The sequence below is a fragment of the Callospermophilus lateralis genome, chromosome 8 (genome assembly GCF_048772815.1).
Source record: "Callospermophilus lateralis isolate mCalLat2 chromosome 8, mCalLat2.hap1, whole genome shotgun sequence".
Classification (NCBI taxonomy): Eukaryota; Metazoa; Chordata; class Mammalia; order Rodentia; family Sciuridae; genus Callospermophilus; species Callospermophilus lateralis.
In genome coordinates, this window is record NC_135312.1 from 26,421,024 (window position 1) to 26,997,739 (window position 576,716).

Genomic DNA, 576,716 nt, shown 5'->3' on the forward strand with positions numbered 1-576,716 from the left:
GGCCTAATCGACTAACAGGAAAAATTAAAAGCAGAATTTCCTCTGGCTGGTGGCAGAAGAAGAAGACAGGGAAGGCAGAGATTCAAAGAAGATAAATGGATTGGCAGATTATTGCTGCCTTAAGGAGGAAAGGGGCCAAGCACTAAGAAACTGAAGGGAATCTATAAGCCAAAAATTGCTCCTGACTGGCCAGAAAAACAAGGCTACAGACCTACCGTTAGAGGAACTGGGTTCTAAGAACAACCTAAATGAGCTCAGGAGAGATTCTTCCTTTGAGCCTACAGGGGAGATTTTAGCCTTGTGACACTGTGGGCAGAAAACATATCTGAGCCTGCCCAGACCTCTGTCTTAAAGGAAATGTGGAATAGAAAGTGAGACTTGTTTTAAGCTACCAAGTCTGGTAGTGTGTTACCCAGGAAGTAAAACCAATGTACGCTTCTCAGAGGTGTCAACAGCCACTGTTCTCTCCTCAGAAGTTCAGTCTCTGCTCAAAAAGTTTCTTCCCCTAAGCTGGTGTGGTGACAACATGGTCTATGAAGTGTTCATCTTCATGATCTTTAAACCCCCATGAGTTCCCCTTCTAACATTCTAAATTAAGAATATCCTACCGTATGAATATTTTTTTTCTTCTTTCTCCAGGCTTGAGAGTAAAAGATCTTCATGAAAATATGTTTTTCATATTACTCAATGTCATCTTTCTAATTTTATATTTACTATCAAACAATGTCTGTTCAATCAATTCCTTTTATTAAACTCTCTATGGTAAAATAAGGTAGTTTCTGGGTGCCAGCATGAATCCTAATTAACCATGATTGGCCTTATTCATGCCCTTAGGGAAGAAAAAATGACCCCTAATGAAATGACACCATAACTCTCTTCCATGGTATCTATGCATTACCTGTAAAACTTATTCTCTGTTTTTACACCTGGTTGATTAGGTTTGTCATCTCTGCTTTCTTACAATAATGAAGACTATCTACAAAGCTTAATTTGTTTCTTTGAATGCGGTCGATGTGTCTCCATGTTTTCACTAATGGTGGTGAGGAAAAGGTGATAATTATGTTTTAAAAATCCCAAAAAAGGAACTTGTGGGACATTTTCTCTCTGAGGACTGGAGAGTTGGGGATTCTGGGCCATTTAGTTCTAATATTGAGGCGTCCCCGGCAACACCCCTAATCCAAGATAACCACGATAGAGTTCTGGAAACCACTCCAACCCCATGGAGCTAGGAAGGCTCTTTCTTTTAGCAGCACCAAAATACTGATTAAGGAGCTTTTAGAAAATGGATGTTGAGCTGCATGCAGAGACTGAGGGAACCCAGTGTACAATGCTGGGGGACCACAGCCAGATCTGGGCTTCAGAACTAGTGCCTCAATCTCGGCTAATAACTTTACACCAGGGACTTGCTGATGACTGCAGAATTGTCCTGTGCACAAAGGCTGGATCAGGTGCGACACCAGGGTGAAGAAGAATGGGGTTGGTGGCATCACTAAGCTCTTCATCATCTGCTGTAGCTGGAGCTTCCGGCATCTAAAGCTGCAGCGCTGGAAGTAACCTTCCAGGTGAACACCACTGAAGCCAGAGCTCTGGAGCCTCAGGAGCAGGGTGCTGTCTACACAGCAGGAGCGGGAGTCAAAGAATAAAGTCACTGGAATTTCAAACAGTCCTGGTAAGCACATTTTATTAAGGTAGGACAATCTGGTTCTGAGATTTCATTGGCTTTCTTTCAAAAGTGACTGAGTTACTTAAAAGACCATTTTTTGTTTAATCATGAAATTGTTATTCAAAATGATGTGAAGATGAAAAAGTGGGGAATTTAAATTAAGACGCTATTTCTCAGTTCTCAATAAAAAGCAGTATCTCAGTTTAAAAATAAATAGATAAGTAAATAAATAATCTAAAAAAAAGTTAGGGTAGGTCAGATTCAGGTTCCTTAACAATTAGTCCTTTTTTTTTTTAAATAAAAAATAAAAAAACATTTTAAATTCTATGCCAGGCCAATAAGTGAAGCCAAAAGTGAACCCTGAATTGCTCAATCTTAGTATTACTAAAGTATGTTCTAAACTTAATTCAAGACATACTTTAGTAAAGTTTAACATTGAAAAAATAATGTGTATTATACTCACTTGAGTATTCAAAATGCACACTTTAGTATATATTTGTTAAGAGAAAAGCTGAGACCAGATCCATTGCCCAAAGTTTAATTGTGCAAAAAAATGCAACTTGGCAACATTGCAGAAGGAAAACAATTCCTAATATGCCACCCCACTACATGTACAAGTTATATTTACATTCAGGAAAACGGAAGTGAAATTCAGAAACAATTTGTTTGACTGCAATTAGCATTGCCTTCTATGGATGTGGTCTGATCAATTGACAGTTTGTGATTGGCTGAAGCTTGACTGTTGGGGTTGGTTAAGACATAGTTGCTTGGTACAAATATATATATATTCTAATTGGACCTTTCTAAAAATACTGAGCTCTGAGAGCTTATTATTCTAAGTACCGTTCCTTTGTCTTGTATGTGAGTTGCAATTCTTATCACTCACTCTGAAGATTGTATTTTTATCCTCTTTGTAGGCTTTCAAGAACAAAAATTTAATTGTGGTGAAGTTCAATTATATCAATTTTTACTTTAGCAGGTCTTGCTTGTGATGTTAAGTCTAAGAATTTTGTACCTCATTCTTGATAACAACAATTTTCTTCTGTTTTTAAATAAAAGCTTTATAGTTTTATGTCTTACAAAAAAAGACATAGTTGCTTGGTTACAAGAGTATACTTGAGTTAATATAGTTTATACATCAAGGTAGCTTACAATTCTCTGTGTACTAAGACAACTTTGGGCCAAATTTATCATACAAACTTTATTTGGCTGAGTTAGACCAACATTATTTCAGTTTAACATAATGAAAATATGAGAAGACTAGTATTATAAATTTTAGAATTTAAAAGCTTTTTGTATCTCTCAATAACTTATTCAAAAAATATGATTCCCTTTCCAAATAAAGCCTTGGATGTTGGAGCAGAACACTGTTATAAATAATAATTAATAGGTACAAATTAATAATAATAACAGCATCCCAAAATGTTGTATGTGTACAAATAACATTATTGGGAAGAACATGATGTATAATAGAATATGGAAAAAATAGCTTAAAAGAGAATGCTATCCAACAAAATTCAATTTGATATTTTCCCCTTAACTTCAAACTTATAAGCTTGAAAATTATAAAATCTTGATTCCTTTTTGTGTTACATAGACACAGCCTTAACGGACTCTTACATAATCATCACCAAGTAATTATATTCCAGCTGGATGATTAGTGACTTTCCTTTGACCACAAATTAGTCTGCACAAAATGACAGAAGCCATATTGTATAACACCTTTATTATTGCCAGTCACTGGCATGTAGATGAGAAAAAACGAGTATATTTTGAATAAGAAAACCTGCCCATCCACAAATGTCAAAATAATTATTTTAAACACATTTTTTCTAATGCCCCTTTCCTTTTCTATATATATTACACGTTCATTAAATGCTGTTCTCCACTGTTTGCTTTCTCTAAATGAAGTATGAAGTGGAGTTTATATATGAAGTATGAATAATTAAATTGTAGTTCCAGGCTGGGAGTTTTCATACTGAGACCTTTTCCTGCCTTAAAAGGCATGAGGCTAATTTTAGTACTTCATAAGGCAATCGAAAATAAAACAAGCAACTTTTAAAAGAGCCCCAAAACCTCCACTCATCTTTTCAAAACCTAATCATTTATGAATGAGCCCTGTTTTTCTTGTAGAGAAAAGACATTAAACTACCATTCCTTTCATAATTATGCACTCAAGTAGTAAAAAAGTCTTCCAAATAACTATTTAAAATGACATCATTAAAGAGAAAAAATGAGAGTAATATTTATTTCTAAATATTTTCTAAAATTAAAAAAAGGTAACCAATGAGAAGGATGTGGATAAAAGCATATACCAAGTTCAAGCAACAAAGAAATTGAATAAGTAAATGCAAATTTTTAAGTTATAGCACAGAATATAAGAGTGAGACATTTTATAACATGATGGGATAATATAAAATTCATTTTCTACTTTCTGTCTTAATTAAAATAGATTATTGAAGAAAATGGTAGAAATGAAGTGCATTGATAATATAAAAATACCACAAATTAAGAGTACTAGTAAAATGCACACAGAAGGCATTTTTAAAATCATTTATACATGGTATATTTTGGATATGAGATGAGCCCCAGTGTCTCCTGGGTTAATGCAGGGCTATTCAGCAGTGAAATGTCTGGATTACAAGAGCTGTAACCTCATCAGTCCATGCTAGTTTTACTGTAAGCAGGTGAGGATTTGCTGAAGGAATTGGGTTTCTGGGGACCTGCCCTGGAAGGGCTTGTCTTCCTGAAGCCCTTTTCTCTTCTACTCTCCTCTCTGCTTCCTGACTCCTCCATGAGTTGTGAAGCTTTGTGACAGTGGGCCTTTTTGACATGATGTGGTGCCCCTTTTTGGGCCCAGAGCAAGTGAGTAGGCTGTCTCTGTCTGTGGACAGAGACCTCTGAAACTATACATAGTTAACCAATAGGAAGAGAAATGGATTTTATCAATAATTACATTATATAAGAGACTAGGAGTCTCAAATAAACTTTTCCTCTTCTATATTGTTCTTATTAGGTATTTTGGTCATAGCAATGAAATAATATATAACATCAGTTTTCATATTTTATACTAAGAATCAAGTAAGAATGAAGTGTTATTGAACACAAGGCAAATTTTTGTAATTGTATTGTATCTCTTGTAGCAGTTAAAAATTATGAAAAGTAAATGCAATATGGAACTGAAAGTCTGTTAAAGAATTCTATTACTTTAAATGATAGACCAAAGTTCAATGTTATCCTCTCTGTTATAAAAATCACAAGGTAAAGACTATCCTCTGACTATGCCAAATATTTTTGTAATACTGCAGAATGCTAAACTGAGGCTTGCGAATATACATGAGTCTTTTACAAACGTACATTAAATACTTTACCTCTGCATTTATTCTTGGTATCTCTTCATTTTTACTCATAAGTTATTATTTTTCAAACTCAATTTTCGTTTTAATAGAATATGCTGAACAAGACTATATGCCACCTTCATCTTTTCACATTGAAGTTTCCTTTAAACATATTTTTATAGAGAAGTCTGCACACAACTCTGTCTCTCATAATCTGTAGATTTTCATTTCTTTCCTTTAATTGTTTATATTGGTTCTTTCATTCTTTGATGCTATGATTGTTCTATTCTCACTGTCTTTGGCACCTCAAACCCCTTCAATTTCCCTGTGAATATGTTGATTCTGGAAGTTATATAATGAGGCAACTTTAATTTGTGCTTATTTCACTGAATTAGCCAAAGAACATAAACAAAAGAATACTGTGATTCCATGCTCTCGAATTAGAAAGAGAGCTATTCTTTTCTGCAACATTTTGGATCCCCTGATGTTCAGAGAGGAAGAACTTAAGACAATAAAGGACTTAATGGCAATAGTCAAAGAGGGATGTGATTAAAACATTTAATGGAATCATTTCATGATTTTATTCATTGTCACACTGCTGCATCTTACAGAGATCATTGAAGTATATAAAGGCATGAAAATAAAAAATACATGGTTCAGTATTTTTTTTAGTTGCACCTAATTTTAATTTTGTAAAATATGACCACATCATTGTTATTGTGTAGCATACATACTATATATACCCTGTTTCCAAAAACCATTTTAGTGATTGATCATTTTTCCTACTTGTACTTCCCCAATGACCCTGTTATAAGTACATAGTTAACCAATAGGAAAAGAAATGGATTCTATCAATAATCACATTATATAAGAGAAAACAAACAAAAATGGATCATAAAAAACCCATTGAAATGAATGAACAGGTCATTCAAGTAAACTATGAAAAGACTTATATAGTCCAATGTTAATTCTGTTCAGCAGAATTTCAAGTAAAACACATTTTAAAAGTCCTATTGGGACACTGTTGAGCTTTTAATATTCATCTTTATTCATTTTATTCTAAATGTGTACGTGGTGTTTTCTCCATCAGAGATTGGGTTCTTATTATACTTTACAATACATAAGGGTGCCAGCATCCCTCCCTGAGTACTTATCCTTAATATGATGCCAAGCAAGCTAATGGAAACATTTCTTACAGGAGTATTTAGATACTCAGAGGCAAGGGAGGTGGAAAATGAGTTTTTCCCCTGCTATAAAAAGAAAAAGGCACCTATATCCCCTGTTCCTGAAAGGGTCTCCTTCAAGAGTCTTGCCAGGAATCAGAAACACCCCCATGCCTTCATTCTTCTGATCTGCTGGTGTTTTAATTTCTGGGCTTCATTCCTTTTGGTATATAAATTCCTAGAGAAATACTATCCCAATCTCCCAGGCATCTTGCAACCTAATCTAGGGACCAAGTTTAGGCTGTGACAATTTGACTCTCCAGGGGAAATTCAAAAGAAAGAAAGTTTTATTATCCTTTGGATTAAGAGACATTAATTAGATAAATTGTTAAGACATAATTCTCATGATATGTGAAATGATTGTAAGACATTTGAGAACAAGCTTTATCTTTATGAGGTACATGTTTCAGTGGATTAGGAGTCACTGTTTTTAATAGGAAATATGAGAAAAGAAGTTGTATTTTGTGAAATGATTAATCCCATTCAATGCAAAAACTATGGTCATGTTCCTGTGACAAACACTACAGCAATTTTCAGGAGCATAAACCACAATGTTTGCCTGCAAGTTGTCAAGAATTTCAGTGTCCTTGAAGCCAAAGGCGGGTGAAGGAGCTGAAGTATAAGCCTGAATATACATACTTTAGCAGAAATGCATTTATAGAACTGCATTTTGAGTGTTAATAGAAAAAAAGAGAGGTAATATGAATTTGTAAACTGAAAGTTTGGATATGAATCTCCAAACTGCTAAATTCAGAATGGCAAATACATTCAACAGGTATACATTCAAGACAAAGAAAATTACATAGATAAATGAATCATGTAAGAATTTGTAGTGTGGGATAATTTATATTACCTGAGGTGAGCCATATTTGTGTCTAATTTACCAGCTTTTTTCATTTATTCATTCAACAAATATATATCTTTAATATTTATCATGTTAAAGGGAAAATTTTAGATAATTGACAGAAGTAAGCATAAAATTACAATTTAATGAATTTAGTTAATAAATTGCTGTATATATTATATGAATACATATTGTGAAGTGAATTAAAGAAGGATAAATTAATGGAGACTCTGAGGTTTTATGTGCCATTGAATGATTAGAAGACTTCACAGCTAGGGTGACATTAATCATTTGATAAAAATCTTGAATGAAATAATCTGTTATACCAGTAACAAGGAAAAGTGTTAATAGTGTATATAGTTACCATCTATACTAACAAGCTATTTTCCTAAAAATATTGGGAAAGACCAGCTTTTAAGAATGATATACATGGGCTGGGAATGTGGCTCAAGTGGTAGCGCACTTACCTGGCATGCGTGGGGTGCTGGTTCGATCCTCAGCACCACATAAAAAATAAAATAAAGATGTTGTGTCCACCGAAAACTGAAAAATAAATATTAAAAAAATTCTCTCTCTCTCTCTCTAAAGAAAAAAGAATGATATACACTCTGATGAATGTATACTTAATACTGGTAATAATAATCTCTTTTTAAAGCAGAATCAAAAAATTATGATTTGTATATTTTGAAGTTTACTCATTAAAACACATACATTCACGCCTTTTAAAAGTTTCACAGTTGTACTTTTATCTCAACAACTGAGTTGTCATTGCCCCAAAGAAATCCTGCGTTCCTTACCAACATCCTCCAACAACACTCTGACTCCTCACATTCATCTGCTCCAGGCAATTGCTACTCTATTGATCTGTAGTTAGAAAGCTGTCAATTCTGGACATTTAATTTAGAGACTTGTGTCACAACAGGACTCATTTGTACTTGTTATACAGTGTTTATCAGGTTCATCATATTGTAGCATCTAATAGTATTTTATTTTTCTGTTATTACTGAATAATCTTCTATTGTATGAATATACTATACTTTATCCATTAATCAGTTGATAGCTATTTGGGTTATTTCAACCTTTGTACTATTTTATATAATGTTTCTATAGACATTCATTTAGTTCTGGTGTAAACATATGTCCTTGTTACTCAGTTATGAACCTCAGAATGGAATCAAGGAATCATGTGGTAACTTTATGTGTAACTTTTTGAGGAATTACACAATTATTTTCCAAAATATCTATACCATTTTTATTATAACCATCTTAGTGGGTATGGAGTATTTCCTCATGGCTTTGATTTTTGTATGCCAGTTGACAAATGATGTTAAACATAATTTTTATGTATTTATTGACTAGTTATTGATCTTCCTTTGAGAAATGGCTATTTAGATACTTGATAATTTTTAAATTTTTATTTAATTTTTATTTTTTGCAGTAAAATCATTTATCATGAAATTTACCCTTTAACAGAAAATTTAAGAGTATGATACATTACTGTTGACTCTGTGTACAACATTTTAAAGCAGATTTCTAGAACTGATGTTGCTCAATTAAAAATTTATGACCACCAATAGAGTAGTTTTTCACTTGCCCCTCCTAGAAATCTCTGGCAATCTTTAATCCACTACTAGCCATTGTGAATTTGATTACTTCATCAAATTTGATACTTCATCTAAGTGGAATCATATAATATTTGTCTTTCTGTGACTGGCCCATTTCACTTAGCATGCTATCTTCAGTGTCCATCCATGTTGTCACGTATTACAGACTTCCTTACTTTTCAAAGGATGACTATTATAACATTGTATGTATATATCACATTTTCTTTATTCATCTTTCAATAGACATTTAGTTTTTTTGCACATCTTGACTATTGTGAGTAGTACTATAGTGAACATAGGAGTGCCATTTCTTCAAGATCCTTTTCTTCAAGATCTCATGTCTTTTGGATAAATACCTAGAATCAGGACTTTTAGATCATATGGTAATTTATATTTAATTTTTGAATATAAACAATAAAAAGCATACTGTTTTTGATCCGTAAACAAACTATCTTGCTTCCCACAAGCAGTGTGCAAATGTTTCAATATACAAGTATCTCATTAACACTAGCTGCATTTTGTTTTGTTTCATTTTTAATAACAGTCATTCTGACAAATGTGTTTTGATTTGCATTTCCTTAATAATTATTGATACAGATTATGTTTTCATGGATGTTTTGGCTATTTCTATGTCTTCTTAGGAAATATGTCTATTCAGTCTCTTTCCTCATTTTATGAATCAAACATTTTTTTTTTCATTTGCTTGTTTACTTTTGCAATTAATTTGTAAGATTTTGTGTACACTTTGGACATTAATCCCTTCTTGGATACATGTTTGCAGATATTTCCTCCCAGTGTGCAGGTAGCCTTTTCAGCTTGTTGATTGTTCCCTCAGCTATGCCAAGCCTTTCAGTTGGATTAGTCCACATATTTATCTTTGTTTTTGGTTCCCTTGCATTTGGCATAATATTCATGAAATCATTGCTAAGACCAATTTTGGGGGGCCACCCCTGAGCTATTTGACAGTTTTCACTGGGCCTTGGAGCCAAAGAGATTTTGGTTTGGCATTGCAAGCTATTTTGTGGCTCCTCCCACTTAATGAATTGCACAATGCATGTGATCTCTGTCTTTGCTCAGCTAGGAAGACTGATCCCCTAGCTCTGGTGTTGGGCATAACCTACTGGTAACTGGATAGCCTACCTCCTACATTAACTGGCTAAGACAATTCTGCAGAAAGCCTTTGAAGTTCCCCCAGATAAATAAGCAAACATGGGCTCTCAAGCTCTCTTTCAAGTGTGGAAGCTCTACCCTTAAAGGTCAAAGAGCTCTCCTTGCCCCCACTGTTTAAAACTATTTTCTGGGTAGTGTGATTTTTTGCTGTATTTCTCAGCCAGGCCACTCCACACAGGAGAAAGCAGCTTCTGTGGCAGAGGACCAGAAAGTTTTCCCTTATAAAAACTTTAAGGAGTTTTATCATCTGTATCTTATATTTAAGTTTTAATACATTTTGATTTGATCTTGGGGTTTGATATTGGAGTCCAATTCATTTTTTTCCAAGTGAATATACAATTTTTCCAAAATCATTTATTGATAATATTCTCCCTATTGTGTACTCTTGCTTTCTTGTCAAAGATCAGTCAACTATATATGTATCATTTACTGTTGGTCCTTTATGTTTCATTGGTCCATATGTTTAGCATTGTACAAGTATCTACTGTTTGATAATAGTTGGCTTGTTTGTTTGTTTTGATAATGGAGATGGATGCCACAGCTCTTTACCACTGAGTCTTATCCCAGCACCACCCCCTTACTTTTATTTATTTATTTATTTATTTATTTATTTATTTATTGGTACCAGGGATTGAACTCAGGGGTACTCAACCACTGAGCCACATCTCAAGTCCTATTTTGTATTTTATTTAGAGACAGGGTCTCAGTTGAGCTGCTTAATGCCTCCCATTGCTAAAGCTGGCTTTGAACTCGAGATCCTCCTTTCTCAGCCTCCCTAGCAGCTGGGATTACAGGTGTGCATCATAGTGCCTGTTCCCCCCTTGCTTTTTAATATTTTGATGTGGGGTCTCATTAAGTTTCTTAGGCCTCAATAATTGCTGAGGCTTGTCTCAAATTTGTGATCCTCCTGCTCAGCTTCCTGAATCACTGGTATTATAGCTATGTACCTCTGTCTGGATGTTTACTTTAGTTTGCAATATACTTTGAAAGTAGGAATTATGACACCTCCAGTTCTAATCTTTCTTAGCCTTGATCTAGCTATTTGTGTTCTTATTTGGCTCCATGTGAACTTTAGATTTTTTTTAAAAAAAATCTATGCAAAAATATAGCAATTTTGATAAGAACTGCATTAAATCTATGCATTACTTTGAATGTTATGGGTATTTTATCAAGATTAACCCTTCTAATCCATGAACATAGATATCTTTCTATTACCCTGTGCCTTGTATAATTTCTTTCATCAATATTTTATAGTTTTTAGAATATGAAACTCTTTATCACTTTTTTCAGTGCATGATTTCATGTTTATTACTAGATACTTCATAATCTTTGTTGCAATAACAAATTGAATTGATTTCTTCATTTACAAATTAGATATTTCATTAGAGGGTATAGAAACACAATTGAATTTTGTATTTGATCTTTTGTATGAGAACTCTGTTGGATTTGTTTACTAATTCTAACAGTTTGAATTAAAGGGCATTAAATTATTTGGAAATATTATGTGCTAAATATTTTTATTGGTAAATATTCAGGTTGGTTTTAATTGTTTTCCAAAGGAAAACTACTTCAATGAATACTATACTTACATATCATTTTATACATGGGTAAGTACATATATGTGTGTTTGTGTGTATGGGAAAATTTCCAAAAGTTGTATTAGTGGGTCAGAAGGAATGTGCATTATTGTAAGTATGAAAAAACAAAAATTGGATCAGTAAAATTACAGCATTCCACCACAAAACAAAACAAAAATAAAAATAAGGTCTTTCTTTTATTTATATTCCTTGTTATATATTTTCCTCAACAAATTTATTACTAATATAATTTTTTTCTAGAAATGTTTGAATCTGATTCTGATTGAATTTTATATACAAAATATTTGTCTAAAATATCAATTCCCAAACTTTTATTAATTTTATAAACATTCATAGCATCTATATTTTGGGACAGATGTATATTTTAAACTCATTTAAGAGGTAAGGGAGGGGGGCCTAGTGGTGCATGCCTGTAACTTCAGCAGCTCAGGAGGCTAAGACAGGAAGATCCGGAGTTCAAAGCATCCCCAGAAAAAGCAAGGCGCTAAGCAATTCAAGGAAAGCCTCTAAATAAAATACAAAATAGAGATCAGTGGTTGAGTGCCCCTGAGCTCAATCCCAAGTACCTACCCCACTGTCCCCCTGTCCCCAAAATGTTAAGGGGCAGGGCACTGTGGTACATGTCTGTAATCCTAGAAATTCAGGAGACTGAGGCAGGAAGATCACAAGTTTGAGTCCAGTCTTAATAAATTAGTGAGACCATGTATCAAAATAAAATTAAAAAGATTGAAGATTTGGCTTAATGGTAAGTAATCTGGGTTCAATCCCTAGTACCAACCATGAAAAAAAAAAAAGATGTAAAGATTCTGAACTTTGCAAATTTCTTTAGAAAACCTGTTCATGTGTATTTAATCTAGCAATTCTCAAAAGTGTTTGGCGATTATTATCTTCTTTTTGAAGTAGTGTTCCTTGGGACACATGTGCTAATATACCAGATAATGAGATTTGTTGGAATATTCTATAATGTTCATTTTAAACCCATTTGTGTCTGAGGCACTGGGAAACAAATATGCAAATGAGTCTTGTTCTTGAGGCTTTACAATCTTTTTGATTTCAAGGGCAAACATTGTCTCACAGATTGATAAAGATGAGAACTCAATGAAAAGCAGAATAATCTGAAGGAATCTCCGAGTTATTAAATATCTGTGTGTTATTTATTGATTTTAGATTCATGGATTTTTTCCCCCAATTGTCTTTTATTCAAATTTATTATTTTTTGGAGAAACATGGGAAAAAATTAGTATCTTTAACAATAAAAACTGATCACTGTCGCTTTATTATTACACAAGCAGAATCACAGTAATAAAACTGAATAGTGTTGTTTTATGACAGCTTGCAGAGGAGGCACGCCATGGTGCACAAGGAGAGGAAGAACACTCTCATTTGGGATTTTAATTTTCTAAAATGTTAAATTGTCTTGGACAGTGACCACAGAATATTCCTAAGGAGAATTTAAAAATGCATTTCATAATATTGGGGGGGGGGATTGGCTAATAAAATAGGTGAAACATCATTACCAGTATAAAAATGTGAAACAGGACATTTTTGGAAATAAGAATCATGAGTCTTAATAAGTACAAATATTAATGAAAGAAATGATGATATGATACCCCCCACCCCCAGTTTACCCATTCTCAACTGAGTAGGGTTTTGCATCTGTACCCAGCACATCAATTCTCCATGGCTCATTCCAGTACTGGGAAAGGAGACGATGAAGCTGTCTCAAAGAAATAGAGAACAGGAGAGAGGATTTTCTTTTTCTTTCTTTCTTTTTTTTTGGACATCTTTGTTTGTATGTGGTGCTGAGGATCGAACCCGGGCCGCACGCATGCCAGGCGAGTGCGCTACCACTTGAATCACATCCCCAGCCCCAAGAGAGAGGATATTTTAAGGTGGGGGTGGGCTTTTTTTTTGAAGAATATACAGGATAAGTTACCACAAGTTTCTAGTGTATAATTACATGGATTGTGTGCCTTTTTATTATTTTCACAAATTTCAGAATAAGAAGAAATGGACTTCCCTTGGGGGAAAAAAAAGAGGAATTAAGTTTTCACTGAAGAGAGAACCAACTGATAATAGGAATTAAAACCTCATGTACATTGCAGGAACAATGTAAATAAGTGTGGCACAGACTACATAGTATAGCCAAGGTTAGAGAAAGAAAAAATGTTTTGGATTGGAGCAAGCAAGGGTCACCCTTTATCGGCCATTGAATACGACTTGAATTGTATAATAAAAAAAGTTATCCAAAAGTGTCACTGAAACCAAAGTAACTATGGAATAAATGGAGACATAAGTGAATATTTATAATTTGTACTAATATTTATTTATCTTTTTTAAAATTTCAATAATTTTGAACAATGTCTATGCCAGGCACTGTTTCAGTGCTTCACAGAGTAATTCATCTCATCTCACAACAGTGCTGTGAAGTCAGACTCCAATATTGTCATCACGTACTAAATGAGAAATCTTAAGCACTGAGCCATGGAATTTGAATATGATGTCATATGACTTTTTTTTTTTTTTTTTGGTGCTAAGGATTGAACCCAGGGCCTTGTGCATGTGAGGCAAGCACTCTACCAACTGAGCTATATCCCTAGCCCCCCATGTCGTATGATTTAATTTGAATACGTCCTGTGTCATGGAAGATTGAATACGTCAGCGACTAGACCACTGAGGTGGACTATACATACTGATGTTTTGACTTGAGAAACCAAAACCTAACAATTTCACACTGTGCTTTCTTTTCTAAGTCACTCATACCCATACCTACAGACCAAATTAGACACACAATCTCCAGAATGCAGGATTTCCTTCACTGTGATTTTCACTGTAATAACTGTGCATTCCAATAAATATGATTACTTTGAATACTGAAAAAATACAGTGTTTTTTTTCCTTCTTTTTCTAAAGGATCACTCATGAATGGTCTTTGTGGGTTGAAAAGCAGATGACACTGAACTAAAACTACTATGTTTATATCAAAAGTAGTAAGAAAGATTATAAATTTGTATTTTTGGTTTTCCTTAAGTTCTTTTCCTTGTTTTACCTATTTTAAAAATATGGACCCCTTTTTTCATGGTCATTTATATTTTAGTCTGTCATTCAAACCCAAACAAATATTTAAACCCTTGACATTCTGTTAATAATTGAACTCTATACTAAAACAAACAAACAAACAACAAAAAAAACCACACTAACATTAGAATTGACATTGTGTCTCATATTGTAAATGAAGGCATAGAGTGTGACAGCATTTATTGATTATTTGCTACTAGAACACTTTATATTTGGCCTCAATAGTAACTCCCTTGATTGCATATTTTGACATCGTTATATGATTTTGCTTTCAAGTGCTACAGTTAGTTTCTTACTGCAAGTCTAATAGAAGAAAATAGTGCTTCCAAGAAACCATTTGGATCATTATTTTTTTTCCTTGTCCTGAATTCACATTTACAAATTCTATTTAATAGGAAAATGTTGCTCCTAATATAAACCACCACAGCCTTGCAAACTAAAAGCCTAGTGGTAAATTTAAAGAACAAACACCAGCAATCATGCATATGTATGTAGCTCTCTGATTTACTCTCCACCAACAGAAAATATTTTTCTTATTTAGCTCTTCCATTTGGAGTCACATCTTTGTCACATGGAGTACACGATCTTTGAAAAGTGAAACACTATCTTAACTTTTCATCCTAGCTTGATTGCAAAACTCTCTTGTGGAAAATTAGGTAGTTGAGAGAGTGCATTGACTTGTTCAGATAAAGAGGCATCCTAATAGTCTGAAGAATTAATATGTTCCCTTGAACACCCTCCTGCTGCCAATTGGCTTTAGGATGCCCTACTGACCCAAAACAGCCATGTTCAAATGTATCTTTTAATACCTAATGAAGGAAATAGTAATTTTAACCACTGAAGAAAATTGAAAGCACATTCTGCCCCATTGTCTAAGCCATCTTTGTGGTCAAACTTGTCAGTTTTGAAATCTGCATTAAATCCCTGGAAAAACGTACAAAGCAATGCCCTAGTAATTTGTAGGGGTAAATGATCAAGTCTCAATATAGTTTAGAAACTTCTGTAACAGTAGAGAATTAGATAGAGACTTTTACTTAAAGATGAAATTGGACAAGGGTAGGAAATAGCTGCATCAGCGACATTAGGTAAATCAGGAGAAACAACAGCAAAAATGGTCCTATTTCTTTCAACATTGTGTTCAAAGCTGAAGTTCCTTAAAATATTAAAATCTGTTGTCTGAAGACTTATAAATTCTGACCTGGAATAATTTGACACTGTGGGGAAAAGAACAAGTTTTCCTACTCTGGAATATGTAGAAATGAAACCAGCGGCTCTATTTATGCTACAGCTTATTAAAGATGCAAATTAAAAATATCAAAAAGCATGGAGATTTGCTTAACCTTTTGCCAAGTGTAAATCTTTAATCTGATCTTAATATGAACTTCATTGATTTTTCTTTAAGTTTAATGATACACTGAACTTGAGAGATGATAACACTACCTTTAGTGGTCAAGTATTACATTTACAATTGATAGAAAAAGGTTAATTTGAAATCCTGTCAGGAAATCATATTATATTCCACAATATACATCTACTTTAGTGAAGAACTGACAAACTGCAGTGCCTCGAAGGAGAAATTCCACTGAATTAAAAGCAAGATTAATGTACTTGGAAATGAATTTGCATTCAACTGTAAAACAATGCCATTATGCCAACTCTTCTTCTTCTTCTTCTTCTTTTTTTCAATATTGCCACTCATTTCCGAAGTTTCTGTTACTAAATTATAAGGTTATATAATGCAAAATGGAATTGAGGACGCTTAAAATACAGCAGAACATTTTATTTGTAAACAATAGCTCTCAATATTTTATTGCTGGGTTATTTTGGACCTTTTTTGTTTGTTTTCATTTATAATAAACTTAAATTAACCATGGTACATTAAAAATTAAAAATTTACCATGTAGGAAAACAACCCACTGCTATAACCTTTAGAACATGATTTAATTTAGCAATTTCAGAAGTACTATTAATAAAAACAATACAATATCCAAATGACAAGAAAATAGGGCAGTCCTTCATACTTGTAAAAGCCATTTCTTTCATCTTCTGTAAGAACTGGATTTACAAAATATTGTCATAATTATTTGAAATCATTTGCATTACCAGAAACAATATTTTGAGATTACTTTATCACATTCCAAACCACAGTCTGTCTCTGACAATATAAATTAGTCACCACTAAAAATAAGAAATGGTGATTAATCACCTTAGAGCATATCCACCAGAATTACTAGTCACTGGAACTAGATTTCTTACTGAAACATATTCTTACATCATGTAGGCACATAATTTATCAGAAAATGAGTAAAATGTCTCTGGGGTAAATTTTGATTTTTCTAGTGGAGAAAGAGGAAAAGTGAATAATTATTTCCATGAATATCTGCAGATATAAATGGTTAATTTTATCCATCTCTTGCAGTATCTCAAAGATGTCTGTTCAGGGTAGTTAATATTATAGTCAAATATAACTTCAATTTTTGAAATTCTCATTTGACTATACTCCCCAATTGTTCAAAATTGCTGACCTTTTTTTTTAAAATTCAAGAACTCAATTCTTAAACTGAGAAATGTATAATATAATGGTTTGATTAATGTATTCCCAAAACTAGGATAATATCCACTGACATCAAAGACTATTTTTTTAAAGATCATTCTTGAAATTTAATTGGATTTTATATTATGAAAATTGAGCCATCTGTTTATTCATGATATTTGAAAAAACATTTCATATTTTCATCTTAATTGAATTCTGGTTTTCAATTCCTACTGTATTCAATTTGTTAACATTATACTTCTCTGAGTTGTATAGTTGTTTACTGTTTGCCATTGTAAAGAATTTTGCCAATAATCAAATGCCACTGTCTGTAATCCCTTTGAGTAAGACTGAATAATTTTTGTAGGGAAGTCTATTCTCTTTAGAAATATTTTTTCTCCTCTATAGGAAAATATATTAAAATGCTCTAGTAGTTTTATTTTCATATTAATTAGTTTTTTTCACACAAGTAATAAAAAAATCTACATTTTTTCTTTTAATCATTAGTAACTCAGGTTAGTTCACTCAACAAATCAAAATTCTTTGAAATGACTTTTGACTATACTTATCATATAAAATCTTAACATAGACCTTGGGACCTAAAATGACCATTTTTATACCTACCTACCTGTTAGGTTTTATCTTTAGCCCTAGAACTCATGACTACTATTTGTTTCCACTTGAATTATTTAATTCTCTCCAATATCCTTTCAACAATGATCTGTTAAATTAGTACTTAAGGTAGCCTTGACTTTTTAAACACCCCCCTCAATACACATACATCACAACCACCATCACTATCTTTACTAAAAATCTGCTATTAGACACTTCCAGAACATTATTAAGCTTCCCTGTGGTAAAGCAGAAAAAAAATAATGTATTTTCCTTCAAACATGGAAATATATGCAACTTGATTTGTGTGTATTTAGTTACTTGATGTGTGTGTATCACAGTTTTCATAGATTTATCATGATATAGAATATAATACAAATATATAATATCAATGAGACAGAAAGAAAGCACACTTAAAATCATGAGAACAAGGCAAAAGAACGAAAATGCACATTTCCTGACACCTTACTTCTACATTATTAAAGACTATTAATTATGATTAATGATTACATTCACCCAGTAAACCATATCCATCTTTAAACAAAAAGCTATAAATCATACAAAAAGGCATTAAACACAGTTTGAAGACACTGAACAAACCTCAGAATTAGAGTCAGATATGGAAAAAATATGGGAGTCCCATTGAACGAGGAAATTAAAAATACAATTATAATAAATATACTAAGGGCTTTCCTGGAAAAAGAGACAAGATGAGAGAATGCCAGATAATCAAAACAGAAGAATAAAAATTTTATAAAAGAATCATGAGAAATGCTAGAGATCAAGAGCATTATAACAGAAATGAAGAATGCTTTTGATGGGCTCATTAGAAGACTGAATGTGGCTGAATAAAGAATCTTGAACCTGACAATATAAAAGTAGAAGTTTCTCAAACTAAAAAATAAAAGGAAAAAAGAAAAAAATGAAACAGGATTTCCAAGAATTATGGAACAACTATAAAATGTCTACAATGACAAAATGTGGGCATAAAAGTTATCATCTTACTAGAAAGAGAAAAAAGAGATCAGGGATAATAAAACTATCTTCGAAGCCATAAATGAATGAAATATTTTTCAAATTTCTCTCGAACTGCATATCACAAATCCAAGAAACTCAGAAGGCATTAAGCAGAATAAATTCAAAGAGAAAGAAACAGAAGAAAGAAAGTAGAGCAAAAACAAAAACATAAAAAATTCTGCTCATGTAGGAATATCATATTATAATCAAGAATGAAAAAAATTCCCAAAAGATTTCAGGGAAGACTATTCCCTGTTCCGTAATGGCACCAAAGCAGAAGTTATATGGGGTTCTATGTAGAAAACGTGTAGTCAAGAAGAGAGAGGAATAGAGAAATTAAGAAAAAAAAAACCATATATATATATATATATATATATATATATATTTTACATTAAAAGGAACTTTTTCTACTTCTGAAGTGGTATAGATTTATTTAAAAGCAAATGTGGAGTGGTTTTAAGTGTATATTGTAACTAGAACACTCTCTAATTTTTTAAATCAAAAGTTTGGTTAATGAAAAAACATGTGGAATGATAGAAAATATTCAATTCCAAACACAAATGGCAGAAAAAATATATTTAAAAAATAAGAATAATGAGTAGGGCAACAAATGAAAAACAGTTACAAAGATGGTAAGTATAAATCCAATGATATCACAAATGACCTTAAATATCAGTGTTCTAAATATGCCAATTAAGCAGAGATTAGCAGAGTGATTCCAAAAGAGTCAAATATATGTTATCTACAATAAATGCACTTCAAATACAGAGACATACTGATTAAAATCAAAAGTTGGTAACATTAACACTAATGAAAATGAAATATATATATTTCAGAGAGAGCAAATTTCAGCACAAGGAAACTTATCAGAGGTAAAGAGGAGACTTCAGTAATTGTTAGAATCATAATAGTCCAAGAAAATATAAGCCTTAATGTGTATGTATCTAATAATAGAAGACAAAAAACTGATAGAACTGCATGAGAAAGTATGTGGATGCACCATTTAAGTTGGTGTCTCTAATACAATTTTGTAAGAAAGGACAGATTCAGCAAACAGAAAATCAATATTCTTGAACTCAATGTCCCATCAATCAAGTGCCCATCATAGACATCTATAAATTACTTTATTCAATGATAGCAGATTTCATAATCATTTTATGCTCAAACAACACTTACCAAGATAAATCACATCATGGGATGTAAAGCATAAATTTACATATTGCAAATAATTATGTAATTCTCCTTTCAGATGGCAATGGAATGAAGTTGAAATCAGTAACAGGAAAATAATTGGAAAATGACAAAATAGTTGGAGATTAAGAATATACTTCCTGTAACACATGAGTCAAATAACTCTCAAGTAAAATTTATAATATATTAAACTAATTGAAGACAAAAACAAAGTTTTTGTGTGTGGAAGGCAGCTAAAGCAGTGCTTAGAGTCATATTAATAGCATTAATGTATGTATATTAGAAAAGTAACATCTAAAATCAATTGAGTAAGAAATGTTATTCATTTTTAAATCATCTCTTCCTGAAGATAGAAGCAGAAGTAATACTTCCTACTAACTTTTTAGGATACCAGCATCATTCTAATGCAAAAACAGATAAGGCCATTACAAGAAAATAAAATTACAGAGCAGTAATTCTCATGAGTACACTTGCAATTTTTTTTCAACAAAAATTAGCATATCAAATTCAGTAATGTATAAAAAGAATTATACACCACACTGGTTTATTTTCAAAAATTGAATAATGTTTGGGGCTGGTATTGTGGCTCAGTGGTAGAGCGCTCACCTCCCACGTGCAAGACCCTGGGTTTGATCCTCAGCACCACATAAAAATAAATAAGTGAAATAAAGGTATTGTTTCCAACTACAATTAAAAAATAAATATTTTTTAAAAAATGAGTAATTTTATCTACCACATCAATAACTAAAAAAGAAGAAAAATCAAAAGATCATATCAATAGATCCAGAAAATGTATTTTAAAAAAACTATCACTCATTCATAATAAAAACTTGAAGCAAATTAGGAATAAATACAGCTTTCTCAATTTGATAAAGTCCATTCATAAAAAATTCTAAAGCTCATATCTATAAAACTAAATCTTTCTAAGATCAGGGAAAAGCCCAAGATGTTCCCTTTCAATGTACTTTCAATATTCTATTAGAAATCATAAATGATGTAGTAAGACATCAAAAAAAAGCAAAACTATACATATTGAGAAGGAAGAAATTAAATAGTCATAGTTCACAAATTATATGATGATCTATATGGAAATTCCCATGTAATCAACAAAAATAATAACAAAGAGTTGTGGAAATACTAAGTGAATATAGCATGATTCAAGAAAACAGTGAGTATACAAAAGTCAAGCTTTTATTATTTTTTTAATACCAGCAATGAACAAGTAGAATTTGAAATTTAGAAAATCACTTTTTATATTACTGTTTCTAAAAAAACATATTTAAGTATGAAGTTATAAATGTTTAAGATCTTTATAAGAAAAGCTATAAACTCTGGTGAAAGAAATCAAAAAATGAAAAAAAAAAAATGTAGAGGTTTGCCATGTGCATAGATAGAAAAACCCAGCATTGTCAATATTTTTTTTTCCCAACTTGAATTCAATTCCATTTCCAACAAACTGAAATTACAACCAAAATTCCACCAGTTTATTCCATGGATATCAACAAGCTGTTTCTAAAAATTGAATGGAGTGTCAAAGCACTCACAACAACCATTTCAGTACTGAAGGGGAAGAATAAAGTCAGAGTACTAACACTACTTAATGTAAAGACTTTCTACAAAGCTAGAGTAAACAAGACAGTGTTAATGTATCTATTAATATATAAGTTAATAGATCAGAATGTAAAGCCCAGACAGACTTACATAGACAAAGTTATAGAAGCAAAGTTATTGAGCAAAGACTTTCTCTTCAACAAATGATGTTGAAACAATGGGACAGCCACAAGCAAAAATTAAAATAAAATAAAACAAAATAGACACAGATCTTATACTGCTTTGGAAAATTAACTCAAAACAGACTATAGCCCTAAATGTAAATGCAAAACTACGGAACTTCAAGCAGATAAAATAGATCTTGGTCTAGGGAACTTTGGATTTGGTGCTACTGTTTTTGATGTTATATTAAAGGCCTGACTCATAAAAGAAAGAATTCTAAAAATGGTAGCCTTGTTCAACCTGAATACCATTTAAATTTAAAGACAACAACAAAATACTTGTATATTGTTAAAGATACTCTAAGAGAATGAGAAGACAAGCCACAGATGAGGAGAAACTATTTATAGAAGACTCAACTGTTAGTGGACTACCAAGTAAAATATACAAAGAACTCTTAAAACTCTGCAGTAAAAAATGAGCAACTCAAAAAATCGACAAAATTCCTGAACAGTCATCAGGGAAGACTTACTAATAGCACAATAAGTAAATAAAGCTCTGATCAACATCATGCCATTGTAGATTTACATTTAAAATAATAATGAAATAACTTACCTGTTAAAATAGACCAAATCTAAAACACTTATATAACATTATTGCAAGCATGTGCAATATCTGGAGCTCAAATTCATTGTTGGTGGAAATGCAAATTAGTACAACCACTTTGGAAGGTATTTTGACATTTTCTTATAGTATCAGCAAGCTGACACCATACAAACAGCAGTCACATTCATTGGTATTTAGTCACGTGAGTTGCATGCTGCATGATCTTAACTGACATCCTAGAAGAGGCAGTATAAAGTTAACAGGTGGGTGGAATTATAGGAGAGGGAGGTATAAGCATAGAGGACATTGACAGCAGTGAAACCAGTCTCTATAATATACAATGGTGAATACAAACGTTTATAAGTTTGTCAAAACCATAGAATGTACAATACTAGGAGTGAACCCCATTGTAAACTATGGAATATGAGCAAAGATGTTGGTTGATGTGGGTTCATTCAATGCAAATCAGTGTAAAAAAATGTGTCACTGAAGTGAGAAATGTCAGTGGGAGATCATGCGTCATTCAGGTCTCTGATGTTTAGTTTGGGAGATGATGGGTGTGTGGGGGGTCAGGGGCAGAGGTTATATGGAGATTTTCTGTCTTTCGTCAAATTTGCTGTGTCTAAAAATACAGTTCACTAATTTTAAAAAATGCATTGTAATTTTAATAAGAACAAAAACTATTTTCATAAGTACTTTGTTTAATAAGGAGCAATATGCTTCATAATCAGTGAAATACACAAAAAAGCAAAGACTGAAAATAATATTTACTAAGTCTCATACTGAAAAATAAAGATAGTCCAGGTGCTTAAACATGGTTAAGAAGTTGTTGAAATTAGAGACACAAATAGAAATAAATTTTAAAAAAATAGGTGTCTTAGGGACTCTCTTGAACATCTGTTTATCCTGAAAATTTTTACTAAATCATTATAGACACAAAGGTAAAATGAAAAGAAGAACTAAGTGATTTGCAACTATCACTCAGGCCTTAAAATAATCAAGTCTTAAACCAGCGTCCTTAAAAACCTACTAAGTTGTTAGGGATGTGAGATATAATAGAAATATAAGACTAAAAGTATCAGATAAATAGAGGGAAGATAGTTCACAGAATACAGGTTTTAAAGGAAATAAGACATGTGAAGCCTATGTTGAAAGAAAGAGGATGAAAGAGAGAAAGCCTTAGAAAAAAGATGAAATAATGCCCTTAGACAATGATAAATGGAAGGGTAGATGGAGACAAGGCACAAAGAGAAAAACGAAAGAAGAAAAATTAGAGAACAGTTTTGTGAAAGGTCAATTTAACCTTCACATCAAAGTTTAACTCAATTTCCTGGATACATTTTGAGGTTAGTAATATCTTATTAACTTAGTTTTCTCTGACTATAGCTCGAATCCAAATGTGATTCTTATGAGTGCAGAGAACAGAATGCTGTGAAACTGGCTCATAGGTTTTTGAAGGTTTATGGTCACACTCAGCCAGCAATCGCCACAGCAAGCTCATCAAAGATGTGGGCCCATGCACGCCTAAGGTCTAGCAGGGAAGAAGATTAAAATCCTTCATATGCAATAAGGAAGCCTCTGGTTTATAAAACTTTCTCTTTCATTCACAGTTCAGTAGAACAGGAAAAACTTTCAGATTTTGTGATTTCCAAGGAGTTGTCCGGGCCTAGAAATTCTAAGTTCAAAGCACGGCTCAGCTGCTTCATAAACACCACTTTGTTTGGGTTGCCTAGCTTCCATGAGCTTTGATGCACATCTGTGAAAAACAGCTGTCTCATATGATTTTGTAAGGATTTCAAAAGGATAAGTATAAAAGCACTTTACTGTTTTACTTAGGTTTATTACATCAGTCAAGTTAGTTCTTTAGAAACTATCAACTATGATCATTCTACTTAGTATTAAACACATCGTGCCTAGGAAAGATAAAAATTAACATGCAACATACTTCACAGACTAGCATATTTAATTCTCAACCATTCATTGATGTGGGTTCTGCTGCTCTCTAAGTTTATCAGAGGGTAACTGAGGACCTGGGCACAGGTGGCTGGAAATATGTCCAAGTTCAACAACTAGTAATTGATGCTGTCAGGATTTCCCTGAGACAGACCAAATTCATATTTATCTAAAATACCTTATATTATCCTTATACACCATCAGAGGAAAAATTGATGTATTTATTCTTTTGAAATATTGGTCAGTCAGTCCCAAATTCTGTTCTCTTAAAATGTGGAGATTTCTGCTACAAATGATTACATAAGTGATATGAAGCTATTAAAAATTATATTAATATCTGCATCATCTGTCCAAAATGCCATCCATATGTGTATATATAAAATACTACATATAAGCAATTATCCATTTGAAGTCTTTTCTTCAGCAACTCTGTCAATAGCAGTACATTGAGTGATTTTGGATGCTAGGCGGCACAGGAAAAGGAAAAGAATGAATCATTAATGTGGTTGTGAGACCTACAAGACTGGACACTGGAAACTGCAACCATACATGTTCCCTGTATTCCAGTTCTGCTAGTGGCCTGCCTTGCCCTCACTGCTTTCTCATCCCCACTAGGAAATGAAAAGTTCAATGGAAATCGAAGTGTTTCAGAAAGATTCTAAAATAAACCTCAAACACTTGTTTAGAGAATTCAAGTGATTCAAGTAAGATGTGACAATGGATAAAAAAGTGACTGTTCAAAGTGGCATCATTCCCCCTAAAAGAACTATTTGAAAGTGATTACTTTCATTTCAGGAAGCTACAATCTCAAATTTAAGTCCCAAATCTTGGTTTACTCATTCATTTCCAGATGCAAGTTAATATGATACAAATAGAACACAATTAAGTTTTAAGATGAATCCCTTTGGTTGTGTTCATCATCATTTGGGAGTTCTGACAATATATGTAGTCACATATGCATACACACACACACACACACACACACACACACTATATATATATATATATATTTATATGTGAAGGGTTAAAGTTTCTATTTTCATAAGCTACCTAAAAAATATTCTTTCCATTTTCTCCTTATTCTGTATTTTAGCCCACAGTTTGGAACTACTTTCTGGTCACAGTGCAAATCTATTTGGTAATTTCTATAATTTGCCAAATCTGAACATATTACTTATTTTTCTTCTGTATTAACTCAACTAGGCACTTAGGAAAACTACCTTAAAATACCATAGCATAAAAAAAGCTATGCAATCTGCAGCAAATGCTCTATCGACTTTATAACTTGTGAATGTGAAATGAACACAAGAAATGGCAGCGACACACAAAAATGTGATGGAAAAACTCATCACTGTGTTCAACTAATCATTTAGTATCAACAATATTTAGGCACAATATAATTATTCTCACTGTCAAGCATTAAGCTTCATTCCATCTTTCTGTGTATCTCCCATGCGATCCTTTCATCCACTGCTCTGTAACTATTGGACAATGATTGAACACATGAAGTCAAAGCTCTATGGGAATTATCAGTGACTGTAGACTTCTAAGGTGATTCATAAATCATTCCGGAACAATGAAATACTTACACATAACAGAGGTAAATTTGACAATTTAATTGACACTATTTCTTAAAGGTAGTTTAAAAGAATCTCTACTTATAACAAATAAATTGCATATGGTCTAGAGGAAGTGAAATAAGATATTGTAGTATCTATCCATCTTACAATACTTCTAAATTGCAATTTTCCTGGACCATTCATTTTATTGACATATATGAACATATTTGAATTTTAAAATAAATAAAAAACTGAGGTATAATCACCATGTACTAGAATATGAAGATTTTTAGAATAAAATAGTTCAATGAATATTCCCCAATATGTGGCACCATCACAATCAATATAAAGAATGTGTCATCCTGAAATGTTTCTCCAGGTGTCTCTGTGGTAAGACCTTCACACTGCCAGACCAGGAAGCCATAAGTCTGTTTTTGAATCATTTGTGCTTTTTCTAGAATTCCATGAAAGAGAGAATCATCCAGTTGGTACGCACCTAAGACTGGCATTTCTCCTTCAATATAATAAGCTTTCTGTTTAAAAAAAAAAAATGTCAACTGCAAAACAACCTCTGAGAGCTCCTTTAGGAAGTATTCCTCAAGGAAGCATTGCTATTATAGGAAATGAAGACCTGCCAGTGGGACAAGATGTAAAGGTAAAGGATAATGGTACAGAGGACCCTAACCCTGTGTAGGACTGTAGTTATATGTGCGTATATGACTTTTTTTAAAATCTAAGAAAGTTAAAAAAACATTATATATATATATATATATATATATATATATATATATATACAGATTTTAGAATAAAATATGTAGAAAAAATATTTTAGTGCAATGTTTGTTTTAAGCTGTGTTATTACAAAATAAGTTTAAAAGTAGGTAGCAGAAATTTTTGAACTCCATTACAATCTTAGGGGATTCCTTCCCATCCTATGTGCAGTCTGTTATTGATTGAAACACTATATAATGGTGCATGGTTGCATATTTTAAAAATATACAGGACACGGTGGTACACTCCTATAATCCCAGTGACTTGGGAGGCTGATGCAGGAGGATAGCAAGTTCAAAGCCAGCCTCAGAAAAAGCAAGGTACTAAGAAATTCAGTAAGACCCTGCTCTAAATAAAAATACAAAATAGGGCTGGGGATGTGGCTTGGTGGTCAAGTGTCCCTGAGTCCAATCCCAGGTACTGTCCCCTAAGAAAAATAATGGGTTTATGACCTTGGGATAAATTAATATATCTATAATATTTCATAATATAATTGCATGTTATTATATTCTTAATGTTATAACATTATAATTCTACTTCATATAATAATAATTTATAATATAATTTAAAGATATTATAATTTATATTATTTACTATGTTTTATTTACACCTACCCATCTATATGTTTCCTTCTAAGTAGAAAATATTTTTCCACCCTAAGGTCATAAAGCTCTTATACTAGAAAAATAAGTTTCATAGCTTCAACTCATATATTCTGTTTATATGTCTATTTTTGCTTCAGTAATATGCTATCTTGAACAATGCTTCAAACAATGTGAGTTCTCAAACTTTATTATTTTTCAAACTGTTTTGCTTCATATAATAATTATGCATTTCCACATAAATTTTGTTACTATCCTCTCCTTTCCAATAATTTAGCTTGAATTTTGATTGGAATTCAATTGTGCTATAGATCCATCTTGGAAGAATTGTTCTGATAAATGACATTGAATTTTTGAAACAGAAGCATGGTATATATCTGAATTTATTTATCTTCTTTAGTACCTCTCTATATATCACTAAATTACCCTTGTGGCTTTTAGCATAAAATCTTGCACATATTTCCTTAGCTATACTATTAGTATGACATGCTACTGTGGGATGGTTTTATTTGTCAAACTGACTGGTCTAGGGCATCCAGTTATTCATCAAATACTAATATGGTATTTGTGTGTATTTCATTGATGTGATGAAGAATTAATTTTAATGCACATTTTCCTGGATAATGAAGGTAGATTTGACCTAATGATTTAAAGGCCTTAAAAACAGGACTGAGGTTTCTAACGACTGTGTCCTGTTGCATTCAGAAGCATAAGCTCCTGCTCAATTTCTACTTACACCTTCTGAGCAATCAGGACTATAAATTTTGGATTTGATTATCCAACACCAATATCAATCCAGTGAGGCAATTCATTACAAAATACAGTCTCTCTCTCTCTTTATTTCTATACACACACACACACTCACACACACACACACACACACACACACACACACACAATCAGCACATATCTACCTAATTGTTTTCTCTGCTGGAGCTTTGTTGGATGCACATGGTACATTCTATTTTAAACATCATTTTTCAAAAGTCCTTCACTAGTTACAATGATAAAATTGAATGTTTATATTAACTTTTTTCCTACTACTTACTCAAGTTACTTATTAAATCAATGAGCTTCTTTTAAAATTTTGTTTAGAATTTAATATACACATTGTGTGTAGACAGTGATATCCCCATCAAGTAAAGGTCATTTTAGTTGTACTTTTCTATTTCCAAATATTTTATATTTTTCTTTCCTGTATTTTATAGTCTATGATCTTGACAGGAATCAGAAGATTAGCAGTGGGATCCTTCCATCAGGAGAAGAATTAGTGATATTCAGGGAACCACTCAGATAGCTGTTTTTTCCAGCCATTATTCTGCGTAAATTACTCCAGCTATTTCTCTTTAACCAGCAGATCAAGTGGAGGACCATTTATGCTCAGTTGAACACAGGGTTTCCACTTTTCCCATATCGATCCCCATTGTTTCCAACAATTTCCATTAATTAGAATACAAGGCCTTTATTTTCTCTAATCTAATAGGTCATGCCTCTGTCATTGTCCCATCCTCATCAGGAAAGCTGTCAAATACTTTGAATGGTCTGAGATTTTATACAACTTCCCAGCTATCAAATTATATCTGTTTTATGAATGCAGGGAGTAAAAATAAGACCTCTGGGCCAAAAAAAAAAAAAAAAAAAAAAAAAAAACTTTATTATTCACAGCAATAGCAGTAACCAGGGAATTCGATTTTTCTTTTGGAGATTCCCTAAACTCTAATAGCTGCAGAGAAATATGAAGAGGCATAGACGATATCTATATGTGCAGTGGGTTGCATTACAGGTGAAGGAATCTACATTACATAACTTGAATCTTTCATAACAAGAGGTAGCACATCTTCCCTTTACTCCAGAGGGAGAAACTATCTTTATTATAACTGGAGAGTAGGTAAACCTGCTTCTATTCCAGAAGGAGACACTATTTTCCAAGTTTGTTTGCTATACAAATATCCCTGAAAGTATAGTAAGAGAAAAGGTTCTCAGTTCAGCTTTAAGATGCAAACATGTGCAAGATCCAGGGAGAATTCTCTCAACATGAAATTGGATGAATGTTAACAATTCAAACTTTCCCAACAGGATTAGGAATACTATAGTTTCCATATTAGTATTATACCTAAAAAATATCTAAAATCACACAATATTCACATTCATTCAAAAACATGTATTTGTTGCTATATGCTAAACATTGCCACAGATGCCTTAGGTGGCAGTATTATATAAGAGTGGTCCACTTTACCTTTTGAACATAACTCTTGCTGCTTATTTTGAAAGGGACAAGTTTTTCTTTTCTTCTTCTTCCACTCCCCTTGCCTAACATGGAGCTGAGATCAAGATTACCTTCAGTTCAGGAAGGACATGTCAGCAGAATAACTAGGAAGTGACTACCTCCCTAACAAGTGAAATTCAACACACCCTCAGGATTCACCTGGGACACCTGTCAGGGTATAACTGGAATGTAGCCATTGAATAGCTTCTTTAAAAGCCCTGTTTTCCCTAATGGGCAGAATCACAGCCTCTGGGACAGGAATTCCGGTGTTTCTCCTTTGCAACTAAAACAATAAAACTTCTGTTTCCTTTTTCTCAAAACTATGTCTTTCTAAATGGATTGGAATCAGGAACCAAGCTTTTGGTAACAGATATTTGATTTAAAAAAAAAATAAACCATTCTGTTGTGTCTTTTCATTCAAACAAGAAATTGGAGTGTCTTAGAAATCCCCATGTATCTCAAACACATATAAATTATTATATTGAAAAGAAACAGTTAATTTTTTTCAGTTTGAAATCTAAAGATAAACTCTGCTACAGAAAGCATCTGTAATTTCAAATAGCTACTTTTCATCACTAGCACTGATAGGCCTCAGGGTTTGATTCTTCCTAGTTCTTACTGATTCCACAAATGAAAAAGTTACTGTTACAAAAACTATGTATGTGTTTAGGTTACACTGCTATACATTTGAAAGATGTATACCATTTTATAGTATAGAGATCATGGGGTGAAGACCCTCTTACATCAGAGAAACATCAATTAATTAATAAATGTATTCAGACATAATTTAAAAATTATCTCTCAGTAATTTATAAGTTCTTTCTTTTCCTCGTCTGTCTCTCCTTCACTTACTGTTCTTTATATTGTGTTTTGATTCATGGTTCTTAACTAAAATTTCAAGTTAACTTGACATTTACAAGAGTTTCACCTGACACTAAGAAACATTTATAACAGGAAATAATAATCCTATTGAATGTTCATATTTTCTAGAAAGATATGTGAGCAACACTATGACAAATCTATACATTAGCAACTAAACAAATATTGAATTAACATTTTTAATAATTCTGCATTTCAAATATTTAATAAGATAATGAATATCTAGGAATATCTAATTAAACTTTCCAAAAAGGGGAAATATTTTATTTAGTAATTTACTTAAAAGATGAAAAAATAGTAGTTATGCTTAGATTTAGTGCCAACATAATTATTAAAATTTTACAATAAAATAATTCTGAAATCATGGAATAATTTTTAATATTTTAATTTTATTATTGACTTTAATTGTTCATTAATACATTCAAAATATTTGTATACTTTGGATAAAATTGTGTTTAAATGTTTATACTTCACATTTTAACTATTAAGTGAACATAAATGTATGGTATATCATAATCAAGCAATTCTGACATTGTTCAAAGGTAAAAATACAAGATTGTAATATTTTATAAGCTCCTTTTATATTTATTTAATTACTAATTCAAACACTAGTACTTTATCAACAGTATACTCAGAATCCACATAACACATGACATCTTGTATTTTTTGTGTTAGGAAATAAAATAATTTTATTTGCATCTCAAATTATATGATGCCTCCATTTAAAACTATTGCAAAAATGTGAACAGGGCATGCATGGCCATTGTTCTCAGGGATTTATAGTCTACTGAAGAGAGACATGGGTACAGATATCTTTGTTCATTTGGTGCTGCTATAACAAAATACTTGAGACAGTAATTTCTAAAAAAAAAAAAAAAATGTGGTTTATGTTTACAGTTGATCCTGGGGCTTTCTTGCCCATATCTGGTGAGGGCCTTCTTGCTACATTATCCTGTGATAAAAAGCTCTAAGTTCCTTGCTTAGCATCTGGATGCCATCTTAATGACAGCCTTCATCTTAAGATAAAGTTTCGCTTTCCCGCCCAAGAAAAAGGCTCACTACACTTTCATAACCATCCAACCCTTAACTGCCCACATTAGGACCCACCTGGATCTAATCCCTGAGCCTCTCCCATTAAAGTCTCAAACCCCAAGCCTGTGTTGCTACTCTCAATCTATGGAGAGATGGCCTTTATTTTGTCAGAGATGACAAATAATTCCTATTAAATTTGTTAGATACTAAATAAGAGTTTTATAAACAGTGATTTATGAAAATAGCAGAGGTGATAAATAAAATATCCTCATATGATTAGTGAAGGATAGGGACAATAAGTCCAAGGACATTTCCCCTATCTGCAGCTGTTGCCTCATCAGCCTTGTCCAGGGTGAAATTGAATATTTTGTCAATTTAAATTCCAGGCCTCAGCCAGAGGGAAGGAATGCAAAAGGAACTCACATCTGACTGGCACCTGAACCCCCACACTAGTGAGTCTGCTGACCACAAAAAAAAAAAAAAAAAAAAGAACCAGGTAATTTTCTATCCACACTCTTGCCCCACTCTAGTGGATGAGCTGACCCCAATACAATGAACTCCAGGAACTACCCTCATGCCCCACCCTTAATGAAGTTTATATAACCCAGACCCTTGTTTCAGCCCACAGAATACAGAAAACATGATAATAAAATTTTAAATGTCATTTGCCATCCCAAATAGGAGCCATGCAGATGTTAGACTGATCCGATCGACTCCCCTGCTGAATAAAGAAGAGCTTGTTGATCCAGGTCTGCTTCCTGCTTCTCACATTTATTATTTGTGTGTCATTTGTGCTTACAATTAGTAAATTATTTTTAACAGGATATTTCACCTGGTAAATGGCTTATTAGAGAAGATTACGAGATATTTTAGAAGAGGGAGCAATACCTACTACCTATTAAGATTTCTTAAAAAGCCAAGTTTGGATAAGAAATTAATGTCATTATGTTTTCTCTAAAAGATAGAACATGGTAGAGGAGATATTTTAAGTTATTAAGATAAATATAATTTTATCAACATATTTTAACTATTTATAAATGTATATAATTCATGTTTATAGCATTAGAGTTTATTTTCTTCCAATGTTTTACTTTGTTTTCTAATAATATAATTTGTTTCTGACAAATCATACTTTGGAAAAAAATAACAAATGAAGTAGAAGTAAATTTACTATTTTTAAATATTGGACATTTCTGGCTTCTTCCAGAATAGTGAGTTGTAAATGGTTACTAATTCATCAAAAAGTAACAGAATAAGTAGGAAGAAACATGCTTTCACATACTAACTAATAAAGAAGACTTAGATCTCCCAAAGGTGACTTCAGGGTGTCGGGTTCCTATACATATTACCTAGATGGATGCTGCAGTTTGGCATAGAGAACACTCAGTGGATCAAGGATGGGTGATGTTGATGTGGTACTACTTCACATCACCTTCAGAAAATCATCAAATGTTACCTGAACTTCCAACAGCAAAAACCCCAATAGCAAGACGATTAAATACCATGTCACGCATCCCCTATAAGGAGAAAGAGTAGATGAACAAATGTGTGGATTGCCTAGACATCTTCAGGAATTCCCACTGGTCTTGTGCTTACTCTAATCTCTAAGGATTGATGGATTACACCTGAAGATACTGCCTGTAAGGGCCAAAGGTGGATCCTGAGGAATTATTGGTGGAGTGACAGCAATAATCAGTCACATCTATGTGAAGATTCCAGCTCTTTAAATTCACCAGGGCAGACATACCAGCTTCTGAGTTTCAAAATATATCTATCTCCTCACACAGAACATTTTGTTTTCCCAAGGGCAATATGAGTTCACAATAACATAATGATATACCAGAAAAAATATCTCCCAAGGAAAGACAGCAGTCTGCACAATGCATTTCAAAAGAAGCAGATATAGTTAAACCAAAAGATCATAATTCAAATTGAGAAAATTATTCAATTTACCAAAAAATGTTATATTAACAAAATAAAATAAGATTGGTAAATACATAAAAAATCAAGTAGAAATTTTCTGTTTAAATCACACTGTATTTTAAATTGAGTATGTACATATGTACCTGAATAAGTAAATGGAAATATAAATGTATGAAAAATTTTAGAATGGATACAACTGAAAAATAAATTAGTGGGTTAAAAGATTCAGTTAAGAAAATCTTCTAGAAAAATAGCAAAAAAGAGACAAGTGACAAAAATATAGAAAAAAAAATATATTGAGGAGAGATGTTATATGCCCAGATGATACAACAAAGGAAAAAAGTTGAAAAATAAAATATCTGAGATATTAAGGAACACAAATTTGCAAGAATCAAGAAAGATGAAACTTTTCAGGTTAAAATAACTCAGGTTACAGAAAACACGATAATAAAATTTTAAATGTCAGGAAAAATATAGGACCATTTTTAAACAAAAGTCAAATTTACCTCAAACAACTTAACAGCATCTGGAGGTATTGTAAAATAAGGAATTAGTATTTAAAATGTTTGAAGAAAGTATTTTGGCTATTAAATGTGAAATCTATTAAACATATCAATTATATATAAATTCACAATAAAAGTAACATCATGATTAATTAGCCTTGTCCAGACAAAAACTGGCCCCAAACATTGTGAACATAAACAAGACAAACTGACATTCTGGGAAGCAAAGATGTTTTCATATTGTGTTAAAGCTTATTGGTGTCTAAAAGTAACAACTGAAAATAGTTAAAGCAAAAACAAATGACAATAAACAACACTGTTGGAGAGACTATCTACAAAACAGGGGAGAAAAATACCAAAACTACTTATGTTAATATATTTTCTTGTTCTTTTCATACTTTTGTTTTATGATATATAGATTTTGTGTGTTTTATTACTTATTGGAAAGTATCAAATACATTATTGACTTTTTCGTATTAATTATACAATTGTTTTTAGTTTATTCTTATTGGTTTCCATTGGAAAGACCAAAAGACAATAAAAAAGAAAAGAAAGAAAACAAACGAAACCAATGATGTTCTTTCTGTTTTTAGACAAGCCAACAGAGAGAACTCCTCCTGGAGTATGTTCATGTGTTGCTATTCTCCCTTTTCCTTCAATTGTTTTTAAACTGCACATCATCTTCACAAGCTCCTCATCAAACTGGCCAGTTACTATCACAGGGACCTGTCTAACTATGGAGGTGGACCCTGAATACATATAAAAAAACTTCCTGTCAAAAGTTCCTCTGGCCACTTAACAATGGATTAACTTAAATACACACACACACACACACACACACACACACACACACATACACACATATATATTTTCCCTTTACTCTAAATGTACTTATCTATAATAGATGGCATTCTGACATGCTTTCCACAGTCCTTGTAATATTTCTGAGACTCTAAAAATTAATAAGCTTCTAAAAACAGGTTGCAAAATTTTGCCTTAATAATATTATCAGTTCCAATTTCATAGCATGTATTAAGGACAATTTCTTTATATATTCAGTGTATCTTCCTAAATGACTCAGCACTAATTATTTATTTGCTTGTTGTACATCATTCTGGAAATAATCCAGTCCTTAATGAACGGGAAGTCAGTTTAAGAGTCTTCATGATAAAGTCACTCTTTAAATACAGGTCTAACTTTTAATCATCTAGTGAGAAAATATGAGCCCTAAAGTATTTAAAAATAAGGTTAAGGGGGATTTACACATATCATAAAGAAACAGCAGAAAAGGAAAATCAAGCAAGGAAAACAAAGAAATGGAAAGGAAATGCAAGAGAAAGGCAAGTGACTATCAGTATTCGGCAAGATTGTCCATCTATGAAGTGACACAGCAGCAATATAATGAGTCCACAGAATCCAGAAACACTCTAAATTGCCCCGCAAACTACTCCAGCCTCAGAAGAGCAATTGTTTTTCAAGTGGTTCATCTGGCAGCCATTTTCCTAGGTTATTGCTTTTATATTCTTAATAACCCGTAATTCCTTCTGAGTAGTATCTCATAAATGCACTGTGTAAATAATTAATTGGGTGTTGCACAGTTGTTATTCTACATAGTCTATTAGCATTCATTGATTCTATAAAAGTCCATTTTACTTTCCTTTCTCACATGAACCCTTGTACTTTGCTATTTAGTTTAGGTAACACCTTGATATTTATTTATTCTCAGCAGACACAACTCTGAATAAATGCTGTAACAATTTTAAAACATCCCCACTTTGTCTTACCTTGAAGAAATTAATTTACATATGATCACTGACTTAATAAGCATTGGATTTCCTTGGCTTGAAATTCAGTCATGGGCTATCTTTATGATCTACCATGCCATATAATAAATTATATACATGTGATGTGGGTGCGTGTGTGTGTGTGTGTGTGTGTGTTTGTGTGTGTGTGCGCGCGCGCATGCGTGCACAATATGATAAAGCATAATTATACATCAGGTACCGCTTTGGGTATCTGAAATACACATATGAAAAATTAGACAATTATCTTATCCTCATGAGTTAATTAGTAATCCAGTGAAAGAAACAGTTTATAATGAAGAAATGAATGTATAAACAGGGTACAGTGATGGAAATTAAAATGGAGTGTTTGAATTAGAAAAGTGGATCAAGAAAGATATTTAAGAAGAGATAATACTTGAGAAGAAACCTGTAAATAGAAGTCTCCAATTTGTACAACATGAGGAGGAGGATGTATGTCACGAGTCTACAGGCAACACAGCCTGGGGACAGGAATCTGGACTTGATTATATGGCTCAGCTAGTGAAGAGGGCAATAAGAATACAATTAGGATGAAGTACATAATTATCCTATGATAAGAATTCATGAAATAGGAAATTTAATTATGCTAAAGAACCCCTAGAATGAGTTATCCATTAAAGTCAAGACTCTGGAAAGCAAGTGTCTGTTACCATAGGGAAAAGAGGATACCAGGAACTTTAGGAATATAGGTCAGAGTGGTCCCTTGTAAAAGATAAAATCCTTGCAAATACTGTGAACTGAGTCCTTGAGACATTCGATATCTGCACTACAGATATTGAAACAGACTTTGCTTTTACAGATACAAGCCTGATTAACCAGGACCCAAATAAGCGATAGGTGGCTATCATCAATTGCACTCACAGTCCTGTGGTAAGTTTAAAGTACCAGGACCTATTCTGCAAAAGAGTGAGAAAAAATAGGCATCTTAAAATCAGAAACAAGTCTTTGAGGAAATGCAAGAAGATACAGTATAGCCACACAATCCAACTCATTCTAAGAGGCAATTATTACATAGTTGATCAGGTTGTTTCTCTCTTTCTAGAAAATCTTTCAGAAACCTGTTCTTACAAATTGTCCCAAGAATCTTTGGATTTGATTGGGGTATGACATTGACCCCAGTAATTTGCACAAGTTCCACAAATAATTATAATTGGCATCTAGGGTTGAGATACTGACTCAGAAAGGATTTTGTGTTTTTTGGTTTTGTTTTTGTTGTTCATTAACTAGCAAATTGGAACATCTGGAGATGATTTTAATACCTCCTCACTTGGTAGAATGAAACTTACTACACTTATGGAAAGAAGTAACTTAAGTTGAAATGCCAAATATTCCTTGATATTAGTAAATCAAAAGAATACAAACATCTTGAGAAAAGATAACACTGGAATGACTTTAACAGATATGATTAAGTCCAACCATTACTCAAATATGTTACCTTTTCCAAGTCATTGCAGTTCCCCCTTATTAAATGGATTTATAAATTACTTTTATCATAGGAATATATGACAATTAAACACAATGATATCATTAAAGAACTAAGAAAATTACCTCATACATATTACAGTAGATATGTAAATCTATTAATAATAACTATATCATGCTGATAACGATAACGATGATAACCATGAGGAGAAAACTGGAAAATCCTTTTTGAAGCCCTAAGAAATACATTGGAGAGTGGTGAATGTATGACACCAATATTGAGAAGCATCACAGGTCAACAATTTCAATAAATATGAGAGAAAATCCTACCATATTAGAAGGAAAGCAAAAACACTCACCTGAAGAAGGTTGGAACAATAATCATAATAAGAAGTAGAGGCAGTTAGCATAATAAATTAAAAGTACACATTGATTTTTGCTTTAATTTCTTATGACATCAGTTAGATTAAAATAAATACCCTACAATGTCCCACTTATCTATTTATTTATTTTTAAAGCAGGTATGAGGTTGAGACCAGTCTTTGAGCCACTATGGCAGAGAATCATGACTGTACATTTCCTACATCCAATGTCAGTCTGTTCATAGATAAAGAATGATTTTGATGATGATGATGAATTATGGTTACTTACCAGTTTCCTGGTGATTGTGGAAACAAATTCCATGATGTTTCTTGAATACTGACAGTAATTTCTGTGTAACTAAATACTGATACTTGCTACTGGTTTCAATGAAAGATTACAGCAATTGGGTTCAAAGGCATATCAATCAACCTTCCTTCAAAAATTTTTGAATAAGTATTTGGAACAGTTATTCCACCAATACACATTTTGTTCTAATGGCTTTCTGATTCCATTAAAAAGTTTTGCTTGGAAAATAAAAAGACAAGAGGAAGATTCTGGATTTATTAATACAAAAACTTTGGGGAGGTAAATAAAAGTCATCTTCAGCAATGAATACAGAGGATGAGGATATTTATGCATATGAATGATTACTTAATGTATCCCTAAAAAGAGAGATGGTTGTCCTGTTTGTTCATGCAAATCAACCTTCTATCACAGCAATCTGAAGATGTTATCAGAGTGAATACAGAGAGAGCTGGGAACTTTACTAGCTGGAAGATATATACTTCCTCAACCAAACTTGTTTTTACCTTTAAAGTTACCTGATATTCCAGCAACAGAGACCAAACAGAGCAGGCAACACAAAACCATATTCCCCAGCATGGCTGTGGCAGATTGATCACTTTGGATATTTTCTATTTTGAAGAGGCTTTTCTACTCTATCACTTTGTCGTATGTTAGATACTTTTTATATTACTATGGTATTTCATACAACAGAACTACTTGTAAAGAAAGTAACTGCAATTCCTGGAAGGTAATATCTAAATCCTTGTAATGTCCTGCTGACAACAGTGTCTGTGTTTATTTGGGGATCTTGGAACATACTTTAATTGTCTAATGGTATAACTTATAGTGGTAGTTTTAGAACATGTAGCATCACCTTAATCTTTGGCAGGGCTGGAAAGTGAAGAAAGTCCAGTGAAGTAAGTGAAGTTCAACATGTCCCTGTGGACAAAAATCCCAATTGTCATCTGCACACCAATCTTAGTTTCTCTAGTTAGCAATCCTCTGCATTTGTTATCACAATTAGCAGAAATTTAGCAAAATCTGCACATCCTCCAACAAAGGACAATTCCCTGTGATGACCTTTCCTGGACGGCTCCATGTGTTTCTTCTTGGCTGATTTTAATCTGTATCTTTTTTTTCAGTCAGAATCCATAACAATGTTAGTTTTAATAGTGTCTTCAGTGAACTTTGTGAGCACTTCTAACAAATTACTGAAACTAAGGACCACATTGGGGAATTCTACACTTGTCATTGGTGTCAGGAGTGAAGGCAGTCATTGAAATCTTCCCAAGCTTTGTGACTGTTTTCTGCATTGTTTTTTGACAAGTTTAGTGTCATTTGTATTTTATTCTTTGTTTGTCACATGTCTTTTCTCTTTGATTATTTTAGTTAACTTTTTTTTTTTTTAACTTTTCTCTCTCGTTGGTTACAAGCAGTATGATGATGTATTTTTTCTTTTTTTTTTTTTTTGTCTCTTCCTCTTTGGTTAATTAACTTTTTCATATATGGGTTTATGGTTTCAATAAAGAGATGTTTTCAGCCATTTTCTGATATTTCTTAAAAATTTAACTTTTTCTAACTCTATTTCATATTGGATAGTTTTTTTGCTATTTATTCACATTCATTTCACTTTTCATACACAATATCTAATCTGCTATTAATAATATCCTGTTTATTTTTCATCTCATTCATTAAAGATTTTTCTTAGAAATTTCACTTTGTCCTTTTTTGACATGTTCCCTATATCTACTTTATATAATTACCCTTTTCTAATTTCTAGCTTCTTGAACATATATGATACAGCTAAAGAACTATTTCAATATTTTTCACTAATTCAATAATTTCTTTCATATTTGAATTAATTTTTTTTGTACCAGGATTTTAACCAAGGGTCACTTAATCACTAAGCCACATTCCAAGTCCTTTTTATTTTTAATTTTGAGACAAGGTCTCACAGTTACTTAGGGCTAAGTTGCTGAGGCTAGCTTTGATCTTGCAATGCTCTTGCTTCTACCTCCCAAGCCACAGGGATTATAGGGTTTGGCATCATGCCCAGGCCTGAAATATGTTAATTATTATTATTTTTTTAAATTATCATTACAAGTTGCAATCTCTGCTTTTTTGCATAACTAGAAATCTTTGGGTTCATGAAGGTGTTGTAATTTACCTTGTTGAGTATTGGATATTTCACATTCTGGTAAATATACCTGAGTTTTAATTCTGGATGATTCTGTGCTACTATCATTATAGTTCTTATTTTTAAGAACTATAATGGCCAATGTGCAGTGTTAAATGTAGAACAATTTTATACTTTTGAGTCAAAATCAGTTTGAATCATCAAGGAATGTCCTATGGATTATGAAGATTCCCACAATGGCTGATGAAACAGAAACTTGTCAAAGTCTTGTATAATTCAAGGAAGAGTATTGCTGAACAGTGTCCTCCTACAGACTGATGACACTATGCAGATATCTAGAACTTTCTCTTTTTGGCATTTTCTTTTGAGTATTGCTCTACTCTCTTAATCCCAGCAGCCTCACCAAAATTAAGCTTGCTTTTCTCAAGGAGACTATTCATAGGTTTTTTCCAGAAAGTGAGCTTGATAAATCACAGTGTTTACATCATCTTATTTGCATTACTTATAGTCTATTATTTTTTGTTGCCTAAAGTCCAGAGTATTGAGATGTGACTTTAATGCATTTTTACAGTTTTATAATTGTTTCTGTGGGAGGGTAAATCCAGCTCCCATTATTCCATTTTGACAACAAGTACAATTTTATATATAATTTTTACATATAATTTTATACAAATATTAATTAAATAGGTTAAGCAAGTTACCTAAGATCACAGGGCTAGGAAGAGACTTTGAGAGTTTTAAATCCACACTAAAACTTGTGTATAAAATTTTCATGTTTCATTTTCAAAGATAGTATGGTAAATTTCATAAACATCACTAAAACCAATTACTGACACATATCATGGTGTTCTTTCCTCTAGATTACATCATATTCACCCTCTGAAGTTATGTTATTAGTATACTGATGCAGCTTTCACATAAAGATGACACTTGCTGAAATTTTCTTAATATTTATGGTGAGGACAAATGCTCTTTCAGCACTCAAAAAGCATTAATACAATTTTTATAATCACTGAATATAACAAAATTTTTACTGAAAGTATAAATTAATACACTGAATTTTTCTATTAAATGCTTGCCAATTTTTCAGTCTGACAGAAAAATTCTAGTAGCCAGGCTGGCAAGCAAATATTTGGCAAGCAGTGCATGTCTAATAATGAAACTGATAATGATACTTCTTTTACACAGCTGTAATTGAATAAATCTAATTGTCTCTTCTGCTTAATGTTAATGCTAAGTTTCAAATGGTTGTATGGACAGGAGAGCAACATTAGAGGAATTACTCTAGTGTTGTTTTCCTTCCCATACAGTGGTTGGAATTCAGGCAATAAAGTTAAATGGAAAAGGCTCTATACTTGATTTTCAATTATAGCAAAAGCAGGGAGTCACAATTATTCCTTTCATTACCACAATGCTCTTCATTGCTTCCTGAGCATACCTCCTCTCTAGTTTTGTTTGGAGTTCCTGTGACTCAAAGTGAAGAACACTCAAAAATCAAAGGTTAAAAGTAAATGACCAAATTTCAGAGAGGTGAGAGGTAAAAATGTAAAGATTTTCATTAAAAAGAAATGGTGATGAAAATATAGTAATTATGAGATTGACTTCCCTAAGATTCCATAGAGAAAGGGAAAGCTTGGAAAGATTTAAACATTGTTTCAAGTTTTAATTTGGATAATATTCAGTTTAGCTGTTTAAAATTTAATATTGTTCAAATAATATTTGTCAATTTCAATTAGAATATTTTCATAAACATCTTCATTTTCTACATTGTGACATTTGCAAACATTTCTCAGGAGATTAAGTCCAAGAGTACTGAATTAGCTATTACTAGGCTTTTTCTCCAGTTCATTATTTCTCGGTCCAGTGTTACACATCTAATTATACAGAATTGTTTTTCATGTTAGTTATATGATACATTAGCTTCTTTCTTTTGATAGATACTTATTCTAAATCCTATGTTACTGAGCATTTCTCTTATAAGTTTGAACTGCTGAAACTGAATAACATATACTGGACAGTTTAAACAACAAACACTTATTTCTCACAGTCCTAGAGGCTTCCGTTAGCTCACCAGTGAGGACTCTTTTCCCAATACAAGTAGCATTCTTTTTTTATTTATCATCTTTTTAGTACATTAATCAATTCAAAAAAGGTTGCACCTAATGCCCTTATGTTTCTCAAAGTCTCCATCTTCAAATGTCAATACATTGGGAATTTAGGTTTCAATGTAGAAATTTTGTGACGTCACAGATATTCAATCAATAGTAGTAGACTTTGCTGGTGAAAAATTTAAGGAGGCTTCTAATAAAAAACTTATTTTTGAAATAGCCACTGAGAAACAGAAATTTTAAAATAAAATTATATTAAAGTTCAATCTTTACTACTGAATATTCCTTTCCAAAGAAATCTGATAAATAGGTATTTGGTCCATTAGTTTATTAAAGTGGCCTGACTAGAGCAGAGAACTAAAAGCAGAAATCATACACACTTTCTTGTATACACGTGGACCCATGTAAACACCTTGTGCATACATATATGGATAGGTGTGCATTTTACTCATACTTTATAAATGAAAATCCCTCATTTAAAAACACTGAAGACTTAATATTTTATTTTTCTACAAAAAAAATTACAGAGTTTAGAAATTTTTAGTTGATTCCTGTGGAAAGGTATTCATTTGACTCTCAAGAAAAAAAGAGTGCATATTTAAGACAGCAAAACTTTTGGCATAATTTTGAAAGAGAGACAACAATGATCACATCTGCATTATATGTTTCTCAGCAAAGATATATGTGCATTTCTACAACTATTTTATACATACTTGATAAGAATTATTATTATTTCCATTTAAAATATTGTGGACTTCACTGTAGACTACTTATGAATGTAATTATTTGTCATGAGTTGGAAGTGAAAATGGACACAAAATTTATGCTTTTTATACCATTAAAATGCTCATCAGTCCAAGGAGATTATCTATTAAAACAATTTGGTATAGTTTTATTATTTACATTGTTAACAATTTTTTTCAAAGAATCTATCAATTGTTACATGTTTTAGTGAGAAGTTCAGAGAGAGTTTGTATGTTAAACTTCATTTCTAGTTTTATTTCACTTTCATTTTGTGTATAAGCAAGTCTTTGTTTACATGAGAATAATCTATCACATCAGATAATTGGCTATTTCCAATCACTTCTTTGAAAAAACATCAAATCTTTCATAGATATTTTTTTATTTCTAAATATTAATATTTAATATAAATTTTCAATATTCTATATTAATAATCATTTAATATTATGTCATTCGATATTATACTTAAAATACGAAAGTAACACATCTTAAGATGTGGAAATTTTTAAGAAACATTTCTGTTTTATTCTAATACTGGATTGACATCTGTTATTATTCAAATTATACATAATATGATTCTTACTTACTTGGAAGCTTACCTGAATGTAATTTGGCAAGTTATTTTATTAAAGATGCCTATATTTTTCTTTCCACATGCTCTGTTGCAATGTGACCTTGAAACTCACCCAACAAGCGATGTTATATATTTTGGCACAATTATAAAAGCTTGTTCTTTTGATGATAATCATCATCCTAACAAATGTGAAGTAATATCATATTGTAATTTCTTATTTATATTTCCCTAATGACTGATGATGATTAGAATCTTTTTACATTTTTTTGCCAATTTGTTTGACTTCTTTGGAATAATGTCTATTTCAGTCTTTTGTCCATTTTTTAATTGGGTCACTTGTTGTTGTTTTTTTTTTTTTTTTTTTTTTTTTTTTTTTGCCATTGAGCTCATTATATCATTTAGATATTAACTCTTTATTTGGCATGTTGTTTTCAAATATTTTATTCCATCTTTGAGTTGCAAATAATTCAATATATGTAAATGTATCAAATCACATTCACTAACGAAGTATTATCCCAATAAATGTAGAAAATACATTCATCATCCTCTCAGAATACAAGTCTCGGAACATTAGATATAAATGTACCTCAACATAATGAGGGCCTTGTATCACAAAGTAACAAGAAACATCATACCCACATACTGATGAAAAACTGAAAACTTTTCCTCTGAGATCAGGAACAACAAAAGCACATCTGCTGAGAGCCATAGCTCAGTCTATATGGCCCCTGCAATTTTGCCAACAGTATTGATTGACAGGTGAGACATTACTATCCGCCTCTGCAGCTACTTTTGAGTTCTCGCACTGTTTTGGAGTTCTCGTGGGGATTTCTAGGGATTCCCTGAGAGTTCCCATTGGTTGGGGAAGTGCAGGAGGAGGGGTTTCTGGGGGAGATATTTCCGGATGGGGGTTCCTGGACGAGCCTCCTGGCATTCCGGAGAATTCCCCAGGAGCGTGTGTGAGGTTTTTTCATGCAGTTCAAAAATAAAGTTTGTTCCTGCCTCAGTGGCTCATGATTTGTACTCAGCCAGACTGCGGCATTTGGCGGCCCGGACGGGGAACGTCTGAAGCTTCGGGGTAAGTGAAATTGCTTGCCCCTAAGGGAAGGCGAGAGAATGGGTGACCATTTTAAAAAACAATGTGTTCTTGTTTTGATTTGTTTTGTGTTTGTTTCAATCTGCCTATCCCTACAATTTTCTCAGATAGACTGGGAAAAATGGTTGGCTCAAGGTTTGAAGTTGTTCACCTCTGAGGAAGAGATAGAAATAGACCACAAATGCACATGTCAAGAAAATAGGAAAATTGATACAACGATTTTTTGTTCCGTTTTTGTTTCATTCTGTTTCGGTTTTGTTTTGTGTTATCTTATTGGGTTGCGTTATCTTTATAACAGATTAGAAATTAGTAAAAAACAAACTGAAAGAGTGTTAAGTAAATTGTTAGAGGTTCAGACCATGGAGAAAGACATTTTAGATCAAGCAAAAGAGAAGGTCTCTCAAGCTAGTCAGACAGAGGAAGAAAATTTAAAGGAAGAAAGCTTAGAGGAGAAACAGCTACTAGGGAAAAAGCTACAACAGGAGGCTGCTACTAACACTGTTCTATCACCAGAGGGCGTAATTCAACCAACAGCTCCACCTATGGAGATAGCTGAGTGGCCCTCAACCCCCGTAATTGATAGATGGGATCCTGAGACAGGACCTCAAAGATTAGCATGCCCTGTACTTGAGCAGGCAGGAGGGCAGCAAATTCACCGTGCTTTAGATTTCAAAACAGTGAAGCAGTTAAAGGAGGCTGTAACAACCTATGGTCCTCAAGCACCCTTCACTGTAAGCATGGTCGAATCCATTACCAACTTGGACATGACGCCAGCAGATTGGGCTAGTATGTGTAAATCTGTGCTAAATGAAGGACGATATTTGTTATGGAAGGTTGCCAATGAGGAATTTTGCATGGAGACGGCTAGGCGAAATGCAGCAGCCGGATACCCTCAAAGAAATATAGATATGTTCTTAGGAAAGGACCTTATGAGGGTCAACGGCAACAAATTGAATATAATCCTGCTATATATGCACAAATTGCTGCAGACACAGTTAGGGCATAGAAGACTTTACAAGGATATGGAGATTTGCAAAGTCAATTATCTAAGGTAATACAGGGAGCTAATGAACCTTACACTGACTTTGTAGATAGGCTTATTCAAACAGCTACCAGAGTTTTTGGGGATACAGAACAAGCAATGCCATTAATAAAACAACTGGCTTATGACCAAGCAAATTGTTGCTGCAGAGAGGTCATTAGACCATGGAGACATGAGATTTAAACACATATATTAAATTATGTAGAGATATTAATGAACAAGGACAAGTCTTGGCAGCAGTACAACAGGCTTTAGATGCCAGGTCAAAAACATGCTACAATTGTGAACAAACAGGACATTTTAAAAGGAGTTGCCCCATAGGAGGAGGGTTTAGCAAAGCTAGGTATCAAAGGAATAGAATACCGGGTATTTGCCCACGATGCCGTAGAGGGAGACATTGGGCTAATGCATTCCATTCTCCTTCTCAAACCACCATAGAGGGTACTCCGTTATCAAAAAATGGACAAGGACCAAGTGTTTACCCACGATATTGTGGAGAAAGGTATCGGGCTCCATTGCCAAAAAATGGACAGGGGGGCCCAATGCTCCGGGGCCCACGACCACAAATGTACGGGGTACTGGAGGAACCCAGAAACATCATGGAGGAACCCAGCAACACCATAAGGGTAGTGCCCAGGACACATTATCCATCAGATCTCTCATCAGACGAACCAGAGGGAGCGCAGGGTTGGACATCTGCGCCTCCATCAGAGCAGTACTATCTTCAGAGATGGGAGTTCAAATCATTCCCACAGAAGTAAAAGGACCTCTTCCCCAAGGAACAGTAGGCTTATTGTTAGGATGCAGTTCTTCTATGCTATAAGGACTTATGATAAGTCCCGTGGTAATTGATCCCGATTATGAAGGTGAAATAAAAATTATAGCTAGTTCTACAAAGGGTATATCAGTAATTTCACCAGGAGATAGAATAGCACAGTTATTAATAATACCCACCCTACATGATAAAAATTTCCAGTAGTAGTATAGAAAGAGGTTCCAGGGGATTAGGCTTCACAGGTGTAGATTGGGCTATGCTGTCTTTAAATTTAGATTCTCGCCCAATGCTAAAACTAAATATTCAAGGACATGAATTTAATAGGCTACTGGATACAGGTGCAGACCTTAGCATCATATCTCATCAAGAATGGCCAAAACATTGGCCATTACAAGAAGCCACTCAAATGCTTTGAGGCCTAGGAGTGGCAACTAATCCCCATAGAAGTGCAATGGTATTAGATTGGAAGGATCCTGAAGGATGTGAAGGAACTATACAGCCATATGTATTGGATCATCTTCCTATAAATTTATGGGGACGAGATGTTCTAGATGAATTAGGTTTGACATTAACAAATAACATCAATCCAAATGCGCCCACTATTAGGGCTAGACAAGATTTCAGGAAAGAAAAAAGATTAGGAGAACAAGGTATAGCAGCACCAATTCAAATAGATCAAGGAATAAATAGACATGGACTGGGTTTTCAGAAGGGGTCACTGAGGCAATAAAAATTACTTGGAAATCAGATAGACCAGTATGGGTTCCTCAGTGGCCCCTCATTAAAGAAAAGATACAAGCAGCCCATGACCTGGTCAAACAACAATTAGCGCAGGGACATATACAACCTTCCGTATCTCCCTATAATACTCCCATTTTTGTCATTAAAAAGAAATCTGGTAAATGGAGATTATTGCAAGATTTAAGAGCCATTAATAATGAGATGGTTATTATGGGACCTGCTCAATCAGTGATTCCTCAATTGTCTGCATTGCCAAAAACCTGGTATGTTTTTTAGCTATAGATATTAAAGATTGTTTTTTTCAATTCCAATTCATGCTGAGGATAGTCCACGTTTTGCATTTACTATCCCTGCACTGAATCATGAAGGTCCTGATCAGAGATATATATGGAAAGTACTCCCTCAAAGGATGGCTAACAGCCCAACTATGTGTCAAATTTATGTTAACAAAGCAATCCAGCCACTTAGAAATGAAAATCCTGAACTACAAATATTTCACTATATGGATGATGTATTGTTAGCACACAAGATAAAACACATTGCTAGAATGTTATGCCACACTTACAAATTTATTAAAAAATTATAATCTAGAGATAGCAATAGATAAAGTACAATTAAATTTTCCAATTAATTATTTAGGAGTTCTATTATCCTCAACCATGGTCCATCCACCAAAAATTCAAATATGAGTAGATCAACTCAAATCACTTAACGACTTTCAAAAGGTATTAGGAGACATAAGTTGGATAAGGCCTTATCTAGGCATACCAACAGGAGAGTTGGGACCTTTATTTGATATCCTAAAAGGTCCATCAGATCCAAATTCACGCCACATGTTAACGCCTGAAGCAAGAAAGGCATTAAAAATTATTGAAACATATATGGAAAATATGCATTTGGATAGAATTGATATAAGTTTGCCTTTATTATTTATTGTAATACCAACAAAAAATATTCCTTATGGAGTATTTTGGCAAGAAGGTCCATTATTGTGGATACATTTATCTTATTCTCCTAACACTGTTCTTACTAGGTATCCTGAGGCTGTAGGACAATTAATACTCAAACGAATAAAAGCAGCAAAGGGAGTGTTTGGAATTTCTCCCAATAAAATTATTACTCCATATACTATGGATCAAATTGATGAGTTAGCTAATGAGTTAAATACTTGGGCAATAATCATGTGTAAATCTAATGTTTCATTTGATAATCACTTACCATCTAATCCTTTGTTGTCTTTTTGGTCTTCGCATCCTGTAGTTTTTCCAAAAATGACAAGAAAAACCCCTATCATGAATGCTCCAAATGTATTCACTGATGGGTCAAATAATGGTACAGTAGCAGTAGTTACCCCTGATCAAACTTTTCTATTTTTAGTACCCAAACAATCAGCTCAAAAGGTAGAGCTTAATGCAGTTTTACAAGCTTTTGTGATGTTTAAAGATTCTGTATTTAATTTATTTTCTGATAGTCAGTATATAGTTAATGCTATAGTATCCCTTGAAGATGCTGGTAGGATTTCCCCTTCCTCTACTGTTTTCTCTTTGTTTTCTGCTATACAAAGTCTAATCTGGGACAGGAAAGATCCATTCTTTATAGGACATATCAGAGCACATACAGGATTGCCTGGAGCCCTTAGTTTGGGCAATGATTTAGCAGATAAAACTACACATGACATACATATTTTCTCTACACTAGAAGAAGCTATAAACTTTCATAAAAGGTTTCATGTCAATGCTAATACTTTACAAAAGCATTTTAAAATAACTAAGAAACAAGCTAGACAAATAATAAAACAATGTCAAAATTGTGTGACCTTTTTACCACAAGTTAATCTTGGAGTCAATCCTAGAGGACTGATACCTAACCATATTTGGCAGATGGACCTCACACACTTGCCAGAATTTGGAAAATTAAAATATTTGCATGTTACAGTTGATACTTCTTCTGGATTTTTGATGGGCTCCCTTCATGCCGGAGAAAAAACTAAAAATGTTACAGCTCATTGCTTACAAAATTTTGCCACTGTGGGCGTTCCAAAACAGTTAAAAACAGATAATGGTCCTGGTTATACTTCTACCTCTTTTAAACAATTTTGCTCATCATTTGGCATTACTCATATAACAGGAATCCCATACAATCCTCAGGGACAAGGCATAGTTGAAAGAGCTCATCAAACTATTAAAATGTACTTATTAAAGCAAAACAAGTGAATTGGAAAGGGGTATATATCCCCCAAAGATAAACTTAAAATAACCCTTTTTACTCTAAACTTTTGAAATTTGGATTCATCAGGGCTTAGTGCTGCGGAAGGCATATGTGTCCAAAAAATGTACATAAGCCTAAGGTACTTTGCAAGGATATTCTAACAGGACAATGGAAAGGTCCTGACCCAGTGATTGTCTGGAATCAGGGGTCTGTTTGTGTATTTCCACAGGGAGAATAGTAGCCGATTTGAATTCCAGAGAGATTAACTAAGGTGCTGACCCAGTGATTGTCTGGAGTCGGGGTTCTGTTTGTGTGTTTCCACAGGGAGAACAACAGCCGATTTGGATTCCAGAGAAACAAACCAAAGTGAATTCTATGGATCAAAAAAAAAAAAAAGAAAAAAAAAAAGAAAGGTGATTTGACTCAAATCCATAACAGCTGATATCCAGAGCTCCAGTTTGGCTATTCTTACATCTGTGACAGTGATTAACCAGGATGCTTTTTTCAATATTTATTTTATTATTTGCCTTTTCCCACATCATAAAGTTCTATTTTATTTTTGAGCTCATACAGACCTAAGTTAATGTTTTTCTGATCAGTTTTATTTTTTGACTGTGGAGTTTTTAAACATTGCAATGGAGATTTCACCTAGGTAAAGCTACAAGGCCTTTACTATTGTCTTATGTGTTGTATATTATGTGTGCACACTTCTGTTTTGTGTTGTATGTCTGTATGTGCGTATGTCCATATATCATATATGAGGAGCGCTCATGAATAAATGGATCCGAATTTTTTTATTCATGTGATAATAATGGTTTAATTTAGATTGGGTAAATAGCTGTTGAAAATTGTTTTAATATGTGAACAAATCAGGAGGTTAACAGATCTGTTTGTTTACTTTCACCTTTCCTTTTCATTATATTTAATAATTCTGTTCAGGATAATGTAAATTGTTCAAAAAAATTGTTTTCTTAGTGCCTGTTGGAATGTTACATAATTTTTTTTAAGCATCATTGCCAGAATTCCTATCTTCATCCCAGTGCCAGTGAAGACAAAGATAAAACCAAACTACAGCTTCTTCGATAGTTATCACAACAAACTGTATAAACTGATGCATCAATGAATAATAACTCAACAAGTAATGCTCAATCAAGGAGTCGATTTACTTTGGGAGGAAATGGACATATTGACAGATTCCTCTGCTTTGAACTGCTTGCAGAACTTGCCTGGACTATGTATCACTTGTATGCATTGTGAACTATCTGTTGGTGCAGCGAATTGTGGTAGTGCTGGAGTATTTTTGCTGATGGTGTCACTGGTGGTACAATTTTTCAAAGGAGCCCTCAATTGGCTTAGTGTCATGGCAATTTGCATCCTCCTCCCTTCTACTAGTGATGGTCTAAAATTTGGGGGCCAACAGAGGTGAGGCAAAGAACCTCACCCCTCCACTGGTGCAAAGGCCTATCCACAAGTATGGCTGTATGCTGGACCAGTAGTCAGTGACGGGTATGCTCCAATTGCAGTGGTATCAACCTAAGACAGGAGGCTGATGCCTAGAGGCCAGTTCATCCGATGATGGGTAAGGACCATATGTTGAATTGGACTACCTAACAGGCATGGTCCCTAAGCCACATTGCTTGTTGCTTAATTAGACAGAAGGGGGGAGATGCTGAGAGCCATGGCCGAGTCTGTATGGCCCCTGGCATTTTGTCAACAGTATTGATTGACAGGCGAGGCATTACTATCCGCCTCTGCCGCTTGCTACTTTTGAGTTCTTGCACTATTTTGGAGTTCTCGTGGGGATTTCCGGGGATTCCCCGAGAGTTCCCATTGGTTGGGGAAGTGCAGGAGGAGGGGTTTCCTGGAGAGATATTTCCGGCTGCGGGTTCCTGGACGAGCCTCCTGGCATTCGGGAGAATTCCCCAGGAGCGTGTGTGAGGTTTTTTCTTGCAGTTCAAAAATAAAGTTTGTTCCTGCCTCAGTGGCTCGTGATTTGTACCCGCCATACTGAGGCACACATCCACTCTCACCATTTCTATTCAACATAGTATTATAAGCTTGGCCAAAATAATTAGGTAAGAAAAATAAATATTTCAATCAGAAATGAAGAAGTAAAATTGTATCTGTAGATGACATGATATTACATATAAAAAATCCTAAGGACTCCACTAAAAAATCTGTTTGAATTAATAAACAAATAAAGTAACATTTCAGATTACAAAAGCCAAATTAAAAACAATTGTTTCTTTATAATACCAAGGAATTTAAAAATGAAAGAAATTTAGAAAACCACCTACAGCATCAAGAATCAAATATTTATGAATCAATTTAACCAAGAAAGCTTAAGATACTTACATTAAAACACATAAAATAATAATGAAACAAATTAAAGATACATGTAAAAAATATATTATGCACTCAGGAGTTAGGCATAAAATGTAATTTTGTCAAAATATCATATTACCCAAAGCAATATACAAATTAAATGTAATTCCTACTAATATTTTAATGTCATTTTTCAAAGAATTAAAGAAAACACTATATACTAAAATTCACATGAAACTCCAAAAGACTCCAAATATCTGAAGTGGATCTTGAGGTAAGAAAAAAATAAAGCTGAAGGTACTACCTGTCTTTGTTTCAAATTATATTACAAAGTTATAGTAATCAAAATAGATGCTCTTCCATAAAACAGCTATGTAGACCAATGGAATAGAACACAGGGCTTAGAAATAAACCCACACATTCATAGTCAACTAATCTTCAGTAAAGATCCAAGATTACAGAATAGGAACAGAACTGAGTTTTCAAAAGATAGTGTTGAGAAACCTAGATATATAAATGCCAAATGATTACAATGGAATCTCATGTTATGTCACAGACAAATATCAACTCAAAATGGATTAAGTATTTAAAAGGGTGACACAAAATTGCAAAACTCCTACAAGAATTCACACAGAAAAAGCTCCTTGACTTTGGTCTTGGCAAAGTTTTTGGCATATACTACGAAAGCACAAGTGACAAAAGCAAAAAGAAGTCAGTAGATTTTATGGAATTGAAAAATCTATGCATAATAAATAAATTAATCTGAATAAGAAATAAATGTTGTATTAGAATAAATAAGAACATATTGAGACTATAGGAATTATTAAACCCATATTATAATCAGTGGCACAATGCAGAATTACATAATCATTCAATAACTGTAATAATATTTAAAATAAGTAGTCATGAAATTATAAATTTTGAAAGTAAAACTTATTAAAATATTTGATGATAAAATTCTAAAAAATTGTTCTATAATTGAGAGCAGAAGCATTAGTTATCAATAGCTACATAAAATGCTTACCCAAATTACCACAGTCAGTACATAGGAACTCTTACTTCTCTGGAAAGGATCTCTCATAATGTTGTAGTTAAATTGTCAGCTGGTATAACAAATATAAAAGAGGCTGGGGATCTGCTTCCAAGATGGCAGGTTTTTCCTGGTTGTTGATAGGACTCAGTTTGGACCTATATGGGATTTCTCAAGTTTGCTTGAGTGGCCTCCTTATGTGATATCAGATCCCCCCATGTGCACATTAAAGAATGAGAATATGGATGAACAGCTTCAATGCATTTTATATCATAAACCCATCAGAAATACAGTATTATTTTTGCCATTTCTATTCATTTAGATCCACTAAACCCAACCCACATTAAAGCTAAAGAGAAATAGTGATCATTGTTTTCAAAGAGATGTAGGAAAGAATTTTTGTACATACTTAAGATTACCACAATAAGTAAGTAACCCAATTTGATTTCATCATCACTTCACATACTAATTAAAGTGCACTGCACATAGTTTGACATGATAAATTTAAAAAATAAAAAAGAACTGACCTTAAAATGATTGTTGAGTTTCTGCAGGGTTTTTGTTTTTCTATATAGTTTTATTTAGATATAATTCTAAAATTCAATATATTTCCAATATAATATTAATTTATTAACTTAAATATAAGTATTTTCATAAGAAAACCTACCAAATGTTTGCATGTAATTGGAAATTGGACTAGCAAATTGATTTATTTTTATTTAATTAATACAGGTTATTATCTAAATAAAGAGTAATTGATTTTTAATTAACTTTAAAAGTTAACCTTAAAAGATTTTGATACACATTATTTAATAAATTTAACTGAAATATTATTAAAGAAGTCAAACTATTAAATATTTAAACTTTGTGATAAATTTTCTAGGGTATGACTCACTCTTCATAAACTGTTTGTCTTAAGAGGTATCTTAGTCTGTGTTGTGTTGCTGTAACAAAATATGAGAGTCTGGCTACTTTATACAATTAAGTGGTTTATTTGGATGATGATTTTTTAAAATCTTTTTTTTTTAACCATTATTTTATTTTTATGTGGTTCCAGGGACTGAACCTAGTGCCTCACACATGCTAGGCAAGTGCTGTATCACTGAGACACAACCCCGGCCCTGGATGATGATTCTTATGGCTAGAGTGTACACGTTACCAGTGTACTGGTGAGGGGCTTAGGTGTGTTAAAACATGGTGTATGGTATAGAACTGGAGCAGGAGTTTGTTGCACATAGAAGAGGCTAAGTGCATGAGGTGGCCTTATTTAGTATTACCTACTATCTTGAGGACTAATTTAATCAGTGGGGCCAGCATCAATTCCAAGGTGAGTACTCCCAGGACCTAATCACAATATACTGGACTTTTAAAAATATTTAGATTCTGAGATTGTAAAATAATATCAACTTCAATATTCTTTAAACAAAAAAGACAAGAAAACCAATTTTCTTTTGGGTTTTCTTTTGAGTTTTCAAAGCCTTTACTTTGAATGTTCCAGTGTTTAATATGATCATCCATTCCACCAACTAAGATGATTATGTTGGAGATGGAAATGAATTGAGAAAATGTACCTCTCATGAATTATTAGTGATTACCTCATTTTTTTTCTAATGCTAAACAGAAGAACATTTCCTAAGATCTATTATTGGGCATTCATTTCACTTCATGAAAGCTATAGCTTGGTGAACTCAAGACCAGCCACCTTAGGTTTTCAGGCAAGAAACAGTTGCCTCTGGAGGAGACTCATATTTGGCATTTCTGAGCTGGGATTGTCTCCCTACCTTATTTATATCCACATGCCTCCCTCTAACCTGTGGGAAAAAATAACAGAAATTTTACTTACTAGAACAATTAGTCCACCATTGTCTTCAATGTAAATGAAGGATTGATGTTAAATAGCATCCTTTAACCATCATCATGACCATAACTGGCATCTATATTGTTCTTGAAAAGCACATATTAATATTTCTGCAGCATCATAGCAATTGGTCTTATGATTTATTTTTACAGGAACCAGGATTAAGGCTTCCATCATAAATTTATGCAAGTCCTATTTTCAACTTTCAGATTTTCTTCAGTTCAGTTCCTTGTAGATAATACTGTCAGGCTAGAGTAACCCAAAATGGAAGCTCATTGTCACCCTTATTATTTTTCCATCCATGAAGCATACAACTACACTATCATCCCAAAAATTTAAGTATCATCTCCATTCTTTGTTTTTTTTTAAAGTTTCTATCCTGGAATAATGAATTCAGGAAGATGATATACTTTTTAGTGAGGGATAGGCATATTGTTATTTCAGAATATTCTAACTTCTTAAACTATGTTTGTGATTTTCTTTTAGTTATAATGCTTTAGGTATGGAGATGGTTGTTGAAATGGTTGGAGAAGCAAAGAAATTAACACTAAGTGAATATATTGCTATTATTGTTTACCTCATTTTCTATTTCCTATGTTACTCTAAATTTATTTCTTCATATGTTTTCTCATGATATCAAATTAATATATACTAAGTAATGAACTAAAAATTTAAATCCCCTATATTTGAAGTCCATTAATTCTAATAATCTTGCTAAAATGTTAATGTTTTGAATATTATTTGCTAATTGAGGCATTGAAATTTTTTTGTGATAGTGAAGAAATCTAAAAAACTTAGTATTGCTCTCTTTTTTTAATCACTTTTTATCATTTGTGTTTGAAGAGATTATTCTTTTAACTCTTCAAAATATTTTAAATACTACAAATGAAAATAGCCATCCTTCTATATCTTACAATATAAATAACTTTGGCAAAATTTAAAGCACAATCTTTCCCTGCTGATGAATAAATTTTGATTCCTTATGATTAGATCATCTTTTTAAGCTATTTTTTCCAAAAGCTTAGAAAATACTTTTTAGTTTTTCCCCATGACTAATGAAAGTTTAACCTATCTATAATTACTTGCTGCTGTATATGTCCCATTTTCTGAATAATTGGGTCATGTTTACTTGAAATTATACACTGGAGTATTTCTAAAAATAACCAAAGAAAATGTATTAATTTCTTTCTCATTTTTACAAAGTCTTAGGTCTGTGAGTTGGATATATAATCATTAAATTTTAATAAATGTAAACTTTAGCCAACTTTCTATATCTATCCCTTAAGTCATATCCTCTCCTTTAAAGAATACATCCTTCAGGTAAACTAATCTGGGTCAAGGTCACATACCTGTTTACATTATATCTCAAACAATAACACAAATGTCCCTTTAAAGGTATGGTTATTTTTCATAATAAGTGCTTTTTATTTCATTGTTCAATAAAAGATAAATTTAAAAGAGCAATAGATCCAAGTATCTCCTTAGATTGTCAAAACCACGTATTTCTTTTTTTTAAAAAAAAAAAAACACTTTTTTTTTGTTAGAGAGAGAGAGAGAGAGAGAGAGAGAGAATTTTTTTTTAATATTTATTTTTTAGTTCTTGGCGGACACAACATCTTTGTTTGTATGTGGTGCTGAGGATCGAACCCGGGCCGCACGCATTCCAGGCAAGTGCGCTACCACTTGAGCTACATCCCCAGCCAAAACCACGTATTTCTAAGAGTGGTTATCATTTTTGTATTTTCCTTCTAAAAGTTTTCATTAGAGTACTACATATATTAAGCCCACCAGTCTGAGATATACATTGTAAATACACTGCAATTATCTTTTTTTGCCCAATTTGTGACATAGACTAAAGTGCATATATTTAACTACTGACAGTTTTTAAGCCTCACTTCTGGCTTAAAAGAAAATGAGTTACAGGGGATATAGTTTTGACATCTCTATCTTGCCCATGGACCCCCTTGAGACACACACACACACACACACACACACACACACATTCATTTTCTCTCCCTCTCTCTCTCTCTCTCTCTCTCTCTCTCTCTCTCTCTCTCTCTCTCTCTCTCTTTCCTGGCTGCCATGGGCTGACAGCTTTCCTCTGCTATGCTCTCCTGCTATGATGTTCTGCCTCACCTCATTTTCAAAGCAATAAAGCCAACTGACCATGAATTAAAACCTTTAAAACCATAAGACAAAGTAAATCTTGTTGTCCTCTAAACTCTTTCCCTCAGGTATTTGTCACAGTGACAGAAAGTAAACATGCTGGTGTTCTCTCCCCTTTAGTGATGAAAGAAGTTCAACCCCTGTGAAGCTTGGCCTGGAGCAGGGACCTTCTGACAGAGCCTCTTTCTCATAATTAATTGCTCCACAAATCTCTTTGAAGCTATTTCAACTAGTTGGTAAGCTGCTGGACTCTTCATAAATAGCCTCATGCTAGACTAATAATCATTTTAGTATTCTTGGTACAAGTGGATGGCAGTGTAATTCTTAATACCTAAGTTAAATTTTGTGTGAGGCTGGATCCTTTCTTCTCTGGGGCAACAGCAATACATGGAACAAGTAAAATGATGGATTTATCACACATACTTATCTTTCACAGGTTAAGGAAAATTATTAGACTCCTTCATAGGAATCACCAACACAAATTTCTATTGGTACATTGAGAATTAGTAAATAAGTAGATTAGAACAAACCTGATCATTTATGAAACAACACACAAACACACACACACACACACACACACACACACACACACACACACACATATATATATATATATATATATATATATATGTATGTATGTATATATGTATATATCCATTACATTAGCAACATTATATAGAGAGTTTAATCATATACTTTCCAAATGTGTTATAGGGGTATTTGCCATTTTAGTAACACAAAAGAAAAACTTAATTTGTATGTATATTGAAAAGAAATAAGTAAAACCTCATTTGATTACAGTCAATATCATTATTTTTGTAAAAAAAAAAAATCCTAAAGATTCTATAAATAAGCTTTAGCTCTTATAAGTTTGTTCAGGAATTACAGGTTAGAATGACAATGTACATGTCGGGAAAATTACATGCTTAGATTCAATATATATTATATAAAGTTACATTATTCAAGAGAATGGCTTAAGTCTGGATATATAATTTAATTGAACAGAAAAGGGATACCATTACATAAACACAAACACATGTGATTAATTGAATGTTGAAAAAAAAAGATATTTAATAGTGAAAGCCCAGCTGTTTCAAGAAATTCTACTGAAATAACAATATCAATTTAGATCCTTACCTTAAAGTATGTAAACTAACATACAATTGATCATATAAATAATTATAAGAGGTAAAACTACAGATTCTTGATTTAAAAAAAAAATCTTTGGTGAGTGAAAAATTTCTTAAATTAAAAAATAAAAAACAAAAACCATAACAATGATTGATTATATCAAATGGCCTTATTGAAAATTAGAAATTTTGTCCTTTAAGTTATTTTATGAGAAAACACAGAATTTTAGAAAATGTTTGCAAAGAATATATCTGACAAGTGACATATTCATAGCAAGTAAAACTACTTATATCTCAATAAAAAGATAAAATGACAAACAAATTTGCAAATATAAAGGGAAATCTTTTTTCACAGACACAAAACCTCCCAATATTTTTTATAGCTTTGAGAATTCTGAGCATCAAAGAAAATGTTGAACTTGCTATTATATAAAACAGCCATTCTGACTGTCCCCTCATATAGTTAGAAGCAGAATTCCACTTATAAATTGTTATTTGTTTCCTTACTGCTGTCCTATCTTCTGTTTCCTCAACCTACCTATTCCAGTCCTTGTAAGGAGCCATCCTTTGCTATCCATAATACCAGAACACCTAAACTTTGAAATGACAGGTTAGTTAATTGAATTGCTTTAAGTAATGTGCAAAGTAGTTAGACTGGGCTTGAAATTATTTGACTACATGTTGCTTGTCAATACACACAATAAAACACACAAATATACCAGTACACACACACACACACACACACACACACACACACAGAGATGGACGGTTGCCTGTTGAGATTAAGTGACTGAAATATAAGGAATATTCAGTCTTGCAAGAATTTATGTATAGATTTTGTGTGTTTATTTGTAAAAGAGTAATCCCAAATTAATTTATTTAACAGGAAGGTGGAAAACAGTAAAAAGTAGAACTAAAGTAAATAATATATACAGATAAAATTCTATGAATTTACTACTTTTTTTCCATTGGTATTATCTACAAATCCAGTCTACTCATGCCCTATTTTAATTAGTTCATGGTATTTCATTACACATAGCATGTAGCTATCCTATGATAAATTATCTATGTTAACAGTAAAATTATAAAACATGTAGATTTTTTTACATTTTGGGCATATTTTAGATATATTTCCTGCAAATACAAAATTTTCTAGTAATAAAATAAAAATTTTAAATATATACCATTAATTTTTTATCTTAGTTGCTATGGCACTTAGTTATATTTCATATCATGGTTAGAAAATTACATAAAACTCTTACGTAAGTTAAAACCAGAATGATATAATACATATAAGCCAATAACAATTTTGGTGTTGATACCAACTAGATTTTGGTTTGTTCCAATTCAAAAATGAGAAATTTTGTAATCTGTCACAAGAAAAGGGGTCATGTCTCTATTGAAGAAATCCACACTTCGTATTCTAAAATATCCTCTGCTAAGTAGGAGTTGCAGAATTAGCATAGGTGGACTTCTGACTTTAAAAGTTTCTCCTTTTAGCTCAACCATACTATCAGTGCTCACCATCAGTTGTTAATACAACAATTTCTTTTCATCTCCAGCAACAACAACAATAAAAATCCTTTCTGTGTGTTTGCCTGTTGCATGCTCCAAAGAATGCATGTTGCTTATGTGACCAGGTGTGCACAACAGGGAGACGTTAAGATGAAGCCATCAGAATGATAACAATCATGCCTTGATGAGTTCTTGTTATTTTAAGACCCACCTGCTCCAAGTCAGCAGGATTTCTGAGGAAAATCAGAAATGCGTTGGATATATCCCAAGGCACATAAAAGATTGAATTCAATTCTGTCTAGCTGATGTTTGGAAATTTACAGCAGTGCTGACTGAGCAAAATGTCTTTCTTGCAAAATTCCAGAAGACACAGTGCTGTTTTTGTCAGAGAAAATTACATAGCAGGTCCTTGTTAAAAATGCATTCACCTCCTTCCTTTTCTTTATCCCTCTTGAGTTGGAGTGCTGGACATTAACAAAGCGGAAATGTGGTGGGAAGTTTTTCTGTTATTTATAGTAAGAGGCACAACTTCAGGGTTAATTGATAATTTAAAAAGTGCTAGTATTTTTTCCCCAGACCACAGAGATTAAACAAGGGAACAGAGGCTGGTGGGATAACTCAGTACTGGAGTGCATTCTCAGCATGTGCAAGAGTCTGCTTTAAGTTCAAAGCATAAAATACAACAGAAAAAATGAAGAACAGTGCATATATAAGATTATGTGTATATTCTTATGCTAAACTTAAAAATTGGCTTAGAAGCTAATACAATAAATTATTTTTACGTAGTTCTTCATACTCTTCATTTTCATCTCATTTTATCCAAATAACATTATTCAGTTTTATAATCAGCAAAAGGCAATAAAGGTTTATTTGTATTTGGGGGAATGTTTTGCATTAGGTAATATGGAATCTAGAGCCAGATCTCCACATTTATTTGGGAAATTTAAATATTATAACCCACTGACTATTGTAATATATTAAAAATTAAATATTTCCTGCAATATCCCACAGTCTGGATTATAATTTCTATTGGAAAAAATGGTAAAAATAGAATATTTACATCAATGTGGCAAACATGATATAGGGTTTTACTCTGAACCCTGCACAGGAATATATATGTACATATCAGCTGTTATTTGAAGCAATGTTATAACTAGTAAATGAATTCAGCAAAGAAGCAGGATATAAAAACAGTAGCCATAAATCAAAGGCATTTCTGCATATCAGTGACAAATCCTCAGAAATTAAAATGAGGAAAACTACCCAATTCTCAATAGCCTCTAAATAAATAAATACATAAATAAATAAAATACTTGGGAATCTACTTAACGAAAGATATGAAAGATCTATACAATGAAAACTAAGAACCCTAAATAAAGAAATAAAAAAAGAACCTAGAAGATGGAAAGATTTACATTGCTGTGGATAGGCAGAATAAATATTATCAAAATACTACCAAAAACATGGTACAGATTTAAAGAAATTCTAATAAAAAAACCCACCAGCATTCCTCATAGAAATAGAAAAAAGAAGTCATGAAATTCACCTGGAAAAATAAGAGACACAGAATAGATAAAGCAATCCTTTACAGGAAGATTGAAGCAGGTGAGATCACAATATCAAATATTAAACTATACCACAGAGCAACAATAACAAAAACAGCATGATATTGGCTCCAAAACAGACTGGTAGACCAACCATACAGGATAGAGGACACAGAGACAAATCCATAAAATTACAATTATCTTATATTAGACAAATGTGCCAAAAACATGCTTTGAAGAAAAGATATCCTCTTTAACAAATGGTGCTGGGGAAATGGGAAGTCCATATGCAACAAAATGAAATTAAACCCACATCTCTTACCATGTACAAAACTCAACTCAAAATGGATCAGGGACCTAGGAATAAAACATAAAACCCTACATCTAATAGAAGTAAAAGTAGACCCTAATCTCCATCATGTGGAATTAGGCCCCAACTTTCTTAATAAGACTCCTATAGCACAAGTATTAAAATCAAGAATCAATAAATGGGATGGAGTCAAACTAAAAAGTTTCTTCTCAGCAAAAGAAACAATCTGTAAGGTGAATAGAGAGCCTACATCTTGGGAGCAAATCTTTATCCCTCACACATCAGGTAGAGCACTAATCTCTAGGGTATATAAAGAATTCAAAAAGCTAAACACCAACAAATACAATAAAATAAAGTAACCCAGTCAATAAATGAGCCAACGATCTGAACAGACACTTATCAGAAGAGGATATACAATCAATCAACAAATACATGAAAAAATGTTCATCATCTCTAGCAATTTGAGAAATGCAAATCAAAACTACTCTAAGATCTCATCTCACTCCAGTCAGAATGGCAGCTGTTATGAATACAAACAACAATAATTGTTGGTGAGGATGTGGGGAAAAAGGTACACTCATATATTGCTGGTGGGACTGCAAATTGGTGAAGCCAATATCGAAAGGAATATAGAGATTCTTTGGAAAATTAGGAATGGAACCACTGTTTGACCCAGCTATCCTTCTCCTCCGTCTATACCCAATGGACTTAAAAACAGCATACTACAGGGACACAGCCGCATCAATGTTTATAGCAGCACAATTCACAATAGCTATATCGTGGTATTTGCAGGTATATGGATGGAGTTGGAGGAAATGATGCTAAGTGAAATTAGCCAATCCCAAAAAACCAAATGCCATATGGTTTCTTTGATATAAGGTGTCTGAGTCATAGTTGGGTAGGGAAAGTGAGCATAGGAGGAAGAGACACACTCTAGATAGGGTAGAGAGGAAGGGAGGGGTCATGGGGTTAGAAATTATGGTGGAATGATGGACATCATTATTCAAAGTACATGTATGAAGATACAAATTGGTGTGAATATACTTTGTTTACAACCAGAGATAGGAAAAATTGTGCTCCATATGTGTAATATAAATTATAATGCATTCTGCTGTCATATATAAATTTTAACAAATTAATTAAAAAAAATATGTCACACAAAAATATTTCTTTCAATGTTTCTTTCAGTTTGTCTTGTCTGGCACAGTGTTAAAGAAGATGCTTGTGAAATGAGTACCCTAAGTGAGGAATTCTGTCTAGTCATTATTACAATGTCCTGGGCTTAACAATGTAGTTAAACTGCAGTAAGAATTAAGTCTGCTTATAAAAAATAAGAAGTCCATTAGACCATGATGCTGATAAGAAAGCCCCCTGCCTTCAGATCCACTGAGTAGTTAGGGTAAGGCAATACCCATTGCAAGAACTAGTGTGAAAAAGGAGTTAGTAAAATATTTGACTGAATTCCTGTAACTGTGTTTGTCAAAAACAAACAAACAAACAAAAAACATGGTAATATTATTTAATCTAGAAAAATTTGAACAAACAATATTCAAACTATGCAATGATACATATACATTATTTATCATAGGTCCCTATTTAATCTATAATACTTTCTGATTCCTACCCTAAAATCTTATGAATTCTGAAATTGATCTTGACAAACTAACACTCTTCAGATTTTCATGAACATGTAAAAGAGTAACTAAACAAAAACAACTAAGGAGATGTGCATAATGGTAGGAAACACTAAAGGGTAGTATACAAAGCAAGGTACTCAAGATTCTAGAGAATACAAAAGAACAATGTGCTGTGATAGAGACAGTGTTAAATTGTGCATGTATTTATTTAAAAGATATTATGCTTTATTTAGGAAATCCATGAATTTTGACCAATAACATGACAGGTAGCATGTGTGAATTAACCTAAGGGGACAGTCACAATTTCCTACCACTTTTCCATGGACTTTTAGTATAGTGAAGCTCAGAATTATTTGTCATTTTAACTAAAACAAAACAAAACAAAAAAAAACAACAAAAAAAAACACTTGAACAAGACACATAAAAAATGCAAAGAAATTATGGATCGAGGTTAATTCTAGTTACACATGCAGAAATGGACAAATAGAAAAAAGCAGAGTTTTCATACACTTGATGATAGCCTATCATCACCAAGCTACAAATTAAATCATAATCTGATAAAATCCAGTAGGAATGTGTAAGAACATCTTAAATAATATTTTTTAACTCCTTCAAATATTGATTTATTTATATCATTAAAATATAGCTTGCTATAAGTAAATATTTTTTTAAATTAGCCAATTATATTATTGATTTATTTAAATTTTTATTTTCATTACTATTTCAACTCTCAAAATTCTGCTGTTATTAATGGTAATTTGCTTAATATATAAGGTAAACAAATTTTTATCTAATAAATACACACTCAATTTTGTAAAAAAATTGAAAATTTCAAAAAACAAATATCATTTATATTCACATAGGGTCAAAATACTATATCATGTTTACATCTATAAATGAATCGACTCTCTTTGATTAGTTGACTCAGTAAGCTAATTTCCATCTCTTTTAGACATTCCCAGTTATAATTTATAGGATTAAATAAATATATTATGAAATTTCATAAAGGGTTACATTAATTATTACAATCAAAAATAATCAACCATTCATTCACACATAAAGCTGCAAGGAATGAAATTAAGAAAATCACATTTATATTTTATAACATGATATTAGTGTAAATAATTTTAACAAAAATAATTAAGAAAACAAATACGTGTCCTCCCTATTTTGCTGAACATATTGCACAAAATAAAAGTTAATTAAATGAATAGACAAATCTATTTTATGTTTGTTGGCAAAATGTATTCACTTGTAGACACAGCTCCCAGTTGAAGACATTCTAAGGCCAAATAATGGTTCAATAAGAAATGAGGGTTTTTGCTGTTTTATGTAATCACAACAGGATTTTCTACTAGTATTTACTCTAGGAATAAATACTAATGCACAAAAATGATAAAAAAGCAGAAAGTTTGCATGATGTTACAAATCATTCATTCTCAGATGATACAATTCTGTCAAAGATGAATATTAGTAGTTTACAAATATTAAATTTTTTGATAATTGTTTAACAAAAACATTATTTAATGAGAATATAAAATGAACATATAGTAATAACTCTACACACAACTGCCACACATTTGCTGCAGATATACAATGTATTGTGGAATATTACAGAATTAATATAAAGAGATTAATTATCATCCATTGTCTCACTTTCTTAAGGAATTGAAAAATCCAAACACTGTAAAAAATATTAAAACTATCTAATATTTTCAGAGGTTCTATTGTGTGCTAAGCATCATTCTGTAAGGTATGCATATTTGATATCCTTTTAATTATCATGATGTAGGTCAGGGATTGACAGGCATTGATTGCTTCCTGGGTACCAAATCCAGCTTGCCACCTGTCTCGTAAATACAGTTTTATTGGACTACTATTTTTCTCATTAATTTGTACTGTCTATGAAAGCTTTAAGGCTATGATAGCAGAATTTCATAAGTGCAACTGATGCAATATATGAATAGCAAATGCTAAAATATTTGTTTTCTGACCCTTTACAAATAAGTTTGACAGCCACTGGTAGAGGAAATAGAACTCTGATTTTTTAATGGTAAAAAAATATATATTAGAATGAAAAACACAAAATGGTAAATCCTGGAGTAAAGGGTTTCAATTCTGGGTTAAAGTTGGATTAATTTCAGCTGATTATGTTTATTATATTATTCAAAAAAGAAATTAAGAAAATCAACAACACAAAAATAGGATGGTATAGATTTGTACAAATGAACTGTTGTTAAAGCATAGATATCTTGTAGCTTTACTAGACTGTAAAAAGTTTGCATAATTATATGCTTAGTTGATATAGAAATAGAATCCAGCCTCAAGCTTTACAATATATTCTGTTCTGCTTTTCAGACAGACCATTATTTTTAATTATCTGTATCTCATTCCTTTGTTCTTCATTTCTTCCTTCCTGTTAAAATAGGAGGAATGTCCCTTTTTTATTCTAAATCAATTCATCCACTCTACTTTGGATTCCATATCTCCTGACACTTGATGATATTTTCTCTTGTAATTAATCTCTCTCTTCACCGACAACTTTTCGAAAAAAAAATTGCCAGTAATTACTGTGTCTATTTTTTGACTTCCAATTTACTTCATCACTCCTTGTGGTCTGGCATCTGTCTAGACCAATCTACAAGAAAGGTTGTAGTCAAGGTCAGTAAGGATGTCCTTGTGCTAAGATCACTACACACATTCCAAACTTTATCATATCTGACTTTATATGTTACAATATCTGATGCTCCTCTAACATTGAAATTGTCCATTCTCTTTGTTTCTGTTAGGTCACACTCTCCTTGCTTCTTCCAACTTTTCAGGATGCTTCTCTTATTCTTTGCTGAGAGTACACAAGTCTCTACTAATGATACTAAGATTAGTGTTCTCAATATTCATCAATAATTCTTTTTATTTGTTTGTTTTTGGCACCAGGGATTAAGCTCAGGGGCACTTGACCACTGAGCCACATTCCCATGGCTATTTTGTATTTTACTTAGAGACAGGGTCTCATTGAGTTGCTTGATCCTCCTGCTTCAGCCTCCTAAGCCACTGGAATTACAAGACTGTGTTACTGTACCCAGAATATTTTTTTTTTATTTTTAGCTAGTTTATTGATTATGATGTCCTTAGTATCTATAGGATTAACAACTATATGTGCTAAGCCATATTTCTTCTAAATTCCAGAATTACATCTCTAACTACATTTTCTATGTACTCACTTATTACCTTTCAAGTGTCTCAAAATTAACCTGTCCCAGTCTAATGCCACTATGGCCTCTATTTGGTGTATCTTCTCTTTCATGTGTGGTGTCCTCTCCCTAGACTCAAGAAATACAGAAATATCAAAAATACATCAGAGATATATAAAATTATAATACCAAACTCTTCACTAAAATGAAAAATAATAGATGCATAGCTATGTATCTGAAAATAGTTTTATTAGAGAGGCCCAAGAATGCTAATAGAGAAGATCAGTATTGAAGAGAAAAGGAAGTAATAACTACCTTTTACATCTAGTCATATTGCTTGAGAAAGTCGATTCAAAAATCTCTCAATTTGATTTTCTTAATTTTTTAATTTTTGCCAGACTGATAGCATTATGATAATAATTTGTATAAAACATATCTATCTTCTGCTAAATTGTCCAACATAAGGTAGACACTCAGATATTGAAGTTGATGATTCTATCAGTATTTCTACATGATGGGAATATAGATATGATTAAGATGGTAAAATCCTTTTACTCTAGAACTTGCATCATTTGAGTGAATAAAAATAAATGAATGTTCAGTACAATTTTAAGTAGAGATAATATACAATGGGGCTGGAAAGGGAGCTCTGAGAGGACTTTGTTATTGAGGTTGAAAACTTCTCTGCAGGGCTGATTTTGAGCTCAGATCTAAATGAAACCAAGGTAGGCAGTCACATGAAGGCCTGGGTAAGAGGGTATTCCAGCAGTGTGGCAGTCAGGCAAAGGCCCTCTGATAGGAGGGACAGTGCAGCACCTGTGGCTGCAGGATAATGAGTAATGGGGAAGGATAGGAAACAGAACTCCATGAACATTTTCACATTCCTGCATAGTCAGGGTTTTCTCAGCAAAGAACACTGTGGGTTAAAGGACAATTGAACAGTAACCCCAACTAGAGAAGCATCTGATGAAGTATAAAATCTTCTCTCTCCTTAGAGTCACTAGCTTACTTTCTTTGGTAGTGAACTATAGACCTTTCTCCTTTCCACAGATAAGATTCAAGTATTTCACAGAGTGAAGTACCTCTTTCTCTCTCTGGAGAGGTCATGAGACACATGTTATATAAAGTCTCCAGTTTCATCATGTTGGGACTTCTTTCTGGCAGTGCAAGCTGCCACCTGTATCTGCAAGTAACATAAGAACCCTGGGTAATGGGTGCCCAGGGAGATGTGGCTAAGATGCTCTCAACGATCTTTGATCCAGAAACCGTGCTTCTCCTTCCAAAATAAATTAATAAAAATTTGAAAAAGGAACCATATCTTTTTGTAGTTAGCTAAGAAATTGATTTTCATTTCAGGAGACATAATAGCGGTTACTTTGACCAAGGTGTGGATATTTTGATGAAATATTAGCATAAAGGATGTATTTTGACCATAAAGGTAACAGGAAACCATCAAGACTATTAACATGACATGCTTAAATTAGGGTTTAGGCATTCTTGTTCACCTAGAGTGTATTTAACACACAGTTGCCAGGGAATGTTCTTTAATGCCATAATTTAAATCATATCACTTTTTTTTTTCTGAAAATCTTTGAGTGGTTTCCTTTCTTTCTCTTACTTCTCAACATGCCCTACAATCTTTCACAGGAATGAACTTTCCCACAAATATCATTCTGATCCCATTTCCCATTGTGTTACCTTCCAGCCATAATAACCTCCTTGCTTTTCTTCTGACTAAAGAAGCATATTCCTGCCTCAGCACCCATTCATATTGGACTCTGTATGGAAAGTTCTGAACTCACACATCCTCATGAGTTATACGCTTACAGCATAGAGGGGAGCTCAAGTGTTACCTTAGGAAACATTTTCTTACCAATGTCAAAATCACACACCACATAGTCAACAATATCCATCCATTTCTCTCTTAAAATCTTTTTATCATAATGCGTATTAGAACTAGCCATGTTATATATGTTTATATGTTTCTTTGTTTTTTTTTTTACTTGTTTGTTGTTCATTATAATTTAAATGAAGGGCCATAGAGATTTATTTTTTCATTGCTGAATTACCAAGATCTAAGACACTACCTAGACTGAAGCAGGCTTTCATTAAATAAAGAAAGAATAAATAAATGCATGAGTCAAATTGTTGGATTTGGGTTGTAGAAAAGATAAAATGAAGACATACCTAAGATGTGTCAATCTGCTGGTTGTATGTATATAATACCATTTGTAGCTTTATGGAAGATGACAGCAAGAACAGATTTGAGGGACAACTGGCAATCTTTTTAAATGTTAAAAGATAAGAATAATACAAAATATTTTAAGACAAATTTAGATTACAAATGTAAATTATTGGGAATTATACTGGCTCTGATTACATACATATCTGAGTTCAGAATTTCATTAGTCCTCATGGAAATTTGATATCCTTTTTCACCTGGTTGTTCTGGTTTTCATATTTGGTCTTTTACTAACATCTTTCTTTCCAGTTTAAACTCAATATAATGAATATTTGGATCTTGTGCCAGCTTTCATCTTAGTTCCTTTCTGAGAAAAAATTTCTTCTGAGTTGATTTGTTGCTTTCTTCACAAGTAAACTCCCAGGACACAGCTACCATCATTACAAAATGTTCTGCTATAATCTTTACACGTATACCATTGTTCTCTGCTTGTTTATAAATTGAGATCAACAATTGTCTGAGTTACTTTTTAGATACATGATGATATTTAAACTAAAATAAAATATTATAATTTAAGATGAACTGATCTACAAAAACACAATCTAATTAGAATTAATTTAGATAATCACAGTGGCTTATGCTGCCAACAAGGGCTCAAATTTGTGCCAACATTGAGTGAAGCTGTTGTCTGACAATAGTTTTATGGGTATTAAATGGAATGCATAACAACACTGAGCTCAAAGGAGTCCTGCTGCTTCCTCCTTCAAATACAACATGTTACCATTTTTTGAAACTTTTTTTTTTTTTTGCATCCACTCATCTTCTTTTCTAGCTTGTTACAGAGTTGACTCAAAGTCCTTGATTTTTTTTTTAGTTGCCTCTTCTATAACACTTTACCAAATGTCTTGCTGAGATTCAGGTAAAAGGCTCCCACTGCTGTTGCCTCGTTTACTTCCTTACTGCAAACATTAGTTCAAACCTCACACATCCATTATCTCCCCCCACCAAATAATATTGGCAAATGGTGCAGTTGATGCTCTTCTTTTAAAAGCTTGCATGGGTATTTATTGTAATTTGATCATTTTCCATTATACAACATCAGTTTCCAGAAGTTGTTGTTGTTGTTTTGATTTCTTTTTTTTTTTCAGTTGATTGAACACAAACCCTTGTGTTTTTTTTTTTTTTTTCTTTTTCTAGTCACATTCCAAAAAGGATGAATAAAGTATTCAGAATTTTATACCCTTTTTGGCTTTTCCTCTCATGTCACTGCACAGAGTACTTGCCATTCTCTTGCTCTTTTTGAAGCTCTTTCCTATATAGGCTACTTTTATAACATTTCATACTGACACACTTTCAATTTTTCTCTCTCTCCCTTTCCTTTTCTATATCTTCCTTCAATGGTTACTTTTAAAGGGGCACACTTCAGAGTCTCCATACACAATCTATTCTTTTTCTCTCCTATATATGTTCTCTGGGTACTCTCATTTATTCCTGTCTCAGCCCTATTCTCTCATTTGAAACTAATGTCTACATGTTTGCTGGACATTGTTATCTTGTCTTTCCATAGGAAATTAATTCAACATTTGTATAATTTGGTTGCATTTTTTACTCATAGTACTCTTTTCTTCCTCATTTACTTCCTTTCTACTTAATGTGAATATATTCTACGTGGACACCCATTTAAAAAAAAAAAAAAAAAAAAACTAAGAGTCATAGCAACCACTCTAACTCCTTTTGCCAAGTGCAATTCATCATAATTTTCTGAGTTTTATGTTGAAAAAGTTTCTAAATTCTTATTTCTTTTTGATATTATCATTTTATTGTGTTAGGATATATCTAGACATTCCTATCTTCTTATGAAAATGGACTTTCCCAAAAGGCACCTGCACAAGGCAGCTGGACTAATTCATTTCATATCAACAGCTCGAATATGTCAATTGCTCCCAATCCTGTGAAATTTAACTTCAAACTCTTTAGCTTTGGGAATGAAGTTCTATGATTTTTAACTATTATTCTTTGGATGTGGTTTGAATGTGTCTCCTAAGAATTCATGTGTTGGAAACTTGGTCCTCAGTGCAGCAATGTTGAGGTAATGGAAATTCATGATTCTAGGAGAAGGTCCTTAAGTCATTGGGAATATTGCTTTCAAAAGGGATTAATATTGTTCTTACAGGACTTTACAGTTAGTTCTCAAAGAGAATTGCTACAAAAAGAACAAACCTGAGCCTCACCTGATCTGTTTTCTTGTTTGGCCATGTGATCTTTCCTTCTGTGTCTGCTTCTACTATATGAGTTTGAAGCCTATGGAACCCTCACCAGAGAAAAGGAAAGACTAGCACCATGCTCTTGGATCTGAAACTGTCTTTATGAGTTACCAGCCCCCAAGCATTTCATTAGAGTAAATAAATAAATGGATAAATAAATAAGCTAACATGATGGTTTGCCTATGGCTATATAAACATCTAATTTCTGTTTTTTTTATTGCAGTTATATTTCGTTCATGTATTTGAAAGTGAAAGTCTCATTTCTTAGAAATTATTTTTTATCTGAACCACACTTAATCATATTAAAATATCATATTGAGATTTTTCTTTTGTCCCTGGGACCTGTCTCCTATTCTGTACTTTTACAATGAATGCTATGAGACATGAGTGAACTCTGAGTACAACTTCACCCACTTGTCACCTTATGCTGAAAATAAATATAGAAAGAATTATTATCACCAGCCCATTGAATAACACTTTAAAGTCTTTTACCTTTTTAAGTAGCTAGTTCCTAGCACTAATGTTGCCTCACAGGATGGGTTAAGTAGAATTTGCGGAAGGAAGATCATTTCTAGGGGATTTTTCTGTCTTTATTTTCCTTGATCTTTAAAACATTTCAACATCTCATCATTTTTTCCCTTTGTTAGTCTTTTAATCTCCATTTCCTGAATTTCTCCTATAAATCTGAAACTTGTTCATAATTTTTTTTTCTTCAAACCTATTTGTCCTCTACCAGTGTTTGAATTGTATAAAAGATATTTAGAAAACTTATGTTTTCTTTTAACACTTTACCTTCTTAGATAACTAGATTTAGTTCTATGCTTTCATTTGGTGTCCATGATAAAAGTCTACAAACTGTTTTGTTTCTTTTTGAAACAAAAATAGCATATCCTATTGCCAGTTAGCACTTTCATTTAGTCTAATTGACATGTGAAACTCAACATGTGCAAGTTTGTACTTTGTATACTCTCTCCAAAATGTTCCTCATTTTACTAGTCAATATTTCAGTGATAAAACTTTCCCCTCATCCAGCTGCTAAGTACAGAAACCTAGGGCGCAGCCATAATAACTTTTGTTCTATTGACAGCAACCCCCAACGAATCAATTAACAAAACAGATTGATTCTTCCTCCCAAACACTTCTTAAATCTAATCTAATTTTTTTTCACTCTCCTTAGAGCAGGCCACCTTCACTTTTTGAGGCAACAGGCTCATAATGAGGTATTCTATATCCATAAAGCCCGTCCTTCAATTCATCCTGACTACAAGGACCTCTTTTTAAATAAAAGAATAATGTACCACAAAGATGTCCATATCCAAATCAGTGAAAAAAAAAATTCATGAATGTACTTTCATGACAAAGACAAAGTTACTTATCAGTCATTCTTATTCAGTGGAATGATTAGTCTGGATTATAGGGGTTTTTAAATGTAGAAAAGATGATTAGAAGGGAGAATCAAGGCAGAATCAAGATCATTCTTCTTAAGAACAGGACTGACAACTTCCAGCTTTGAAAGTGGGAAAAAGTGGTCATGAGCTAAAGCAAAGGCAAGGAAAGCCAAGGTGGCCTCCAGGACCTAGAAATGATAGGAAAGTAGAGTTTGACAGAGCCTCCCGGAGGAATACAGCTCTGAGGACAATTATTTTAGTCTGGTGACTTCTGTGCTGACTTCTGATATACAAAATCATAAAATATAGTTGTCTTCTTTTAACTCATTAAATCAATGGTGTTTTGTCAAACCACAGTAGAAAACTAATACCCTATATAAGAAAGAAAGAAACCCTGAAATATTTCTTTGTGTGAGCACATTTTATCTTAGATAGCTCATATTATTTATCCTCTGCTTGGAGATTAACCATCATTTGCTAAACAAAACCTTCTCTGGTCTACATTTATCTCCTGTATTCTACCTATTTCTTCATGTAAAACCTTATCTAACCAATAGAACTGAAATCCATTTAAATAAAAATGACTTATCATGCAGTTATTTGTACAGTTTCTGCTTCATAAATTTGACTTTGAATCTAGCCATGCAAATGTCACATCTGTGTACTACACTTTTTGTATCCAGAAACAGCTAAGTATATTGCACTGACCAGACATCATGATATAGTTTGTAAGTAGGTGAATAAAGGATGGAATGAATGCATTTATTGAATGCCTTCTATGTAATATCAATGTAAAACTTTTAATATACACAATTTCCTTGACTTCTCATTCATTTCAATGATGTAAGTATTACCTTTATTTCACAGGCAGGAAAATTGAAGCCTGATATATGCACAAATTTCTCTAAAGGCAACATATTGGTAATGGCATAGACAAAAGGCAAAATCAGATCCTGGGTATTTATTAGTTCTGTGAATCTAAATTAGATCTTTTGAGAGAGGCTATTATGGTCATAAGCAAGCATCAGGCCTATACCACTGCTAAAGTCCTGCTAACTTAAGGCATTTAGAAATACTAAAGAAAACTACAAAAAATAGTTTCTTGGCCTATTATTTTAGATGTAGTACTTAGCATAAAGCAAAGCATAATGAATACATTTTGAATAAAATTGTATCAATGAATTAAAAATGAATGAGCAAAAACTTTAGTTGCTTATCTGATTTTAATTGAGGTCCAAAAAATATTTTCTATAGAAAAATGTTTAAAAATAAGAGAAAATCTTTAAAGATGCTATAAATTGGATACTATTTGAGGGTTCATGTGGTGAAACATAGTATATCAGTGTTGAAACACAGTATATCAGTGTTAATTCAATGGAAACTTTAGGAGGTTCCTTAGAAAGCGAGTTGGTCTTTAGCCCTTGGAAGGAATTAATCTAGTTCTTGTGGGAATCTGGTCAGTTCTCACATGAGCTTGTAATGAAAAGAAGAAGTCTCTCCCTAAATCCCTCTAGCTTCCAGTCTTATCATGAGACCTTTCTCTCTCACATACATTCCCACAAGATAACATCCATCACACTATGAAATAACCAGAAGGCCTTGAAAGAACCAGGCAGAAGCCAGTACTCTGCTCTTACATCCTCGGAATTGTGAGCTAAGTAAGTCTCTTTTTTTCATAAAGTACCTGACCACAGATATTTTGTTGTAGCTATAGGACATGAAATTAACATAACGATACATTTTTCAGTTGTAGCTTTTTTCCTGAAATTAGCTCTTGTATCTTCCCTCCTCTTCTCTACTATTAGACGTGAATAGAAAAACAAGACTCATGTGAGGATGCCACATTCCCATCATTGTCCTACAGGATAGCAAAAGGGAGCTTAGCAGAGTCAGGAGTTTCTCTAAGTTGTAAGTGTCTTTACACGTGCTTAACTTTGTAAGAGAAATAAAAATAAATGAAAAAGGGAGCAAAATCATTGTCAAAAAGGATAATGAATAAAAATTTTAAAAGGATAGTAGAAAACAAAAAGATAATGGTTCAAAGCAAACAATCTTGGTATTAGATTAGAAGTTTCATTTTCCTTAAGACTCAATTTTTTGGAAATATAATAAACAATCTTATCATTATTGTTCTAGTCTTTATTCAGCTATAGCAATGGATGCAATCCATCATGATTTCTCAATTTAGCTAAATCTGTCTGTGACATGTCTAGTAACTTGAAGTCATCTAAAAGCTCTACCTAAACAAATAAAAATAAATTAAAAAGTGATAAAATAATATTAAAAGAAACACAAAAGGATTACAAAAATAAATAAAAGCTGTACCTATTTGAAGACAATTCTAAATCAGTAAGTTCTTTAAAGAGTTAATCAAAATGTCCACGTGTAGCTGGCATGCTAGTTTTGCTAATTTCCCCAAAATTCTTTTTTTTAAGTTGTTTCCCTTTCTTTGAGCAAAATTAGTAAAGTTATATTATTTTTTTTTTACAAAAACTAATTGACAAGCAAGTGGGGTGATCTTTCTTGAGTCATTGTTCTTAGACATTTTTTTTTATCAGATTCAATTTTATGAGACAATTGCCACTGGAATTACCAATGTATTCCTTGAAGGAACACTTAGATTCAGAAATAAGCCATAAATTTTATGTATCATGTTCAAAAAGTGTAAAGAGATTCTATATGTATGGTAACTAGCCATTATCACAAGCAATACATAATATTTAAATTTTCCATATCCCTTCTATCACATAGAATTTTTATTATCTCTTGAGGCACTGCCAAGCTCAGTGCTTCTTATTGAGAGCATCTACCCATGAAATGTTTGTTGCTGGTCTACGATAAGAGAATGGAATTGTGAAAGATTGGGCCCCTACATACACTGTTCAGTTCAGGGGCTATCTTTTTATATAAGACTTTCTTGATGAAGGATGCATTGTGTTGATATATATCCTTATTTAGCATTAAGAATTCATTTAACATCTTAAGTTCTTCCACATTTTTCTTTTTTTTTTTATTAGCTACACATGACATTATAATGATCTTGGCAATTATACATTTGAATCATTGGGGTATAATTTCTCATTTTTCTGATTGTACAGATTGTAGAATCACACTGGTCATAGAGTCACCTATATATATAAACAATTCTTCATAGGACATGTTAAGACAATGTATCCTAGAGAGTAAAAACATGAGCTTCTGGTTAGAAAGAAAGTAAAAATAAACCCCATTTCTAAAACATATTAGCTTGTTTTCTACATCTATTCCATGAGCCTAATAAAAGGAACTTTAGTACAGAGTTTTTTGAGGAGTATGAGTTCCACTTGTGAAAAACTCTGTAAATACCTGCCACTTTAAGAATGAAATGCATTTCATGTGAACAATTATTATACAACAATTTCAAGCTTATGTTCTTATTACAAAATGTGAAACGGTGACAAAAAATCTCATCAAGAAAACAAAATCCTTAATGGTTTGTTTACTGGTCATATATTCAATGTCCTTTAAAGATCTTTAAGTCTTACTGTTCTAAACAAGGACTGTTAAGTTGATACAGATCCTCAGTGTTTGGGACATACAGTTGTGATTTCTTTCAAATATAGGGACTTTAGCTCTCAGTCTCAATTTATAATCTGCATTAGTCAATTCTTAAAGAAAGAACCCTCATGATCTTCTTGCATCTAAAAAGTATTTCATCTTAACATCTAAAAAGTATTACATCTTAACATTGAATTTGGTGCTGGGGCGGGGGGGGGGGCACATTTGAACTATAGAGCATTTTAAACTGCATTTCTGATGAGTAAGGAACTGGAGTGAAGATAGTCCCTATAGTGAATAGTTGCTTTCCTTTCTATAATGCAAAGTTTAGATATTAAAGTCTTTTTAATTTTTTTAGTCTATTCTCTTTTCTCTTCCATAACTGAATCATCCTTCTATAAATAATTACCTAATATAAAATACATAGGAGTAAGTGGTAATGCTAGTCCTAGCATGAGAGGTTGATATTTCAATGATCCATTTCAATTTCAGAGTCATTCCATAATATTTTTTTGGTTGCTTATTTATTTGTTACAAAGATTATTGAGCTCTTACTATGCCAGGCACTGTTATTATGTTTGTTGCACTTAAAATTCTTGATTAGAAACACAGACTCTCTGTGACTTGTTTTTTGATTTCTGAGTTTTATTAAATTAAATGTCTTTGCTTTTTATCAACAAAATAAGGGTATTCATGTTTCAGCAGTTATAGTAAAATAAATAATAGTAATTATTGTGATAATGTTGAGCATGATGGTTTAAATAATCAGTTCTTAGTACCAGTTTAATATTTTCTACATCTATATCAACATATTCCTGAGACAATTTACCTAAAATCCTCTATCATTTTGGAAAATAAAAATATCAAGAATGATAACACACACAAAATCTTTTGCCACCAACTGGTATATAAACTTTATTTGATTTATTGTAAAGTATATGTTTAAACACTATCTCAAACAAAAATCTTTTCATTTATTTATTATTTTTGAAAGCTAGACATTTGTTTCTCACTTACAAAGAAGCAGAATTTTAAAAATTGGCTTGGACCACAAAAATCTATTTCTAGTATCTTTGTTTCCCTTCCATAAATCATTGTTCAGAACAGTGAGCCAATTTACTATTAGTTTCATTGATCCTTTCCACTGATCTTACAGGACTGTAAAGAATTTTGTCAAAGGCTTTCCAAACATCTAAGTTTAAATCCTCTTTAACTCCCTTTCCACATTTGTCTACCTGGAGTGAAGTCCCTGAAGAATTTCACAAAAGTAGTGAGTGATTCCTTTTATTCTCTAAATGTGTGTTGTCTGTTCTTAATCAAGCTGAGCTTTTCAAAGTGGCCTTCATTTGATCTCTAAAAATAGTTTCTGAAAGTGTCCAACATAACAGGAGTTAAAGGGAACTCTGTGAAATTTCTAAGTGTGTTTCCAAGACTGGCCTTCAGTTAATATTTTGTTTTGGTCATAAATCTAAAGTGATATTTTCTTAATAGAAAATAAATATAAAATATTACAATGACAAAAGCTGCATGACTTTTTAAGTTAAAATTTAAATACATTGGTAAGGATGTTTTTCACTTCTTGTTAGCTGGGTATTGTATTGTGCCATTTTTAATTTGCCATCAGGCGACAACTTCTCTGAACTCTGATGGACATTACTAAAGGAAAAAGTAGGAAAGATCAATGTCAGATTTATCTTGAAAATGCTAAAGTGCTACTATTGTTTCATATTAGATCTCTGTACATGTTTACTTAGTATTTAATATATAGCCACAGAAATCCTTTTATTTAGTTTTAATATATCTGATGAAAATGTAAGACTCTTATCTCCTTGTTGCTCAGGATAAAGGTGTGACCATACATGAATAACTCACATGATTCATCCTCAGTTTTCTCCATAGAAGCAAGCAGACAGCTTAAGAAACTTTAGAAAATGATGCAGGATAAAGATAATATCATAATTTAAAATCATTGCTTCATATTGTCCCTGTGTGCTATAATGGACTTAGAAGTCCTTCACAAATGTGAGAAGACATGCATTTTCAGTATTTTTCAAAACAGGGATTAATCTCATTTCTCGAGGGGTTCCCACATCCCTTCTTACCCAAAGCTGCTCAAACCTATTCAACGTTTTTCACGAACATGAGACTACAAACATAAATTATATTGGTGGATGATCTTATATTTTAAGGAGTATCTCCGATGGTAACTAATGGTGTATCAAACTTTACATATTACCAATGAGCAAGAAATTTTTTAAAAACTCAGAATAGCTTTTGAGCCACTTATTTCTCTTTCAAAGAAAAGTTAGAGTGTTGAGTTATAGGTACCTCTCTTCAAAGAACCACCAACAATTAAAGAGGTCTCCCTGACACAATAAGGCTGGATATTTTTAGCTTGAAAAATGCTAAAATAATTGTTTTAATCAAGAATTCATTCTACTCCACAAACACAAAAAATCCTTTTTTTTTGGTATCCTGTCAAAAAAGATACAAAAGAAAAAGATTTTATTAAATCAAAGTTAATAGCTTTTGAGGGATTTTTTTAAACTTAGCATTGATAGGGCCACTGAAGTTTCAAAGACAGTCAGATGAACCCAAATCTTGCTGAATTGTTATAAAATCATGTGCATGTAAGATTCTGTTGTATCCTTAGGTAAATAATTTGCAGTTTGCATTATTTGGTATGAAATTTACCACATTTCATATCAAAAACTCACACATACCATAATTAACAATTTCTGTTATACATTATTAAAATGTTTAACAGTATTTATTATAACAACCTGAATGAAAAGTAAAATAAATGGTGCTACAAGTTCAATATATGTGAAACTATATATGTGTGTGCTTGTATACACATATATTTTTACCTATAAATGCATGTTGTTGCACTCATATATTTAATTGCATTTTTTATTTCTTTCTGGTACTGATCTTTTGTGAAACCTAATTTAAGTCTGTGTACATCCATCAATTTTCTCAGTTTTCCACTATAAATTTCTCCACATAGTAGCTTTCTACCTATTGCTGAAAAATTCTAGGTATCCTGTGAACCAGGTTAACTGTGTGATCTTATTCTTTCACATAGCAACTGGCAAGTTTATCTACTGAACTGTAAGGCTGTTTAATTATTTTTTTTTTATCATATTGACCTGCAAATATTTTACTGGGTAAAATTTTCTTGCAGAACACATTACCATATCAATAAACAGAGTGAAATGTGTTTTTCATTGATTAGAATGCTACTTATTATTTTCAGAATAAGCAAGTCTATGGGGAATGACATGAACAAAGTTGACCCAAAGTGTCAAAATTATTCCATACTGCCTACTAAAGCTGGAAAGAGGGAATTCACATGAATGAGAGTGATCACATGAATTCTAATACTGAGGGCAACATGTTCAATGAGTTAGACTGTCATGGTTTGCCTACCAACTACCTGGGGTTTTTTTTATATTATAGATGCAACAAGTAACTATTGCTACATATTTGAAGAAGTTTGACTTTGCTTTTCTGTTATGAGATTTTTTCATATGTATATGGAATTAGATAACAGATATTCTCCATCCTTTGAATACTGACTAACTATAGGACAATTCAGTCATCACCATAGCTCAAATTGTGAGAAAATTTTGCTTCCCTCTTGGTCCAAATATCATATCTGTAAGTTCTACTCATTGATTCTGTTCTGTTAATGCTTACTTCCATAAGCCTAAACAGGATCAATTCCTTCAGATAATGAATAATTGACTTGATTTTCTCACAGATCTGATTAACCTTCCCGGTCAGCATACAAGTTTATAATTGCTTTGAAGAATAAGTCCCAAAGTTGAATATAATGTGTGATATATGCATATGAGTAGACATGTGTATATACGTATAGATAAGCATATGGGTGTAAAAATACATGCACACACATATTTATATATAATATTATTGCAACTTAAAGTTAGCATTATTTTAAAAGAATTCTTGTTCATTCACTATGTAAATACTTTTAGAATATCTGATTAATTTTTAACTACTAAATACAACACTAGGTTTTTCCCCTAGACCAAACTTAAATATGTCATTTCATTATTTCAACTCTTTGCTTGCATATTTTTATCTATACTCTGTCTCTCATGGTCATTCTAATAAATCTTAATCTATGGTGGTATCTAAATTAATTAATAAGTAGGAAATGAAAACTATTTTGAAAAAATATTTTCATAAGAAATAAGCATAATAACATTTGAAATTGGCAAATCTTTTATATAAATTATTCATTTTTACAACAAATCTTATAAAATATATAATTTCATGATTCCAACTTAAAATACAGGAGATATACAAAGTTACATACTTTGTATCTCAAAAATCTGAAAGAATAAATTTGGAATGATAAAATGAGAAGTAGATATATTCAAACTCACTAAAACATTACACTACATAAAAATGTGTGTAAACATCACATAGTGCCTCATTTATATGAACTTTTATGTTTTATGTATCAATTAAAACAGTAAATTTTATTTAAATAAAAAATAATTAAAAAGATAAAGAAGAATAAAAAGGATCACAAATTACTACCAGGAAGTCAATTTATTATATGACAATACATTGTATAATCTAGAGAAATGGATAAATCAATCAAAATATACCATCTCTAAATTAAATCAAGAAGAAATAGAAAGCTTGAATATTATTAAAATGTAGTATAATGAAAAATAATATCCATATTTGATGAATTCCCTATGTAAGGTCAATGACATCCTTCAAAAATAGAAAAAAATTCTGAAATTTATATTGAACTATAAAAATCCCTAAATAACAAAGTAACATTTTGAAAAGGAAAACAAAATTGTAATCATCATGCTTCCAGATTTCATATTATATTATAAAGATAGAGTAATCAAAACAGTTGGTAATGGAAAAAATATAATCTCAAATACCAATGGAACACAATAGACATCTCAGAAGAAAACCATGACACTACAACCAAATAATTTTTGAAAAAGTGCCAAGAAACACAGTGTAAAAAGGACCATTAATAAATGGTTTTAGAAAAACAAGATATCCACATTGAAAATGAAACTAAAAACTAAATGTAAGTCTTGCTAACTGCATGTCTCCTCGAAGAAAACTGGGGGAAAAAAATCTCTGTTGTCTTGAAAATGCTATTTTTTTATATAATATCAAATCTCAGGCAACAAAAGCAAAACTAAATAAATATGGCTACATAAAACTATAAAGCTCTTTCAAAGTAAAAGAAATAGTAAAAGGAATGACAGCTTACAAATTAGAGAAAATATTTACAAAGGATAAATTTGATAAGTGATAATACCTAAAATGTATATGATTCAATAATTAAACAATAACCTTATTTTTTAAAAAGGTCAAAAAACTAGAATAGACATTCTTCCAAAGAAAGTGTACAATGACCAACCAGTATAGGAAAAGGGGCAACAGTACCCATCATCAGAGAAATATAAATCTAATAAATATAAAGGAAATTATATATATATGAGTAATGGAATGTTGTTCATCCAGAAACAGGACTAAATTTTGTCATTTTCAACAAGATGGATGAAACTGGAAAGCATATTGTTAAGTGAAATAAGACAATCATACAAAGACAAGTACTATATGACTCACTCATATGTGAAATGTAAAAGATATGACCTTGTAGAGGCTGAGAGTAGCAGAGTGGTTACCAGATGTTGACAAGGGTGTAGGAATGTGAAGTTAAGGGAGAGTTGGTCAATGGTCTATTTTTTCAATAGAAAAAATAACTTCTCGTATAGGGTGATATATATATATATATATATATATATATATATATATATATATATATATATATATATTTAATAATAACAAATTGTACATTTCAAAATAACCAAAAGAGATTTTGGAATTCTCCCACCACAAAGAAACAATAAATATTTTTGGTAATGGCTACACCAATGACTCTAATTAAATCATTATACAATGTATTCACATATCAAAACATATTGTACCACAAACATAATTATGTGGGATTGAAAAACTTAAATGAAATTTTCTTTGATGTAACCTCCAAAAATTAGTATATAAAAGAAGAAACTGGATTCCAAGTTTTAGAATAAAAGGAAAATCTTCCAACAGAATTGTAATACCAATAAAATTTCATTTTATTAAAATTTTATAAAAATTTTATTAAAAGTGACCGAGAAGTTAATAGATATGGGTTTTTTTTGGGGGGAAGGGTTGATGCTGGGGACTAAACCCAAGTGTACTTTCCCATTAAATTACATATTCTGTCTTTTTTTATTTTATTGTGAGACAGGATTTTGTTAAGTTGCTGAGTCTGGCCCTCAGCCTATAATCTTCCTGCCTCATCTTCCAAAGTCACTGGGATTATAGGCATTTGCCACCAATGCCTGGAATATATGGCTTCTAACTGAGGTAATAATAAATTTCTAAAATTTGATATCAGCAATTATTGCACAATTATGTATTAAAAGAAAACAAGGAAAAACCTTTTACTTGTGTGTTTTTTTTTTAGTTTCATTAAAAAATTGAAGTTTTATAAAAGTTGTAGCTCAGTAGGACTATTTTAAAAAGGCTGAATTTTACATAAATTATATCTCATTAAGTATGTCAAAAGTGATAAAAAATAAATAAATAAAACAGAGAGAATTCACTACCAACAGTTCTTTCTTAAAAGAAATTCTTCAAGAATCTCCTCAGACAGAAGTAAAATGATATTGTCTCAACATTTTTAGTCACAAAAAGGAAATAAGATTATCTGAAAATGAACCAAAAAGGAAATATAAATTATTTTTCATAATTAATTGAAAAAGATATTTGTGTAAAATAATAATAATAACAACAGAGAAATATTTACAGCATAGCCATATATGAAATAATATCAGCCACGTCAACCAGAATGGGAGGAAGTAATTGGAAATGCAAGCTTACAAGGTGTCAGTACTACATGTAAAGTAGGATAGAATCACTTTATGTGTAATAGGGGCTAGGGTTTGGCTCAGTAGTAGAACACTCACCTAGCAGATGCAGGGCACTGTGTTCGATCCACAGCACCACATAAAAATAAAATAAAAGTATTATGTCCAACTAAAACTAAAAACAAAATATTTTTAAAAAATGTTTATTATAACCCTCAAGGAAACCACTAAATAATTGTGGAGAAAGATGTGATAATAATAATAAGGGTTTGGGGATGTAGCTCTGTGGTAAAGCATTTCCTTAGTAAGGGTAGAGCCTTGAGTTCAGTACTTGCACTACAAAATAACATCACCACCTCCACCATCAATAATAACAATAATATTAAATTATACAAATGTTCAAATAAAAGTAGGGAATACAGAAAAATAAAACACAAAAAAATTGTGAAAATTATTTTGATAAAGTAATAATTGCATAGTATGTGATTATTGGTAAGCCAGAAAGTATCCCAATAAGGAGAAATATTTAAAATAGGAATATAATAATTGAATAATTAGTAGAGTTGTTCCACAGCCCATTATTGCAGGATTCATTTAGCAGAAGAAGCTTTAACCCTTTACTTTGACCAAAGTGCCAGTTATTAATTTCTTTCAATACCTCTTATGATAACTTTTGAATGTAATGATGTAATGTTTACTTTTAAGTATTAGTTATAAATCATTTAAATTTCATATTTAGGTAACATTAAGAAGCTATTTAAATATAAAAACAACTGATTAAACTTCATTGTTGTATAATGATTGCATATCATATTATTTTTAGTTATACTAGATGTAAACAATTTACTTTTGAAATTTCATTAATTCTGACTATTGAAAATAATTTTCTAATCCCAATGGGGAGAAAACACATTCATCTTATGATCTGAATTATTATTGTCATAATATGATTACTGGTTTATTTACAACCAGTAGTCATATTATGGTTTAATTATAAGTCAGTAGTCATATTATTTTTGTTCTGTGTCAACAACCAATATACTTTCTTGAACTACAAAACTGGCTCTGAATCTGTTTTTTAGTATTTGAACATGAAGACAGAAAAAATGAGACTATGTTTGCCGCAGTCTGGCTAGGCACAAATCATGAGCCACTGAAGCAGGAACAAACTTTATTTTTGAACTGCAAGAAAACATTTCACACACGCTCCTGGGGAATTCTCCTGAAAGCCACGCCGCTCGTCCAAGAACCCCCAGCCGGAAATATCTCTCCCAGAAATCCCTGCTCCTACACATCCCCAACCAATGGGAACCAATGGGAATCCCCATTAATCCCCACAAGAACTCCAAAGTAGCGCAAGAACTCCAAAGTAGCGGCCGAGGCGGATAGTAATGCCTCGCCTGTCAACCAATACTGTTGGCAAAATGCCAGGGGCCATACAGACTCGGCCATGGCTCTCAGCATCTCCCCCCTTCTGTTTAATTAAACAACAAGCAATGTGGCTTAGGGACCGTGCCTGTTAGGTAGTCCAATTCAACATATGGTCCTTACCCGTCATTAGATGAACTGACCTCTAGGCGTCAGCCTCCTGTCTTAGGTTGGTACCACTGCAATTGGAGCATACCCGTCACTGACTACCGGTCCAGCATACAGCCATACTTGTGGATAGGCCTTTGCACCATTGGGGGGTGCGGTTCTTTGCCTCACCTCTGTTGGCCCCCAAATTTTAGACAATCATTAGTGGAAGGGAGGAGGATGCAAAAAGCCACGACACTAAGCCAATTGAGGGCTCCTTTGAAAAATTGTACCACCGGTGACACCATCAGCAAAAATACTCCAGCACTACCACAATTCGCTGCACCAACAGATAGTTCACAATGCATACAAGTGATACATAGTCCAGGCAAGTTCTGCAAGCAGTTCAAAGCAGAGGAATCTGTCAATATGTCCATTTCCTCCCAAAGTAAATCGACTCCTTGATTGAGCATTACTTGTTGAGTTATTATTCATTGATGCATCAGTTTATACAGTTTGTTGTTTATACAGTTTATACAGTTTGGTTTTATCTTTGTCTTCATCGGCACTGGGATGAAGATAGAAATTCTGGCAATGATGCTGAAAAAAATTATGTAACATTCCAACAGGCACTAAGAAAACAATTTTTTGAACAATTTACATTATCCTGAACAGAATTATTAAATATAATGAAAAGGAAAGGTGAAAGTAAACAAACAGATCTGTTAAGCTCCTTATTTGTTCACATATTAAAACAATTTTCAACAGCTGTTTACCCAATCTAAATTAAACCATTAAAATCACGTGAATAAAAAAATGCACATCCATTTATTCATGAGCGCTCCTCATATATGATATATGGACATACGCACATACAGACATACAACACAAAACAGAAATGTGCACACATATCATACAACACATAAGACAATAGTAAAGGCCTTGTAGCTTTACCTAGGTAAAATCTCCATTGCAATGTTTAAAAACTCCACAGTCAAAAAATAAAACTGATCAGAAAAACATTAACCTAGGTCTGTATGAGCTCAAAAATAAAATAGAACTTTATGATGTGGGAAAAGGCAATAATAAAATAAATATTGAAAAAAGCATCCTGGTTAATCACTGTCGCAGATGTAAGAATAGCCAAACTGGAGCTCTGGATATCAGCTGTTATGAACTTGAGTCAAATCACCTTTTTTTTTTGGTCTGTAGAATTTGCTTTGGTTAGTTTCTCTGGAATCCAAATCGGCTGTTGTTTTCCCTGTGGAAACACACAAACAGAACCCCAACTCCAGACAATAACTGGGTTAGGACCTTTCCATTGTCCTGTTAGAATATCCTTCAAAGTACCTTAGGCTTATGTACATTTTTTGGACACATATGCCTTTCCGCAGCACTAAGCCCTGATGAATCCAAATTTCAAAAGTTTAGAGTAAAAAGGGTTATTTTAAGTTTTTTTGGGGGGATATATACCCCTTTCCAAGTCCCTCTTTTTGCTTTAATAAGTACATTTTAATAGTTTGATGAGCTCTTTCAACTATGCCTTGTCCCTGAGGATTGTATGGGATTCCTGTTATATGAGTAACCCCAAATGATGAGCAAAATTGTTTAAAACAGGTAGAAGTATAACCAGGACCATTATCTGTTTTTAACTGTTTTGGAATGCCCACAGTGGCAAAATTTTGTAAGCAATGTGCTATAACATCTTTAGTTTTTTCTCCGGCATGAAGGGAGCCCATCAAAAATCCAGAAGAAGTATCAACTGTAACATGCAAATATTTTAATTTTCCAAATTCTGGCAAGTGTGTGAGGTCCATCTGCCAAATATGGTTAGGTATCAGTTCTCTAGGATTGACTCCATGATTAACTTGTGGTAAAAAGGTCACACAATTTTGACATTGTTTTATTATTTGTCTAGCTTGTTCCTTGGTTATTTTATAATACTTTTGTAAAGCATTAGCATTGACATGGAACCTTTTATGAAAGTTTATAGCTTCTTCTAGTGTAGAGAAAATATGTATGTCATGTGTAGTTTTATCTGCTAAATCGTTGCCCAAACTAAGGGCTCCAGGCAATCCTGTATGTGCTCTGATACGTTCTATAAAGAATGGATCTTTCCTGTCCCAGATTAGACTTTGTATAGTGGAAAACAAAGAGAAAACAGTGGAGGAAGGGGAAATCCTACCAGCATCTTCAAGGGATACTATAGCATTAACTATATACTGACTATCAAAAAATAAATTAAATACAGAATCTTTAAACATCACAAAAGCTTGTAAAACTGCATTAAGCTCTACCTTTTGAGCTGATTGTTTGAGTACTAAAAATGTAAAAGTTTGATCAGGGGTAACTACTGCTGCTGTACCATTATTTGACCCATCAGTGAATACATTTGGAGCATTCATGATAGGGGTTTTTCTTGTCATTTTTGGAAAAACTACAGGATGTGAAGACCAAAAAGACAACAAAGGATTAGATGGTAAGTGATTATCAAATGAAATATTAGATTTACACATGATTATTGCCCAAGTATTTAACTCATTAGCTAACTCATCAATTTGATCCATAGTATATGGAGTAATAATTTTATTGGGAGAAATTCCAAACACTCCCTTTGCTGCTTTTATTCCTTTGAGTATTAACTGTCCTACAGCCTCAGGATATCTAGTAAGAATAGTGTTAGGAGAATAAGATAAATGTATCCACAATAATGGACCTTCTTGCCAAAATACTCCTGTAGGAATATTTTTTGTTAGTATTACAATAAATAATAAAGGCAAACTTATATCAATTCTATCCAAATGCATATTTTCCATATATGTTTCAATAATTTTTAATGCCTTTCTTGCTTCAGGCATTAACATGCGGGGTGAATTTGGAGCTGATGGACCTTTTAGGATATCAAATAAAGGTCCCAACTCTCCTGTTGGTATGCCTAGATAAGGCCTTATCCAATTTATGTCTCCTAATAACTTTTGAAAGTCGTTAAGTGATTTGAGTTGATCTATTCGTATTTGAATTTTTGGTGGATGGACCTTGGTTGAGGATAATAAAACTCCTAAATAACTAATTGGAAAATTTAATTGTACTTTATCTATTGCTATCTCTAGATTATAAATTTTTTAATGAATTTGTGAGTGTGGCATAACATTCTAGCAATATGTTTTTATCTTTGTGTGCTAACAATACATCATCCATATAGTGAAATATTTATAGTTCAGGATTTTGATTTCTAAGTGGCTGGATTGCTTTGTTAACATAAATTTGACACATAGTTGGGCTATTAGCCATCCCTTGAGGGAGTACTTTCCATTCGTATCTCTGATCAGGACCTTTATGATTCAGTGCAGGGATAGTAAATGCAAAACATGGACTATCCTCAGGATGAATTGGAATTGAAAAAAAAAACAATCTTTAATATCTATAGCTAAAACATACCAGGTTTTTGGCAAAGAAGACAATTGAGGAATCCCCGATTGAGCAGGTCCCATAATAACCATCTCATTATTAATGGCTCTTAAATCTTGCAATAATCTCCATTTACCAGATTTCTTTTTAATGACAAAAATGGGAGTATTATAGGGAGATATGGAAGGTTGTATATGTCCCTCCACTAATTGTTGTTTGACCAGGTCATGGGCTGCTTGTATCTTTTCTTTAGTCAGGAGTCACTGAGGAACCCATACTGGTCTATCTGATTTCTCAGTAATTTTTATTGCCTCAGTGACCCCTTCTGAAAACCCAGTCCATGTCTATTTATTCCTTGATCTATTTGAATTGGTGCTGCTATACCTTGTTCTCCTAATCCTTTTTCTTTCCTGAAACCTTGTCTAGCCCTAATAGTGGGCACATTTGGATTGATGTTATTTGTTAATGTCAAACCTAATTGATCTAGGACATCTCGTCCCCATAAATTTATAGGAGGATGATCCAATACGTATGGCTGTATAGTTCCTTCACATCCTTCAGGATCCTTCCAATCTAATACCATTGCACTTCTATGGGGATTAGTTGCCACTCCTAGGCCTCGAAGCGTTTGAGTGGCTTGTTGTAACGGCCAATGTTTTGGCCATTCTTGACGAGATATGATGCTAAGGTCTGCACCTGTATCCAGTAGCCCATTAAATTCATGTGCTTGAATATTTAGTTTTAGCATTGGGCGAGAATCTAAATTCAAAGACAGCATAGCCCAATCTACACCTGTGGAGCCTAATCCCCTGGAACCTCTTTCTATACTACTACTGGAAAATTTATCATGTAGGCTGGGTATTATTAATAACTGTGCTATTCTATCTCCTGGTGAAATTACTGATATACCCTTTGTAGAACTAGCTATAATTTTTATTTCACCTTCATAATCGGGATCAATTACCCTGGGACTTATCATAAGTCCTTTTAGAGTAGAAAAACTGCGTCCTAACAATAAGCCTACTGTTCCTTGGGGATGAGGTCCTTTTATTCCTGTGGGAATGATTTGAACTCCCATCTCTGGAGTTAGTACTATTCTGGCGGAGGCGCAGATGCCCAACCCTGCGCTCCCTCTGGTTTGTCTGATGAGAGATCTGATGGATAATGTGTCCTGGGCACTACCCTGATGCTGTTGCTGGGTTCCTCCATGTTGTTTCTGGGTTCCTCCAGTACCCCGTATATTTATGGTGGTGGGCCCCAGAGCATTGAGCCCCCCTGTCCATTTTTTGGCAATGGAGCCCGATGCCTTTCTCCACAATATCGTGGGTAAACACCTGGTCCTTTTCCATTTTTTGATAATGGAGTACCCTCTATGGTGGTTTGAGAATGGCATTCATTAGCCCAATGTCTTCCTCTACGGCATCATGGGCAAATACCCGGTATTCTCCTTTGATACCTAGCTTTGTTAAATCCTCCTCCTATGGGGCAATTCCTTTTAAAATGTCCTGTTTGTTCACAATTGTAGCATGTTTTTGGCCTGGCATCTAAAGTCTATTGTACTGCAGCTGCCACGACTTGCCCTTGTTCATTAATGTCTCTACATAATTTAATATATGTGTTTAAATCTCCATGTTTCCATGGACTAATGACCTCTCTGCACCAACGATTTGCTTGGTCATAAGCCAGTTGTTTTATTAATGGCATTGCTTGTTCTGTATCCCCAAAAACTCTGGTAGCTGTTTGAATATGCCTATCTACAAATTCAGCATAAGGTTCATTAGCTCCCTGTATTACCTTAGATAATTGACCTTGCAAATCTCCATATCCTTGTAAAGTCTTCTATGCCCTAACTGTGTCTCCAGAAATTTGTGCATATATAGCAGGATAATATTCAATTTGTTGCTGTTGACCCTCATAAGTTCCTTTTCCTAAGAACATATCTAGATTTCTTTGAGGGTATCCGGCTGCTGCATTTTGCCTAGCCGTCTCCATGCAAAATTCCTCATTGGCAAACTTCCATAACAAATATTGTTCTTCATTTAGCACATATTTACACATACTAGCCCAATCTGCTGGCGTCATGTCCAAGTTGGTAATGGATTCGACCACGCTTACAGTGAAGTGTGCTTGAGGACCATAGGTTGTTACAGCCTCCTTTATCTGCTTCACTGTTTTGAAATCTAAAGCACGGTGAATTCATTGCCCTCTTACCTGCTCAAGTACAGGGCATGCTAATCTTTGAGGTCCTGTCTCAGGATCCCATCTATCAACTACGGGGGTTGAGGGCCACTCAGCTATCTCCCTAGGTGGAGCTGTTGGTTGAATTATGCCCTCTGGTGATAGAACGGTGTTAGTAGCAGCCTCCTGTTGTAGCTTTTCCCCTAATAGCTGTTTCTCCTCTAAGCTTTCTTCCTTTAAATTTTCTTCCTCTGCCTGAGTAGCTCGAGAGACCTTCTCTTTTGCTTGATCTAAAATGTCTTTCTCCATGGTCTGAGCCTCTAACGATTTACTTAACAGTCTTTCAGTTTGTTTTTTACTAATTTCTAATCTGTTATAAAGATAACGCATTCGAATAAGATAACACAAAACAAAACCGAAACAGAATGAAACAAAAATGGAACAAAAAATCATTGTATCAATTTTCCTATTTTCTTGACATATGCATTTGTGGTCTATTTCTATCTCTTCCTCAAGGGCGAACAACTTCAAACCTTGAGCCAACCATTTTTCCCATTCTGCCTGAGAAAGTTCTAGGGATAGGCAGCTTGAAACAAAAACAAAACAAATCAAAACAAGAACACATTGTTTTTTAAAATGGTCACCCATTCTCTTGCCTTCCCTTAGGGGCGAGCAATTTCACTTACCCCCAAGCTTCAGAAATTTCCCGCATGAGTTGCCAATTGCCGCAGTCTGGCTGGGCACAAATCATGAGCCACTGAAGCAGGAACAAACTTTCTTTTTGAACTGCAAGAAAACACTTCACACACGCTCCCGGGGAATTCTCCTGAATGCCACGCGGCTCGTCCAGGAACCCCCACTGGAAATATCTCTCCCAGAAATCCCTGCTCCTGTACTTTCCCAACCAATGGGAACTCTCAGGGAATCCCCAGGAGAACTCCAAAGTAGTGCAAGAACTCAAAAGTAGCAGCCGAGGCGGATAGTAATGCCTCGCCTATCAACCAATACTGTTGGCAAAATGCCAGGGGCCATACAGACTTGGCCGTGGTTCTCAGCATATGTTTATAAATATTATGTAAATAATAAAGTACACATTAAATATTTTTATCGATAAAGAATTAGAACAGTAAAATATTTATATTGAACGCATTAGAAAAAATATGTCTGTTTTCTAGATTGATGTTTTCCCTAAAAGGGAATATCTTTTATCTAATGAGGGATTATTTTGTAAAATACCATGCATTTTAACTCTGCTATTTCATGATTTACAGATTTTGAAAAAATAAAAATACAAAACATTTGTGTATATGTATCTTCCTGTGCAAAGTACAAATAAAATTAATGAAAACAATCTACACCTTTGATATGTGAATGACCCATATATTTTATAATTATTTGAATCTGAAGAGCTCTAAAAAGAAAATTGTATATCAAAATATATTGCCTCAACTGATAATAGAAAACTGCTCATAATAATTTCAGAATCAGACTACCAATGAAATATGAAACTATATACTATGCATCTTTTTATCAGATAACTTTTACAGAGTCAAAATACATTAATTTTAACCAATGTCAATAAATCTTATTCTATAAATATTTCTGCTTTGCTTCATGGAATGTTATAAAATTGTGCACATTTTCATCTTGAAATTTTAGCTCTCTAATTGTAAAATTTATTTCCCATTTAATAACTTTATAACAAATGGGAGGCTCTGTAATGTAAATTATAAGTTAGATATAACTAACATAATATTTAGAAGAAAACACACAAAAAAGAAGCAAAAGTAAAGTTGACTAATAATAAACTCATTAATACCAAACTGACCTAATAGGAATTTTTATTTTTGAAAGTCACTGTTTTTTTATATATATATCCCAAAACATCATGAGTCCATATCAATTAACCCAAGTGCACACCAGAGAGGATTAGCATCATTTATGTATTAAATCAGGACAGCTAAACTTCATAATTTTAGAAGTAATTGAATTGTAGATGCCAATTTTCTGGATTAACATTATCTGCAATTTTTTTTTCTCAATTCTCAAAGGAAAGTTCATTACAACCTGATTATCTAAGAGATGGGTTTCTTCTAAGATGATACATCAGTCATTTGTACATTTCAACATTTATTTCTGTTTCACTAAAAATGTTTTTGAAAATGATTATCAGTAAAAATGCCTAAAATTACTCCCCCTCCCAAATCACTACATATAACAAAATCATATACACAGATATTTGCAGACAAAGTCCAAGTCAAGAGAGGCCAATAAACAAGAAATTTATTTGGTCTGAACATTCTCTAGGTATGAATCTTCATGTGCCTATCTGCTGCTCATCATTTCCAAGCACTAATATTATTCCAAATCACCTCAAATCAATAAACAAATCATGTAAACTTTTATCACTGATATTTCTAGTGTCTTCCTCTTGGATTTTCATTATTGTGCATACAAACTGAAATTTTATACAATTATTATAGAATAAATCAATTTATAATAAATTACAAATTGATAACTAAAATTTCCTTACTCAGGCTCCTTAACATCATATCTGTTCTTCATTTATGATTTGAGTTTTCCCACATGAAGGAAGGATAAGCTTTCTAAATATTTTTTCACATTCTTTTCCTATAGAACTAATTGCATATTTGAATATATGGAACTAATCTATTTCTTATAGGAGAATAAACATCTGATTTACTAATATCTTAATTTTTACTTAGAAAATGAGAAACTTAGTTGAAAATGATTGGTATACTTTATCCTTTAAAATATGTAGATGATTTCAAGTAAATGTAAAGTTAATGTTTGAAATTTCAAAAGGAAATGTTGTATTGGTTGTTTCAAAGATTTTTTTGATTTGACTAAATTGCTAATCATACAATTTTAATTTGTGTGGAATGTTGTTGGCAAAAGGTTTGCTGTTTTAAGCAGTTTCATTCCCCCTGACATTGTGAGATGTGGCTGGCCACTATTATTGCCTGTCTTATTTTTTTCCTCATATTTATATAGAACTGAAATTAAAAAGTGCATCATTATTAAAAATTTCTAAAAGTTTTCATTCCATTGCTTACATCAAAAAAATATATTTCTATTTGCAATGATGACACACATATATACTCAGGTAAAATGTACAAATTGTTTTATTAATTGAGTGGAGAATACTTTTACTAGATGTATCTGTGTTAGTAATAGCTTACTTCTGGAAGCTAACTCTAAAGCAGCAGAAAATATTCCTTTGGAGGATGTGGCAGTCTTTGAGCATTTTAAAGAAGAAATGTTCCTAGATATTTAGCATTAGCAAATCAAGCTGAAGAAAATGCCTTTATAATGTCAAAAGAGCAAACTCATAAAACCACTTTCCATTGTGAGTCTCTTTTATCCTTTTTTCTGTGATCATTACATTGAGGCCCTAAACTATGACTGATTGGAGATGGGATAAATGCTCTCCTGGGCTCAGTGAGAAGATAATTTCCCCTCTGGGACTGAAAGAGTTACCCTTAGAGGAGCACTGCCTTATGTTTTTGTTGTTCTATTTCTATTCCTATCCTATTTTCTCAGATCTTTCTTTTGTCTGTTTGTTTTATGTTAACACTTCCTAAGAAGTTTCATTCAGACAAAATTTCTTGTTAGAATCTCCTCCTGCGGATCCTGACTTACATAACTGGAGAGACAGATAAAGATCGTGGATAGATACATAGGAGGGAAGGTAGGTAGACAAATGACGGGAAGATAAAGATTCTACTCTAAGAAGTTTCATGACTCATTTTTTTCAGCAGCTATCATAAATATAATTTCATGCAAAGATCAAATATTGTGTTGAGGCATAGATATATAGGGTAATGTTGTGGTGGGTAAGGTATACGCAGGCCCATGTTACTTTTTTTTTTTTTAACTTTATTCCTCTCTTTTCAACCAAAAATATATTTAGGAACTAAGTAGAACTTCCTTATTATAAATAATACTTGATTCATGTGAAATGTAAATTTCTTAATTATTTTAAATAAAAATATAATAAAATAGTATGTTTTTTAAATAGCTCTATATTAGAGTATCACATAGTTATAACTGACTTGTTACATAAATGTCTTAAAAGAGAAAACAATTTTTAAAATCAAGTATTAAAATTTAGAAAGAGGATCCAACATCTCTTAAGGGAAAGAGAAAAAAAATAATGAAGATTAAGAAATTAATACAACATAGAAGATAATGAAATTAACAAATAAACATTACAGATCTCTTTGGAAAACTTTTCTAGTTATGACCAGTATTTTATTCCTTCATTATTATTTAAACAAAATAATTATTTCTAGCTTATTGTCACTGGCATTAGAGATGGCACTTTCTGATCAGTTCTGGACAATAGGATAAAGCAACTTCTAGGAAATGTCTTTAATGGTAATGCAAATCTCCTGGTTTTCAGGAACTGGTTATTATAACTAGGCTAATTTTGCCCATGATGGTGTGATTATGTACAGGGAATCAATCTTTTGTGATGGTGTAGTTGCTATCACCAAGCTAGGTGTGCTCAACAACAAACGCTGGTTTTGTGAGAAAGCAGTTTATTGTTCTCTCTTTGGGCCACTGTTACTTCAAGTTTCTTACAGATAGAACCAAAGAACCAAAATATGTAAAGTAAATGAAAAAGAGAAGCAGTCCAACTTAGAAATTGGGTAAGAAAATGAAATATTATTAACATATATAAAAATCGTATCCTCAGAAAAAAATCAGTAATATACAAATACACTCAAAAATTTCTACAATGTCTAGTATTTGTTGAAAAAAGGTAAAGTCGATAAAACAAACATAATTTTAAGTTAATCAGTAATGATGATGGTAATGAAAATAGTGATAACTGAGAATCAGCATAAATATACCTAAAATTAAATATATGTTTCTGTTAAAAATATGGATTGTTTCAAATGTTACATGGCAGTAAATGATGAAAATTACACAAACTAGTTTACAAAGTAAAATTAAAACAAAAAAAAAACATTGCTAAGTGTGATAATCATCATTCTCCTTAATATTTTTATTATGTGAATTTTCCTAGGCAGACTAAATGTAAGACCCTTACCTATGGAAAGGTGTTTCCTATGGTTTTTTACAACCACTAGAAGGAATAATGTCATTATACTTGACCTATTTACAAAGTTAGTTCTCTTTCTCCTATATTTATTAACTTTGAGGATTTACATGTTCATTTTATTTGTGGACCTAAGGCATTTGTTCCTGTCATTATAGGTAGAAACCATAAACATCTTAAAGTACTCTTTCTTATTTTCTTCCTCTTACATTTTACATAGGTTAATCTCACTCAATAGTAAATAGCAATGTCAATTTTCTATCTGTATAATATATTTAACTTATTGTTTTTGTTTGATGGCAATGATGTTTTGGGGTATGACACCAAAAGCACAGGAAACAAAGGGAAAATGACAAATGAGATTTCATCAAATTAAGAAGATTCTGCATTGCAAAAAAAAAGAGAGAGAGAGAGAGAGAGAGCAAAAAAATGGGAAGACAAGCTACAGAATGGGAGAAAGAATTTGCCAAGCATACTTCCAATAAGGGGTTGATATGTATAAGATACTCACAGAACTTAAGAGCACAAAAGCAAATATCCTGATTAAAACATGCCAAAGGACTAGAACATATATTTCTCCAAAGAAGGTACACAAATGGCCAATGTAGATATAAAAAGGAGCTCAGCATCACTAATCATGAGAGAAATGTAAAATCAAAACCATAACGTGACATCACCATACCCAGTTAAGATGTGTGTCATTAAAAAGCCAAAAAGATAACATATGTTGGTAAGGATGTGAAGAACAAGGAACCTTTTCACTGTTCGTAGAAATGTAAATTGTATAACCATATGGGGAAGAGTATGGCGGCTCTTCAAAAAATTAAAAATAGAACTACCTTATGATCCAGTAATCACACTTCTGGCTATGTATCTGAAGGAAATACAATCTGTATATAGCAGAAATGTCTAACTCCCATCTTCATTATAGCATTTATCACCATGTCAAAATATGGAAGCAACCTGTATGTCCATCAATATATGAATGAATGAGGAAAACAGGACAGACATACATGCAGTATGAAATATTTTTCAGCATTAAAAAAAAAAGTCAGTCCCGCCATCTGGGATAGTATGGTTGAACCTGGAAGACATAATGCTAAGTGAAATAAGAGACTGAGAAAAGCAAATACAGCATGATCTCACTAGATGTTAAATCTAAAGCAGTCATATTTAATGAAGCAGAGAGTTGAGTGGTGATTGCCTAAGTTTTGGGAAGTGAGGTGGAGAAAGAAATCAGGCAATGTTGACCAAGTTTTAGTCAACAAGATAAATTAAGTTCTGGAAATCTAATGTGCAGCAATATAACAATAATTCACAATATTCTATCACATACTGGAAATTTGTTGAGGCTAGATCAAAATTTTTTGCACCTTAACAATGGTAACTAAGTGATGTTATAGATATCTTAATTAGCTTAATTGTGCTGATTTTAAGTATATAATTATATAAAATTACATAACAAATATGCAGTTTTGTCAATTATGCCTCAATAATATGAAATATAAAAGAAATAGAATACATAAAAATAAAAATAAAACTGTAATTCGACAAATGCAGTAGAAGATACTAAGGTACAAGTTTGTAGAAATTGACAAACCTGTATTATTTCCCAGAAAGGAGAAGAAAAATAATCCAGGAAAACTACAGAAGTAATATATACTTTGTAGGAGTAGGGGCTGTTCATAAAAATTGCAGTGTGATATATAGGGAATAGAGCTTTTAAAGTATTTTATCACCTTTGAAGAACTAGGGTTTTCACAGATGTTAAATGTTCATCATATTATTTTACATTTAAATCTCTAAAAGTTTCAATAAGCACATGCCATTGATTATCAAAATTAAATTTTCAATGTGGCCTGTTAAACAGATATGAATATTTGACTAACCACAGACAGAAAATCGGGATTATAAGACTTAAAATTCCTTACTGAAGGACATAAAACTAGTAATTTCATGGAACAAGTAGTCAAAAATTAGGGCTCTCTTTACTACTTTTGAAGTAGTAATTCAGAACATACAATCCAAAGATTAAAGCCAAATCATGCACAAACTTCATCATGGGTAAATAATATTATCTATTCTAATTGTTGGCAAGGTATAACACTGTATTGGTTCACCAATTAATATATTACAGTGTGTTAAACACTGAATTTAGAATTGTTGATTTAAATTGGTGAAAAATTTTTATTTCCTATTTTTTCAGAAATAATTTAGAAGATATTAATTATTCACATATGATATTGCTATCAAAGGCACATGAATATATTTGGCTATAAGTAGTACACATTTTTAAAATATGTATATGCTGTGATAAACGTGTTTATGGCCTAGATATTGGTAATAGTTCCACAGGTATACACTTACCCACAAACTTATTGAGATTTATGCATGAGATATATACTCCTTTTGAATGTCATTTTAACCTCGATAAAATAGTTTTTAAAATTCTGGAAAGTGATAACAATTATAAATGAAGATTTTTAAGCCTTTCTATAGTTTGGATCTTTAATGTTCCCCAAAGGCCCTTGTGTTAAAGGCTTGATCACCAGCCTGTAACACTATTGGGAAGAGATAAAACCTTTAAGAACTGGTGCCTAGTGGAAGAAATGTGAGGCATACAAGGGCATGTCCTTGAAGGAGATACTGGTACCCTGACACTTTCTTTTCTTTCACTTCTTAGCTGCCATGAATAAGCAGTGTCCACCATGTGCTATCACAGGTCCAAAGAAACAGGGCAAGCAACCATTGACTGAATCTTTTGAAACTCTGGCCCCAAATAAACCTTTTGCTTTCTTAAGTTGATTGTCTTAGGTGTTTTGTCACAGGAGCAGAAAGTTGACTAACACAAAACTTAAACATCTGGGGTATAAAAATGTATTTAAACAAGTAAACTAGAGATTCATATTCAATGAAAATAAGGAAAAATTCCTGATTATCAAGTCAAAACTGACCAATATTGTGATGGTTAATTTTAAGTATCAATTGAGTCTGTTAAGAGATACCAGGGTAGCTAGCCAAACAACATTTTGGGTGTGTCTGTAGGTGTTTCTGGAAAGTGTTAATATTTGAATTAGACTGAGAAAGAACACTATACTTAACAATCATGAGATCCTCACCTAAGCCTTGGAGGGTCACAATACAGCAAATGGATAAAGAAAGGGCAAATTTTCTCTCTCCTCTTGAGTTGGTACGTTAATTTTTTTCCTGACCTTGAACATCAGGATTTTCTTGTTCTTGAGCCTTCAACTTGAGATTTAGTTATATCATCAGTGCCCTTGATTCTCAAGCTTCAGACCCAGACTGAATCATACCACTGGCTTTGCTGATTCTCTAGTCTATAGATGACACCTTATTGGATTTCTGGGTGTCCATAATTTCATGAACCAATTTCCATAGAAGTTTCTTTTTGTATCTATGTGTGTTTTTGTGTGTGCTTATAAATATATATGTATGTATATATTATGTATGTGTATATATGTATACATATGTATTATATATGCCTATATAATGTGTGTGTGTGTATATATAATGACCAATATATATGTATGTACACACACATACACATATTCATTCTTTTGGTCATACTTCTTCAGAGAACCCTGACTAATGCAAACTTGTATATTCTGCTACAATTCTATGATCAGCCAGCAATTTCTCTCAAGATTTCTAAGGAAATTTTGAGCAGTATCTCTTTTTACATTTACTTATTAGAGAAACCTTGCCTCAAAAAATGAAGTTCATAATCTGTTCTAAAGCTGATGAAGAAACCCTAATTATTGAGGACAACTTTTTGGCTTTTATACACAGTGGCTTCCTTCTCTAGTCCCATACTTATTTCCATCACTTTAATGGTTTGTTCCTCTATAATTTTTCTGCATTAGTTTCTAGAAAACCTAAAACATTCTACTTTTGATGTGTTGCTGTTTGTTTGATTGTTTGTTTGTTTTGTAGTAATTGTTGTTGGTGGTGTGGGTTTGTGTGTTTTCATGTTTTATCTGTTGTTTTTTATTCCCAAGAGACAGCAGGATAGGAATTGGAATCTAGGTGTTCATTTCAGTTCTTGGAAATTTTGGTTGATCTGTCATTTTTCCATACACTATTGAACTGCCTTCTTTTAATATTATATAGGAATATTTCATATATGATATATTGCCTTTCTGCACTTAATAATTTTCCTAAGATATATTTTTATTATTCAAACTCAGTTTGACACATTCTGTTATTTTTCTGCAAATATCTGCATTGCATTGATTGCTTTGTGAAAGGAGTATAATTCCCATCTCTGCTAATGTTTGTGAACATATTTCTCTTACTAATGGGATGTAATAACATACCTAATGTCCAAGCAGAGAATTTATAAATGCCTGGAGGGTTACTCTGTACATTAGAGTAATAAGACCTATGACCCACAAAGACCACCGCAAATGATCTGAGATCTGTGAGCGAGGAATGAAGATTTACTTTTATAAGAAAATTTATAAATTTGAAACTTGTTTTCAATACTTTACCATTGTGGAATAATTTAAGCAATCCTGGGTTTGATATTCAGCAACTCTTATTATTGCTGTGTAAATATTAGGTAATTTATTGAAAAGCTCTTTGAAAAGAAATCTCTTTGGCAAGTAACAATTCATGTTTTAATGCTCTAATTACACTTTTTGAAAAATTCAGCTAAGAGGGTATCAGATATAAAATATGAGGGTTAGGTTTTCCACTCTTCAATGCCTGTCTTTGCTTCCTGCTTAATGGAACAGTTAGCTTTGTCTTCTGTATACACAGAGAATTCATTATCTCAATGCTTTTATCTCTTCAGGCATTGTCCTTCTTTCAAACACTAGTATGAGGCCAGGCATTCTCAAACACTTCATTTACCACTTCTTTTCCAGGGATGTTACTTTAAAAATCCCATTCTTATTTCCTACAGTTTCCTGCTCCACTGTTGCCATTTATTCTCCAGAAGTCAATTCTTACTAACAATGACAATGACTCTGAAAGCAGCAGCTTCTCAGGGATGCCTTCCTCTCTGCTCTTAGAAAGATACCTAATGTCTATAATGCTCATTTTAAAATCATGTTTTCTTTATTGTTTAGCTTGCTGTCCTTAGAGGTTAGGGATTATGCCATATTTGACTATTTATCTATCTCATTGTATGTGGTCACTAAATTTTATTCCCTGCTCTTTTTACAATCTTCAATATTTTTTTTTTTAATTCTAGCCAGATTTCTATTTGTATGACATTGAAGCTAAAAATATATTTCATGTGTTTGATTATATGCTATTTGGTATTTATTTATTTACTTCTCAAAAGTATTTCTAACAGGGGCTGGGGTTGTGGCTCAGTGGTAGAGTGCTTGCCTAGCATGTGTGAGGCACTGGGTTTGATTGCCAGCAGCACATAAAATAAACAAGTAAAATAAATTCACTATGTCCATCTACAAATAATATATATGTATGTGTATACATATATTTACAATGTATTTCTGAGTGCTCTGCACAACAGATTTTAGTGTCAACCTTTTTAACTGAAAAGTGTCCAGATGTTTTTAAAAAAACAAACTGTTAGATAATAACTTTGGGGTAAATCATCAAAATGATATTTTTCATATATATATATGGGTCTATATATATATATAAATATATATATGGGTCTATATATATAAATATATATATTTATATATTTATAAATATATTTATACATTATACATTTATAATTATTTATACATTATACATTTATAATTATTTATACATTATACATTTATAATTATTTATACATTTATAAACTTACATATATAAATGTGAAAAATATTGTAAAATATAATATATATTATATATAATATATATAAACATATATATATGCACACATATATGTAAAACAAATTATATATACATATATATGAACTATTTTTAACAAAAACATTAAAATAAAATACTGGGCTAAAAGAATTTTAAAAAGGAAGGATAGAATTATATGGAGAAACAAACTAATTTCATTTATAGATTATTTGTTAGATTTTACAAATACCTTAAAATCATGGAAAAAGGGGATAAGTTATGGGTCTAAATATAAAATAAAAGTAAGTAAAACAAAATATAATTAGAAAGTTGCTGTTTTCCTAACCATAAATTCTAGCAAGTTTTTGTACTATTAGTAATACAAAATTAAAAACCATGTTAACAAATCTTAACAGAAATTTTCAGAGAATTATAGCTGCACTTGGTCAGTTCTTCATAAAAGCAAAAAGGAGATATAAAATTTAGCCATTCTCTTACTTTTATAACTTGTCAGTTACTAAATAGACCAGTGTCTATGCTTTATTCATATTTTTGTTCACCTGAGAAATAAAGTAAAATGTAATGCTTTGACCTTTTTTGCCAAGAGCTAAGCAATTGTGACTTAGATATAACATTTCATATGATAATATTGTTATATAATATCATATTTTTATATGTACCACATGTTTTAAAAACCTTCTCAATTGCAGATTTAAATTATTCTCCTTATGAGTGTTTCTAATATATTCACATTGTATTTCTGAGTGTTCTGCAGAACAGATTTTAGTGTCAACCTTTTTAATTGAAAAGTGCCTAGATGCTTTAAAAATCAGTTAAATAATAACCTTGGGATAAGCCAATCAAAATAATATTTTTCACATTTATGAATGTTACTTTTAAATCCAAACTTTCCATAGATTTTGACAGAAATTCTTACTAGCTTAATTTCAAATTCTTTAATCATTTTAGTCAATACTTAGGTAATTAATGTAAGTACTACAAAATATTTAAAATGTTACCATTTGAAAACATAGCTTTTATAAAATCAACAAAATGAATGCTTACTATATCAAACTGATATAAAAGAAATTGTAAATCAAGAGTTGGACAATGGACAATGCAAAATTGTGAACCATTTGTCAGCAAGTGTTTTTGGGTGTATATATATTCACACATATATTTCTAATATATATTTCTAACATATTTCTAATATATACTATATATATTAGAAATAAAAATATTTCTAATATTTGTTATGATGTATGTCTAATTCATGCTTACCTTCATGAAGATTTTGTTGATGAATATTATCAGTATATTATTACTCCTTTTGAACTGGATAGAATTGCTTTTTTCTCTGTTTCTCAGGAAGAAAGACAAAATATGTTGCAAAATGAAAATGAAGAGATTAAGCATAGTTTCAATTATCATATTGTCACATTAAAGAAAAAATATTTACTAGTTCAGTATGTTCTAGAATACTCTTTGATTAGACTAAGTGTTTGCCTTTTGGAGTTTAATTCTAATTATTTTTAATAAAACTATTATTTGATTTATGTTGCTTTTAAGTTACCTTCTAAGATTGGACAGGTTCGCTACACAGATGTAGAAAGATAAGTACTAAGTGTCTAGTACACAGTACAGAGAATGAAAAGCACAGCATATTTTCAGGATCCTATTTATTGTTTAAGTATCATGTCTGAGTATAGCACCTAATTAATGAGTAAACCACATAGTAATAATGAGAGGATAGAAAAAAAATCAGGTATCTAGAATTCAAGGAGAGGGTGGTTGAAAATGTGAGGATTAAAGAAACTCATTAGTATTACAAGGTTATGTTGACTAGTCAAAATTCCTTCAAATGTATATGAAAAGACAACAGAATAGTTGCACTACCCCCATTGGAAGGTTAGAAAGCAAAACTATCAAACTTGGGAGAAGAGTGTTTTTTTCTTCAAGTTTAGCTAACAAATCTCCAATGTCTGTCGTATAAGAAACATAAATTAGCAAAATCTAAATGTTGATATAATTCCTTCTAAGCTCCATTTGTATACCAAATTGTGCTTCATCACTTATCTAATTTATCATTTTGTTCAGTCAATGCAGAATTATTGTGTCTGATAAAAATGTGTGTGAAATGTAAGTCCAATATGAATTCTCTTATAAAGAGTTTACAGTGAGGAAGGAAAATTATCCAGCAAGTTGGTTCATTCATTATAAGGTGTTACAGAAGTCAGAAAGGGTAGAATTTTCATGAAAGGGTATTTACTTCCATGAAAGTCAGTTATAAATGAAATTTTAAATACTATACTTGTGCATTCTGTCTTCCTTAGAAAACTAAGACAATAGGGTTTATAATTTAAGAATGTGATACAGGTATAGACTGCAAGTCCATAGGACATGAATGGGTCTATAGGGCATGCATGGGTCTGCTGAAGTGACTAATACAAAAGGGCATCATTTAAGCAGGAAAAAGTCATCATTAGTAGTTATCCTTACATCTCTTGGGCTTTTTACAAGTATAAGACAAATTATAAGAAAAATAATTCAAGGATAAAATGAAATGATGATATGGTGAAAATTCACAGAAAAATATAATGCTAAACAAATGCAACCAAGATTCTTAAATTCTTAGCAAATATACATATTTCAATAAATTTAAAAAAGTAAAATTCAGTGAATAAAGCTTTCGCATCCATTATAAGAGAGTGAAGATTTGTTCAATAAGAACTGATGATGTAGACCTGCAGAGATCCACAAATGCAAAGTCTCCATTCTGTGAAGTGAGAATTAAGAGCTAATAAAACACAACGATTCAGCTTGCACCTCTGGGCACTTTTTAACTTGTAAGAAAATGAATACCAATCTGTTTCTAGGCATGCACAGCTGTTCTCTCCTATGCATTCAAAAGCATTTCTATTAAAAAAGGTTCCATTTTAACTATATTTTCAAAAATATAATGAATACTCCAGAGTTATTAGAAGTTGGAGAACTAAATTAATTAATATCAGTATCAATAAGGTAAACAATTATTTCAGATTATTTGCAATCATTTTATGTCTGATGATTACTTAAATGCAATATACTTACCAAGTAAAAGGAAAGAAGTTGTAAGTCATACAAAGAGGAGCCTTTGCCCTTATACAGAAACATATTTGGTCATGATATTTAGGGTAGTCTTGGTGAGTAATGCCACTGTTTCAATGTGTCCACAAAGCAAGGTGTGTATTACTAAAACCATAAGATAGAATAGTAATCAGATCAAGATTTGTTCCACTTAAAGAAACATACATCATTAACATTGCAACTGCCCAGCAGCTCAGGAAGCTCAGGCAGGAGGATCACAAGTTCAAAGCCAGCCTGGGCCTCAGCAAAAAATGAGGCACTAAGCAACTCAGTGATACCCTGTCTCTAAATAAAATACAAATATAGGGCGGGGGATGTGGGTCAGTCAGCAAGTTCTGTCCCTGTTACCAAAAAATTGCAACTGAATTCCAATTGTATTTTAAAAATTTGAATTTCATTCTGAATTACATCTCTGTATAGGTGATATATAGTGTTTAAAACAACCTAACTAACAACAACGACAAAAAAAAATCTTGAGATAAATATATAATACAGTTTAACTGACCGAATGATTTGTGAATTAGGCAGCCCTCAGAACCCAATCAGGCTAAAAGGACTTCAGGTTTCTGACATGTTTGGACAACATTTATGGACCACAAAAGGGAAATGAGGCTCAGAAAATGGATGGAAGGTACAGAGAGTCCAATTTGTTGTAATTCAAAATTTATTTTATTTAAACATAGTTTGAACATTGGTTGAAATTTGACTGACTGAAGCTGGGTAGCTGTAACTGGCTGAGTCTTACCTCTGGTTACAAGATCATATTCTTAATTCAGGTTTTTAGTTAGTGTGCTAAATTAGATTATAAATCATCATATAAAGTCCCTATGCAATGTATCCTCAGGCCAAATTTGCTTAAATAATGATAGAATAGATAATACAGATAAATAGATTAATTATCATCAATTTTATTTATTTATATATACACATATATGTATGAAACAGAGAGATGGGTTGATGTAGATATATTTATCTGTGGGTACAATACTAGAGATCAAGTGGGTAAAATTGCTTTAATTTGAAATTTATTTTATTAGATTTATCTCAAGTAAACAAATGTTTGAAATATTAACAGTGACAATATAAATTTTTAAGAGAATATACTTGGCAAATCATGAAGCCTTAAAAGTCTTTTTCCCCCTTTTCTCTGAAGCAAGCTGATACTATAACTGCTACTGGTTATTGCTTGCATTTTGTATTAATTTGTCTTATATTTATGCTTTACATTAAACTCATGGACAAGTAAAGTTTTAATTCCTTCTCATATTTAGAGACAACTTGGAAGTCAATTCTTTAAGAATCAAGCAATGTTTTGCTCTGCATCACAAAAATTCTCCACTACCCACCATTTAAGAAAAATGCTTATTCACTGTTGACCTGGTTTGATGAAGATATAATCTAACAGCCTCACTATATCCCATAAGAAACTAATGAAAATGAAAGCCTAATGGTGCAGGTCTGAATATTTGTATGATTTAATTTTATATCATTTGGCATATGTCTTCCTTGGTCTATTCAGTCCTTAATTAGTTGTCAGAATAAGAGTTGCTTTAATAAAAGTTCATTTATTTTTACTATAACTATATTTCATGATCCAAAAGACAAAAATATAATTGATTAAAACGCCAGAAAATGGATCTAATAGAAAAGGTCAAAATGAGTTGAAATTAAGCAATTTAAATTTAAAGTCAAGATGACTTCAGAGAAAGCTGAAAAGCCCAGAGTACATAGGAATTATCTTAAAGTTTAGAATTGACATTCTTCAACACTAATTATCAACTGAAAATTAACTTTAGTTGTCAGAGAGATTGAGTTAAATTAAATATGATTGTGTTGTTACTACCAAAAAGAGGAACAAAGCAGAGTGGATCAAACAGTCTCACTTGTATTTGGCTATTGTTTGAGTGGCTAACCTTGAGCCCAAGTAGATAAGTGAAATCAGAACTTGAGGGCTTGAAGGGATTACTGAATTTGTCAATGAAGAAGAGCTTTCAATTCAAGATATCATCTTTGAGAGTAAGAGTAATTATTTCCTCTATGTTGACTTAAATGTCTATTAACATAAAATATGAGCATATTGTATTATATGTATGGGCCTAAGAATTTTATGGATAAGGCCATATACATTCTGAACATTCTTTACATTAACTGAATAGGTCATCAATAAACAAATACTCCTGTTTGAACAGCACACGATTTGATCCCTAAACCTCTGGCCCATGCAATTTTTCTTATTGCAAAACTTAGATAACATTATTAAAGTTAGGGTGGGTTTTATAAAAGTCCCATCTTGGGACTACTCTTGCTGTGTTTTCACAATTCTATAACTTTTTCTTTTTGTTCTGCTTCATCTTGTCTCACATAGTACTCATACAGTTTTGCCCTGAGGTTTTGCATTCTCATTTCAATACTTCCATTATTCTTTCAAATGGTGCTGAAACTATATGCCATCAAATTCTAATATTCTATTATAAATACAGTGTTATTTAGGGTTTTACTATCATGCATATATTCTGAAATATTATGTATGCTTGCTTCACTTGTTAAAAGGAATATTTATATGCTACTTCAGCTCTCTAACTCCAAATTGGATATGAGTCTTCTCTCCAAAAAAATTTAAAAATAACTCAGTAGCTCTCACATTCCATATGACATAGATTAGTTCCTAGCAAAGCCAAAAAAAAAATCACAATATGAGTGGAAAATACTGATAGAATACAGAAGACTAAAGGAATTAGAGTACAGCAGATAATAACAATAACATGTATTTAGGGGTTTATTTGTGTTAAGCACAAAATTAAGATACTTTCTCAGTATCACTTCATTTTTTATCATAATAAACCAATGAATTTATCACTAATTATATCCATGTTTACATGTAAAGTAATTGAGTATAAACTCCTTTCTAAAGATTGAACATCTATGTATTATTAAAGTCAGGGGCTTGGGCTGGGGCTTAGTGGTAGTACACTTGCCTAGCATGTGTGAGGCCCTGAGTTCGATTCTCAGCACCATGTATAAATAAATAAAATAAAGGTCCATCAACAACTAAAAAAAAAATAAATAAATAAAGTCAGGTTGCCAGAGTCCATATTAACACACTAACCCTTTTATAGGGTCTGACTATAACAGAAACATAATCAACTTGTGTACCTACATCCAGAAATAGTAGTGTAAAAACTTCTGAAAATCTGATCATTCTTAACAGTTAAACAGTAATGAAAAAAAAAAAACTGTCAAATTCAGACTTTTCAGGACTCCAGAAATTAACCACAGGCTTGAATCTACTCAATTAGTGTTACTTCAACAAAAAAAATAAATAAATAAAAAGCAAAATTGTAGCTATATTATGTATTCTCTATGAATTGTTTCTATTTCAAGAAAACCTTCAAGTATTATTTGCTTTGTACCTACATCATTTACTGGGGTCTGCCACATAACCCATGATGCAAATATTTCTGGAATATTTCCAAAAGACATCTTCAAGTCCTACAAGTTTGTGATGATGGTTTTTAGTGTCTGTAGCATTCATTAAACCCTCGTGGAAGATCCACAGAGAGAGGAACTCATTGGTTTGTACCTCTTTGTCACAGGCCTCCTCCTATGGCTTTTTTACATTGCCCTATAATTGATCCACTTCTATTCTTGCCGTTGCTATCAGCAACCTACTTCCAAAATCAATCTGTCCATGTCATTGCCTTTCTTTCAAAAACAAACAAATAATGTCTTTTTTAGTGAGTCTTTTTATCAATTTATGCTGCTATGAAAGACTACCATAGACTGGGTGGCTTCAACAGCAGAAATTTATTTCTCACAGTTCTGAAGATTACAAAGTCCAATATCAGTGCTAGCAGATTCAGTATCTGTCAAGAGAGCCCAAATCCTAGGTTGACCTTGGGAGTCTTCTCAATATGTTCATATGTGACAGAGAGCAGAGCACATCCTTCTCTTGTGTCTTTTTATAAGGAAACTAATCCCATTTATGAAGACTCCACTCTTATGCTCTAAATACCAATTAAAGGCTACATGTACTAATAGCATCACCTTGGGAATTAGATTTCAACATATGAATTTTTGTTGCAAAAACATTTAGTCCTTGACAGTATTTTTGTTTTTCTTTCCCAAAGATGGAAAGACTACGGTGGCACAGAAACCTCCAATATTCAATACTCTGTGACCCTATTAAAGAGCAATTTGTCAATATTAAGCTGACTCATTTATGCTATGCATGGGAATCTGTTTTAAGAATAAACATTTATGGAAAATACAACAACAAAAAGAATCAGTGACTGAAATGTGTAACAGTCAAATTTCATTCAGATACTTTAGCAGTCACATTGGGAGTTTTACAGTGGTATATTACACTTACATATTGCGTTTATATTAATATATTAATATATACTATGTTTCAAGACTTATATTCTCTATATTCTTTCTTATTCTACTTGTGGCTTATCTGAAAGTACTTATAGAAGGTTTTATAATAAAAGCTTAGGATATTTGAAGAAAAATATGATAGAATAAATAGAATTATCAGATTCACAGTGGATCTAAGAGATAGCCATATTTTGCATTACTGAATTACTGAAGATTTAGTATTAATTTCTTCTGGGAATATTATTCATTATGTTTTTTTGTTTGCTATGGGGATAAATATCTTTTCCTCTTTTTTTGCCTAGTTTTTTTGTGGTGTTTACTGCCATAAACTAAATTTCACATCATGATTCCATGAAAACTTTCTGAGTATTTATGTTATCCCTTCTAATTTTCTTTAGCGTCTCTATAAATATCTTTATTTTAAACTGTCTTCCTCTGTTAAGGAAGATATCTTTCACTTCCTCTATGCTTCTTTCCCATTCATTCTCCTCTTAAAATATAATACCTACCATTTTAGTTGATTCTATTTCAAAAACAGTTCACTTTGAAAAGCGTTCCATTAGTAATAAATTTTAATATCATCATCCATATGTTCTGTCTGAAGAGACATATATGTAGTAGTTCTACAATTTACTTAAGTAAAGACACTAGAACTTTATGACTTCATCTCACAAGGTTTTTCAAAGTACAAAGGTAAGCAACATTACTACATGTGCTGCCTCACTAATGTTCATTGTTTCCAGAAAAACTTTTTAATTTCTATTCAACTCATCAAATTAAAATATTAAAAATCAATGCCTTCAAAAATTTTGAAATTTTTTAAATCACGAGAAGCAATTAAAACAAACACATGCCATAATTTTCACTTTCAGGTCTTTGTAGAGGTTGTTATATCTCAATATGCTCCCACTTTTGTCTTTGCTTGGTAAAATCACTTTTATATATCACACTGGGTCAACAATGTTTTCTGGCCCAGAGGTATTCCCTAAACTATACACTCATCAATTAATTCTGAATGCTAACTTTGTTGCAATTGCTACATGGTGCTATGTTTTATTTTTTTCTGAAAACCTGGCAATAATTTTGATGTACTACTTATTACTTCATGAACTAGCCTGGACTGATGATAGTACATTCATTGTCCAGTGGCTACCATAATTGATTCAGAGTTTACACACATCCAACCGAAGTTCAATTTAACTTCTCTCTTTCCCCATCTTATGCTAAGCAGTAGAACATCCTAGTTTTTAATAAAAGAGAAATTGATTTGAATGTAGAGAAAAACTAATGTGAGGAAAAAAAAACACTCCTAGAGACTTAAAGACCCTTATTTTAAGTATTCCTGCAATGTACCCTGTTCTTCATAATTATGCAAACCCATTAATCCCCAGTTAGACTGAAGGAATTTTGAAGTGGATAAATTTGATTTGCAACTGAGATTCCTGAAGAATATACATACCTATGTTAAGATAAAGATTTATATTTATTAGTGGAAAAATGTAGTTCAGCCAATTAACAGTTGATTAAAAGCACCTTAACTACATTTTCTGTATGATGATATTGCAAGGCACTAAAACAGAAGGTGTTCTAGGAGACAAAATTATTCAACTCCTTATGAGATAAAGATGCTACAAAGAGAAATATATAGGTTAGTATTTAATAACTAAGAGTTTAAGTTCATAGAGCCTAAAAATATAAAAGAACACTACCCTGTTCCTCTGATGTACTTACTCTCTTTGTAATTATGCACAAAATAGAGTAATCCCATTAAAAACGAAAATGCCAACAAAGAATATATTAAAGTTGTTGGTGGTTTTAAATTTTTAATTAAAATATCCTTGTTATTGCTGTAGTGAGAAGGGCATTTTCAATTTCTTATATAATAATAGGAGATGGGGAATTACAAATGGTGAAAAATCAATTATGTTTGGCTTTACCATATGGAAAGCTAAGTATTCTAGAATGAGTTTTTTCTGGCATATGCACCTTGTGCTTTACAAGACATCAAGAGACTCTGCATTATAGTGAAATAAACAAGAAAAAGGAGAGAGAGGAACTTCATTTTATCTTTCCTAGTATCTAACCAAAGAGAATTCTTCTCAGGTGGGTTGGTATTTTCTCCTAGATCTGTTAACCAAGAACATACAGTCATAAAATAAAGACCTATCACTAAAGGCAAATTTCAATGTAACTTTAGATTGAATGTTTTTCTCTTTTTTAAAGCTTAATTGCAATCTTGCACTAATCATACTGTTAGCATGAGAACTGACGCCCTAAGGAGACAGGAAAACAGAAACATATTGTGTATTCATGTTAGGAGGAGGAAACCAGGGAAACAGACCCACAGAAGCACATCCACAAGGTTGCACACACAAGCTGACTCAGACAATTTGTTTAGAGCTTTTAATATATCTTCCACAGTATGGTTGTCTGAGTAACAGAGCACAACAGAACTGTGAAAGTAACAGGAGTGAAGAATAGTAGTAAATAAGGTTTCAATTAAATAAAACCTCAATGCCATGAATTCAGCACACTTGTGCGCGCGCACACACACACACACACACACACACACACTCACGCACAATATTTGTTTTTGTAGTGCTAGAGATTGAACCCAGGGCCTTATGCATGCAACACACACTCTTGACACTGATCTTCATCCAGAGAGCCAAATTTGTCTTTCTTTTAAAGTTGTCACATCCTTTTGTTCGTCAGTCTAGCTCTAAATCTGTTGTTGTTGTGATCTGCCTTTCACTAAATCTGAGGGTGTTTTCATTTGTAACATGGTTGGGAGGGAGGAGGTTCACTTGAGAAATTATCTGAGACAATTGGCCTGGTGTTTTCCATGTGCCACTAAGAAGATAACCCTTTATCTTCTATGCCCTGTTATCTGTTTTGCTTACATAAATCCAGGCTTTATTAAGTAATGGAGAAGGCAAGCAAGTAATTTCTCCATTTCACATCTCTCCAGGACTTGTATTTAAAGTAGATAATTTTTTATACAGATTCCCTCTAATATCAGTAACACTTTGATGTGCTATGCCAAAGACTTGGGATTGGGATACTCGCAACTTTTGTTGATGTTTGGGACATTGCAATCAGCTGAGATTTACAAAAGGAAAAACTGAACAGTGCAGAAACTAATATATTTAGACATTTCTAGCACAATGTTTTTCTTATTCACATGTGAAAGATGACTGTTTTCAAAGACACATTCTAACTGCCAAACATATTAAGACAAACTTGCTGAAATGCCAGAGTTTGCAAACAGGTGAAGACTTGACAATTCAGACTCTGAAATTGAGATGAAACTATTATAACTCTTGAATCAACCATAAGTTTTCTAAGAGTTTTAAGTTTCAGGCTCTGATGCCTTTTAGTCTTGATAGAGTTCTCTGAAACAACCTGAACCCTCACATGTCAAAGATGAAATATATATGCAGGATTCTGCAGTTTATACACATTTAACCAAGTTGTTCAAAGTTACATCTTTAACTACATCAAAATTTAATTTTATATTTTTCTTTTGATCAAAATTAACACAACCAAATATCTTACTTTCATCACCTACTTGCCTGAACATCTATTAAAAGTGTTCACAAATAATGATTTCTCCATTTTTTCTATCAAACAGAAAACAAACAACAAAAACCAGGTTCTGAGCATTTTTACAAACAATTTACATCATCTTGAGCATACTTCTACAGGAAAGTTTCAAAAGGACACTTTCCCCAGGGAAATGAAAATTCTAGTTCAATCTCTTATAAAGAGTACTTTGGCAGGAAAAATGGCTGTTGTGCTACTCATGAGGCAATTGAATCCACATGAGAAGGCTATTAATGGGATACTAGGTTAATTGACATGACAAGCATATAATCAACTTGAAAGAGCTTATCTTTTTCTGACATGGTTTGGTGGTTGGCTGAGTTCTTTCAGTTCTTTGTTCTAATGTGGCTATAAATCAATTGAATTGTAGGATACAGGGAATGGTGGGTTGCATTTTGTTGGCTTGTAATGATAATCATAAAAGGCATTGGAATTCTAAGTTAGTCCTCCTCATGTTATATGAGCTGAAACGAGTCTCAATATTAAAATATTCTGAGGTATTACACACCCCTCCCATTTTATCTAGTCCATTAAAAACTCTACATTTCTTATAATGATTACAACATTGAAAGATATTGCAAAATAAAAAGGAAAACTTAAAAATAGTATCATCAATAGTTGTCTTGAGAGATTTTCTGTTGTTATAAAAAAATAGGTATTTTTTTTGGTCATTTGTAAAGAAAAGAGTTTTGTTTTCATTTATGGTTCTTGAGGCTGGGAAATATAAGAGTCCAGTGTTGATAAAGGACCTCATGTTGCTTCAACTGCAACTGAAAATAGAAGGGTAAGATGTTAAAGAGAAAGGTGAAAGAAAACAAGGGTCTGCTTTGATTTATAAAAACAATTGCACATAAGAATAGACCTGCTCCTATGAGAAAGACATTAATCCCTCATGATAATTTGTTCACCTCTTAAAGGCTTCGCCTCCCAACAATTTCACAATAGCATCAAATTTCATCATGGGATTCAGAGAAGACAAACCAAGTTCAGACTACAGAAATACTAAACTCAACCACAGGCATTATTCTGGATTAAATAAAGAAAAATGTTATAATATTTAGATAAATTTTATGTGAGTAATTTTGAATCAAGTTCTGAAAGAAACAATGGCGACAGACCATCATTCCAAACCCTATGGAGGAAGAGTAAGACAGGAAAGAGGGGAGAAAGGGTAAAGACACAGAAATGCAAAATAACCATTTCCTGAAGTGTGTATGTTCCTTTGATGTCTGATGCATGCTCATATTAACACTCGCTTCTTGTCTGAAAATCAAATGCATGTCCTGATTTTTTGTTTACAAAATTTGAGACCCTAACTCAATGCTGAAATAGAGTAATAAACAAAAGTTTTGTGTCACAGAATTCAGAAACCATAGAGATGCAAGAAAGTAAAAACTTTTTTTTCAATACCCCAAATTTCTACACCTATACATATCAGCAGAATAAAACAAGAATTTTGGGATTGTTTCACTGTCTCAAATTATATTTAATTTTTTCAAAACAAATCTATTTCTGACCATCCTGCATTCACAGGTTTGCTTTTGTCACCTGGTGGAAGTTGTCTGTCTGAAAAATGATTCATGCAAAAAATCCACAGAAATAGATCTTTAATAAATATGTCAATTTCAATATGAGAAGCATATTGGTACTGTATATCCTATCTTTCTAGAAATACACATTCTAACTTCTGAGTTTTAATGATTATTTTACTGCAAATAATGAGGAAAATTGTGTTAATAAAAAAGTTGATTTTGAACAATTTAAAATTTTTTTTCTTGATTTCTCTGTATAAATTCACAATATCTTTATTGATACATTAGTGGTTAGAATTTCATTTGGTTGTAAGTAACAAAATTCTCTTTAGTGTTCTTAGGATGTAATGTTTTATTTTCTTTTTTCCTTTTGCATAAAAGCATTTCTGAGGTGGAGATGTTCTCTCTTTGCTCTCTTCTGTTTGCCTTTTGCTATCAAGGTATTCAAATATCTACTGCAACTTGCTGGCTTTGTAGATACATTTCTGGAAGGAATAAAGAAGAAATGCCAAACATATCTTCAAGTGCATTAATACCTTTTTTGTGTGTTTTTTGTTATTTTTTAAATTGAGGTAAAATTTAGATGATATAAAACTCACTATTTTACAGTTTATAATTTAGTAGCATTATTACAGTTCACAATGTTGGAAGATAATTATCTATCAAATTTCAAAACGTTTTCATCACCACAAAAGAGTGCCCCATACGACCAAGCAGTCACTTTGTCCCTACTCCTTGGCAAGCACTATTTTTTCACCTCTTTCTGTGGATTCACTTAATCTGGTTATGTCGTGTATATGGAATCATCCATACATGGTGGTGCTTTGTATCTGTTTCTTTTCCTTAACAAGCTTTCAAGATTGATCCACATTTACTATGGTCTGTAACCTTAATGTCACCCCAAAGTTCATGTGTTGGAGACTTGGTTCCTAGCCTATGGTGCCAGAAGGTGGTGGAACATTCAAAAGGGGATCCCATTATAAGATACTGAAAAAACAAGCTTATGGAGGGCATGTCCTTCAAGGTGATATAGAGACCCAAGGTCTTTCCCTGGGTCTCTTTGCTTCCTGCAGTGATTGGCCTTTTCCACATATCTGCTGCCTTCTCACATTTCCAAAGTAACATGGACAGCCAACCATGAACTGAAACTCCTGAAATCCTAAGGCCAAATTAATCTTTCCTCTGCTCCAGCTAATTATGTTAGTTATGTTGCCCAAATGATGGAGTATTGACTAACACAACAGTATAGCATGCATCACTACCTCATTTATTTTTATGGCTAACTAATGTTGAATTGTACAGTTACACCATATTTTGTTTTTCCATTCATTATTTGGTGGAGCTTTCGGCTGTTTTCATCTATTGCTAATGAAAAATGTGTTGCTATGAATTTTCTTGTACTAGTATTTGAAAACACTTATTATTATTATTATTTTTTAATTTGGGAGTATTCTTGTTGTAGAAGAATTATTGAACTATGTTTTATCTTTTTGAGAAACTGTTAAACTGTTCAAAAAACTACTGATATTTTATATGTCAACCAGCAATAAACACAAGTTTTATTTCCTTCATATTTTTGCCAATACTTGTTTTTGTTTTTTGGATCAGTGTTAATCTCAGTGAAGTTTTTAAATCCATTATACTTCTAACACTAACATTGAGCATCTTTTCCTATGTTTGTTAGAAACTTCATTTCTTTGGAGAAATACTGATTCAGGACTTTTCTCCATTTTTCAATTGTATTTTCTTCCTTTTTATTAACTGAGTTATTTCCATGTTCTGGATACTAGAAACCTTTCAAGTAAATGGTTTGCAAATGTCTTCCATTCTATACTTACTTTTTCACTTCCTTGATAATGTCCTTTGATATGCAAAAGTTCTTAATGTGTGAAGTTCAATTTATTTTTTTATTTTGTTCCTCTTGTATTTTATGAAGTATCTAATAAACTCTCGTCAATCTAAGGTCATGAAAATGTATTTCCATATTTTCTTTTAAGATTTGCAGAGTTTTAGCTCTGATTAGTCTTTCTTGCATTTTGAGTTGATTTTTTTACGAATCTTAAGATGGAGTCAATCTATATTCTTTCACATGTGAAAATCTAGTTTTTAAGGACTGTTTGTTTAGAAATTATTCTTTCTCTACCAAATGCTCATGGCATTCATGGGGAAAATTGAGCACAGGTGTATGTTTATTTATGGCCTCCTAGCTCCATTTCATTGTTCTATATGTTTATGATTATGTCTCTACGACTGTTTAGATTATTTTAACGTCGTAGTAATTTTTGAAACTGAAAAGTATTTATTCTCAAACTTTGTTATTCTTTTCAAGATTTTATTCTCTACTCTGGGTCTCTTACAATTCCATGTAAATTTCAGTATCAATTTTCTGTTTTTGATAAAAGCTCTAACATGATTTTGAAATAAATTGTGTTGAATCTTTAGATCATTTTTGGTAATATTGCCATCTTAAGCATTTCAATATATGAAAAGAGGATTCTTTTTAAATGGAATACTAAATTTTAAAAAAATCCTTCTCAGCTGTTCAGGTGTACATATCATAGTGATATCCCCGTAACTAAAAGAAAACAGTGAAGATTAAGTGGAGCCTATTGTTAGCCTGAAAATATTGGGGTTAAATTATGAAGAAGGAATGTAAATGTATATTGGGAGATTAGGCAAATAGCAATATCTACTGTATTTTATAATAATCAAATTGAAAGAGCCTTGATATTCCCAGTAAAAGAGTTATGGACTATATGTGATAATGTATATATTTTCTTTATATATATTCTCCTGTACTAATAAAGTCACAAAAAGGAATGAAATAATATGATATCAGATTAGTTTGGCTACTGTAACAAATTTTCATAACCATAGCGAAGTCAAGAAATTCAAATTTATTTAGTTATAGCAGCTAGAGTGTCCAACATGTCTCACTGGGTTAACATAAAAGTGTTGCCTGGCCTGCAACTTTTCTGAAAAATCAGGAAGCAGGAAGAAAGAGAAGGAGGGAAGATGAATTCTTCCAGGGCATGTCCCCAGCATCTCTCCTCCTCTGGCCAACCTCCCCTGCCCAAAGTTACCACCCAGTGAATCCATTCAAACTAGTATGGACTAGTAAGGTTGCAACTCTCATAATGTAATCATTTCACTTATGTTATTCCTGCATTAACACAGAAAATCTGGGGAGATCTTTCATATACAAACTATAACAGTGCTTAAATACAATAAAATATGAATTAATTGGTTGTGTAGTGAGTGTTCAACAGGTAGCTGTTTATTTTGTGAGCCTTGTCAAATTATGTATTGTCACAAAATAACCCTTATGTCATCCAATATTCATCCCAAAGAACAAACAAACAAACGAACAAAACACAGTGTTGCTATTTAAAGCAGGAAATAATGAAATGCATAAAATTAGGTGACCTCATAATTATTTTAAGAATAGAACAGATAGGTTCTTGGCTAAATCTCATGAATATACTCCCATGAAATAGAGAATGTATATATGAGAGATACTACAATATCAAATTCTCTTTAGTTCTGAGCCGAATAGATAGTGGATCAATGGATAGTTGTATCAATCTTGCCATGACCTTTTAGTAGTGAGCAACTGCCAGTAAATGCAAGTTGATAACATCCTCCTCACTTTTGCCTTCTACCTCTTATACAGGAGCCTGTAATTCTCAAGGCAGCTGCAAGTATATCTAGCAAATGTATATTTATTTGCACTATTCTCCCTTAAAAAGGAGAGTAGAATGGATTTTTACTTCTACCCCAGTATAAACTATATTATAATAGAATTTCAGTAAAGGTGCTTTCTAGGTTTACTTCCATCTAATATTAACTCTGAATTTCTGCCAACACCCTTAGAATATATTTCCAATATGTTTTATACATTTTTGCTCCCACTGCAGGTCAGCACCAGTTTTACTCAGAAACTTTTTGAAATCCCAAAGTCAGCTGTGGAACTACTTCTTTCTGCTTGGCTTTATCTAACCTGGGAAGGTTTTTTTTTAATTTTTATTCTATTTTTTTTATGTATGAGAGCAGAATGCATTACAATTCATATTACACACATAGAGTACAATTATTTGTATCTCTGGTTGTACACAAAGTAGAGTTATACCATTCATGTCTTCATACTTGTATTTAGGGTAATGATGTCCATTTCATTCTACTGTCTTTCCTACCCTCATACCTCCTCTCTTACGCTACCACCCCTTTGCCCTATCTAGTGTTTATCTAATCTTCCAATGGTCCCCCTGAACCCCATGATGAATCAACATCCTTATATCAGAGAAAACATTTGGCATTTGTTTTTTGAGGGATTGGCTAACATCACTTAGCATTATATTCTTCAGTTCCACCCATTTACCTGTAAATGTCATGATTTTATTCTCTTTTAAACCCGAATAATATTCCATTATGTATATATAGCATATTTTCTTTATCCACTTATCTAATGAAGGGCATCTAGTTTGGTTCCACAGTTTAGCTATTGTGAATTGTGCTGCTATAAACATTGATGTGGCTGTGTCCCTATAGTATGCTATTTTTAAGTCCTTTAGGTATCTACTGAGGAGTGAGATAGCTGGGTCAAATGGTGGTTTCATTCCAAGTTTTACAAGGAATCTCCATACTGCTTTCCATAAAGGCTGCACCAATTTGTAGTCCCACCAGCAATGTAAGAATGTGTCTTTTTCTTGACAACACTTATTATTGTTTGTATTCTTAATAGCTGCCATTCTGACTGGAATTAGATGAAATCTTTGAGTAGTTTTGATTTGAATTTCTCTAATAGCTAGAGATGTTGAACAGTTTTTCATATGTTTTTTATTGATTGATTGTATATCCTCTTCTGAGAAGGGTCTGTTCGTGTCCTTGGCCCATTTATTGATTGGGTTATTTCTTTTTTTGGTGTTAAGATTTTTGAGTTCTTTATATATCCCAGAGATTAGTGTTCTGTCTAATGTGCTTGTGGTAAAAATCTGCTCCCCAAAAGAAGGCTCTGTGTTCACTTCACTGATTGTTTATTTTGCTGAGAAGAAGCTTTCTAGTTTGAATCCATCTCATTTATTGATTCTTGATTTTAATACTTGTACTACAGGAGTCGTTTTAAGGAAGTTGGTGCCTAATTCAACATGATGGAGATTTGGGCCTACTTTTTGTTCTATTAGACAGAGTGTCTCTGGTTTAATTCCAAGGTCCTTGATTCACTTTGAGTTGAGATTTGTGCATGGTGAGAGATGGGGGTTTAATTTCATGTTGTTGCACATGGACTTCCAGTTTTCCCAGCACCATTTATTGAAGAGGCTATATTTTCTCCAATGTATATTTTTGGCACCCTTGTCTAATATAAGATAACTGTAGTTATGTGGGTTTGTCTCTTTGTCCTCTATTCTGTACCATTGGTGTACCAGACTATTTTGGTGCCAGTAGTATGCTGTTTTTGTTACTATTGCTCTGTAGTATAGTTTAAGGTCTGGTATAATGATGCCACCTACTTTACTCTTCTTGCTCAGGATTGCTTTATATATTCTGGTCTCTTATTTTTCCAGATGCATTTCATGACTTCTTTTTCTATTTCTCTGAGGCATGTCATTGGGATTTTGATTAGAATTGCATTAAAACTCTTTAGTATTTTTGGTAATATGGTCATTTTGAAAATATTAATTCTGCCTATTCAAGAACAAGGTAGATCTTTCCATCATCTAAGGTCTTCTTTGACTTCTTTCTTTAGTGTTCTGAAGTTTCATTGTAGAGGTCTTTCACCTCTTTCGTTGATTCTCAAGTTGTTTTTTTTTTTTTTTTAAGCTATTGTAAATGGGGTAGTCTTTCTAATTTCCCTATCAGAAGAATTCACTGAAGCTTTTAGACTTGAAAATTCAGGCTAAAGCAGAAGTGGAGTCTGATGTTTTCTTGGAGTGATATACATAGAAAACATAAACTGATTCCAAGTTTCCATTTAGAATTTGCATGCATCACTTTTAATCCAATCTCGTTTGTTAAATCATGTGGACCAACCATGGCACCAACAGATAAAGAAATGCACTCCTTCTATAAGAGAACTTTGGCTTCCACAAAACTATCGGCCTTAAAAAAATATCTATTCTTCTCATTTTCTGGTTTTGGTTTTATTTGCCTATTTAGTCTTCCAAATTAATTTTCTCAATATTATTTGGGTTAAATTATATTTAATTGATTATCCAGAAATGTAAGCAAATTAAATAATTATACTTGTCAAACATATTATTACTTAAACCCACTAAGTAGTAAATGATCAATGATAACTATACAATTAGCAGTACTTAAAAATCTTTTCATTTGACACAAATATGATGAGGAAGATTCTATCATGATGTCAATGTTTGGGTTTGGATATGAGTGTTCTAAAGATTCATGTGTTAAGGCTTGCTCCTCAATGCCGCAATGTTCACCTATAAGTCTTTGGGAATGTGATTGGGTCATGATGACTCTGATCTCATCAGTGGATAAATCCACCATTGGATTGATAATTTAAAGGTATTATAGGAAGGTGATAAAAATTTTAGGAGATACAGTTTTAAGAAGCAGGTCCCTAGATTTGTGCTTTTGAAGTTATTTCTTGTCCCCTTCTCATTCCCATTTCTCTCTCTGCATCCAGCTTCCATGGCCTGAGTAGCTTTCTTCCTCCATAACCTTCTTCCATAATATTCTGTCTCACCTCAAGCCCAAACAATGAAGCTGGCTAAGGATGGATTGAAACCTCTGAAACTCTAAGACAAAATACATTATCCCTGTTTAAGTTTTTTATGTCAGGTATTTTATTCATAGCTATGAAAAGTTAACAGTTTCAAATAAATTAGAATTGAGACATAAATTTAAATAATGTACCCAAGATCACATAGTTAGCCAATGTCAGAGACAAAAATAGAACTCAGGCAATTTGACTCAGAAGCCATAAATAGAAATAAACAGTACCCATTTAATTTAAAAGAAGAAACATTGTGTTTAATTAAAATGCGCTAAACTTCAGCTATACACATTACTTCCTTTTATAAGCTATACATATAATAAACAAAACTGCAGTTATTTCAGGGTAAATGTTTAAAGAATTGTTAGCCTATGTTGATATATAACATATTTTGTATTTGATTTTACTGTAACAGCTTCTACAACTAAAACAATGGGGATATTTTTTTCTCAAATACGACCATAATAAATTAACGTATTTCATTATGCATGCTTTTTTGAAATTACCTTTGACTCTCCTTCTGTTGATAAATCTATATTCCTGAATTTAAACTTGGAAAATAAAGTTAATCAGTGGGAATACAGCTTCATCATTTCTAAAAGCAGTGCTATTAATTCTTTAAATAAGTAAAAGATGTTAATTAACAGTCCCACTTAAAATTTGCTATTTTTGAGATTCAGAAATATGATAGGTACCACACAGCAAACCAAACACATTTTCAAAGAAGGAAAAGATACATTAACTGAAAACAAAGAATGTTAATGTCTCTGATTCTAAACTATGGATAAACATGGCTCAACAGCCTATCCAGGGTCTTTATGTTTACATCTCCTTGTGTGTGCAGCAATATCTTTGAATAATTTCAGTGTAAATCCTCTAATAGACAATAGTAAAGGCTTTAGTTTGTTCATTGCTTAAAGGAATAATAATTTAAAAATTTAATTTTAAACCACAAAGAACTTCCTATTATAGCCTCCCTTTGAAAAAAGACCTTGGTAAAAATAGAAGTTACATTCTTCTCAACTGATCTGTTAAAAATTATATGACTAGAGTTATTTCTGTGACAACCAAAAAGCAAAAGATGCACAAAAGTAATAACTTAATGGTGCGAAGGAAATTCATTAAATTTCATATGGTGGGTATCTTTAATATAATACCCTTTTACTAGAGCTTGCAAATTTAAATCAGTTGTATGTTCAAAGAGTTAGTAATGTTGTAAACATCTGGCTTGTATATTTAAAGTAGACATGTGAAGTGAATAAACTTTTTAAAACAACTATTTAAATATACATAATCTTATTCTTTTTCCCAGAAATTTTGCTTACAGGATTTCTATCAAAAATATATTGACAAAATGTGAAAAGACTGGTGCACAAGGCTATTGCTGCAGCCCTACTTGTAATAATGCAATGCTGCTAAAAACTCAGCCATAAATGGAGAATGGTTTAATGAACTAACAAAATCCTTAAATATGGTAACTGGAAAACAAATTGAGAAATTTATTCATATTTTATTTAAAAAGGATAACCAAAATTTACTATGCTAAAAAAGTACAGAAAAGGTAAAAAAATACATATACACACATATAATATGTATGTGTGTGTGTGTATATATATGTGTGTGTGTGTGTGTGTGTGTGTGTGTGTGTGTATATATATATATATACAGATTTTTTTTCTTTTATTTTCTTAGGTTCAGAACAATTAGAAAGTGCTAGGAAAAGAAGCTCCCATACATTTATAAGTGTCTTTTTTATTAAAAATAATAAAGGCTAACCATATCTTTAAAAAATTAGTACTCATAAAGCAAGAAAAGGAATAGATTGGAGATGATAATTTTAGTGCCTAGTCTTCCATCGATTTACATTACATGATAACTATAACTTTGGAAGTACATAAACACTTTCATGATTATAAAACAGATTAAATCTAAGAGAAATAATTCTTAAAAACTTAATTTTAAATAAATAAAACTGTTTACAGTAGCCTCCTTCCCTCACAGCTTAACTTTCCCAAGGTTTCACTTACTTATAATCAATCTGTGTCTGAAAATATTAAATGGATGATTATAGAAATGAGTATTTCATAAGTTTTATTTCAAAGCTTTATGTTATAACCAGACGAAACCTCACTCCGCCCCCTCCCCTTTGCCCTGGATATGAGCCATCATTTTGTGCAGGGCATCCATAGTGTATATATCATAGTCGCTGGTCACCTGGCAGCCCTCTCAGTTCGCAGAGCCGCAGATGTGGAGTCTCCTTGCTTATTTCAAGTAGCCTTTATTTTACTTTATAAAGCTACCAAAGCCCACAAATAGTGTTGTTAGGAATTAGGGTATAACAGAGAAAAGACATAAAGTAATTAAGTGAAAATTCTATGCTGCAGAAAGTAAAATAATCATGTGCTGATGTTGATAAGATCTATAGTACATATGTGTTTTGAAATGGACCATATCAACATAATTTTTATTACAATTATTATAGTTATGATTGTCCTATTGTATCATTGTTTTTTGTTGTTAGTCTCTTACTGAGCCCAATTTATAGATTAAATTTTATCATAGGTATAGCTATAGGTTTGTATAGGTAAAAATTTCTGTGTGTATGTGTATGTATATGTGTGTGTATATGTACACACACACACACACACTTCTATCTGCAGGTGCGGTCATCCATTGGAGACCTTGAAATGTATCCCCCCAATACAAATATGTACTACTGCCTGTAGTGATAACCCTCTGACATAACCACATGTAGTACAAGTATTCTAAGTGACATTAAAGCACAGCTATTTAATTCAACCTCATAGAGCAGCACACCCTAGATGTGAAAAATCACTCAAAATGGATGTTTTTATTAATATAATTGCTGTTTTAATTAATCATGTTGCTTATTGTATTGTCAATTTTGAGACAGGCATATAGTGTGATATAAAACAAAAGAGTAACTGGGTTTGTAAAAGAAACTAAAATTTTTGGTGTTGGGAATAGAGACAGAAATCTAAGGATGTGAGATAAATTAGGAATTATATAATCCTGAAGTTCAATAGGAAATATATTTGTCTTTGTATTTCATTTTAAAATATGTATAATTTCTATTTCTGTTAACTAAAACTACGAAGAAACCTTACATCTTTAGTCATGGATACACCTCTTTCACAGCTTGGTCTCATAAAGCACTTTGCCACTGAGAGCAATAGGCTTCCTTACAGCAAGAGCTACCACCCGTGGCACAGAGGATGCTTAGTAATCATCAACATCCTGCACCAGCAAGCCTGCGAGGATCCAATGAAAAGAACTCATGCTAACTGGAGCGTTCCCCTGAGTGAATCTAGACCATTTGATAATCTTCTGCCTAATAACTTTGATGTGTTACAATAACTAAGTAAAATATTTAAATATATCATTAAGAAGACTATATAGGGCCAGGTGCAGTGACACATGCCTATAATCCCCCAGACTCCAAAGGAAAAGTCAGAAGGATTGCAAGTTTGAGGCCAATCTAAGCAAATTAGCAAGGCCCTAAGCAATTTAGGGACACCTTGTTTCAAAGTAAAAAATAAAAAGGAATGGGGAGGTGGCTCAGTGGTTAAGAACCACTGGGTTGAGTCTCTGGTAACAAAAAATTTTAAAAAAATTAAAAATGGTAAATAAGAAAAAGAATTAGGGATTTACCTTGTTTTGTATTTAGAAGAAATGCATAATTATAGAAATATTCCAGAAAATAAATAAAAAAGAATAAATTTTAGTTATTTCTATTTTGCAAACCCCAATGAAACAATCTCTTTGACAATCAGTATTATCAAAACTTACACAAGCAGATATTACATAGTTCCTAAGGAAGTATAAAACATAATTTATGACATCTTCTTTAACACATTGATTTTGATTTACTCAAATGTCTTCATCTAATTTTGGAGAAATATAATGAAAAGAGGCACATTTTAGTTTTCCAAGAAATCCCTATACTGCTTTCCACATTGGTTATGCCAATTTGCAGTCCTACCAGCAATATATGAATGTACCTTTTCCCCCACATCCTTACCAACACTTTTTGTTGTTTATCTTCATAATATCTGCCATTCTGACTGGAGTGAAATGATATCTTAGAGTAATTTTGATTTTCATTTCTCTAATTGCCAGAGATGATGAACATTTTTTATATATTTGTTAATTGATTGTATAATCTCTTCTGAGAAGTGTCTGTTCAGGTCATTGATGCATTTATTGATTGGGTTATTTGTGGGTTTTTTTTTTTTTTTTTTTTTTTGGTGCTTAGCTTTTTGAGTTCTTCATACCCTAGAAATTAGGGCTCTATCTGATGTGTGACGGTAAAGATTTACTCCCAAGATGTTTTCTCTCTATTCACCTCATCGATTGTTTCTTTTGCTGAGAATAAACTTTTTAGTTTGAATTCATCTCATTTATTGATTCTTGGTTTTAATTTTTGAGCTATAGGAGTCTTATTAAGAAACTTGGGGCCTAATCCCACATGATGGAGATTAGGGCCTACTTTTTCTTCTATTTGATCTAGCTATCCCTCTCCTTGGTCTAAACCCAAAGGACTTAAAAACAACATACTACAGGGACACCACCATATCAAAGTTCACAGCAGCACAATAAACAATAGCTAAACTGTGGAACCAACCTAGATGCCCTTCAGTAGATGAATGGATTAAAAAAATATGCTATATATGCACAATGGAATATTAAGCAGTGATAAAAGAGAATAAAATCGTGGCAATTACAGGTAAATGGATGGTATTAGAGAAGATAATGCTAAGTGATGTTAGCCAATTCCCCAAAAAAACAAATGCTGAATGTTTTCTCTGATATAAGATGATTGACTCAAAGTGGAATAGGGAGGGGGAGGTTGGGAGGAATAGATGGACTCTAGATAGGGGTGGAAAGGAAAGAGAAGGGGAAGAGGGTTAGCAAGGATGGTGGAATGTGATGGACATCATTATCCAAAGTACATGTATGAATTCAAATTGATGTGAACTTACTTTATATCCAACCAGAGATACAAAAAATTGAGCTCTATATATGTAGTAAGAATTGTAATGCATTTTGCTGTCATTTATTTTAAAAAAATGAATATGTTCTTCATGCAAAAAAAAGAAAAGAGGCACATTTGAATATCACTATTCAAACGCAATTCACAAAATTCAGAAATACCCAATTCTTAAAAAATACATTGAAAATTCAAAACCATTAAATGTTGGAAGAAACTGTTAATCATATATGTAAGTAATAAATGAACAATTTTAAATTTTGATTCAAAATAATTAGAAAAGTGACCATCGTCTAGATATTTGATGATATAAAGCAGTTATTAACATTTTTAGAGTGATATTAGTTTTGAACTTACGTTGTACAAAAGAAGCCCTTTTCTTTAGAGATATATAGTAAAATTTTAAGAGATTCAATAGTGTAATATTTTCATTTGCTTAATGATAATCCAGAAGTACATGAAATCAAAAGATATATTACAATCTATTATATACGTTTAAAGCTTTTAATATTATAAATTTTTAGACCTATGAAGAAGTTCAAATGGAAGCATTAAATAGGTTTTTAATGGATCCCTAAACTCAGAAATGTCCACGTTACATTTTTATGCAAGTTATTTTGGCACAGAAATTTATATTATTTAGAGATTTAAAAATGCTGTTAATCCAAATACTTGTTTACAATTTTATTTCTATTATTTTTTAAATGGTGAGCAAACTTTCTACATAAAATGCAAGAGAGTAAATATTTTAAGTTTGCAGGCAAAATGGTATTTGAAATAACTGTTTAACCCTGCCATTATATCTAAAAAGTAGCCATAGACAGTATATACACAAATAGTAGTCATGATTGTCATTCCAATAAAACTTTATTTAAAAAAATGAAAAATGGGACAGATTCATGCTGATGTTGTGATGTTTGACAAACTCTGATTTAAAATATCATAGAGTGGCAGGGAACCTTGGGCTATTATTATTCTGGCAGCTAGAAATTCACACATAAATTTTACAATACCTTTCTGTGAAAAATATAATTTATATAAATGTTTCACTTTGATGCACTCATTCTTTTCAATTATACTTAAATAGAAATTAATTTTTCTACTTGCAATTGCTTATTCCATTTACCTCCCATGTGTAAAAAGCTCCATAAAACTAATTAATCACATTTTTTCTTTACTTCTGTCATTCCAAGGAGGATAGATAACAAAGAGTAAAATTGTGAGGATAAACAGGGCATCTGAAGTTAGTCTCTCAGATATGTACCTTTCTGCTTTCTGTTATACTGGAAGTTGAACAGAACAGAAACCAGAGACACCCCTATGGAGATTACAACTTATGTCAAGAAATCTGTGTAATTATATGTACTCAGTATTAGAAACATATATAAGCCTCATCTTCTAACCTGAATTCATTAATGATTTTGGCCACTATTTCTTGATCTTTTGTTTAAATTGATTGGTTCTGGGATAAGAACGATGCCATTTTCTCGCAACTTTAGAAGTCTCCAAATTTATAAGCTGCGTCCAGAACTTAAAAGTAATGATAGAGATTTTAGAGATGTCTAATATACCTCTGGAGAAATTAAGTTGGGAAACATGTACCTAAGAAAAAGTTTAGTCATTTTCACCTGAAGAAAAGGGTTAACTTGGTTAGACTTTGGCAAAAGATGTGAATAACTTTGAAAACTGATGTAAAAACAGGAAGAATAAGGGGTTAGGATGGGGGAAGCCAAAGAACAAGTAGTGGTAAACACCAACTATAAAGGTAAGGACCAGAAATTTTAAGTTTTCCTGTCTTCCCCAAATCTAAGGTTTTGGTCTGTGTAGTTTTCTATCCAGAACTTGGTTTCTACAGCTGGATTTTGAACAGCATTTAGGATTTGTATATAAACAATAACAACCTCAAAAATTGCTGGATGAAAGCTGAGTTATAGAGATTTGGCCTCTGCTCATAAGTGCAGCTACTATAATAGAATGCCACAGATTGTGCAATTTAAATTAATATAAAATATATATAAATATATATATATTAAAATATATATATTAAAATATATATATTAATATATATATATATTTTTTTTTTCTCACAGTTTTGCAGACTGGAATTCCAAGGGTAAGATGCATGAGTTGTCCTGCTCTGGTGAGGGCTCACATCCTGGTACCTCTTCTTACAAAAGCACAAATCCCATTGTGGGAACACAGCTCTTGCCACCTCAACTCATCCTAAGAACCTCCCAAAGCCCATCTCCAAATATCTTCTTATTGAAACTAGAGCTTCAACATGTGAATTTCAATGAGAAACAATTCATTATTAAAAACAAAGCATTATTGTCCTGGACCCCTCCAAATTTAGGACCTATTCAGAGACATAATACATTTATTCTATTCCAAAAGCTTCTGTCTTAATTCATTTCAGCAAAAGCTCCAAAGTCTAAAATCTGAAGTCATCTAAATACCATCTAAATAAGGTATGAGTGAGATTCAAGTTATGGTTCATTTGGGGGCAAAATTTATTTTCATAAACCCATGAAGACATAACGGTTTTGTGGGTCCAAGATGAAAAATTAGGATAGAAATGACTGTTCTAACATAGAGAAGGAAAAAAAAAAAAAAGAATGTCAATTACATTTGTTCTTAAGCTTGAGAATTATCCGCCTTGGCTTGATGTCCCTGTTACAGGATCATTGGAATGGCAGATTCACTCGCATCATACACCAGGGTGCCTCTACTTAAACTGCTCTATGTGAGGTCCCGTTTACATGAAAATGCTGCTACCCCTCCCATCCTTTGAGACCAGGGGAAAAGAGAGGCAGTCCAATGTAAAGAGCCAGTGAAGTCAGCCTGTGATGGCAATGGCAGCCCTGATGACGCCTGACTCACTTTGGGGTCCTTCTTCCCTATTCTTGAAGTATAGTGAACCTGTGCAGCTGTACTGCCTTGCCCTGTGGAGTTCAAGCAATATGACATCCTTCCTTCACTCTGTCCTGTCCACATCCCCTTCATTTGGAACTGGAACACATCCCCAAGTGAACGTTTGACAAAATATCTGGGCACCTTTTGAATGCCTTATATTAACACATACCCACACACACAAAAATAATTACCCTAGTGCCAGTTAATACATGGGAAAGTCTGAGGATCAAAATAGTACCAAGAGGAAAACGGAGTCAATTCTGTGCAAGTTTTGAGTTCAAGTTCAGCTTCTATTTTATAGCTAAAGGCAATCAAGTAAGAGAGGATAGAATTATTTCCCCTGAACATTTTACCTTCAGAAATAGTCTTTACATTACTTTTGGAGTTGATATGTTGTTCAGATGTAATTTGCATAATGATTCAAAGTTTTTTAGACAAGATAGCTTATTTGAGTCTCTCAAACTTTCTTATGAGACAGAGATCCCAATTTCTATCCCAAATTCTTTACATTAGGAGATACATTCCAAGATATTTGTTTAGGGATACATCTCTGCATCAGAATGGCTAACTAATATATAATACCATTAATGATTTTATCAGCAAAGAAAATAGCACAATAAAATATTATTTCTAACTATTAACTTGATAAAATGTTGAAGATGTTAGGAGGCAAAATTATTCACATATATTAATTCTAGAAACTAGAATGTTATAAAAGTTGGAAATGTGAATTTTTGCAATACATTTGGGAAAAAATACAATTTTTTTTAAATTAAAAAAAATCCTAGGAAAGAATTCCTATAAATTTCTTTGTCAGAAATTCAACACCAATATCATCATGTGAAATTTGATGCATGTACACAATACACAATGATATTGGTTATTATTCATAGCAGCTTTAAAATGACACCTAGGGAAAAAATTGAAACATGTCAACATCAGAATAGACATATTATGATATAGCCACACATGAAATAAGATGAATTCTTTTAAAATAATGGAACAGTGCCATGCATTATGGTGAGTGTGAACTTTAGAATATCATGTACATTTTGAGATACGATGCTGACTTGCACAGTTTTACAGAAAATATCGAACGAGACTTGTAGACGATTGAGTATAATAGGACTCTATTTTCTGTAGAAAAACAATAACAAATCTTGTTGTAAATGCATATGGATATATGGACAACTGTGCATTTATATATATATCTGTATAGTAAAATTATATGTATAGCAGAAAAGTTGCAAAGATTGATTCTAAGGTGATATATGGGTAATTTGGTTGTATGTAAGTGGAACTTTCTGTGTCTGATGAAGGAGAAGAACAGGAGATAGAATCAACTTGTGAAAAAAAAAAAAAAAGAAGACTTGTAATTACAGGAATGTATGTGATTACACTTCTACCCATATGTAAAATATAAAATATGTGTATATGTTGGGATTGAATTTCAAATACTATAAATTATAAAGAACCATAACACTTTATGTCACATATTCTTTTTCCAAAATTTCAATTAATTTAATCTCTACTAATATAAAATAGTAGAAAAATGTCCTATTAAAATATATATTTTAAAATATGATGCTCTTATTAATAATCAAGTAAAGTGATTCTAGTGAGTCTTTCATTTTCTCTACATGTAGAATCTCACAAAATAACATTTCCCATTTTGTAAAAGAAAGTTTCCTTTCAAAAATATTATTGCTGCTATTAATATTAATGTTGTAAATTATGAATTTATGTTATTTTTTCTTTTGAAAATTCGACTTCATATAGTTTCTATTATATTGATGGCTTTCTAAAAAAATTGAAGCAAGATTGAGAAAGGTTATTTTATGCACAACATAATAGTTTTAATTGCAACATTTATCATGCAAAGCTGTAGCTGCCAAAAATGTGTTGTAGAAGGTAAATGTGAGGCTTCTCTATAGGGATTTCATTATCCAGCATCAAGGAATAACTGTGACCTAGTGGTCACTGTCATGGAGAGTCTTCCCTAAGCAATAAAATAACAAGTTTGAGAAGGAAATATAGACAAATTTGATTTAATTTTTAAAAATAATATTTCATCATGCTGCATGTTTTGTACTATCACTTTAAAATGAATTGCCATATATAAATATTAATACACTAAGCCTCTAGCCCTCAAGGGATTATTATTAGAAAAAGTAACAAACCCTCAAAATATCAAGCTCATATTACTAGTTTTGAAGATGATTTTCTAAGACTTTATTGCTCATTGTAATTTATGAGGACATAAATGAATTGTGCTACAATTACTCTTAGGGTATTTTCCTACCTTGTAAGCTAATAAGCCAATAACAAATAAAAATGAAAATATAGTTTATTACAATCAAATGCCTGAAAGAATAAAAGCCTTCCATAAAACTTGCCATGATTAAAAAAAAAACAGAAGAGGTTTTCATGATTATCGTATAATAACTGTAAGATTGGTTGTGAGTAAACATTTTTTACTGATAATAATGCAGATTGTGGTATAATGTTAATAAATTTTAGAGCTTGGAAATTAATTGAACTTGCAAAGCAAAATAATTCATGATAAATTATATGAAGATACATAACAATATAAAGAAATATTCCTACTCATTTTAATATCAGTATATATTTTTGAATGGGAAGAAACAAATATGCTGGTAAGTTAGACAAATTTACTTTACCTTTACTTTATCTTTAATCTGAGAAAATATCCAAACTGGAGATTTATAGATATAAAAACTTAAGTTATTAGCTATTTGAAAATCAACAGAAGAAAAAAGAAAACAACTATATTATAAATAATCTACTTAAAATACTAGTTATAAGATTTGACGTTGTCATATTTACCTAACTTTTTTCTATGTAAAGAGCTAATATATTTTTGTGCATGTGTACATGTGTGCTGCACGTGTATGGCAATGTGGATATTTGTGTGTATGTGTGTGTGTGTGTGTGTGTGTGTGTGTGTGGCAATCAATGAGTTTTTGAGGAAGAGAAGCAAAGAATATCAGCTTCCAAGAATATCAGCTTATAAAAAAAATCTCTCTAATACATACTACATGCAAAATATGCTAGGAGATACAGACAAATGCATTTTCTCTTGCAATCTCCTTCTTTCATGGTGGCGTGAGATCCAAGATTAGGCAAATGGGTTCAGGAAGTCACAAAAGAAACAACTTTCAGAAACATGAGATTTTCTTGACTCAGTGATGATGCCCCTGAGCAAAATACCCAGTTGCAATTCCATTTCCATTTGCTTGTAGTCCATAGAGGTGGTTAATAGATTTAATTTGTAACTTAAACCATTTAATATTATATAGATATTGGTTTCAGAGAGTAGAAAGAAATATTTAGAAAAAAAATTTTTTGTGTGTGTGGGTTGTAGGTCAGGGAATTTCAAAAGGGAATTATTCCTACTCTAGATTCCTGAAAACATTTTCTACTCCTTTCCCATATTAGGTATTTAATATATATATATTTTATAAATAAAGACATTATATTGTTTCTTCCTAATAAGAAAATACTTTATGCAACCTGATATGATTATTATCTGTATTATTATTATTCTATTAAATCTTTATAATAATATATAGTGTTTTATTAAATAAGTGTAAAGATTATTTAATAGTGATGCATATTTGGTGACAGGACATTATAATAAATTGCTTTGGGTAAGGTCCAATGAGGTAGAATTAGAAGAGAGAGTATCCTAATAAAATGCAAAATAATATCAGAATAGAATTGAAATCAGTAACAAATATACATAGTCAGAATTCAAGGAATATGCATCTGCGCTGGCCAACCTACACATTATGGGGCAAGAAGCAATACAGAAATATCAAAGACTTTCTTCCTTTTAAACCTGTGTCTTAGGCTGCAGTTGAGCTTATTTGGGGTAAGAGTATTTTATGGGACTGAAAGCAGTGTGACCTGGTAGCCAAGTTTGAACCCATATCCTAAAGAATTGAAACAGTACATAGATTAATTATTACTAACACTTTCTTAATTTATAATTAATACCAAAGTTAGAAATTTTATCTTTGCCAATTACTAAACTTTTCTACTTTAGCTGTGACAGAGTATCTGATATTCTTCTGCCTAAATAACTATAAAACTAGGCACATGAAACAAGTGTCTTCAGTCAGGCACTACATAGCAGACTGCACAAGATTATGGTCCTTCCAAACAAACAGACAAACAAAAAAGACACTCATTTCCATAACTGCACCAGCTTTCTACAGGGGTCACTTTTTAACCATAGTAAAGAGAGATTAGGCCAAGCAGGACTTTCTGGGCTTTTGGTATGCCTCAGAGTCTCATATCAGAATATAGGCCACATGTGAGGGCTGGATATGTGTACCAGGTTTTCATAACGAGAGCTACATAACGGGCAGTCCAAAACTGTCCATGGGGGTATCCTCAAAAACTTCATTGGGATGAAGCTGCACACATGCAGGTAAGATTTCAGTAGATTACGCCTTTTTCAGTAGATGCCAGACTAATTTAAGAGGTGAAAGTTCACTATGCTGTTCTAAATATTCAGTTAAGACTGTAAAATCCACTTTCACTTCTTAGTATTTAAGAATATATCCCAAGGGCAGCATTCTGAGTCCAAGGATAAAACTAAAATAGAGCAAGGTTTAAAAAAAAAAAAAAAACTATCTTGACTGGCAGATAATTAACTGCCCACCAGAGCACATCTCAATACCATTTGCAGCACCAATTTACAAACTTTTTATGTAAAAGGCCAAATAGTAAATAATTTAGACCTGGAGCCCCAAGGTTATATCATAGCTATTCAGCTCTGTCATTGTAGATCCAAAGTAGTTGTGTTAATCATCTTTTTTTCATTGAAACAAAATATCTGACAAGCAAATTTTATGGGCTCATGGTTCCAGAGGTCTCAGTCTGACTCAGTCTGACTCAGCTGACTCTTCTTGCTCTGGGTCTGAAATGAGGCAGAACATCTTGGTAGAGGGTGAGACAAAGGTGCTCAGTTCATGACAGCTGGGAAGCAAAGAGAGAGAGAGAGAGAGCAGGGAGCCAGTTACAAAGATACAATCTGTGAGGGCATACACCCAGTTATCTACTTCCTCTAGTCGCACCCCATCTGCCTAGAGTTACCACTCAATAATTCATTAAAATTTTTAATCCATCAAATGGATCAATTTACTGATGAGATTACACTGCCTATAATCTAATGATCTCCCTTCTAAACATTCTTACAATAGGGATCATGATTTTAAAACATGAGCTTTTGGGAAACATTTTAGAATCCAAACCAAAACAGTAGTCATTGACAGCATGGAAGCCATTAAGCATGGCTGTGTTCTAAGCAACAAAATATTACTTTTAAAAAATGGTTGTTATGAAAGATTGATCAATAAAAATGTAATTTGCTTACTCATACTTTAAAGGAGGACAACATAATTTATACTCTCAAAAATATATCTACAGGGCTGGGATGTGGTCAAGCGGTAGCGCACTCGCCTGGCATGTGTGCGGCCCGGGTTTGATCCTCAGCACCACATACAAAGATGTTGTGTCCGCCGAGAACTAAAAAAAAAATAAATATTAAAATTCTCTCTCTCTTAAAATACATATATATATATGTATTTTATATATATATATATATATATATATATCTACAACAGCCAATAAACAAATATTGTTCTTTAGCACATGTACTTTCATGTTTACTCTTTTGTGTGGGACCAGAAGCAGGAGTTAGTTAAGAAGGGTATCTATTTGGTACTTTGTAGTGTATCATTAATAAGTATCTTCACATAGATAAGTGAAATGGTATTTATAAATATTTTTGATATTAGTAATATGTATATTTATAATTGAAATATCAACTGTCAATGATGAATTTACAATGAAAATTGAATTTCCTAACAACCATTTGGCATCCTGAAATTATTTGTACAGAATCATTTTAATTCTTTTATGACTATTCTTTTTTTTTTTCCTAATAGTAATTTGCATGCATCTCTACTATTTGTCTATGTATCACTTCTTGGGTTATCAAAATTAGTCATTACCTATTTTTACTTTCCTCTTCTATATGATATTTGGACCCTCCTACACAAATCATCCATCCTTTTCTGTTCTTCCCATAGAAATATAATAAAAATTTTTATTTTTCAATCAATCAAAAGTTAATGTTTTATATTAATATTTATTATTAATTACTGAGCCAAGGTTAATGTTCTACTCATATTTTCATTCATATACATTTCTATTATTTTAAGAGTTATTTCTTTTCCTTTTACAGAATTTACTTATAAGAATATTTACATAATATTAAAAATGTTTGATATGATGTTTTGCAAGTCCGCTCTCAATGTGTGTATTGTGCATCCTAAGTGTGAGAGATGGATTGATGCATCATTTTACTTGTTGCCAGCCTGCATCTACCAAAGGTTTTATTCTCCAGACTGATCTATTTGATAGATCTGTTACACATCACATCCTGGATTTTCCTTACGTTCTCTTCTGGATTCCCCTTGATTTATTTCCTTAATGGTTCCATTTGTTGAGTTCCATTTTCTTTCTATTTTTAATTCCCTAGCTAATTACAGAAAAATATCTGATAACTTCTTAATAAAGTATAACTCATAAAAATTGGAGAAAGATGCATTATTTCATCTGTTTAAGGCCAATTGTTTTTTAACATTTTGAAATTATGATGCAGTTTTACAATTGATGGTACCTTAAATAATGTTCAGGTACACAGAAGAAGGTTCCATACTAGTGCATTCATTGCTTTTACTCTAAAAGTCAACTGCTGAAACTTTCTTATAAGATAACAAGGTACCAGCATCAAAAGTTACCTAATAGGTGGTGGATGCTTTGCAGCATCACCATTATCTTAATGTCACAGAGACCATGATTATAGAGAAAACAAAAGACATTGTTTATTCGAAAGCAAATAAATTTTAGAGTTGGCCAGATTATTCTATAGAAACAAATGTCTCCAAATTATTAGAGGCAATTTCAATGAAAGTTGGTTTGCCCATTTTAAATAGTCTCATAGATCATTCTGGAACTCAGTAATTCTGGATGTTCTTTCCTCATGATTTTGTCTGATCTGAGTTTACCTCCACACTCACTGAAGAAGTCAAGAAGAGAGATAACAGGGGATCTTACAGAGTTTTTAGAGCATTAGCACTGGTGCGATATCATCACATGAGTTCTGTCAGTCCAATCTAGGATGTGAGGCCTTCATTGTGGGAAGATGAAAGTGAATCTGCTACTGGCAAACAGTAATAAAGCCAATGTAGACCACTCTCCAATGTAGGCAAATTGTCAAATATTTGATTCATGCTAAACAGATTGCTACAACCCTCCTCAAAGAAGACAAACACTAAATCCTATTTGATCTCAACATTAGAATAGAAATCCAAGACATGTAATGCATAGTGATTTTTATATCTCATCTAGATACAAGTTATTCTTGATCTGAGGACCTATGGAATAAAAATTAAGCGAAAACTATAGATGATTCATCCCCCCAAATCACATATTCCAAACTTTAATTACTTATTCTACAAGAAGCCATGTGAGGACAAGATAGTCACAGGTCTCCAGAATTCTAAAATCACATGTCCACTCCTATTCTGTGGAGAAAATATTTCTTGTCTGAGCCCAGATTTTTCTCTGTGAATAGATTCCTTGTTTTTCTCTGAGGTTTCTGTTTTGGGTCCTCCAAACCCCATTGGAGAGTAGATTTCATTCTTTTCTATTGTCCTTGGCCTATGTAAAGTACACATCACTCTCTGAGTCTATGGCCTGCCTGCTAGAAATGCTTTAGGGTACTATTTTATTTTCTATTTCTCATAGTTACCCATTTGGTCCAGCTTCATATTTCTTTGGTAACTGCAGAAACAGTCTGAGATATGCTCTATTTCTTTGCTTTCTTTCCACCATGTTTTTTGCTCTTTGATTCGATAGAGGCAACTTTGAAATTATTGTGGTGTTAGTGAAGTTTATTCTCTTAGTTCTTTGTCATGAATCAATGTATCATATTTAAAGGATTTACTGGGCACACTGTCTTTAATCTTTCCTGCATTATAGGGAGATTTGTTCTGTTGAAAGTTCTCATTGCATGTTTCCTTCTCATGCGCTTTCTCAAATTTATTGTTTCATGTTTAGAATGGAGGGAAAAAAAAAAAAAACCTGCCTTTTTCAATTCTGCAAGGCCATGAACTTCTGGTACCTGCCTGTTATTTTTCCCCTTATATCTGCATGTAAACCAGTCAGTTCTTTACCAAGCTTTATCCACTTTTCTACTAAATTAAAAAATAAATAAACAAACAAATAAATAAATAAAAACATGGATAACAAAAAAAGAACATTAGTATTTTTTTAAATGTGATCTATTCCCATGATATTGTAGGCAGAAATTTTTAATGAGTGTTTTGACAGTGCATAATATGGACTGTCCTCTTTCCTGCCCATTATTTTGGTTCCTTTAAAACTCACTACCCAGCCCTATGTTTTAGGTTTTCTATGCACTTGCCATTCATTTGTATTAATTTTTGCATTGGTCAGGATAACTTTAAAATCTAAATTTCAGGTTTTATTTCTATCTAAGTCATGTTTTTCACTGCTATGACTAAAAGACCAGAAAAGGACAATTTTAAGGAGGAAAATTTATTTGGTGGATCATGGTTTTATATATGAAAAACATGTATGATCTCAGTCCATATATGGCTGGCTCCATTCCTCTGGGCTCACGCTGTGGGGGAACATCTTGGTAGTAGAGTGTTGTAGAGGAAAGCAGGTCAGAACACAGCACAAGGAAGCAGAAAAAGAATTCACTTGCCAGGGATAAAATATACAGCACAGGTCATGCCCTCAGTGACTCACCTCCTCCAGTTACATCCCATCTGCCTTCAGTTACCACCCACTTAATCCCTATCAGTGGACAAATATACTGAATGGTTAAGGTTCTTCTAACCCAGTCATTTCACCTCTAAACCTTCTCACATTGTCTCATACATGAGCTTTTGTATGATATTTCATATCTGAACCATAACAAGTACAATAAAATTATTTTTCACTTACATACATGGTTCTGTGAGCCTTCTCATTCTTTAGGATAACTGTCTATCATGCAATGTATCAATGACTTGGCTGCTTCAAACCTGTGACTCCAAATAACTGTATTCATTGATATGACAGGGGAGGAGAAAAACTGAAAAGTCAAGTACAGTTTTCACTCCCTCAATGAAAAAAATACATATTTCATTTCTGTTTCCATCACATTGTTTAATCTATGGATGTGGTTGTAACCTCCTTCATGGGGATGAGAATTTCTATATTCCCCATACTCAGAATTGGAAGAAAAACTGGTATTCGTGGATGATTTTAATAATGAATTTGTCAATAATATGTTCTTTTTTCAAAATGTAAGAATCTACATAAAAAAGATTTCTCAACTGGTACAAAATAAGCATTCTAAGTGATAATAAATCATGTGTCATAGTTTTCTTAGCAGTTTTCTTTCTCTCTTAATGATCCATAAAATGTGTCTGTTCAAACAATGGGATCATAGATTTGATGAAATGCAATATAAGTAGATCACATAGAAAAATATCTATATTATACTTTGTCTGAAATTTAAAGTGTATTAAAATTGTGTTGTAAAAAAAGCAGCTCAAAGAGAAGAAATGTTTTTCAGGCATATGTATTTTTGTACTATATGTGTGTGTGTGTGTGTGTGTGTGTGTGTGTGTATATATATATATATATATATATATATATATATATATATATATATATATATAATTATTACTATTACTTTGGTACCTGTTGTTGAACTCAGGGGCACTCAACCACTGAGCAACATCCTCAGCCCTATTTTGTATTTTATTTGGAGACAGGCTCTCACTGAGTTGCTTAGAGCCTTACCATTTCTGAGGCTGGCTTTGAAACCATGATCCTCCTGCCTCAGCCTCACATGCTTCTGGGATTATAGGTGTGCCTCACTATACCTGGCTTTATCATGTATTTTTGAAAGCTGTAATTATTAAGTGCTATTTGCTAACAATTATTCAAAGTAATTACAGATATAAAATAATTCATTGATAATTGGAATAATTATATATTAGTTAGATAATATAATCGATTAAAAAGAAAAATAATATTTCCATACAATAAAAAATTTTCATGAAAGTTTTTTTAACCATTTGGGAGGAAATTTCGAGCTGACAATTATTTAAGATAAAGTTATAATAGACATTTTAAAACTGTAAATTACAAAATTTCAAAATAGAATACTTGTTATTTTAGCATTTAATGACTATGGTGTGTGAATCACAAATGAAAGACTCTGATATTGCATATTTTTATGAAGTAGCTGGAAAACAAAAATGAAAAATAAAATATCATTATTGTTAATATGAACAATAATAACTTATAGAACCATCTATAATTGACATTTAAGAAGAATACGTTTGGATTTTTACAAATATCATGGGCCCCTTAAGAAAAGTTATTCTCAACAGTATGTCATAAGCCAAATTTCTGAAAATCATGGGTGAATGAGTCTAATTTATCTTAGTGTTTTATGCCAATTTGTGTATCAAAAATCCCCCAAAAGTCTTCCCAGAAGTCAAAATCTATGAATTACAACACAGAACAATAAAATTAAAATCTCTGGAGCTGGCATATCATCATTTGAATTTTTTAAAGTTCTTTGTGATTCTAATGTAAAAATAGTGTTTAAGACACCTAATGTTATAGAAATAGCACAAAGTGCCATCAATAAAAATAATAATAATAATAATAATAATAATAAAACTTCCTTTTCAGTTGAACTATCCAGAATTTCAATGTTTTGTTGTAGTTTTGATCTGTGTTTTTAAAGAAAATTATATAAACTCTATAAGCTTTAATTTTCGCCACTATTAAATAAGTGATGACAACTTCTAACAATAGAAATTATTCTGGATTTTAGTCAAACTGGCTTTACTTCCCATACTTTTATTTCTAATAGAAAGAAGAAATCTGGAACCATGTTTACTAGTATCTGCTTCTTGGTATGATACCTAATTAGAATGACAATAAGAAAACTTCATGTTTGAATCTTGCCAGGCCAATGGGGATAAACTCCTTGATAACAGAGAGGTGGTTTGTGGTCTGGAGTGTAGACAAGCATGAGATTTATAGACTTTGAAACTGCCTATCTCTCATCTGTTTTGATGTTGGTGTCAGAGACAGGTGCAAGATTAATGAGCATCAGAGCAGTTTCCTTTGAGAATCATGTAATCCAGTAGGTCAGGTTCATGTCTTCATTCTAAACTACTTTGACTTTCTGGATGTGTAAGTTATCTTTTCCTTTGTTGGTGACTTTGATGACCTTTGTTTTCCCCCTTCTCATTTTCCTTATGTAAACCCGAGTTGCAACACTAAAGGTTTTCATTCTGAAAACCAGATCGATGTATTATTATGGGAAACTGTAAGAAAGTAACATGTGCAATATTGACCACTAACATTCATGTTCAAGTCATCCATATTAGGTTCCAATCTATTTATTTTCATATTTCACTAAGATGCATTATTATTAAAAATGAACTGAATAATCTCTTGGTTTTAAAAATTCAACCAGCTCTATAAGTCTCATTATCACAACTCCTTGGAAAAATTAACCTAATGGATTGACTTGCTAATTATAATATTAACACTCCTGATAAATGCATGTTTGATACTTAAAAATAAATTTAACTTAAAATAGAACTAGAGATATACCCTGTAGCTTTGAAAAAATGTAATAATCTTAATAAAAGCTAATGAAGTTCTCTGTATTTTGTATTTTTCTATTGATTATTGAAGCCAGTAACCCTCAAATTTGATCAAATCTGTATCTAGTTTTATTTCTGAATTAGCCCTGTGGCCAATGCCAAAACTCCACAAACACTACAGAATACAATAAAAATTACACACACACACACACACACACACACACACACTGTACTCAGAAACAGCAATATATACCATCAGAATATAGATAACTTTCAAATATTTATATGGTTATATTTTTTCTATTTTTAACTCCTCTCTCTTTGCTCATTTATCCCATGTTTTTTTTAATTTTTAAAAGAATGGGACAAATTAGAGAAAAAAAATTTATTTGATATGTTAAAATAATATCTCTTAAGACTGCAGTACAGAGCATTGGTGTACTAAATTTATTGTTAGCCAAAATAAATGTGTACATTTAATAATTAGAACTGTGTTCAACTTAGTTTTGATTAATGCACCAAAAAAATAAAAGTCACATCTAAAGTTTGGCATGCAAGACTTGCAAAAGAAACCAGAATAGGTGATTTATTTATATGTATTGTTATTTTTTTTCGGTTTCATTTTTTTTTAATGGAGACCCTCATTGTATTGTTATTTTTGAGAAAATATTTTGAGAAACTTTACCCAAAGTTTGGAATATAAATTTTGGGACTTCGAATTTGAGAAAAGTATTTCTCTATTAAAAAAAAAAATCTAGTGTAGTTTTCATTATTTTTTCCAGGGTGGAAAAGAAAGACATATTATTAATTTTAGTTCAGGTGATCTAAGTTTTATAGAGGAAATGAAGAGTTTAGGTGTTTCTTGAAGTTACTATGGATACAGTGTCCTGGTGTTTGTCTAATTCTTGAGAAACTAAAAGAGCACACGCCTGACTATTATTTCACAGAGGTAGAGTAAAAGCATTCATGCCCAAGTCTCTATATGCTGACAGCTTTCAGCAGGCAAATAGAATATATATATATAAAAAAAGTGTCCAAGAATGAAAAAAGTCAACATTGCATGAACTGATATGTCACTCAAAAGCGCCACCAGGATGGACAGGTTGATCTCCTTTGTTATCATGACCCGACAGATATATATTCTTTTATATCAAGGAGGTTACAAATGTGAAATGAAAATGTTTGAGGGATTAAAACCTCTAAAGATCTCACAAATTAATAATGTAGGTGAATTTTTTGGTTTTAAAATCCTGACATCTTTAGAAAATTTATTACTGGTAGCAACAAGGTAAGAAATTTCTTTCACCTTTCCCCACTATATATATCTGTATCTCTGGTCTCAGTAAGGTAAGAAATGAGGATTGGCAAAAATATGAAAAAAAAATTACAACAAGAAGCAGAGAATGCAAGCCCAAATTCTTGTTAACTACAGGCAGATAAGGAAATATAAACTATCTGAGACCCACAGGTGCCATCAGAAGACACAAGACTACTGAGTCAGGAAAAAAAATGGATTTTAATATTAATGATTCAGAAGGTACCTTAAACTTGTGTTCATATAAGTTCCTTCTGTCCATTGGCTAATTTGGATGCTGAAAATAGACTGAGTTTTTGTCACATATGGTAAAGTTATCTATTGTGTGATGGGATAAAACAAAACTTCACCAAAATTCTCCAAACAGAACTCTTTTTTGTACAAGAGGGAAACATTACTTTTATTATAATGGGAAAAAAATACTTATGTTTTTCAAAGTTGTTTGCTGTGCAAATATACTTGAAAAGATAGACAAGATTAAAGGCAGTCAGTGTCTCTATTTCTAGGATGTACAGAGCACAATGATCTATAATTATCTTCCAATCATTGTCAATCTATGACAGACCAAAACAGTGAGATAGAAAAAGACGGAGCTTTAATTAAAAATTGCGATTTTGAAAACTAAAAGTAGTTGGCCATGTTTTTGCAAAACTGAGATTGTGTTTATGATTGCAATAACTTAAAAACATGTTTAATCATCTAGGAAAGATTCTCCTTTAGCATGAATTTAGGACAAGCCCTAAATATTAAAATTATGAAAGATAGATAGATGAAAGAAAGAAAGGAAGAAAGAAAATAAGTAGGCAGGCGGAAGGAACATTTAGCACTGCATGCAATCAATCATGCGTATCCATCATTAATTGTTGATAATATAGCCTCAGTAAGAGAAAGATCTGAAATAGAATTAAATTTTCAAAAAGAGCAAATATCTAGTGTCACTTCCAAATCACAAAATCGTGTATTTCAGATTTTATGAGCAGAGAGGCAAGTTTTGACTTTTACATTGTTGGGCGTGAATCACATAGGAGACATTCCCAAAGTCAAAGAAATGAGTTACAAAAATGCTTGAAAACCACTAAGAGGATAATTTTTTTATTTTTTATGTCTATTTCTCTGAATTTACTTTTGTATCTTTCCAAATATCAGTGGGAAATATTACCTTCAGAGTAATGAATTCATACTTTTCATCCCTCCCAAGACTTGCCACACTGGTCTTTGCTAGCACCAATGCCTGGAAGCCATAGTTTGGATCTTTGATTAGTAGAAAGTTCACAGATGCTGCTGTGTTGACTCAGCTGTCCAAATACACATTTTCGAACAAAATATTTGCAGCTCTGATGCCAAATTCCTTCTGACATTCGCAATAATATTGAATTTGACTCAACCAAACAAGTGTAACAATATCTGGAACAAAAGTTTCATCTAGTCTTTATTTGTTTTAACACTCTCTTAAAGTTTTTACCATTCTCTTTTGGTATCCAGTTTGAAAAATTATTTGAACAAGTATTGGTTATTGAAGTTGTACAGCATTAAATTCAAAAGGCATGTGAGTACTATTCAAAGCATCTTTTAACTTAATGCTAAATTGTCCTTAAAATAGTTCCAGTTTAAGCCTGCAAAAATCTTTACAATGTGTTCAGTCTCTGTAGAACATTTTTCTTGAAGGTTGAAACTAAATTACTATGAAAATATCTTCAATATTATTTAAATAAAACTTTGAAATCTCATGGAATGTGTATAAGTAATTTCTGTATGTCCTTGTTACACAATCTGGTACTTAAGCAGAAGTAGGATTTTTAAAAATAACAGACTCAGCTCAAAGTAATTGTTTTAAGTAAGTGCAAAGAGAAATATATAGTTATAAAATATTAAAGAGATATTAATGAAATCTACCTTTCCCTATTAATGCATTCGGGTCCGAATGAATTGCAATCTGTTTTAGTCAGTTATCTCTCAAATTGGTATTCTGAATACCCTGTCATTATATTTGTTCTTCTTGCTACCTAGTAATATATATATCATATTTAGTACATTTTTTATGTAAATTTCTATTTGTATATGACAGCAGAATGAATTAAAATTCTCATTACATATATAGAGCACAATTTTTTATATCTCTGATTGTATACATAGTATATTCACACCAACTCGTGTCTTCACACATGTACTTTGGATAGTAATGATCATCACTTTCATCATCATTAATTACCCCATGCCCCCCTCCCTTCCCTCCAATCTCTCTGCCCTATCTAGAGTCCATCTATTCCTCCCATGCTCCTGTTCCCTATCCCACTGTGAATCAGCCTCCTTATATCAAAGAAAACATTCAGCATTTGGGTTTGGGGATTGGGTAACTTAGCATTACCTTCTCTAACTCCATCCATTTACCTGCAAATGCTAAGAAGATTTTATTCTCTTTTAATGCTGAGTAATATTCCATTGTTATATATGACACATTTTTTTAATTCATTCATCTATTGAAGAGCATCTAGGTTGGTTCCACAGTTTAAATACTATGAATTGTGCTGCTATAAATATTGATGTGGTTTTGTCCCTATAGTATGCTCTTTTTAATTCCTTTGGATATATTTGGAGGAGGATAGCTAATCAAATGGTGGTTCCATTCCCTATTTTCCAAGAAATCTCCATACTGCTTTTCATATTGGCTGCACCAATATGTAGTCCCACCAGCAGTGTATGAGTGTACCTTTCCCCCCACATCCTCACCAACATTTGTTGTTTGTATACATAAGAGCTGTCATTCTGACTGGAGTGAGATGAAATCTTAGAGTGGTTTTGATTTGCATTTTTCTAATTGCTAGTGATGATGAATAGTTTTTCATGTATTTGTTGATTGATTGTATATCATCTACTGAGAAGTGTCTGTTCAGATCCTTAGCTGATTTATTGATTGGGTTATTTGGTTTTTTTGGTGTTTAGCTTTTTGAGTTCTTTATATACCCTAGTGATTAGTGCTCTATCTGATGTGTGAGGGGTAAAGATTTGTTCCCGAGATGTAGGCTCTCTGTTCACCTCACAGATTGTTTCTTTTGCTGAGAAGAAGCTTTTTAGTTTAAGTCCATCCCATTTATTGATTCTTGATTTTAATTCTTGTGCCACAGGAGTCTTAGTAAGGAAGTTGGGGCCTAATCCCACATGATGGAGATTAGGGCCTACTTTATCTTCTATTAGATGCAGGGTCTCTGGTTGTATTCCTAAGTCCTTGATCCATTTTGAGTTGAGTTTTGTACATGGTGAAACATAGGGGTTTATACTCATTTTGTTGTATATGGATTTCCAGTTTTCCCAGCACTATTTGTTGAAAAGATTATTTTTTCTTCAATGCATGTTCTTGGCACCTTTGTCTAATATAAAATAATTGTAGTTTTGTGGGTTAGTCTCTATGACTTCTATTCTGTAACATTGGTCTACCAGTCTGTTTTGGTGTCAATACCATGCTATTTTTGTTACTATTGCTCTGTAATATAGTTTAAGGTCTGGTATAGTGATGCCACCTGCTTCACTCTTCTGGCTAAGGATTGCTTTAGCTATTCGGGGTATAAAAGGATGAGAAGCATGGATGAAAATATTATGGAAAAGAAGAAGCACAAAGGAGTGAATTTAAGTAAGCATTCTGGGAATAAATGCATAATTTGATGTCCTCTAAAGAATTAAGTATGTTTAATCATGCTATGGCATTAACCAATGCTATTGTGTTATGCTAATGGGAATGAACAAGTGTTTCTTCAAAAGAAACAGATCTGTGGCACATATTGCTATATGTGTACATGCAAATTGAAAGTGAGAGTTGTCACTTGAATACACTTTAATTATGGGGGAACAGGATATAAACACTGAATTAATTTAAAGTTTAAAGACTGCATTAGAACTGTGAGAAAGTAGAAAATATATAAAGAAAAAGTCAGAAAAGATAGAGATAAGGGATAAATAATAGAATTTCATAATGGTTCCCCCTTTAAAATGGGGGGAGTAAAGGTGAAAATATTTCAACTCAAACAATAGTCACGTTACTCCTGTGTAGTATAATCTTAGGTGTGTTAGGTAATTCTACTACACATCTTATTCCTCCTTCATAATTTTTTTTCTGTATAAAACAACTTGCAAATTATGGTCTGGAAGAAACCAAAAGCCAGACAACTGCAGTTTAACATTTGATGTAATAATTGATAGACATTATTATCCAAAGTACATTTATGAAGACACAAATTGGTGTAAACATACTTTATATTCAACCAGAGATATGAAAGATTGTGCTGTATATGTGTAGTACGAATTGTAATGCACTCTGCTGTCATTTATTTTTGAAAAAATCAATAAAACATTGACAATTATATGTATTTTTCTTTATTCATTCAAATGTATGAAGCTGAACATCGTATGGTATACCATGATTTTTCCTAAATACACATACTTATGACAAAATTTAATTTTTAAATTAGTCACAGTGAGAGATTAACAACAATAAACTAATTAAAGAAGGTACTGTGGTAAACTTATTTGAATGTGGTCTCTTTCTCTCTAAACATTGTATTGTGCTGTACTTACCCTTCTTATGATGATGATGTAAGATGATGTTTACCTTGAGATGAATGACATAGTCACTGTGACACAGCATTAGACTATTATAGTAAGGGTTCTGTAAACATAAGCACTAAGATACTATGAAAGTTGATCTAATAACAAAGCTGGATACTAGATGACAAAAAGGCCAGGTAAAATACAGAGTGTGAATATGCAGGAGAAAGGGATGATCCATGCTCTGGGGTGGACAAATAGAGTGGCACAGGATTACCTTATTCTACTCAGAGTGGCCCTCAATTTAGTGCATACAAGTTATTTATTTGGGGGATTTCCATTTAATATCTTAAGATTGTGTTTGATCACAGGTAACTGAAGCCGTGAAAGTAAATTTGTGGATTAAGAGAAACTATATCACAAAGGGAAATCTGCTTTTAATCTGCAGACTAAAATTTACTGATTTGAATTTTAATCACATGGGAGAAAAGACCCTAACCTCCACATGTAGACTTTTGTTTGACCAAACTCTGGGCACAATTAACTAAAAGTATGGACATGAAAAATTAATCATCCCATTTGGGAATATTAAACTAGATGACATTTAAGGTCACTTCTGATTATATGTTTGCACATCTTACATATTGAAAGTTATATTTATGGAGACTATTTCATTTCCCCTCTCACAAATGTAGGCTTATGAAATCTCATTTTTTTCAGTTGTAGATAGACACAACACCTTTATTTTGTTTATTTATTTATTTTTTATGTGGTGCTGACTATCGAACACAGTGCCTAACACATGCTAGGCAAGCAATATACCACTGAGCTACAACTCCAGCCCCCAAGTGCCATTTCTTTTAAGTGAACATACTCAGGTCCAGAATTAACTCAAATATTATAGGTTAGAGAGTCAGAAATAAATGAGTCATGTTTAACCCTTTCTTCTATTTCAAAGGTCCTATCTAATGATGGCTTTTAATTAACTTCTTTTTGTAGGTTTTAAATCATCTCATTTTTTCTAATACCTCAAAATTCTAGGAAACTCAGAGACTACTACCATTTTTTAGGATACTTTCAGTAGCCCTTGAGTTAGTATTCACTTTTCCTTCAGTCTAGTGAAATATTCCTATCAATCTTTTCTTAACACTAAAACAGGAATGAGGTTTTCAAATTAAAGCTTGATCATGTTTCATAATTTCCAAAAGTCAATGAAATCTCAACACTCTTATAATATGTCCGATTTGAGTGCATTCATGAGCTGGGTTCTCCTTACCAACATTCTAGCTTTGTATTCTGCTACATTTTCACTGGTACTCAAACTTTTACCTACATTAAATTATTATAGACTGGTCTCTAAACATAGCATGCTTTCCTTTCTTACTAAGCTACTTTATAGAGTATTTCTTGTATCTGGACTAGACATGTATGACTTCCTTCAATCCTGTTTTTACTTTACCCAGAAGATTCTGGTTATTTGAGTCCTAACGGGTGCAGGAGGTTTAGGAATTTTGATTTAATAGTTTATATGTTTTCTACCACTGTTCTCACAGAGTCCGACTTATTGTTTGCTCACAGTAGAAAAATAATATCTGATTTGCTAAAGAAACTGCTGGATTAAGGGAAGAAAATATTCACTAATATAGACCCACTAATCACAAGAAGATATATGTGATGAGGTTTTTTTTATTTGAAGGCATTTCCTCCTCATATTTTAAAGCAGATATATCCTATGATGTAAGAAAAAGATATTCAAACCCCCCCCCAATAAAATTATTAAATATACCAGAGATATTTTGACATATGCTATTCCATGATATGTGAAAATTATTAAAAAGAAAACATTGAAAATAAAGTGTTTCTTTTTGATGGTGAAATATAATTTGAATGACAATACTTTCAGTGAATTTGAATTTAATGAAAACATATTCATTAATTTTGATTGCTATTGCTTAAATTGTCTAACATCATTTTCCTGTAGCAGAATCAAATGGGTAATTTCATTCTAAAAATGGCATATAACACTGATCTGAGGCTAGAAATATTGTTCAATCAATTTCTTCCTGTGGTTTCAAAAGTTAGTGAGCTATATCACTTAGTACTATGTTTCCTAAATCAGATAAAGAGGATGGATTTTCATTCTTTTAATGTGTGAACTAAATGAGGGACTAAAGATTTAGTTATAGATTTTTCAGTATTGATACACAATTATGAGTAAATGGGCAACACTTTCTAATGAGTTCATTGCCTGTAGCCCTTTCAAACAAACTATCACAGAAATACAACTGTAAAGGTGTCATGATCATCTCATATTATTTAGTAAGGGATATTTGAATATTTTTTTTTAAAATATACATTGTCTAATTGCATGCATGGGTACTTTGCCTGTCTCCTTTTAACTATTTCCTCTTCTCCTTTTGTCTGCTATAGTAAGAATAGCATTATCCCAGATCCTTTGCCCTCTGGCCAATAAGAGGAACTGGAAGAGTAGATAGAGTTCCAGAGTAAGGCTGGAGTAAGATTATTTTTCTGTTCTCTTTTTTGCTTCCACTTTCCTCTCTGGCATTATCTGTATCTTCCTTCCCTTCACTCTCACTCATACAAAATAGCCCTTTCCTCTGTGGTCCCAGATCCCGCTGAGGTTTAGCCTCCTCCACTATAGAGCAGCTTCAGGGCTCTCATTACAACACTTCTTTCAAGTGTCCTTCCAGTCCCAGGAGTGGGAAGCTTCCTGCTGTTTCTAATCTCTTGCTTACTTTCTCAGACATTGTGTTCCTTTGGTCTTCAGTCACCCATGTAACCAATTCCTTGTGTTGAATTTTCTCTGATTGAGACACCTAGAGGGTTTTAAGTTTCCCTGCATACAAATAGATTCTTGTTTCTTTTTCAGGCATAAAGAAATAAAGACAAGAAACTCGAAGGGAATTCATTCTGTTCATGAGAGCAAATATTTTTGATCAAGCAGTATTCCCAACTCACCTTCTAAAAAAAGTTCCACATTCATAGGATTAAAAAATATTCCTGCTACATATTGCATATTAGCCCACCACCTATAATTATAAACCTTCATTATCTCACTTATAAGCACAAAGAAAAGTTAAGTTGACGAGCAAATATAACACTTATAGTAATTTTGAAAATAAATATTTGTGTTTTTACTGTTTCATTCTTTTGAGAAAATAGACGAATTATTTTTTGATAATGATTATTAATATTAATGATATAAAGTGAGCTTTAGATTATGATTTCCAACTTATAATAATGCACCTGTGCCAATTTCATTAAGCTATTCACAGCATTGAAAACTTGGGACATACTGGGTTAAAAAAAATCTACAAAAAAATAAAAATCTCATTATTATGCTTTTGAATGAAACCTGCATTATTTCCTCTAGAAGCAAACAACATAATATTCTACAGTTAATTTCTTTGACTAATATATGTCCAGTGTCTTTTATGTACTTCATAAAGCACCATATTATGCACCGAGAATCCTTAGATAACTAAGACACAATCTCTGTCATCAAAGATGAAGTGGGAGAAAAATACACATAAACAGAAAATTAGAAAAACAGTATAATATGTGGAATGTAGATATGCACAAGTTATACAGAAACATATAAGATATGAAAAGCATGCAGAAGAGGCCTATGGAAGGCCTTATAAAATAGCTAAATATAACCTTCAATATAATGCTGCAATCAATATCTTTAATCTTAGTATTTACGTGTGTGAATGACCTAAGGTTTATTACAAATATATCATGTACACTTCATATTTTAAAAATATAAAACCTATTCATCTATCTTTTTTACCTAAGTCACAGCCAGAGACCCAATCCCAACCCTCTTTGGCAAACTAGTACCTTTCCATTCCATAATCAGATACAAATTCCCATGTTTTCTTCTTCTGTTAACTGTCTTTTCTCATCAACAAATTTGTCCAGATACTCAATATTTTTCTAAGTCCCTTCCATCTTTCTCTAACTCTCATTTCACTGTTGAGTTCCTCCCACAACTCATTTCCTGGAAGCCCTTTCATATGAAGGTTTTACCTGCTCTGGCATTACTGTACCTTTGGACTTGAGTTAGGATAGATTTCTTTACCTCATTGTTGTATTTAAATTCATTGTTCTGTCTTTTCTTTGTGATGATTTCTCACTGTATCTTTCTTCTTTTTTTGTCTCTTCTAGAATGTCCCTTTTATTGTAGAAATGTGTCCTAGTATGTTCTAATTTAGAAATGCTTCTTTTAACTCAATATTTCCTTAAATTTACCAGTACACACCTCTGATCTACTTTGCAACAAAATGAGTCAAAAGAAATTATTCATAATTAGTGTCCTCATTTTTTACCTCACAGACTCTATAGTTATTTTCTTAAATATGACAAAATTCAAAACAATAGCTACCAATATCTTCTTATATATCAAATATACTGTCAAAATTTATTTCTGGAAAGTAAATAATAAATTTTACATTTCAAAATCTTAGTCAAATTTAAATTTGTCTTAAATTTTGGGGTTCTTCAACCTAGATGCCCTTCAATAAATGAAAGGATAAAGAAAATGTGGTATATATACACAATGGAATATTATTCAGCATTAAAGGGAATAAAATCATGGCATTTGCAGGTAAATTGGATGGAGCTGGAGAATATAATGCTAAGTGAAGTTAGCCAATTCCAAAAAAAAAAAAAAAAAAACAAAGCCAAATGATTTCTATGATTTAAGAATGATGATTCATAATATGCTGGGTGGGGGGTTAAATGAACTCTAGATAAGGCAAAGGGGAAAATGGAGGAAGGGAAAGGAAGGAAGCATAGAGGTAGGAAAGATGGTGGAATGAGATGGTCATCATTACCCTAAGTACATGTACGAAGATGCAAAGGATGTGACTCTACACTGTGTACAACCAGAGATATGAAAAATTATGTTCTATATGTATAATATGAATTGTAATGCATTATGTTGCCATATATAACAAATTAATTTTTTTTTAAAATCCAAAAAGTTAAAAAAATTACAAATTAACTAAGTTCCCATGTCATCACAGAGATGGAATAGGGACTGGTAATACTCAGATTTTAGGCTAAAAGTTAATTCAGTTCTCAGTCATGCTCAGAGACTTACATGAAAATGATGTAACTTACCTTGTTGTTCTTAAACTTGTGACTGAAATTCAATTGAAATTAGTTTTTTGTGAATGTGTATGCTTATTGATATGTTTGTAATCATCAAACTGATTTTAAAATAAAAGTATTTTTTTCTAAAAGAAAAAAAAACATTGGGGGTTCTTCATTCACTTCAGCTGTACAAAATTATAAGACTTTCATTCTTGTAACCAAAATAAAATATATAAGAACAAGAATAGGATCTTAATTAGAATAAGTTTTTCTTCATATATAGAATATATATATATATATATATATATATATATATATATTCATTCTACTGTCAGGTAATCTAAAAAGAACAAATATAAAAAAATAAGATACCTAATCTAAGAAACCATGGTTTTTCTATACCTGTGAGTCTTCTGAAGTAAACAAAATTCTAGAATGAGATTGGCTCTTCATGGGAAATAAGAGATTCATGGCAGGGCAGTAGGAAGAGAAGTAATTTATCACAGATTCACAGAGAAGGATAAATAAAAACAACAATTAACATTTCAACAAATTTTAAATGTGTGTGTGATTGTGATAGACTGTATATTAGAGGAGCCCTTGCAGGACATTTTATCCCATGTTCCCTCATGTACTTTGTAACCCTGCACTGAAGTGGCAATACGTGAGACATGTGAGAAATTGACTCATTTCTGAGTGAAGGAGGTGAGCAACATGGCTCACCTACACCTCTAAATCAAGTATTCTCTAAATGTACAAAATCCTGGAGCATAACTGGGAGCAATGGGAATTTCCAATGACCTAGAAGTTATTAGGCAGAGTACAGAGCTCAGATAGATACCCCAATATGCATAAGAGTGGTAGCTGGCCTATAAACAACATAGCACTCAAATTTTACTATAGATGGAATCATATTCTATATGAAAGAAAAATTTGATCCTATCTTTAAATTACAAAAACAGTGTTAAAATGAATCACACAAAGATGCAAAATGATTAGAATCATTCTTCCATATTAACATATTCTCCTTCTTCACATTACAATTACAATAAAAAAGCTAGACACAAGGGAATGCTTTTTTCTAGAAGTTAATATTACTTAATTCAGTCTCTATTGTCCTTTGATACAAAACATTCAAAATGCATTAGAATCAACAAGATACACAGAGAAGCAACAAAATGTGACCTATGTTCAAGAAAGAAAATAGGCTATAGCAGTAGACTCAAAATGGTTCAGATTATGACATTATCAAACAAGAGTGTTAAAATAATATCAATATGAACACTAGGAGTAGCAGTGGAAAAGATATTTAATGTTTATAAAGTTTAAAGAATTTATAACAAAAATGTGATAATTATATTCTTAAACATTATACACTTTAAATGTAATTTAGAAATTACATTAAAATTTGGAATTTATAGAAAAAGTTGATCAGAATTTAAGATTTATGTGATAGTAAAAATAGTAGATTGAATTTTTTCAGGAGAAAGAATCAGTATTTTTTTTAAAAAAACAATGTGTTCTAAATGAAATACAAATAGAAAAATGATGAGTAAAAGAAAAGTATAAACAGAGAATCAAATATATATAGAAAATGCTCACCAATTTAAATTGAATATAATGACAACAAAAAGAAGAAATTTTATAAATATAAATTATTAAATTGTTGTTGAACTTTTTCTAAAAATAAAAAAAGGCATCAACTTGAGGTCCAAACAGATTAAGAACCACAAACAAAATTAATACAGAAAACAGCATATATGATCACATCAATTCAAATTGTAAAAATTAGATAAAAAGAAAACTATAACAACAATAAAAGAAAAAAAATGTTAGCATCCACATAGGATATAAGAGCCCTGAGGCACAACTGACATAGCAAAAGAAATTAATGTTGGAAGACATTGAATGCTTTATTTAAACTATTAAAAATCAGAAATTCTAAGTTAGAATTTAAAATAAAGGTAAAATACAACTATTTCAAAAAAAAATGAATAGCAAGATTATATACTTAAGTCTACCTTTATCAAAATCACATTAAATATAAATTTTTATAGACCCCAAATAAAAATAAAGATTGTAATATTTAATAAAGCCCTATGCTTCTTATAAGAAACACAATTTTAATAAAAACACACAAGTAGGTTTAAAGGAAACATGTATGATGTCAACATAAGCCAAAATAACTATGTATTGGAAAGTAGATTTCCAAGCAACAAAAATTGCCAGAAATTAAGTAGCTTATTTTACAATGAACAAGGAATTAATACATCAAAAGGACAATATAAACTTGAAATTTAATACATCTAAAATTAAAGATGCAAAATAAATTAATCAGCAATAGAATGGCAAGGAAAATTGAACATTCTACATTTATAGTCAGAGATTTTAGTACCCCTCTTTCAGTTATTTACCAAAAAAAAGCAGTTAAAGTCAGTAAAAGTAAGGGGATTTTAACATTATCGAGAACTAGACCTATTAACATTTATAGAACACTTTATTCAATAACATCAGAATACGTATTATTTTTCAAATGCACAAAGAACATTTCCCAAGATAGACCACACTAGAAGCACTAAAACAAGTCTTAATAAAATGAAAAGTATTCAAGTCATACAAAGCCTGTTATCTGACTATAATGTAATTAAATTGGAATTGAATAGCAGAAAGAAATCTTCAAAGTACACAAATATTTGGAAACTAAATAACACCTTTATAAATAATCCATGGATCAAAGGATAAATCAAAAGGGAATTTATAATGCACTGTGAGCTAAATGAAAACAAAAACACAGCATATCAAATTTGTAGGACACTGCTAAAACTGCAAATAGGAAAGATTTTTTAAAAATTCTTTTTCTTAGTTTGATGCAATAACAAGATATCAAAAAGTTGGTAATATTTAAAAAATATGAAGATCTTGAGACTGGGAAATCCAAGACCAAGAAGCCAGCAAATGCAGTGTATGGTAAGGGCTCTCTGTTTCCAAGATGGCACCTTGTTACTCTGTCTTCCTGAGGAAAGGAACTCTATGTCCTCACACTATATATCTGTAATAGTTGCTACTGCTTAATCAGTCCAACCAACATCATGACATCAATATAACAGACTAATATAATATGTTACACAAGGGAACGACAATCGTGAGCTCTGTGAACAAATGACAAAGGAGTACACTGAATGTGCATTTCTGACCTTTGACAACTCACCAAGCCTTTTCTAGTGTTCTTATGGACAGAGCTGAAGATGAAAGCATTTATTGGATAAATAGCTGCTGCACAACATATACCAGAGAATGTGTTAATTTGCTCAAGCAAGGAAACCACTTGTAGTACAGCCAAAGCCATATGTCCCTGTGAATAAGATCACTCTTATTGATTTGTACACTCTGCTACTTATTACAGTAACTCATCTTTTCTTCAGTGGTTGCTACCACTTTGCTCGTCTCATTCCAGTGTCCTATCATTCCCTTTTCATTAGGATTTACCTGTTGAAGTGGCTGTTTTTCCTACTATAATTTCTGACCTGTAGATGAGGGATCACAGAGCTTTTCGAGAAAGCAGAACATTTCTCACAAATTTGTTTCTGAAGGTAATGGTGAAAGTTGAGCTCTATGGACACTTCCAGTGTGGAAGAGTATGTCTTAAGTAATGCATGTTCTCAGACATTAAAAATTCTCTAAGTTTTAAAATCCCAGACTTAATGGAGATTGGGAATTTTCAATTTGTTCACAGTAGAACAGACTTCGGATCTATATCTCAGCCAAGAAATTGAATAAATATTTAGTGCCCTTTCTAATCTCCTGAACTTTAACATTAAATGCAGATTTACTGCATGGTGAACCAATATCAGTAAAATTGGCCTGATGCAACTTTATGATGTTTTCGCCTTTATCCCTAACATTAAAATCCATTCTCATACATGTTCATTAGACATCTCCTTTTAAAATCCAGGCAACTCAAGTACTTTTTTAGCAGTGTAACACATCTTTCATGTAAGGGTTTTGGCTGTGGAAATATATAAGATAGCATCTCCCTGTTGACCAAACTCCCAGGGAATAATAGGTGTTTTGTTTTCCACAGCTGGAACATACTGAAGTTTCTCCCAGGAACTAGTAAGATAACTAATACATGCTTGGTGCCTGGGAAAGTTTCTGTGCATAGGTGCAGGATTACCAGCTACTGTTGTAATGCCCTCTGTGAGGAGGTTCTGTACTGGAGTCTCAACCTTAATCTCAGACAAACAGCTCCTGGGAATAAAGGAACTCTCTTGTTAGACAACCACAATGTTTTACCAAGTTCCTCTGCTCCTAAACCTATCCACATAACTTTCAAGAAAGTATGAACTTTCTTGAAAGCTACACAGAGCTCCTAACATTGCACATGGCAACTTAGTATGTAATTGAGAAATAAGCTACATAATGTTTCTGTAACCTGCCTAATGATACAATGAACAGTAATGTACTAATGACCTAATGTAACCTATGGATATAAATAAAGCTGGCAACTCAGATGAGGAACCTTTGCCTCTGCATCTTCCTTCTCTCTCCTTTTGATTTCTTTACATATTTCATGGGTCACACTTTGTATCTCACTTTAAAAGCCTGCTGGTCCTTTAACATAGTTTAAGGGAAGAGGGGAGAGGGAAGAGGGGAGGTGATAATGGGTTCACAAGAGAATCAGCATTATTTTGATATGTCAACCTCTCAGGAGCAGCTGATACCATTTTCTCAGGTAATGCACTTCTGAGACAGAGGTTGACAGTTATGTATCACTGAAAATGGAGAGCTGTGGTCACTAGCAGAGTGGAGCCGCTTGCATGAGGAACATCTTCCAATGGGAATGGTAAGACTTCTTTCATTGGCAAAGGAAACTCATCACAACTCAGTATACTGAGCTTCATCAGAGTCTGCCCATGAGTCCTCTTCCCAATTTACAGAATTAATTTGTTTCCTAATAAATTCTAAACAGTAAAGCCACTGCAAGGTGAAGTATTCGACTTGTGCTAAAATTTAATTAATCACAGGTGATCTTCTATAGTTGCTTTTCAATAATTTTATTCCAAAGGTTACAGGAAGTAAGGCTTTCTTTTGGAATATATCTAGAAGTTCTTAGATCATTTATGTGGTACTGGCATTAAGAATTTGAATTCTTGATATCAGCCTTTCCTTTTACCACTTTGTCCAGAAACATTATGAGTAATTAACCAAAGTTATTTGGCTACACTAATATGCACAGTATCTGCCCTAATTCTGTATTAAAAGAAACAAGCAATCTTTTTAATAGAAAAGTATATAATTATAAGTGCAATTGTAATAGTCTGGAAAGCTTCTATGGGGACATATTAGAGAACAAGAAGGTAGAGATCAATTTCATCATGTAATATTTTTTATCAAAATCTGATTGTTCTTCACCAACAGTACTCCCCAGGAATCTGAGGATGCTCCTCATGTAGTTCTTCCTGTTGTTAGAGGTTTCTAAATGTAGCACAAATATGAAGGTATTAAAAGTTATGTGAAATAATATTAAAAAATGCTGTTTTGCTCTTTCAACTCAATATCCTACTTTATGTTCTTCTTTCACCTCTGTGTGCTCACTTCTACCTTTATGCATGTAAATAAGTAAGCATGTGTAACAAAATTCTACATGGTATCCACCAGTTTCAATAAAAATAACCAAGTAAGTTCTCATTACCTACTTGAACAAATTAGGTCTTTTTTTTTTTTTTTTACTTCTTCATTTAAATTCATTGTAACACAGAGACACTGGTTGCTTTATTTTCTGTCAGCTATATATACAATCTCCTTTGTAATTCTATGCCTCTTGTCCAGTCATGTAATAATAAAAGGAAATGGTTCATCTTAAGTCAAATTGATGACACAAGGATTAAAGGATAGTATGTTTATGAAATCTCATCTGTGGGGTCCATGGCTAGAAATCCCAGTTTCTGCTGAAACCCCTGCCAGATAGGTAAATCAATAATCATTGAGCTTTCAATATTCAATATAAGACAGAATAGCAATAAAGAAAATGCTGATATTACTCTCATTGCCATGCCTACTTAGCCATGCATTCATGGATATCGTCTATAACACAAAATCACAGATAACTGAATGCCCTAAATGATACTGTTTTTCAAATGTCCAAAGAAGATTTTTTAAAAGTTCATATAACAATTCCTTCAATATCTAGGGAATAATTTAAAGATGGAATACATAATTACTGTTCATCTCTCTATCTTACTATAATAATAGTTCTGCCTCAGAAGTGTGCTAAGTATAGTTCAGATATGGCACAGTCCCAAATATATAGTAGGTGGTTTGAACAATTTTACCTTTTCTTCTCATTGTCCCTATATTCTATGTTAAAAAAAATCAATAGGGTTATTTTGGTCTCACCCCTACTTTTCAAAGCACATAATGTTAGTGATCAAAATATAACAGGAAGAATAGATTTATTTTATTTGTGCTATTATTCTAATATCTTCATTTCAATATGAAAGAGTATATATGCTACATTACTACAATAAAAAGACAGCAAAAAGTTTGAAGTCATATTTCCCTCCCTTGCTTCCTTTTGTATTGCCAACAATTAATTTTAAATTATCATTATGAATCTAACTTCCAGAAAAATCAACATCAATTTTCTAAAATAATATTACCTAAGTGCTTTAGGGAAAATTATTCCACTAGTTTTATTCCATAGACACACTACTAAATTTGCATATATGTATATTTTCCTGGGTTGCAAAGAAGTGTAAGAGAAAGAATAGGATGAAAACTCAGCAGGCCTTGTGTTGCTAGTTTATTTATTACCTATGAAACATGCATTTTTTTCTAAATTGCTCATAATTCTCAAAATATAATGTCAGCTAAAGATTAAGAATGTTAGTATGATCTCAAGAAATAAATGTGGTTTGAGATGGAGCTAAAATATCATAGAGAAACTGATAGCATTTGCATTTTATAAAGTGGTATCATTCCTCCAAAGAATTTCAATGAAAGGTTTATTTCATGTAGTTCAAACTCTGTACTTTTCTTTCTAGGAAGAGACATTGAATATATTTAATTAAAAGAATAGCTAAGGGGAAAAAATCAATTTGGAATATTGGTGCTACAAACACAACTTGAAGAGACTGAGAAATATATTTATGGAACAATAGCAATGATATATCTCAATTGATAAGGTTTTATTTTTTTGATATAAATACACAGGAATATTCAATTCTATAGCCCTAAATTATAATTCTATAATTCAAGTAGAATTAGTAGCTAAATCTCTTTAGTTAGTTTACTTATTGGTAACTAATTTACCCATTTAACAAGAGTAATATTTCAGGCTCCAGTGGAAATGAAACCTGAAATATTACTCTTGATGAATGGGTAAATTAGTTACTAATAAGTGTGTTTACACACACACACACACACACACACACATTATTGTCCTACCAAAGATCAAATGCTCATCCTCACATGCTGCAAAGGGTCTACTAAAGAGCTACACCTACAGCACAATAGTTAAGAACTTTTAAGTTTCCTAACACCATTTGAGGCAGGCAATAAAGTAGCCCATTCTATAGGCTTGGGAAAGTAAAGAAATTTCCCCAGATGGACTCTTTGTACAGGGGTATCATCAGCTTCCAACACAGGTCTAGTTTAATTCTAGAACATGGACAATCTCAACAATAACATAGTATGTTTTTACATGCCTCAAAACATAAACAAAAGTCAGTGTACTCAAGTAAGGAAATCATAAGTGTGCTATGCAGGTATACATATAAAATTTGTAAGTAAGGACTATTTAGTAAGCAATAACATCTATAAGTAAGAACTACTAAAAGTTTAAAATAATAAAATTGACATACAAATACATTACTACAGAGACATTAAATATTTTACAAATGCAAAATTCAAAAGATGGGAAAAATTAATCTGAGTTGATGAGATCCAAATAATGTGTGCCTTGGGGAGACCAACCACAGAAATAAAGGCATTTGGAAGAAATTAAAAGTGTTTGGAAAGAGAAACAGAGGATAATAATGAGTAGGGGATCCTATGGAACAGAAGTCTTAATTTCTAGGGTTCATTGGTTATATGATCTAGGATAAGTCATAATATGATCATAACAAATCACTTCTCTATTCAATAGTATTTTAACTGATTATATGGAAAGTACTTGGCTTGGTTTATATATCAATAAAGGAGAAAAAAAGAGCTAAATTATCTAGTTCCAAAGACTTCAGCAAAAGAAACTGCTTGTCCTAGTTTTTCTTTTTAGTATCTGAATGTGCAAATGAATGAAGGTGGTTAATGTAAATGAGGTAAAAACAACCTCCCAAAGGTAAACCTTTAACAAACATCAGATTTTTGAAAATTATATTTTCAATATAATGAAATGTCATTTATCATCCTGCACCTTACACTACTGAGAAAATTTGATCCTTATAAAATATCCTTCAGTAACACCGAGCTTTCTTATCATGAAACCTTTTAGATAAGTAGGATCAGCATTCATATTAAACTGATTTTGTTTTTGAACCAAAAAAAATTGAATTGTTGTGGTCGTTGCTGTTTTGGTTCATAAACCTAGTTGCATACAAATGTCATGTAAAAAAAATTGGGAACCTAACAAAACTTAGTGCAATATATTGGAAATAATTGTATGGACTTTAGAAGAAATAACCTGAGCCTCTAAAGATGTATAATCTCAGACATAAACTAAAACCTACCTGATCACTGCAAAATAATTTATTCAACAGTTTGGATTTTGTATTAGTATATTCAGTTAACCAATTAATTAACCACTTCTTGTTCTATCATCTTGTCTAATGTCTAATATTTCAATGATATCTATTGTTGCAACTATGCAGATGAACTATTTATTGACTTTAGAGTTGTTATTTTCTATTTTCCTAGGTATAGTTCTCTCTTCATACTACAATGTAGTAGCAATGCTTTGAACCCAACTCTCTTAAAAGAAAAAGAAAAAAAAAGGAAGAAGATTAAAGAGTACTTAACAATAATTGAACCAGACAGCTTTGCAAAAAAATCATAGGAAATGTGCATTCGAAATGTGTATTTGAAGGAGGTAGATAATTGTACCGGCATATTGCATAGAATACATAAGTGGAGCCCTGGAGGTCAAAAAAGTAGAAGCAAACCAATTAAGCTAAGTATCCACTAAATTGTTTTTCATTGTCTAATTGAAAAGTGATCACAAGGAATCAGAAAGGTTTAAATTAAAAGGGCTTTTAGTTTAAATCTGACCTTAAGCCAATGTTATTTATATATGGTAAATAAGGTATTCTGGAAGGATCTCTTCTACAAATTCAAAATTCCAATTGTGTATACATTTGGACCTTTGCTGGTTTCTCTCCAAGTTGTTTTAAGCATGTTTCTCAGCTTTTATTTAATGAAAGAAGCATACTTATTTACATCAAATATAAACATTATAAATTTATTAAGACATTTTATCTTAATCCCAATATGTTTCCAGTGAAATAAATTTGTCCATTCATTTATTGCTTTTGGTATATAATTTAGGTCATTTCAGGAAAACATGAAACATTGGCCTAAATAATTTCACCCATTCCTTATTTGCTTTTGGTGAATAATTGAGAACATTTAAGGAAAACTGTATATCTGCCTAAATCACACAGATTAATCATTCCCTGAGTTGAAAGATATCTCTGAAAATCAATGGTACTTATTACAACATATTCTAGGTGAAACTTCCTTGCTACATTGATCCTATTTAATAATATTAAATTCTGCTAAAATAAAATATGGTAGGAAAGGGAAAGGAAATGATTTTTTCAAGGACCTATTCAGAGGACCAAACCCATACTTTGCCCTTCTGTGACCATTCTTTTCAGGCACCAAGACAGCCTTAAAACACAGATAGAAGATCAAGAGGCACCATGCATGCCTGCATCAAAAGCAGCATGTGTTCAAACTCAGCTTCTCCCTGGGCCTAAATGCATTCCCTTTATGAGACTCCAACTTTCAAATCGGCTTTAAAAGGACTGTTCTGTCTTTGGATAAATAGTATGGGGCAGAAAAGAGTAGTTTCTGTTGCTCCAGTTCTTTCAGTCCCTGATTCTTTGCAAGCTTGAGAACAGACCAGAGAATGCTGGATTGTGAAGTGTCTGGCTGCAGTTAGAAGATGAGCCTCCCAGGCCCTAAGCAATGAACCTCCCATCACATGCACACACCCTACACAGATTGTGCTCTCTCAGTGTTTCTGGAATAATTCCATGAGGCCCTATTAAGAGTTTGCTTAATCAGAGGAAATATCAAAGCGTTTAATTGTTTGCAATTCTTCTGAAGTTGCAGAAACCAACAGCCAATTAGTACTCAAACTTCTCTTTTCAGATGGGAAACTAATCTCTTTTTAATAGAAACTTTCTTACTATTTTTTTTTTCTTAGAAACACACTTTGCAACCCAAATCACACTTAGACTACAATGAACAGAATAAGAAATGATATTTTTCTGCAAACTATCATCTTTTCTGGTTCATTTTCGAGAACTTTGATATTTACATATGACCTTTCCATTTTTATTAACAGTTTATTGGATTTTTGCATTCCAGCCAGCAGAAGAGAAAGGTAATTTACAGAAAGATTTGACAGTTATACACATAGCTATAAACTTCAGTCCATTAACTTATTTCTCATGTAACCTTTAGTCAATTCACCAAAACATCCATATAAGCTTTTGCCTTCTTTCCTTTATGTTAAAAAGCTTTCATTACAGAATCCTATTTATAGTCCTATTTATATGAAAGAAAAACCATCTTATCATGTTCCTTTATGTTTTACAGATGTTTACAGCTCTTACTTGTTAAGGCACATAAGTAAAAGTTATAGCCATTCATGTGCTGCTTGAATTTCTATTAAATGTGAATGGATACATATTTGTTATCTTTTATTCACATGGTTAATGTATAATTATAGATTCAATAATGGCATTACTGTTTTATCTATTTAACTTTAAATAATGACTTAGAATGACTCCATAAAATTTATTACATTGAATCAGTATATAATACTAATTTATGTATCTATACAGGACATTGGAAAGTGATTTTTCAATTTTTTATTATGCCAGACATAGAAGTGCATGCCTATAATCCTAGTGACACCAGAGGCTGAAGCAGGAGGATCATAAGTTCAAGGCTAACTTCAGCAACTTAGTGGAGGCCCTAAGCAACATAGTAAATGCGGTCTCAAAATAAAAATCAAAAAGGGTTGTAGATGCAGCTCAGTGGTTAAGCACCCCTGGGTTAAATCTTCAGTGCAAAAGGGAAAAAAAAATTATATATATATATATATATATGAAAATTGCTTTTTAAAAAGAAATTACCAGGGCTGGGGATGTGGCTCAAGTGGTAGTGCGCTCGCCTGGCATGCGTGCGGCCCAGGTTCGATCCTCAGCACCACATACAAACAAAGGTGTTGGGTCTGCCGGCCGATAACTAAAAAAAAAAATATTAAAATTTTTTTTCTCTCTCTCTCCCTCTCTCACTCTCTCTTAAAAAAAAAAAAAAGCAATTACCAGAGACTGGAGAGAGAAAGGAGAGGGAGAGATGGGGAAAGGTTGACTGATAGGAACTAAATTATAGTTAGTTAAGAGAATATCTGCTGCTTTATGGCACAGTAACTCTGCTATATACACACACAGTAACTATATACAATGATAAGGTGCTATGTGTTGTTTTTAAAATCTAGAATAAGTGATTTTAATGTTTTTTACCAAAAACTAATGATAAAAATTTCATATAATAGACATATGTACCCTGATTTGAATGTTACAAAAAATGCATATGCAAATCAGGACATCAAAATCTATAAATATGTGTATTTTTGTGTATCAATTTAAAAAAGTGATATTTGATACATTAACTCTGCTTAACTCTGTCTTAAAAGATTGCCATTTTGGGGTTTTTTAAACCCAGAAGTTGATAGACTTTGATATAAATATAAGAAAAAAGTTGAATTAGAGAAACACGGAAATGTTGAATATAATTTCTTTTTACACAGAATGAATGTTCCTAATTAAGCATTAATGTTTAAATGCATGGCATAGCAATAGAGTTTTATACCATTATTCCAAGAGTTATTTTATTTTTTTGAAAAAAAACAATACCAAAAAGCAGCTTTAATATAAAAAAGTGAATCATAACAGAGGAAAAACTTACTTTATATATGAACTCATTTCATCATAAAATACCATAACTTGGAGGGCTTTCTCTAATATAATCCAAAACTAAATACTGAATACTAATATCATTCACACTGCATAAAAAAATAAAAAATATATAAAAGTTTTGAAAAAAATATGAGGAAGAACTGGAATTAATAGTTAGAATGTTCTATAAGTCTCAATTTTTCTCCATACCCTTTCTAGATATGAAAGAAGCAGTAGGTAAAATGTAGAGGTGAAATCTGAAAACTACTAAGCAGCTAAAGGAAGGCCAGTTGAACCAAATAGAAAGTGAACACTAAGAATTTACAAGTGATGATACCATGTTGTTGGATTTCTATACCATATTATGGGTATGAAATGTATATAATAATACATTTTCCCAGAAAATCAATTAAACTGGAGTCTTTTTAGAATTCTTAGGGAAATATTTCTATTTATTTATTTAAGGGTACTCCAGAGAGTTGTAAAAGAGAAGCAAGTTAGACTCACTTATTCCCGTGTTGTGTATTAACCAATGATTCCAGCTGACCTTAGAAAACAAATGAGAGACAAATTTACTCAATAATGTTTTTTTCACTGTATTTCATCTTTACTATGTTTGGCTTCTTGAAGAAATGGAAAAGTTCCATATTGCCATCTGGTGTCAATTAAGGGAACAGCTTTCTCCAAGCAGTATCTACAAGAATATTCCTCTAAGCAGCAAGTCAGACTGCTTTTCTAAAGAGATAAAAATGACTTAATGTTGATTCTGTAATTTTTATTTTCACTCCACACTGTTTTCCTTCTTTAGGTAGATTAAATTATTATCTTTCTTCAAGGAAGTACACACACACACACACACACACACACACACACACATATCTATATACATATTAGTTGATACTTCCACTTTTGTTTAAAAAAACACTGTTTACACATATAAGAAATATGTCAGTTTCCTTATTGGTGAATTTTGAAGCTTTTATAAGTTATGATTTTAGTAACCATTTCTTCAAATTCACACTTTGATTGCAATTGCTTTTACTACTATGTTAATTTACAAATACAAAATTAACAATAGTAGTCTCAGATATTTTCTGCAAATTTAGCACTAACTGTGTGTGTGTGTGTGTGCATGTGTGTATTTGAAGTTCAAATTCAGATATGAACTTTCATGAAATGCTGTAGAGTTATGCAGATTCTGTCTTGTCCATCATACACCTATTTTTCCTTTATCATATGTCATTTTCAATATGTACTTATTATTATCTATCATTATAGAATCTCTAGCTTCATACTATGCAGAAATTGTCTTTAATGTCCAATCCTCTATTCTGTTTCCTGTATTATGCTAACTTTTTATTCTTCACCTTTGTTTCCTTGCCTCCTCAGTCATCTGAAGGCCAACATTCTATCTTCTGTCACTTTCTTATGATCTCTGCACTAATGTCCCAAACTGAAGACTAAATATGAACCAGGGAATTTCTGGAGGATTGGTTTAAGTCTAGATTCCTGATTTCTGGATTTATTTTGACAGATGCCACTAGAAAGAGTCTCGTTAAATCTTACAAGAGAGAAAATGCCAAACTCATAGCTCTATGTGTTTTAAAACTACTACACAAAACACTTATTTTGCTCCAAATATTACCCTAAAAATTTTGTTTGTAGTCTGTCTACTTTTTCATTACTGTTGGAGAAACCATGAAACAATTAATTATCATCTATAGTACATTTTGTGTGCTCATACATTTCTAAGAAAAATGATTTTCAAACAAGTCAACAAAGGGAAGGTTACACATGGTCATGTTATACATGGTCAACATGTTTTCACAATTAAGAAGTCTCTCTGGAAAAAATTTTATTTAGTTGTTCTTCAAAGATGGATGAAGTATAGTACCAATCATTTTAACCTTTTTCTAAATATAAAAGGAAACCACAATGGCTCATTTTGACAACATTGCTTGGGTAAATTATAGCCGAGGTTGGAAGCATAATTGAATGTTTCTTTAAATATTAACCCTCAGAAGTCACGTAGTTCTTCTATTAGCAATGTGGTGAAACATTATATCTTCATGGCCTGATAAATACTGAAAACCTAATGAGTCAATACAACTGTAGTAGCTGTAATAGCTGATAGAAATATGGATGATTTAGTTAGCTTTTTCATCTCTGTGACCAGAACACCTGACAAGAATAACTTATAGGAGGAACAGGTTTTGGGGGTTCACAGCTTGGAATTCTCAGTCCACAGAAAACCAACGCCATTACTTTGGGCCTAAGGTGAAGCAGCACATCACGGAGGAAGTGTCCAATGGAGGAAAGCTGCTTAGCTCATGGCAGGCAGGGAAGGTCATCAAGGCAAGAAAGAGAGAAAGAGACAGAGAGGAGGTGGTTGAAGGGAATAAGAGTCCTTGCAGGTCTCGCCTCCCATGTCTACCTTCTGCAGCCACACCACACTTATGCACAGTTACCACCCAGTCAGTTCATTCAAACTAGGGTGGACTGATTGGCTTACAGTTTCCACAGTTCAATTGCATCACTTATGAATAATGTCCCAGAAACAGGAGATTTGGGGGCAGGGATACCTCATATTCAAACTATAACAAAGGAGATGCTGAAAGGTATAAACTTGGCTTGTTTTCTTTTTCTAAACATCCAAGTAGTAATCATGCATACTAATTATCAAATAGTAAATACTTAAAAATCATCAACATAATTATTTTGAGATATATATTCAAAGGACATTAGTAAAGACGTTATGATTGGAGATGTTAAAAATACTTCTTTAAAAGATTGATTTCTAACTTATGTTTTGAATAAAATATTGAACTAGGAGACATTTCAAGAGGTCATTTATACTTGTTAGGAATGGGGCACTGACAGAGCTAAATCTTGTACCTGATAGTATAAAGAGAGTATGCCAACAAATTGAGAAGAACTATCTAACCAAAGCCCAAAGTTAACTTCATCTGAACAGTGAAACTGCAGTGAGCTTTTCTTACTGATCGATTGAAGTAATATGGTAAGAGAAATTATCACTTCTCCATATTTAAAAGATTTTATGTACTTATAGTAAAGTGTAAACCCTTATTGAAAGCATCCTGCCACTAAAGCACTTCTGTGTGTTCTGAAAAGGCACATCTGTAACACCAAGTGGTATCAGGAGAAACTCTGAGTCATCACTGGTTGCAGATGTTCAGTGGGAGGAAGTTGTGTGTCAACTCCCAGAGTAAGAGCAACTTTGAACAGGCATCCAGAATGAAGCCATGGGAAGAAACGGATGAGGATAATTACCACAGGTGTTATGGTAGGCCCACAAATGAGGAATAACCCTTGTTACCAAGTAGAGTTCTGGAAAGTTTAACTGAATCATAGCCATGTCAGAAAAAGTCTTTAAAAATCAAGGTGTGGAAGTTATTTGAGGATGCTGTTTGAGTCAACAATTAGGATACCTCTTAATACTCAATTGAGATAACTGGGTTGAACAAGTTGTAAATTCTTGCCAAAGGTCCTTCTTTGGGGAAAAAACAAACAAACAAACAAACAACAACAACAACATGCATTCAAATACATGGGTAATTGTCGGTGGTATTTTCTTGATGACGTTAGGTGTAAAATAGTTGTTTCTCAGCCAGTGCCAATAGTATTTTAGTATGAGCACTTATTCTTGAGAACAAAGAAATAACAATGGAGAATACAGGGTACTGATTCAGAGGAAAACTTTGAGGCATTTACATTCTGATATTAAGATCTTATAATTAAGACTATATGCAACATAGAGGATGTATCATAATTCACTGGAATGCAGAGTATGCTATAAAAATTTGTCTCCATTCACACAAAGTTCTGAATAATGAAAAAACAAGACTGCTGATGGGAATGGCTGTATATTTGTCATTGTATTCATGAGATGCAAGTCTGCAACCTTGTAAACAATAAGGATCTGAGTTGATTTGAAAGATACTCATAAGGTAGTACAAATTACATGCATATGTATATTAAGAAGCAGAATCTGGCTGTTTGGATTACTCAATTGATAAAATATTTTTCCCTAAGGAAAATGTAATACAAATATTTCCATGATGAAGTACTATGTTTCTCTCAGTTCCTTTCTGATTGGAAATATAAAGGTGACAAGTGACAATTCTTGAATCCCAGAGAGGGTTTCATGGTATATTTACAGTGATGGGGAGGCTCCAGAAATATTCCAAATCAACTTGAAATGTTAAAGCAGCAAAATGTATTTCAAATGTCCATTATTTATTATCAGAAGACTACAAACTGAAATGACAGCTGCCTATAGAGAGGTTGGCAAATTTTAAACTTCCCATCACTCTCCTCTAGTCAATCTTTTCTGAAATAATTCAAGTTGGAGTCAGCCATCCAAGAAATCATTTACATTCTTGGACTCACTCGGTGAATGCTCATGTATAATCAACCTAATTCCTAAGAACATTTTAAAGGCATAATGATACTGAATATTTTAAACTAGATCATAATACTGTACTGTGTTGCAATGCTATAGCACCTTTGAAATTAGATTCACGGGTCACTACAATTCATTATTTAAAGATTAGAAGTCTCTGTCATAGATCTTCATTTTATAGATGAGGATATGCTATCAATCTAGACAAAGAGCTTATTTAAAATTATAGTACACTGAAAACCAGATAGGAAAGTGTATTGGTACTTTAAGAAATTATATCTGTCCTTCAAAAATGTATTTATAATGGTTTATCTATTAACTTTCTCCCTCCCAAAGACAGATTTTCAAACACATTTGCAATTTGACCAGGAACTACATCTGTCACCCTCACCATGCCAATCCTGGCTTCATAACCTCTCAAGTCTAGACTTTCAAACACTCCCTGTGTTTCTGTCACCCCAGCTATTGCAGATAGCCCTATGTTCCTTGATCATGCCTGCTGTATTCCTTCACTGTCTTCTTTTTGAAAAGGTAGCTCCCCAATTTTTATTTCGTAAGTTAATCTTGATTTTTTTATATATCATCATCATTAAGAAATCTTCCTTTGACACTCCCCAAATAACTTAGACAGGCCTCTGAAATCAATGATTGCCCTAAACTGTCCTTTTAAAAATACACATCCTCAGGTTCAGTCAATTCTAGTATCTTTGGCAACTACAATTAATGAGAAAATAAAATTTTATTAATATCAGATACAGAAAGAAAAGATAGATAACTGAGCTATCTCAAAGGTCACAGAGGGATTCATGCCATCTTCTTTCAGGTGTCTTTTCTCTGTGCATGTTTTGTTTCATGCATTTTTGAGCTAGAGCAGAAATGGATTTAAAATTGAACTGACTACTTGGAATTAAAAGATGATTGAGTCTTGGTGAAGTGAGCATTTCTTCTTTAACATAGACTCTACAGAGGCTTTCACTGGTACTTGACACCCCGTGGACCCATCAAAGCTATTGATATCCCACAAGAGCTTGCTCTGAACTAGATAATGAATCAAGAAAGGTGAAGGTGCATGTAGAAGTTTCAGCAGAAGCTCTTAATAAGTAAAGTCTCTCTTTCTTAAAAAGATTGAGAGAAAATTATATAAGTTAGACAAATGGACCTAAAATACATTTCTTTCTTTATTTCTCAGGTTATTTTTATAAATTAACTTTATCTGTCATGAATATGGCAAATTTAACCATCCATGCAAAAATTAATGGTCATTTTTAAGGATAGCCACAGGAGCAGACACTGAAGATATAAAGTAAGCACTGGCGAAGAACTGATTGAAAAGCAGGCTTCTTTTGGGAAGACTTACTTCTAAAATCAAGTTTTAAGTTATGGATGCCTAGTTCTCCCAAACTTGCCAGTCAGAATTTCTTCCTGGAAAAAGAAAAGGTGAGGAGATAGATTTATTCCACAGTCCTCCCTTTGGGATATTTTTTCATTGAAATGTGAAGGAAAAGATTTTCAAATCCCCTCAAAATATCCTTGTTAGGTTGTTCAGTAAGCAGTACACATAGTAATCACACACACACACCTTTTGTTTCATCTTGACCGTTATTTTGGTTCCCTTAATTAAGGTGAATCAGGCAGGGTTTGAACATTCTGCACATCCATTTGTAACGAACACCTTACGTTCTGTGTAAAATGAAGCATGCTGAGTAAGAGCTACTTATTTCCATTTAAACTCCTCATTCTGTCTCAATGTTTCTATGGTTTGTGGAAGTAGTTACTTACTACTAATGCCTTTTATAGCGTTCTTTCCTCCCTTTGAACTATTTCACCAAATCCAAATGCTTCACAAATTGATCAAAATGAATTTCGATTTTTTTCCCACAGTTTATATATTGGCTCAGATCTTTTTCTACTCTACTAAATTATGTATGTTAATGCTAATATTCAAATACTTCCTTTAACACAGTGGTCCAAACCACATTGGAATGACATGAAAAGTATTGGTTCAGTCAACCATCATGGCACAATTGTATTACTCTAAAACTCAAGTTCTCTTTTCTCACCGTATCAGATCTCCTTCCATTGGGCTGCTGATTAAATGGAATTCTATATGGGTTATTATTTCTAGAACTATACTTTTTCCCTTAAAACTACAGCTTTCTGTTGAACCAGAGGAACACTTGCAAGGAATTATCAATCTCTGCAAATTTCTGGGCAGCTTCATTTTCTTTCCCCTGTTTTCCTTCTTATAGTTTTCCTGGAAAGGAAGGGTGTGTGGCTCATAAAAGCACCATTAATCACCGATTCATTCACCTGAATCATGTCACTTGCATGGCTCTATGTATCATCCCCTGTGAAATTTTATAAGCACAGAAATAAGTGCATAGGTAATATCATTGGTGGTCACACAATTTTAAGTAAATATCACTATTGTGACACATGGAAGTAAATCTATAAATACAATTCCATTTGGACAACAGCTTTGATAACTTCATAAAAATGCAGTAGAGAGTGTTAACACTTCCAGCTCCAGTATACTTTAAAAAAATTCATTTCTATAGGCATTACACTCTATATCTACTTAATTTGTGAGTCTTATTAGGTTCAAATGAATACTCGCCAAATGAGAACAAATCATATTACCAGTATTTTATTCTGGCGAATGCTTCAACTTTCTGCTTCTACTCATAATGAAACTCCTTTGTAAAGTTATGTGCTATGTGATGGCATTTTGGTCATCAATGGACTGCATAATCTGCCTATATAATCCCATAAGATTATATTGTCTAGGAATGTCATATCTGGGTGTGTACATTCTAGAATGTTCACACAACAACAAAATCAGCTATTGATACATTTCTCAAAATGTGTCACTATTGTTAAGGGATGTATGATTGTAGCCTACACTCAGTTTTTGCCATTTTTTCTCTTCCTTTGCTATTCTGAAACATTCATTGATACTTTCTTCCAACCATCCCTGTCAGAACCGCCCTGGGACAGAGATTAGGGGAGAGCACTAGACCAGCTAGTGTCTCCCGGGCTGAGTGAGATGATGAGTGTGATGATGAGTGTCGCGACCTGGCCCGTGGCACCTCACCTGGCCAAAAATCACACCGAGTCGGGAGTCGAGTCAGCTGTGATGGCGCAGCAACTCAACTTTATTATGTGGGGGGTGACTTTTATAGCAGAGGAAAGCAGGAAGTAGAGGAGAGATGAGGTGGGACCCAATAAAAAATATGCATGTCCCTGTTGCTGGGGATTTATTCTAATATCCTGCTACGTTTGCGGAAGCCATATCTCATAACTGTACAGGCACGTATACGGAAGCCATTTCTCAAACTCAAATCACCACATACACAGAAATATCATAAGACCAGAGTCACAAGACTGTTTCCTCACACACCCACAACTCTGTGGTAAGTATAGGCCCCAACACATCCCAAGGACAATGCTCTTACAAGTTTATTTACATCATGTGTGTTGCTCATTCCAATGGACAATCTAAGTCCTCGAAGTCTTTGTTAGTAATATATGACAGAGCAGATCACTCTTTTATCTGGGGACACTTTTTAAAACTGGCCTCTGAGAGACCATCCCCTTGTTGTTTCACCATACCCAACTAGACCTTCCCAATATCCTTCCTCATTCTTTCTTAGCTTCCCCAGTGCTTATTGTTTAGGTATTCCAGGGTCCATTACTGATACCTTTTCTTTGATTTCATTTTACTTTCTGGTGAAGGCATTTGTTACCGTAGCTTTAAGTTCCTCTTGCTATAGTTCCACTGAATGCTATAGTTCCAGAGATGTTTCCCATGAAGATTTTCCCTTTCTTATCAAGACTCATGAGTCCATTGGTCCATCAGTCATGAATTTCATGAACAAATATTTATTACTATGTCTAATAATAAAGAGCTTAAAAATTTCAAACTCTTAAAAATCAAATATCTGATCAACCCTCCCTGAAACCAGTCATTTTAATAGACAATTCTTAAAAAGATATAAACATACCCCACTTAAACTACAGAATAAACTGAAATGTACATACTATTTGCATGCATATGTGCACTCATAGTTTTACTCATTCTAGAAGAAAGTTTATTTCACTTGGTTCTTTTAAAATTAGTATGTGTTTTTGCTCTTTTAATAGTAGTATTTCTAAAATTTTTAATTCTGTTGTCATAATCACACCTTTTAAGAGGCATGATGGATAAAAACAAAACATTGTTCAGTTATTATAGTATTGTGAGGGTGATAAAGAGCAAAATAGCAGAAAAATGAACCATGTTAATAATTTTTCAGGGTATTTCATCGGATACTACTACACAATAAATTATTTTATTTAATTTCTCTTAAAATTTCAAATTTTTCCTTCAAAAGTAAAACCATAATTAAATTTTCTTTCATATTATTTAATAATATAGGTATATAATGCTGGGATGGATTTGGAAAACTACAAAGGGTGGTACTATTTACAAATAGAGGCACTGAAAGAATTTGACCAAAATAATGAAGTTCTTTGTGAGTCATCACCACCATTAACAACATAATACGGAAACTGAGAAAGTGAGGAAGCCCATGTTAACTCATTGCCTCAATACACGCTTATGAATACATAGTATGTGCCAGATACTCGCACTTGGAACACAGCCATGAAGTGAACAGAACAAAGATCCCAGCCTCAGTCATTACCAGTGAACTGGAAAGGGTGAAGTGATTACCAGGAGAAAGCAACGTTTGAATAGATAGTTAAAACTAAATATGCGGTACATGCATGGCAAGAATTCTGCTGAACAAAACAAATTACACACTTCCAGAGTGACTCACTGCCTTGGGGAAATACAAAACAGAACACAAAGAAGAGGGAAAAAAATCACTGAAAACTGCAATCATAACAAGTATGAAAGAAAAATGATACTGAAAAAGAGAAACTCACTATATTGTAATAGAATCAATCCCATGCAGCACAGAAATTAGATTTCCCAAGAAGCCAGGCAGGAAAACCAAATGTCAACAAGGAAAATGATGGGCCAGGATCAATCATCTGTTTTAAACAACAGGACTACCTCTAATTTTCAAAATAAATGTCTTTAAATGTTGTACAAGTTGTACAAGTAAAACAAACTAAAGTTGTACAAGTAAAACAAACTTTAACTAACCCATTGACCAAAATATATATGTGTATCTTAATTTAAGTGTGTGTGTGTATATATATATATATGGACTGTAGTATGCACATTCCACCTAAAAATGAAAAATTGAACCTATTTTTATGGAAAATTATGTAAAAATAAGAAATTTTATAAGAAAATATTCTATAAAGGCTTTCCTTAAAATGGCACTTTTAATATACATATAAGATATGCATTTAAACATAGAATGATATATGCACTATAAAATGAAGCTATCTTCCAATAAAACAATAGTTGCTTTAAAAATTCAGTTTGGGCTGACGATATATATATATATATTTTTTTTTTCATAATTACTATACTACAGAGGTATACAAATATTGTTAAGTGTGAACTCACATATAACTCAATTGGATTATAATATGTAAACTGTGGAAAAAATATTGCATGTAAGCTTTTTGTCTGAGAGAAAGCTGAGGTGCCAGGTATTTGAGCAGCTGCTTAAAGCCGTAAGAAAGAAGCCAAATAAAAGGAATGATGAATTTTTTCATCCCTTGCTGAGAAAGTGTTAGCAAGAGGCTAAAACTGGAGAAAGTACAGAAAGTGCAGTGTTCCATTTTTCTTCACAGAGCCCCATTCTGTTGGAAGAGCAAATGGTTTAGCATAGACGAGAGGTTTGCTTTGCTGTTAAGGGAAACCCCAAAAGGCTCAGGCAGTTGTTATGGACCCTTGGCTGGGAGTAGAGGTAGGGGACAAGAGAGAAGGGCCAGGAGAGGAAAAGTGCAGGGTATTGAGTCACAGTGGAGAAAGTGTCTTCAGGGTTCTCCAGGAGAAGACCTCAGTATAGGTGCCTGGCCACCTTTCTTAAAGGCTGAAGATAAAGAGATCAAGGAAAATAGGCAGCTCTTCTAGGAAGACAGCCATGCATCCAAGCTTAACTGGCCAGAGAAGCCTATATGCTTGGCTCCAAACCCTTTCAGAGCCTGGCAGCACTGGCTGAGCACCCAGTGTGTTGTGAGGAAAGCAGTTTCCCAGGTACTTTTTGTAATATCCAGGGCTGGGATGAAAATTGACACAAGTTCTTAACCAGACTCCTCACTACCCTTAAAATTAACATGAACTATGGAAACCCATAATAAATGTCAACAACCATAAAATGTGCTTAAAAATCAATGAACATCTCAGGAATTTGCTGTTTCTTAACAAACCAAAACTGTAGGTATTTAATCCTTTGATTAGAAAGGTATTCCTCACAGTTTTCAAATGTGGTTTACAGATTTTTGGAGGGAGCAGAAATTTGTAGTTCACAGTTATGCAATAGTCAATAATTTACTACCTCACAGTCTATATATTTATCTAGCTATTTTAGATTCCATTAGATGACTACAGGCATAACATATTTAATGTGAGAAAAAAAATGTATCATCTTCCTGTCCCTGTCTCTTCTTGTGAATCTCCTACCTAGGTGACCAAATTCATATAAGCTGCTTGTAATAGAAATCAAATTCTTCTTGATAGCTCTTATTTACCAGCAATTTAGTTTTAATTCATAGCAAAGCATTGTTAAGTTTTAATTCTCCAATACTTCCATATGTATGCAATGTTCAGCATTTTCTTTTTAGTCCCATACCTGTGACACACTAAGGGCCTCTCACTAGATGACTAGAAATACCTATGGACTGTGTCCCTGTACCTTTTGTCTAAACTACTATCTGCAAAAACAAATCTGATTGTGTCACCCTTTGTCACCCAATCTCCCTGATTCCTGTAAAGAGTAGTCTATGGTTCCTAAAGTAGAAAGTCCTGCACAGTTCTACATGAAACATCCCTGTGTACCTCTGCACTCATCTCAACAGTTTTTACCACATCGTCCAGACATAACAAAGTGATTCCAGTTCTTTAGACACTCTATGCCTTTTCTTATCTCAGGTCTTGTGGCATTTTTCTACCCAGTCTCCACTCTCATCCCTGCTCAAGTCAAACATTTTACTACTAAGTAGTAGGTTGTGGCTTTCCTGAATACCCTGTATCATATTTAGCATCATATTAATTTATTAGAACAATGACTGTCACCACAGACTGTTATTTTCCCAGTAAGCTCTAACTTTGCCCTCTGTGCTCTTCTAGCTGCAGCTCACCAAGAAAATTTATCAATTAATATTTTTTGGAATGAATGATGGAATGAATTCCATATTTGTGATACTATTTTATTGACCCTTCAGTTTTTTCTCCCAGTACTTTCATGTACATATTTGAATTATCCAATGACTTCTATTATATAAGAAAAAAAAAGCCAAATGATGTCCTGAGTAGATTAGGGACACTAAACAATACAAAAATGTAGACCATTATGAAAAAATCCAGGAAATGTTTTTGACTTTCTAATGTAATCTATGTAGTGTCTGAGAGAAAATTAGTAAATTAGTACATAATAGATTGCACACGAATGACCTACTATCGGTATTCTAAGTCCATGGCAATAACAATAATTACTAGAAATGCAATTGTAGTCTAAAATCAATACTACAAATATTCTTTTTATTGAAAAGTTACTATGTTACAAAATAAAATATTAAATATATCTTAATTGTATTTGTTACTTATTATAGCTTTTTTGAATGAATTTATTTTTAAGACTATGAATATATCTTTTCCCACTGGACATATTAGCCTCAGTAAGATCCTTAGTGTAGATGAATCTTTACTAGCATACAAGATGAACTCCTGAAATTCTGTATAATTCATTTGGGAGTTGAAGAAAGTTTCTGTTATTTGTTGAGCTAACTATTTAAGGCTACTTCATAATTAATGCAATTAATCATGCTAATGATTTATTAGTTTTAATCATTGCATATTGAGTCTGACCACTTTTAATCATTGTATATTGAGATTTCTCTATGTGGGGAACATGTAGCAAATGAGTTTGGGCTTTATTTTCATTTATTAATTGATTTTTGTCTAGAAAAACATGATAACCTTGTGCACTGTCATAGAGTACAAAAATACTTTTAGTACTTTTATTTTTTTTAACTACTTCCAACATGAAGACTTATATTCTTATATTATACTAAGAAAGTATAAATTTATAGCTGCTATTTTATTTATTTTAATATATTTATATATTTTAACATATTTATACAAATATGAATATCTTATTCCAATTGAGATCCCAGACTTTTGGATGTACAAGATGTGGAGATTCACTGTAGTGTATTCAGATATGTACATAGCAAAGTTGTGTATAGGTAGGTGTCCCTTCTAACTTAAGAGGTTCTGAAAAATGCTTCATCACTTCTCTCTCGAAGTTGCCCATTTAGAAATAGAAATACCATGATTTATATTCAACTATTCCTCCAACAGGTAATGAAAATTACTTTTTATCATTTAAAGTATTTGGACATAGTGGTTTGTGAATGCTTTACTCTAAAAAACAAATTAAGAAAGGGATTTAGGAATCAAGACACTATTGCTTATTTCAATTTCCTCTTTCAGCATTAGACTTAAGAGGTCTCTTGAATGATCATGTCAGATTGAAATGAAAACTCCAGACAGTATTAATGTAACTATTTTATTTAACAGGTTATGATTATTTTAGTTATTTTCAATGACAGAAGAAATTTTATCCATTTTTTTGTATTGATTATGTAGATCTGATACACAAAACGATGGAAATCTACATTTAAAATTATAACTCTGAATTTTCAAGAGTAACAGTTCAGTGGCTACTACCTAGTTGCACTATATACCTTGAATTATCAGACAGTGGTTTCTTATTTATTTATTTGTTCATTTTTGGTGACAAAAATAGACCATTAGAGTTTTTAACTTGTCCAGTGCAGTCAAAGTTACAGAAATCTATTCAAATATTGAGGAATAATCTCTCTTTGCAAGAAATAACTTGCCTTACTGATTATAATTATGATTTATAAGTCATTAAACTCATTACCAGAACTGTATAGATTTTACATTTAAGTCCATTATAAATTGATGAAGGATTATAACGGGTAATATTAGAGGCTTCTGTAGAGAAAAATAGAGTAAGATATAACAGCTGTCCTCTACCAGCATATTACTTCAAAGAAATGTTTTGTTTTGTTTTGTTGTCTTCCTAATTTTTTTAAAAAATTACATACTTAATACTGTTTTTTTAATTATGATTCAAATGGATACACATGCCCAAATGTATACATTTATATTCTTATTTAGGTGTGTCATGGTCTCTTAGAACATTTAATAAAAATCATTTCTATATTGGTGCAGCTACAAATGAAATACTATTTAAAGTATAGTCTTACTACTTTAAGGAAAGGTAGATGGTCATCCTGAATATGTAGAGAAACAAAAGGACACAAGGGCACTACTGTGTAGTGACAAAAGATATTCTGCTCAAATAAATTAACAATTAACTTTGGAATCAAGAAATAACAGTATAAACAGATGAGAAATGAGGAACAGGAAAATGTTCAAAAGTATCAGAATCCTGAAGTCAATGACTATCCTTCAATATTTGAAAAGTATGCAGTATAGATGGCTAGTCATTGTAACTGTTTTGGATGTTTCACTTTGGATATTATTTTATTTTTTCAATCTTCTTAAAATTACCAATTTTTTTTCTTCCATAATTCCCCAGAGAAAGCAAAGCCGGTATTACTAGATCTACCTATGAGGTAAAGAAATAGAAGTTTAGACAAGCTAATCCTCTCAGACACTTTTGTAGCATACTAAGTATTATAACTTGTATTCTATAGCAAAGAAAGTAAAACAGCTTCATTTTTTTATTGCACAAGATTTTTTAAAATGAAACTTTATATAATTTAAAATGCACAAAGCAGATACAAAGTAAAATTCTTCTCTGAAAACTGTTGGGAGAAAAAAATGAACATATATTATGGTTATTATTTCATGTTTGATTTCTACATAATTCCTCTTAAACCATTCTATGCCTAAAAAAAAATGGAATACACACACAAACTACCATGATCACAAAAACCATTTTTGAGCCAGTCATATGGTATATATGTGACACAATTATAGATAAAAAGCTCTCATGCTATATTTTAATATTAAATGAGAGTTTCCTAAATATATAACTGAGAACACAGATGTGGATCCTGAATTTTAATTAGTTTAACATCAAGTTAAATAATATTGCTTTTGCAATAAAAAAATCACAGACAGGCTAATAAAAGGTGAACACAATATTCTATAAGTTTAATAAAACAAATACAAACTATATGAATTTACTGAAAAATAAAAAAAGAAAAAGCTATGACTACTAAATTCAATTTCTTCTGTCATTTACTTCTAAGTTTTATGATGTTTAGACATAAAAGGGAAAATTTTGTCTTTAGATTTACTTAGGTTAAAAACAACTAGATAGTTGAGTAGAAGTGACTTTTTTTCTTTAGTTTTCTAAACATGACATACATATTACATTTTATGAGACATCAAAATCAAATGAAGGTGACTGATTTCTAGAGATACTTTTTAGGCAAAGATCTTTATTATATGATTATTTTATAGTTTTTATAAAGAAAATTCTCCACAAATTTAGATTGTTAGTTCTTATTTTTATAATATCATTACATTGGGAAAACAAAGAAAACTGATCCTGTTCAGTACTGTACAGACATATCTTGGTTTGATTTTGTACTGCTTTGGCTCACTCCTCTGTCAATAACTTCATGAGAAGGGGTAGGGATGTAACTTCATTGGTAGACTCTTGTCTAACGTGCAGGAGGCTGTGGATTCCCAGCATCACAAAAATAAAACAAAACAACTCATGATAATTATTGATAAGAGAATAATATGAGATTCTAAGTAATAATATTTAAATCACTGTTTTTTAAAATTTTGTACTATATTATTCTTTAAGAATTTTAAATATATACTAATGAATTAATATGCATTAAATATATAAATATGTGTATATATGTATGTAAAAATATGTATATATGTATATATATTTACATATATTTATATTTCCCTCATAAAATTTTAAGTTGACATCCAAAATTTTTGTCACAAATGTATCGAATTCCTGTATTAGTCTCTCAAGAATTTTGAATATGTGCATATGCACATATGTTTTAAATATATGTATATATGTATATTCATATATATAATTATACCCCTTCACATATTTTTCAATTGGCATGTAAATTTTTTGTCATAAATGTGTGGGTATTAATGGTGTTGATTCTGATATATTTAACAAATTATGATTGAATTTAAAAATAAGATTGTTACATAGCTCATTAAATGTTTCAACAAGTCTGAATGTCTTGGCTAAGATGTTTATAAGATTTAAGTTTAAAATTAAATTACTAAGAACCTTAAAGCAAAATGAGACATATTTCAAGACAGATGAGGATGCATGTAATAAGCACCAGTTGGAACACAAAAACAAGAATCCAGATTGCTAAACTATGACTAGGTCTGTGGTTAATTACTTAGTAAGGACATACTGAAAACTGATGTCCCTCTCGTTTGCTGTACAGTTATAGCAGAATATATTCATACTGATAGGATTCTCCTTACTATTTTCATTATAGTGTAGAAGTTAACTTATTCTCAGTTATTCTCTTATGAACTTAAATTTCCTAATAATTTTGTTTTCTTTATTTTAGTTAATGGAAGGAAATTAACCCTAACTCAGTACTTACTTATGGTTCCTATCTCCTATTTTTTTTTTCTCTTCCAAATTTTTCACCATTGAACACAACAAATACTTTCAATCACTAACATAAACTTTAAGTTTGTCTGGTACAAACATGGCTATCATTATTAATCATTAAGTAAGAATTCTTGGAATGAAAGGGCTTATAAATTCATTTACCAATGCTAGCATCTGGTTTCATACTCACTGGATGAAATAGATACTTATTACATAATATTTCCAGGGGCTAACTAAAGAGCCTGGTGAGGTGAGTACCGGTGAGGCCAAAGCACAAAATGAGCGATTAGGCCAAATGATGGTATGGGCAATGGCTGAGCCACTCTGCAACTGAGAAGGAGGAATGGGCATGCTAGTGATTTGAAAAAAATAATAATAATTAATGTTCTTCAATGAATATCTTTCTTAAATTAAAACATGACATAAAGACCAAAGGGACTAGAGTTCCGAAAATTATGTGTGGAAAGATCAATCTATGCTGTAGTCAATATTTATTACAAGCAGAACATACTTGAAGATTGATGTCTACAACAGTGCCCTCAAGGCTTCCACTACCTTTTTAACTCACTGCCTTGTGAGCAACATGGGGCTGTTTTGTGGGTGGTATAAGCTATTCTTCATTACTACTATAAATGTCCACTGTGAAGGAGTATGTTGCCTTTCCTGAAATGGGTTTTCTGGAATCATTAACTAAAACTGAAACAATATCCTCCAGGTGACAGAAGTTTCACATTATCAGTCTTTGATAATGAAACATTCATTATCAAAGAACACCATTATTAAAATAACACCATATGATAAAATATGATATGAACCATTAATGTGACTAAAAAAATGTGCTCAAATTGATTTTATTGTTCTCATAAAAACTGTTTCATCCCCTTGGCATATCAGAATTAAAACCACAACTATGGTTTACAAATCTAATTTTCCTTGGAAAATTACTTATATTTTATACCTGTGTAAGTGCAGACATAATTATGAGCTAGTGATAAGAAAAAAAACCTGTTACAAATAATATTTTAAATTATACTAATTTTATATCTCTGAAGCTCAGCTTAAAACCTTTTTTTTCTCAACTCTGAAAATCAGACATATTTCTTTGGCATTTTTAAATTAAAGTGCTGTTTATTAAACAATAACCTCACCTAAGAAGGATAGAAGAATTTAATAAGAACCACATGCTTCCTAACCACAAACATATTGACCAACCCATTTTGTTGTTGTTGTATTTAGAGATGCTGTCTTGCTTCTTGTTCTTGATGACATGGAACTACCACACCCTCTGCCTCAGACTCTTGAGTAGCTAGGATCACAGGTGTACACCATCATGCCCAACACTGATGAAGTTATTTTATGTTTTTATTATTGTTCTAAACACAATTATTCAAATGATGCTTTAATGTAAAATACAAAATTCAAAATATAAATTATTTGAGAATATGTAATTGCTGATTTTAAATTACCTAAAAATACTGTATCTACTATCCATATTTCAACTGCAGGTGAAATAAATATATAACAATACAGAAAATGACTAAGTAAATAGGATGAAAAATTATTTTAACACTATTATTTTCAACCAAAAACTAATATGTTTGTGTAAAAGAGTCAAATAGAAATACAAATATGTGTGATTAACATTTATATTCCAATGCTTTCATTGTAATCTTTATCAAAGTAATTTAATGTTCATTCAAATATTTTATATTTTGCCTTTACAATAACAAAAATGTTACATAAGTATATTACACAATATATAAATATAATTTTTTAAGTATTACTGAAATAATTTTAGATGTGATATTTAGCTAACAAGGTATACCCTTCAAAGTAGATGGTATGAACTGCTTGGGATCCTAGACCCAGGCCCTGTCCCAGAACACCCCTGCCAACCTACAGACCCACGTTGGAGTCCAGGCTTAGGCCTAGGACTGCCCTACTGACCTGCACAGGAACCAAGGCCCAAGCCAAGGTCCATGCCCTGGCCCAGGACCTCCCTGCAGACATGTAGACCCATGCAGGATCCAAGGCCACAGTCCAGGACCAATCCACAGACCAGCAGACCAATGCCAGAGCCCATCTCCATCTTGGGACACTGCAGCCATTACCATAGCCCATCCCATGTAGTAGCCTCCAACTTGGGAAAACAGATAGGGACTGCATCTCTGAACAGGCATCCCACTCTTTCTGTAGGTGTTTGCATCCATCTTGGGACACCACCACTGCTATCTTGAGTTACTTCCATCTTGGGACACCACCACTTTTTGTCACAGTAGCATTTATCTTGGGACACCAGCTGGGGTGCCCAACACCAAGTAAAGTCCAGGTAATCTGCAAGGACACTACAAGGTTACAGGGTAGAAACTGTAATACATCAGATCAGCACTGCATGAAAAGAGGCCACATAGACAACATGAAAAAAAAAAAAAAAAGGAAGGAAATTGCCCTAAGCAATCAAGATGCTACAATAAGAGAACTCATGCATAGCTCAGTTGATGGAATGTCAGAAAAGAAGTTCAGAATGTACATAATTAAAATAATCCATGAATTAAAGAATGACCTAAGTGAGGCAAAAATTCATCACTCCAACAAAGAGATAAGAGAGTAAATACAGTTATCACAGATTACTTCAAAAAGAGATAGGCATTCTAAAAACAAAGAAAAAAAGAAAAAAAAGATCACAAATCCTTGAAATGAAGGAAACAATAAATGAAATTAAAAATATTCCATCAAAAGCATCACTTGAAAGACAGAACATTAGATAATGAAGACAAACTCTTGAAGATAAAGTTGACTGAACAGAGAAGATGGTAAAAAAAATCTTGAACAGAATATCCAAGAATTATGAAATGACATCAAAAGACCAAACTTGATATTTATTGGGATAGAGGATGGCACAGAGATTCAAATCAAAGGAATGCACAATATCTTCTATAAAATAATATCAGAAAATTTCCCAAGCATGAGGTATGGATTGAAAATCCAATACAAGAAGTTTACAGGAAACCAAATGTACAAAATTAGAAGAGATCTATGCCAAAGCACATTATAATGACTATTATACATACAGAATAAGGATAGTATGTTAAAGGGCACAAATAGAGAAATCAGATATCATATAGAGGGAGACTAATTCATATTCTAACAGATATTTCAACCCAGACCCTCAAAGTCAGGAGATCCTGGAACAACATATACCAAGCTTTGAAAGAAAAATGAATGTCAAGCAAGAACATTATATCCAGCAAAATGAAGCTTCAGATTTGATGATAAAATAGAAACCTTTCATGATACACAAAATTTTTTAAAAATTACAATGAGAAAGCCTAAACTATAGAGCATTCTCAGCAAAATATCTCATGAGGAAGAAATGAAAAAAAAACAATCAAAATCAGCAAAGGGTGGAGCTATACTAAAGAAAAGGCCAATCAAAGGACAAACCAAATCAAGTTAAAAACCAAAAATAAATCAAAATGTCCGAGAATACAAATCATATTTCAATAATAACCCTGAATGTGAATGGCCTAAATTCATCAATTAAAAGACATAGACTGACAGATTGGATGTTTTAAAAAAGACCCAACAGTACACTGCCTTCAAAAGACTCATCTAACAGGAAAAGACATCCACAGACTGAAGGTGAAAGGGTGGGAAAAAAACGTACCATTCACAGGAACCATGTAAACAAGCAGGAGTTCCATCCTATATCAGATAAAATGGACTTTAAACCAAAGCTAGTGAAAAGGGATGGGGATGGACATTTTATACTGCTTGAGGGATTCATACATCAACAAGACATAATAATCATAAATACCTATGACCCAAAGAATGAAGCATCTATGTATACCAAACAAACCTTTCTAAACTACCAGAACCCAATAGATCACAACACAATAATACTGGGTGACAATAGTACACCTCTCTTACCACTGGATAGATCTTCCAAACAAAAACTAAACAAAGACACTATAGAACTTAAGAATATAATCAATAAGATATATTTAACAGACATATACAGAATATTGTGACCATCAATGAGTGAATACACTTTCTTCTCAGCAGCACATGGCTCCTTCTTCAAACTAGACCATATATTATGCCACAAAGAAAGTCTTAGCAAATACAAGAAAAAAATAGAGATACTACCCTACATTCTGTCTGATCATAATGAAATGAAATTAGAAGTCAATGATAAAACAAAGAATAAAGCTACTCCAACATCTGGAGACTAAACAATACACTATTGAATGACACATGGATAACAGAATACATCATGATGCAATAAAATAAAATTCTTAGAGGAAAATGAAAACTCCGATAGAACTTATCAAAATCTACATGACATTATGAAGACAGTGTTAAATGGAAAGTTCATTGCACTATGCTCATTCATTAAAAGAAGAAAAAGTAAAAAAATTAATGACTGGCATTTCATCTCAAAGCCCAAGGAAAAGAGGAACAAGCCAACATTAAAATAGTAAAAGACAGTAAATAATTAAAATCACGGCAGAAATGAATGAAATTTAAATGAAAGAAACAATTTTAAAAATTGACAAAACAGAAAATCTAGTTCTTGGAAAATAAATAAAATTGAAAAACCCTTAGCCAACCTATTGAAAAGAAGGAGAAAGAAAACTCAAATTTCTAAAATTTGTGATGTAAAAGGAACTATCACCACAGACACTATTCAAATACGGTAGACAATTACAAACTATTTTGAAAATTCATACTCCCATAAAATAGAAAACCTTGAAGACCTGACAAATTTCTAGAGGCATATGAACAACACAAACTGAGTCAAGAGGACATAAACAAAATTTCAAGAAAGGAAAGAGAAAACACCATCAAATACCTACAAACCAAGAAAAGTCTGGGACCAGATAGATACACAGATGGGTTTTACAAGACTTATAAAGAAGAATTAATATCAGTACTCCTCAAATTATTCCATGAAATAGAAAAAAAGGGACCCCATCCAAACTCATTTGGTGAAGCTAGTATCATCCTGATACCAAAACCAGACAAAGACAAATGAAGAAAAAAAATTTTTTCAGACCAATAACCGTGATGATCGTTGATGCAAAAATTCTCAGTAAAATATGAGCAAATCACATAAAACAATATATTAAAATAATAGTGCACTATGATCAAGTGGGGTCCATTCCAGAAATTTAAGGATGTTTAAATGTAAGGAAATCAACATATATAATTCATCACATCAATAGACTTAAAGACAAGAATCATATATTTATATCAATTGATGCAGAGAAAGCATTTAATAAACTACAGTACATTTAATATTCAAACAGTAGAAAAACTACGGAGTGTATCAACATTCCTCAGCACTGGAGAAGCTATCTATGATAAACACAAAGCCAATATCATTTTAAATGAAAAAAAATTGAACATTCCCTTTAAAAACTAGAAAAAGAAAGGGATTCCCCCTCTTTCACCACTTCTAGTCAACATAATCCGTGAAACTCTAGTCAGAGCAATTAGACAAATGAAAGAAATTAAAGGGATATAGATAGGAAAAGAAGCAGTCAAATTATCATTATTTGTTGATGACATAATTCTATACTTACAGAATCAAAAATATTCCACCAGAAAACTTCTAGAATTTATAAATGAATTTGGCAAAGTAGCAGAATATAAAATAATGTCCATAAATCAAAAGCATAAATCAAAATCATATCAGGGATGAATACACTGAAGGAGAAATTAATAAAACTACCCCATTCACAATAGCCTCAAAAAAAAGAAAGAAAAAGAAAAAGAAATGAAATAGAACTTAAGAATATAATCAATAAGTTATACTTAACAGACAGATACTTGGGATCGACTTAACAAAAGAGATGAAAGACCTATACAATGAAAACTAGAGAACACTAAAGAAAGAAATTGAAGAAAACCTTAGAAGATGGAAAAGATCTTCCATGCTCTTGGATAACAGAATAATATTGTTAAAATGGCCATACTACCCAAAGCTCAATACAGATTCAATGTGATTCCAACTAAAATTGCAGCATCATTCCTTATACATATTGAAAAAGCAATCATGAAACTTATGTGGAAAAATAAAACCGAGAATAGCCAAAGCAATCCTTAGCAAGAAGAGTAAAGTAGGAGGCATAACAATAACAGAACTTGAGCTATACTACAGAACAATAGTAACAAAAACGGTATGATATTGGCCCAAAAGTAGACATGTAGAACAATGGTGCAGAATAGCAGACACAGAGACAAACCCATATAAATAGAGTTATCTCATACTAGACATGCCGAAAACACACATTGGAGAAAAGACAGCCTCCTCAACAAATGGTGCTGAGAGAACTGGAAATCCATACACAACAAAAGGAAACTAAACCCCTATCTCTCACCATGCACAAAAATCAACTAAAAATAGATCAAGAACCTAGGAACTAGACAAAGACCCTGCACCTAATACAGGAAAAAGTACATCAAATCTTCATCAGGTAGGATTAGGCCCTAACTTCCCTAACAAGACTACTAAAGGGCATGGAATAAAACCATGAATTAATAAAAAGGATGGATTCAAACTCAAAAGCTTCTTTTCAACAAAAGAAACAATGAGGCGGACAGAAAGCCTACATTTGGAGAGTAAATTTTTGCCTCACGCACATTAGATAGAGCGCTTATCTCCAGGATATATAAAGAACTCAAGAAAAAGAAAAAAAAGAAAGCAAACAATCCAATCAATAAATGGGCTAAAAAGCTGAACAGACACTTCTCAGAAGAAGATATACAATCAATCAACAAATATATGAAAAAATGTTCAATATCTCTAGTAATTAGAGAAATGCAAATCAAAACTACTCCAAGATTTCATCTCACACCAGTCAGAATGGCAGTTATCAAAAATACAAAGAAGAATAAGGGTGAGGATGTGAAAGAAAAGGCACACTCATTCATTGCTGGTGGGACTGCAGATTGGTGCAATGACTCTGGAAAGTAGTATGGAGATTCCTCAGAAAACTTGGAATGGAACCACCATATATATAGCTATCCCACTCCTGGGTCTATACCCAAAGGACTTAAAGTCAGCATACTCTAGTAATGCAGCCACATCAATGTTCATAGCAGCTCAATTCACAATACTTAAATTGTGGAACTAATCTAGATGCCCTTAAATAGATGAATGGATAAAGAAACTATAGTATATATACACAATATGATATTTCTTAGCTTTAAAGAAGAATAAAATTATGGCATTTGCAGGTAAATAGATGGAGCTGGAGAATATCATGCTAAGTGAAGTAAGCCAGTCCCCAAAAAACAAAGACCAAATTTTCTATCTGTAAGTGGATGCTGATTCACACTGGAGGAGGGCATGAGAAAAACGGAGGGACTTTGATTGGGCTAAGGTGCGGGAGAGGAGGGGAGGGGGTATGGGTGCAAGAAAGATGGTAAAATGAGATGGACATTATTACCCTAGGTACATGTATGACTGCACATAAGGTGCGACAGTACATCATGTACAAACAGAGAAATGAAAAGTTGTACTGCAATTGTGTTCAATGAAACAAAAAACATTTTACTGTCATATATGCCTCATTAAAATATATAAATAAATAATAGAAATAAAACTCTACAGAAATGTAAAACATTAAGTAAATAATTTTCCAATATGTTTTTCTTTTATATATTACAACCTCAAGTCTCCATGCTATAGTAGAGCTTTCAAATTCCTTCACCAATATCTGTGGTATAGAAATAGAATTTCTAAGAGGCATATTACATCAAATGCATTTAAATAAAACCTAAATATTATTTTGACAAAAAGTATCCTAAAATAGATAGTTATTTCCTATGTGATTTGCAAATATAATCATCACCATTTCATTCACATTTCTATTATTACTTCATGCTCAATTGTGAAAAGAAGCAATAAACTCTGTTCCCATTATTCAGAGAGTAAAAATTCTCTCAGTGGTAATAATTAAGAATTTTAGACATTTTGTATTATAGCTGCTATGTATTTTAACAAGAAAGTATTTACAAATATTTCTAATAATAATAACTAACATAAACTGTATCCACATACATGATTAATCTGAGCCCCAAGACTTTTATCAATATGAATTTTAAAAGTAGCAATTTAGGTTAACTATGCATTTATTATTATGAATTTAATCATATTTTCTTCTCCAAATATAGTGATTTTTATTATTATTGTTTATTTTTGCATTATCTACTTAATTTTTGATGACATATTATAACTTTTACTTATTTTAGCAATGTTATTTAATTCTTTTTATTTTTTAAAATTATTCTTTTGTTCCTTTAAATAGTATATATTATTTCTGAGTCACCAATTAAGAGATAAATTATTTTTGGAAAGTCCTATTAATTAGTTAGTGGTACTATGATTTTAATCACTGCAAATAAGATACATGTTATGACCAATTCTTTAGACATTGACAGTTCTGTATTTCAGAGGTACAGAACTCTTTATTTTCTTACACTGGCTAAGGAGACTCACATTCTTTTCATCTGCTAAAGTATTTATCACTTATTTATCCTCTTTACCACCACTAATTTTCTATTTCTTTTTTCCTTTTCTCCCTGTTTTTAGATGTTCATTTTTAATAAATATTTCTTGTTCAATAGTCCTAATAAAATACTGGAATAAAATTATATATGTGTGCTTCTGATTCATTCTTCAATACAGGAATATGTTTAAACTTTTAGTATACTGCAGATATATTTGGATATCAATTAAATTTACACATTTTGTATTGGTTATGAATATACTGAGTTTTGAAGATTTACCTTCAAATGATTCTTTGTCATAATTATATTAATTGTATCTTTCCATGACTCTTATTTAGAAAATACCAAATAAAAATTATACACATCTATTTTGCTTTTATTTCCATCCACAGTAATGGGGATTAAACCCAGGGTCATGCATGCTAAGTATATAATCTACCTCTGAGGTAAACCCTAGTCTCCATATCCATTTTTCTTAACTGTTCTTTTATAATGTATCTTTTGCTTCTTTATCCTAGCTACTAAGATCTTAAATGACATTGTAAAATTCACTGAATTGGTTTTTGTTCATTTCCCAGAGTTCATTATTAGTACTTATAAGTCATTGAGGACATTTTTCAAATCAGTGAAAATACAAGAATGTATTTTAAAAGTCTTTCTAGCAACAGTAAAGCAATCTCAAATCTACATATCTTCTGTTAGAAAATGTAATTTTCAAAGACCATTAAAAGATATTGCTGGGATTTTTATTATTATAAGAAAAGGAATAACCAATAGTAAGAATGATACCTTAATGCAAAAGAGGCAGCCTGATATATGTCAATATAGTGGGAAAGCTTGCATGCTGCTGAAATAATCAGCTGAATGAAAATTATGACGAACATAATTCCTGTGAGGTCCTAGCTGAATGATTTGAAGGAATTTATGAACCTAACTGAAAACTTATATTGAAATACAAAGGATTCAGAATAGTCAAATTTATCTTGAAAAAACAACAAAGAATTTGGAGGAATCTAACTTTCTGACTTCAAGTTTATAATAATGATACAAACTCTTAAAAATAAAAGAAACTGCAGTACTGACATAAAAATAAACATTGAGAGTACAAAATTAAATTCTTATATTTATGGACAACTGATTTTTAAAAAACAGTACTTGAGAATGCAATGAGGAATGATTTTTTTTTCTCATAAAAGGGTTTGAAATAACTCTATATCCACATGCAAATAAAATGAAATTGAAATCCTACTTTAAACCATGTACAAAAATTAAGTCAACACAAATCACATACCTAAATTATGAGGAAAGAATGTGAGGAATGGATTTTAAGGTATGAATTATAATTCCATAAATCTGCTTACCATATTAAAGGATATTACTATTATATTTAAAGTGTCAATAAAATCTTATAACTCCAAATAAAGGAAATATTTTCAGGTATTTCCATTTTTGCTGACTCACTATCAGCAGAAGCACTATTGTCTATCAAGACCTTCCTATTTCTCCTCTGCCTAGATATTGATGGCTAGTAAGATTTTAGCATTAAAGGTATCTTGAATGCTTGCAAAAGAATTAATTCCTTGCACTGGAATTTTAAAAAAGTGTTTTAAATACAGTTTTTGCCTAATAAAATGACAATAATAATGACAACATTATTTGCTACCATTTTGTAATGGTACCAAATAGTTATTAAAGGTTTAATTTTGGAGACAGTGTTTAATGATTCATGTGCCAGGTGTTTTAGAAGCATTGACTTCTTTAATCCTTAACATAACTTTGTGATGTTGAAAAATTATGTCTTCCCTTTTACAGATAATCACAGAAATGTTAAATACGTTGTCCGAGGTTACAGAACTAGAGTTAATAAGATTAGATTTCTGACTATATTCAGTTTGTGCTCTTATTCAGTTTGTACTTTTAATAGCAACATGATTACTTGTACGATGTCAAAGAAGAGAGCATCATCCACTATTGAAAACATGACCACTTCATGTAAAGCAAACAAGTAAGTCAGCAATATAAAAAGGAATAATAAATGACATAGATATGTAATATGAAATGAATATGTAATGATTATTAGTAGAAAATAAAAATTGATATAGATTATAAAGAAAACTTACCTACAAAAAGAGAGATAATATTTGTAGTTTTTATCATTTTCATAACTAATATAGTGGCAATTATGCTATCCCTGGAGAAAGGTAAGACAATAAAACACTGTGACCCTGAAGTGCCCCTCTCTGTTCCCATGAACCTTGTGAAGTTATGAGAACAAAAAGAACAAGTCTAAGCCAGAATGTCCAGATAAATATTATATTAAAAGGTGTCAATTTATCTCATGTATGTTGGCAATTAGGACAAGTTAGTGCTATTTTCTTGCATACATGCCAAGTTTCTTAGGCTGCTGGTCATATGATGGGGCAAAACAAGCTAAAGTATTGATGATCACTGCTTCTGAAACTTTGCTTATAAAACTCCTCTCCCTTGTCAACTGGTGCAGAATTGAGGGCACTATGGAGAAGACAATTGCCACTCATCCAGCCGGTCACCTCTAGACAAAGTGTTGTGAGGAATGAAGATGATTTTTTCTGCTGTAACTTCATGAGAAATGGAACTGATATTATTGAAGCATTGTGAGGGAAAGAGATTCTATCTGTCTAGCCTGTCTCCATGCACCTCCCTGTAAACATTTTTCAGTAAATTTTATCTCTAGGCCACCATCTCTAGGTACTCTTTTTGTTCTCACAGCAGCTATCCAATCACCCTAGTGCTACTGGGCCATGAATATAAGAGCAGTTTATGGATTTTGTATTTTCTTTCTTTATCACAAGTATGTATCTTGTCAGCAAAATTGATATATATGGAATCATGAAAGATTGAACAAAAACTTCGTGTTACTTAAAGCAATCTTTCAAATATCAGGAACTATTCAAAGAATAGGTATTTCTTACTGATATTAGTGACTCGGGTAAGAAGACAGAAGGAGACTCTATACCATCTGATTTATGTTGGTGGTCATTACACAAAAATGGATTTGAAAGACATTTTAACAGCTTATTTCAATGATAAATTAGGCAAATATACTAAAAATGAGATTTAAATATGCAGATACAATTCCTCATCTCATAGGAAATTAAGCCTCTTCTAATTATAAGAGCCCTTACTAATTATTATAAAATACTAATGAGAACTATATACATTTTTAACAAAGATAATAGATCACCTGTCTATAAAATCATGATAGGACTGGATGATTGAACTATATTGATTTTATTACTCAATTTATTATCAATATCTAAAGTAGTTGTCAATTGTTGAATTATATATAGTTATTTTGGTTATCAAACAAATGTCAATAGAATTTTCCTGCAGTAAATAAAGTATCTCTGACATCAGAGAATGCAGCAACGATATATGTGTGATACTATAACATGAAAATTTTGAAAAGTAGGAATGGATTATAGAGATGAAGAAAAGTACATATGTCATTGAAACAATTCAGGGAAAATAATCAGGTGCAATACACATTCCATTCACTCAAATATTATGCTATAATTTGTGCATTTCATCTAAATTTATTCCACTAAGATTTTTAATAGTTTAAATTGAATTGCATTTTCATAATCACATTATATGCATTTTGCAAAATACACAGAGTTAGCTATAACGTAGTTGTCTTTTGGGCCAATATGACTCTACTTGTAAGTCTAAATACACTATAACATTAATGTAGACTTTAGCAATACTTGCATGTTATAGACATTTAATTCACACACATAGAGGTTATACAAGTAAAGACTGGATTGATCATGTAGCTAGTAGTGTGCAGTCTGAGAGGAATGTTCAGTAGCCTATTGATATTGAAAGGCTTAAATTAAACAATAGAGAGTGTGCAACATCATGGTACAAAATTATAGTTGTTGAAAAAGAGCAAAGGTTGTAACCATTATTGTTGGCAGTGTGTACTGAGTAATGATAGGGTATCTGTCTTTTAAAATTGCAATGACAAAAATCTTTTATATAAAGAGTAAATAATATGCAATTTTTCAATGAACTAAATTCATGTTAATTTTTTTGACTGGCAGGTCTTTAACAATACAGAACAAAGTGTAAAAATATCATTTCTGGGTACAACTTAGAGTGGTTAATGAGGTTAATACATTACTTTGATGTGGTTTTTAGAGACTGTTCAAGAAAAAAATTTTAAACAGAGATCCCAGCATATAAGTGACTAATAGAATTATTGCCAGATGACCTAAAATCTAGTCCTGAGTTAACTATTTTGATGCACATTGATCTGGGCAATGTCATTTAATTTTCAAAGGTTATACTTTTTATGTTTTTTTAAATAAGATACTTGAACCAGATGAGGTAAGTAGTGCATATTAAAAACATAATTAGAACAAAATAGATTAAAGAAGTAAGTTAGATATTTGAAAAAAAGAATATTATTTAGGTATATCTTGAATTTTAAGGGTGATATTTATTAAATGTTATTGTATGAGAAATAAAAATAAGAGGAAATAATAGAGACAGTAAATTATAAATTTCATCTGCTGGACATTGGTCTCATTAAGTCTTTTTTTTAACCCATTACCACAACAATTCTAAGAATCACTTTTATCAGATTGAGTGGATCTTCCCCATACCCTTACAAATTGTGCCCTTCTTGGTTAACAACATACTCTTTCTGTAACTCAGAGTCATAGAGTTGTAACAAATTGGAGAGGTCCTTTTGCCTAACCTTTACTGTTTTCCTCTCAGCCAGTGGTCATTGTTCCTAATTCCAGTGTCTTTTACTAGTTACCCACTGTGGACTCCTTCAAACCCATTTTATTTCATGGAGAGCACTGTGGAAGAACTGCTCTACACTACCAAATGGACTGTTTAACTGTGGATTTGATGACACTTTCAATCATCAGTCTTCTTTTTATTTCTTCCAACTTTATTGATGTATAGTTGAAAAGTAAAAATTGTATATATACTAGGTATACAATGTCATGATTGATTACATTCATTTTTCTTTCACTGTCTTTATACTCAAGCTTTAGTCACACACAGTTCTTCCTTGGCTTTAAAAACAGCAACAAAACAGCAATAGTAACAACAAAAAACCTCCCTAAATCTTAAAATACATTTATGCTACCAACTTTTTATTTTTACTAACTTATTACGAAGTATCACATAAAACAAACAAGTTTACAGTCACACATGTGATCTTAAAGTCAACTTTGATAGCCTCTTCTTGGTCTACCTAATCTATATAACACATTCCTAAATGCTTCCAAAGTTGAGAACTGTTGGAACATAGTTTTTAAAACTTTTCATTTTTTACATTTCTTTAACACATTTGTTGCTGGTTTATTTTCATTGATCTTCTTCTTAATTGTGTGCACTTAAGAAATTTGTCCTTACTCTTATGTGATCTTTACTGATAGATAATGCAATGGCCCAAAGCATACATTAGAAGTTGTGCAGTTAAACTCATACATTGTTGGTGGGACTGCAAGTTGATGCAGCCAATATTCAAAGCAGTATGGAAATTCCTTGGAAATCTAGAAATGGAACCACCATTGGACTCAGCTATCCCTCTCCTCAGACTATACCCAAAGGACTTAAAAACAGCACACTATAGGGACACAGCCACATCAATGTTTATAGTAGCACAATTCACAAAAGCTAAACTGTGGAGCCAACCTCAATGCCCTTCAGTGGATGAATGGATTAAAAAAATGTGGCATACATACTCAATGGAATTTTACTCAGAAATAAAAGAGAATAAAATCATAGCATTTGCAGGTAAATGGATGGCATTGGAGAAGGTAATGCTAAGTGAAGTTAGCCAATCCCCCAAAAACCAAATGCCGAATGTTTGCTCTGATTTTAAGGAGGCTGACTCATAGTGGGATAGGGAGGGGGAGCATGGGAAGAATTAATTGATCAATTCTGGATAGGACAGAGGGGTGGGAGGGAAAGGGAGGGGGGCAGGGGGATTAGCAAGGATGGTGGAATATGATACAAATCATAATCCAAAGTACATGTATGAAGACATGAATTAGTGTCAACATACTTTATATACAACCAGAAATATGAAAAATTGTGCTGTATTCATATAATAAGAATTGTAATATATTCTGTGGTAGTTTATTTATTTATTTTAAAATCATTTTTTTTTAAATAAGAGTAAAGACTTTGAAGGAAGACATGAAATGACATGATATATTTAATAATGAAACTTTTTTCTGCAGAATAATTGAAAATATACATTAGGTGATCCAGGGCAGAGGCAACTTACCACTTAGGAATCTATAACAGTATTGTAGACAAAATATTATTGGTTTAAATGGAGAAACATAACAATTTTCTCTGTATAATTGAAAGTATAGTAAGTGGGAATTTTTGATGGTTTGAATTATTTTTGAGAGAAATTACTTAAGAATAATTTCAAGTTCTTGGTTCAAGCAAGTAGAAGAATGGTATTACCATTTATTATAGCGGGAATTACTCTCAGAGACACAACTATGGGGAGTGCTAGAAGCTATGTTTGTAGGATTAATTAAACATTCCAATTAGGTATCCAGATGGATAATTTGAATTTACTGCAAAATACAAAAGTTAAAATTTAAGTGAATACTTGGGGAAAACATATATCTTAGCATCATCAGCATATAGATAATACTTAAAATAATGAAATAAATTAAATATATAAGAAAATTCTTAGGGCTATAAAAATAGAAGGATAAATTTAACTCAGCACTATTCAAAATGTTAAATATTGAAAAGGTAAGAATAGTTCAGCAAAAGATAATAATTAAAAACTTAAGATGAAAAAGGAAAATAAGAAGCAGATTATATCTTGGGGCCAACAAAAAGCTTCAATAAAGAGAAAGTGATATTTTTATGTGTTAATATGTTAATATTATGAAAGACTCAGAATTGACCATGAAATATAATAACACTGTGAGATGATCTGTGACCTTCACTATGGTGGGAAATAAAAAAAGAGATTTTTGACAAATGTAAATGACTATTTCTAGAAATTTGGCTATAAACAAAAGAAAAAAAATTAAGGATAAGGATAGAGAAACTTGGATCAAAAATCAGGGATTTTTATTTTTATTTTTAGACTTATTATATATGAATTTAATAGTTTCTGTCATATTATATTAAATAAATATCATATAATATGTACTTTTTAAAATTAGAGCTTCAGAGTCATACATAGTAATTGGATTCATCCTGACAATCTCATACATGCATGGAATTCCATTGCAGTTCATGACCCCCCACTTTCCATCCCATCCTCCCTCCTCTCTCTTATTCTCCTCCCTTTACTAGACTTCCTTTTGCTTATCTATTAATTCCACAAATACACTTTTCAGGGTAAAGATTATGACTTACTATTTCTTTAATATCCAGTTACTAATCCAGTGGTGGAAATATTGTAGCTACACACAATTATAAACTTTTGAACTGCATGAATAAATTTCGTCCTATTTTCTTCATAATCTTTCCCTCAAGGTGACCTCTTCTATTCCTGAAACTTCAATTAGTTCTTTTGTGAAGACCAATTCAAAATTTAAAGGTGGCCTTTGTTTATTTTTTGTTTTCTCAAGCATCTCGTCTTATGACTAACACAATGGTAATTATTTAATCTAAATTTGCATTGCCTTTTTTTCTTGGATTGAAAAATGAACAAATTAATCTTAAATTTTTTCAAAAACTGAGCAATGATTCTGTAGTATGATTATATATCTACTAATATGCTTTGTATATTTCCACATTTATTCAACTTCTCATCAACTTTTGCTTGTACACATGAATTTCAAATATTATTTATGTACATTGAAAGAGATGTTAATTCATTTCATCCTTGGTGAAAGAGAATTCTTTCCTACTTTTGTGAGAACTAGTACATATATTTCAACAAATCAATATCAAACATTTAAGAATTAAAGAATGTCCTCAAAAGCAATATACTCTGTGTTTGTATGTGTATGCAGGCACACTTAAATTTTAAATGATATTAGATATTAATGTGTATTTAGCCTACAAAGGGGAAGTTTGAATATGAATTATTCAAAAAGCAATCATCTATGATGCCTATGGGAAAACATTATTTTTGGATGTCATTTCCTTTGGACACATTGCAAGCCAATGAGGATAGTGAATGGATGTGTTTCAGAATATATGAATGTAATGGGACATCTTGTAAAAACAAACTTTTGGCGGGACTGGATTAAATCTGCATCTACAAGTTAAAAATAAGAAATATACAAAAGATATAAATAAATATACAAAGAAAAACAGGCATGTGCCCTGAAAACTTAAATATTCACACTTGAGAATCTCAAGGCATTTTGACCTGGCAATGAATAAAAGTAGACTAAAAGAAAAGGTAACTAACTGCACTCTGAGGAGAAAGATAAATATGTACCTGGCAGAAGTTAACTTTCTTGACTCACAACTCAATGGAGTTAAGAAATTTAATGTTGAAAAAGCAGAGAGGTAGGAAGAGTACCTCAATATACCTGTGCAGGAAGACCTAAGTATGGCAATGGCGGAGTGTTTACGGAATGTGATCTCTCCCTACATTCTTCTCTAAGGAACATGACGTTGATGATTGAAAGTGGAAAACCAGGTTTTATCTTAGCTAATTCAAAGATGTTAGGTATAAAAAGAAGATCCTGTCCCAAGAGACAGGGAGAATGAAGCCTTTTGGCTTCAGACACAATTCTTTTTCAAGGTTTTTCTAACTTTATTTATAACAATCTATCACAAAGATAACTTTGTATTCTTGTTTGTGTCATAAAAATAATTTAAAATTTACCTTAAGTTATACAAATGGAGAAACTTATTGCCCCTTAGGACTCACATAAATTTTAAGCAATGAATAAATTTTCTCTACAAGAATAAGACAACCAAGAACTTAAACAATTGATGTTATTTGAATGGGTGCCTAATATACGATGAAACAAGGGAAAAAAATCTCAAATGAGAATACTTAATATTAAAATGAAACTTAAAACAAAATTATAACAAACAAAGCATTTGGGATTTTCTGACTCTAATTTGTATTCTCAGCAAAAATCAAGAGTCTATTAAGTCTTGAAATTAGAACAGGCCATTTTGAAAAAGGAAAAACAAAGCAAATTTGTTTGAAAAGGAAAATTTGAAAAGGGAAAAAAAACTTTAGTAAATATATTTGATAAAAAAACAATGAATCAAAGAATTTACAAATATATACAATTCAAAAGTAATAACAATAATTTTAGAATAGGAATATTTACTTCTAATAATAATTCACAACTTGGGTCAGTTTTCCCAGGGAAAATTAAGTTATATAAAATGTAAAACACATATTTAAAAGTACTTTAAAAGACTGAAAATGTAAAGGCAGTTATTGAGTAGTCAGTTATTGAGTAGTCAGCAAGTAGACATGATCCATAAGCATTTCTTTCCTGAGGATGTTTACTGGTCTAAAACAAGTAGCCAAAAGTGAAATTATGTTCTGGATAATCTCTGATGGTATCACATCCTGTTGCCAAACGTGACATTATTAGATCAAACTAGGCATTTCTAAACTCATGACATTTAAAGGTTTCCCAAATGAGTTGCATAAAATATATGTGTAAATATATATTAACTTTGAAACAATATGATTTCTATCTTCACTTCCTTAATCAGGCAAAGATTTCCCTGACTAGACCAAAGATTGTAAATCATTAAGGAAAAGTAAGAAAAACTTGCAAATCAGTAATATTGGAAATATCTGTCCATCAATGGCACTATTAACTGTGAAAAGTCATGTTGTTGAACAAAACTATTAATTTTCATGGAGGAACTACTAAAATAAGCAAAATACAAGGGTGTTTCAAAAGAGAAGTGCAAAAAGTGAATAAAATGGGAAAAAGTACCAAACATCTGTAATCATTAAGACAATGAAAATTGAAATAATAGTCAGAAGGTAAGTAATAAGCTAAGAAATACTCTGGTCTGTTGAGTTTGTAGAACATAATTCCATATGCTGTTGATGGCATATAATTGGTATAAATATTTTGTGAAAATGTTTGTTATTACCTATCAAAGTTGAATGTATGTAAATTCTAATATCTATTATTTCTTTCCTCAGTACTAGCTCAGCAAATTATTGTACATATGTGGCCTTAAAGCATGTACAAAGTGTTCATAGCAGCATTGTTCAAAATAACCTAAAAGTGAAATCCTCAAAAAGGCTACTAAAATGGATTTGGAAACACTTTTGGTAAAATATTATAATGGAACATTTTAAAGCAATGACCTTTAATGAACCATGGCTATATACAATAAGAATAATTCTCAAAAATATTATAAAGTCTGCCCAGCGACCAGCGCTGGCTTCATTAAAGAAGGTTTCAACAGTGAGCAAAACGCTAGGGAGTTTTAAATTAAAGAAACAAGATTCTAATTACCTTTAAAACCAGCTCCAGGACGGCTTCTCCTAGCTTCAGCCTCCAGCCATCTAATGCAGTATCCAGGTTTACTGAAGAGGCTAGTGAGAGAGAGAGAGAACATGCCAGGGAGTGGGCTTTTATTGGGGAACAAAACATTTCGGGGAAAATCCCATCCAATGAAGGTTAAGGGGGGCAGCATCCCAAGGTCAGGGGCTACGATTGGGTCTTCAGGGCAATGGCCAGCTCTCCGACCTGGAGAAGGTGGGGAAAGCTCTGACACAGCTGTGTCTAAGTGCCTCTCACCCAGCCAAGGAGATAACTCAAATCACGTGCGAGGATGGCCTCCCACAATAAAGTACCATAATAAAACATAAAATAATTGTACTTTATTATTTTATTTAAACCAAAGTAAAAAGTGAGGAAAGTGATACCACAACACACAGTTAAAAATCAAGAAAGTTTACACTTGATGGGAGAATTGGATAATGCCTAAGTGGAGAGTCTTTCATTTCTTGATATAGATGGTGGACTCTCCAGTGTGTTATGTACTATCTGGTAATCAGTTGATCCATACCTCAAAATCTATAAATTTTCCATTATATGTAGAGATATGGATAAAGCCAAGCATAGTTCCAATTACATTATATTGTGCTTTGTAATATTGAAAATTTAGAAGATAATTGTATGTTTTATCAACAAGTTATGTACAAAGTTGATAGGAAATAATGAAACCATAAAATTCCATGCAAAAAAGTACAAGATATATTAGAGGAATATTTAGTAATATAAAGAAAAATATTGCATGTTAAATAAAGATAAAAATTTAAGTATCATGCCTATATTATATATTTATCTTCATAGAATTCTTCATTTTTATATTTAGTGTTCCTCATATGATCGCTCATTATGCCTATAGGAAATATTATCTTCAAATGGTTTATATACATGTGTACACCAATTTTATTTTTAACTTGGTCTGAGTTCTGTTATATACTGTTTATAAAAGAGAACAATGGCACATACTACTGAAGATATGCATCCAATGAATGATAAAATCTCTGGATTTTGTAATAGCTCTCAGCCAGTGAATGTTCCATTGGATCCCCTTGATTTCATTATATCTAAAACCTATATACCCTTTATTTCACTGTCATATTCATTTCTGTTACAGTTTTTATTTGGGGAAACATTTTGACCCAGAGAACCTGAAAAAATAGTCAGAAAATGATATTTTTCTACTGCTTCCAAGGAAACAAAAGGCTCTCCTAAATATGAGATATTTTAAAGCTGCATAAGGAAAGTCTCCTAAGAAATGTACAAATTCAGAAGTTTGAATCATTGGAAGTCCTATGCAATGCTGAAGAACGTTTGTAAACATCAAGTTGCCCAGAGGCCTTGAATCCTGTTTGCATCATGCTGACTGAAAATGTGGTAGAAATTGTATGCTAGGATGAAACAGCATGCTCAGGAAAGAATTCAATTTCTAGCAACAGGTGACTGAACATAAAGCCCATAAAAATTAAATATGTATATTAGCATATTAATGATGATTATCTCAAAGGAACAAATTGTTGTTGATAATATTTATTGTTATCATTTATAAATTAACAGTGACTTTAGTAAGGTTAACAAACAGAACAGTTCTCATGTCAATCCGAAATTGCCGTCATAATTCTCATAATTAGCTAAGTTTTTAAAGTAGAATTATCATTTCAAAACCCAGAAATTTGTATTGGGATTTTCTACTATATTTTCAAAATTACTATCTACTGAAAATAAATATATATACTTAAAGAACTATTCAATTCAGGTGAAAAACTAAAATCTACTGCTTTATCATAAGTATAAATTACATGTAGATTTCATAATATCTGCACTAACAATATAATGTAAACAATATATTATAATATTTGAAAGCTGATTTGTTCAAGTGTACTTTCTTTTATTACAATATAATGTCATTCAGACTACTACTACAGAGTGCAAAATAAAATTTCATTATTGATTAGAATACATGTTTAAAGGTCAGCTGTAGCTAAGCATTTCAAAACTTGATTAGATTATGCTTGTTAAAGTTTCTGCACACCTTTGAAATTCAAAGTAATTATACTTAAACAATCTATTGGCAGAAAAATTATGGTTATGTTGCAAAATGTGACATTATTAGATCAAACTAGGCATTTCTAAACTCATGGCATTTAAAGGTTTCCGGAAGTTTTAAAGGAGAACAAAAATTAAGCTTATGTTGGTTTTATGCTAAAACTTAGAAATTGTATATATCTTATTTTTTTACTAATCAATATTTATATATATCTTTAATATTTATGTAACTATGGAAATATTCAGGCATTGTTATGTCTTAGTGATACAAAATCGTTCAAATATTTGTTCCTTAGATTAAACTTCACAAATCTTCATTTCATTATCTCTACTTTCCAAAGAAAACACAAGTTCTCAGTTATATTCTTTTGGTAATTTATTGTTTTTTAAACCTGTTAAAATTATTCCTCTAGAGATGGTTTATGGCTTATCACTTTTAAAACATGATACTGTGGCATAATATTTTCCAAAATAATATGGCTTTTTTCAATTCATCTTATATGTAGACAATATCAATTTGTAAATAGTAATTATATTTAAGACAATAAAATATTTTAAAACTTTTCTTGACTATGTTACAGAACTGAAGAGCATAAATATTCTTATGCATTGATAAGTTATTATATATGCCTCCTTAAATAACTAATTGTAATCTGAATCCAGATTCAAAATATTTAATCAGGTATTTACTTGGCTAATATCCAGGTACTCCAGGTATCTTGTCAATCTCTGAGGATAACAATAAAAAATTAAATTTTTGATTTTTTTATTTGCTTTGAGATTAATGTAGCTGGAGTATTTTAAGAAAATATAGCATGAGTTTTAATAGGTCATTTTATATATGATTTGTACTTATTAAAATCTATAACATAAATTATTCTTTATATTACTAATTCAGTTTATACAGAATTAATAAATCATCTGGCAAAAATACCTATAAAGAAATTATTTCAACATTTCCAAAAAATAAAAAATATTTTGAGAAGGAAAGAAATCCAGAGTGCATTGAATGAACTGTGGAATTCAGTTTTACATGTCTTAAATTATCTCTAATGTGTGCTTTTGAAAAGAAATGGAATTAAATACAATCCCAGGAGATATACGTCCATAATAAAATAATAAAATAAATCAAATTATTCAGCATGATAGATGGTTCATTCTTTTAAAAACACATTTAGGAAAATACAGTTTATATCAATCACTGATATTTCCCCCTCTTTTATCATGTTCAAATAGCAATCCCTTGTAGATATGAAATATGGAACTAGGGTGCTTCTTAAATTGTTAAAATCTTGTATAATTATTTTGTACTCTTAAATGATTATGACTTAAGTTTATGGATAAAGTTCAAGACTATTTCCTTTTTAAGGAGTGAGTGGTCTTTAGGTCCAGCATACAATATTCTCCTAATTCAGTTGATAAATCCTCCAGAAAAAACTGTGTTGTTTGCTGAACTAGAATACACATCATTATCACACAAAATGGAATACTAAGATATATCAGTGTTGAAACTGAGTCACAGAAAATAGAAATCAATAGACTAATTGGTAGAAAATTGTAATGAATTTGGTTCAAATATAAATTTTACATGAAAATTTTTTTGACAAGTTATCTAATAATGGATATATGAATTAATATTAACTGGAAGAACTATCACATAGATTTTCTTTAAATAGTTTAACCATGAAAAGTTAAACTTTCATGGAAATTTTTGGCCACAACATCACTTTTGAGCTAACATATATTTTATAAATTTATATGGACTCATTGGAGCAATCATATTACCTCTAATCCTATGATTTTCACTGTACACACCACACTCTCTGAGTGTTATTTTCCGCTTTATTTATATGCTAACAATAGGAGTTATTGAGTTTTAAAGTCCTTCATCCTGCAGAAATGAACTAGCACTAGCTTCTATTCTACTCAATAATTGGCAAGGGGAGTCTCCAGACATAAGATTAAAGTATTGCTGCCAATTATGCTGTCTTCAAAAGAAGATCTGAGAGTCAATTATTCATGACCATATATGTAGACATATTTGCATATGCATGTATGCATATGATAGTGTAGAAAATAAAAATGTTAAATTAATAGATTCCATAACATGTATCGCCAATAAAATATTGTGTTTAGCAATTTAAATCAAGAAAAAAAGAAAGGAAAAATTAAAACTAGAAAAAGCACACAACCACATTAATAAGGAAACTGTATGTATTCTAGAAAATATGGTCTTGGTATCTGGAGCTAGAAATGTGTAGGTCCAATCTTGAATCTTAACTCATCAAATGTTATTCTGTACAGTGTTCTGTAGGTATATTAGTTTTGTTATGTCAACCTTAGTTAACTCATCTGTAAAATGAAAGTAATATTAGTTCTTTTTAAAATTTATTTTAATTAGATATATAAGAAAGCAGAATATATATCCTGGAGATTAGTGCTGTATCTGATGTGCATGTGGCAAAAATTTTTCTTCAAAAATGCAGGCATTCACTTCACCTCATTGATTGTTTCTTTTGCTGAGAAGAAGTTTTTGAGTTTGAATCTGTCCCATTTATTGATTGTTGATTTTATTTCTTGTGCTTTAGTAGTCTTGTTAAGGAAGTAAGAACCTAATCCAACATGAGAAAGATTTGGGCCTACTCTTTCTTCTATTAGGTATAAGGTCTCTGGTATAATTCCTAGGTCCTTGATCCACTCTGAATTGATTTTGGGGCATGGTGAGAGATAGGGATTTATTTCATTTTGCTGTATATGGATTTCCATTTGTCCCAGCACCATTTGTTGAAGAGGCTATCTTTTCTCTAAAGTGTATTTTGGTGTCTTTGTCTAGTATGAGATAACTCTGTTTATGTGGTTTATCTCTGTGTCTACTATTCTGTACCATTTGTCTACATGTCTATTTTGGTGCCAATATCATGTTGTTTTTGTTACTATTGCTCTGTAATATAGATTAATGTTGATGTGATAAATAGTTGCCTATATTTGCTCTCTTTATCTCTTTGTTGGAGTGAGACATTTTTGCCTGTATTTTCTCACTTATGTTATTCTTTAATTTGTAGATCATTTTAATTATGTATTTTCTGAACTCCTTTTCTGACATTTCATCAAATGTGCTGTCCATGAATTCCTTTATTGTAGTATCTTGGGGGGCACTTTCTTCCCTTGACTTTTCATGTTGACTATGTGTTCTCCTTTCTTGCAGTGTGGCTCTGAGGTATACAGTTACTACCCTATAATCTTGCAGTATCCCTGCAGAATACCTATATCTCACGTTGGTTTTGGGCTTCCTGTCCCCAACCAGCATCACAGGATGGATGCTAATGCAACTAAAGGTGATGTTGGCAGGTATCTCAAGACATCAGTGGGGGTGTCCCAAGGTGGATGCAACCACTTTCAGAGATGGGGCTGAAAAGATGGGCTGACTATTTAGAGACAGCTGCCTCTAGTCCTTATCTGTTGTCCCAAGGTGGAGGCTACTGTATGGGAAGGGGAATGTCAATGGCTGTAATGTCCCAAAATGGAGGAGAGCCAGGTCTGGGCTGTGGCATGAGTCTGTCAGTAGGCAAGGGTAGTTGGGAGCTTGATTCCAGCGTGGGTCTGCTGGCTGGCAGTGTAGTCCTGCACCTAACCTTAGCCTAGGCTCCATGTGGGTTAGCAGAGATGGTGCAATATTTAGCTCTTAAAGCATATATTCTGTTGAGTTTAAATGTCTAAATATATGTTGAACATAGTGATGGCTAGCAGACAGAAAAATTTTTATCGTATATGTGCAATTGTCTCTTATTCATTAGAATATAAACTCCACAACTCAGGGAATTTTATGTTTTGTTCAGAGCCACATTCTTAGAACTCAGTGAGCACTTGGTCAACAGTGTTAGATTGCTAAGTATTATTTGAAGGAACAACTGAAAATTTTAAGAAATTGTAATAAGGACCAAATGTCACCTGGATTCCTCACTTGATATTCAGAGATCAATGCCCTGGAAGCTGGATGGCTAAATGCCTTCAGGAATTGCCTTAAGCAGAAAAAAAAAAAACTTGCCTTTGCTATGTTCCTGACCAGAAGCATTCCACATTGACTATTCAAGGCCATGGAAATATAGCTGTGCCCTCCAACACCACAGTAAGACATTGATGAAGGACCATCCCACCAACTAACATTCTGTGGAAGTACAAAATCAGCTCACACATTTTTGGGGGCTGTATTTCATTTCAGCTTTTAACTAAGCTCAATCTCACTTCCTTCACACCTTTTCACTGGTATTGCATCCTAAAACACTCCCTAATAATCTTCCTATGTCCATAGCTCCATGTTGAGGTTGAGGTCTGTTGCCTAGGGAACCAATGGGAAACAGTTTTTAAAACACTACCTTTACAAATGTGCTTGTTAAGCTGCCTTACAATTAACATTTCACAACTATGTATGCACATGCATACATAATTTATTATGTGTGTTAAACTCTGTTTATTTGATATTAAATTTTTTAAAGAGATAAAGAAAGAAAAAGAAAACTGTAAAGCAGAAGTCTGGGAATCAATGTCTATTATTAATTCATTGCAAATGGCAGTCAAAAGGAGATAGAGTGGCTCTAATATGACTTTCTTCTTCCTTATTCCAGGGGAATGATTTTAAGGAGTATTTGTTTATACGAATTCAAATGTAGCAATATATCAGAAGAATAAACTATCAAATCAGATATGGTGTGTCAAATGAACAACAAGTCCTATTAATAAAGAGTCAAGGTACAGGTTCTTATATATTTGAAGAAAGGAGGAACATCAGATTGTTAGCATGATCAGTGTTTGTTAGTATCCGTTACTGATAAAAAGGAAAAATTGATGACAATATGCATGGGGAATTACTTCCTAAACACACCCAAGACTGTCTATCACAATTCAGGTACTCAGATGGTAACATAAAATCTATGAAGAAAATATTTTAATGTCTCTCTCTCTCTCTCTCTCTCTCTCTCTCTTTTTGTAGTACTTGGAGTTGAATATAGGGGTGCTCTGCCAGTGAACGGTAAGGTCTCATTAAGTGACCCAGGCTGTCTTGGAACTTGAAATCCTTCTGATTTAGCTTTCAGGGTTCTGCTGGGCTTAAACACACAATTGCAATTGGTAAAAAAAAGAAAATAGAATTTCAAATAAAGATAGGGAGAAATTAATTGTATTTAATATGTATATAACTTGTTCTGGTTATTCTTTCAATCTTTCAAATACTCTTTTGAAAAAACTTGAACATGAAGCCAGACACAATGGTGCATGCCTGTAATCCCAGTGGTTCCGGAGGCTGAGGGAGAAGAATACTGAGTTCAAAGCAGAGGATTATTTATTAATGATTATCAACCAACTGGTTAGCAATATCACATAAAGAAAATTTCTTTATCCATATCATATAAGAGAATACATTTGAAAAATTTTATTTTTATTAAGATGAAAGTACAGTTATGTAACCCTACTATCTGGGAGTAGTAGGTAATAAAATGTAGACATTTTGCAATTAGATTTCTTTGGCCAACTTACAGCGAGACATTGAGTAGATATTTCAGTGTTTGAAACATTTTCCTCTCATTAACAAAATTGGGAAGATTAAACAGCAACTTGGGGCTGGGATGTATATTGGTATAAAGCCTTTGCCTAGCATGTGGGAAACCCTGGGCTTAATCCCCGTCTCTGCAAAAGCATAAAGCCCCTGGCCCATTGTAACTAGTCAAAAATATTCGCTGAAACAAAATATTTCATTATTGAGATTATACTTATCACATTATTCTGTTTGTAGAAGCCTTCTTTCTTCTGTCGATTCAAAGACTCAGAGTTATCCAAAGCTGTTAACATTTGACATAATATCACAAAATACGTAATTATGTCACAGAACATACACAAAAACCATGAATTGTCATGACTAGCATATCCTTTAGATTTTATGTTTATTAGTCCCTTTTTTCAAAGAAAATATAGAAGTTGTAGCACCTGAACAATATATGCTTATATTTATAAACAATTTAGAATAAATGAATGAATAATAATCTGGTATTAAACATTATTCTGATACTATCAAAAATTTAGAGGTTTTTAGTTTTACAATTTTCAGAAGTTTATGCTTGGGAAGTTGAAAAAGGAGAATGTATTTCTCTAAGCAGCTTTGGGCTCAAAGTAGTGTGGTTTTTATTCTTAGCTCATTTACCTTACCTGACTTCTGGTAATGATATGGGTTCAAACAAATGTTTTGCACCTGCATAGAAGAAAAGGCCAGAAATGAAGCCTAAATATCATGTCAAGAGGAACAAGGACTATGTAGGGCAATCCTAACTCCTGGGCTCTCCATGTGCTCCAGAATAGATTAAATGCTTGAAAAGAAAGAATATGTCTTGGCAGCATTGCTAGATCTATATCCCCAGGGCAAAATTGAAGACATAGTTGCATTCAATACAGACATAGATCTTCAGAAAGATATTTTCATAAGCAAGCATTGCAGGCATTCAGCTGTGCGTGCCAAGAATACCTCATGAAACAGAGTTCAAGCCTGGAATGAACATGCTAGAATACAGAGGAGACTGTTGAAACAGTAACTGCTTCAGTGACACCCATAACAGCAGGAGATGACAACAATGGTAGTATCAGCAGCAAAAAAAAGGGCTATTTTTCCATTTATAAATGCAATTGAACATATGGCTAGCTTAATTAGGACTTTTCTCATTAACTCAGAATAGGCTGTCTCTATTGAAGCACCCTCGATAGAAAATCTGCATGAATAACGATCTATAGGTTTGCAAAAAGACCATTTAATAAGTTGGAAACTATGAAGTCAGCTATGAGCATCTGTGCAACATTTGCTGATTTTTCCCATATTTAGTCATTCTCAGCTTTGTTCCAAGAGACCTCCCACTATATTCAAAACTCCCATTAATAAGGGTGTTTCATTTAATGTTGCCTTTGTAGATTCTGCCTGCAGCTAGAAGTTTGAGCATCATTTAAACATAAGAAAATATTAGCTGACCTGTGTGCAAAGAATGTATAAGTTTGCATGATGTAAAAATATAAATGCTACATGCGAAAAATTGAAAGTGGATAGAAGTTTAGTAGATTAAAGAGGAATGAAGGGAAGGGAGGGGGTTAGGAACAGCAAAGACAGTGGAATGAATCTGACATAATTTTCCTATGTTACATGTATGAATACATCACAGTGAATCTCCACATCATGTACAACCATAAAACTAGGTTCCAAATTAGAATAAGATAAACTCCATGTTTGTATAAATATGCCAAAATATACTCTACTTTTGTGAGTAACTAAAAATAATAAATTTTACAAAAGAAAGCTAACACCACTGAAGAATTCTTTCTTTCCCCTCCACAGAGTGAAATTGAATATGTTATTAGCATTTTAACCTTGTATGGGACAGAACTACCTTATAATGACAGCATCATTTTTAGAAGTAAGGCATTCTATTGTTTTGTATGTTTTTTGGTTTTGAGTATCTAACATTTAGGATTTGAAGAGTGGCACAGATAGAAATCTGATTAAAGAGCAAATTCCTTACAATCACAATAATCCAGATGAATGTGGGCAAAAAAGCAAAGTGGATGCAAATAAATAATTCATGCAGGAAGTTAAGAACCCCTGATTTCAGAAATAACAGACTGATTTCAAATTTCAAATATTTGAAATTATTCGGTTTTCATCTTAGACAAATCACCTTCACTGAGCTTATCTTGTAATGAAGAAGATTGGAGATGATATCAGTACCCTGCTCCACTGGGTGTCTGAGAGTGGTAAACATGAAAATGGACTTAAAATATTTTTAACACAGACCTACCAGAGGAGAAGAGATGGATGATGGTGTGGTTTTATGGCTAGTAGTACTTAGATTTAATGTGTAAATTGTTGAATTTGAGAACCAGGTTTTTTTTTTTACTATTATTATTATTACCGTCATTATTCATAAAGATGGGACCATAGGCTCTGTAGTTCTGCCATAGAATTTTCCAACTTGTTGTGATTGTCCTATTTGGCTAATGTACTTAGTAAAAATTCCATTCTCAAAACTTCCCTTTGATATTTCAACTGGTAGAAATAGAGCAAGGCATGGAAATGGACATATTTTGGAAACACAGGCCATGTGGCTTGAAATTAAGCACAATATAAGCTCGCAATTCTTGAGATGTATTTTAGCAAATTAAGTACTATGCTGTAAATAGAATACAAAGTCAGTTTGTTTCCTCATATTTTTAAAATAAGTGAAAACTAAAAACTTTTTACCTGTAACTAAGAGTAAATATTTACTCACATTCTGATACAATGAATTTTTAATTGAAAAACAAACACCTAAAATACTCCCCAGGGTAAAATGAGTACAATTCACATTAATTAACAACAGTAGCAACAAAAATAACCTTAATGCAATGCTTATTATTTTACTTCATAATATTCTGAATAGCCTTGAAACTCAAGTTAATGATATTGATTCTAAATTTGTAGTTTACAAAAATGCAGGGAAATGTCCATGGAGTTATTTAGATATTGTATACTGATTACCTTTGAATAACTCTCTTCTGTAATTAATATTTATACACCATTGTTATTCACTGTTTTCCAAGGGGAAAAAAGTCTTTATTAATAATAACAAACCCTAAAACATCTCCATTTGATTTCAGGAAATGAAGTTCCTGGTTGACAATAAAATATCTGAATGCCTCTGAATTCACTTATCCTTAATAAATTTCGTTCTAATCATTTTACCTGTTGGTCTTTTTGTTGATCTGGAGTAAAAATTCTTTATCTTTATTGTTCTTCAAGTAAATAAAACATAATAGGGTGTTTTACAAATAGTGTTTGAAATTCTAAACACATCAAATATTTGGCTTAAAATTTAAGATTCTCAATAAGATATAAGCAAGTTGTTTTCCAGGGTTCCCCATTTTTTCTTACTCTCTCTATACTTTTAGTACTTATCTTGAAGAAGGGGCTCAGTTCAATCTTGTGGTCCTGTTTCTCCAAAGCTGTTAACAGTTAAGTAGCAATCTCCTCTGATGAGGATTGTTCTAATTCAAAGAACTTCAAATAGAAAACTGAAGATAATGAAGTCTTTCTCCAGCTTACCTAGGTCCTACTTCAGTATTTCAGTTTTTAATCTAAATACCAACTCTTGAGCAGAAAATTTAGGTTAAAAAATTATCTGTTATCTTTTTAGATAATATGGTAATTTTTAATTTTATAATATCACTGCTTACTTTTTTTACTGTGTGTGTGTGTGTGTGTGTGTGTGTGTATGTGTGTGTGCGTGAGAGAGAGAGAGAGAGAGAGAAATTTCCTAGCATTTCCATTTTTAAATTGAGCAATTTGTTTAAAGTCACGAAATTACTGTGAAATTACAAATACAAGTTTAACATCAAAGACGTTTTCCTTTTTGTATCTGCAATAGAATGTTCTTTACACCAAGACAGAATTTAAGTGTGCATCTTCTGTATATTTCTTCCCTTTATGATTGTTGGGGAAACTCTTGGATTTTTATATTTCTGCATATTTTGAAGCAAAAACTGATTTAAGTTTGTTCTAGACCATCTGTTCAAGGAGGTCTGTGTAGTGAACAAAACTGGTACAGAAATACTGTCTTCCTCAAGAGCTAAGGGCATGCATCTTCCTGCTATATAAAAGATTTGGGTTCTCTAATATTAGGGAGCCCAACTCACTGTAATGTAACTCAATATGTGCACAAGAATCCTTGCCGCAGTCTGGCTGCTGCAAAATAACCCGGGGGGTGACGAGCAACTTCTGTACATTGATACAGCAGGAGTGGGAGCCGTTTATTTTAGGACCGGAGGGGTATATATACATTCCACACAGCTTATCTTAATTAACATAAACTAGATACAGCAGTCAACCAATAAGGAATCTCCACACTTAATGGTTTGCTGGCATTACTTCACAAACCACTCCCTCTGGCAAAATGCCAGGCGCCGTATTGACTTGTTTGCAGACCCTAACAGATCCTCTGAACGTCTTCGCAGGACTGTAAGAAATGGGTCCGGGAACCAATACATAAGCAGCAATGCTCTGGTTATTGCCATTGTTGTGATTAACAGATTGTCAGTTTTTTTTTTTTTTTTCTTGAACTAAAAAGACAGGTAAGAGATGTACTCATGAAAATGTGGCATATTAAATTGTTGGTTTGCAAATAGGAGAGATAAAAAATACTTCATGATCCTTGATAAATGTGGATAATTTTTTTGTGAGCTTCTTTTCAATTGTCCTGAATATAATCTCAGTGGCATTTCTTGATGACCTAGTTAATGGACATTCTGATATTAATGGGGTCCTTAAAGGAAAGGAAAACTTAAAAGGGTCATTTTTTTGTTGTTGTTGTTGTCATAAAGTATGTGCTTTAATTTCCAAAATCACAGACTAAAAATTGGGAAAAGTAAGTTAAATATGTCAATGAGATCTGTGATAATATAAGGGTATTCTCGCAAATTCATTCTGTTCTGTTCTAAGTCCATCTGTATCTACTTTTGATTCTAATCAGATATACTTGCTCTCAGGGGTAAAGCCTTATTTTCTATTTTTTCTAAATGTTCCCAAAACAAAGAACATTTCTAAGTCACACATTAATTTTTTAAATTGATAGACAGTTAGGAATTCAGGGTATTAAAAACTTTCAAAAAAAAAAAAGAAATTCTGAGTAGCAATAGCAGGAGGAAGAGAAAGAGATATCATAGATAATGATTTTCAAAGCTATTCAGAGAGTTATCACATTTAGTAGAAAGAGGAATAGCAGAGATTATGCTTCAAAGATAAAAATTAATGTGAGAAAGAACAGCAAGGTAGAGAAGAAAGTCTTAGATGTCAAGAGTTTTACTGGAATTTCTCTCCCCCTAATTTGATCTATTCTACAACAGCCTATGAAAGTATATTTATTTTCTTTTCATTTTTTAAATATATGCTTCTTCCTATGTTTGATAAATCCTCTCCTCCCACTGGGCCTCAAAGCCCTGCTTTCTTTAACCAGTTTTTCCATGACTATGACAACATTTTACCTTGTTAAAACATAATTTCCATCAATGAAGTTGGATTAATTGATCCAATTAATTAATCTCATCTTTTCCATCTCTCAAATACTACTTTCACTTCCCATTCATATATTTTTTTCTTTTTCCTTTGTGTGTACATTCCATTTAATGCATCATCCCCTTGGGCTTATGGATATGGTTTGTACATGTTCCTCATCTTTGATTTGTTTATACTTCCTTTGAACCCGGTTCCAGAATGGTGCTGCTAAATGAGGAGGATAATGTGCTATCTTCAGCACACTGTGGCCCTGCTGCCTCCCTTCTGATGGTCTTAATCTCTGGCTTCAGATGCCAACTGAAAAAATATGTTACAGCATTGGTCACATTTATTTTTATTCAATTTGATTCTTTCAATTATTTTTGTAATTACCACTAGAAATAATTTCCATCCAAGAAGAAATGAGTTACATGGAGTTGTGACATTTTAGCTTAACGCTACCAGACAGTGTTTCTAAAGCTAAAAATCTACAGAGTTGATGCCAGGAAGAATTAACATGCAGCTCAATATTATCCTCCAGGGGAAGAAAGCCAAGAAATTGTGTGGCTTGCCAAAACCCTATAACCTTTTAATGTGAGCCCTGTCTTTCAGTGTTATTTGTTATATTTTGCAGAGAAAAACAGTCAAAACTCACTATTTATGAAAAAGGACTGTTGCTTGCAAGTGAGACAGGAAAATAAAAGAAAAACAGTACAATCTCGTTTGGTGTTTTGAACCGCATAATATCTTCTAGGTTACTTAAAGGGCATTTTCTGGTGTCTGGAATCTGCAGACCCTGATCACTGGACTTCCTCCTGGGACAGCATGAGTTTCATCATCTCCTACACCTTCTCCACCAACTACTGGCCCCTAGGCTGTATCTTGTCTCCCAACCACTGTTCTGACATGCTAGCAGCATGGCCAGTGTCTTTTGCTGGTGCCAGGGGCTCCGATCTCTGTGTTCTGCTCCAATAACTTCCAGGGAAGCTGGGGAATCCTGGAGCCTCATGGAAAATATGGATGTGGAAACTTGCATCATCCAGAGCGAGGAGTCCATGAAAGACCTAAATGATCACTTAATCTCTTACCTGAACAGAGTGAGGAGCCTAGATACATAATGGAGGCTGGAGAGCAAAAACCAGGAACATCTGGACAAGAAGGTTCCCTAGGGACAGAGACCAAGAGCACATTTCAAGATGGGCGAGGAACTAAAGGCACAAATCTTTGTTAAGTTTTCTAGGCAATTCTCTCATCATTCTGCAGATTGACAGTGCTTGTTTTGCTGCTGATGACTTTGTATTCAAGGATGAGTCAGACCTGGCCATGCTCCAGTCTGTAGAGATGTATATCTGTGGGCTTCACAAAATTATTGATGACATCAGTATCATTCACCTGGAGATGTAAATTGAGACTTTCAAGGAGGAGCTGAAGTTCACAAAAAACCACAAGGAGAAAGTCTGCAATAGGTTTAGAAATAAATTGGTCCAACAAGTCAATTTCCCATCTTAAACAATATTACTAAAGTTGTAACCAGTGTTTTTTTTTGGACTCATTACTACCCTGTGCTTATCCACACTTTTTCCATGTTCAATGATGGTATTTCTTAGATTTAAAATAACTATTGTAGGAGAATTTATACCACAGAAATCACCAAATACTCTAGTAGGACTTATTCAGTTTACTGTTTCCTGCAGAACTGGTTTAAGGTAAAGCAGAAATTTACAACTAAATATACAGATATAGAATCATTGGATATTGTTAAAACTCATTTGTTAAACATTCAGCATGCTCACTTATGCAATCTTACAGAAGTAAGGTACCCGATTTGCAGAGATTTACATAGAAGAATCAAACAGTGGCATTGAAGGTATACCTCAGTGTTAAGAAAACATTTATCACATTTTATACCCTAGGTTTAATCCCTAGCACCACACACACACACACACACACACACACACACGCATCAAATAGTGTAGATGTAAATTGGCTCAATACTTTTTTATTCTAACACTTCTTACCCAGAAACTTGTTAAAGAAAAATTATAAGAAACAATTAGAAGTTACTAATCATCTGTAGAAATTCTATTCTCTAAAGTAGAGCTAAAACCAAGATGAAATAAATGAAAAACTGTTTTAAAGTTATTTTTCACATTTTTATTCTTTTAAAATATTTGATTTGAAAAGTAATATCATACTCCAATGATCATTTATAAAAACATTCATTTAAAAAATCTTGTTCAGAGTATTACAGTGGTTTTTTAAAAGTATTTATTTATTTACTTATTTCAGTTGTAGGACACAATATCTTTATTTATTTATTTATTTTTATGTGGTGCTGAGAATCGAACCCAGGGCCTCGCACATGCTAGGCGACTGCTTCCTGCTGAGCCACAACCCCAGTCCACAAAATGTTTATTTTTTTCTTAAAAGAAATTTGCTAAGTGTGTAAAGAATGTTTTTATTCACAACTTAGTAAAGCACTACTTAATTTGTTTAGCATATAACTTTCAAATTTTTAATTGATGCCTTTTTACAAAGGATTATATATTCTTTCCTCTATAGAGTGTATGTTAGTTTATAACAATGTGCTTATTTAATTGCTAGACAATATTTTTCTCTCAGAGAGTGATCTAATTCTGTTTTGCTTAAGTTGTTTCTCAAGGACTGACATAGTCTGAAGAACAATAAATCTTTGAAAGAATAAACAAAGAATAGTATAAAAAGGTAATAAAGTACCTTTAGTATACTCCTTGAATATTTCTTCTTCCCAAATAATTTGCACCAAATAGAACAATTTCATGATTCTCATGTTGACTCTGTCCTTTTATGTCTTGTATTTGGAATATTATCCTCTGACTAGATCACTATCTGGTAGATAGCATTCATTTCTAAATGGTAGTTCTTTGATACCTTCCTTGATGATGCAGACCAAAGCAATATTCACCCTCTATCATTTATTTAATTAGACCTTGCTGCAAAACTAAGGAATAATAAATAAAGTCTAAATTAAGCTAAGAGTACTCAATAGCACAAAAATGCAATCATGTATATTGTTTGGGGGTCTTTTTTTGCATGTGTCTTTGCCTATTTTAATTAACAACTTAAAAATTGGATTGAGTTACCATGTTCTTCTATTTTCTAGCCTGTTTTCCTAGTGTTTTAGTTACTTTAATTATTGCTGATCACTGACCTGAAGCAAAGAAGCAATTTTCTTGCAAAAGTACTAATTACCAACTAAGTGCTTGGTATTTAGGGCATAGAAATCAAGAAAGAAGAGCAAGAGTTAAGATGCTAATAAACAGTGCTTAAATGTGTATGCATTTCCACTTTCAGAGCCAAGGCAGCATTTTTTTCTTGGTGAACTTCATTAAGAATCACTACTTACTTTAAATCTTCTACAAAAATATTTTAGTATATTATTACCTTTACCCACATTTAAATGTAGAACAATATAGACTATGGAGAATATTTAATTTAATTTCTACTCTATTATTAGTTACTATATGTACTAATCTTGAGGAGTAAAATTAATAAAAGCAAGGAAACCTGAGATTCATATTTACTTTAGTTTAAATTATGGAATTTTGTCAGAGTTCATTATTCTAGCTAATATAAATCAAACTGCATCATATATAAAAAAGTTAAAGTTTTCGTTGAATGCATTCATTCAGAATATATGAGAAGAGGCAATGCTTACTATGTGTTTGTTATTAGTTTTAAAACCTAAAAACCTATTTTAAAATAAAAGGATCATCTGATAGTCATCTAATTCTGAACACACACACATATATATACATATATGTTGTCATATATGTTCACTATTATGTATGTCCTATTATACTTCTGATGATTATGTGTTAATCAAAATTAAAGAAAATGTCTTAAGAGATGAAAATGTTAACAACCCTTTTGATCATTATATAATATTGAAGTGAATTATTACAGTGCACTCCATAAATTTGTTCAATTAAAATAATAATTCGAAATGCTAATAGTTGTTAAATCTAGGTGGTGAACATTTAGGCCTCCTGCTATGGTGGTTTGGAGGGGAGGTTTATGCCAAAATTTGCTATGCTAATGCAGGAGTTGAAATGAATTTTGAGAGCTGTAATTTAACCAGTCATTTAGTCCATTTGATGGATTAATAATTTGAATAGAAAAACTTCTTGGTAACTGTAGGTGGGTAAGCACACTTGGAGAAAGTCAGGTCATCAGGCCCATGTCTTTGGGGCTTATATTTTAACCCTGGCATGTGTTTTTGTGAACCTGTGCTTGTGCTCCCTCACTAGCTCTCCAGCCCCCTCCCCCCTCTATTTCTCTCTCTCTCTCTCCCTCCCTTCCTCCCTCCCCCACCCTATGACTCTGTCTCTATTTTTCTCTCTGCTTCCTGGTTGCCAGGATCTCAGCTATTCTCCTTTGCCATGCCCTTCTGCCATGATGCTCTGCCTCACCTTGGACTTCTCTCGGGACCAGAGCAATGGAATTGGACTGAACCTCTGAACCTTGAATCCCAAGTCAACTTTTTCTCTTATAAGTTCCTCTTGTCAGATATGTTGTTCACAGTGAGGAAAAGCTGGCAAACACATGACTTTTTCCATGATTTTGGAAGTTTTAATATAATTTACTAAACACATGACAAATAAAAATATGAAGCCAAAAAAGAAAATGAAAGAAATATCAAGTATTTGAAGTTTTAGAATATTTTCATTCATTATTCTGTGTTATTTTTAAAGAAGACATGCTTATATGGGTCAAAAATTTAAAATGCAATTAATCCAATAACTTTAATTATAGGAATTGATCTTGAGGAACTAAGTGGAGATATGTGAAGCAATTTTGGTCATTTTTATTTTTAAATGAATTTTAAAGATCTAGGTACTCTTTGATTTCTTAGAATAAGAGTTTCTTCATAAATATTTGTAAACAATTAGAGCACATGATCCTAATTAATCAAAAAATGCAAGTTAAAATAATAATAAACAGTAAATATTTAAAGTGTGTCAGACATTTTTCTGCTTTATAAAAAAAACTATTATATAATTTTTTTCAAAGAATTTATGGTAAGCAATCTGCATCTAGATTTCAGATTCTAGCATTCCAGTGGATACCCTGCTAATAGTAATTTACAAGGATCTAAGTACTGACGTTAATATGTCTTTAATTTTTTATTGTTTTGTCATTGAGAAAACTTTTTATTTCTTTATGTTCTATTCCTCATCTCTAAGACGAAATCACAAATAGATATAATAGAGTTTCTTTGAAAGATTAAAAAATTAAGCTTGAATATCAGAATTTTAAAAACTGGTCAAGGTTAATTCTCTGGCTGGCACATAATTTGTCAAATTTTATGTTACAAATAAATAACAACAAAATATTAAATTTAATACTTTCTATTCTCTAAACATATTGCCAATATAATCAGAAAACATAGGTGAAGAGCAAAATTAATTATTCTATCATATGTTATTAGATTTAAGGATACAATACAGAATATGGTAAAAAAAAGATGATAAATAAGATGCTAAAATTAGTTGTTTCCCTTTGATACTTATTTTTAAAAATGGAGTTTATTTTTGTTTGTATGTCTTACTATTAGATAAGATGTTTATATTAGTTTGCTGTTGTTTCATAATAAATTACCCCAAACTATATAGTTTAAGTGAGTCCATATTTATTGTCTCAGTTTCTGTGGAGTGAGATAGGTCACCTGGATCTTCTGCTCAGTGTCACAAATCTGTGTTCAAGGCAATACTGAGGCTGTATTCTTATTTCTTATTGTAGCTGGAGCCCAACCTCAGATAACACTCAAACTTCAAGAGTCTATCTGTATATTCCTTGACATATGAACTACTACAACATAGCCTGTTGCTTTATCAAATAATGAAGATTCTACAGTTCCAGTAGTTTGGGAAAGGAATCTTAGGGTATTGTCATGAGAGTAATATCATAACTCTTTGCCATGTAATGCAACTCATCATGAGTGACACATGATGGCCTTTGCCATATTATGTTAGATACATATAAGAGACAAGTCCCCTTCACATTCAAAGGTAAAGAAGTATAAAAATTGGTGAACATCACTAGGTGAGAATCATTGGAAAGTAATCTACAGTCTATCCTCTGCAAACGCTGAAACAGACTCAATTTTAACAGCTTTTTTAGTTCTCAAAGATCACTTTCCATGTTTGTGTTTTCTACCTTATTTAATTTATGTGATTTTGTTCTCTCAGTATCAGAATTTTTATGTTTTAAAGCCATCTATTAAGTCATAGCTATTTTGACTTTACTGACAATATGTCAATACAAATGAAATCTTGTTTTGTTGTCATATTTTATACATGTACATGGTGTTATAAAGGAATAACAACTACACAGTGTTTTTACAACCCAATTATGACTTTCATAAATGATTACATTGATATTAATTTGTTTATCTCTTCTCTCATTCATTGTGTGTAGAATATGTGTGTCTTACCTTATAAAGATATGAATAAAATGATCACATGTACATATACCCATTCTCTCCATTACAGCTAAGTCATTTGTTAACAGTATTCTAGTACATTTCCTCATTGTTGGAAGTATGTTTAACAGTTGCACTTAATTGTGATTTTTAGACTGCTTATAAAGGTTCTTAAAGAACCATAATGATATTGACTATAAATAGCTAAAACATGGCATTTGTACAAAGGAATATTGGTAACAACTAATTACAACATTTTAACACCTAATTAGAGGTATTGTCACAGCCAAAAGAACATTTTTTGATTCTGTGGCCACAAGAATATATCTTGTGTTATAGTGTACTGTGTATCACCAAAACTATAGAAATTAGTCTATGGATTTATTAATCTATAAAAAATCTCTTCATGAATAAGTTTATGAGAATCATGGCTGTATGCATATTCCTTGACTAACTAAAATTGATTTTGACCTTAAACTTGAAATAGAGACTATTATTTCATTAAGAACTGACCAAGGGGGCTCGGATTAAAAAAGGAAAAAAAAAAAAAAAAAAAAAACCTGACCAAAAGATTAAGAGGAAGTTGTATTTTTGTTTTCTATTTCAAGATAAATCAATCACTTTTAGCAAACCAAGCTTATCAATACTTTGAAGAGTATTTTGAGATTTATATATCCATCCCTATTTGTCCCATGGAGCAACTTAAAAAGATTGATGATAAGAAACATGGACTCACTTTATAGCACCAGAAGAGCTCTACTTTTAACTATAAATATCCATCTATCTATCTATCCAAGCTCTTCAAACAGGAGAAATTATTAAACCTGCAAAAATTATGAAATCTTTATAAGTATTAAAAGGGGAGCATGGGAGGATTAGACAAACTCTAGACAGGACAAAGGTGTGGGAGGAGAATGGAGGAGGTATAGGAGTAAAAAAGGTGATAGAATGAGATGGATATCATTACTCTAAGTACATGTATGAAGATATGAATGGTGTGAATATACTTTATATACAACCAGAGAATTGAAAAATTGTTCTCTGTATGTGTAATATGGATTGTAATGCATTCTGTTGTCATTTATAACAAATTAGAATAAAAAAAAGTAAAAACAATAACATACCAAGTGTTTCTTAGTTTGAAAAAAAAGAAACTAAAACAGAATATAATTATGGTATTTGCATGTAAATGAATAAAGTTAGATAATATCATGCTAAGTGAAGTAATCCAATCCCCCCAAACCAAAGGCGGAATGTTCTCTCTGACAAAGCGGATGCTGATCCACAATGGGAGGAGAGAGGCATGGGAAAAATGAAGGAATTTTGATTGGACAAAGGGGAAGGAGGGTAGGGAGGGTACATGGGGGCAAGAAAGATGGTGGAATGAGATGGACATCTTTACCCTAGGTGCATGTACAACTGCACATATGGTGTGATGCTACAACATGTATAACCATAGAAATATAAAGTCATGCGCAATTGTATACATTGAAACAAAGTGCATTCTGCTGTCATATATACCTAATTAAAATTAATTAATAAATTAATTTTTAAAAAGAGTGGATTGAAAATATATATTGCTGAAGCCTGTGAGAATGGATTTAATTAGCAAGCAAAATATTTTCTCAACAAAGTGTTCTTTCAATTTCTAAAATATTTCATTCTGTAAATGCTATAGATGCTTATTTTACTATGTTAAACAGTTTTAAATTTTACCTTTGTGAGTATATTTTTATTTGAGGATAAGATGATAATCCATTGAATAAATACATTTAAGATACTAGAATGAATTTAAGAGTTATGATACTAAAAAACATGTCAGAAATTTCTCTTATTTAGAATATCCAAAAAAATAAATAAAAGAATTTTCTAGTCTGTGAATAAACTTGAAGTCACAATAATATTTTAAAAAGCATTGAAATTACATCTGCATGTATGATAGAGTCTAACACAAAATATCTTTCATTATGTTTCTAATGGTTTAAAGGTGTCTGCATTTCATATACAAGAAGAAATCAGCTTGCTTATAGTCTCATGATCAAGATTTCTCTAGGATGCTTCCAGACTAAAAATCATATAAAGATTTTTTTTTGTTTTCCTCCTGTTGCTGTTATTTTTAATAAAATAAATTGAATAGATCCATATCAAATTCTAATCACTGAAAATATAGAACATGTCTCAACTCCTGGGATTCACTATGTATAAAAATAAATATCTCAACTACATAATGTGTACACATACATGCACACACAGAGAAAATAACATTTTAAAAAAGATGTTGGAGAAGGCTTTTACTATTCTGAAATCTCAGGTCCTGAATATTTCTGAGGATCGGTTATGATAAGAAAAAGCCTTATCATTAGCATCCAATATTTACTCCATTCAAAATGAGAAATTCGGCTTTAGAAAATGCAAAACATCTGTGATAAAGAGACTCTCTATTGATTCTTCTGGTCTGTTTAGAGTACCACTTTGTCTTTGTTTAATTTTAGTATTAATTTCAATGTTTCAGTCCTTTCTGCAGACACCCAAGGTCTTTTAGCATTTTTTTTCACTACCTAAATCTTATGAGAACAGTGTTTCTTGGTACACCTCCACACATGAACTTGAAGGCCATAATTCAAGAAAGTCACTTGGAATAAACCCTTCCAGGAAATTTTCATAGAATGGAAAATGGGAGCAGCAGTTCTTTTTGTGAAAAGGACAAGTATCTCTGCCCCACTTTGCTATTTTAAAAGTTCTATGGAAAATCTGGTTTGAATTTTCATTATGCTCTTGATTCGGCAGGTCAAACTGTTATGAGACATACATAGATCTTGTCAGAAGAAAAAATTAACTGAATAACAGGGATCCTGGCTCAAGTTGGATAATTACCTAGTTCTTTCTGTCAGGAAGAAGTGATTTGAAGAAAAAGTAGGATTTTTCCCTGGAGGTTAATAAATGCAGCACAAGAATCACAGCATCTTGATTTGAAGATTCTCTAAGTTCCGCAGGTTATGCTCACTATTTCTCTCTACCATGTGAATGATCTGACCAGTTCAGATCCTATAAGTCAGAATAAATTAAATTAGGGCAAGTATATGAGAAACAAGTTAGTGGGCCAGAATATTTCAGGGGTTATTTACAAATTTAATGGGAACATGCACCTAGTTAAACATGAGGAAGAAATAGACAGAGTTATAGTATGTAGATTCCACAGACGTGTTAAAAATGAGGTTCAGAGTGAAGCCAGTATATTATACATATTATTGGTCATACTATTTGGGTGTAAGGATAGAAATATCTAATTTTGGCTCTATAATTGTTAAATAAAAATAAGCAGTGAACTAGAAGCTAAGCATGTCTTATCTGGATTCAGAGTGCCAGTTGTAAAACTGGATATTTATTTAACCTATTTTTGCCTCAGACACTACTTTGAGTTGAGTGAGGCTCAGATTTAACATTCCGAATTGCTATTATTTTTTTCCTCTTTAAATTCAAAATCATTTTTTGTAAAACAACATCATAGTCTCTGAATGAAGGAAAATTTGCATATCTGTATATTGAAATACTAGCGCTTATGTGGATGTGTGTGTGTGTGTGTGTGTGTGTGTGTGTGTGTGTGAGAGAGAGAGAGAGAGAGAGAGAGAGAGAGAGAGAGAATATAGAGAATTATCCTTGAAAAGTCCGTCTCCACTCCTCCCTCACAGGTTTGGTGCTGTGGGATTGTGCTCTGGCTCCTCCAATCAGGGCACCTCTTGAGAAAGTAGTTGGCTCTTTCATGTAAGCAGTTCAAAAAAAGGGAAAGTGGAGCAACTGCTCCCCAAGAAGAGGGCATTGCAGACATCATTCAAATTGATGCTAATTCCTCTGGAGTGATCCATTGAAGTGCTAATGGTGCAGTCTCATTGCCTCTGGCCTAAATGTTCTGAACTTGACTTCCTATTCCACAACTACACTACCTCTACAGTACAAAGTGAAAGCTGTAACTGAGGACCTTCTGCTAAGTGGCAGGCCTTTTTTACAAAACAATTTACTAGAAGAAGTTATAGCAAAAGTGGGGAAAATTTCTACAATGCACAAGTGCTCCTTTTTTTTTTTTTCTTATTTTACTAACAAAGATAAGTGATTACCTTCCTGGATGCTCCTCCAGAGAAGTCATATCTATAATTTTTCAGATTTAATAATGTCTCAAAAACTAAAATCCTATAAGCTTACTGATATAAGCTTTTTATTATCCTCAAGGGTGGGCTTTGAATGTAGGGAAGTCTATTCAGGAATTTCAGCAATTAGTATTCAATTTGTGAAAGTTGTAGTTTCAAACTGACCTCTATTTTCTGCTTTCAAATTCAGCTTAGTACACTGTGTATGAGCACAGCAAATTTTAACAAAATTTGATATTGAGTAACTTTGCTCTAGTTTACAAATCAACTTAAAACGTCTATAAATAATTTACATATTTATTTTTAATTTGTTAAAGTTCAATTTTCAGATTCAACAATTTTTAAGTAATGAAATAAGTTCTAAATACAACTGAAAAGAATCTACAAATGTAGTAAGTTTAAACTTCTTAGATGGAGTAGAATAAGATTTGAATATGATTTGTTTTGTCAAATCAACTGCTCACTTACCTATTTTAAATTCGAGCTACTGGGCAACTATCTTAAAAGATCAAATTAATTATATAAAAGTATGTGATTGCACATTTGCTCTCTAGCTTTGATGTCCTTATTTGTGCTTCCTATTAGGCTTATGTTGGTTCCTTTTTGTGTGTGTGGGGGGGGGTACTGGAATTGAAATCAGGGGCACTCAACACTGAGCTACATCTGCAGCCCTTTTTAAATATTTTATTTATAGGCAGAATCTCACTGAGTTGCTTAGTACCCTGCTTTTGCTGAGGCTGAATTTGAACTCATGATCCTCCTGCCTCAGCCTTCCTATCAGGTGCCTGGCCTGTTGGTTCCTTTTTTGTTTATTCTCTGTATTAACAAATATCATTTTAAGGTCATCTTAACTTTATGGGTTTTTCTTTCTGCTTTTCTACTTTGTATTTTTACATGGCATTCTCTGAAATTTTTTATTACTCTGTGTTCCTCATAACTTAACCTATATTTCTGAAATGATATTTCTGTTTTATTTGTAGTTCTTTCTTGATCTCTGCTCTTTTTTCATACTTTATTTTATAAAAACAAAATTTATTTTTGAGTTTTAATAATTCAAGTACATGCAGGTTTAAATTTCATTGTTCAGGAAATTGTGAACATTAGAAGTGAAATGTTGTTGTGCTCCTTGATTAGTTGTAATTATCATAAATTACTTGAATATGATATAGATGGGATTGAAAAATTTCCTAAGTCTAATTGGAGTCAGAATATGCTTTTAAAAGTGATTATATATGATTTTTAATCAAATGTAATATATACATAATTTTGATTCAAATTCAAATCAAATATATAATATATAATTTGATTAAGTTTTGATTATATATTTATAAAACAATGTATTGAATCAGACATTAACAGCTTTCTCAAATTGTTTTTACTCCTCCTTCATTAAATAAATCATCTTTGCTATATTTAAATTTATATTTTATATTTTCATGGCACATTTCCTATCAGTAACCATTTAATTCAATTCTGAGTTGCAAAATTTTTCTTGAAATCATATGAACAATTTTATCTCAAAAATAGCTCTTGATATATCTTAATTAGTTCATCATGATGGGCTTATTTATGAAAAATACAGACTACTTTTGGATTTGGTAATCTTTATTCAGTTTCTGAAAAACTGAAAATACTTTAGTTTTTGGAAATTTTATATATTTATAGAATAATTAGATAAATAAAAATATATATTTAGATGTCATTTTTGTGTTGAAACTTGAGTTTTACACTTACGTTTCATACATCAGTACCTTGCTTATAGATGTCATGATTCTTTTAAAAGCAAAACGGGAGTTCAGAGTTTAACTATTATGTGTAATTACTTTTTTCCAGCATTATTAAGGTTAACTGACAAAAAAAATATATTCATTTAGAGTTTGTAACACTATGGTTTGGTATGTACACACACACTACAAATACTGGGAAAAATTGCCATATCAAAATAATTAACATGTCCATTGCCTCATATAGTCATTGTATGTATGTATGTGCATGTATCTGTAGTAAAAATGCTTATGATCTACTGTCTATTAATAATGAATTTGAAAAATGCTACAAACATATATACTTAACATAAAAATTAATATGTGTTCCTCCAAAGAATTCTGAAATCACTTATCTATATAACTGATCTCAGGAAGCTTTTTTTTTCTAACTATGATAAAAAAATTATTTTTATCTTGATTTTACTTATTTGCTATAAAACATAAAAAGAACAAACTCTGTGTTTTAACTACTATACATATAATTATGATTTTTCAAATAGTTCATTTTTATTAACAATAATGACTACGCTAGTCCTCAATTACATTTTCTATTTTCACACTTTCAGTTATCCACTTTCGTTGAAAATATTAAGTGGAAAATCCCAGAAATAAGCAACTCATAAACTTTTATATGTTGGCTATCACATCAACTGTCACAATATCTTAGTGATTTATTCAAGTAATCCTTATTTTATCTAATAATAATGGCTCCAAAGTGTAAGAGTAATGATTTTGGCAATTTGGACATGCCTAATGGTAATTTGCAATGTTCTTCCTTTAAATATAACTTCACATCATCACAAGAAGAAAGGTAAGTACAGTACAACAAAATATTATGAGAAACAGAGAGAGAACACATTTAGACACCATTTATTACAGTACATTTTTATAAGTGAACTATTTTATTGTTAGTTGTTGCTCCATTATGACTAATTTATAAATAAAAAATTTTTATGGGTATATATGTATGGGAAAGAGCAGTATGTACAGTGGCTTAGTATTATCTGCAGTTTTAGACATCCTGAGGCTCATAGGAGTTATAACCCACAGGTCAGGGGAGATGTCTATATTCCTTTTCTATAAAGAAACACCTAGCAAAACCTATAGGCAAATTGTTTCAGTATTTTTCTTTGATTTGATTTTATCTTAAGTTCACAAAATCAGAAATGAAAAGGATGTGGAATTAATACAAGCCACTCATCACTATTTAACACATAAAAATTGCCTATAGAATACACTTTCATAATCTTAAATAGTTTATCATTTTTGCTTTAGAAATTTAACAACAAAGTCAAAGATTGAGTAGGTATGGATTCAAAAGGTATCAACTACTGCTAATTTATTAGCATTTTAGGAAAATGTCAAAAGGCTCTTGAAATTGTTGCTGAATCATTTGCATGATTTTACTAATGCTATTCCTAAGATTATTTATAGATAAACATTCCTTATAGGTTTCAACTAATTCTAGGCATAATCATGTTGTACCTTAAATAGAGTTTTAAACTTGGATGTTTATTTGGAACCAGTGTCTTACTGCTCACAGATAGTTGTGTGTACACTTTGATAAACGGATGGAGGTAGAGAAAAAATCTACAATGTGTTATGGAAAGAGTCAAGATGAAATATATCATTCTATTAATCACTGCCCCATTCTTTGTTGTGAGTTATTCCTACTGAATTTGTATTTAATTTTTCTTGTTTTTCTATAATATTTAATATATTTATTATTCCCATAAGCTTTCAAATATTTAAATTTCTAAATATGTATTTATTTTCATTCCATAAAATTTGATATGTTTCATTTTTATTCATTTCATTCTGCTCTTAAATTTATCTAGTGTTTTATTTTATTTCTTTTTTCATAGATTAGCTTAACTAGATTTTTTAAATTTTCTAAAATTTCTAACTTTTCTGTGATATCCTTATATTATTGATATCTAATTCTAGCTAGCGTTCATCAGAGAGTAAATTTTGCATTTAATTAGTCCATGTAAATTTATCAAAATTTATTCTATGGCTCAGGATATGGTATATCATAACCAATGTTCCTTTGTAGTTGATCAGAATGTGTATTCTTCTGTGTCTCTTTATAGTGCTTTAAAAAATATAAATTTTGTCCCAGTATTTGATAGTAGTATTCAAATGTTCTGTATTTTGATAGTAGTATTCAAATGTTCTGTATTTTTACTGATTTTATGAATTCTATTTCTGTTATCAATTGATGAGAGAGGGGTATTAAATTTTCAAATACATTGTGAATTTATTGATTTTTCATTTCAGTTTTTTTTTGTTTGTTTTACACTTCAATTTCTGCCCTTGCTTTTGGAGGTACAATGCTCAATTTCTCTCTCTCTCTCTCTCTCTCACACACACACACACACACACACACACATACATATACACATATATTTGAAATTCATGAGGCCTCATATTAAGCAGTCAATTATGTTTTAAATATATATTTAAGATAATAGTTTCACCTTCCTATTCTATCATCTCTTTATTTATTAGAGCCAAACTCATATTTTTTATAGTTTTTATAGTTTGTGGTCATATTATTTTGCTTTGTCATAAATCTAATTTTGTTTTGATTTTCTGTGATAATATTATTAATTTTTATTGTGAAATTCTTTAAAAAATCATTAGTTTTTTTTTTTTTTTTTTTTTGTAGATATGCCCTGGTATATACTGAATGTGTCATGCATGTAAAAATACATTCTGCTTCAAGGGATTTTAAACAATTTTAAACAACTCCCAGCCTTTTCAACTCTGATAATTGTTTTCTTACAGACCTTTGTTTATTTTTTCCTGCAGTTTTTGCCCAGCCTCATACATTTCCAGGCTATGTGTGTGCAGATTGGCAAAGATCTGAAGACTCAGAGATACCCTTATGCAAATTTCTCTAGTCCTTTTTATAGATCTTTCTCTCCTCTCTGGAATTGTATTCTGAATTCAAGTTTTTTCAGGGTCCTTGACCTCAGACCTTCATCTCCTTTACATAGTGAACATGCCATGTTATATTTCACTGTTTCATACCCTGAAAATTGCTTGTAGCTGGCAGTGTTTGTGATGTATAAAATGATGTTTTCATATGAGTATACATCGTGGATAACTAATGCTAATTTGCATATGTATTACCCCATATAATTACCTCATAATTACAAGTATTTGTTTGTATAGTAAGAATACTTAAAATATACTCTTTTCTTATATTATTTTTTTCATGTATTTTGTTGGTTTTTTTCAGAAATTTATTTCAGAAAGCTAATTCTAGGTTCAGATATTCTCTTATGTGCGCAAGTGTAAGTTCTGTACATTGCTTTAGTATGATTTTTAATATTAGAAACAATTTTTTCTTAATACTCAAAAATGATAACTGTCACAACTTAGAACATGAAAATGACTAATACCTCTATAAAAGGATCCAGAGTTACTAGTTGAGTTTACAATACCCTTCAGGATCTCTAGTTTTCATTCTTTGTACATCTTAAACTCACCCTATGTAGAGGAATCATTTGGAGTTTATCAAACACATCTGTGGCCTTTTCTCTCTGGGAAGCCAATTTTAATTCCATTTTACTTCATACTTTTCATTGCTTTTCAAAAATCACTTTACATTTCCTTTTCTTAACATCTGTATTCTGTGGGAGATATAAATTTAATAAGTGCATAAAGCATTCAATGCTTATCTTTTAGCTTTCCATAGCATTACAAGATATGGAGAGAAATATCTTTGCCATGTATCTCTGTATTGCCAAGTTCCTTGCACAGTGCCTTTTAAGTAGTCACCCTATTTCATTTATTTAACTCTATACTTGCCTTCAGCAGGTAGTAGTAATATAAAGGAAAGGTCAATTCAAGTCTTAACTGACAATTCCCAAAGTTGAACCTGATGAATTCTTATAGTATATGGATGCAAAAGGTGTCCTCAGTTACATAATGCTGTGTGTAAAAAAAAAAAAAAAAAAGAAAATCCTCAGAATTTCAATTACATCAATTACACAGTACAAATCTTATTATTTCTCATGATGCTGGGTGCTGCAGTTAATTAAGGGACTGCAGTCAGTGGAATGAGGCCTCAGATGGACCTGTCAAATCAAATACCTTTCTTCCTAACTTGGCCTCTGTATGTAGTTTAAGAGTCTCACAGAATGGTGGTTAACTTCTAAAGAGGCATAAAGTAAAATTCCCTATCACTGGATTTCCAAGACCTATTCCTTCTGGCAAATTCCATTATAAAGGCTAATCAGGAATCCTGCCGAGATTCATGGGCAGATGAAATAATCTCCACTTGTTGCTGTGAGAAATGACACATATGTACATGGAAGTAAAATATTGTCGGACAAGTGGGAACTAGAAAAGAATTACATTCTCTTTAATATTTTCTTGCACCCCTTTTTTAACAATTTTTTTTTCTTCCTCTGTCCTCTTTGGCAGTGTGAGGCTAGAGTGTGAATAACCCAGGACTAGACATGCTGATACCTTCCATCAGCTTTTATCCCCATCATGACAGTCACAGCATCATTTCTTATATATTTGAAACATGTATCTCTTTGGGGGCAACAAAATCTGGGTAAGCTTTATATCTTCAGATGTTGACTTTTCCTCATTTATTACTGTTAACTTACACTTTTTTAAATTTAAGAGTGTTATTAACTACTCTTTATCACTGAGAAGAACTTGCCCAGATAATCAAAATGAAGTGACACTACAGTAAACAGTTTCAAAAATTTTTTTGTTATTTTTAAACTATAATTATCAACATATATGATTGTATACATTTGTTTCATGGCGTCATTTCCACCATTCCTCTTATCTGCCTCTCTCACTACCTGTCCACCATCCCTTTTTTCTTCCCTATTAGTTCCTCTTCTACTTTCATGTCAGGTGTATTTTTTACTATTTTATTTTATTTTACATAATTTATACAAAAGAGAGAAAACATGAGTTATTGTCTTTCTGAGTCTAGTGTATTTCACTTAATGTAATGTCCTCCAGTTCCATCCATTTTTCTACAAATAACATGAATCTATTCTTCTTCATGGTTTATTAATAGCCCATCATGTATATGTACCATATTTTGTTTAATTCTTCATCTATTGATGGGTACCTAGGCTGATTATTCATCTTGGCTAGACTGCCATTGTTATTTTTGCTATTGTCAATAGTACCACAATATGAATATGTAAGTATTTCTTTTGTATGCTGACATCATTGACTTCATATAAATACCCAGCTGTGAAATAACTGGATCATATAGTAGTTTCATTTTCAGTGTTTTGATAAACCTCTATAATGTTTCCTATTGTGGTTGCACTAACTTATATTCCTCCTGTGGTGTAGTGTATAAGAATCCCTTTTTCTCCACATCATCACTAGAATTTGTTATTTTTGTTGTTGTTTTTGGAAATAGCCATACTGACTGGGGTGTAATGAAATCTCAATGCAGTTTTGATTTGCATTTCTCTGATGACAAAAGCTATTGAGCATTTTTCACATATTTATAGGCCTTTTGCACTTCTTCATTTGAGAGGTGACTGTTTAGAATTTTCACCCATTGTTTGGTTGGATTACTTGCTTTTAGTTGCAAAGTTTATTAGAGTTCTTAATATATTCTGGATATTGCTCCTCTTATTCCAAATAGTTGGCAAAAGTGTTCTCCTATTCTGCAAGTTGTCTCTTCACTCTGCTGATTGTTTCCGTCACTGTTCAGAAGCTTTTAATTTAATATAATTCCACTTATCAAGTTTTGATTGTGTTTCCTGAGCTATTGAAGTCCAATTCAGGAAATCATTGTCAAGGCCAGTAATTTGAAGTGTTTCCCCTATGTTCGTCCTAGTAGTTTTAAAGTTCTATTAGTCTGTTGAAGAGAATGCCTTTCTCCAACATATATTTTTGGCACCCTTGTCAAGAATTAGTTTACTAAAGAAACACAGGTTTATTTCTTGGTCTTCTGTTCTTATCCATTATTCTTGTGTCTGTTTTTAAGCTAACACCATGCTGTGTTTTGTTGTTATGGTGTTATTATATATTTTGAAATCCAGTATTGAGATGCTTCCAGCATTGTTCTTTTTGTTGAGGATTCTTTCACTAGTCAGGGTCATTTGTGCTTCTTTGTGAATTTTAGGGTTGATTTTCTTCAAGTTCCATAAAGACTGCCATTGGTATTTAGATGGGGACTAAATAGAATCTGTAGATCACATCTAGTAGTATGATTACTTTAACGATATTAATCCTCCCAACCTATGAATATTGGAGGTCTTTCCATCTTCTTATTTTGTCCCAATTTCTTTCTTCAGTGTTTTATAATTTTCACTGTGGAACTCTTTCACCATTTTGTTCAGGTTTGCTCCTAGGTACGTTATGGTATTTTTTGATGCATTGAGACAAAATTAGAAATAACATGGTTTTAAAAATTTGTGAACATATTCAGAATTCAATTATAATAGAGAAGTAGTTTTGTATATAAAATTTAAATCAATGAAATTAGAAATATCAAATAACCATTAACACTTTCACTCTAGTGTAAAACTAATAATACAATTCACAACCAATTACTGACCCACATATTTTCACAAATTCACCACATTCACCAATTATATTCCACTAGTAAACTAAGTTGAATCATTATTCTGACAAACTTTTTCTCAAATGTAATTTTTGAAATGTATCAGTTAATGATAATTTCAGAGATTTTTAGGTAACAAAACAAGATTGATATTAACTTATTAGGTTTAAATTAGATAGTAGATAAGTATCAACACCTAAATAAATATTAAGAGACAATAATGATATGTTGATCAATAAGCATAATTTAAATTTATTTTCATAGTTTTTTTGATACTAGAGATTAAAACCAGAGGAGCTTAATTATTGAGCTATATCCCCAACATTTTTAAAAATTTTTATGTATATATTAGGGCTTCTCAGTTGCTAAGGCTGGCTTTGGACTTCCAATCCAATCCTCCTATCTCAGTCTTCTGAGCCTCTGGGATTACATAGTAACTCCCGATTTTGTCCTTCACAAGGCACTGGTAACCTCTATTCTATTTTTTGCCTCTACATTCAAGTAGGTTAAATACCACCTAAAAGTAGAATCATATATTATTTGTCTTTCTCACTTTTCATGTTGTGTTCAAGGATAAACCATGTTGTGGCATATTTCAGAATACCACATTCTGTTTATCTTTTCATCAGTAAACAGACACTTAAGTTGCTTTCATGTTTTATTTACAGGGAATAATGCTAGCATGAATGTTGATGAACACATCTCTTTGAGATCTTGCTTCCAATTCTTTTGATCATATACCTGATAGTGGAATTGCTGAATGTAGTAGATCTATTTTTAATTTTTCATAGAAATGCCGAACTGTTTCCTTACATTCTTACTAATAACAACAAGGTTTTAATTTCTCTATACCTTGAAAACTTTGTTTATTCTGTTTTTCTACAGTAACCATCCTAATGTGTGGAGTCACTGTCTCATTTCATTTGTATATCCCTAATATTTAGGAATCTTTCAAATTTTCTCTAACTTGCAGTTGCTTTGAATATTATAGTTTTAAATTTCTTCCTCTCATAAAGGGGGAAAAGGGAGAAAGGAAAGGAAAGAATTTGGGGAAAAGAACACAGTTCTTTGGGTGCTCTGTAAGTACCTGTAGTTGGGGGAGGGGCTTGTGACATTGTTGGAGAGCTACAACAACAATGGTTACCTCTCTCTTTGCACCTCTAATCTGAAACAGCAATCAATCAGAACCCAAATTCCCAGCACTTGTTGGCCAGGTTCTTTTTGCCAACCATAGGTTCTGTAAGTTGTGTGCAGGTTGCTTTAGGAGCACATGCACAGATTCCTGGTCTGGGACTGGGGGTGAGGTATGGGCAGCTGCTAGTCTTCTAAGCCCCCAAATCAAAAGAAATGAATCACAATTTACCATCCCAATTTTCCCTGGAACTTGCAAGCCTTCAATGGACTACAGAGTTTCAAAAAATACTTATATCACAAAAATTCCACTTATATAATTACTGTCTGGGTAGAGAGACAGATTTCTGGTGCTTCCAAGAATACTCAGCTTGAACTTTTCATTCTCATAATTATCAGAGTTAATTTTTTACACATTATTAAAATCCAGTTCTTTGTCTTATTGTCTAAGTATTTTTTTTTTCCTGCTGGTTTAGTTCTAGGTGGATCCCCTTAAATGACTGGATAGCCCAACTTAAAAGTATAACCTTAGAGAATGGTGAAATGTTAGTTTCTGTAAGGGACTATAATAAAGTCCAGGAAAAGAAACACAAATACTATCAAGTGTGTCATGGGGAATAAATGCAAGACAGACCACTTCTACTTTGACTTTTAAAAATGTCTTTGACTTAGTATACTGGAACTGTAGGAATGCAACATTGTAAAATTATTATTGGATCAAAGGTTATCCTGCAAATTCAAGAGCTCTGTTTTAACACTGAAGAGCACTTATATTAAGTAGGTGCCAAGATCAAAACTTTAAGGGACCATTCCAATGTTCTACCTGGTAGACAATTTACAATTGTCTCTCTATAAAATTATGGATCCCTTACCTATCCTTAATATCCACAATCACAAAACCACATTTTTCTAAATGGAACATCTTTGATCAAGTGATCTTAGGCCAGATTCTGTATTAGAAATTAGACTAATTTTTTTCAGCTTTCCAGTAGATACTGCAAAAAAATGTGGCAAATCTGGACCTGCAAGAATACACATCTCACTAAGGATGAAATTCTGTGTTTATGAAGATGGAATAGGACCAGAGTGATCAGATTTGCACTAAGTGGCTGGTTGGTTACCTCCCAGGATTGTCCAAACCAAATGTTCAGATGTTCAACATTCACCTCTTCTGCCAAAGGCATTCTCTAGGAGCAGTAACAAGACAGTCTATATGAGTGAATGTCCTTGCTATTGGGCTCACACTTACCCTTTGATTCTGCCAGTAATTGACTGAAAGAAACATCACTAGTATCACCCATCACCCTGACCACATCAAGGATGTAAGCTTTCAGTCCATGATATTTAGTGTTATGAATAAAGCTAGCAGTTATACACTGATTATACACATGTGTGGTGCTCAGCGTTGTCCTTTACATAGGACAAAAATATATTAGTCTCAAATGTCAGACATGATGTCTGGGTGTACTCAAGATCAAAATTTGCATACAGTTTCCCTTCTCTCTGGAGACCCTCGTTGTTACACAAAATTACATATAAGAGTTTGTGAGGGGAAAGGGGGAAAAAAAAACAAGGGAGAGAATTAAGCAACAGCAGATGGGGTAGAGAGGGAAGGGGAGGGGGAATAGTAGGGGTTAGGAAAGGTAGCAGAATACAACAGTCATTAATATGGTATTATGTAAAAATGTGGATGTGTAACCGATGTGATTCTGCAACTTGTATTTGGGGTAAAAATGGGAGTTCATAACCCAGTTGAATCAAATTTATGAAAGATGATATGTCATGAGCTTTGTAATCTTGTGAACAACCAATAAAAAAAAAAGAAAAAGAAAGATCAAAATTCGTATCATCAAGGACTAACATGCTGTTATCTTTACCTGTTTATTTCTGTTTGGCCATATGCTACAAAAAGGTTATTTCTGTGCTGTTTTCTTTTTTTTTTTTTTTTTGTCTGTCTTGTTTAATACGGGGGAATTAAACTCAGGTGTGCTCTACCACTGAGCCACATTCCCAGCCCTTTTTATTTATTTATTTTTGTTTTTGAGACAGGGTCTTGCTAAGTTGCCGAGGGCCTAACTATTTTGCAGAGGCTGCCTTTTAACTCATAATCCTTCTGTCTCTGCCTCCCAAGCCACTGGGATTATAGGCACACACCACCTGTGTGCTGTATCTCAGGAATCATTGACACACACAGGTTTTCATTCTCTTTGACTGACAAATTTGCTAGTATACTTAGAGAAGGACTCTAACCAGATACACTTAGATCTTATGCTTGCAATTGAAGTGATCACTCATGACAGTGAAACTCTGATTGGGCTGGCACTGGTTATACAGTTGGCTGAGGAAGCAAGACCACATGTACCAAAAAAAAACTGAGGGATCAAAATGTTACCCTTATATATTCAATTGAGCATTTCCAAACTTGTTGGAACGTAGAATCTTGTTCTTGGAAACACTTAATAAATTATTTTTAGAACACTCACTCACTACTGAAATGTTTTTATTTATGTATAGTTCAATGCACAGGGATAGTAGTATGCTCAACAAGAGGCATAATAATTTTTCCCATTGATATGAAGTATCATGTTTTGAATTTCATATATATGCACCTGTTGGTACATTGTGGTCATGTGTTTGAATAATGAAAAAATAGTGATTTTTTCAAAGTATTAATAAACACATTTTAAAGCTTCACAATACGTCATATAATCTATTGGTACTCTGTAGGACTTAGAAGATTCTTTTAATACAAACAACCCCCAAAAAGGAGGGACTTGGAAATCTAGCTAAGAAAACTGACAGAAGAATGCTTTGATGCTCAGCCACATAAATCAGACAATGTGACAATGGGAAGTGGGAAGGTCAAATGAAAAGAAGTGGTGTAAAATGAGCATTGATTTCAGGTCACTGAATTATGTCTCAACCAGTAAAATGGACTCCTCAAGTTGTTAAGAATTGCACAGCCTACACACAATACAGTGAATCTATTCTAATACTGACATATAAAAAATGGTAAAGCTCATTTTGTAATTAAAATGTCAGAAACAGCCCAATTCAAAAGCATTAACATAAAAACCAGCAAACTATTGTATTTTCACATTTAAACTCATTGATATATTTAAACTTCATGTTTTATAAAAGATTGTGTAACATGTGAAATGAATAAAATAAAAATTAGTATGCAAGCATAAATTAAAATTTTAGACAGAGACTACTGGAGAAATTGCTAAATTTAACATATAGTAGATGATTGAAAAGGGAAATGATTCAAAAGTAAGGCAAACTTCATGGTTGATTGATTCACCTACCCAGAAATGTCCAAGCACTTGCTGTGAATTTCCAGATTCTTTCTCTCACTCAACTCTGTCATATTTGTTATTCACTTCACCTTCAGCTTAGTAGTCATTCTGTGTTTAAACCCCCAAGTTGCAATGTATTTTTTTAAATAAAAGTTATCATCTTTTCTTAGTAATTTCCATAGGTCCTAGGCATTTTTCTTGAGATGGCCTCTAATACATTGTTTTCTCTCCTCTCATTAGTTGAAAGTGAATAGTATGATTATTTCTTAATTAATAACAAGCAAAAAGAATGGATTTATCTCCAGAATAATCAGAGTCATCTTTGAAAGTGTAAGTGGGACAGTGCTAATGATATTCTAATGACCATACTTGAGAGAGATGGACACCCAAACAAAATTGGGATTTTACTAAAGAGGAATAAGGAAAGAATGGATTCAATTGATTTTGTCTATGATTTTGGTAGGAAGGAGTTTGTAATCTTAAGCATCATTTAAAAGTTAAATCAGAAATTATCTGCTTGAAAAAAATCTTTGTTCTTCTTCTCCTTAAGTCAGGGCAAAATATATTTCTATCCTGGACCTCTAAACATACTTTTTAAAAAATCTATCATTTAGTATTACAGTTGTTTTCATAATTGATTCCTCAACTAATATATGAGTACTGTGAGTACACAAATAGTTATATTTATTTAACTTAATCCAGTATGATATTTAAACAATATCTGCTATATGAGTTGGTAAAAACACTGCTTCAAATTACACTTGGTTAAGAAACCATTTCCAGTACAACCATTTTCTTTGAATACCTTAGTGATAACCTATTTATATGCAAACTAATATTAGGTATTTATGTTAAAATACTGATTCTTATATTACACTAAGAAGAATGTTAGAAATCTGAGATAAAAATCTAAAATACAGAGTTATTAAGGTCTACATTAGGGACCTTAAATATATTCTGTTATTTTCAAAAATTCTTTGAGGGAAGATATGCCAACAGGTTTGTTTGCCATGGTTTTGCTAGCAATGTATGAAATGTGTGTTCCATGAGTACTCAATATCTCTGTGCAATTAAATAACTGTGTTAAGAGTATTTACATTTTCATTTTATATATTTGTGTGTGCGTGTGTGTGTGTGTGTGTGTGTGTGTGTTCAAGAACATGTTGGAGGAAATACTAACACTTTAGAGGAGAGCTCAAAAAAATACTGTTCATGTTGGAAGGATTCCAGAGAATGCTCATTCTTTTCAAAACAGATTAGCTACTTGGAATCCTCATGGGCAGCAGTCCAATGAGTTCCCCATTTTTAACGGTGGTAGATATGAAAAATACAGATTTCATATTTTTCCACATCAAAAAAGGGTAAAAATCATGAAATAAGATGTTTGTCTAACAGCCTTGACACCTGTCAACATGAGACATGTGGGACCTTCTCAACACTAAATAATTCTCCCACTTACTCCTCTCTCCTCTCCAATAATTTTTGTTCACCATTACTCTGTCTTGGGAACATGAAGTACGATCTTAATATGCCAATAAAATCTGCTCCTATCATTCACCACACACACACACACAAAATTGGTTCATCATAATTTCCTGAATTTCATTATAACTGCTCTTTTCCAGAGCAGTCCCATGTCTCTATATTCTTTATTTTACTGAAACTTGTTTGGAGATAGATTTTTACTTTCTTATTATCTCTTCCAAATCGATTGTTTTCCCTATCTAAAAAAAAGTCAGTCTTCTCTGAAATGAGATTTGACAACCAACTACCCCTGCATGTATGTATTCATTACCTACTGACACTTGGGTCACCTTCCCTCAGAGTCTGAAAAATGTACCTCATGCTACAATAATATTTCTTCCAACTTGATCACAATTGAACATCTTGGTGAGTTCAATGTCCTACTGAATAAACATTCTACTGCATTTCTTTTCAGTTCTTTGATGTTATGTCTTCTACTTCTTAGCTCTCCAACCCAAATTCATTTACATCCAAAATCACATCTTACCTATTATCATTGGTAACAACTATAAATACCCCAACTTCAAGCACCAGAATCTTTAGCCACTATCTTCCATGTTCTTAATTTCTTCGTCAAATATGTTTTCAAGTTTACTGAGAGATGCAAATAGTTTATTCCACTAATATCTCTCTCATTCCTTCTGGACTCTTTTCTATGCTTCTACTTTTAATCTGATGCTCAGTAATTACACATGGACAATTTTCCTTCATTTTTGCTTTGATTTGACTTTGCTTTTTCTTTAGTGATATGGTTAAATTGGAACCCTGGTGAAATATAAGATCTCTTCTAAATTATATCTGTATCCACACAAAGGAACATAGAAAGAGCTAAACACAACCATGGTGACAATTCTCAGGTTAAATGTATGACCTCAGTTTTGATAGGGAATCTTGCAATAACTTCTTAAGTCTTTCGCGTCCCTGGGGAATCCTTTCAATGCTTTTCCTTTTCTAAAATGTTATAGTGCGTTCCTTATCCTCATGCTGAAAATATGATCTAAGAAAATAGAAGAAACCTCAAGAGCAAAACCAAGAGTTTCTACTACCTCCCTGCACTACCCACTTTTCAATACCTGTGACTGAATATGCTGTATTTTAAAAAACAGAATGTATAAACAGCTTGTTCTCCTAGCAAACGGAGTGTCTCCCTGGACACTACTCCTCATCCACTTCTTGCTTAGTGATAGTACTAGAATATTTCTCCAGGAATCCTACTGCCTTGTGCTCACCCTATCAATCTCCTCTTTACAGGATCATTCCCAGCAGCATCAAGACCAGGTGTTGTTCTCTCAACATAAGTAAGTCTTCTTAAACCCAATTTTCATGCCAGTTTTCACTTCTGTTTACTGTAAAACTCAGTAAATGAGTTTGCCATAACCAATTTTGGTAATTTACTTCCCAACATTCTTTCTTCAAACTATTTCTTTCATCATAATTTCCTGAATTTCATTATAACTGCTCTTTTCAAGCAGGTTTAATTGTTCTATTGTCTAGTTGGTTACAGTATATATATATATATATATATATATATATATATATATATATATATATACATGTTTATGTATGTATGTATATATATACACACATACACACACACACACACACACACACACACACGTGAATATAATTAACACTCCTTTTGTAATCTAGCCCAAGAGCTGCCTTCTTCAGACTGTATTATTGTAATAAATTCCCAACTGCTCCAACTACTGATGCTTTTTCCTTCCTACCAGACATTTTCTACAGAGGGGTCAAAATGATTTCTGTTAAACACAAAGTATATCATGTTGCTCATTTTTTCAAGATTTACATTTCTTCATATAAATTGAAGCTCTTATTGTCAAAGCAATCCTTGCACTAACAAAGTTAAACAGGAAAGAGATATTTTGTTCAAGACTATTGCAATGACTAGACATATTAGAAAGTCTTCTGAATAGTTCACATATTTTAATCTCTTCATTTCATACTTTATGATGGTATCATTGCAGTCAATATTTTACAGCAAAGTAAGGAGAAGCACAGTAATATATGACTAGGGTCGTACAAGCTAGTAAACAGCAGAGACTTGATTGATACTAGACTGGCTCCCAATCACACAATAAATTATATAGAAAATTATGCATTTGTCTACTTTGGCTATTTCTTTCCTGAGTTGAGTATCATACTTTATTTCATGTTCAAGTTAAATTTATGATCAATCACCTCAGTGTTGAGAGGAAGTCTTGTAATATTCCCCTGAGATCTTTCATTTCCCTCCTTATCCTAGGGGATCATTTTAGTATTTTAATTGTATTGTTACTGATTATCAAATTAATCAGTAACAATTCAGTTTAAATAGATACTACAAATGTGCAATTTATGGTACACATGTATATATATATATGTATATATTTATATGATTTTTCCCTCTAGTTTCCCTTTGTATTTCTAGTATTTAATCTTGACTAATCCCCAAAGGTCCACTCATGTAATTCCTGTTCCTTGTGTGTAGGAAGGAGTTGAAACTTAACTACAACCAATGAAAAATGATGAAGATTGAAAGGTTGTACAGATATAATTAATGACCTAATCAGCTGAGTTAATCAAAATGTCGGCCTAATCAGAAAAGTCCTCTTGAAAAACTTAAACCATCTCTGAAGTCAGAGTGAGTAAACAGCAGAAAGACTCTCCCATTTGCTGATTTTGACAGTACCTGATAGCTAGCTACAAGGCTCCATATTCCATGAACAATTTACAGAAGCTTGGAAACAGATTCTATTTTTTTTTTTTTTGGATACTCTAGGTTGAATCCCAAGATGCTTTATATCTGAGCTACATCTCCAGTCCTTTTAATTCATTCATTTATTTTTGAGACATGGTCTCACTAAGTTGCTTGACAATCTTATTAAATTCCTAGGGCTGGCCTGGATCTTGAAATTCTCCTGCCTCCCCTGCCTACCCATAGCTGGGCATAGCAGATCCTTTCTGAGTGGAGCCTTCTAATGAGAATGCAATCTAGCTAATACTTTGATTTCAGTCTAGGAACACAATATAAAAAGAGCACAGGTAAGCTGTGCCCAGGATTATGACCTACAAAATCTGAAATAATGAATGGGTTTTACTTAAATATTCTACTTTGTGATAATTGATTATGCACGACACAAAACTACTTTATGTAGACATAGATCTTTTCATGCAATTTCATGGATACGTGAAGTAGATCCCCATATTACACACACTGAGTTAAATATGTTACATTTAAATGAATTGTGATGCAAAGCTGTGACAAAGTAGACATTTTTAACAACTGAAATTCCAACAAGCAATATTACACTGAAATACCCAATGCCATCAAGAAAAATACCAAAATCACTAATTAATATAAGAGAATTTGCAATAATATTTCATAATGGTTTTGATCATCACTTCTTCTGAGCTTAAAAAATATAATGAGGAAAGTTGAGAACATTAATAAATCACTAGGGATGACCCACAAAGCATACAATTTCTGAAATAATTTTATTGATAACATTTTGACTGTAAAATTTAACCTAGGAAAGACAGAGCATCTCTTTTGATTAAATGGCTCTCTGCATGCAATTTTTATAATAGTAACACATCAAACACAGGTAATTATTTCCAACATCTCTTTTTACAAGGTGAGAGAATAAACCCTTGTAATTTTCAAGGGTCCCTATGGAAAAATCTCAAAGATAGTTAAGATATAAAAGGTGTCTGGAAAGTTTTTTCCCTTCCTTTTTTCTCTCCATTCTTTGAGATTTAGAATCTGATTTTAAGAGGTTATAATACCCCAAAATTGTTGAAAGAGAAGATTGGACACTTTGGAGCATGGGTTCCTGAAACATAATACTTTGTTACCTATTTCATAAAAGGAAAATAAATATAAATAAGTACAAATATGCAAAATAACTTCGTGGTAAAAATTTTAGCTTCGTTATAAAGGATAAATCTTTACTTCTTAAATAATCAAGGGCATAGAAAAATCAACAAAATGAACAGAAAATTATTCCGGTAATTGCAGAATCTCTGCTATCTAGGGAGATTAAACAGAAAGAAGAAATTTTCAGATACAGTTGAGGTCATTGATCAAAACTCAAGGAAGCAAAATAGAATGAAGATTTTTTGATTTTAAAGTATTTAATAGTCTTTTGTCAGAACTGGTGTTTTAAATGCAATTACAATACAATTCACTTCATTTTTCTTTCACTATAATATTTCATACTTGAGAATAAACATAGGTTATTTAAAGCTAGCAGTTTTCTCTCAATAGTTGTATGAGGTTCAACCATGTCCATTTTCATTAACAAGTGATTTTCTTAACACATAATTTATTCATCTTAAGTATAAATAAAGAAAATTTATAAATAAGTAATTTAATTTTAAAAAATTCTTTGATATTTTAATTGATAAATATTGATAACTAAAATTTACATAAACAGATAGTCTTTAATGTTCTTAATAATTAAAGAGAGAATAAAGGGGCTTGGACACTAGAATTATTGCCAATCACTGATGTAGGACAAGTGTATTGTTTTGCTTTGAAATTTTGTAATATACGTATAGTATATGTAATATATGTATTTACATGTATAGTTGCATTTCTCTGTCATGATTACTCCTGGATGGCTCTCAGTATCTCTAGATTTGATAACTTGTAATCAGCATAATTTCTACTTCAAAGAGAAAATGGTGAGACTGTATAAGAATTATCTGCCTTATGTATACATTTTAGTATATCAATAAAGCTCATGAACCTATTTGAAATAGCTGTGCTCTTTCTTTTTTCCTATTCCTGAACTGACAAAACTTAATCTGTTTATTAATAGAATCTAAAGATATTGCTTCTCAAAAGTATAAGTATAAGAATCCTATTAGGTTGGGCATGAGGCACACATGGGTAATCCCAGAGGTTCAGGAGGCTGAGGCAGGAGGATTGCAAGTTCAAAGCCATCCTTAGCAACTAAGAGAGGCCCTAATCAACTTAGTGATCCTGTTTCAAAATAAAAATTAAAAATAAGAAGGGTTGGGGATGTGGCTTAGTGGTTATGCTCCTTTGGGTTCAATTTCTAGTACCAAAAAAAAAAGAAAAAGAAACCTATTAAAGTAAATTTAAATATTCTCTTTGATCAATATGTCAGTATTTTCTCTTATTTCACATTTATGTAGCTTTTGATATGTATCTACTATTTAATCAAAATCTAATGAGTTAATATTAAACTTGTTACCTAAAAATCTTTGAAATTATCATCAAAAGTTGTCTTTGAGAGAAAGTTTGTCAAAATAATGATTCAACTGAGTTGAAAAGAAAATTATGATTTTTAAATCTTAATAAATATATTGGAGCAATATTAGCTTATTTGATTACTAAATTCATATAGTCATATATATGTATACATATTTATATATCTATACACACATACATACATCCCAAAGGTATTCTCATGACCCAATAATTTTATCTCTAAACATTCTTTTATTGTGTCTCACATGTAAGCTTTTTGGGAACCCTTATTATCTAAATCATACATAAGCCTATTTTTGAATAACCTTCTTATTGTTTCTTCTTTACCTTAATCCTTTCATGATTTGGTATTTGATTCTTCTCTGTGAATTCTCAAATTATAGCTCATTGTCACTTACGTTTTGAGGATTTACCAGAACATTGGATTTGGTTTGACCAATTTGTTAAGGACATATATACTTCCATTCTACACAGACAAAGCCATTAACCTCAAGGCTGTATGTAAGACTCCTCTCATGTGTAGATTAGCAGTCAAAATGTTGTCTGTAGGTCTAATGTCAGAATTCCTTTGGCTCAGATTTAGCTGTAAAAACACCCTTATCTTCAGAGACAAGTGAGCTGTCATTGAGGAAAGATATCTTTATCCAGATTCACTTTGCTATTGGTAAGGTGTTCTTCTCTGATCAAGTATGGGTGTTATGATCCAATTTAAGAATTTTTTTTTCATATTTTTATATTACCATTACCATATCTACATGTCTATTTAAAGTTCCATGAATCAATGATCTTTGTATTATATTTATATCCAAAAAATTATATTGGCAATAATTTCAAACTTTGGCAATATATAATGCCTTTTGTATATAGACTTTGATTATACATTATTAACTCATTTGCCTGAAATTATATCTGAAGTCCTAAAATTACTGGTTTCAATAAAGATTAGTCTTTCTGTCTTTTTTAAAATATTCTGAATATTTTTGTAACAGTATTTTTGTATAGACTTTATAATCCATAAGCCTTATGAATCAGGTAGGGCATACATTATTTTTAATCAATATTATCATTTCTATTATAGTACATTAACTGTGCCTTTAAAAGGGTTCCAATAATAAATCTTATGATTATATACAGAATCTGAGCTTGTAACAGGGGTTCATTTGATGCTTTGACTATATCCCTTGTGGCTATGACATGATTTTTTCTTTTTCCTGATCTTTTTTTCCCCAAACTTCTCCCTGATCTTCTTTTCCCTGATCTTTTTCTTCCTGATCTCTCTTCCATAACATCATTTTCTTTGAATGACCTCTATAAAAGACCCCTGTTCCTATAGAGGGACAGAATCACAGTCTTTGGGAAAGGAGTCCCCTGTGTTTGTCCTTTGCTAGCAAAGCAATAAACCTTCTTTTTCCTTTTTCTTAAAACCTTGTCTTTGTTGTTGGATTGGTGTTGATGAGGACTGAGTTTCCGGTTACAAACTCAGATCTTCAAATACTAAATATTTTATATTGATCTGTTCAATGGGCTCATCGATTCAACATATATAAACTCCAACTCTTGAAGTATACTATTTTGTATACTAAGGACATAGACATTAATAAATCAGCCTCTAATATTAATCTACTCAAGTGAATTGAAAAGCAAATCACCAGTCATTCTTTGAATATCAGCCATTGATCACGGATTAAAATATTATGCAATAATGGAAAATTTACCAGTACTATGTAGATTTGCAAAAGTAGATATAAACTGTCTCCTTTGGAGTCTCAGAAAAGATTAATCGGGAATAAATGGTGCCCATGATGTATCTCAAACAAGAATTCATGATTTTGATGACCACTTTAAAAAGAAAATAATTTCAGGTTAGAGAAAATACTGTGTTCAATAGAATGGTTGGAAGATAAATGACAAGATCATTATATTCAACAAGTTGGCTAATGAAGACACAGGAGATGTTTAATAAAGAGTTGACACAAATTAATACCTTTTTATAGAAGATAGCATCAAAGCAATGCATGCAGAAGAACAAGAGTAGTGGGCAAAAAATAAATTCTTAAATGTTGCTGTGATTTGTATAAAAACTGAACCAACTGTAAAATTGTCATGTAGTATAGAGAAAGATTATAGGATTTAATGATCATTGAGATTTTAAGGACAAAGTATACGATGGAACTGATAAAGATGACTGTGTGGATTCCAAAGTCATTAATCAATAAAGCAAATAAAAATAAAAATAATAAAAATTATTAATTTAAAATGGAAAATATGACTTAAAATTTGTTTCTGTTTTAAAAATTTTCAGGACTCATTCATTGATTAATAGATATCAGGAGTGCCTATGTTAAGCCAGACAGTGTGTGCTTGTATTTTTTCTTTCTCTTTTTAAGAGAAAAAAAAATTCTAAAGCCAGGCATGGTGACACACATCTGTAATCCAAGGAATTTAGGAGGCTGATACAGGAGAATCATATGTATATACTAATACTATATATATATATATATATATATATATATATATATATATATATACACACATACACACACACATACATGTGTGTGTGTGTATGAGGTATCTGTATGTATATACATGTATATGTTTTATTAGTATATATAACATAGATATATATATAACACATATATATACATTTATAGTATTAGTTTATATATATATATACACGCATATACATACAGATGTACATATACATACATATATATATATATATATATATATATATATATATGTATAGCAGATGGACACAATACCTTTATTTTTATTTATTTATTTTTATGCAGTGCTGAGGATGGAACCCAGTGCCTCACATGTGCTAGGCTAGTGCTCTACCTTTGAGCCACACTCCAGCTGAAGGAACTGTTCTTGATTTTTGTTATTTCAGTTAGTTCATTCACACAGTCACATGTTTTAAAAATTATTATTATTTTCAAATCACATATTTGTCTCAGTGATTTCTGCGATAAAATCATTTTCTTCTAAATATCCTTAATCTTAATTCAAAACCAAAAATAAACAAAAAAAATATTATTGGACATCAGGTGAAGTCATCCTGACAACTAACAAAAAATAGCAGTTGATTCAAGTTATCTCAAACCACAAATGCTTTAAGTTTTTATATATACTAAGAAAAACCTGAAGGAGAAGTTGAGATTAGTCACTAACCACTGTATTTAAAACGTTATTTTAAGGAATTTGACTTGATCAATTTGAAATTATTTTAACTAATTCAAGTTAGATCCATGGAGATGGTGAGTCATATACATTCAGCTGTAGCATTCAGTCATAGAAAATAACACTTTTAACTGTTATGTTATATAGGTGAATATTATAAAAGATAATTTTGGTCTTTCTATCAATTGTACTATAGAAAAGAAGATAAAAGATGCGTACACTAAAGATTATAAATGTAACTATTGAATATAATTACATTTCAGTTTTTTTTTTTTTTTTTTTTTTTTTTTTTTAGCGGGAGGTATTGCTTTTGCCTTGAATTCCTGCACCCAAACATCTTTCTACTTTAGCTGGAACTATAGGCATACAACACTGTGCCTTGGCTTAATATTTTTGAGGATTCACTCTATATTGCAGATGTTTAGGATAAGTGCTTTGAAAGCAATGTTTTCAATAGTTCTCAACACATTGAATTAAAATGTTTCATATAAAATATATTGTTGGAAAATGCTAAATATTATGCTGTAAATCAATATGAACATTTACTCTTTTTTATATTGTTTCTAAGTTATTACAGTAACAAAAAGCTAACTGTAGTTACATTACAAATTATCTAAGAATAACAATATAAATATATTTAATTATATAAAAATACACAAAAAATATACAAAATATCCAAAACAAACATTTTCAAAAATTGCTGCAAAAAGTGAAAATTGGAGAAATCTATTTGGGGAATATTGTAAAAAATATATATAATTTTTATAAAGTTGATTCATTTTTGCCTTTTGGCTTAATGACTTATGTGAGGTTCACACAATTTTTTGACCTTTTATTCAATTGTGTCATGAGTATAAGGCAGTTCTGATTAAGTGTCTTACCCCTATAATGAACAATTGAATGATAAATGTGCCCTGTAATTTCTTTCTGTACATGATTTCTAAGTAATGAAAAACTAACCAATTCCCTTATTGCTTCTTCAATCTGATTGAAGCTAAACTTAACTAACATTTCCTATTGAAAGCCTAAAGTTGAAATAATGTTGAGTTTACTGATGAATTAATGACAAATAGTATGTCAAGTACTCTTTCTTGTGAATTCCCTTTTTCTTTGTTCACATTGATGTCTCTTCTTTGTTCTTAGATCTTTAAACCTTAAAGCAGTTACAATCCTTGACCTAGTAATAAGTGACAGTTCAATACTTTTCAGTCAAAACCTGTGTCTGTTCTACTGTTAAGGGCAATTCTTTGATGGTTTTCTTTTGGAAGATTTGCAGTAAATTAGAGTGCAGGAAGGTATTAAACTTTTGAAGCTAGCAAATTTAGCTTTCATTGCTCCCTAGCTTATGCTTTATTAAAACTTGTTCAAATTTTAATTATTAGTACATTGATGTACAGAACTAAAGCAACAGATAAAAATGTTGTGTAAGTCTTTATAAAGAATGGCCCCTTGTCTTCCTTTCCAATAAGCCTCAAAATATTGACAAAACGTGAGTGTGTAAGTTATTATGGGTTCAAAATTGTTTAAAATAAAATTTTTACTTATTTAAGCAGTGTAAGTATTTAGAAATGCTCCTTTGTGTACTTCCCATTTCATGATATGCTGTATTCAAATTATTCTTATATACAATGTTTTTTGTTACTATATGAACTATTTTTTAGGCTAATCTTAATAGAGTGAATCATTCTCACGTATGCTTTGACAGTCTGTAATATAATCAACGAACTATACTTCATTGAAAACATATTTCAAATCCATAACTACCCATTAATAGTAAGTTTTTCTTTTTTATTCTTACCATATTGTACATATTTATGGTATATAACATGATATTTTTATATATGCTTACATTATAGAATACCTAACTCAAGATAATTAACATAAGCATTACTTTAGATATTTATCATTTTTTGAGATAAGAACTCTTAACATCTAATCATTTTACAAGTTACAAGTTGAATGCATCACTATTAATTATAGTCATCACATAGTAGTTAATTTTTTTAAAACATTCAGAACTCAAATTGTTTAGGCTTATTTTAAAGCATCTTCTAAATCTAGGATATTTTAGTCTATTATATACTTCATGTAATGTCAAACATTTTGACATTCTCAAATAAGAAGGCCCATTTTTCTTTTAATGATAACTTTAGAAGTGAAAGAAATGTTCATACTTATTTTAAAATATATTAAAATTATTATTTATTTACTGATACACCGAAAAGCAAATGCAATGATCTTTCATTCATCTTTTTATTATTCACAGCAATGAACATATATATGAGAGGAGCCATAAGATTTTACTACCATTTTGTTTTAGTCGCTTTTTGTTGTTGTTGTTCATGGGAACAAAAGACTTGATAAGAGAATTTTAAGGAGGAAACTTTTATTTAAAGTCTCAGAGTTTCAGATGTCTTAGTCCAAAGACAGCTATCTCTATTCCTTAGAGCTGAAGGTAGGCTGAACATCATGGTAGAAGGGTGTGGTAGAGGACAGCAGCTCAGGAAACCTAGGAGAAAGCCCAGAGATAGATAGAGGGAGATAAACTCATCTCTCAAACTACATACCCCAAAGGCACATTCCCAGGGGCCCACCTCCGCCAGCCACATCCTACCTGCTCTCAGTTACCACCAAGTTAATCCCATCAGAGGATTGATTCACTGAATGGGTTAAGTCTCTTATAAAAATCATTTCATGTCTAAACCTTCTTGCATTGTCTTATACATGAGCTTTTGTTGGTTTCCTCACATCTAAGCCATAACATGTTTCATTTTGTTTTTGTTTTGTTTATTTTGCTTTTTTGATTTCTCCTATCTAAAAATATTAATGCTGACATATTTTAAAAGCTAACAAAATGTTAACCTGTATCATATTGGAGAGTTTTCTTGAGACATTTCAGTACTGTCCCATATGTCTAAGGTTTTCTATAGTTCAGTCACAAAGAACTTGAGCGCCAAGAAAATAAGACAACATTCTCAGAGAAAGTGAGAGAGACAAAGAGAACTTGACCTCTTCCTAACACTTTTATCACTGCTTAAATAGTTTCCTGACAATTTATAAGAGTTGGATCTGCAGAAAGAAACCCTGGGTTGTTTTAGTGAGAAAGTTGATGGGAGACAATCTAATATTGTGGAATACTTAGAAAATAAATTTATTTCAAAACACATGACTTTTTGGAAGAAGACTAAACTTTTTCAAGTGTGGCATTTAACTTTCTACAAATAAATGAAGTACTTTGACAAGAATGTAATATAGTTGTCTAGATAGACATGTTAGTCATTTAAAATAATCTAGCAGAGTTAAAGATTTATAGAACAATTGCATTACATAAAGTAGATTTTGTCATATTCTGCATTTATTCCTGAGTTCTTGGAGTTCCTAAATATTTTTTTAATAATTTACATGCATTAAAGTACATATTTTTTGCTGTAAAAGTTAAGGTATTGCAAATATATACAAATATATACAGTGATGTGTTCACAATTTGTGTCAAAGAGAATGGCTTCACTCTATAGAATCCCCGTTTTTCCACGTACTCAACCATCAACCCCTTCTATGAAACTTCAAATACCCACTTATCCTTTTACTGTCTCTATAGTTTTGCTTTTCCCATAGTGTCATACAATTGAAATCATACAGTATGTGGCATTCTTTGACTAAATTTTTCACTTACCAATGTACAGTTAAGGTTTATCTATTTCATTTTTATCACTGAATGGTGTTCTTTTGCATGAGAGCAGCACAGTTTTTTTATTCACTCACCTATTGAAGGACAATAGGATGCTTTCAAATTCTGGTAAATATGACTAAAATCTTTATAAACAGAGGATATTAACTACGAGAAACTGTCTTTCAAAGTAGTCATACTAGTTTCATTTCACCAACTTCATTAATATTGTCCACATTATTTTAACTTTAGACCCCTGGTGGGTGTCTAGTGATATCACATCATTGATTTTATTTGCAATTCACTAATGACAAAAGGTATGGAACATCTTTCATATATTTAATGACTATATACATATCTTCTTTGGTACAATCTATTCAAAACTTTGTGTGGTTATTTATTACATTGGTTGTTTTGTTTTTGACTTGAAAGAATTGTTTGTGTATTTTGGATACAAGTGCTTTCTCCTGTATGTGTTTAGAAAAAATATTCATATAGCCAGTCACTTATCCTTTGTAGAACAAATGTTTTAATTCTAATAAAGTTCATCTTGTCTTGCCTTTTTTGATTTAGTTTTTGGTGTTGGATATTTTTTTAAAAAACTCAACATTACATAGGTTTTCTTCAAGAAGTTTGTAATTATGTGTTTTAGATTTTTAATTAATCTTGGTGAAAGATAAGTTTGTTTCTAGGTTCATTGTTTTTATTTATCAATATTTAGTTAGTACAGCACATTTGTTGTAAAGAATATCTTTTCTTTAGTTAACTGTCAAAGACCACCTGACCATACTTAAGTCAGTCTATTTCTCAGATCCTTTATTTTCTTCCATTCAGCTATGTATCTACCCTTTTTCCAAAATTTGCAGTGTTGTAGCTTTATCATAAGTGTTAAATTCAAGTTGTAGTGCAACTTTCTACCTGACTTATACTATAGGAATGCCTAGTTTAGATCTTGTGATTCTCCATATAACCTTAGTGATCAGTTTGCTGATGTCTTGTCTTGGGACTACATAATCCTCATCTCTACATACATTCTCACATGCCTTGTTGCTGTCATCTTCTATTATCTCATAAGGACAATTGTCATTTGATTTAGGCTGCACCTTAATCCAGTATGATCTCAATTCTAGAGCCTTCATATAATTACATCTTAAAGAACGTTTTTTCACACATGTTGCCTTCTAAAATGTTGAGAGGTGTTTTCTTTGAAGTTTTTGTAATTCAATCCACTAGAAGGATTGTTCTCCTACATTATTCAAAAGATTGTAGCGAAATGGTCTCATTTCTTCCTTAAGTTTTTGTGTCATTTACAAAAGGAACAATTTAGACTTGGATTTCTATATTTTGAAAAGTCATATAAGCATTAACTTAATATCTTTAATAGATATAAAACCATCCAATTTATTTCTCATTGTACTAATTTTAACAGTTTGTATCTTACAAGAGATTTGTCCATTTTACCCAAATTATCAAATTTGTGGTAATAACATTGGTAATAATACTTCTAAATTATCCTGTTAATACCAGTGGGATCAGTAATGATGGTGGGTCATCAGTAATGATGATTTCTCTTTCATTCCTTTTTATATTTCTTTTTTTTTCCTTTTTTCACCCAGAACTGGGGACTATAGCCAGGGTTCTGTGTATCCAAAATAAACATTCCACCACTGAGCTACATCCCCAGGTCACCCTTTTTCATTTCTGATTTTTTTTCTACTTAGTTACCATGACTTAAGTTTCATTAGTTGTATATTTTCAAGAAGCTCTTGATTTCATTTAGTTTTCTTGAATTTCTTTGCTAATTTTAATGATTTGTATAATGGTTTTTATTATTTCCTGTGTTTATTTTAGCTTAAATAGCCCCTCTATCTTTTGTTTGCTAAAATGGAAGCTTAGATTAATGATTATCTCTATCTTATTTTCTAATATATACCTTTAATGACATAAATTTGTCTCTAAGCAGTTTTCTCTGCATCCCACAAATGTTCATAGAATATTTCATCATGTTAATATATTTGAAGTAAGTTACAAGTTATCTTGAGATTTATTCTTTGACTAATACAATAATGGGGATTTTCCAGCTATTTCGCTGTATTGATCTGTCATTTAATTTTATAAGATTTGGGGCTGGGGATGTGGCTCAAGCGGTAGCATGCTCGCCTGGCATGTGTGGGGCAGTGGGTTCGATCCTCAACACCACATAAAAATAAAACTAAATAAAGATGTTGTGTCCATTGAAAACTAAAAAATAAATGTTAAAAAATTCTCTCTTGCTCGCTCTCTTTAAAAAAATTAATTTTATAAAATTTTAATTATTTGGTTAAGTTACTTTTATGAACTCTAATTTTCATATTTGTCCAATGTGAGCTTGAGAAGAATACATATTCTCTTATTGTTACATGAAATATTCTTAAAATCTGAAGTAAATCAAGTTGATTGTTAGTACTATTCAGGTCAAATTATATCCTTATTAATTTGATGCCTGCTTGGTCTATCCATTACTGAATCGTGGAGGAGCTCCCTTCCAATCTCTCCTTGTAGTCCTATCATCATTTATTTGCTTTTTTTTTTTTTACCCCCACAGTGACAGGGATTGAAACTTTATGCCTGAGCAACATCTTCATTTCTTTTTAGTTTTTAATTTTTAGACAGAGTCTCTCTAAGTCAATGAGGCTGGCTGGTCTTGATCCTCCTGCTTTAGCTTCCTGAGTGGCTGGGATTTCAAACCTGTAACACTGTTCCCATCTTTTTCATGCATTTTGATGATCTGTTATTAGGTTCATATACATTAAGCATTGTCATGAACTCTTGGCAATGGACCTCTGCATCATTATCTAAAGCACTCCTTTATCCCTAATAAATGTCTTTATTTTAAAATCTGCCATGAGTGAGATTAATACAATTACTTCAGCTCTATTAAGGATATGCTGCTCCAGCTTTCTTTTGATTGGTGTAAGCATGGCATAGTTTTCTCTACTTGTTTATTTTTAACCTCTCTCATTTGTATGTATAGTGATTTTCTTAGTCTTATTTTCTTATAAGCAATCTTTTAATTGCTGAATAGTACATTTTATTATGCGTACAGTTTAGTATGTATCTACCACATTTGTAACTGTTTTTTAGTCACTGCAGTTTTCTTTATATTTAAAAATTTTTCTTCTGATCTTTGATTTCTCTAGTTTTAATTGAACATTTCATGTGATTCAGTTTCAATTCTTTCATTTGTTGATCACTTAAACTTTGAAAATTTTACTAGATGCCCCAGAGTTGCAATGTACATTTTTATTATTGCAAAATAACATTCATTTAATGTTATATTGCTTCATAGATATTTAAATGACATTATGATAGCATATTTCCAATTATGGCCTCCCATCTCATAGGCCATTGTGCTTTTATTCACTTCACTAAGATACACACACACACACACACACACACACTATAAACATCCAGTACATTGCAATTATTAATTTATATAACCCATTTAAGATTCAGCACTAATAAGGAAAACAGATGCAATTTTTTGGGGGGGTAATTGACGGATGCATTTTTTTTTAAAGAGAGAGGAGAGAAAGAGAGAGAGAGAAAATTTTTTAATATTTATTTCTTTTAGTTATTGGCAGACACAACATCTTTGTTTGTATGTGGTGCTGAGGATCGAACCCAGGCCGTAGGCATGCCAGACGAGCGCGCTACCACTTGAGCCACATTCCCAGCCCTAACAGATGCATTTTTAAAATTATTTTAAAAATTTTTTATTACAGTGGAATGCATTACAATTATTATTACATATACAGAGCACAGGTTTTCATATCTCTGGTTGTATACAAAGTATATTCACACCAATTAGTGTCTTCATACATGTACTTTACATAATAATGATCATCACATTCCACCATCATTAATTACCCCATCTCCCCTCCCTTCCCTTGTAGCCCCTCTGCCCTATCTAGAGTTCTTCTATTCCTCCCATGCTCCCTCTCCCTATTCCACTATGAATCAGCCTCCTTATATCAAAGAAAACATTTGACATTTGTTTTTGGGGGGATTGTGTAACTTCACTTAGCATTATCTTCTCTAACTCCATCCATTTACCTGCAAATGCCATTTTATTTTCTTTTATTGCAAAGTATTTTACCCTCATTCATTCTTTTTCAGGTTCTTTATCTTTCTTTATGTACATCTGAATCCCTGACTACTTAAATTTCCCTCTCCCTGAATTTTTTTAAATAAAGATTTCTTGAAGAATGTCATTGGAATTTTGATGAGAAAGGTAATTATCAAGAATGCAAGTAGCAATAAATCTTACTGAGGATATGAGGAAGTGGGTACACTCATATGTTTTTTTGTGGGACTTGTGAATTAGTGTAACCACTCTGGAAAACACTATGAAGATTTCTAAAAAGAACTAGGGATGGAACAACCATATGACCCAGCTATCCCACCCCTTAGTATATATCTAAATGATTTAAAATTAGCATACTACTGTGAGCAGTCACTTCAGTGTCTATAGCAACAAAATTCAAAATAGCCAAGCTATAGAGACAAATGAGGTGCCCTTCAACAGATCAATGGATAAAGAAAATGTGGTATATATGCACAATGGAGTATTACTTAGCCACAAAGAAGAATGGCTTTATCGAATTTTTTTTTTTTTGTAAATGGATGAAATGAAGACTATTGTGCTAAGAGAAATAAGCCAGTCCAAAAATGTCAAATGTCAAATGTTTTCTCTGATATGCTGAAGCTAATCCAAAATAAATGGGGGATTAAAAAATAGAAGAAAGATCAGTGGAATAGATGAAGGGGAATAAGGGAAAGATAGGAGGACTGGGGTAGTTAAAGACAGTGGAGTGAATTTAACCTAACTTTCTTATGTACATTTATGAATATACTACAGTGACTCTCACCATCATATACATCCAGAAGGCACTAATAATAATCAAAAAAACTATAAGTAAGTAACAGAAAGATCTGTAGAGGAGGGGGGATGTAATGGGGGCCGAAGGAAGGAAGGGAAAATGTGAGTACTGGAGACTGAATTAGAACAAATTATATTCCATGCTTTTATAATTATGGAAAACTGGATCCTAATGTATGTATAACTAAAAAGAAGAAATTAAAATATAAATAGATTTCTTGAAGAAAAGTGTCACTGGCAATGAATCTCCTCAATTTTCCTTGGTCTAAGGAAGAGTTTTATTTCTGATCAATTAAGAAGGATATATTATTGTGTGGAGAATTCCAGTTTAGCATTTTCATTCTTGATTTTAAATATTTTATTTTACTTTGATTTCTCCATTGTTTCAGAGTAGAACTTCAATTCAATTCTCATCACTTGTCCTTTTACAGACTGCGTATTTTGTTTTTGTTGTTGTTTCTTGGACTTTGTTTAGGTCTTTTTTGTTGTTGTTGCCTTTGGTTTTCTTAGTTTGTGATATACTTGGGTGTGATTATTTTTTTTGTCTTTTCTCTTGCTTGGTGTTATTTGAGCTTCAGGACCTATGATTTTACGTGCCATTACATTTGGAAAATTCTCAACCACTTATTTCTTCCATAACTGCTTCTATTCCTTGCAGGAGTTTTATATATCTGAGAAGAAACTGAAAGTCTACAAATGATAATTAGAATTCTAGTAAATCACAGTTAGCTCATAACTAGATTCTTAATGATTTTTTTCTTTACTTCATTACACTATAACAAGAGAAATTGATTTTTTAGAACTACTTGCAAAATTAAGTTTCTGTATATAGGAAGATGATGGTAGTATTTAAAAGTTCTATTTAATGTACATTAGCACTAATTTTATCTTATGATGAAATCAAATAAGAATTACTCACTTCTCTCCACCTTAAATTTCAGTTCAGTTATTTAAGAACAAAAAAAGGACATTTAGTTTGCTTAAAACATTTATTTTTTGTCTTCGTATTCTTTAGGCATTATTTCAATGAAATTGAGGCGATATTTTGTTTTAGTAACAGTTTTAATTATGTTCAAGGCCATAACAATAGCATCATATTTTCTTTTGAATATAATAAATAATTGCAGAATTCATTAAATTCAGTGAATTTACTTACTTCAGAATACTTTTATACAGAACAAATTAGAAATTCAAACTGCAGAAACAATTTGACCAGAGAAACTGTTTTCTCTTTGTTTTCTGACTGATGACTGTATCATTAGCATATCCAGGCATATTAAAATTGAAACTAGCTCATATACACATTTTTTCTTTATGCTCTGGATTAAAGGGACTCTGAGTAATTTCCCTTGTTACTCAGTCTAGCTAAGAGAATCAGTTATGTGCAATAGAACTTTTGTTGTGTAGTTTCTTCATCATTCATAGATGGCTAAATCTATTTTTTTCCCTTTCACTCCTCCTGTAGGAATGATATAAAGAATCTTATTTTTTGAATTTATTTTTCTAGGTATTTACTAATACATGGGTGGGTATGGCAAATGTGTGCCCACTCAAGCAGATCTATTTTATTGATTTTCAAGTCATTATGTCATCTGAATAATACAATACAATACATGCATATTTTTTTCCAGTTACTTGAACTCACCCACTCTCAAGCTACCACATCATAACTAAACATTTGAACTGCATACTCAGCTGTCTTGCCCTTGATTTTGATGGACCAACTTATTATAGGAAGATAATGAGTGTATCTAGCTCTTTACTTAATATGTAAGTATAAAGCCCCATTCAAAATGTTAGAATAATTTAAGTACCATATTTAAACTACTGTCAGATAGTACAATATCTGATTTTGCCATAAGTTATATATTCAAAACCCCCATATTTTCTCTTCCTTTTGTTAGATTATAACATTTTCCTCTCTAGTTAATGATTGCTGTTATCATAGAAGTATGAGTTATTTGACAACAATCAATATTTCACACCTGATATTCCAACAAAATTGCTTCTGCCACAATCACAAGAGGCAATCATGTCCTCAATTAAGTCTTCAGTTCTCTCTCTTCATCCAAATTGAACTTTCGTATGTATTTTATTATCCTGGGTACTCTTTCTTCCTGGAGATGCTTTTGTTGCTTGCTTTAAGACACATCTGGTTTTCTTTCTACATACTGGCTCCTCCATTTTCCTTACTTATATGCATTCAATTCCCTGACCACTGATAGAGGCATCCAGGGTTCAATCATTGGAACTCTCCTTTAGTCACACTTAGTCATACAGTTTCATTGATTTAAATGTCATCTGCACCTGTAATGGTTACCTGCACCTGAATTGTCCACTTGATTGGATTAAGATATGCTAATGATTAAGAGGCTTCTGGATTTGTCAATGAGAGAGTGTCTAAGAATCATTGGCATGGAAGCCCTAGCAGAACCCTCTAATGGAATGGTGGCTTGGATGAAATAAAAGTTGTAAGAAAAAGGAGGCAACACAGATGAAAGCTTGATTCTTCTTGAATGCGTTCTTGATTGCTGTTGCAATTGCCCGAGGATATCAGAATCTGGTTTCTTCCTTTTTCCAAAGTGGACTCTGCTAGTGATTCTCCAACAAGTTTCCAGAAGTCTTCAGTCTTGGACTGAGTAGCACCATTGGTCCTTCTTGTTCTGAGGCTTCAGCTCTTGGACTGCACAGCTACTGGTTCCTTCAGCTCTCCAGCCTGCAGATGGTCACTGTGGACTATCCAGCTCTTGGTCATGTAAGCCAACCTGATAAATTCCTTTTATAATTATACTTCCTGTTCATTTGGTTCCTCTAGAGAACCATGACTAAGAGAGGGCCCACATGTGTATCTCCAGGCAACATTTTTTAGAACTCATGAGTTGACAATCATATAGTGTCTTCAACATTTCCACCTCTCTCAGACAACTCAAATATTACATGTTAAAAACAATATCATGGGACTGGGGTTGTGGCTCAGTGGTAGAGCACTTGCCTAGCATTTGTGAGGCACTGGGTTTTATTCTCAGCACTGCAATATGAATAAATTAAATAAAGGTCCATTGACAACTAAAAAAAATATTTAAAAAAAATACATGATGCCCAACACGCTTCTCCCTTATCTCTCTGTACAACTTTTCCTTCTCTGCTTTAATAAAAGGCAATCACATTTTTACATTTGTTCAGTCAAAACACCTAAAAATCATCTTTTACCTCCTTCCCCCCGCCTCATTTTTCTTTAATGTATCATTTTCTTTAACTTTGGGAAGCCTGCCTCCACCATCAGCTGGGATTTTAATATCTTTCATCATGTGTCTAGCACTTTAGGCATGGCTATCATCAAGTCATATCTGCAAAAATACAATAAGTTGGTATTGCTTTTATTATTTGTAATCTAATCTTTTAGGGTCTCTTTTCAATATAAAAGGAATATGAGCCTTTGGGTGATTTATGTTGTTACTACAAAAAACCTACTCAATATGTGCAAAAACCTGGGTTCTCATATGATTTGGTTAAAACCAAGGTTTTATGATTGCCTAACAAGTTGTGCATTGTCCTCGTCCTGCCTACTTAATCTCTCGGCATACTGCTCTCCCCAGCTCATTTCTTCCTGTCACCCTGACAGCTTTGATGAGTTTTAAACATGTCAGACACATTCCTGCCTCAGGAGCTTAGCCTGGAAAGTTTTCTTAGAGATAGCTGCATGACTTCTGAAGTTTTTTCTTGCTCTATGCCTCCTGCTAAATTAGACTTTTCATTATTTTTGCATTTAAAGGTCTAGCATACCCTTCTCTCACACACCTAGAATTTATCTCTCTGTTTCTTTTTTTTCTTTGTATTTCTTATCACCATAGGACATGCTTGCTTTTATTTGTTCTTTCTTTCCTTTTTTTTTTTAATTGGTAGTCTCTTTCCCTCCAGAGTGTAATTTTTATGAGAACAGAATTTTACTTACTTGTTCACATTTTTATTCCAAGCCTGGATCATAATAGGCATTTGAGAAATGATGTTTAAATAAGGGAGATGATAAGGGAAGACTGGTGAGTGCTTCACCTGTAAGTGCAAGTATGTCACCATAACAATGATTTCTAAGATAAAAATCTGATAAGAAAAGGTATAGCCATTTTTAATTACGGGGAAAACTAGCAACAAAGTCACATGACACACTAAAAGTAAATAATACTTATGGATTAACTATGCAGGGCTTTATTTACTATGAAAATGGAATACCACTGTGGACAAGAAATATATAATAGTGACAATCACATTCAACAGAAATTCTCTCATATAAATTGATATTTAAGATTAAACATTTATACATTGATATATATATATATATATATATATATATATGTATATATAGATGCATAAATATAGTATGATCTTGTCATTACAGTATAATATGAAGTAGCAATGATTTATAAACAACTTAAACATTCCTCAAAGGAGAAGTAAATAATAATTTATATATTATGTGTCCAACTCATATTATTCTAAAGAAAATGTAATATGTGCTGATAGAAAAAATCAGTTACAAAAAGTAGTTACAAAGAAAAACTACAGTTTGTGTGATCTAACCCATATTTAAATGAAATATCTGAGCAATGTATTTTTATGTTGAAAAATGTTAGAAGTGTTTCTGTCTATGGGAAGGTAAAGATGTGACAGATCAGTGTTATACAACTTTAAATTTTTATTATAGGTAATCATTTATTGCCTAAATCTTTGATAGTAAGACCATATTTATGTATTTCCTTTACTTCTTAGAGCAGAAAATATCAAGGTAGTTTCAATAGTTGAAAATGGTCAATTTTGAAAAAAAATTAAAGAGGAATGAATACATCCTCAGAACTATAAGTTGCTGATATGGAAAGAGGAACATCTTCTGTGTCTAGAAACTGCTTATTTTTCATGTGAAAACTTATAATGTTTTAAAATACTGTAGAATATTAAGCAAAACATTATGATTATACTTTTGTTTTTTATGAATATAGAATTTATCAATTTTTACTTATTCTTTCACAATTTCATATATAGATATATATAATTTGTTTATTTCATCTGTTTATTAATCTGTATCCTTTTTTTCTACATTAATACAGGTACACCCTTCTATTTAAAGAATCTTTTCTCAGTAGCAATCACCAAAAGCAATCCTAACAGCAAATAAGAGAAAGATGTTAATGAACTGAAAATAACACTTATCTGATTCCCCAAAGAGTCTAACACTATCACACTCCTAACCTCATCTCCTGAGGAAAACTGACTAAATACCGTGAGAACATTTAGAACTACCATGAGTTTTCTACTCCCTAATATAATGGCTTCTAGACAGCTTTCAATAATAAAATGTTGGCCAGAGAGATTAAATTTGCAACTCAATTTAAAAGTATGAATTTTTTGAATATTAATCTTTATTGGTAACAATTTAATATTTAAAAGTAATCATGTTCACCAATAATGCTTATCAGTAATGCATGGTGTTTTGTTTTGTTTTTTTGAGAGAGAGAGAGAGAATTTTTTTTTTTTTATTAGTTTTTTGGCGGACACAACATCTTTTATTTGTATGTGGTGCTGAGGAGTGAAAGCTGCGCGCATGCCAGGTGAGCATGCTACCGCTTGAGCCACATCCCCAGCCCAATGCATGGTGTTTTTAACTGAATTCTTTTACTTCAAGAAAACGTTTGTGTACTCACAAAGGAAATACATGGCACATGGACAACAACAAGTTTGCAGAAAAGGAATTTTTTATGCTTGTCATCACCCCTGCAAAAACTATTGATTTAAAGAATTATCCATTCACAAAAATACATTTACAAGGACAAAATAAACCAGATAGATTACAGCAACTGGTTTTAGCACAAAAGTAAGAAGAAAAAAAAACAACCCACACTGAATAGGATAGGAAGGGCAATTTTCCATCACCCATGGTACTCTCTTCCAATTTCAGGCAGCACAGTGCAGAAAAGGTTAGGCATGATGTGGCCCAAGGGGAAAGAGAGCAACAGACTTTGCCTGAAGTCCTGCCCTTATAAAACCCAGTGATGCTGGGCAGGTCTCAGAGGTGCAGACACCAGTCAGTACCTGAATGAGCTTCCAGGTGTGTTTCAGCACTCAGCCCAATTGGCAGACCCAGATTCCAGGCTTGCCTGTGCAGATTCAACCTCCAAGATTACTATAAGATACTTGCTTAGCATCTGGATGGCCATCTTACGTGACAGCTGCCATTTTAAGAAAATAGTTTCACTTTCCAACCCAAGAGCCTTTCTGAGAAAGGCTTACCACTTTCTCATACCAACCCAACCCCTAATCCCCCTCATTAGGACTCCTCCTCTGATTCCTGAACCTGCCCCATAAAAGTCCTCTAAACCAAGTATGTTTGGCCTCTCTCCCTTTATTTGTCAGCTCTGACAGATACATTCTTGTGTGTATCTCTGCCTGGTATTTTTTTTTTTTTTCTTGCTTATCTTTCTCTCACTTCTGGTTTTCCCTTCAATTACCCTATCACCTGAATCCCCTGCAGGGGCTCCAGTCCCACTCCAATTTCAGACCATTTCCAAGATGATCACTAAGCCCTGGTTATCATGCTAATATTGTCACGCCTTACTTTGAAACTTGTTTACCAATTGCAGGCTCCACACCGACCCAGAGCTGGTCCCATCCCAGCAGCCACACTTTCCAGACTGATTCCTATGCCCCCACAAACTAGCTCACAAAAGCAAGGACAAACAAACAAAACAACTGAGGCACAAAAGCAGTTTGTAACTTTCCAAAGATCACAAACCCAAGGAAAGCTGGAATTTGATTTAAAAATCATATACTTAATTAGTAAGAGAAGTATGTCTTAAAGCAAAAGTTAGACATTAGCAAAAGGTAAAATGGAATTCCATGCAGAGTTTGGGAAATCTGCCGTAGTTCGGCTGGGTGAAATAACCGGTAGGTGACAAGAAACTTGAAGGTTGAAGCAGGTGATAGACCCAACCTGATCTTTTCTTAAAATTGGGCATCTTGCCACAAAACCATGAAAAGATAATTTCGGCTTTACTATAAATTACTGCAAATTCTGAACCTGCTTGGAATGCCTTGAACTCACCCATGCCTGGCTCTCTGACCAGATAGAAGCCCTCTCTGAAACTTAGTGACACCTCATAAATATTGGCCTTCCCTGGCCAGACAAGGACCCTCTCTGAGGCTCTAATGGTCCTCATAAATTCTGATGTGGGGGCCAGCAAAAAATGTAAACTACCATTAGTGTGATGCTTGTCAGAGTTCTGTTATCTGTAACCCCCCTTTGTGTAACTTTCTGGGCTATAAAGCTGGGCTTCAGGAAAGCTGGGCGGCTGTCTTGTTCCCCGACGTTTTGGGAGGGAGAGGCAGCCCGGCCGGTCGAAATAATAAGCTTGCTTTAATTTGATTTTATTTGGAGTCAGTGGTTTTTTCTTGCATCCTGGTCTAACACAGGAACCGCTTTATTGCAGGGAAACTCAGTGGGAACTGAGCGGGCACTCAAGGTAGCAAGAGCTGCTTCTCTGAGGGACAGCAGAGGTGTATATATACCTAACTGATTACACACAGCTTGACTCAATTAGCATCATCTAGATACAGCAATCAGCCAATAAGGAATCTCCATCATCTTAATGGCTCAGTGGCGTTGCCTTACAAACCACTCCTCTTGGCAAACTGCCAGGCGCCATCTTGACTTGGTTGTGGCCCACAACAGAAATCCTTTGAAAAATCTCATTTCCTTGTGATTTAAGAATTCCTCTTTAATGCAATAGCTATAAGTTGGATAGAGAATTTTTCCCGAAGGCCCAGATGTGAAAGGCTTGGTTGAGGCAGTGTTGGAAGATGGCAGAATTTGTGGGAGATGGTACTGATTTGAAAAAGTTAGGTGTTTATGGTTGAATCCTTGTAGAGGAGCTTGGGCACCTTGGCTCTGTATCTTTCTGTATCCTGGCCAATATGAGGTAAACTGCCTCCTCTTAGACATGCTCTCACCACCATGATGTTCTGCCTCACCACAACACAAAAATAGCAGAGTCCACTGACAATGAACTAAAATCCTTGGAATTGTAAGCCACAATAAATTGTTCCTCCTTTTAGTTGATTTTTTCTCTCAGCTATTTTACATCAATGGAAAGCTGATTGTCATAGAAATCAAGATTTAAAGTAGAAAATGGGTCCCAAAAGCTCCAAAGAATATGTTTGGTATGTTAGAGGTGAACTGGGCAGGTTTAGGGACTGACTTTACAATAGGATCTTTACCAAAGAAAAGTAGAAATACAAAAATAAAATATCATTAAAAATTGCTAATGCTGTGTTTTTGTTTTTTCAAAAGTGACATGACACAGAGTTGTTAAGAAAAATATCCTTTGTGGGTTATATTGCTGGCAAACATTACAAAATTGTTAGATGATAATGACACAGAGTTAAGAGCAGAGACACCAAAAAGGTTGAAAGCATTAATTTTGAAATACCTGTGACGTGACAAAGATTAAAAAAAATGAACTAGGCAACTTGATATGTGTGTTATGTTGTGTTATATTTTTTGGAACTCAAAATAAAGCTCACTATACAATTTGGGAATTGTACATACGCACACACACACACAAACACACACACAAAATACAGAATTGCTTAAGTATATCAGATCTCCAAGAGAAAAAAAAAGATTGAGGCAAGCTCAGAATTGAGCCCTGACAAAAGCCACCAATTAGAGGGTAGAAGACTGGAAGGTGCAAAGATTTTTGGAGTGTGACTGGAAGCCTCTTTAGAGTTGAAGCAAACTGTGGAAGAGAAATCTAAGAAGGGGAGAGTTAATTCAGTGTAGGATTGTTGAAATATTTAAATTTAAGTCAGTTAACCTAACCAAACATGTGCTTTCTTACCTTGACCAGTATCTTCAAGCTTACTTATGAGTTGTAATAAGAATGCCTGGTGCAGGAAGCAGAAGCAACATAGACAGCACTATATTTTAAGGAGTTTAGATACGAAGGAGAAATGATTGTAACAGGAGAATTCGAGGATCAAAAGGTTTTCATTTTATTTGGCTTTATTATTTAATGTAAGAGCATATATATATATTGCTTCTGGCAAAAATACTGCAGAAATAAGAAACTTATAATAAGAGAGAATACCTAAGGAAGACAATCCTTGAGAATGGAAAGTGGGAGAAGCATTTGTGGACACTTTGGTTTCTGACAAGAAATGAAACATTTTTCCCCCCCGTTTTGCTGTAAGTAATAAGTTATACATAGCTCAGATGCAAGAAAATTTGAGAAGAAGAATTTTCTTGGTCAGTTCCTGAAAGAAGTAAAAAGTAGACTTGAGCAGGGAAAGAGTTGCTATGGGAATATGAAATACAACCCAGGATATAGCAACAAAACAAAAAACATGGAATTGAGTGTCTATAGCCCTTAGGACAAGAAGAGTGTCAAATGATGATTTGAAGAAGCTCAGAGATCTTCCTCCCTGTAAAAATTACTGCTAGTGCAAAGTCACAGTGATATGCCACCGTACAGACATTTCTTCTGTAATGTTTAAAATGCTCCTTTAAGGAGAAATCATTTTGGAGTCTTCATACTAAAATGTCACCCAATGTTCTAGAGTTCTAAGCATAAACTGGCATAAATATACAAAATTCCTTTCACAATTAACTGAGATGATGTCAGTGAGTGAAAACACTGAGGTAGTAACCAAAATACTGTATACAATAAAAAAATCCCTCTGGGATTTATCTAAAAATAATAAATTTATTTTTTATTATTTTATTATAAAATTAGTATTTAATTATGACATTTATTTTTATTAATATCTAAAATTAATAACATTATCTATAAGAAGGAGTAATAGCCAATCAGAACTATTTTATGTTCTGTTGAAGCTTAAACTAGGAAGGCAATGATTAAGTCATGTAGGTAGCATAATTCCAAGTTGTGAATCCTTGATTAATGAGACTAATGTGATAATCATGGGATACAGCTTTCTATGATATTATCAATAACTGACGATTTTGACTTAGTAATATATACCTTTGGATAGTATTTCTAAAAAGTATCGATTTTATTAAACTATACTCTATAACTTATAATAGAAAATGCAAGTAAGATACCCAGTAAATAACCACAATCATTCTATTACAGCACCTTTCCCTGTATTATTTTTCAAGCATTAGAGAGATGCTGCGGGCTGAATTCTTGTGTCCCCAAAAAACCTATGTTAAAAACCTGATCCTCAATATGATGGTGTTTGAAGATGGGACCGTGCGAGATCACATGTTGTGTTTAGGTGAAATCAGATAGGTGGGATATTCATGATTGGATTAGTGGCCTTATTTTTTCATTTTTTAAAAAAGGCCAAATGAAACTCATTTTTTCTTTCTTCCTCTGTCTCTACATCTACACACATCTCTCTCTCCCTCTCTTTCTCCCTCCCTCCCTCTCACCAGGCAGAGAGTACTCAAAGGTACCTAAGTATGTCGACACATACCTTGTATTTCTAACCTCCAGAACTTTGAGGATTTGTTGTTTCTGTCATCCAGTCTATGGTATTTTGTTATGTTGACTGTAGGGATTAGAACACTAAACATGCTTCTCTATTGCTTCTCAGGAGTGTCTAGGGAGGAGTGTGACAGTATCTCAGAAAAGAGGGCTGTGATGTATCAGCAAAGATTGAATTCATGACCCAAGAACTCCATATACAAAAGAATATATTTATCAATGATTGCATTTAAGTAGCAAAACTACTTAAGCAAAAAGCACCTTGGGCATGGCATGTTGAGCAATATGAACAAATATTAATGAATGGAGGAATCCTTTGCAATACATAAGAGGACAGCACTTGGTCAGATATGAGGGGATAAGCCATGACTTAAAGGTTTCCATTACTGAATTTCTAAGTATGTATTACTTAATATAATTTCCAACTATGTATTACTGAATTTCAAGAGAATGTGAGTTAGTGTCACATTATGACTTAAATGAATTAAAGAAATTTGTCCTTGTGTCTCCTGAAATTCATACCATTCTAAATAAATGAGGTTAGCTGAAATCTATTTTTATCAAAGAAATTTTATCCACTTGTTTTTCTGTAAGGCCACTGATTATGGTAATTGTGAGATAGATATACATGTATATATATATATATACACACACACACACACATACACACAGACACATACCCACACATACATATAACATAGAGGTACATAAAAGTGTATGTGTGTGTGTGTGTGTATATATATATATATATATATATATATATATACACATATATACATATAAACAAATATGTATTTAATATTATTCAAAGAATGTCTGCATTTTGTAGTTACTGGGGATAAAATTAAATCAGTCATGAAAACAGAAAAAAATGAGTAAAAAATAACCTTTTATATTGACACATACTTTTTTGTTTTGTGTAATATTTCTATTATATGTAGTAATGGCTTGAAAAAAATGAAACGACTCAAATTTAGTTTAGAAGTGATAATCATATAATAAAAATAAATACTGAAGTTAAGTAACAAAATAAGACTAAATACTTTCTATAAGGCTTGACATTACTGAAAAAGTTAAATTTTCCAGAGGCAAAGGTTAACTTATTTTAATAATATTTTGAGTTTAATAGAACTCTTCATTTCCTGACCTCTCTTTGCAATGTATCACGTGTGTAATTAGATATACACACGTACTCAATGTTGTGTTATTTTTAAAGTTTCTGTGATCAAATTATCTGATAGGAACAACTTAACGAAGGAAAGTTTATTATGGGCTCATAGTTTTAGAGTTTGATTCCATGGTCAGCTCACTCCATTGTTCTGGGCCTGAGATGGAGCAGATCATTGTGGAAGAGTACGGCAGAGGAAAGATGTTCTTCTCATGGCAGCCAAGAAGTAGAAAGAAAGAGAAGGGGCCAGAGACATATGTGGTACAATCACTATGTCTCCAGTGACCTACTTTCTCCAGCTGCACCTATAGTTATTCAAGTTATTAAGCCATGAAATGGATAAACACAATGATGAGGTTTCAGCCCTAACCAACGGCTTGAACTCCTACCTCTGAACATTGCCACATTGAAGATCATGGTTTCAAAACATGAAATTTTGTGGGTACACTTCTAGACCCAAACTATAACATTTACTAAAAGTATATATCAATTTGTATATGTTCACAAATAATTCTACAAGCATAATACATTTTACTTCTATATATAAATTAGAAAATAGTAAATATGATAATGGAATAACTCTGAGCATTTCTGCTTCACAGCAGATATAAACTTAACATGGCTAAAAAAGTTCACTGAAATAGGATACACATCTTACTTGTTTTAGCAGATATCTTTTGAATTAACTGTTTGACCTATATTGAGCGATTTAGCACACATATAATGCAATATCCACTTAAGTAGAATAAACTGTATGATCTTGAATTTTACTTCTACCTTTAAGATTACATATGCCTAAATTTCAGATAAAAGTGTCAAATTCCTCAGGGCTTTTTTCCCGTTATACAATGGATCACACACCATGTTCCATGTGAGATGTTTCTTCTTTTAAAAGTAATTTATAGAAGATTTCTCTCTTTTTTTGGTGGTCCTGGGGATTGAACCCAAGGATTTTAAAAAATATATTATTTTGATATATAAATTCCAGAATTTTTTCTTATAATAATAATTCTTCCAAAATTTTACACATATTTTTATTCTTGACTATAAGAAAAGTCAAAATAGTGAAAGTAGGACTGGGGTTTTGGCTAAGTGGTAGAGCACTTGCCTGGTATATGTGTGGTTGTGGGTTTGATCCTCAGCACCACATATAAATAAACAAAATAAAGTAAAAAGTTCGTTGGCAACAAAAAATATTTTAAAAATGCTGAAGGTAACATTGCATAAGTCATTTATAAATTATATAACAATAGTATCTTGAGTGAACACTTGGGAAAGGTGGATATCTTGCAAAATTAACTAATAAATTCCTCTACTGAGCTTCAAAGGCTTAATTTATAATCTATCATCCTCATTCATAGTGTATTCAGCTCCATAACTCAATAATGTTGAAAAATCTATTTTTCTGAAAGGTTTTAGGTTGTTTTTGGTACAACAATAATGGGATGATTTGCCGATGGATTTGAGTCCAGTCACTGTTGTATTATAAAAGTTCACAGACAGAATGAGAGATGTTCTTGCTATAAGTTTTCCCTTTATATCTCTAATAGTGGTTTTAGTCAGGATAAATATTGTCCCAGGTTTTTATTGATTCACTGACTCATATGTTGAAATGCAGACTTCAATTCTAGTCAAACTTTGAAGTAATTGGAGGTAAGTAGAATTGCATGATGTAGGTAAATGAAAAATGGCACTAGAAAAGTGTTGGTTACTTTTAAATGGTGAAATGCATATCAAGATGTGGAAAATTTATCTTAATTCTGAAATCGTTAAAAGATTGCCCAAAGCTATGTCTAGTTTCACAGTTTGAAACAAAATCTGGTACTAGTTAAATAGGTTTTTTTTAAAAAAGCTATAAAATTATTCTTTAAAATAGGGTTGTAGTAGAAAAGTTAATATGAGGCTTTTGAGCGTCAAAAGTGTGTTGGAGTCAGAATTTTTAAGTATATGAGGGAACATCTTTGTGGTGATACCATGGATCCACATATTATTGGAAATGATTCCAGTCACATTGCCATCTGAGAACTAGTTACATTAGCTACTTAGTGAAATAGCAAACATAGCTGTTCAAAACACAATTTTAGTATCTGTGTATTTTGAAATACGCATGCAAAGATGATTTAAGGCATCTTTGTAATAAGTTACATTCAATATTGAACTTAGAAGTCTTAGATAGTTTATAATTACAGAAAAGACATTACTTGTCCATTAAAACTTAAATAAAAGTGTCTTACAGACATTTCAACTTTTTACTCATCAAAACAAGGGAAAAGATAGCAATATTTATCAAAACAAGATAAAAATAAAGACATACTCTATAGAACAGTGTACTAAGTGAATAACAGCCAAAGAGAGAGAACAGGATTTGATTGTCACAGACAAAGTACGATAACTCAACCATGGTGATCATGTGGATAAAACACCAGTGAAAATTATGGAGAAGAACAAACTTAACAGGGAGATAATAAATAAATAAATAAATAAATAAATAAAAATATTTCAAAAGTGAGAAGCATGATGAAGAAAAAGAGAGGTGTCACTTTTTAAATAAGTGATCAGGAAATGCCTCTCAGATGAGGTCATAAACCTATATAAAGCATTAAAGGGCTGGGCCATACTGATATCTAGGAATAAAGTACTTTGGACAGAAGCTCTTCCAACAGAGCTGATTTATATCTATTTGCAAAACATGCTTTTTTTGAGAAAAGATCAATACACATATATTGACAGTGTGAGGAATTGTTATAAATGAGCTATTTTACCTTGAACTCTGGTAATATTATTCAGCAGTGTATATGATTAAAATTCTGAAAAAGGAATTGACCATTCCTAAATATGTGTGCCATAACTTAAGCGTGAATCATACACACTTATATTAATATGACTTTCTACAAAACCACTGTTCAAATATAGTTATAAATTCTACTATATTATTATAATATAGTGCCAGGCAATGCACATATATTCTGTACTTTCTTCTATAATAATCTATACTAAACAATGATTCAATTTGATTTTATAACTGCTGATCTGAATTGCCCTAATCTTATTCATACACACATGCACACAAACACATTATTCTCTGCTTGTAGTAAGGCTGACCAAAATCAAGTATTGAATAAATATTTGTCAAATTAAGAGATACACAAATAGGTAGATTAGTGCACACATGCATTAATAAAGGAAAAAAATTAACTGATGATATGAAGTGATATGCCTATTATTTCAGAAATAAGATCTGTACATATATGTTTTCTGGCCATATCAACCCTGATTGAGCAATCAGAATGAATTGCTTAGTAACACTTCATTTTATAAAAACAAATGCATAGACCACTGCATTTTTTGATTGTGATATTGAGGGAAAATATATCATTTTTACATAGAGTGTAATGTTTTACTCAGCTTTTTACTGATGTAAATGAAAGACCTGATGAGAACAATTTAGAGGAGAAAAATTTATTTTGCTCATGGTTTCAGAGGTCATAATCCATAGATGGATGGCTGCATTGCTTTGAGCCTTAGATGAGATAGAGCATCATGGCAGAAATGTGTGGTGAAGGAAAGCAGCCCAGGTCATTTTCATCAGGGAGCAGAGAGAGAGAGAGCTCTTGCTCATCATGGACAAAATATATAACCCAAAGGCATGCCCCCAGTGACCCACCTCCTCTAGCTACGCCTGACCTGCCTATAATTACCACCTAGTTAATACCTATCAGAAATCCCTGTAAAGAAATCCCTACAAAGAAAAGATTAATCAGATATCTCATAAACCAATCATTTCATCTCTAAACTTTCTTGCATTACCTCACACATGACCTTTTGGGGGATACCTAATATCTAAACCACAACATACATTAAATAAATAAAAGAAAATTGACACAACTGAAATTAATGAAATTCGATCTACGTTGACTATATAAGAAAAATGGTGAAGACCTAAAAAATTCTCTCCTTTGTAAAAGCAACAAGAATATTTACAAAAATTATCATAATCAGCTTTATTAGAAATGTGTAGATTAACTAAACCTTCTCAATCTAGGATTGTTTATTGAAGAAAAATAAATTTGATATGTAAGTCAGCTTTTCATTGCTGTGACTGGAAAATCTGACAAGAATAGCATAGAGAATAAAAAATTTACTTTTGGCTCATGGTTTCAGAGGTATCAGTCCATATTCAGCTGATTCCATAACTCTGGGATTGAGGTAAGGCAGAGCACCGCAGTAGAAAGGCATGTCGGAGGAAAGCCACCCAGCTTATAGCAATTGAGAAGCAGAGAGAGATCAAGAAGTTAGGAACAAAAATAAAACTCCAAAAAGCATGTCCTCAGTGACCTACTTCCTTCAGGCATGCCCCACAGCCTACAGTTACCACCTAGTTAATGCATCAAATAAATTAATCCACCGATGAGGTTACAGCTTTCATAATCCAGTAGTTTAACCTTGAACATTTATGCATTGTCTAACATGTAAACTTCAGGGGACACCTCCTATCCAAACCGTCACATGTGATTAGTGGAGGTTCATTGTATTTTAACTTGCTCTAATCTTATTTCCCTCCCTTTCAGCTCCACGGATACCTTGAAATCTCTTTACAACCCAAATTCATGGTGAAAATCAGCAGCCTAGCAGACAAGGGAGGGGAAAGATAGGTCTCAAACTTTTTTAAAAGCCTATTTAAAGATTATTATTATTTTCTCACTTGACTGATGCTTAAGAGACCTTACTTGCAAGGCTGTCTGTAGCCAACCTGAGTTAGTGCTTAACCAGTGTGAAAAGCCCTTTCCCTGGGTGTTTGTGTGTGTGTGTGGGGGGGGGGGGGGCATATATAAAAACAAACATGCATAATTGCTAAAGGTTACTATATAAAATACTGAATAAAAGTTGGGTACAATAAGTTAATAATCCAAAAAACTTTAAAGAAAATCTCTGTAATGAATGCGGTCTGTGGTTCACTATTTATCTACATGAATCTAAAGAACAGGTGCATACAAAGACTTTGTTCCTGACCAGGACTGTGTGCACACTCATGGAAATCTAAGAAGCCTCTAATTTCTCCTGTTTTGTTTACCTTGAGAATAACCAAAAAAGAAAAAGCAAAATTTAAGGCAGCATTGTCACATATCAGGCCAAATATTGAAAGTAGAACTCACCACGCACATAGAATTTATCCACAAACATTGTAAAACTATTGAATCCAGGCAGTTACTGGAGTCAATAAATAATACTCTTTTTATTTTCAAAGAATACAGACCTGTCATGATTTACAGAAAAACTACTAAACCACATACAATTACAAACAGCAATGACAAGATTTGGGAAGTGCTGATATCAAGAATAACTGCTTTATATCATTTTAAAATGGCCAGTTTTCAGTTAAAATTTATAAAACATAAAACAAGGCAAAACCAAAAACCAAGGAAGTGTGGTCCACAAAGAAAGAAAATATTCAATAGAAATATTGGTCCTGAGTAAGTGTAGATGTTGAACTTAACTAAATGGAGACTTTAAATCAATTATTTCAAATATGTTGAAAGAACTAACAGAAATGATGTATACTGATCCAAAAGAAGGTATGAGGAACGGTATCTCAACAAATGAACAACATCAAAAATGAGATGAAAATAATTTATTAAAAGAACCAAATAGAAATTCGGGAGCAAAAAGTCAATTATCTGCAATGAAATATTTTACTAGGGAAATTCAATAAAATATTTGAATAAGGAGATAAATAAAATCAAAGCTTAAAAATGACAGTCAAATTATATTATCCATTCTGAGAAAAAGAATATTTCAAGAAACCCAAAAAGCAAAGTTAAAAAACAGGCTTAATACCTTTGTAGGATATCATATCAGTATTCTAAAGTTAGTTACATTTCTATATAATAGGAAATGTGGAATTGAAATTAAAATCAATAAAATAATTCCATTTATCATAGCATCAAAACATTAAAATACTCAAGAAAAAATGAAAGAAAGAAAGTAAATTATCACTTATACTAAAAACTAGAAAACATCATAGGTGGCCACTGAAGAACATAGAGTAAATGGAAAGGTATATATATATATATATATATATATATATATATATAATGTTCATAACTGGAAATCATATTGTTAAAATGGCTATATTCCCCAAATTATTCTATGGGTTCAATGCAGTGTGATACTGGTATAAGGATACACATATAGAAATAATTTAATATGAAATAAAATTAAGAGTTCAGAAATTAATCCTCACATTCATGTGCAACTGATTTTCTACAAAGGTGCCAAGATATTTGCAAAATAAAAGAGTTTTCAAAAAATGATGCTAGAATAATAATCTATTCACATATATTTAATTTAGATCTTCACTTCACACTAAAAGATTAATGATAGTTATAAATATAAAGATGAAACAAAACAAAAATTGAAGAGAACACTTGAAACTCAGGCTTCATTTAAACTTATACATTTTATGTTATAGGCTACTTAGTCCCTTTCTCCCTTCCTTCACCACCCACATGTCTAAACATATCAGTTTCTCACTTTCAAATTTCAACTATAAAAGATTTTTCTGCTTTTCATAGATAAGAATGATTTTTCATTCCCTATAACCCACATAATAGGAATTCATATATATTCATATTATCATATTATATTTTATTAACATATTTTTCTTTCTAGATTATAGAAACTTCAAGGATAGTATTATGTTTCCTTAGTTGGATACTTAGCCTCAGACTTTAATAAGCAATTAACAAATATTTTATGAATAAAATGAAATCTATTAGAAAGAAAATTTGGTGTGATAATTTATTTTGAAACATATAATTTTAATGTATTTATTTGTTTACTCATTGCTTACATTGTTACAGATAATTTGAAGGGTATAAACCATGGGCCCAATGGAGTAGAAGGTGCTGAAAATAAATGATAGAAAGGTCACAAGTCCAGCTCTGATGTCTTAAAGACTTAACCATGAATAACTAGAAAGACTTTATTTTTAGTATACTTGTCATGAAATCTACATTCTAAAAATCTCAACACATTAATTCTAAGGCTAAAAGAATAAGTTAATAGTAGAAAATTTACTGTGCAAGGACATTGATAAAACTGTTTTTAGACAAGTACACTTCTCTTCATATTGCTTTCAGTTAATCTATTTTTCTCCTATAATCATTTAATATTGAATCTTGATTTTCCCAAGTCAAAACATGTATTTTTTAACCTAGTTGGAAAGTGGAAAACAGAAGCAATTTAGTCCTACATTAGATAGTAGCTACAGACATTCAACTGACAACAATTGGTTTCACTTCAAAAGTAAAGAATTTTCTTTCTTATGAGTCCAATGGACATCCTCCCAAGAGACCAATGGTGCTATAATAGCAAGTTACTATATTTAGTCTCTCTTCAAGTTGCCATTTTCCACATATTATCATTTTCTGATTTTTTTTCAAATGAAACAGAACTTGTTCTTAGAGTTCCTGATATCGCAAATGCACAGATATTAACATCTCAGGTTCCTAGAGCTTTGGCACATCTACGTTAAAGACAACAGAAGACACTTAAATAAGAAATAATTAAATTTAAAAGATGGTGGTCCTCTGGACCCAGGAACATTATTCCAGATCTGGACAATGATTGCACAATGTTAAAAAATCACATAAACTCTGTTGGGCCCATTTTATTATTTATGGCTTTTCTTTGCTTTTTTTGGCTCATTTCCTAAAGAACATTGTGCATTTAAAAATATTCTTGTATGACATTACAGAGAGCTATCAGATGCAATATCCTCTTCTACAGGTGTTGTGATCATCTGCTTTCTTCTTACTAACTTTTGGCTTACACTTTTCTGGGGAAAAAAAAAAAAAGTTATTGCCTACAACTACAACTTTTTATGTTCTGTTGTGCTCTTTAGTCCCTGAGGGAAAGCAATATCTGGAAGTATAAGAGAATGTTTTGAAAATTGTGGACCAACAAAACTCTGCAGGGTATGTGGACTGAGTTGCAAGTCTTCTCTATTCCTCATTCCCCAGTATACATGCCCTATACAGTCACAGAGGGACCTATTAGGAGAAAGACACTCGGTCTCTGCTTGGAGTTTCTACTTGTGTCCAATATCTAGGATGGTGAAAGGCTACGAAGTTATCCATCTGTTTAAGTAAAATTTTTTGTTTCTGTCATATCTGATGTTTTTGAGAGCAACACCATAATGTCTTTTCTCAGTTATTTGTGACATTGTTTGCTGCAGGGGTACTCAGACTGTTCATCACACCTAAAGATACCCTCTATAGGTGATATTTGTTCATGTCTCTGATGAGTTTACCCTGAGGAACAATTGAAGATCTTGTTCCCCTGTGCTTTAGTCATAGCAGCAAAGTATTCTCAGGAAATACAGCTACATTTGCCATAGCATCATGTGAATCAAATCAATCAGACAAATGAACCACCATTTCCATACACTATAGTTACTGCCTATAATGAAAGCTATCCAACAACATTATAGTAATTATTGCTATACTAACTACATTTTTTTCCAATGCCAGGGATTAAACCTAGGGCCCCATACCTGCTAAATACCCACTCTACCACTGAGCTACACCACCATACTTTGGTGATTAATTTTTACTCATCTCAATGTTGTACAAACAAATCATAAAACAATAAGTAACAAAGCTCAATGTCGAATCAACCTGGAATGGTAACCTACTAATATCTCATTGATATTAATAGTGTGGAAACCAATGCAAATAATCTTTTTTTCTCATTATAGATGGACAGAAAGCTTTGTTTCTTTTTTTGTCAATTTATGCAATCATGGTATATGTAATTAAGGCCCTACTCTGTGTTATTAACTACTATAGTAGGTATTTATAAAACCTTAATTAGCAAACCAAGAAGTTATATTGATAAAACTCTGCTGCAACCAGTGCAGCCAAACTAGCAGTTTCCGGTGAAGTGCAATGGGAGATTAGAAAAAAATACATGCAGATCTTGAAGATGAGACAGCTGCGGGCAGGTGGAGTGCTGCTCTCTGATGGAGATGCAAGTCTAAAGAATTACACTAGCAATCTTTATTATATATGTCTCTAAATAACATTAAAGACTATGCAGGCATTATTCTTTGTATTCATAAAAGTTATACAGTGAGCAACAGTATGCAGCTATTTCCTCAGTTACATTGCAAAGTGCAATGTTAGGACCATTGTGAAGCTCTCAAGAAAGTCCATTGTTTAAAGTTACTAATCCAGGGGCAGAAGATTCAGGAGCAGAACTGGTGAAACTTTGTGGTTATCTTAGCAAGGAAGTTCCTTCATTCCCAGGATATGCTGTCCCTGAGAATAAGTTCAAAGTTGGTAAAACTCTAGCATGGAGGGCATCTCCATAGCAACTGGGTACCCTATGCCTTTGCACAGAAACTTTCCCAGTCACCAAATCTGCCACAGCCATAAAGTCATCAGGGACACCAATCTCAGACTCTGGTATGCCAGTCACAGTCACCATTCTCCACAAAATTCTAATAAGAGAAATATAAAACAAAAACAACACATATATTAATAGCATAGTAGATGATGACAAAGAGGATACATTTGAACTTAATAAGGAAGATGGGATATTTGGTGAGATATAGAAAGAGAAGGTGACATTTGATTTAAGACTATAAAGAAAGGATTAATCAGATACCTTAGGGTAAAACATTCCACACAGAAAGATCTGTTAGTACAAAATATACAGTGGATATTTTCATGGAAATGTAGAAAGGTCTTGTTGCTGCAGTAGAGAGAAAAGTATAGCCCAAATTTTGAATATCTTTGAAGGTCATTGAAAAGAATGCCTTTTAGACTGAGAAACCAAAGTGTAGGACTTTGAGCGGAAAAAATAAATAATTTGACTTGCATTTTAAATGGATTATCCTAGTTCTTGTGCTGAAAATAAGGATAAAGGGCTAACAATCGACTGACTGTTATGTTCATGAAAGTCCCAAATGGTGTTGGTTTGAACAGTGATGAAGATAGGAAAAATGGTGACATTATAGATATAGTTAGAGCCAACTTTCTACAAAGATCATGTTTTAAAATTTAATATATATTATCAAGACATATATTGGTGCCAAATCCTTTTTTCACCTAATAATTTGCTAGAGTTTGGAATACAGAGAAAATATTGGTGCTGTATTCTCTTGGAAATGATCTGATGGAAACTACTTTTGCCAAATCATTACTATATTATTCTCCCACCAGAAATTCCAGTGGCTTTCCCAACCATTATATTAGGAGGATGCTTTCCATAAGTCCTTATTTACCATTCATTGATTTTGGTCCCCTTCGTTGTCTTCATTGTCATTTAAGAGTGTATTTTTATTTCCTTATTTTAATTTTCACGTCTTCATCAATAATGTAAAATGTGTGATGACAAAATTGCTTTTTTAAAAATGAACCAGCTGATCCCCAGTATCTAAAATAGTACCTACCATAAAAATGCTGAATAATTTGTTAAGCAAATATATTTATGTACTTCTAAGGCAGAATCATTCTTCTTGAAATCCTATTCTCCTTATAGATCTTTTAATTACAACACAAAATTTACTGTTTGTTGTTAATTAGTACTAGTGCTACAAATTAAATTATCAAATAATAGTAATCAGTCATTTTAATGCTTTCTGAATATTGTTGAAGTTATGAATTGGTAATTATATTCAAAGGCATTGTAAAGCACCTTGCCAAATAATTCATAAAGAAAATATATTCAAGTTGGCATAATAAGCAGTCATGAAATGTTGGTATATGTCATGGATATTAGGTTTTACCCCAAAGCTTTTGTGTTAATGCAGGAATATTAAGAGTCAAAATGATTAGTTTATGAGATGATTAGTTTAAGTCAATTCTGCTTTGAATAGACTAGTTGGTAACATTAAGCAGGTGGGGCAAGGCTGGAGGAGGTGTGTGCCCTGGAAGGGTCCATCTTCCCTGCAAACCCCTTCTCCTCTCTTTTTCTGTTCATAAAAATGAGGACAGCAACTTTTCTTACCCATGATGTTCCACCTTACCTTGAGCATAGAGCAATGGAGTTGGCCATCTACGGGCTGAGATCTCTGATACTGTGAGCCAAAATAAACTTTTCCTCTTTGAAGTTGTTCTTGTAAGGTATTTTGGTCACAGTGATGAAAAGCTGACTAAAACATAGGGAGCAATTTTTCTTTTTAATTCTGTGAACACAATTATGGTGTTCCTTGTTACGTTGCTATCTAAATGTTCTTCATTTTTTTAGAGTAACCATTTTAATAAGACATCAATAGTAAATAAGTTTCACCCAGTCAACCTTGTCAATGATAGATATAGCTTCTACAAAAAGATTTTCAAACCTAAGAGAAAATATTTTACTTGATGATGAAATATGCTATAAATCTTTAATGGGGCAATAAATTCATTTAAACTGTAGTTTGCATAGTATGAAACATAGCATAGATTGATTTTGCTTGTGCAGTTTAGTTTTTATTAGTACATAAATGTGTATTACACACCATTATTTTACCAATTACCACTTGTCATTACCTGAATTATTTACCAACATCATATCATTGCTATGTCATTGATAAATACTCATTAGAATGCTTAAGCTGTCAATTCCTCTTGGTTTGTGGTAGAATTCAGGCAGGCATTGTTTAACATGTAGTGGTTTTTCACTTGAAAGACTGTAGTTATAAAAAAAATAGTTTCTGGTATAAAATTTGAATGACATGTAATATTGAAAACCTATAGTTCTGTTGAAATGAAAATTTTATTTGTGCACCAAAAAAATCTATGGCTCTGAAATTTACTTTTAATGCTACTGATTTCCCTGCTCTATATTCTTTCATTGGTATGTATCTTCCACTCAGCTTCTTTACTCAAAATTTCATGTCAAGGTAAGCTGAAGCTATTGTAAAGTATTGAAGTCTCAAGGGCAGTAATAGAAATAATGGACAATTAACATTAATAAATTCTCACAAGGATGTTAATCATCATCCTTGATTTGATAGAGTCTGAATTTCCCAAGATCTTTTGATATAAGAGTATATAACCAAATATTTACATAAATAAAGCTAGGCAAGAAAAATTATTTGAAAACAAGGGAAGAGATGAGAAACTCCTGAAAAATACATTAAGAGTTGAGAAATTGAACTAGTAGTTTTTTCTCTTCTTTCTTTCTTTCTTTCTTTTTTTTTAAAACCCTGGGTTTAAAAAGGTTTGTGACTAACCATTAAAAATTAAGTGTTTTGAAAAAATAAGAGAAAAATGAATAAAATAACTTCTTGTTTAAAGCAAATATTAGAAAATAATGAGGTTTTACTAAAAATTAAAAAAAAAATATAGTCATATATTTATAATGTGGGAAAATAAAAAGTCAGAGGGAACACTAGGAAATGAATCTCATGGCCAAACCACAAAGGAAGAGAAAAATTGAAAAATAATAGTAACACACAGGAAACTGAAAAGGGAATTTGATCCCTATCTGTTCATCATGTTCTAGTTTTTGTCTGTCTACAAGATTTTTCTACTTGCATATCCAGCTGACACTTACAACGTAACATGTCTATACCATTACATGTTCATTACTTTCTCTAACTCATCTGTATTCCCATCACTGTCAATATTATCTTTATACTCCTGGCTCAGCAGGGCAAAGAAAGATAGTCATCTTTGATTTCTTCTTGTCCTTAGTCAGCCATATCTCATCTATCAAAAATCTCCTTCCAAAGCATCTTTCAAATTTGTTACCTATTTTCACTTGTTGCCATCAGAGCCATTAACCATGTCACAGCAACTCTTCTATAGTAACCACTATAAAAGTGTCACTGCTGTCAAACCATGTTTTCTTTTATTTATTTAAACAATAAAGAAAAATCACTTTATTCTGGTACTCCCAAAGTTCAAATGTGGCCCCAAATTATGCCTTTGAAAAAAAATTAAAACCACATAAAATCTAAGTCCATTTAAAATGAGAAAATTACTTTGTTTCTCTTCTCTTCTTTCTTTTTTCCAGTATTCCTAAATACTCAATTGTTTATCTGCATGCGATAACACCAATATGTATTTCTCTTTTTCCTATCTTGAATTTCCTGAATTCTAGCCATACAATTAGAAGCTCATAATTGAACAGCAAAAGCACATTTATAATCTCCTTATATATGATAGTCAACCTTATAAATTAGATATTATCCCTTTGACAGAAATGAGAAACTAAGGCCTATAATAGGCAGATAAAGGGTGGGCCTGTGTATAGGTTCAGGCAGGCAGATTCAAATGCCCAATTGATTTTAATATGTCTTCTGACTCCCTGTTACAAAAATGTGGTGACAGCTAGCTACCTCCTGTTTATCTCCATTTGATTATTCAAATGATGTATCCTGATATAATCTATTGAATATCTTCACAGACATACTTTTCCCAATCCATTTTCCTGTTAAGAATATGCCACTGGAATTATCTTAAAACTTTAATACATAACATGTTCATTACTTTCTTCGATTTAGGTAAATTTCTTAATATCTCTGAAACTCAAATCCCTCAATAATATCATTTTTAATAAGAAAAATCAGTAAAATAGATATCTCCTAACCATTTAAACAGTAAATTATGGTATTTATTTTTGGGGGGCATTTTTATGGGGTATTATTTAGGAATTAGATTTCTTTTTTGTGTGGAGGGTAGCAGGGATTAAATTCAGGGGCACTCAGCCACTAAGCCACATCCCCAGCCCTATTTTGTATTTTATTTAGAGACAGGGTCTCACTGAGTTGCTTAGCACACCGCCATTGTTGAGGCTGGCTTTGAACTCATGATTCTCCTGTCTCAGCCACCTGAGCCACTGGGATAAAGGTGTGTGCCACCGCGCCTGGCTTAGCAGTAAATTAAAACAAAAGTATACAACAATGGTAAACAAAAGAAAAATTCTTACTTTTATTTTGCACAATGCATTTTTCTTTTTGTCTTTCATCCCTTCCTCCTTTCTTTGTTTCTTTCTTGTTTTACTTATTTATTTTTTCATTTTGAATGTGTGAATCTATTAAGTATGTTTAGAATAATAAACCACAACAGAAATGTTATTTCTGCAAAAATGAGCTTAGAATGAATGAGTTTCTCAACCTTGGCACTATTGAAATAAAATAATAACAACAATAATAATAACATATTTATTTACTTATACATAATGCATATACCACAAAATTTACGATTTTAAATTGTTTTAAATTGTTCAACACAGAGCTTCTTCACATGTGTAGGAACCATCACTTTCTTGACTTGAGGTCATTTAACTCACCACAAAAGAGAGAGCTTAACCACACTAAGCTGCAATTCCCATCCTCCTCTCCTGTACCCCTTCTAAATTCTATTATACTTTCTATTGCTGTGCATTTGCCTGCTCTGAGTGTTTCACATAAATAAAATTATAAAATATGTGTGATTTTATCTGAATTCTCTAAGCTCATCCATTTTATAATGAATTAATATTATTTTTATGAACAAATGATACTCCATTTATGGATATAAAATAATTTGTTTATTGATACTCCTTGATGAATATCTGAAAACACAATGAATCATTGAGTAAGTATAAGTCTTCCAGATCCTTCTTCTTTTTCCATATGGTTATGTCTATTCTGACTCCCTTGCAATTCCATACTGATTTTAGGTTGTCAATAGTCCAAAGATGGCACCTAGAATTTTGATGGGACTTGCATTGAATTTTGGTAAATCATTTTAGGAAGTATAAAAATCTTATCAACAGTAAGTTCTATAATCCATGAACATGAGCTATCCTTACACTTATTTACCTATTCTTTAATTACTTTCATTGATCACAGGCCATTTTTAACATAAAAGTATAGGAATTCTTCAGTTACGTTAATTGCTAAATGTTTTCCTTTAATGTTCCTGCAAATAGCATTCTTCTTTGTTCAATTCAATTTTAATTGTTTATTTCTGGTGTAAAGAAGGAGGTGATCTTTCAACATTATTCTTGTACTTTTTATGATTTTTTTGTTGTTGTTCTAAATAGTTATACATGACAGTAGAATGCATTTTGACATATCATATATAGATGGAATATAAATTCTAATTCTTCTGATTGTACATAATGTAGAACTATACCAGTTGTGTAATCATATGTGCACATAGGCTATTAATGTCTGATTTATTCTATTATCCTTCCTACCCACATACCCCTCCCCTCCCTTCACTCCCCTCCATTTAGTCCAAAGTATCTCTATTATTTCTTACCCACCTTATTATGAATTAGCATCTGCATATCAGAGAAAACATTTGTCCTTTGGTTCTTTGGGATTGGCTTATTTTGCTTAGCACATTCTCCAGCTCCATTCATTTACCAGCAAATGCCATAATTCCATTCTTCTTTAAGGCTGAGTAATATTCCATTGTGTATCTATACTGCATTTTATTTATCCACTCATCTGTTAAAGGACACCTAGGTTGATTCCATAGTTTAGCTATTGTGAATTGAGTTGCTATAAACATTGCTGTGCCTGTGTCACCGTAGTATGCTGATTTTAAGTCCTTTGGGTATAAACTAAGGAGTGGAATAGTTGGGTCAAATAGAGGTTCTATTACAAGTCTTCCAAGTAATCTCCATACTTCTTTCCATAGTGGTTTCACCAATTTGCAGCCCCACCAGCAATGTACGAGTGTACATTTTTCTCACATCCTTTGCCAACATTTATTGTAGCTTACGTTCTTAATAATTGCCATTCTGACAAGATTTAGATGAAATCTTAGAGTAGTTTTGATTTGAATTTCTTTAATTGCAAGACACATTGAACATTTTTTCATATATTTATTGATTGATTGTATTTCTTCTTCTCGAAGTGATCTTTTAACCATGTTGAACTAGTTTATATAATCTCGATTTTATTTATTCATTTTTTTGTAGACTTCTCTGAATAGTTTACATGTAAGAATGTGTCTTGTGACAGAATAGATACAGTTTAACTCTAGTTTTCAATCAGAATTTAAGAAATTTGTCATTTCTAGCTGGATGCAGTGACACATGCCTATAATCCCAGAACCTCAGGAGGCTGATGCAGGAGGATCATGATTTCAAAGACAGCCTCAGCAGTTTAGCCAGCCTCAGGAACTCAGTGAGACACTGCCCCTAAATAAAATGTCTCAAAAAAAAAAAAAAAAAACAGAAAAAAAGATCTAAATGGTTAATCACTCCTGGGTTCAAACTCTGGTACAAAAAAAAAAAAGAGAGAGAGAAATTTGTCATTTCTGACTGCCTTGGATAAAACCTTAGTACAATGTTGAATAGAAGTAGCAAAAGCACACATCATTGTCTTGTTCTAGATCTTAGGAGGAAACTTACAGTCATCATCTTAAAAATAGTTTTTCATAGTTCCCTCAATCATAATTTGAGTTGTATTTCTACAGTTGGTTGAATGCTTTCATTCTACAAGCAGTTGAACCTTTATAAATTATTTTTCTAAGGAAAAAGGACCATATGTTTTAATAATTTATTCAAATATGGCATTTTCTAGAGGATTACTTCCTTATGTTTGATTAACTTTATTTTCCTGGCTAAATCCTATTAGTCATCATACAGAGTCCTTTTGATATATAGTTTTGATATTTTTTGCTATGATTTTTTGTGTCCACATCAATACGGAATATTTGTGTATTCTATTTGACTAGTTTTCTTACCAAACTGAATAATGTTGTCCTCATAGAATGAGTTAGAAATTACCCCTTTCTTTACTATTTTTAAAGTTAATTTATTCAGTTAACATTGTTAATTCTTTACATATTGATAGAATTCTGAAATGGAGCAATTCTGGCTGGAGCTTTCTTTATGGGAAGGTTTTGACAGGTAATTCAGTATCTTTTCATTTTAATTCAATATATTTTGGCTCTCTTCAGAGGCTATATTTATCTTTTAGCAAGTTTTGATGGTTTGTCTTTTAATAATATATCCATTTTATCTGCATTATTTATATTTTGGCGTCCTGTTTTTTTTACAGAATTACTTCATAATCTTGTTCAGCAATAAGAAATATAGTAGTATTATTCTTTCAAGCCTGATTGTAGTCATATGGATCTTTCCTTTTTTCTTGGTGATTTCAGACAAAGTTCTATTAATTTTGTTATTATATATGCTACCAAAGCAAGCACATTTCTGTTAAATTTTTGATCACATCAAAGAAGAAGCTTTGATTTTGTTTAATGTTATTTTTTATCCTTCATTTTGTCTACAATATGTACTTTTTTTTTCTTCCTTAAAACTTTGAAGAACATACATGAGGAATAAGCTTAATTTTTTTCCCTTTATTTCTTGTTTCTTAATGTGGAAGTTTAGACCATTGAATTAAGATTGCTTCCATTCTTCAGCGTAGGTCTTTATAAATTTCACTCTAGGAATTGCTTCAGCTGTCTCCACCAGTTTTAGTGTTGCAATTTTGTTAGCACTCATAGTATTTTCTAATTGTTCTTGTCATTTCCTCTTTGACCCATTATTTATTTAGTGTTATATTGCTTAATATGAACATATTTGTAAGTTTCCCAAATATTTCTCTAAGTTTCTAATTGCATATCATTGTCATTGAACAACATATTATGAAAGATTCTCATTAGTTTAAACTTATTAATCCTGATTTTTGTCCTCAAATGTTTTTTATATTGAGAAAGGAATATTGTATATCCTGCTGGTTTTGAGTAGAGGGTTTATAGGCTTAGTAGTTACGTATATCTAAATTATAATGTTGTGCTGGCCTTTTAAATTTCTTGGTACTCTTGTATTTGTTCTATTGATTGTTGAAATTCAGGTATTGAAACCCTCAACTATTATTTTTAAATTGTCTATTGATCTTTCTTTTTTTTATTAGTTGTTCAAAACATTACATAGCTCTTGACATATCATATTTCATACATTTGATTCAAGTGGGTTATGAACTCCCATTTTTACCCCAAATACAGATTGCAGAATCACATCGGTTATAATTCCATGTTTTTACATAGTGCCATACTAATGTCTGTTGTATTCTGCTGCCTTTACTATCCTCTACTATCCCTCCTCCCCTCCCCTCCCCTCCCATCTTCTCTCTCTACCCCATCTACTGCGATTCATTTCTCTCCATTGTTTTTTTCCCTTTCCCCTCACTTCCTCTTATATGTAATTTTGTATAAAGATGAGGGTCTCCTTCCATTTCCATGCAATTTATCTTCTCTCTCCCTTTCCCTCCCACCTCTCGTCCCTGTTCATTGTTAATCTTCTTCTCATGCTCTTCCTCCCTACTCTGTTCTTAATTGCTTTCCTTATATCAAAGAAGACATTTAGCATTTGTTTTTTAGGGATTGGCTAGCTTCACTTAGCATAATCTGCTCTAGTGCCATCCATTTCCCTGCAAATGCCATGATTTTGTCATTTTTTAGTGCTGAGTAATACTCCATTGTGTCTAAATGCCACATTTTTTAATCCATTCATCTATTGAAGGGCATCTAGGTTGGTTCCACAGACTAGCTATTGTGAATTGTGCTGCTATGAACATCGATGTAGCAGTATCCCTATAGTATGATCTTTCATCTGCAATTTTATTCCTCATGTATTGGGGGGAATTGATATTAAAATTATATTTATAATTATATGCAATTTCATTTCTATAATCATGTACAACTACTACAAACTTTACTCAGTTAGTTTACTGGACAGTTAACGATTCGACAGAGATTGAGATACATACCTTGAGCTACTAAGTGTTCCAGTCTTTACTTATAGACTGTGTATACATGTGGAGAGGATGTTCACAATGTTTTAGCAGTCAGTAAAAGAAATCTGCCTTATCCTTAATTTCTTGTTTTCACAGAGCCTTATCCTCCATCAGAAGTAGAAACCAGAATTTTTTTATGTCTATTCTGGATATGTACAGATCTATATATGTTTATAACATTCTAGATTTCTAGGAATATGTTGGCATTTTGAAAGGATCCCCATGTAATCCATTTTTTTTTACTTTTCCATTTTAATTATAACTTAAGTCTACTTTTAACTGATACATAAAAAATACAGAAATTGTACATATCAATGTGGGTAATCTGATGTTCCATACCTGTACATATATTTAAATCAGTTTATATATCTATCTATTCAACACTTATTATTCCTTTGCTCTGAAACTTTAAAAATCTTTTCTTATACTTTTTTGAAGGTACAGTATATTCTCATTTTCTATAGTCACCCCACTGTGCAACAGCACTCCAGAACTTTAACTTTCAACTTTCCACTATCAACCTAAGTTTTTGTGCCATCTTTTGTTAGCTGCACCTGGTGTCATTATTTGAAGAAATAAAAGTGTTAAACAATTGCCTCTTTTGCACTCTGGATACAGGACTGATTGTACAGAGTGAGCTCTGAGTGAGGTCAAATAAAGGTAAGTTCTATTAAGGGAGTTACTTGCACACCTTTCAAATATTTGGTCATCATGGCTATACATGCATATGTGGGTGTGTCATAAAACCCCTAGCAAAAGCCTTTAATCATCACAAACATTTTAAATAATTTTAGAGTCTAAAATTCCTGCCACAAATTGCATATGCTTTCAGTGTTCTGGTATGAGAATGGAACTCAAATAGTTCTATTTCTGGCTTGGCATATAACAATCATGTGTGTGCATGCCAACAACTGAGAAATGGAAAACATTATATTAATAAGATTTACTTTTTAAAATTACTTGAATGATGATATTAACAATGTTTTATTAGCCCAATATTTTGATGGCCTGGACTCCCATGAGATCATATTCCTTTTTAATAAATTTGAATATAGTCAAAGTTGGTACTCTTTTTTAATATGTACTATTGTTATATGTTCCTAATAATTTTTCTCTTATTTTAAAAATGCATTTTTTATCATTTCTTCAAGTGACTCACAGTTCAAACAAAGAGAAAAACACAACAGATTTTAATCACAATGAATTTTTCTACCCAGTTTGCACAACTTTCCCTTTTAGCCTTATTTCATTCTTCAAAATACCATGCTGATACTTTTACTTTTTAAGAGGATTTTAAAGATAGACAGGCTAGGAATGAGATAAGTAAACACAGGCTCAAAAATAGAAAAAAACATACTAACCTCTGGGGCATCCAATTATTTTCACTGTGGGATAACCTTTTGGCATTCATCTGTAGCCCCTTCAAAACAGTGTTTTGTATTACCCAGTTCTAAAATGAGTGCTTTTAATTTTTTTCAGTTTATGAAGCAGTAAGAAGAAGGAGAACATATGGCCTCAAATAAAATTTATCCTTTCACATTCTGCAGAATAAGCTGCCCCTGGGAAATGTTTTCTTCTTTGTAATAACTGAAAACTTTTTTTCCCTTACCTACTCTTTAAGCAAAAAGTAAAGTGTTATTGTAATGCTACTTGATACTAAATAGTATCATTTAAAACTGTGATTTATAAAGGACAAAAATCTGTATAATTCCTGATATCTTATTTGGTTCACATCATGGCAAATTATTTTAACAATAGAGGATTTATGACTACAAATTTTCATAATTCTAGTAATTCACAATCACAAATCTGATTTTTGCTACAGCCACAACTGAATTATTGAATATACAATGCTCCCAAATAAGTGAAAAGACATTACCTAGTATAATGCTTAAGCATATTAAAGGTCTTACTGTAACATTAGGCAAACTGTATATATATATATAAAATATATATATGTATATAGCTGATATACATGTATGTAACAATATTTATATATTATATGTGTTTATAAATTTATTACCTCTATATATAACTTTATTACATAACTATATATAAGACTATATATTATATAAATATAACTATATATATATAACTATATGTGTGTGTGGAGATATATATATATATGAATAAAGTTATACTTTGAAACTCTGAAATGCTTTGGTTTTTTGTATTTTTTGTTTTCTTGGTACTGGGGGTTGAACTCAGGGGGACTCAACTACTGAGCCACATCCCCAGCCCTATTTTGAATTTTTTTTATTTAGAGAAAAGGTCTCACTGAGTTGCTCAGGGCCTTGAGGTTGCTGAGACAGACTTTGAACTTGAGATCCTCCTGTCTCAGCCTCCCTAGCAGCTAGGATTAAAGGTATCCACCACTACCTGGCTGGTTCTGAAATATTGTGTCTATATATTAATTATAATTTTATATCATTTCAAATATTTATAAAAGTATAGATTTTTCAGTCAATGCTATTTAGAATGATCAGAAATGTGTGACAGTAGAGTCTTGCCTTCAAAAATGCTCTTGTTTAGCTTTTTATTCAACACTTCTGATTTTATTCCTCTCACATATCTTTTAAGTTAGGGTTGTTTGTTTTTTGTGGGGTATTTTGTTTTATTTTTGTTTTGTTTTTATTTTTGTTTTTCTCATTATATGACCAATGACCAATGTTCCTTGAGGCTCAATTCTGAGCATTTATCTTTCTCTCTCTAGAATGAACTCTTAATCATACTATAAAATTCAAATGAACTGACAGCTGCAAGGTTTTTTAAAAGACTAAAAAGTTATACTTTCATATATGTAAAAAATGTTTCACTACAAGCTGTGATAATTTTTATTGGATTTAATAATAACAATCATAAAAGCTTGAACAAAAAAATCCCAGGTATTTGAAGGAGGGGAGAACATCCAATATGCAAGACAGTAATGTTCAATATTTGTTTAAAAGAGTATTTGATTTTTAAAGAATCTAAAAAGGTATAAACAGAAAATAAATAGTCTTTTACTTTTACTAAATATTTACTGTCTATGATTCCAAGGATTTAACAATTTGAAGGTTGGTGAAAAGTGACTCATTAGTTTGCAAGTTTTCTCTATATAAAGTAGTAAAATATTAACTACATATGGGCTGTGACATCAAAGCTATATGCTTGTTAGGAAGGCATTTTATAATCCCCATCAATTCAAAGAAGTATAGCTAAAAATATACAAAAAAATTGTTCTAAAGTATTCCTTAATTGAAAGAAAACAGAAAAAAAGAAAAAAATTACAAAAACAGCCAAATTAAAACAATTAGAAAGCAGAGCAATAACTGCATAGTCATTATTAGATTAAACACTTCAGTTAAGCATGGTGGTTGTCAGTATCAATAAAAATATGCTTCATTTTTTGCTGTATACAATATATATATAATTCAAAGTCAAGTCAGAAATAAGCTGAAAAAAGTAATGGAAATGTATCTATAAGTAATAAAATAATGGAAGGGAAAGATTTATCTGTAAAGATAAGCAGTAAATAGAAGCATAAATGATGGATCATCTCTATTAATATCATTGAAAATGGTTTGAAGACAAAATATAATTTTAAATAAAGAGGAGCACGTCTTTAAAATAGCAGAGTTGAATCACCAAAGAGAAACAATGATGATAAATATGGATGCAGCTAATTAATTATATATTTCTAATATAAACACCTATAATTGTCAACAAATTATACTGCATTATAAATTATTTAAGTTTTATATGAATGATAATTATTAAATAATTCCAAGGAAAACCTATAGTAATGCAATTGGGTGAAATACTGAATGCATTCCTTTTAAGGGGATCAAAAAACCATATCATGTCTACCTAAAATTATACTGAAATCCTAGACAGTGCAGTAAAGCATGCTAAAAAGTATAAAGTGTATCAGTGAAAAGAAAGATGTGAAAAAAAATTTATTTGCTAATATTGTGATCATTTATATAGAAAATTTTAAGTAATTCTTAAAAACATTATTAGAACTAAGTAAATGGAATAAACACTATTCAAAGTGATTATTCGAAAACAAATTACACTTCTACATACCATTAATAAACAATTAGAAAATGGAATGAAATATTTTAAAATACTATCAGAATTGGCATTTTTAGAATTATTTTAAATGCAAATCAAATACTATAACACTAAAATTGACTCATTTCAATAGAATTAAAAATTTAAATATCTATACCATAATAATGTATTGTAAAATATAATATTGGTATGGGGACAACTTCCCACAAATGGTTATAGATAAAACAAACAAACAAACAAAAATAAACTAATCAGTATTTGGTTAAAAAAAGATTACTAATCTACTAGTTTATTTTGAGATGTGTACAAAAATCTAGTTATACTCAAAACATCTTTGCAAATGGACAAAGTTGAAATAATTACTCCCAGAATTTATGTTCAACTCACATCATTATGGAAAACATCACCTTAAAATCAATCAGGTATTTGAAATTAAATAAATTATCAAACATCAAGCAGGAAACAGGATAAAAATATTTTTGTGACATTGGATTTGGAAAAGATTTCTCTGAGTTACAGGTGGAAAATATTTTCTCCCATTCCATAGGCTCTGTCTTCACATTCTTGATTGTTTTTCTTTGATGTTAAGAAGCTTTTAAGCTTGATACCATCCCATTTATTGAATCTTGATTTTAATTCTTGTGCCTAGGATTCTTGTTAAGAAAATCAGTTCCTAAGCTGACATCGTGAAGATTTGTGCCTACCATTTCTTCTAGTAAGCACAGGTCTTTGGTCTAATGCCTAAGTCTTTGATCAACTTTGATTTTTGTGCAGCTTGAGAGATAGGGGTTTAATGTCATTCTGGTACGTGTGGATTTCCAGTTTTCACAGCAGCATTTATTGAAGAGGCTATTGTTCCTCCAATGTATGTTTCATAAGGCCTTTTTCTAGTATGAGTTAACTACTTAAGTGCATGTGTTTCTGTGTCTTCTGTTTCATTGGTCTTCATGAGTGTTTTGATGCCAATACCATGTTGTTTTTGTTACTATTTTGTTAAGGTCCGGTATTTTGATGCCTCCTGTTTGGCTTTTCTTGTTAAGGATTACTTTGGCAATCCTGGGCCTCTCATTTTTCCAAATAGATTTTATAATTGTTTTTTTTAAAAAAATTTCTATGGACAATGTCATTGTACTTTTAATAGACATTGAGTTAAATCTGTATATCACTTTTGGTAGTATAGCCATTTTAATCAAATGTTCAACTTCTCTAGCAATTAGAGAAATACAAATTAAAACTACACTGAGATTCCAACTCATTCTAGTCAGAATGGAAATTATTAAGAACAAAATTAACAGTAAGTGTTGGCAAGGATATGGGGGAAAGGGTACACTGATACGTTGCTGGTGGGACTGAAAATTGGTGCAAGTACTCTGGAAAGCAGTACAGAGATTCCTCAGAAGACTTGGAATGGAACCACCATTTGACCCAGTTATCCCACTCTTTTATATAAACCCAAAGAACTTAAAATCTGCATTCTATAGTGATGCTGTCACATCAATGTTTATAGAAGTTCAATTCACAATAGCTAAACTATGCAACCAACCTAGATGCCCTTCAACAGATGAATGGATAAAAAAATGTGATATATATATATATATATATATATATATATATATATATATATATATATATATATCAATCACAGCCATAAAAAAGAACTTTATGACTTTTGCCAGTAAATAATGGAACCAGATAATATCATGCTAAGTGAAATAAGCAATTCCCCAAAAACCAAAGGCCAAATGCTTTCTCTGACATGTGGATGCTAATACACAATAAAAGGAGAAAGAAACAAGAGAAGTTCAGTGGAGTAGACAAAGGGGAAAGAAGGAAAAGAAGAGGAAGTGGGATTAGGAAAGATAGTAGAATGAACTGGATATATAACTTTCCTAACTTGATAGACAAAGACACCACTAATGAAACTCCACATCATGTACAACCACAAGAATGGGATCTCAACTAGCATAAGTTTTACTCCATGTATGTATAATATGTCAAAATACACTCTACCCAGTGATGCATGTTTAAGAAAAACAAATTTTAATAAAAGAAACATTGTACTTCTCTGTATAATTCTTTGTCTTTTTCACTTTGGGGAATATACATTCATGGCATATGACTTTTATGTTATGGTAATATACTTTAAGTTAATGGAGAATAAATAAATTATTTAATAAGAAAAAAAGAAAAGTATTTACCCAACAGCAAAACAGAAAAGGAAAATAGATTCTATCAACATTAAAACATTTTTCTTCTTAAATCTACAAAGAGAAACTAGAAAGGATGCACAATTTGCAGAGAAAACATACTTGAAAAGTTATATTTGACAAAATTATTCATATCCAGAATACACAAAGCATGTACATTAATGAAAATCAAACCATACATTAAAATGCTACCAAAAATTGGAATAGTAAGTTTATAAAATAATATCTACAAATAGTAAACATGCATATGAAAGGATGATCAATATTACTAATCATTATGGAAATGCAAATTAAAATCAAAGAACTATATCCTTATTTAGGCAGTAAAATGTTAAAAGTCTTAAAAGTCTAGCCATAACAAGTGTGCATGAAACATGCAACTCTCGCTCTTTCCTGAAGGAAACATAACCGTTGCACATTTAGAGTACAGTTAACACCACATTTGTTAAACTAAAATATTTCTCCTTCAAAAAGCTCAAACTTTCTATTCCTTTACTTTTACCAAAGAAACATACAAACAGCATCTGTTATGTACGTTATTTTTAATGAAATGTTCTTAAAAGTATTATTGATAAGCCAAAATTAGAAATGACCCCAATACCCATCAACTGGTGACTAGAAAGCAAATTACAGACTCTTAATAGTATAGAATAATAGCAAGTGATCTAAAAATAAAACAGCACATACAAAAACTTTAAATTATCTGAAAGCATTGCTCTGAGTTGAACACATAATACATATTTTGTTTATGTCAATTCTAGCAAGGGCAAAATTACTTTGATTAAAAACATAATTAAGGTGGGCCATAGGTTATAGAATTGGCTAGAAAAGAACACCTAGAAATTTATTTTTGGCGATGTAGCTGATGTAGAAGTTATATGTTGGATACACTTACAAGAATTTTTTAACTTAAATGAATGTACATTTAGAATGAGTTAAATTTGCTAAAGTTATTGAATATGAATTAATCCATATTAAATCAAAAAATGTTAATTCATTTAATAATTTATATGGAGTCATTCTTGCCTACATCTAAACTTAAGTTCTAACCTTACAGGGATCCCTATTTTATGTAATTCACACATACATACATACAAACACACAAATGTACACATATGTGCACTCAAGCCAGAATTATACAGGAAACGCAAATATTTTTCCAGTTCCTATTAATAATTCAAGGCAGACAAAATTTTATTCTTTATTCAACAAAGTTCATACACACATGGGGTGGGGGAGAGAGAGAGAGAGAGAGAGAGAGAGAGAGAGAGAGAGAGAGAGAGAAAGGAGTTGTATAGAGCATTATTTTAGAAAATTAACTTAAAAGAGTGTTATGATTTGTAAATGAGGTTTCTCCCCAAAGCTCCTGTGTTAATACAGAAATATTTTGAGGTGAAATGATTGGATTTTGAGAGCTGTAACCCATTAGTTCTTCCTAGTTTGAAGGGACTCTGGGTGGTAACAGAAAGAAGGTGGAGCATGAGTGGGGAGGTGGGTCACTGGGGACATGCACTGAAAAATTTCATCTTCCTTTCTCTATTTCTCCCCCCGCCCGCCACTTTGTGGCTGCCATTAAATGAGCCCCTTTATCTGCCAGGCCCTTCTTCTATGACACGTTGCCTCATCTTGAGCCCAGGAGCCACATCACCACCCAACACCCCCCCTTTTTATTCATTCTTTTTTTTTTTTTTAATTTTGAGATAGGGTCTCCCTAATTTGTTTAGGGCTGTGCAAAAATTGTTCAGGCTGGTCCAAATTTGCAATCCTCCTTCCTTATCCTCCTGAGGCACTGGGATTATGAGTATGCAACACTGTTTTCATATGATATATGCTACCAGTTAATTCTCAGATTTTGTATTTTGGAACATGGTTCTCATGTGCATCCTCATTTCATATGAACAGAAAGATTGAATCCCACTCAGGTAGTTTGGTCTTGGAGATAATCAATTCACCACTTAGAGAGCATGTTCTTTGTGTTTGTCTATCTTGGTGATTCTAGATTAGTTGAAATAGACAATATTTTGACATCTATAGGGACAGGTATATTTTCTGAAATTTATTGAATCTATATTTTTATAGAAGTAGTATTATTTAAGGGATATATCCTATGAAATGAAAAAAAAGTAGAAACAAGAGGTATTTTGTTTACATATACAGTCTCATTTATTGGCATCATGAATTTTAAACATATTAACAACTATGTATGGAGCATTATGGCTTAGAGTCTTTGTTAATCATCAGAATATGCTGAAAGGAAAGACATTTTCTTCTTTTTAAATTTGTTTGAAATCTTTTTTTTTTTTTAATTTGACTTAACACATCTTCAATGTTCCTCTTAAACAACTGGGTAATATTTTAATTACCAACTTAATAATTTCTGATTAAGGAAACAATTGTTTAAAATTATAATAGTTGCATTCAATATAAAATTACAGAAATTTGGAGGAGAGGGTATTTGGCATATTTAGATATAAATTAAAACAATAAGTTTTTCAATTTGTTAAAATTTTATTATAATTTTAATAAATTTTATAATCTTTTCTTGTATCCAAAGGTTTGATATACATGTGAATGTAAACATTAATTTTACCGTGTTCCAAAGAAAAATTGAAATCTGAAAAGCCATAGTGACCATCCTTCCTCAATTGCTATTATAATTTTATAAAGCTTATTTTATATTAATCTCAAAAATATTCTCCTAAAAATTGAACATGTGGTCAACACAGTAGTCAACCAAATAAAAATTAACTCACTGGAGCTAACTTTTGAAAAATATATGGTGAATTATATACCTAACAGCTTTTACTTTTTATTAATATGGTTGCTCATATAATCCATTGCAAAATGTCTCACAATTTGAAACCCCTTGGCAATATTTGTCATTAGTTCATGCTTATCATGTCCAGAGGCCAAAAGAGAATATAAACATCCTGCACAATTTTTTTTCTAATTAAATACAAGAAATCTCAATGTAAGTAAATTTCCATCCAGCAGCTGCTGCTAAAGCAGTTACTCATAAAATTTTCAAGTGATATTTTTGTGAAATTAAAGTATTGTCATTTAAAAATCATGATATATTGATCAGTATTGGGATATTTTCCTGGTAGTACTATGAAATAAATATAAATACAGACTGTAATTTTTGAAAACAATTAGATAGAAACAAAAATTATAAATCAAGAATTATATATCTTTAATCTCTTCTGCCTATTTTGCTCCCTTTTAATTCACTAGTCTAGTGTCTTGAAAAAATGAAATCTGGACCAATGCGACTGGCACATACCTGTAATCCCAGCAGTTTGGGAGGCTGAGGCAGGAGGATCAAAGCCAGCCTCAGCAATGGTGAGGCACTCACTAACCAACACAGTCAGAGCCTGTCTCTAAATAAAATACAAAATAGGGCTTGGGATGTGACACAGTAATTGAATGCCCCTAAATTCAATCCCCAGTACCAAAACAAACAAACAAATAAATAAATAAAATAAAAGCTGGGATATCTAAATAGTTTTTTTTTTAATTTTAAAAAATCTAAATTAGAGATTATAAAACAAGATAAATTAATACTTGGAAAGTTTATTTTACCATAAAATAGATGCAATATGGGCAAACACATAAAGCTGTGTCTCGGTCTCATTACCTATAAAATTGATAGAAGAATAAGACATACCTCATATGGTTGTTCTAAAGACTAAATGACACAGACAAGCAATGTGCTTGCATTTGTTCATCTCAAATAAATACCCTATGCATATGTTCATTTACTATTATAAACATTGTTATTAAAATTATCTAGATTTCCAACATTTATTTTGTGAATTATCATTTGAATTTCTCTGTTTGCTTTAAGACGTTACAGAATGTACAATTCATTTGCTTCTGGGTACTGTAAGTGGGAACTTGAGGAATTAGTTGTTAAAAGTTTGCATTGTCTTGTTTATATTATTATTATTTATTTAACATGGATTCTTTAGTTACTTTGTATACAGATTTCTATCAAATATGTATTTTTGAAGTACTTTTTCTCAGTTGATCTAATAGAGTCTTTTGTATATCTCTTTATATAATAGTCTTTTGTCAAAAGACAAGCAATTAAAATAAATTTTGTTCACGATTTTTATCATTACTGTTTTTGCATCTTCTTTATAAGTCTTCATCTTATCAAGGTAGTAGCAAATTTCTTCTATGTCTCTTGTAAAAACTTTTGGTTTTTATTTTCCTTCACATCTGTGATGGTAATTAACTATATTTTGTATACTTTTTGAGGTAGGGTATACATATTTTTCCATAATTTATTTGTTAAAAATTATTTTCCATTGAATTATTTTGATAGCATTGTGAAAAATAAATTATATGTTTGTGTATATATATAGTTATATATATATATATATATATATATATATATATACATACGTATATATATATGCACATATATATCTATATATTTATATATACATATATATACATATATACATTGTTTGAAAATACTTGAGCATCAGAGGAGTGGATGATCAGAGGGAAATGGAACACAGGAGTTCACAAAGGGACAGGTGATGGTAGTTATTAAAAAAGAGAAGACTGGGAAAGTGGATGTCTGTCAGAGAATAACTGTCTATACAAGTCAAATAATAAAAATCACTTTTTTAATGTTAGCCATTGAGATTCATTCACCTGATTTTATTTATATTGTAAACATATATTTCAAATTGTGTTAGCCATGATCGCTGACAATAATATAATTCACCTGATTCACCCACTCTTCTGGAGAGAATGATTTTAAAAAATTTATAATGGGTCGTATTCCTAATTTTTAAAGCAATTTATCATAATATATTTATATAGTGCATATGTAAAATTTTAAATTAAATTTAAAGGCAACATTGGATTAAGACATCACTTCTTAAATTTAATTTTAATTGTTTTTCATATTTTTACTGTTTTATAATTATACAGAAGAGTGAGAACATATTGATATATGTTCATGGATTAAGACATCATTTAAAGTAATAAAATAATTTGTTAATTAATAAAGTAAGAATATGTTAATTAACATATATGTTGAAAAAGAGAATTGTGTATTATTAGAAATAATATACAATTATTACAAAGTTGTTAGAATATTACAATATTTTCATTGGGTTAAAAAGCAGAGAATTTCAAATATATATAAAACTGTTCTAATGGTGGGGAAAGGCTACAAGGACATTGGATTAGCTGAGTTGCATGCCCAAGTTTCCAGCAGTGTGAGCAGCTTTCTACTGTCAAAGGTAGTACTTCTCTGCTTTTATTACATCACACACTCATGTCCTCTGCAGAGATAGAGAAGTATTGTGCCTCCATCTGCTTAATTGCATAAGAATTGATTAGCCTCTCATGGCCACATATCCACAAACATACTCAATTTGAAGAAAAATACAGGCAGATGTAAGAGGAAAGGCAAGAAAATATTTTTTATGCTTCATATACAAATAAAAGAGTCTATATCCAACTGTAATTGTAAAGTTATATTCTGATGTTAGATTTTAATTCTCTCTTAAGTCACTAATAGTCAATCATACCATTGCAATATAGAGAATAAAATGTTTTGGTTTAGTGCATTTTATTTTTAATGACAAGATTTTTTTTCCAGTGCTTTGGTATGCCTGGGCATTTGTTGTTTGAACATGCATTCTTTCCTTGATCCTTTATTATTATATGCTGACCGCCCTATCTCACTCTTCATATCTCCAAATGTCTATGTTGGACATGGGGTACCGTGGCTTACAGATACTTCCTTTCCTACCACATGAAATAACTCTTTGTCTTCATACAAGAGCTTCTCTATCATTCTAACATTAGTAGGACCTCTAGTATTTATTCCAACTACTTTTTAGAGTTATCCTGTTGAGAATGACAGTATTGAGAAAGATTCTTCATAAATATGTTCAAGTTTCTGCCTGTTTCATGCTTAATGAATAATGTTATACCTTGAAGCTAGAGACAATGCCTCACTCAGGAGAGATTTAGACTCATCTCCCCTCAGAAATCTTCAATTCTGGAATAGTGAAGCTTCACTTCCTGGAGAAAACATTCTTAAATTAAAACTTACTTAAAGTTCTTTATGTCTCTTTCTCTGTCTATATCTTTTTTCTTCCAGTCCCAGAGGAGGATTTCCAGATAGAATAACCATCCAATATAACTTCAGTTGTAATTCCAGGCTTCCTTTCCTGAGCTTAAAACTCAGTACATATGGTGCTGTCATCTTTAACTTTATTCAAATAATTGTAATTTTAGTGGAACTGACATTAACTACAAGTAATAAACTGTTAATCTGATCAAATGACTTGTGTCTGCTTTGTATCCTATGCAGTTTCTTTCTCTGAATCTCTCTCCACTCCACATGTGTACAAACTAAAGACAAGATATATAAACATTACAGGAAAACATGAACCACACACTCTGAAACCATTGTCCAGTGTCCTGACTAAATTGTTATTTTGTTTATTTGCAAGTAGGGAATGGTTTTAGACCCTTTATGGGCTCTGACTTATGTAGTCACTTGATATGTGACTCTTCTAAATTGATATGTGTTTTAAGTATAAAACACAATAATATTGCTAACACTTAGTTTAAAAATAGTGCAAGATTGCTCATTAATGATTTTATATTAATTACATCTTGAAATGTAAAGTATTTTAATTGCATTGGGTAATTTAATTGCATTGGGTAAATTAAATTTATTATTCAAACTGGTTTCCCTACTTGCCTTTACTTTTTTTTTTTCTTTTTATGTGGTTCTTTAGGAATTTAAAATGACATATGCTTCCATTTCTCTTGAGCAATGCTGTTCCAGACTTCAAGTCTTAGGAGAAACATTTTTATTTGTTTAAGATTTTATTTTTTCAGGGTCCAAGTTAAAAAATATATTGAAAAATTCTACGACAAATCAAGTTTGACACTTTTAATACTTCTCATAGATAGGATTAGTGCATGAATGGTTTACTGTCATTACCATTTAATTATTTCAGACTCTGTATCTTATGGATAGTCCATGTTATAAACACACTATTTTTTCCTTGCTTTCTCTTGGGTTTTTTTTTTAATAAAACTAAAACACAGTATCATAAAAATGTTTGGGGGCAGACTTAAATTGAAAGAACAGGAGTTAATGGAAAAGCACAATTAATAATTAAGTCATTTTGAGTATATTATGCTAAAGTGATAACTTCAATAAAGTGTGATACAGCAAGAAAAGAGGAGAAACTGGCAGGAGTCACTGAGTGAACTAGATCTAACACCTCTTTTATTTTTAGGGTCATCAATATATTCAAAGCAACAGGTTAACATTTTAATATGAAAACAGTAAAGTGCAATGAACAAACTGTCAATATTTATTACTTTTCTCCAGAATTACTTTTACCTTAAATACATATTTTACACTTGATAAATTCATAGTGAATTGTTTAGAAACAGGCATTTTTAGTACACCTTAAGTCAGTCAACCAAGAAATTAAAACAATAAATACTATTAAAACAGAAATAAAATAATTAATCTTTACAACACTTTAAAAATATAGTAAATATGAAGTATATATTTATAATTGCCTATGCTTTAATCTTAAAATGATGACAGAGAGCACTAACAGTAATTTTTGTATGTACTTACTGGGTACCAGCAGAGTACCTAACTAAAGGTATGAATTCTCCTTCCTCACTGAGAACACCCATGGTCAAAAAATTAATAACACTGTCCACAGTATCCTGAAAAAATTCACAAATAATAAGCACTCAGAGAGACAAGGATTACTGAAATGAAATTTTAAAATCAGAGCATATTGATTCATGTCAGGTTGTGTGAAGTGCATTAAAGAGCTCAGCATCAGAATTTTAATCCATATGCTTCAAATTATTTGTGCCAAATTGAGCTTTCAAGTAACTAATGAGCATATGCTTTTACCAAATTAGATTTAAAGTATGTAAATGAAAAATAATGCATTAATTGTTAAAAATGTTTCTAGTGTTGTGATTTTAAATGGATATAATGATTATTTTTAATGTAGCATCCAGTCAAGATTCTTTATGGAACTATAATTTTTATTTCCAATATATTAGTCATGTTGAGTGTCAACGTTAGAACAGACTTCTAGTTAATGTTTCAAATTTATCTAATCACATGTATAATAGTTTTAGACTAAATATATGCCTTAAAGCTTTTAAAACTTTTTTTCCCTCAAGACATTTACTAGTTTCCACAAAAATATTACATTTAAATTAATAGATTAGTTTGGAAGAATTATTTCTAAATTTTTATAAATAAACAACATACCAAAAAAGGAATTTTCTTAAATCTAAATTGGTATACATAGAATATGCACTGTGGTTTTCTTTTACATAAGCCCAAACACCTTTACAGAGAAATCTATTTCCAAAAGTTGCAATGGATGCGATCTTCCTTCTAAAAATATTGTTAATAACTAATAATGTATGGCATATCTTCTAGAATTCTGATATAGGATAAGCACTTCACATGCATATGTCACATGTCGTAATCATACAATAAGACTATGACATAAATAATATTCAGTTTTATAAATAGGAAGTCAAAAGTATAAGAGGAAATAAATTTTCATGCATCCATGAACCAGAATTGGAATCCAAGATTTATTTTAAATCATTAAACCTTTGCTCTTAATCACTATAATTATAACAGAAATATACAGTTATCATTTACCAGCCTATCAAATTGCTCACATTTATTTTAAAACTATAGGGAACATGTCATTTGCTGGGTCACTGTAGAAAGACTTTAAAATTTGGAAATAATTCATTCCTTAAACTCAAGGTAATTATTACCTAGTGCTGAATCAAAAAAGCACTGCCAGACATTTATAATTGTAAATTAGAGCAGTACATATTAAATGTTTATTCACTTTTCATTTTTTACTGTCTTCCTCTTAACTCTTTATTTAATTTTTCTGTATACTCATCCAGTGTGAAAAACTGAGTAATGTCCAAATGATGGCAAACATACAGAAATCATAAAACTTGTCCCTTAATCTTACATCCTGTGTCACCATGTCATCAGTTCCACATACATTCCCACTAGTGCAATATCATCTACCATGAGACCCTCAAGGGAGACCAAACATGTAAGGCCACCCTGTCTTGGACTAACAGCTTCCAAAACTCTGAGTTAAACAGACTACTTTTTATGTAAAGTGTCAGTATTTGTTATAACAACAAAAAGCTCAATAAGCCAATGAGTGGTTTCATAATTATTTACTCTAACATGAGCATTTTAGCTATCTATGAAAGGGAACAAAAGATATCCTACACACAAAATGAAGAAAATATTTGAGTGGGAGGCTGAGTTTAAAATGTACAGATAGGGATCAATATTATAAGTATAGTAAATCATTGACCTTGAGAAATAAAAGATTTTTGCATGTCACAAAGCATGGAGTGTGAAAGTAGGATTATACAACATGGGAGAGAAGAAGATGAGATGACTTGAAAAAATAGAACAATTTTGAGAGAAGGACTTTGACAACCGTGTAAAAAAGATTAGAATATAAAGATTTCAATTTTCCTTAGAGCTTCAAACCATTTTATTGACATTATTATACTAATGTTATCTTTTCACCATCATCTGTTTGAAGAAAATGACTTGTTGCCTTTTATGAGTAGCCAATGAGCATAAAGTAAAACCATAGCCTTGACAAATGCAAAATTCAGAACAATTATTCTCTGGCTTTCTGTTTTTAGGATTACAAATGAAAACCATAAGAGATTATGAAGATTTGGACTACAAAGCCTACTAAGTTAACAGAACACTATTTGGTTATAGATAAGAGAAACATTAAATTTTTTATCAAATTTTTATTTGGATAAGAATAGAAATTTTGTTGTAGTCATAGTCTAAGAGATATTAACTGAATTCTAAAACATGAACAAATTCCAAGATGGAAAAAAATATAATGAGTTAATAACTCCATGTTTTAATAATTATTGAGATCCAAGAAATTGATTTTTGCTATAAAATGAGAACTTAAATTGCAATTTATTGTATTTATATTTATTTTAAGTGATTTTAATTGAAAAAAATAATATTTAACATTTATTTATATTCTAATATATTTACAAAATGATATTTGTATATGCTTTTGTTCTTGAATGGTTAAATCAAAATAAATTCACACATTTGTCACTTTTGTGATGGCATTGAAAATCTACCGATAGTAATTTATCTATCTATCTATTTATTTATTTATTGGTTACTGGGGATTAAACTCAGGGATACTGGACCACTGAGCCACATCCCCGGCCCTAATTTGTATTTTATTTAGAGACAGGGTTTCATTGAGTTGCTTAGTGCCTCACTTTTGCTGAGGCTGGTTTGAACTTAAGATCATCCTGCCTCAGCCTCCTGAGCCACTGGGATTGCAGGGATGTACCAGTATGCCCAGCTACAATGCATTATTTCTTGAAGTAATCATTCTCGAAATATTACTAACATTTATTCCTCTTGTCTAACTGAAAATTTTCTATTTTTAACTTTATTTTAATTATGCTTGAATTAGTACTTTATAGTTATACTTGTGGTGAGTTTTATTGTGACAGATTCATAAATGTATGTAACATAATTAACCACATTTCTGAAGTTTTGTTCCTTTTGATCAGCCTCTCCCTCTTCCCCTTCAAGTCCCCTCCATGAGCTTCTGGTAGTACCTATTCTAGTTTTTACATATTTAAGTTTTCCTCTTTTGGATTCCACATAAAAGAGAGATTACTTAGTATTTATATTTCTGCACCTAAATCATCCAGTTTGCTGTATCCATATTGACAGAATTTCTTCCCATTTCCTTAAGGTCAATAATATCCAAGTGTGTATATCTACCACATTTTTTTAATGTGTATATCTGATAATGGGCATCTAGGTTGCTTTTATATCATGATTAGAGCTGTACAGATATCTCTTCAGCTTCAATCCTTGAGATATATATCCAGAATTAGGATTGCTAGATGACATGGTGATTGTATTTTTGTATTTCTGAGGAAATTTTATACTATGTTCCATCCTGGTTATGTTAATTTACATTCCCACTCATAGTGCACAAAGTTGTTCTCTTTTCTTGACACCTTCTTTTGTCAACATTTGTTATCTTTTATCATTTTTATATTAGCCATTCTAATAGGTGAGGGGTGATTCATCATTATGATTTTAATTTGCATCTCTGTCATGATTAATGGTGATGAGTATTTGTCCATGTGTCTTTTGACCATTTTTATGTCCTCTTTTGAGAAAAGAAAGTTGTTTTAGTCAGCTTTACTGCTGCTTTGACAAAATGTTTGAGGTGATACAGAATAACATGGTGGAAGTTTATGGTGAAGTAAAGTAGGTCAGGATACACCCCAAAGAAGAGGGGGAACTCCATCCATCAGATACAAAATATATACCACAAAGGCATGTCCCCACTGACCCACCTCCTTCAGCCACACCTTACCGTCCTTCAGTTAACACTGAGTTAATCCCTATCAGGATATCCGGGTATTAATTCACTGATTGGGTTAAGGCTTTGGGGGTCATCAGAAGTCTTTCAGATCAGTGTTGTGAAGTATTTTCCCTGTTTTATTTTCATAATTTTACAGCTCAGGTTTTGCATTTAAGTTTTCAATGAATTTTGAACTGCTCTTGAGAAAACTAGATATCTACAACAAAAGGATGAAATGTGTACCCTATGTTTCATATATAAAAATCAGCACACAGAAAATTTTTTAAATTGTGGAACCAACCTAGATGCCCTTCAGTAGATGAATGGGTAAGGAAACGGTGGTATATATACACAAAGGAAATGGGGAACAGGGATTGAAATCAAATTCCTTACATGTACTGTTTTGTCAGATTGAACCCAAATACTGTGTATAATTAAAATGATCTTAAAAAAAATAACAGGAAGAAAAAATAGCTTTTTTATATTATTTACTATTCTGGTTACATGATACAATACTTATTTCATGACTTCATAAAGTCCTTTTATTTTAATAAAAATATTTTTCCTATTAAATTTTTTATGTTACTTTTATGTTCTCTTTACAAACATAACTAAAACTATTTTCAATCATTTAGTCTATAAAATAAACTATATATCACCATTAACTATGAACAAAAAAAGACAAGGAGACTATTTAAAATTTTTTACTACCAAGTATTTCTAATCTTTCAAAAATATGATCATTCAAGCTTAATTGAAGACAAGAACAATTACTCCTAATTTAAAGGCATATTTCAGGAGAGGAAGGTATCCTATTGTGGATGGAATAAAAAATGACTTTCAACTAAAAAAATAAAAAATAAAAGCACAACTTAGCCGTTCTTTTTTCTTGTTTAAAATTTATTCATGTCCATTTTTACTCCCTTCAGGATTTTCAAAAATAAACATTTTTAATGATCAGTAAACATGAAGTTTGACTTATAAAAATGTATGCAGATATGTAACTAAAGGATTGCCTCATTTAATCAGTGGCTTTCGACTCTGAGTATTAATCATTTTTAATGATTTCTTCACTTATTCTCAGGAAAATCACGTTGAAATAAATGAGTAAAAGATTACAAGATGACTATTACATTTGTAAATGGCAATAGTATCTTCGGGGAGCTCTGAACAGCTCAGAACTGTAGTAAATATTTTCAACTATAAATGAGTTTGTATAAAACATTTATAAATCACCTTATGAAATAAATATTACAAATTTAAAATAAGAAAGTGGGTAAATGTAACTAATTGTTTGATTTTGATTGAAATATTCATTCTTTATATATCATAATTTGTTTCTAAGAAGTACATTTTATTATTCCAAATATTGAATTTCTTGTTCTTTATCAACCATGGTCATTTCAAAGACCACAACAACATTAATTAAAATGTGACTACAGGAATTGTAAAAACAGGGTGGCTGCCACAGGTAAGGGTTAGCATGTGTAAGGCCCTGAGTTTAACTCCCACCAACCCTCCCACAAAAAATTATAAATAAGTAAAAATATCTTAGTAGATTTAAATAAATAATAATCTAATCTAATGTTATATTTCTTGGGCTATGCATCGTATGTACTATACAAGAATTAAACATTTCTATAATGGGTCATAGTTTATTATATACAGGTTGAAAATATTCTAGTGAACATATAACCTAATCATATCTTTGAAAAATATAAAATTATATCACTTATCTTCCCTTTCTTGAAGCTAAATTTGAAAATAATTTTAATATTATTTTCAATATTTCATTTTTATCTTCCATGTAAATATGTAAAAAAAGCATATACTCTTCCCCATTAAATTTTATTTCTCTGCCTGAATGTTTAGGGTATATTTATTTATTTTATCAGTACCGGGGATTCAACTAAGGAGCCCATCTACCACTGAGCTACATCTGTAGCCCTTTTTATTTTTCTTTGTGATCCACCTGCTTCAGCCTCCTGAGTTGCTATGGTTATAGACATGGGCCACTACTGTGCCTGGATCAAGTAATATTTCTTTATATTTGGAATAAATAATGCTTCTATTTGATTTTTGTACATACCTTAACTTCATTTGTCTTTTTCAATAATTTTTCTTCTATTGAGCTTCTCTTAATCATAACAGATTAAGGTTCATATCTAAAAGCGCTCTGGTTTCAATCACTTTGGTTTCTTTTCCTTTAATTAGGGGAAAATTTCAGAAGTTCATTTTTCAAATCATTAAATATGTTTTCTATTATGTCTGTGGAACATTTTGCTGTACTTGGCAAAAATTTTAATTGGCCACTTTCTGTTCCTTAACTTCATTATTTCATTTATTTTTCTTCACTTATTCTCTTCTGTTAAATGAAGGTGTGTTTTTTTTTCTGCATTCTCCATCAGGATGCATGAATAGATTTTTTCTCTAACCCCCCCCACACACACATTGGAATGGTTACACTCTAAATATACCACTTCCATACACATATATAATTTATATAGATCTTTAATAATAGCTAAGGTTTTCTTGCCTATAACTTCAGGCACCAATTAACTACTGTTCACATCTAACTCTCAAATATAAATGAGAATTTATATAAATGAGGATACCATGAACTAGTTTTGGTGGACTAAGCAAAGCATTCTACTCCCAAAATTGTCACAGTGATTCTTGTGTCAATGATTAAAAAAATTAATATCAGCCTCCATTTGTAAGTAATTTTTGAAATGTATATTTTTGTTTCTTCAGAAAAAGTGTGAATGACAAGGACCATCTTTTTAAGTAATTCAAATCAGTAATTCAAAATTACATGGAGAAGGTCGCAGAGATAAAAATTGCTTTTATAAACCTGCCAATCAAAGGAAAACAAGTCCAATATGCTTATGAATTGCTATGAAAGTTCGATGAGCAAAGTCAGAAATAACACACTTCAGATAATAGAATTTTAACAAAAATGTTTAAGTTACAAAAACAAAATGTTGTTATTTCTTCAGTAATAGAATCTGGTAAATAAAAATGAAGTGATTAAAAATATGATAAACTTGAACATTACTAAACACACTTTCTAGATAAATTTTAAAGGGGAATTTTAAGAGAATTATAAAACAAAAGTATTATAATATAAGACAATAAAATCACAGGACATTTTTGGTGACAATATTATAATTGAAATTATATGTCATACATGAAGAAAATTTCATGTGTACTTATTAGAAAATAAACAAAGACATGCAAAAATGGGTCTAAGAACAAAAATTTGAAATGAACACAAATCGTAATGCAAAATGTCATTGCATAATCAGATAATTGAAGATTAAGAAAATGGGATATTACTCTATATTCATCAGATTGCCAAACCTGAAACATCAGATGTGTATTGCTGTCAGGCACCTAAATCAAATATTTATGCCTGTACACTGTGTTAGGAATGTAAATTATTTCATAATTGTTGGAGTGTAATATGTTACCTATTATAAGATAAACATTGTTTTAGAAATCATAAAATCATTCTCATAATGATATAATTGCCAATACATGTATTTTCACATAACAGAATATTTGTTATTGCAGTCTTTTTAGAATAGAATAATACCCAAAATGTAAGGAAAGTGAATATTTGATAACAAGTACTATAGCAAAAAATAAATAAATAAATAAAACCATGAAAAATATTTGAACAATGAGTGAAAAGAACATCATAGTGAAATTCACATGAAGTTAAAAGAGAGAGAGAGAGAAGAAAAAAGCCATAGAAATGCAGATCAAAATATGTGTTTCTTCTTTTCAGGTAAAGATTCAAGACTTTATATGGGCTAGGGCAAAAATGTTTGCTAAAGTTTTAATAGTTGAAGATGGTCACTGTTTTAATTTTCTTTTTACACATGTGTAACTTTGTTTGCATGTGGAGGTGAGAAAAGGCCAGAAATGTGATATTTGTAGATAATTTTTACAGGGGTGGGATAAAAACATGCTAAATATGTGATATAAACATTGATTGGAAAAGGGAAGATCAAAATACTGTTCTGTTCAACTGCTTTTATGATAGGATAGGAACCGGTAAGAGGAAGGCATCACCCTTCATTAAAGGTTCCCCCCAGCTGGGTGAGCTGCTTCTTTGCTAACGGCCTTTCCAATTCTTTCAGTTTTTCTAACAGACATGATTTTCATCAGCTCCTCACAAATGAGTAAATAAGTTATAGAGAACACTTTCCACATTTTATCAGAAGTACTATTTCAAGTAGATGGTATCTATAAAAGCCAAATAAACTTTTTTTCTTTTCAAAACTCTGTATTCAACAAAATTAGAAGCAAAATTCTATTTTTCACTCTTCAAAAGATTGAAAGCTAAGTTAAAGATAATGAGGATAAATTTTTAAAAAATTAAAAGCAGAATAATTTATATAGTGAAACTCATCAGGTCCCCTTGAACATATTCTTTTATACAAATATATGTATTTAAAAACATTTATAAAACACATTGCTGCCAAAGATGAGAATCAAAATTGCTGTCTCTTTTCTAGAATGAATTATTCACAAATTATACTAAAAACTGTTAACCATTAACTATGTACTATGAATTTAACCTGAAATAATAAATAATCAAAGACAGTAAGCTAAGATTTTACAAATATACTCATAATTTTAAAATTCTTTTAAAATTTAAGAAGGCTTACCAACTTGGCAATATAAAATTATGATATATATATCCATTAAAAGAATATTTAAAATTATTTTAGAGAAAATCTAACAACATGTATAAATTCAAAAGGTAATGAAAATTCAGAAAGCCATTTTATTTTAACTTGTATACTTGTGTCAAATAAGATATGAAATATGAATATGAACATGATTCTGCTCAGGTAGAGGTAATTTAATTTTCTGGCCTTTAAGATTTTTCTTTTTAAAAGGATATTTTAGAAATTATGAAAATACTATTTGTAAACATTAAAAATTCAGATTTTACATCTCAATTCACAATTCCGTGGATAAAATGGTCTTTCAATGTGATTATTTTTTCACATGATGTTCCCTTACTGCTATTTCAAGTGACTGTGACTAGCATTTCCCTGCCTTTTAGAATAGTTAAAGTGCAGTGAATAATTTCTTTCAGTTTTTCTTACATTAAAGGGTGAGGTTTTCCTTGTGGGATTTAAAAAGCCACAAAACTTTATAAACACGAGAATTACTTCCACATTAAAGGACTAAACACAGCAGGATAGTACTGCAGGCCCAGGGAATGACTTAGACATTGAATTGAAATGGAATACTCCCCCCAGGTGATTTAGAAAATGTCATAATCTTTTCAATATGATGAACTGAACAGGCTTAGGGAGATCAAGGTAAAAGCCAGTTTGGAGGCTAAAAGGTACAATCATCACAATTTGAACTTTTAATCTGAAAGGCCTTCAATTTCCTCTCCCATTGGTTTCCACGGGATAGCTTAACTATAGGATTCACCTAATTCCAGCTCAACTATTTGAAGGTACCTTAAAAGCACTATAAAGCATAGAGGATCATGCAAGAAGCTATGAGATTTGGGCACCAAAAGTCTCCCAATGCTAGCATCACAGATTTTAACTTTTAAGTATTTTTGTGCTTCAAATAGAAGACTCCTTGAGATTATTACCAATAAAACATAAATGTCAAAATCTCTTAGACACTAATATGACTGTTATAATTGATGGGATGTGGATAAGACTGAGAATATAGATGTATGAAATTATAGTGGATTTTGGGGACGTCAGTGTAACTTCTGTAACTGTGACCCAGAATCCTTTAATTGGAACCATAAGCTTAGCAAGTCAAATGAAACAGTAAAAAAAACAAGATTTTCAGGGATATATAATAGGGTCATGTGCAAGTCTTAGAAAAATACAAAGGCATGTAGTGACTGACAGAAATATTCTGATATATAGAACCTGAACAAAAAGGAAAAAGGCAATTTTGTCTAATTGTTGGGGAAACAGCTTCTGGCACAGTGTTCAACTTGGGAAAACTAGCAAAGTAAACCTTTCTGGTTAAGATAAAATTCTGAGTTTCAAAACTAGGTAATTATACTAATGATAGATAGAATATGGGAAAATGCTATTTGGACAAAAGGAAAAAAATTGGATTATAGGAAACATTTATCCCAAATAAACAGTGTCAAAAATGTATTTAATATTATTTGATAGGTTTCCATGGAAAGTAATTTGATTCTAGGTATCTTAGAGCATTCACAGAATTAGGACATATATGCTATTAATATATTTAAGAACAAACAGGCTTACCTAACTCCAGTAATCAATTAATTTTTAATTAATCTGATATTAAAAATTTACTACTTTCCATATATTTTTAAAGTACCATAAAAAGTATTATTTATTTCTCACAACACACCTATGAAGTAATCATTGTAATTATTCCATTTACAAATCAGTAACACAAAGCAAGAGATTCTAAATAACTGCTGTGACATCATAGAGCTAGCAAGTGAAGAAGTCAGGAGTTAAACCCAGGAAGCGTATTTGACTGCCTTGAAGTCTCATCAACACGTGACAGTCCTCCCTGTGCCAAAATCATATCCAACATCGTATCATGGCCACAAGAACAGAAACTGCATGCTTGAAATACAAGTTTTATATTGTGTTGTAAATATAGATGTCATCATCATTGACAAAATCCAATTCTATTTTATTTTTTCAGTATTTCAGTGTTCAGGTTAGTAGAGACACACACACACACACACACACACACACACACACACATCCCTACTTATTCCTTTCCTGTGTTCTTTTTTCTAGTTGTTTCCTTTAGAACTGTGGTTTTAGACCAGACTACATAATATGATGTACATGGAGAATTTTATTATAAAACACAGAATGATTGGTTTCATATCTAGATTTTCAAGTTCAGCAGTTATGAGGCAGATAAGAAATTGCATTCCCAGCAAGTTTCCAGATAGATAGTGGCAATGCTGCTGGTCCAATTCTCACACTGACCTGTGCTCTAGCAGAAAAACTCACCAAATATTGTCTTTTTCCTTCAAATACAGTATCCGTTCTCATTAACTTTGATTTTTTCATTGCTTTGAGTTCTCAGTATGGGTAATTGCTTCATTTAAATTTCTGAGAAATCATTGAAATCAGGCCCAAATACCACTCATCAGAGACTGAGATCCCATTTGGTTTTCACTTTTCAGTTAAGCCTCACAGTGTATGGAATGATTAGTATTCAATGTGACTTCATGTCCTTATAAGTAAGTTCATCATGTCCCAACAACATGGGGTTATTAAAGTTTTTATGTTACTGTGGACACTGAGTCCTTTGTGCATTGATTACCATTTTTAAGGTACCTACTCTGTTCATTTTATATACGTTAAGATCTTGAAATATTTGTCAACTATTTTTCCTCATTTATTTCTTATATCTTTGCTTTTACCTATGTGTACTCATCATACACTTTTGGAGAAAAATAAATTATAAAAAAAACTCTCAAAGTAAAAATAATTGGGAGAAGAGAAGATGAAAAATAATGTGTTCCATAATTCATTGAGATAAGTGGCTAAGATATACAACAGTAACATTCCTGTTCATCGTGACACACTTTGTATTTTCTGACCTTTAAATTCAATTAAATTTCATTGCCCAAAAGAAGAAGGCAGATGCTTAAAAATAGGCTTATTGAAGACAACCATGTATCGCTCAACTAGTAGCTGAATCTGGATTCCGGAAAGGTCCACATCTGTTAACAAAGAAATCATAACACTGAAGTTATCAGATACTTGTAGTTGCAAACTTGATAGTAAGAAAGAAACAAAGAAACTGCAGGAGGTAGAATGTTACTTGGGAAGAAAATCTCAAAATAATAATAATAAAGCCAAAATGTAAAACAAAGAAGAAAGACTTTCATCAGAAAGATGCACTATACCTGTTCAAATGCTAAACTGCACATTCCTTGGCCTGGCCTGCCAAGGTTGCTGCTTCTTATGACTCAGGAACTACATATAAATAAATCTATTTGCTAAAGCAAATACCTAAATTGGAAAACAAGATAAATTATTAATAAGAGATAAAAGATTGATAACATCAAAATACAAAGTAATCTAAAAATTATAGGAAAACAGACATCAATAATAAAATGTTTACATTAAAAAAGCAACTATCTAAAAACAACTGTATGAATATTCCAAATACCTTATAAGTATGCAGATAGTATTTTATGCATATCAAAGAGTAAAATGTTAAAAGATAATATAAACAATATATGTTTAGTTTTCTTCCTGTGACCTGGAAAAATAGGTTCTGTATTAATATTTTGGACATGCTGTTGTACTTTAGGTTTTTCAAAGGGTATCTTCTTTACTGTTTTGAGCGACCCAAACCTTTGGTCACTGTAGAAAAGAAAATAGTTTTTTTTTGCTGATACATTTGTGATATATTGTCAATTCTCAGTACTCACAGATTTACTATTTGTGAACTTGGCTACTTGCTAAGATTTATTTCTAACCCAAACCAATATTCACAGTGCTTTCACAGTCCTTAAGTATGTATACCGTGGCAAAAAAAATTAAGACTCTCAAAGTGCTTGTTCATAGCTGAGGTCAAGCAACTCCATGATTGGGCTTCTTATTTCAGATTTCATGCTGAAAAGAAGTGTCCCCTGACAGTCTGTTTGTTATCACTTACTTTACATTTTGGTGTTATTATTTATTTGGTTATATCTTATATTCTAATTTATTTATTGATTTTGTTTCACAGATTGGACCCAGGGCCTTGCACATACTATATTTCCAGTCCCACTGATTTAGTTTTTTAATGTTCCCTAAGCATATTTCTAAAGTGCTGTTCAATGATTTTAAGTGAAAAAAATGATGTAATATCTTTAAGAAATAAAAACACATGTGTTAAATGAGTTCTATTTATTCAGAGTTACAATAATATTGACCATGAGTTCAATGTTGTCAATCAATTATATGCATTAAATTAGATCTTCCAAATAAAAAAATACACACAAAACAAGCTTATATGTTGATCAGTTGACTAGAATGTTGTGACTGAAGTCTCAGAAAAACCTATCTCTCTGTTCTGATATTGGCTAATTCAATATTCAAAGCAACTCCATAAAACATAAATACCACAAATAAAAGGAGCCAACTCCATCTCTAAGTTGGCCATTTTCCTTATTTCCTCCAAAATTCCTAGTGTTAGTTTTCATGTTTACAGAGGTTCTTATTTCACTTTGATAACTGGATTCTATTTTCTCCTCATGCAAGTCACATCAAGACAAAACAAAAATTATCAGGAACAAAGCAATGGACTCTTAGTGTTGATGACCAGTTGCATAATGTGAAGCCTTATTCTTCAGTAATTTTCCTGGGAGCCTTATCACAAAGCTTCTAACACAGGCTTAGGCAAAGGACATTTGCTACCCTCAAAAAGGTCATTAGGAAGGAGACTAGCAAATGAACTCAATGGCCTGCACATTACTTTATATCAAATATCTGACAAACTCAGCCTGAATCTTTCCAAATAACATTACAAGGTCACTACAAGTTTTGAAATTTAATAAGCATTATTATTATTATTCTGAGACAATATTTGCCATGACCAAATTCAATGTGTTGCTCACGAGGGATTACCATTTTAACTATAAAAGTGTTGTTGACATTATAATAACGCAAGGTGAAGCCATCTTAGGAGCTCATATGGAAATTAGTCTCAGAATTCTTTTGTTATTCAAAGACATCAGGATAAACTTCAGTCTTTGTCCATTAAAGCTATTGATATAAATATCAGAAACTTTCTGACCTTCTGGGAGTTCTTCATAATTTGACAGCAGGAGCCCCAAATCCCCAGAACAGGATCAAAAGATGCTCACCTGATGCCTTCCTCTGTTTGCCTTTGTTTTCCAATCTTCTCTAAAACTTTTGAAAAGGCATAAATAATATTTTTAGAAGGCTCTTTAGCATATCTTCTTTCTTCTAACAAATAAATGAGAGTATTTTTTGCACCGTCACTAGAAGACCCTTTCACAACAGTTTATTGTTTAACTGAAATACCTGAGCAAAAAATTTTGCATCTCTGGATGTGGTTTTAGATTGAGATGGTTTCTTTGAACAATGGCAAACTCAGGGGGACCATTAACATCCAAGTAGCACATATTTTTCTATTAATCATTAATGATATCCAAAACACCTGCAGCGGGAAAGACGAAAGCACTGATTTGCAGTTGAAAATCAAAATCACCTTATAGACCATTTTAAAATGAAATGAAGGCTAGAGGAAGTGAAGAAATCCCAACAGGATATTCACAGGGCTGTTTCTTCCAGGAATCTGTCACTTGTAACTGCAAGGTTTTGGCATAATTCACAGCTTTGAAATTTCTGTTCCATCATTTTTATGTCCTCTCCATCCACCACAATTTTAGTAGAAAGACAACTGGCTACATTTTGATACTTAATGGTAATCATTACCCTACAAAAGACATGCCAGAACCTTGATCTTGAATTCCCCAGCCTACAGAATAGGGATAAATGGACTTGTGCAACTTTGCAACGAAGCTATATTTAAGAAATGCATTGTGAGGCAATTTTATGGCCATGCAAATATCATAGCGTGTACTTACACAATCAAAGAGGATACACATAAATCACTTCATGTGGCCCCTTACTGCAGTTGAGATATATAATAAATATAAGATATGTGGCTGGTGCTGGCATCCTTATATGGCATACTGTTTTACTGTAAACTCTGTTAGTAGAAGGAATACATGCTAAAATAACAATAAAAAGTAAATATATATATATATATATATATATATATATATATATATATATAGTAAATACGTAAATCAGTACCATAGTTGTTTGTTATTATTATCAGGTATCATGTACTGCACATAATTGTATTTATATAATTCTTACATGGCTGGTGATGCAGCAGGTTTGGTTATATCATCATCACCACACACAGATTAATGCATTGTACTACATTTCCTAGTGATGTGTATTACATCACTAGGAAATGAGTATTATTCAACCACATTACATTCTCTTGGGAACACTATCATGTATTTTATCCAGCTTTGACTGAGACATTGTTATATAGTATTTAATTGTAAATGTTTATTTACATAGAAAATCATCTATGTGAAAGTGGCTTTAGAACTGAATAAGGGGTAAAGGCTACAAGAGTTTCTAGGTACATGATAGAAGAAGTCAATTTTATGAAGGGATTTTTTTAAAGGTGACTCTTGTGAAGGCTCAGAAAGAAAAAAAATGAGAGAAAACTTTAATCTTTTTATAGAATACAAATAATCACAAACAGGACGCTAACAGAAATATGGACAGTAAAATCTGTTCTGATAGGTGTAAGGTGGAAATTAGGGACATCTATTCAAAAATGGAGAGAAAGTATCCTTGTTGTGATGTTGTGAAAACTATATCCACAAATGGAAAAATAAAATTACTTCTTATCTCACATGATATAAAAAATTGAATCAAAATAGATTAAAGACTTAAATGTAACACCTGAAAACTCCAAAACTACCAGAAGAATAAATAAGGGGGAACGCAATTGATCTGGGCAATTACTTTTTGAATATGATTCCAAATGTACAGGCAGCAAGAATACAAAAAGACAAATGGCATGGCATCAAACTTAAATGCTTCTGTAGGGCTAGGGAAACAATCAAGCAGGGTGAAACAGTAGCCTACAGAATGGAAGAAAATATGTGCAAACAGCACACGTGATAAGGGAATAATATTCAAATACATAGGAAATTCAAACAACAGCAGGAAAACAAATAACCTGACTTAAAAACAAACAACAAACAAAACAACAACAACAAAATAAAACAGGCAAAGCACATACATAACTATTCCCCAAAAGAAGACACAAAAATAGCCAACAGGTATAGAAAACACTGCTCAACATCACAATCAGCAATAAAATACAATTAAAACCACATTGAAATCTCACCTTATAATTGTTAGAATAGTTGTTATCAAAAAAAGATGAAAGATAGTGTTGGCAAATATGCTCAGAAAAGAGAACCTTTGTACATTGTTGAAATGTAATTTAGTATGCTTATCATGGAGGTTTCTCAAAAAATTAAAAATGTAAGTGTCATATGATCCAAGGATCTTGCTACTGGGCATATTGCCAAAGGAAATTAAATCAGTATGTCAAATTGATATCCTCACTCCCATCTTCATTGCAGTATTATTTACAATGGCCAATATAAGTAGTTATCCTACATGTCTATAAATGAATGGAAGAAAAATTGTTATTTACACAAAATAGAATAATATTCAACATAGGAGGGAGGATTTTGTTATTTGTGACAACGTGGGTCAACCCTGAGTACATTATGCTAAATAAAATAAATCAGGCAGAAAAAGATAAATACAAAGACCCTGTGATCTTATCTATACATATATTGTAGAAATGTTGAACTCCTGGAATCTGAGAGTTGAATGGTAGTACCAAGGACTGGATGAAGAGACTACTAATTGTGGAGATACTGGCCAAAGATACAAGATTTCAGATAGGAAGAATAAATTCAAAAGTTTTTTTTATGTAACATGGTAACTATAGTTAACAGTATATTTAATGCTTGAAAATTGCTAACACAGTAAATTCCGTGTTTACAAAGGCAGATGGCAAAGATATTCCAACAGAAATTCCAAAGATGAATTCTATTAGTTTGTTTACATAAAAATTTAATTAAAAGGCACAACTTCCATTTCTCTTCTCTATATGGTTCAAGAATGGCATTTTTCTCCTGGATATCCCCATGCCACATTTTGTTCTTGAATGTTGCTGTTTCAGTGTATTTTCAATAGATTTCATAAGCTAATTGACATGGTGCACAGCTAAGGTGTATTTTTAGTATCTGATGGGTCATATCAGATTTTGCCAATGTGTCAATGTTCTGGGAAACTTGATGAGAATTTCAACAGTCATTAATTCACTCTGAGGTCTACCTTCTTAAAATAAAGATATAATCTTATATTCCATAATATGTTATAATCTGCCTCTCTGTATTGTCTTCTCAAGTAATTGTAAAATCTTTGAGCACAGGGAATGCATCTCATTCTCCTTGTGTCCCTAATATGTAATGCATTGCAGGATGTTATAAATGTGCATGGCATGGCTGAATTCCCACTCCTGAGTAGGAATTGCTTACTAAGAGATTCAGCATGCTTCATAGACATGGCACAAGCCACAGAAGTGTGGTGTCAGAGACAGCCCTGTCTTAGATGCTAAAGTAGATTTCCACCTCCAGAGTGCCTCATAAAATTTGATTTTGTTGCTTGCTTTGTTTAAAGTAAGTCAGTTTTCTTTGTTCCTTCCTTTCTGGGTCTATACATTTCTGAAATGTTATAAGACTGTTAAGCTCTCTCTTAATAAACTCAAAGAAACTAAAGAAATGATGTAGAAATAATGTGGTTCAGGGAACTCTTATCATTATGTAAGATAAATGATTGAATGATTTTATATTGAATATATATTTTTATATTATATTGTGTTTATATTTATATTGAATTCAAAATATTGAAATTGTAATCACAGAAAGTTTCTGAACACAAACTTTTATACATTTAATCAAATTGAGGATATCAAATAAAGTAGCAAAATAAATTTATTCAAATATATACATATTATACAATAAATATGTATTTTGTTTTAATTATTGAAATATGTAATGTATAAAATATTTTATAATTCTATTTTCATTGTTCTTAGGTTTTCTTATTGTGACATTCATACATATTAGATATTATTGATATATAAATTAAATTTGCATATTTTTACATATTTTGTAGCACATATTATATGACCACATATGTATCATATAACATTTCATATCACATAGTAGTATATATGTGCATTATTATTACATATCACATGTACTATAAATTTTTGCTAAATATCTACCATACTGTATGACAAGTGATGACTAAAACAATACATTTTATCGAGTAGGGAACTATTTTTACTTTCCCACATTTTATATTTAAATTTATTGAGGATAGAGAAATTGAATAAATTGGTCAATATCCAAAAGAACACTGTGGGAAATGGGACATCAAACCTAGGTAGTATGGCAACAGGATCTATGCCTTCACCACTATTCCATACATCCCTGTGCATTCACATTGCAATAGCATAGAGATAGTTGGTTTAATGGTAAAAAATTTAAAGATATGTATAATAAAATAATATTTCTTGAGTGTTTAATCTTTTGTTACATATGTTTGTGTAGAACATTATGTGATACCCACAGTAGATAAGGAAGCTTAGAACATTGAAAAGGTGATATATAAATACAACTATCATATTTTTAAGATAGGCTTAACATTAGATGTTCAGGCCAGGTCTCCTGCCTACCTTTATATTAACTCACACAATTGTATGAATTAATTTTTTTGATGTAATAAAAATATTTTTTCAGATGTATATATTATTATATAAGAAGAAATTCTTAATTGGTAAGTTCTTAGAATTACTTCAAAATTTGAAATTTATCAATGTAACTAATTGGAAATCACAAATAAACCCACATAACCATTATTTCACTCTAACCAAAGAGTGAATAACCATCCTGAGGTTGGGTGTCAGACTAGCATTTTCATTACTAGAATATTTCCATTTTCTTGAAGAAGGATAAATTGCATAGTCTTTGGGTAAAGGAATTTCACTTTGCAGTTATTTGATATTGATTTGCTTGGTAGATATCCATAAGCATTTCATTTTTCATATTCCCAAGTTAAATTTTGTATTTACATTTAAAACCATGTGCTTAAAGTAAAATTCCACTAATTCTGCATGATTGAGCACCAAGTTCACATCATTAATAACAGAATTACATGTCATCATGTCATTAGAACTCTTGCTTTTTCTGGAACTTGTCATCTGATTATAATTGAGAATAATATTTATTAGGTAACCAAACCTCACATATGCTCACTGATTAGTTATTGTGTACTAGTTTTTAATGCAAACTACTCATATGTTCTTGTTTATCTGCTTAACATTAATCAGTGGCCAGACTGAAAATTCCATGCTTACAAAGGCAGATGGCAAAGATATTCCAACAGAAATTCCAAAGATGATGAATAGTCTCTATAATGTAAAAGAAAAGTTTTTATCTCCCAGAATATTATTTTGTGTGGTTTTCTTTCCATATGCATTTCACATTAAAAAAAAATCTTTTTACCTTCAGAAGCCCCTTCAGCATTATCTCAAACACCGAAGAAAAACTGGCAACTGTATAGCATTTAATATAATGACTGCCCATCAGTAAGCATCCAAAAAGTATTTTTATTGCTGTTTCTGTTCATGACACCAGTGTTGATGCTACTATCATTCTTAATTGTAATACTAAAACAATCATTAGCAAAATCAAGAATATCCATTCATAGCATACTTGAAAATAAATGAACTTTTATTTTTTTATCTCAATTAACCAAGGTGAGAAAGCATTAAATCATTCTCCTTCACTAATCATTTTAAAAGCTCCCTGTGCTACTCTTTTTTTATCAAAAGTATCAAGCATAGAGTTTATTTATTCACTGTGCAGTTTAAAACTATTATATATCAGAAATATAAACTGTTAAGACTCATTTCAGTTTTTAAAGGAATATCTATAAACAGTCTAATATAAAACATAGTGGTCAAACCACCTAAGATCCTTTAAATGATACCAGATAATCTATTTTTAAGATCATTTACTAAATTATTTCGTGGTTCTCAACTATAGATAAAATTTTTGAGTGTGAGTTTGTGTGTGTATGTGTGTTTCTGAATTTATAGACAAATGCATAATATGTAGGATATTTTATTTATTTCCTTTAATTGCTTTTCAAATTATTATTTTATTATCTTAATTCTGGGAGTTATGTCATGCTTACAAACATGTAAAATATTTTTTATCTTTGGCCAACTGTTGTTAAATTTACTTCTGCAGAAAGAGCTTATGAATTATTAATAGAAATTTTAAAGAAATGATATATTGTTGTAAGTTAATGCATTACTTGGATTCCAGAATACAGCTTGTTCCCATCAAAATGTTATAGTGCAAGCATCAACTCATACTTCAGTCTAAGAAGATGTATCACAAAGTGCCTTACAGAAGCTAGTGTATATTCTGGCCATCTGCTTTGCACACTGTCATCACATCACAAAAAAAAAAAAAAAAAAAAAAAAAAACCTTCTTGCTTAGAAAGCAAACAAGCCACATTCTGGGTTATCATTTTTTCATTGATTAACTTTTCAAAACCTTCTTGGATGTCTACCCCATTATAACTTCCGTTCTGAGCATTTAGGATACATCATTGAATAAAACAGATTTTTAAAAAATCTTGCCTTGTGGAACTCATATAAATGACACCATATGCAACAAACTGCATAGTAAACTAGAAGGTCATAATATCACTTAAGGGAAATTACTGGACTAGGATAAGTTGGATTAGTTATACCAGTCTGGGAGGATATGGGAACAAATCAAAATTCAAAAAAGCTAGTTAAGGTGCGGCCTTTAAGACAATACGATTTGTACAAATACTTGAAATAGAAGGCACTTGCTGTGTGGATATCTCAGGAAAGTTCTGTTCAGGTAGAGGGGACATCTGAAGCAAACATTTTATGACTGGAACATATGTGGTTTAACTACGACACATCAAGGGAATGATGTGGGTAAAATGGTAATTAAGGGAAGATTTTCTCAGAGCTCTGCCAATGTTGATTTGTGGATTTAGAACATTATCTTTTGTAAGCCTTCTTAAAGACATGCTATTTTTCTAGTTCAATTAGTAACTAGCTAATGAACTGATGAGTTTTTCATATGGCTTTTGTCTAGGTCTTAGTCACTCAGGGGCATTATTATCACAAGCTAAAGTAGACTCATCCTGGGTGTCTGTTAAACATGTGTAAATTACATGTTTAAGCTGTGTGGAAAAACTACAACTTTCATTTCAATGGTACCATGCTTGAATATTAGTAAGAATAAATATTGAATGTGTTTTAAATTTAAATTTGGATAAAAATGACATATTCTTTTTGAAATCCATAACATTTTTTTCATAATATGTGTCCCATTTACTAAAACATAACTGAAAACATGCTCTAAAAATAGACTTTTCTGGAGATTATGTTTTCCTAATTTCAATATTGTGATTGACAAATAGTTAAGAAAGAAGATAACAATGTAATAAAGTGAAATGCACTAAAAATGATATTATTCTCATATAATCAGAACCACTTCCATTAGTATACACAAGTTAGAGAGACAAAATATATCTTTTAAAAACTACTAAAACTTAAATGAAAATGATGAAAAAAAATCAAATACACTTTATAGGGAGCAAGGAATACACATGCAAATTTGTCTGGAATCTTTATAATTTCCTGTGTAAAGATATAAGATCATTTAAAAGAAAAAGAAAATCCATAACAAATTCTATCACTCTCACTCATTATATGAATATTTGAGCATAAATTTTGTAAGGTAACTTTCCATGAGGAAATATTTCTATGAAATGGAAACAAAAAGTAAAAGAAAAATAATTATACCAGTATTTTTTTTATTTTTATTTTTTTCTAAAGTAGAGCTTGCACAGCAGATTTTATACTTTCACTGTCTGGCTCAATTCTGGGCCCTGGGATGTTTAAAGCAAGTGATACAGTTCACCTAACAGAAGTCTACAGTCAGCAACCTCATTTCTATTTCTGTCTTCCAGAATTGGGCCACAGAGTTTTGTTTAAGATAAAAGGACACTGTGTTTGCTTGTCTTTTTATCTGTATATGGTTTCCCCCCCCAAAACATGTAAGCATGTAAGAATATTATATAAGAGTTTTGGGAGGATTAAGGGGAAAAAGAAGAAAAGTTTTTTTGGGGGGGCGGGGGCACAACTTAAATTAATTAGAGAAAAATTTATAACCAGGAGTGAAAACCTGATCTTTCAAACCACTAAAATAAGTGGTTTGAAAATAGCTCTCTTTGTAATCTGTACTTCTATGGCTTCTACAAAGAAAAACTTTTCAACTACTGATGTATTTTCATATACATGTAATTTTAGAGGGTTATTCTGGATTATAAATATTTCTGGATTTTAATGTATATTGATGAATGAATCGATTCTTAATCATAGGATTCCTTGACTATGTAATACATAGATTATATTCAACATTGCATTAGGTTAGTTTTTCCATATGAACTTTTAATTTTGTGTGTGTGTGTGTGGTTGTAGATGGACAGCATGCCTTTATTTTATTTATTTTTATATGGTGCTAAAGATCAAACCCAGTGCCCCACATGTGTGAGACAAGCACTCTGTCACTGAGTGACAGCCCCAGCCCCTTTCCATATGAACTTAAGTACAGTTTTCATAATTTATGTAATTATGAAATATAGTTTACTAATTTAGTATTCACCCTGCATCTGCCCACATTGCACACAGGCACCAATGTATTGAGTCCATCTAATATATTTTTCAACATCATGTTTAATGTGCTAAATATGTGCTGGGCTATAATTTTTTAAGTATCAATCTTGTGATTTCTAATTTACAATACTATTTATTTGTTTGTTTCTTTGTTCTCACTCCTCAAACAACTTTTTATTTTCAATTTGAAGATTTTTTTTAACCCCCAACCCCTTTTATCAATTTAATCAATTCATTTACTTATACTTTTCAACTCTTGGAAAATAGCTTCCTCCCTCCTACCCCCTTGGTAACTTATCTTTCACCCAAATCTATCTTCCTGGTTTTGGCACTTTTTTTTTTTTTTCTAAATACATGATCAGTAACAGTAAGTGCTTGAGTGGCTCAAGACACTATAGAGTGAGCATACATGAAAATAATCCAAAAATTTTTCAGTGTCTCCCAAATAACATTTTCTCTCATATTTGCAACTGCTGCATCACAACCCTAGGCATCCTCTTTGACTCTGTGTTCTCTATGTCCATCCACTCTATATTCAAAGCTCATTTAAATTTACTTCATTATTTCTGGAATCTCTGTTTTTTAAATAAATATTTTTTAGTTGTAGTTGGACACAGTATCTTTATTTTATTTATTTATATGTGGTGCTGAGGATTGAACCCAGGGCCTCGGACATGTTAGGCAAGCCACAACCCCAGCCCTCTGGAATCTTATTGTACCTGCACAGTCTTTATCCTAGTTCGCACCACTGTCTTCTTCATCCTGAACTATTTATACAGTATTCTAATTGATGTTCCTTTTTCTTATCTGATTTCTATTTCATTTATTTCCTGTAAAGCAGCCTGAGCCCTCTGTGTATAAAGAAAATCTGATAAATTCTAGAAATTTTGTAATTCCTACATAAAGTTCAGGCCCCTGCTTTTAGTGTAAGCCAGTGCCTCTCTAATTAAATTATCTACTGTCTAATTCTCTGGCCCAAAGTCACTTCTCCAGTATCAGTTTCTGCCACTGGCTCTGTTGCCTCCCTGTTCTTCTGTCTATCTCGATAGCATAACACTCTGAATCCTATTTTTAACCCTGACTTGATCATATTAAAATTTAAGTGTATACTAAAATATTTGACTTCTCAAATGAGTTTCATTAATGCCTGAATTTTCCCCTATCTGGAATACACTCCCTACATACTAGTTTCCATGATTAATCAAATCCTCTTTGTTCTTCTCTTCTTGGATTATTCACTGTGTGACTTCCATCCATCCATTCAATAATTCAATTCATTAGATCAGTTTTTTTCCAGACCAGAAAACATCCAGGTTCAGGACTAAGTCTGTGGTATAAATCCACTGGAAGCACTGGACTTTGATAGACCTATGGCAGGACCCTTGAAACTGGCAGTTTGAACCTTCATGGGCCTGTACACATCAGTCACAGTTTACCATCATTTAATCTGTCCAGATCTCAAGTGGTAAGATTTATAATGGGGCTCTCAGAGCCTGTTTGGATGCACAAGAAAAGGATGGGACAAGATAACTATTATTAATCCTGGTCAGGGAGCACATGCACACTTCCACATTCTCTGCAGTTCATCATCGGGTGCCTTTTAGAGCCAACCTACTACCTTGGAGAAGTGTGAAATATCTGCCCCAATAGTGAAAATATAACATGGGAGGCTTTTAGAACTATCATGACTGCCTCAACAAAGTGCAGGATTGTGTTCTAAACCCTGAAAGAAAACGACCACCAATTGAGATTGCTATACCCTGCAAGCCTATTCTCTAAAATTAAGAAAAATAACAACCTTCCACAATAAGCAGACACTAAAAAAATTCATGACTACTAAATGTTAATTACAGAAAAATGTTTAAAGAAATACTAAACACAGAAGAAAGTGAAAAAATATTGTCAGAGTTCATAAATGGATGAAATTCGTTAGAAGAGAAGCTAAGTAAATGAGGATTGGGATGAAATTAAATATTATAAGTAAATAAAAATGAAAGAATATAATAAATATCTCTCTGTAATCATAAAAAAATATAAATGAACATGGATATTCAATTAGAAGACATAGACTGTCACAGTGGATTAAAAGTTAAGACCCAAATATATGTTGCTTAAATGAGACTCATCTTTGAGGCAAGGACATGCACAGGCTAAAAGTAAAAAGATAAAAAATTATATCCTATGTAAATTGGGCTCAAAAGCAAGCAGGAGTAATTACTCTTATATGCAACAAAGCAGACTTTAAGCCAAAATTATTTAGAAGAGACAAATAAGGTCCCTCTGTACTGGTAAAGGGAATAATTTGATAAGAATTTATAATTATATTAACTGTCTATGCCCCAATTATGCTCCCAATTATATTAAGTAGACACTAGTTGAAAAAAATGTCTCAGATAAACCCCAATACAATAATGCTAGGTGATTTTTAACACATCCGTCAATAGATAAATCATATAAACATAAAATCAGTAAAAACACTTCAGACCCAAAACAAACAAACAAACAAACCAAAACAACAACAACAACAACAAAACCTACAAATCAAATGGACCTTTTATCTGTAGACTATTTCATGACAGCTGAATTCACCTTATTCTCAAGTAATCTTCTCCAAAGTATAACATGTTTTAGATTACCAAAAAAAAAAAAAAAAAAACTTAACATATATAAAAAAAATAATCCCCTGAATCTTATTAAACCCAGAATGAAATGAAATTAGAAATCAAAAGTAAGAAAAATTATAGATACTTGCTAAGTATATAAAAATGGAGCAGCACACTTTTGAACTTGGAATGAATTTTAGATGATATTGGGAGGAAAAAAATTTAAAAATAACTCCTAGAAAAAAATGAGGAGAGACACAACATAATAGTATCTTTGGGACATTAAGAAGGCTGTCTACATGGAAAGTTTAAGGTACGCAAAAAACAAGAAAGAAGCTAATGATGTGTCTCAGAATCTTAGAAAAGTAGAACAAAAGCTAATCCAAAACAAGTAGAAGGAAGGAAAAGTTATTGAGGCCAAACCTAAAAAAAAAAAAAAAAGAAATAGAGATAAACAATAAAACAATGCAAAGAATGAATAAATCATAGAATTGCTTCTTGGATAAACAAGGTTGATAAGCCCTTAGTTAAATTAATGAAAAAAATTAAAATGCAAATTAATAAAATGAGAATTGAAAAAGAGATATTGCCACAGATATAAATGAAATCCATGGAATTATTTGAGACTATTTTTTAAAATCTATATTCCAATAAATTGGAAAATCTAGAAGAAATGGGAAAATTTATAGACATATGTAACCTACAAAAATTATACCAAAAATGTATGGAGAACATAACCAGCTCAACAATATGCAAAGAGATAGAAGCAGTAATAAGATAATAATAATAATAATAACAACAACAACAACAACAATAATATCTTCCAATGGTAAAAGCCCAAAACCAGAGGAATTTTTATATAAATTCTGTCAAATTTTTAAAGAAGAATACATGTCAGTGATCATCATATTATCCCATTAAGTGGAAAAGGGTAGAAGACTGCTATGAAATCATATCCTGATACTGAACTCCGATAAGGACACTTCAAGGAAAGAAAACTACACATTAATGTGCCTGATGAACTTCTTCAAAAATCCTTAATAAATATTGGCAAGCAATTCACATACAACAACACATTGATAAGATTATACATCATGATACAAGTTGATTTCATTCCAGGTATTCAAGAATAGTTTGAAATACACAAATCAGTAAATATAATTTATCACATAAGTAGAATTAAGGACAAAAATTAGTAATCATCTCAATAGATGCAGGAAACTATCTGAAAAAAATCAGCACTGCTTATGTTAAAAAATAAATAAAACTGAAGAAATCAGTGATAGAAGGAACTTATGTTAACATTAAAGCCACTATCTTAACACAAAGGGAAAAACTGAAATTTTTTCCTCTAAAATTGGAAACAAGACAAGGATATCAACTCTCACCACTCTTATTCAATGTATTACTTGCAATTTTAGCCAGGACAATTAGAAAAGAAAAGGAAATTAAAAAGATACAAATAGGAAAGAAAGAAGTCAAAATATCTCTGTTTGTAGATGATAAAATTCTATACCTAGAAGATTAAAAACAAAACAAAAAACCTCAACCAGAAGACTTCCATAGCTGGTAAATAAATTCAGCAACACAACAAGCTACAAAATAAACAAATATAAAATTTTTATATACAGCAATAATGAATCCACTGGGAAAATATATCAGGAAAACTGTCTCATTCAAGTTGAATGAGAAAATCACTTAGAAATAAATCTAAACAACAAGGTGAAAGATGTCTATTTTTTTTAAAAAAAATTATAAAACACTGAACAATGAAATGAAGGAGACACTAGAAAATGAAAAGACTGCCCATGTTCAGGCAGAATTAGTATCATTATAATGATCATATCACCAAAAGCAATTTATAGATTTAATGCAATTGCCATCAAAGTACCACTGACATTCTTTACAAAACTAGACAAAAATAGTCTTAAAATTAATATGTCAAGTAACTGACCCAGAAGAGACATAGCAATTTTGAACAAAAAGAGCAATGTTGAAAGTATCCCAATACTTGATTTGAAATTATACTATAGAGCTATAGGGAAAATTTCAGTATGGTATGGACTTAAAATCAGATATACAGACCAATGGAACAGGAAACAGAGACAAATCCACAAATCCACAATCATATAATCCTTCACAAATTTTTCAAACATGTTGGAGCAAAGACAACAATTGGTGTTGGAAAAACTATACATCCATTTGTAGAAGAATGAAACTATCCTTATCTCTCACCCTGTAAAAAGTCAATCCAGAGTGGATGAGACCTAGGATTTAGACCAGAAACTTTGCTATTGCTGAAAGAAAACAGGATCAATACTACAATATATGGGTGCAGTATGTGACTTCCTAGAGAAGACTTCTAAACACACTAAGAATTCTAAAATTCTAAAACTAAGAATTATCAAATGGGATGACATTAAATTAAAAAAGCTTTTACAGAGAAAAGGATACAATTAAGAGCATGAAAAGGTAGCCTATAGAATGGGAGAAAAATGTTGCAAAATACTCTTCTGAAAGAGGATTAATATTCAAAATATGTAAAGAATTCAAATCTGAGCCTCAAAAAACCCAAACGACCCATTTAATTAATGGGAAAATGAACTAAACAGATAGTTCTCAAAAGAATTACAAATAACCAAAAAGAAATCCTTGGCAATCAATGGAATGCAAATCAAACCTACACGAAGATTTCATCTCATTCCAGTTAAGTGAGAAACCATCAGGAATATATATCATAACAAGTACTGATAAGTTGTGAAGAAAATGGAACATTGTTACATGTTAGTAGAATTGTGGATTAGTATCATCACTATGGAATTCAGTATGGATGTAAACACCATATGACCCAGCTATCCCATTCCTTGTCATTTAACCAAAATTTCTAAAGTCAATATATTATAGTGACAAACACATACCCAGGTTTATAACAGTGCAATTCAGAATAGCCAAATTATTGTACCACCTAGATGCCTGTCAAAGAATGAATGTATAGAGAAAATGTATTTGTATATAACAAACATTTTTTTTAGCCATAAAGAAGAATGAAATTATTTCATTTGCCAGTAAATAGATGTAACTGGAGAACATAATGCCAAATGAAATAAGTCAGCCTCAGAAAGTAAACAATTGTATGTTTTCTCTCATAAGTGAAAGCTAGAGGGGGAAAAACAGTTTTCATCAAAATACAATAGAGACCATACAGTTCAGGATGGCAATTGGGGAAGGGAGGAGGTGTGGGCAAGAAGAGGTACTGGACAATGATATTGACCAATCTATATTATGTACATTAATTAATTAATGTAGCAAGGCTTAACATGGCACCTAAAAAATTGTAGATGCAATACCAATGTTACCTATATCATGTTTCCAGAATTCTTTCCAGTAATAACAAAGAATATGGTAGTATAAATGAATGAATGGATAAATGAGTGAATGAATAAATAAATAAATCATAGAATTATGATCTCGATTATGCAAATTTATCCCTCAAAACTAATCTGTGATTTCAGGTGTCACAATTTTGAATAACTTGGTGTTACCTAGAAAAAGAAGCATCAAGGAAGGCATTCTTAAGTTATGGGAAGGTTTTGTGTACTGATTTGCTTGCTAGTCATTTAGGAGCATTCAGTATTTGAAAATGAATCAATTAGATCCTTATGATTTGTGAATTTTTATTAGCTTTTATAAACATTACTAGTCAACTTATGATGGAGTAGTTTCTTGATAAACCCATTAAAGGTTGAAAATATTTTAATTCAAAATTGCATTTAATATACTTAATCAAACAAACTTCATAGCTTAGCAGCTCAGGCACTGAAAAGTATCAGTTGTCTACCATGTGATCTTGTGGCTGACTGTGAGCTTTGTTTTGCTGCTGTTGTCCAGCATTGAGAAAGAATATCATACTGAATAAATCTAGACTAGGGAACAGATAAAGATGCAAATTTCAAGTATGGCTTCTACTAAATGCCATGTTTGCATTATGAAATTGAAATAATCATAAGTCTATTCATCATAAGTCAGAAACCATCTATAAGTGTGAGTAAACACAAAACAAATAAAATATATACTATAACAACACTTATATGTCATCATAATCATTCTATTCTTGTTTTAGAGGAAATGAGCATGCAATTAGAAACTCAGATTATTCAATTCCAGAAAATGGCACTAAAGGAGTGAAATAAAATCATCTTGATGCTTTAATATTAAGGCCCCAAATGAACTCAATTGAACATTCCCAAATTTTCTTTGATTACTTTTGCTTGATGTGGTTGGACATAAACAACCATCTTATACCTCAACTCCTATTCAAAACCTCCCTTTATTTGAAACAATAATCCTGGTCTAGAAAGAGGAATAGACAAAGAAGATAAACAGGAATAAGAGGATAGCCAACTTCATGTTACACAAGGACTAGTGTAGAAGTCCATCCAGTGACATTGTGAGAAAAGTAAAGAACAAGCAACCCAAGGTCTGTTTTTATTCCTCAATTCATTGAAAATAAAGTGAGGAAGTAAACAGAAAACAGTAAGTCAGTTGTTCATAGAAAAAGAAAAAAAAAGAGGGGGTCTCAGAAATTTAGTATTGAAAATAAAGTTAAACAAGAAAGCTGAGGGGATGGATACAGAGATTCTCTCTCTTATACAGGAAAAAAAAAAGTGGTCCTGTTTCTCATCTCTAACTCCAAAACAATAAGAGCATACAAAGTAAGTAATAGTATCCATATATGATTCTTAACCTTTAGCCTGTTTTAAATCTTTAAATGATAAGATCTTTTCTAGTACACATCTCTGCAATTTAACTGATATGGCTTTATATCACCCATTGGCATGGCACAAAATATTGGACAAAGATTGAATTCTCATTTCTAAGATATTTCATTTTCAATTATTTTAAAACTGTTGGTGTTGTGGTGGTTGGACACAGGTACATAATAAATTTATCAAATGAATTATATTAACAAAAACAATTTGATTAAGTGACATAAATATGAGTTATAAAGTCACTTATGTTACATATGCAAATAAATATGCAATACTCAAATAGACAAAAATATTTACATTAATGCTTGATGTATTTATCATATAAAATTATAGAAAGATATTTCATGAGTATAAAACTAAATATATATTCATAATCTATAAGTTTAGCCTAAGACATTTAATATATCATGTAAAACACAAAACACTCAGAAACAATTAAAAGAGTAAAGACAGAAAGGAAAATTTTATCACTTCCCCTTAAACACTCATCTTGAAGATAAAAGTTCTTGTATTAGTTTGCAACTATCAAACAAATAATCACTCTCATCAAACTTCTATTGTTTTCTAAATACATTTTTCCCTTCAAAAGGCAAGGTAAAAGAAAATAGTAGGAATGTTAAAGTGATTTCAGTGTGATAAATTTGGGTGAGCCCCTAATGAAATCCCTAAGAAAGGTCAAAGATCAGGTGAATCAATTTGAGCAGAGAAAAGAGCCACCAAAGGGAGATGAAGGAAATGGAAGTTGAATCTAGATAAAGATTCTCTATGAGTAATGAAGACTTATTCTAAATCCCTGGTATTTTTAGTTATCCAGTGCCTTTGTTATTGCTATGTGGCCTGTATTTAGAGGTGAAATTAAGCGTTTAGATGATGCTTGGTAATATTTTCCTTTAGTAAATGAAACAATCTTACTTACATTTCTCTCTTTACATTAAAATAAAAAGAGTAAAATATTTGAGATTTAACCATGGTTCTCAAGTCAGCCCCACTGAAACCATTATGTTTCAAATACTCCATGTTAAAAAATTTCTGCAAAAAATATTTGTCTAAACTTGTACTGGTATTCGTGAGGAATAAAGTATCTACAGAATATTGAAACTTCTTTAAATTACTTAATATCTATTTTAACTTAAAATAACTTAAGCATCACTAAAAGTTCTAAGAGAGCAAAACAAAAACAGCCATTAAAGAAGACTTATAGACTTACAAATAAATCATTTGAATCATGGAATATTAAATAATTGTCATTAAAGTATGTCTATAGGTATATGATAAAAAATGAAATTTGTATAAAAAATAAACCACCTTTTTGTAGAAGTAAAAATATTGGTTAATTTTAATAACCTGGAGATAATAGTTAAATTTCTAAATATTGATGTTTGTGCAAATATCTGTATATAAACAGAGAGAAAAACATGTGTACACCCATCCACACCCACACACACATACAGAATGCTCCCAATAGTCACACCATCATTTCTACTTTATTGTTCTGTTGATTAGAATCAAGTTATTAAGACCAGTTCTCACTTGCATGAGAAGTATTTATATTCATGTTTTGAAAGAAAAATATTGAAGCATGAATGCATATATTTTAGTACATTTTTTATTGGTGGATTATAGTTGTATAAATTGGTGGGATTTGTTGTTACATATTTATATGGAGTTTTAAAATAACCTCTGAAAGAAAGAGAGAGAAACAAAAGAAGAAAGGAATGTAGTCAGACAGTTTCATCACTGTGACAATGTGCACTCACATAAAATACTTATTACAATGTGAAAACCACAGTCTTTTAGGAAAAAAATCTGATAAATCTCTAAGAGAATTGAACCACATTAGTTTTGTAATTCTATTCTCTATTTATAGAGTATTGATAAGGTAAGGGTAAATGAATATAAGATGAGTGAGATAATACTTTATGCAGAGAAGACATTGGTATGAACAAAAATATCCATTCAGTAATTGTATGATAAAAGTTAAGATAAAAGTAATGAGGCAAGGCAAGTTGCAGCATGCTCTGGTGCTCTTATTTGAGTTAGAATAAATATGAAAAACATCTGATTAGGTGATATTTATGCAAATATCTAAATAAAACCACAGACCAGGCCATGCAAATATCTACACAAAATCTCAACTTGTATGAAGGGGAACTCCAAATATCTAAAGGATAAACCATTGTTCAAAGAAGCTAACATAAAGAGATAAAACTGGAACAGAGCAAATGACAAGTTAAAATTGTATAAAATAAAATTTGAGAAATGATGGGAAATGTGTAGGGAACTCGCACATAATGGCAAAACTTGCTCTGAATCACTGAAGGAAAATGAGATGCCAGGGGAAATGAGAAGCCCCTTAAGAATTTGGAGCACAGATATGATGATGTGACCTGATTACTATTTTCAAAGGATCACTCTTCCTGCTGTATATACAATAGATTTTTGAAGACCATGAGTAAAGCAGAGAGACCATCTGGGGTGCTATTGTGAGATTCCAATTGAGAAATGGCGTTGCCTTTGACTAGAAAGTACTGAAAAGTGGTCGTATCCTGAATAGGATTCTAAGTTAAAAGCAGGATTTGTCAATAAATCAATGTGGATGTAAAAGAAAGTAGGGCTCCAAGGATGACCTACAGGCCTTTGGCCTGACAATTCAAAAAATTGAGTTGCCATTTATTGAAGTGGGGAAGATAAGAAGAAATTATGAAAATGTCAAAATTTCCATACTGGGGACATTAAGTATGAGACATTATTACTTTTTAAAAAATGGAGATATCAGAAGACTAGTTATATATGGGTCTGAAATCTAGAGGGGAATTTCAGCCTTGATTAAAACATTCAGAAGCCATCATAATCTAGCTGGTTTTAAAACCCCTGGGACTAGATGAACGAGAGTAGATATATATGAAAGAGAATTCTAAGTCTTTGGAACTTAGCTCAAAACTTATGGCTAGAGAAAATGAGGAACAATTCACAAAGGTCACAGTGACAGTGAGGCAGGAAACAGAGAGACAAAAGGAGTCTGGAAAGCAAATGAAGCAGGGGTGACAATGAGGGAGGATGAAGACAGCCCAAAGGCTACAGATGTTGATGGTGTCACATCAGCTTTTTTGCTATGTGGTTAGACAAAATATCACTGAAATGTGACAAGAGAGAAAAGAAAAAAAAAAATAGTGAATCAAAACGGGGAACAGACATTTATTAGAATACTGTCCAATGCTTTATTAAAGGATGTGACTAGCTCTTTGGTTTGATATCAAGGTTAAATAAAAAGTTTAAATGAAAAATGCTAATTATTGGGGATACTCTGATACCATTTGACTGGGAAGCAGAGTTGTAGAAGGTAAAGACATATATGTAAAGGAAAACCGTCCATGTTTATTTATGATGGCATATTTGTATGATAATAAAAAATGTTTTGAGTAGGGGCAGTAGAAAAGAAAATGCAATGGGTTTTCTTTTTGTTTGCTTGTTTAATATAACCTCATGTTTTCTGGCTTGTTTTATGAAATGAGCTTGGCTTTTTTTTTTTCAGGATTAATATAAAATTTGATATAGGCTAAATGTAAAATAGCAGAATTTTTTAATTCAATCGTTCATTGAGCTTACAATTATTTCATTGGGCAAGCAATATACTGGGATTAGAATTTGCCACAGTCTGGCTGGGCACAAATCACGAGCCACTGAAGCAGGAACAAGCTTTATTTTTGAACTCCACCAGCACACTCCACACAGGCTCCCTGGGGAACTCTCCCAATAGCCACCCGGCTCCTCCAGCCACCAGCAACTGGAAATATCCCTTCTCCGGCACTTCCCCAACCAATGGGAACTCTCTGGGAATCCCCGCTAGAGCTCCAGTGGAACTCAACGGGAACTCCGCCAGAACTCAAAAGTCATCATCTTAATGGCTTGCTAGCGTCGCCTCTCAACCACTACTTCTGGTAAAAATGCCATGCATCATCCCAACTAGGCTGTGGCCCTCAACAAGAATTGTGAGAAAAATGATGTAATTTCTGGCCTTGTGGAGTTTGCATTCTAAAGCAGTGGTTCTAGCTACATGTTTAAATTATACAATTCTGTTATAGAGAACCTACAACTGAGAAAATTGAAGCGAACTCTTGGGATGGAAGTCTTTCTATTCATGTGTTTTAAAAACGTCAATAAGCAATTCTGTTCCTCAACAAAGACCGAGTATTGCTGCTCAAAGAAATGTTTAAGGTATTTAGGGAATCCATCAAAACTGTAGGAACAATATTTTCATGAAAACTTCCATCCTCTCCCTACCACCTTATCCCATCTTGCTCAGGTAAGTGAACGTAAATGTTTTTCTTAACATATTCCTCCTTGAATTAATTGATATGTTTGTGAAATATCTTATTTCATTAAAATATAATACTAAATTTACCATTTTATCCATTTTTAGTTGTAAATTTGAGCAGTTTTTAAAGGAGGAATTTGTGGACTACTGCTAACAATACTTTTTCTCATGAGTAGTATTAATATTTAACAAAGGTAGATTCCAAAAAACTCTATTGGTTAAGTTTTTTGTTGTTGTTTATTTGTTTGTTTTGTCTATTAGTTATATACTGTCTGCTTCTCTAAATAATAGAATTTATTTATACTATTACTACAATTTATATATGTAGTTATCCAAGATGGACATTCTTTCATCAACACAAACCATAGAGATATTTTCCTTTTAATTCTGATGAAGTTCATTGGTAATAAAATTACAAATAAGTAACAAAATGAAATCACTGTTTATAAATAAGCACCTGAAAAATAAGATGCAACCAGAGTCCTTAGTTACTCTATTAGCCAAGAATAATACCTAAATTTTCTTCTTTTAATTTTATTTCCTTTCTTTTCTTTATGTAAATAAATGCCTAATAAATGTTCCTTTTTACTTTGTCAAACCAATACACGAAGAATAGTATGGAACAGAATGTCTTAAAGATGCTACTGGTTTATTCGCTCCCAATCCATTATCTTCTTCTCATTTGTACTTGCTTTCTCCTTTGCCTGTTAATTTTTTTTTCTTCTCTTCGCTTGCTAAGTTGTGATGTTACATTCGCCTTTCTTTATTTTCACAGTTAGACTGCCTCTGGCTAACAGCAACCTTTGTTTCATGTGAAGGGAGTAGGTGTTTGTTATGTGTGATATTGCTCTTCCCTGTTTGTGGAAAAGTCAAACTGTGATTATATTTAGCCAGATTTTTTTTTCCCACCTAATTTGAACAGAGATGTTTCTTCCTAAATTTCCTTAGAAGATGATTTCAAGTATGTTCAGCCTCTGGTTCTCAAGTGAACTTTGAACATTGTAACAAGGTCTGGCTTTCTAGCTCACACATGTACTAATATGATAGGCTGAAATTTCGCCTTCCTGCCTCACTTTCTAAAAAAGGCTTAACCATAGACATCCATTTTATCTTCAAGGATTTAAAGTCCCCTGTGGTCTGTTATACTTATCAAATATGCCCAAGCAAAATCAAATGCACAGGATCAAATAATGCATATAACATTTAGGGAACAATATAGTACGAAAACAATAATTCAATATTTTGGAAATATGATTAGCAATGAATGGTAATTGACTTCACACAATTATCTAATAGAAAACTCATCATTTTAAGTAACAAACAGTGACAGTGGTACTCATGACAGACATCTTGTTGAGTATATAAAATTTTTTAATAAAAATTACAAAGCATGATATTAGTGTCTTGCTTAACTCTACCTATTTATTCATTTAAGGGAATATTTGTTCCTGCTTATCTTTTCCCCACTACAAATAGTTTTAGGAAATGATTCCTCAAGATTCTATTTACCTAAATTTTAGCATTCTACAATCATCAATGAAATATACTCAATATATCTGAATCATTTTTTCAAAGTCTCCTGACCAGGATTTTGTTTCTGCCTCCTAATTTTTTTTTTTTTTTTTTTTTTTAGCTCCAGTTTTTTATGAAATTGCTGAGGGGACTTCTTGAAATAAGTTGTTTTGAAACAAAGTTAAATCTACACTCACAGTCTATTTAATAATGCAAAAGAAATGCTTTGATTTTTTCTACTTCCTTTTAAGTATAAAATTAGTAATCTATCTTTTATTTTTCACAAAATAAACAATGATATATGCTTACTTTTGCTCCTATATGACTTTAAAAGTATAGCTGTATGAACTATAATATTGACATGTTAATGGGGTCAAATTTGAGTGCAAATTAGCTGGATTAAAATGCTAGATATTTGCATAGAAAGGATTTGCTTTCCAAAACCTGAGGCACAAATTAATTCAAAATGTTAGCTTACCTTTGAGCATAAGTGATCTACAATTGAATATATAATCCTTAATTCAGTTTTCACCTGGGTGTTTTGGACTAGAATCTATTTTCTAGCTGCACTTGATAAGTACATTGGAGAGGATTTGGAAATGGAATCAAAGTCAAGTGCAAATTCTTCCTGAAAATGAGCATCGTATTTCCATAATTAACTTGATTGTTTACAAAAAATTATATGCACTCAGAAAGAAGTATTGTTTTCAGAGCATTTGAAAACTTGACACTGTATTAGCAGGGAGGTAAATTATGAGAAGAGTGGAATATTAATATTTCTATTCTTATTTCAATCATTTACAATCTGACCATATTTTTATATTTCCTTTTTTATTTGTTCTTTTTAGATATACATGACATCAGAATATATTTTGACATATTTTAAATATATGGAGTATAACATATTGTTATTAGCATCCCATTCTTGTGGTTGTATGCAATATGGAGTTTCACTATGCATGTCTTTTAGCCAAATTTTTCACTCATTTGTATAAATTAGGTATTAAAAAATGTTATTTTGTTTTTTCAATCTGATTGAAAGCTAAAAAAAAAAACCTATGGTATTTATCTAATAATATCTATGTTATTTATCTATTATGTAAATTAAAATAATAAATTCAGTTTAGGAATCTACTTGTTTGGATCCTCTCGAAACTCTTAAGCAAAGGAAACATCACATTTCATAACACTGATAAACCAAGTTTGAACTGGTTTATACTACTATTGGCTAAAATGATCATGATGTATCAACTTATCCATCGGTGGCAGATAAGGTTCTTCTCTCTTCTTTGAGAGTTAAAATTAATGAAAAAAAGAAAAAACAAACCTAGAAAAACAATAAATAACCAATCCAAGAGAGTTGGATAAAGATCTATAATCTTTATTTTGCTATGAATACTTTTAAGGTCTCTTCCAACAGTGGCTTTACCAACATATAACTTGATTAGATCTGTCTCTTTCAAACCCTATCATAGATAGGGGATTAATGGCTGTTGAACACCACCCCACCCCCCCCAAAAAAAAAACTTAAACATTATCTCATTTTTTAGCTGTTTACCATGAAAAATTAGTTTCAAAAAAATTAACTTTCCTGACTTATTTTTCCAAGTTGCTCACCACCAGTAAACATCTTTTAAAGATAAATTACAGTGTTGTCACACTTGTCTAAATTCCTGTGGTCCACTAGAGATTGGTGATCCTTTTCCCATGAGAGCTATCACTACTATGCCAACTGACAGAGCAATCACTGTGGTTTTCAAGACCACAGTGATTAAATAACTTTTTATCCTTTCAGATATGGATCCTATAACTTCAAAGAGGTGGTGTGGGAGGAAACAAAGTGTTCTGACATCTGATGTCTTTTTATTTATTCATATTAGAGAATTCAATTATCTTATCCTATTGAGATAGGCTTCTCACCTTATATTTGCCAGATTTTAGAGTTCTGAAAATCTAGGAAACTGAAAAATCTACAGACCAACTGGCAAATTAAAGATCAAGGAACTCTGAGAGAAGAAAACAAGCTATTTTCAGGAACACAGATCATTTATCCAAGGAGAGGAGTGGCTGTTGAACTTGGCACAGTGCATGCTACACTAACTGTCCTCTTCTTCTACTATTTCTTGTAGTTTTTCTCAGAATCTAAGAATGCATTTACTCTGGGAAAGAAATATGTCCTATAAGTGATTTAGATCACTAGGTTGCAATTCTCTTTCTTCTAGTGACAACAATAGAAAGCTTTTTATAGATGTCAATGTCATGAATGGAAGACTGACTTGCCTAAGACATTATCATGAGCAGAGATAATGATATTATAGTGGTAGAAAAGACCTATCCTATTCTGACTGTATCTGCCTCAGTGGAAGGGACGTTATTTCAATTTTTAGCACTCATGGTACTCAATCAAGCTTTCCCAAGAGAATTTATCTCAGTGAAATTTCTACTTCTGCTTCTTCAGTTGTGTGATATGTGAATATAATATAAATTCTAGAAAAAAATCCTGCTTACATTTGTGAATTTTTTAACTATGATTTGTATATATTAAATTCTAATCTTTGGGAGCATACATTTTCTTTCTTTGTTTAGATTAGAACATTCATGTATCAGAAGAAAAACATACCAATTGTAGTTTAATATAAGACCACTAGGCACTCAGCATTAGTTTAATCTGAGATCATTTCAAATTAATGTACTTTTCACAAACATTATTTAAAATAAAATAATCAAAACAGGGTTTATTAATATGAAAGACTTTATAAGCTAATATTGAGTGCCTCCTGGTCATCTGATGGAATTTTTTAAACGAAAAACAGAATTATTCTTCAATCATCATAGCTGAGTCTTTATACTGCAATTTCAGGTATATGTTGCCACTGTGTTAAGAATAAACAGGTAATGGAAATAATCTGTAAAGGAACAGCTTACAATAAACCAAAGTAAGAATGAAGAGCAATTAGAAAAGTTGGAAAATGAAACAAAAAATAATAACTTTGAGAACAATATATTGCTGTGAAAGCAAAAAACACACAGAGGCTGAGATTAAGAAAAGAGAGTAAGAAAAGATGCAGAAATACAGGTAATCTAAATAACTAGAGATAAACCCCAAAATAGAGTCTGTGGAGGTCTTAATGGAAGAGAATGTGAGTGTGAAATCCCTATAAGAACACAGATGCAGGGAAACTGATCTGAAACTCAACTAGTTTTTGCCCATGAGGCTTTTGCCAAAGGCAGATAAGAAAGCCAGGCAAAAGACTGCTGAAGGGCAGCACAGACTTTTGGTTGGTCTCTTAATACCAAAGCGATAAATGCTAGAGTTCAAACTTTTTCCAAGAGAGTAGCAGTAAATACTGCAGATTGTCACATAGAAACCCTGGAAAACGTAGCGGGAGTGCAGAGGTAAATTGACACTTGTAAAAACTGCAAGGCAGCTTGAGCATGCTTAGTCCTTAACTAACAGAATACTCAGTCAGCCTGCCACTCACCTTTCAGAAGTCAGTGTGAGATTCATAGTAAATAAAATTTCTTTTACTCAGTTACTAACATGCAATTCAATCAAAATGTAATATGTATGAGAAAACTGGGCCCACATTTAAAATAATGATAATAGTAAAAATAATAATAACAATAATAATAATAATCACGAATACAGTAATGATCCAGTTATGAGAGTTATCAAAAATGATTTTTAAAAAGTCATGCATAACACAGTGGAAAATTCTACTAAATATCAAATTTGTAATCTATGAGAAAATAATCAAATGAAATTATTAAAAAAAAAATCTCAATAAAGAAAAATTAAAACCCTATAATGGGAATGAAAAGATAGAGTACAGCAAATGGCAGTTTTAGTCGACTCTTTATACAAAGGTAAAACTGAAAAATACTTTAGCTGCAATGCAGACAGTAAAGAAAATGTATAGGTTTGAATATTAGGTGCTCCCCAAAACTTATTAATTAGACCATGCAGGGGTGCTCAAAGATGAAATGATTTGGCTTTGAAAACTGTAACCAATTGATAAATTTAACAATTGGATGAATTGCTAATTTAAAAGAATTATCATACTAGGTAGTAACTGCAGGTAACAGCAGGCAGGTGGGTCATGGATGAAGGATGTTTTTTACTGCAGGTGTGCTGTTGGGTATAATACTCTTCCCTGGAACTTCGCTTTCTCACTTTTCTTCTGGCTGTCATGAGCTAAGAGGCTTTCCTCCTGCACACTCTCCCACTATAATGTTCTGCCTCACTCAGGCCTAAAGCAATGCAGCCACCTAATCAAGGACTGAACCTCTGAAACTGTGGGCCAAAATAAACTTTTCCTCCATTGTTAGCATCAGTCACAGTGACCAAAAGGCTGACTAAAAGAATAATAAATCCAAAAATTAAAAAGAAAAACAAATATATGCATGCAACAGATAAGACACAAAGGATAGTACAATTTTACCTTTAGTTTGAGTCTCAAGAGAGTGAATTGTGCAGAAACAATATTTTAAAATAAATTGCTAGTATTTTGAAAACCTGATAAAAGTTATTAAGCCAGATCTAAGGACTCTGGATTGAAATACTGATAACGTAAAACAGAACAACACACACACACACACACACACACACACACACACACACACACACAAAATGTTAAAACTTAAGAAAATTCTGAAAACTTACACAAAAAGAAAAATTCTTTAAAAAATCAAAGAAAAGACTTATTAATTTTAATGGAGTGGTGACAGCTAACTGACTTCACACATACATATGCTAGAAAACAGATGTTTTAGTCAGTTTTTCCTGCTGTGATTAAAATTACTAACCAGAACAATTGAGAGGAGGGATTGTTTACTTGAAGCTCAAGGTTTCAAAATTCTCACTCCACAAATAGAAGACTCCATTGCTATGGACTCAAGGTGAGGTAGAACATCATAGTGAAAGGCCCCAGCAAAGGAAATCTGCTCTACTCACAGTGGATTCGGGAAGCAGAGAGGGGGCAAAGGGACCCCAGGGAAGCCCCCAGTGACCTACCTCATCTGGCCACATTCCACCTGCCTAGAGTCACCACCCACTCAGCCCATTAAAAACAGGATTGATGGATTTGTTTACATCTCTATAAAACTAGTTATATACTTCTGAATATTCTTACATTAACAGAAGATTTTGGGGAATATCTAAAACATAACACATGAGCAAATATTTTTACAGTGCTGAAAAAAGTATGCGTCTGTCTTTCTGTCTCTATATAAACTACATATATATATTATTATATATGTAATATGTTTATTATATATAATAAATATATAATAAATACATTAAATATGTGTGTATATGTATGCATTTATATAAAATTCTAGGTAAAATATTTTCCAATGGTAAATGGAAAATAACAGCATTTATAAATGAAACCTAAACCAGGAGATTTATTTTTAGCCCTGGAAAGAAAGTAAAGTGATCCCAGTGGAAATGAGGAAACAGATTAAAAACTACACCAACTGAACTTGAATAGGGGTAAGTATACCTGAACATGTTCTATGTAAATAACATACTATCCTCTGCAGCACATGAAAATAACATTTATAACAATGACAAAAGATTGAAGAATCTGAAGACAATTAAATTGGTTTTGGATTCATAGTCCTGCCTTGGAATCAATTCTACAATTGGTTTTCTTGAAGCCATTGCATTTAATCAACCCTTCCCATGCTACTTTCTTAGCTCTTCTTTATTTATGCAGCTGTTAACTTAGTCTTTTGTTTTAGTTACTACACTCTTTTGTCTTTTGTCAAATCTCTTTATTAGATGTATATGCTCACAATGGTATACCTATTCATGGTTACTCTTTCAGTTGTGATTTTGATCATGCACCTTAAGAGTAAAAGGCAATTTAAATTATTTTTTAGAATATCTACAGTATTCACAAGACAATGATTCAAATATCACTTCAAATACATTATCACTACATAATATTTGATAGGTATTACAAAATAATTTTAAATGCAATTTGAAACTGTAAGAAAATAAAATTATCAATTCTATTAGTAAAAATATATGAAAAATTAAATGAAATAAAATACAGAAAGTATCTGATAAAAAATAAGTATCTACTTCACTAATTATATTATATATAATATATTAAGTATATATGTATATATACTTTATATATATATATATATATATATATATATATTCAGGAATTATTCTGGTTAATGAATAAAATAGGCAAAGGTTTCTGCTGTTATATATTAACTGAACTGATTGAAAATTAAATTTATAATTTATACTATATTTCATGATTAACACAAACTACATTATGGTGAGTGAAATGTACATATACAGCATGAAGGAGACCTTTCTAGTTACAGAAGAAATTAAACATGAATAAATTTGTTCCATAGTGATAGGAAACAAAGAGACATGAGTGGTGGAAACATGAGACTTCAGGGAATAATTCTGTAAACCAGGCCCACTGTGCTGATCCCTGCATGCTTTCTCTTTTAAAACCCAATTTAACTGCAGCCCTGCCTGGCTTAAGTCAACAGGATATGTTACATTCCTCAGAAAACTACCTGCTATCTGCAGGAGAAATTCAGGCCCTAAAGAAATGCCAATAAGAACAACACAAGTAACCCAGAAAAGTGGGTGTTCTTTCATGATCCTTACACAGATCAGATCCCAGAACTCAGGCAGATAAGGATAATTCCCTCTAATCATAAAATCTGTGAGAACACTTTCCAATTAGATCCAGGATGGGCCAAAGTGACTTTAAGTTGCCATGACAGTGAGGTCTTTAAAGTCTGATGTCATTGTTCTGTCAGTCAAGAGATGGACCTGGGCAAGACTTTCTGGAAACTTCCCTGGAACCCCAATGAAACTAGAGGCCTGGAAAGGTACTCTGTCCCTTTCTTCTCTTAGGGGATCCACTATCTCCCTTCAGAATGTCCCCTTTCACTTTACTATCCATTATGATAAACTCATGCCTATTATTCTGGAAGATATGTCTAAAATCTTTCTGATACAATTTTAAGAATTGGGATTTCAAAAGGATCTTCACACTGCTTCAGTTTCTCAGCAGGTCTTGGCCCTGTAACAATAGATAAGGAAAAAAAATCAATTGCAAAAAAAAAAATTAGGAATGTTTATAAATGTATGTCTGTATGTGTGCATGTATGTGTGATATGTGTGACACAAATATAATAATTGCATATTGTGATAAACTTTAAATTCAGGTTTATAATTCAAAACTTTGGAAAAGAAAAAAAATATCTACAAGTTTAGAGGTTAATAAGAAAAAACAAAACATAAAAAAATAGGTGAAGGATATGAATAAACAATTCAAGGGAAAAGACATCTATATGACTTGAAATCATCTGATATCACCTATAAAAACACATATATTCTAATATAATATTTTTCTTATATAACATATGAACAAATTTCTATATTGATAGTAACAACTAGACCTGAGCCCCCTAAGTCTAAAGGGGATAATTATATAGACTGGGCCTGATCCTCCAAAATGCTTTCCTTTAGAAAGCAATTTACTGGGGTTTGAGTTGTGGTTCAGTGGCAGAATACTTGTCTAGCACGTGTGAGGCACTGGGTTCGATTCCCATCACCACATGTAAATAAATAAACTGAAAGGCCTGTTGACAACTAAAAAATAAAAAGTAATTTATTCAGGGCAAATTTGTGAAATTTATACAGATCAAAGTTCCAGGACTCAGGAAATCAGAATGTCACAGGTTTTGTCTCCTTCCTAGACCTTATCACATCAAAAGAGCATGATTTCCTGGGAGCAACATCTACATCTTCCATATTTCTGAGGAGTTGGGTTTCCAATTTCAGCTGGTTTCAGAACTCTTGAAAACCTCTTGTTCTGTAAAAACTAATTCCTTCTCTAGAGAGTTGGGCCACGCAACAGCCCTACTGTACGATTATTTCTCCTCATTTTCCCAAAGAAACTATGCTTGTTACTCTGTGAGTCCTGCTTAAAATCCTTCCCAAGAAACTGCAAAAAACTAGCAGTGTTTAGGACACTATGTTTGCTTCAGCTTTGAAATCTGACCCCAAGGCAGCTTAGTGCAGCCAGGGTTCTGTGGCTACAGCAGGAGAGTCTGATGCTGCAAAAAAATAGAGTATTTCATTGATAAAATTATGAGGAAACATTTTTAATTATTCATTAGTATGTAAAATGCAATCTACAAGGAAAATAGCTGCACATAATTTATTAAAATTATTTACTTTGTGGGAGGGGGAGGGTATTGGGATTCATACTCAGGGATACTATACCATTGAGCTACATTTCCAGTTCTTTATATATTTTTATTTTTAGATAGGATCTCCATACATTGCTGAGCCTGTCTTCCAACTTGAGATCCTCTTGCCTCAACCTCTCAATTCATTGGGATTGTAGGAGAGTACCACGACACTCAGAAATTAAAATTATTTCTTAAAAAGAAGATCCTTGGAGCCCAGCGTAGTGGCACATGCCTGTATTCTCAGTGACTCGGGAGAGAGGCTGAGGCACGATGATCACAAGTTCAAAGCCAGCCTCAGCAACTAAAGAGGCCACAAGCAACTTAGTGAAACCCTATCTCAAAATAAAAAATAAAAAATGCTGGCGATAGAGTTCAGTGGTAATGCATCCCTGGGTTAAATCTCCAATCCTCCCTGCCCCCACAACAAAGAATATACTTGGATTGAGTAGTAGTTTTTCCCAGAATTTATAAAAGAGAATCTCATAAATATACACATTTATTGATTGGAGCATTATTGGCAAGAACATAATATTGAAAATCACTTAAATATTCCTGTATATCATATTAGTAAAATAAATTATGATTGTCTACATAACTGGATGTTTAATATATACTGTATAATAGGGACAAAGCTACAATATGTTAAAGTATCTTAAAATATGTTCTTAAAAGCTATGCAGTATTATTAAAGAGAATCAATTAGGTTTATTCATCAAGTGCTATTTAGCTACAAAACTTCTACAAGTGACAAGAAGTGTAACTCAGTGATTGAATATATGCTTGGCATTTATAATGCCCTGGATTCAATCCTGAGCACTGGAAAATAGCAATTAAAAGCATAGCAATTTTTTAAGAATAGATAAACTCATTATCATATGCTGTTTATTATTTTCAAACAAGTCTAACAAAGCTGAATATGTATTCCAGTTTCATACAACAATTTGAAATACCATATGTGGTTCATTTCTTTTCTCAAACAATATTTGAAAATTTTGCCAAATAGAGAATTGGATATATTTGATATTTTAAATATTTTAATATAGTAAAAAAAATCTGTTAGAGATAATAGCGTTGTATAAATAAACTGAATGACAGTTCTTTGATGTGGATATTTATGTACTATAAAATTAATGTTTATATAATTTGTCATATTTAATAAATATATTTGTCATAACTAATAAATTAATATATTATAAAACAATAATTTGCTTATTAATAAAATATCCCTTATATTTATGAAAATATGTAGTCATACATTATAAAATTAGTTCCCTTTCTTCTGGAGGATTTTGTTCTTTGTGTTGTATAAATAAACTCCATGTGCTTGCCTCTGATTTCTTTTACTACCTATAACCAGGTCAGGAACTTAGATCTGGTTATTTTCCTACGTATAACTGTCACACTAGTTTTTTTTTTTTTTTTTTTTTTTATTAAATTATACCTGTTGCGGAACATAGGACTAAATCAGGTTGTGATGGAATTAAGGAAGGAAGGTAAATTTTGAGTACTCAAAAAGTCAGTAGACACTGCTTCATTATGGAAACTATCATTTACCTTTCCTAATAAAATGGAAACAGGTGAAAATTAAGAGTCCAGAGCATGACCTCTGAAAAACAGGTCCTAGAGATAATTTCACTTTCATTAATCAGCTGTGTGATGCTAAGAATTTTATCTACCTCTTAATAGCCTTATTTTTCTTACTTGTACAACAGGAATAATTAACCCTACCATATATTATTTCCATGAGGTAGAAAATAAGAAGTTTTCTTAAGATTTTTAAACATACTTACTGAAATTTTTTTAAAAGTCAATTTCCTCCACTTTTTCATGGTACTGATATAGAGATTTTTGTGTAACAATCGTGCAAATGTGTCAATTTTAAATTAATAAATTTTGTAGTCAATTGCAAAATAATAAAGAATAATCATTTTAAATAGCAAGTATTGGTATACAACCTTGAAATTAAAAGCTATCATCTTCAATCTAATAAAATATCAGGAAACATCACAGATTCTGAAAGGAAGATGCCTGCCATCCTTTCCTGTCAGCACATGCACTTTAAATTAAATATGTCATTTTAAATTCCACCTGATGGGAAGGACATGATGTAACCATGAAAGTACTGATTCTTATAAAATGTTAGGTACTTCCTTTTACTTTTGAAGTACTGAGAAGTGAACTATTCAAAAGGAAAAAAAGAAATGATTGTATCTCACCTCTTCTTTTAGTTTCTTGTGGTTCTCTCTTCTCATTGGAGGTATGAGAATCTGAATAAATGGCAAAAGGATAGGTTATTCAAACCTTAAGAAGTTTTTGAACAAATAATTTCATCTAATCATCTAGCCAATTCAGATTTTTAAAGAATGTTTTTTTGGCAGGATACCAGATTGGATTGAAGGGTTTTCCAATTGAGAGACACCCCAGACCTTTTTATTTATTTATTTATTTATTTATTTATTTACTTACTTACTTATTTATCTTGAAACAGAGTCTTACTAAGTTGTTTAGGGCCTTGCTAAGATGCTGACACTGGGCTTAAGCTTGTGATCCTCCTGTCTCGACCTCCTATATCACTGGGTTTAGATGTGGGTGTCACCAGGACCATCAAGAGTATCTACTGACTTGTATTAATTAACTTACATTTTATATATGTATGTATAATTTTATGTATATATACATATATATATATGCACACATAAAATATTTATATTTTACACAGACAATTCCAACTTACAATGGTTCAGCAGAACACATCAGACACTAGTATGGCAATATGTAAAACAGTGGATGTGTAACCGATGTGATTCTGCAATCTGTATACGGGGTAAAAATGGGAGTTCATAACCCACTTGAATTAAATGTATGAAATATGATATGTCAAGAACTATGTAATGTTTTCAACAACCAATAATAAAAATTTTTAAAAAATTATTATGCTGTTTCAAAAGCAATAGGAATTCAGTGGAAACCATCATTTCACTTTTGTATTTTTATTTTTTCCCAGTGTACTATGTAGGTAGTATGATACTCTGAAATTTCTAGGAAATAGCAAGGAGACACAGCTACTAATCAGTCACACAATAACAAGAATAAATTATGAATACTCTACGGCATATTCATTTTCTAAATTATGATATTCAATAGGTCAGGTATATTCAATGCATTTTAACATGATATTTTCAATCTATGATGAATTTATTATGTGATAACTTCATTGTAAGTTGAGCATCTATGCCCAGGTTACTGGGTGTGGATAAGTTTCTGTTAAGAATAAAAAGTAATATAAATGTATCAGGTGGATTTTACAACGTCTGTCAAAATTGTGTGCCTTTCCATGTGATGACTAAGTGTCACCCCTAGGATATCTGACCAAAGTAAATACTGGCAAATATACAAAATAAGGCATCTGTGCAGAAATCTTCTTCTGCATATTTGACATTAGAATCAGGTATATTTTACATCATTATAAAACAAAGTACCAAAACAATCCCCCGAGGAGGAGGAGGAGGAGGAGGAGGAGGGATAGTTAAATCTGTAAAATTAATTAATGGCAAAATCCATGGAGACAGAGTAATAACTGATTTTAAAGTACAGTAATGTGGCATATACATCTAATTATATGCATCATATAAAAGAGGACTACAAAATATTAATTTTTTATTTAGTTATAATATTGGTGGTAATAATATTTATATTGATATTGACGTTTTCCCTGTATTTTAAAATACTGCAAATAAATAATTATATCCGTATCCCTATTACTCTAAAACAGTTATGTTAAAATAATATAAATGCTTAATTTTTAACTCCCACATCTAAATATATCTACAGAGTAGTTGTGGATGCTAAAACTTTAAGATGTTTCTTATTCTTCACATTTCACGAACCAGAAATGTGAACCAAGAATTCTCATATAGAAATCAAAAAAAAAAAAAAAAATTTGTGCTCATTTTTTAATAGAGGAAAGGAAGTGGCATAAATTTGAGATTATATATATGGCAAAAACTTCTAAATTTCAAATTCTTTCAAAGAATAGCCCTTAGGCATACAATTTATGACACTGAATGCTGTTTGCCAAAACTGACTAATTATTAGGCTATGTTTCTTTATATATAAACTAATACTAAAAATCAGCTCATTCTATAACTGAAAATAAAACTTCAATAGTTTTGTTTCTTCATGAACAAACAGCATAGTTCCATTAGACTTCAAAAGTAAAAAAACACTATATAATCTAAAATAGTATCAATCCAAAATAATTGGCATTTCCAAACATTGATTAAGATCTGGGAACTATTGGAAGATAAAATTTAGTTTTTATTTGTCAAATAAAATTATGTAATGTTGATAATGTCTAGTGTTTAAACATATATTCATATATTTAAAGCAAATGAAACCTATCCACACTAGGCTCTCTGATTTGTTTTAGCACACAAACTAAAGCATTTGTAAGACAGAAATTATTTCAGGTAGGTAGAGCTGCCCAAAATAGATGGCACAAAGTAGAAACCCTGGATTCTTGAGGAAATTTTCTAGCCATTGCTGCATTTACTTATCTAACACATTTGAATTTGTGATTCATCTATAGGTAATGGAAGTACATTAAGGCTATTTCTATACAGTAAAAAATGTCAGCTAAGAATGATTTCAGCAACTTAAATTTCACATGTTCTAGAAAATTGCTTGTATAACAATCAGCCATTTGAAGCAGTAAAAATTTTACAAAATCACTTGGGAAATTGTTGTTTTTTAGATGGTATTCACATATTCAGGATTTACTGTGAACATTTGGTGGGGTAGTTTCCCATTTTACTAGATACTGTTCTTTTTAAATGTTTAACTCAAAATTAAAATGCATATTAATTACTTAAGTAGTCTCTTTGCATTACTAAGATTAAATATTTTTTTGCTTCTGCATCAATTATTATTTTAATAATCTTCAAATACTAGAATGATATTCCTGATACTAGCAATTAAATATTTTATTTTGACATGATTTTGTGAGAAAAAATGAAATTTTCCACTGTTGTTTATCTATGTCTCTCAGTCCCTAAAACCTAATAGCAAAACACTTCAATAAATAATAAGAACTCAACAATTTTATATATATATATATATATATATACACACACATATATATACTCAACAATCATATATATATATACACACATACACACATATATATATATACACACATGCGCACACACACATTATGTTTAAAGCAACATTTACAGTTATATTATTGTACAACATCAGGGAGTGATGAGAAAAACTAAATACAACATGTGATCTGAAATTAGCCATCTGCTTTCTTTATAAAACATTATTGGGCCAATTGACACAACTTTACAAAGTGTTAATGTTTGCTAATAATTTATTACCTTTGTTTAATTATTTTGATTTGTCATTATGTCAGAAAAATTCTAAAACATTAAATTGTTTAAAAAATGAAAGTTAATTTTTATCATTCTTCTAACAATACTCTAGGCTTGAAGTTGTTTTAAACTAAAAATACACATATATACATTCTCTTGAAACTATAAAGCTACATTTAAAAAACAAATTTATAATCTATATAACACAGAATCATAAAAATTTCTAGAATTCCTTTTATACTTCAATCTAATTTTCTATGTGGTCAAATAAGCATTATATTTCATTATATTTCATTAGTGGTATATTTTAAAATATTCACAAAAAGTTTTATTTACATTAGGAATGACATTTTTAAGTATCTTCAGAAATAATTACTAGAAGTAATTAACAAATTAACGCATATAATTGTATTGAAATGAGGGAAGTCAATTTTAAATGCCTATATGATCTTGAATGTCAAAATAATATCAGAATTTCAAGAAGCATATTTCTTACTGAGACCAGGCAAAAGGACAGCCAGTGTAGATAATGAATGATTGCTTCAAGAAGATGGGGGCTAATTCAAAAGAAAATAAAATGCAAATGCCTCCAGAGCACTTTTCTCTCCTCCAATCTGTTGTCTTTAGGAAATACCCTATTGGCTGGCTTTCTTCCTGCACTTTTTGGGCAGATATCAAAAATAGGAAATATTCTTGGAAAGCTCCCTTACTGCCTTTGACCAGGTAAGCAAGATAAGAGGAAAAAGGAGGCAACATGAGAAGAAAGGAAATCTAAGATCTATAAAAGGTGAAAGATACACCCACTCCCTTGGGGCACGAGGTCTGGACCCTCTTTATAGGAATTTCAGTGTCCTCCCCTCTCTCCCCTATTCTTTAAATGTAACTCTTTGCTCTTGCCTCAGCATTTCAATCTTCAACACCAGGGGAATGAGACTCAATTCTGACTTTCAAGACTGGGTCCAGATGGGGGCTAGTCTGGAATCATCACCAAATAAACTCCTCTGCACCCCATATCTTTCAAAGGTGTGCCTTTCTTTCTGGAGGACAATAATGGGTACCCATTGGATAATTACATGCAATTAGTGCAAAACACTGTTCTACAAGACTCAGGTGACAGGATTTATGGCCTAAGTGGCTCCTAATCAACTCTCCTGTGGGCCAGGCATGTTGGGTTCTGCCAAAAACATTTCTCACAATTTCATGCATGCTTGGAGCATATCTGGCAGGAGTACACAGTTGTCTCTAATCCCAGTCTGCCTTTGGATGCATGGAGATAGACAAAAGGTTAGAACACTGAGAGATTCTGGCCAGGGTCACCCCCCCCCCACCCCGACCCAGTGAATCTTAAAAGTTTTTTGGTCCAATCCCTATGGTCCTTATAGTGTATCCTGTAGCAACTGTTCAATCCAAAGGCACTGGGTGAAAGCCCCAGTGACATCTGCCTTCAGATGAGCCATACTGCAGTCTCCCATGCTGGTTCCTCCAGAGCACTCCCCCTCCTCACCCATCAGAATCCAGCAGTTCAAACTCCAGCATTGAGAGAGGGACATGGAGTGGTGGAGAGGTTCATAAGGAAATGCCTGAGTTTCCTTTGTTCACAAATTTAGCCTTCATGAGCCTGTAGGTATTTCCCTTGTTGTTTTTGTATTCCTGTGTGTCCTGCAAGCTTCTTTGACTGTGAAATGGGAGAGTTATACCAATTCCCTTTCAATTCACCTTTGGCTTAGATTCCTCAGGGAAATCTGAGTAAGTATGTCTTTCTCACCTTCTGAACATTCCTTTGGCCTACAGTGAGCAAAAACTATTCCATCCTTTATCCCAGTGTTCTTCTGTTGCCAAACATGGTCCCTATACAAACTCTCCAATAGAGAATTATGGGCATCAGAGGGAAATGTAAATTTTAGTACAATTCTCTAGCTTAGTCTTTTCTGTAAAAAGGAAGAAAACAGTCCTAGGTTCCTATGTGCAGGCCTAATAAACCTTGTTTTTAAAAAGCCCAAATTGTGCCAAAATATGTTAAAGATTCAACTGTGATTCTCCATTCTAAGTAAGGTCCAATACCCCCACAAACACCCCAAAATATGTTTGTTAACTAATGGGAGGCTCAACACAGACAGGTAGAGACTTGTTACAAAAAGGGGTCCTATGTTTTTCCAGGGTTACACGTCACATGATAAGCATGGCTAATTCAGAGGCTTCCATCTTTTTCCTGGCTCCTCATGAAAAAGCACATGGGTTATGACCAGACCCTTAAAGCTGCAGTTATATCCAGAGGTCATGCATGGAAGGACGGACAGAAACTTCTGACTGCTAGAGGCTCCAATATTGTGGAGATGTCCTCTAGCCAAAGAGATAGTTCCTCTGTGCTCCTGTTCTCTTCCTATTGTTCATTTTCATGTTGTTTTGAAGTGAGCCTTTGTCCTCAAAAGTATTGATAGGAGATGACTGTCTCATAATTTTATGCTTCCAAACCTGGCCTAATTACCAGCTTGGGAAAGAAAAAATAAACAAAAAGGGTTAAAATGCCCTTTGCATGCAGTTTGCCTCTGGAGCTCAGAAAAGCAACTTTCCTTACTTAGCTTGGCCAGATCTCTATCTCTGCAAGGCTTGCATCAGGAATTTAAATTGCAGAGGTTTACAGAGCTGGCAAGACTTACAAGGCTTGCAGAGGACTGGCTTGAGACCAAAGCGGGGAAGAAAGCATCACTTTTAAATTCAAGACACTGTGGGCCCTAAATGGCTATTTTATCTGCTCTGCTTTAGCACTCTACCACCCTGATTTCTTAACAAGTTCCTCCCTAAATGCTACAGTACAAGAAGTGAAAAATGGAATGATCTCAGATACACAAGTCTTCCTTACCTTGAAAATCTTTACCTGAGGTTTTCAGGACTCTCACATTCTTTGAATATCTAAACTAACCCTAATCTGACCCAAAAGTGCACTCTGATCTGATAAAGACTTTCTGCATGTTTCTTTACTGGAACAATTACAGCCATGTCATTTTTTTTTCAGAACTCTATTTTTTTTTAATTTAATATTTTTGAGCTTATGGTTTTATGGTAAATTTCACATTTGCTACTGGATGCCTAAATATATTTTTTTTCTGAGCAGTCTTAATTTATGTATCCGTAGAAGTTTTTACAATGTGTCTTGTTTAGAGGCCAATTTTTCAAGCATTAGCTCTCAAATACATTGGAAAAATCTCCTTTTACAGAATCCTAAAAAGGACATAGACATGGTGATGTTGGGAATAATTCGAGGACTAGGACTATTTTCTTCATTTTTACAAGCTAGAGAATTGTAATAAAATTTACATTTCCCTCTGATGGCTATAATTCTCTATTGGAGAGTTTGTATTGAGACCAGGTTTGGCAACAAGGACAAATCTTTAATTTTAGTGTCCACCATGGCTGTTAGACTTTACACCTAACATTTCCAACTGTTAAGGCCTGCCTTATAGTTGATTCATAATGTACAAGTTTCTATTTAATTTTTAACAGGTTAAATTTAATAAAATCTTTAATAAACCTCTGTAGTATTGCCTGTGGAGATATACCTACAAAAAGCTATAAAAGCATTGTTTTATGTATGTGTGCACACCTGTGTATTCCTGTGTTGACATATATGCTTGTGTCCATAGATTATGTACATGGAATCAAAATTGGCATAGATAAATGAGTTGAGTGGTCATAAATTAAAATTTAAATAAAAAATGGATCCAAATACTTTTTAGTTGATGTGACTTAAAAATAAAGGTTTAATTTAAATTAGGAAAACATATGAGAGTAAAGATGTCTTTTAAATTACTAACTCACAATTTTTTCTAAGTGGTTAGACAATTAACAGAGTGTTGATTTTTATAAAATATCTAGTATGTACTATCGATTTTTTCTAGGATTTTTCTTCGACAAAGAAGAGATGATTAATACTGTTAACTACACTTGTTTGATAGCTTGTCTTTTACAGTTAAACATGAGTAAATTATATTTAACATCAATGGATTGATCTTCAAAAATGTGTTTGTTAGAGAAGACATGTGATTAATTTGCAAATTTTAAGTGCTAAAACATCAACTGCTAAATGTAAAATCAAGCACTCTTAAACTCTTCAATTCCATAAGTTGATATATTTAAACATTAAAGGTGTTTTCATAAATTGGTAAATGGAAAAATGTTTAAGATTGCTTTGTCTCTGTGTTTTCATTAAACAAAGTTACTAAGATTTAATATTCTATCAGGCTTAATTTTATATACAAAAAGTATAAAAAAGTTCTGTTAGGTTTCTGTTAAAGTACCACAAAAACAAAATATTCATTTTATTAAAGTGAAGTAATTTGTCTAAATTTAGGAAATTTATAAGATTTGTTTTAGAAGGCAATTTACAAATGGGTCAATAGCTAGAAAAGAGATATAAGAAGGTTCTAGGTATGAACATATATTTTAATATAAAAGTAGAAGGATGAAAAAGTCTTTTATGTGATAAAAAGTTGTAAAATGTCCAAGGAAGTTACAGAAAGTTTGTGGAGAGTAATCTCAAAAAGTGTGTGTGTAAATAAGTTGACTATAATTGGCAGCTATTCAAGGTTTTTTCCTAAGGTCAAATATTAATGAAGTAATATAAACCAAAGTTTAATCCTATGTGTCAAAGTAAAAAAAAAAAAAAAAAGATTTTTTATAACGCTAATCTCCTCTTACCTATCATGATAATTTATTGTGTTTGTTAAATTTTACTATTTAGAAAAATTAGTCTTAAAAGAATTTGAGTTTATACAACTCTGGTTAAACAACAACTGTTATTATAGAGTATTACACAACACTAAGGATTGTGAATTTTTCTTTAAAAGCTAAACTTGGTTAATATAAGAACATCAGTGTAACTGTGGTGCTGTTACTGACTTCTTGGTATGTATTCATATCCTCCAATAAACAAAATTTTTAAATATAAAAATTAGAGGAGCATTTCAGCAACCCAATGTTCTTTGAACTAAAATTTGAAATAAAGATTTGGGATTATAAAAAAATATGTTTCTAGGTTCATAGCTATTATACAAATGAAATATGATCTTACTCTTGTTAATATAATTTTGAATTTTTTTGTAAACTTTATAACAATTGTCCATTAGTACCTTACAGAAGTACAACTCTTAACAACCTGAATTAATTTGAGATAATAGGCCATCAAATATAGAACCGATGGGAGGTAAGGCTAACATCCAGTACCAATACTGACCCCAATTAAATGGAAGGCACAAATAACTGTAAAGTTACAGACATTAAAGTTAAAACCCAGTGTTGTTGCTTTAACACTGATGTTAATGGCTTGTTGGATGTTTACAACCAAAGCTTAAAGACTAAAGTTAAGGAAGTCAAGGGTCAAGAGAAAATAGCCAATATTTGGCTCATGCCCTGTGAGGTCAGCTCAAATCCAGGGAATGAGGGGACTTCCCTAGGGGATTTGCAACTCTGGGCCACATAACTGCCTGATCAGGGGGACCAGTGAGACCCTGGAGACTAGAAAGCTAACTAGTGTACGTGTGCCAAACAGAGGGTCATCAGAGAAGAAAAAGTTCTTGATGCTTCCAAGGGAAGCCACATGTCAACAAGACTCTGACAGATCCTGGAAGATGCCACTAGAGGAGCTAACAGGCTACTCACAAGCTCCCAAGAGTAAGCCCCTGAGGAAACTCAGCTGACTCTTAACAATAGATAGAAATGAGATCAATTCGACCAGCTTGGTCTTAAACACCTAGAAAAACAAGTTATTCTGGAAACAGAGCCATACCTGGACATTTAAAAGAAAAATAGTTCTTGTTAATAAAACTTAAGATGTATACTTGAGTGTAGGGGTTCTGTGTTTGGGATCTGAGTCTCTGATAGCTTTATGACTATGGCATGCTTCTTGGCTAAGGAAGTTTCTGTGAAAAGGCACAGAATTCCTGGTTGCTAGGAAATGCCTGGCTCTTGTAGAAATGCCCTGCATGAGGAGGCTCTGTATTATTGTCTTATCAGCCTTGACCTTCATTTGAGGCACACAGCTCCTGGGAATAAAGAAACTGTCTTGTTAGACCAACACAATGTTTCAGCAAACTCTGGTACTCTGGGACCTTCCTGCTAACAGTAACTTTAAACAAGCACTTTCTTGAGAGCTACACAAAGCTCCTAACATTGCACACTGAAACTACAGTATGTAACTAAGAAATAAGCTGCATATTGTTGCTAACCTGCCTAATGACACAATGAACAACAATGTACTACTGATGTCAATGACCTAATGTAACCTATAGATACAAATAAAGCTGGCAGCTTGGCCATTCTGCCATTTTCCCACTTTTCCTGCCTCTGCATCTTATCTTTGTGTCTCGTTTTGTTTCCCTGACCATGAGTCGGCTCCACTAAGAGTAACCCTAGAGGCTTTGAGAGAGGGATTCTTAGACAAAAAAAAGCCTGATCATTATCAAAGGAGACTATCAGAATCTGAAGAATTTAGTCAATTAAAGGCCTACAAATCTTCCTAATCTCCTACATAAATGGATTTGATCTGTTTGCTAGTCCTAAATGACAGAGATTTAAAAATCTCTACTAAGAAATTATGCCAATAAAAATAATATTTTACAAAAATCAGATGACATTAGATATTGTAACTACATCTTACGGGGGCATCTATAACATTATAAAAACTAAGTGTTGTGTTCACATTCCTGAAAACTCTGGCAATATCACTTATAATACTAAAGATTTACATTCCCAAGTAGAGGCCATGTCCCCACTAGCCTTGTTATGGGAACAATTTCTTAGCTCTTACACTGCATGGTAAAAATTACTGGTTTCTGTTATCATCCTGATATTCATTGATCTGTATCAGATGCTCTGACGTTTATTTTGTATTAATTTCATTCCATCACTTATGTCTTTTTGTTTCACTCAGAAGACCCACCTCTCAAATGACTTTACTACCTTTCCTTTCCAAACCAAACTTTCTCCACAGACTTCTCAATAGATCCACTTACAACATTTCTACAAGGGAAACTCAAACTGCTTACCCCATGTTGCCCTCTCCCAGCCTGAAAAGCCAAAGCATTCATCAACCATTTCACTTTTCAGCAATAAATGTTTCTTTAATCAGAGGACAGATTGAGATGGGACAAAAGGACAGTCAATATAGATAATGAATGATTGGGTTAGGAAGATGGGGGCTGATTCAAAAGAAAATACAATAGTAATATCTCAAGAGCACTGTCCCTCCCCCTCTCCAATTGTCAGGGTCACCTGCCTGCAGAGAATTATTCCTCCCAAACTGGAGTCCTTCATGAATAGCCCCTTAGAGACTCCCTGACTGCCTTTCTGGGCAGATATGGAAAATAGAGAGATATACCCCCAGGGCAGCTCCTCTCCCAGCTTTTGATAATGAAGGCTAGTCAAGAGGAGGAGGAGACATAAGAAGAAAGAAAACCTAAAATGTATAAAAGGGTGGGACACCCCCACTCCCCTGGGTCACCAGCAATGGATCTCCCTGTCTGGAGGACTATTTATCCGTGTTCTATCCTTTAAACAAAACTTTTTGCTCTTTCCTTGGTATTTCTCAGGTGTTCACTGTTCAACACGAGTGGAATGTGACTTGATTCTGATTTTCAGGACCAGTTCATTACTAGGTAGCACTCACCCTTCCGAAAACCTTATATATATTAAATAATTTCATTTTTACTGATGCCCTAAAATAACTATTAATCTACATTTTATATAAGAGGAAACTGTAAGACCTAAAGGTAGAGATAAGGGATCTCCAACTTCCATAAGCCAATGTCTATTAAACTGGACCAACTATTGTCAAAGAAGAAAGTAGAGGAAGATATTTGGCATTGGTCAATTTCTTGTTTCTAGTCTAAATCTGAATCAGATGGGAAAAAATTTCTTGTTCACATATTTGTACTTCACTAACATCTGCTCTGTTTTATTAAACTAAGTGCCAAATTATAAGTCAAAGAGAAGTTTTATTATTATTATTATTATTATTATTATTATTATATATTATTATATTAAGCATTGTATCTTATTTTTAGAATGATTAAAAAATTTGCTAGAAATTCAAAATATTTCTTAAATAATCCCATGTACTACTTTGTTTTTGAAAGAAGCTGTGACTTTTTTTCAGCCAATCTTTATAAATTAAATAAATTTAAGAGTGGAAAATATTTTTATTCCTTAATTGAAGTAAATACATTAAAAAAAAATTGCTATTTGTAAATGGACAGAATGTCTTTATCTGTTTATTGTATGTGGTGCTGAGGATCGAACCCAATGTCTCACACATGCTAAGTATGCCATCTGCCACTGAGCTACAGCCCCAACCCAGAAATACACTTTTTATGTATGAGAAACAATTTAGTGAATGAAACAGCCATGACAGAATTTCTCTCTCTCTCTCTCTCTCTCTCTCTCTCTCTCTTTCACACACACACACACACACACACACACCACACAAAGGTTCATGTACATGCCTACAAGAAAGAGTTTTTCCCTCAGACAAAATACTACTTTTTGGAAGCAACCACAGTGTCCAAGAAAAATAACAATTATGTCCTTCAAGTGTTGGTATAAGGAAAAGCAAGAGAATAAAGAAGTACTATGTGTAATCTGGGGGTTGACTGGAGTTCCTTATGAGCATGAGTGAGACATTTACTCAGGACTTCCAGAAATTCTTAAAGAACTGTCCCCTATAATCTTAACTTGCATATACATATACCTATTTGCTGTTTCCACTTGGATATTTAAATTATAAGTAAGCTTATTCTTTCTAAAACAAAGGACCTGGTGCTCCTTAACCCATCCAATCCAAAGTTCATTGGTTCATTTCTCTCATACCATATATTCTATCCATAAGAATCCTTGGTAGATTTAATTTAACATATATCCAGAATCTGGTCTCTTCTCACTACTCTTCCTTAATTATTTTTGGTGTGTAAAAGCTTTCCTTAGTCTATTATCAACATAGAGATCCTTTTCAAAGAAAATTAGGAGCACATAATTTCTCTGCTGCCACACTCCAACGACTTCCATTTTATTTAGAGAAAAACTTATTCTTAACAGTAGTCCACAAAAGCGCACCATTATATGACCCCTACATTTCCTCTGACTTTCCTGCCTTCTATTTTCCCTTATCTCACTTTCCTCCAGTCACAGAGTGCTGCAGACCTTTTATCAAACACACCAACCACCTCAGGCCTCAGGTTGTTCTCTGGCTTCTCTCAGTCTAGGATGCTCTTCCTTACAACATCTATTTGTGATTGAATGGCTCAAAATCATTGTTAAAGCTTTGCTCAAATGAAATCTTTCTTGAGCATCAATACAACCACCATTTTATTATTTATTTACCTTTTAAAATGTGTTCTAATTAGTTATCCAGGGCAGTAGAATGGATTTTGACACTAAGTACACAATGGAGCACTACTTCTCATTCCTCTGGCTGTACATGGTGCAGAATCAAATTAGTTGTGGAATCATACATGTATATAGGGTAATAATCTCTGTCTCATTCCTCTGTCCTTTCCACCCTCAACCCCCTCTACTTCCCCTACTCCCCTCTGCCCAATCCAAAATTCCCTCATTCTTGTTTACCTATCCCCATTTTGAATCAGCATTTGCTTCTCAGAGAACACATTTGGCCTTTGTTTTTTTTGAGTTTGGCTTATTTTGCTTAGCATGATATTCTCCAGCTCCATCCATTTACCTGAAAATGTCATAATTTTATTCCTCTTTAAGGTTAAGTTATAATATATTTTGTATTTATACCATATTTTCTTTATCCATTCATCTGTTGAAGGACATCTAGGTAGCAACTAGTTTATAGCAACTCAATTCACAATAGTTTAGCTATTGTGAATTGAGTTGCTATAAACATTGATGTGGCTACATCACTGTAGTACGCTGATTTTAAGTCCCTTGGGTATACACTGAGGAGTGGAAAAGCTGAGTCAAATGATGAGAATCATCATTTTAAAACATTGATGTTTGTCTTTCCCCTACACTCAAAATATCTCTTATTTTATTCTTATATTGTAGCATTCATGAATTCATAACATACTGTAAAATTCAACCATGTATATCCAGCTACTAGAATGCATAGTTCACAGTGGAAGAAACTTTTGCACTAAATTCTTAACTGACTATATCTGATTCTTGAACTCAATAAGCATCTGCTGAATTAATGAATAGATAACTAGATTAATGAAAATTGGACATACATAGTGAATGCAATTATTTATATACTGCACTGAAAATTTTTAGTAAAAAAAATCAACTGTTTTGTCACTGTGTCTTAAAATACCAGTAAAAGTTTATCATACATTTGTATTAAAGAATTTCCTAATCATTTTTCAAAAGAAGTATAAGATATTAAAACCAACAGAGATATCTGATCTATCTTAAAGGACAAATTAAGCACTTCGGGTATAACCACTGCATTTATTATCTTGTGTTTTGAATGTATATTACCAATTATAGATTTTTAAGTAAAATTTATATTTTCCTTTATTATTAGCATAGATTTATAAGGCTTAATTTATATTCTATTGAATACTACTGGAACTTGTATGTGCATTCAATCAGAGTAAAAATTTTAAACAAAAAGCTGAATGATATTTTCAAAAACATATAAATGAGTACATGTTGGGTTCTTGAGAGCATAATAAAAGAATCACACTAAACCATCTATAAAATATATAATCTTTAATGAGAAGAGCAACCCTCTTTGTTTTTCAGTAGCCAACAATTAGCATAATATTTTTGCAAACTTAATATATGGAGAAATATATTTAACCAATATTGTTTTCACTGAGATGAGGCAAAATTCATTAGTTAGGTAAATTGGTGTACAGAAAAATCAAAGTAAATATAAACCAATTCCATAGGTGTTAATCATTTTTCCTTTTGGAACTTTCAATAATGGTTCAGCTATTATATTCACTGACTTGTTACTACATGGCTTATGAACTACTTAATTAAAATTTTTTGAAAAATCTAATGTTCAAAATCAAAGCAAATTAGCCTTCTCTTGACCTCAGAAGACAACAATCTGTACTGATTTTTACTGAAATCTTTCATCTGATTTAAACTTGATTAGCATTGGGGGAGAATTGAAAGGGAAAAAAGTACATAAATATATAGACATATACATACACAGATACATATTACATAGATTAGTAAACTTTACATTCAAATAAATGAATAACCACATATAATAGTAATATAAAATTCATCTGATAGCCCTTTAAACAATTTTCTGGTTGTTTTTGAGAAAAAGAAATAATCTAAGTCAGAGACCAAATTGGAAAACTGTTTCTGCCTCAGGTCAATATCCTAGGCATAGATCATTTTAATTTTTAAAAACCTAATACTTATAATATCCTCACTAAGCAAAAAAATAAATGAAAACCTAGAATAAGCAGACAGAAATTTCTATGAAAACATACAACTTTTATTTTTATACTACAGAAAGTAGTAAGAGCTGTAGTATTACATGATATATGGAAGACTGAAAGAAAAATATTGGAAATAACAATCTGCTTCAAACCTGGAAAATTGCTAAAACTCAAGCAATTTATCAAAAACTAATTAGATCACTCTGCTCCACTATTTAGTACAGTTTAAAATACTCTGATAAGACTATGGATTTTTTTAATTCAAATATACATAGATCATAGGAGAAAAATTCAGCTAATCTTTTCTAAATCTTATTTTTAAATCTGAGACTCTTGTGATTTTCACATTTTAAAAAACTTTCCTGATATATTCTCTATTATTGCTTTCTCATTACTACTGAGAATCTTCATCACTATGTTGAGTTCTCCCTAGGATATTTCCTTTTTAAACAGTAGAGGATCTGCTAGTCAATGTTCTCTTTAATTTGCAACCTCTGAGATATTCACAAAAACTGCCAATTAAAAGCACTTGAAAATTGTCTGACTCAGAGATGCAGCTGGATTGATCTAAATAGGAGGGTAGCTTAGATAATCGTTTGCTAACATCTTAATTTACTTTTAATGGAGAAAGTAAAAGCTTTTCTTTAATTTACATTTGCTTTTCTCTTTAATTATTCATTGTGCCAAATTTTCAGTTTTGTTTTTAAAACTAAACCCTGTACAATTATATAAAAATTATATGCTGTTAAGTATTACTACATTCTTGTATTCTACAGTAATAAATTGCTTCAATAAATGCAGCTTGGGAATCTTCAAGGACCCAAATCATTGTCTATTATAAAAGCAGCATTGGCAAACTTTATAAAAATATTAAAGAAAATTATTCCCAAGAGTAGAGTTATTCATTCATCTCACAATTATCTCTCATTAATAGAATATGACAATGTTATAATTGAAACAAAATGTTTTAATCCTCTATGCCTTCTTTTCCATGGTAATATTAAATTGCAAGGTTTTTTTTCTAAGTATGCCATTTTAAATAACTGTTAAATTTGTATTTTGGAATATGATATATATAACAAAATTATCAGAGAACTATTTACTGTATTAAAACAAATTTATAAGAGGACTCTTGAGCATACCAGCTAGACATTTATGCTATATATGTTGTGTTTATTCAATATACATATAAAATAAATATTCATTCATTTATTTGTTTAGGTTATATTTAATTTTTCCTCTTGAACATCACATGAATGCACATGATACTTTATAGTTTATAAGTCAGATTCACTGAAGTTTTCTCATTTTATTATCTTTTTTATATATATATTTGTTCTTCTCTCAAACTTGTAGCAATGACTGAGTTCATGTCTGTGGCTTAAAGTACTTTATAAAGACAGCATGAAAAGTTGGACTAAAAAAACCTTGTAAATTTGTCCAGTTTTATGATGCAGATCTATACTGGGAATGTTTCCAATGAAAATGTTATGGAAAAGTCTCAGTGGTTACCCAAATAGATTAAATTATAAGGTCATATTTACCTTAGTGAATTCACCATTATCATCAGTTTGGCCCTAAATCCTTAGAGCTTAGGCTTTCAGCATCTTTAGCAAAAGAGTGGACTGAAAATGAGAAAGGCAATTCATATTCATCGTATGTACAATACACCAATGTGAAACCCAGAATATCAACATATTAATATAAATTTATTTTAAAAATAAAAAACTAAGTTGGCTATTAGCCTGTCAAAAACATTTTTTCCACTGAGTATGGGAAGCTAAAAAAATTACTGAAATGCTTTTTAGTAAACATACTGTTAGCAAATGGAGTTATTGTTAAAAGTATGGGCACCAAGATACTTATGTCATGATTTAGACAGTACAACTTTTTATTAATGTCATATTTCAAAAGCATACTTCAACAAGATGCAAGAAACTAAAATCATTTTAAAAATTTAAAATCCTCTTGATTCTTTTGGTTCATGATACTGTGAAAAATATAGTTTATTGCTATATTTCTAAAAGCTTTCTCTTGCTCATCCTACTGTCTCCTTTTCTAGAACCATACTAAATAGGACCTGTGCATGCTTTCAGGTTTTTAGACATTGAAAAGAATAAAACAGTATAAGATCAATAGTTTATATACTTTCCTGTTCTGGAAGTTTCCTACAAAATAATTTGGTTCAGATTTCATGACTTTTTATTATTAATTTGATGGTACTGATATTGGCACTACTGCTGTTGCAAATAATTACAATGAAAATGATTTTGCTGATGTTCATAATAATAATAAATTTAGTAATAATAATTCAATACCAAAAACCCACCAGCTTTGCTTTTATCTTTCTACCTGATTTCCTTCCTATATTCTTGTATGTTTGAGTATAAACACACACATACACATACACACACATATACTCATACACACACACATACACATACACACACACACAAAAAAAAACACCTACACATAAAAACAGAAATACCTATGACTAAAGATACTTAAGTTTCTTTATTTTTTTTTTTCAGTTCACTTCTGATAACTCTTGGACACTTTAAAAATTGCTAAATTTCTACCATCATTGAGATGTCATTTCAAAATTCTAATCCTTTTTCTTAACTCAGTGTTTGCAACAATCATAACACCATGCCTTTTCAATGTCTGCCAACTATTTTAAGGCACTGGTATTTATCTATTGCTTTAATCTCCTCAAACTTCTGACACTACAGTCACTTGGCCTATATAGATCTGGTTATCTGAACCCTAATTTCACTATAATCTATTGTTGAACTCTCAGTAGTTCTGATTATAAATAGGTATCCAGCTGACTTTCCAAGAAGACCACATTATTAGTATCTCTGTTCTGAATTTTATTTTCTTATCTTTTCCATATCAGACATTTTAACACAAGAACAATTATATCAAAATCGTAGTTAAGGTATCTCTTTCCCCAAACTTCCTGAAAATTTTCACGTATCTTTCTGTGTCAGTCAGTGTCCAATCAAGAAAGAGAAACTGTACTTCAATTTTAATTATATATACAGTATATATAATTAACTACAATAGAAAAATAGCTATGAGGAAACAGTAGTAAGAAATGAGAATTTTACAGAATAAAAGAAGATATAAGAAACAATTACCACTCTAGGGCTTGTGTAAAGAGAACAAAAAAAGCCCCCTTCTTTACTCATGAAAATAGAATTTCAGACAATGTTTGCTAGGACACTACACTACTCACTGAGTGGCAGAGGATTTGAAATGGTATCATATCAGGGGAACAATTTGCCACTGAGAAATTTTTAGAAATATACTTAGAGTGTTGAACTATTATTTTCTTACTTCTTTATTATTACCACCTATAGAACGTGGAACAAATTAATTAATCTTCATTTGCACCTCTGTAAAGAACAACCTATATTATTGTTCCTCACTCATTGAAAACAATTGTTTTATTATTATAACAACACCCAATGCATTAAAAATACTGATTGAACACAAAGCAAATTTTGAGAGGAAATAACCACAGAGAGATGTATCAAGGTTGCATTCAGAACAGCCTTTCCACGCCAGACCATTTTCTATCTTTATCTTCAGTTTGGAGAAGCAGAGCGAAGACTGTAACATACTGTTTGTATTGTTTCCACCGAACTGGGGAAGCAGATATTGGAGGTCACAGAAACCCCAGCATTCAGGAATTGAGAGACCAAATTAGCAGAAAAAAATGGAACCAGAGAATTTAATGCAGGCCCTCTGTATTTGATTCCTCCATAAGGGATTTATCAAATCCTAATTTACAGTTGCTCAAAGCAAAATGTTAAAACAACCAAATAAAAAGTACCTTTGGGGGATCAGAACTGTAGTACAGTTTGGGAGGTCTTACGGTACAAACTTGATACTCAGCCTAAGAAAGGAGTCAGACTCTGCACTCATCCCTGGCTGATAGTTGATAGTCCTAAAGGCTTTTACTACAAGTTAAAGGACCAACAAGAAATAAACCTACACAAAAATTAAACCAACTCTTTGTTGTTACTGGAAACAAAGTGTTTGAGTGTATGCTATGTGCCGGTAGGGGGAATGAATCCTTCTCTAAGGATGATAGTATGATCCAGAAATTTTATAGTTCTTCACATAAAGTATCTAAATTTTTACCAAGCATACCAGTAACTGCTAAATTTCCTGGTCAAGGGAATACTAAACAAAAACTATTTCAAACTTATGATTTTGCTTTCGGTTAAACTATCTAACAGATATGTTGTATAATTGACAATTCAAATTCCCATAGAACATTTTATTTTTTCCAGCATTTATTTTGTTTCCTCTGAAAAAATCAGCATATTAAAATTTAATCCATTAAAAAAGCAGGACTGAATGAAAGAAAAGGGAAACCAAAGACACAGAAATATCAAACATAAATCAGATACAATTAGCTATAATAATATTATAATGAAATAATTTTTTTCTCAGCTTCTATAACACAAAATACATAGAATTTATTTTAAAGTATACTGTCTATAACCAGAGTATGTCAAGTCACTATTATGCTAATTGCTTCAGTGCAGTGGAAAATGATGACTTTTTAATTAACTGTATTAAAATAACCGGGTCACATGAAACAAAAACTGATGACTTCTAATCCATTTCATGTACAGAATCAATTCTAGATACATTATGAAACTCAGACGGGAGAACTAAATTTTCTGCAACTTAACATAGAGGTGATATTTGAATAGGTTACTATTTCTTCAACAGAACACATTGATTATTTCCTATAAATGAAAAGACTGAAAAATTGTATGTTATTAAAATTAAGAAATTCCATTTTTCAAAATATAATTTGGAAAAGATAAATTAAGATACATAGATATTTGCAATACACATACCAACTAAGGATTCATATAAGAATACATAAAGAACCATTACAAAGCAATAATGAAAAGATAGACTATTGAAATTTTAAACAAAAAGAATGAATGAGTTGAACAGATACTTTTAGAAGATGTACAGGGTCAAATTTATGAACCTATGCTTGACATATTTACTCATCAGGAAAAAAGTACAATCACAATAACATATTGTTATTAAAGTGTTAGAATGTCTAAATTTAAATTTAAAAGACAATGCCAAATGCTAGTAGGAGTACATGGGAAGGATCTTTCACATACTTCCAATGAAACACAAGTTGTTATAAATGCTTTGGTACAACTTAGCAGTATTGACAAAAGCTAAGCACATGTATGCATGATTCATCAATTACATTCCTAGGAATACACCATAAAATATGTAGACATGCCAATCAAAATATGTATAAGAAACTTTAAAGAAGCATTACACATATCATGCAAAACTAGGAATGATCAAACTTACCTCAGCAGAAAAATGAATAAAATGGGATGAATGTACAAAATTTCTATAATTGAATAGTACACAGCAATAAGAAATAGCAAACTGCAACTATGCATATCACAGATGAATGTTAAAGACATTGTTTAATTTAAAAATCCATAGTTACAATACTGTACAATGAAAATATTCAAAAACAAAGTCTTTTTTATTATGGTAGATATCAAACTAACTAGTGTATTTTGGGAGGGCTAGTGACAAAAGAGATATAAGGGAAGATTCTATAGACTCATAATATTCTATGTCTTGACATATTTAATAGTTTTCTTATTAAAGTTCACTTTTTAAAATGATTTTCTATTTTAGCTACTTATTTCTTTTTTGAAATGTAAATGGAGAGCCTATAATCCATGTTGGTACATGGGTACAGATCCATATCAACAGGCTTTATAGATCATTCATTGCTTTCATTCATTTACTGAGTGATAGATAAAGGGTATTTATCTGTCCCTTATTTGATAGAAGTGTTTGACATGGCACTTTCAGTGCACTCTCAACCTGTCAAGATTTACACCACCACTTTTCAAAATTAGTAGCAGACCCAGGTGTCTGTGTCACAATTAATCCATTGCTAACCTGTGAGAAAGCTAACAGAGTTTGTTTCACACTCAGCTTTTGTCCCACTTTTGTTGTGACAAATATCAGTATGGGGAAGAAGGAGAAACACATATCAAAATAATGATTTTCTTAAATCGAAGCTACAAATTTTCTCAAGCAACTGGTAAATTTCCTAGTCAAGGGAATACTAAACAAAAACTATTTCAAATTCATGAATTGGCTTTCGGTTAAGCTTTCTAATTCACAGGTATGTTGTATAATTGACAATTCAAATTCCCATAGAACATTTTATGTTTTCCAGAATTTATTTCGTTTCCTCTGAAAAATCAACATATTAAAATTTAATCCTTTAAAAAACTAAGAGAAACAATTGCTGTACTGGTTTTCTTTGCTTTTCTAATTAAAGATAAATTCTATATTAGTTCACATACCACAGGTTTCTAACACTAATTCTCCAACTATTTTACAGGTGAAATTTAAAGTGTTGTTTTTTTTTTTAAACACATCTTCAGCATATAGTTTACTCAATAACGATTAGAAATCATCACAAGTATCATCATAAATTATTTGTAATTTCTAGTTGGAAGTCATTTGAAAATGTTGATGTTTATCTTATGTTTAAATTTATTTGGTCACTTTTTTTTCCTTTTTATTGAGGCTACCCCCAATGTAATATATTTTTGGTGTAGAAATTACATTCAATGCAGAAACATTACTATGTTAAAATGACTTTCTCCCCAAATTGATCTAATAACTTTTTGGTATTAAAATTAAGCTTTTAATTGAGATGGTTCATAGAATTTATAAAAATGAATGCATGCTGAAGGAAGAATATATATTCTCAAATACATATATATGTATATATATATATATATATATATATATATATATATATATATATATATAAATTCTGTAGAAATTGCAGGAATATCAAGTAAATATGAAGGATTTTTTATTATAATGATAATGTAGCACACTTCACAGCTATAAAAATCCACAGAGTATACCACTGAAACAGGTAGGAATATATTATAGTGAGTAGAATGAGGACAATGTTTTCTTGTTTGGTACATATATGTGCCAATGTTCCTTTTTTATAACAGGAGAAGGCATTTATACATTATTTGTAAAGTATGAAGACTAAAAAGGAATAGAGCCATTTGGTAGCAATTCTGAGAATTTGCCATATTCTAGAAATTTTTCAAGATGTGTTATAATAGGGCTTGTCTCGAAGAATTTTCATAATAACCTTATTGTTTCTATGCTTTAGAAGAGGAAACAAAATGACTGGTCAGGTTTATACAGCATAGAAATGCTGGAGCTGGAATTTGAATCAGGCAGGTTGTCTATGTATAAAACCAATATAAACCACTCACAGCATTTCTCTCTGATCTGATTTGCATCTTCTTGGAAAGCAAAATACATTGCATATATAATGGGGCTAACTGAACCAAGTTACAGAAAAATGCATATACTAAATTTTCAAAAAACACACGAGTTCATGAATGTGTACACATATATATTATACCTATGAAGATAATTTGAAGACAATTTAGAGAGATTCAAAGTAATTGAAAAATAAAAATAAACTGCTTATACTGTACATTAGTATGCTGTTGCTGCCTAATAATTATCACAGATATTTAGTGACTTAAAACAACACACATGTACTAGCTCACAGTTCTGTAGGCAGAAGACTGGCCTGGTGTGACCAGATCCCCCATTCAGATTATCACATGGCAGAATGTAGCTGTCTTAGGGTCTTATCCAGGCTGAGTCCTCATTGACAGGTCGAGGGGAAGAATCTGCTTATAATCTAATTCAGATTGTTTGTGAAATCCATTTTCTTATTCTGCAATAGTAGAAATAATTCCCCATTTTCTTGCTATCAGCTAAAACCCTCAACTCCTAGAAATCACTTGCTTTCCATGTCATCTACCCCATTCATTCTTCATGGTTAGCAATAGAAAATTTTTCATAGATCAAATTTCTCACATGATTTGAATATATTTTACTTCGTCTTTCTCTCTTAAATCCAAAATTAAAGGGCTGATGCAATTGTGTTCAGCCAAACCCCAAAATGCCCTTGTCTAATGGCAACTCGTTTGAGATCTTCAAAATCCATTTACAGCAGTGCCTAGATTACTACTATGATTAATTTTCTGTGTCAACCTGGTGAGCTATGGTATACACTTTTTGGTCAAACACTAGATGTGGCTGTGAACGTATTTTTAAAATGTGACTAATATTTATGGTGAGTAGACTTTGAATAAAACAGATTACCCTCAATAATATGGATGTACCTCATTTGATCAAGAATTCCAAATAAAGACAAAGGTTTTCCAAAATGTAAGTCTGCCTCAAGACTAAAAACAAAGAAACTCAATTTTCACCCTACTGATACTGATGTGTCCAGAAGATTCTGGATTCAAGTTTGAAAAATTATATCTCACCTGAATGTTCATCCTGCTTGTTTGCCTTACTAATTTTAGACTCTGAGCTTCCATCATTGTGTGATGGAATTCTTTAAAATTTCTCCTTCCACTTCTCTCTTTCTGTTCTGGTTTGTTCTATATTTCTGAAGCATTTGGTTGAATATCTGGAAGTTATGCATATTCTAGGGAAAGAAATTACAAGTTTATTTCAGAAAGTTATACTTTTCATGTTGCCTTCCATATTAGTAAGCATTCTCTAGAGGAACAGACTCAGCATGGAAAGATGCAACGGTATTTGTCAGAAAAGGAAAAAGAGATTCTAGTGTAAATCACAGGATTGTCAGCGCATAATTTTCCTGAGTATTAATTGGTCTTAGAAGGGAAGTCTGTATTAGGTCTTTCTTCAACAATTGAATTAGTGACTGCATTTCTCACATAATTTACCAGGTGTTGTTTTCTGCTTCTAAAATTACTTTTTCAATTTTAATTATTAACTACTCTTAGGGCAATGATTTGTAGTTCCCACAGGTACTATCATATTGATCACTATATAGGCCACACCACAGGAACTTCCTATTGGTGCTGATTATGGCCTTCTTAGCTAAAATTCAAAATGCACTTCTCCTCACACATGTTCAAATTACAATCCTGGTCAACTCATATCCATTGATTATTTTCTGACCAAATTTTTATCAAACAATTTCATTTTTCTTCAATTTTACTTATGCCATAGGTAATTGCTATTCTTTATTTACCTCCCATATTTTTACATAATATTTTTTTTCTTTAATCTAAAATTAATTTCTTCATTATTGTTTTATTCCTTTTCTGTGCCATAAAACTAGTGTGTAAGAGCATTACAGTGTGTTTCAACCTTTCCCCACTTGATCTCACATTTTTGTGACCTTTCAATATAGTTCAAAAAACATGTTTGGGAGAATGCTATAAAGGCATAATAAAGGAATATTTAATGCATGGATAATTGATTTAATTAAATTCTGCATCATTATAAACAATTTTATTTTGCAAATGGAAATACTAGCTTTAAAATAAGAGTATCATTTATTTGAATAAATTGTGTACATTTGCTCACTTTTTCATGATCAAGGTTTGATATGTTCCAGGTATATTATTAAAGAATAGTTTAAGAAGCATAAGAAGCATTATTAAAGAATAATTTACCATATATAAGCATAACTACCTGAATTATTTTGGAAAATCAAATTTAGAGTTAATGAAATTTACCCAGTTTGAACTTTGATTTAATTTATTTCGATTACTGATTTTTAATAGCAGTACTTAGTATAAATGGCAGATTCAAAAAGAACTTTTTTCTGACATAGTGTTGCCATACTCATTAAGTAAAATAGAGGGAAAACAATTCAATTTGAAATTCTAATGCACAATGAATAAAATAACAGTATATTTCCAGAATACTTATACTAAAGAAAAAAATCATTGTTTATTTTAAATTCAAATGTAACTGCTATTCTGTATTTTATTTGTCAAGCCTCCACTAAGTAAATATTTTTATTTTGAGATTTTTTTTCTGTTTACTTATTCAAGATTTGGGGGAAAATAAGTGTTTAAATGTTGAGGTTAATAGTGCTTATTTAATGGTTATGGCATTGAACATATAATTAAACCAGTTGTTTTTTAACTTGTAAATATGTCCAGAAGCAATGATACAGAAGCTCAAGTTGTTTAGAGTAATTTTTAAATACTGATGCATATTTATGTATTTAGAGCTTAGAGAAAGCGGAAGGAGTCTATGAGGTATTCTGAAACATTAAAAACAAATGGCACATACTGCTAAGCACTCATTTTCCAGCAAACACTGCATTCTCTTGCATAATAAGCTATTCAAGCAATCATATCATGTGCTCCTTGCCTTTCCCAAACAGATAGAAGACATTGTAACTCTACTGTTGCATTTCCTTTGCATGAAGATGGAGACGGTTTGAGGAGAGCAAGTTCACTTCACCTAGACTGAGGAAAGACGGATCTTAATCATGGTTGAAGGAATTACTAACATCTCAGAGCTTAAAATGACACATTTTTCAAAAACAAACATAAAATACCACCAACTTAAAATGGATCATTGTGAGGGTTGAATTAGAATATCTGTATTAATATTTCATAAAATTTCTGTTGTTATGAATGTTATTATGATGCAGTAGTTGCTCATTTGGTATCCAGTTGAATTATAACCTCCATTAAATGATTTATTTTTCAAAAACTTCTTATATAAATTAATACTCAGTTTTAATTTTAATTTTAGAGAAACAGCCACTACTCTCTGATAAAAATGTTCTATAGAAATCCAGCTACTACCCTCTTACTGACCAATAGCTAATTTTAATATAACTATATGAAGGCAAACTAAACGAATAAAAGATTTTTTATTACATCATGACCAATTTAATAACAACTGTGTATTAGTGGTTTAAGGGTTATAGAAAAATTGACTAGAAAGTACAAAGTTTCAATATATTCTCTCTCCTTGATCTCTCAAAATCTTCCATCAAGCTTCCTCTTAATGAGGTTCATGACATAATTTATGAACAAATATTAGTGTTATTGGCTGGGATTATAGCTCAGTGGTAGAGTGTGTGCCCAACATGTGTGAGGCCCTGGGCTCAATCCTCAGCACCACATAAAAGTAAATACCACTATCAAAATTGACACACACCAATACAACTTAATTCTTTTTAAAAAACATTGAAATTAAGTGTTTAAAATATATATTTCTATTTAATAGATAATTGCATTATAATACTAAAATTATAATTGTTCTGCCTTTTATATGAACAGGATAACTAATAATAATATTAGTTTAAATACCTTAATCACCTATGAGGAAAATGTCTTCACTTTGGATTTGTTTCTTAATTTATTTATGAAATTCTTAATTCTGTAAAAAATATCTAATATAGAAAAATTTAACAGCTTTTGTTAAGGTTATTAAAAGTTATTTTAAAAGCATCTGAGAAGAGCACCTAAATCTTTCCTTTATTTTCTTCTTATAAAAATCATCAAATACATTTGTGAATTGTGGTATGAAATCTTATAATGAAGTGATATCTGACCTTATACCTCATTAGGATGAAACCTAATTTATACTTGTGAAATTATCTGTGATATTTAAGACAAAACTTACATTCAATAATGTTACATTTTCTACACGAGCTGCTTTAATAGTTATCACTAAAAGTTTAAAATGTTTATTTTCACTTAAAGCACACAACTATTCAATTTATATAATAGAATATATATATATGTATTTATTTTGAAGTCTTTTTAAAATTTTTTATGTCATCATTTAGAGATCAACTCAACAACTTTGCCATTTTTGAAAGATTTTTCAAAACTTCACCACTCAGATCTTTGAGGTTGATTCTTTTCTATACGCATATGAGAAAATTCTATTAGTTCTAGTAGGAATTACAAGGAGTTCTATCAAGAACTCATATCTCCATTTCTGTACCAAAGGAATTAGTCAACTCTTTGATTGTAATAACCATCACTTCAGTGAGGGTTTTATATACAAACCAATAATCATGTTCATTTCATGAATAATTACAAAATATTTTTATTAGAATTTATTATTAAGAGAACATCTAGATTTATAGCTAAATTGAGAGGAAGGCACATTGATCTCCTATTTATCCCCTTTCCCACACATGCACAGCTTCTGCCATAACAAAATTCCCCACCAGAATGGACCATCTGCTAAAATGGATCAACCTACATTGAAAAGTCATTCCCATTTAGGTATCTGATTTGAATATATAACATACTTTATATTTTTATGTACATATATATAATATGACATATTTATGACATATTTGGTCAGATATTTATAGAAAATACTGTGTTTTGAATGCAGAATAATAGCTCACTTTTTGCTATTACATAATGCAATCCAGTTAATAATCTATAGTTCATTTCAGTTGCCCTAGTACCCCCTATAATTGCTATTATAGAAATAACATTGTTTAAAATTAAAGATAAAAAAATCTTGAAATATAAATTTTTATCGTGAGATTCTTACAGTTGTTTATTTTCAATTGTCCAACGTAAAGAGAGTTAATCACAAATCATGATCCTTGAAAAAAGAATATTAGCATACAAATCATAAGTTCGGAAATGTCCTAGAACGTCAACAGATATATACTTTAAACTTTATACACTCTAGTGAGATAATATGAAGTATTAAATGCCAAAAATTTAATCCACAGTTTCTGCTTTTGCAGTACAGGTATAACATTAATTCCTAACTTCTGTTAGGCAGTTGCTGAATGTTAGGGTGTTTTTTTTTTTTAAATCTCTTTTTCAATATACAGTCTAGGTACTACTATAACACATTTATAACAATGCTTGCCACAATAAAAATTAATATGTTGGGGCTGGGGATGTGGATCAAGCGGTAACGCGCTCGCCTGGCATGCACGGGGCGCTGGGTTTGATCCTCAGCACCACATAAAAATAAAATAAAGATGTTATGTCCACCGAAAACTGAAAAATAAATATTAAAAAAATTCTCTCTCTCTCTCAAAAAAATCAATATGTTAACCCACTTTTTATCTTCCTATGTCCTTCCCTGCTTTAAGAATGTAAATGTATCCAGAAATGTCTGTAGAACTAATTTAAATTTTTAAATTATCAAAAGACATGAAATTTAGAAATATATAGCAAATCATCATTTACCTTTTTCATGTTTCTATATGTTGTATGGAGGAAAAGACTGAGATTATTACACAAGTCAAGTTATCAAAAGTGATAATTAGTATGATTTAAGTGTGTTTTTTTATCTATGTAGATAGGAAAAATATGATTAGTTGACATTTAAATGGATAAATTAAAAAAAAATAAGAGTAACTGTGTAAGTATTTGTTCAGAACTAGAATCAGAAGTAACAAGCATTTAGGTATGTTGGGAGAATTCTTGATATGCTCAAATATAAAACTAATTCCATGTGATTGAGTGGAAAGGCAAAGGTGACACAAAGTTGAAGGGAAAGATGACAAGTGAGCATGAATAAAGGTGGAAACAGCAGAGGAATGGTAATTAATTATGTCACTCTGCCATGTCTTACCACTAGCTATAAATTTGGAAAGTAAGAGCTGAGGTTGTGGCTCAGTGGTAAAGCATTTGCCTTACATACATAAGGCCCTGGGTTCAATCCTCAGCACCACATAAAAACAAATAAATAAATAAATAAATAAATAAAGATTTTTTAAAATTTGGAAAGTAATACATAGATCAACTTTCCTATACTAAAATTAATTTTCAGAGATATTATGGTCTGTACTGTATTATAAATTTGTACTTAGAGTATCATATTGCAGACTTTTCAAAATTTCAACAGTAAAATAATCAGTGTTCAGTTCAACTTTTTCAGTTTATATTGTTGATGAAGGGAAAATTTTCCTAAAATGGGAATCAATAGGATTTTTTATGGAACTGAAAAGTAGAAGTATGCTGAAAATCAGAGTTTTGTATATTTTTATATAAAAACACTATCTAATTCTTATTAAGAACTAAAATGTGTTCCAGATGTATTTGTATCCATTCATTTAATCTTTATAAGAACTTGATAGAACAGGCATTATTACTTTTCTCATTTTGTAGATGAAGAGAACAGAAGCACAGTTGATTTCCGAACCAGGATGAAAACACAGGGCTAATGAATGTTAAAAGCAAGATTTTCATTCAGTTGGTCTTTTCCAGAGTGTACACACTCAACCACTGTACATCCATAACATTTCAAATACCTTCCCTGACATCCCTGGGAAAGCCAGTAATGCATGGATGCAGCAATGATATTTCTCCACCTATGGTATTAGAGAGTGTTTAGTTTTACCTTGGCTGCTATTGTTCCTGGCTATGAAGCATCTAAACCTTGGCTCTTCTGGAATTTTCTAATAAGTATTTACAATTGCCTTTCTGCACAAATTATATGTTGTTGCCTGAAAATAAGGAGTTGTAGAAAATACAATAATTGGTTGCAAAAGCACTAGCAAGAAAAACACTTTAAAGAAAATGTGGGAATAGTTTACAAGGTTCAGATTAATTCAGTGAGGAGCCAATTAACTTGAAAGGATAAAACACAGGTAATCCATAGCATGTAGTGGCAAAATATTTACTTAAACTATTCCCTCTGGTCACCTGAAATGAATTGCCCAATGACTGAGGCTTTGGCAGATTTAGTGGTATTATGATCAATGATTATGATGGGTTTACACTGGGCGGTATAGTTGAGGGATGGAGAGTTGGCAGCTTTTGACTATACTGCAAGGACAGTACTCAGCTTGGGATTTAAATTCTCATCTCAAAGGCTGGTGAGAACACAGGAGGTTTTTTTTTTTTTTTTTTTTTTTTTTTTTTGCAATAAAGTAACCACTTACCTTTTTAGCTGCAAGGCTTACATTCACACACAATTTAAAGGAAAATCTGAACCTTTAGTTTGGTGAATTACAGCTTTGTATTAGCATCCTGGGATGGCTGAAACACAGTACTAAAACATGATATTTTGAAAAACTGAAATATATTTCTTACCATTTCTGGAAGCTAGAAGTCTGAAATCAAGATGTCAGCAGGACTCTGCTCTCTCTGACAGCTTTAGGCACAGAATAATCCCTTGCCTTTCCAGTTTTCTGGAATTTTACAGTCATTCTTGGCACATCTCAGCTTGTAGATGCAGTGCTCCAGTTCTGGGGTGCCTTCTCAACACGTGTCTGCACATAGACTTTCTCCCTGCATGCTTGTCTCTGTGCCTAAATGTCTCCTTTTAACAGGAACACCAGTTATATAAAATTAGGGCCCACTTTATTGACCTCTTTTTTAACTTTATTACCGCTGTAAAAACTCTAATTCTAAAGAAGGCCACATTTGGAGGGTCTTCAGGGTATTTATTTTGAGGGAAACACAATTCAGCATACAATTAGAGTAGTTTGAATATGTAGTAATTAATTTCAAATTTCTTGTGTTAAAATTGGGCATTAAGAGAAAGCAGAATCATAAAATTTGGAACTTTCATTTGATAAATATCCAGTGACACAGATATGGTTCTTAAATCCCTCGAAAACACTCTGCCAAAATTTGATGAACTACTTTTATTTTTTTCTAAAAAGTAAAATGAATCTACATCAGGAAACGATCTTGAAGATAAGATGCTTAATTTAATGCATCAATATGACTAGGCCAGGGGATATCTGGATATCTGACTTGACATTATTTCTGAGTCTGACTGTGAGAGTACTTTCAGAAGAATTAGTATTTGGATCAGTGCACAGAGCAAAGTGGATGGCTCTCTCCAAGGTTGGTGGGCATCACTCAATATGTTGAGGATCTGAACAGAACTAAAATGCAGAGGAATCTTGAATTTATTCTTTTTCTGACAGTTGGGTCATTGGTATAGTGCTCTCAGTTCTCCTTATTTTCAGGCCTTCAGAGTTGTTTCAGGACAGGAATATATACCATCAGGTCTCTGCATGCCAGCAAACTACTCCACAGTACTTCTGAATCATTACTCAGACAATAGATTATGGAACTTCTAAAATTCCATAGTAGTGTGAACCAATAACTTATAATAAATTTTCCAGTTTCTGTATATGTATATTTATCTTTATCTATATCAATTCCTATATCCTATTAGTTATTTTCTCTAGAGAGTCCTGAGGAATACAACTGGGATGTAGATTCTCCTCATCCATCTCCTGTCTTCTTTCCTTGCCACCAGATCTACAAACAACATCACATTCAGAATATTTCCATGGAGAAATTACAAAAGCCAAATTAGTTTATAATGGTTGACACACCAAAATAATTGCAATATTTGATCCAAACTTATTAGGTTCAGAAACATAAGAATTGTGAGTGGAAGAATTTGCTGTTGCTTTAATATTTCTATCAGTGGAAAATTAAATAAATAATTTCATTTAAGAATGCATTTACTAATGTGCTGCCAGAATTCTTGAATCAGCTCATTTAAGAAAATTAGGAGAGGTCAGACATCTGTAATTCCAACAGCTTTGGAGGCTGAGGCAGGAGAATCACAAGTTCAAAGCCAGCCTCAAAAAATTATGGTGAGGACCTAACCAACTTGTCAAGACCTGTCCCTAAAGAAAATATACAAAGGAGCTGGGGATGTGGCTCAGTGGTTAAGTACCCCTGAGTTCAATCCTGGGCAAGAGAAGAAAAAAAAAAAAAAACCAGGAGAGATTTTTAACTGCTGGTTTATTTTGTTATCTTTATTTGGAAATTGTCAATGGTTCATTGTATATGAAATTAACATTCCAGAACTTTTATGATAAACTTTTGGAAAGATATTCAAACACTTAAAGAATTGAAATATCAGAGTTGATGTATCTTATGTAATAAAACCTTTTCATCCTCCCAATGTCCCTGAGAGAACCCTGAGATTATACTATTTTTGAAGAATTCAGAAGTATATTGATGAGTAGAATATCAAACTTGAAATTACTTGAAAATGTTCTATTAGACATGAAAGAAATGCTAGCATGGAAAGAGACTCCTTTTTGAGATTTGATCAATACATTTATTCCTGGGGTTTCAGATGTATAGTGGCCAAACATTAGTTCTATATCTTGATGGCATGATTTTGTGGAATGAATGTCATAGAAAAATTCACATTTACTGTGACAATGTTGAATTCCTGATTTTGTTATTGTATTATCATCACATAAGACATAACCACTGTAGGAAACTCTGTGGGTACATTGAACTTATCTTGACTTATCTCTAATTCAAAAAACATTACATAGTTTGAAACTAAATAAATTGCCATGGGCTGGGGTTGTGGTTCGGAGGCAGAGCACTTGCCTCGCACATGTGAGGCACTAAGTTCTATCCTCAGCACTACATAACAATAAATAAACAATATAAAGATATTGTGTCCATGTATAACTAAAAAAATAATAAATAATAAAAAAGAAATTGCCAAATACTAGTTTTTCAGGCCTACAAAGCCCTTTATGAATCATATCAATTGAGCTATGGAGATCCCTCCTGTTGGCTGATGAATCACAGTAGAATTTTGTGTTCCTAACAAATTTTGTAGTAGCTTAGAGAATGTTCCCAAAATTCCCCCAAATGGAGTTTCCTCAGAATACTTTTGCTTTGAAAAGTGGTTACAACTTCCTTTGGACATAAGGAAGATGAATGCATGGAGTGTCTCAGGGTCTTTCCAAAATAAAATCTAGCAACTGCTTCTTTCAAGGAACACTGTGTCTATAAACTAATTCAGGATTGGAAAATATACCAAGGAATATTTAAGGGGATTCAAGGCAGTCTCAGTTTAGAAGATGCCTCTTGACATCCATACCACAATTAAGTAGATCGCAGATCTTGTGAAATCTAGTGTGTTCTTGGAATAATACCATCAATTTGCTGAACCCTAGATTCCTGAAGATGATATTCTGATTACCAGTACTACTGTTTGACAGAGTAACCAAGAAAACACTGTGTTAACAATAATTAAATTGGAAAATTCTGAGTAAAACAGATTAGTTTCCATTATATGGAAGGACCTGAGCTAATCAGTTGAAGGCCTTAAGAATAAGACAAATCTACCCTATGGAAGGAATTCTGCCATCAGATTCCCTTAGGATATGAGCTTCAATAACAGCTCATATATAGATTTCTAACATGCTAGACTACTCTGAAGATTTTGGTCTTAACAGCTTCCAGAACTGTGTAAGTCAATTTCTATTTCTTCTTCTCCTTCTCTTCTCTCCTCCTCCTCCTCCTTCTGTCTTCCTCCTTCTCCTCCTTCTTTCTTCTTTCTTCTTATTTTCTTTCTCTCCCCCACCAGCTCTCTGCCATTCTTTGCATGGCTGAAGATCAAACTCAGGGCCTTGCACATGCCAGGCAAGAACTCAATCACTTAGCTACAAAAGGAACACTTTCATTTTCTTTATGGTTATATAGATAGATATAAATAAATAAAAATAGATATACATCCAGGGTCTCACTGAATTGCTCAGGAGGTTCACAGTTGCTGAGGCTGGCTTTAAACTTGTGATCCTCCTGTCTCATCCTCCCTCTAGGATTACAGGCATGTGCCACCATGCCCGACGCAGTTAAACTTTTTGCAATTTATTTCTCAGAAATTAAAAAAAAAAAAATGACTTTCGGAAAATAACCTATAGGCCAAAATAAAATGTTTTAAGTTCTAATTTTCTGGAATATCTTCAAGTTCAATTCATATCCCAAATAATGATAGTTGTGTCTTTTTCTACAAAATCTTACTAATACAATGTTATCTTTGGCTCATTGATGATCACTTATATCTTGCAAGATGTTAATCTCTCAAGCTTGGGTGCTAACCTCCAGGATGAGCAACATATTTTGAATAAGTTACCATTACATGATTCTATATTTCTGTTTTAGACAGCTTTTTCACTTTTGTGACTAAAATGCCTGTCAAGAAAAATTATAGGAGGAAAAGTTTATTTTGGGGCTCACAGTTTCAGAGATCTCAGTTCATAGACAACCAGCTCCATTCCCTGGTGCTTGAGGTGAGGCAGAACATCATGGTGAAGGGAAGCAGCTCACATGATTATCAGAAAGGAGAGAGAGAGAGAGAGCTCTCCACTTGATAGATATAAATATAAACCCCAAAGACATGACTCCAATGCCCTCTCTTCCAGCCACACCCTACCCACCTTCAGTCACCAATTAATCCCTTCAGGTGATTGATTCACTGATTGGGTCATGGCTTTCCTAACCCAATAATTTCTCCTCCAAACCTTCTTGCATGATCTCACACTTGAGATTTGGGAGATACTTCACATTCAAACCATAACATTTTCCCCAAAACTGGTTATTAAGGAACTAATAACAAACATATAAGTAGAAAAATTCATTAATATACACTGTAGGGCTGCTTAAAAAATATCTTATTCTCAGCCTTGCAAGTCTTTGTTTTGCTGTTTTAGAGGTGTCATTATCCAATGGAATATTTACTTGTATTGAAAAATTCTGCTGTTACTCCATTTAGAAGACACTGAACAACTGAGTGGATTGTTTTTAACCTCTTATTCATATAAAAAAAACAGAAAAATAAAATAATGGATTCTAATTGTCAAGAAGAAATAGCATGATCACCACATAACAGATTCACTGAAGTTGATGTTTGGAGTACAAAGGATGTGGGGACTATCTCATTAGTATAATTTAATTTAAAATACATCTAACCTATATAGAAAAGACCACCAAGGACCCATAGAAAGGAATTTGAGTCAGCTCCAAAAGTAATCACCCTGACATTAAGGGTTATTGAGTAAATTTAAGGACAAATAGAGGGGTATTTTAAGGAGCAAATTGTAAGTATCAATTATGACCTTAAGACTTATTTAAAAAAAGAGGAATGTGTTAACTTGTCGATAATTTCTTTTATTTGTTCTGTATATATTTGTCAATTTTCCTTTTTATCTCTCTATATAACTTTTCCAGTTATGTAAGACATTATTAAATGTAATGCAGTCTCGATTTCACAGTGCTGTGAGACAGTGACTGAATTTAAGAAGGAATGAATATGAGCCAAATATAAATATATTGACAGTTGGCACACTATCTTCAATTTAAGCAGAATGTTAAATGAGTATCATTTTTTGTGAAGTAAAATTTTCCTATGTTAGTAACAAACATAGATATTTTGCTTTTCTAAAATATTATTAAGTGTACATATTTATGGGGTGCAGTATCTAATTTGATGCATGCATACAAAATGCATTGATCACATCAGAGTGATTAATGTTTTTATGACTTTTCATTAATTTATGCATAGTATATCAAATAAATAACTATGTTTATTACAGCAATATTTGCAATAGCTTAAATATGGAATCAGCCCAGATTCCCATCAATAGATGAAAGGAAGAATAAAATATGGTATATATACGCAAAAGGGAATATTATTCAGTCATAGAAAAGAATTATGTTTTATCATTTTCTGTAAATGAACGGAATTAGAATATTAAGAGAAATAAGAAATCAAGACAAATACTGCAAGTTATTTTTCATATGTGGAATATAGAGTTTTAAAATAATTGTGGTACATATATACTTTTATTTGTTGACCATTAAATTTGGCCATCTTCATGAAATATTTTAACCTCACTTTCTCATAACTTAAATTCACCTGGAAGTCAATTTCTGATCTGAATGTAGAATAATGATTAGAAAGCAGAATAGATCTTGGAAAGGTGGGAGTAAGGGAAAACAAAGGGTGTTGGACAATGCGTATGAAAACAGAGAAGGAATAAGTTCTAGTATTCTACGTGGGGTTCTACAGTGGGGTGGCCATAGTTCACACAGTCTTGTACATTTTTTCTGAGTTTGTAGAGGAGGAACTGAAATGCTATTGTTTTGTATATGGTTGAGTATGTACACAGATGTGAAATGGTTACATTGACAAAATGTAATCTATGGATTAGCTTACTCAATATCTACTTTATCTTCTTTTACCTTATCTTCTAGGAAATCAATACTTCTCAGGGTCTTTCATGATTAAGGTACTAGATGAAGTCTGGAGTTAAGTAAAGGAGCAGCCTCATGGAAAGATAGGACAAAATAAGAAATATGGGTGTGAAATTGAGGTATAGATTTCTTTCAAACACCATTAAGAGTCATTTTTCTTTTATGTTCATTTCTGGAGGAAGTTCAGAACTTGGTCTATAACATGTTAAATTCCCATAGGTACCACGTGGAAAGAGATTTCTGTTAGAAGAGTCTTGTTGGAAGGAAGTCTATTGTCCATGAAGATAATTGTTTTGGTAAGGTAACATTTACATCTGTTTTTTTTAGTTGTTCTGTATATTTCATGTACTACCGAAACTGAAATCACCTGCCTTTCTGCTAAATCTAGAATAGATGTGATTACCTCTGACACCAAATCCTAAACAACATAGAGTAAATAGATTTTCTGCACAACAATAATGGAAAAATCTGCAAGAAATATTAAGGAGTGAGGCAAGTTTTTAAATAATTATGGTCCATGTATTCTTTTATTTGTTGACTTTTAATTTTTGTCACCTTCATGAAACCTTTTAGACTAAGTTTCTCATGACTTAAATTCACCTGACAGCCAATTTTTGAAAAGCAATCACACAACAGTAATTCATTGTTACCAATGAATGCTGCAGAGCGATCACAGGAGCAATTTCTTTCATTTTTCTAAATAATTATAGCTGTTCATGCTAGAACATTCTAGTAAAGGTCACTTGCTATTTCTGTTATGCCTCTCTTTCTCATTCTCAGCCATTTTAATTTACTTTAAATTTACACTTTATAAATCTGTCTGGGTAAATTGCTTTCATGGGAAATTACAAAAAAACATATTTATTCTCCAGACATGTAAATAAAAGTTAAATCTATTCTAAGCAGTACCTCTTCCATATGTATCAGTTCATAAAAATGTTTGCTTTGTTTAATGTAAAAATTGTATATTAAAATAACAAGTGAACTGAAATGTCAGATCTACTGATTTTAATTAAATATTTAGAAAAGAACGCATGCATCATATTAGAATTAAACTTTTCTACTACAAAAGCGTTTTAGGGAGGTGTAAGAATTGGAAGGAGAGCAGTGACTGCCTTCTTAATGAAAATAAGTGTGGGGATTCCTCACACTCTACAACATGCACCTACCATACCTTCCCCATCCAGGAGCAGAAAAGAGTCTGACATTGCACCATTTGTCTAATTTTTTTTCCTAATAGTTTGGATACTGGAGACTGTATTACTCTGTGCAGTAAAGATATATAAGAATGTTTGTATCAGCTATCACTAGTACAACTAGTAATCTAGACATTTTTAGCAGGATATAAGATATGATAGAGTATCAAAAAGTAGTGGATTCAAAACATGATTCAATATGAATTCAATAAGAATTTGAAGCACGATAGATGTTTAGCTTTGTCAAACCATTTTCTGAAATTAGAGACAGGGTCATGTGATTTTATAAAATTGTTAATATATATTATTTTGTACAGATTATAGATTGTTAAAGGTTAGATAATATTTGAGCTACTGGAAGAAACTCTAGTTTTTTATATTGTGATGAGTTTTATTTTAGAACATTTGCTCCATTTTGAGAGAGTAATGTGTCTGTAATTTTTTTGAAGAATTTTTAATTAAGTTTAGTTTTCAAGGTTTTAAGATTTTATGAGTACAAAGTCATTTTTTGGTGATTTTCTCTAGAAAGTATATGAAATATTTGTTTTATATTTCCATATATTCTGGAATTAGTAACCATAGGGACCTAGAATTTTTTAAAATGAGTTTAATTAACAGATTAAATTATTTTAATACCTATTAGTTATTAGTTATTATTACTTTGAGTTATCTATTTCTCTAATTTGAAGTTGAATTTTTAGAAAAAGCACTCCTTAAATTAAAACGGACAAATCTGATGGTTTAAACATTGCTTTTATTGTTGTTTTTTTTATTGTAGTTAATAGTCTCTTCCATGTATAACAATGTTACTGATTTAACCATTACTATATTAGTATTTTATTCTCTTCTTCATCAGTCTAGTAGTGAAGATTTGATAAATTTATTTAATAGTTTCAAAAATTACCTTTTAATCTTTGTTTGTCGTCTTACCACTATTTTTTATTGAGCGCTCTTGGAGCCCTCTTCTCCCTAGTTGACTTATTTTAGAACAGGAATATTTCAAAAATGAATCCTCTTGTATTCGAATAAAATATGATAAGATTATGCACACATAGATATGATTTTATATTATCTCAAAGTTAAACTTAAGAAATATCATTGCACTCTTTATAGAATCATATTTTTAGCCTCTGTTCTGACTAATTTGTACTTCTGAAAGAAGTAACATTTCAAGTCTTAACACTAAGTTATCTTTTAAGAACTACTTACTTTCATTTTTTTGTGTCACCATTTTTTTTTTAAATGAACTGTAGTACATTTTTATTGAAGGCCTTTAACATTTGTTTAGCTTCTAGAAATAGTTTCTGGAAGATATATCATTCACAATTAATATAAATAAGAATTTAAATTTTGAAGTGATCTATTTTTTTTTGTTTTTATATTTTGCATTGTTCTAGGGAAGAAGTTATTTAGTACAAACAAAATGCATCCAACAACGTATTTAATAAGGAAATAATATAACAATCCTGTGAATTCCAGATAGGCACACCAGAGTATAGGAAAATTTTATTTTGGGATGGGATAACATTGATAATATGGATACAATATCTTGAATGAACTCCCATTAATTGGCATGTACTGGGGACCCATCCTCAAATCTCAGCAAATTGGCTTTTTTTCTTCAAGCTATGACATACTTTCACCAATTGAATTGAAGGCTTAAAAAAAACATTTGTGTTTGATCCCCACAATAGTTATAGAGTTTGGATTTTAAATATCACTTACATGTTTGAATAAAACATTTGCTTAATATTTGGAATTAAAATTTGAAGAGAATTCTTTTTTTTTTTTTTTTTTGTACTGGAGATTGAACTCAGAGGCACTCAACCACGGACCCACATCCCCAGCCCTATTTTGTACTTTATTTAGAGACAGGGTCTCACTGAGTTGCTTAGCCCCTCGCTTTTGCTGAGGCTGGCTTTGAACTTGTAATCCTCCTGTCTCAGCCTCCTGAGACGCTGGGATTACAGGAATGTGCCAATGTGCCTGGCCAAGAATGAGAATTTTTGAAATTAAAATTAAACTAAATTTTGTAGATATTCAAGACAATAATGTTCTTGATAAAATGCAAATTAAGATTATGCAAAATAATTGTGTAATAAATTCCAGCATACATTATACAGTTTCTTTTTTCAGTTTATTAACGGTGTCAGAGTTCTAATTTTTAAGAGGTACTTAAAAATGGGAATAATAAAGGATTAATACTGGGCTGGGGATGTGGCTCAAGCGGTAACATGCACACCTGGCATGCACAGGGCACTGAGTTCGATTCTCAGCACCACATAAAAATAAAATAAAGATGTGTCTGTCAAGAACTAAAAAATAAATATTGAAAAAATTCCCTCTCTCTCTCTCTCTTTAAAAAAAATAAAAAATAAAGGATTTATACTGATTATGTTAATATAAACACCTACCATAAAAAATCAGTTAAACAAACTCAGTGAAAAAAAAGCATACAAAAAAATACCTCTGAGAGCTCATGTATAATGGCATAATTTGGCATGAACATACTTTATATACAGAGTTATGAAAAATTGTGCTGTGAATGGATAATTATTAATGTAATGCACTCCACTATTGTCATGTATCTAAGAAATAAAAAAAGCAACCATGATGAAAAAAAAATCCCTCTGACTTGCATGATATTTCAATAAAAATTGAAATGAAAGAAAAACTATGCAATAAGTACAAATTATTTGTTTTGATTCCTTTCTCTTTTTATCTTTTTCTGTGTTTTTTTTCTTTTTATTAATCAGTCACCTATTCTTCATGACCATATTGGTTAAAAAGCCTCCTGTCATAACAAAAGATGCGTACTCCTACATAGCAAAAAGCAATTCTTTCTTCTTGCTATAGTAGTCAGTGGTTTCTGAATTAGCTAGGTGTAGGAAGTGTTAGTTATTTAACTTTAAAATAGAGGAGGTTTAAGAGTCCTTTTACAACTACTTGACATGGCCTTCTGTAGGTCTATAAGAAGCCTTCAAAACTTTGTTTAGTTAATATTGACCCTATAAGAATCATCTGTCAGAAATTTTTTACTCAAATTTTATAACTATAGTCAATGTACACTATTCTTCTATTTATTGTATTTTAGAAGATATGTGAACATCATTTCAGGAAACACTTCCAAAAGACTGTTTGAAATATCTTAAGAGAATATGGTTCTCACAATGGGTGAAGATATTTAAGGGAAAAGTGACAATAAACTCTTCAAACTCTCACATAGAATGTACTTTTTCTTCTCTTGATTTTGCTGTGTTGTATTTTTGCTTTATTGTGTATGTTTTTACGTTTCTTTTAATTGGATATTATTCAGCAGTTTTACTTTACTTTTTCATGAGGATTGGATATTCTGGCAATGCTGATTTAACTTAAAGATTAGAATCTAAAGTAATTTCCATCCTAAATTCCAGATCAACGAGTGAAGAAGCAAAACTGTAACCCATGGGAATATCAACTCCTTTGGTGGTGAATTCATTGTAATTCTTGAGCTGTGTAAGATATAGAAGCTTTAACTTTTGTGTTGACACATTGATTTGTAGGTAATTTCTCAAAGAAGCAAATGCAGCTAAAGCAGAGTAACTAAACCACCACCAGTTATTCCAGAATTGAATTTGTTAGAAAAGCGAATATAGATTCTGCACAGTAGAAAATGCACTTTTACTTAGCTTTTCAATGATAACTCTCAAAAGGAGTGCCTAGAAGAGTTTCCCAAAGTTTTTCTGTAATGCTATCACTAACTGTCATTTCCCAGTTGTTTGATGTTAATATGCTTTAAATTAATTTGAAACTAGTGAAGTTTCCAGTGTCCTTAGGGTCCTGATACCTTGGATATCTCTCTTGAACCCAGCAGTTCCAATTCAATTGAAATTACTTGACACCACTTATGAAAAGCCTTTGAAGTGCTGCTGCCTCAACTCACTGAATCTACTCTGAAGTTAAAAAAAAAAAGAAAAACACAATACTTTTTATAAACCTCATTTTGAGTATGACTTTGTCATTTTCCTTTTCATTTAAAACTTCTGAATTGTAATTGTATTCGAGAGATGAAATTATCTGTATCACATGTGTATATTTGATACATTCACCTGGTAGTAACTGATATGTGAGATAGGCAGTGTAATGCTCCTTGAAATTCAATGTCACCCCATTTCACAATTAAAATTCAAATATATCCAAGAATTCCTATATAGCACTGAATGTCATTGAGCTATTATTCCCTTTCATATATAAATAGTATATACTTGGTTAGAATCAAATAACAACAATGTATTAAAGCATATAGTCTTTTACCTTGGATAAAACAGACACAAAACATTAAAGTTTCCCTGCTCTGAAAATTTTGTGTTCCCTCTTTTAGATTCTTCCTACAATGGAGATAACCACTAGTACACAGGAATATCAAGATTGTGAAAAGAAATCTGTTAATCTGTGTTAATGTATTTATTATATTATGTCAGGTGCTAGGATCAGTATTTAAAGCTATCTGCTAACTTAATAAGGTGAGATGACCTTCTAATTTATTTCTGCACATAACTAAAATAACACCATATTTTTTAATAGCTGTGACATATGATAGTGTCAACAAAAATATCTATATTTTAATAGTGCTTTACTTTAAATAAAAGTCTCCTCATTAAATTGTCTTGTTCAAAATACCAAATATGTTGCTATGGGCATCACTAAAATCAAATAACCATACCAAATATCTATTCAGCTAATGGCCCACATTTTCTGTGCAGTGGTCAGATGAGCAAAATTCTTCATTGCAAAAGTTTGTGTGCAATGCCTTAAAGGTTTCTATATCTCTCTATTTAATATTGTTTTTCCTATCACAAACTCAGATGCTCTAACTGCAAATTCTAAAATATTTTTGCATATTTTTAGTACTGTGGTTTATAACTTCTTATGTTAATAGTGCCACTGAGTCTTTTAAGTGTTTTGTTTGTTTGTTTGTTTTAAATACTGGGGATGAAACCCAGGGCTCCACACTTGCTAAATAAGTGCTCTACAGCTCAGCTACTCCCCCAGCCCTTAAAAAAAGAAAGGAAGAAAGGAAGGAAGGAAGGAAGGAAGGAAGGAAGGAAGGAAGGAAGGAAGGAAGGAAGGAAGGAAGGAAAGAAAAGAAATGCTTTAAAACAGGGTTTCACTTAATTGACTAGGCTGGTCTTGAACTTACAGTTCTTCTCCTGCCTCTGTCTCCCCAATAGCTGGAATTTCAGATGTGCACCACAACCTCTGATTTTGGGGCCTTTCCCTGGAATTTAAAACCCAGAGAGAATGGACACAATCAGGTTAAAATACAGAGGTCCAGGGTAAGAAAAGTGAATAGCAATGTTCTATATCAAAGAAAAAGAAACTGAATGGAAGAGAACTTTGGAGATAAAGTGGTTGGCTTTAAAGAAGAGATAAGAGAAGAACATTTGCTATCATTAAAAGTTGCTGGTGCTCAGATTCAGGTTGTGATTGTTTTGATGGTTAAGTCTACTCAGGTTTAATGTTAAAAGTAAGCATCTTTCCAGAGGGACATGATAAAGAAAAAAAAAAAAAGCAGTGTTATGTTTTTTTAGCAATAGTAAAAATTCCAGATTCAAATCCAAGTTGGAAGAGATTTTTTTTTTTCCCAGAAACTTCTTTAATCATCCCCTACCTACAGCCCAGTTTGCCATTATAATTAAATAGGCTGTGGTCCTATCAGGTAGTATTGAAGACAAATCACTTTAGTCTTTAAAACTCAGATTGTTCCTCTACATAAAATCTTTCAACAATTTACCATGTTATTTGAATGCTTTTCAAATTTGTGCAAAATCTTAGCATATCATAATAGCCCTACATAATCTTGCTGCTCCCTGTGTTGAGAACCTCATTTTCCATCACCGACTTTATTAACATATTCCAGCCACACCAGCTTGCTTTCTCTTCCTCAAACACGCCAAGTTCATTACTGGCTTAGCTTTTGGCATATGCTGCTTTCTCTGTGTGGAATTAATGCCCTTGGAACTGACCATGTCTGACTTTGTATAATCCTTCAGATCTCAGCTCAAATTAACAATTTTCAGAGAGGATTTTCCTGAACTTTGTATCTGGCCTCTTTCTGATAATTCTCTCTACTCCACTTCCTTCATTTATATCTTTAGTAGTGCTTACTACAGTCTGAAATTATTGCATTTTTGACTATTGATTTTCATATTCCTTCTATTAAATTTAATTAAATATAATTATTTTTTCTTGGTTCCTATATCAGCTCCTACAGTAATGTGTGTATTTATGTGTATGAATACTCACCACAAAATAAATATAAATTTAATTAGCGAACTAAATCTCAGTGGCTTAACTCTTCTTAGATAAAACTGCAGACCCACTTGGAGAATTTAACATCTGCCAGAATTTCCATCAGATTCTGGAGCCCACCCAAAGAAAACATACTACCCAAAAGAAAATTGTATGCTTGCATTTGAGATGCAACTTCAAGAGAAAACAATGTTCCAGGTACTTTTTCCATCTCTATTGCTGATGCTGGCACTTCCAGGAGTCAAGATGGTAAATACTGCCATGGTCCCTGGATAGGTTATCTGGCTCATGATCACTGCTGTCAGTCCCTCCAAAAGCCACTACTCACTACTTTGAGGCTCATCCTCTGTTTTCTAGAAAGTAGTCTCTAGTTGCCTTTCTTTTCCCATTTTCTTCGACCCAAGTATGAATACAGACTATTTATTACCCATAATGACAGCAGAGATGAGGCTTCACTTCTAGTGCTACTTTAATTAAATTTAGGGATGACCCAAGGCAAATAGGGATGAACATACACATGTATAAATTAATAAAGGCCATTAAGCAGATATTTTCTTACCATCTAAGGGCCCACAGACTCAAAGATCACTAGTGGTCTTTGCCAACCTAGAAACATGCCTCCATGACTTTTCCTAGATTACTATGGGACAACATCCAGCTGACCTCCTTGGAAAGCATCTATGAATGTGTCTGAGAAATTTTCTAGATCACCTATTTTTCTTAATAGTTTTACTGATGCATAATTAACATGAAATAAACACATAATTGAAGTGTATGATTTGATGAGTCTTGAAATAAAAATACTTCCACCAAACCTTCAGTGGAGTCAGATTTTTTTATGGATCTTCACTGTCCCAGACTCAGTGGTTTCCTCTGACCATCCTGTCTGCATTATAAAGTAGTGGCCCCTTCCAAATACCGTCTATCACTTACCACTCTTTCAATTTACACTTGTGATCACTGCTAAAAGTTATCAGATATTTTCATTATTTCCCACCAGAATGCAGTTTCCAAGACAGGAATTTTATTTAAGAGAATGTCTCTAACATATAGGGTATTAACAAGATAAATGTTGTTAACCAGATAAATGTCTTGTTAAATCTGAATCTCCTCCTTTGAGACCCCCAAATCACAAGTTCCCAAGAAAATATCCAACAAGCACTTAGCTCTTATGTCTCATTCATGGATTTTGAGAGTGAGGTATAATTTTTCTGCTAGTACATAAATACCATGAAAACAGAAATAATGTTCTGTATTTTTATTTATGTATCTTCAGCTACAATTACTTTACCTATACGCTTAATTGAATTAAGCATTAAATCAATTCACCTAATTCCTCTATGTAATAGCCATTTGTGAGCAGCAATTTGACCTTGCTCCATTATTTTCAACATGACAATTTTATACAAAAAATTTAAAAACTAATAATATATTTCCCATTGTCTAAATTACCCAACTGTGTGAGGAACATCACGTTATGTTTGGTTGTATTTCAGTCAGTATTAGCTAAATAATAGTCTTCTTTTTCTCTACATTGGGTTAAATAAATATTTGTTTTTTTGAGTCTTCTTCTTTTTTAACTACTGCTTGAAAATAAGAACAACTATATGCTCTAAAAAGAAGAAATTTATCAAAATTGATGTAGCCTTTATTACTTCTTAAGAAAGGGATATTTTATATTTTTCAGCTTTGTAATTATAATAATCATTGTGTTTTGATATTTACAACATTGCTTTTAGCTGTTTATATATTTAATTATTTTATCAGGCTCACAATAATTCTAGAGATTGGGCTAGTATTGTCATCATTCTGAAGATGTGAAAATAGAAGTTAAAAACTAGAAGTAACTCCCCAAGCATAACAGAAACTTTATTAAGATGGCATTTGAAACCTGTTAAATATAAGCGGGATCTGTAGCTGCTCCAAGACAGTATAATATAGAGAACACAAGGTAATGTTATGTCTGGGATTGTGTTACCTCCGATTATAGCATTGGTTTTCCTAAGAGTCTCTCTCCCCTTGTAGTTCTGATTAAGCAAGCAGGTTAGGAACTGAAAATAGTCAATAACCAGATGGAAGTAAGGACATCCTCTAGACAATGTTTAGTTAAAAATGAGATTTCAGTCCTAAAACCATGGGAACTGAAATCTGCCAATTACCATCAGAAGCAGATCCTTCCACATTCAAGCCTTAGAATGAGACCACAGCTACAATCAGCACCTTGATCATGGATCTTGAGAGATTCAGAAGCGGGAACTTAAGTAATCCATTCCCACACTCATGGAACATAGAAACTATGAAATAATAAGTGTAGATTTTTCAAACCACTAATTTTGTGATGAATATTTTATGCAATATATAGTCACTAAATTACAGCTGGGCAAGAATGTATAAGAGTAAAAATTCTGATGCCATATGTAAAGCCAGATTGCAGTTTCCTTAAATGTGTAAATATCAATAAGACATTCCAGTTGGGTATACCATATGGTCTCAGTACCAGGATCCCATCCAGAAAACCACATTAAATGTAGTCTCTATGTCTTCATAGATTCCTTTTTACTATAGTATCTCAGGCTTTCTTTGTTTTTGGTCATCTTAATAATTTTGAGTATTATGGGCTAAGCATTCTTTGGAATGACAATCTGTTGGAATTTCCATGACATTTTCTCATGGTTAGACAGGAAGGCAGACTATAAAGGTAAATTACCAATTTCTTCATATCATGTCAAGGATGTACACTGTCTATCTGAGTTGTCAAAGTTATTTTTGACCTAGAACAACTGCCCGAGTTAATATTTTTTCAGACTTCCTTACTGTAAAATTATTCTTTATATTTTTCATATTGTACTCTTTGAAACAAAGCTATTATGTAGGACATACTTACAGGGTGTTTGTTACTCATCCAGAGAGTGCATTGGTGTGGAAATAAGGTGTTCCCCCAAAACTTCTATGTTAATTCAGGATTATCAAGAGGTGAAATGAGTGGATTAGGAGAGTTGTAACCTAGTAACTCCTTCTTAGTTTGAATGGGAAAACTGAGTACTAACTTAGAGTGGTGGAACATGGCTGACCGAGGTGAGTCACTGGGGACATGCCATAGAAGAGAAGGGTTCATGTTCCTTACAGCTACTTCCTCTTCCTTTCTCTCTCTCTCTCTCTCTCTCTCTCTCTCTCTCTCTCTCTCTCTCTCTCTCTCTCTCTCTCCCACACACACACACACACATTCCTTGCTACTATGAGCAGAGCTGCTTTCCTGTACCATACACTTTCTCCATGATGTTCTGCCTCACCTTGGGCTCAGAGCAATGAGTTGGGAGACCAATCGTGTGCCAAAATAAACTTTCCCTCTTATAAGTTGTTTTTTTCAGGTATTTTGGTCACAACAATGGAAAGTTATCTAAAACACAAGGAAATATTTGTATAAATTATTTGAATTCTTCTGCATAGTGACTAGTGTCTACTCGTTTAATTGAATTATTCAAGGATTTATATCAGTTAGATATATTAATTTCCAATTTAAATTATTGTCTAATATATTTCTTGGCTGTTTAAATGCTTCCAGTAGTTTTGGCTGCTGGAAGCTTGCTCTTTCAGATGGTTCCCAGGCCACTTTGATATAACCCTTTCATTTCTTGTTGTTTACTTAATCTTATTCTCTTGTACCACAAGATATTCCAGGCATATTTCCTCTGTTTCATGAACCATTTATAGAAGTTAGTTTTTTCCCAAAGTAGTTCTCATTATTTTTATTTGGGCAATAGTATTAGAAATAAAGATTCTAGGTGTTAATTATGTTTATTGCTACTGAGGTGACATTGCTCCTAGGTATTGTCATCTAAAGAGATCACGGGAGATATATGTGGTATACTAAGCAATGCAAGTAAATACATCTAAATATTTCTATACCCACCTGTAACTATATTAAGCTAAAACTGAGTTTATACTGACATCTCCAACCCTCCATTATCACATGTAATATTCTAGCCTCCTCTTCCTTGATTATCTGTAACCTCTAATCACACAGTGATTAACCTACACCCTATCAGCCACCTATTTAATTGCTCAATTCCAGTATGCATACATAGAAGTATTTCAATTATTAATCTATATTCACCCAAGAAACCACTGTATCAACTGGACTGCTTATGAACTATTTTTATTTGTTCATTTTGCTTCTTTTGGCTTTCTCTTCAGACTCCCTTACCATGTATGTATTTTACCAATATTTTCTCTCCCTTATTCCAAATGACACAGGTTAATAGCTTTATTCCCCATTTTCTTCTTATGAGTGCTTTTTATACAGTTATAGTGTAGTTATAATCTTTTGTCATAATCTTTATTTCACATTATAATCCTTCCATATCCTGAATTATTTTTTTTAAAAACTTAGCATTTGTATTAGTTAGAGTCCTCTAGAGGAATACAACCAAGAGGCTGTATACATGTATGATTATAAAAGGCAACTTACATGATCAGAAGCTGTATATTTCTACAATGATCATCTGCATGCCAGAGAGTGAAAGGAACCAGTAGCTTCTCAGTCTAAGAAGTCTCAGAACAAGGAGGGCCCAATGATGTAGCCCTGGTCTAAGATTGAAGGCCCAGATATTCCCTAGAGAATATCTGGTGACAGTCCATATTGGAAGAGTGAAAAAGCTGGAGTCTGATGTCCTTGAGCAATGCCAGCAGCAACAGACACATTGCTTCTGAAGAATCAAGCTTATATGATTCGGCATTCTCCTACCACCAGTTGTTCCATCTGTGCTCTTAGTCTATCGAACAGTGACATCCATATTTTGTCCCCTCAGTTTGCTTCCCACATGTCACTCATCTCTGGAAATACTTTCATTAACAACACCCAGAAGTTTCTAACTCCTAGGCAACTCTAAATCAAATGAAGCTTATAATACAGATTAATCATCACAGCACAAATTTCACTATTTGTTCTACAAAGTTCCATGGTTTTGACAAATGCATATTGTCATGTGTCCACCAAAATAATAAGCTGCCTTACAAAATGTACTACCCCAAAAATTCTCTGTTCTAGCAACTCAATCCTTTCCTTCTCCCAGATGATTTGTCTTTCAGTAATCTTCTTAATTTTATCCATAAGTATGTTTGTTCCACAATGTACCATTATTGGCATTAGATGGCATTTAGCCTTTTCAGATTGAGTTATTTCACTTAGCAACATAAATCTAAAATTACTATGTATCATTTCATATAGCACAAAATCATATTCTCTTTTATGTAAGAACCCCCATTTGTTTATCCATTTAGTGACAGGTTTTCTGTTTCCTTTAAATTTTTTCCAATTATGAATGAGGCTGCTATAAATCTTTGCATGCAGGTTTTGTGTGGGCATAAATTTTTAAATCAGTTAAGTAAATATCTAGCTGCATAATTGCTTGATTATATGAGCAGACTATGTTAAGTTTTGTAAAAACTCTCAGATCCTCTAAAGATGATGTACCATTTTGTATTCATACCAGTAGCTTCTCATTTTCTTTTGCTTTTGTTATAATCAGTTGTTTTTCAATATTAGCCATTCTAATAAATTCATACTGGTTCATTTTTGTTTTACTTTGTATTTTCTATGACAAAAGAGGTAGACATTTTTTTCATATATTTATTTGCTGTCTTCTTAACTTCTTTGTTGAAGTATCTTTTTAGATCTTCTGTTCTTTGTTTTGTTGGATTATGTGTCTTCTTACAGTTAAGAATTTAACACTCTTGAAATATTTTGGCTCTAATAAATAACATTATTTTAAATCTTAAATTATAATTCTTTATCACAGGTATAAAGAAGAACACTTATTTTTTTGCATTTAAAATTGGTATATCAACTATTAGTTTGAGGATTTTTTTAGATTTGGGTTTTTAATATAGGCAATCATGTCAACTGTGAATAATGGTAATTTATTTTTTCTTTTTCAAGCAATATATCTTTATTTCCTTTTCTTATTGAATTAAGCTAGCTAGAATTTCCAGTATTATTATGTGATATTAAAAAATAAAAGAGGATATCTTATCTTATACTTTATGTTTGAGTGTATTAACTGATTTGATTTTTTTCCTTCTCCACTAAACTCATGGTTTTATTTAAGGTATCTTGTAAGAGAAATTTAGTTTTTAAGTTATACCATATCAAATAATTTTTAATTAAACATGAAGAAGGATGGATGTATTTCAGAGATAGATATAATGATGCACAGGTCATTGATTTTTCCTTTTACCAGAGGTAAGATTTCATACTTTATTTACAAGGTAAATAAAAGTTTGCCATAATTTCAATTATTTTTGTTTGAAAATGAATATATTTAAAAGATTGTGGGGAAAAAAATAAGCTATAATTATGGTTTATATATGAGGCATTCCCTGAAAGCTCATGTGTGAGACAATGCAGGAATGTTCAGAGGTAAAATGATAAAATTGTGAGAACTTTAACTTAATGAATTATTCCACTGATTTGTATTAACTGGGTGGTAATTTGCAGGCAGGTAGGGTGTGGCTAGAGGGGTAGGTGGCTGGTGATGTAACCCAGGAGTTTATATTTTGTCCTTGGTGAGCAGAGTTTTCTCTGTTTCCTTATTTTCATGTGTTGAACTGCATTTTTTTCTCCATGCCCTTCTGCCATGATGTTTAGTCTCAGATCTGGCTGAGAGCTCTGGAGTCAGCTCAGAATGGACTGAACCTCTGAAATTTAAGTCAAGATTAACTTTTCCTCCTCTACTTGATTCCTGTGAGGTTTTTTGGTTACAGGGAAGAAAAGCTGACTAAAACAGCTACCACAGTGGCCATGAAGACCGTTTCCAAGCTGTATCATCTTCTGATTTCCTTAAACCTGCTAATGAAAGGTGAGACATAATTTTAGTGTATCATCCAACCATTCTATTCTTCACTATTTTCCCTAGATAAGTTAAAGAATTTGAACTTGGAAATTTCAAAAAATTATAGTTCTTCTCTTCATTGTAACAAAAAAAAAATCTGAAAATAAAACCCCACAAATTTCTATCAATATACAGATGAGAAACCAAATTGTGTTCTGTAGTTAAAATCAGATATTACTAGGATATTAAAAGAATTAACTATTATTTGGTACAATAAAGGGATAAAAAGATATTCAACATCAATAGTTACTAAGGAATGCAAATAAGATTTACTGTGTCCATGCTTTCTAACACAAAAGGATACTTAAGATTTCAATAACCAAGAAAAAAGTGTGATTAAAAAGTGTCATCAAGAACATGGAACATTCAAATATTTTCATTTACCAAAGGCATTTTACAAAATTGATGATTCCTTTAAAAACAACAGTTAGTGTTCTAAGATTTTTTTAGAAGAGATATGAAAATATATGTCTGTAAAAACAGTCTATACAAGAATGTTTAAAATACCCTTGTTCATAATGGCCAAAATATTGGAAACATCTAAATTTCACAGGAATGGGATGGAAAAACTATGTTTTAATATGCCCACAAAATGCAATGTTATTAAAAAATAAAATGAATAAGCTGTTAATAAAGGAAACTAAATAAATCTCAAATGCATTACTTCCTTTAAATAAAGTTTTATAATATAATGAAGTCCAGTGACAGGCAAGGAAGACAGGTAATAGGAATGAGAAAGTGGTAACCTAGAAATGAGAAATTGGTTTACTAAATGAGGAATGAGAAAGTGGTTTACTAAAAGAGGAAATGAAGCATTTTTCACTTTTTAGTGTGACAAAATATTGCAATATCATTTTAAGTTTTGTTAATACTATATCAATGGCCAAAATTCATTGATTTTAGCAGTTTTGAACCACATTTTACTATATGTAATATTTACCATAATACATAAAATGATGCATATATTTATAGCTAAAAATTACCATGTAGTTTGTCTATAGTACATTTTGTTTTTAAAGGACTACTGTCTTCTCTTACTGAGCCACTCAAAAAATTGTCTTAGCAATAAAGCCCAAAATATATTCCTGTTAAACACAATGTCCATTTACTTAAATTTTTTATAAATTTTAATGTGCTTTATATTTTGACTATAACATTTTTGCACATTTTCATTCATCTTAAAGCTTTTAAGGCTCTTTTATGATTTTTCAAAGTTTGATTGTTGTGAGTTTAATGTTTGTGTCCCTTCAAATTTCAGTTGTTAAAGCTTAAACCCCCATAATGGCTGTGTGTGGAGATGAGAGCCCTAAGCTATTAATTCATGTTAAATGAAGCCTACAGGTAAGGCCCTAATCCTAAACAAGAGACTCAGAGTGCTGGTGCCTCTCTCCCTCTGTTTTCAGATTATACAATATATTTCTAAAATAATACATTTTCTTTCTAAAACATACATTTTCTATTCTACAGCTTTCCTTCCCAGCGCCCTCATTTTTCCTAATTTGTCTTCTAACATTTCTTATACCACAGACCTGCTAGAGGTAAATTCTCTCAGCTCTTCATCTGTTTTCCAATACCTTTATTCAACTTTCATTTTTGAAGATATTTTTAGTGGATACAGAATTACCAAATGACTCTTTTCAACATTTAAAAAAAAAAAAATCATTCCATGGTCTCTCGCCTCCAATGAATCTAATGAGAGTTCACTCATATTTCTTCTTGACATTTCCTCTAAATTACATGTGTTTTCCCATTGGCCTTATTTCCTTCGGTTTCAACAACATTACTGTGAAGTCCTGTGCTTTTAATACAGAGAAACACACACACACACAGACACATACACACACACATTTTTGGGGTTCACCCTCCTCCTGTGATTTGTCAGAGGTGAAGGAAGCTAGAGAAATTTTCTTGTATAATTCTACATTTAAGAGATAAAATTTGTCAAGGAAATACGATAGTTGTTACTATAAGCTAAAATTCAGGTAAAATTAATATATTGCACTTTGTGGTTCTGATAATAAAAAAAGGAGAAATCATCTTATAATTAATCTGCATCTGAAAAAAAATTTAGGTCATATGATCAAGAAGAAACAATAACAGCTACCAATGCTCAGTGCTTTTTTATAGAGTCAAAACTATACACATATATGTATTTGTTGGGAATTTACACCAGGCTAATTACATGATGATGTTTCTATGGGTAAAATACATGCTTTGTCTCTCCAATGGGGAGAATCTCCCCTGGCAGAAACATACATTCATATACAGATACACACAAACATACACATATAAAACCTACATACATTATTTGAATACAAATCTATGTGTTTTAGAAAAAAAAATTAATAGATCATTGATCTAAGTTATCATGGAATAAATTAACATTAATTTTGATATTTCCTTTTACCTTATTTTATGTGCCACTAACTTTTCTCCTTAACTCTATAAAATTAACAAAATTCCTAAAACCTATAGCAGATATGTAAAACATAAATGCATCAAATACATTGGAAAAGAGATGTTATATATATATATATATATATATATATATATATATATATATATATACACATATAGTCATAAACTAGTATAACATAAATATATGTTAATGTTTTGTTCACCTTCATCAACTGTTTCTATTCAAAGAGTCAGAGAAAATCCACTACTCTTTCCAGGTTAAGATAACAAAAACAAAAAGCCCTATTGAGAGGTGATTATACTAGCATTTGTTGTTTACCATTATGGATCTAGGAAATCTTATGCTCATGTTACTTATTTTTAAATAACTATTTAATAATAGCATGCTTTAAATTATTGTCTTTGGATAAATTTATATGCTGCTGGAATTTATTGAAAAATGAACATTTTATTCATTTTTTTCTTTATTAAATTATTTATTTATTCTAATTTGTTAGACATAAAGGCAGAATGGAATTCATTTCATATTACGCATATAAAGTACAATTTTTCAAGTCACTGGTTGTACACAAAGTATTTTCAGCCCATTCATGTCTTCATATATGTACTCAGGGTAATGATGGCTAACTCATTCCACTGTAATTCCTACCCACTTCCCCTTCCTTTCCCTCCTTTCCCTTTGCCCTATATAAAATTCCTCCATTTCTCCCAAACTCCCCGCCCCCACTAGCCATTATGAGTCAGCATCCTCATATCAAAGAAAACATTGGGTTTTGCTTTGGAGGATAGGCTTACTTCACTTAGCATTATCTTCTCCAACTCCATCCATTTATCTTCAAATGCCATGCCTTTATTCTCTTTTACTGCTGCATAATGTTCCACCATGTATATATATCAAAGTTTCCCAATCCATTCATCTACTGAAGGGCATCTGTATTGGTTTCATAATTTAGCTATTGTGAATTGTGCTGCTATAAACATTGCTTTGGCTGTGTCCCTGTAGTATGCTGTTTTTAAGTCCTTTGAGTATAAACCGAGGAGTGAAATTGCTGGGTCAAATGGTGGTTCCATTCCCAGGAGATTCCAAGGAATACTGCTTTTCATATTATTTGCACCAATTTGCAGTCCCAGCAGCAATGTATGAGTGTGTCTTCTAACTAAGAACTAGTCACATTCTCTGCTGGAAAAAGAAAGGACAATTGGGGGCTGAGGCTGTAGCTCAATGTCAGAGTGCTTGCCTAGCACTTGTGATGCTCTGGGTTCGATCCTCAGCAGGACATAAAAGAAAAAAAGAAAAAAAAATAAAAAAATAAAAGCATGCTGTCCATCTACAACTACAAAGAATAAAAAAGAAAAAAAGAAGGAAGGAAGGAAGGAAGGAAGGAAGGAAGGAAGGAAGGAAGGAAGGAAGGAAGGAAGGAAGGAAAATTGATGGTGCTGGATTTGACAATATATCAAACTTCCTATTTCTCAATTTCTGGAAAGACTAGTCCTCCTGATAAAAGATACATTAAATTTTATTACATATTGCTTTACTTATTCCTTTATCATGTCACCTAAAATTGAAGCAAGGAAAAAAATCTAACTTGTTTTTCACTTTATATATTCAATATTTATATATATATATATATATATTTTTATGTTTTTTACCCTCAAGTAAAATTTTCTGTGTAAAATATCTTCACCAAAAAATAATTCAAATATGAAAACTTTTTTGATTAATATCACTAACTTAATTTCATATATGCATATTAAAACTAGTTTAAATATCAAAAGATCTTGACCTCAAATATTTAGAAATAAATAAACCACATAACCTAAAGTATAATACTTGTGTTTGTACTTTGTTGTTTATTGCTTCTATATAGTTCCCTTAATTCTAAAATTATTTAAAATGCTGAATGTCTAAATATTTTTCATTCTACAAGAACACTTTGACACTTTTATTGAATATCTGTTTTTTTCTAAATTATATTTTCCATGTTTCATCTGTTTACCTACCTTAGGAGTTTTAAATATTTAGTAACAATTACACATTAGCAGAATCAAAATTAAATTAGTGAGCTTTTAAAAGCATATAACATGTAAATTTCAGAAAGCAAATCAACCAAGTAGTCAAACCAAAAGCACTCAGTGATAAAATATGAAAGATGTCATTGGTCAAATGTTTAAATATCCAGAAAGTTTATTCAAATTGTAATTGAGTTCCTATACAAAGCCACATTCAGTATGCTATTTATTTTCCTTTTATTTGTCTCTGGATTATATTTGTTTTTGAATTGTATTGCCATCACAAATAAATAATTGGTATGCCTAGTTACACAGAAAAACATGAAAAATGCAAGGAAGTTAGATCTATTTTCATATTCTCAGATGTAAATTGAAACAAGAAAAATAACTGTTTCAGAATTATCTATTAAAAAGATTATAATTTCGGAGTTGTTTTTTTTCACATCACTTACATCAGGATGCTAATAAAAAATAATAATTCTAACATAACTCTAATAGTGACTGAGCTGCCAGAAATATCACTGCCAGTGAATTAACTCATGTTGTTTACAATAATTTGCCAACTTTTAATTTGAAAAAAGTACTTTGTGGAATTAATGCTGATCTAACTCTGCATTTTTATGCTCTGAAATGACACTAAAATGAAAAATGAATCTCATTTCATTGTACATTTTGGATGCAAAGCACAAAGACATTACAAAAGATATTTTGATCAAAGCATGTCAAAATGTAAAGTTCTTAGGAAAACAAAAACCTTAAAGCTTCTTATCTATTTTGACTGTGAACCCACTCCATTTTTATTTTGCTTTTGATAGAAGTCTTCTGATAAGTGACTATCCCAGAAAGAAATATGTATTTATTTTTTGTGGCTATAGGCAACTGTATACTGCAACTTATATGCAAAATTTAATTAGAACAGTAACAATGAATGTGAAAATTAATATTGAAAGGTAAATGTCATTCTAGAGTTTATGAAGTATTAACAATAATAGAATCTGCTCTTTTTTTCAGCAGATAACTTCTATATTATTATTATTCTGTTATAAAAATTAATGGATCACAGTGTGATACTTGATAAATATATACAGTGTACAATGATAAAATTAAGGTAATTAACATTTCTACTGAATAGTTTTTAATGTAGTTGATTTTATGGCACTTTGATCTTTCTTAACAATCCTTTTGATTACTTATTAGTACATGTCACATGAAAAGTAGAGAAGAAAAAATAAGCAAATTTATATTACTTAAGATTATTATCACTTTCATGATTATGATTTCCATTTTTAACAAGTTTTGTCATTATGATTAGTGACAAAATAAAATGAAATTTGAAGTCAATCTGCCAACTGAAAATTAGCATATTCAAAAACATCAAAGAAAATCAAGACTAGAATGAAAACAACTTTCCAATATGAAATGGTGAGAGTCAGATTTTTAAAAAGAGCCCCAAACAGCAAAATTTTCCAAGGATGTTGTATTCTCATATATTTGATCATCTTTTCAGTAGAAATTTAAGATGTTTTCTAGCGGGTTCTCATGAGCTTCTTGGTTTGAGATTTCTGGTTACTTTTCAGAATGGATAAATTATTTGGCTGATCCTTAAACAGTGTTCAAAACTTGAATTCTTAAGTATAAAGTTAAATTTAAGTTCTTTTCCTTATTAAGATGCTAACATGTATGTGCATTATTATTTTTTATTATTTAATTTGTCTAACATTCTCAAATGTAAAAATAAATGATATAACTTGATTTCTCAAATATATATTCTTTTTTTTTTCTGGGGTGGGGAGGTAAGCAGGGATTGAACTCAGGGGCACTGGAACACTGAGCCACATGCCAGCCCTATTTTGTATTTTATTTAGAGACAAGGTATCTTTAAGTTGCTTAGTGTCTCACTTTTGCTGAGGCTGGCTTTGAATTCGTGGTCCACCTGCCTCAGCTTCCCCAGCCACTGGGATTACAGGTGTGCACCATGTGCTGGGCTACATTCCTAAACTATCTCTTTATATTCTAAATTATTCCTAAGTCCAATATGTAATAATTATATTAGCCAATAACATTGCAAATATTTTAGACTTTAGAATGTGCATGTTACCCAATAAATATGTGTTAAATTTTGCTCTCGATTTTAAAGCTGCATTATTTAATGAACATGTTTATTCAAAGTAAAACTAAGAAATTCCAATTGACCACAATGAATAATTTTGGAATGTAAATAATAAATCCTTATTGTCTTGAGTTCTATACATATATAATCATGTGATATACAAATAAACACTGTTCTACTTTATTATTTCCTATTCATAAGTTTTCTATTTCTTTTATTCATCATTGCAACATATACGGCATGCATATTTTTGTCCTGAGTCTTATGTGGGATGTGGTTTCTCTGTATATATTGCGTATACTTTTATTAGTTTTCTATTTCTATCCAATAAATTACAAAAAAAAAATCAGCAGGTTTAACCAATGCACTTTAATTATTTCATTGTTTGCATTGGTCAGCAGTCATGGCATGAGAGCATGATCTTCTGTTCAATTAGTTTAAAAGCAACTTGTTCATTAAACTGTATTTCCATCTGGAGACACCACTGTGGAAGAATCTGCTTTCAAATACATTAAAGTTGTTCGCGAATTCATTTTATTTTGGATATATGAAAAAGGTCTCTGTAGTTTCATTGGATGTTGACTGGAGGTTATCTTTAGATCCTCAAAGCAACCTCTAGTCACAAGCCAAATGGGATTCTCTAATGAGTCTGCTGGTTACATCAGGACATTTTGTGGTTCCAGAATTATAAGATGGATATTATGCAATATATTGAGATGAGATTGACATCCCATCATTTTTGCACCATTGTATCAGTTTTAAGAGAGGCTCATGTTATACCTGTACTAAGTGGGAAACAATTATGCCAAAGAACACAAAATGAGAGGATTAATAACATATGGTAGATTATTCTACCACAATATAGATACTTTTAGGTTTGTGTAAAAGCATTTTATCTATTTGAGTAAGATCCTTTCTATCCTAATTAAGTGAAAGTTTTTAGGCCTGAATTGCTATTGAATTTTGCTAAATGATTTTCTGTATCCATTAATGAGCATGAAACTTAATATTATAATAAATAAGAGTGGATTACATTGATTTAAATTTGAATGTTAAGCCCATCTTTTATGCTGGGGATAAATTATGTACTGTAGTCATATATGTATATGAATTTTACTTGTTAATGTTTTATTGAGTATTTTTGCTTAAGTATTTGTTATTTTTATTAGTCAACTATATTTCTTGTAATATTACAATGATCCTTTTATACAGTAATTGTATTACTCTCATAAAACAATTTGAAAAATACTCCTTCTTTACTTCACAAAGAGTGGAATTTTGATATTGTTTATTTCTTAAATTTCAGAGACCTTATTGGTAAATGTTCATTTTTATTTGTGCTAATGTTTCTCTTTTAAGTCTACTAGTCTACTATAAATATAGTATTTTAATCATCTTTTTGATTGCAATTTTTATAGTACATCATTTTTAATCTCTTCTAACTTATTCTTTTTAAAGTATATTTATGTTTAATAGTATAAGATATGACATTTTTTGAAGTCCACTATGACAATCCATATTTTAATAGAAATCTCTAAAGCACTCTAAAAAATGCTTTAGAGTACTTTTAAAATAACTTCATGTTACATATGGATTTAAACCTATCTTTTTCTTGTTATTTTATTTTTCTATAAGTTCTTGTTTCTTTTCTCTTATCCCTTTCACTGCTTTCTTTTAGATTATTTGAATTTTTTTTAAATTCAATTTTGTCCTCACCCTTGTCTTACTACTTTTATCTACATTTTATTAGTTTAGTAATTGTACAAGGATTAAAATATGCATTTGAATTTAAAATATTATATTATTTTATTGTAGCAATATGCTTCCAACTTCTAACTAATTCTCTTTGTTTTTCTCATCTTATAGGATTCACAAGTCTATGCTATCATAAAGAAATTAATGAATAAACGTTATTTTATGAGCCTTTATCAGCTTTGTATTTGTTTATGGGTGGAGAGATAGTTCAGAATGGCCAGTCAATTATGACCTTTAGATGACACTCACCGTTTTTATTTCTAATAGTTCCATTAAAAAGAATTCTACTAATTAAACAAGATCTCACATATAGATAAAAGACATTACACAGATCATTTTTTTCTTTTTGGGGGTGGGGTATCAAGGATTGATGTCAGGGGCACTCCAGAGACATATTTTGTATTTTATTTAGAGATAGGGACTCACTGAGTTGCTTAGCACCTTGCTTTTGCTGAGGCTAGATTTGAATGCTAGATCCTCCTGCCTCAGACTCCTAGCCACTGGCATCAAAGGTGTGCGCCACCATGACTGGCAATTTCTTTTTCTTTGTTTCTTTTCTTTTCTTTTATACTATTTGCCACTATAAAACCCACTCAAAATAAGATCCTCTATCTACCCTTTGTTTTCTTCCATTTTATTAAAACAAATCCAAAAGCAGATAACCATAAAATAAGGCAACTATTAAATATAGAACCCAAGAATGTAGTGCTTAGGAGAATTGAAAAGTAATTGATAAAAATAAATAAGAGTGTACTTCTGGACACAGAATAGCTGTGTGTGTGTGTGTGTGTGTGTGTGTGTGTGTATTTACGTACATATTTGTAGGTGGGTATGCTGGAGGTTGAATCAGCATAGTGCTGATATATCCCCAGCCCTAAAGAATAACTTTTTAAAATGAGACTCAATTGCATAAACATTTCATTATTTTGTCTGCATTATTATCATAGTAATTGAAAATAATAAGTTTGATATGATTAAAACCAGAAATATATCCACAAATCACATTAATATTCAACACTATATCAAAATTTTTAAGGTTGATTAAGATTGATCTTTTTGAAAATTTTTGCATTCGTGTCAAAATTTCAATTCACAAAGAAGTAGTCTAAAACCTATTCTATTCTGCATATCAAAGAGGCTCATAGAAAATTAGAAAAGTGACAGAAGTTGTAGTTAATGCAAGTTTGAACAAGGAACATGGAATGTACTCTGTTGCACCCTCTACAACTAAATATTTTATTTTTTACCACTTCTGCATCCTGCTCAATCTATTCACATTTTTTAAATATTTATATTAATGGCTCTGGGTCCCCAGAATGAAAGAAACTTTCCCCATGGAGCTTGTACTCTAGCTCGACAATTTGATAGTATCTGACACTAACTCTACTAAGAGTCATAAACTACAAACTAATACAAAAGTCATCACTTCATATGTGGGAATAAACGTGCACACGGGCCAAAAAGACCTTATCAATAAATTAATACTTAAGTTGAAGCATAAGAGCCATGCACAAAAGACTCCCAAGATATGTTTTATCCTAGAGAAGTGATAGCATGTTCCACAAAAGTAAAATGGGAATGGGTGAAGATTAAATGGTGAAGAGATGTGTTTGCTATTCTGTTCTGTTCATCAAAGTTTTGCTGAGCATGCAATACATGCCAGGTATTTTATCAGGCTGTGAGGGTTGGGGAAGATATGTAGACTACAAAGAAGGTAAAATGAAAACCAAATTATTTTGATATACATACAAAGAGTTCAATACATTCATCTTTTCATTATGTGTAGAACAAAAAGACAGGAATCTGTATATAGGGAGCCTTCAGTATTTTACGCCCTAGAGGAAGGTTGTCTCATCATTTAGTGAGATACACACACACACACACACACACACACACACACACATATATCTGTGTTTGGAACCTGTAAGAATAAGGAAATTGGATTCCATTGTGGAAAGTTTACCAGTTTCATGGTTCCCCAGGAGTCCTCTTGATAGACCTTCTGAGAAAACATCTGTGTTTTGTCATTTACATGTTATTTGTTGCCAAAAACTTATACAAGGTTTTTATTTATAACAATGCAGCCTGTGTGTACTACCTGAATAGTTTAGGCTAATCTGTTGAACATCAACAATACTTTCATAAGAACTAAAAGTCATAATATTGCCTTAGAATTTGTCAAGACAAATATTCCAAGTGATATTAACTTTTTCATTATTAGTAACAATGTGCATTTTCTTGATAAGTGTCCCTTCTATGAAGGCAATAGGTTACTAACTATTTTTACCATGGAGAATGTTTTCCCAATTTTGTATACATTCAATTTAACTAGAATGAAAACCAGTGTTAGCCAGTCTCTTTCACATATTATCCTCTGAATAACAGAACCATTAATCAAGAATTCTCACTGAAATAATTCCCTAGTGTTTTCCAAATTATATAGAATTCATGATTATAGGTTTTCAAAGAACTACTGTGCATAGATATGTGATTACATATATAGAATTCAGAAACTCTGTGCTTGAATTTAAATTTTTCAATCTTTATTTAGGAAGTGAAACACTTAGGGGGAAAAAAATGAGAGGTAGGAGAAAGAATTCCTTGGTGGTTCAGAATATTCCTTTTTACATCAGGCTTAAATTAAGAATCACTAACTTCTTCAAATAGCCATGTTTACTAATTGCAAGTGTTCTGATCAACATTTTCCCTGCTTAAAAACTTAAAAACTCTAGTTCCTAACTCCTACAGACTTTTTTTCCTCTTCAATTTCAGCTCCTTCAAAGGAAGAACTGATAAAAAAGATTGCATGAGTTTCTCCAGCAAGTGTCTCCCATTGATATGTTTATGAGACCATCATCATCAGTAACCAAGGAATAGCATAAAATAGAATGCATTATACATTTGGCTATTTGAATGACTGTGGAATCAAACACAGATTATTTTAATAGCATTTATACCAGATAAAGGAGGTCAGAAAAAATACATAAGACTGGTCAAGACTAAAATTTTCCAAAGACTCAGTTTATGTAAAAATAATTACTAAGATCAATAATATGAGACTACAGGTTTGCATAAATGCTTTGGCTTTTTTGTTACAATATTATCTAAGTATGCTGTACAAATGGGAATGTAAAAATGATTTTAATCATTTTTAAAAAACAATGAGTTATCAGTCACCTTTCTATATTCCTTTGAAGATTAGGAGACTCTCTTCTTTTTTTTGTATTTTTAGTTTCTGGGACAACCATCAAACGTGAATTTACTTTTCTGTATATTTTTATGTTCTTGATGCTTTCAGTTTAGTTGATCCTTTTCTCACTTTTCTATTAATCTCTGGTTGGCTTTGGTTATTTTTATAGATCTTGTTAGTATTCTATACACACAGTAGCCTAATCACAGGAAATAAAGTGAATGCATTTTTAATTTCTTACAAATAATATAAGTTCATAAGCACAACATTTTTTTTTCATTTTCTGAAACAGCTTATATAGAATTGGTTTATCTTCTACAATATTTCATAAAATGCAATGGTATTGGAAAAATACAAGGTATAGAGACTTAATTTATTTTACAGGTATAAAAATATTCTCATCATTCCTTTAAACATATTTTATAATGTTTCTTTTTGGCATTCTGTATTTCAGAGAGTTATTTCAGAGTATATGTTCCGTGGGGAATGACATTAGCAAGATGACAGTCTAGGAAAATCTGAATCCTCATTTTCCCCAACAAATATACTCGTTCAACAATTTTTGGACAGATTTCCTTTGTAAAAAACCCAGAAACTAGTCAAGAGGCTCTCATGAACCTCAGGTAAGCACATAAAACCAGTCATATTGAAGCCGGTAGGAAAATGTGACATATGTTTTTGGCATAAACCCTGCCCAGGAAAACTTCTCCCACCCCTGAGACCCCTCTTTATTCCTGCTGGAGGGAAAAATGAGGCACAACAGGTGTCCAACACCCCAACTTTTTCAGTAGCTATCCAGAGATTGGGATGTTGTTTAAGCTATCTTAAGGAGCAAAGTAGATAGGGTATGTGACTTTTTTAAGTAAATGGGGCCAGTGAAAACAAAAATGATAATTGAGGGTAGGGTCATCTTTATTTATTCCCCAGTTCAGCATAGAGATGGCAAGTCAAAAGGCTGTTATTATGTATATTATTATATATTATATATGTTGTGCAATATAACATATTGCATGCTCACGCACACAAGCATGCACGTACCCCAAACCACTACACGGTCAAAATTCAGAACATTTTTATTATTAGAAAAAGTTTCTCTTGCCACTTTGCAGTACACCACTCTCTGTACATGTGGTCACAGGCAATTACTGCTCTGGGAAGGGTTGGTATGCATTTGCTTGCAGTCTCTAGACTTAAATATAAATAGAAATGTGCAGCATCTATTTCTGGTCTTCTTTACTTAACATAATCATTTTAAGGTTTATCCATGTTCTTATATGAGTTAGTAATTACTTCCTTCCATTGATAAGAATTTTTTTTCAGTGAATGAATACACATTTTGTGTATTATTTCACCTATTGATGGAAACTTGCATTGCTTTCAGTCTTTGGTGTGAATTAAGCTGCTACTAACATTCATTTACAGCTCTTAGAAAGAAATACGCATTCATGTTTTTTGAGTAAATACTTAAAAGTAAAATGTTTGGGTTAAAGTTGTGAAATACATTTAAATATTTTCAAAACAAACAGTTTTCCAAAGTAACTTTATGATTCCATGTACCTTGCTGCTGCATATGCCAGTTAATTTTCCCCCACATCTTAAAATTATGTTTTTAGTGAGATTTTTCTATACGCTTATCTTTTGTAGTTTTACTTTTTGTTTACATGGTAACTTGTGGAGAGTGGTGACTTGTACCCTGTTCTCTGATTGCCTTGTCGCTGTGTCTATACTGGGGACTTTGTATGCAAAAGCGCAGGTCAAGATGGACCAGTTCCTATGGTGACACCAGTCTGAGCCGACTCTGTACAAAGGCACAAAGCTATATTATGTAAGACCTTGAGTTCAGGCACCAGCACCCAGAGATAGTGAATTCTGAGCATAACAAGATAACCCTAATGTCTCCCCAGTCCCATGTCCTTCAGTTTGCTTGCTTTGCCGAAACTTTCCCATAAATAAACTTTTGATGATAAAACCTATATAATAAATGTGGTCTACTATCTCTGAATAATTACTCCTCCATCAGAGGTTAATTTCCCACCTATCCCCAGCTATCTCTCTCAGTTACCCTTCATCCAGTTTTCCTGAATTAACCATGGTGGCTGAGAAGTAGGGTAGTGGCCAGGACCAGGACTAATGATATGGAGCATATCTTCACGTGTTTATATGTAACTCATGTCTTCTTTTGTAAAGCGACTTTTTACAAAACTTTACATACATTTTATTTACCTTTATTTATAATCATTCTTCACACATATCAGCTTTTTTTATCAAATATATAAAATGTGCATTTTTTTGCATTCTGTGTTTTGGCTATAAACTATCTCAATGAAATTTTTGGAAAGCAATGTTTTTTGACTAAATTTAATTTTATCAGTGTTTTTCTTCATAATTTCCTCTGATGTTCCATTAGAAAAATTTTGACTGTTTCTTCAAGTCCAGGAAGGTTTTCTTTCTATTTTGCTGTTGAATTCTTTGAGTTTTTGTTGTTGTTGTTTTTTTTTTTTTGTTTGTTTGTTTGTTTTTTGCATATTCTGGATTGTTTATTTGTTTCTTTAGTCAGATGCAAAAACTGTTTGCCCAGTACAGTCTCCTGAAGAATTAGCCTTGCATTTTCTTCTAATTATTTTAAAGTTTCAGATCTTATATTTGCCCCTAATCTATTTGTATGAGTACATGGTAAGAGATAAGGTTATATTGTCATATGGTAAGAGAGAAGGTTCTAGTATCATTGTACACAGGTTGACATCCAGTTTTCTACCACCATTTATCCAAGAGCATTTTCTTGTCCACATTCTTGCCAAATTCAATTACTATAGATTTGTAGTATATTCTGGGAATTCAAGTAGTATTATATCTCAAGTTGTGTTTTTTTTTTTTTTTTTCCTCACAAGTGACTTGGTTATTCAAGATTTTTTTTTGTGAATCCATACAAATTAGGGGATTTTTAAAATTTTTTGTGAAATATGACAATGGTATTTTGATGGAAATTACAATAAATGGGTAAGTTTATTCATATATTGTGGACATTTTAACAATATTAAATTTTCTGATTTCATGAAAATGGTATATTTTTTCTATTTATTTATGTATTGTTCAATTTATTTGATAAATAAATGTTTTGTAGTTTACTACAGGTTTATGACATTGTATTTAAAAATGCATAACTTCTTTAACTTTTTATTTCCTTTATCAAAATGTTTTCCTATTCTAGTTATCCATATCGCCACATCTATTTTTAATCCATTTGTCAATTTCTAAGCATGAATATTAAATGTATGGATCAAATAGTCATTCAATATTAAAACTCAGACTTATAAATATTGTCTTTTAATAAAAAGTTATGGATTTTTCTTTAGATATCTACTTTTTTAACAATGTTGTATAATTTTTATTATAAAAATCTCACATATTAGTTTATAGTTTCATTTTTGTAGGATTTTATTATTATTTACTTTTTAATTTCAAACTACTTGTTATACATAAAAGTATAATTAATTTATAAGTTGGTATTTGTTCCTCTCATTCTGTTAATTTTATTCTTCTCCTTACATTATATGTTTCTATATTTTTCCAAAAATATGAACTGAAAGTAAAAAAGTTTTCATTTTTTAATTCTAATTTTTGTAGATTTTAATTACTTATTTATCTTTATATTGCAAAGGCTAATGATATCCAGAGCCATGCTCATTAGAAATGGTAAAAATATGCTTTCCCAACTTGTTCCTAAGATTAGAAAATAATTTATTTAAATTGTTGTTAGCTTCAGATGTTTTTTACTATATTATGAAATTTCTTTGTTATATTTCATTTTCTAAGAGTTTTAATTATGAAAATCTGTTAAATTATCCAAATGCTGCTGTTTCTGCATCACTTTTAAATAGTATTGTTTAATCCCTTTATTGTGGCAATGCTTAATTGGTTTAATAAATTTGTTGTGAATTTTCATAGATTTTTATTATGTCTAACCTATATTATCTATTTCTAATTTACTGACATTATCCCATGGCAAAAATGTTTAGTACATGGCGAAAAGGCATTTATTTTAATCATTATTTTCTTCAAGCTCAATATAAAAATAGAATAAGTAAATAAATAAACATAATAACAGATAATGGTATGCTCTTATTCAGTTTATACACATACCATGCTGCTTAGTAAAAAATGACTCCTCGTATTTATCATAGTGGAATTAGTGATTATGGTTACCATACAATATTTTAATTACAAGTCTCATACTGAGATAACTTTTTGAAAGTCTCACTGAGGTTTCCAATAGGACATAATATTGTTAAAGAAAAGAATGAAAGCTAAAAACTAAAAAAAAAAAAAAAAATACTATGGTAACTTTATTTTTCCCAATTTCATATTGAAAATATCTATGCAAAATTGTTAAAAATAGGAATTTTCAATTATATGCTATTTTAGCTACCATGATAAACTCAATTTGATTACTCTGTTTCAAACATGCTCGTTTTTATTCATAGCAGTTATTACAATTTTTATCTTGTGAATGATTGGGACAATAACTTCCCTTGCCAAGCATTGAGGATAAATGTATTTTGTATTTGGAAACCACTGTTTGCCCAGATATAGCATATGCAGATTTTTATCAAGATTCCATTCTGTTCTTCAAGGTACACAGTTGTAAATAGAAAGCAGCTACAGAGCTAGGTGCTTTCATTTTCCAGTCCCCTTTACTCTGTCAAAAGCTTACTGAATAACAGCTGTACTGCCTCAATGTGCTTTCTCTTCTAACATCTCTATACAAAGGATGATAATTTCTAAAGATACAAGTGCCATGATTTGGAAACATCCTGTGTTCTTGAATCACTGAAAGAAAACCACTAACCAGCAAAGAACAGAATGTTGTGGGAGAAGGAAAAAAAAATCTGTTGTCTTTTAGTTTTATTCACTATTGAATTGGATTATATAGCAGATAAGTATAGGTTAACTAAAGAGATACAACGTAGGGATGCTAAAAATGAAAGTATTCTAATGCTGTGTTATTCACCCAGCATTGGTTGAGGTTAAACAAGATAATGGAAGAGACTCAAATTGTTCTTGGCCGGATGTTTCAATGAATTACTACTGTGATTACAATATAATAAAAACTATTTTTGAAGTATTTTTCACATTAGTCACTTTTGAAGGTGCCAAGGATACAGTTAGGATAGGTAGATACAAAATATAGCTGTAAACTATGTATAAACTATGTGGCCAAATGAAATCTAATTTTGACTACATGTGCCATGGCGCCATCTCAGATTATCACTCAAAGGTGAAAATTGTACCCATGGAGTAATCAATACTTGGTAACTTAACTACAATCATAAATTTAAAAATATTTTTTGTATTTCATATTTTATTGGTACATTATAATTATATATTATATTAGGATTTATTGTGACATATTTGTATATATGCACAATATAGCAATATACTTTGGCTAATGTTATTCTAAATCAAACAATTTGATTGCTTTCACAAAAATAATATCTAAAAAATTGAACACTAAGAAATAATTTAATTATAAATAGATATAACACATCTGTCTGATTCTAAGTACTGTTATAAATAAAAAATGAGCATGAAAATAGAATAATCATGATAGAAGATGATAATTTATATTGGGTTGCAGAGAAGGTCTCATTATTTGAGTAGTATTTTATTAGGACAAACTGATAAGAGCTACCAGTTGCTTTTGGAAGAAAAATACTTTGGGCATAGGGAAACAAAAGAACAAAATATTTGATAATCATATGTGCTTGACTTATATGAAGAGCAAAAATGTCAATGAACAGAAAACAGTGATGAAGGCAGACAGTATTAGAAAATGTGCTACATAATAGAGAACTCTGGTAAGGTTTTAGGTCCATAGATTTTAACTTTAATAAAAAAAATGCTATGAGATGATTTTTCATGGTAAAATATTTCAAGAAATAGGTAGTATGCAATATTTTCTGATATTACTGATAAGTAATGATAAATAGTAAGAATTGGCTCGGACTCTAATAATTTGAATTAAGTCATTAGTGTTTTCCTGTGAAATAAAATTCGGCTATGAAAATAGAAAGGAGTCCATCATTAAATAGCTATTTTGATACCATCAAAACTATTATAGTTTGTTTATGGCATTTTATATAATAGATTTTATATTTCTAAGCAAAATCAAATTTTGATTTTGTGAGAATATGCCATATTGACTGAGAAAGACAATGCTTGGCCTGTTTGAACTATTTTTCCAAATAAGAACATGAATCTAAAGAACAGAATGGTTAATCTAACAAACTGATTTGTATGTAGTAAGTTTGGCAATTCAAGCCTAGACACAAAACAATTCACTAAGATTATAAAGATATTATAAAGATGCCTATAGCTATTTGTTCCGGCAAATAGAAACAAAAGAAATGTTGAACATTTTCTTGCTGAGAGGTGAAAACTATAAAAGTATATACAAGCTTTCTGGTAGAAAATACATGTTTTTTTTATGTAATGGCACATGGAGAAACAAAATGTTGTAATCAGAAAATAGAAATTTTGGCATCAAAATCAAAGATGGCAAACTGAGTCTGTTACAAATTGTGGTCACCAAGTGAGTCATGTAACCAACAGAATCAAGACACTGGTTTCCTGGGTATCCTTGAAGTGTTTTATGTTTCTCAAGATTGCCCACCTTGCCAATAGCACATAGCAGGTTTTACTTTGTTTGGCAGACATAAATTTGAGTGGAGTACTTTATCAGTGTCAACTCTTTTCCAAAGGCCATGAACAAACTCTTACCCAGAAAACACAATTGCTAGGACTCAATACAAGAATGTGATCTGAGTTTTAGTGCCGACATCAGTCAGAATTATGACATGCCAAAGGCCTGGTTACAATGGGTTACAGCTGGAAACCACTTTTCAGACATGGATTATCATTTTTTTTTTTTGTACCCAAATGAACAACAGAACTGAGAGACTATTCTTTATTCTTGCCTCTCTCACAATTAATGTCCCACAGATGTAAAGTTCCAATATCTCTTCTGGACATACACAGGTATATCAAGAATAATAACAGATTTCTTAGGGAAAACCTAAATATTTGTGAAATCAAAAATAAACAAACTAACAATATATGAAAAATGGGTGATTCCTAGGGCAATAATATAACTGGAGGTAATATTTAACCAAATTTTTAATTAATCAATCAATCAATCAAAATCACATAAGAAAAAAGTCAATTGTTCATTCATTTATTGCTTCAAAATAAACCATGTTGTTTTAAAAACGATACCCACATTATTGCTGGATTTTACATGGCTGTTACTTCTTTATAACATAGATATGAAAAAGAAAGATAATTTAAATATTCCCAAAATTCTAAGTTTTATGCATAAATTTATATATTTAATCCAAACATGGAAGTTAAACTGTATATGGCTTATTATTTGGAAAGAAAGAGGATTGCTGCATCAACTTTACCTGAAAGTTTGGTCTTGGATGTACAGGGTTCAGAATAAAACAACAACAACAACAAAATAACGTTAAGTTAAGGTATAACTTTATGGTATTTACCATATACTTGGTGCAGTTTTGTTAAGAACAAATAAGACATAGCAGGGTGTGGTGGAACACAACTGTAATCCCAGTGGCCCCAGAGGCTGATACAGGAGGATTTTAACTCAATGAGACCCTTTGTCTAAATTAAAGACAAAATAGGGTTGGAGATGTGGCTCAGTGGTTGCGTTCCTCTGAGTTCAATCCCTGGTACATCCCACCCCACAGAAAAAGGAAAAAAAAGAACAAACAGATATAATTTTAGTCAACATATGATTAATTATTAAAATGATGCTAAAAGTTATTAACGCTAAAGATCAGAGCTCACAGATGAACAATGCAGTGTATCATGAGCTAATAAATGAGTTAGGAAAATAACAATCTACAATGTAGGGAAAAACATAAACAGCAAATAGTTAAGCTTGCAAACCTATTTCAACCATTACTAATGTACTATTGAGACTACTTAACAACAATATAAAGATAAATATAAAAGGTAATTCTAAGAAAACATTAAATTTATTAAAATATTTTCAATTCAGATAACACCTAAGTTTATAGCTTATATCGTTTTTTCACCTTAGAGGTCTTAGAAGCAATGATTTTCCAGTATCAAGAAGCCCCCATAATGTCCAGATATTGCTTTTCATGCCATTCCCAAACTAAAAGAACCAGAGGTCTCAGGAGAAATGGCTCATTGTTGTCAGATAGTAGGAAAATACTAAAAAATAACAGGGAAAAAAAAAACGGGATATATAATAGAAACACAAAAGTCAAGTTTACAGAACTCCAATTGTTGAAGCTGGAATAATTTGATACACATAATAAACAAAATAATAGTTATATTATAACCTAAAATAAGAAATGAATATCCCTATTATCACAATGACGTAAATAAATTATTGAATATATAAATATATACCAAAGAATAGATGTCTTTACTGTAGGAAACAAATAAAGAAATACACAATTGACTTGTTCATGTGTACTTTTAAAATAATGACTTGCAATTGTTATTCAATCTCAAACTATTAAGTAAAATTTCATTTCTTCTACAACTAAAAGTTGCAAGAGTCTTGTCTTCCTTTTAGTTTTCAAGAAATAGCTATTAGACCTAGTCTAAACTTGTCCTATGTTAACAAAAATATTACTAAATAGAAGACAAACTTACAAATCTTTGTTTTTACTTCAATAGTGTTCTTTTTCTATGACAGATAAAATAATATTAAGTATCAGACATGCTTTGTAATATTTTCGTGCACTTTAAATTTTACATAATACACAAAAAAGAAAGTTTAAAATTAAGTTGAATTTATTGGAAAAGGGTCAATGAGTCATAGCAAATGTAGACATTTCTCACTTAAATAGTCTCTGCATGGCCACTTAAACAATTCTCTTCCTTCAAACACGTTCATAATCATCATTGAAATTTGGTTCTAATAAATGTAATTGGTTTGCTATTGCTGAGCACATGTGAACTATAACTGCAGAATTGAAAATGTATCACCCTAATCATAGCGTACAACATTATCAATGTGATTAAAATATTACATAATTATTCTCATGAATTGAAGAATTATCCTTAAAATAATATGCAACCTCAAAATAAATGAGGTGAATTGCAAATATGATGCCAGCCTAAATTGAATAAATTCTTAATTTGACAATGTTTAAGTTCCTTTTCAATTCAAATTTCAATTTAAATTAGTTAAATTAAGTTTTGTCTTCATAAAAATGTTACATTATTATAACCCTTTATCAGGAAGGAGATTACAATTTTGTCCTTTATATGAACCAATATCAGTAGTAGAACTCTCTCAAATTTGTTTGCTAAAACATATTCTTGAGATAGTTAACAGTTGAAACCAAGACATCAGTCACATTATTTGTTCTTCTAAATACTAAACAATATTATATGGATAAAGTTCAACAGGTCATTGTTCTAGTGATTATACATTAAAATTTAAGGCCTGTTTATATGCTAAACCTATGACTCAATGAGTAATATGCCACCTATCATCCAGGTACTTGAATATTAGACATTTAGTAAATTCTTGATATTTTGTTTAGTTGTGTTTAATTGTGTAAGTACTGCTGGTATGTCTCTGTTAGCATCCCATCACTGAAAAAAAAAAAAAAAAACTGTGATCAAAACAACTTAAAAGGAGAGAAAATTCTATTGTCTTTAATGGTTTCAGTCCATGGTTGGTTGGCTCTGTTGCTTTTGTGCCTGTGGTAAGGCAAAACTGTGGGAGGCCATCCTGGCACACGTGATTTGAGTTACCTTCCTGGCTGGGTGAGAGGAGCTTAGATACAGCTGTGTCAGAGCTATTCCCCTCCCTTTTCCAAGTCCCAGGGCTTGTCCATGCAGAGGCATGCCTGGCCACTGCCCTGAAGACCCAATTGTCTCCCCGGACCTTGGGATGCTGCCCCCCCCTTAACATTCATTGGATGGAATTTTCCCCGGAAGTTTTTGTTCCCCAATAGAAGCTCACTCTTTCTTGCTCTCTCTCTCTCACTAGTCTCTTCTGTAAACCTGGCCACCGCATTAGGTGGCTGGAGGCGGGAGCTAGGAGAAGCCATCTCGGAGCTGGTATTAAAGGTAATGAGAGTCTTGTCTCTTTAATTTAAAACTCCCTAGCAATTACTTATGAACCTAACCTTCTTTCATGAAGCCAGTGCTGGTCGCGTGACAGACAGAACATGATGGCAGGGAGCTCATGGTGGGGCAGAATACTCACCTCATGGAAACCCAGAAACGAGAAGATAAAGCGAAAGGTGTGAGTCCTAATATTGCCTTCAGATCTTGCCCTCTGGTACTTAACTTTCTCTCACTGGCCCCATATTTTAAAGATACACCAGTTTCCAACAGTGCCACCAGTTAGGGACCAATTCTTAGCCTATGGACCTTTAGGAGTCATTTAAGATTCAAACCATAGAAGTCTCCCAGTAAATTTCAATTCAAAATTCAAAACTGTGTTTACCATCCACCCCTTTGGCCCACAACTTTCATTATATAGTGCATATAGTTCTCATTAACACTTGGCTAGCTAGATTGTTTATTTGTTCCAAGTTCAGTAAGTGAAAAAATAATTTCCCAATGGAGACAATCAATATTTTAGCTAAAAATATTTGAAATAACCAAATAAAATTTTCAAGGTCATCGTAAGTTAAATGAAGGAGTTTAGAATGTTAAAGAGTGAAACTTTGAAGTCAAGAAATATAACTATTTACTTTCAGTGTTTGTTTCCTTTGCAAATAATAAATACAACTAAGAATTTTACAAATATGCAATTCTTTTTATTATTTCCCTTTTGGCTAGTGAAATTAATTTTAAATTTGCTTTAGCCAGTATTTCATTTTAATAATATGTTTAGATTTTAATTAAAGGCACAGTTGGTATGAATTTTGACTCAAATATATTTCAATTACTTAATATCAATATTTCTTCATAAAAATAATGCAGTAGTTTATTACCTCTCAGTGATTTTCCACCTTGAGCAGACACTGCTCTTTTTAGTGTGAATTCATTTTTATTACTCTTAGTGAAAAACTGTATTTACGGGTAATGTATTAAGAAAAGTAACTGAGGGATCACCCCAATTGAATCATTACTCTTTGCTAGCATCACAGAGCCATACTTCACCTTAGGTTCCAGTGAAATTGGAGAGACTCAAAGAGTACACAAGTCATAGAATCTTCAGAAATATAGATTTTTTGATGCTAGTCCTTTGCTAAAATATACTTTCTAAATAAGAAAAAAAAAAGCTAACTCTATAACACCTGCCAAAGTCAATATCTTTCCACATCACAATAACTCATGCCAATAGTTAGAGCCTGCACCTGGTTACCATTGTCAGTAGAAATCACTCTAAATCACCCCCCTTCTTACCCACCCCCTCAATATTTTAGAATGTATTGTTAACTGGTTCAATATCAGACTCCAAAAAATGGGTTGAATATTTCTTGATAATCTACTATAAATTAAGTCCTAACTTGGCAAACAGAGGATACGTATGTCTATTGTTATGTATAGTCTAGGTGACTATTATGGACCGACAAAGCCATAAAAAAATATACAATTTGTATTTTTAAATAGTTAAAGTTTCTTATATGTGGTGTGAGCAAGTGCAAGAGTTTTGATTTGAAAGCCGTAAGGCAGGAATATGGTTGGTTGCTTTCCACAGCATGAAGACAGCCCTTTAAGAGGGAGTAGAAGGAGTAAAGCAATTGACAATAAAATCAGATAGCTTTACTAATCTCAGAGATTCAGCTCAGAACCAGTATTAATGCCCAGGAAAAACATATATTTTCTACTTAATTTCACTATTGGGAATGATGCGGGGGAAGAGAGAATAGAGAAAGGATGGTTAATGGGAGCAGAAGTGCAGCTACATAGGAGGATTGACTTCTAGTGTCCTGAAGCACAGTAGGCTAACCATGGTTGACAACAATGATGATGATGACGATGGGTATCAAACCTAAGGTTTCACACATGTTAAGCATGTGCTGTATCCCTGAGCTATACCTCACCCGACAGACAATTGATTGGATATTCAAAATAGCCAGTAGAGAGGATTTTGAATGTTTGCAACACAAAGAAAAGATAAATATTTGAGGTGATAGGCCAATTACCCTCATCTGATGACTATCCATAGTATACATATATTGAAATGTTGCACCATACCCCAGAAAAATATGAAATTTTATGTGTCAATTAAAAAAATTGTAAAAATTTGCTCTCAAGATGTAGGCTGTGTTCACTGAACTGATTATTTCTTTTGCTGAGAAGCTTTTTACTTTGAGTCCATCTGATTTATTGATTCTTGAATTTAATTTTTGTGCTATACTAGTCTTATTAAGGAAGTCAGGGCCTAATCTGACATGATGAAGATTTGGACCTACTTTTACTTCTTTTAGATGCAGGGTCTCTGGTTTAACTCCTAAGTCCTTGATCCACTTTGAGTTGAGTTTTGTGCATGGTGAGAGATATGGGTTTAATTTCACATTTTGTTGCATATGGATTTCCAGTTTTCCCAGCACCATTTTGAAGAGGCTATCTTTTCTCCAATGTATGTTTTTGGCACTATTGTATAATATAAGACAACTGTATTTATGTGGGTTAGTCTCCATGTCCTCTATATGATACCATTGGTCTACCAATCTCTTTTGGTGTGAATACCATGCTGTTTTTGTTATTATGACTCTTCAGTAGAGTTTAAGGTCTGGTATAGTGATGCCACCTGCTTCACTCTTCTTGCTAAGGATTGCTTTAGCTATTCTGGGTTCTTATTTTTCCAGATGAATTTCATGACTGCTTTTTCTATTTCTATGAGAAATGTCATTGGGATTTTGATTGGAATTGCATTAAATCTGTTTGGTGCTTTTGGTAGTATGGACATTTTGATAACATTAATTCTGCCTATCCAAGAGGAAGTTATATCTTTCCATCTTATAAGGTATTCTTTGATTTCTTTCTTTAGTGTCCTGTGGTTTTCCTTGTATAGGCCTTTTGTCTTTTACTTCTTTTGTTAAGTTCATCACAAGTTTTTTTTTTTTTTTTTTTGAGGCTATTGTAAATGGGGTAGATTTTCTTATTTCCCTTTCAGAAGATTTGTCACTGATTTACAGAAATGACTTTTTTTTTTTTAAATGGGTGTTTATTTTATATCCTGCTAATTAGCTGAATTCATTTACTAGTTCAGGAAGTTTTGTGGTGGAACTTTTTGGGTCTTCTAGGTATTGAATCATATCATCAGCAAATAATGCCAATTTGAGTTCTTCTTTTCCTATGTATATATCTTTAATTTCTTCCGTCTAACTGTTCTGGCCAGTATTTCAAGAACTATGTTAAATAGAAATGATGAAAGAGGGCATCCCTGTCTTGTTCCACTTTTTAGAGGGAATGCCTTCAGTTTTTCTCCATTTAGAATGATGTTGGCCTGGGGCTTAGCATAGATAGCCTTTATGATTTTGAGATATGTTCCTGTTATCTCTAATTTTTCTAGTGTTTTGAACGTGAAGGGATGCTGTACTTTGTCAAACACTTTTTCTGTGTCTATTGAGATGATCTTATGATTCTTATCTTTAAGTCTATTGATGTGATAAATTACATTTATTAATTCTGTATGTTAAACCAATCTTGCATCCCTGGGATGAACCCCACTTGATCATGGTGCATGATCTTTTTGATATATTTTTGTATTCAATTTGCCAGAATTTTATTGAGAATTTTTGCATTAGAGATATTGGTCTGAAGTTTTCTTTTTTTTTGATGTGTCTTTGCCTCATTTTGGAATCAGTGTGATATTGGCCTCATAGAATGAGTTTGGAAGTGCTCCCTCTTTTCCAATTTCCTGAAATAAATTGAAGGATATTGGTATTATTTCTTCTTTAAAAGTTGTGTAGAACTCAGCTGTGTATTGAGCCAGTCCTGGGATTTTCTTATTTGGTAGGCTTCCAATGGTGTCTTCTATTTCATTGGTTAACATTGGTCTGTTTAAATAGTGTGTATCATGCTGATTCAATTTGGCCAAATCATATGACTTAAGGTATTTAATGCCTTCGATATTTTCTATTTTATTGGAGTACAAGTTTTCAATATAATTTCTAGTTATCTTCTGTATTTCTGTAGTGTCTGTTGTGATATTACCTTTTTCATCATATATGTTAGTAATTTGAGTTTTCTCACTCTCTTCATTAGCATAGCTAAGAGTCTGCAAATTTTATTCATTTTTTAAAAAACTATAAAAGCTAAACATCAAAAAAACAAATAACCCAATCAATAAATGGGCCAAGGAACTGAATAAATACTTCTCAGAAGATGACATACAATCAATCAAAAATATATGAAAAAAAATGTTCATCATCTCCAGCAATTAGAGAAATGCAAATCAAAACTACTCTATATTTTAGCTCACTCTAGTCAGAATGGCAGCTATTGAGAATACAAACAACAATAATGTTGGTGAGGATGTGGGAGAAAAGGCACACTCATACATTTCTCGTGGGACTGCAAATTGGTACAGCCAATACGGAAAGCAGTATGAAGATTCCTTGAAAAATGTGGAATGGAATCACCATTTGACCCAGCTATTCCACTCCTCAGTCTATACCCAAAGGACTTTAAAAAAGCATACTACAGGGATTCAGCCACATCAATGTTCATAGCAGCACAATTTACAATAGCTAAATTGTGGAACCAACCCAGATGCCCTTCAGTAGATGAATAGATAAAAAAAATGTGGTATATGTACACAATGGAATATTATTCAGCAATAAAAGAGAACAAAATCATGGTATTTGCAGGTAAATGGATGGAGTCGGAGAAGATAATGCTAAGTGAAATTAGCCAATCCCAAAAAATCAAATGCTGAATGTTTCTCTGATATAAGGAGCCTGATTCATAGTGGGGAAGGGAGAGGGAGCATGGGAAGAATAGACGAACTCTAGATAGGGCAAAGGGGTTGGAGGGAAAGGGAAAAGGCCCTGGGATAGAAATGGTGGTGGAATGAAATGGGAATCATTTTACAAAGTACATGTATGAAGATATGAATGGTGTGAATATACTTTGTATAGAACCAGAGATACGAAAACATGTGCTCTATATTATAATGCATTCCACTATCATATATAGCAAATTAGAATTAAAAAAAATTAAAAATTGTCATGCCCCTAAATCATCAAAAAAAATTCTTACCCTATAAGATCTATATTCTAAGTAAATTGATAAATGCTCACCAAATATTTTGGATTATTTATTTATCAATGGTGTCAACCACTATTCCACTATTTATGTTAATTTTTCATCTTTTTCATCTTTCTTTCTTTTTAAATTTTTGATATGGAGATTGAACCCAAGAACCCTTTACCCCAGTACCCCTCACCATTTTTAGGTTAGAGGCTGGCGTACAAATTGTGAGAATCTGGCTTCATCCTCTTGAATGGCTAGTATTATTGACATGTGCAATCCTGTACCACTTAATCTAATTTTTTAATTTTTTAAGAAATTTTTAAATTTGTTAATATTTTTAAAATTTGTTTTCATTATATATGACAATAGAATGCACTATGATACATTATATATAATGGAGTATAATTTGTCATTCTTTCAGATGTACATGATGTAGTATCACACCAGTCATAGAGTTGTATGTGTACATAGGGTAATAATGTCTGATTCATTCTACAATTCTTCCTACCTCCATACCACTCCCCTCACTTCACTCCTTTTAGCTAATCTAAAGTTATACTATTCTTCTCTAGCACCCCCCCACACATTGTCAATTAGCATCTGCACATCGGAGAAAACATTCAGCTTTTGAGTTTTTTGTAATTGGCTTTGTTTGCTTAGCATGATATTCTCCAGCTCCACCACTTACTGTCAAATGCCATAATTTCATTCCTCTTTAAGGCTGAATAATATTCCAGTGTGTGTGTGTGTGTGTGTGTGTGTGTGTGTGTGTGTGTGTATCACATTTTTTTAATCTATTCATCTGTTGAAAGGCACCTAGGTTGGTTCTATAATTTAGCTATTATGAATTAGACTACTGTAAATATTGATGTTACCGAATCACTATAATATGCTGATTTTAAGTCTTTTGGGTATAAATCGAGGAGTAGACTAGCTGGGTCAAATAATGATTCCATTGCAAGTTTTTTGTTTGTTTGGTTTTTGTTTGTTTCAGGCAGCTGAGTATCAAAGTTTAAAAATTTTATGTGTGAATGACATATATAGTAAGAAGTATAGGTGTTGGTATGTCAGTTACTTTTTAAGTGCTAATAAAATTCTTTATAAGCATTCACTTAATATATACACAAATATTCATTTCAGTCTTTGTAAATGATCAAAGTATGTTATACACATGTACAAATATGCCACATTAAAACCCATTAGTCTGTATAATTAACATGCATTGAATATTCACTAATATAAAAAAGGACAACTATCCTTAATTTTGTTTTAATTCTATCAACTCGCTACTTTAACAGTCACCCAAAAAACTACCTTAATTGCGTGACAACTTAATTCACACAGTTACCTACATCTTTACAATCCATTTTGATACTGAAAATGTGACTTTGCTTACTAATTGTGATTTTCTACTTAATTATTTTCTACTAAGTTTAATATTTGACCTTTCCTGACATTTTACTTTGAAACTCTCTCCCCTCACCATTTACTTGGTAGTAATTCTAAAAAAAAAAAAAAAAAAAAAAAAAAAAAAGGTAACTACAGCTCATTCTACTGTTAATTGGAGAAACAAATAGGAAATCTTTCTTATTTTACCAGTGTATGTGTTGTAAGCAGTTATACTATATCTGTGAAAGTGCTCAGTTGTAAATCACAGAATATTTCTTTTGGTATATTTGTGTAGGCAATGACATATGAGATTAGGAGCTGACACTAAGATACATGACTGTGAAGATGGTGACATCTTGAACTGAATGTTTGGATTCCTTATGGATTGTGGTATTTTGTAATAATTATGCTACTGTCCAGGTATGTAAAATAATTTTATTGAATATATTTCACAAATATAGTTACCACATTGACTAATTTGGAGGTTGCAATTACCAGAGAATTCAACTTACTTTACTTTCTTGATTTCTAAAGTATAAAATAAAAACCATATGATTAACAAAAATCATGTGTGTTCCATACATGAATATGAACAAACAAATTTGAATATCTTGTGAAGTTTATATTATTGAAAATATATCTTTCGATAATAAAGTATTGCCTTTAAACCTTAAAATCATTTTCAAAATAAACTGAATGCTGATGAATAATCTTAAAGAGCTTTCTATGTCCAATTAAACTTAATGGCTTTTTGGTATTAGCATCCTCTAATTTTTTTTAATCCTCTGTTTTTTGTTTTTTAGTAAGTGGAAAATCAAATAACATTTTTACTATTAATAAGGGTTTTCTTTCGAATTGCTGTGTATTTATTTTGTTTTTGATTAACACATAACACTTGTATGTATTTATAGGGTTCAATGAGATATTTCAATACATGTATGCAACGTCTATTGATCAAATAAAGATAACTAGCATTTCTATCTCTATTACTTTTTTATGTTTAAAGAATTTGAGAATGTCTCTTCTAGTTCTTCATGAACTGTGAAATAATTTATTATGAACTACCTTCACATAAGTGTTCTGTGGAACATTGGAATGTGTTCCTTCTGTCTGCATTTTGGTAGCTATGATGAAACTTCTTCTATCCCCTTTCCCACTGCATTTTCAATCCTCTAATAATTGCTATTGTATTCTCTTGTTGAGATTATCATATGCTTTTTTTTTTTTGAGAGGAAGCATGGAGTTTCTGGTTTCTCTGTATGCTTTATTTTACTTTGTACAATATCCACTAGTTTCATCTCTTTCTCTGAAAATGCCAAGATGCTATTCTTGGCTAAGGTTGAATAATATTCCTTGGTGTATTTGTGTAAATGTGTGTGTGTGTGTGTGTGTGTGTGTGTGTAGATGTGTTTATGCATGCATCACATTTTTAACCCATTTATTCACTAATGAACACCTAGCTTGATTCTATATCTTGGCTATTATAAATAGTTATATTATAAAACATGGGAGTATAGGCATTTCCTTGATAGAATGATCGTAGTTCCATTGAAAATATAATCAGAAATGGAATAAATAGATCATTTGGTAGATCTATTTTACTTTTTTGAGGAACCTCTCTGTCTTTTTCCCCAATGGCTATACTAAACTACAGTAGCATCAACAGGATTCTGTGGAATCTCACCAGCATTTGCTATTTTTTCTTTTTATAGAATAGCCATTATTGGGTGAGATAATATTTCATTGTGGCTTTGATTTGCATTTCCTTGATGTTTAGTAATGTTAAGTACATTTCATATAAATTTTAGTTATTTATATTTCTTCTTTCCAGAGATGTCTGTTCAGATCTTTTGCCCATTATTTAATTGGAAATATTTTGTTGTCAAATTTATTGAATCTCTTATATTCTGAATATTTTCTCCAATTCAACAGATCATCTCTTCATGCTGTTGATAATTCCTTTTGCTATGAAGTAGTTTCTCAATTGAAAAACAACTTCACTTGTCTATTTTTGCTTATGCTATTGCCTGCAATTTAAAGATGCTGTAAGGGGCTGGAGATGTGGCTCAAGCGGTAGCATGTTCGCCTGGCATGCACGGGGCTCTGGATTCGAGCCTCAGCACCACATAAAAATAAAATAAAAATGTTGTGTCCACCGAAAACTAAAAAATTCTCTCTCTCTTTAAAAAAAATAAAATAAAATAAAGATGCTGTAAGAAAAAAAAAAGTCAATTCCTATACTGTTTTCTTCTAGTAGTTGAATAGTTTAAGGTCTTTGGTTCATTTTGATTCGATTTTTGTAAATTGTAAGATATGATGGTCATTTTATTCTTCTACATATGTATATCCAGTTTTCTCAGCACCATTTATTAAAGAGACTGGCCTTCCTCCAGTGCGTGTTTTGGCAACTTTGCCAAAATTTGGTTGATTATAGCTGCATGAATTTTTTTTTTCCCTGGGATCTCTGTTCTATGTAACAGTTTTTATGCCATTACCCTGATGGCTTGGTTATTGCAGCCCTGTAGCATGTTTTGAGATAAGGTACCCTAATACATCCTGCTGTGTCTCTTTGCTCCAGGTTGTTTTGGCTACCCAAGGTCATGGCATTTGCAACTAAATGGATGACAATGAAGGTGGAGAAGATAATGCTAAGTGAAGTTAGCCAATCCCCCCCAAAAAATGTCAAATGTTTTCTCTGATATAAGGAGGCTGACTCATAGTGTAGTAGGGAGGGGACGGATGTGGGAGAAATAGATGAACTCTAGATAAGGCAGAGGGATGGGAGGAGAAGTGAAGGGGCAGAGTGTTAGCAAAGATGGCTGACTGTGATGGACCTCATTATCCAAAGTACATGTATGAAGACACGAATTGGGTGTCAAACTACTTTATATACAAATAGAGATATGAAAAATTGTGATATATATGTGTAATAAGAAATTTAATAAAAAGTACATGTATAAAGACATGAATTGGCAGGAACATATTTTATATACAAAGATATGAAAAATTGTGCTCTATATGTGTAATAAGAATTGTGATACATTCTGCTGTCATATATTTAAAACAATAAAATCAATTAATCAATCAATCAATAAGATTTTGGTATGCTGTGCTTCTATTATCATTTGATTCGATTGTTTAATTTACTTTTAATTTCTTCAATAACCCCTTGTAAATTCAATAACAGGTTGTTCAATTAATACATATTGGTACAATTCTAAAGCTCTTTTTATTGTTGATTTCTAGTTTTATTTCATTATGTCAGAGAAGATATGTGATATGATTTTGATTTTTTTTTTAAAGAGAGAGTGAGAGAGAGAGAGAGAGAGAGAGAGAATTTTTTTAATATTTATTTTTTAGTTTTCGGCAGACACAACATCCTTGTTTGTATGTGGTGTTGAGGATCGAACCCGGGCTGCACGCATGCCAGGCAAGCACACTACCGCTTGAGCCACATCCCCAGCCCTGATTTTGATTTTTAATTAGTTGAGACTTATCTGTAGACTAACAGATCATAATTCCTAGGAAATGTTCCATGTTTTGATGAAAAAAAAATACAAAAAGAAATGTGTAACCCAAAGTTTTGGATGGGATATTATGTAAATGTTAGAGTCATTTCTTCAACTATGCAGTAATGAATTATGAATTGATATTTTTGTCTGAATAATCAATCTTTGATTAAAGTGCAATTTCAAAGTTTCCAATTTTTCTTATACTAGAATTTATGTCTCCATAATAAAATAATTTATGTCTTCATAATTTATGTCTCCTATCATTTTGATTATTATTTTCTTTTAAATGTTCTGTCTTGCTTTTTTATTATCTTTGTGATCTTATGGGTTTTTTTAATAGGATTTGATACTTTTTCTCTTCTGCATTTTCTCTTCTCTTGAATTTTACATTTTCACATGTTTTCATAATGGTAGTTATCTTACTTTAATTTCTTCATATAAGACTATAGAAAAGCTTTCTCAGGTTCAAACTGGTTCAGACTGGGGTATGAGGTGTTTAATGTCAGGCATGCTATTCTTTACAAGATTGCCCAAAGTCTTTATATACCACTATTTCTCCATTTCATTGGCTCTGTGATCCAGTGCTTTCCATCAGAATTTCTAGCTAAAGTGTATTTGTTTCTTCTTTATTTCTTAACCTTCTATTTTGGAGAGAAGTGTGTGCCATTCTCTAGTAAACCATCTTTATAGAAAACAATGGAAGGAATGATGTGTAACAATTTTTTAATTTTTAAGAATTAGATCTACCTTTCCCCCCTGAAATCTGAGCCATATTGACAACCATCAAACTTATCTCAGGTTTCTAGAAAACAGGGTCTAAAATTAATTTATTTACCTCTTCTTTATTCAGACTCATAAGTCTCTATAAATTTCTAAAAAACACAAATAGGAATCTTCAGATTGGCAATGATTTAACTATTCCTTTAACAACCTCTTTTATTCTTTGAGAATTAACATAGGATTTAATGAATACATCAGAGTGAAATCTAGTCTATAGAGTAATTAAAAAACCAGCCTCTACCTCAGACCAAAGCCTGTCCAAGGAAGGGACATGACCTTTGTCCTTGGAAAGACCCACAGAGCACTCCTAGGCACATTCCCACCCTGCTAAGTTGTTTATTTACAAATAATAGGAGAGATCTGCTGAGTCAGGTGTCCCTAACTCAGTCAGGCTAGGTGGGGATCCATAGCAACCCCCTAGCAGCCACTAATCAGCATGAGACAGGGAAATATCTGGGATGCCAGATGACCCTCCCAGTAGTTTATGGTGGTTGATAATGTGTTGAGAAACCATGTAGTTCAGCATGAACACCCCTCTTGGCTTAAACCAATCAGTTCAAATGAATACCCCTTTTGTACTGACCAATCACCCTTACCCAACTTGTTCCTGCCAGTGAATGTGCTAATCATGTTTTAGAGTTGTTATTTGATTTTCCTGAGGTGTGTGATGATTTGCTAAGAGATGCTATGATGTATGTGGGGGTCCCTGCCTTCTCCAAAGAATGTATAAAACTGCTGCAAACCCTGGGCTCGGGGCCTCTCAGTGTCTCCAGTTGCTGTGTGTGCGTACGGAGGACCGAGCTAGCTAGCAATATACACTTCTTTGCTGCTTACATCGATCTTGGGTCTCTGGTGGTCATTTGGGGGTCCCGAATTTGAGCAATTCGAGCATAACATAATATATAAATCTATATTTGTGCAGAATCATGTGGTTCCAGATTTTCCAATAAATATAAATATCTTATGCAAGTATAGATCTATTGCCATGATTTTCAATTGTGTTCTTCATAATATAACTAAAAAGAATGCAACATATCCCATGAATAAACGACTATATGGTCATATAATTTTCCAACACTTTGTCTTTAATACACTTAAGTAGAAATTTCAAATTGTAAATGTTTTCAGAAATGCTATATAGCAAATCAAACTAATATGATATACCATGATTGTTTTATTTGAAGGGAATCTCTACATGCTTGTACACAATGCTGGCTCATGATGCAGAAGAAATATCACTATAATATTATAGAAATAAAGCTAGAGGGGTACTTCATTAAGCTTACTCACCATTACACTAAATCTCAAATAATACTTCAGCAACATAAAACAGATTTATAAGTCTTAATCAACTATCTGTACATTTTATTTAAATACTCCTTGAAATATCTCTATTTTTCTATTTAAACCACTGAAACTCTAAAGAAACACAAAATAAATACTAACTTGAAATCTTTTTTAAAAAAAAATAAGTAAGAAAAAACCTTTTTGTTTTAAATTGGCACCTATTTTGAATTTTGCAATGTCTTAAAATGCACAAATACCACCATACATTTAATTATAACTCAAAAGACATCTGTATAATTATATGCATTTTGCGGCTATAAAAGCTAAAAGTAAAATTGTTTTTTTGCAAATTTACAGAGGAAACTCTTAGCATCTATCAGTTTAGGACTTTTCTCTATTTTAATTCACTCTACATCTTTCAAAATATTCAAACTGCTTTGGAATCCCTTCACTTGTAAAGAAGAGAAAATCAAGTCATTTTAACAAAGCCAGGCACTGTGACATAAGTCTGTAATCCCATTGGTTCTGGAAGGAGAGGCAGGAATATGGCAAGTTTAAGGAAAGACTTTCACAACTAGAGATATCTTGTCTCAAAATAAAAGAAAGAAAGCAGGGTGGGGATGGGGATGTCGCTCAGTGGAGAGTGCTCCAGGTTCAATCCCTAGTAACAAAATTCATTTTAATGAAAATGATACTTAGTAGTGTCAGTGGTCTCAACTAATTGAGAGATCAAAAGTATATATGACTTCAGGTATTGAATAAGAGTAGTCATGGTCAGCAATCAAAAGTGATGGGCCCAGTTGAACTTTGGATCAAATACAGGAAACTACACCTGGGGGTAAATGGGAGGTGGTGGTGAACCCACTTGGAAGTTGATAGGAAGATTAAAACTCAAAGGCAATAGCCTTGGTGCTGTTTTCAATGCATGTTTTATAGATTTTGATCAATGACTTTGGTGTTATTTTCACTGCCTGTTTAACATAGTACACCATAATGGGGTTTTCTGTTATCAGGCCTCATCCTGCATGGCAGAAGTTCTTTCTCTCCTCCTTTAATAAACCCCTTCTCCATTTATTTTTCCCTTCCATTTTTGTCCATGGATTTTATTCTTCAAATTTTGTGAGACAAAATCCGGAAGGAAATTGGCAAATTAGGAGATCCAGTTTCAGCTGAAAACTTCAGTTTCAGTATGAATGAGTTCAAAAATAGCAATTATAAATGTACTGCATTCTCCAGGGAATCAGGGGCAATCTCTCTCTCTCTCTCTCTCTCTCTCTCTCTCTCTCTCTCTCTCTCTCTCTCTGTTTCTCTCTCTCTCTCTCTCTCTCTCTCTCTCTCTCTCTCTCTCTCTCTCTCTCTCTCACACACACACACACACACACACCAGAGAGTCAGAAAGGGAGATAATGTCTGTCTGTCTTTCTCTCACACACACACAAACACACACACACAACAGAGAGTCAGAAAGGGAAAAGAGAGAAAAAGACTTATTTTAAAGAATTAGCTGACAATTTTGTGGGATTCTCTCTCAGAGAGAACAGCAGGGAATTCATAGAAAGCAGAATTTCTTAGTGCCTGCACTAGCCCAGCAGATTTGTATCCAAAAGCTTAACCAGAGCACAGCAGGGTATTGCTTTATACACTCAACAGCTTTACATGTAAGCGCCTCTGTCTTTCCTATATGCTAACATAAATTTTGATTAGGTATTCTATACTATAGAATCACAACAGAGTTGAACAGCATAGCATGTAATAGAATTGCGGCAGAGTTAAAACAGATTTGCCCAGGAACACTGAGTGTGCCACATCACCTTCTCTTAGTACTGGGTGCGCATGCCCCCATAGTTACTGTTCCAGGAGAGCCTTTGTGCAATGGGATCATGTGACCATTGAGATACAAGTGCAGAGTCTTCATGATAAAGCAATAGTCTAGTGAACTGTAGAGAGTTCGCCATTAGAGACCAAAAGCTGTCTGCTGACAAGATACTTTATTTGGGAAAGTCATACTTTGTTCTTTCAAGGCTTTCAAAAGTTTAGTTGAAGTCCACCCACATTATAGAGAGTGCCCACAAAATCTACCAGTTAAAATATAAATTTTATTGGAAAAGCACTTCCACAGAAACATTCAGAATAATGTTTGACCAAATAATCAAGTACCAATGCCCAGCCATTACAAATGAACTTATTTGTCTTGACCTCCTGCCTTGATCTTCTCTCCCTCTTTTTCCTCTCTTCCTATCCTTCTTCCAAACTCCTTTTCTCCCTCTCCAGAAGACAACAGTTGAAGTCTGTCTTCAAAATTTGAAGAATAATTAGGAAGGGAGATTTTTTATTGTTATTGCTCTAGCAAATATCCTCAGCAAATTTTCATTAAGTTAATCCAATCTATACATATTAAGTGGCATTACCAAAACAAAATACATGACATCAGCCATGTTTGGGAGAGAATTTTGAGTGCTCATGAAATGAAATGAAGTGAATTTTGAGTGCTCGTGGTCGCAACATTCTAGTGCAAGCTGGCTGCATTACCTCACTGCGAAGGCTGGGTGGCAATGGCAGGAGTGCATGTCAGGAGGAACAAGTGATCGCATATCAAAAGAGAAGGTGAAAGGTTCCATCCCATATTCTCTTTTGGAGGCACCCCTCATCTCATGACCCAAGGACCTCCCACTATGCCCCACCTTCAAAATTATCACCTTCTCCTGGTATCATCACTATGGGGAAAAATTCCTTAACATTTGGACCTTGGGAGACCCTGCACATATTAAAACATTTCAACCTATCACATGTATGTAGTGATAAAGATGCAAAGCCCAATGACCCTGAATATGGAATAAATTTCTAATTACAAATATTGGAAACTTTTCTTAGAAACAAGACAAAGTATACAACAAAAAGCCTCAGCTATATTTCTCTCATTTTATTAATCATAGAACTTTGATTTTTTTTTTTTCCAGTGCTGGGGATTGAATTTAGGGCCTGTGCATGCAAGGCAAACACTCTACTAACTGAGCTATATCCCTAACCACCTAGAATTTTGAATTTAAAAATGAATATTTTTGTGAAAATGTCAAGGAAGTGTACCTATTTTTTAATTCATTCAAAGATACAAACATGAAATCATGAAAAAAATAATGATCTTTATGAGATATCAACATTCATTCACCATGGATCAAAGAAAAAGTTAAAATAATAGCTGCAGGGCAAAGCTTCTCCAGCTATCCATTTCTGCCATGATGAGGAAAATTTGCCTTCAAATTAAGAGTAGACAAATAGAATATTTACAATAAATTAAGGAGATACAATTGGTTAAGAGCAAAAATTTACAATAAAAACATGATTAAAGGAGAATTCCCATAAAATGTGAATATTTTGATATTAATGATTTTTTTCTGAGTATCCAGACTTCTTTAATCTGTTTTTGTTTGCCATATTTAATATAACATGACCTCTTACATGCTATCCATGTAAGTAAATCCATGCTATCCATGAAGTAAATTAAAAAAAAAAAAAAACCTGTACTCTTAAGAAAAATTGTTTCTAATTTATACCATTAATTTTTTTTAAATATTTGTTTGTTTGCTTTATTTGCTTGGGAAATGATCCAGTCCTTAGTTTGTACACAGTATTTCCTGTTGCATGCATTTATAAACATTCAAAGACAGGAATAACACTAAAACTTTTTAGAGATCCTTTTAATCTTCAACATCAGTCCTTAATTCAGTCTTGCATCCTCCCTCTGTACATTTTTAAATTTATTTTTATTTTTTGATACTGGGGATTTAAACCAGGGGTGTTTTACCACTGAGTCACATCCCCAGCCCTTTTTATTTTATATAGAGACAGGGTCTCTTTAAATTGCTTAGGAACTTGCTAATTTGTTGACACTTGCTTTGAACTTGTGATTCTCTTGACTTAGTCCCCTGGGTTGCCTGGATTATAGGTGAATGCCATAGCACTAGGCTCTTGCTCTTTACCTGTTAGTCAAAAGATCTCAGAACAGCATCTTTAAATGGAATGCTCAGTTCTCCTATTTGTCCCTTTTCAAGTGCCTCTAGTCTAATAGCAGAGGATGCTTTGAAGGTGTTCTGTTATTTTGTTGCTTAACTGTTTATAAGCCTCAAGTACATGAAGCTTGTACTTCCCACATTGGGACCCAAGATTTTTTGCCTCAAGAGAAGTATATAATACATACCACTGAATTATCTTTATGTTGGTAAAATTCACATATTTCTTTAAGTAGACCTTATATTCCTTAACAAATTTCTGATAACATTCTTCAAATTTCAGAGTGAAATGGTAGTATTGCAGCACTGTGTCAAGAAGACAAGGAGCTCAGTCTGAGAGCCATGCTTCCTGGACAGTGTTTTGGAAGACCAGTAATACAAATTGCATGTGCTTAGCTCTGAATCTGCTTGCACTACTCATATGTCTTTAGACCACTTCTTTGTAGCAGAATGCATGGGGTACCTTGTAATTTGACTGTGTTGTGTGATAAACCTTTAGGATGAATTATAGTTTTAGAACAGCAATTCATTCTATAATGGGTGAACCAAGTAATGTAAGAATGAATCCACAGTGACCATTTAAAATGGAATTCAAGAAAAAAGAACACTTTATTTGCTTCATAAAAACCTGTGAGGCATTACTATTGAATAACGTAAGCAGAATGCAGCCATATAAATCTTCTTAATTTACATCTAGGGCTTCATTATGCATATTTGATAGCACTCTGCAGAACTTTAATTTACAGACTTTTGGAACTTTACCAATCCCAAAAGAAGTGCTAAACATGCCTGTTGGAACATTTAACTGAAGTAAGTCACTGGAGATTTCCTTAATGAGTGCAGAATTATCAGTTATTTGCATTCCTTGTAGATTTAAAGCAATAGGGCCTATTAACAAGATAATGGCAAATTCATTTTGAATGCAAGTATTTCTGGAGTCATTTACCAACATGCAGGTTTCAGAGTATGCCCTGAATTTGAGTTAACATTTGTTTACCTCTGCTGAATAGGTTATATGATGCAAATGGGCACATAGTGAGCAAGGTGTCAATAAATCAACTGTAAAGAAATGCTTGTCATTATCTGAAGACAAGACCTTCAGTGCAAACTGTTCTTATCCCCTTTGTTAAAAATTGATGAGAAAATACAAAGAAAAATGGTAATAATTCTTATCAGAGTGTTTTCAGAAAATCAAATTATACAATTTAATACTCAATGATCAAATATAACATTCTTTCAAAATGTTAGGAATGCTCCAGTTTGGGAAGTTTAGCAAAAAATATGTGCATCATCCTTTTCTATAACACCACCATTGGCTGTGTATTCTTTTCTCAACACTAAATAACTGTTACTCATAAACAGAAGAGAAGTAAGTTGATGATGTAGAATTTTAAAACTGACATTTGTTGAAAGAGAAACATTTCTCTGTGATTACTTTGCTTTGGATTTTGCTTTCCTTTGAACAGCCTAAGTAATCTGCCTACCCATGTGTATAGTGAAATGATGAACTTAGTCATAGACCACACATAATTGGGTAATTAATTTCCATTATGAGCCATATAATACATTAGCTACAGTAAAAAGGCAGCAGCTAAGTATACCACTGAAATTAGTAAACATTTGATACTACCATCCTCTATAGAGAATTAGCCGTTATATGCCATGCCAAACATAAAGTTTTAATTTCATCAGGTAGATATATTTTTCATTTACTTAAAAATGTCTATAACTTGTGGATTTCTTACACAGTAGACATAGCCACGTCTTCCCCATACAGTATTGTCCTCATATAAAGAACAATGGTCAGCCTCACATCTGGCTGCAGAGTCTATTATGACATATAAGCAGATTCTCATTTCTCCTCTCTCTTGGATAATAAGCCAAAACAAAATGAACAGAACAATTTTTTTTTTCTGAAAGTTCTTTTTTTTTAAATTTTTTTGAAAATGTAAAAAGGAAAATCTACAAGCAAGGAGAATAAATACTTCATCCATCACTATTGAATACAGGTTCATTTTCATAGTGTAAATGTTGAGCTTCTTTTTCTAATTTAATTTTCATAAGATAGGTATTTCATAAATACGGTTAAAATGTTGCTACATAAATTAAACCCTGTGTGTGAAGAGTGAGGTAATGAAGATCAGTTGTTTATATTTACACATGCTACCATAGTATTATGGGAAAAGTAATTATTCGGGCATCAGGATAACTCAAATAAATACAGAACAGTTTCTTTTTCGATCTAATGTGATGGAGGGCTTGTATATTTTGGAACTAAAAAACAAGTTTGGGTTTTACCTCAATAGTATACATTTGGTCTCTAACTTGAAATGGTTTAATTTAACTTTTATAATTTAACAATAGTGCAAAAACAATACACATCCAATAACAAATGTACTTCAGATTTTGAATGTTTAGGTTTATCCCCAAGCTAGCAATCAATGTATGCTACCATACTCTCTTATAATGATGGGCAGTGCTCCCAATCAGCCATGGGCACAAAAAGATAAAGAACAAGTATTCTAGCTGGGTGTGGTGGCAGTTACCTGAAATCAGACCAGCTTGGGAGGCTGGGCCAGGAGGATCACAAGTTCAAAGCTAGCCTCAGCAAAAGTGAGGTTCTAAGCTACTCAGTGAAAAGCTATAGATAAATAAAACACAAAATGGGTCTGAGGATGTGATTCAGTGGCCGTGTGCCCCTGAGTTCAATCCCCACTACCAAGGGGGGAAAAAAAGAACAAGTATTCTACATGCATTTTTTTTGTTAATCTATGATATTTGATAAGTTATATGTATTAATTTTTGACACAACACTTCTTAGCTTATAATGTGTTTCTTCAGACATAAACTCATAAAAAGTCAAAGAATATCTATACAACCTAGCTTATTTTTATATTTATATAGACAAACCTATTCAATAATCTGTTACCATTGCATGAAATTATTTTAAATATTAAAAGTAATATATAGAACTTATTTGTGGAAATTGAGAGCTATTATAATAATTTTGTCAAATTATTTTTACTATTATTAATAGCATTGTCATTTTACTTGGGCTCCATTTCTAAATTTCAAATTTCTCTTTAGCTTCTCCAGGGAAAACCCTCAGTTATTCTCTAGTAATATCTCTGAAATGGACAAAAACATAAGGGCTTCTTCCTTTTAGTCAAAGATACTGTCCTCTGATAAGCTTTTGGGAATGAGGTAAGTAAAATTGAGAGCTTGACTCTATGTTCTAGATTACCACATAATGGAAAAGAATAGCCATGGATAAAAATCCATTTGTAATATAAAAAACTAGTTTATTTTGTAGTACATATATAGAGACATATATTTTATAAAATGCATGTATGCATGTAAACATAAAACTTGCATGAACTATTCTCAAAAATTTCCTCACTAAAAAAGAATAAGAGAATTATCCACCCACAGTTTGCATGATTCATCTAAAGATTCCCAATGGGAGAGGGTTTCCTCTCAGATTAAATTTGGATATCCTGTCTTTCTGGTAGGCAAATCCTTATTATGTAGAGAGGCTTGTTAGGCTGTGAGTTGGATGGTTTTAAGTTCGTGCATTATGTAACAAAATGAATTAGCAGCTATCTCTATGCTCACTCTGAACATTTCCAATTATAATTTGGTTTCATACGAAGTCTATTTCATATGAGAGAATGATGGTCAAGCTGAACAGATTCTAAGTATTTTATATCTTATCATTAAAAATTGTACCTATGAAATATGAATAAATAGATGAGCAATATGAAGTCTATTAGAGTATTGGAAGGGGAATGGGGAGGGAATGGAGGGCAGGAGGGAAAGGTGGGGCATCATGAACCAAAACTGAATTTCATGCAAGTATGAGTTTGTCAGGATGAATCCAACTACTATGTACAACAATAAAAGGCTAATAAAAAAAGAAAAAAGTGAGGTTGTAGTTTTATGTATCCTTTCCTAATAAGCTTTGTCATTATTAACTTGAATTCTTAAATTTGATCATTTGTGGAAACGCATATCAAGTTCCATGCCTTAAAAACTGAGGATTAATATTGCAATTGGAAAATTTATACAGAAGAATCTCATTGGACAATAGGCAAGTTTTCCTCTTGTAATGTGTCTCTTATTATGTTATAGAATATATTCCATTATGAATTGTATTCTCCAAGACATAACAACATATGGTTTTATCTAAAAATATCAGCTGAGGATGTTGCATTCTTTCTAATCAGACCTTCTAATAAAACACACTAGTTTAAATCTTTCTTTATTTCTGACCAGCCAGGACCTTTGGGTAATTATTCTGTCATGTTTTTGTACCTGTATAATGGGTAATAATGGTACATCCCATTACTATTTTAAGACAATTAATTGGCTGAATACTTTTAATATGCAAGATTAATGCCTGCAATCTGGTAAACACATTATAAGATTTTGTCATAATCAACTACCCTTGGACCATCTACAAATAAAATAAATTTCCAAATTCTATTATTGTTATAACTCAGAAATCAGTCCCAGCTTCTTGAAATACACCCCCATTTCCTGATTCAGTTTTTTCATCTAACATGAAAACTTCTTAATTACTTTCCATGATTGTCAGTGTATATAATATATTTTCCCATCCTAATTCCATATAGCTTATACAATTATCTTCCCAAGACGTGCATCTGATCATTACACTTCTTCTCCTAGTATTTAACAGTCACTGAGTATTGTTTATAGAATGAATTCTACACACTACAGTAAGACATCCTAGGCCATCCACAATCTGTTCCTAATCTCACTCTTCAGCCTCATTTCACATTATGTCCTCCACAATCACTCCAATCTAATTATGCTCTTCTGTTGGCTCCCAAATGCATCAACCAAGTTTTCAGGTGGGAATAATTGTCACATTGTCGTTAAGAGTCTGATCACTAAAGTAAAACTTCCTCAGTCCCATTCCTTGTGTAATCACTTATTTGGTGTTGACCTTTAGTAAATCATTTAATCTCCTTATATATCATTTTCTACATTTTAATTTCTAAGGAAAATAAGCCAGCCTTATGGAATTAAATAAGAGTATGCATGGCTTTTAGTGCTGTGCTTGGCACTTACTATGTGATTGGTAAATTGTGCTTGACTTCTTTTAGGTTGCCATTGTAGTTCCCTCTGCTTGAAACATCTCTGCTATTCTCTGTAACAATTTTTTCATTGTGAAAAAGAAATATCAATTGCAAGTAATATGTCAAATATTTCTTGTTTCTCCAAAAGCAGCATTAAATACTCCCATTTTGGAACCCATGTATCATGTTAATTTTACTGACATTTAGAATTGATAATTATTTATTAGTGAATTCATTAAAGGAAAAGACAATGTCCTATGAATCTTTTTATTTCCTATAGCCCGATTCCATGAGGAATATTGCCTTAAAATGGTAGGACCTCTAAAGTTAGGTATTCCTTGCTTGCACCAAATTGAGGCAGAAAACCAAATCAGGGCTCTGTGTCTTATACTTTGATATATTCTACACTTCACATTGAACCCTCGGCTCTTTCTTCACTGTTATTAGCCATGTAACTTTAGGGATTTATTTATCTCTCAGAAATTCAGTTTCTTCATCTGTATATGCTCATATGAATGTTCCTAAACTGAAAGACTGTCATGAGAATTAAATAACGGGATTCACATGATATAGTTGCTATAGTCAGTGCTCAGCCATGCTTAAAAGTAATTATCATTATTATTTTTAACTGAGTTAGAATTTGGGATAAGAAAGAAATGAAGGTAAAAAACATAACAAGTTCATATTGTTCTGTCTAGTTGAGGAAAAAATAAAGAAGATCTTATTGCTTCATCCCTGCAATTTCAAATGGAAAGTGGGAAAATATGCTAAAATTGTGTCTGAGCTTTGGCAACACACAAAATGAACATTGAAAATACCAGATGCAAATGTGTTTTCCTCAAGACAACTTAGAAAACAAGTAACATTACTTATTTATTTGAGGTCCTCAAAATCTTTCTGAAACTAAACAAAACCATTGTCCCCAAATTCCCCTAACAAAGTGTCATGTCCGCTATTTTAGTATCTAGGAAAGATGGCATGTCACTTTCTTTGCTCTATTAAATTATCTTGTGATTTGTATCATTATTGAACACAATTCAACTTTAGCATTCTAAAGTTGTATCCTTATGTTTTCAGATTTTGAAACAATTTCCAAAGATTTATGTAGGTAAATGGACATCTGACTAAACGAACTCCTTCATTGATTTTTCTTATGCCATATCTTTGATGAGTGCATTTTCCTTCCTATACAATCTCTATGACAACTCATGTTCATATATTTTAGGGAGAAATAAATATTATTTTTTTTTCCATTTTTAGGTTGTTTTCTTTTTACCTGACTCAAGTTCTAATAATTAGTAGGAGTTATTAAAAGGAAATGTAAGACTTAAGCAGCATGCTCAGTAAAAATGTGAAGATTTGGTTTAAAACAGGCATACTAGTCATCATTTCAGGGAGTGAGATGCTTAAAATATAAATTTTATCAGTCTGAGCAGCAGCGTGATATTTTTTGCATATTATAATGTGAGAGCAAATGAAGTGATAGATGATACTCAGAAAAAAATAAACTTATGAATATTTTCAATTTCAAACAGATTGATATAAGAGAAAATAAATATTTATGAAAGTTATCTCCCCTATGGCTTGCCATGGTCATCAAAGTTCTCAGAATTTAAGTACTGTTGTTTCTGAGGCCAGTTGTGTTAACAATCAATTTGGTGCTATTTTCTTCCTTAAGGTATTGTTCTGTTTTATACTGAATTCACAACATTGCCTCAGTAGTTTGAACTACTCTACAAAGCAATTATAGATTTCCCTGTTTGCAGAGTGTTCTTTGAAAGCTAGAGCTATTTTGCTGTAATCAGAGGTTTCTGTTACAAGTGCCTTTGTAAATGCTCTCATTTCCCTTGTAAGCCTGGCCTTTATCTGATATTGTTGGTATATGTAATAGTCATTATGTTCTACTCACCCTTAAGAATAAATAGTCCATTTACGTACCTTTCTTTTGCTTTATATTTCATTTAATTTTTTCTTTATTTACTTATTTTAAGGACTGAGATCTCACATTTTGAGATATGATTATATTTTACCACAAAATCTCCAAATAAGGCCATTAGGCCAGAGAGTCATCTGATACCTGAAGAAGGAACATTTCCTTATGTAACCATATTCGGTATGTTAAACATGTATTTTTCAATGAATCAGGACAATGGAAAAAGTAAATTCTTCCGTAAGTTACACCTTTAATAACTAATAGCATAATTGTAAAATTGTATCTCAGAAATTTCATACAAAAATCATGAATTTTAAAATTTTACTTGAACACTGATTAAATATTCTTAGGAATGCAAAATAAACTAATTAAATAATAAAATCAAGTTAAAATAATTTTCATATTCTATTCAACCTTATTCTAATGAATTAGCCTTTGTATAGCATTCAAAGGCAACTTATTCAATTTTTTACTTTGAATTTTTCACTTGGATTTTTTTATCTGCAACTTATTAAATAGTTGTCATGCTCATATCATGACTAGCAAGCTTTAGGTGATAGCTGTTATATTGGGACAATGACAAGTCCACAATTGGTATACTGAGAACTGTAACTTATGGGTAAGGATGTAGATCATTGGTAGAATACTTCCCTACTATGCCCAAGGCTCTGGGTTCAATTCCCACAACTGTAATGAAACAAACAAGCAAAGAAAAACAAAAGAAAAAAATAGAACCATATTTTTTTCACCTTCCTATTGCAATTTTTAAAGCTTTTTGTGATAATCTTGTAGTTTTCAAGTCATCTTGTTGACTTCTAAATTTTTCCTTCATTGAATAATCTTTGCACATTCTGATGTATACAGAAAAAAATAATAGATGATGTGGCACTGTTAGATAATTTCCTTTGCAAATATACAGGAGGCTACCAACAAACAACGTATTCTATATTCTTGTTACCTTTCCATTTTTCCCATTTTCTGATATTATTATAATTTATTCAATGTCATAAAACATGAACAAAAATATATATGCATATATAAAATGTGTATATGTATGTATAGTCATATGTATATTCAGAGATGATCAGTGACCAGTAGTAAGCTCTTATCAATTCTAAATGAGCCTGGCATGTTATGTGACAAGAAAAAAAAAAAGCAGCTAATTGATAAGTCAAAATTAAGACAACGAGCATAAAAACAACAGTCAGATACTTATAATCATGGAGAAAAAGTGATAGATAAGAATATTTTACTCACTGATTATTATAGCACAGTTGTTTAATTAATATTAAATAGATATTTATTTTAATAAATTAAATGTTTTAATATTTATTAACAAATTAATCTTATTTTAATATGTAATACCATGTGCTATTTAATTGTACATAATTACAATCATGCTAGGCATTTTTTCATCGCTATCACATAGTACATAAGAAAACAACTGTTTCATTCAGCTGTTTCACTGCTGCCACCAAAAGACCTGACAAGAACAATTTCAGAGGAGGAAAAGTTTATTTGGTAGTCACAGTTGAGGTCTCAATACAAAGATAGCCCACTCTATTCCTCTGGGTCTGAGATGAGGCAGAACATCAGGATAGAAAGGTGTCATAGAGGAAAACAGCTGGGAACATGGCACCAGAAAGCAGAGAGAGAGACAGCTTGGACAACTATAAATGCCAGAGTTACACCCCAAGGGATACAATTCCTCCAGCCATACCCTAGCTGCGTCACCCAGTTCGTCTCTATCAGGGGATTAATGCACTGATTAGGTTAAGACTCATGGCCCAATCATTTCACCTTTAAGCTTTCTTGCATTGTCTCACACATGAGCTTTTGGGGGACACCTAATATCTAAACCATAACAACTTAAAGAAAGATGTATTTTGGCTCAAGGTTTTAGAGGTTTCAGTACATGGTCACTTAGCCCTGTTGTTTTGGGCCTGTAGTGTTGTAGAACATCATGTTCATAAGCAAGCTTATTTACCTCCTGGTGATCAGGAAACAAAGATGGAGGGAAAGAGAGATTGAGACATAGAAAGAGAATGAGAGGAGGAAGGGTCCAGGGCATGCCCCCATTGACCTGCTTTCTCCAACTATTCCCCACCTCCTACCCTTTCCACCACTGCCCAATAGTCCATTAAAATATGGACTCATCACTGGGTTGAAGCCTTAATGAGATCAGAGCCCTGTGCATCAATCACTGCCTTAAAGCCCTGCCTCTGACACTGATGTATTGGGGACCAAACCTTCAGCACATGAGCTTTGGGGGATATTCCAGACCCAAACCATAAAAGTTAGAATAACTTTTTTAAATAAATTAAAATGAAATAGAGCTCTACAGCTATTTTTAACCTAATAACTTATTTACTTATTTAATTGCCTATAATAAAGGGAATATAGAACTAATTCCCAGAAAAAAATATGAAATAAAAGTGTTAGATTAACTTTATCTAGGGTTTCTAGCCTAGGTAGAATAATTTTACTTGCCTCTAATGTTCTTGAGCTTTCCACTTTATCTATTTTTAGAGGAGTTGTATTAGAGCACTTTATTGATGGTTTTAAGCACTGGTTTAATAAATGATGAAATTCAGAAAATCAGAAATGGGGTCAATATAAATTAAGATCTTAGATGCATGTTTCAGACATGAATTTGTACTTAAAGTTTAAAAATAATATTGCACAGATGGCAGATTTATTTCAAACAAGTGCATTTAATATTCTTTTGATTTGTTACATTGGTTATAAAAAGGTTAAAACAAAATGAAGAAATATTTCTTTTTGTATTAGCCAAACAAATACCTTTCAGAAGGAAGTAGTATCCAGAATTCTATTTAACCACAATCAGAGGGGAGATATTTAAAAAAAAAAAAATAAGATAAAGAGGTGTCACAGGCAATCACACCATACTTATTTATGTTTCATTGTAATGCAGTATTATATTTAGAATCTATTTAATCTGATAATATAGTTTCCTTGCAATAACATTTAATAAGTGATTCTTCGACCACAGCATGGAAATTTATGAACTTTGAAGGTTTTTTACAAAGATAAACATCTACTGTGATACCTAGTTACCCTGTCATATTTTCTCAGGGGATACATAATCTTTCCTTTACATCTGTAGTGATTAAATTTTTCCATGAAGCATGAAATATAATTACAGTGAGATTAGAGAGCTTTGCCTACATGTGTTATAATTGCCCAGGGAATTAGCAAATTCCTTCTAAAAGTTAGTTATATTACTTAATACATTTTCATCATAGAAAACTAGAAAGAGTTAATGTGTTTTATTCACATTAAATAATAAAAAGAAATTGAAATTAAAATTATTTCTCTGTTTTAATTTAAAAAACATCTATTTGGTAGATTCTTTATTTCAATTTATATTAATTAAACTCTAATTTTAAATCTTTAGGTAGAATTTTGCTAAAATGTCATTTGTCTTATTGAATATGTATAAAATAAAATACTGAGTTCATTTGAGAGAAATGTTTTCGAAGAATTCAACATTTCTGGAATTGAAAACTCTTTTGCAGTTGACTACGTTATCAAAGATACAATATGTTTAGTGTCAAACAGTCTAATATTATAGATAAACCCAGAATGTGAATGGCTGCCATACAGAGCAAAAGCAATGGAAAATTGTGAGTAACAAAGGAATTTGTGTTTAGTTGCCAATTGTCCTTATACTTTTTATAATGGAATACTTTGGTGTATATATTAAAACACTAACATCAAACCCCTTTTCTGTTAATCCTATCACTTCACCATCCACATGAAAGAGCATGGATTTGTCTTGATTCTCACTGCCCCTACCTCCCTTGTAGCATTTCACACCTGGCAACAGAGCCATGATATTTACTTGCTAAACATTTCCTTTGTCTGTGTTATCTCCATCCTTTAAATTCTCTGCACTCCCTCCAGAGAGGTAAAATATACCCTTAATCATGTGACTTGTTATGGGCTAAAATATATCAATTAGAAATTGATTCTTAAAGTCTTTTTTCTAGTCAGAGTGCTAGCCCTTACCATAAGCAAATGAAGATTGTAGGTGGACAGGATTAATTGCAAAGGAAATATCCATGTACTCTGGTGACTAAGAACAAATAACCAAGTGGAAGGCTATAGTCAGAATAATGAATTTAATACCTAAAGGGTGAACTTTCCCCCTCGTTTATCCATTTAAATTTGAAGTGAGGGTTTATGTGCACTATGTTGCAAATCTGCTGATTCTGTTCAGAGAAATTTAGGATACAAAAAAGAACCAGAGAACTCCTTTACAATATTGTTTTTAAAGAGAAGGCTAAGGCCCAGACCTCCCAGGCAAATCTTTTCCTTGTCTCCCAATATATTCTGCTCAGGTGAACACAGGTAAAATGGATACCATTGTGTGGCTATATAGGATAGATTTGTGTTACAACAATTACTATAGTTAGAGGAGTGGATCTCAGGAGACTAAGAGACTCAGCATAGGAGAGGACCATAGAATTCTTTATCAACTTTGTGTGGCCTCTGAGAATATTCATATCCATTGGAGTGCTAGGCACACTATTTTCAATTAGGCTAAGAAATGTGATGAATACAGATGAAACAATATGAGTTGGTCACCTTTTGATCTTTTTTTTTTGACAATCCTAAACTCATGACTTGTTGACGTGGGATTATAAAACAGTCAATGCTACCTCACCTTAGTCTAAACGATAGATCATGGGAAAAGTGATGACTAAACAAGATTTTTAACATAATAAAAACCTCTAATCATATTTTTATATTTATTTAAAAATCATTCTATGAAATACAGTGATATTGGTGATGTTTTGGCATATTGATTTCAAAACGCTACCAGTAAACATGTTCCCTTCTAGTAAAAATATAGATTTTGACATAGTTTAAAACAAGTCTATGAGCTATTTGCAGTTCATTATGTCCCTACTCAGGATAGGAATAGTAAAAAAATAATATTCCAATTCCTATTGTTTGTTAAGTAGCTTTGTAAATATCTAGCAACAGCCTGAAAACCAAAGTGTTACTATGCCCAGAAACTTGAGTACATGAAAGCCTTCTCTTTAGAGTATATAAAATGTGGCATTGCATATAAAAGACCAAAACTAAAGAGCTAATAATTTAGACACTTTTCCAGATACAGTAGGTGATAAGAAAATGCACAAGAATTTAGTTTTCCACTATCAAGGAAGAATGCAAAATGGGACCATGATAAAATGAGAGGGGAAATGAGAGTCCAGAGAGAAATGCAGAAATTTTGATTTAGGTATATCTCTGAGAAGAGGTCTAAAATATTGTGTTTGATGCAAAGTCTGGGTGATGTGTGTTTCCTACATTCCTGATTCTGGAATGAAGCTATCTTGGACAACTTTTTGTCTTTGAGACTGAAATATCAGACAAGAAAAACTTAAAGGTGGAAAAGTTTATTTTGAGCTCATGGTTTTAAACGTTCATTCCATACTCTGATGACTCAATTTCTCTGATCCTGATGTGAGGCAGCACATCATGAAAAGGGAATGGAAGAGGTACATTGCCCAGTTCGTTGCAGTCTGGAAGAAGAAAGATGCCATGGACAGATATAGTCTGGACATTCCCCCAGTGAAGTACTTCATCCAGGTATGTCCCAACTACTGATAGTTACCACTCCATAGGTTATTCAAATTTTAATCCATCAAGTGGATTAATACACTGATAAAATTACAGTTCTTATAACATAATTGTTTCACCTCTAAATATCCCTGCATTGCCTAACACAAGAGCTTTTCAGATGATAGTAAAGATCCAAACCATGATAACAGCTTAGATAGTTCTGATCTTGGCAGAGATGCTTTTTGTCTCTCCTGGTACCAAGGTAGCTAGTACTAAAGTGGGTATCTATGATATTGCATCAGAAGGAACCTTCAGAAAGGGCTATTGCCTAATCTGCAATGAGGAAAGTATCCCAGAGTTATTTTGTCCTGTTGGGAGACAACAATCATTGTCATTTTAATAAAAATGGCAATACAAATGTCTTACAACTATGAAAGCATACTCTGAAATACTTATTGAGAAAATTTTAACACATAAAATACACAAAGAGATTAATAAGATGATTTTTAATGATATCCAGTAGACTTTTAGGAGATGTGTGGTGCTACAGGGCTTAAGCCTTTAATTGGTTTGCTGTGGAACTATGTGTAGATGAAAGTTGACTGTAGAGAAAGAACGGCAAGGCAAAGCATTCAATTCTCACTGAAGTAATACAAATGGTTCCTGCCTTACTGAATCAACTTTTAATTTTTTAAAAAACAATGCATTTGATCTCCAGTTACTGCAATCAGTTAATAATATCTTTAACGTGTTTCATTTTATATTTGTGTGAGAGTAATGATTTAATATTTTTCCTTAACTTATAGTTTATTGAATTGGAATGTTACCAGATAAAAGGATTGACACTGTTTTTCTTGGGAACTACTGTGACCTAAAATTATTTTAACTGACACTCGTGTCCATTTAGCATAGAAAAAAAAAAAAACATCATTTCAACTTTTAAATACAATATCTGAGTCTGTATTTCATTCCATGCAGTTTGAATTTGGTCTAAACATGTTGCCACTTAGAAGTTTTTTTCAACTCTAGTTCTGTTTTGCTTCAGTTTTGTTTGTTTCTTTTTTTACTTCAAAATAGCCATTAAAATGAAAAGTTTGACAGAATTGTAATCACTATATATAGAAATACTTGTGTATATACACATACATACATGTTTATATATGTCTCTACATACATGTATATGCACCACTGAACAAAAATAATAAAATTTAAGGACCTTTAAACATTCTCACCAACTAATCAAATGTTAAAATCAAACTCATGGGCAATAAGAAATAATGACATAATGTTGAAGTTATTTGAACTTTTGTATTAATGAAGTGCATAATTGTTTGGAAAGAGGTTATATTTTTTTCTTTGTTTGTTTTTTGTACTTGAAATACTCCTAATTTTTTGAAACCATGCTCACAATTAAACTTTGATGTCCTGTATATTGGAATTTCTCCCTTAGTCCTCTTTTCTAATAGAAAGTAAAGAAATCATTGTTTATTATCTGATTCTCACAAATGAACTCTGGAATGTTCCTCATTTCATTATTTATGACAATGTACACTTATATGCTTTTAAAATGTTTTTTCTTTTTATAAAATGTTGCACTTATTTTGCATATATGCCCCCCATAAATTATGGAAGCAAAGTCTTATATACATCTATTACTAACATATTACCTTACATGTAATTGACAGGTAGTCAATGGCTGCAATATATCACTCCCAAAGATTAATACTAAATAGAGGGATTTTGTTGTTTAGTGGTTCATTATATTTTATTTTTACTGGAGTATATAATTATACATAATAATAGAACTCATTTTTGCATGTTGACACATGCACACAATAGAATAATAGAATAATATAATTAGTCAATTTTGTCCCCTAATACTTCCCCTTTCCTGTCTCTCATTCCTGTCCCTAGTCCCAGTCCTCTACTTTACTTGTCTTCTTTCCAAGGAATGCCTTCAGTGAAGTTTATAGACTTATCTGCAATTATTTTATTTGTAATTTTTGCTTTGTTGAATTTAATTCTTTCTCAATCAGCTTGTCCCTGTGAAAGCCTACGTCCATTGCCATTTATATCGAGAACCATATTGAAGTTAAGCACTGTATTTTGCCACTTGGATTATGGCATGGTCTCTCTATATTGTTATGAGTACTGAATATTGCATCATTTAAAGGGCCTTATGACTTATAGGCAGCATGCTACCAAAAATAAATTAATTAATTAAATAAAGATACACAGAAACCTTTGGCACTTGACATAACCTCTGTCAAAATCCTAGTTATGCTATTTACTCTCTTTAATAATATGCAAGACAATCTCATTCAGTTTTTTCCTACTGGTATAGTAAGCAAAAAAAAAAAAAAATACCCAACCTCTCAGGAGTTTGTGATATTAAATTTTGAATAGTCCATGGACACAGCAGGCAAATTGCAAAACTGGTCATTTCTTTAGGTTTCTTTTAAAATTTCTTTAAAGTTCCTCAGTCTACTTAGGTGCTTGGCTTTATGCTACACATTATTACTCAAATTCTGTTTCAACAACAGAGATACCTAGCAAAACAGGTTCATTTGGAAGATGCTTTGGATGGATCTTAATTACTCATTTCATCATATGATTTCCTTTGGCCAAAAGACAATAGCACATGGCACAAGAAGAGATTTCGAAGAGCTTGCACATTGGAACTTGGCCTTTGGCTGCTCTGCCAACCCTGAAGCGGCACTGTGAACTATCTTAAGCTGGCATGATGAGTGATAAGAAAAAGGTGGCCCACTAGTACTCATCATCCAAACTGACAGTCATCCAGCAGCCAGACACATGAATGAGGTCACCTGGGACCAGATAGCCTCCAGCCAACCTGTCAACAGACTGTAGAAACTTGAATAACCTAGTGAGTCTCTCCCAGATTAGAAAAATCACTCAACTGGGTCCAGACCAGTGTCAATCTGCAGAATTATAAGATAAATACATGGTAGCTTTTCTTAAGTCACTACATTTTTGTGGTTTGTTAATATTGAAACAAATAATTGATGAATCTTTCTCCATTTTTTTTTAAAAAAATGTACAATCAACTGACTGAAATGTAGAAAAAAATATAGAAAATATGAGAAAGTTTGAAAAGATGAACAAAAGAATGAAGAAAGAATGGAAAGGAAAAAATGAATAAGCAGAAAGAAGGATTTCTCTCTTGGATCTTGATATTATCCCAAGAATAAATAAAACACTTAATTGCCATTATTTTTTTCTTGCTAACAGAACAAATTAGTATTCCAATACAGAAATGCTAAATACATTAATTTAGGGGATTAAGGGTAAAAACTGAGAGAGAAAAACCTCTTCAAGAGCACCTTGGAAAGGCTTTTTTCTTAACTATACCAAGAATATGATTTAGCATTTAAGAGCATTTTAGTATCATTAATTAGCATAGATAACATACACCATCCATCTAAGAACTCACTGGCAAAACTGAATGTCACGGTAATAATAGAAGGAGCAATATGCCAGTTGGTGCAATATTAATCTTGAAGAAAGAAGAGAAATTTCAATAGGAAAGATGAATACTACTCAGGCACTAGTGTATATGTCTTCCTGAATTAATGTTAGATGTATTTTAGTCTCATTCAGGATAACATGATATCATAGGATAAAAATGAAAATTTATGTAGCTCCATAGGTTGTTTAGTATACAATTGGTTATTCAATCTCCTCATCAACAAAAACATGTTTTGTGGGTTTAAGATGATGCAATGTACCATGTAAACTAGAAGAAATTGAGAGTAATACTCAGTTCATAGTATAAATGAAAGACTGCAATCAAAAGAAATTAAATATTTTAATGACAGATTTTCTCTTGGGATCTTGTAGAAGAAGATCATTCACACTTGCAGCATTTGGCTGTTCCCTTTTACAGTCCTAGAATTGTTTCAAAAATGTTCAAAATTCTAGTAATTCTACAAATTATGTCAAACTAATAACTGATTGTTCAACAAATGTGATAGAATTTATACTACCAAAATTAAAATTAAATCTACTCTGCAATGCCCATGTTAAGAAGCTGTATAATTATTCTAATTATATTGCTATTATTTTAAAAAGGTATTGTTTAGAACTGCTCGAGAACACCAAGTTCAAATTCTGTACTATGTGCTAACTAACTAGAGAAATAAGGCTTATCCTCCCATGTAAGTGAGCATGTGTGCTACATTGGGCTAATATTGAAAAAAAAAAGAAAGAAAGAAAAGAAAAGAAAAAAAAATGTGCAAAGATCTCTCATCATACAATACTGCATGTTTGTAGTTTTCAGGTGGGAGTAATTTTTCTCCCAGGGATCATTTTATTATACCTGGAAATACATTTTTTTAAAATTTGTAACTACTATAGGGAATCATAGCATCAATTTGGTAGAAAAAGGAAGCTGTTGAAAAGCTATAGAATAGACTTCTACACCAAAGAATTACCTGGCCCCAGATATCAACAAAACCAGGTTGGGAAACCTTCTCTATAATTGTTTTGTTTACTGTGTCAACTCCTTGTCTTTTCATTCAGTCTAGGCTCTACCGGAAATAGTATGTCCTGTATCCTCAGTGCTTAGAACAGAATAGAGGTTCCAAAGCTGGTAGCTGAAAGAGTTTATAGAGAAGTGAATAAAGAATTTAAAAATTTACATATAGCTATGCCAGAATATTTTACTGTATCTTACAGACTAATATTTCTAACTGTATTAAAAATTATTCTTTAAAAAAGATATATACAAAATCCCTTCAAGACAAATACCTACAGAACTATTTTTTATACTTTTTCAAAAGAATTTTTTTTATAATTGTGATATTTCTGACAAAATCTAAATGAACGAAAGGGTTATATCAGAATCAAGACACTGTGGCAGAAGTTTCATATTGAGATATTTCATCCCTTCAATAAAGACTTGCCCAAATGACCTTTTTATCTTCTCTGAACCTCTTCTAATGTGTGTTGCTGTCACCCATATTATTTATTATTACTTAATAGAGAAGAGATACCCATCATAAAAAATAACAGCTTTGTTTAATACAGACACCCATTTGAAGAATAGTGGGAAGACTTTACAAGCCAATGCAATAAACTCTCAACTTCCTATCAACAACTCATTATCAGTAGGGCTTATCTTAATTTTCCATGAAGTAGATATACTTTAAATTTGATCATCTTTTATATTACACTTAGGTTTGCAGACTTAATGTGAGCATCTCATTTCTACTGCATCCAGTATTTTCAATTCAGAAATAATTGATTTTTCATCTACATTTAGAAGCATAAAGAATGAGAGAAAAATAGTTGTAATGCCATAAAACCAAATAAGTGTATGGGGACATATTGAAAAGCCTGATTAAAATTGAGATAGAAGCTTTGAAACATTTCAAGTGCTTTGAGAGTGAAAGTAATGATTTTGGTTTCCATTACTTATTTTTTATCTATGGGTCAAGTTCTGAACTTGGCTTTGTTCTTTTCATGGTATTTTATTACTATGCCTATTATTTTATGTATTTACTAATTTACTTAAGAATGAGTTATTAAGCAATGATTGCTTCAAATTCCTGCGGTCTATTCTTCGCAGAGGTGACAGGATTCAAAAACATAAATGAAGTAAGCTCTCCAGGCACAAAAGCTTTTTTTTTTTTTTTCTTAATGAGAAAAGCAGACCCATACTGTTACACAGGGCAGCATGAGGATTCTTGGATAATCACTTACTTTCAAGCCTGATCCTACTAATGAACTCTGATCATTACTTAGTATTTCCATTAACATGCAATTAGCTGAATTAAAAACAGCCTTTCTGAAGAGTTTTATTGCAATTCCTGAGTTTTGAGTTTCTCAAAAAAAACTTTAGGTTAATTTGAATTTCCAGCTATGGTCTAATGCCTGATTTCAAATATATCAGTTTTCCAATTTTCATTGACTAATTGGTGTACCTGCTCCAGCATTTAAACTTATAGGCATTTTTTATATTACTTAATCCTAGTGGAAATTGTTAAACAATAAATAAAAATGTCCTTCAGCAAAGTTAGAACAAATAGTTGAATAAATGGGAATAAATGTAAATGTACTTGAAAATATTGTTATAAAGCAATCCATTTCTGAAAAACAAAATTAACACTTTAATTAAAATTCATATGAATAAAACAGATACCCATAAGTTTAGCTTAATGAGAAGGAAATGTAAAAGAAAATATGTTTAAAAAATTATAGAGTTTAAGTTCAAAATCATTTGGTGTTTTAAAAAATGTGTTTTTTTTTTTTGAAACTGTGAAAACCCTAAATGAACTAGAGAGAAAACATGAACTAAATTCAGTGCAATAGGGAGAAGATAAATTGGAATATCACAAAAGTGGAAATAGGTCATGTCTCATGGGTAAAAGTCAGGGAACTACTTCATCATATATCAGAGAGAAGATATAGTACATAAGACATAGGAAAGAATGAGTAAATCATTTTTTTAAGTTATCTAACACCAACAGGTCATGAAGGGAATTTCATCATCCCTATACTAAATAGGAAAGTAAAAGTAACAAAAAGGTATATATATATATATATATATATATATATATATATATATATATATATCTTTCTAATGTTACAAATATTTCGATTTTTAATAAGTATTCTGAATAAGTATTAACCAAGGTGTGAATTTGGAAATAGTGGATTAGAAAGAAAATACATTAATATTTTTTATTACCTATGCTTCAATTTTGTCCTATATCATTTAATTCAGTATAAGCATACTGTATTTGTGCCCTTAAGATTTTCCCCAATTACCTTGCATGACATCATCCAATCCTAACTATTTTTCACCTATGCGTGCTCTACTGTTCTGTATCAGCTGTGTTTCCAGAATCTCATCCTTGAAAATCATTGGCCAAAATGAAAATATGCCTGATTTATTTTGGAGGTAGATGTAAAGGAGAAATCATTCCTCTGACAGTTTTTAGTTAAGGAAAATGTGAACTGTTGAGATGGCCTGATATGGGCTAGTTTGTTTTCATTATTTCTTGCATTATTAAGAACTCTCTTTTCTGTGTGCTGGACCTGATGAGAATCACCTTGGGCTAAAGGTCACTTTTTTTGGGGGGGGGGGGCGGCAAATTCAGAGACACAGTAGCCATGAAGCCATCATTCTGTGATCAGCTTCAATATCATGCATTATTAGGGTGTTTCATAGACTATAGAGAATTTAGTTTCTGGATTTCCCTGTAAATTCTAATTATGCCACCTACTCTGAGGCTAGGGCCCACCCTTCCTCAGATATTTCTAGCACCACTGTTAGACCTCAAGTTTTCTAACTCCTCCACAATTGTCTGAAATGTAATTCTTTATTATGTAGTATCCAACATTCTGATTCCTGCTCCCTGACTGTTACAACAAGAAAATATCGTATTTTCCTCTAATTTATAGATTTTTATTTCTAAATGTCACATTTTCCAATTTCTGTTCTCTTAATTTAGTTGCACTACTGAAATAGTTTTCTCCCCCTGCCTCCTCCCTTCCCCACCTACCCCTCTACCCTATCTAGAGTTCATCTATTCCTCTCCCATGTTCCCCCTCCCTACCCCATTATGGGTCAGTCACCTTATATCAGAGAAAACATTTGGTGTTTGTTTTGGGGGGATTGGCTAACTTAACTTAGCATTATTTTCTCCAATGCCATCCATTTATCTGAAAATGCCATGATTTTATTGTCTTTTATTGCTAAATAATATTCTATTGTGTATGTATGGCACAGTTTTTTAATCCATTCATCTACTGAGGGGCATCTAAGTTGGTTCCACAGTATAGCTATTGTGAATTGTGCTGCTATAAACATTGATGTGGCTGTGTCCCTGTAGTATGCTGTTTTTAAGTCCTTTAGGTATACACCGAGGAGAGGGATAGCTGGATCAAACAGTGGTTCCATTTCCAGTTTTCCAAGGAATCTCTACACCGCTTTCCGTGTTGGCTGCACCAATTTGCAGTCCCATCAGCAATGTATGAGTGTGTCTTTTTCCCCAATCCTTGCTAACACTTATTGTTGTTTGTCTTCATAATAGCTGTGATGATGGAATGTAATAGATATCAATATAAAAAGTATATGTTTGAAGACATGAATTGGTGTGAACATACTTTATATACAGAGATGTGAAAAATTGTGCTCCATATGTGTAATAAGAATTGTAATGCATTCCACTATCATGTATTTAAAAAATAAAATCAATTAAATATTTTTTTAAAAAATTTAAAAATAAAAATAAAATAGTTTTCTCTAGTTAGCCTCAACCAAATTGTGAAAACAACAACAACAACAACAAAAAACAAGGGTGGGGGAACCTTCATTTGACATACCTCTCTTTTCCCAATCAGGCTACTTATCAGAACTTCTAGGCATCTTTCTGCAATATACAGATCCTTGAAACTAAATCTCAGGGACCATGAGCCAAAATATACTTTTCCTGCTCTAAGTTTTCTCTTCTTTTTCTTTTTTTTGGGGTGGGGTGGGGTGGGGATGGGGGTCAAATAGTTTGATCATAGGGAAGCAAAGCTATCTAAAACTCCAACTGTAATGAAATAGAATTACATTTACACTCATGTTGTTTGAATATTAGTATGGATTTGAATCCTAGTTTGTTTAGTATGTAACTTGAGAATGTTTCCTAAACTCTCTAATTTTTATTTTCCTCATATTAAAATGGAATTTCTGACAACACCTAACAGAAATAATGAAGCAATTTATAAAGTAATAACTACTTTGTCTAACAGAGTAAATTAAATTAAGTTAAATTAAGTTAAACCAATTAACGGTTATAGAAAACCCAATAACAATTATTAGTCATATTAGAATAATATCATTCTAAAACACCATGTGAGTTTATTCTACAACCTAAATACCTTCAACATATTTCATTGTGTCACGGACCAAAAACAAAACAAAACACAATCATATTGTCCTTATATTTTTCAACAAAAATACTAGGTATTTTAGTGAGTTTATCCTGCTCATGCCAGAATTTTCTTTTCCAGGTACTGGGATCAAAATCAGTGTCTTGCCTATTTAATCTTGCATTCTATCATTTATTATTCCCTGCTTTTGTGCTAGAAATGCTGACACCACCTTTGATTTCTCTTTCTCAGTATTCTAAACATTTTATTTCAGTTCTGGACTAGATCCATGATAAAATACACAAATATATGTGTTGTAATGGAATGTATTATAACAATATTTATAATAATATGAATAGAATAATTATGAAAAATGTTAGGAAGTGATCATTTTGAAGAAAGTAAATAAATCAAGAAAATTAAAAGTAATGTCAGCTTTGTTAGTAATCAGTTTTGTTGAGCACATGGAGTCTATAGGGGACAAGAAAGTCTCATATTGTATCTAGGAAACAGGATAATGAAAAATATTCTAAAATTTTCAGAATTAGTATAAATGGATAATTTTATATTATCACTTTTTGCTATAGAAGAGTGAAAATTTTCCTAAAAAAGATATTAAAATACTAAAATTAAACTAAAGGTAAGCATTTGAATATAAAATGTTATTATTTTATTTCAAATCATATATATGGCTTCCAAATTACAAGTTCAATAATGTGTCCAAAGATGACAAATTAATTGTTTTTTCTTCAATTATCAAAGAAATGAAATTCAAATAATGTTCAATCAAATGTTTTCATATTGTTGCCAAAGCTAGTAAATAAAGGAGATGAACCCTAGACTAAAACAAAATTTTAAAAATGATTGGAAGTTTAATTTTTGTGATCTGAAAAATTTTCTCTTGATTATAAATATAGGAATTTTCCAGACTTAGAATTAGATTCCAAAGAGGTATTATTAATATATATACATTTTACACCTAACAAAAGAGGTGAAAGACCTTTACAATGAAAACTACAGAACACTAAAGAAAGAAATTAAAGAAGATCTTAGAAGATGGATAGATATAACTTGCTCTTGAACAGGCAGAATTACTGTTGTCAAAATGACCATACTTCCCAAAGCTGTATACAGATTTAATGCAATTCCAATCAAAATACCAATGACATTCAACATAGAAATAGAAAAAGCAGTCATGAAATTCATCTGGAAAAGTAAGAAACCCAGAATATCTAAAGCAATACTTGTCAAGAAGAGTGAAGCAGGTAGCATTCACTTTACCAGACCTTAAACTATACTACAGAAGAATAGTAACAAAAAGAGCATAGCATTGTCATCAAAATAGACTTGTAGACTAATGGTACAGAATAGTTATATTATACAAAGGAGCCAAAAACATACATTGGAGAAAAGATAGCCTCTTCATAAATGGTGCTGAGAAAACTGGAAATCCATATGCAACAAAATGAAATTAAACACCTGTCTCTCACCATGCACCAAAATCAACTCAAAGTGGATCAAGGACCTAGGAATTAAAACAGAGACACTGCATCTATTAGAAGAAAAAGTAGGCCCAAATCTCCATCATGTCAGATTAGGTCCCTACTTCCTTAATAAGACTCCTATAGAACAAGAATTAAAATAAAGAATCAATAAATGGGATGGATTCAAACTAAAAAGTTTCTTCTCAGCAAAAGAAACAATCAGTGAGGTGAATAGAGAACCTATAGCTTGGGAGCAAATTTTACCACTAGCACATCAGATAGAGTACTAATCTCTAGAGTATAAAAAGAACTCAAAAACCTAAATACCAAAAAAACAAATAACCCAATCATCAATGAATGGGTCAACTAACCGAACAGACACCTCTCAGCAGACAAGATACAATCGATCAACAAATATATGAAAAAAATGTTCAACATATCTAAAAATTACAGAAATGCAAATGAAAATTACTCTAAGATTTCATCTCACTCCAGTCAGAATGGCAGATATTAAGAATACAAACAACAATAAGTTTTCTCAAGGATATGGGGGGAAAGGCAAACTCATACACTAATTGTGGGACTACAAATTGGTGCAGCCATTGTGGAAAGCAGTATGAAAATTCCTTGGAACACTTGGAATGGAACCACCATTTGACACAGCTATCCCACTCCTTGTTTATTCTCACAGGACTTAAAAACAGCAAAATACAGGGACACAGCCACATCAATGGTAATAGCAGCACAATTCACAACCTAGATTCCCCTCAGTAGATGAATAGATAAAGAAAATGTGGTGTATATACACAGTGGAATATTATTCAGCAATAAAAGAGCATAAAATCATGGCATTTTCAGGTAAATGGATGGAGCTGGAGAAGGTAATGCTAAGTGAAGTTAGCCAAACCTCAAAAACCAAATTACAAATGTTTTATCTGATATAAGGAGGCTGATTCATAGTGAGGTTGGAAGGGGGAACATGGGAGGTTAGACAAACTCTAGTTAGGGTAGAGGGGTGGGAGGTGAATGCAGGGAGCATGGGGGTAAAAAGATGATGGAATATACTTTATATATAACCAGGGATTTGAAAAATTGTACTCTATATGTGTAATATGAATTGTAATGCTTTCTGCTGTCATGTATAACAAATTAGAATGAACAAAAATTTTAAAAAATGCTAAAAAATACATTCTAATTCTATATAATAAGACTAGTCATTTTCTAAAAATGAAGGACATAGACAACAAAACCAATAATATGAAACAATAGTAAAATTTTTAATACTGTTTTCTGATTAAAACAGAAAACTTATAATTTAGGAATGGGAAATAATTTGCTTAATTTGATAATAGATATCAACAAAAGGAAAAATAACATAAACTACAGATTTACTGGTGATGTGTTACTCCCTGAAATTAGAAATTAGATATGAATGCTTGTTTATTACTATTCATATAAAAAATTTAAGAAATTAGATGAATAAATAAAACTATCTTCTCAAGTCACACAAATGTGAATGTCAGACATCTAGAAACAACTAAAAGTAAATTACTAAAATATTTTAGGTGGATTTAGAAGTATTACTGGGCATAAGGTAGGTGTACAAAAGTTTGCATTTTGTGCCATTTAAATGGAAAACAAAATAGGAAATTAAAATGACATAAAATATTATTTAAAGAGAAATAAATATATTTTTTAAAAGTACTACATGTGATAATAAAGACCTACACAATGTAAGGATGCACACACCCTGTTTATGAATTGGTAAACTCAGGCTATAAAGACATCATGTGTACAAGTAAACAGTAAGATTCAGTGCAATTCCAAACAAAACTCAAAATTTTTCCTGGATTATTTTTTTGGGTTTTTTTTGGTTTGATTTTTCCAAGTTTATTCTGAAGCTTATTTGGGGGAATTAAAGAATAGTCAAACAATATTGAAAACAAAGAGATTTTTTAACCTCTTAAATATAATATTAATTATGAATTCAAATGAAATATATAATGGGAATACTGTAATCCAAAATGATCCTTAACATAGAATAAAGAATTTCAAAACAGAGAGACATGCACATGGACTATTTATTTTTAACAAAAGCAATACCATAGAATAGGGAGGAAAGTTTAGTCATCAAATAAATTTGAATAAATGTAACATATAGAAAACACATGGCATTTCACACTTATTCTCCACTATAAACAACTCAATACCAGGTTCAAAATATATGCAAATTTCAAAGCTAAAATAATAAAGCTTATAGTAAGTGTCAAAGGAAATGTATTGTAAATTTTGCTAAATAAGCATTTTTAAACCACACATACATAAACACATGCACATACAAACACTCATAAAGGACTAAGCTGAAAAAACTAGAATACATTCTTATGAGGAAATTGTTTTTATCATAAGAGTTAAAAAGTGAATAACAGAATAAAGAACACTTCAAACACATATAACTAAAGTTTTCTTATCCATAATATAAATATAAAATAATATTTTTTCTTCATAGCATGTAAAACTACTTGACATTTTATTACACATACTTACATTTTCCACTATCTCATTCATGAATTACCATATTTAATATGTATTTTAAATTTATTTAGCATTATCATCTCTTTATTTTTATTTTTTAATTGATTTTATTTTTTAAATACAAAAGAGCAGAATTCATTACAATTCTCATTACACATATATAGTCTCTATAAAGAACTCAAAAAATTCAACATCAAAAACTAAATAACCCAATCAATAAATAGGATTAGAAACTGAACAGATACTTCACAGAAGAAGAAATACAATCAACCAAGAAATATACGAAAAAATATTTACATCTCTAGCAATCAGAGACATGCAAATCAAAACAAGTTGAAGATTTCATCTCTCTCTAATAAGAATAGCAATTATCAAAAATACAAGCTACAATAAGTGTTGGTGAAGATATGTGAAAAGGTACACTCATATATTGCTGGTGGGACTGCAAATTGGCACAACCACTACGGAAAGCATTATGGAGATTCCACAGAAAACATAGAATGGAACCATCATTTGACCCATTCCTGGGTTTAAACCCAAAGGACTTAAAAATCAGTATACTATAGTAAGACAGCCACATCAATGTTTACAGCAGCTCAACTCACATGGCTAAACTATAAAACCAACCTAATTGTCCTTCCACAGATGAATGGATAAAGAAAATATGATATAAATACCCAATGGAATATCACTCAATCTTAAAAGAAGAATGAAATTATGGCACTTTCAGGTAAATGGATGGAGCTGGAGAGTATCATGCTAAGTGAAATAAGCCAATCCCCGCCCCAAAAAAGCCAAATATTTTATCTGTTATGTAGATGCTAATTCACAATCAGCAGGTAGCTAGGGAAAAATAGAGGTACTTCACACTTGACAGAGAGGAGTGTATGGGGATAGGAAAGATAGTAGAATGAATCAGATATTATTACTATACACATCTGTGATTACATGACTGATGTGATTCTACATCATGTACAACCACATGAATAAGAAGTTAACAGTCCATTCATGTATGATGTGTCAAAATGCATTCTACTGTCATGTATACCTAATTAGAACAAAAAAAAACATATAAAAGTTTAAATAAGAAAGATTAATAAGAATATATGTAAGGAACATGAATGAGCATTTCAGAAAAGACAATATCCAAATGGGAAATAATTATATGAAAATGTACTAAACCTTTTCTAAGTTCATACTGAAGTTGTGCTGAAAATCTACAATAATATCAAGAGTTCACCCATCATAGTGGCCACCATCAAAGAGATTGGGTCCTCTTGATAAGTCTGTTGAAATTACTGAAAACATGCTCCTGGCAATAGTGTATCAAGGAACAACTACTTTGAAAGATGGTCAGTCTACTAAAGTGCAATATAATCTGAAAGACAGTAGGTATTGAATGAATAAATGAATGAATGAATTTCACTTCATATTTAATGACTTAAGTGCCTTATACATGGTATTTCTTGCCTGCCATATCACTTAATTGACATGTACTTTCAATTCCATGGACAATTATTTAAAAGAAATTACAAAGCAAAACCAGAAGAACCCTAGATGTAAAAAGTACTGGTGGGGAATGAGAGTGACATAGACAACTTTAATATTTAAGCCACAAATTGGCCTCAATAAATATTAATTTTTTCACTTTTTCATATATATTAGTTTTATTAATTTCAATAAATAGCAAGACTATACATGATACAGACAGGGGAAATTAAATTCCCTAGATTCCATATTTTTAAACAATTCAGAGAAAAGGAAGTATGGTGGCAAGGAATAACTAGAAAGTGCTTTGGATACTTTTTTTAGATTTCTCTTAACTATTCTATATTTGTACTTTCCTCCAGGAAAATAAAGCATCAACTAAGTGCTTTCATGCAGAAAACAGTAATGGTTTTATTGGTTATTCTACATTTGCACAATGTTCATGACTTTCTGTCCAGATTTTATGCACACAAGCTCCTTCTGGGTAATTTTATAAAGCTGTTGGCAAATCACTCCAGGAAAGAGAGGGATCAGTGTTTATTAAGGACCAATTGCTTTTTTCAAAGTCCTGTATCTTTGTCTTTGTTATTCTTCTCACCAATCCTACAAGACAAATGTATTCCCCTCATTTTATAAATAGGCATGCTATATTATTTGCCAAAGTTCAAAGTCAAAATGAATGGCACAGTCAGCAGCTGACCTCAACCTTTATGATTCCATTTCAAAATCTCCCTCTAACATACATTTAAACAGGGAGAAATTAACAGTGTAAAGTGTAGATGAAAGAGCAGAGGAACTTTCAGATAATGTAACCTTCTATAGAATAATGGGATTGTCTTACAGGAAAGGTTAATTTTAAAGATGCTTTGGAAGAAAGAGGTTATTGAAAGTGAGACATTAAAGTATTCTCTAGGGCATTCATCCTTCTGTACCAGGCACTCAAACATATAATATAATTTTATAGCATAATTAATATGTATGTTTAAGTTAAACAAAGTTAGCCTTACAGGAAAATGTGTTGAATAGTTCTTAATTGGTCTTTAGGTAAATCAAGTTCATTTTTAAAATTTTTGTTAAACTTTAACCAAATAAATTGTTCTAAAGGTAAATTGAAGAGAAAGAACTTGTAATTGCACCAATTTATGTTCAAACAGAAGAATTCTTTGTTAGACACCAGATAACTACGTCCTTTATGTGTGTAGATGCAGAAAAGTGTTTCTTCTCTCCAGCAAAATGTATAAATTCATAGAATCCAGCAATAAAAATAGGAATAAAGGGAAGATAAAATGAGAATATGTAAGAATACATCATTTAAAATTTTACATTTGGATAAGGTTTAAGTGCAAGTATTGTATAATATAAAATATAAAATAATTGATAGACTATTTACAGAAAAATCAAAGCAAATGTCCTTGGAGATTTGATTTTTATGATAATTTATTTGAAACAACATAAACAAATCTCCTACAATTCCTTAAAATATAAATAATATAACTCTAAAAATGAGCTTAAGTTTTCTGATAGTTTTTCTTTCTGTACAGAGGATTGGTTAAAGATCATTCATGACTAGTTAAAATTTTAAAAAAGTTGTCAAAAAATACTTTTTCTTACCCAAAGCAAAAGATAAAAGGCAAATATGGCTTATGCAAAAATGCAGAGGCCACAGAAGAACAAGGAGAATTAATTTTTTCAGGAAATGGAAGACAAGGAATGGATAACCTTGAACAAGTGGACTGGCAGGACCATTCCCAAAATACCACTTAGCTCTACTGTTTCCTTCCAGGAATCATTTAATGATCCATTCCCTTCAGTATTACAACTGTATTTGTTAAAAAATTCTCCCTTAATTCTTCTCTTATATCCACAAATTGTTCAAGTTTATATATTTAAATCATCTGATTCATTAATATATCATACAATTTTAAGCATTTGTTGATTTTTGAATTGCTGGATTAAAGCTATAAACTCTAAAGATCATTACAAGAACATGGTTTCAGACTAATGTCTGAAGAGTTGCAAAAATTTATCTGAAGAGTAAAATGACCATATTTTACTCAGTTTGTGAAAATATTTTGAAAATTAATAATAACCTATGTTAACTTATGTTTTACTCAAATGAACTAAATTTTACAAGTTTAATATATTGTCTCACAGAATATTTTAAAATCTAGATTGCTGATAAAAATTAATACTTACATTTTTGGCACTATACTGCTACAGAGGCAGTTTACATTGTTTTTTCTTGTTTAAATTTTACCACAGTTTCAGTTAACAAATAAAACTGAATTCTAGAGAAGTCATGTGATCAGTCTAAACCTTAGAGAGGGCAAAAATTGGGGTTTAAATCAAAGAAGGTCTAATCATAAAAAAAAAAATGGCTCCTCTCAGTCATGTGTGGAATGTAAAATATCAAAAAGAGCTACCAGGAACTGGGGCGAGTAAAGGGGAGGGTGGGATGGGGAAACTTTAATGGATAGGTCCTAAATTACAGCTAGATAGTAGCAAGAAGTTCTGTTCAAGCAGCTATGGACAATGATTATGTACAAGAGAATACAAAAATGCTCAAAGAAAATATATTAGTTATTTTCACCATAAAAAGACCATTGTTTGAAGAGCAAGTTATATTTATTCTATAATAAATATTATAAAATGTATACATGTAACAAAACTTTAAATTACATAAATGTGTATAAGGTATAAACTCTAAAGATAAATTTTGTACCAGACTAGATCCATGATAAAATACACAAACATATATTTTGCAATGTGAACTACATTTAGTGAGAAAACAAGAATGAATTTTGTTTTATACATCAATTAAAAATGAGTTTAAATTTTAAAAAGACATTTAAATGTTCAACTTACATTCAAATATTTTGGCACTAATGAATTTTCTGCTTTTGTAGCAGAATGAATTCTTAAGAAATCATATTACATGCATATATAAATATACCATAGGGAACTTCACCTTTATAGGTAGAAAGAACCAATCAAATATAAATAAACAGAGGATCAAAAGGTAGTCTAATAGAATTGAGGAGGGAGAATGGGAGAGGTAAGGAGAACAGTATGTAAAAGGGGGAGAAAAAGGGAGGGTAAAAATGATATTAGTGAGATCTTGTCTCAAAATAAAAAATGAAAAAAAATGGGAATGTGTCTTACTGGTTAAGTGCCCCTGGGTTCAATCCCAGGTACCTAAATAAATAAATAAATGCCTATAAATATCACTGGCATTGAATATCCCATCCTTTGGTAAACACATGTATGCCTTAGTACATATTCTGCTATGTATTATGCACTCTCAATATAGTGTTCAGAAAGCACATATACTCTTTCTACTGTGGAGATTACATGGAGGGAGAGAAAAATCATACAAGAAAAAAAATTACAATCCTAAATTACACTGAATAGAAAAAGAACAATAGCAGAGGGTATAGAGAATAACCAGATTATCCTAACTTATATTTGAAGTTAAGACAAGCTTGTCCGAGTAAATGACATTTAAATTGTGATCTGAAACATGGAAGCGTGAAAGTGACTCTTGGTAGGATATTTTCAAGGAGACAATGGGATCAAATTCAGACTACAATGGCTTAAAAAATTGAAGTTACATGAAGAATTGAATTCACTTTGAAGAGTACTGAAAATACGAAAAAGTAGAACTTGATGATCTGGAATGTGGGTGGGGCTTATTTCACTGCATCATCATTGAGAAAGTAAAACAAGTTGAAACAAAGAAGCTAAACCAAACTAGGGAGCAAGCTGACCAACCCTGGAGAAAGAATCTTCTAGAAAATGAGACTATCATCAGCCTCTGACATGTTAGAAGCATGAGTTGGAAAACAGGATGAAAAGAGAAAAAGCAGACAGAGATAGGTTTAAGAAGGCAATGATGGAGAGGAGTGGGGAAAGCAGCAGGGCTTGGTAAGTTGCTGTTATGACCTGGGGTTTTTCTCAGGGAACTGAGTGGGAGTATGTAGGCAGATCAGGAGTGCCATGATGGGTTGACATTTAGCAGGACGCGCCTGGCTACACGTTTGGGTACAGAATGTAGCGGAATAAGAGGCAAAAACAGAAGGAAGAAAAATATTTAGAAAGCTATCACTTCTTGGAAAGATATAGTACTGACTTGTACCAGAAAAGTAGCAGGGGAAGGAGTCATACTGTATGTATTTTGAGGACAGAGCCAATATGATTTTCTGATATAGAAGATAGAGAGGATTTGAGAAATGTAAAGATCAAAATTTATTCTGAGAATTTAGGCCTGAACCATGAAAAACATAGTTTGTGTTAGGTGAAAAATGGATGGAGGAATCAGATTCTGATGTCCACAGGTTAGGCTTAAGAAATCTCTTCAACAAGATATTATAATACACAAAAATGAATTAGAGAAGGAGGCTGAAGCTAGGGCTGTAAATTTAAACATGCTAAACGTAGGGGTATCATGTATACATGAAATAGGATGAAATCATCTAGGGAGAAAAAAAAAGGAAAATACTTCAAGTTTATGGATTGGAAGGAAGAAGGAAGTGAAAGAAGAAATTGAAATGATACAGAGAATGCATAACTAATGAAAAAGGAAAGAAAGGAAAAACTCTTGTCAAAAATGACTATAGTTTTAAGAAGAAAATAGCAGCAACAGATGTGTTGGCCAAAGCAAGAAGGGAGTGGAATTTGCCCCAGTTGGGATATGAACTTTCTCTCGTGTCTCATAAAATCATTTCCATTATAAATATACAGCAGGTGTTTGTCACTGATTTTCTTACCGTTATGTTGTTGGACATTGTGGTTTTATCAGGGTACTTGTGAAAAATTATATTTATTTTAATCTTTCTTGTGCATATTTAAAATGGTCCTCATCTCCCAGACTAATTTTTAAGGGAACTGTTTCAATAGGTACATCCACCATCTATAAATGACTTCTTAGTTGAAAATAGAAGTGATGAAGAAAAAAATTCAATTATTAAAAGGAAGTGTCCAGAGGACAGGGGGGGAAATTGAACAAATCCTTCAAATAGTTTGTTTATACCCAAACAGATAAACAGTGTTTCTCTGAAGTAGTCAGATTGACTGACATTGTCTCTCTCTGACAAGGCAACAACTATTCTTTATCTGCAATGGATCCCTGCTGGTCCACACTGGATTATCCTTTTTGGACCTAGGACAACCTGCTGGCAGATTTCTTGTCCTCTGTTTCCTCTGAAAGTTCCAGCCCTCATGTCCACCTAAGAACAGAAAGCAGTCTTCCCACAAGTTCTGGGGTCTCTCCTCTGACCTCTTCTCTCTGCAGTGTTAGTGCTTTGATATCATACACCATACACTGTACTGTACAGATTTTTGCTTCCTTTGTGGTCGACCTTGTCTGATATGACCTTTGTACCTGTACTGAAATCAAAGGTCAGAGCAGCCCATACAGGGACACTTGATGAAATAATAATAATTCCTGTGCAATAACTTGAAGGGAATGTGAAAATGTGAAGTGAGGGTATGCCACCATTACTCCAAGACACACAGGGTTTGGATTATTAATGACAGAACAATGAGATGTACAGAGGGATTTGTGCAAACTGAGCATACTGTGGAATCATGTTTGTCACCTGTGTTTTCTCCCTGCACATCATTTGTTGTCCCTTCTAGCAAGTCTCCTTTTGTGACATCCCATTCTGATCCCTGCTTCCCCCTCTTCATCTACTTTATTCTGCAAATAGATAAGATGGAAGATTTTCAGAGTGATTTGCTTCTTTTCATTCAGTATCTAATCACAACTATATTTAATTCTAACAAAGGTCTCTAAATTGAGACCATTTGGACTTCTCCTTACAAAAGCTTACAGATGCTCAAAATCTCTATTAGTATTATCTAGAAATTTTACTTTATCTAAATTATTGGTTTCATACTCAGGTTTGAACTTTGCTACCAATCATCTTAGAAAAATTTTGTTAATTCTTTAACATCTGGATTGTATGTATTTTTAGGAAACTTTAGAGCTATTAAAGACATTTGTATTAATTCTGCCATAAGGATATATTTAACTGATGCATTGCATTTGATTCAAAATGGGCTTTATTTTGTGATCTTATTATGACTGATTTAAATCATTAGCCTCCTCATTGATATAACTGCATATCAAATACAGATTTCTGATTCCTCTTGAAAATCTGCCCATTATCACAGATGTCATGCTCCTTCAGAAACAAAAGGAACTTCCCACTCCTGGCTTCCTGTGCCCCACAGAGTGCCCCATTATGTGTTCAAATCCCAGGTGGACAAAATCTGACTTGGATTGCCTCTCTCATCCCTTCAGGCTCTTAAAAGACCCTCTGAACTGAAAAGCTCCTGTAGTACACTATAGTGTCTCACATATTTTTGAAAACAGAAAAATACTGAGAAGTATTTGAAACATTTGATGATATTTAATGGATAAATATTTAACCTTGCCTCGTAAAAATGATAACATTTTAAGAGAGTATGAAAATCAGTTCTGACTCCATGAAACAAAATTGGTATAAACATATAAATCACAAAATGTTCAAGTTCAACATTAATACTCTCTTCCAATTCTTTGAATTTGAACTCACAAATAGTTTTGGATGAATTGATAAAAAATCATGCTTTGAATATATTTTCTAATTTCTTTATTTGGTACTTACTTTTTCCAAATGACTTAAATTCTGAAATATTAAGTAACTTGTCTAAGATCACAGAGTTGAAAAGAGCCAGATTTTCTGATTCCTAGTCCATATGGAAACACTATAATTTTACCTTTAAAAAATATGAATGACAGAGTGAGTACTTCTTAAGTAATATATCTTAAGTGATTCCAAATATAATTAAGGCATAAGCAACTGACCAAAGGTTTTTGTTTATTTCTAAAGCAGATTTTAATGAGGATTTATAATTTCAAAGATTAATATGAATGAATTTAGAGACATAATCAAAATAATCTGATTTTTTCAGATGGCAAATTTTCTTATTAAATTCTCTATTTTGTTATGTCATTAAGTAGTGTAAGTCTGATAGTTGAAGGGCATCTAGGTTGGTTCCATAGTTTAGCAATTCTGAATTGTTCTGCAATAAACCCTGAAGTGGCCGCATCACCGTAGTATGCTGTTTTTAAGTCTTTTGGGTATAGACTGAGGAGTGGAATAGCTGGGTCAAAGGATGGCTCCATTCCAAGTTTTCTGAGGAATCTCCATGCTGCTTTCCATAATGCACCAATGTGCAGTTCTACCAGCAATGTTTGAGTATGGATTCCCCTCCCCATATTCTTGCTAACACTTATTGTTGCTTGTATTCTTGATAACTGCCATTCTGACTGCTGTGAGATAAAATCTTAGAGTTGTTTTGATTTGCATTTTTCTAATTACTAGAAATTCATATATTTGCTTATTTATTGTATATCTTCTTCTGAGAAGTTTCTGTGCAGTCACTTAGCCCACTTATTCATTGTGTTGTTTGTTTTTCAGATTTTTTTTTCTTTTTGAGTTCTTTATATATCCTGGAGACTAGTACTCTATCTAATGTGTGTGTGGCAAAAATTTGCTCCTAAAATGTAGGCTCTCTCTTCACCTCATTGTTCTGTTTTGTTTTGTTTTGTTTTCTGAGAAGAAGCTTTTTTAGTTTGAATGCATCCCATTTATCAATTCTTGATTTTACTTCTTGTGCTATGGGAGTCTTATTAAGGAAGTCAGGGCCTAATCCAACATGATGAAGATTTGGGCCTATTTTTTCCTGTATTAGGTGCAGGGTCTCTGGTCTAATTCTTAGGTCCTTGATTCACTTTGAGTTGAGTTTTGTTCATAGTGAAAGAGAGGGGTTTAGTTTCATTTTGCTGCATATGGATTTCCAGTTTCCCTGTATTTATGTGGGTTTGTCTCTGTGTCTTCTATTCTGTACCATTGGTCTACATACCTATTTTGATGCCAATACCATGCTGGTTTTGTTACTGTAGTTTTGTAATATAGATTTAAGTCTGGTATTCTGATGTCTCTTGTTTCACCCTTCTTGCTACGGATTGCTTTGGCTTTTCTGGGTCTCTTATATTTCCAAAATAATTTCATGATTGCCTTTTCTATTTCTATAAAGAATAACATCAGGAATTTCATTGGAATCGCACTGAATGTGTATAGGAATTTGGGTAGTATGGCCATTTCATAGTGTCCCAAAGACTTTGATATGTTGCATTGGAGTTCTCATTTACCTCTAAGATTTTTTAATTTTTTTTTTAATATCCTCCCTGATGTCTTCTGTTGTCCATGCATCATTCAACAGTGTATTATTTAATTACCAGGCATTGGTGTAGCTTCTATTTTTTTTTAATTGATTTCTAATTCATCCGATTTGGATCAGACATAATACAGGGTAGTATCTTTATTGTTGTTGTTGTTATTATTATTATTATTATTATTATTTTGCATTTGCTAAAACTTGCTTTGTGGGATAACATATGGTCTATTTTGGAGAAGGATCCATTGTGCTGCTGAGAAAATAGTGTATTCACTAGTTCATGGATAGAATATTCTATATATGTTTGTTAAGTCTAAATTATGGATTGTTTTATTGAGTTCTATAGTTTCTTTTTTAGTTTTTGTTTGCTGCCGCAGCCCAGCTGCAGCAAACTAACGGGGGGGTGGGGGTGGGGGGAGGTGACGAACAACTTGGTAGATTGATATAGCAGGAGTGGAAGCCCTTTATTGTAGGACAGGAGCGGTATTTATACATTTCACACAGCTTATCTAATTAATATAAACTAGATACAGCAGTCAACAAATAAGGAATCTCCACACTTAGTGGCTCGCTGGCATTACTTCACAAACCACTCCCTCTGGCATTTTGCCAGGCACCATCCAGACTTGTTTACAGACTCTAACATTTCTCTGGCAAAATGCCAGGCGCCATTCTGACTTGTTTACAGACTCTAATAGTTTAGAAGATCTATCCAGTGGTGAGAGAGTTGTGTTAAAGTCACCCAGTATTATTGTGTTGTGATTTATTTGATTCTTGAAGTTGAAAAGGATTTGTTTGATATACACAGATGCCCTTATTGTTTGGGCATAGATATTTACGATTATTATGTCTTGTTGATATATGATTACTTGAGTAGTATGAAAGGTTCTTCTTTAACCCTTTTCGCTAACTTTGGTTTAAAGTCCACTTTATCTGATATGAGGATAGAAAACCCTGCTTGTTTATGTGGTCTACATGAATGATACTTTTTTTTCCCCATCCTTTCACCTTCAGTCTCTGGAAGTCTTTTCCTGTGAGCATATCATCTTTATTTTTAATACTTAATAACATTCTCTCTTCTGTATATACTGGCTCATTTAAACTAGTTCCCTACTAATAGGCTTCTTATTCACTTCTGAGTTTTGCCAGTTATAGATAAGCTTGTATAAACATCTGTGTGCATATTTCTACATGGATTTCTATGTGTGTACATTTGCTAACTTTATTACTGTTGAGAATTTGTTTTTATATTCATTATTTTATAGAATTTTATTTTTATTTAATAAGAGATGGTAGGCACCACCGTGAGCTCAATCACATGTTGAAGTCACTTTCTAATCCACAATTTCGAATATATGCTTTGGCTAGTGTATTATATATCAGTAAAGAACACACAAGAGTAAGGACAGTTTCTTGAATGCACACAATTAAGAAGTAGATCAATGAAAAGAAATCAGTGACAGATGTATAAGAGAAGAGTAAAAGAGAAAAAGTTTTAAAAATTCCATTTTGAGATTTTTCAAGTTATCTATATAAGTTTATATCTCTTCAAGTTGTAGCTAAATTAAGCCTTTTGTTTGTAGTTTCTTAAATTTAGTACTGTGTGAGAGATTTATTATGCCATGTGTTAAACCTGTTTTTTAATTCATTTTCATGCAACATATCATTCCATTGTTTAAATACATTCCATTGTCTAAATATAAATTAAATAGTTAATTTTAATCATGCAGTTGTTAAATATTTGGGTTGTTTCTTAGTGCTGGGACATTTCTAGTCTTGCTTCTATAAACTTTCTTGATAAATTTGGTGCTTCTATCTCTACATACTTATTTGTTTATATCTATTAGTGCAATTTCTTAAACATGCACAATGTAAAGGATCAAGGTAAATATGCACTGCCAGCTATCATTTCCACTAAAATTGTATCAAAGTTTTAATTTCTCCACATCCTTAGCAACAGAAGGCAAGTCAATTTCTAAAATTTAGCCACTCTGTTGTCTGTGTAATGGAATGTTATCATATAAGTCCTATCCTTTACCAGAATAATCTTCGTATTTTTGTTTCTCCTGAGATTAAAGACAACCTCTGTATGGATCAAGCATAATCGTAATTTGTATATTAGAGGTAATTTATTATTATTATTTTTTAATTCTTTTTTTTTTTTTTTTGGTACTGGGGAATGAATCCAGGGCCTTATAAACCAAGCACTCTACCCCTGAGCCTCATTCTCAGCCTCTATTTCTTAGTTACTTTTAAGAATTTGCCAAAGCACTTTCTAATGTTATTGGGATTGTTTAGAGAACTGAGTCAGAGTTAATATTTCAAAAATACTCCTTAAAAAATGCCTACATGTATCAATGAATCTAAATATTTGGATAGTAATGGGCCTACCTAAACCAGGGATTTATGGGAAAGAAAATAAAGAGTCACAATTCAGGCAAGTCAAAATGGAAAATGAAAGATGTCACCTAAACATTAGAGAGGTCACTGGGAAACACATGTGAAAATTAGTACTCATTTGAGGAAAATAAAAACAAAAGGACTAAGAAAACAACACTAAGAAACTAAGGGCCAAGAACCCTAGATAGAATTGTGGCATCCAAAGGTGGGGTGCCACAATAAAAAAGACATTTAAAAAATTTAACCCTGAAATAATTGACACTAAAACAACTCATCTCTCAACATGAAGGTGGTTATTTCAAGTGCATTCATCTTATTGGAGTTGGGGTTGCTAAGCAAGGAGTCTGGTGAAGGTTGACTATATATAGTAATCTCAGCCACTAATCAACTTAGAGGAAAGAATAACCATGTTGTGGATACACTCTCACCTAGAAACGAGCGATGGTTTCATCAGCAAGGGTGGAATTTCACTTCTGTAAATTTGTAAAATTCTAATTTTACAGCAAATCTCTTTACTCTTCTTCAAATTAATAAGTCCATTAGGTTTAACTTTGCAAAAAGCAAACACTTTGCAAAGATCCATTTTTTACTATATTGAGTTGCCCTTGAAAGACGTTTTTTAATAACATAGAAATGGTGTCTCATTCACCAGAATTATAGCAGTGAATGATTTTTAATAGACAATAACAAGGTAAACAGTAGAAGGTAAGAAAAGGCTTTATTCCACATTTAGTAACATGTCCACTGGGGTGAATTAGAAATTCTTTTATAGCAGGATTCCTGCTTCAAACAGAAAAAAAAACCTGAATGTTTATGTTTCAAAAGGTTTCTACAGAATCTCCCAAGTCAGTTCTTAAAATCCCCCTTCAGAAACTCAAGGAGAATTTTAAAGTTTGGAAGATTTACATCCATATTTTATTTTAGTCTTTTGAATGTTATCTTTGAATAAAGGAAATCATGCTGCTAGATTATTTTCATGGTCTGGAAATAAAAGATAAACTCAATATCTAAAAAAAACAATGTCATTCATGGTCAATAGTCACATTTATATACCAGTTTAAAACATTAAAATGATAATCACATACATTAAAATATCTTCTTTAAAGTTATCACAGCATCCTATAGCCACATTATATCTGAATTTATGTCATGTCTTTATGTCTTATATTTAGAATACAAGTTATTTCAGAATTTTGATGTTATTTTTTCTTATGATTTTTGCTTTATAACATTCATTTATATAGAAATGTGTACACAAAGTACATAGGTATACATTACATACAACTCTTAAAAAATAATAAAAAGTGATGGTTAATACAATACTACAAATAAATGTTTTGTATTTCTCTTACATACGACAACTTTTATTTAAGCTATAAGTTACACAGAAATCCAAGATAGATATTTCCTTCTTTTTCACTATAAAGTCTGAGTAAATAGTTGAGAGCTGACTTGCAGTGATACAAACTCTTTTTATATCATTTGTCCCTTGTATGTGGAACCTTCCCTCAAGTAGTTTGAAACTGCTTCTCCAGTCAAGTGACTGAAATTCCTATGCTGATGTTCACAGGAAGACAAAACAGAGAAGAAAGGCAAGCTCTTGCTGGAAAGATGCTTCCTGGGTATACACTCCCAGGATATTAATTGATATTCATTTTTCTAAAATTTAAACATGATTATGTCCTATAAAATAGGCTGGAAATAGTCTTTGTTTGCAGTTACATATGGAAGGTAAGTATGCTATGATTAGGAAAAAAAATGGAATATGGATATTGAGGAACATTCTGTCATCTATGCTCTGACTGATTAACAATAGTGGTGATGTGTGTGTTTCTTCTCTCTTTTTCTCTGCATGTTATGTATACCTGTATGTGTATGTATGCATGTACAGTATAAAATGTTAGCAGGGGACAAGCTAGTAGATCTTAGGACATAGAAAATATATATGAATGTGTTTGTGTGTGTATGTGTGTGTAAATGGTACTTAAATTGATTCTATTAGAAAATCAGTTTGCCTATACTTGGGGCAAAAGTAACACTGGTATTTCTGTTTTTAAATCACTATTAATGCTTTTAAGTCAATGTTAAAATAATGAACTAGTGACAGTTGGCACTTTGGAGTCTTAACACTGTTTCATTGTTGCTTTTAATGTTGACATTAGGTGCAGATGAAGATAGAAGTTTTAAGAGTCATTTGGGTGTTATAATGAGAAAGACAGTGAAATAAATCTCTATAAAATCCTCTAAACAAAACACTTAAATAAGAAGAGTAGGGGAGAAGAGACTATTATTGCTTTTAAATCTAAAATTTGAAATCAAAGCCAAAAATAATTTTTGCAAAACAGATGAATTTACATTTATGTGAATTTAAAGACAAGCATAGTTACCATCACATTGCTGGAAATATCAAAACATTTACCACAATATAAATGACCAATATCAGATAATTGGTGCATAAATGAAAAGATAGCTGAGAATGAAATCTTAACCATAGAACTAAAAGTGATAATGTATATATATTAGTATCAATATAAATGGAAAAATATAAAAATCACTATATGCAATATGACCCAAATTTTGCAATAAAGGTTACAATAATAAATATAAGCACAAGCATTATAATATTTTAATAATAGATACTAAATGTTAACAATGGTTATGTCAGTATGGTAGAATTCTGATAATCAAGATTTTCTACATTATCTTAAAATTATTGCAAAACCTGATATAAATGAATCAGTTAGATAATTTAATGAAATGAGTAGTACTTTAAGATATGTAATTAATAGCCAAAAATATACACCAAAGTGAAGGTTTGAACTCTCTTACATAAAAATATTGATGGTGCATTATGACAAAATTTAAGATGATATATATATATATATATATATATATATCAGTCTTAAAATCACATCATTTAGGATTTAAGGATTCATGTGATTTCTCTAATAAATTAAAATCTACATATTTGAAATACACAAAATATCAAGCATTGAATTCTGATTGTCAACATATATGACTTCTATATATTTCTGCTAGAATAAAATAGGAGGCCCATTGCTTGCTTCTTGTTCTTAACATCTGCACTCATTTTATATCACAAGGGCCTAGGAAGATAATTTATGACTATATACTTACCTAATTACTGACAAATACACATGTAATTGGCATCCTATATATTTGAATTTACTAATGGAGATAATGCTTACAAACTCTTGGTTTTAAAACAGTATAGTAGATTCGCATTAACTGAGGATGTGACACAGGTCTGTTGGTAGAACTCGGTGTCATGCAATCTCAGCACGTTAGTAAGTGTACAAGCAGGGCATGCCCTCCAGAGCCAACACTAGCTTTCCACTTAGTGTCCCACATAAGCGTATGTGTTGAGTGTGTGTTTGTGTGTCTTTGTGTATAAGAGAAGCCAAAACTTCCTCTCTACAATATTAGAGTGTAATCAGGAACTTACGCATAGATTCCTGTAGTTAATAGAAGATGGTTTCTATCTGATGATCATGTTAACGCTGCTAAAGCCATTTACATTAGGACGTTTTGTTTCAAATTCATATTGCATTAGAATTTGTCAAGAGCTACTTAGAAGGCATAAATAACAATAAGAATAAGGGGAAAATGTTTCATATAACCAAAATATGGGAAGTTTCCAGGGAAAAAAAATTAATTCAGGGTATAAAATGACTTCTCAGCTTTTGTGTTCATCTCCTCTCTCCTCCACTCTTTCCTCTCTCTCCCTCTTGTCAATTGTCTCCTCCTCCTCTTTCTCTTGCCATCTTGTTTTGTGTTGTATTTAATTCTCTCCAACTGCTAGCACCCTTTCGCCACACAAATAGCATCCTTTCAGAGTCTCTCTCAGTTTTCACATGTACCATATAGAAATTTCTGGGGGGAGTGTAACTTGTCACATTCACAGCTGCCTTAACCCTGTGTATTTTGTCTTTCAAATACTTTCCAGGTACGTCAGCTTCTGCCTGCTTCCAGCACTTCCACTCAGGTCAGTTGTCTCCACCTCTCCACAATCTTTCCTAAAATAGCCTGATGCATCCTCTGTACCACCCTACCCCCAATACTTACATCATCATCCAGACCTGCAGTAGTTCCTAAAATCTTCCCATCCCCAACACACACAAATCATGCTCTAGGGTGAAATTGCTGAAGTAGTTTCCAGTAACAAGACTGATAAATTCCCACTCAGTCTCTCCAGCAGGATCCATGGTTTCCCAGAACCCTGAACATGTCCTGCAGAGTCATGTGCTCATGACCAGTCTCTCCTTTTTCAACTTCATTCAGACTGTTCACCTTATTTGCCCAACACCAAAATGATGCTTCCCTTCTCCCCACAACCATCTCCTCTTAAATGGACACTGCCTCTTACCAAGAATGTTCTCTCTTTGAATAGACTCTTTTTTCTTACTCTCTTAGCTAAAATAGTTTTGACCCATTTGTTAGTTCTTGGCTAAATGTGTTTGTTTTCTACTGCTTTGTTGAGTAATATCCTATGTGGCAAGAGATCATTAGAAACTTACCTGGCTTAAACTGAAAAAAAGCAACTTGATAGCTCACAGTTCTAGAGGGCTAAAGTACAAATCAGTCCCACTGAGTTAATGTCAATATGCTGGACAATCTGATTTCTTTGGAAGGCTCTAGGGTAGAATCTATTTTGTTGGCTTTTCTAGATTTTAGAGATCAGTTGCATGCCTTGGTTTATGGGCACATTTTCTGTACTCAAAACCAGTCATGTATCCTATTCACCTCTCTCTCTCTCTCTCTCTTTCTCTCTGGCTCTGATGCATACTTCCATCATTACATTGCCTTCTCTTAATCAGATTCTCCTGCCTTCTTTTATGAGGATCCCAATGATTATATGGAGCATGATAGGATGATCCAGGATCGCCTCTAATCTGAAAATCCTTAAATTAATCATATCTGTGAAGTCCCTTTACCATGTAAGTTACCATATTCACAGGTGTTGAGGAATAGAGATTGGAAAACTTTGAAGGAACAAAATTCTGCTTACCCTACTAACTTTTCAAATGGAAACTTTTTCAATCTTTCCTTATTTTATGAAACCACCTTAATATGTGCTTTTACTCTGTTATTATCTTCCCCAATTTTAAGATTCTGAGTCCCATAGAATTTGGAGGAAAATGGATGGCATTAGAGCAGATTATGCTAAGTGAAGCTAGCCAATCCCTTAAAAACAAATGCCAAATGTCTTCTTTGATATAAGGAGAGTAACTAAGAACAGAGTAGGGACAAAGAGCATGAGAAGAAGATTAACATTAAACAGGGATGGGAGGTGGGAGGGAAAGGGAGAGAGAAGGGAAATTGCACGTAAATGGAAGGAGACCCTCAGGGGTATACAAAATTACATACAAGAGGAAGTGAGGGGAAAGGGGGAAAAATATAAGGGGGAGAAATGAATTACAGTAGAGGGGGTAGAGAGAGAAGAGGGGAGGAGAGGGGGGATAGTAGAGGATAGGAAAGGCAGCAGAATACAACAGACACTAGTATGGCAATATGTAAATCAATGGATGTGCAACTGATGTGATTCTGCAATCTGTATAAGGGGTAAAAATGGGAGTTCATATCCCACTTGAATCAAAGTGTGAAATATGATATATGAAGAACTATGTAATGTTTTGAACAACCAACAATAAAAAGAAATTTTAAAAAAACATACATATGCACAAACATGTCCAAATACAAGCAAGTTTTTCAAGTTCCTAAATGAATTTGTGATGATTAATTTTGTGTGTCCATTGGATTAGACTGAGGGACACCCACATATTTCACTAAATGTTATTTTGTGTGTGTATAAAGAAGTTTATGGATTAAACTATTAATTAAATTACTAGATCAAGTGAAGGAGATTGGCTTTTCCAGTATGCTTAAGTCTCATCTACTCTGTTAAAGACATGAATTGAAGAAAAATTCTAAGAGAGGATTTTCTCTGTCTTTGTGATTATATTTGACCTGGCCACTGGCCTTCTCTGCCCTTTGGACCTGGACTCAGTTTAGAGCTTACACCTATGGCTCTCTTGCTTCTCAGGCCTTCTGACTGAAGATCTAGGGAACTCCCAGCTTGCAGAACTGCATGAGTCATTTACTTACAACAAATCTATTGGATCTGTATCTCTGGAAAACATTGGCTTCAAATTAGATTTTTTTTTAAAAAAAATTGAAAGTAAGGTCAAAAAGAATAGATTGGGTCAATCCATTAGGCAGTACTCTGCTATCTCTGGAAAAAAAATAGCAAATTTTACTATTTTATATTCAGATCCTGATGTAGATTCTCCACAAAGCTAGAGAAACTTAAGTATTAGGGCTAATCACTTATTTAGACATCTTCCAAGAATGTGGAAGGATCCTAGCAATGTGTTTATATGCTCATACTTTTTGTGTAAAGTTGTCAAAATAAGGGTAATTTTATTATAATTGATTAAAACCATAGAAACACTCCCCATTTACCTTTGTTTCCCATTTAATTTAGTGCTAGTTATATTGAAGTAGCCAGAGGCATTCTTGGGATCTAGTTAATGGGAAATTGAGCTGGGAAATCAATTAATTTGTGTGTCCTAGATATATTTCTTTGGCTTATAGTTGCTGTTGGATACATTTATTTCATTGCTAAGTGTCTGATGTAAGAATGACTTTGAATAATACTCCTGACCAATCTTGCTTATTCTCCCAATTTGTTACATAAACACCCACAGCCAGCAAGTTGTATTTGAATAAAAACTTTTACCTTAACAAATAACACCAGAAGCACATAGGAAAAGAAGAACAAGGTCTTTGAAGCACAGAGTCAGAAACTTATGCTCATTCTCATGATTTGAAACTGAAAAAAAATTCATATGCATCTTTTGAAATTATTCCTAAAACATAGCATTCAATCATGATTTTCAAAAGATTTTAAAAAATCAAACTATCAAAAATCAAATATTTGTTAAATAGCACTATAAGAAATATACCCAGCTTTCCCTCTGGAAATAACAAAACATTTCACCATTTCCAGGCATTCCAGAAGGTTGTCAAGCTGCCAAGAGAAGTCAGGTTTTGTAATGCCCTGACTAATGTTGATAGATATAAAGCAAGTAGAGATAGGAGACAGAGATAGATAATATAGAGGGGTACAGATAGAGAGGAAGAGAGGGAGAGAAAGACAAAAACAGAGGCAGAGAAACAGAGAGAAACAGATTTTTAACCTTTCCTCTGAGAGATAAAATAGCAGGACTTGATTCCTGGGAAAGAATAAATCAAGATGGGAAAACAAAACAAAAACTGAAACAGAACACACACACACACAAAAAAAATGCCCTGAAAGAAAGAAAATCTGGGCTAGGATTTGATTTTATGTAGTAAAGAGTATAGAGTTCCAGGAATATGGGGAGCCAAATTGATCAGAAATAATTTTGGAATACACTTATATGATTGAAAATAAGAATTTGAAAATTTTGTTGGAAACTTAGTGGAAGTAAGTTCAGGCTATACAACGCAATGCCAAAGAATCTTCATAACATTGAGGATATCAAGCTTTAAGATCCAAAACTTGGCCAAAGGTCCACTTTCATCAAATCTCATTGTGCAGCTTCATAGGAATAAGTAGAGAGAGGGATTAGATAGAAGACTGAGGTGAAGACCCCAAATGAGGAATACATTTATGAGAACTGGTATTTTCTTATTCTGAACTTGAAAATGATCTAGATTTTTTGAGAATTTTTATTGAATGATTAATTTAACTATATCTCACACATGATTCTTTGATCACTAACATTAAAAACGTCGGCTATATCCAAACTCCTAGAACAAGCTCCAACTTTCTGGGAGTAGAATTCAGAATCTACATTTTTGTTGTTGTTGTTGTTTGTTTATTTGTTTTTTTTTTTACAATAGTAGGTGCAATTCATCAAAATTAAATGAAAATACTACACATAAATTATCAATGTTAAGCAATACCTAACTATATCAAAGATACCATTATAAAATATAAATTGGAAAAAAAATTCATATTGGAATTTAAATTTAAGCACTTTTCATACACAAAGTAATCATTTAGCTATCACTATTATTTTGCATGATATTTTAATATGTTAAAAATGAAAACAGAGAAATAACAATATCATTAAAGATTAGTTTATATTCTAATAAAATAATATATTTCTTTTAATTTAATTTTGAGAAGTTGTGAGCTAAGTTTCTTTTATAGAAAACAAAGAAAATTAAGACAATATTATACACTAAGAAAAATAAAACTTCTGAGGGAAAGAAAAACAGACTAAGTTCCAAAATATGACACCAACAAGCAACTATGGGACTAAGAAATCTGTACAGCTGACATGATCAACTTCAGGGAAATAAGATTGCAATCTCCAGAGTTGTAGGATAATTTGCAGAAGTCCTTTACTTTTATATTAAGTTCTAAATGTCCTTGACTATATTTTTAAGCTTGATTTTTTTTTTTACTTGTTTAAGTTATCATCTCAATAAGCTCATCTTATAACAAAAAAAAAAGATAGGACAATCTAATAGCACTAATATCCTGCATATTTCACTGTCACTATGAATCAGAAATGGCCATGTATACAGTAAATTATTGATGGTTGGGTAGATAGAGAGATAGAACCATTACTGCTTTGGCTGTTTTTAAGAATGATTGGTTCTAACATAGCTTCAGAAGTTACTACAGTGCCCTTAATATATTAAATAAAAAACTGATTCTTAAATATCATCCTAACACACTAACTCCATTACATTCACTTGAATAAAACAAAAAAAAGTCAAGTCTAGATAGAGGTGAACAAAACTACACCAACAGTGATGTATGTTTTAATACAAGTGCAATGATGCATTTTAACACAACCACCCCTTGGTAGAAATCATTTCACATAATGAACTTTAGGATATGTTGCCTCAAATTCACTGTGCTTAATTGATAGTCCATAAGTTCTCTGTTGGAAATATCATGGTCTGCAGTGGGTTCCAGTTAATTGGCACATCTCAGTGGAAATTGAAATATGCCAATTAGACAATGATTATCTCATTTAAATACATAATTGCTCTTATGAACTATCAGATACATATAAAATTACAATGGATTTTTGAAATGCAAAACATTGACCAAATTGTATATGTACATAATTAAGACAAATTAGAAATGCAGATGTTGGGCATGATAAAAAGCATTATCATCAAGGAATAGTCCCATTTTTTGTGTGCAGCAGTTTAATGAGTATCATAATCCATCTGGTCAACACAAACCCAAAATATACCTAATAACAACAGTCAAAATATGAATTTCAAATATGCATTAATATTCTACACTAATATTATTTAAGAAATCCACCAAAGCCAAAAGCTGTACAGAGTTTCTGCTTTTTCATACTAAAAATGTTCTTAATTAAGATAACTTTTGGCAGTGAATAATTTCTGATGGCAAGGACAAAATAATGATTTTTTACAATTTCAAGATAATTTTTATGTATGTAAGAGTACACATCAACAGGATATTCCTACAATTAACACTAAGATTATTAATATGGGCAAGTCTTTTTCATGCATAAATGTATTTGCTAGAAAGAATCTTCATAACATTGAGGATATCAAGGAACAATAAGATATTCAGAGCTTCTCTAGCTATTAAGGCATTGGTAAAGATTTACCAATAATTCTACCCTTATTTCATTACAAAACTTAAAATGTATGTCTTTGACAATATATGTATACTGAGAGTGCTGTGGTATTACAAACAAAAAAAGGATGATGTCCTGGTGATTTTTAAATTAAAATAATTTTAGGCAATAATAAATTATATTTTGTGCTATTTACTTATAAACATGTGATATGTATTAGAAAAACAAATTTTACATGCATTTAAATAATTTAAACAGGTAATAGGTAATAATATTTTTTTAAAATATTCAAGCCCAGAACTCAAACAAAATATTAAACAAAAAAACCTTAATAAAATAACCAATTAATGTTTCATTTGTATAATAAATATACACATTATTTAACTTCTTTATTTTTAGTTATCATTTATCAAGTATTTAAAATATTTTAAAATTGGGGCTGGGGATGTGGCTCAAGTGGTAGCGCGCTCGCCTGGCATGCGTGCGGCCTGGGTTTGATCCTCAGCACCGGGTACAAATAAAGATGTTGTGTCCACCAAGTACTAAAAAAAATAAATGTTAAAAAAATTCTCTCTCTCTCTCCCTCTCTCTCTCACTCTTTTAAAAAAAAAATATTTTAAGATTACTGAAAAATACTGAAAACATATATGATTAATTACATGATAAATCAGGTTTTTTAGTTTTATATTTTACAAAATATTTCATTAAGCTTCATAGATTATTTCTTTAGAAAAAAATCTTAAAATGTGAAATTGATCAAATATAAAAAATTCAATAATTTTAACAAAAATATTAGGTCCAGAAACATTTTTGAATCAATTTATAGTCTCACAAAAGTGAATATTTCTGTTTTTTCTGATAATTAGTCCGATAGACACATTATAAAATGACCAGAACTCTCCTATCCTATAGTGTGCACCCCTTGTTTGGTCCCCGCACCTACTTGCTGGTAGGATCTTGTTAAATTTTTGTCGTTGTTGTTTTTGATTGAACTCAGGGGCACCCAACCAATGAGCCACATCTCCAGCCCTATTTTGTATTTTATTTAGAGGCAGGGTCTCACTGAATTGCTTTTTCTTGAGGCTGGCTTTGAACTCTTGATCCTCTTGCTTTAGCCCCAGAGCCACTGGGATTACAGGCATGCACACTACTCCAGGCTGGGATCTTGTTGAAAGGATATAGTATGACAGCCTTGATTAGGTTTTGTCATATGCTCAACAGCGATAAATAGTCTTGTGTTAACATTGTATTATGGAAAGCTGTCCTAACTCACTGGAGGTGAGGAAGTCAGAAATAAATACTGCTGGCATAGCAAAAGTACATGGTAATGTGAGCTGCTTGTGGGAGTCAAGTTGGAAAGAGCTGAGGGCAACCTCTGGGAATGAAAATGGGCCCCATCCACAGCTAACATGAGGAGTCTCTCAGTCATAAAGCTGCATGGAACCAAAGTCTGCACAAGTAAAATGGCCAGCCAACTCTTAGATATCTGCTTTTAAGAATGCAAACAGAGAACCCCACCAACCTATGCCTGGGGTCCTGACTCATAGACACACCAAAATAGTAAATTGTGGTATTTTATGCCGCTAAGTTTGTGACAGTATTTTATGTCACAGTTGAAAACAAATACACTTGCCATAATTGTCATTTTTAAATTAGTGTCAAATAAATAAATACCATCATTTGAGTTGAATTTTCACTTCTTTGAATTCTTGTGATATTCATACCTCTTATTTGGGCATTCAATAATTATTTTTTAGTTAAGTTCCTCTTACTTTTATCATCTCTGAATTGTTTCTTTTAGGCGCTTTAAAAATCATGGTTATTATATAGTGATAAAAATTTTTCCACATTCCATTTAAAATTTTCTTTTTAAATTGTTTATCAAGTTTTGTTGACAAATTTTGTTTTAAAATATAAGTTTTCGTATTCTGGATTATTATTTTTTTTTGCTTGTATTAACACTTAAACAGTTCCCTAAATTTGAAATTATATTTGATGGATTTGCTATTAGATCATTTATATTTTATTATTGAAATTTACACTATAAAGTGTAATGGAAAATTCAAGTGTTGATTTTTCAGTCAAAATGTTTTCAGAATTAAGATTATTTCTCATATTTTCACTTTATTTTTTCACTATTCAAAATAAAACTTATTACATACCAACTCCGGAAGTATTCTCCCCCATCTTCTATCTTCCCTGATAAACACAATGACTGTGCTTTTCAAACACTTGTTTCATGAACTGAAAATTATCTGCAGACACTATGTCTGACATTTTGCCTTTTGAAGTCTGCCTGCCCTTTGAAAACCTTTCAAAAATATAAAACTAAAGCCCAAAACACCTCCATGCAATAAATATTGATGCTTGTGTTACATCCTAAATAACTCAGGGTTGAAATATGGACTAGGTCTCTTTCTCTTTCCACATGACAGTTTGCAAAGCAGTACCTGACTACTTTCATAGAAAATCTCCTACTCCTTTGAGTCTTATGCCATTCTTCTTCATTCTCTTCAATGCCTCCATTTACCTCCTCCATCCCTGCATGTTGCTCTTTGAAGAACATTAACACTGGATCCAATTCTCCCTTGCCACATTTCCTGTTACTATTCAAGTTTTTAGAACATCCATGTGCATGGCTCATCCAACAACCTAGGACATTTATTTTTAAATTTCTTCATATCTAATAAACTTATATTTTAATTCCCTGTAATTATTGATAGAATTCACATCTTAACTGAAGAAATTAACTACATAATAAAACACTACTTTTGGGCTGAGGTTGTGGCTCAGTGGTAGAGCGCTTGCCTAGCACATGCAAAGCCCTAGGTTCGATTCTAAGCACCACATAAAAATAAGTAATCAAAATAAAGGTATTGTGTCCAACTAAATAATAAATGTTTTAAAAAAAACCACTACTTTTGAGCACAATGTCCTCAATTTGTGTACTGAAGTAAGTGTTCTTCAACTTCATTAGTACCAACAGTACAGTAATCCCCCCAATTACATATTGTCAGCCTGTTTCTGCCTTTACTTTTCTCCTTATTCAACTCAGATTACCAGTGTAATAATTAATAACACTTACAAATTATGGTTTCATTTTCTATTGTTGTATAACAAATTACAGAAAAACAAAACAATATCCTCTCATTTCTTACCTTACCATGTCCATAATCAGGATAACAGTCAAGTTCACATGGATATTCTGCTCAGACTGTCATAAAATTTCAATTAAAGTATTAGTTATTTCTCTGATCTCATGGGAAACTCAAATTCCTATTTACAGCTCATATGATGATTGGTGAATTCATTTTCTCATACTTATAGAACTTATAGAAATTTGTTTCTCCCAGAGTAGTGGGATAGACCATCTGAATTCAAGGAAGACCTAAATTATTGTATGGGGATGAGTAGATCAGACTTATCCAGAACAATCTACCTGTAACTAAATATCAAACTAATAATAGCCTCCTTAATCACATTTGAAAAACTCCTTTTTCTTAACCATATAATTCAGCTTAATTATATCCACACCCTGGGTGGGAATTTTGGGGTCCAACTTAGAATTTTACCTACCAGATAACCTTTGACCTTCTATCATTCCCATTTGTACCTCCTCTGCAAGAGAATATTACTGTATAAGTCCAGATGTCTGTTTCTTTCACCTGGAAGCACTTTGCTTGTTCAGGTGAACAAGGGTGTATGCTATTACATTTGAAAATCAGATTTCTCTTTCAGGTCCCACATACAATGGGGATTTGTTGACATGGCTCTTAAACATATCAGTGACAATTTATATGAAACATATGTGAAACTAATTCATGTTTACTTCCCTAAAACCTCATCCATTCTTATGTTCCCTCAATTAATAAAAGACATTGCCAGATGCCAAGTGCTCAAGCCAGATACCTGGCAGTCAATTCTGAAATATCATAGTCCCTCATCCCCAAATGCCAATCACTAAATACTGGTAATACTAATTAATAGATGCTAAAATTATCTGTTATGCCAAGGAACTCCTATATACGGTTATCATGTGAACCAGAGTAAACTTTGATAAGTCACTCATAGAAAACTGGAGTGCCTCATTACAGTAGTGAGCTTACTGTGAGCAATGTGGATACAGACTCTTTGAAGTTGGATGGTACAATAAATTTTAAAAATTAAATTGTGTGACATCAGCTTAACAGGTAACTGGCACTTTGACAAATAAATTATTAGAGAAAGCTTTAATTTTAGAGAAACATTATGCAACAGAAAAATATTTTGTAAATATAAAAAAGACAAATAAAAAAACAGTTGTAAATTGAAAATCAGAATCCATACACATTGAGTCAATGACTATGAAGGCATGGACTGGGGAAGAGAATCACAGAAGTATATGTTTGGTCATCACCCGTCACGTTTAATTACAAAAAACTAGAGGAGCTCAAGAATGCACTAGATCATTTGGAAAGAGAGATGAAAGTAAAAGTAATCATCCATTAAGTTGGATACTTGTAAATTCAAAAAAAGCTTCTACTTCTGGATTCTATAACATAGAAAATTGATTTAAAAGCTTTTGAGAGCAAGATTTCATTTTACAACCTGAGCTTGGGGCTTCTCTATTCGAGCAATGTCAGTAAATTCAAGGAGACAGATGTTAGATCTAAAAAACTTAAAATAGTTAGTATTAAGAATTGTCCTAATTATGTTTGATGATTCGTGTTTATGAGCTAGTGGCAAATAGATCAGAAACGTGTAGATTATCTGACTTCAAGGAAGTAGAGCATAACTCTTTACTCCTAAGTTTGGGATCCCTATAGTTACTTTCTATCAAAGGGTTCAGTATGAAAAAGGGGTGACAATAGTAACTTTGCAGTGAAAAAACCTAACGAACACTATCTCTGTCATATGATCCAGATCAATATCAAGAGTGATAAGTCAAGTTGATGTTACACATGTTCCATGGTATATTGTCATGTAAATGGCTCATAACCTCTTTGGACTTTCTTCCTCAAATTGGTAAATTCTGTTTTTTGTTCTTTTCAGGCACTAGGCAGATTGGATGATTCTTACCTACAAGGCAATCTTCTTTACTCAGTCTATCAAGTCAAATGCTAATCTTTTTACCAATCACCCTCTCAGACACATTCAGAAACAATGATTTACCAACTTTCTGTGCATCCTGTACTCTAATTGGCTGATGTATAAAATTACCATCACAACCCATCAAGAATATGACATCTTTAATGACATTTTTCTGAGTATGTAAATGTTTATCCAAGTGATTATAAATAATAGGTGTAGTTTCCTGAGATTTGAATTCTTAAGGTCATTCTTCAGCATTAAATATATTGCTGTTTCATTCCAAGTAATAAAGAATCTAATATGAACAAGAAAAAAAAGTGCTACAGGTGGTAGATTCGAAGCTATAACATTCCAAACCTTTTCAGAGTAATAAAATTTTTTTTTGAATTTTTTGTGTGTCCTTCTGCCCCATTGGCAAATTTATTAGAATTTTCCTTTTTATGAACTATCTTCAGATCTTTGATATTACTTTAAAATTTATAAACATGCATGGAAATATTTTTGTCACATCTTTGCAATAGATGAGCCATTGCTTAAACATTCTTTTGTGCCCTTAAATTCGTAAATGGAGTACTTAGGTAAGAAAATGGGTACCTTTCTTTAGGCTCCAGAAGTACAAGCTCCTTTTCTACATTCTAACCAAGTATGACATAGGAAAAAAGTTAAATTGATCATGAGATTAAATATTCTACTAATGAAATATTTGGAGAGTTAAGATTTATCAAAACTAGCAATTCAGGAATTTAAAACAGGTAATAATAAAGACAGTTGGCATTATAATTTTTCTCCTCTTTGAGTCTCAGCAAATTTGACTCTGTACATGTAATAAGTAAGACACTTTAACAGCATATTTTTATGTTGATTTTAACATAAGGACGATTTTATTATTCTATAACCTTTTCATTATGTAGTTCATCAATCAGAAGTAGCTACAAGTTAAATTATGTCAATAACAGATGCTTGAATTTCTTAATTGAATTGTACAAGTTAAGTATTTGGAATCAACTTGCTTTCTTTGTTTTTCTCAGTATCCAACTTCAATACTGTTAGTGTTGGCTGTACTTGAAACTTACCTGGAACACAAGTGTTTCTCTCCACTCTTCCACCACCATCCTGACGCCATCAAAAATCACAGACACCAAGATGGTACCGCTGGTTCCAAACTTACTGGTCATGGATATCTGCAACACAACACACAGAGTAATCCTTTTAAAATATAAACAAGTTCATGTGGACTTTCTACTCAAGACCAATATATTCCTAATCCCCTCACAGTCGAGCCCAAAATCCCGACAGCACCTGAAAGACAGTAAGATCTTCATCCTTGTTATGTCTTGAACTTCATTTCTTATTAACCCTATCTTCCTTATTCTCTCAGGATATTCAATATTTTTTGTTGTTTTTAAAACGTCTAGATATAGACCTTAAAACTTTTCTACATACCTTGATTGTTTTCCCTATAGATGCACAGTTTTCTCTCTAATCACATTAACATTACTGCTTTCATATCACCTTATTTACCAGAGCAAATACTCTGAAATTTAATACTCTTCCTCTAATACCTTGGTAATCCCTTATTTCTGTTGGAGGTGTGAGATGTCCCCCAAAAGCTCATGTGATAATGAAAAAAATGTTTGGAAGTTAAATGATTAGGTTATCAGAGCTGTAACATAATCAGTGGATTAATCCATTTGATGGATTGATAATTTGATTACTGTGCTAGGTGGTAACTGTAGGCAAGGGAGGTGGTTGGGGTGTGCCCTTGGGGATTATATCCTCCATATCTCTCCATGCTTTCTGCCTTCCATGATCAGAATGGTACTTATCTTCACTCCCTTATACCATGGTCTGCCTCATCTTGAGCCCAGACCAAGAGAATTAAGTGACCGTGAATTGAACTGCTGAAACCATGAGCCAAAATAAACTGTTCTTGTATGGTGTTCGGATCATAATGATATCTCTGGGTAACGTTCCCTTATTTCTGACTTATTTTCTGATCATGGTACTTATTATTTAAAGTACTATATATTTTATTTATTAAATTATTAACTGTCTTCCCTACTAGAATGTCTTTTTTATGATAGAAATTGCCCCAGCCCAGAGAGTAGTAACTGCTACATAATAGATGTGTACCTGATATTTTTAATATTTTTGTGTTAAAAAGCACATATACAACAAATGTGATTACTTTTTTAGTTATAACTTAAACAGTAAAAACAATTTTAAAAATAATGATTCTTAGATTGTACCTTTTATATATTACTAGAGTTCCCTAATTATATTCACATAAATAATGTAAACCAGAGTTCAGAGGATTTTAGCAATAACCAAGTTTTTAAAAGCCATGTAAAAGAAGAGAATAAAGTTAAAAGAAAAAAGTTAGGGCTGAATAATTATTCCAGTCAATTAATTGGTATATATCAAATGCATGAATTTTCTGCTAATGAAATTCTCTTCATTATGCTCATCATTAGAATTTTCTTTAATCCTAACAGTGCTAGCCCAACATTCTTTTCTTTCCGCATTCTTTTACACAATCTCCCACTGTCATGTCTAGAAGGTCACCAAGTTAATTGGCTGTTGAGTACTTAAAGTAGTTAATTCCGTCTTATAATTTATCTGATTTTCAATTTTGAAGTTCTTTGGTCAAGGTTACAAGATTAACATAACCTCAAATCAAGAACATGTATCTGGGCACAGCAATGCTTCACTAGTCATTAGTTCAATGAAACTCCTGACAGAATATAATTGTTTGAGAATTCAACTGAATTTACCCAAACTGGAGAGTACATCATCTTCTTTCCTTATGACATTTATGTTAGGTTGGTAACAGTTTCAAAGTATTGTGAATGGGAAGTGGAACTGAGGGGTGGTGAATTAGAATCGTAACATGTTTAATTTATTTTCTAATGTTCAATTTATATTAGTAAATATATGTGTTTAGTGAGTAATATTTGGTTTATTATAAAGTGAATTTCTCTACTTTTAAAATACAATATGTTCAAAATATATTAACTTGTTTACTTTTCACACAACTGTAAAAAACATTTAGTTTTATCTTTATGAGACATGGTTCCAAGATTAGTAACTTGCCCAGTATTTTGAGTGTTATAACAGTTACTGTCATAAATCAGGACTCAAATAGGTCTGAGTAAGATATCCTCTTTCTTTTACATGGGTTGCAAGCTCATACAGACAACCAGGTAATAGTAAATCAGTGAATTATAATGGGTATATAAAAGTAGAAGAAGATGAAGAAACTGGCTATTCAAAACTGCATGTCCAATCCATCAGGACAGCTAATACTTAAATTCAATTAATTGAGCCATTGTTATACTGTAAGCCCAGAATTGCAGATTTTCCCATTTCAAGCCAGATCATAGATTTCTAAGTACACATCATTTGTACATTTTATAATTTGTTTTTTTGACAAAGAGCAGGTTGATTGTGGACTGCAGGGTTAAATGTTGCTCTATATCATATTCTTTTTATGAATTTAAATGAGTAGCTGATAATTTTATTCTTCAAGCTGTCAGTTTCCAAAGAACCATTATTATCATAACTTATTAAATACTATCCTCTTGAGATCCTCCAGATGAGTAGTTTCCAAACTGAGTCCCACTCAACTCCAGACTCCACAAAAGTAGTTAATGAGCCTTCACTGTAGGGAATGAGAGGAATGCTGAGTAGTCAGGGTGGTTGACTTGCCAGTCTTAATTCAATCATTATAGCTTTTCTTTTCTTTGTTTTGGGGAATGTTGACTCCTAAATGTTCTGCTGATAAAAATTCTGAAAGCTACAGTTCAACAATGTGATTATCAGAAGTTTTTTAATTACTGAGAAAGTGTTGATTCAAGATTAAATAAAAAATTATTAAATGAGTTTTAGAGTATTAGTTTATACAACAGGAACTGTCATGTGACCCCCATGAGTTTAATGAGAAGCCTGGAAGTTTCTCCTTACTTACTTTTACTAATACACTCTAACAGAGTCAGTTTTAGATGAGGAGGCTGTTTGACTGTTTTATTCAGCTCATTTACCCTCTGTTGGAGGCAGGAGTACAGTTTTCCCAGGAGGAATAACCGGTTCACAGGTGTATGACTTGCTTCAGAGAGGTGTTTGGCCACGTGGTAAACTTTATTCCTGTTACAATGTTCATGCTTTCAATAAACAATCTGTGTATTCCCCACTTCATGTGTTATTTCTTAGAGCCACAGATGTTCGGCTTCTTTTTATAGAATGATACAAAGACTTCTTCCCTTTACTTTTTATGGCTGAAAAATTGAACTTTTTTTGTGCTCAATGTATTGTAACTTCTCATTTTGCCATGTTTATGAATTTTGTTGTTACTCTTATTTTGACCAGAGAAAGACAAAAAAATTTAAAAATTGACAATGTGAAAAAGACTCAAGGATGTTTTCAAAAATGTAGAAAATAATGAAAGACTATTCTCTTTTCTTTGTTTTGAGAACAAAACATGAGTTACAAGGGATTGATTTTCTGTATTCTTAAAGACAAATTGGTACCCTTACATCATAATCCCATTACTTAAGACCAATCTAACACTACTCAGGAACTACCCATCCTATAAGTTCCTTCCTTTATCTGTATTTAACTGAGTTGTTTTTGACTGATTGAATTCTTTTCTTTGCATTTCTTTTTTGTATTAATCTTCTCAGTGTTTAAACCTCCCACTTTCTTCTAATAATTCTCCCCATAAATAAGGCTATAGTATTTTAATATATTCATATTAAAACTGTACATCATATCCTATTAGAGAGCAGACTCTGCCCTTTTCTGAGCTTCATGGAAACTAAATCCTGACCCTTTACTTTTAAATTATATTTTTTTTCCATGTAAGATTCAGCACTCTGGATGATGGATGGATTCAGATAACTTGTTGCTAATCCATTATTTTGCATCCTGTTCATAGCAGAGTCAAAATTGACAAAATTGGAGCCTATGAATCAATGATCTTTTTGATATGCAATGGATTTATTTCTTGAGAGCCCAATAGCCTACTTCTTCTGTAGCTGGAGATGGAAAATATAAGCAAAGGAGAAATCTTAGGCTTATGAAGTGAACTTCCCCTTCCAAGATAATCGTACTTTCTCAGTAGGGACCATAAATGAGGACCATGGAATAGTTTCTTTCAGGTATAATATCAAAGAACATATCAAGAGCTTTCCATATTTAACATTTTATATTGTTTTGGCAATGAAGATAAATGATATTGTGTATTTAAAATAGAAAAATTACCACACAGTCTCTTGTAATATCTAGAATGAGTCTCCTAGATAGGATATCATATACATTACTTCACCAATTTACTAGGCTGTATATGTACATTCACCAGCCTCTGAGGTCAATTTCATCCATTAATAGTTTTAAATGTGCTTCAAAACCTCTTTAAATGGCTTATACATAGGTAATACTGTGTCCAAGTACTGCCATACATGTACCTTAGAAGTATATAAGTAGTACGTCCACTAACATACATAGGACCTTTGACATCAGAATGGAATTTATATTCAATCTGATCCTTTCATCATTTCTGTTAGGATATGGCCACATTAATAATTTACCAATCATCTCTTTAGTTCACCTCAGCAAATTTATCTAATTTTATGAAGAAGTTTTCTGTGTCCAAATAAATTTATTACAGTCATTTTAGGTTGTTATCATTATACTGAAAAATACTATTAAAAACTACCTATATCCATAGCTGCCTGTCCATTGACCATCACTCACAATTCAATTGCTACATTGAAATATCAAGTGGGCCTTGTAAAAATGTCTACACTATTGCAAGTCCATTAGAATGAAATTGAAAACTAGCAACCCCACACCTTGTCTGACCAGCACCACATTTTCCTATAGCAATTCACCACATACACTTCTACTGATAAAATACTGCTCCATAATGAATATGCCTTCCACTCTGCCACTTTCCTGAAACTAGATTGCCACAAAACACTAGTGCTCAATCAGTACCCTGAAGATATTGAGTGAGAGTAGGACACACAAAAAGCACAATAGGACACCTGACAATATGTCAAGAGAGTTACCTATTATATGCTGATAGAAATTGAATTCCCAGAGATAAAATGTGATGTCTAAATGCCACATGGATTTTCATCTGACACATTCATACCACCTGCTTCTGATGAAAATTGAAAGAATGCTTGCTAGAGCTGGACAAAATTATCAGGTCAATCAAATCCACTGCTTCCTATTTTCAAATGCCTTGAAAATACAAATCCTTTCCATCTTCCTTGACTCCATGCTATACCTCAGTCCTCAGACCCTGTTCTGCATTCTATTTTCAGGTCCCAAGATCTCATATAGACACAATAACACTAGAAGTTTAGTCATAAAACATACCAAGATTGAAATGATTTTTCAAAGATGGCTGCCCTTGCCCTTATTTCAGCTTATTTGACATATTCTCTATTTTTTGAGCTGGTTTTAAGGTGTTTGGCTCTATGCCTCTAGGATTAATCCCATTTATTCACTTGAACTTTTTTTATTTTAGGTGTCACTGATATCTAGGGTTTTTTTGTTTTGTATTGGTTTTGGGGGAAGTACTGGGGATTGAATTCGGAGGCACTCAACCATGAGCCACATTCCCAGCCATGTTTTGGATTTTATTTAGAGACAGGGTCTCATTGAGTTACTTAGTACCTTGCTTTTGCTGATGCTGGCTTTGCACTCACAACCTTCTGTATCAGCCTCCAGAGCTTCTGGGATTACAGGCATTTGCTTCCGTGGCTGGCTGATATCCAGGTTTAAATTTTACTTAATTGATTCTGACATTTCTTATGGATCTTTTCTTAGTGTAAAAGAGCAAGATAGGTTCTTGTTTTATCTACAGCTCATTTTGGAGGAAGAAACAAAGGTAATATTATGATAGAGACATTCATAGACTATTTACAGAACAAATTTGATGCTTAGCACTGAGACCTTGGGAAGAATACATTGGAAGTTATCCTGTCCTTTCAGCCTTGTGCATGAATTATGGACATATACAGTTTTCTATTTTTGGTGTCTCTAGGAATGTGATACATAAAGTCTATATTCTAAGTTTGTTTTATTAAGTTGTATACTTTAACCTCCAGTTATTTACAGGAGTGCTATGGGAGAAAGGGTGATTTTGAAAATGTACTAGTAATGGAAATTATCCATGATTTCTGTGAATCTGGAAAAGAACTTTGATAAAAGTTTTGATATTGAAAGTAATCAATTATTCTCCTGGACCTGATATTAAAGATGCCCAATTAATTAGAATATAAACTTGGTAGAGTCAGTTTATATGGTTTGTAAAAACAGTATTCATGAATGTACACAAAAAAACATGAACAATTATAATCTATAAAATAATGATATTAAAATGATAAAAATGATAATAAAATGCTGATATTAAATACATATAGGCACATTATCAGTCTTTTCCTTTCTATTTATATGCACCTCTGTTTTTCTTGAGTATTCCTGAAGCAACTGACTGTATGTATAAATTCATAAAGAAAATGTGAAAACTAATTTGCTATTTACTCAAACCTCCCAGGGTATGAAAGTACCCCTATTCTGTTAAGTTTTAAAAACTGATTAAATTGAATAATTCTAAAAGAGTAGCTTTTCCTAAATAATTAATGCAATTTTTTTAAAGTATTTATCTCCAGGTTAGGGCCTGCCCTAGAAGTTTAGTGATACCTATGTCTTATTTTGTAGATAAATGTTTAGAGCTGAAATCCATTAAGACTAATCAAACCTAAGGCATTGTTGTAGCATGTTAATTTACCTCAGCCTATTAATTCTTGTCTGCTTCAAACCATATTTTACTTAACCAAGGGTCTGGAAATTAAGATAAAACCATTGCAAAATGCATATAAAATGCCAAATATATGTGTGTGCAAATATATATGGGTGTATAAATAAAATACAAATATTATAAAATCACTTCAAAAACAATGAAAATTTACCTGAACATATTTGTTAGAAACATGTTTTATAATATCAGAAATGAATAGCATTTCCTGCAATCTGTTAAGTGTACATTTGTTCTAAATGTAAAATAAGGCTTTGACCAATTGCTTCACATGGTAGCAATATCCGTGCAATGTAAAGACAAAGTGTTCTACATAAGATATGGCAATTCTCTGAAGCCTACTTTTGCATACTGAATATCAATCTAAAAGCCAATAGTCTTGAGATGCACTCATTTAAACTACTTTCCAAGGCAAAGAAAATATTAACTAATGATATACTATGAAGATTACTAGATCCAATTTTACTTACTGATTGTCTTTTACATATGTATACCTATCTATGAGGTTTGATATTCCATTGCATTTATTTTAAATAAGAGATTTTACTTTAAAAAATTTAAACAAAATATAAAACTCATTCTGTATTAAAGTTTTCTTGTGGTATTATTTGGATGGTTTCATGAATTAAAATATAGCTATAAAATTTTAGTCAGATTATTTTCCTTTCTACTGAAAAACCTTGACATTTGATCATGATACAGTTTATTTATTTATTACCTAGCTATTACTATACTTAAAAAGGATTAAAATATTGAGAAAAACAATATTGATAAAATTGCCTGGAAAACAGTACAATGTTGAGATAAATCATCACTTTTCATTATACTTAACTTTTATCATTGTGTTTCCTCAATTTTGCATCAGTTTTCCAAACAATATTTTAAAAATTCTGTAGCTATAATTTGCAATATTAATTGCTTTTAGATTTAATTAAGCACAAGTGAAAATACAGGCTTCTTATTTTCTGCCACAATAGCAAAGAGAAGGAATTTGATAAAAGATGATGTATCATTGTTACTAATCAAACTAGAAGACTGCAAGGAAATGTATAGTTGTAATCTAGCCAATGAAGAAGGTGAAATTGATCATATAAGCACAACCTCAGGGTAAGAGTCTTCATACTATACCATTCTTGTTAAACTTTTTTATATTAAAAATGAATACATATGTTATGTTATTATTTAAACATAGCACCTTCTCAGAAAATCCTAATATGAAATCAAACTGTTCACAGAATTTTCCCCTTCATATTTTATGAACTTTAACATGAATCTTAATTTCTAAAGCAAAATTCAAATTTGAAGGTAATATTCAAGAGATTCTTAGCATTTTTTCTAGTGGTCTCCCACCATCTTGCATTACAATGAGTTATGTAGTACTGTAATGGTTTATAATCCATTCAAAATAGAATTGTTTTTCATATACAGAAATGCTATAGCACAAATCTTATGGGGATCTGAATCTTCATTTTATAGTTTTTACACAAATCTACCAAGAAACCTTATAGTATGGTTTTAAGAGATTTTTTTTTTCAGGTTGAAGATAACTCAGTTTGCTCAACTATAGTAAGTTATTAAAGATTTTCTGAAGGATTGACACCAGTATTAATTTGTATGTTATTTTTAAAAATAATCAATTTATATATTCTTTGTTTAGACAAGTACAAGGCACTATTCAAGAGAAGAGAAAAAGGTTGGGGAGAGGGGATGAAACTCCCTGTGCTGATGAACCATACAGTTTAGAACAAAGACAGATGGTGAACAGCAACAAAAGATGTTCATGGACAGCAAGTGATGGTGTTTAAAACTTTTAATATACGGAGTGAACGAGTTTCTGTGGGTACAACTTAGACAACTGAATGATTGCTGTGGAGACAAGAGAGCTCTAGACCATAGCTGCAGTCCTTGCTGAGATTGTGGGGGCACTACATGCATGTGGTATTAGAGGGGCAGTGAGAAAGCCATTGGGTGTGGCATTGAGTAAAAAGGGAGCAATAGATGTGACATGACTCACCAGGTCTGGACAGGCCATGCATGTGGTCTTTGCAGACCATGAAATGTTTCTGTGTTCCGAGAGGCCAAGCATTTCCCCTTCAGTTCCTTGACAGTATCACCTCCTTAATAATTTCAACAGGGTACTCCTGTTCTCCCTGTCATGCAAATTCTTCTGTAAACTGTTAGTGGGGAATTGAATAAATCAACTAGGAATAATTTGTCTGCTTCTACAGGTCCTATGTGAATGTGAAGCCACATGGGCACAAGAACAATTCTAGTTGGATTAACTATTATCCTTCTTCTAAATGTACTGACACCCTGATTTTATTTTCTGCTTCTTTTTATATTTTTATTTTATTGGTAGTTGGGATTGAATACAGGGATGCTTAACCACGGAACCACATCCCCAGTCCCCCATTTATAAAAATTTTATTTTGAGACAGGGTCTCACTAAATTGCCAACGCTGTCATTGAGCTTGCAATCCTCCTGCCTCAGCCTTCTGAGTTGCTGGGATTATAGGCAGTCCCCACCACACTGGGCTCCTGGTTTTATTTTCAAATAGCCACCTCAGATAGTTTTGAAGCTTTGGGGACCCAGAATTCTGGAGCGTAGTCTTTTTACAAAGTCTGCATTGAGAACTTGGAAATTTGTGTTTGGCTTTGGCCTTTGCCTCTCCAGAATTTCAACCTGGGTTTAAGGAGGAGGTGTTACCAATATAAGCTTTGTCTCAACTCCTATCTTACCTACATTTGTCTTTCCAGCAGGCTATTCCAGCCAAAGAATGGGCTTCTCTCTTTCTTTCACCACCTTGTAATGACCTTGACATTTTCTGTTCTACCCTCTAGTAACCTTTACCCTTCTCTTTTCCATAACACTATGAGACTCTCAGGGCCATAAGGAAAGAATTCTCATAAATTATTCAGATATTTTATTTCCTAATTATATTATTAACATGATTGAGGACTGACTTTACTGTGTATTAAGTGTGTGTATGCCGATGTATGCGTGTTGTACATATATGGGATTACAGTTTTGATGTTACATTATTACTGTACTTTGTTTTTATGGTTGCTGCAAGTCATTTGGAAGTTACCACTCAGTCATTCAGGGGTCACAATCAACCAAGTCTGTTGAACAGGTGATGATATAAACTAATGAGAAAGAGACCAATGCAGGAGGACCATTTTGAATGAGGAGATGATGAATTCAGTTGGTACATGTGCAGTTTGAAGTAATTTTTGGCATTCAAGGGAAATTTCAGGCCAGGCTGTCGGTGGTACATGCCTGTAATTCCTTCCACTGAGGACGCTGAGGTAGGAGGATCACAAGTTTGAGGCTAGATCGGGCATTGTAGTGAGATCCTGTCTCAAAATAAAATTTTCAAAAGGACTGTGTACGAACCTTGGTAGTAGAGAAATTGCTTAGCATGTGAGGTACTGGGTTTAAATCCCAGTACTGTGTGTGAGAGAGAGAGATATAGAGAGAGATTTCAGGAGATATAGGATTAATAATTTTGAACTAAAGTACAAAGATAGAGACAGGAAACATAAATATGATATTATTATTCATATATTCAAGATTTCTAATATTGTTTATACAGTAAAATCAATGAACTAGACACCTTGACACCTCAACAACTTTGTTTTTCATGCAGAATTACTAAACAAAAAGTAAAATGCAGCATAATGTGTTTACTTTGTAAACAGTAGTCATGAAAACAAAATCCCAGTGTGTGTATATACACTCTCACAAATACAGGTGTACACATTGAAAGGACTGACAGTTTACAGAACTATATATGCAAAATGCAAAAAAATGTGATGACTTGTACTATATTGTTCATGGGGATTATTTATACAGTCAGAATGTAGATTTTAAGGTAGCAGAGTATAAATTCTAACATAATAGTTAATAAACTTGTCAATTGGATAAATCATAATAATGAAAAATAGCATTGTGTGACCATAGATAATTACAATATTCTTAGATTTAAATTTTCCTGATACTAAGGTATATAAAATTCTTCAAATTTATAAAAAACAAGCTCAACCATACATACATATTAGCATTGCTACATATTATTGTAATCACATTTTACAAAATTACAATTAAAACTTATAATAATCTATTAAAGTAAATACCATGTTCTTTTATTCTATAGACATTCAGAAATATAAAATAATTTGCATTTATCTAGCTGAATTTAAACTTAGATAATACAACTCAAGAGGCCACTGGAATTCAATGTTTCTAAGAAAGAAAATGAATTGATTTAATACTATGTATTTCCTTTTAGCAAATAAAGTATTTATTTTTAATAATCTCTTTTTCACAAATAGAGGATGCTATTCTCACTTGACCTTCAGGGTTCCCTGGAAGAACACACAGTGTCAAATTACCAAGATCCTAATAATGGGTGCTCCTTAGTTAGATGTGTGAGACACAATATTCATGAGGAGTTGACCATAAATTTAAAATTATTTTGTAAAAATAATAAACAGCTTTCATTGTTCACTTTGGAATTTCAAATTTCCCATAGCATTTCTGGAGTTAGAACTCACAACTGTAAGTTTTATTTATTTAATAGAGTTTAAGAATCCATCACAGGAATGAGAGGGATATGAGTTCTAATACTCAGTATTTTTTTTCAAACTAGTGTTTGTCTTAAAAAATTATATATTCAAATTTGGAGACTCTATAAACCAGTATTTTTGAAAATAGCATTTTTAAGGAAGAATGCAATCAAATAAACCTACTATGCAACATATTCAGTTGCCCGTAAGTGCATAGATATACATATATGTGTGCTATGTATTTTTCCTCAAAGACTTATAATTCTAGCTTTATGTTTTGTATTTAGACATTTCTCTAAGGTTGAGCATGTGGTGCAAAGAAACTAGCATCACATTTATGAGGAGAAAGTGAAACAAACAAACAAAAAAAAATCTATTTAAGTATCTCAGGTAAGAAAGAATGAGGCTCATTGGAGAAAGAGTGGTCACTGCGGAAAGGGTTAGGCAATGAAGTCAGAAGTAGGCAAAATATCAAAGTTGGTAGATCTTCAGTGGAAGCCATCTGAAGTGGAAAGTAAGGAAGAGATGTGGCTTTATTTTTGTTTTATGGCTAGCTGTCGGACTATTTTGTAGACATACTGTTTGGTTTCATTTTCTTCTTACATATGTTTGTCTGTTTCAGTCTAAATATCATCATTCTAGTAAATAAAAGTGTTGGAATTATATATAGCAAATTAAAAGTTTTCGAAAAGCAAGGTATGTCTACAGGATAGAGGGTTCTCTTTCTCATACAACATTGGCATTGCATTCACTATAATTACATTATCATGCAATTATTTTAGTATGAATTCTTATTTCTATATGAATGTATGGAAAAACTTTATGTATCACAACACTGTAAAACAGTTTCCAGGCAATTTACCTTACAGTCAAATATTTAAAACAACCTGTATAGATTAAATAATTGTCATTATGTTCCATAATATCACAGGTCACTAGAATAAACACACTAAGAGTATGAAATTGTCTAGTTTGCAAATCTGATTATGCCATTTCCTTACTTAGAAGTCTTCATTGATGTTTCTTTCTCATGGGGTAGTTGCCAGTGCTTCACTTCACTTGGGTAGGAAAGAGGAAACCGTCTGTCATTTAGTCTCTGCCTAAATCTTTAAATTAATCATAAGCCATTTCAGTTCTTCCCCCTGAGCTCCAATTTGAAAAAGTATGCTATAGTGCATAATGTTCTTGTTTTTACATATCCAAGTCAAATTTTATTAAATGTTCTGTCCAACTTTCTGACTGGGGAATACCTATGCAGATGTGAAGTCCCTTTTGAACATTTGTGACCAAACACCTATGGCCAAAGTTCTCAAGAAAAAGTTCAGATTTTGTGAGCCTTCTGATGTATTTTATGGAACTCCAGTGTGTGGCATTTGTAACAACCGTTATAATTTATGTTTAATTTTTTTTAACCACTTCATGACTGGATTCCTAGAGATTTTATTTTATTCACTTTTTATACCTCCTTGTTAAATCTAACACATATTAAGTTTCAGTGAAAAAGTGATTAATGACTTAAAAAAATTAAACAATGATTAAACAGTGTTGACCTTTCCTTTAAGAATATATTTTATGAGATAATGTACTTTGCTTCAGAGAAGTAACCATATTTAATTAGCATTAATATGAAAATCCAATCATAGAATAAAACTATTTTGAAAATATAATTTTATTTCATCTAATATAATTAATCTGAAATTTTATATATGTGTGCATTCCTCCTTAGCAAACTCTTAAAAAATAAATAAACCAGATGACATTTTATTCATCTTTTTAATATATCATTCAGTTTTTTTTTACTGTCTCTAAATTGTAATTCAGTTTGATCTATGAAAAGTGAGAGACCTATTCCTTGGTTTACTTAAGGGTAGAAAATGAATAGGAAAGAGTTATATAAAGACTATTTCCTTTTATCTTTATTTTTGCTTTGTGTCCCAAAGTTTTGTAAATTAATCACTTCAAGGTCAACTGTTTTGTCATTTCTCCTAGCAAAATCTCTCACTGAAGTCAATTAGTGGATCAAGTGAGAAGGCAGTAGCTTTACTAATTTTTACAGTGTTTATTCAGTTAAAAAATCTACTTTAATGTTATTTCATTTGGTAAGAGATGGGAGTGCAAGCAGACATACCCATCTATGGCTATAAACTTAAGTCTAATTGCTATTAACTTGAAATTTATAAAATACTTAAATTAGATAAAATGACTAACTAGAAAAATAAACAAAATTCCTTTGGAAGTTGTTTTCACAATTGAGAGAAAATAACTTTCTTACAGCTGGTTGAAGGCAGGAAACTTTCCTTCAAGCATACATTCTGAGACAGCCCCTAGATGAAATGCTTCATAATCTTCCACTTTAAATTCCCAATTATCTTTTAAAGAGAACTGTGAAAATTATGACAAGTTTAGATTAAAAACAAAAAATGCAATACCATTAGTATACAAAATGATTTAGTGATTCTTACACTGTGTGATAACTAGTAATTATATAATACCAAACACATATACCAACTATTACTAATTATGTGACAAGCTAAACAGCCTCACTTCTATATCAATTATTTAGGATATGACAAACCTTCTCAAAAGTTAAAGGGTTAAAATATCAACCACTGATTTCTATTAGATATTAATGCTTGATACCTTGATGCCACTTGACTCATATCATCTAATCTCATGTATTATTGTGCTACAATCAGCTACAGGCTAGTTAGGTTGTTCTGTTTCAGAATGATCACTGGACTGAATCTGTAATGTAGAGGGCTTAGGAATTAGGCTGTAGGTTTCTCAACTACAGGCAGGCGTACAGTCTTGTTCACAAGGTAGTTTGGCCTGAGTCCAGGAGTATGATAGTATATAACTTAAGGCCTATACTGAAAATCAGTGAAATACTGTTTCTATGACATTTAGTTACCCCAATAAAACTCCAAGACTAGTTCAAGTTTAAGGATCAGAGACAGGATATGTTGCAAAATCAAATGTAAAAAATAGATGCATGCATACAAGGAGGAATTAAGATTCCTTCTTCCTTGGTCAAACTTTATTCTCTCAAAGTCTTCAGCTAAGTGGATGAAGCTCATCCACTTTATGGAGGTTAATCTGCTCAACTTAGTCTACTGACTAAGGTTAATCTGCTCAACTTAGTCTACTAACATTAATCTCATCAAAAATACCTTCACATCAATGTCCAGAATCCCATTTTACCAAATATCTAAATATTGTGACATAGACAAGCAGAAGCATACATTTAATCATGAACACTTGTTTCCCACAGAAATGTTCAAACAATAACACATCAGCAACAAACATTATTTCTAATAAACAGTATTTAAATAATTGCAGTAAAAAGTTAATGAATGAACAGAATATGAGAAGTAAATAAGAATAACTCAATTCTAAGTAAGCAGAGGTAACAAGGGACTCTTCTTTGCCTTTCTTCAATTTTATCTCCAAATAATAAATTTGACTAAAAAAAAAAGCACAATTGACTCATGATCTTCATTGATACAGTGAACCATTGCATGATTTACCAAATACAGAGAAGACCAAATGAGTTTGGAAAAAAATGCATGGAGAAGACATTTACCCTACAAATCAAAGCCAATACAGCTCAGTTATCTATCATATATGACAAAAAAAAGTTGAGGGCAAAAGCAATAATCATTTAAATTTGAAACCATAAAAACAGAGTGCGCACATTGGCATCAGGACCCTGCTGTACCCTGTCACTAATGAATACTAAGGGAAGATATGCAAATGGAAAAAAAAAGAACAACAATTCTTCCATAAGTCAGTCCATCTGTAAGAGAGATAAGTTAGAAGAGAAAGAGAGCAAGAAGCAAGAAAGAAAAGAAAACATTTTAGGTGACCTACAACATTTGATTCATATTTCCTGAAGCCTAAACACACACACACACACACACACACACACACACACACACACACAGACTTATACACCTGCTCTAGGTATTTAGGAACTCATGTGAGAACAGGAAGAATTTTTTCTGCAAGAACATTCTGCTACCTTCTATATCCACTTAATATGTTCTTCAGTGGAATGATATATATATATTGCATGAGGCAAATAAAAAGAATAAAATAAGGTCCATTAAATGCATTTTGTATACTAATGGTATCATATTTTTGTTTTTAATCTAAACCTGTCATAATTCTCACAGTCATAATATATATATGTCATAATATATATATATATATATATATATATATATATATATGTATTATTCTGTTACCTTATTTATTCTTTTTTATTTGAAGATATTCTTTTTTTGCCCTCTTTTTTGCAGCGTATTGTCAAAAGGCAGAAAAACAAATGAACTAGCTAATTAAAAACAGTGATACTTGAGTTTGGATAATATTATCAAATAATGTGGAAAAATTATCTAATAGCATATAGTAAAAAAGTGGAAAAGAAAAGTAAAATCATCTTAGAGGGTGCAGATAATATTGGTCTATAGGCAAGTAGAAAATACTGATACACAGATACATGGAGAGTAATGAGAAAGTCAGACAAAAGATGGTACTGTACACATAGTTTACTAAAATTAGAGAGATTAATTTATAGTATGATGCATGAATAAAATTCAGTTAAGCATGAGTCTCAAAATATTTCCCAAAATAGAAAGAAAACAAATAGTTATGGAATTAAAGAACCCATAGTGCCATAATCAAAACAACACACAAAGGTGATCAAACAGTAAATAATTTATTTCCAACTTAAAGAAAGGCTCCCTGAGGATCTAGGAAATTAAACACATTTTCTATAAATAATGTAATTATATAGTGAATTGTCCAAATTGAGCATGAAAAGAATGCTCTTGATAATTGTGAGAACAAGCCTGACCAGGACTATGATGGCAAAGTGGCACATAGTTCCATCCTAATAGAAACAGACCAAAGCCTCAAGCTGGCCTCAATTCACGGCAGAAGAACTAGAAGACCATGGGGCAGCCTCCCTGAAACTCTTGAGGAAATGTTATTCAAAAATATGACATACTGCTAAACCATCTTCAATCTATCAAGGAAAGATACAACAATGTTTGAATTTTGAAGAGCATAAAGGTTATACTTCTCAAGAAATATTTTTGAAGTATAATTCTAGAGAATGATTTTCAACCAAAATAACCGAATAGAAATAAGATAGAAGACTATTACTATATATTGAATTGGTTAAATTATATGAATAAAATCAAACTGATTGTGAAAAATGTAGTTATCAAAAAATATAAATGCTATAAATTGAAGAAGCTTAAAACTGATAGAGTAATTTTGAAAGAAATAAAAAAGATGAAAACTGGAAATATAAGTTCATGAATTTTTATCTTTATATGTTCGGAATTAAGATATCAAATTTAAATTCAAAAAATCAAGAAATAAATTTAATCTATATATATACACATATGGATTTAAAGGCATACATTTAGATTAGATAATTTTATTTTTGCATTACATTATTAAATTTAGGTAATACCTTTTTGAAATTAAAATTATTTATAATTTATTTAAATTAGTGATTTGTAGGTTAAACATTTATAAAATATATAAAGTAAATATGATAAAAATAATACAACAAAACTAAGTGGAGAAATTAAGAAGAAATTGAAGAAAGTATTATTCTACTAAACATCATTAAAAAATTGTGTATCAGTTTTAAAGGTCTACACATCAATAAAGACTCAAAATAACATTCTCAGACTAATATATCTTATTATTTTTATTTTATTTTTTAAAAAATTATTTATGGTATGATAGGTGTATATGTTGAGAATTGTCTAAATAAAATTAGTCAATATACAAATTACTGCACATATTTATTACTTTTTATAGTGAAAACACAAACTCTACTCTTTGCTATTTTCAAGTGTACAATAGATTGTCATTAATTGTAGTCATTACGATGTTCAAGCTATCTCTTAAATTTTTCCTTTGGTAATAGAAATTTATTAGTCAAAGAAAATTGTTGTTCTTTGACCATCATCTCTCTTCACTAACAATCATTTTCTTGTTTCTAGGAACTCAACTTTTACATTGCACATGTGAATGATGATCATTAGCTTTTTCTGCATGGATTACTTCACTTAATATTATGATTTCCAGGTTCATAAGAGAGGACACATGTGCCTAAAAATACATACAATGATGGTGTTTGCCAAGAGTATATATAGAAGACAATCAAAAGAGCTCTCAACTGATAAAGTTGAAACAATTTAAACAACAACAGAAATAAATAAAGGCCAGTCCAAACTAATTTAAATAACCCTTTATATAAATAAAAACATGAGATAGTAGGAATATATCTACACCGATTTCCTTTATTTCTAGAAGTTTCCATTTGCCCTTGCACAGTAGTCATAAATGTGGCCTGTACTTGTCATTGTCTCCATAGAATCCAACAAGTACCTTGAATTTAGTAGGCAGTCAAACAATCTATGAAGAAAATTCCACTTGAATAGACCAGTAAAATTACCTAACATCCACTTATCTACCTGTCAAATGTAGAAATGGATAGTTTTCTAACTTCCACAAAGAAGCGGTGATATAGAACATTTCTTTTTACATTCATTTGAAATATTTTATAAAAGATGCTCAATACACATTTTCAAAAATATTTAATAAGATTTGTCTGGTTGGGTTTCAATTGCATAAGTTGAAATGTTTTCGGTTTCATACAAACACATTTAATGTACAGTCATGCACTGCCTAGCGATATTTCAATTAAGGACAAACTACATATATGACATTGGTTCCACAAAATCATAATGGAGCTAAAACATTCCTAACACCAGTAGAGTCATAGCCATCATAGCATCATAGCACATTACTCTTGTGATTGATATGACACAAGTGAAAACAAGCACACTACACTGCTAGTCATATAAAAACATAGTGTTTACAAATATGTGTAAGGCATGATGTTAATAATGGTAATATACAGCCATGTACCTGGCTTATGTGTTTACCATATGGGAGTGATGATCATTACCTTTTTATGTAGAGTTTGCTTTATTTTTCCTGCATAATGCCACGTACTCATGGGTTTCAGTATGCCTCAGACTATTTGTTGAAAACAGATATTTTAAGTAATATTATGTTATAACTCTGGAATGTGATTATTTCCCCCAAATTTGTTGTTTATCAAATAAGTTTCCTAAAACAAGTCTACAGAATATGCTTTTTCCCCTGAATGTATTGTATTGTCTTTGGACCAGTGTGTGGTTAGAAATCCTGTTCAGTATTCAAGAGTTTTTAGATTTTTCCTGAATTTTTCTTTCCACCAGACCCTCTTGTCCCTTTATACACATTTGTGTATGTTGCAGTTAGTCAGATGCATACAGCTACCTTCGAAGTCCTCCTGCTTCTTCTGCAGAGGTGCCAAGGCATCTGAGCATGTGTGGAGAGCTAGCAAACCCTTGTATGACAACCTTCTTTCCAGAATCTCTCTAATAAATATCTGTCTAGTCTGCTAATTCTCTGGTTAGCAGAGGTGCTGTTTCTTTTTTTTGTTTGTTTGTTTGTTTTTAATGTTCACCTGCTCCTGATTTCACTACTTTTATTTACTATGTTGCTTATTTTTTTCATAAGGAAGTTATTCTGTTCTTAACTGAAGTTCATTAATTTTTAAAAATTTTTATTTGTTCTGTTTAGATATACATTATAGTACAGTGTATTTTTGACATATATACCTGGAGTATAACTTCCAATTCTTTTGGTCGTACATGATCTGGAGTTACACAGGTTATTTATTCATTTATGAACATTGAAAAGTAATATCTGATTCAATAATTTTCCTAAGTGCTTATCCAATTATTTATTATGACTGACAAATTTGAAAGCAATAAAGTGATTTTGTGTGTGTGTGTGTGTGAATATTCAAGTTTGATAATTGTTTTGAGAGAGAGGTAATTTGTGAACCTCAATGGTCTGCTATACAGGAAGTAGCCTTTATGATATTGTTTTATTTATTTTATTTTATTTAAAAAATGTTTTCCCATATTTTGTTGGTACATTATAGTGTTACCTAATGGTAGGATTTGTACATACTCAACATACTCAACTCACAGTAATGAAGCTATGGAAACAATCTAGGTTTCCTTTAAGAGATAAATGAATAAAGAACATGTAGTATACATACACAATGGAATATCACTCAGCCATAAATAAGAATGAAATAATGTAATTTTCCAGTAAATAGTTGCAACTAGAGAACATCATATTAAGTGAAATAAGCCAATCCCAAAAAATCAAAGGATGAATGTTCTTTCTGATTTGTGGAGATAACCCTATACAAGGTTGGTTGGGGAGGGGAATAATAGAAATTCATTGAATTAGAAAAGGGAAACTAAGGGAAGGAAGGGGGGAATAGGAAAAGGAGTTAATTGGACATAAACTTCCTAGCCTTGTATTTGAATACATGGTTAGGTATTTAATACACGGTTAGGTATTTAGGTAACTCTAGATCCCACAAGATTGGGATCCTAAATAGAATAAGTTATACTCTGTGAATGTATAATTTGCTAAAATACATTCTACTGTCATGTATAACTAAAAATAAAAAATAAAAATTTGTTAAAAATTTTACCATATTTTATTTGTGCATTAGAGTTGTACCTAATGATGGGTTTTCACATACACACAATATAACGATGTAATTTGGCCAATATCATTTCCCAGGATTACCATGTAATTTAAATAAGATTGAATTGTTGTTTCAGAAATTCTCAAAGAATGTGAAAAATTCATTCCAAGGTACTAATATACATAAATCATCCAGTTAATTTATTTCCAATTTATGTTTTATTGTATTAAAGTAAATTCTATAGTAAATATTGAATTACACAACAAATGTTAATACCACTGAAGTGTTGTCTATTATGACAGCACACACTCTCTTAAAGGCCTTATTGCATAAATGCTTATTGAGCATGTAATGTGATCTGAGTCCTGTCCTTAGGTTCGTCTCTACCTCCTTCAATGAGACAAGCATGGCCCCTGACCTCACATTAGGTAATAGGCAAATAAAAAAAAACACCCAAACAATTATACAATAATAAGTTCTATGAGACAAAAGAACAGGAATATAGTACCTGAAAATGTCTGGATGAGGGCTAGAAATTTAGTAGGGCATGCATTTTCAGGAGCTTGTGCTAGAATACCATCTCTGGACTCAACTTTTCAAATGGGTAATGGAGCTCTAGTTTGTTTTGCATCTTTTCATGTTCTGTTAAAGTCCCATTATTTTCATTCACAATAAATAATTTATAGACTTTGATGGTGTTTGTATTGATTTTACTATTTCCCTCAACAAATAAAGTAGTTCAAAATGTAACCTTAAGATCCCAAGAGTGGCGTGATTGGAAAGTACGGTAGATTATTAGGAGCTAGGGCTTGAGGGGAAGTTGCTAGGTCACTGGGGCAAGCCCTGGGTGGGATGTGAGACCTTACTACCATCCTGTCTCTGCTTCCTTGGTTAAAATAAGAGCACTCACTCGGACATTTATCTGCCACTTTATGTTCAGCCCTTGCCAGAGACCCAGTGTGGCCCTCTTATCTTGGACCTGGACCTACAGAGTGGTGAAGAAAATAGATATTACCTTATTTCCTAAGTAGCCTGAGTCAGGTATTTCACTGCAATGAAATGAAGCCGAATAATACAAGCAAACCACAAAAATTTGAATTAATTCAAATTTATTAATTTTGCTAGGCCTTTAAGAGTTTGAATCATGTTCTGAAACTTTTGTGTCTTCCCAAAATATAAAGACATCATAGCTAGTTTTCTATAAAATATTGTTGCTTCATGTTGCGTCTCATGACTAAACACTCAGGGTCACTTCAGGTGAACTGGGATGCACGAAATAATCCCACTGAGATAGAGAAACACCTTTTTCTTTGGGTCCTATGAGGGCTCCTCTGACCTTAGGGATTGGTGGAGAGAGAGAGAGAGAGAAGCATGTACTGAGCCCTTTTATTGGGAAGAAGCCATTCAAATGAGGCAAGGGGTCAGGTTTCAGGGGGTTGAGTCTAACTTCTTGATGTCAGCTGTTGCTGATTGACTGACATCTAGGAAGGCCAGACCCAAAGGCAAAGCAAGAGAAGGGGACACATATAGTGGGTTTCCATGAAACATTCTATCCCCAAAAGGAGAAAGAGGTAGAATTACAAAAGAATAGGTGAGTTTAGCTCAACCCTAAGGATATGCCTACTCAGAAGACTGGCCTTGCTATCCCAGCAGGTCACCCCTCAAGCCACAAAGAATGCAGTGGTTGATCAGAGCTTGGTGCATCAGGACTGGAAGGTGTGGTCATTCAGAACAGCTTCCCACAGCTTCACTTAGTATATTTCTACTTTTTTATCCATTGTGAATGATGTGATATATGAATCTAACAAATTAGCTCAAAAGTCTACCAATTCAGCATAAAGTATCTTTCTTTCCCTTCTAAATCTAATTTCCTCTTTCTGCCCTTTCCACCTCCCTTAAGTCATCATTTCCTTTTCTGTGCATTGTGTTCTCATCTTACTTATAGACATTTTCTTGGAGACACAAATACTATAAAGCAAAATAGCTCAAATAAAAATGAAGGCAAACCTGGGGATAGTGGTGCATGCCTATAACCCAGTCCTTTGAAAGGATGAAACAGGAGGATCTCAAATTTGAGGTCAGCGTCAGTATCTTAGCAAGATCCTGTCTCACAATAAAATTTTTAAAAAAGAACTGGGGTGTAGCTCAGTGGTAAAGTGCCACTAGGTTCAACCACTACCACCAAACATGAAAAAATAAATAAACATAAAATATCGAGGCAAAATAATATTCAAATAAGTTCACAAATACATTTATTTAGAAATATTTGACAAAATAACATATGTGACTGTTTTATAAATAATTTCATCAAGGTCATAAAACTTGCCAGTGGTAAGACAAATCTGTACCAGTTAATTGTGTTCAGACATTTCACAAAATCACTTTTTCCTCAGTATGAACATGTTGTCATCCAAATAAAAAAATACCATAGAACTGAATTCAAATGCTAATACAAAAATGTATATTTCTGATGGATAACTGCATGCTGTATTCTGCAATTTTTTCAATCCAACTTGAAAAAATCTTCCCATTATATCAAATTTCTAGACATATTTACATTTTCAGGGTTTGGCCAGAATATGTTTTACCCAACAAGTTATTACTGATGGTCAAACAATAAAAAACAAACAAAACAACAACAACAAAAAACTATCCTTCAATTTCAGAATCTACTTTAAATATACAATTCCAGGGGCTGGGGATGTGGCTCAAGTGGTAGCGAGCTCACCTGGCATGCGTGCAGCCCGGGTTCGATCCTCAGCACCACATACAAAGATGTTGTGTTCGCCGAAAACTAAAAAATAAATACTAAAAAAAAATTACCTCTCTTTATCTCTCTCTCTCTCACTCTGTCTTTAAAAAAAATATACAATTCCAATTCATACAAAAATATTGACTTAATAATGGACTAGGCCAAGGAATTTTCATGGTATGGTTAAATGAAAGGAGTTGTGGCTAAGGAAGAAGGGATTTGGTTTTAAACAAAAATCTACTTTTTTCTATTAAAAGTAATAGCCAACTGACCTATTTTTTGTTTACAGATCATTCATTTAAAATTTTAATTAGGCTACTTAAACAGCTATCATTTATATGCAGTTTAATACAATAAAATCAGGTTCTCTGAATCATATTTTAATTCTAGAGAATTTTGTCCAGAGTTTATAACATGTCATTGCCAAATTATTGAACTGATGAAAAGATTAATTAGAATAGTATTGATTATAATAAACAAAAAATTACCTCACTTATTAATGCCAATTAATGCCTTTAAATCTTTGCTAATTCATATGATGACTAAGAAATTTAAAACTCCCTAAAGACTTAAATATTTTTGTTAATTGTTTAATACCTAAAAACAAAATAATGGCAAAATATTTGTTTTATAACAACAAATAAATTTGCTCTTCCATGCTTTTTAAATTATTAGATAAAATTATTTCTCTGGGTATTATGCTAGGCAATATTCATGATAATATACCATATATCTGAAAAATCTTCACTTAATATAAAATTTAAAATGGTATTTAAAAACTCGATGGGTTTCTTTAACACAAAATAGAGTGTGTTGTATCATGTATGTATCAATGCATATTGGCATTAAGTGTAATTATATATTATGTATATACCTACAAAATTTTTAAGTATTTTTAATATATATCGTGTGCAAATATGTGCAAAGATATATGTTTTGTTTTTACTAAATAATTGAAGATTTTATCTTTGGATTATTTCAGTTTGAATATGATTTGACTAGACATAGATTTTGGGGGGAGGGTATTTTAACTGGATATTATCTGAATTTCCTGTTTCTTCTTTTTTATCTGACACTAATTTGGGGGCAAATGGTTACTATTACTTTAAAATTTCTTATGTTTCATTCTTTCCATTTCTTCTGGGATTGCAATTATGCCTAGTTATACTTGTTGAAAGAATCTCTCAGTTCTTGATTATTGCTATCTTACTTTATTCATCTTTCTCTTTGAATTTGTGTGAGTTTTCTATCTTCAAATGCATTCGTTCATTCCTCCTGTGTATCATGATGTATCTTTTTCTAAATTTCTATCATTTAACTAGGATTCTCTAGTTACATTAGTCATCTATTCTTCTGTTTACTGCTCCTAATACAGGTTTCATATATTAATTATAGCCATTTTAAATTTTCTTACTTGTAATTTTAAAAAAATGTTATTTCTTGTGTCTGGTTTTGATGTTTCTTCTTTCCACACCCTCCCACCCCCCCACCCCCCCACCCCCCGTGGTCATTTTATTTGTTTGTCTTCTATACATTAAAGGGAAAAAGGTTTTCTAAACATGCATTATTGAGCAATAGGATTTTGGTTAATATGGCCTCTAATTTTCGTCAACCTGACCTGAAATAGGTCTATGTTTAATATCTGCTTTAGCTATCAGAGCCAGAGATTATGAATTCCTTCAGTGTAACTATTATGTCTCTACTTCTAACTTTAGTTTTCTCTAAGTAATTCTTCTCAGTGAGAGGATGTGACTGTCAGCTGCCATTCACAGTCATCATACTGGAGGCCAGTTGGTGAGGTGGGAACACGTGGAGATGCACTGGCATTTTATAATCTCATGATTTCATTTGTCTTTTGGGGGTCTAGGCCTCTATGATTTCATCTGTGTTTTATTTTTGTATAAGGTCCTTTTCCTTCTTTCTCAAGTGATACTAGAAGGTTAAAAGGCTTTGAGTGTGCAAAAATGCCCCCTTCCTCCAATCCCTACACACATTGTAGGAGGAGATTTTGGTAAAATCTCACCACCTAGAGTATAGGCCATTGTTGTAGAAAAAGGTCATTCTTTTGTAGCTACCAGAACCAAGAGGGGATCTTTCTCAAATCTTTACTGTGAGAACTTGGTGGTGTTCTTCGAAAGTAAAATATGCAAGCACCCTTGAGATGGCAGCTCAGGATTTTTCTGCTTTCAGGTACTCTAGTTTGCTTCTAGCAATGCATTAAAATTATCATTTAATTGTTCTTACAAAGATATATCTCCAATGGATTCTGATCCATGTAGGCAAACTTGAATTGTCTCTTTAAAATCAACTTTCTCTTCAGATTTTGGAGCAGTGTTTTGCCATTTGCCCTGAAATCTCAGTTCTCCTATGGACCCAAGTCAAATTATTAATTTTCAGCCTGTCCACATTTTTTTCCTGTATGAATAGAAATAAAGACATACAAGCTCCTTATACCTTGGACCTGACACAGGAACTTTTCCTATTTATTTTTAATTGCTAAGTCCATGGGTTAAAATAATAAAATTCCCCTACAAATTCATTCTGACAAAGCTCACATTTAAAACAATAAATTAAATCATAAGCTCATGATTGGAATTTTGCTAAAGCTTCAACATTACCGTACATATATATGAAACATAAATCCAAGATGATAGATGCACTTATGAAGGATATTAACACCTGGGTAGACAGGTGTCTACTGAAAATTAAGGAAATTTGGCATTATTATTATCTTTACCTTTCCTTCAGAGGAAAAGAGAGAAACTCAGAAATGAACAAAATTACATTAACTATATTAAGGCTGCACAATGACATACAGTTTTTTTAAAATATGCCATCAATACAGCAAATTTATTAAATAATGATATTTGAGTATGAATATCTTTTTTATTTCCTTCTCAGATTATATGGATATAAGACACTTTTATCTTACATTTATATGGCATATAATCAATCAGTAAAAGTCTTGTATCATTGAAAACTGTTAGGACTAGCTATGATTCCTATAGCATTAACAAATTATGTTACTATAATTAAAACAAGCTATTAATCTGTAACATTTCAAATATCATTATTCTTTTCTAACCAGAATTAGGGGAAATCAAATTTCCTCCTTCTGATGTAGCAGAGTCAGGGAAAACATGACTCCCGAGGAGCTGAATGCTCTATTGAGCATCTGAATAATGAAAAGAGAGTATCCCACAAAGAGATCATCCTGGCTATATTGCCAAACTGCTGTAGTTGCTGTGAAAAAGTGGGTTCAGCTCTTCATAATTACTTTAAAAGACAATTATACTGCAGTTTTAAAGGGAGACTTATATGGTAGCTCCTTTATCTATTGGTGATGAAATTTCTGAAAATGTAATGGTTTTGTATGCAATGAAAAAACTAACTACTAAGCATATTGTGCAACTAAAACTCCTGGTCAGAAAACGACATTGTTTTTCCTTATTAAAGAAGAAATTATAATTGACAAAATTACTTTTTAGAGCTTTCAGTGTATGCTAGTGAAATTACAAAACTTCTGCTTCAACTCATTATGAACTTATTCCTTGATCAAATAGATGATTTCTTCAAATAGAGCTACTGCCAAAATGCAATCAACCATGAATTGCTTTTAACTTTGTGAAATATCTGAAGTAATTGAAAATTGAAAAGTTTGAAGCTAAACTAACAACTATTTTTTTCTTAGTTTAGAATACTTTTTATGAAAGCATACATATGAAAATTTTATTGCTGTATGCTGAAACTCCAAAACTAATTTTATCTGCAATGTTAGAAGGAAAAGACGTTGAAAATAAAATAATAACTTGCTATAATTTTGTTTGCTTTATTAAATAAGTTGATAATATAAAATTTTATGTCTAATTTTGTAGTTTCAATTCAATAATGCCTTTTTAGATATGAAGATATGAGCTTAATTAATGTCTTCTCTTTAAATTCTGTTCAAGAACAGTCCATTCAGAAAATAATTATGCCTACTTGACTATAATATATAACATATTAAAAGTAATGACTTTTGTGAATATATTGCTTTTCTCAACTAGTATGTTTTAATTTTTTCTTTGTTTTTAAAACAAAAAAAATAAATTAATTACTTTCACTCTAAGTTACTATATTATCTTCTTAATTAATGTAATGTGGGTTTGGTTTTCAGATCTTAATTAAGTAAATTAATAAACATATAACTTCATGTTCTAGACAATATTTCACCTTTAAGGAAAGATATTATTACTTTGTTGAGTGACAAGTAATTCTTCAGATTAGTTTGTTCTGATGTACTGAAAGAGAGTTTTTGTTTGCTCTTTCTCCAAATATTTTTAACATTCACATTTTTCTTCTGAAAAGAAACTACTTTACTCACAAATTGCCATTGAAGCCTAGTAGGTTAACATGCATTGATGACTACATTGCTTGCCTTATCAATTATCTCTTTGTCACAGATGTATTGATTACCTAATGGATATCAGCCCATAAAGGACTGGGAAAAGAACAACATCTTTCCAGAGTAGCAATAATCAATTGATCTACATTGTATTTTTCGTTTGTGTGTGTGTGAGTGTATTGTGAATATAAGAGTGAGCAATAAATGATACTCTAACAGAAAAGAAAATTCACAAACATCTTGAGTAATGCAAGTCATGATTTAATAAACTTCCGTATATCACTAAATAGTAGTCAAGAGAAAATAAAATGAAGGAGAGTTTAAGGTCATGGCCAGAGTTAGAGGATCAAGGGTTCAGATGGACTGCTTCTATATAGTATGTTTGGAAAACTCTGAATGGTTAGTGGAACACATTTATCAGAAACAGAAATATCTTAGAAATATGGAATAAAGATTGAAATCATATGTTTCATCATGCTGGATTGTCTCTATGCAGCATTCAGTAGCATGACTAGATTAAGAAGCTAGAGTGCATTTCTAATTTATTAAAGAGATAATTTAAATAATTACTGAGTGTCTTTAATTTGACATTTAAAATATAAAAATATAAATTATAAAAAATAAGTTAATTTTCTAATTATATTGAAAATTAAACAAAAAAGAAAACCAAAATTTTGAATGACTGTTATTTATTTGGTTAAATCAACACAAGTAGCTCTTAAAACTTGCCCAACATTAGAAGACTTGTGGAGCTTATTATATAATATGGTGTCTGGGCTCTATCCCAGAACCCCTGAACCACAGTCTGAGAGGTGAGCCAAGATTTTTTTTATGTTATAAGCCACACAGTTAATTGACATACACTGATAGCCTAAACTAAATGTTATCACATTAATTTTAATTGTTATTTGTATTAATAATTAAAATAAATTCACTGATGTATATTTATTGAAATAAAATATTAATTTACAAATGTGGCATAAAGTGGGTATGTATTACTATTAGTATTATCATTTTGAGATATTGAATTTTTATTATGCAATATTTATAATCAGAACTCTTCCATTTCTTTTGTTAATAAACTACCCAATACCAATTTGTTGTATTATCAATTTGCTTGCAAAGAATTATGCATACTTACTTTCTGCACAAATATGTTTATACATTATGGAACTTTTTAGACATTCATTAAAAAACTGAATGAAATCAAATCAACTACTTGCATTTTGACTACCTTGTTGGACAGTAGGTCATGGGAATCTATGACTCCAATCTTGCCATTAAGATAGGTATTGACTATGAGGAGACCAACAAACATACAATTGAAAATTTTTTTCTACTTTGAGTCAAAATTTCTTAGAGTTATCACAAACCTCCATGTTTCTAAGTTCTAATGTATTTATCTACTCTTTAGTCACTTAACATCTCAAAAAAGTCTAAAGTTTTTCACCTTCTAAAGCATTAGATTTTTATAAGTGTGTTTCAATCTATCCTCTCTTCCAGAATAATATTTATTAGTTTCTTAGCTTTAAATGTCACATAATATATTCACACCAATTCGTGTATTCATACCTGTACTTGGATAATAATGATCATCACATTCCACTATGTATACAACCAGAGATATGAAAAATTGTGCTCTATATATGTAAGAATTGTAGTGCATTCCACAGTCATATGTAAATAAAAAATAAAAATAAGATTTAAAATGTCATATATTTATTATGATTTGACATGAAGTGTCATTATCTTCTGTAATGCAAGAATATGAAATGATAGGTTTGTGAGAGCCGTAATGTAATCAATCCATCCTGGTTTGAATGGACAGGGTGGTTACTGTAGGCAGATGAAGTGTGACTAGAAGAGGTGAGTCACTAGAGGTTGTCCTGTAAGGGTCCATTTTCCCTGTGGCTACTTGCAATATCCCCTCTTTCTCTGCTTCCTAACCCCATTGTGGGCTGAGCATATTCCCACCTCTCACCCCATAGTGTGCTAATTTAACTTCAGTCCACAGCAATAGAGTCAGCTGTTTATGGAATGAGACCTCTGAAATCATGATTCCTACAAAAACTTTTTTTCCTCTATGTTGTTTTGTCAGGTATTTTGGTAACAGCAATGCAAAATCTAATTGAAATAGAAATCAATGCCAAGGTAGGGTCATTACTGTGACTAGCCTGATCATGAGGTCCAAAAGCCTTTGGAGCTAATTTTCAAAAAATTTAAAAATGTAGGTTAGAAAAGATTTTGAGTGTTGTAAACAGAGCTTAAGAACAATTCTATTGGAAGGTCAGAAGACCAGAATGGAAATAGGAATGTGGATCATGTTCATGAGGTTTCAGAGGGAAATGAAGACTCTATTGAGAATTAGACTACAGACTATTTTATGCCATTATATGGTAAAGAACATAGCTATATGCTGCCCATGCCATGAGACTTTCTAGAAGGCAGTGATGCCCTAAATAATATGACAAAGAAAATTTCAAGACAGCATATTATTCAGGCAGTGGCATGGCTACTGCTGGTAACATTTATCCAGGTTTACTATGAGAAATGGGAGCACAAAGGAGAGTAAATGAATTTTTTAAAAGTTGTGTGTTGGCCAGAAAGCACCAAGTAAAGCTGGGGCCAAGGAAACTCTGTTTGTTACAGAGACATTATAGCCACTAAAGATATGCTAAGTACTTTTCACAGAAACAGTAGGGAAAATGTATCAGAGCATTTCAGAAATTTGCCATACTACATCTGTCACAGGCTCCAGAGTACAGAAGAGAAATTTCCTTTGAGAAAAGATCATGGCAATCCCCTGTTTTCACAGTGAACTTAAGAAGTTATTTCAACATATTGAGCCATGCAGACACCTAGAGGTCACTGAAGCCTCGCCACCAGGGTGTTCAGGTACTGTGTGTGATCTGGTAGCCAACTTTAGTTGTGTTGCTACTTCTGCAGGAATGCAAGATGCTAGAGTTAGGGGATCCAGGAGGCTTCCACCAAAATATCAAAGAAAGGCCTGGAGGTCGCAAAGTGAAGCAGAGATGATATTCCTAAAGGCTGTCCTTAAGATGGTGATGTTTAAAGTTATACAAGACTGGCAAAAGCTGAAAGGGAGGTCTCAGGTATTAGGAGATGCCAGTAACCTAAACTGGCTGCTGGGTGCAATAAGAGATGGGCTAAAAATAAGGTATGCACACTGTAACTGTCAAGGCTAATGGGCCAGGGTTGCCCAAGCCTTATAATCAACACATCTACTTGCTGTATGTCCTAGATGCTATACATGACTGGGTTTTGCCCAGCCAAGATTTGGTCTTGTTTTGACCCCATATTTTCTTTGTATACCCTTTCTTTCTTTTTGAAATGAAGGTATTTTTCTCTTTTCCACTGTAATTGGATATATGTAACTTAATTTTGTCTTTTCAGGGGCTCTCAGCTGAAAGTTTGCCTTAAGTCTTAGAAGAAATAGAATTTGGGCTTTTAGGTAATGTTGAAACTGTTAAGAATCTGGGATTATTGGAGACTAACTAAATGTACTTTCAGTGTGAGGTAGACACAAGCATAATGTTGTGTGGATATTAGACATCCCCCCAAAGTTTCGGGAATATAAACAGATTGCAGGAACTGTAACTTAATCAGTCCATCCCAGTTTGGATGGACTGTGTGGTAACTATAGGTAGGTGGGGCACAGGTAGAGGAAGTGGGTCACTTGAGGTGTGCACTGGAAGGGTTTGTCTTCCTTGTGCCTTCTTACCTCAAATCTGCTTCATGGCCCATCCATGAGCTGAGCAGATTTCCTCTGCTAAGCCATTACTCAATGATGTGCTTCCTCAACTTAGCCCAGAACAATGGAGTTGGCTATTTATGAACTGAGACCTCTGAAACCATGAACCCCAAATAAACTTATCCTCCTTTAAGTCCTTCTTCTTGGGTACTTTGATCACAGCAAGACAAACAAATAAAAAAATGACTAAACACCTACAGACACAAACACAAACACATACACATTTGTATACATATATATGTATATGTATCTTTCTACATACATAGATGCATATATGTATCTATATTTTAAAAATAAAACAGACATACACATCCATGCACATGTATATGAACATGTATATATAAATATATAAAATATATCCTATTTACATCTCAAGACAAGTCATAGGGGTTACATCCTGAATAATTCTCTTTCTTTCATTGTTCCCTTCCAGTACTTTTCAAAAGCTACCTTTTTTTTTTTTTTTTTTAATCTCCAGAATGTGGCTTACATTTACCTGTTACTCATTTTCATTCTCCTAATTCTAGGATTAATTTTCATACTACATACCATGTAATGATTAATGTTTTGTGCTCCATGAAAAACAAGAAAAAATAATAATAAATAAATTTGGGAAATGTTGCTCTGACTTTGAGTTACACTAAACACACTGTCACTTTAATGACTGAAATATTTTTCAGTAAGTGTATGTTTGTAAATTTTCTTATCCCATTTATCTCACTGTTTTTGTACTTGAAACCACTTTATTCTGCAAAATCTAATGTATTTAAGAACTATTGTCTTTGAAATATTATTTGGGTAATAATAAGTAACAAAAATCTTAAAGTATGGGAAATAATACGTGTCTTCACACATTATAGACAATAAAATAGGACAGAAGGATTTGATTACATTCTTTAGTTAGCCATAATTGCACCTCAGATAAACTTCACTGGCTATGATTCTGCCATAGTGCAAATTATTGCTTTCATTATTAATTATAAATAGCAAAAGTATCTGAGAATATTTACTAACTGACTGCATGCATCATTTAAAAATAAAATCATTTACTTAAGCTATATTTACCAACATATGGGAATTTATATGTATCCCAGGAACCATGTGTCATCTCTGAGATAGACAACAACACAATCATAAAACTTCCTGCAAATGAGAAATTGATAATAATAACTTGTTAAGGTTTTCATACAGTGCCATGAGTCTTTGGCCAAAAAAAAAATGTGAGGCCTGTGGAAAACAGTGGCAAATAACATGGATTTAAGAGGTTAGAAAAATTTCTCTGAATTTCTGGTTCCTTTGATTTTCTGACTACATGATCTTAGAATTTTTAGTCTATGAAAAAAAGAAACAAAATAGCACAGTGGGGTGGTTTATAAACAACCACAACTTATGCCCCATCATCTTAAGACCTGAAAAGCACAAGATCAGAAAACCAACAAATCAGTGTCTGGTGAGGGTTTCGTTTCCTGAATCATATATGGCACCTCTCTGTGTGCTCATGTGGTTAGAGAGACAGGGCAATTTTTCAGAATCTCTTTAACAAGGTCATTAATCCCATTTTAAAAAGCTCCATACTCATGAAATAATCACTTTCCAACTAACACATCATAATGGTGATTGAATTTTTAACATGAATTTCACAGAGACACAAGCATTCATATCCCAGTACCAAGTATTTCTCTTCATAGTGACACACTTACTTCATCTGTCAATAAGAATTATAATAATACTAGTGAAACAGTAGTGAAGACTAAGTGAGATAATCTGCGAAGTATTCTACAAATACTGTCTAGCACACAGTAAGCACTCAATAAATACCACACTTTGATAATGAAATTAAATTTGAACAGATTTTACATTACTCAAAATTTCAATGTAAATACTTATTTTAAATAAAACTAAAAACTGTAATTGTAACTTTCATTTTAACATTTACATAACGAACAACATCACTTGCCATGAATTAACTGACAAATAAATTCCAAATTAAGTTCTTAATTAAAATTGACACTTCTGGGCTTACAGTGAAAGCAATAGCCATCTGCTTTAGAAGTGACACTAGCCAGATAAGAGCTCTGTGTAAGAGTGTAAAGCAGTTACCAATCTGCTTCAATTCAATGTTAGGTTTCAGAAGATGAGAATCTCACATTATCTCAGTCTATCCTTTTGTAGAAATGTTATAGTACTGATGTTTGTCTTCCAGTATAATGCCTTCATTCATTTTAAAAAGAAATTAAAAACTCTCCCAAAAAACAATGACAAAAAAAATCAAGTTATAGGTAGAGATCATTTGTGATATAAAATCTTAAAGAATAAATAAAATGTCATTGTGTCCTTTAAGAAACACTGTTTATTTTAAAACAGTTGGACTATTTATGTGTAAAAAATGAATGTTTGAGTAGATATATTGACTGGGGATTACAAATTGAACACAAATATAACAGTTAAGTCATGACAATTATACTGGAACCTTCTATTTTCTGCCTTGATAGGCAAGCTACAGGATTCATCATTTTAGCTGTTTTATTTTGGAGAAGTATTATATAATTCTTTGAAATTAATCTGTACATCCTGAGGTTTTGTTTTTTTTTTTTTTTTTCCAATGACAGTGACATCGCAAGATAAGACTTACTCTAAATTCATCAACCATGCTTTTCCCCAGTGGTATACTTGAAGGAACTTCACCTTGGGACTGAGTAGAGAAATCACTTTCGTTTTTTCATTTGCCAACAAATAAAAATCTGTAGGCAGGTAGGAAAGGCCCAACTATGGTATTAGGAGCTTCTAGTAATACAGCCAGTTTCCAACCAAATGCAATGTTTGAATTGATGACTAAATTGGGTGACATACAGCATAAATAAGAGGGTTTTGTTTGCGTTTGTAAGACTCATTCTAACTTGAAAGAGAATATTAAATTATATTAAACATACAAGTAAGCATAGAAATCAGAAGATCAGGTTTTTTGTGTTTCCTGAGGCATGTGAATATCTGTGATTTCAGCATATGTGATAAACACCCCTGAATATCTTAGATATTAAACATTGGTGAACATTGTAAATACATTCAGGGTCTTCACAGGTGCAATTTGAGAATGCACTATCTGGCATTACTACTCAGTAGGCCTTGAATGGGGAGAGGATATCTGACTTATGTAAGAGATGAATAGGAATTGATACTTAACTAACCAGAGATTTAGATACCAGTTATGTTCCCAGTCAATGAAAGTTTTGGAAAATAAGTCTGATGGATTCCAAAACTATCCGTGCAAAACAAGCTACTACAAACAGTGGGGAAGTTTATTGCTGCATATGAGTATAATATGGCATCTTGCTACTCGAAGTGACTTTGGGCCAGAAAATAAGTAGCATCTACTCTCTGGGAATCTGAGTAGAAATGTAGAATCCCAAGACCCACCCATATCTGGGTTACTAAATTCAAATCTGCATTCAATAAGATTCTTTAATAATGAGATAACACACTAATGTTTATGAAACATTAAAATAAAAAGAAGAACTACACTCTCCTCTTCATTCATTCTGCTCTTAATCTGAAAAAATGTATTATCTTATAAAGTTATTTCTGCAGAGAAATAATTATTAGCATTATATATTTGGTGTTTGGTGTTTTTGTTTTAATAGCAATGTATTTTATTCCTTTAACTTTTTAACAATTATTAGTATGAACAGATCAAAAATATTTAATTGAGTCACATCTCTCTTGAGGTAAAAATATAAAACATGCCTTTCAATAATAGAAGGAACTGTCTACAAAATGAATAAGACCTGGGGGAAAAACAACTGAAGTACTGCTCCCTTTATATTAGCTTTCTATTTCACAACTCAGTGCATTCACTATATGGCAAAAATCCATTGATTTTAAATCTATCACATTTCAATTAGAACTCATGTAGCATTTACATTTAGATCAGAAAGCTAGTAGCCCAAGTGTTGTTAGGAAGCAAAGGTCTAGAATAGTAACTGTGCTTTTTTGGGTTTTTTTAGGCCATCAGCCACAAATTCTGTTCACAGAATGATTAACTTCCTAGAAAATTCTGTCTTGTGACAAAATGCCATTAACTCCTGATAGTCATAAACACATTAAATAACAACCATAGATGTTGCTTTGACAGCTCTAAAGAATTTGTATTCAGTTTTAATGATGGAGAACCTCACTTATCATAATTTCTGAGTGTCGAATTGATCCTTGGAAGAGAGGCTGATAATTTGATTGTTCTGTAATGTGCTAGTGCATAATTTCAGAGAGAGAAATGATTTTATGAAGAAACTAATTACATGTAAATGAGTTCCTTCACAAGATGTTAATAAAATTAGAAATAGTTTTCATAAATGAAGAAAAAAATAATATAAAGTAAAAAGCCTTGAAGAGGTAGATGATTAAAGAGCACTACAGAGATCTGTCCTGGGAAAGAGTATGAAGGAAACCATGTCAAGGAGAGAATTTTTTTTTTTTTTTCATTCTCTTTCAGAAAAAATCCTCTGGTCATTTTTACCATTAAAAAACCTAATTGATAACATGAATTATAAAAACTTCTAATTTATATTGGAATAAAAGTGTTGTTCATGGGAAAGCCATCATAAAACATCTCTCCTGATAGAAAAATACCTCATATCTTACATGGAAGAAATCAGTGATAAGTATTTACATTCATCTTACAATACATGTCTTTATATTATAAAATAATAAAAATATTCTAGAAATGATTTTAAAGAATAAATAAGCTTTATTATGGTTGATTTAAATATAATGAAGCAATGTATTAATCAAATTACCAGTGCTTATCCTTCTTGCATATGCTCTTTTTTCTTTCTCTTTCTAACCTATTGCTGCTTTATTTTAAATAAGGATTTGTGCTATACTGGATGTAATCCAGGTTTACAATCTTCTAAATTTGTAGTCCTAATATTTGGATTAGAAAAATATCATGATTCCCCAAAGTGTTGTGAGAAAGCAAAGCAAGCCAAAAAGTGGGTGGGAATCCCTACACAATTAAAAGCATATGCATTTTTGTTAATTAATTACTCTCTTATATGCCGCAGTCAGGCTGCATCAAACTAAGGGGGGGGGGTTGGGGGGGGTTGGGGGGGTGTGATGAACAACTTGTGTATGTTGATACAGCAGGAGTGGAAGCCCTTTATTGAAGGACAACAGAGGTATTTATACATTCCACACAGCTTATCTAATTAACATAAACTAGATACAGCAGTCAACCAATAAGGAATCTCCACACTTAATGGCTCGCTGGCGTTACTTCACAAACCACTCCCCCTGGCATTTTGCCAGGTGCCATCCTGACTTGTTTACAGATTCTAACACTTATACTCAGCTTTCTCATCAGGAAAACAGTATCTTTTTGTATGAATTACCAAAATTTTGCTCTCAATAGCATCATATTTTTTCTTATTACTTTCTCAAATTCTATTCCTTCTTAATTTTCTTTACTCTCTCTTCAAAATTTTTATCAGGACATGAAACTATCAGAAAAAAATGAGGATTTCTAAAATTTTTAGCTCATGGACTCTGTTCTATATACATATTATGAAATTTATTGAGCTCCTTCCTGTCTTTTCTCTCAGTTCTTCCTATTAAAGCAGATTTGTAGATTCATATACTTTTCTCTTTCATAACTAATTTCCTGCCCACTAAAAACACACATACAAACATACATATGCACATATACGAATATACACACAAAAGTGAAATGTCAGTCCATGTTTTGAGGAAGTAGGTATTGTTTTTGAAACCTATATTAGGAATAAATGTCTATCAGTGTTTTGGTAATGCTTCCCATGAAGTGAAGATAGGATTTAGTTAGGTATTAGAGAGGCTACTGAAGATGTTATATTAACCAGAAAACTAAAAATGCTAAATAATAACTATGAAGTATAGTAAAAGACATCTGCTAAATAAAATACTTAGGTATAAATCAAATAAAATGTGTATACTGTCTGTATGGATAAAATTACAAAACAGGTAAAAGAAAAAAACAATAAAATAGATAGAAAGATACTCCATGTTTATGGATAGGAAGACTTTAAAATGTCAAAATACCATTTCTTGACAACTTGATCTATAGATTCATCAAATTTCAATCAAACTTAGAAAATTGATTTTGTGGATACTGATAAACTGATTTCAAGGCATATATATATAATGAAAATCAATATATAGGCAGAAATCTAGAATACCCAACCAAATATTAAAGGGGAAGGACAGAAGTGGATAGATGACTACCTGAATTCAAGACATACTATGACACTACAGTAATCAAGACATTATAGTACAGGTGAAAAAACAGACAAATGCACTGATGGAACAGAATTTAAAGATCAGAAATAGACACAAATAATCATAATCAATTGACCTCTGACAGTGGGTCAAAGGCAATACAATGGAACAAAGAGAATCTTTCCTAAAACTGATACTGAGACGGCTGGCATGTACAAGCCAAAAAAAAAAAAAAAAAAAAAAATGCACACACAGACCAGAACTTAGAGCTTTATAGAAAATAATTCTAAATGGATACTAGATTTAAATGTAAACTGCAAACCCATAAAGCTCCTAGAAGATAATGTAGGAGAAAACTAAATGGCCATGACAATGACATTTTTTTCTGAACTACAAAGACAAAATTCATGAAAGAATTAATGGATAAGCTTGACATCATTAAAATTAAACATTTTTGCTCTTTAAAAGACAAAGTTAAGAGGATGACAGGACAAGTCGCAGACTTAGGAAAAATATTGGAAATGATACATCTGATAGAGGACTATTATTTAAAACATATAAAAACTCTTAATGTTAAAAATAAGAATATGAACAATGTGATTTTAAAAATTGAACAAAAGCCTTAAACAAAAAAGACATACAAATGTTATCTGAGAAGTATATGTAAAGATATTCAACATCATATGTCATTATGGAATTGCAAAAGAGAACAATGAATTGTCACTGCACACTTATTAAGATGACCAAAATTCAAAAGAAACAAATGTGATTTGGTGAGGATATCACGCAGTAAAAACCCTTCCTCATTACTGGCAAAAGCCATGTCCTCATGAAGAAATGCTGTGGCTCAATGGTAGAGCACTTGCCTGGATGAGTAAGGCTCTTGGTTGGATCCTCAGCACTACATGAACATAAAATAAAGGTATTGTGTCCAACTACAACTGAAAATACAAAAAAGAAAGAAAGAAAGAAAGAAAGAAAGAAAGAAAGAAAGAAAGAAAGAAAGAAAGAAAGGAAGGAAGGAAGGAAGGAAGAAACCTCAATATACTAACCAGATAATAGATTTCAGAGGGGTAAAAGGGAAGAACCAAAAACAATTTTACCCTTTAGTTCTTTATTGAAACATGAATAGTATCTTACTGTGTTGATAAACATTTAAGTGGATAGAAATTAAATAGAAAAAACATATAATTTTGAGTGATATATTTTGATTTTAAAATTTGTAAGTACATTGCCAAAAGAGATCCTAGAACAAAATTAGTCCTTACATTTTCAGGATGTATTTCACATCAATAAAAATTTAAATAAGCATTTTTGATGTGAAAAGCTTGATTCTAAAAAAGAGATACAAAACAATTCAGTTGCAGAAATATATGTAGCCAAAGAAGGCAGCATATGCTAATAACAGATGAATTAGATAAATATATAATACCTGTAAAATTCAGGACTTCAGTCGCTTTCATTTCTCTGTCATTTATTTATGGCTCTTATTATTATTATTTTTAGTAGCCTGTGCATGTAATGCTACTACGCTGTCTTCTCTATTTATCTTTCAGCTACTTTGTTTTATTTTACATTTCATTCTATTCACCTTTGTAGCTATAAGTGACTAGTCAAATGAACTGTACCTAATGTTGATTTAATATCTGTAGAAGACATCATTTCAAAAGTGGAAAGTTTTAGAAGCACAACAGTTTGAGACATATTTCAAAAGATGAGGGATAAAGCTCTTTACGGTTCATATTGGCATTGCATTCATGTAGAGATTGAGAGGACATACAGGTGGAATAGCAAATAGATCAATTGGATTAAAGGAGAGATTCAGGTTGGATTGCCAGGACATAAACTGAAAACAACTTGCTCAGCCAACCTGTACCACTGGAATCCATACTATGGGTTTTGCATCGTATTTAGCAATGATAAATTCTCCAAAGCATTACTAAACATGAATAGGGAAAAATATATCTGACACATGAAATGTAATGTTTCCAATGTAAAATGTCCTAAAAAAAACCACAATAAAAATTAAAAATTTAATTATTTCTAAGTAAACAAATAGAGAATATAGTGATTTATATGTTGGAGCTTAAATATAGTTATTTTCCTACTTTTGTTTACTTCTTGATTTAAAAAAATAATAATAGCTTCCTGGCTAAACATCCCATTTATATTTGCTTATGCAGCTAACGACCACTGTGAAAAACTGTGCATAACTTCTAGAATGGGAAATGAGCCTGGCTAATTTAACCACTAGGATTCCAGATGAATCCTGTTGATGTATTCCTGATAATTAACAATCTGTGAGCAGCTTCATTGTCCAATATACAATACACAGCACAAGGAAAGTGATCATTTGTACATTGTGGGTTTAGTGGACTAAATGAAAGAGGATTTTTTATTAATAGCTGCACTTTTCATAAATTTTATGAGTTAATAGGGTTCAATTAATGTTGCCAAGTGGTATGCTTCATACATATGTCTCTGGGGCGTTGCGAAGTTGAGAAGAATGTGTAATGAATGGTTGAGCAGTTATATTGGTACCCTAGTAATTAGAGAACGGGTAATTAATGTGCATCTGTGTTAGGCTCCTGGGTGCTGTCAACGACCCTGTAGTGTGCAAAAAAAGAGGAATTATGAGTTTGGCAAGGGAATACAGCTTTTCTCTTTTTCTTAAATTTTAGATCTACATCTGTGTTTAATTAGAAGAAGAAATGAATTCCCATTAACACCATTAAGCAACATGCTATGATTGGTTAAAACCTACATGGACTATAAAACACATTTAGAAAGCTCAGGAGGTCAAAATGAAATGTTTTTAATCTCAGAAGGCCTTTTTTAAAAAAAATAATAAAATACTGATGCTGAATAGCATCTACCTCATCATTGTAGAACTCCTTATTTTCTCTACTTTGGGCCATTTTCTTACTATATATGATTTAAACAAAGTATCTATTGAGTAAAAATGAGTTACCACACCTGAAATTGTACTTTTTTCCCAGCTGTACAGGTAAGATGTGATCACATAACCTTTGCAATAGGCCCAGTGTACAAAAATGTCCCATATATTAGTGACAGTATGAAATAGTTTACTAAAAGGTAATAGTCACAGATGTTACAGATGACTAGCAGTGCTGATGCTATGGTTTCCAAAGAGATTCAAATTAAATTGCTTTTATCTCCTGAAGCAGAATAACATTTCATATTCCTCATGATAATAAAATGTATCCTTAGGGCAAGTAGTATGTCTGTACTTTTAAAATGAAACAGTCATGATTTAATTAGCAATAGCATCGGCCTTGGTTTTAAGAGAAAGATGACTCTCTTGAGTGTTCTTGTTCAGTGGCCCTCAAAAACTCTGCTTTGTGACAGAGATCTACTGAGTGGTTGTATTTGTAATTACACATTGCCTTTACTTAAAGTTTTGCTAATATTCTGTAAATTATTCCATTGAGACATTAACTTGGAATGAGAATATTCCCTCTTTCATATACATTTACACTGCACAATGTCATGCACCACAGGCTATGAAGTTAAAATTTTGGGGAAAGGTGTAGGATTGGACACTGATAAAAGAAATTTGTAGGTGCATTAATGGTGAATAATTTCATCCACAGGAAAGTTTTATACTTGAATTTATATGGCAGCTCTTAAAAGGATGCAAAATTATTTGCTTTTTGGCAAACATACCTTTTTGAGATGTTTGCATTTGCTTTGAGAATATCCCCGCTAGTGTTATTGCTAGATGATATGGTAGCTCCATTTTAGGTTTTTAAGAAATTTCTAGTGTTCTCCATAATGGCTAAACTAATTTTGATTCCCACCAACAATGAACACATATTCTTCTTTCTTCATATTCTCACCAGCACTTATCTTTTGTCTTTTGATAGTAAATTGTTCTCATTGATGTAAGCAGGTATTTCACTCTAGTTTTGATTTGGATTTCCCTAATGATTAATGATATTGAGAATTTTTTTCATGTGTCTCTTGGCCGTTTTTTGTATGCCTTCTTTGGGGAAATATCTATTCATATCATTAACCTATTTTTATTTGAGCAATTATTATCACCATTATTATTTTCCTATTGAATTGTTTCACTCTCCAAATACTATGGTTATTACCCTGTTGTCAGATGCATACTTTGCAAATATGTTATTCTACTTTGTACCTTGTCTCTTTTCTTTTTTTATTTTAATTTGAGACAGGGTTTTGCTAAGTTGCTTAGGGCTTTGGAAATTGCTGAGGCTGGCTTTAAATTCATGATTTTCCTGCCTCAGCCTACTAACCTCTGGGATTATAAGCATGCACTGTGCCTGCCTTCCCTTTGCTTTTATGATTGTTCCTTTTGATGTACAGAAGGTTTTTAGTTTGATGTTTGTTACAGCACAGTTCATTATAGCTCATACATGGAATTAATAGAAATGTTCACCCTAAGATGAATGAATTAAAAAATGCTGTATATGAATATCATGGACTCTTATTCAGCCATAAAGAAACATGACATTCTGTCATTTGTGACTATATGAATGGGTGTAAGCAATATATCACAAATTCAAAGCCAGCTTCAGCAATTTAGGGAGGCCCTAAGCAATTTAGTGAGACCGTGTCTCAAAATTTAAAAAAAGAAAAAGGGTGGGGATGTTGCTCAGTGGTTAAGCACCCCTGGGTTCAGTCTCTGGTACAAAAAAGCTTAAGGTGTTGGATATGCTCAATTATCCTGATGTGATCACTACCTAGTGTATAAATGAATCAAAATATCACATTGTATGTCAAAAATATGTACAAATAATATCAATGAAAATATTTTTTAAAATAATTTAAAGACTACAATTTCATTCCATTTTATTATACATGCATAATAAATTGAGTCAATTCTTCAAAAATATCATGAATTTAAAACAACATATACTCATGTAGCACAAAATATTAAGATTATTTAAAATATTTGATCTATTCTTCTTGCTCTAGATTTGGTAATTCACTTAAGTTTGAAGAAGATGTCTTAAAAATACATTGAAATATAAAAATCATTGTTCTATTTTACTATTATTCTTAATAATTGTATTTTAGAATCTCTAACACTAACAGTTCTAAGATGAAATTTTATCTTTTCAGTGAACTTTCCAATAGATTAAGCCACTTAGGTTCTATCCTTTCTCCTCTTTACCAGAAAAAGTAAAAATATCAAAGGAACATTAGACAGTGGAATGAGCATAAATGTGCATGATGCTGATAATGATGATCATAATGATGATGACAGTTTTTTTAAGTGAATAGATTCAGCATGCTTCTATATTGCACCTGTCTTGTTTTTGAGAGAGTCAAATTTACCCCTGCTGGCATGTGGGGTCACCTTTGTAACTTATTTGTCCAATGAAATGAAAAAAAAAAAAAACAAAAAAAAAACTGAAGCTTTGGGACTTTGGGTAAAGGTTCATAAGAAGACTGGCAGCTTCTATCAGGTTTTGTTGAAGATTACTTAACACAGCAAAATACTGTTAGGAAAACATTTTGCATATAATTTTGTTGATTATGAAATAATAAATGTAAAATTGCTTGGGGTTGAAACAGAAAAAGAAGGGCTGAGTGTGTAGCTCAGTGTTAAAGTGACTATCTAGAACACACAGGCCCTAGGTTCCATTTCCACAACCACAAAAACAGATGTAAAATTAACATAATAATGATAATTACTTTTTTCCATATTTTTTAAAATTTCACTTGTTTTTAATTAGTTGTATATAACAGTAGAATGCACTCATGCACATTGATATATCATACATAGATGGGATATATTTCTCATTTTTCTGAGTGTACATGTTGCAGAATCATATTGGTTATGTAGTCACCTATATACATACAGTAATAATGTCTGTTTCACTCTACTATCTTTCCTATTCCCACATCCTCTCCTTTCCCCTCCCATCACTTCCCTCTACCTAATCTAAGGTAACATTATTCTACCCTATTGCCCCTTGCCTTATTGTGAATTAGTTTTCACATGTTAGAGAAAGCATTCGTCTTTTGGTTTTGTGGGATTGGCTTATTTTGCAGAGTATGATATTCTCCAACTCCAACCATTTACTGACAAATGCCATAATTTCACTCTTCTTTTTTATGTTATTTTCATGTACTTAGCATAGCTTATCTCATTCAATCACCATATGGTTACTTCTCTTAATATTATTTTCTTCATTGTGTAGATGAGGAAAATGAGATGGTGAGAGGTTAAGTATGTAGTCAAGAAATGATAGTAGTCAAATGTCAGTTCACACAGGTACATGAAAGATGCTTCCTATCACCAGTATTGCCTCTCAAATGGTTGAACTTGGAATTTAATCCACACTTATTTAATTTCAAGCCCAATAAATGCTTAATTATACAGAAATTCCCAATTTATGATAGTGCAATTTATGATTATTAATTTTTATAATGGTACAAAGGCATATATATTTAGTACATACTACTCCATATTTTGATCTTGTACTGGATTGGCAATATGCAACACAATGTTGCTAATTGTGTATTAGTTTAGGTAAATTAAATGCATTTTGACATACAATATTTTCAAATGTCATGAGGATTATGGGGACATAAGTCTGCAGTAAATCAAAGAGTAATTGTATTTAGCCTTCTAATTCTCCCATACACCTTCTAGACCTGTACTACAAGTCAGCTAATGCAGCTGAACAGCATAGAGTTCTGGTTTAGTATTGCTGCAATTTAATTTGTACAACTTGAGCCACAATCTGGGTTATGTTTGTTAATTTTGGTCTCCTTCATTTTGACATAATTTCCATAGGCACATGGATTATCCCTCACTTGCTCACTTTTGCACCTCTATTACCTAACAGATTGCCTAATACAATTTTTATAATTTTTTTTTCAAAATCTCTAGAAATTGGAGAAATGCTAATTAAAACTACACTGAGATTCCTTCTCACTCTATTCAGAATGGCATTTATCAAGGATAGAAGTAACAATGAATGTTGGCAAGGATGTGGGGGAAGAGGTACACTGATTCATTGCTGATAGGACTGCAAACTGGTGCAATCACTTTGGAAAGCAGTATGGAGATGGAATGGAGCCACCATTTGCCCCAGTTATCCCACTCCTCAGCTTCTACCCAAAGGCCTTAAAATCATAATACTACAGTGATGCAGCCACATCAATATTTATAGTAGCTCAATTCACAATAGCCAAGCTTTGAAACCAACATATGTACCCTTCAACAGATAAGTGGATAAAGCAAATGTGGTATATATATGCAATGGAATATTACTCAGCTATAAAGAAGAACAAAATTATGACATTTGCTGATAAATGGATGGAACTGAGATTAGTATGCTAAGCAAAATAAGCCAGCCAGTCCCCAAAAATCAAGGGATGAATGTTCTTTCTGATATGTGAGTGCTAATACTTAACAAGGGAGAGTAGGGAGGGAAAACATAGAATTTCATTGGATTAGACAAAGGGGAATGAAGGAAAGGGAGCCTGGTGGGAATAGGAAAGACAGTCGAATGAATCAGACATAACTTTCCTATGCTTTATATGAATATGTAAACAATGTAACTCCACATGATGTACAACCCCAAGAATGGGATCAGACTTATAATGACTTGTACCCCATGTATGTATAATATGTCAAAATACATCCATCATGTACATCTTAAAAAAAGATTTAAAAAAAGACTTTTGGAATTAAGAATAAAGTCTTAGCTAGCTTAAAAGAAATTGAACATATGAATCTTGAGCTGTCCTTGAAGGATTGACCATGCAATCACATCAGGTTTATGGGTGTCTGCTTGTCTTCCTTACTTGTGTCTTATTTATCCCTCTATCAGTCCATATGTTCAAGGGACCAGTAGGCATAGAGCTCAATGCCAATATTTAGCATTAAATAAGGAAGTCCCAGAGAAAACACACATGCCTTATTGTCATCCAAAAAAAAGCCACAAATTTTTCTAACAGAAACATATTAGGATTTTTACTTAAAGATGGTAGTTATCTATGGCTGTAAGGGAAAGTTGATTTTTTTAACACTGATAGACAGTAAGCTTAAATTGCCACACAGCTGGCTTGGTGGAGTATGGCATATTTAATTTGTTTACAAACACTATTGGCACTTAGTCTTTCTCAAAAGAAATTTTGGTTACGTGTGTTTCATCTTGAAAGCAGGTTTAAGTACCAAATATCAATTATCCTTTAATATTCCTTAGGCTTTCTATCTAATATATCTAAAGTCAAACAAAGTTAAAAGAGTTCATTATTAAACTATCCCCTCTGAACAAAATTCAGGTAGGTTAATGTTCTAAGCAAATTAAAAGTTATCAGTTGCTTTTGACTCATTGAAGTTAGAGTCTCTGCAACTAGTAATTGCAATTCTTTGTTATTTTCTTGTACCCATGGAAACCAGTTTTTCTCTTGTTCTGTTTTGTTTCATTTCAAAATTATTATAAAAATTAAAAAATTCCCAAATTTTAATCAAATAATTTATCACACTATTTTTATGAAACGTGCATGATAATGGTAAAATTATTTTTTCTACTTGATCATGTTAACCGTTTTGAAATTTAAAATATTGAGAGAGTTTTTATGAAATTGCAAATTTTTATTTTGTTAACAATACTTTCAAATGAGGAAACAAATTCAAAGCTCTGAATCTGCTTGCTATTTATAGAGTCAAACTTCTGACTTCTACGGAAGCCAATTATTTTGTGTGATAAATCAGGAATGTAAAAAAATAGGGAACATTTCTAAAATAATTTTGCATAAGAACGCTTGTATTTATTTTCAATGTGATTCATAATGCCTCACTCAGAATGATATATGAGCAAATATAATTAAAAAGGTATGTATTTATAGAAAATTGTGTAATTATTGGAAGAATATATGCTTCTGTTATTATATTTTTGCTCTACTATTTCTTTATAGCTTTGTAATTATATTTGAAATGTTTGTTTGAAAATAGTTCCTTATATCTACATATTTAAGTTTAGTAACAAGAACTTTTTATTTCAAATATTACTAAGGAACACAATGTTAATTTATGCTCATTAAAGAGAGCACAAATTTTAGAAGTTTGAGATAGACCAATATGAAATAATTCACCATAGGAAAGTTTCATGTAAGCTATTATATTCTAATTTAGAATTTGAATATGTAGCCAGGAAGGAGTCAAAAAAAAATGACACGGTTATATCTGTTAGAGTCAATAAGAAGTTAAGGAAAGCTATTCATTAAATTATTTCATATTTTCTAAGCGGAGCAAGTATCTGTGAATAACTCAGTAGTGAAAAAAATTCTAATATGCTAAAAGGCTTGGGGCCCTCATTTTCCTATAATCTACTATCAATCCCTGGTACACAAAAATTTTCTGGCACATATTCTGCTTCAAGCAAATAGGATCAATTCTTTCTTTTTCGCCACATTCTAATCCATTTACCTTCAACATGGAGATTCCCTTATATCATTGTCAATAGAAAACGGAGTCTTTTAAATCATTTCCTGCATGAGTTCCAAGTCTTCATATTTCTGAAGCTTTGAGCTACCTAATCAGTGATCAAGCACTACATAACCACTTCAAAGAAGTACTGTCCTACTACTAATGTAATTCCAAAAATAAATGTAAGTTCTTTTGCACTTACATGAGAAAGCAAAACATAGCCACAGCAATAATTTAAAACCCCTTTTCTTCTCCCATCTACCCAACAATGTTCCACTGCCATCTTTCCCAATTACCTAAGTCCTATACCATCCATCCATGGTCTTCATCTCTTTTCTCCCTCCCTCTTTCATATTCAGTCTCTAGTCCCATATCCTCTTCCACTTCCATATTCATCAGGATGCAATTAACTGAACAAGAAATAAATTAATTGAACAAGAAACCTAGAGTGTTATTTACTGAAAATGAGAAGGGGCAACACTGCACACCTTCACCAAATTTTAATGATATTTTTATTTATAGTCTTACAGTCCAGAGTAATGAGTCTTCTTAAATTGTCACCAAGGTACATTAATGCAGGTAACTTAGAATCTAAAATCTGAGATTAATAGAACTTAAATGGTAACACATTAATTTACTATAATGAAAAATAATAAAAACATATACAAAGTACTCTGAGGATACTGATGTTCTCTTCACCAAATGACCTTCTGCCTATTTAAAGGGGATAAAAACAATCATGAGTATTAACATGTAAATTTCTCTAGTATAATCTGATTAACCTTTACCAATTAATCTATTATATATATTTCTTCATGTCTGTTTTGTAGATTTTTAAAAAGAAAAATATCACAAAAAAAGTACATAAGCTATGTGGTAAAGACAAGAAACATATCATATGGAAACATTTTTGGAATGTTTACATTTTATCCATATATGTACTCACAGACTTTTCAAATATTCCTTGTAAATCATTTCAATGACATTCCCCCAAGGAAATGATCATATTTATTATTCTTGTAAATTATTGATAATCAAAGACAAAATTTAGTGAGTTGAGACATTCATGTCATTCTTGTTCAAATGGGAAAAACAACTTGGTAAAATTCTAGCCACTGATTATTAGAAAATACAAACACATATATGTAAACTAATTCCAGAAGAATTCAAGATCCCTCTTTCTTGTCACATAGAGTAGAAATAAAATCTCATTTTCAAGTATGTTAAAATTTATAAATTTGTTAAGGAAAAATGTATACTTCTTAAATAATTTATTTATGCAATACCTGCTAGAATTAAAAAATGTGTTAGTTGTTTTATGAACATTCACATTTGGAGCCAGAAGAAACTGCATCTTAATTTCAGAAGGGAAATTAGTGAGATTTTAAAATGCTAAATTAAATTTTCATGAGTACACAACTGTTAAAGGTAGAAGATGAGATAAACATTTTAATATCTTTCTCTCTGCAAATCATTTTTCAAAGTACATGGATAAAAGATGAAAGAATTTATGTGACAGCCTAAAAGTTCCATAGGAACGACCAAGGTCTCAATAGATGGTCACCAGTCACTGGAGGCAGTTCTGTGGTAGGATGGCATGGATGCTCTCCACGCAAATTTATTATTTAAGACTGTGATTTAACAAATGCTTGTCAAAGGCTATATTTAATTCTGTCACATCAATTGAAAATATACTAATAAAAAAAGAAAGTCTCTGCTCTTATGAAACTCATACTCTACTGAATGGTATAATTAATCAGATTATAATATAGCTGATTTAGCTATTGATTAATACTATTTAAGAAATGTACAGCAGCGTAAGGAAATAGAGAATGATAGTGGGTACATTATGATTTAGATTGAAATTTATAATTCCAGCTGACAGGTTGCGACCCATAAAAATAGTGCTTTCTTATATTTTGAATTAATATATAAATGTATTATTAAGAAAGTATTTTTCAATCAGATGATATTTAAGTAATGACATAGGCAAAGACGAGTAGCCAGTGTCAGGCACAGTGGTGTGTGGCTATATTCCCAGTGGCTTGAGAGGCTGAGTCAGGAAAATCACAAATTCAAAGCCAGCCTCAGCACTTAGCAACGCTCTAAGCAAATTAGCAAAACCCTGTCTCTAAATAAAAAATAAAAAGGGATGGGGATGTCACCCAAAGGTTGAGTACCCCTGGTTTTAATCCTTAGAAAGAAAAAGAGAAAGAAAGAAAAAGAGAAAGAAAGAAAGAAAGAAAGAAAGAAAGAAAGAAAGAAAGAAAGAAAGAAAGAAAGAAAGAAAGAAAGAAAAGAAAGCAAGCCACCAAGCCAACACCTTATCCAAGGAATAAAAGGTCAAGCAGATGAACGGAAAACTTTCAAGGTAGTTTACTTTCTTGAAGTCATCAATTATGCCATTTCAGCCTGAGAGGAGTAAGAAGATGGAGTAGCAATTGAAATTAGAATGATAGCCTGGAGATGGTGGGGTATGACATGATCAAATATGGTCAGGAATGTGTTTTATTCTAAGTGAAATGAGAGTTATTCCTTTAGTCTGAAATATATAGCCAACCTATATTTTAACAAAGTCACTTAGGCTGCTCTGTTAGAGTAGAAACTTGGAATTATAAAGCTGGTAGACCAGGCAGAATGATGCTAAAATATTTTAAGTATGAAATAATGGTACCAAAGACCAGAATGTTAACTGGTGATGAGTAGGTCAGAATCTGAGATACCAAAATAGAGCTGAAGGTACTTCTTTATTAGGTGAGAGTACAGAAGCCTAAAAGGACCCCAAATCCTATAGAATAAATAAATAAGAGAAGATTGGTGCTATTTAATGAGATTGGTAAAATTATAAGTAATAGTTCCAGAATTGGCTTTTAAACATGTTAAATTTGAAAAGTTGTGTAGATGTGCAAGTGGAGATGGCAGGTCTTCTGTATGTCATGATTCTTAAGTTCAGGGATGGTATTGGGTCAGGAGACAGAAATATTCATCAGCATGAAAGCACTATTTAAAAATCATAGGAGTGGATAAAATGATCTAGAAGTAAGAAGAGACATCCTGATTCTGAATCCTAGGACAGTTTATTATTTTGAAGTTTAGGCAAATGATATGAATGGAAATGAGAATAAGAGGCAATTAGGGAAAGGATGAAGCAAATGGAGATAAATCTGGCAGCTCTGATCAGATAGGAAAGAAAAGAGAGATGCAGGAGGACAAAGGGAAGTATTTCAAGGACAAATAGATTTCTTTAGATAATTGAAATAAGAAAAAAAAATTGCTATGTGAACAGTGAATAAGCAAAGTCAAAGTTACTGGAAGAAGTTTCTGTAGATGAAAGGAGATTGAAGTCTTTAGTGGTGGATTCCTATGAGAAAGGAAAGTGGAAACTACTTATAAACAGTTATTAAGGAGTGTTCTGGAAATTGACTAAAAAAAGTAGCACAGTAGCTGAAGACAAGTTTGAGTTGAGATTTAAGATCACTATTCTAGCATAATCTTGCACTGCAGAGAATACCCTAACACAGATCAGTTGTTTATATCTCTCTTAGACACAACTGTGGGTGAAGTTTTTCAATAGAAAACAGAGGTGACAGAGTCCTGAGCACAAGGGTGTGTGTGTGTGTGTGTGTGTGTGTGTGTGTGTGTGTGGTGGGGGAGGCAGTTAGAGGTTTCTCTTAAATTAGTAATAACAGTGTAACAGGAGAAAAAATGTATAAGGATACATATGATGGTTGGGAGTTTATTAATAATAAAAACATATTGATGCCTTTTTATTTTGCTGTTTTATTCTCTATGTAAAATGAGACACTAATTAGCTGAATATGTGAAAAGAGAAAGAATGTTCACATTTTGAAGAGAGAAGAGCAAGAGATGGTACTTCATCTATCAAGAGAGTGAATTGAACAAGGCAAGGGAGTAGAATTAAAGGGCAGTTTTTCTCCCTGCTACCAGCATGACTGAACAATTCCTCTAAGTAATGTTCATGCTTTCATGAACGTACTTAGCATTTTTATTAAGGTTATTTACCACCCTGTCTCTTCAGTTAGACTGTAAACTCGTCACAAAGTCACCATTTTATATATTCCTAATAAGAATGTTTTTCATAGAAATCACACTAAGAATGCTAACCAAGTGGAAAAAATGGGACAGAATTAAGTGGCAGCAGGAGAGGCAGGCAGAGACCAGAACAGAACCAGGAACTTCAGCATACTTAAATAATACAGTGACAACCAATGGAGAGGCTAGTTGGGGGTGCTGGTTTATACAGAGCCAGGGATTCAGTCACCCAAAATGGAAAGATATTTGAACATATGTAAAGAATCACAGGTCTAAAGTGGTCTAAATCAGCCCCACTGTATAAGAAACATGAAAGATATTTTATATTGTGTTCACTGTCTTGTACAGGATTTTCATCTCATTTTTTTTGCTGAGTTTGAAAATTATTCCAAGACTGTGAGTTGTCTTAAAGGGGGACAACAAATATGGTCCTCAGGTTAAGGTGACTCTATTATATGTTGCCACATAAAATATATTTTGCCTAATGTTTTCCTTGTTATCTAAAGCAAAATGACAGAATTTCCCAGGAAGAATTAGAACACTGACTTTAATTAATGCAGATAACTACATATAAATTAGATCAAAATAGACTGTGGCCAGTGGAAGGCTGAAGATGAGCAATTATGAGGATGAAGGGATTTTTAGTTAATGAGGATGTGCTGGATACTGTGCAGGTGTTTGCCTGGATTTACTTGGCTTTCTGTTAGATGCTACTTATGATCATCCTGGCTACTGATGAGCATTATTTTGGGCTGCCTATGGAGCTTTATGAACTTCTTCACCAGTATGCAGTGGTGGTCTCACTGCTGTGGCACTGGTGGTTCTCTGAGGCACACATGGACACCCTGAAGTGTCTACCCATTCATATGTTTAAGCAGACTCATCGCACAGCTGCCCCACAACTGTGTGTACAAAGCTGAAAGACAAAGTGTCTGAAACCACCCCTAGAGGATGACACTGTTGGTCTTGAGTCTGGTTTCTCTGGAAACTACTGTAAAATAAACTAAATTTCCAGAAGATCTCAGAATGACATCCTGTGCAGTAAACTGGCCACTAAAGAAGGAGGCAAATAGACAATTATTCTTTCTGTTTGGGAAATATTATTGCACAGAACTGTAGATTTACTAGAAGACATCGTTGAAAACAGAACAATAAGCTGTACTTGTTAAGATGCCAGATCAGTGGTGCATTCTGATCTTTGCTTCTCTTTTATCTTTTTCTCACCAAGATTGCACCCCACTACAAAGCATCAGTCAATAAATCGTGCTTAAACTCTATTTTCTCTGGAAACCCATCTAAGAAAATGAGATTTCTTTGTGCATGCATTTAAATAACTCTTAGGATAAAATCTATTTGTTAAAGTCTATCCTGGTTGTATGAAGAATAAAAGCAAATCTTGTTGAAGTTTTTCTTTGTTTGGTCAAAATAATTGCTTTTTATAATCAGTACCGCTCTTAAAAGCAAAATGTAGGAAATACTTCATAGGATAAATATGTTGACCTAAAACTGTGGCATTATTCTAATGATATACTTAATCCCCAAAGCACTAAGAAAAAAAAATAGAACTTGGTTTTCTAATAATTCTTTGGTTATTTCCACATAATCAGACCACCAGACTAAAAACTTTAATTTAACTAATCATATTTCCCCTACTTAATTTATAGGCTCATTTGTTCATTAATTTATTTTTGTATTCAATAGACACATATTTTTGAATGACTGTTATATGCCAGAAAGTGTTCCACATGACATAAAAGAAAAAAAATTAGTGTCCAATGTCACTTGGAGCTAGCATTCTCTTGAATGTTATTATGTAATAAACCTAATTAATACACAAATTAGAGTATGTGACAAGGGTATAAATCCTTTGGGGGGGAAATAAAGAAGAAGAATATCCTTGGTAAAAGTCATATTGAGAGTCTCTACTAAATAGACTTTCCAGGATAGACCTTGCTGAAAAGTTGAGATTTGAAGATAGCCCCGAAGGAGGTGAGTGAAATAGTTATTAGGTCCCAAAGAGAATGGGTAAAATACATTAAATGCAGAACATATAAGTATAAATCTCAAGAAGTTGTATTATAAAATGAAGCAAATGAGTGCTTCATTAAATGGTAAAGGAAATTAATTCTGAAACTTTTCAAAGGTTGAGTGTAGAAGGTAGTAAGTGGGTAAACATGATGTTTGTGACTCATGACAAACCAATTCTAAGATAACCCACAAATAAAACTGATATCTCATATCCATATCCTTGTGAAATCCTCTCCCCTGAAGTGTGGGTAAGATCCTCATTTGCTTTCAGTCGATAAAATGCAGCAAAGATAGTGGGCCATCACTTTCATGATTACATGCCCTAAGACAACTTCTGTTTTGCTAGCCAACACTGACAGTTCTCTTTCTTGTGGCCTTAATGGTAAAAAAAATCATTCAGGGGACCATTTGAAAAAACTGAAGATGACCTTTGACTCATAGCCAGCAAGGAGCTGTGGTCCCAGATGCCCTCAATTCAAACAGCTGACGGTGACTAACAATCATGAGAGCTTGGCAGGCCATTCCTACTCAGTAAAATCCTGAGATGGCACCTCGGCCCTGGCTGACACAGTGAGTATGGCCTTGCAAGAGACCAGAATATAAGGTTCCATGTAAGCCATCCCCATAAAACGGAATTAAAGACACTGTGAGATAGTATATATTTGTTGCTTTAAGTCAGGAATTTGTGGTAATTTTGCATACAAGAATAGAATATTCTATTATGTGGACATTAATTAGAACTACAAGTATAAAAATGGCATATTATTAGATGTTATTAATGGAATGAGACCAGATATGATCTGTCACATTGAGAAGCTCAGAAGGACCAAGAAAAGTTATGAGATTAGCATCTGATCATTCAATAATTAATCAAAGCAGTATGTGCAACAGACATGAATCATACAGTTCCACACACCCTTCCTTTCCGAGGCATAGGAGAAAACATCATTGTCAACTGGGAGGGTCTCTTAAGAGAAGGAAGGGAAGGAGGAGACATTTTAGTTGGACAGAATCATCAAATATAGATTAAAGAGATAGGGTTGAATGAACCAAAATTCAATTGCAGAAAATGTCTACAAATGACTTTATTTAGTCAACTGAAGTCTAATTTAGTGTCTATGTGCTGGTTCTTTGTATTTCCCATAAAAATTCATTTTTTGATTGCTCTGGTGTACATATAAGAACATATTACCCTATTTATTAGGTTGTGGTGACATCTGATGAATATAACCAAGAGGCACTGCTGTCTAGGTAAGAACTCTGATGTCCAAAGGGTACATGGGGCTTTTCTGGTAGCCTCAAAATTATTAAGTAGTAACAGCAATATCAGTTATTATTAAATAGGAATTTACCAATTATTAATTCTTTATAGCTTCTAGAAATCAATTATATTATTTTTGCATCAGAATGAATGTGGTGACAACTTTTCCACTCTCCCTTTTTCTGACAGTCCATGATACTATATGGTCCAATAGTTATATTAGCATTGGCTTTGGTACCTGTCACTGGCTAACCATGTGGCTCTGAGGCTCTGCTTCCTATCTATAATACAAGCATGAACTTAGTGCTTTCCTCTGTGATGGGTGTGAAGGTTAACTAAGAAATGCTTAAAGAAACCCACATTAAAAGTGGCCATGATGATATGAAATATTTTTAATCATATTTCTGTGCTTTGTGAACATCTTTTGAATATATTGAATCATATAAAGAATATTATTTTATGGAGTAAAAAATAGAATATCAACAGGTTTGAAGATTCTCTTAGGATTTCATCAGTCATTTTAGTCAATGAAAGGGTCATTAGCTGAAAGGAAGTATGTGGAAATGGTTGATGTTTGAAGAGAAGACAAAATGTAAAATATGCATCTAGAGAATTGGAGAGAGAAAAGATTAAGAATGTGTGTTATGAGTACCTAGCAGCATGAAGAGTTCATGCAAGGTTCTTGGTCTTTGCACTGAACCTGAAAACATTTACTTTGCTTGTCTATTTTTTTCTGGCTCATTTTCCAGCCACACTATGACTTTGATTTGGAGTGGTGCTACTGTAAAGACACTGAGCTGGAAACTTACAGTTAGTAATATGAGAGTGGAATACCTGAAATTGAGATGATAATCACAGGTAGTACCAAAATCTAGGTGTTGGTCATGAGTACAGGTAGCTGAGAGATGTGGAAAGGAGTCGTTCAAGGTATTGAGAGGAGAAGTTTTTAAGGAAAATCAGTTTTTTGGGTATTAAAGTAGCCAAAAATAAAGACAAATTGTATTGTAAACAGTAATGAAAGAAAGGTGAATGTGTCTGATCCAGGGCTTACAGAAGAGAGTAGCAATGAAATGTGTCAAGTACAATAATAATAAGCTCATAAATCAAAGGTGGAGAAGAGTAATGGAGATGGAAGAAAGAACTGTCTTAAAGCATAGTTTAGAACAGAAAGGACTGGATGTGAGGACAATCTGGCTGTGACATTGTTCACCTCATTGATTGCAGAGGTTGATTTGGCTGATCTGGCTAGCTAGGCAGGTGTCCCCTTCCTCCTTCACTGCTCCACGTGTATCCTTCCCAATGCTATGTCCTCAGTTAAAGACGACAATCTTCCTCCATAGAGAACTGCTCTTCTTTCTGTCAAGGGTAGAGAGTAGCTGCACTCCCTGCTAGAACCTCCAAACACGCTTGCAAGGTCCATTTGTAGAACAGAAAGAACTTCTCTCCAACTCTAGGCTCAATGATATGAAGACTTTTTTTTTTTTTTTTTGATGTCCATGATGTCTTTATTTCAAAATTAGATTTTGATCAATAGAAATATTAAGAAAAACCTAAAATGAAAACACCTAGAATTTAATACACTTTTCCAGATAGGTTTGTTTTTGTGTTTTGTTTGTTTTTAATTTAAGCATTTTTTTTTTTTTTTTGGAACCCGGGATTGAACTCACGGGCACTTGACCACTGAGCCACATCTCCAGCTTATTTAGAGAAAGGGTCTCACTGAGTTGCTTAGCACCTTGATGTTGCTGAGGCTGGCTTTGAACTCGCTAACCTCCTGTCTCAACCTCCTGAACTGCTGGGATTCTTGAGGAGAAATTGACATTAGAGGGGTTTGCAGTTTGTGTGTCCTGTAGGAGATTAAGATATTCAAGTCAGCTAAAACATAAAAGGATAAGGCAGAGAAAATATTGAGGGTACAGTGAAGGTTAATTCTGATAGTGAAGGTCAGAGCTCTGTCAAAATCATTCAGCCAAAGATCACTAATTAAATTATTTGATTGTATATCTTATTAATATCTATCTAGACTCTCAGAAGAACAAGACAAGGTTAAATATGATTGGTGAAGAAGCAACTAATCCCATAAGCCAATACAAAAGAATGTGCTAGTCATTTTATACTTTGAACAATGTTTTAGCTTTTATTTGTGTTTAGACATGATGTATGAAGATGTCTAGCTCTTGTCTTTATCCATCTGAGTACATACTGTTCTTATCTCATGATGTTGTATGCAATTTTTTAACTAGGGAGCATTAGGTCTTAGTTGTGAGTTTAGATCCATTTACCCCCTCTCAGATTATGCATTTCTCTTTCCAAATAGGGGAATGGTTTTATAAATTGCCAAGAAGAGAAAACAGAGAGTGACTAACATAGTCCTGCAAGAAGTGGAGTATAAGGGCAATGTAAGAGTGCAAGGCTTCTTGTGTTGAAATATTTTGTAATTGTCTTGATTGACATAGCAAAAGACACATATTTATGGTTTTTAGGAGGTGTATTTATTTAATGCTTACTGTATGATTTTTTTAGAGAGAGAGAGAATTTTTAAATTATTATTTTTTTTTTTTTAGTTTTCGGTGGACACAACATCTTTATTTTATTTGTATGTGGTGCTGAGGATCCAACCCAGAGCCCTGCGAACGCCAGGCGAGCACGCTACTGCTTGAGCCACATCCCCAGCCCCATGTCTGATATTTTTTCAAGTATAATATAAATAATTTTAATATTTCAGTTAATGGCCACAAAGAGTATGAAGTAAATTGGTTTTAATAAAGGTAATTTTAAACAAAAATCTTCCACTGTATTTTCTAAGATTCTGAGTTATCATAATATCTTGAGTTAATTGTCCTTTTCATAATATAAACATAATTATATTAGAAACCTGTAAGACTCCTTTTAAAATTTTGTTGGCTATTATGAGTCATTTCAGGTTAAGTCAGGAAGATAATTCTCCAAAAGATTTATTAAATATCTAACTATTGACATTTAAACCATAATTAAATGTGTAATATACTTTGAAAGAACTTAAATTGAAAATCAGTATAGTTACATGTATTCTAAATATTGCACCATACTTTATTCCCCCAAGTTTGGGTTCTCTTTAATTTTCTTTAAAGAACTAAGTGCTATAAATCTGCATAAAATTTTCAAAGGCAAATTGCAACTCTTTCAATATAGAATCATTTTTGGAAATTAAATCACAATTTAAATATATTTAAAAGAAAATATTAATATTACATATGCATGTTTAAATAAAATTAAGTTACAGATGCCACAATCAATTGTGCATTAATTATACATTAAAATTCAAGAGAATATTCTAGTTAAGTACAATGTGTAGGCAAATAGAAGACTGAAGAATAGAAATCTCTGATAACTCTGCATGAGAAATAATCAGGTTTTCTTCACCAATTAAACAACAGAGAAAAATAAAACTCCATAAGAAATAGGGGTTGAGACTGTGCATTAAAATGGATTATTGAAATTTATCAACCAACAGCAATGGATATATATTTTTTAAACTTAAAGTCACAATAATAGACACAGAAATAGGAAAATATTGACATCTCTAAGACAAATGCACATTTGAGCAGAAGAAATCTTTTGATGGTATGTTGTTTATATGGTCTTCAATTGCGACAATAATATTGTGTTTTGCTTTTAAGTTCTTACTTTTTGTGATACAGCCTGAGATAATAATACAAATGAAATTAAATGATTGGAGAAAATAGTGGGTGCAGATATAAATTAAACTATATTGATCCCAACTAGATAATAACTTAAAGTGACCAAGAGGTAACTCCTAGAAGCTTCTTATTATATTCAACCTATTTTTATATATGCTTAAAGTTTTCCAACCTGAAATAATATACTGTGTCATCATGTATAAACAAATCAATAATGGAAATATAGAAGGAACAAAATTCTAGAAGGATGTTTTTCAAAACAGAACTTCAGAGACATTTAAGTTTTTCTTTACATAAACTATGTGGCTTGCATTGGCTTGATAAGTTTTACTATTTTATTGTACTTGCCTATATTATCATATTTGATCTAAACCTTCTCCATTTCTAATTATTTATAAATGCACATTAACGCTAATTATGTAATTACTCTGCAGTAGAAGCTGACAAACATTTGAATGTCAATATAAAAATACTTTAAAGAAAGCAGCCTGAGATCAGAAGTCATTTATTAAACAGCTGCTTTACTTTAGGGAAAAATTATTATGGATTATGCATCTTATGCCCTCATTAATTAGCATACTTACTCACTTAACCTGGATTTTTACAGAAATTCAGTCAATGTGTGTAGGAAGACTGGCTTCTTGGATAAATACAAGTGTGACAGAGGCATACCTTACTTAAATGATTAAAAAATGGATCGATGAACAATTGAACATATTCATAGGAATTCTAAATTGATATTGAGGTATACCAAAATCATTGTGTGTGAGTAATATTTTTTTTAAGTGTGATTATTCTGTAAAAACAAAAACTAAAGAAAGATATTTTAATTATCATCAAATACATTACCCTTTTTAGTTTAGAACATTTAGTTTATTTATTTAGATAATATATGGAAGCTTCTTATATAAGATTTATAGGAGCATAGTTCCTTCAACATAAGAAGAAATGAAGAACTTAGAGATGTCTAACAAGAAATGTACTGTTCTTATCCAGGATGTGATCATGTTATGTTTAATAATTTGAATAATTACTGCCATTGAAAATGCTATGCAGATAATTTATACATCTCCACTGTGAAGCCTGAGGATCTAGATTTACTACAATTCTATGATCCAATTCTTAAAATTACTATGTAGGAATATTGAGTCATAAGTATGTTTTTATTAAATCAAGAAATAATTTAATATTACTTAAACTTGGATTTGAGTAATGCTTAGCTTATTATGTACATTATATTGGAAAATCAGTAACCAAGACATCACAGTTTGAATGATAGAACAGTGAAAAATCAATTGTCTTCTAAATATCAAAAAGGGACATTAGTGTTTGAAACTTGAAATACAAGTTTCCACTGAAGTGCAACTATAAAACTCCTAGTTCTTACTACTGACCTCTCACAGACTTTTTATGCTATTTCACAAAGTCTAGGTTGCTTAATTCACACCAGAATCTCATTAGGGTAATGAATTTGCACCACACACACAGACACACATTAGTTTGCTGTCACTGTATGTACTTTTTAATATCTATCTATTAGCCTATTGGTTCCAGGAATTGAGACCAGTGGCACTTTACCACTGAGCCACATCCCCATTCCTTTTTTTATATTATATTTAGAGACAGGGTCTCCCTGGGCTGCTAAGGCCCTCCCTGGCTTTGAACTCTCAAACCTATTGCCTCAGCATCCTGAGCCACTGGTCTCACAAGCATGTGCCACGGTGCCCAGTTTAAACTTTTCAAATTATTTATTTATTTATTTTTATTTTCTGTACCAACAATTGAACCCAGATATACTTAATCACTGAGCTGCATTACCAGTCCTTTTTAATTTTTGTATTTTATTTGGAGACAGGGTCTTGCTAAGTTGCTTAGGGCCTCACTAAGTTGCTGGGGCTGGCTTTGAACTAGCAATCCATCTGTTGCCTGGAGTTGCTGGAATTTCAGATGTGCACTACCGTGCCCAGCCATTTTATGTATTTTTAAACAAAAATAATATATAGTTTTTAAGCTATACAATTCAACCAGAGTATAATTGAATGGTTTTTAATATAGTCACATATTTGTACCTCCATGCTAATTTTAGAACATTTTTATTTCTTAGAAAGAAATCCCTTATCAAACAGCAGTAGATCCACCAGTTCCCTAGGGAACCCCTAATACATATTTGTTTCTGTATATTTGTTTCTGCTGAGGATTTCACATGAATGGAATCATACAGAAATCAGTCATTTGGACTGGCTTGTTTCACTTATTATAATGTGTTCAATGTTTATCCATGTTGCAGCATTTATTGTGTAAATTGAAATGTTTATGCGCTCATTAGCTGTTGGGTATTTTGGCTTTTCCATGTTTTTGCTGTGAATAATGATGCTATGAAAATTAATATGCAAGTAATTGTGTCTAAAATCTTAATTTCTAACTGTGCTTTCTGGTTACCATCTTCTCCCTCCCTTGCTCTATAATCATTTCCTTTGCCCCAATTTTTTCTGAGTTAATAAGAAATCTGGCTCGCTGTCACTTAACTTTTTCCAAGTGTGTCACTCCATTGTTACCTTCTTTTGTAGCTGAGATTACACTGTTCATTATTATAATAACACTCTCAGATACTGCACAACAGGTCAGTCACCATCTCTTCTCTCCCTGCATACCATTCACTTAAAACCCCAAGCATGTTGAAACCCCTGGAATGCCATTTCACATAATTGGAGGGAAATATGCGACTTGCTTACAGGGCACTTGCAATAGTCAAGAATCTCATTACAATTCCCAGTTAAATTTTCAAAATTCTACTCTGAAAGGACTTTCAGTGTATAAAATCATGATTAAAGTCTTGGTTTATGTTACTCATTCTTTCAAAACCATTACCGAAATGATTTTTTTCTCTTGACTTCTTAGTTATAGCATTTTCTTTTTTAAAAAAATATTTCTTTATTATTATTTTTTTTAGTTGTAGGTGTATACAACACATTTATTTTGTTTTTATGTGGTGCTGAGGATCAAACCCAGAGTCTCACACTAGGTGACCTAGGTGAGCACTCTACCTCTGAGCCACAACCCCAGCCCCGCATTTTCTTGATTTTCCTTCCACCTCTGCTTTCTTCAGTAGATGATATTCCTTTCTGGTTTCTTTTCCCTATCTAGACCTGTAATTATTGGTGTGCCCTAGGACAAAAACCTTAGATCATTTTGCTTTTAAGCTTCTCTACCTAAGTCAGTAGTTTTTCATTCAGAGTTACTGAATCACACACATCACCACAGAGCTTTAAAAAATATAAATATCTAGTGCTATCCTGATCAATTCATGGCAATCAGAAAGTGGTACAGGGAGAGAGAGAGAAGGAAGGGAAGCCTAGGCCAAAATATAATTCTAAATAGCATGCCCCCAGTAACCTACTTTCCCCAGCCATGCTTCATCTGCCTATAATTACCACCCAGCAATCCATTTAAGGTATTAATCATCATTTATTCATTGAATAAATTAATCTACCAATTAAATTACAGCTCTTATAATTTAATCATTTCATCTCTGAGTATTCCTACACTTCCACCTGTGTTTTAATGCAACTTCTCATATCTAAAACACAACACTCTGTATAACCACAAGTATGGTTCAGATAACAGCAAGAATTTCAAAGACTTAAACAAATTATTCAGGGAAAGCTTTTTCCCAAGGAAAGAACATTGGATAATGAAAGAATAAATTTGTGTAACTTTGGGGTGTCCAAGAGACATCCGGGTTTATGCTATAAAAGTTCATTAATTTTATGGGTCCCTTATTCTTATGGGTTTTTTCACTAATGTGCTAATGATTTCAAAATGCACTGCTTTAATATTTGCATGAGCCATATATTTAAATTATCAAAAATTGCCTATGAAATAATCGACTTCATTTCAAGACCTTATCTTTCCTATTATTCTCACTTATTTTTCTTATTTATGCTTTTATTTGCTCTTTTACAGTTGCTTTGCATTTTTTGATTGAGAGAATAAACTTCCCAGACCCTGTGATTCAGTTTAGGCTCTCAAATCTTCTATACATCGGTTACCAAATTATGTCATAAAACATAGTGACAAATTCTCTGTGCTAATATTTCAATTTTAGTTCTTGTAATTATTTTCTATCATCTGTTGGGTAAAACTACACTCTATTCAAAATGAATGACTTAAGAACTTAAGCAACCTGAATTTTTTTCTTTTTATCTTGACTGCCTGGAAAACACTGAGATGTTTGCAGTGAAGACCTCTTTTTTCAATGAAGACCACTTAAAGGAACTGAGATATTCATTTGTTATTTTCCTATTATTAAGCAGATGTAACAGAAAAGTTAAAACCAATACTTTTAAATAAAGTAACATGTAGTGATTTATTTATTTTCATAGTTTTAATTTTAGACTATTAAAGTGTAGTTTTATTTTAAAATGTTGAAAATACTAAGTACATAACTATATCATGAAAGGCAAAATGATTGTATAAATTTAAAAAAAAATGTTTCACATACATTGAAGTCACTTCATTTTTGTGGGGGAGGAGGGTACCAGGGATTGAACTTGGAGGCACTCAACCACTAAGCCACATCCCCAGCCCTATTTTGTATTTTATTTAGAGACAGGGTCTCACTGAATTGCTTAGTGCCTCATTTTTGCTGAGACTGGCTATGAACTCATGATCCTCCTGCTTCTGCCTTCCAAGGCACTATGATTACAGGCTTGCACCAATGTGCCTTGCTTGAAGTCACTTACTTTGAAAGGTCTGGATATGAAGGTATTCATGTGAATGAATCCTATAAAGCCTCTGCTCTTGAAAGGCTTGCTGTTACATGGTCGACAACAGAAAATAAAGAAACTGGTATTCAGTTTTTGAAATGGGGATAATCACAGTGGAAAACATATTTCAGAGTGAGGAGGGTATAGTCTGTGAATAAGAATGGAAAGTATCTTTTTTTTTTTTTTTTTTTTTTGTAGGATACTTTGTGTTTTTAGGATCTGACCCCATCAATTGACATTTGGGAAAGAACTAAAGGGAAATATGGAAGTAGTCTTGGAGTAAGTACCAAATCCCAGGTGACACCATGTGCTTGGTATGAAGAATGAGCAAGAAGGCGTTGGGCTAGCTAAGGAGAACAAGCATGCAAAAGAGGATCAGTTAAGAGACCCAGAACACGTAGCCTTCATAGGCTAATTGAGAGGATTTGAAATAGAGGAAAACTGATCTGACCTTCATTATAAAATGACTACTTGGGTTAACATGGAGACTGAACTGAAAGAATGAGGATCAAAGAAAGGAAACTAGTTTGAATATTATTTTAAGCCACTCGGTTAAGGTCAGAGAGCTGGAAGAAGTATGAAATTGGAGTTATTTAGAAATTGTTGGGATATAGCCGGGCACTGTGGTGCATGCCTGTAATCCCAGCGGTTGAGGCAGGAGGATTGTGAGTTCAAAGCCAGTTTTAGCAATAAACAACTCAGTGAGACCCTGTCTCTAAGTAAAATACAAAGTAGGACTGAGGATGTGGCTCAGTGCTTGAGTGCTCTTGAGTCCAAATCCCAGTACCCCCCACAGAAAAAGAAATTGTTCAGATATGGATATATTTTAAACACAGACTCAATATTTGTTGATAATTTGGGTGTATTATATGAAATGGAAGATAAGACAAATATTATTTCAAAATTTTGTTTTTGAATAATCTGAAGATTTAGACTGATATTTATAACAATATGTGGGGAAATTATGGGTTATGTTGGGGTTTCAAAACTATAGTTTTAAGTAAGTATAAAACAGGTAATTATCTCTGCTGCAAATACATAGATATATAAATATTTGTATATGTACATATACATTTATTTTTTTAAGAGAGAGACAGAGAATCTTTTTTGTAGATGGACACAACACAATGCCTTTATTTTTTTGTGGTGCTGAGAATGGAACCCAGGTCCCATCTGTGCTCTACCACTGATCAACAATCCCAGCCCCATATACATTTAATTTTAATTCATTTTTTTTTTCCAGAAAGAGAATGGAAGTTTGGATGGAAGGAAAAGAATAATGAAATAGGGAGAAAGAGAGATGGAAAAAGAGAAATAGAAAACCACTGCTGAGAATAAAACCATAAATCCCACAATTAAAACTTTTAAAAACCAAAAGTAGAAATGGGGTATATGAGATAAGTAATTGTAGTGAGAAGCATGATGACTCAAGCAATCAAGTCAATCTTGGTTACAATTGGAATTCCATATTCATGGGAAATTGATTTGACTCATAATGAGTTTTTTTTTTTTTCCGAACTAACTATATTTTGACAATCATTGCACAGTACTTTGATCAGTTTGGACAGCTGCACTAAATATCTTAGAAAGGGCGCATAAAACAATAGACATATATTTCTCAAATTAGATTAGAAATTCAAAATCAGAGAAACTGGTGAGTCAGGTACTGGAGAGTTTTTTCCTCCTAACTTGCAGATAACCATATTTTTCTTCTCTTCACACATGGCAGACAGAATATTCTGTTGTCTCTGGGGCTTTTTATAAAGATACTTATCCAATCATAAATGATTTTTGATCAAGACCTTATAAATTTAATTACCTCCTCAAATCCCACCTCTTATTGCTGTTACACTGGTGGCTAAGACTTTGTCATATGGATTTTGGAGGTGAAAAAAATGCAGTCTAAACCACACAGGCAATATCCTTGGGATATATTTATTATTCTGATATAATAAAATATTGCATGGATAGAAAGTTTGAAAAAATCCATTTGATATTTACAATGTCAACCTAGTTTTTTTTTCTCCCATTTTCTTTTGTTGGCTCATCTTTGTGTTGGGCATAACACATTTTTAGGAGGTAAGTGGTAGGTGGGAGAAAGTTGTACCTAAACATTTCACATTCTACAGATTTCTGTTTGTATTTTCAGTGATAGAAACAGGGCTCTGATATTTAAGGTTATAAGTTATATAAATTTTATCCACCAGGAAACCAATTTCTAGTGAACTACATTTTTACTAACATCCCTGCAAAAAATACACACATTCACATAAAGGATTCCAGCTGCTTTCCTAAAATTTCACACATCAGCTAAGTCAAGCACCCCACTAGTCACAGGTGACAAATAATGCTTGAACATCTGCTTGCTAACAATATAATCTGGCTCATTTACTATCACCAGTTTCCTGGTATTGTGCCCATAGGAGATGTTCAATAAATACTGAATGAAATGTTTCTACCTGTTGAGAAGAATAAATAAACCTACGGGGTGGGAGAGTAAAGACTTCATAGCCTTTTTTCTCTTTTAGAAGAAATAGTTGTGGCTCACATGAAATGCAGGAAATATCCTGGACATCAGTGCATTTTATAGTGTGATCTTTATAATAAGTATAAAGTCTGGTATGGTTTATCCAGGAAATCTAAAATAGGTCAATTCTCCTCTGAATGTTTTTTGGATTTGGGAGAAAGATAATTTCAATTTCTGCTCAGTTTATTTCCATGGCAAGCAGTGATCCAAATGATTAAACTCCTACCACTGGGGATAGTTAGAATTCAGTGTTTCAGCTAGCTATGAATGAGTCAACAAACTGCAAGCAGTTTGGCATTTTGCCTGTAAGAACAGTTAGTTTTAAGTGTTCCTAGTTAAAGCACTGAAAATTCAATAAAATAAGATGCATTTTCAAAGCTATAACACAAGATATCTTAAATTAAAATGTAGAATATTAAAATATTACCAGTTTTAGATATTGAAAATGCATTATTCAATAAAAAATACACTTTAAAACCCTAAAAATTAAATACTTTAATTGCCCTTTATTGTAAAATTGTAAAGTCTTAAAGATGGTATTATACCATCTAATCTCTTTTCCAAACATTTTGTAGAAATTATTTTATATATATTCACTTTTTCCAAGCTATGATTTCCTAAATTTCATTTCCCCCACACAATACATACATACAGTCCCTTTCACAAGTTTATTCCCCTTCAATTTCACTGACAAAAGAGAAACTAACCTAAGATAATTTCCATATTCTTCCATGATGCTTTCTAACGACTTACCTTCATCTATCCTTAAAATGTTTACTTTTTATACCCTTGAAATCTGAATGATTTTTAGTGATACCCAATACCCACCTTTATCTCATCAATATGTTTGATTCAGTCTTTCATGTTTCATTAGTTGTTCTCCATAACAATGAATAAATTGTTTATATATTTATAGAAATATAACATTTTTATGTTTATAAATAAATATATATTTATATTTATATATAAAATGTAAATATAATCACATTATATAATATATTAAAAAGATATATAAAATATAAATATTTTATTTTTTGGTACTGGGGATTGAACTCAGGGCACTTAACCACTAAGCCACATCCCCATCCTTTTTCTGTATTTTATTTAGAAACAGAGTCTCACTGAATTGCTTAAGTTCTCACTAAGTTATTGAGGCTGGCTTTGAGCTTGTGTTTCTCCTATCTCAATCACCAGAGCTGCTGAAATTACAGATGTGCACCACTGCACCTGGCTAATACATATTAAAAACAATCTTTCCTGACAAGTGTGATGGTGCATGCCTGTAATCCCAGCAACTTAGGAAGATGAGGCATGAGAATTGCAAGTTTAAGGTCAGACTCAGCAATTTAGCAAGGACTTACGCAACTTGGTGAGCCCCTGTTGCAAAATTAAAATAAATAAATAAAAGAGATGAGAATTTAACTCAATGGTAAAGAACTCCTGGGTTTAATCCCTAGTATAAAAAAACAAAAAAATAACAAAAACAATCCTTCCTAAATATTTCCCATCAACTAAGCCAGCTATCTCAGCTATCTTCATATATGTTCCTTCCTTGAAATTATTGTTTTAAGATTTTGCTTTCATCACTACTTTCAAATTGGTCTTAAAAAGATCACCAGTAACTTTTGTCTTAGAGCATTGAAATTTCTTGATCTTAACTTTACTCATTTTTCTTGTGAAATTGTATACAATATTTTTTATTTTTTTTAATTTTAAAATATTTCATATATTCTGGTTCTGGAACACAGAAGTTACTTGGATTTTCCTTTTCTTTTTTCTTTTATTTTGATTTATACCCACTCAGACACTAGATGGTTATATGTGTACATATTTAATTAATATACATATAAACTTAAAACTTGTATTGGGTTCTAAAATTAGAATGTTAATTAAAATCTGGGGGAATACAGTACAGAAAAATGGTGGTTGTAGAAGTTAGGGTGTTAAGGAAGAAAATTCACTCAGTAGGCTGATTAGTACTTCAAAATTTTAATGAACATATGAATCACACCAAGATGATTCACAAAGCAACAATTTCAGCAAATGAGAAAAAAATAAAATAAAGATTTTAATTATTTAGATCTAGATGGGTCTGAAGAAAGCACACACCAAAGATGATTCCATTTGATGATGATATGGTATGTATGAAAAGCTACAGCATAAACATCTTTTAATAAGTTTTAGCATTGAATTTAAACAGAAAGAATGTAAGCATAGTCTCAAAAACAGGGGGGTCATGTATTATTTGTAGAGAGAAATGAGCAGAATGGGTTTTAAGACTATTTAGGATGACTTTTGAAAATGGATAAAATAAAGAAACAGAACAGAAGAAGGGGAATATATTAATCAGGATACCACCAGAGAACTAGGAATACAATAAGCATAGACCAAAAGATACAAATAAAACTAAATGGAGATAGTTATAAACACATACAAACATATTCATAACAATATAAAAAAGAAACAATTATATCTTCAGTCACATGTCACTTAACAGGTATACATTTTGAGAAATGTGTCATTGGGTCATTTTGTCATTGTGCAAACATCATAGACTGCATTTGCACAATCAGGATGGTACTTCCTGCCATATCTCTAGTTCATGAAGTTTGTGAGTATGTACATATGAGACAAAACACCTACCTGTGATGATCAACTTAAAAGGAAGAAAAGTTCGTTTTGGCTCACAGTTTTAGGGATTTCTATCCTTGTTGCTTGGCTCCATTGCTTTTGGGCTTGTGGAGACTGAAGTTACATCAGGGCTGGTCTTGTGTCATGGAGAAACCAGCTCACTTCTTGTCAGTTGAGAAGCAAAGAGAAACAGAATAGGGGGCACAAGGGACCTGGGCCCAATGTTCACTTTAAAAAATGAAAAATGACCTAACTTGCTCCAATTGGGCTCAACCATCTTCAAATTTCACTATCTCCAAATAACGTGATAGTCCTTGAACACATAAACTTTGAAGAAACATTATAGATCTAAACTGTAACATATGGTATTGTCTATTTTTTCCAGAACTACGATGAAAAAAAAATGTCAAGATTAATGAAGCACAAAAGAAAATGATACAATGAAGGCACTTGGTAAACACAAGATGTATAAGACTACTGTAGGGGTAATGTAGTGTACTGTATTAGATTAAATTTTTTATAAGTAGAAGGAACATACCCTAAAATAATGATAAAAAATATAATTTAATAAGCACATGGGTCAATGTAATTGTCATTATTTATCACTATGATGCATTATGACTTATTGCTCTATGACTATATGTGCAATATGTGTAGATACCTGGCAGTGCAGTAGTTTTATTTATGCCAGCATTACCACAAACACATGAGTTATGCATGGATGGCTATGGCACCACTGGGATATAAGAATTTATAAGAATTTTTTCAATCCCATTATAATCTTATGGGACTACCATCATGTTTGTGGTCCACAAACATGAAATGAAATGCATGTGCAATAGTTGACTGAAATGCATGTGCAATAGTTGACTGTATCATATTATCTGGTATATAAATCTTTCACTACCTATTCTATTTTGCTTTGACCTTCTGAACTTCATAGATTTTTATTGGAGGAATGGTCCAAGCCTACATTTCTGAAGTTTCTGAATCATTGGTAGTCTTATTTCCACTATTCTCCCTTCAACATCAACCACAGATTATAGTCTTACTACAAAACATTTTTTTTAAATGCCTATAATTCAAACATACTCTTCTTTACTTCCATTTTTAGTGACAGCCCAAATTTCCCTTGATAATCAGGATTAATCATTCTAGTCCCCCAAATAAACTCATTCTTACCTATCAATTCATAGGAATGAAGGAACGAAAGGACTGGGCAACTGTCTTAACTTCCAGTTCAGTGAAACAATCGTGGTATCTCCTGACAGAAACATGTATTCCTTTGGAGCTAAGGCCTATACACCAGTGGACCATGAGGTCACAGGAAATAAAAATGTTGCTATTGTGTCACCATGGATAATGTAGTTTGCCACCTCCTCTCATTTCTACTCCTGGATTCATGGATCTGTGAACTGTAGCCACACTGATTTATAGTATAGCAGTTTCCATGGGGACATTGTACCATACCTGCTAGTTATTTTCCATTGCCTGACATTTTTATCTGCCTTCAAACTTCCATCCAGTCATTTTATCAAGTTTTATTCTATCATACTTTAGGATAGTGGGGAACATGGTAAACCCACCCAGAGAATTCCATGAGCAAGTATCATTACGATATTTTATTCTATCATGTAAGCTCCTTGGTAAAAAGCAGTGTGATACATAGAACAATACTATGATGATGGGTAGTCATGAATCCCATGACTACTGATGATAGTTTTTCATGGAGGGAAAGTAAGTACGTATGAAGAATAAGAACAAACGAGGTCCCTTCCATGATGGAAGTGTTTCAATGCCATCAACTTTACAACACATAGCTGGCTGATCACCTGGGGGAATATTGCCCTAATATGGTTTGGATATGAGATGTTCCCTAAAAATGTTCATGTGTTAAAGCAGGAATGGTGACAGATGAAATTGTTAGATTATGAGGGTTGTAACTACATACATGGATTAATCCATTTGATGAAGAAATAATTTGAAAAGATTACTGTACCAGGTGGTAAACTGTAAGCAAGTATAATGTAACTGAAATAAGTAAGTCATTGGGGGTGTGCCTTTGGGGACTATGTTTTATCTCTTGCTCCTTCTTTTATACATCTGCTTTTCAGCTGTCATGAACTGAATAAATGTCCTATGCCATGCTCTTTCACCACAATGCTGTACCTCACCTTAGGCCCAACACAATGGAATTGACCCATCATGGATTGAGACCTCCAAAACTGTCAGTCCAAAATAATAAACTCTCCCCATTTTAAGTTGTTCCTGCTGGCTAGTTTTGTCACTGATAATTTATATATATATATATATATATACACACACACACACACACACACACACACACACACACTCACACACACCATGTAGGAAATTCAGTGTGATGTCTGTTCTTGGCACTCGGGTACTCAGTGGTGGCTATTATCCAGGTTTACCTTGTTGAGTAGAAGTTCAAGTCAGGGACTCACACATAACCTCTTTTCTTCCACTATGTTCACCTTGTTCATAAGCCCATTGGGCAAAGTTACTGACTGTTATACACAGAATGAGCCATTTTTTTTTAAAGAGAGAGGAGGGAGAGAGAGAGAGAGAGAGAGAGAGAGAGAGAGAGAGAGAGAATTTTTTAATATTTATTTTTTAGTTCTCGGCGGACACAACATCTTTGTTGGTATGTGGTGCTGAGAATCGAACCCAGGCCGCATGCATGCCAGGCGAGCGCGCTACCACTTGAGTCACATCCCCAGCCCGAATGAGCCATTCTTTAAACCTGATATCATTGTGCTACACACAACCTGCCCATCCTCTCTAGATGCTGACTAATTCATTCATAATATGATCTTGGAAGAGTCATTTAATTTCGCTTATTCTCAGTTTCATTTATGACTTGTAATAAAAAAAAACAAACAAAAAAAAACAATGGTGTGTATTCCAACGGGATTCAAAGATCCCGTTTAATAGACTCACTACATTCAAAGATCCTGTTTAATAGACCCACTACAGAGCCTGGGAAATAACATGGCAGTCTCCCCTAACTCCCTTCTCTCCCACATGCTGTGTTTAAGACTTTGATATCTCTGAGGGGAATGGGATGTCCACACTTGGAACTCGTTTCATGTGCCAGGAATGTTGTTAGTATAATCCTTACGACATTTTTGTCCAGAATTCCATTTTCCCTAAATAATTGGCAGATTTGAATGGAATGGATAGGGCACACTCTGTCCAGTTCCTTTCCATCTTCTGGAATGACTTACCATAGGCAGGTGAAGATTTCCTCTGTCCTTCTCCTATTGACCTTCCATGAAGAGAGACTTGCCCTGAGGATTCTAGCATCAATTTATTTCAGTGTACACTAAATCTGACGTTTAAATATCAGGAAATCCACCTCCTGCAGATGTCTTTCAACTTATCCTTTTTCATAATATTTAAGGTAAAAATAATTTTTTATTCTTGTCTACTTTAATAATTTTTCTTAATTTAACAATTTGTATGGAACTCAGGTAAACAGGAGAGTAGCATATATAGGTCTTGCTCAGAGAACTTAGCAATCTAAGTAATGCCAATGTCCAAATCCTTATTTGGATTTTGTCAGGTTTTAAATGCTAATAAAAAAATCTGATTCAAGTCATGTGACTTTGTTTAGGAATCCAAGTCATAAAGTTTATGAAGTTTGTTTGCCCTCCCCCACTCCCATTTATTAAAGTAACAAAGAAAATATCAGCAGGCTGGCATTTAGGACCTGAGGAATGCCACTTCTGAATTTCTTGTCAATTTAAACCAGATTATCTGATCAGCAATCATTCATCAGCAAAATAAACTTGCTTGCCTCCCCAACTCTCATTTCTCAGCATCTTCCCCAATTTACCTTCTGTATGTTCTGCCTCTCCCTCTTTCTCTCTCTACCCCTTCTCTGCCATGCTTGTCTTTTCCAGTCATAACTGACTCTTTCTAAGATTTTGAAAACAGTATTTATACTACAAAACCTTACTGTGTGCTTACCTTAGGCCAACTGCTGTTTAACTACATGCCTTAGTCTATTTTCTGTTGTCACAATTGAATAACACAGACAGGGTATTTGAAAAAAAAATAAGTTTATTTATTTCATAGTTCCGAAAGCTGGTAAGTCTAAGAGCATGGTACCAGTATCAAGTCAAAACATAGAGAAGACCTTCCTGTTGCATCATAGCATGGAAGAATCCATCCAAGAATGAATTTACCCATTTAAGGGCAATGTCCACATGATCAAATCATATCCTAACAATCTAATCTCACTTCTCAAATACCATTAACATATGACTTTGGGGAATATGTTTTCAATACATGAAATTTTGGGGACAAACTCAAACCATAGCATTACTGCTTATACCTAATCTTATATTTTCATATAACTTCCCCGTTAAGTTCCCTGACATGGCCAAGGCCAATTTTCTGTCCCTCTGGATTTCAGGACAATATGAGAATATCTTCTGCCTGCTAGCAAAATAGTGCTTCAACAAATGGTTGCTGAAATACAGGCTAAGCCAGCATCCAGACAACCTATAGCTACCTTCAGTTATAGGAGTGAAATCATCCATGCTCAGAACAGCCCAGCTTGCCCAGCTGAGCTCACCTCAGATTGTTCTTAAAAAGTTTATATATATATATATATATATATATATATATATATATATATATATAGAGAGAGAGAGAGAGAGAGAGAGAGAGAAATTTTGTCTAAAGTCACAAATTTGGGGGATGATTTGTTGTTAAGAAATAGCTAATTAATTCATTGTTATAATATTGGCAACTGGTGAAGTTGTGTATTTTACTCTTATGTGGATGCCACCAAAACTTTATGATAATATTTAACTTTATAGTCCAACATTTTCCTATGAGGCATAATGTCTTGCCATGACTTTCATCACTACTATAAGCTAATGATTTTTAAAAAGTCCATTTCATCAGTCCATTTCTGTTCTAAGATCCACAAATTATATACTAACTATTCCCCAGGAATCTTGGTTTGCTTATTTTACAGATTACTCATATTCATAAAGTCAAAAAGGTTTATAAGAACACTTTTTCTCCTCCGTTATCACTCTGGCTTAGCCATTAGGGAGGATATCCAACACAGTGATGCTCATTTTCCCTCTGTCCCTTACTCTTTAAATCAACAGCACCACAACAACTTTTGCATAAGTGTACACTACCTACAGGTGAATAGAGCACAGTATTAGTAAAACCATCCTCACGAAGGAGTGAAAGAGCCACATCTCTCCTATGGAAAGAAAGACAAGAAGCAATGTGGGTATCTCCTTGATGGTCCATTATGCTCTAGTCTATAGGACATATAGTGTACTGCAAATAAACAAATAAATGTAAGAGTGGGGGTGGATTCAAATAGGAAAATAATGTTAGAGTCTGAAAAATGCTTTGCTGTTAGTACAACATGGGTTTATAGTAGTAGTCCTAACGAGACAGATCCTTCAAATGTATTGGCATCAATGGTCACTTAAAAAGCAAAAAGAGAAGTTTGAGATTTTTACTGGTTCACACTGTGCTCTGAATGTGGCAAAATTTCCTAGCTCCATCAGAAGGGTAATTATAGCTGCTAACATTCTATTTTTCTAACCAGGATTAGATAAAAAAAAAAAAGAAAAAAAAAAAAAAAACAAGTTCTAAGTTAAAAAATTTAGTAGACTGGATTTCTAAGAAAGAATAGAAAGAAACTAATGTAGATTATTTGCATGGTTCCAGCAACAGAAACACATATTTTTGTTCTATAAATATATGCACATTCTCCATTTACAGTCGTGTTTTTGCATAGTGTCCTATTTCATAAAAATATCTTTGCTCATTTTAATTGTGAGATACTTACTCATTTCTATTTTCACTTGCTTCCATAATATTTATATTGTGTTACTTTTTATTCTATATTACATATTTGTGTATTAATGTGATGAAACAAGTAACATAAAACACAATAAGTTTTGCCTAATATATGTCTTGTATCTTAGATAAGCATCATGTTTTTAATACTGTGAAAGAAAATGTTTGTAAAATAAATGTGACTTTTTTTTACTTCTTTTTGAAAATACGGTATCTTTGCCACCATGAAATTAGATCAGCACCTTCTAAGGAGTATTTATAACAAATATTTTTCAAAATATTTTAATGATTACTCCTCAGAAATCAAACTTTACATATCATAAATAAAATGCCAATATTCAAAATGTGAGGAGTTACTAAGTTTTGAAAACAGAAAGACCCCATGAAAGTAATCTGGTTATGATTTTCAACTTTTTAAATAAATTCCATAGATAGATAAATATTAAGGAATTTTGATTACAATACAAATATCACTGGAAAATGATGGTGGAATTTTCTAAAAGACATTCCTGATACCCAAGGAGACACTTAGATAATAATAAAAGTGTGTTTTCTGAATTTCATGTACCATAATGAATTGTTACTTACTAATAAGAAGTTTAAAAATTGTAATTTGGTAGTTATTCAAAGTATTAAAAGTAACAAAATATAATATCTCTCCTTTACTTATTACCCAACAGAAAATGCCATAAGAAATCATAAAGAAAGACAATATATTTTGAAAACTGGAAAAAAATAGTCTACAATCAAAAGAGAATATAGACAAGAAACATTAGGTTTATTTACTTGTTTTTATAAATTAGTTTATATGCACCTCTTTCACTTCTTACCTTAAAGATGATAATTTTGCTGTAATTTTCTTGATATTTTAAGGTGTTCATGCTGAACTTGGTTTTGTAACTTTGGCATTTTTTATCACGATGAAACCAATCCTTTTATGCAAATGTAAAAGTTACAAATGAGTAGAATCCACTTGACTCTGAACTTAAAGCTGCTATGAAATATACAATCTATTATTTTTAAAGAGTATAAATTGAGACCATGTAAATAAAACTTCTTAATAGAGTGATATTTCTTATTTTAAAATATTATTTCCACCTTCAATTGCGTTGTTTAAACTTTTCATTTAATATTAATTTTTTTAACCTCATCTTGGAGAATTTTCTTTTAGGAATTAGTTGGAAATTAACAAAGATTCAGTTTTATTGAAGGAAATACTTTAAATGTCAAAGTACAGAAATTATTTGGTTAAACAACCTGAGAAATATGTGTTAAGATTTATTTATTTACTTATTGATTGACTGATTGATTTTAGTAGCATCAGGGATTGAACTCAGGGGAACTCTACTACCAAGCTACATCCCCATTTTTTTTTTTTATTTTTGAGAAAGGGTCTTGCTAAAACCCCAAGCTGGCCACAAACTTCTCGTACTCCTGGCTTAGCCTCCAGAGTCACTTGAATTACAGGAGTGTACTACCATGCCCCAGACTGTGTTTCTTTTTTAAATTAACCTTTACCAAATAAAGGTTATCACTTTTACTGATGTTTTAGCACAATAATCAGTACATTAAAATTATCAAGTATTAGAAGTACTTTTTGGGGGGATGGTATATTTCACATTGAAAATTTGGATTCATATTCAAACTGTTAATTTGTGATTCATAGCATAAACATAAACAATTGAAGTTACCTCTGAATACACAGAAATCATTCACATTTATTTATGTATAAAAGAACTAGAAAAACATCAATTTGTGAATTTCAGAAAACACACTCTTTTATTATTATCAAAATTCCTCCTTGGGTATCAGGAATGATTTTTAGAAAATTCCACCATCATTTTCCAGTGATATTTATAATCAAAATTCCTTAATATTTATCTATTTATGGAATTTATTTAAAAAGTTGAAAATCATAACCAGATTACTTTCATGGGGTCTTTCTGTATTCAATGAAATTATGGTACTAAAGAATAATTTGTATTTGGGTGAAGAAGTCAGGTTAGCACAGAATTTAGTTACATTTTAAAACAAACAAAAAACATAGTAAATGTAAAGAGAAAAGGATACTGCATTAAGAACCTGATTTTATTAATTATCTCAATAAAAATCTTTTATTCTATTTTCTCCAAGTAGGTGAAAACTTTTGACATTTTCTATATGATCCATTGTCTTCTTTTTGAAAAGGATTTGGAAATATAATAGCCACTGTATTGAGAAAATAAAGCAGGATTAAATTATATATGAGTTTTGTATATGAATTCTGTATTTTTTTATAATTTATTTTTAAAATAAAGCATTAATTAATCATATCTTATATTTCAACCTATATATGTGTGAGAACATTATTGTTTTGTTTTAATTAATAATGCCTTCGTTTTGTATTAATCATTGCCCCCTCTCTGCCAAATGCATTGCATTTTTAAAATATTTAAAAGTTTTATCAATGCTTTGGGAAATTGATTTCTAGACTAAAATAGCATATTGAAAATAATTTATATTTTCCTCTTTTATCAATTTATAATTTCATCACACTGGCTGAATATGTTACTAGAAAATCTAAACCATTCACTTTTCAAGTTGGTAAAAATTTAATTCCCAAGGGAAAATGACTTAACATTAAGTTTAGAAGATTAATTATAAAACCTCTGCTTTTGTATCATGACAATATCAAACAAAAGAACTGAATACAGGTAATCTTAGAATATTTTACTTAAATCCCAGAAAATAGATATATGTCTAGGTTTTGGTTTCTTCTCTAATCTGTCCCATATTGTTTTACCCATTCTTATATATACATATGCATTTTCATAGCTTTGTGTGATAATAGTTAACTATTTATGAAGCATTTATCATGAGCTGGTCATGGTAAGAAACTTACATGTATTAAGTAATTTAAGCATCTCAATATATTATGAAATGAACACATCTCTCTATTTTAGGGGAGAATGAATGAGGCTTAATTGTTATTTCCCAAGGTCACACAATGTTCTCTGTTCATTATTTACCACGTTCCAGCATTCACTTCATTTTGGCAAATTGCTATTTTTAATATGTCTGGGTTTGTTGTTGTTGTTGTTGTTGTTGTGCTGGGCTTGAACTCAGGGGTGCAAATTCAGTCCCAGCCTTTTAGTTTTTAGTTTGAGACAAGGTCTTGTTAAGCTGCCTCAGCCTCCTGAGTCCAGAGGATTACAGGCTTGCTGAACTGTGTCCAGCCAAATTACTATCCTTTTAGCTCATGTAATTTAAAGCACTTATTCAAGTGCATGGGAAAATATCACATATTTTAAGGAAAGGTGTATAATAGCTGTGTGGTTGGATGAGGAGTTGGGTCTTGAGGAGAAATAAAACAAATAAACTCACTTGGTGCAAAGTCTTAGGATACCCTGTTAAAAACATTGTCCAGCTCTGAGAAAGGTCAGTTCCATAATGAAGAAAAGTAAGGCTTCCAGGCAAATGGTACAACAACACACAAAGCAATTGACTCAGTGGAAACTTCTGCACAAGAATGTCATTGCCCTTCTACTGGAAACTTTATACTACTAATAATATTGGTACTTTATGGTATACATTGAAAACATATTACAGCCACTGAAAATGTCAATATATCCATTTTTTAAAAATCTATAATAATTGAGTTTTTCATTATTTTTTGCATTGGTAGGGTAATATATTGGCAAATCTAGACCTAATTTCTTTTTAAAGTTCGGTCTATTTACAAGTACCTTACATAAAGTACCTTTCACATAGAAACCCTCAATAAATATTTCTTCAACTAGTGAATAATAACAAAATATATCTATTACAAAGCTTAGAATTTGTGTGAATTACATCACTTTATTATTTCAAATTGGAAGGGGAGAATTAAAATCATTACATGTTACAAACACATAAACCAGAAATTAAATTGTATGATTGGTGTCATGGAGCAGGTAATAGAGAGGAAAATGAGAACAAGAACAGCATCTAAGAAAGACCCAAATTTTTGATTGAAAAATATTGCTGATTTAAATGATTTAATGAGAAAAGGTTAAGTAAAGATGAAAGAACAAGGCAGGGATCGCAAACACTATGACGTAATCTGCAGATTTTCAGCAAAACTGAAATGAGAGGAGCTTCAGAGCTTGAGAAATAGAATAAGTTGTGGAAATGATGTAAAGATAGACCTTAGAATATCTCAGAGGCTGGTTTGCCTACTGAGTTTGAACTTTACTCTGAAAGTCACATGAACAGCAAATACATTGTTTCAAAATGAAATATTAATATATGACTGATTAGGTTAATAAATAAATGTATGCTTAAATTAGGCCAAGAAACAAGAGAGACTCAAGACTAGTGCCAATAACTAGAACTAGGAACGATGTTACAAGACACCCATTCTGGAAAAATCTTATAATGAGGGATGTAGGTTCCTGCATAATACTGAAAGCATAGTATAGCCATGAAGCAGCTGGGTATTATTACAGAACTCAATTTCATATGAGGAATTTTTTTTATGTAATTCACTAATTTGTCACCAAGATCAAAAAAGGAAGAAACTTATTTAGTGAGGAATCTCTGTTAATTTGGGGAGTTCAATTCTCTCCTTATATTCATTTTCTAGTTTCTTGCTTCAAAGAATATCTATTTCTTCATAAGCTGTTTAAAGCATTAATATGCTTAAAACCTGTTCATAATAGAATATGTAGATGGCCTCTGAAGCAATTTACCACATTCAGACTCAATACTCATATTAATTTTCTCAAGACTCTTGAACACTTTATAGTGCTAATTATGTCTATTAATATGCCATTTACTTTGAAATGATATGTATGTTTTCTTCTAAAATAAAAATCCTCAGTTTTGCTTAGCAGAGTTCTATTTCAGTAAGCCTTTCTGATCTAATGACTCTGATTTTTCTTGGAAATAATAGGTTTACTTGTACAATGAGTAGTAACACATATGTTTAATGCAGATAACTGGCTGCTTATCAAATTGGTTTTAATTAGACATTTTTACATTATGGGATTAATATGAGTGCTGCTAGGGCAGGGCACATAGAGCATATGAATTTTCCAACTGAGAATACATTTGTAAAGGTGGCATTTTCCATTCACACTAGCTTTTCACAGTTTGCCAAATGCTAATGACTACAGGTGCACAACGGGGTTTTTATAGTACCTGCCCTGCAAACAGAGATGGTGGGATTGGGATGGGAAATAACAGATAGAGTGGGATTTGAGACAAAAATATTTTTAGAATGACATTCTATTCCTACATAAGTCCTTTTCTAAATAGGTATTTGAGGAGATGGGAAATTTCCAAGGTAATAGATTCCAGTTCTAAACTAAATTTATCAGAACAAAATAATGTCTTTTCTACCTTAATATTGAACACTAGCATAAGGGAGACCAGGATGATACATCATTGTAGTTCCATCATTTTTATTTTCACTTATCTATCCTTTTATGTATTTGAAGTTTAAACATCAGGATTCCTGATTAAAGGCTGCTAACATGAATACAAGGCTAACTCAGTTTTCCAAAATTTAAGCTTTATCTTATGCAATTGTACAAACTTTTATATGTCATTTCTTTCTTATGTCAGATTGAGAGTTGTTGCCATTGTAGTTGAACAACTATTTCCTACACATTTATTTTTACTTTTTTAAAAGGCTAAGTGTTGAATTCTGTTTTGTGTAAAACTCTATTTGCCCTTATCTTCTGGCACAAAACCACATACTCTTCTTTATTGTGACTTTTTCAAAATTTTCCTCATTATTAGCATATCTTTCCAGTGTGATGCCAGGAAGTCAATGATGAACCATTTAATTACTTAAGTAATTAGGTAATTAAATGATATCTAAGTATAATATATGTCAACCTAGCAGTGGAAAATGACTAAGTGCTTCTGGGCTCAGAAGAACTGGAGGACATGCAGTAGGGAAATCTCATGAGGTTGTACCAGCAGCAAGTGGTCAGGTCACCTATTGTTCAATGTCCTCTGAAGCACTGCATGGCTATTGAGGAAGGCCAGACTTCACAGTTTGTGAAATTTAAAAAGAGACCTCAATTTTTGGCTGTGGTACTTTCAAACAGAATTAACAGGACCTATTGGCTCTGTTTCTGATATCATCAGAGGCCCGTGCTAATATGATAAAGTGACATGCAAAACCTTGGCTCCAGCCCACTTCTGCCAGGCCAACATCAGTCCTGCCTATGGCATAATCCAGGGGCTAAGGGCCAAGACTTGTGATTACAGCTACATGATGTGAATTACTTGCCACATGGCAGCTTATGGTTGAAAAGCTTTTATCCCTCAGCCATTCCTTGATGATGGGGACTGTGCAAGGAAAGGGCTGTGGTCCAAGCTTTGTGGTAAATCATGGTTGATAGCTTAGTGCTGTGCTAAAGTTTCTTTCTATGGGTCTATGCAGGAGGCTAATTCCATTCTTGTGAGGCCCAGGTAACAAGGGTGTCATCCTGCATAAATCTGTTAATTGCAGTTAAATGCCATTTTTGTAAATTATAAAATGCTACATACTATTTAAATTCTATACATATGCAGTAAAATATTTTGGAAAATAGCAAGGAAGACAGCAAAATTTTGTCTAGTTTGTCAATTTTTTAAAACTATTTACTGAGTGGATAATTCAAAATGAAAAATACATAAATTTTACAATGTCTCATCTGTCAAATTCCAAGTTCCCCTACACAAGTACAGAGGAGTATCTTTTACTCAGCCCATTAGCCTAATTCTGTGTTAATACTGCAGACTGCCATTGTAGATCATTTAATCATTCATTCTAAATGGAAAAAATGAATAATAATATTCTTCAAGAAGTATTTACCTGACTAAAGAGGTAAACATCTATGTTATACACAAGCAATGTATTATGTTAAAAGTTTCTGTGTAGTAAGGAAAACATAATGAAACTGACAAGCAGTACAAGGCATCAAAAATTCTATCCCAAACATATAGCACATTGTTCTCTAAAAGAGAACTATGTAATCTATTTCTCCACTGAGTTTTAGCTTATAATTCATTAAAACTTCAGGAGTCATTAAAGGTCTATATAAATAAAGCATCATAAGATACTTTGGGGTAACTGTATTTATGTATGAGTTACATTAAGCCAAAAATTGGGGAGCTACAGAATTACAAATGTGCTAATACACTAAATAATTTCTGTTTTAGGTGAAAAAAATCTCTCTCCTATTTGATTAAGCTTGTGACTTCAGAGATGGTATAAAACAGTAAAAGAAAAGTTTGTTGTAAGAAAGGCTAGATGAGACAGAATATCAGCTGGAAAATCAAGCATATGACTACTATATATATATATATATATATATATATATATATATATATATATATATATATATGAAAATATTAGCAACATCTGTGTATCAACATGTTGCCGTATTTATCAAGAAACTGTAGCTATGAATATGCAATGAATCACTTTTAATCAAAGTGTGTACATTATAAAGTACTTTATTTACATTTTAGTGCAAGTGCTTTGTCTCACCAAGTACATGCAACAAGCAATTTGATATCAACTCTTTGATATCAACTCTTAGACTAGCACTGGGCCTAGAGATGTTGTAGTGTACTACAATTGCATAATCAGATTTAATCTTACATAGAAAATCTTATAGCATCCTGAAACACTCAGCTTGTGGAAACTACTAGCATGAAAGTTTGAACAAAGATTGTCACAGTTGGAATGAAAATGAAAGATGGATATATCAATAGACACCTAAATGGTTTTGAAGTCAATTGATTGGCATAGATGTTATCTTATTTCATCTATTGAGATAAATTTTATCAAATTTGTTAATAAGTTTCCTCATTAAAAAGAGGTATAATACATAAATATATATAAGCAATTATATATAATATCAAAATTATGACCTTTTTACTTACAACAGAATTAGTCTATTAATAATTCTAAGGGCATCTGGGTCTATAATGTAAGCTAGCAATGAAAATGTAATATGGAAATATAATTCTTTGAATCAGATGTTAGTTTGTACAAAGTCATATGAAGCAGTTTCCATAGGCATAATTAAACTTGTGTTTAGTTACAATTTTGATCAAGTCTAGTCCTGTCATACACTTTCGCAAAGAGTAATCAGCATGTACTATGGAACGAAGTAATTGTTCTTTCCATGGTTGTGCATTATGCTAAAAGGAGTAAAAAAGCAGAATATATTTTATCAACAGCTTGTAATTATATTAATGTATAAAAACACAAGTAAAAATGCAAGCACTTTCCTTTGTAACATGGTCTAGATTTACTAAATGAAAGGGTGACTTGGGTTATTTATTCAATATAAAGGAAAGGTCAAAATAACCTTCAGAAATGAAATTAGAAAAGTACTTTTGAATTTGACTGAAATACTACTGCAATTGCAAACAAAATGATGATAAATTATGTCTCTTAAATCTAAGTGCTGCAATTATGAGATTCTCAGAACAGTCTTTGAAATGATAGATTTAATGTTCTGCTACACAGAAGACAATATAAAAGCACTAGGCTGGCAAAGATTTTCCACATTGAATTTCCTTTTCCCTTTTTCAGAAACGTTTGAAAATAAGAATGGTGATCCCTGAGGACAGTTTGGAAACATCATACTATTGGAAATATTTTTTGAATTTCAAAGAAGTAGTGATGGAAAAGAAAATGTGCATAGATTATGTAACACAAAGACAAGATTTGCTCCCACATTGGAGCATTCATCAAAAGTTATGTTTTTAACATATGTCCACTGGGATTTGACAGTGGAGAATGCATAAAAATGGGAAAATTAGACAAAAGGTGAAAAAGGATTCACTTCCTAGGAGAATATATCTTTTCTAGACTCTGGGAATAAGACAAAAGATTGTGACTCAAGAAATTATTATCAAGAATAACTTTTTCAAATCATCCTAAGCAAGTAATATGAGTTATATATGGATGTTTATACATAGAAGTTTTTAAATACAATTACAAAAAATCGTAATGTCTGTCAAAAGCGTACACATGCTAAATTTTGCCTCAAATTTCATAACTGTTGTCAAACTTTTAATGTACAAATATACAAAAACATAACATCATGAGGCACGTAAAGTTACCGTCTTTCAGGCTTCAAAATACTGTATTTTGAGGAAAAAACATGTTTAGGGTAGCAATTACAGACAGAAGTTGGTCTAACAATTACATAATCTGCAGTACAATGGAAATATGAGAAAGATATTGAATTATCATACAAGAAAGACTTTGAAGAAAGAATGAAAATCTTTAAGGATTTCATTTAAAATATCTTTTCCTTCAGTATATAAAAAAGATATCATCTTAACCTAGGGAGATTTGGTTCTCTTGATGCCTCAAAGAAAATTAAAAATGAAAAGGCTTGCCTTCCTAGAGTCAATTCTATTAAGTTTATTAATATTTATACTACTAGGAAATGTCTTAAGATGACTTAATTCTATCTAATTGTTGGGAAAGTTTATCTTATTGAATAACTTGGCTATGTAGGTTCACATGAATACTAAAGGTCAGAAATGCCCAACTACTTTAGTGTGTAAGAAGTCCTCTAGGCAGGGATGTATTAGGAAACTTTCAATAAAAGAAAAAAGTGCTAGATTTGAGTACACAGATTTTTCCCTGTTGATAAGCATACACTATTCTTTCAAATATCCATTTTTCTACCACTTGGCTATAGCATTAAATTACAGGGCTGAATGAAAAAATCAACACTTCAAGTATAAGAATGGTTGATAGAAACTTCGAACATAATTCTAACTCACTCTTAATGATGTTATTAGAAATTTTATAGAAAATTATTTGCAAAGCTTATGCCACTCATTATACCCTTATGACCCATCAGAATTTGCCATATCGTTTCATTGTTAAGTTCTGTAGGAGTTCACAGGATTTCATAAGTACTTTCATGAGTATATATGTTTTTCAAGATTGTGCTTAAAATTCTTGCTTGGCTTATACTATATATCACTTTTTGTGCTCATTTATAAACTGTTACCAAAATACTAAAATTAAATTCAGTCTGTACTATTAAGTCACTTACATCAGGAACACATTGCTAGATGCAATATTCAAAGAATTCATAGTCTAATGAATGCATGCAAACATATTTGATATGTTATATGATATAATGCATTCTATGAAAATCTAAAAGCAACAATGATGAGTTCCTAATATAACACACACTATTCTGGTAAACATTCATTGTCATCAGAGAAGTAAAATTGGATTTGTTCCTTTCCTTTTATTCCTCAAGACATCATATCACTTTGTAATTCTCAAAAGTAAAGTGGCTATTGCTAAGGCTGTGTTTGCCAAGCTGATTACATCTTACTAATCACAACTAGCCAGGACACTCCTCATTTGCTGTAGTCTCTCTCTTTTTGGTGCTCATCTTGTTAAAAATGTTTAGTAGATTTTTGGGGTATTATATTCCTTCGTTTGATCTTTCTTATTTAATATCTCCTCCAGTTTCTCACAAGATTCCCCTCCCCCACTTTGGTTTGTTTTGTCTGTTGTTTTTAAATTTTAGTCCTTCGTATATTTTCAAAATATTTAACATGATATTTCCATTATCATTTAAAAATTTTTCAAAGAACTGTTTAAACAAGTGAAGTTCTATATGCATGATTATAAGTTATTCTTCTCTTGGCAGCTACCTAGTTTTCATTAGTTGGAGCACATATGTTAAAACATACATAAAGCACTACATAAAGCAATGCCTGGTTGTATGTAGTACAGAATATATTCAGAATCATGGAAAGCATTTTATAAATATGAAGGGTTTATACAAATTTGAGAGAAAGTAAGGTAGAAACAAAACAGAACAAGTAAACCAGTATATCTGAATTTACAAAATATATAATTATAGCATTAAACACATAGATAACATTTTTTAGGTTCTAGGAACCAATAAGGTGTTTTACCAATAGTAAATAATATCATTTTATAACAAGTTTACAGGGAAATTTGACTATTTTTTTATAGAGATGAGAACATTGATGCCTAAAACTGTAGAATAGAGTCATACCCTGGTCCTAGACAATTAGGTTCCAAAGCCTAAGAACTCCAAAACTAGGTCATTGCCTTTCAAGAAATGCAGGAAGGAAAAATTAAGGTTTTTGAATGCCAGATCAGAGTAAGAAATGAACTACATTAGCAGATCTTTCTGTGCAGGAACATTACCTCATGATTTATTTGTACAAAAATCACTCTATTGTGCATGATTTTGATGAGAATGTATAATAGTGGATATAGAGAACTCTGACTGTAATTAAACTGCTAATGAATACAGGACAAGCAGTAGAAGTCAATGGCTTTACTGCAGGGAATTAGAATGCTTGTCTACCCTGGGGAGACATCAGAAAGAATAATATTAAAGTATTCTGTGTGCATGTATATGTAAGCTTTTGAAATACTCTGACTTTCTCCAAGGGACACAGAGACAAATGTATTTTTTTTTCTGTTTTCCAAAAAGAGGTCATATGCAAAACAACTTTAGATAGCTGATTAGAAATTATAATAAGTTCGATAGAGTATACATATATACAATTTTAAGTAACAAAAAAATGAAGATTTTTTTGCTTTTAATAAAAATCTACACATGCTTAAGGGAATGAGAATTGAAGGTCACAGGATAGATTTATTTATAGCAGTTTCTTAAAGGGGGAAATAGTTTGGACAAAGTTTCAGAGTGAAAATAGCTCTGAAAATTGCCTTTAAAAGAAAAGTGTTTCTGAAATAGTTTGTCCTTTTGGATTTGAACATACTGATTTTTTCAATGAATTGTTATGTCAGCACTTCATCTACCCCAAAGGAAAAGCATGATAAATCTGCATTATGCTTTGAGGAAAGAGCATTACCAAGCTCTGATATTAGCTTTCAAACTAGCTATTTCTAGTAACAGGTCAGATTTACCCACAAGCTATTCTCCTACACATGCACAGATTCATACTTTCTGCTGAATGCCCTGTATTTTCTGAATGCAGCTATTACTTAAACATAAGTATTTGAGTACTTTAACATTTAACAAATCAACAATAAAAATTTGCTTGGCAATTTTTCCTGATTAATTTGTATAATTAATTTCAAATAGCATCAAAATGCAAAATGCTTTGATGATATAAAATATATATTTTTCATCAATAACAGTTATTGTGTTAATGTCTCTGCATTGAATCACTAATATATTTTTATTATTGGCACAATTACTTATTAAATTTTACATTTCATTATACTGTTCTGTCTTCTTTAATGCTTATTTTGAGTCTAAAAATAAATGAAGACAAGTCATAGACCATTCTCTCCTACATTTTTTTCTGTTTTGTCAGCTGAATCTTAGGATTTAAGAACATGCAGTAGAGGGCATGTCCAAGGATACTAAAATCTTTTATTGAGAACCTGACTGATAATTTCTTTCTTTTTTTTTTTTTTTACATAATTTGATTCTTCCACCAAGGAGAATTGTTCCTATTTTAATCATATCAGCTTTTGACTATTAATAGAAAAAGAGCCCTACTTGGTTGCTTGGAAGTAACTGGGAAGTTCAGGAAAATTTGGTACAACATTAGTTAATTTCTCATCACTATAACAAAGGATTTGATATAATTAACTTGTAAATAGAAAAAGTAGGCTTATTTGTTTTGGCTCATAATTTGGGAGACCTGTGTTCCTGAAAGACTGGCTCCATTGCTTTGGGTCTGTGGTGAGGCAGCACATCATGATGGGAGAGTGTTGCAAAGCAAACTGCTTACCTCATGAAAGAGAGGAAGGGGCTAAGGTTCCCAAATTCCCTTTAAGAACCTCTAGTGACTTAAGGCCCAACCTCCTCATAGTCCACAGAACTTCCCACCTTGGGGACCAACCCTCTAATACTGAAATTAATTTTCTATTGCAAGACTTCAATAGGGATAGAGTATTGTTGGCTCACAAATAGTTTGCTTATTGGGAGGGGGATAAAGAAATAGAAGAATGAGCTAATATGTAACATTAGCCTGTTGGCCTCTATTTCAATCTGCTTTTTTTGCTCCTGGGACCAAAAGACATGAGAGGAAAATTTGCTTTGGGCACTCAGGGTTTCAGAGGTCTCTATCCATAAACAGCTGGTTCCATTCCTTGGGGCTAGAGGTGAGTCACAACATCACAGTGGAAGGGTGTGGAGGAGGAAAATGGCTCAGGGCATCACATCAGGAAACAGAGACAGCTCTGCTCAACAAAAGATATACACTGAAAGGACACCCCCAATGATCCACCTTCTCCAACCACACCCTACAGTCACCATTACAGAATATAAACCACAGCCTACAGTCACCACTCAGTTAATCATTGTCAGGGGATTAATTCACTGATTGGCTTATGGCTCTCATAACCCAATCATTTCTCCTCTAAACCTTCTTGCATTGTCTCACACATGAGCTTTGCGGGGAAACCTAATATTTAAACCATAACAGCTTTCATTTAAGAGAAAGCTAAAAAATATGAAAGAGTAATGCTAAAGCAAGTATAAAATTACTACCAATCTTATATTTTCACACCCCATTATTATCTCTCCACCTCACACTGCTATTAATAACTTTTCACACACATGTATGTTAAGATTATTAACTGTTAGAATCATCAAGAGTCATTGAGCATATTGATTATTTACAAGGCTAAGGACCTTTTTTAAAAAATTTTATTTATTTATTTTTTCTTTTTTTATTGGTTGTTCAAAATATTACAAATCTCTTGACATATCATATTTCACACATTAGATTCAAATGGATTATGAACTCCCATTTTTACCCCAAATACAGATTGCAGAATCACATCGGTAAGGCTAAGGACCTTTTACTAAGCACTGGACAAATAAAGTATTGTATATGCATTCATACTCAATAAAATACTTAATGGAAAACACACCTAATAACAAATCAAAGCATTATACAATAAGTAACAAATGAGTGATAGGTGTCTGAGAGGGAACAGTACTCATAAGGAAGAATAATAACAGAATTACCTGAGAAGATTATACAAGACACTCCTCCTACCTAATTGAGATGGCAATGATTAATTCTCCCCCTTACTATCACCTACAATCCTTACCCACTCCATGTCTTAGTGAAGAAAATCATAAAGAATACGCAATAATAATGGGATTCATAAAGACTGGGGCTGAGTGAATAAGCCTCTCGCAACCTTGTGTCTTTAAAGAGAGATATTGTAATGGAGTGAGAGTATTAAAAGTGACGTAATGAAATTGAAAATATAGAATATAAACAGTAGTAGGAAGAAGGGTTTTTGTGGAGCTTGCTTTTTGTAGAAATGCCTTCATCAAGCTCAATAAAAAGAAATACACTGATGACAACTTAGTAGCAGGTCAGTGTCTGTGGAGGGATTCTCAGTCATCCTCACCTGGAAGCATAGGCTTTGCAGATGGGGAAGTGCCCATAAATAGGACAAGAGTAAAAAAAGAAAGGAATAAAAATAACTGATAGAATATGATCTGATATAATCTTGAGGGAAGATGGAAAAAAAAGAAAAAAAAACCTTTATTTTAGAATAAAAGAATATCGCCTCTTCTGAACCCTAGCAGGCTAAAGCTTGGAAAGATGAATGAAGAAAATACTTAAGTAAAGAAGCAGATGAAGATATATTTAGTAATGGAGAATAGAATTTACTGTTTTTATTTATATTCTAGTGGTATTTTTGCCATGTTGCATTGAGCATTATTCAATATTCTCAAGCATTAAATTTATAATGCCTATATCAAGGAAGCACAATAGTTCTCCAAGAAAATAAGGCATTAAAAAGGTTAGATTCTCTATTGTGTTTTAAGTAAGGCACTACATTTTCATGTAAAATTATAAAAGCTCTTAGGCTTGAAATTTCATGCATTTAGAGGAAGATCCACTATAATTTGAAAAATCTCTTTGTAGATTCTTAGGTTATGTTATACCAGCAAGAAGTAAACTTGTGTACTATGTTTTATTTAAAATTAACAATCCCCTTGATTCCATCTTATCCCCCGTTGAAAAATCCCTTGACTACAGTCTATATGACTCCTGTTAAAAAAAAAAAAAAGTGCGAGCATTTCTGTACCACAAAAGTGTCATCCATGTGTAGTATCCAGAATTTGAATTTTATAACAGTTTTCCCAAGTAGTCTCTCAAATTCACAAATGTTGACACTGCTCCTAACACTAACATGTGTTTTGTATTCCATCCATTAACACATGGTCTAACATTTGCTTGGGGCTCAGCAGATGCTAATGAAGCACACTGAAAAAGACCACAAGAAACACATCAATAATTAATCAAATTGAAATTTATTAGCATACCAAACAAGGAGAGGTTATCTTCAGGTAGTTATAAGACTTTCTTAAGAAGGGTGTTAGCAAAGGGTATTTGTATTTAGAAGACAGAGTTACTCAAAGGATTATCTTTTCAGGAATGATAAAAGTTCCTTGTGGAGAACAGCAGGGAAAAATTCAGTCAACAACTCAGCAAATTATTGTACATTTACAAAGCAATAGTCAGAGAGGGCTTGAAAAGGCTCATGTAGTTCTATTCCTCCTGTGATGGGCCAAAAGTTTTGCTTTGCTGGATGAGGCATTAGCAAACATGGTGCACTTCAAAGTGTTAAAGGGTTTGGGTTGTGATTAGTATTCCCTTATTGCTCTCAAGAACCCACTTGCCAGCCAATTGGATGAGAATTCAAGGGGAGGAGACAGGTCTTTATAAATCAGGTCATCCCAGTGGAACACACCCCAACAAAGCAGGGGTCTGATTTCACACAAATAAATAAACCAAAATGTTATCAAAAGCTAAAACTGCTAAATTCACAGAATTGTGCTCTAAATAATGTTAAATGTTTTAAGCAAATAAAGTTTGGAGTGTTTCTTTTTGTTGTTGTTGTTGTTGTTTGTTTGCTTGTTTGTCTGCTTATTTTGTCTCAAAATAATAAGAGTAAGATAATTCAAGTAAGGTTTCCCTCTCCATTCAAGTAAGCAATCGCTTCCTACTTATGTGTGGAGGGATTTTAAATCCATGAACTGAGTGCATTATGAACTAGCTGCCTCAAGTTTTGCTCAACCCTTCTCAACTACCGGGAAGAAACAACCTCTTTTTCAATGCATGAAAACCCTCAAAAAATTCCTTGAATGATACACAGTGAGTGAAGTAAAAAGATATGTCCGTCCATCAATATTTGTCATTGGGTAGTGGGGGTGGGGGAGCTAAACCACAATGAGCAAGTGATGAACTCACCAACCCACTGAGTGTGATTGTGTAAATATACACAGCACTAAAACAGGCAAATAATTTGGGTGACATGAAACTCTTTGGCTCCAAAAAAAGAAACTGCTTGACCATCTGCCTGCTGATAATTTATTATTTTTCCCCCTATGGGAGAATTCAATACATGTAGCACAAAAGTCTGTATTGCTTATAAATTATAAATTGTTTGGAATAACTCAATGCAAGTATGGCTGCTTAATTACCAAATATTATTATTTTGGTAAAGTATTGGCCCTATGGAATACATTGTCATAGAGCAGAGCTTTAAGTCCATATTTTGACATGGCTATAATTTAACAATTTAGAAGCAAATTAATGCATTGGTGTTGCCTTTTGATTAATACAACACATGTTATTCAAAGTGACTTGCTATTCTTTTTTGTTTCTGCCAAAAAACTGGTAGACACAGACAAGGAAATGGAAAATTGTGCGGGCCAAATTTCTGACATTCACTTCCCTCAAACATTAATTTTGTACAAAAGAGAATAATCTGCTATTCACAAAGAAGGAGAAAAAAAAACAACTCATTTGAAGCCAATTCCTTTCACTTAAAGGTTATATTGATTAAACACAATTTCTCAGAAGATAACTTTGTTGTCTTAAATGTCTAAGGCTCAGCTTGTCCGAAGGCAGAGTTAGCTGCATCTTGCCTATTGCTGTATTTATGTAGTTGAGGACACTGGATCAGGACAAAATCCCATCTGTTTGAAATCACCATTAATTTTTTTTTTTCCCCAAGCCATCCACAAGGAAAGAAGTAAACAAGAAAAGAAGGAAAGAAAGAAAATGAAAAAAAAAATCAGAAAGAACCCCAACTGCCACCAAGGAATATACTACTGCTAAACTGGTTTGATGGGCAATTAGAAATTAAGCCTGTATTTAATTAAATGTGAGCCAGAGGAGACTACCACTTTAGCTCTTTGAAACAAAGTCAGAAATAAATAGACTTACATAGACCTTACCATTGGAGATTATCAAAGTGTTTTTTGAAGGTGAATTGCAAAGACAAAGAGAAAAAAGAAATGTTGGATATTTTTATACACTAATTTTTAAACTTCAGTCAATTAAAATATTTTCCTTTAAATCAAAACTAGAGGTCAAATATGACTAAGGGTGTTTTTAATTATTAGCAGCTGTGATAAAAAGGAACTGGTATAAATTACTGAGAAAACTAAATGAAGGAGACTCACTTACCCACCCTAGTAAATAAATTATCTTTTAAAAGTTTTCTTGAAAGCAAAAGGAATAACTGCAACTTTATAGACAAACATTTATAATGGAAAATTGCTTAACACATATGTAAAATATAGGGAATTTTGTTACATAAATCCACATTATCTTTAATACCAGAAAAAATTTATTCATGTTAAATAAGAAATCTAGTTTTTCAGATATTTTTCAAAGAACTGGAATTTTGAAAGAATCCTAATAGGTAAAAGGTAAAAATAAAGTTACCTTTACTGTGAATATTCTATACACCCTTTCCACTATTTCTGCCAATTTGGCCACAGATTTTAACCTCTCTAAACCTTAATGAAGTCAATCAATCCAACTTATTGTTAGAATTAAATGTAACAATATAACAGAAGCTGTTAAATATAGAGCCTAGTTAGGTTTTTTTTTTTTTTTTTTTCAAATATAGTGACAAATGGAGATATAGACCATTTATCATTTGCTATGCAAGATCCAAAATAAGACTTTTGATGAAGGGGAAAAAATTGTAGTGCATTTAACTTCTAACTTTTTCAATAGTACTGAATTTTATAAAAGACTTATATGATCTGATAATGAATTCAATGTTTATTGCTTCAATTCAATGAGCATATGTTTATTATCTAGTATGTGTCCTTGTCCAGGCACATTTTAGTGGGAAAACATACAAAAAATAATCAGATGACTATTAGACTTCCAAGTGTAGGTATTAAGAAAGTACCTATGAACAAAGGTCATAGCTCAGAAAAGTGTTAAGAATTTAACCTACAAGTTGGCAATATATATCTCATATTTCTAATTAAATTGTTGAGTTCTTGAATTTAAGACTTTTTTTCTTTTTTTGGGGGGTAGGGGGTTTGGGGATTGAACTCAGGGGCACTTAATCCCTGAGCCACATCCCCAGTCCTATTTTGTATTTTAGTCCTATTTTGTATTTTATTTAGAGACAGGTTCTCACTGAGATGCTTAGTGCCTCTCTTTTGCTGAGGCTTGCTTTGAATTAGAGATCCTCTTGTATCAGTCTCCTCAGCTGCAACAGGCCTCTTTTCTTTTTTGGTACTAGGGATTGAACCCAGGGGTGCTCAACTACTAAGCCACATTGCAGACATTTTTTATACTTTATTTAGAGACAGGATCTTTCTGAGTTTCTTAGGGCCTCACTAAATTGCTGAGGTTGGCTTTGTACTCTTAATCCTCCTGCCTCAGACTCCGAAGCCACTTGGATTCCAGGCATATACCATTATGTCAGCAAATTTAAGATTTTTGAATGTTATACTTCAGGGAAAAGTTAAGGTTTTAACACAAGTTAGCAACATATATATCTAGCCATAAAACATTGTTAAAAATGGTTGTTGTCCATAAATACCTCATTTATGCTTTGTTTTTCACATAAATCATTTGAATTCTTAAAGACTCAAAACTGTGCTTTTTTCTTCTTAGGACCTTTCCATGGCCCAGACAAGTATGTATCAAGATCCCCTCTTTGTTATATGCTCATCTCTCAATCATTAAGACTCTCATAACTCTGTATTGCAATTATATTTAAATTCTCTTATTATTGCCTTATAGTTATATACAATATTGGCATTCATTCTGACATAACTACTTATGGAATTTAATTTGCTCCAATTCAGTCCCTAGTACTTCCTCTTTCTCTTAACTTCTCCCTACTTCTGTTCCCTTTTCTCTGTGCTTCAGATACTCCTTTTACTTATTTGTAATTTTCCTTTTTTAATTACTGCACTACAGATATATGTAGAGGTGAAATTCACTGTGATATACTCATGAAGTTTGGTCAATTTCATTGCAACATTCCTCCCTTTTTCCCATGCCTCTTTCCATACCCCTCAATCACCTTACTTTATTTCACTGATCTCTCTTCTAAATCCATGGAATTCCCCCCACACCACCTTTCCCCCTTGTTTTGGTCTAGCTTCCACATATGAGAGAAAAAACATTCCAGCCTCAATTTTCTGGGTTTGGCTTATTTCACTTAGCATGATATTTTCCAGTTCCATCCATTTACAAGCAAATAAGATAGTTTCATTTGGCATCTTCTCTCTAGTAGATTGAGGGCCCCAAAAGGACAACCTTAACATCTTATTTCCCTTTTTAGGCCACCAGTGTCAAGAAAAGGTGATTGTCAAACATGTAATATTCATTTTGAGACTGAATAGCATGTTATACAAACAGAGAACATTTTCATGTTATCTGATTAAAGAGTATGCTATGGATAGAAAGAGAGTTATGTAGAAATGATGGAAGGGGCCCTGAGTTTCACGCATGCAGAG